This window comes from Paramormyrops kingsleyae, chromosome 23 (assembly GCF_048594095.1).
Source record: "Paramormyrops kingsleyae isolate MSU_618 chromosome 23, PKINGS_0.4, whole genome shotgun sequence".
NCBI classification, from domain to species: domain Eukaryota; kingdom Metazoa; phylum Chordata; class Actinopteri; order Osteoglossiformes; family Mormyridae; genus Paramormyrops; species Paramormyrops kingsleyae.
Window position 1 is genome coordinate 23,522,044 of NC_132819.1, and position 574,314 is coordinate 24,096,357.

General features: G+C 46.3%; 18 protein-coding genes and 7 long non-coding RNA genes across 62 annotated transcripts; 14 read left to right on the forward strand and 11 right to left on the reverse strand.

Annotated features, from left to right (window-relative positions):
* Positions 1-4,792: 4,792 nt before the first annotated feature.
* On the reverse strand, positions 4,793-36,527 carry LOC111842835 (zinc finger protein 385D-like). 4 transcript variants are annotated; one of them, XM_023809870.2, is made up of 9 exons: positions 36,308-36,527; positions 28,637-28,773; positions 20,011-20,097; positions 14,933-15,043; positions 11,100-11,271; positions 6,840-7,082; positions 6,268-6,449; positions 5,809-5,910; positions 4,793-5,437 (listed from the first exon to the last, which is right to left on the reverse strand). In XM_023809870.2, exons 1-9 carry the CDS (start codon positions 36,327-36,329, stop codon positions 5,204-5,206), a joined length of 1,290 nt encoding a protein of 429 aa, XP_023665638.2. In that variant the 5' UTR covers positions 36,330-36,527; the 3' UTR covers positions 4,793-5,203. The 4 variants fall into 4 exon arrangements, with proteins under 4 accessions (XP_023665638.2, XP_072561867.1, XP_023665641.2 ...); XM_072705766.1 differs by lacking the exon at positions 36,308-36,527 and adding an exon at positions 34,359-34,618; XM_023809873.2 differs by lacking the exon at positions 28,637-28,773 and having other exon boundaries at positions 36,308-36,526.
* A 59,265-nt stretch (positions 36,528-95,792) lies between these two features.
* Positions 95,793-138,159, forward strand: LOC111842811 (ubiquitin-conjugating enzyme E2 E2-like). The gene is made up of 6 exons (XM_023809824.2): positions 95,793-95,957; positions 99,122-99,323; positions 100,937-100,987; positions 133,933-134,065; positions 136,546-136,693; positions 137,360-138,159. The coding sequence occupies exons 2-6, from the start codon at positions 99,133-99,135 to the stop codon at positions 137,455-137,457; spliced, it is 621 nt and encodes a 206-aa protein (XP_023665592.1). The 5' UTR covers positions 95,793-95,957; positions 99,122-99,132; the 3' UTR covers positions 137,458-138,159.
* Positions 138,160-141,508: 3,349 nt separating this feature from the next.
* Positions 141,509-151,824, forward strand: ube2e1 (ubiquitin-conjugating enzyme E2E 1). 3 transcript variants are annotated; one of them, XM_023809851.2, is made up of 7 exons: positions 141,509-141,756; positions 141,836-141,995; positions 142,834-143,030; positions 143,636-143,686; positions 149,220-149,352; positions 150,520-150,667; positions 151,671-151,824. In XM_023809851.2, the coding sequence occupies exons 3-7, from the start codon at positions 142,876-142,878 to the stop codon at positions 151,766-151,768; spliced, it is 585 nt and encodes a 194-aa protein (XP_023665619.1). In that variant the 5' UTR covers positions 141,509-141,756; positions 141,836-141,995; positions 142,834-142,875; the 3' UTR covers positions 151,769-151,824. The 3 variants fall into 3 exon arrangements, with proteins under 3 accessions (XP_023665619.1, XP_023665620.1, XP_023665621.1); XM_023809852.2 differs by having other exon boundaries at positions 141,885-141,995; XM_023809853.2 differs by lacking the exons at positions 141,509-141,756; positions 141,836-141,995; positions 142,834-143,030 and adding an exon at positions 143,330-143,424.
* A 2,647-nt stretch (positions 151,825-154,471) lies between these two features.
* Positions 154,472-159,148, reverse strand: nkiras1 (NFKB inhibitor interacting Ras-like 1). Of its 2 annotated transcripts, none has more exons than XM_023809840.2 (4): positions 158,729-159,148; positions 158,481-158,588; positions 156,109-156,350; positions 154,472-155,209 (listed from the first exon to the last, which is right to left on the reverse strand). In XM_023809840.2, the coding sequence occupies exons 2-4, from the start codon at positions 158,572-158,574 to the stop codon at positions 154,967-154,969; spliced, it is 579 nt and encodes a 192-aa protein (XP_023665608.1). In that variant the 5' UTR covers positions 158,575-158,588; positions 158,729-159,148; the 3' UTR covers positions 154,472-154,966. The 2 variants fall into 2 exon arrangements, with proteins under 2 accessions (XP_023665608.1, XP_023665607.1); XM_023809839.2 differs by having other exon boundaries at positions 158,782-159,146.
* Positions 159,149-159,222: 74 nt separating this feature from the next.
* On the forward strand, positions 159,223-162,063 carry rpl15 (ribosomal protein L15). Its single transcript, XM_023809838.2, has 4 exons — positions 159,223-159,371; positions 159,959-160,140; positions 160,986-161,122; positions 161,702-162,063. The coding sequence occupies exons 2-4, from the start codon at positions 159,969-159,971 to the stop codon at positions 162,005-162,007; spliced, it is 615 nt and encodes a 204-aa protein (XP_023665606.1). The 5' UTR covers positions 159,223-159,371; positions 159,959-159,968; the 3' UTR covers positions 162,008-162,063.
* A 6,339-nt stretch (positions 162,064-168,402) lies between these two features.
* On the forward strand, positions 168,403-176,614 carry nr1d2b (nuclear receptor subfamily 1, group D, member 2b). Of its 3 annotated transcripts, none has more exons than XM_072705540.1 (9): positions 168,403-168,599; positions 169,525-169,629; positions 171,596-171,832; positions 172,001-172,089; positions 172,978-173,122; positions 173,353-174,053; positions 174,179-174,364; positions 174,479-174,689; positions 174,788-176,614. In XM_072705540.1, the coding sequence occupies exons 2-9, from the start codon at positions 169,611-169,613 to the stop codon at positions 174,982-174,984; spliced, it is 1,785 nt and encodes a 594-aa protein (XP_072561641.1). In that variant the 5' UTR covers positions 168,403-168,599; positions 169,525-169,610; the 3' UTR covers positions 174,985-176,614. The 3 variants fall into 3 exon arrangements, with proteins under 3 accessions (XP_072561641.1, XP_023665472.1, XP_072561640.1); XM_023809704.2 differs by lacking the exon at positions 168,403-168,599 and adding an exon at positions 168,703-169,262; XM_072705539.1 differs by lacking the exon at positions 168,403-168,599 and having other exon boundaries at positions 168,703-169,629.
* Positions 176,615-176,669: 55 nt separating this feature from the next.
* Positions 176,670-180,227, reverse strand: LOC111842774 (uncharacterized). Its single transcript, XR_002837992.2, has 3 exons — positions 179,880-180,227; positions 179,008-179,133; positions 176,670-178,725 (listed from the first exon to the last, which is right to left on the reverse strand). It is a non-coding gene; the product is annotated as an uncharacterized lncRNA (long non-coding RNA).
* LOC140581875 (uncharacterized) lies at positions 180,203-190,285 on the forward strand. Its single transcript, XR_011984921.1, has 2 exons — positions 180,203-180,316; positions 186,554-190,285. It is a non-coding gene; the product is annotated as an uncharacterized lncRNA (long non-coding RNA).
* On the reverse strand, positions 183,229-235,779 carry thrb (thyroid hormone receptor beta). Of its 10 annotated transcripts, none has more exons than XM_023809705.2 (10): positions 235,233-235,779; positions 209,162-209,237; positions 202,628-202,692; positions 190,994-191,094; positions 190,720-190,867; positions 188,824-189,029; positions 187,993-188,079; positions 187,152-187,298; positions 186,562-186,820; positions 183,229-185,867 (listed from the first exon to the last, which is right to left on the reverse strand). In XM_023809705.2, exons 3-10 carry the CDS (start codon positions 202,632-202,634, stop codon positions 185,626-185,628), a joined length of 1,197 nt encoding a protein of 398 aa, XP_023665473.1. In that variant the 5' UTR covers positions 202,635-202,692; positions 209,162-209,237; positions 235,233-235,779; the 3' UTR covers positions 183,229-185,625. The 10 variants fall into 10 exon arrangements, with proteins under 10 accessions (XP_023665473.1, XP_023665477.1, XP_023665474.1 ...); XM_023809709.2 differs by having other exon boundaries at positions 187,993-188,019; positions 235,233-235,778; XM_023809706.2 differs by lacking the exon at positions 235,233-235,779 and adding an exon at positions 233,653-233,785.
* On the forward strand, positions 234,874-237,129 carry LOC140581876 (uncharacterized). Its single transcript, XR_011984922.1, has 2 exons — positions 234,874-234,959; positions 235,182-237,129. It is a non-coding gene; the product is annotated as an uncharacterized lncRNA (long non-coding RNA).
* A 15,609-nt stretch (positions 237,130-252,738) lies between these two features.
* On the forward strand, positions 252,739-339,661 carry LOC111842822 (retinoic acid receptor beta). Of its 5 annotated transcripts, XM_072705654.1 has the most exons (10): positions 252,739-253,131; positions 285,881-286,253; positions 316,130-316,278; positions 322,487-322,628; positions 325,903-325,962; positions 327,430-327,590; positions 332,457-332,633; positions 334,274-334,478; positions 335,685-335,843; positions 336,504-339,661. In XM_072705654.1, exons 2-10 carry the CDS (start codon positions 286,079-286,081, stop codon positions 336,701-336,703), a joined length of 1,428 nt encoding a protein of 475 aa, XP_072561755.1. In that variant the 5' UTR covers positions 252,739-253,131; positions 285,881-286,078; the 3' UTR covers positions 336,704-339,661. The 5 variants fall into 5 exon arrangements, with proteins under 5 accessions (XP_072561755.1, XP_023665610.2, XP_072561756.1 ...); XM_023809842.2 differs by lacking the exon at positions 325,903-325,962; XM_072705655.1 differs by lacking the exons at positions 252,739-253,131; positions 285,881-286,253 and adding an exon at positions 305,492-306,168.
* On the reverse strand, positions 270,861-272,597 carry LOC111842824 (uncharacterized). The gene is made up of 2 exons (XR_002838000.2): positions 272,475-272,597; positions 270,861-271,981 (listed from the first exon to the last, which is right to left on the reverse strand). It is a non-coding gene; the product is annotated as an uncharacterized lncRNA (long non-coding RNA).
* Positions 339,662-340,460: 799 nt separating the features above from the next.
* top2b (DNA topoisomerase II beta) lies at positions 340,461-365,913 on the reverse strand. Of its 3 annotated transcripts, none has more exons than XM_072705651.1 (36): positions 365,361-365,913; positions 362,297-362,506; positions 361,766-361,856; positions 360,266-360,329; positions 359,458-359,603; positions 359,140-359,237; positions 358,506-358,718; positions 357,987-358,160; positions 357,347-357,448; positions 357,117-357,254; positions 356,810-356,948; positions 355,408-355,565; positions 355,197-355,322; positions 354,975-355,085; positions 354,652-354,757; positions 354,454-354,563; positions 353,828-353,920; positions 353,404-353,518; positions 353,118-353,239; positions 351,395-351,543; positions 349,585-349,816; positions 349,251-349,385; positions 348,928-349,128; positions 348,642-348,837; positions 347,212-347,303; positions 345,703-345,855; positions 345,436-345,519; positions 345,027-345,224; positions 343,368-343,530; positions 343,064-343,228; positions 342,298-342,496; positions 342,130-342,215; positions 341,929-342,024; positions 341,404-341,523; positions 341,137-341,228; positions 340,461-340,938 (listed from the first exon to the last, which is right to left on the reverse strand). In XM_072705651.1, the coding sequence occupies exons 1-36, from the start codon at positions 365,400-365,402 to the stop codon at positions 340,780-340,782; spliced, it is 4,878 nt and encodes a 1,625-aa protein (XP_072561752.1). In that variant the 5' UTR covers positions 365,403-365,913; the 3' UTR covers positions 340,461-340,779. The 3 variants fall into 3 exon arrangements, with proteins under 3 accessions (XP_072561752.1, XP_072561751.1, XP_072561753.1); XM_072705650.1 differs by having other exon boundaries at positions 341,404-341,526; positions 365,361-365,911; XM_072705652.1 differs by lacking the exon at positions 365,361-365,913 and having other exon boundaries at positions 341,404-341,526; positions 361,766-361,959; positions 362,297-365,313.
* Positions 365,914-366,374: 461 nt separating this feature from the next.
* Positions 366,375-376,563, reverse strand: ngly1 (N-glycanase 1). 2 transcript variants are annotated; one of them, XM_023809685.2, is made up of 13 exons: positions 376,467-376,563; positions 376,154-376,365; positions 375,360-375,474; positions 374,756-374,983; positions 374,174-374,339; positions 371,758-371,977; positions 371,533-371,654; positions 371,204-371,349; positions 370,400-370,510; positions 368,684-368,854; positions 368,314-368,502; positions 367,457-367,634; positions 366,375-367,276 (listed from the first exon to the last, which is right to left on the reverse strand). In XM_023809685.2, exons 2-13 carry the CDS (start codon positions 376,252-376,254, stop codon positions 367,101-367,103), a joined length of 1,923 nt encoding a protein of 640 aa, XP_023665453.1. In that variant the 5' UTR covers positions 376,255-376,365; positions 376,467-376,563; the 3' UTR covers positions 366,375-367,100. The 2 variants fall into 2 exon arrangements, with proteins under 2 accessions (XP_023665453.1, XP_072561754.1); XM_072705653.1 differs by lacking the exon at positions 376,467-376,563 and having other exon boundaries at positions 366,375-367,053; positions 367,096-367,276; positions 376,154-376,354.
* A 23-nt stretch (positions 376,564-376,586) lies between these two features.
* On the forward strand, positions 376,587-379,376 carry oxsm (3-oxoacyl-ACP synthase, mitochondrial). Its single transcript, XM_023809689.2, has 3 exons — positions 376,587-376,636; positions 376,930-377,960; positions 378,647-379,376. Exons 2-3 carry the CDS (start codon positions 376,963-376,965, stop codon positions 379,047-379,049), a joined length of 1,401 nt encoding a protein of 466 aa, XP_023665457.2. The 5' UTR covers positions 376,587-376,636; positions 376,930-376,962; the 3' UTR covers positions 379,050-379,376.
* Positions 379,377-395,479: 16,103 nt separating this feature from the next.
* Positions 395,480-402,634, reverse strand: LOC111842753 (uncharacterized). 2 transcript variants are annotated; one of them, XR_002837988.2, is made up of 4 exons: positions 402,592-402,634; positions 396,723-397,045; positions 396,472-396,586; positions 395,480-396,229 (listed from the first exon to the last, which is right to left on the reverse strand). It is a non-coding gene; the product is annotated as an uncharacterized lncRNA (long non-coding RNA). The 2 variants fall into 2 exon arrangements; XR_002837989.2 differs by lacking the exon at positions 402,592-402,634 and adding an exon at positions 401,454-401,666.
* Positions 401,480-411,258, forward strand: lrrc3b (leucine rich repeat containing 3B). Of its 3 annotated transcripts, none has more exons than XM_023809672.2 (2): positions 401,480-401,532; positions 408,602-411,258. In XM_023809672.2, exon 2 carries the CDS (start codon positions 408,768-408,770, stop codon positions 409,539-409,541), a length of 774 nt encoding a protein of 257 aa, XP_023665440.2. In that variant the 5' UTR covers positions 401,480-401,532; positions 408,602-408,767; the 3' UTR covers positions 409,542-411,258. The 3 variants fall into 3 exon arrangements, with proteins under 3 accessions (XP_023665440.2, XP_023665439.2, XP_023665438.2); XM_023809671.2 differs by lacking the exon at positions 401,480-401,532 and adding an exon at positions 401,675-401,758; XM_023809670.2 differs by lacking the exon at positions 401,480-401,532 and adding an exon at positions 402,662-402,792.
* A 10,280-nt stretch (positions 411,259-421,538) lies between these two features.
* LOC111842734 (uncharacterized) lies at positions 421,539-424,175 on the forward strand. The gene is made up of 3 exons (XR_002837982.1): positions 421,539-421,578; positions 423,532-423,740; positions 424,059-424,175. It is a non-coding gene; the product is annotated as an uncharacterized lncRNA (long non-coding RNA).
* Positions 424,176-455,714: 31,539 nt separating this feature from the next.
* On the forward strand, positions 455,715-476,113 carry septin7a (septin 7a). Of its 2 annotated transcripts, XM_023809665.2 has the most exons (13): positions 455,715-455,849; positions 458,859-458,965; positions 467,453-467,553; positions 467,672-467,806; positions 468,825-468,942; positions 469,483-469,575; positions 470,483-470,579; positions 472,107-472,158; positions 472,248-472,373; positions 473,073-473,093; positions 473,736-473,871; positions 474,134-474,279; positions 474,927-476,113. In XM_023809665.2, the coding sequence occupies exons 1-13, from the start codon at positions 455,840-455,842 to the stop codon at positions 474,964-474,966; spliced, it is 1,182 nt and encodes a 393-aa protein (XP_023665433.2). In that variant the 5' UTR covers positions 455,715-455,839; the 3' UTR covers positions 474,967-476,113. The 2 variants fall into 2 exon arrangements, with proteins under 2 accessions (XP_023665433.2, XP_023665434.2); XM_023809666.2 differs by lacking the exon at positions 473,073-473,093.
* A 9,145-nt stretch (positions 476,114-485,258) lies between these two features.
* On the forward strand, positions 485,259-508,093 carry LOC111842746 (endonuclease/exonuclease/phosphatase family domain-containing protein 1-like). 2 transcript variants are annotated; one of them, XM_072706045.1, is made up of 7 exons: positions 485,259-486,505; positions 496,510-496,561; positions 502,232-502,342; positions 503,340-503,474; positions 503,637-503,781; positions 503,944-504,138; positions 504,468-508,093. In XM_072706045.1, the coding sequence occupies exons 1-7, from the start codon at positions 485,658-485,660 to the stop codon at positions 504,662-504,664; spliced, it is 1,683 nt and encodes a 560-aa protein (XP_072562146.1). In that variant the 5' UTR covers positions 485,259-485,657; the 3' UTR covers positions 504,665-508,093. The 2 variants fall into 2 exon arrangements, with proteins under 2 accessions (XP_072562146.1, XP_023665431.2); XM_023809663.2 differs by having other exon boundaries at positions 503,637-503,769.
* Positions 508,094-510,127: 2,034 nt separating this feature from the next.
* On the reverse strand, positions 510,128-530,618 carry matcap2 (microtubule associated tyrosine carboxypeptidase 2). 5 transcript variants are annotated; one of them, XM_023809736.2, is made up of 9 exons: positions 518,849-519,177; positions 518,011-518,059; positions 517,242-517,318; positions 515,884-516,524; positions 512,591-512,734; positions 512,221-512,353; positions 511,761-512,066; positions 511,522-511,619; positions 510,128-511,292 (listed from the first exon to the last, which is right to left on the reverse strand). In XM_023809736.2, the coding sequence occupies exons 3-9, from the start codon at positions 517,264-517,266 to the stop codon at positions 511,134-511,136; spliced, it is 1,506 nt and encodes a 501-aa protein (XP_023665504.2). In that variant the 5' UTR covers positions 517,267-517,318; positions 518,011-518,059; positions 518,849-519,177; the 3' UTR covers positions 510,128-511,133. The 5 variants fall into 5 exon arrangements, with proteins under 5 accessions (XP_023665504.2, XP_023665506.2, XP_023665503.2 ...); XM_023809738.2 differs by lacking the exons at positions 518,011-518,059; positions 518,849-519,177 and adding an exon at positions 530,485-530,618; XM_023809735.2 differs by lacking the exons at positions 518,011-518,059; positions 518,849-519,177 and adding an exon at positions 519,590-519,805 and having other exon boundaries at positions 517,242-517,313.
* Positions 519,820-534,465, forward strand: anln (anillin, actin binding protein). Of its 3 annotated transcripts, XM_023809727.2 has the most exons (25): positions 519,828-520,102; positions 521,274-521,421; positions 522,166-522,534; positions 522,725-523,050; positions 523,318-523,693; positions 523,952-524,157; positions 524,272-524,355; positions 524,614-524,722; positions 525,136-525,225; positions 525,458-525,687; positions 525,886-526,034; positions 526,238-526,388; positions 526,551-526,686; positions 527,830-528,015; positions 528,142-528,262; positions 528,438-528,486; positions 529,366-529,419; positions 529,853-529,888; positions 530,506-530,527; positions 530,615-530,727; positions 531,577-531,630; positions 532,148-532,234; positions 532,336-532,443; positions 532,930-533,102; positions 533,257-534,465. In XM_023809727.2, exons 1-25 carry the CDS (start codon positions 520,085-520,087, stop codon positions 533,369-533,371), a joined length of 3,510 nt encoding a protein of 1,169 aa, XP_023665495.2. In that variant the 5' UTR covers positions 519,828-520,084; the 3' UTR covers positions 533,372-534,465. The 3 variants fall into 3 exon arrangements, 2 of the variants coding, with proteins under 2 accessions (XP_023665495.2, XP_023665496.2); XM_023809728.2 differs by lacking the exon at positions 531,577-531,630 and having other exon boundaries at positions 519,830-520,102; XR_002837993.2 differs by lacking the exons at positions 532,336-532,443; positions 532,930-533,102; positions 533,257-534,465 and adding an exon at positions 531,816-531,903 and having other exon boundaries at positions 519,820-520,102.
* A 1,542-nt stretch (positions 534,466-536,007) lies between these two features.
* Positions 536,008-544,623, forward strand: asns (asparagine synthetase). Of its 3 annotated transcripts, none has more exons than XM_023809729.2 (12): positions 536,008-536,147; positions 536,995-537,256; positions 537,341-537,578; positions 538,392-538,577; positions 538,787-538,888; positions 540,965-541,092; positions 541,176-541,302; positions 541,630-541,736; positions 541,863-541,963; positions 542,157-542,238; positions 542,536-542,691; positions 542,907-544,623. In XM_023809729.2, the coding sequence occupies exons 2-12, from the start codon at positions 537,008-537,010 to the stop codon at positions 543,162-543,164; spliced, it is 1,734 nt and encodes a 577-aa protein (XP_023665497.1). In that variant the 5' UTR covers positions 536,008-536,147; positions 536,995-537,007; the 3' UTR covers positions 543,165-544,623. The 3 variants fall into 3 exon arrangements, with proteins under 3 accessions (XP_023665497.1, XP_023665498.1, XP_023665500.1); XM_023809730.2 differs by lacking the exon at positions 536,008-536,147 and adding an exon at positions 536,265-536,403; XM_023809732.2 differs by lacking the exon at positions 536,008-536,147 and adding an exon at positions 536,433-536,516.
* A 691-nt stretch (positions 544,624-545,314) lies between these two features.
* On the reverse strand, positions 545,315-548,559 carry tac1 (tachykinin precursor 1). The gene is made up of 5 exons (XM_023809831.2): positions 548,032-548,559; positions 547,183-547,285; positions 546,824-546,847; positions 545,577-545,633; positions 545,315-545,475 (listed from the first exon to the last, which is right to left on the reverse strand). The coding sequence occupies exons 1-5, from the start codon at positions 548,140-548,142 to the stop codon at positions 545,432-545,434; spliced, it is 339 nt and encodes a 112-aa protein (XP_023665599.2). The 5' UTR covers positions 548,143-548,559; the 3' UTR covers positions 545,315-545,431.
* A 19,121-nt stretch (positions 548,560-567,680) lies between these two features.
* LOC111842749 (uncharacterized) lies at positions 567,681-569,666 on the reverse strand. The gene is made up of 3 exons (XR_002837986.1): positions 569,570-569,666; positions 568,516-568,562; positions 567,681-568,177 (listed from the first exon to the last, which is right to left on the reverse strand). It is a non-coding gene; the product is annotated as an uncharacterized lncRNA (long non-coding RNA).
* Positions 569,667-574,314: the final 4,648 nt, after the last annotated feature.

Here is a 574,314-nt window from a genome sequence, read left to right on the forward strand (position 1 = left end):
GTGTGAGGAAACAACCCAGTTGTTTTCCTCACGCCTGTCAAACAGGAGACTCATCCCTCGTTTCCTTATCAACACCTGGAAACTTTGTTTGATGGGAAGCATCATCAACTCATCTGAGTAATTGTATTTTAATTTGAATGTTTATTGAGTATTTGGATTAATGTGCGCAAAAAAAATAAATTGCACATGCACTTGGAAACAGAGTCCCAGACAGCATTTCTGTCCAAAGGCTGTTTGATTTATCTGTACTCATAAAGTACAAAAGAAGGCGGATTATATGGACTCAGTGTAATAAATAATTGAACAAAAAAAGTTCTGTTTGAAGCCAAATAAAGGATCCACATTTTTGCTCTGTGAGCCAGAAAGTAAATTCATTCCTGATTAACAGCAGAGTTGTATGGCCTACAAGTTTAGGCAGAATAAGGCAATAGTTTCATCATCCGAAAGCTCATCCTTTTACAGAGGAAGGGTTGAAGGACCACTTGCAAAACCTATAGCTTCTGAATTTGACTCACTATCACATTTTATGAGCCAAATTATTCATCGTTATGAGCGATTTGGCCGAGAGCGTCCCTGTTTCCGTGTGCTTCTGCATAGTAGACATGTAGGGAGAGATCTGAAACGTCAGTGTGGCGTTGAGCACGTGCAGGACAGATGCAAGAAGGAGGATGTGACATAACCCACAACCTGCGAGCGAGCGACACCACCATCAATCACCGCCTTCCACGATTGGTCAACCAAAAACTGGCAGATTTCCCAGCAGGCATCCTGTTCTGGGTGCTGATGAGATTGGGCAGCCGTGGATTTAGAGAATGATAGGGTTAGTTATATGGTTTATTTCTGCAATCATCTCATGATTCAAATGCAGACGCGATTTTCTATGCCTGTGAATGCACACTATTTACATCTCATGCAGGTTTCTGGTAACATTGTAAATAAAATATATTAATAACTGTTTTTCCTTTGTGACTATTCAGTGATAGCTGTGAGTCTCTGAAAACTGTTCCCCATGTGTGAGGTCAGTAAGCCCATCTACCACATGGGGTTTAGTGAGCGTAAATTATGTATGTTTAATTCCAACCATCCATCCATCTATCCATCCATCATCTAATTGCTTACCCTGATCATAGCCTAGAGTCTGTGTTTAATTCCAAATAAATTCTTTGGTAACAAAATCAGTTCCATTGAATTTTGACAGCTCCTATAGCTCAACAAGGAAAACACTGTGCTAGCAATACAAAGATCATGAGTTCAAAATTATAACCTTTTCCTCTAGCGCAAGTCCCTTTCGATAAAAAGATGAATTAATTAATGTAAATAAACATTTCTCTCCGAGAAACAGTCAGTGTTCACAAGGCAGGTAAATGTGTTTGACGTTTGGCAGCCGGAGAGCTGTATTCCCATGATGCTGCATTGAACGGCTCCCAGGAGCCCCTCCGAAAGTGACATGCTACCGGGGGGGGGGGCACGGGGTGTGACTGCGGGTCACGTCACGAGAGCGCCGAAGCAGTCAGCGCCTTTGCGTTCGCCTTCTCCAAGCGACAGCTACTCCGTGAAGGGATGTCACCGTCCTGACCATGCAAAATAAAAACAAATAAATAAATAAACAACAAGTGTCACAGCAACGTCTATTTGCAAAAGGGAAAAAGGGACAGCCTGATGTGTCTGACTAGACGAAATGATAAAATCAGCCGGCGCTCGTCTGAAAGCCTGGAGCTGAAATGTTTTCCCGTAGGATGAAGGACATCTAAACGAGTGTGGAATCCACGGAAATATGAAGGATATTCAAATCAAAACGTCTTTCCTGAGTCAGTCCTGACATTCAACGGTGTTATACACTTGGTCACACTGAGAAAAGGATATACATACATCTTCAAAATAACTCTGATAAATCCTTTAATATGACAATTCAAACAACTATTAACTCATAACAAGCATAGTGTTAATATATTTTATTATTTTGAAAAAATATGAAAATAGAGGTAAACACTGTGTAAACCTTGGGTGATTATGAAGCTTTGTTTATGTTTACAGTCTAATGCCGGATTCAGTGACTTATGAGAGAGAGAGAGAGAGAGAGAGAGAGAAGAGAGGAGAAGAGCCAGAATGCCGGCAGACCACAACAAGGGAAGAGCTTTACCGCACTTAGTTGTTGATAACACATAAGCTTCCTGTTTCAAAAGCAACCCAGATTTCATTCAGGATGGACCTTGTCTATTACATTTCAGAGATGGACGAATTTAACAGCCCCCGCAGTGTCAAAACACTGAGTCTGAAGGGTAACATATGGAGCAGAGGACTTCAGAAAGGGTCTTTGTTGGGTGGAGGTCATTCGAAGACCCTCGCATAGACATCTGTGTTGGATGTTGATGGCCAGTGTCAGCCCCTCCCCTTCTTGCCTATGTCCCAGCCATAAACACGCATAGCGCTCAACGGTACGTCGCGGAAGGTCTGTCACCTTGGATGCCCGAGCCAGCATCCCGTTACCATAGTGATTAGCATTTGCCATAGAGCTAATGAGGGGTGGACAAGCCTGCTAGCAGACCTCACCCGTTTAGCACGTCTCAGTCACGCAGACCACGGAGACACCAGTCTGGATACAAGAGCAGCCAGCCTTCCCTCCTGTAATCTTTTAAAGGTCAGGCCATATTTGAATCGCAATCAGCAGCATATTAAACTGGTATGTCAAGTTAAAAACTATTCAACAAAATTAATCCTTTTTTCATTTTTCGTACTACAATACCCAGTCCCATTCCCCCCATAACTGGCCATTCCAGGCAAATTTTGAAAACTGAGCAGCTTTTTATAGACTCTGCTCATTATGTGATAACACTGCCTGAAAAAGAAAAAAATCAATATGGGGAAAACTCATTTACTCCACAAAACTGCCTCCAGAGGTTATGAAGGGGGAAGAAAACTCAGTAGCCATTGTAATCTTTATCATCTTTACTGTTCTTTCCCTGTTTGGTTTGTGAAGTCCATGGGGGGGGGGGGGGGGGTTAATTACAGTGGTCAGAGGAAAAACATATTATTCTAGGATTTGCCTAGCGTACGACTTTTTACGAGAAGGGAATACTGGCTTCTCAGCGGCCTTGTGAAGTTGCAGCGTGCAGGAGACGAGATGTGTATGAGAGAGTAGCAGTTGTCAGCGCACTGGAGATGTGTATGAGAGAGTAGCAGTTGTCAGCGCACTGGAGATGTGTATGAGAGAGTAGCAGTTGTCAGCGCACTGGAGATGTGTATGAGAGAGTAGCAGTTGTCAGCGCACTGGAGATGTGTATGAGAGAGTAGCAGTTGTCAGCGCACTGGAGATGTGTATGAGAGAGTAGCAGTTGTCAGCGCACTGGAGATGTGTATGAGAGAGTAGCAGTTGTCAGCGCACTGGAGATGTGTATGAGAGAGTAGCAGTTGTCAGCGCACTGGAGATGTGTATGAGAGAGTAGCAGTTGTCAGCGCACTGGAGATGTGTATGAGAGAGTAGCAGTTGTCAGCGCACTGGAGATGTGTATAAGAAAGTAGCAGTTGTCAGCGCACTGGAGATGTGTATGAGAGAGTAGCAGTTGTCAGTGCACTGGAGATGTGTATGAGAGAGTAGCAGTTGTCAGCGCACTGGAGATGTGTATTAGAGAGTAGCAGTTGTCAGCGCACTGGAGATGTGTATTGATCCACCAGATAAACTTTCTGTTAAGCGCGTTTCATCCAGGAGAGCAGGGGCAAAGAGAAGCTGGTTCAGAGAGATAACCAATCAGAATGTAGAGGAGGTGGGTCCAAGCAACTCAAGGAGGCAGGACCAAGATATCTGATTGGTTGGTACTGCATCTTCTATTTGCTTGGACACACCTCCTTTACAATCTGATTAGTTATCTCGCTGAACCAATAATATTTTTCTCCCTTCTGAACATTTTTGTATAAGTAAAACTCTCATGAGCAAAAGAGGACGAGATTTTCTAATTTTTATTTATCGTCGAGGTCAGATTCATTTTTCAAGAAATGTGGTCAACAGGGTTTCTGCAGCTTAAAACCCAAGTTGTGACATTTTTTATCAGAAAAAGTAGTAAACTAAGAATTGGCATGAATATAGAGCAGTGGGTGGTGTTTGACAGTTGGTGGAAGGTATATCATAAAAATATATTAAGTCTGGGAAGATTTTTCCGGAACAGCTTATCCTATATGGGGTCCTGATTAGACTGGAAGCTAACCCAGGAAGTATGGGTCACATGGCAGGGTTGGGATGCCAGCCAATCATAATGGACATCAGTATGGACGGCAAGTCGCTTAAACCACATGTCGCTGGACTACAGGAGGAAACTGGAGGGCTGGAAATTGAATCCTAGAGCCTGGAAGTGTGAGACCAGGACAACCTGAAGACAGGACGGCCAGACGAGAGCAGAGGGATTAAGTACTACACCCTCCGGAGCCAGGAACTGCCTGGGAAGACACCATCCGGGGAAATATTTCACAATCAAGGTCAAGATTTTATTTCCGATGCTGTCGGGTCATAAAGAGACATGAAGTGTCAGCAGCTGAGAAACAGAAAGATACCTGTCACTGTCTGGCGCGATTAAAGGCTGCCTGGTTCATCCATGGGAAATGTCAAAGCTAAGAGGGGGTTTAAGACACTGGCAGTGCCCCGTCTCCCCGTCAGCTAACAGACAACCCAATACTCTGTCGGATTTTGTCGGCAAGTGCGTTCCGTGCCAGTGGGCCCAACTTCCCCTTCGCCGCACGCCAGCCAGCAAACCCGGCTCCCACGGGCCATGTCGTATGGGCAACAATGACGCACCGACAGACGTTAACAAAGTAAGACTTTATTTCCAAATGTGTTGCATTTAGAGACACAAGTAGACGGCACAGGTCAGTCTGGAACAGGCATCACTCTGGTCTGTGTCCTGCTGTTACTGTGATCAGCTTCTGCCATCTCTAACCACATCAGGAATCGTCTTCAGAAACACCATGCAGGGTGGCGATTCCATCCCATAAATCTTTGTGCCAGACTGAAACAACACTGCATAGCTTCTGGTTTAGTCTTTACATTATTGCAGTACTAGGTGGCACACACGTCCTGGAGAGTGGCCCGATCCGGGGGTGGGGGGGGTAACGGCTCAGATGTGCGAAGGATACAGAGGGGGACGCAGAGTTTGGGAGGGGGGTCAGACCTGACTCAGAAGGGTATGGCCCACAGTTCTGGATGAGGAGGCCTGGGTCAGTAGGGCGCAAACAGCACAGGTCCGTGTGCAGTCCGGATGGGCCCGGGGGCGGGGCGGAGGAGCGGCTGGGGGAGGGGCTGTGCTTGAAAGAGGGCCGCCGCTGGGGCTGAGCGAAGCGAGAAGGCTGGTAGTGTGGCGGCGGCTGCGGCAGCTGCGGCCAGGTGGCTCGGTAACAGCCTCGCCGTGAGTGGCTTCCCCAGCTCCAGCCCCTTCCTCAGCGATAACCGAACCTGGGAGGCAAGAAAGAAGGCAGCGAAGAGCAGAAACGATGTCAATCTCCAGAGCCAATGTGCAGCTGGACAAAGGGCTGAGCCTCCTGCATCATTAGCGGCTAATGCTAACAGTGCTAATGCTAACTGCGCTAATACTAACAGGGCTCATCTGCTCAGCGGTGTTTTGACAAACGGGCGATGGCTTCTTCCGTTTGGCGCCCAGGTCAGAAAACCAACAAACTTCCAGTCAGAGTACAGAGCAAACAGCTGAAAGCAGCCTAGCCCAGTTTGCCGGAGTTCATTGCGGGCGTTATGTAACAGACCGGCCGGCCACTAAGCTAACGGACACATACACGACTGCAGCTACGCTAAGGGTGGCGGCCATGTACCGTCTGTGCGGCAGGCCCTCGCTGGGGCTTGCTGTAGGGACTGTACTTCGGCTTGGCTGGCTTCCCTGCCGCCCGGTCTTTGTGTCGCCTGCTGCTGATGTGCTGGAAAAGAAAGAAATAAACCACGGATAAGGATGAAGGAAGGAGCAGCTCACAGGTCCAAGAAGCCTGGGACAGCATTCCCAGGACACGGCAGGGACCGCTCTCTGTGACTAGGTCCCGGTGTTCCCGAATGTCCCCGCTAGTCCCTCCACACTCTGTTCCCATGAATATTCAAAAGAGAGCCTGTTTTCTTTATGGACGGTGGCCAGGCGCAGATGCTGTGCACATGCCAGCGACCCAAACCACGAAAATAACAGAATAGAGGACTAGAAGCACTTATAAACATTCATTAGCAATCGTAAGTATTTATGAGCATTCATCAGCATTCATAAGCCTTTGAAAGGCTTCATCACCAACCTGTTTGAGCTGCGTCTCCGAGTTGACGTGGACGTCACAGATCTCACAGTGGAATGTCTTGTTCTGCAGACCCGTGGCGGTCTTGGTGGGCGACGCCAGCTTGCTTTTGAGCCCCGGCCTGGGGAAGGACTTGATGGACCCCCCGCCGCACCTGGCCTCCAGCATTGTCTTGTGTTTCGTACCTAAAACGAAGTTGGACGATGGGTGACGACGGACACCTGCGGTCTGATCTAGCCTCCACTTCCATGCAAGGTGACGTCTTGGGGCGTCTGACACTAATTGCTAAGCTATCCATCTGTCTTACAGTCGCTTATTCGGTACAGGGTCACATTGAGCCTGGAGCCTATCCCAGGAAGTACAGGGTGAGAGGCAGGGGACATCCTGGATGGGATGCCAGCCCAGCACAGGGCGTGCACTCACACGATCACACACTGTGGGCAATTTAGAGTATCTGGTTGGCCTAACTGCATGCCTTTTATACCATGGGAGGAAACTTGAGTGACACTCACACACACAGGGTGAAGATAAAGCAGGAGGGAGAGTCGAGCTAACTGGGGGGCGGAGCATCTCACCACTGTTGTGCGCCTCCAGCTGGGACTGGGAGTTCACTGCCACCTTGCAGAGGGAGCAGTAGAGGAGCCTCTTGGCTTTCTCCTCCTCCGTCTCCGCATCAGCCTCAGAGGGGGGGCTGGCAGCAGGTGGGGCGGGGCATTCTGTGTCCTCCGTGACCCTTGCCACTTTCGTGCCAGCGCCGGATGGCAGCACCCCTCTGGCCACGGCGGGTGGCATTGGTGACGCTGGCCTAACAGCGCCCTCTGCAGGATGGGAGGGGAAAGACAGAAGGAGTGAGGGTGAAAACTGGCTGCTTAGCTATTAACATACGCATATTAGCAGACATACAAAGGAGAAACGTAACTTAGCACATCTGCAGTTAAATGATGGTATTATTCATATCCGACAGGACAGAATATAACAATAATTATAACACATGTATGGCATAATGTAACAAATTTAACAGAATGCAAAAACCTCGATCCAGATAATTAGACAGAATTATGCATGTCATTTACAAAGCAGAAAAATGTCCCATGGGCAGAAATTTTGATAATTTTTTAAGATATGTCCCCCCTGCTTACAATATGCAAAATATGTACATACATGCAAACACGTGAGCCTTCAAAGCAAAATATAGGGAATTAATAATAAAATCCAACAAAATAATATTGAAGGAAAGGCTTTTCTTTCTTTTATTCTCCTGCATTCCTGAGTTCTCGCAGCTCCTGATCATTAGTGATGACAGCCATAGGGATCTAAAGCACATCCAGACTCGCATACAGAAAGGGGCCCAGCACTCCTGTCATGCCTGACAGCCAATCAGGTCGCACTGCCAGATGTCACCGGTAGCACAGCCTATTGGATGGCATGCAGGTACTGGGCAGCAACCTGTCACTGGCATTCATGTGGCGTTCACATGCTCAAGCGCCGTTGTGATTGGCCGAACGTCTGTCTGGCAGGACTTCATCCCTCCCAGACGCTGTTTTAGTTCGCACGTCAAACGCCTCACGTCGGTCTCTCTCTCCCGGGGGACAGAGCATTTCAGCAGTTAGTCAGGTGGCTGCGAATTCAACAGCACTGGGCCGCACAGAGGACCTCGGCTGACCGTCCGGCGGTGACATTCCCGCGGCTCAGGCGCGCACATGTGTGCGTGTCTCGCGTGTCCCGGAAGGGAAGCCGCTAATCTTTCCCCCATTTAAGGGCCGCCCACCAGAGGAAACGCCATTTGCATTTCTGAAATTCTTCCACATTCATTGTTTGGCCAAATAATCAAAGCTTCCCCTCTGGGATGTGATTACGCTCCTTGATGGCGGAGAATTAAGCACTTCAATTTAAATGATTAGGGTTCCATTATCTACGGTACCATGGCTAGAAGTGAGCTGTCCCAGCCCGCCCCCCCTCACCCGGACTCCTGTTCTGGGAAGTGTGGCTTGTAATCACGGATTTTGATTATCGCGTGGCGCTCAAAGCACACACCAATTACCGCCAGGGAGCGGCATGCCCAGAAACGCTGGCGAAAACCAAAAACTGGCCACCCTTATTGTGGCTCGACTCCCCCAGTGAGACCATTCACTGGTAATGCAATGTCACCCAAAGTTTATAGCAATTAACATGGGGCAACAGAAGCACGCCTGTTTCACTTCAATTTAAAGGCAGAGTAAGAGCAGAATCGGCTAAAGACTTGTTATAGAATAGAATAGAATAGAATAAACCTTTATTATCCCACGAATGAGAAATTTAGGTGTTACAGAGCTCTTATACAAAGTAATGTAGAACAACAAGAGCAGGTAGGTCAGTTGTCTATACACACATCCAAAGTTTGAGAAATAAATAAAGATGTAATAAATAAAGATGTACAGAGAGATGTACAAAATGTACAGACACATGTACACAAGTGTGGGGCTGGGGTGGGGTGTGAATGATCCTGGTGAATATACAATGTACACTCAAGCTGCAAATCGGTAACAGCAGTTAAAGACATATGATATGTCCGTTAGACAGTATATGAGTAGAAAATACTCACGCTAAAACTGTTATAAAAAAATAAAAATAAAAAAATACTGTATTATAAAGTCTGACAGCTGCTGGTAAGAATGACCTGCGGTATAATCTGCTGCCCTTGAATAGTCTTTGTCATAAAGGTGACTGTTGTCAGCTTACACATTCATTTAAGAGTGTAGTATTTATCACTGTTTATTTATTTGCATGTTTGTTGTTTTTATAAGTATAATATTTATTACCGTGACAATCATTATTACTCTTTATTTGATACTTTTTTTGAAAGGGAGGCTTGACCTTTTTTCTAAGGCGACTGATATCCAGCACTACGTTCAAGGGTACAACAGCACCCCAGTCAGCTGCTGCGGGGCCTGTCGATTCGTCAACTGGCCCGAATGTGCGAGGAAACATAGAACGGCTCGGGAGTGAGGAGAGAACGGCTCGGGAGTGAGGAGAGAACGGCTCGGGAGTGAGGCGAGGACGGCTTGGGAGTGAGGCGAGGACGGCTCGTGAGTGAGGAGAGAACGGTTCGGGAGTGAGGCGAGGACGGCTCGGGAGTGAGGCGAGGACGGCTCGGGAGTGAGGGGAGGACGGCTCGGGAGTGAGGAGAGAACGGACTCGGAAATGGGATAACGACTGTTAAGATGGAAATAGGACAGAGGAGGGTGAAGACAGCCCAGCGGTACTGGGGGGGGGGGAGGGCGGGGGGTGACGGTGATCGAGCAGCAACCTCCTCTTCTCCTCCTATCCCTGTCCATCTCCCACTCCCTCCCCCTCTCACAATCACCTCTACCGGTGAGCCCCCCCGCCACCCCAAATTCCCCTCTAATGGCTAATACCGAGGTACATTTCCTGCTGCACTGGGCCGGAACAAACCGGAGAAGCTTGTCCCCTCCCCCGAGTTCATGCCAACACCCACAGACACTAACAATTATTTCTATACCATTGATTTCTTAGTGCTCCTTTTTAGAAATGTTAAAGCCCAACACCACATTCACTGACACGACAAAAAAAAAAAAAATCCTTGACAAACCGGCCGTTCATATTCAACCCTTTTTTTTGCTTTAGAAGCCCATAGACTCTTAATATGAAATGGCTCCTGTTATTCCTGCCATAATTCAGCACGTCTCCCCGCCAGCGTGGCTCCGCTCCTGACAGCCTGCCTCTGACAGCTTTAGCCCCCCCCCCATAACGCGAGGCCTGCTCTTCTCCTCCATCATCCCTGCTGTCCTCCCGCCATCCCTCCCCGCACCTGCACCACCGGTCGTCCAGAACTAGGCCACGCATCGCACCCCCCCCCAAATGAAAGAGTTTCTGTGACCGCCCCCCCCAAACTCCACCTGCCTATGTCAATATTCATCCCTGAATTCATTATTATGTTCATCACAGCCGAACAACTCAGAGAGGGAGGGGTCCTGCTCACGCCCCCCCCAGACCGGCGCCGTTGCTCACTGCTGCGTGCTCCAGTCTCCACGCTCCTCTACAGTCTAACAACATGGCGGCTTCCAGGCGTGCCAATCGCCGCCAGCGCGGGGGTCACTGGGTGCACGGCCCCACAGGGTCGCTGCCGGAACACTGCGCCCTTCTCTCTGCGTCAATCGGGCAAAACGAAAGCGGGACGCGGGATATGCCAGTGACAGGGTAACACTCTACATGATCCTTAAAAGGATCAGACCTTATCCTTTAAGTTTTTTGACCATCTAATGCAGTGGTCACCACCTGGCAGACTCCAGTATCCGGATCAAAATACAACTGAATCCAGAGTGAGTGATCAATCCTCCCGGCTCAACTGTGCTGCTGATGTGTGCTATGATGCTGTGCGACACTGTGCTGCTGATGTGTGCTATGATGCTGTGCGACGCTGTGCTGCTGATGGAATGTAGCCCTTCGGGACCACGGTGTTATACTTTCTAGTCCCATCTGAAGACCTCAGCTCATACTTCATTGTGACCTAACCCACCCAGACTCCTTAAAGCCGCCTTATAAGAAAGGGCATTACAGCCATGACGTGGGGGTGGGGGGGGTATTTTAATGTCACTGGGATTATGCTGGGAACGAGCAGGGTTCTGCTTCTGAGTAAAGCGAATATGATACGGTCGTGACCCCAAATGAAATTCTACTGGGAATCTTCATGTGAAGTACAGGGACGAGTCTTCGTTCGCAGCAGAATCGGGTGACGTACCTTTGTGGAGGTTCTTTCCATGCTTCACCGCTCAAGGGACAAAGATGGCAACGAGGTCAAGGGAGAACGAGCTGTAACAGCGGGGCTTTGGCTGTACCTGTGCTTTCAGTGCTGCTGGGCGGGGGAGCCGGGGACGAGCTCCTCAGCGACTCCTTGTTGGACGTCTCCCTGGCGACCGTGTCCACAACCTTCTGCTTGCTGCTTGGGGCCTCCAGGGCTTTCAGCTTCTTGGCATGTTTAGTGCCCTTGTAGTGGGCCGAAGCCTGACTCTGTAGTTGGGGGGTTGGGGGCGTATTGTCAGACCCAGTCAGCAGCAGCCGGCAGCATAAAGGCAGTCATTAAAACCACAGACATAACAACACAGGTTTAACAGCACAGGCTTAACAACACAGGCATAACAACACAGGCTTAACAACACAGGCATAACAACACAGGCTTAATAACACAGGCCTGCTGTTTCATTCCCAGCCTGCACCTCTGTCCCGAAAACCAAACGTCTATCCCAGCAGGCTTTGCTGCCCCTTAAACAGGAAAGTACTGAGATAAACGTGACACTCGGACCTATCCGTCCTCCAAGTCTGTCGTACCTGTGTTACATTATCAGCTTTTGTGACTCTGTAAAGTGTCTGGAAAATTGCTACGGCAGCCATTATGATAGATAAATATGAACGGATCAGGCTCTTCATCGATCCGCCTTGCATCAGTTTGCCATGTGACATTCTTTCCCTTTTACTGTATAATATATTGATTTAAATGATTTGTTCTTACCCATTAACATACAGTGGTTGCAATGTTCTGCATTATTCTGACTGTTATTTAGCTGTGATTCCCTTTATGTATCTTTGTATCCATGTAGCACTTAAATGTTAGTAATAATCCTCCATGTGTGCACCGAGGTTTCCTGTCCCTGGGAGAGACTACAGTCCGAATCTGTTTTGGGTGTGTTTAGAAGAGGGATGGATGGATGGTTGGATGGATGGATGGACAGATGTGCCTATATCACATATTCACACCTGCAGCCAAACATTTGATTTTGCCCCTTTTCCCTCGATTGACGAATCCTTGGCATGAACGTATCCATTCCTATCTTAATATTTGTTCGAACAACCGTTCTCCCACATGCCAACATGTAAATACCATCTAAACAGGGTTCCAGGTGCTATGAAATACGTCCAAATCAGCCGCGGAGCCCTTTAAAGCAGGAAAAACAACCTGTGATTCCGCAAATCATTTATGTCTGTTATCCTCTTTGTAAGCTGCGTGTTACGGCGGAGAGGCCCGGAGCGAAAACCGGCTCACGACGACCAGAAATCTCCAAAGCTGGGCCAAGATTGGGCGCCAGGTACCGCCAGCGGGTGACTTGAGCTGCCGCCTGAAAAACAATATTTCGCCTGCAAACCCCAAACATTTGAATTCGAGGCGGCGCTGAAACTTTTCACCAAACTTCCTACTGCGGTAAAGCTGGACATTTGGAAGTTGAGGTGCCCGTCGGGGACGGGACCCGCGACGGACGGATGGAGTATCGAGCCTGCCTCACTAATAAACAGAGTCTCCCTCATCCCATCAGAGATGGATGGCGGGTTAGCAGACGTTACCTTGGCGATTCCCGCGCGGGCTGTGATTAATGGTTCAGATGGAAGGTGATTATGAGGGAAATGGTCTCCAATGAGGAAATAAGAACGCGGGGGGGGGGGGTGGGGGTTATAATAAATAACTGACACCTTCAAGACCGTGGCAGAACAAATCGCTTTTTTAATAGAAGGAATATGGCGACGGTATAGTGTTTTATAATGATGTTGGTTTAACACCCGCAGTACAGGGCGGAAAAGGCTGGGCTGTAGATTGCGAGACGTAAAAAAAAAAAAATCATTTTCAATAAGAAATACAATATTTCAAGAAGATAGCTCGGGTACCAGGAGGAAATTAAAATGAGGAGACTTGCAGCATTCTCCTCATCTGCCATTAACTCACAGGGTCTGTGGCAGCAGCCCAAGTTTCGTCTGAGCCCGAGGTTGGCTCCCAATTACCCCCCCTAATTGCTCAATTAGAGCAATCTGGAAAAAAAAATGGTATTAAATGATTTTTTCAAAGGATGAAGTACTGCTGCACAGGGCAGTGCGTGGCTCTGCGAGTTAGGACCCAGAAGGTTGCTGGTTCAAATCCCCCTTGGAGCAACCTCTGGATCGCTCCAGGGACTGGCCAACCCTGCTCTCTCCATTGTGAGTCGCGTTGGACTACAATGTCTGCTAGATGAATAAGTACAGTGGAACAGTGCATTGTGCTGGAAGAAAATTGGAGAAAGGAGACTGCGAATGATAGTTTGATGGAAATGCTGGAGAAAGGAATGGTTATCAGTATGCATGATTCATTACTAAATGGACCGATTAGGCCAACTAGTTGAGTCGGAACAAAATCCAGTAAATAAAGAGTAATTCTTGGATCAGTCAATGGTAAATGAAACTCCCAAACATGGTCATTTATTTTATGTTGTGAGATATCTTAGATACAGACAGACAGAAAGGCACACACACACACACACACACACACATTTGTAATTATATCGTTGTGGGGACTCTCCATTCATTTATATGGGCAAAATCACAACAATGACAACCCTAACCCCAACCCATCCCCAACGTTAACCATGATTAACCAGGTTATTATCACATTATGGGGCATATTTGGTCCCCACAATGTAATATAAACATAATACACACACACACACACACACACACACACACACACACAATGTGACTAGTTCATTTGTAAAGTTTATCATCTTATTTTCCTTCCGCTGTGTGGTACTAAAGAATAAAAAAAAAAAAACATATTCTGACTTTCGAAGTTGCTCCATTTCAAATAAAAAAAAACACATTTTCAGCGGTTTAATGATGTGTCAGAAATCACTAGCTGACAGGACTGTTAATTTGTTCTACCAGCCAGCGACTGGCTGCTTGGCGCGTTTTCTGCCTGAATTAAAACCCCCGATTCCTTTTCTTGGCAAAGGAAAAAAAGACAACTCCAGTTGTAACCGTGCTGATGTGGCCAGCCTATTTCCTGCGCTGTGACAACCGTGTTTCTCTATCTCTCGCTATCAACAACGCTTGGTATAATAAAGTTTACTGGGTGCTGCCAGGATTATAAATAGCCGCCCTCCAGAGATATTATGGGATATATAACGGGCTGTACCGGTTTACCGCCTGCCTGATCATTTACCTGCCAGCTGTTCCACGTTTACCTGCTCTAATTTTTGTTCAGTATTTTAAATTTTTTTGATAATTTTTTATCTTCTCTTTAGTGGAGAAGTTACGTGGGTGACACTAAGAAAAGCAATCTTCTTTCTTCAGTTCATTACCCCCACTCATCTACGAACATGCAGCCAACTCGACTCGAAAATACACGCTTGTGTGCCTTTTTTATTTGCTATTTTGGTGCTGTCAGTTCTGATTCGATATCTCGCAAAGATACTGCACCGCTGGTGAAAACCCCGGCCAAATGTTAAGTGATGCTTTACGGCTCCCGGCGGCTTGCAGTTGGCCGCCTGTCCTGTAGGAGGTGCTCATCTAGTGCAGCGTAAAGCAGCTGAGACACCCAAGTGACTTAAAGCCAAGAAACAATGAGCCAAAATGTGCACTTCACTGCATATTTATGCAAAAAAAATAATAATTTCACTATCCTCTTGATATATGACACTCCGGTATTGACCAAGAAAAGCTAAGCTATAAATTTCAATTCTCATAACAAACGTACTAAAACTTCATATGCAGCCATACACATATAAATCCAAGAAAAGGACTTTATTATTGAGAAATATTGCATAGTGAAAATGCCACACACGGAACATTTATTTGTATTAGTGCTGCGTTTTTGTTGCACCTGAAAGCGTGCATTTGTGGCTGCGCAGACTAGCATGCGATCTGCGTTACGCACCTCAGAGTTAAATTTCAGTCGGCACACGCTGCACACCACGATGGGTTTTCTCTTCGGGGGCGGGGGAAGTCCGAACGTGTGATTTATTATGGCTTTTTGAACCGGGTCCATCTGCGAAAAGAGAAATAAGAATCCAATTAACTCGCCTTTTGACACGGCATTCTAAATCAAGAAGACACACACATACACATTGACACACACACACACACACACCCTCCTCCTCAGTCACTGCATCGGCCTTTGCAGCAGAAGATAAAGCATCGCTTCTCCCTCCTGAGTACCTGGTATAAACAAGACTTACAGGCATCTTTCTTAGTGTTTACACCCACCGACAGGAATATGAAGGTAAGGTGCAGGGTCCATTTCTGTCACTGGGGGACGGCGGGGGGGGAGGCTGGCATGTTTCATGGACAGACGCCTTTGGAAATGCAAAGCACTCATACTAAATCTACTGAGCTCAGAGATAAGAGGTTCATTTATTCAGCGGCTGTCCACCACTGTGGTACTCAAGGGCACATTGTTAGGGGGGGAAAACAAGCCCCTGGAAAAAGCTCGGCTCACATTTACCAAGCATTTCTCATGGTGTTTAAGAAGCAGAGGACTGTGGGATGGGCAGGTCCTGATAGAGGGTCCAGTCAGCAACACTGTCCCTCCATTACCGATCCAGAACCGGGTCTTGATAAGCCAAGATACCCACTGAGCCACCACCCCATCAGGCAGATTTTCAGAGTCACCCAGAATTTTAATTAGCAATTAAGGATTTTTTTATTCAAACATATACTCTTCAAATAACAATCAATCTCCGAGCCGAGATAATGCCGAAATTGTTTTAATGGAATGTAAACAAACGCGTGCTTAAGGATGAGCGGCGATTATAAAAAATATATTTGATATGCTGATTGAAAAATTAATCACCTCAACATTTGATGAATATGCAAATATACTACCCCATTTGAATTTTAGAAATGGAATATCCTTCAATTTAGGATTCCGGCATGGTGTACACCACCATAGGTCTGAAGCAGATAATTTAATCAATTTTAATACTTTATAGGGAATATTCCATTACCCCATCGTGGAGCTGAGTTATCTTACTGAGACGAGCAAAATATCCAGATGGAAGAGCTACCTAATGGTGAGCCTTTGATGGAACCAGTCCAGTGTCAGAACCAGTCCTCCTGAAGAGAGGTCACTTTCCTTATTACAGACTGGGTCTACACCTACACAACGTATCACAGTGCCAAACAGAACCAAGGAAAAAAACACTCAAGTGTGTTAAATTACAGAAACGGTCTCAATGTCTACTTTGAAAAGAAATTCCATGGTGAATAAAGTAGCTCTAGGTGAAAGGTCGCAACTATATTTCATGTACAACTCATCAAAAGTCTACCATTAATTAAAAAAACAAACAAAAAAAAAAAACGATAAATTGCTGCCTTTGAACTAGCAATGTTTGGTTCAATTCCTTCCACATGCTCTCATAACTTCATGGTGAGTTTTCATACATTGCCTGAAAGATGAGACCTTACATAGTTGCACTTTAGCTGACCTGGTAATTTATGACCAAGGGGGTAATGATAATATGTCACGTGCTGCGCTTCACGCCGGGGGTCTGCCATCATCACGGAGACGGAGAAGCGCACCCCCCCCAAGATGAACCTCCTGGAGTCCCCCCCCCCCCCCCCCGTGAGCTGGGGCCACTTAATTAGGCTCCTGACAAGGTGCTGTGGCTCTCAGTAGCTTTAATTGGCTCGGAGATTTTGGCTCCCGGGTCTCGTCCCGATAAGGGGGGTCATGTTCGTCTTTTCCGTGATTTTGCCGGGTTCTGTGACGGCCCAAATATTCCTGCCAAAAAGGGGAAATTAGTCGGATGACAAGTCTGAAGCTCTCCACTTAATACTGAAGTTGAAGATCTACAACGTGGCTTTAGAAATTCTGAGTGTAATTCTGAGTGGAAAAACACTCTGGTGGCCAAGATCTGCACAAGTTCTGTTGAAGGCCCAGATGCCATTTCCAGGGCCCTACTTCTCTCTGCTCGCAGGTCTCTAACCAGTACGCCCCCTGCTGTTTTTAAGACGCATTCCACAGGTATTTGAAACATTTCATGACACCGTTCATCAGGGCTGCAGTAGGGGCATGGATACCCCGGCAGATTCTGAGATCCCTGCATTTTTTCAGGGGCCTTTGAATACGTAAAATTTGAGGGAGGTGGGCAAGGTGACTTTCTGTCAGGGGACCCAGAATTTCTAACTATGACACTGTCATTCATATAAACCTGCACAGCTTAACCCCACTTGGAGTAAAAGGTGACTTGGGTGGACGGTTCACAGTTATTTACAGTCCGACAGAGTGGCTGCGATGTTTAGCAAACACGGTCACAGACACTGAGCTGTGCTGACACATAACACATGTACATGATTTGCCTTGGGCAGAAGTACTGCCCCTGCCCCCCCCTCACCACAACCCCCCCCCCCCCCCCCCGGCTTATATAATTCCAGCATAAATCTCACATGGTGAATTCATGACAGGGGCTTTGTAAGAGCAGTGCCCCCCAGTCCAGATAACATGCCAGGGCTTGGTGAGAGAGGGAGGGGCGAACAGCGAGTTGGGGGGGGGGATGGGCTGGGGAACGTTCCAATGTACAAGCCGGGGGGGGGGTGATCCAGGAAGAACTTTACACCTTTTTGGTTAAACACCCCTTTTTTTCTCACCAAATATGCTTTGAATCTCTGCAGAGGCGCCTAACCATAAAAAATCCACCTTTCGTTGATATGTGTCTATATGGCTGAAGCTGTCTTAATATGATGTATGTCTGTAATTCTGAAATCATGACAACAAAAGATCTGAAACAAACAAAAACAGTCAGAGAGGACTGACAAATAGCCTTTCTCTGCGTTGTTGTTTTTCCATATTCCGTGGTTTCATTTCGGTCCTGCCGTGAGCTCTCTGGCACGCTCTGTGGGCCGCCTGTCCCCCGAGCAAATTCCATTCCGTAAGCCGTCCGGCCGCGTTCCCGGTGATCGCTTTCCAGGGAACGAGCAGACGCCGTCGTTCCATGCCGAGGCCCTTGGGGCTCCAAGCCTCCGCCTGCACTTTGCACCCCAAACAGCTGGAGATCGTGCCGCTCCCACACTCCGGCCCAGGCTGTTTTTTTGCCCGCATTGGCATGTCAGATATCCCCCCCCCCCATGACCACAGTCCACCTAACAGGCCACTTTACAGCCCCACAAAATTCGACAATAAAAAACAAAATCCATGGTGGTGAATTGCTATTTTGCCCATCGCTGGATGTTTAACCACAAGCTTTTATTGACTGCAGTTAAATAAAACCCAAGCGCTGCTTTCTGATGCAAAACAAACCATGACTTTTAAGCCTAATGGAAGGAGCCGTAAAGTGGTAATAACAGAGAGCTGGCACTGAGGGGCCCCCTGGGGCCCGGGGCTCCCTGACTGCAGAGCTGGCCCTTAGGGGCCCCATGGGGTCCGGGGCTCCCTGACTGCGAAGCTGGCACTGAGGGGCCCCATGGGGCCCGGGGCTCCCTGACTGCAGAGCTGGCCTTGAGGGGCCCCCTGACAGCAGAGCTGGCCCTGAGGGGCCCCATGGGGCCCGGGGCTCCCTGACTGCAGAGCTGGCTCTGAGGGGCCCCATGGGGCCCTGACTGCAGGGGCGCCCAGCTGTTGGGGTTTTGGCTTTTGAGGGTTTGGCTGAAGCCTGAAACATAAACCGGTGGTGCAGTCTGATGTTTGGGTGTAAGGCTCTCTGATATAGTGCCTTACAGGAGGATCCAGCAGCAACACTTCAACATCCCTTAGAGCTGAGCAAAGCCTCTGGTCACCATGTGTAGAGAACCCTGACAGCCATGACCTCCCAGCCCAAACTGACCTGGCTCGACGCCAGCCTCTTCCTCACTGTGACACCAGCCTCTTCCTCACTGTGACACCAGTCTCTTCCTCATTGTGACACCATCCTCTTCCTCACTAAGACCTCAGCCTCTTCATCACTGTGTCATCTTCTTCCTCATTATGACACCATCCTCTTCATTACAGTAACCTCAGCCTCTTCCTCACTGTGACCTCAGCCTGATCCTCCTTGTGACACTATCCTCTTCCTCACGGGATTTTACCTTCCTGCCATTTTAGACAGTGCTGGCCATATTAAAGCCCTCACAAGTATGAGATGTTTGTAGAGGTTGGGGTGAGTCAAGCACAGGTTTAACCTTCTGCCCTGGTAAGAGCGTCGGAAAAGCAGTGAGTGAAGATCACGACCTTAAACGTAGTTGAGGGGGGCGTCTGTTGGAGGGGCTCAGATACACGAGCATCTGGTCAAATTATTGTGCTCAATTACCATGCAAATAGACTGAAATTCAGCTTGGCAGGATGGGTGATATTAACCAATCAGAATAAAACCCATTGAACACGGCCAGAAAATTAACCACTTTGTCTTAGTGGTAATGAGCCAATATATTCTTTCTGGTCACACTGTAGATAAAATAATCCCAGATAAAATATGATTATGCATTGTAATTACTCTGGGGAGTTTGGTACAAAGCAACACTGGCGTTATTATCTTAAACCTTGCTTTCTTTTAATTAGGGAACACTCAAGCATGCTCGTTCAGCACGGACTCTGAATCCTGCCCTGAATGTTCAGCTGACTCACCGTTAAGTAAAGTAGGACAAATGGCCTGTCCAGGGTAATCCTAATTCTTATTGCTCCTCTAATTACTGAGGCCTTCTCTGAGATGAGTCGGACGACATGGTCATACATCACACCGACATGGACGCCCGGCTCAGGGGGGGCAGGACACATGACTGGCCATCTCATGCACCCACACGTAGAGGGATCTCGTCCATCCCTCTACACTCACACCATCACTCTCACACACGCTCCATCTCACCATACATACACTCCTTCCTTCCCACCATATGCTCATGCTCGCTGTCCCACCATACTCACACTCGCTCAGTCCCGCCATACTCCCAGCCACTCCATCCCACCATATACTCACGCTCGTTCCGTTCTGCCATACTCACTCCATCCCGCCATACTCAGACTCACTCCCGTCCGGCCATACTCACGCTCACACACGTGCGCCCGTCCACTGGCCTGGTCTTCCAGCATGCGAGCGCAGCTGTCGTCTCTGGCGGTGGGACCCCCACCACGCTCTGGAGTGAGAGACACAGGAGTCACTAACAGGCAGCCGTCAATGTGTGACGTGTTAGAGAAAGCCGGCTGTGTAAATACACAGATATATACACATAACGTGTTATCTGCAACACCCACCAAACATAAACATAAGTCATGTAACAGCCCCTGACATAACATGGCTGACGATGAACCCAGAGCTACCAACAGTCTGGTTTTCTTCCCTGTCCTGTCAGCACGGACACAGAACCGCAACGCAAATCTACCGGACGGTGTGATTGTTGACTGTTTCCCCGAGTGAGATCTCTGTCTACCACACACACATCCTCCTCCGTGTCCTTCAGACTCCTTTTGTTTGAAATATTTAGGCCACAAATAAATGAAGGTTGTTAAGTTCCAGTTCCTGGAGGTCTTAGAGGACCCCCCCCCCCCCCCCCCCCGCCCCAGATCTGCTCATGCGGGAAAACCTCCCTCTTGCCCCAGGTTGAATCAAGCCTCCTTCTGACCACCGCGAGGTGCGTGTGACCGCTAAGCGGAAAAGGGAATAAGCGAAACAGTATAAATATATATATGAATACACCGATTTATAAAATATCCTGTATTACAGGAATGTCTATGCATTCTATGCGCATACAGACCAAGGTCACGATGACCAGGGGAGTATCACGGGAAGCAGAGGACACACACACACACACACACACACACACAGACCTGTAGGCGTGAGGCCACAGTGCCACCTCACACACACACCTGTGATAAAACAGAGATGAGGTCAAAAAAGAGAGAAGATGCCCCCTGGACGAGATGCCACCCCATTGCGGGACACAAACACACCATAAACAGCCATAAACCATGTGCAATTTCGAGAGACGCCAATCAGCCAAACTGCATGCTTTTGGACTGCAGAAGCAAACGGGAGTCAAACCCACATACCACAGGCGCTTCCCTGTACTGCCAGTCGTCAGCCGTGCAGCTGGCAGCACACCTGGGAAGGGCGTGGCAGTCGAGGTTACGACACACTCCTCTGCTGTGCGCTGGATATGCTCACGCGGCCTCACACACCTGCTCTCGGGGTGCACGCTGTTCCGACGCCATCCTAAATCTGTCCCAGTTGTCATAACAACGGCCTCTCTTTTTCTCCATAAAAAGCATCTACACGTCGGCTGTGAGTAGGCGTGCTAACTGCCGGCACTCCCCCCCCCACACCGCAGCGAGTCCCCTCATGGGCGCCATTCCTCTTGGTGCGTGTACCCGTCGTTTTTCACCTGGGGTGGGGTTGCCCGCAGACCTGCCGCGTTTCAGCAATTTACGACCAAAGAGCTGGTGAAAACGTGCCTCGACGGACATCCAGCGGAGCCCTCGGATAATAGGCGCCTTGTTCCGATGACGGACGGGAGGCGTGGGAGCGAGCCTGCTGTGTCACCCATAGGGGGCGCCACGTACCTCGCGGACGCTCTCCATAGAGCGTAATGGGATGGGAGGGAGCTTGTGAGGCGTTAGTGCTCCGCAATTAGGCCCAAAGGAGCAGCTGCTCCACAAAGAGCTGAAGACCTCCTGCGGGGATGGACCCCCCCTGCCCCCCCCACAAACAGAGCACATGTGGAAGATAAAAACTCAAAAACCGCAAACAGATTAAGGCACTGAGCATATCCTTCTAAAGAAAAACAACGACAACAACGGTGTGCTTGGCAAGGAGACACGCAGAACTATTCACACACACCCAAACACACCAGCATAGCATTTCAGTCGTCTGCAATAAAATTGCCCTATATGGTAGTAAGAAACCAAGTCTAACATCTATAGAAAGAGACTTTGGTGCGATGTCTTAGAGATCACTGGATTTGGCACGTCTACACAAAATGAAGGTCCAACATAAACATTACGGGGCCTGGGGGGCAGGACAGGCCTGGTTCAGGCCCCAAAGCCCTGATGCATTAGTGTTACAGAAGGCAGGCACCTGTGGGACAGTGAGGGATGCAGTGGCGTTTCGGAGCAGATGTTCCCCTACAGAACAGAGGGGGGCGGGAAGACGGCACAGCCACCTCCCGGACTGATACGCAGCTCCAAGATGCCCGTTTAACCCGAAATTCTGGGGCCGACACACAGAGAGACGGAACACGGGCCAGAACTGGGTCAACATTCGCACAGACATTCGCTGTCTGGCTGAAAGTCTGCCCTTGTTAAAGGAGCTTAGCCAAACCCCCCTCGCGTCATGTGACACCCCAGCGTCCAATCATGATGAACCTCTGTATGGTGCCTGCATCCTCAGATGTTGTGCATTCTCCTCACATCCTGCCTACATCATCATCCACCTGGACTCCCCTGGATGTCTTAAGCCCCCATGAACCCCTCCAAGGAGCTCCAAGCCAATATCTCATTGCCCTCCTAATTGCTGAGACAATCCAGATGCCCCCCCCCGCCACGATCTGTCTCACAACAAAGCATTTCCACATCAGGAAGGAGCAGCTGTTCTCCTTTAACTGCCCCCCCAGCCCCGCCTCCATCACGTAATCTCCGCCATTCCTGATCAAAGTCCCCCCCCCCCCCGACCACAGGAATGCCACTTCTCCCTACACAGACCACACCTGCTCACACACCCCTTCTATGGTCCCCTTCCCACGATTTGCACAAAGCACCCTGCATACCCCCCCCCGCTCCGTACCCATCCATTTGCTCGCTCTCTGCACAAAGCTCTCCACATCAGACTGTGTTTTGGCTCCTGGATGGTGCTGCGTCAGTAATGACAGACCACTGTAACGTGGGGGGGTATGCGGGGTGCTTTGCAGTTACAAGCCCCGCCCCCTTCAGATGCTAAACTCCCAGGGGACACTCACTGCGACCTGCGTGAGGTCACATGTCTCTCGGCAGGTGTGAGGTCACTGTAAGACCCACTCAGCCCCCATATATACGTCTGTATGAATATTATTGTCCTGTGAGAGTGAGGATATAGGCACTGTGTGGTAGTGGGTAGACAACCATGTAAACAGGTGTAATATTGGGCAGAGCAAGATTTCATGGACATCAAAGGTCCCCCCCCCCGTTCCAGATTCACTAAAGCTTTCTGAGAGGTGACTCTTCCTCATTATACTTCACCCTCCTCCCTGGGACTCAGTGCCCAATCCCCCCCCCCAGCAGTGACTGATTAGCTGTTCATCCCCAGTGTCTCTGTATCGCATGTTTGCCTGCAGGCCATGCAGGCCATGCCCATCCACGCCGCCCCCTTTACAGACACCCCCGCAATGCAGTTTGGAAAAGGAAGCGTTAGGAGGCAGCTTAACGGCGGCACTGCGTGTCCGTTTGAGCCACGATACGGAGAGCGTCGCAAACAGACACCAGAGCAGTAATGGCTGGATGATGTTAAGATCCAGTGGAGCAGGGGGGTTAACCCAGGTCGTTTGACCCCCACGTTCTACCCCGGGCCGGAACCTCCTGTGTTTTGGGTCTTGGTTAATAGACCCTCATCTAGGTGTTGAGCAACAGCTAAAACGATCAGAGCCTCCTTCCTAATGAGGTCCTTTGCTCTAATAAGAGCGTAAAGTGAGTTCCCTTCGTTAGATTTGTACCCCTCAGACCAAGCAACGCAAATGACAAATTAACACTAAATAACAAGCGCCAGTGTTTTCTGCCAGTCAGGGTCACGAAGCCATTAAACGTCCACTAATCATTAAATATTCAATTACCTCTTGCTTCATAATTCACATCTGAGAAATATACAAAACTGACAATTATTTAAATAACAAAAACATCCCTATAATTCTGCCTGCATTTTAATTTAGTGATACATCGAGCTCCCGGCTCCCTGCGACCCTGAACAGGACAAACAGCTTCAGAAAATGAATGGATGGATTGATTAGTCAATAAATGAATCAATCAATTAATTAAACGACCGCACAAACAAATCTTTAATTGAATTGACTGGAATGCTAAGATTTCCTAAGCTTCTGTTCCTGATTTGTTCATTGCTCATATGCTCCGGGGAGAGGGAGGGAACTTCCCGATAAGAAACGCAATCGCTCAAGCGGGCCGAAGCCGAATCTCAGCATCCCAGAGCGTGGCGTTCAGAAATACTGCCCCTCCAGGGCAGAATCCCCATGATACGGAGCTGCCAGAAGCTCGGGGGGCACTTTGGTTATCGTGTCTCTTTCTCTCACCGCTCTTGTCGTTCAGATCTGTCCCGTCTGCCGGCATCCAGCTGTGAGAAATCCGCCCTCGGGATTCCTGCCGACCGGCTCATTCTCAAATCCGGAACTAATCTTCTGATTTCCAAAGTGCCTCTGGTCTCATTATGCTCCTCTGAATTACAGCGTGGCTTCTCAGCGGCCGGGGGGGTTCTGCAGGGAATGGAGACTCTTGTGCAATGCATCCGGTGCCGACTGGGAGGCCGAACAAGGTCCCGGGGGCTTTGGGGGCCTGGCAGGGCTCCAGCGGCACAGCAGACGAGCACTTGGCAGAGACAGCGATGTCAGAGCAGGACGCGGATCCCAAAGGGAGTGTGTTTGGTGGGGGCGGGGGGGCAGAAAGATCCAGCCGTCATCTTCGCCAGATCCTTAGTGACACTGCATTTCGTTGTCCGAAAGAAAAAAAACCAAAAAGATAAAAGGAGAGAAAATTCCATTTCCTGTTCATGTGGATTGAGGCTACGTTGTTTGGAACGGCAAAGAGCTGTGGTACACAGTGGGGGGGGGGGGGGGGGAGTTTCCCAGGTCCATGCATCACTCTCCTGCCATATTTTTTCCACAAAACAGCAGGGGTGGAAGGAGGAGATCGATGCCGATCGCTCCGTGGGGGATATGGAGTTTGTAAGATTTCCTGGAGACAAATGCGGACTCCGGCGTGACAAACTGCAGGACTTACGGCCGGCTTTTATTTTTCACCCACCGACTCCAAGTCTCCCATCTTCTTCCAGGCTCTGGTTCCTCTCCCGACTGCTGGAACGCTGTCCCTCCAGGATCTGTTATCTGCTCTGGGAAACAGGAGCACGCCCCTGCCCCTTATCTCTGCTGTGCGATTCCCGGCCATGCCTTGGCAAGCCAGCCCTCCACGTTCCCGCTCTCTTATCAGGAATCCTCGCCTCCTCTCACACACTCTATCCACTTCTCACACCAGTGCTGATCTGCCCCCCTCCCTCCCACCGCCCCCCAGGATCAGCTGTCCTGAGAGATTAAGTGCTTATTGCTCACTCGTCCCCAATAACACTTTTATTTTTCCCAGAATCCCAATCTGCACCACCACTCAGATTTAAACGTGCCACCAGTTTACATGCATCTGTTCATTAGAAAAGGCATCAGGACCCCCTGCTATGGGGGCTGGGGGGGCTGGATTCAGATGATGATGGGCTCCACCAAGGATGAGGCAAGATGTGGGATGTCCCCATGCGGGAGGGAACTTTAATGGGGTACCGCAGAACAACCCCCCCCCCCCCCCGACTCACTGGATCCCAGTCCCACTGGGAGGCTACAGCACTCCCTCACTGGCCCCTGCGGCAGCACCACATTCCGGAAACCATGGCAACACTGCGGCGTTATCAAACAAACACAGAGGGAGCCGTTCATACATGCGAGGGGGGGGGGGGGGGCACGCTCCGTGACACAGACAGAGAGGAGCGGCTTGAAACCAGAAACCAGAGGGGGCGCTGTGTCAGACTCAAAATACCAACGTTTGTATAGAAATCTATAAAAGAAAAGTCTGGTTAATGCATGGAAAAGGGCACAACAGATTGATCAGACGTATGTAAAACTTCAACCTTTCAATCTTACGTTACTATTTTTTCCAAAAAGTTTTTCCTTCTATTACCAACCTCACTATGATCCATAACTCTATCGCTGACCCTACAATAGGCAATCTGACGCAAGACAAAGCATGGAAAATTCAAAGATGGCAGCTTACATAAATGACATGACTTCAGATTGCGGAAGGAGACCGCGACACCTGGAGGAAACCGCACGTGAATACGGGAAGATGGCGCTGGCTGTACAGGCAAACAGCCACGGCTGGGACTGTCCCACAAGGCTGGAGCTGCGAGGCTGTGGCTCAGCTCGCTGACCCTATGCTGAGTCGCCGCGCTCAAGTTGTCTGAATCTGGAGTTTAGCTGTGAAGGAAAATGAGTTCGGACTTTCCTGCAGTGGAAACCACGTGTCCAGTTCTCCGCTGTGTTCGCACCATATTCACCCGCCAAAAAAGAGTCGGGTCTTAGTCTAGCTGTGGAGGAAAGGATTGTGGGACCGAGGGCTGTGAAGATGTGAGGGCGGGGTCTGTTGAGAACGTATGTTTACCACAGCCCCCCCCACCCCACCACCTGGAAATGGTCCAAGACGTGCCGGCAATGAACACTCCAGGAGTGGATGCATTTACCGGGTCAGCTGCAGTTTGTTCCTATAAGTCACTTCAAGCTGGTTGTTGAATATCTAACCCCCCCCCCCCACAATGCCCCTTTCCAAGATAGGGGTCCTGTGTCGGTTTAAAAAATTCTATCAGTTGCAGAGGGAAACACAAGCAAAAGAGAGATTCAGCTGTGATAGCATCTGGGACAGAGAGGAAGACGAGATGTCCTCCGTAAAAGGTGAACCCCCCCCCTCCTCCCCCCTTCACTATTGGGTGTGGCCCAGAATGTAACGTGAAGCATTCTTCATGTCCAATCCCACGGTCTGCCGGCAGCGATAAACCGTAACGAAAGCTGGGAAATGGGTCACCACTGGAAGACTGATGAAGTATCAGACATAAACACGCTACCTCACCGCCGTCCTGACCGGCGTCCAAATAACGGCGCTTCATCCACACTGCACAAGCACATCCAGCACTTACAAGGCAGCTCGTCTCTGCACTATTTACAGGTGTGATAGTTTGTTATTTAAACACCAAAAGGCAACGATTCACTTATATACTGTCACGTTAAAGGAGAAGACCTCCCTCCGTGGCTCCATGTGACACCTGGCTTAACTACGTGTGTTTATTTTAGTCACAGTCTCACAGATGCAGCTTCAGGATAGCGGTTCTGCTAATGCGGGCGTGAGGTCTGTGTCTTTTGACCCCGACTGATGTTACCGAAGCCGAAAGGCACAACCTGGCTGATGTCCGCTGGAAATCTAAAGCACCATGACCGCACACGACAACAACGACAAAGAATACCGATAGGAAACAGCGAAACAAGTAACGTCAACGAGCCACAGAAGAGGCAGAAAGGCAAAAAAAAACAACAAAACAAAAGCGAAAAGAATGTAAAGCACCGTGAACTAAAATGCCACAAACAAAAAAAAAGGCAAACTGCGACATAAACAACAGCAAGCTATGAAAATGCCTCAACGAAAAGAATAAAAAAAACAAGCAAAGAGACGTGAATGAAGATAACGGCAACAAAGGAAGAGAAAAAAACAAAAGTGGAGCCACAAAAAAAAATAATGGCAGCGTGTAAAACGACGAAAATGCCAGACAAAAATAAAAATTAATAAAAAAAAACTGAATTCTGACATCATAAACAAACCACGCAAACAGGTCCCCGCTAAAAACAATTTAGTGAGCTTCAGACAAAAAGAACGAGCGCTCCCCACGGTCCACCTCAGACTGCATCTTTCTATCTGGGGCAGAGAGAAACACCCCCCCCCCCCCAAAATGTATTTGTGACCAGTGTAGCCGATGCTGTCTGTCTTTATACCTCATGGGGAATCGTTAGTCCAGGAGTGACTAAGGTAAGGGCTGTTTGTACCTCTCCCAAAAATGCCCTGCTCTGGTTTCTAAACAAAACTGAGAAGAAAACGAAGGAGTTAATTTTCCCCCAGAAGGTACATTTTACTTCCACTTTGGGGAATGTTTTTTATTTTTATTTGTTTTTATGCCAGAGTTCGCTGCCTCATCCAGAATAGGGTTGCACTCTGAAAGCTTCTAATCTGTAGATGTTTGCAGTAATTTCAGCTTGTTCTGTCCAGTAACAAGGTGGATGAACCTGTTTGAAGTGCTGTGTGCAGGATGCAGAACTGCAGGCCTCACGGAGCCACAGTATCAAAGGCTCATAACTCTAATTTACGGCATGCGTCGCTGTGCACGGGAGCACCAACGTGTGGGCTGCTGCACGAATGAATGCAAATGCAATGATACTGATAATATCCTGCGCTCGCTCGTTAAAGGAAGCACCCCGTCGCCCTAAATGTGACCTCGGCGGGTTCTGAACCTGCAGGCTGGTTCCAAGCAGCGTCTCTACTCCATCCTTACACGGCACAGCTGAAAAGCAGCGTCTCTACTCCATCCTTACACGGCACAGCTGAAAAGCAGCGTCTCTACTCCATCCTTACACGGCACAGCTGAAAAGCAGCGTCTCTACTCCATCCTTACACGGCACAGCTAAAAAGCAGCGTCTCTACTCCATCCTTACACGGCACAGCTGAAAAGCAGCGTCTCTACTCCATCCTTACACGGCACAGCTAAAAAGCAGCGTCTCTACTCCATCCTTACACGGCACAGCCGAAAATGCCGTTAATTCAGCACAAGTAACTATATTTGCTCTTGACAAGTAATGCTGCCACCCTCCCCCCCCCCCCCCACACACCCCCACGGCACCTGTGACTCACCGTGCCGAAGCTGGGGAAGAGGTTGATGGTGGCATTCAGAGGAAAAGGGAGGAGCTGTTTCATCTCTAGGGAGGGCTGGATGGCTGGCAGGGGGGGGCGGAGCAGGGAGGGCAGGATGGTGCTGTGGCCGGCGTTACCTGCACGGGTGCATCGAGAACATTAACAGATCTACCCCAGCGATGACGGAACAACATCCAGACCGGAACGATTCCTAAACCGACTGACCAAATGGAAACGCATCATATAGGAAAGACTCCAACAAAGAGGTATATGTTGAAAAGTACGACACAGTCGTATAAAGCGATCTGTAGAGATTATGAGAACATCGGGGTGTCCTGGGCTGGCATTTTCATAAACGAATCTTTTCATAAACAAACTGTAGACAACAACTGAGACGCGGCACATTTCTCCCAGATGCTCTGCTGTCACGCGCAGTGAGCTGCCAGCGAGAGGCCAAGTGTCTGTCGTTAGGGGGAGGGGGGCGGAGGACTGAGGGACAGATCAGACAACAAGACTCACGAACGATCCACATTTTAAAGGCATTAACATTTTGCATTTCTTAACCTCCTGGTCCTGCACATGAATAAAATGGAAATCCTTCTGGCCGCCAAACTCGAGTGGTGATTGGGAGACATGCCCGGAACGTGCTCATCTCGCACCATCCTCATCTTTTAATTAAGTGAGCCAATCAGGCGACCCGCTCCAGCAACCCCATCACTGATCTCATCACAGAGATGTACGCCGCGTTCCTTTAAAACGAGCTCCAAGACGATAAAAACACAACCTTGCGTCCTTTACACTCTTACGGCCCTTTTAAATTTTACATTCAATGTTGTGCCAAATAATCATTTATTAAACCACTTCAGATTTAATATGCATGAAAGTGCCCACAATGCACCTGAAACAACAACATGAATATCTTATACGGCATACACCGTGGGAACACATGTGCACCTGAAATTAATGTCTCTTTTCTTCTGGTCCACAAAGTTTGCACAGGAGGTATTTTGTTTTGCTTTGATTAAAACGACAAAGCCAACAGACTTGAGAAATGCTGGATAATTCAGTCAGGATGGCATGTTATGGTTAACTTAATGAGGAATAGGGCATTTGCCAGAGAATACACACAGTGTTAATTAGGTCTATTTAATCTAATCACGGAAAGCCACAAAAGACTTTATTTGTGTTGAACATCCCAGCACCTTATTTGCCATGACAGAATAGTGCGAGGAATGAGGCCCAGGTCATTACGGCGCCACCTTCTGTTTGTTTGCCGTAATAATTCTCTAAGGGGAGAGGAATGCTGGTTGGCTGTTTGAGATCTCTAATTAAACAAGGCAGCAAAGAGTTTCATATCAGAAAGGTGTTCTTAAAATAGTTTAAAAACCTGGAACGTTGTCCGTTGTTTGAAGAACTGGAAAAGAAAGCACATTCCGGCATTGCCGTTTAGACTATCATCCAGAGATTACTAAATGCTACACGTGTAACAAATGCATGCAGCAGCATGTGTGTCAGACACACAATGCCTTGGGGGGGGGGAACAGCGCAGCTTGGGGGAGGGACCCCATATTTCCACCTGGAGATGAAGCCCCCGCGGGCAAACCATCAAGGAAATTTGGTCGGCTCTCCGCAAACCGCAGGTTGCCCCATTCCTAAGAACTCTTGGGGAGATGCAGAGGAAAGCTATACTGTGGGCGACATGCTTACAGTCTTTGTGGAGCGAAGGTCTCTCACACGCATGTGCTGCACAAGGAAACTACAGAAGCGGAGCGGAAAAAATCCTGAGGCCTCCCAAGAAGAGGGCTCCGTCTCAGTAAGTTAGGGAAAAAAGGCGTTATGGAATCCGCATTTCTCAGGCCGCGCCATGCGAGGACACGTCTCCAGCATGTAGCTGACATCAGCCCTAAGATGTCAGTCAGCTCCTACTCAGTCACCTTCAGCAGACAAATACGAAGCAGCGCCAAGATTAGGCAGGTCTGTGGAAGCTCATCACACGTTTCCGCTTCACCGATTTGCTGGTGGGTGGCTTGGTGGGGGTGGGGCTGTTGGAGGGACACGCGTGTTGGCGTGGAGTCTTTCGTCTTCCTCCCCTGCTCCTCTGGGTTTCCAGCAGCCACTCAGGTTCCATTCTGCAGTCCCGAAGCCTGCAGTTTGGTGACCTGGCATCGCTAAGCCGCCCAGAAGCACAGTAGGGACATGGATACCCTGCCAGATCCAGGGAGCCCGGCGTTTTACAGGGGCTACTGAACGCGCAAAATCTGCAGCTGCGCCCCTGGAGCCGCTCACCGCGCATGCACCCTGCGACGGACCAGCGCCCCATCCAGGGTCTCCCCTGCCTCATGCCCTGTGCTTCCCAGGGTAGGACATGCAGAAGAAGGTCCCGCAATACTAAGTCCACGGATCAGATCACCCTCCTGCCTCCCAGGGCCGATTGTGGGGGTGCCCATTCCGCTAAATTAAGTGACAGTGCCCCCCCCTGCTTGCCCGTGCACTGCAGCAGCCCTGTCTACACTGCAGCAGCCCTGTCTACACTGCACCAGCCCTGTCTACACTGCAGCAGCCCTGTCTACACTGCACCAGCCCTGTCTACACTGCACCAGCCCTGTCTACACTGCACCATTTCCTGCTTTTCTGGGGCTTTGGCTCTGCATTCCTGCCGCTAGCATAAAGCTGCATTCGGTCTCGCTATCTCACAAGTGCATGATCGGTGTGCTCTCCTCACCGCGGTGTTTTCCTGGAATCCCCCCCCCCCCCGCCCCCCACTCTGTGACATTACGTTCTCCAGCTCCCTGCTTCCAAAACCGTCATTCACAAAAACTGCTGCTGTCCCAGTACTGTGTCCCAGTACAGTGTCCCAGTACAGTACTGTACTGCCAAGGGGACAATCCGAAAATGGAAAGGGCCCCGACAGCAACACAGAAAGTCTTTTGTAAGTGCATGATGTGTCATTTGGGGATGGAAAAGAGGGGAAATTTAGACAATTAAATGATTTAATGAGAAATGCTGTGAAAGAATAAATAATGAGAGAACTGATGCTATCTAGAGACATATAGTCCTTGAATCACTGGGGTATGCAAAGACCCCATTTGTCACCGAAACATAAGCCCAAGTTTACTGACTGATTCCATATTAAAAGTCACAAACAGTAATGGAATTTCCTCGGAATTCTCGGCTCCGATCGCTTTCAGCATCACAGCTGACCGCCTGCTCTCCATAGTAACGCAAAAACCTAAAAATAAAAGCGACAGTCACGGCGTCCTATTAGGGCGACAGGGTGCATTCTGGGAATGAGACGACCACACACCATGCTGGTGAATAGCTCTGATTGCATGCCACCACAAAGGCGACCAGAGTACAAACCTACGGCCGCCCATCTGAGGGGCGCGAACTCGAAAACAAACCGAGTCGACCGCAAGGCGTGTAAGTTTAGGGGCAGACAACTGTTTTGTCAGATAATCAGAAGAGTATAATAACTCTGCAATCAGACGCAGCAAACAATCAGAGGGAATCTCACAAGACCCCTAATTGGATTACGGTGCCCTAAGGGGAAGCTCTGAGGGAGACAGACAGATGAAGTGCAAAGACGTCTAACCACTGAAGTGGAGTCTGTGCATAAATGAGGAAGTAGCCCTAAGGCCAGAACAGGACACTGCTGACACCAGCCCAAATAACACCATACAGCCTTTTAATGGCACCGCAAAATGATCAAACAAGACACGTTTTGATGGGGAAGAAACCCATAAATATATAATCCTGTGTAAAGAGACTAAAATAAAAAGACATTTTAGAAGGTATTTTGTCCCACATATTAGAAACAGACTACAACAATATAGAAGAAGGAAAATGATTCTCATTTCAAACTCTATGGAGCCAAAGTGAGTGTGACTTTTTTGACATAGACAGACACGTTTGAGCCCCCGGATATAAAATACCTGACATTATGGCAGCCTGTTAACACAGATTACGGATGATCTGTAGATACACAGGAAGTGGAACTGAGAGTACAGGGGGAGGGGGTGACAGCACGCTTTTTTTTAAATGAACATCTTGACCTGTTCACAACCCCCCCCCCCGCAGTCCGCGCCATCTGCCGTTGCCATGTCCGGTCCCGCATGGACAAGCGTTCCAGCTCCTCCAACAAGTGCACCCACCCTCCACCCCCCCTGGGCCCCCGCGGACTGGGACGATTGAAAGCCGCAACAAGTAACATAGGTTTGGGCCTCACCGGATTGGCTGAGGGCTTGAGACATCGCTGGTCAAAGCACATGTGACACTACAGGCAAGCGTCTGAGACAAAGTGAAACTGGCTGCCATAGTCCGCACCCCCAGAAGATGGCGCACTAAGCGGCCGCCTGTGCCTAATGGATTACCCGGCACTGGCAATGAGGTGAAGCACGATTGTGATCTAACCTTTCTCTAGTTCGATTCCCCAAATTGTCCTCCAAATGTGTTTCGCGTGTCTGTTTAGTGCGACTCAGTGGATATGGATCAGTGCTATAAAAATGGGTATAAGCTTATCTCTTACCTTTACAGGCAAAGACACTGAGCTGGTCTGAATGATGGACTCCTGGTTAAAACCACATTGTTTCAGAACACAGAGGAAGATGCTGCCACAGTGACACCAGGAGAGCCATGCATACTGGCCACCCATGGTGCTGCACGTCAGGAAGTTCAACGTGTCGCATGGCACACATGCTCCTAATCTCTCCGCCCAGGGGGGGGGGGGCTGTTTTTGCATCAGATAGCTGAGAGACGACGCACAAAGCAAAGTTTTATAATGTCGCGTCTCTATACCTGTCGTGATAAATGAATTATTGCCTACAATCGCCCAACAAGCTTGGTCGATGGACAACACCCCCCCCCCCCCCCTTCCTCTTCCATATTCCAGGCCCCCATCTCAAGGAATGCCGTTCCATGTCTCCCAGCCTGGCTAATGGAGGGTGACCTATTGCTGCGCTCGTCACTTTAAGGGCGGCTGACAATCACATTCCAGACAGAAGGGGTGGGACTGTCCTACCATTTTTAGGCAAAGCTACTGTCACAAGACCAGGGTTCCCCCATTTCGGTCCTTGGGGACCTGCAGACCCTCCATGCTTTTGCTTAGGGAGCTGGGAAGGAGCAAAAACATGGACTGTCTAGCAGGGAGCAAAAAATGTGAACAGGGTTAGGAAACACTGCACAAGACCATCGCAGTTTCAGACAGATATAGAGTGACGCAAGCAGTATTTTAAGTATTTAAAACCTTAAAATATCGTGCCGTGTGCTTCTTTTGGACAAAAATCATGTTCATATGATTAAACACATATACACCTTAAACACATAAAGAATGCACTAAAGCAGGTATAGGAATCAGGTAGGCAGGCCTGTGTCGTGTGGTTCATGGGTGATTTCCATTAATGTTAATGCCTACATTAAACAAGAAAGTCCAAAAGCTATCAACTTCAATCTCAAAAGCAGGCAGTGAGATGCTGAGTCTGAGCATAACTGATTACAATATAGTACCAGAACCCAGTAACAACAACAACATCCTTACAGCGTAGAGGTCGCCTGAGCCCATAATGCCCCACGGCAACGGACATTCGGAGGGTCGTAAAATGTCAAGTTCTGCAGCAATGCAAAGACATTCTATATTAATTTTCATTTGGCCTTTACATTTACAAGTCAATGCTAAATGCAATACATTGTTTTGTAAATAATTAAACGATAATACGGCACATCTCACCATTGAACTACACAGCCACTAATTGCTGAGGGTGTAATTCTTTGCCTCAAACGGTTGAATCCGCAGCGGTGAATCCCGGAATCCTACGCCGCCAATACAGACTGTTTTGCCATAACGTATATTTTACTTAAAAGGTGAAAAGTGGGCAGTGCAAACTGCTGCGCTGCTCCGCTGTGCCGTATATTTTAGTTAAAAGGTTAACAGGGAGCAGCACGGACTGTGCTGCGCTGCCTTACGCCGTACAGTATATTAGCTAAAAAGTGAATCGTAGACAGTCACACTCTCCATGCAGCGGTGCTATAAATAATTGTGTTGATTCTATTATATTTGTATTGGCGGTCTATACATAGACGCAGATATATACGCGGTATTACATCATGCTAGGTCAAATACCTATAATTTGTTATTAATTGCGGATTGCAATTCAGGTAAAAGTTAAGAAGTTCAGCGTCCTTAGCGGGATCCTACTGCAATACAGTGAAATTCAGAAACAGGCCTATTTTTTACGTGAAGTATAACAGATTTGTGCTTTAACACCAAATCGGATCCTTTTATGGCGCAGGTGGGGTAGCCTATACACCCATTGCGGGAATCTCCCGCATCATAAGTCCACCAGTTGTCAATGTTTATTTAATCAATGAAAGGATTTTTAACTCTCTATCCTGTAGCCTATGTCTTAGGGTATGATGCCATCCCAGAATTGTTCATTCAGGTGCAGTTATCTCCTGAACAGAACTATTTTGCCAATAACTAACGCCGGGAAAATGCTGGTCGTTTCAAGAAAAACAATTTTTTTTAAATGAATTGGTCGCGTACCATTTGGCATTTAGGCTATATTGCGTTAAGACCTCTGCTTTGCATATGTTAGAGACTCGCTTCTGTACAAGCGCAGGCCGAGATTCATACATGTTTATGCATGCAGTCTTAATAAAATACATTCTGTTATGGGAATGTCTTCTTGTTACTTCCTTACTGTTCTCTCCTCATGGTAGAAAATCGTCCGCAAGTCCGAAAAGGGTATCAGAGTAGCCCAGAGAGCAACATTAGGCATGATAAGACAATAATACAGGCACGTGCTCACTTTCGTTCGCTTTTGAACTGTCACAAAGGCGCGGGAGATTTTTTTTTTTGCAACATTCACACATACATATATTCACGAACTTCCTTATGTGGTCGTCCGTTGTAAACTGCACGTGTTGTAATCTCAGTTACTGGTCTTTATATAATAAATGCATACTTTTCTGGGATTTTATCATCAAACACCGTATTACGCGCTGTTGAAAATATGCGCAACTTTTCGTGTATTTTTGAAATACAATTACTATCGGCGCTAAATTAAGGGGATTTGGTCACAATAATAATTTGTATCATTCGGAATTGGTGGTCGTTAGTCACGCACAATTGATTCGATATATATCTTGCCACAATTTTGAGTATCATTGGTGACTATAGCCTGTTTGTCGTGTGTAGGTCGTATGCAATTTGAGTTTATTTAAACAATTAATAACGTTGTGTTTTTAATTTTTAATGCAATCTTAACCACAATTACAAATTGGAATACAGTCGTTTTACAATGTGCAGTTACTATCGGGTATGCTGTGAAATTATCATTATTTTGCCAAAGCGTTTATTTTTCTTAAAAACTTCGGAACTAGTAGCCTGTTTAATCAACCGGCAGTCTTGAAGCTTGTCTGAAGTTAAACCCGGTTAATGGGAGAATAACATACGCTTAGCGCCGAAAACAACAGGACGTCGGATTTCAAACGCGACTTATTTTGTTTATTTGTTTTATATAACGCTGATGTGCAGCAGAACTACGCGATTCCTTAACGACGCACTACCACGGCATATGGTCCTCCTTTGCAAGATGTTCACGCTCAACCTTCAACGACCACGCAATCGAGAAAAGATATATAAAATTATATATGTAGCATGGGTAAGTCACTCACCAAAATACATGCTTCTCTTCATCAATTGCACATTTAAGCTAAAATCCACTCTTCTCCGGGTCCACGGTGACTTCAGAGCAAGTGGACAGGCGCCGCGGACACGCTCCGGTCTGACTCGCACAGTGATCCGTGTGGTGAGCCCATCTCTCTCGCAGCTTGTACCCGATCACTGTCCGCTCTCCTCTCTCCCACTGACTGTACGGTGGGCTGTCTCTCATCCTCTCCCCTTTCTGCCGCCCCTCCCCACACCCCTCACTCATACACAACACACACACACACACGCACGCAATATTCTCACAATTAAAGTCACTGCAATCCCGTATTACCTTAACACACCATTGCATGATCAAATAAACAACACAACAAACAGATATTAATTCGCCAACTGGAAACAGAACGGCAGACCATGAGATGTTTATTTTTCTTTTTGCTCTCAGTTCATAAAAAGCTTCAAATGGGCTTTTTGATGCAATCTACAGAACAGTTATTTGGTGTAATGCTGGTATAGAATCTGTTTGCTTTCCACAAGGCCGTTAGTAGGTTAATTACTCGTTTCAAGGGTACATTTCTGACTCTCCGAATTTCATCACCTTAAGTACTATGCAATTGAATGCGCCGTCGTTAGATAAAAAAAACACTTTCATGGTTTCCCATTCCCCCCCCCGACAACATCCTCAGGCATCTGCCTCGAATTGATGTCGAGAATATACACTTTAATAATCTATTATACCGTGAAGGCGCCCCTATCGCTGCGAGCCTGGGTTTGGGATCCGCAAACGGGGGCAGAAGCGCCGAAAAGTGCGCTACTGTCGCACATAATTCACAAGAGACCCGTCCTGTTTGTTACGTCTCCAGCGTTAGGTCAGTCAGCGCCAGGCAATGATGCGTCTATTGACTTAAAAGAAACCTAGAGCATCGATCCATCCGTGCTATTGCCTGGATGCTGTGTGTCACTGTCACGCACATTGGTTTTTATCACCACCCCCCTCCCCTTACATTTCTAAGCTAAACCTCTTCCCTCGTCTGGAAATAGCCCCGACTCTGATAAGGCAGACGATTCGCCGTGTGTTTTCAATTAACCCCAAATTCCTTCCCCATATCGTCCCAAAGACTCACATTAAGTAAATAAGTTTATTCAGAGCTGCAGGTTCCTTTCGCTCACTGCACTCCGCAAGCCATTTCACCTGGGCTATATATGGGACGTCCGTGAATCTGCTGTCATCTTTAACAGATGTTGGTGAGAAATCAGTCCTTTGAATAAAAAAAAAATCTCCAGGTAGAAGTTAATTCATTAGCCGGGGTTGCGATGCGCTCGGGAAGTGGCTATAAAAAATGTATAATTTAAACTCTATAGGCTTTAGGGCCAGAATATCCATAACATCCAGATCTACTGGGGTTCACCTTCCAGTATCAGTTCCGTGGTCGTTGTGGTGTGGTCTTACTCCGAACTACAGATATCTGGAGCTGTACTGAAAGACGGATTTTATTTATTTTGTTGTGCTCCCGCATACCCCCGCCGAGACCAAGCGACAGCCTCGAAGCATCGTTGCTTATGCGTGACCGCTCTCCACAGAGTCTCGGATTCTCAGTGGGAAATCGCCATTACGGTATTATATAAAAACAGCTGGGGGCAGCTGCTCGATGTAACTCAGACAGTAAAGCACGCATATCCATACGTTTCAGAGAATACTAAAATAAAAATGTCAGTAAATGACAGCACTGGGAAAATAGTGAAACTGAATACAACTGGCGCAAACCCAGAAAAGTACAGACACGCTGAGGGCTCATTGAGACTAGAATCCTTCGCATAGTCTGACTTAAAAGACGAGCATCTGATGTTCCAGATATGGAGGAAAACCGGGGCATTTTCAGAAATATGATTTTTTTTTGTTCACTGGTGACTCAATTGGGTTCCTCCTACAAAATATGCAGCATCTTCGCCCATAACTGAAGAATATAAAGGTTTCAGTTTCAGCCCGTGATCGACGGACCTCACTGCTAGAACAATATGTCCTAATATTAAACAACCTGTTCAAAGCGTGCTTGCGTCACCCTGGCCCAGTGCTGTTGCTCGGCTTTCCCATTTTTACCAAAGACCAAAGCACATTCCAAAAAACAAACATTATTTTGTCCTGCCGGAGTTCCTCATAATCCTATGTCTTCACCCCGTGACCTTGCTAATGTGTGAACATTAAAAAAATCCACTCGGTGTGAATATAGTAATTTGCTAAATCAGCTTCATGTTTTAGTGTCATTTTCTAGACAACGTGTTCTCCGGACTGAAGCCAATGTTGTCCCTTTTATGAAACACTCAGTACGTTGTCACTTTGCTTTTTTGTTTGTTTGTTTGTTTGGTTGTTTGAAACCGCGTGCGTCTCGCGCAGAGGTGGACCAGCAGCCAGCGTATCACAGCCGCAGCTGTACCTGTCCGGGAGCGCTGGCAAAGAGGCCGTTACCGTCAACCTACTAAAAGCGGTGCAGAATGGAATTGATTGAAAGTCTGGCCGATGTGTCGAGTCATGACGAGTTAAATATGGTCTCAGAATTACTCACCTCGGAGGAACTATCTATAGATATATTTTTTCTCTCATCTGTTTTAGGTGCCTGGAACGATAGTTCCCGGCCGTTTCCAAAACATGTGTTCCCCATTATTACACCCAAGCCCTTGAGAGACAGATTAGTCATATCTGCAACATGAAAATAAACTCAGCACTGCCTCCTCCCATGTGTATGTAGTCCCATATGGTCAAATACCTGCAAGCTCAAAAAGGAACACGACGCAAAAAAACCTAATGCAATGATCTGCGGTAATGCACTGGGACTGTACGTGCAAAACTTGATATAAAAATACTTCTTAGAACGCTTCATTTCATTTAGGGAGCAGGTGGCAAAAGCATTTCTCTAGGCAGGTGTATAACGTAAGTCTGTGTATGTGGCAAGCAAAACTTAAAACTTGGATCTTGAAACTCGTTAGCGTGCCTAACCATTATGTTTCGTGTAAATGCACGACTGGATTTAAAACATGGGGTCATCAAAGTGATTCTACTCTAAAAACTACAGTTGCGGCAAAAGCAGAGCTGTGTTCAAAGGTCGTCGCCGCACTTTATTTTGCAGCATCATTTCGCGTATCGGCTGCATTACAAAGTGCTTCGGTCGCGCTTGTGTTTCCCTGCCTGCGTTACTTACCGTTTCCTGAGCTGAGACCCTTAAGTGCAAGTGGCCGTCAAGGTTTCCACGTTTCAACGCGAGATCATTTGGGTAAAAGCATAGTTTTCTAAAAGTGTGTTCCACGCACTATCACCTAAAGTAATTGCTAGACAAACAGCGCTTTTATGACCCGTCCGTACTCAAAATATTGCTAAAAAAAACTCTTACAGCACTTAACAGTGAATGCTTGGAGACATTATGTAATTGGAGTAATTACTGGGGTATTCGCTAATCTTTGATAATTAATTAAGAGCACGCTGAAATTCTGCATTATGAAAATGCGAATGCAACAACTAGGTCATTAAAACATCCCATCGGGTATCTGCACACAGGAGAGCAACGTTTTCCATGAATCCCACAAAGGGGCAGGTAAAATACGGTGTAACTCATAGCACTCTGAGTCATCCTCGTTGTTGTATATATGCAGACGTGCGCTGTATGTAGATGTGTGGATAACAATCAAGCACGCGTTTACTGCGTTATAATGAGCAAGGTTGTGGAAATGAATAGTTATCATTGAGTGTGTAGTAACTGACTTGTCCACCTATATCAATATCCTGTAACAAAGAATCAACATCGGATAGGGTAGGTTATGGTATAAACATGGAGGACAGAGGTACACCGTAAACGCCGCGCGGCATATGCAGGATAACGAGACAAGCCGCTGATTTCTCAGCACAAATTAATGTCCTCCAGTATAACACGAAGAGCGCATCACAGCGCATCACAGCGCATCTCCGACAGCGCGATTCCTACAGGCCAACACGACGTGTCGCTTCTAGCACATGTGCAGTCTACTGTAGAAATGTCCACCGACAATAAACCACAGGACCGTTAGCTGCACATTCCAACTCTTTAGATGCAAATGTGGTTCTGGTTAGTGACTTTTTAAATGTGTGCTGTTGCAATAGTTTGCGGATCGTGAGCCTATTTAAGGCATAAATATTTAAGTGATGAATGTGCTTTGACTTTGTACATCCATGGATTCCTTCATCATCTCACCCAGGCTGTTTCCTGGCCTTGTGCTGTTTGCTGTCTGGGATAGACTCCAGGCTTCCCTGTGACCCCAGTAGAATAAGCTGTTGCAAGATGGATGGACCGATTCCTTAAGTATGAATTTTTAGGCTGCTCAAGTGATTTTCAGCAGTCAAAGGTAGGTTCATTTTCTCCATTTCGCATGCATTTTTTCCCTATTGGACATGCACTTTGATGTAAAACATCTCAGTAAAAAAGTGTAAAATAGAAAAAAAATTAATTTAGTTGTGTGTTTTTCCAAAAGCTGTAAATCTCACTGTAGTTTTAGCAGTTGTAATTAATGACTCTCATTAGCAGACAATGTAGAGGAACTTCTTGGATAATGGAATTGGGTTTTCCAGCAAACCCCAAAGTATCTGCTATCACATGTAAACAAACTCTGTGTCAGAGCTTGTGGGAGTGAAATATGCAGTTTTTTTTATTTTAAAAATGACTCATTCTGTTATTTATCCATATTGGCACAGCTGTACAGTGTTTGACATCAGCCACTGTTTAATGTACAAATGGCAGCGGCTTTAGTTAGCGCTCGCCCACGATTCTCCAGGCACAAATGGATTTGTACAGCAAAGTCGCACTCTGTGCCTTTGAAAATGTGAACTGAGATCAGTACAGATCTGAGCAGTGAAATTCCAGGATAGATGATGAAATACAACTGAGACAAAGAGGAAAAGGGATGAATGCAGAAAGACAGAACAATAAGGGGGGACACGGAATCAAGGTCAAAGCTATAGTTTGAAGCGTGAGCATTTTGGTAAAATGTTTTGGTATTGTGCCATTTGTGAACCGCCTGTACATCTATTTTGTATAATTGCTTGCCCAGTACAAGGTTGTGGTTAGCCTGAAGCGAGTGCTGAGTGTGAAAGGGCACGAGGCAGGGGACACCCTGAAATGGATGCTGGTACATCACTATTGGCGATTTAGAGTCACTGATTTACTTTACTGCATGTTTTCAGACTGTGCATGGGTAGAAAGCACCCTGGAGAAGCCCATCCAACCCCATCCAAACACCGGGAGAACATTCAAGCTCCATTTATATAACAACATCCTTGAAAAGTTTTTCTTAAAAGGTTTACTGGGATGTATTGTGAAAGACTCGTGATCAACTTCTGCCCCACTGGACGGCCTTCAGACTTTTATTGAAAGCAGGTTGCCGTCAATAGCCATTTGTTCTGTTGCTGCGTCTTACTGGATGCGGCATACAGTACGTCAGATTGCCCCAGGACAGGGAGTCTTTAATACGGGCCGCTTGTGCACTCCCCCAGTTACGAGCATTATAGAATGATCTTCTCAGGCTGCAGAGCTCCTCAAGCAAACTCAGATGGATGTCTGCACCCGTCTTTCCCAGCAGCTCCCCAAGGAGCACAGGAACTGTCGATAGTGGAGTAGAAACCAGCTTCCTGTCTTTACTTTTGCCCTTTAATAAAAAAAAAAAAGTTTGGGCAAGGCATATAGTTGCTGGTCACTTTGTACCACCTCTGGTCACTTTGTACCACCTCTCCCAAATTTGTTTGCACACAATTAGACTTGCAGGCTGTTACAAAAATTAAGAATTTGAACCTCCCCACTAAGTTTGCTTCTGGAGAATCCCCCCCCCCCCCATCTGCAGCTGGTGTAACCAACCTAACCATTTATTTTTGGCTAAGAGCATGGTTTGAGTACATTAGTAGTGGAGAAGTGCGTACAGTGTTGCTTAGTGATGTAACCATTTCACAGCAAAGCCTGCATGTTGGTGCACAGATGCACACTGTGGACTGTGACCCCGATGGACTGTGTACCTTGCTGTACGGCACCGTGGTGCCCGACAGACCCCGATGGACTGTGCACCTTGCTGTACGGCGCCGTGGTGCCCGACAGACCCCGATGGACTGTGCACCTTGCTGTACGGCGCCGTGGTGCCCGACAGACCCCGATGGACTGTGTAGCTTGCTGTACGGCGCCGTGGTGCCCGACAGACCCCGATGGACTGTGTAGCTTGCTGTACGGCGCCGTGGTGCCCGACAGACCCCGATTGCAGCTTCGCCATTCCAGGCCGGAGACGATCTGTTAAAAAAAAATGGCATACGAAGTGGAAACGTGAATTAAGTCATCAACATGAAAGTCAGGCGCTCGATATTCTCGGTCGTGCTCTGTGATCTGTGAGCGAAGGTGAGATCACAAACTCGGGAGTGATAATGGGTAAAGAATCCATATTTTGCCAGACTTTTCCTTCAGGCGTTCCAGATGTTGCCTCCTCCCCCCTTATCTCTGTTACGACCCTGTCTAGGGGTTAGGGTGTAACAGAGGAAGGGAATGGGGAAAGGGGAACGAGGGGAACACAGGGTGTGGTGTACAAGGGAACACACGTGGACAAAGGGGATATTTTTATAGTTTTTTATATTTTATTCACGCAAGACAGACACAGAACAAATGGTTTAGTGCAGAAAGACTCAGGAGTGATTATCGCCAAAATAAGAAACAAAAACCCACTTGTCCAACACAACCCAATGCTAGCTTAACTAAGTGTAAAACCAAACAACAAGTGATACTCCTAACTCCCTATCCAAAAACAGTCACAAAAACTTCCAAACAAAACCGGCAATCACTCCCTAAGCACCAAACAATCATACAAAACATACACACAGTAAAGCGTCAAAGTTAGAGGGGCGCGCGAAGACGTAAACCAAAAGCAAGCAAAAGATCGATAACCAGAAATCAAGCAAAACCGGGCGAAAGTACAGAGAGGGGTAAGGCAAAGAATCGTTAGTCAAGGAAATCAAAAGTCATACACAAGTAATCAAAACCAAAGAAAGCAAACCACAATAATCAAGAAACGAGCTAAGCTAGCGAAGTGTTTCTCCGTCCGGCTCTTATCCCTCTCCGGACGGAAGTGACGGGGTCGAGCAGGAATCGAAGGCGGGGCCCGGAGGTGGGGGTGGAGCCAGGGCAGGTCTAGCGGGCACAGTCGTGGGCGGAGTTCGCACGTGGAGGCGGGGTAAAAACAACGGCACGTAACACCCCCCCCCATAAGTGTGAACCTCGTAGGGTTCACAATTTCTAACCCATTTAACATCGTATACAACAACACATTTCACAATCACTAAAATCCACAATATACAATTACACAACCAAATTACAAATCCATCAGGAACGTGAGAGGGCATCTGCCACAAGGTTACTGGCTCCTCGATAGCTGGGGCAGGACGCAAGGGCGCAGGGGGAATCACTTGATATAGTTTCCCTACCAGCTGACAAATGTGACACGAACGACAGTATCTCTTTACATCCGAATTTATACCGGGCCAATAGAAGTACTTTAGTACACGAGCGAGCGTCTTTCTAATGCCTAAGTGTCCAGAACACGGGTGGTCATGAGCCCAAGTTAGTACCTGGTCTCTAAGGGTACACGGAACTACTAGCTGGAATAGTATAGCCCAATCCAAAGGAGTCTGAGGGGGCGTCCACTTCCGCATCAACAGACCACGATCAATAAAGTAAGCCACTGAATGGTCTGCTAAGGTCGCTTTTTCTACGGCCAAATCAAAACACTCCGTCAGAGACGGGTCAGCTATTTGAGCTGCGATCAGATCCTTTCGCGTACACACATCATCTATAGCTTGTGGCAATTCTGGGTCTTTCACAAGTAGGGGACTAGCACATGGGGACGGAATAGATACCTTTCGTTCAGCCATGAAGGAATCAGCCAGGTCGATGTCTGCTAGTTGTCTAGCTTGAGCACGAGTAAGGACACAAGCGGGAAAAGCACCAGGGAAATCAAATTCTAAATTGTCAGAGCCACTCTCCGGTTCTGACGCTACCTCAGGTAGAGGAACTACCTTACCTCCCGCAATGTCATTCCCCAAAATAAAAGATACACCCGAAACAGGAAGTCGAGGTCGAACAGCAACTTTCACAACACCCGAAAAATCATTGGTCTCTAAGCAAACCTGGTGGAGAGGCACTCTCATGGTTCCTAGTTCAATACCTTGAACTAACACATCAGAACCAGCATAAGACGAGTTATCAAAGGGCAACACAGATTCCAAAATGAAGGACTGAGCAGCACCAGTGTCCCGCAATATAGTGATGGGGCACTTCACATCAGAGTTTCCAAGTGACACAAAACCATGGAATACAAAAGGCTGGAAGGAGGGTTCAACAGAGTTAGGTAACAACGGAACATCAGAAACAGGAACACAATCCGTAACAAGTACCTTTTTCACATTCGAACGAGCGTTCTTGCGTCGTAACGCAGGACAAACAGAGATGAGGTGACCAGCTTCATGACAATAAAAACATTCTCTAGTTTCTACCGGTGGGGCCATCGGGGCAACCTTCGCAGGAGGCGGCACCGGTCTAGGATGGAGCTTACGAGGCAAAGGAGTAGGGACAAACACAGTTCTGTGGGTTAATACAAACTCATCGGCGAGGGTAGCGGCTTCCGCAAGAGACATAGCTTTCTGTTCATTCAAGTAAATAACCACACGATCAGGCAAACAATTTTTAAACTCCTCTAACAAAAGCAGTTCCTTGAGCTGATCGAAGTTAGTCACACCACTAGCGGTACACCATTTATCAAAGAGGAGTGACTTTTCCCGAGCGAATTCCACGTGGGTTTGCGAGGCGGATTTACAAAGCTTCCTGAAATTCTGCCGATATGCTTCAGGCACTAGTTCGTAAGCTCTCAAAACTGTAGCCTTCACAATGTCATAGTCGAGACTTTGCTCTAAACCAAGGGCTGAACAGACCTCTTGAGCCTTCCCCACAAGCTTGCACTGCAGCAGTAAGGACCAAAGATGCCGGGGCCAATTCAAGGTGGTCGCAATGCGTTCGAAGATGGGGAAGTAAGCGTCTACCTCATTCTCCCTAAAAATGGGCACAAGTCCAATGTGACGGCTTACATCAAAGCCAATAGGTTCCCTTTCAGGAGATCGAGTAGAAACCGGGGGAGATGGAGCAATAGGACGCACACTCTCGTCCAGTGAGCCTACACCGGCACGAGCAGTGGAGCGGTCGGCATCAAGAGGCGAGCTCACCTTACGAGGGTGAGGAACAGGCGGTGTTGGACCTGCCCTCGCCCTTTTCATGTTAGCATCCCGTTCCGCCTCCAACTCCAAAGCCCTGATTCGTAAGAGCTGGGCTTGGCAATCCTGCTTCTTAATCTCCAATTCGGTTTCTCGTAGCCGAATTGTGAGGAGAATCTCCTCCTTAGTGGAGCCGGGACCTCCGGGATCCATGCGAGACCTCGGCACCGGGCCTTCTGCTTCCGCCGACGCAGGAGACCGGGGCGGGCAAGGTGCAACACCCGAAAGATCACCAGGCTCGGGCAGAATACCTTGCATGACTAATTCGTCGTGCAGGACCCGCTTAATTTCCTGCTTCGACGCACAGATCGGAATCCTAACGTTGAAAAACCCCGCAATGGCTACTAGGTCAGCTTTCCTGCAAGATTCAAAGTGTTCCTGCGTGGGGTTCAGGGTAAACTCGAGCAGGTCAAAGGTAGCCATACTGCAATCCCAAGTACACCAACTATCCCCACTACAATCAATCCGCCAAGCAAATCCGAAAGTACACAGAAGGACAACACAGAGGAACGAAGATATCCCAGACAGGAATATCCCGGACGAGCCCCCAATTCTGTTACGACCCTGTCTAGGGGTTAGGGTGTAACAGAGGAAGGGAATGGGGAAAGGGGAACGAGGGGAACACAGGGTGTGGTGTACAAGGGAACACACGTGGACAAAGGGGATATTTTTATAGTTTTTTATATTTTATTCACGCAAGACAGACACAGAACAAATGGTTTAGTGCAGAAAGACTCAGGAGTGATTATCGCCAAAATAAGAAACAAAAACCCACTTGTCCAACACAACCCAATGCTAGCTTAACTAAGTGTAAAACCAAACAACAAGTGATACTCCTAACTCCCTATCCAAAAACAGTCACAAAAACTTCCAAACAAAACCGGCAATCACTCCCTAAGCACCAAACAATCATACAAAACATACACACAGTAAAGCGTCAAAGTTAGAGGGGCGCGCGAAGACGTAAACCAAAAGCAAGCAAAAGATCGATAACCAGAAATCAAGCAAAACCGGGCGAAAGTACAGAGAGGGGTAAGGCAAAGAATCGTTAGTCAAGGAAATCAAAAGTCATACACAAGTAATCAAAACCAAAGAAAGCAAACCACAATAATCAAGAAACGAGCTAAGCTAGCGAAGTGTTTCTCCGTCCGGCTCTTATCCCTCTCCGGACGGAAGTGACGGGGTCGAGCAGGAATCGAAGGCGGGGCCCGGAGGTGGGGGTGGAGCCAGGGCAGGTCTAGCGGGCACAGTCGTGGGCGGAGTTCGCACGTGGAGGCGGGGTAAAAACAACGGCACGTAACAATCTCCTACCCATAATTCCCTGTTTCACCCCTCCCCTTCCACAGAGATCCATCCCCTGGCAGACTGCCTTTTCCATGTCTTAATTCCTCCCTTGATAAATCCTTACGTTTCCCTTTTCCAAACCTTGAAATGGATAGTGTGCACTGGGACCAAGCAGCTTCTCAGTCTATGTGTTTAGTCTTTCCTTCATTTCTTCATATAATCCCCAGATTCTCAGTGCATCATTCCTCCACCCCAGAGAGTTGTTCTGTCCCTTTACAGGCATGTATTTTTGTCTCACACTCTTCGACAACATACAAATGAATTTTTTTTCTCCTTAGCTCCTCCTGACCCGCAGAGCACCCTGGACCCTAGACCGGATATATTTGCTACATTTATCAATTTTGTAATACTTGTTGTTTTTACAAGTTTGGAAAATCCATGTTCATCCTCAACCAAGGAGATCATCTGCTGAACATCTGCGCCAATGAAAACATGGAGGTATCTGAGATGGATGGCCGGTTAGGTCCCTGCCCCTTGTGGTGATGGGGGTGGGCACCTTGGGGGGGGCAGGGAGTCGGCCAGAGGTGACGGGAAAATGACACAGACAAGAATCAGTCCCCAGCTGCAGTTTTGCATCCCCCCGCATACATCAAACACCTCTGAGACCCATGCGAATATATTCCTAAAACGGGGTGTCAAAGGTCTTTGGAAGCTTTTAAGGGCAAAAGGCTTTTGGAACTAGAGCTGAAAAAAACAATGTAAATGAAGTGATTTCCTTGGCGTTTCCCAGAAAGCACTTTCGCATCTAAACTGCAAATTTGAATTCTCCAATTTGCATCCACCCCCTTCCCGAAAAAAGACTTTCTGATCTTCCGATCCTATAGGTTTCACTCTTGGTTTCGCCAAGACCTCAGGGGAACAAGCCGGCACATAAAAACTAGTCCCATTTAGGCAGCGACTCCTGCGATTGGATGCCTCATTAATGCTAAGGTCCTGGCTCTGGGGAATTGCAAGTGTGACGAGGGGAAAATGGGAACCAACTCGTGTTTAAAAGCACAGGGGAACCGGCTCCAAGCCTCTCAGCACCTGTGAAAATTCCCAACAAAATCACTACAGTGGAGTGCATCCCACTCACGACTGGAAGCCGTCCCTGAGAGAGATGAATGTGTTTGCTAACTTCTGAAAGTTGGGGGGGAGTAACTTACTAGATAAGATTTGTTTCTGAAAGCTGATATTTCAGACTAAACACTGCACTCCCAGAATAGCATTCAAGTTCTAAATCTAAAACATATTCCAAACAATTTTTCAGTATTTTGTTGTCTTCTTCAGTGATCTAAATATACATTTATGTAAACCCACATAAAGGGTAACCCACAACGTCATCTGCAAATGTACTCTTTTATATTTTGTTAAAAGCGGCACTAAAAACACAGGCCAAACTTTTTTTTGTGTTCTCCACACGGTCTGGTGCACTTAATTCTCGAAAATAAGGCCAATCTGTAGATTATAAACATCATTTCAGATAAATGTTTTATTTATTTGCTTTTGTTTCTTTTGCAATGACAAACATGCTAAAGTTATGCAGCCCTGGATGGATACATGCGACTACATGAGTACGAGGCGCAGATGGCGAAGGTGCTGCTCTGTGTTAGCAGGCTTACACATCCCAATGTTATGTGCCGTGCAGCTGCGAGACTCAGTTGTCCAAGGAAAACAACAGGGTTCCAGAAGCGAATAAGCAGGGAGAGACGTTCCAGACCGCATGAGCGAAACGTTATAGCTTGTCGGTGACAGTGGGGGCAATCGGAGGAGAGCCAGTGCCGGAGTGAGAGAACGCCAATGAGATACAATGAAAGAGAAGACGAATTAGCCCTTGCACCGGAGCCAGGGAAAGTCAATCAGACAACAAGGAAAAGAGGCACAAGAGATCTTTCCATGGAAATGTAAGCCCTTGGATGACGTGGAACGTAATGGTGCACGTCATCATATTACCCGTGTTTATTTGTTTGATTATCATCTATCTATCTGGCACGCCCTCCATGCCTCTTTCCTTGTGGTGTGGCGCTAACAAGCCACACTTGTTCCTGTTCCCTGCCTCTCATTTCAGCCCTCGTGTGGATGATCCCCAGGTGCCTCTCATTTCAGCCCTCGTGTGGATGATCCCCAGGTGCCTCTCATTTCAGCCCTCGTGTGGATGATCCCCAGGTGCCTCTCATTTCAGCCCTCGTGTGGATGATCCCAGGTGCCTCTCATTTCAGCCCTTGTGTGGATGATCCCAGGTGCCTCTCATTTCAGCCCTTGTGTGGATGATCCCCAGGTGCCTCTCATTTCAGCCCTCATGTGGATGATCCCAGGTGCCTCTCATTTCAACCTTTGTGTGGATGATCCCCAGGTGCCTCTCGTCTGCTCCCTTATCTGTGGTGTATATAGTGCCTCCTCTTCCTAAGCTCCCCAGTCCAGTTATTGTATTGTTACGTGTGTGATACCGCTGCCTGCCTGTGCTACCCCTCCGGTTACCCTGCACCCTGTGTTTCCCCCCTGCTTTCCTTGTCTATCTATCTTAATTTGGTGAAATTAAAATTTGACTCCAGATCAGATTTACACTGAAATCTGCTGAAACAACGATGGTTATTCATATTGTGCAGAAATATATCAAGCATATTTATTATATATGTATTGATTTCCTATATATTTAATATATGTCCTAGTATCAATGTGACCTGTTGTGTGGGCTAGCAAGCAAAAACTTTTCAATTCATTCCGAGCTAATATCAATGTGGTCAATGGTCGATAAACAAATGGAAGATAAATCATGGAATACAATGTAAAAATCAGGCGCCCACTCATTACGTAAAGACAATAAATATGATGTTCTGTTTGCCTCATACACTGCAGGAATAAACATCAGTTGAGGAGAATAATGGGCGGGGTTTCCATTCCCACGATATGCTGTCCTTGCTTTGGAAACTGAAGGAGGAGAATCTAAGGGAGATCATCCTATCGCGACACGGGAAGTGGGGGCTCGTCGGAGGACAAGAATTCCCCATCCAAAAAAAAATCCGCGTTTCCAAACTGTCTCAAATACATTACTGTGAGAAGCACTCTAGCCAGACATTAAATTCTTACGGTGTTCAAGCGCACATATCCATCCCATGTCTCCGGTATGGCGATTCAATTAAGATCTGATCCATAAAAAGCAAAAGCTACTAGTGTCGCATTATGTATTCAATAAATTTTTCGAGAGATTGTCACGGTGGTTCTAGGTTAATGGTAGACAATTTACTGAAGCATGTCGCACTCGCCTTTGTCGAAACGGTGGATAGCATAATATCTCTATATTTAAATATTTACATAAATATAATGGATATTCATACTTATTTTAAAGGTGGGAACTGAACTGAATTAAAATGAAGTATATTGAGATTCATATGTAGGCTAATGGCAACTTTCATGTGAAATATTCTCCTTTGAAAGCCGCAGTTAGAAGTGTTCACATTTTGAAAAGCAGGTCACGCAATAACTTTTGCTGTTGGTGAAAATTTTGGCACCACATTTATGTTACACTCCAAAAAAACATAAACTGCAAACTGGAGACTATTTTCGGAAAATAAAAATAAGAAAAATATCTGCATCGTTGCTAAATTTGAAAATAGTTACACTGCTGAAGATGAAGAGAAATTATGCTTTTACGTGCTAATGAATTGAAATAGAAATACAATTATGTAATGCATAATGATTTTTAAAACGGTGCACTAGTATTCAAGAGCGAAAGTGTAGTAATGTAGCATAAAACATGCTGCCAACTGAAGTCATTAAATCTTTTTGCAAATGCCAAACACAGTACAATCTAATTAATTGTTAAGGTCTGTTACATGGACAAATGCTATGATTAAGAAATGATTTCCCAAATAGAATTAAGCATCTGACACTGATTGCCTCTTCTTCCAAAACGAAAATAAGAATCTTGCTGAACCAAGTTGTGTTCATTAATTTGTCAGTGACTTCAATTACATATTTAAAAATATCTCAGCCATCTTGACATATTTATCTAGTTGACCATCCATCCATCCATCTAATTTGCTTATCTGCTACAAGGTCACTGTGAACCTAGACCCTATCCCATGCAAGCACAGGGCATGAGCACTGAGAGGGTTACCAGTTTATTGTAGGACAAGGTTTAGTTGTCACTCATATCTGAAGTAGGACATACAGGCATCTGTGTTGCCATTTTGCACTTTGTTTCAAGTTTTTTTTAACTTAAGCCCCACAGCACCGCTGTGTGTGCAATCGCGATTCGCTCCATTGCAGGCTGAGACCTGGAAAGAGAGATTCTTCACTTTGTGTGCAGTGGGTCATGTGACATAGCAGGCGGTTGGTAATAGGCCTGGACAAACTGGGGAGGTAATCAATGGTGTTTTGGTTCAAAGCGATGCTGCCAAATTGCTCCTGGCCTCTGTCTTCGGGCTTCAGTGGGCTTGCTGCTTGAGCCGGAGCTGGTCGGGATGATTGCCTCATTTCAGCTCCTCTTGTCTTTGTTTTGTTTCGACTGCTTGCCTGTTATTATTAACAGGCAGGTGATGTTTTCACCCTAAAACTCATTTTATAATCGACACTCATTCTTACCGGATGTGCAACATGTCTTTATTTGATATAAATTTTTGAAATTATGAATGCTGTAATGCTCTTTGTAACAAACAATCATGGATAATGAAAAGTACGTGAACTGCACTTTATTGATCTACCAAAAGTGTAGTATTGTCACATTTCCACTTAAAATCACACTTAAATTGCTAGACTATATTGGTTCTTATTGCACTCTTTGAACACGGTCCGTCCAGGCGTGCGGTCATCACTCTGCGTTAAAGATGCTGACGTCTGCCGATGTCAGCGAATTCAATTTGACGCTTAGAGAGGGAGATAAATTCACGTCAGCAAAGGGCCGCATCCCCCCGCGGACGGCTTTTTCATAGCTCATAACATCGCCGGCTCTTGACAGTGCACCGCGCGGTGTTGTCCAATAAATCCGAGAGGTCCACCTGCAGCGGGGCTGTCTCATGCGAAGGTCATGGAAGGATGCGCTCCACGGCAATCAAACGATGCTTTATGTCCCCTGGCATCTACCCTGAAGGACTCCGGCGTGACGGGTGGTTGGGCACAGCACGGTCACCAGAAGGGCAGGAAATCATGGTGTGACAGGTGCAGGACTGCTAACAGGTGTGGGGCGGAGTCTTTTGCGGATGCTCAACAGAGTATATGGGTAGGTCACAGGATCAGAGCGGCCAATCACGGGTTTGGTACAGGGAGATCGCAGGATCAAGCGCTCATGGGAGTTAACCAATCAGATTGTGGAGGAGGTAGGTCCAAGCAACTAGAAGAAGCAGGACCAACCAATCAGATGTTCTGCCTCTCCTAGTGGCTTGGACCCACCTCTATAGTCTGATTGGTTATCTCTGTGAACCAATCATTCTTTGTTATGACCCCAGAACATTTTTAGATAAGTAAAACTCCCACGAGCAAGCTGATCACAGGTTCGGTACAGGTAGATGACAGACAGCACTACTGCATACCTCCACTCAAACCAAGCATTTACAGGGCCTTCCAAGGGAGGGAGGAGGGCGCCCCCAAAGTTACTTTTTAAGTGGGGTACAGATTGATCACATGATCAGTCCAGGCTTATCACATGATCAATCCAGACAGATTTATTTATTTTGCAGATGCTTTTACTCAAAGTAGCGTACAAGTGAGGATCAGTGAACAAGGTCATGCAGAATCCCTGGAACAGGTGGGTTAAGGGTCAGTAACCCAAGGGTGATGTCACCCGTCTAGCCCTGGGATTGGAATTGGTGAACTTCTGATTACATGCATAGAGTCCTAACCCGCAGATTGCAATCCTCAGATCCTGACTGCAGGATGAATCCAGGTAGATCAGGTAGATAAGACAGCAGGTCTTAATCTCTCAGCCCCCTGTCTCACCTCATTTCCTGTAGAAGCATGAGTTCATTACGGGCGATAAACCCACAGCATGGACACCAAAAGCAGCCACCCTTCCTGTCAATGAACACCAATGATAAAACGCCTCACATCCCATAAGTCAGGGTGTATCTACGTAGACTGTCTCTGTTGAAATAGCTAAAGCATGTCATGGTTTTCGTCTGGGTTCCGGGAGGCTGTGGACAGGATCCAAAGGAGCGTGAATGAGACAGCAGGTACGTGTTTGGCTGCGGCGCCTGCAGAAAGAGACCCGGGTGATGATGTCATGGAGGAGGACAGTGGTTATCGGACCCGTGCGAATGGTGCGGGTTTTTCTGACAGATCGAGTGGCCCCCCCTCTCAATGAAGCATTTTTCCTTGCAGTGGAGGAGGAGGGACACCTGGCCTGCCAGCACTTTATACCCATCCTAATTTTGCTGATTCCCCTTCTGTCTCACTTTCATTCCTAGGAAATGACCTTGACACCCACACGCCCCCCCCCCCCAGGCCGTTCGTTCACTCCCTCGACGCTCCCTGTCTCTCTGCTTTCTGTCTTGCTCTTCCCATCGTCGAAAGAGCCTCTCTTCATGCCAAAGACGTATTTACCTTTTTCTGTAAAGTATAGCGATGGGTTTCATTGTGTGACTTTCCATTCAAAATATTTACAGTATATTACTTTTGATCCACTTAGGTTTCTAGTGCAAGTCGATGGTGGCATGCATATTATTCATAGCATGAGAACAGTGTTTCCCAATCCAGTCCTCAGGGACCCACAGTCACTCCATGTTTTTGCTCCCTCTGAGCTCCCTGCCAGACAGTCCACATTTTTGCTCAACAAGGACCTGATTGGAAAGCATTAAAGAATAGGAGAGCTATAATCATGACATGAGAGATCTTATGCATTTTCTCCCTGATTCATTCTCAGTGTTTTGGCCAGTGCTGGCATAGGAGTGACATTAAATCCGCCTGCCCCCATTTATGCCTCACATGTAGCTCCTCTTTCCCCCCCCCCCCCCCCAGGGACAGCGCCTAGCTCGTTGGGATCAGAGGAACGCTCTCACCGGCCCGACAGAACTCATCAGGTCCACACTTGCTTCTCTTCAGCGTATGTTTGAGTATACTTGTACAGGCGGGTCACAATCCCTACGTTAGTCTCACGCATGCCTTTGGAATAAGGCAGAAATGTCCATCAGAGTCCAACACCAAGTGCAGTATATTTTGCATTCCCATTGCCAATCAGTCTGCAGATTGCTTAATTATAATCACTGCAGTAATACAAATAATAACCAATATTATAATAATGGTAAATCTGAAGCTGTGATGGATCGCAGCACATCCTGAGTTGTTCCCTGCCTTGTGCCTGTGCCTTTTTGGGCTCTGGACCCCTGTCACCCTGCACAGGACAAGCGGGTATAGAAAATGGATGGATTTAATATAAGCAAGATATAAGAAACATTGATATGTCTTGGATAATGAGCCTCTCACTGTGCTTTACTGTATTTAACGTAAATGCTCCTGTAAGACGTGGAGATGCTGACATATTGGAGCAGGGTCATGTGAAGTCTTCATGAAGTCATGTGACCTGGAAATTCCATCACTCCACTTTTCCCTTATTAACACTCACTTAAACTGGGTCCTGCTCATTCTCTCAGCCCCAGAAAACCCCCCGTGACCTCAAACCCAGCCGCTGCCCCTTTCTTGAACTGACAGCTGTTTTCTTTTCCCGCGTGTTTCCCTTTTTCTATCGTTCGTCACACCCGTCACCCCCACACCCAAAAACTGGGTCCCGATTCCTCCATTCCACCCCCCATGTCATATGTTCCTGTTTGTCATTTTCAGCAAACCTTTAGTTTTTAACACTTTCCACATTTACTAACATTCAGCGTAAATGAAAACACAGCATTCTACTACAGCCAATGAAAGCAGGGATTGCAGACATTCTTTGGTTTCCATGGTCACAGCGATGCAAGGTCTGCCCTCGCCCACAGTGCAGGTGTGACGAGAGGCCGTCAGGTGTCCCATGTACGGCTGACCCACTGGGCTTTCAGAACTATTGTTCTAATCTGCCCAGGGGGAATTCTTGCCCGTGGCTCAATGCTGTTTCCTGGAACACGAAAGCCTTCATTGACAGGCTGACTTTTGTTTTGGCTGCCAGATGCCTTCCGAGTGAGACAAAATCCAGAAGAAACACTGAGTTGGGAGCAGCTGTGGTCAGCGGTCATCTCAGGATCCCCGTGGAGATCTGCTGTGGAAATGGGGTTTGATTTTCGCGACTGAGGCCGGCAAGATTAGCTTTGAAGGGGCAGAGATTTGACCCACAGCAGTCAACATCAATGACTGGGAATAGCAAAGTGCTCCGATTCATAGCTGCCTGCTAACACTTTATATGATGGGGCCCAAACGATATAGCATTATGCTATTATTTATATATTAATTAGCCACAAACTAAGTGTAAGTTACACGTTGTTCTCATTTTAATTCATCACTAATGAATCGTGATGCATCTTTTATCCCCAGCAGTTAGTATATTTCTTACTATATCTGTTAATTCTGTAAACCTTTGTGAGCTACTGAAGGTCATGAATATACTGATCTCGCGTTTGTTCATCATTCATGAATCATGACGTATCAACTCAAGTAGCCACTATATTTGTCCATGATTTCTACATCAGTAGTAAGCGAGATATTACTAAGTATCTGTGTCCTGTCAAGTAGTCTGTTACCAAGTAAAAATGTTACCAATGTCTCTTTTGAAATAGGCCACAATTATTGCTGCTAAACTGCAGCACATCCTGTTGCCTGAAGCATGTGACTTTTAAAGAGTTAAATTTCCCCTGCATTTCCTAAAACTCAATGTCAGACACGAAGTTGGGATGTGCAGATATAAGGATCGCTCTTTCCTTAGAAAAGAAAAATCTGGTTATAAATGCAGCTTTTAAATGGTAGAAAAAAGCTGTTGCTAATTTTCCCAAGATAATCTTGAGCAGAGCTGAAAAACAACCACACTTCACTGGCATCCTCAAAGCAACTTATCTATTTTAATAATATGCAGTGAATCCATGTTAAATACATATTTATGGCATGTCAGATGAAAACAAACCATGCCCTTAGAAATCTGCAGCCTGGGTGCACATGTTTGGAATAAAATGTTCAGTTAAAAAATGAGCTTGCATCATTGTGTAGTTTCAGGAAATAGGGCACTATCAGAACCTCACAGAACCACGAATGCCATCCTGACATGGGTCTCAGTCACCCCTCCCCTCATTGCAGCATCTCCACGATAGCTTGATTATAATGGAATTCAGCGAATTAAAAATGCTCTGGGGGGTTTGGGGCGGGGGATGGGGGGGGTGAGGTGGGGGAGAATGAAGGAATGATACCTGGAGGGGATCGTTCAGCTCTCGTCAGACAGAGAGAGGATTATTGTTGTTGTTGATATAAATTATTTTGCTGCCCTGAGGGGTGAGATGGTCTACTAACTACTGCCCTGTCGCCGTAGAGATGGGTTTTTGTGGTTGTACAACCAATGAGGCAGCCCAGAGCATCATCCCCCCCCCACACCCTGCCACGCCCAGGGTCACAAGAGGGACAGGAGAGATGCAGGTGCGTCTTCCTCCCTGGGGTTTGCAGCCATCTCCGTAGTGACACACGCCCCCCCTTTCTGCCCCCAGCACTCTCCACTCCCCACCGTCTGCGGTGTGCCTTGGGATCACATCTTATCACGAGTGTGAGGCAGCGTCCAGAGAAAACTGCCCTTTACCAACACAGAGAGCCTGCGTGGCTGGGGGGAGGGGGACGGGGGGGGGGGGGGGGTAGACGGGGTCGTGCAGTGACCAGCTTTTATAGAACATTCTCAGAGCCAAATGCTCCACAGCTTGTTCGCATTCCCTGGGTCTGTAAGATGGGGGTGGGGGGGGGGGCATTCCTGTGACACGCGAATGAGAGGATGGAATGGGGACTTTTGGCAGTTTAGGAAACTGGGGGGGGGGGTGAGATGAGATGATGGGGGAAGGGGCAGCTAGCAAACCCAAAGCTGTGACCCAGGGACACAGGAAATGGGTGGCAGGAGGACAATGTTGCACGTCACCTGTCCCACACCTGGACTTCCAAGCCTCTGTCTTACAGAAGCTTTATAAAAGACGATAGACGGAAGGACCGTTTAACCGTTTACCTGCTCACTGCATTCGAATGCAGATTCTCCCTTGAACCCCTTTGATGGATGTCAGCCAGTGTGGCCAGTTTAAGCTCTTGCTGAAGCTCTTTTACTGTGACCTTCGAAGCCTCCATTGCAGCCACTCCTCCACTGCAGCCCCTCCACTGCAACTCCTCCTCCACTGCAGCCCCTCCACTGCAACTCCTCCTCCACTGCAGCCCCTCCACTGCAGCTCCTCCACCACTGCAGATCCTCCTCCACTGCAGCCACTCCTCCACTGCAGCCCCTCCACTGCAACTCCTCCTCCACTGCAGCCCCTCCACTGCAGCTCCTCCACCACTGCAGATCCTCCTCCATTGCAGCCACTCCTCCACTGCAGCCCCTCCACTGCAACTCCTCCTCCACTGCAGCCCCTCCACTGCAGCTCCTCCACCACTGCAGATCCTCCTCCATTGCAGCTCCTCCTCCACTGCAGCTCCTCCACTGCAGCCCCTCCTCCACCTGCTGTCTCCGTGTCCACTGCTTCTGTCCTGCTCTTCCACACAAAAGCCAGCTTTCTTCTTCTGCCCTGTCTCGGATGCTCAGTTACCCCTCCCCTGACTATCCCTTATAATTTCATCCTCCACGCTATCTTCTCTTTGTCTTGATTTTCCTCTTCTCCTGTCAATATGTCTTCCTCTTCCTCATACTCTTCCTCAACCTCAAGCTCTGGGTAGTGACCTTGTTCCGATTAAGGGCCCGCCCGGTGGGCCGCTCTCCCAGCTTGCCGTCACGGCACCCAAACACGCTGGCGATATTCCCGCGGTGCCCCTCCTCGCCCGCGCCGAGCCCCCGCTCTACCGCAGTGTGCTGGAAATTGCTCATTGGCACCCCGGTGGAGCCACATCTTTCTTGGAGCCTTTTTTGCTTGTTTTGAAACGACCCCCCGAGGAACCTGGAGAGAACAAGAATAAAATTCTAACGCGATGCGTGTTGAGACTGGCGGGTCCCACTCACCTCGGCCAGCTTCGGCCTTTGGCAGCTGTGGCCGTTAAGCACGATCTCTTACATCAAATGCTGCATCGCAGGGCACTTAGCTCATAAATACTTTCTTACTCTCTGCCCGCCTTTGTTGCTCACGCTCCAAAAACTCTCCTATCCCCCTCTCACCCCCGCTTTCTCTTCACAGTGTCGTGAATCGGCCTGAACTCAGTCCAAACGCTGAGAGCCTAACGACCAGCTTCAGCGAGAATCGTTCCGCTGAAAGACGTCCAAGGACGAGGAACAACTCAACAAAAGCGTGTGGCCTTCAGCTCCCGCAGGAGAACGTGTAATTAAGTACAAAATGCAGCTATAACGGACGAGTATTGATTCCCAGGACATAAACCAGGCCATTACAAAAAATGCAATTAGCTATTGGCTGAAGGAGTACCTAATTCAAAACAGTTTAGTGACATCACTTGTGTGCACAAGCAGCAAATTAGCTGTAGGTGTAACAACACCCCAACTCCGTGTACGTAAAAATAATATTATTCTAAGTTTTCAAAATATCACAAAGGCACAGTGACCCTATGTTGGATATGCAGTCATGGAAGATGGATGCATGGAAAGCTGAAAAATTTTATCATCTCTTTGTGCGTTTCTGTTTTTCGAGGGTAATAAAGTACAGCTGCGTGACGCGTAATTTTTCACACGTATTTGAAGCAGCAGAAGACGTTAAGTTTAATTTAATTCCCATCTTTACGTGGGGTGTCTGGGTCACACAGCCCGCACCCAGGCCTGACATAGTGCTTGGGGGGGGGGGTGTTATCAGACTGTATGGACCCAAAGCAACTTCACTTGGATGCCTAATACGCCTCGTACTATTTCTGTTCAGGGGTGTAATTGGGTAGGATGTGAGATGCATGTCATTCGGTCACACACAGATGGTGCAATTAATACCAGTGAAATAACACTTTATATGAAATATTTCTCTTGGAGGCTGAAAATGACTCTTTATTTTTATCAGGTTCCAAGTGTCATGCTGCCTGTAGACTCTAAATAAACAGATTAAGTACAGTGGAGGGAGTGGAGGGGCAGCAAAAGTGTCACTGCAGATATGCACCTGTATACATCCTGTCACATCATGAGGAATGTGGCAATTCCACACACACACACACACACACACACACACACACACACACAGAGGTTTGTAATTATATCTTTGTGGGGACTCTCTGTTCATTTCTATAGGAAAAATCCCTACAATGACGACCGTAACCCCTACCCAGCCCTAACCCTAACCATAAGTAACCAAACAAAATGCGAGACTTTTGGCATTTTCAGCTTTTTGATTACATTCACAGATCTTTGTGGAGACCTGAAAAAATGGTCCCCACAATGTCAAAATAACAGGTTTTTGTTACATTATGGGGGACTTTTGGTCCCCACAATGTAATATAAACATAATCTAAACACACACACACACTTACCAGATGAGTCTAGATGACACCTGGATAGCACATTTCATGTTATAGTTATCAAAAGGAAAAAAAAAATTACACACTTAGGTGTGTAAAGACAGTGGTGTGTAGTCATGCCCCAGAGCCTCTTCAAAATTATGCTTTGCCTAACCATAGTGCCTGGAGAACAGCACCCCGTGTGTTCAGCTGACTGAATTACATGAAATGTGACTAAGTCACATGAGAGGAAGGTATTTCTCTTGTCAATCGCTGTCAACATGCATATATGGTCTTGGAAAAAATTAATACACTGGTTTACATACAACAGACGCCAAAAAGGTAACAGGACATTAACTGTGTCTTGGGTAAATTACAGAGAATTGCTGGGAAAGGATCCTCCCTAAGGCTAGCAGCTGGTTGGCAGCTATTTGGAACAATTTGTATTAAATTGCACTGTGATATTTAACAGCACACAGCTGTACTGCTACGTAAACATTGCACTTTGAGCCCTGTCACATTCATATAATCGCCATGCAGACAAAGTGCTGAGAACACGACGTGATTCCTGATGAAACATACAGCTGTAGAGTCTCCACCAGAAGGTCCACGTCTCTGGAACAAAGAGGAAGCAACCAGGTAAGTTTCAGCAGCTTCGATGCTAACGTTGGTTTGCACAACACAGAACCATGAAGAACCTGCTGGAAAAAATCAGGAGGACTCAAGTTTTCCAGTTCAAAGGTTTCCTGACTTGGAGATGATGTTCTCCATCCGTCTAGCCATTCATTAGGAAAAACCCAAAGATGAAACATGCTTCAATCGGCCACTGAAGCTTTCCTCCCGGCTTCCCAGAAGCCGCCTGATTGGCTGCAGAACAGTCCGACTATTTAAATGCTCTGCACTGGTCGTCTCCTCCTACTTGGCATGTGTCCTCTTGCCAAGCCACGCAACTTCACAGTGTGTCTCCACCTCCACTGCCCTTCCTTTTTCCTGGATCTCATCCCCTAAACCAGTGCTTCTTAACTGAAGTAGCCTCTGGAGTCACATTTGTCCTTAGCCATTAAGTCACGAAATTTCAGGACAAATTTATTCCCCAAAAAGCAAAGAGTGCAAAACACAAACCTTGTCCCGTGACCCACATTTGGGTCGCGACCCACCAGTTGAGAAACAGCTCCAGTACGTCATCCTATCAGACACCCATCTGCTATCCAACACTCGGCCAACCAGTGCAGAAGCAGGAAATGAAACCATCACTCTTGACACTGGACATTGTTTTAACACAAAGGTCACCTGCAGTCGGAGAGTGGACATGGTCGTCATGTCTGAGAAGAACGTGGTAATAATCCATGGAGGTCACGTAGCACCGAATTGCTGAATTTTAACATCCTCCCCTTATGTCCATGCTGGATAATAGGTGCAGTCCATCAATCTGGCAACCACCCATGTCCTTGTTTCTGGGAAGGGATGTTGCAGTCAAGGTCAATAGGTAATTAACACTTGAGAAAAGCCACTGAGAGATTGTTTTTATTTTTTTGGTGGACAAAGCTTTGTAGATGTACTTCCATTTCACTTTATTGTCTAATTTTCCCATGGATTATCTTAAGAAGGCATCACAGTGTGGGATCTAGTATTAATCTTCTTGAAATTACTTCTCTTTTTTGAGGGAGGGGATAGAAAAACAAACTCTCCTTTGTGACACATCTCTGCCTGCTGACAGACATTAAAACATTCTGGGCATAAGTGCCTTTGTCAAAATCGTCTAGTTATACTTCATTTTAATGCTGGGTTTTACATAAATGCGGTAAAAGCACTAAAAAGCATCCAAGAAACATTAAAAATGTGATAAATCTGATAACTAAAGAAAGACAGAGCTACAACTGGTGACTTTTCTATGGCACCAAACACGTTGCTGTCATTTTGCGTTTAATAACTTGTTATATGTCGGGATCCTGAGATGGACATTCTGACCAGTCTCCTGCCATGTTCCGCTTCCTCAGATCGGTTCCAGGCCGACTGCTTGATCCCTGTGCAGGATAATGGGTTATTGAGGATGGATGGATCGATTAGATATTGGGGCCCTGTAATGAACTGGCATCCTGTCAAAATCACGGCATGGGGAATGCAGGATCTGATGACATAAATCCATACGAGGCCCCCAAGGCCACTGACACACAGGAAAGTAAAGGTTCTTACTGGAAGATGCAGAACACATCAACACGACAGAAGGTACCATTCTATGGTCACTACCTGCCTCAAGAGGAATCTAAGACTGAACAACAGGTGGCACTAGACTTGTGACAAGTACAATACTGTGCAAAAGTCTAAGGCACTCAAAGAAAATTATATTTAAATTATCTTTAAGTTGGTATAAAACTATGATTTTTTTCTGTCAAAGTGTGTCAGCCATTTCGAAACCTCTCCTAAAGTCACCCTAGTATTTACAGCAACCATCCAATATACCCATATTGACTTGACCGCTAGCATGCTGTTATTTAGGGTAATCAATACCTTATTGAGTTATTAACTAATTAACTCAATTAATTAAGTGAGCTGGTGGTGAAATTTAATAAATACATGGAATGACGGAGGTGTCCCTGAGGAGAGTTTTGGGAAGTGAATCGTGATCATCTAGCCATCCAACAAGATACCAGTAAGTTTCAGGAGAACAGAAAACATTTACAGTGCCTGACAAAAGTCTTGTCGCTTAACCAAGTTGTAGGAACAACAAATAATAACTTGACCTGTAGTTAATCAGTTGGAATCAGAAATGGCTTATGAGAAAAGGCAAAGCCCTCAACATTATGCTTACTATACCACAATAAAGTTTTGCATCATTCATTGAGTTTTGTCATGTAATTAGGACAGAAAGGTCAACTTTTGCCTGGAAAAAAGTCTTGTCATATGCAAAAATAATGTAGAAATTATACATAAATTTCATTTAGAATACACAAACATGCTACAATAACATCAGAACATAAAGTCATGGTGCCTTGGAAAAAAAAAAATAATAATGTGTATGACTCCCATGAGCTTGGAGGACCACATCCATACGTCTTGGCAATGACTGAAATAACTTGTTGATGAAGTCATCAGGAATGGCAAAGAAAGCAATTTTGCAGGACTCCCAGGGTTCGTCTAGATTCTTTGGTTTCGTCTTCCAAGCCTCCTCCTTCATCTTACCCCAGACATGCTGAATAATGTTCATGTCTGGTGACTGGGCTGGCCAATCCTGGAGCAGCTTGATCCTCTTCAGTTTCAGGAACTTCAATGTGGAGGCTGAAGTATGAGAAGGAGCGCCATCCTTCTGCAGAATTTGCCCTCTCTTATGGTTTGGAATGTAATGGGCAGCAAGAATATCTTGATACTTCAGGCTGTTGATGTTGCCATCCACTCTGCAGATCTCTCGAACACCCCCATGGATGTAACCCCAAACCATGATTTTTCCTCTACCAAACTTGACTGTTTTCTGGGTGAATTTTGAGTTCATGCGGGTTCCAACAGGTCTCCTGCAGTATTTGCGGCATTTGGTATGTAGTTCAATGGATGATTCGTCAGAAAAATCAACCTTCTGCCACTTTGCCTCTGTCCATCCTTGCTGCAAGCTGTGGGCCTTGGCAAATTCAACATGCTTTTTTTGTTGTGTTCTTGTTAATGCTGGTTTCTGAGCACTAATTTGACCATGGAGACCACTGCGTGCGAGAATTCGAGAATCTGTTCTTGTAGACACAGCGGTTTCTGGTGACCAGTTCTGATGTAGCTCTGCTGCAGTTGAAAAAGGGTTGGCCCTGGACATTCGAAGCAACAAACGGTCCTCTCAAAGAGTTGTCTTACGGGGTCTGCCTGACCTGGGCTTGTCATGAACATCACCAGTTTCTTTATATCTTTTTTTAATCCTCTCCACTTGATGTTTGGATACATTAACGATGTCTGCCACCTCAGCAGCAGACTTGGTCTGTGGTTGAATCTTTGGCATGTTTTCAGAAGCCAGGCTGCACTTCAAGTGAAGGTCTGGTGTGCTGGGGTTCTTTTTATTACACACCTGGGATTATGTTAATTACAATATTTGTCACAGGTGAACCTCTAATTTGTGATTGGTTGAATAATTAAAAGACATGACAAGACTTTTGTCCTTGCAAAAACAGGTGTTTTGGACTTTAACAAGCTGTGAACATCAGGACACTTTTTGACTGTTTCATTTTGCACCCAGTTATTAATATGAAAGCCCTTGGCATTAAATTGATCCATTCATTGTAACAATTGATTGATTAGAAATAAAGTTATATGCCTTTTTAAGTTACTATGTCCTTATGTGACAAGACTTTTGTCAATGACTGTGTGTCTTTTTCATATGCTGAAATGTTAAGTAGTGTTTTTGTTTGGAGCAAATATATATTTACTACCCAGATAAATAGATTTAAACATAACCTTTGACTTTTGCAGAGTACTGTGTGTTGTGGGTAAATTTTTTTAAAAGTAACTAACCTCACTTTAGGGTAAAATAGTCAAACATCCGCTTAGGCTTCGTCAGTGTTTTCAGTCAGTCAAGGTTTCAAATTTCAGTTTTCAACGAAAAAGCTGCTAAACCAGGTGAAATGCGTCACTTCCACACTCACAGTCAAACTGTGAACGTCACCCGTGACATACAGGACCCCATGTCCCAGAAGGTCACCCATGACATACAGGACCCCATGTCCCAGAACGTCACCCGTGACATACAGGACCCCATGTCCCAGAAGGTCACCCGTGACATACAGGACCCCATGTCCCAGAAGGTCACCCGTGACATACAGGACCCCATGTCCCAGGACGTCACCCGTGACATACAGGACCCCATGTCCCAGAAGGTCACCCGTGACATACAGGACCCCATGTACCAGAAGGTCACCCGTGACATACAGGACCCCATGTCCCAGAACGTCACCCGTGACATACAGGACCCCATGTCCCAGAAGGTCACCCGTGACATACAGGACCCCATGTCCCAGAAGGTCACCCGTGACATACAGGACCCCATGTCCCAGAAGGTCACCCGTGACATACAGGACCCCATGTCCCAGAAGGTCACCCGTGACATACAGGACCCCATGTCCCAGAACGTCACCCGTGACATACAGGACCCCATGTCCCAGAAGGTCACCCGTGACATACAGGACCCCATGTCCCACATGTCCACTGTGGGCCGGATAGAAGCACGGCATCGGCGCCTCGCTAGCGACAGAACACACATCCATCTTGTGTACAGAGCTTGACTCCATATAGGATATTAATGCCGTATTCTTCACCCATCTGCCGATGGGAATCTGGAAAGGTGGGAAATATCTGCCGGCTGAAAAACGTATAAATCACTCCCTCCACTGGCCGGAATGTACCATGTTTTCTCTCTGATAACTACGGACTGGACACTGACTCATAGTCAGAGCTGGGGGGATCCGGGGGGGGGGGCCGGGGGCTCAGGCAATAAACCTCTGCTGTCTTTCCCTTCTTTCCCGTGTGTTTTCAATTTCAGCTCCCTCGTTCCCATGCGCCGGAGGCCAGGCGGGGCTTCATCGGCCAACGCCGCCTGCATCACCCACTCTGGGCCTGTATGATGGCAATAACTCACACAAGCCAACTGGGCCTGGTTCCCTAGAGAGCCGCCGCGTCACCAAACGCTTGGCGTCAGACGGCGCTATCCTGAATCAGTGGGCAGAAAGCTTGGCCGACCGTGTTCCCTTGATGGCACCGCCTGCTGGAGAATTCAAACCAGGTTCCAGGTCAGGTCTGCCTGGGTTTCTTCGATAAAATTAATGTAAACCTTCACATGTAGCGAAGCCCTATGCTCATACAGTGCTAACAGACACTTCGTTTCGCCATGGAATGCATGCAGCAGGTGGTGCTGTGACATGAACGCATGATCCTGGGATTCTGCTACGAATCTAGGAAGAGACCCAGCCATACTTGACCTCCAGTAAGGTCCAAAGGTGTAAACGTGCCCAAACTGCTGATCTTAAGTGTCACTGTTTAAATGTCAGCGCAATTAGACATGGGGAGGTGGTGATCAGCGATTACTGTAATCGGGGGTTGTAGAAAATACATAACAATTTAAATATTCTCGTTAGTGGTTTCTGGTCATGTCCTTTGTGGTTTGTCCTCTTACGCTCTAATTTCTCTTTTCAAGGTACTCACCAGAATCCTTGGTAACAGCCCGACCGTTAAATGTGACACCATCAGTAAAGGGATAAGCTGCGAGTTGGGGGTGGGGGGGCCTCATTTTACCCCCTCAGGTTAAAAAAATGCCAGAGTAAATCACAGAAGTACCTTCGGAATGTCAGGAGATCAAGTCACGGTAACGAAACGGCCTTCAGCCTGACGAAAAATGGGGCATAGGGTGTAAATTAATGTCCCCCCAGTGTGGGACATCCCATAATACCGATCCATACACTGAGAAAGCGTTAAATGATGTTGCACTTTTTCAAAGTGCCATACTTTTTTCTCAATTTGTGCCACGCACATGTGATTAACGATGCGCGCCTGAAGAAATGCAGTCTGGGTAACGGAGCTCTGATGTCACTTCCTGATAAATGAATTTTAAAGGGAACATTTTTAGGACACTCTTTGCAATAGCTCACTTAACAGCCTATGGAATGGTATAGCATAATTTAATGACTGATTTGGTTTCACTCCTGACTTTGCAAACCCTCTCTCTGTAATCGTTTGATCATGCTTTGCATTTTTTATTAGACAGTTACAGGTTAAGCTCACTGGGGCTATTCTGCATTATACATGGTTAATGCCATAACCTAACTATTTATCAACCTGATACTGATCCCTTACACTCCCTTCTCTTTAGCCATCTGGGCCTGAGCTGACAGATCATCAACTGGACCCAGACATCCGGACCGCGATGGCGCCTCGTGAGCGGATCCATATGTTGGCGTGATGCAGCATACCGACACGGCTGTCTGTGATGCCTCTCCCCCCGCCTCCAGCTGCCTGATGTCACCCCCACCTGCCTGCATCCACCCAGCCTGCCTTTACCTTTATGTTTGCCATCGTGGAGACGGAATAGGCTCCATTACCCTCTCTGGCGGGGTCCGGCGACTGCTTTCGGTTTTCCCCACTATTGGAACCTTTTTATTTTGGTTCCCCACTCCATCTGGGGCAAAGACTATAAAATCAACTTGGCCAGGACTAATAAAAACGTGCCAAGCTAAGTAAAACTTGACGGGTCGATCGACCTTCGAGCATTGTCAGAGGTCGCACGTTACAAATCGACTCCCTTCGGCATTAAGGTAAATTTGACCCCCAATAACACCTTTTGTGAATTCTCATTTGTCCAGTAAGGTTAAGAGAGAGCATTTACAGGGTGGTGGAGTCTGAAGACATCAACAAAAATGTCAAACAGTCAGCCAACCATGTCCTCAATGCAATGAGTCAAGTAAAGAGACCAACTGTTTGGGAATTCTGGCTCAAAAGGGAGGCACTGAACCCAAAACTCCACCCCATATCCATCAAAGGTCAAAGGTCAGCAAATCCCTTGGGCCCTAAACTCACATGAGGGGTCACTCACCCAATGGGACCATTTCCCCAGGCCTGTTATTTTGACGATGATCTCTAGTAGCCCACGTATGGATCACTCGCTCGCCGTCATTAAGGGGAGATAATGCCGTCCTCTGCACCTTCGCTCAGAGCGGAGTAGATGAGGTGAAAGAAAGGGTGAGAATAAAGGGCAGTGATCCCACTTCTCGCAACGGCGGTTGGCATCGTAATTGCACATTGGCCATTATTCTTTGCAGTACTGCCTCTGCATTAGCAGGAAACGTGGTCAGGACATTAATGCGACTCGACTCATCTGTTTAAGTGATTCATTAAATTGAGAACTGACTGGAATGCCGGACTGGATGGAGAACCACAGGTCTGTGCGCTTGAATCCCAGCCATAAAAAAAGATATAATTCTTCTCCCTAATTATGTCGAGGTCGCTAGGCTAAGGTTTGCGTTTAAGTTTATAAATGGTGCTAACTTCAGTCTAGCTTCAGGAAATGGGCCTGTTACCGTGGTTACGGGGTAATGGCAGATGCCGATTCTGAAGAGCAATCGGGGCCGTTTTGTTGGCCACCGGCGGCTGAGGATGTTCCAGCTGGGTGGGCTTCCCTTTCAGTCAGCCGGGGGAGGATATTCAGCCTTTCAGGAAACAGTGAGAAAAGCCCCCCCTTCCCCCGAAAGCGACGTGCTGGTCGTCTGCCGTCTGAAAGCTTCCACGGCAGGTGAGTGGATGATCTCGCTTGCACCACAGCATGAAAGGATGAGGGATTCACATATCTCCACATATCTCCACATATCTCCAGAGCACTGTCTTCATATTCATCTCCATCTGCAGAAGTGTCAGAATTTGAGTCATTATTAGGGTTTTTTATATGCAACTGTACTAAATGAGGAACATGGAAAACATTTAATAAAACACGTTTAATCATCAGCTTAGAGGGAAAAAATGTGACTGCAGACCCACAGAGTACAATAGAATAGCTTTTTAATCTTCCAAAAACCACACCTTTGTACCTAGGATGATGATTGAAATCACATCCTGTTACCTAAATAGCCCCCAATATAGTGCATCCTGGGTAGAGCGAATTCTGAGTAGCAAATCTTACTCAGTATATAGTGCACTATAAAATACCCACAATGCACTACAAATTGTAGTGTGCAGCCAATGTACGGCATGATATTCCGTGTATATCAAGTATAGCAATACAAAGGCGACAAAACTGCTCAACCTGATGATGAAATAGGACGTCTGCTACACAGATTTAAGCACGTATTTTAATATTTTTCAAAGCACCTTACAATAATAATGATAATAATAATAACAATTTTCTGAAGTTCACATTCCAATTTTAAATAAATATTTTCTATCCATCCATCCATCCATCCAACCAACCATCTATTAATCCACCCATTGTAACCGCTTACCCTGTTCAGGGTCGCGGGGGGTCCGGAGTTTATCCCGGAAGCCATGGGAGGCAGGGAACAACCCAGGATTGGGCACCAACCTATCAAAGATAACAATTTTACGTTATATTTTTAAATAAATTACAGACTTGCACATGCATAATCACTTTATCTGCATTATTCTGATTATGATGTTGCTGTATTTTACTAATCTCAAATGTCAGCCGTCAAATGTTGCTAGGATACCGACAGAGAGCATCTTGGAATGTCATATTCGAAGCTTGTTTCACCAACTGATTCCCAATATAGGGAACGACATAGATTTCCCTTTTGCGATTGCGGAGTGAGAGAATGAGTGAGCCGTTCTGAACACGGCAGAGGTTTGTTTTTAAGGAGCATGTTGACCTTTGACCCCCATCTTACTGCAACCTGGAACGGCTCCTTCTGCGAGGAAGCAGCGAACGGAAGATGGATGGCGATGGAACAGCCTGGGATAAAGGAAGAAACTCCAGTAAATAAGAAAAATGCTCCTCACATATGTCATATAAACGGATGACCCCACGGCGCGGAAGATAAGTCGGGCAGGCAGCTGAGTCAGGTTGTAATATGGCCATTTATTGGGTTTCTCTGGTGTGGTATCATGTACTGAATTTCAGCAGTTCAACACCACCCCCCCTCCCCTCCCCACCCCGCCCCCCAGCCTCTCGCTGCGTGCAGTGGCTGTGCCGCAGAAGCTGCCAACGCTGTAAAACACTCAAATTGCCTCATTAAAGGCGGCGAGTGGGAGACCCTGCACTGGGTGGGGGGCCAGGTTTGGGGAGCAGGACCACCACACCGTGCCGGTGCGCCGCGCTCGCCAACCCCCCCTCGCTGTGACGTACAGTTCTGCCCCCCCTCGGGTTTCTATGTAAATATCCCTGCCTAAAGGGACACAGAAAGGACAAAAGTGGAATTTATCCCAGAATGTGCAGTAAATGTACAGCCTCCCGTGTGTCTCGAGCCTCGTACCTTGCGCCTCTGACCTCGTACCCTGCGCCTCTGGCCTCGTACCCTGTGCCTCGGGCCTCGTACCCTGTGCCTCGGGCCTCGTACCCTGCGCCTCTGGCCTCGTACCCTGCGCCTCTGACCTCGTACCCTGCGCCTCGGGCCTCGTACCCTGCGCCTCTGACCTCGTACCCTGCGCCTCGGGCCTCGTACCCTGCGCCTCTGGCCTCGTACCCTGCACCTCTGACCTCGTACCCTGTGCCTCCGGGCTCTCCCTTCCGGAGAATCCATTCATATACCTGGATGGCTGGATATAAACACGATTCACTTATTGTGTCGTTTTCTGAACATTTCTGACCGAACCGTTCCCTTTTCTCTTCTGGATGTATTGTATTTCTCTGCAATTCCATTTTCCTCAGTAGGATTGTTTTTAATTCCGCTAACAATCTATTGTGGAAACGTTTAATCATGAAGCACTCAGGATCCGGAGACAGTGAAATGCCGCTTTTCGTTGCTAGGCGTGAAAACAACGGAACAAAAAGATAAACCGGTCTGATGAGGGAGGTTGGGCGTTCGACGTGCCTCCAGTAGATGCATCAGATCCCAGCTAATCACGCGGCATTACACTGAACGGCTCATGAACTGTGCAACACGCAAAATAAGGCCGGTGGTGGCGCGTCTGATTAGACTTATGATTGTGAGACAAAAATAACAATCCGCTAATTGGATTAGAGTCAAGGAACCATAATGAGCAAGCTACAATCAGCTCGCTAAGCCGCGTTTCAGTTTATAGCTTGTGTGTTGTAGCTTGGCTGCTGGTCGCTAAAGCTACTCCGTTTGGGTCAGTAGAGAGGCGAGGGCTTTGAGAGAGAAGGAAGTGAGAAGACGAGCCGCCCTTGGTCTATCTGCTGTCCCAGTCTCCTTTAATGCGGATGCCAGCATCTTGGCGAGGAAGTTAACAATGATGACCCTGCTGTCCTATCGAGAGTAAAGCGAAATGATGCCTGTGGAACAACAAGCGAGAACCTGCCTTCCACACTCTGTCTGGAATGGGAAACGGGTCTCTCCAGGTTAAGCGGAGTGCCCTTCAGTGGAAAGAAAGAATGAATCAGAGGGACGTGTGGAACAAGGGTTTGTGTGTGTGTGTGTGTGGGGGGGGGGAGAGAGAGAGAGAAAGGGTGAGAGAGATTATTTTTAGATGGATGCATGCCTGTATTTGTGGACGGGAAGACAGATTAACGGTCATGCCTCATTTGTTTTTTCAAAGTTATTAAAAAGACGTTTTTTTTCTCTTTGTTCCTCACTGCCAATTTTTTCTTGACAAGAACCCAGCGTTTGATTGCACAGCCGCACCTAGTCTTACACAGACCACACGTTTCCACGGATTTTCGTTTTTCCAGAAAACAATTCTTGGTTGTTTTCCTCTCTGACGTCACAGAGCTAGCCTGTATTAATAATACATCCAGAGTCAGAGCACAGATGTTTACTTTGTTTTTAATTTTACCGAAAAGATCAGCGCAACCATGATTGTCCCCATTGCTCAGCCAGCAGTGGCCTTCTCAGTGGACCTTGAGCTCTGCACATTATCTAGAAGACTTGAACCAATCATTTGTCAGGTGTCATGCTGTTCAGACGTTGTCATTTTTATTGGTCGGAATTTCTGGGGGGTAGAGTTTTGACCCATTCAATTGGCCGTGGATGGGGCCAAATTGCAAGTGAACTGATGGAAAGTTTGCAGAAGATTAGGGGGAGAAACAGCACACGCTGAGGAGACATAGTGAGGCCACCCCCGTCCCTGGAGGCCGAGGTACGTTCCTTTAAATTTCATCAAAGGCATCGATGCAAACTGAGGTTTGTCTTGCTCATGTATCGATCAGGCTAATAAAGTCGGCCGTGGATGGCTTTCGAGGTTTGGGTCGTGCCGATGATGCCATTGGTGGCTGCACCTATAAAGGTGCGCTGAGGAGACCTGCCTGACTGTGGCAAAGACCGAGAGGCTCTCAAAGACAAACTAAAGGCTGGTCCTAAGATATCATGAAGAGTGACAAATATTTCACATGAGTTCCTCCATTATTGCCGAGGGCCTGATGGAGAGACTCTGAAGGTACCAGAGCAAAGAACTAAATGATAAAATAATGGCCGCCAACTCAAAACATTACAAATGTGAGAACTTCCAGTAACTACGGAAAAATATGGAACCAATTAAAAGAACAACTCTGTGATTAAATGCAGGAGTATTAACATCAACACTGGCCCCTGGGCTGTGTCACTTGTCACAGAACTCCCTACTAGGGGAGGGGGGGGTCCCTGATGATAAGATTTAGAACAGTCTGGAGACGTCATTTATCATAAAAATATGGGAGACGTCACATCCTGTATTGCAGGGCTGCTGTTGGGGATTTTGGACCCTATGAAAGCATATCATATTTGCCCCCCCAATCCAATTATGCTCCTGTTTTTTTAGGGCCCCCGTCCTAACTTTCCCACCCGTTATGGCAAACCTGCTTCATTGGTTCAAAACGTGACACAGCATTTTATTTTTCAATACAGTCTGATTCCATATAATACAGAACAAGCGGCGACTCCAAGTAAAAAATGTTATTAACCAGCGTTGGTGTCACGCCCCGCTCCGTCCGCTCCTCATGTGTGCCACGCCCACCTCATTACCTCGTGTTCAGCCCTGAGTGTGATCACCTGTGTCCTGTTAGGTCTAGCTTGTCTTTTGTATTTAGTCCTCGTCTGAGTCAGTCTTCCCGAGATCTGTCATTGTATTGTCCATCGATGTCCGTCTGTCGTGCAATAAGCCCACGTTTACCTGACTTCCTGGCTGCTCTCGCCTGCTTCCCTGCTCGCCTCCAAGCCGAACGTGACAGTTGGTTGAGGCCCCTTTGCAGTGGATGCCCCATTCATTGAAGTACCCCCTGCCTGGATTAACCTGAATGGGTGAGCAAATTCACCCAAAACAATCGCCCAGGATCTGGGGCTCGGAATCTCCGCGGTATCACGATCAGGGCCGAATCCATTGCGATCCAGCAGCTGTAAAAGCTGAAGGAAGAGACGTGTCTGCGAGCGAGACCAGAGCACAGCTGCCACACCTCTGGGAGTCCTGTGATTTCAGCCGCGACATACAGGTATCGGCTTTCAAGCGGCAGGGATGGGGGGATACGGCCCACAGCGCAGCGCACCGTGCTGCCTCTCCCTCTTCCCCCCCTTCTGTCTGTCCGCACTCCCTTCACATCACTGTGCGGGGATGCCAGCCCTTCCCTGAACAAGGTACTGCGAAAATAATTAATCTGCTCAGAATTCCAGAGTGCCGTAACGCAGGAAGTGATGTAACATTCAGAGCCTCACACTGTCAAGAGAGCCCCTTAAACCCATAAAATGGGGGGGGGGGGGGGGTCGGGACGGGGGTAAATTGAAGTTTTATGATCGACATGAAATATTACCTTAAAAACGGCTTTTAAAGAGAAACACAGTAGCACATGTGTACTTTTAAGATTTATAGCTTTCAAAACCAATTTACGCATCTTTTAAAACTAGCATTAAAGTTAAAAAACAGTTAAACAGGTCCTATTCCATTAAAAATAAAAACTTTTTAAAAATCCATATATCTATAATATGCATATATATATTTTTTCTTCGCATGGTCATTTCATTGATAAAATGCTGCTTCTGTCCGTATGTCTAGTAAAATAAACACTATCAGACTTTTCTTGCACTGATGTGCACAGGCTGCTGGCATCTGTATCTGTTCATTTCTCTTTCACAAGTTTCTGAATCTGAGCCGAGAAAAATATCAGTGACTTACGTGCAGCGAAACTTCCAGTAACGTGCGGTAATGGAGGGCAGGGAGACTTGGCCACGGCTGTGGGGCTTATGCTGAAGGTTTTCCCCTTTCGGGGGCAGACGGCAACTTTGGCTGGGGCCCACATGATATACATGGAAACCCCAAAAACTTGAGAGCTGTGTTGCCTCATGGGCGGGGGGGAGGGTATCTGAAATACTCAGAATAATCACAGAATGAAACGAAGATGTGGCCATGAATCTGCAGGCTAGCGGCACGGAGGAGGAGAAAAGAAACGACAGACGTATAGAAATGTGACACAAATCCCTGACTCTCCCACCACATACACAAACGCCCCCTTCCCAGAAACCCTTTGTGAAGGCGACGTAGCACATGATCAGTCCCTAAATTGCCAGTGTTTATAAGTGATACTATTGTGGCTGACAAGGAACAGTTATTTATTCAGTGCTGGTCGACACAATAGGCCGCATATGTCAAACCCATAGTCCGTGAGCCACACCCAGCCACAGCACAACTTTTTACACCCCATGAAATTATTTTGATATTTTGTTACCAATGTCCCAGGAATAGGGGGAGTAATGGTACACAATATTCGTGGTTCGGTACAAACATTGGTTTTTGGTAACTGTGTTTGACCCTTGCATTGGACAACATGAGAGGCCACCTAGGGCGCCATCTTCTGTGAGGGCGCTTTCTTCTGTGAGGGCGCTGTCTTCTGTGAGGGCGCTTTCTTCTGTGAGGGCGCTGTCTTCTGTGAGGGCGCTTTCTGCTGTGAGGGTGCGTCTTCTGTGAGGGCGCGTCTTCTGTGAGGGCGCTGTCTTAGCAAGTCACTTTCCCTTTGTCTCAGACAGGGGGCGCCATCTTCTGTGAGGGCGCTTTCTTCTGTGAAGGTGCGTCTTCTGTGAGGGCGCTGTCTTCTGTGAGGGTGCGTCTTCTGTGAGGGTGCGTCTTCTGTGAGGGCGCTGTCTTAGCAAGTCACTTTCCCTTTGTCTCAGACAGGGGGCGCCATCTTCTGTGAGGGCGCTTTCTTCTGTGAGGGTGCGTCTTCTGTGAGGGCGCTTTCTTCTGTGAGGGCGCTGTCTTCTGTGAGGGCGCTTTCTTCTGTGAGGGTGCGTCTTCTGTGAGGGCGCTGTCTTAGCAAGTCACTTTCCCTTTGTCTCAGACAGGGGGCGCCATCTTCTGTGAGGGCGCTTTCTTCTGTGAGGGTGCGTCTTCTGTGAGGGCGCTGTCATAGCAAGTCACTTTCCCTTTGTCTCAGACAGAGGGCGTCATCAATGACATTTACATCATGTGGACTTATTGTTCGTGATTTATTTCAGGAAAACCATCAAACCAAAGCATGTGTGTGTCCAGTGTCAACTGGCCTAGTAAAGAAGTATAACATTCACATCTTACATATTTAGCAAACGCTTTGGTCCAAAGGAACCTACAAGTGAGCACATTGCAGACACTCCAGCTCTCAAGGATACAAGCAGGCATAAGTGCGTCACTCACATTATCTTCATGTCCACCGTGAGAAATCGGGCGACAGTGGCTGAATGAGTGAATGCCTGAATGCACAAATGCTCCCCCCCCCCGCCCACGTTTCCATCAGCGGCACAGAAGACGAGCCCCCACCCCGGGATCAATCAGCAGCCACTGGCCTTGTTGCTGCTGGGGGGGGGGGGTGACGTGACAATCAATCCGCCGCGCTCCGAAATCCAAGGAATCTTTACCCCGGGTGCAGAAGCTCGGAGGACGTCTACAACTTTTCCAACTTTAATTACAGAACGCCGCTGAAAAGAGCAGGAAGTTAAACATCAAATCCATTCCCATTATCGTACCGTTAAAGCATACATAATCACATCCTCACCCCATCTGGATGGCAGACAATTTCAAATCAATTGCTTTGGCATAATTCCCTTAAGTACAGGAATGTTCAAGAAATACTTCCAGTATGTGTTTGAGCTTTCCGCATGTGGTAAAAATGTCCTTTTGGTCATTTAATGTCATTTTCATTCTGATTATTCTGCAGGTATTTTAAAAGTACTAGAACTTTTGGACCAGAAGACCCATCGAGTGCTTTTAGTTTCACAAGCAGAAGATCTAGAGCCACTCAAAGAGGTTTTACGGGGTGAGGGTACAGGGGTTCTGGGGGGGGGGGGGGGGGGGGGCAGAGTCAGCCGGTGAGTACATAAAAATATAAGGAATTTACAAACGAGAGGAGGCCATTCGGCCCATCAAGCTCGTACCTTCATTCACTTCACCTGTGTCTTATTACCGCCAGTGAAAGACACGGTTCTACGTTTCCCTCTCTCTTCCCAAAGCAAAAAAAAAACTCCACTGCAGCTCTTCCCAGGAACTGACAATCCTTTCTGGAAACCTTACAGGTTTTCCCATATGTGAATGTCACAATGGATTTCATTCTTCCACGCTGCTTTCTGCTCTTGTAAGCAAATACTCTCCCTGTTCCTTCCTCACATACCTGTGTTGGGCTTCCTACTTGAATAGCTGAAGTATACCGTAGTTAGGGCTCACAGCCTTACATGAACATTGACTTAAACTTATGGAGAACATGGACTTCACAAAGTGTCTATATAACGATTAGAGTTAAGTGGAAATCACACTTCAATACACTAGATGGGAATTTACTTTGCAAGACGTGGCTTTGAAGGGTGCCAACTCATCCGGGATCAAAAAGATCGTCGTTGAGCAGTTTCACATTGGGACAGTTTATCAAAGGATTAACCATCTAAGAAATAGGCTTCAGGCTCACATGATCAGAAAAGTAGCAAGAACAGGCATAGAGGATGAATCTTTCCTTTGTTGTAATTTCCCTTGAGGATTATTTTATTGCTCCTTCGAGCAGCATTGGCGTTAGTCTAAAACTCTCTCTTTAATTCAAGGATTGGGGAAGGTCATTGCTTTCTTATCAGAGATCTCATCTGGTTTCATTCCACTGCTGGCCAATTGCTCTGGACAAAGATGGCACAGTGTGTCAAGCATTAATTATTCTTCTGACAGATAAATGTGAACGGGAGTCTGCATCCTTGGAAGACCGGCAGCCTTATCTCCCCTAACTTGATCATCTCCCTTCCTGCAGCTCCATTCCAAAGGCAAACGCAAGTAGGCGGTTTGAAGAACACGGAAGGTATCGAACGGGTGCTAGGATTGAATACGTGGTCGTGTAATTAGGATGATGACAAGAACAGGAATTGATACAGATAAGGAACCTCTGTGATGCGAATTGGTTCTGTTACTTCTGGCTTCAGATCAACACACCAATGGCTGCATCCAGTGCTGCCGTAACTCTGACATGTCTTTAGCAAATCGAGTTTGGTTTCCAGCAGATGTTGCTAAAATTTTAAGACGAGTGGAGTGTGTTCATGTGTCGAAGGTCATTCACTGGGCACTCATTTCGCCTTCAAAGACGACAGGAAGTGACACGCAATCAACTTAAAAATAACGACGTAAAGCTTCCATACTGAGATTGACACAAATGTGAATGAAAAGATTCCCTTAGCTGTCTCTCTCCTCTGCTGCCCCATGCTCCTATGTGGAAGCAGGCAAAGATAATGTTCAAGAGCACGTCAAGGACAGCGGTATTATTACCCTGGCTACCCTTTAACAAATTCACAATCCTGGTTTCTCAACTGTCTTTCAGCTAATGAGACTTGGTTACCAAGTTTGCCAGCTACCTGCCTCTCTGGCATTTGGATCACAACTGATTCTACAGAGGCTTTGCTTAAAGGTGTGAGCACCATCTATCGCAAGCCATCATTGGAGGTTACCAAGACACACACCCACACTATACTGGGGTAAAATATGATAATGTGATGGATTCTCTGATTTCGGTAAAGAAGGTTCTGTAATTTACAATCGAGGGCAAACAGCATCTCGGTCTTTGAACATTGCAATCAACTTGATAAAGGTCAAACGATAACAAAACTCACCTGTTCAGCAGACGTGCTGCTGTTTACCACTGACATTTTCCACTGAATAAGCTGCAAATTAGCACAACGCTCCCAGAAATATGACGGGCAGAGGGGGGGATTTAAAGGTGAAAGATGTTATTGTATAAAATGAGATTTTTTCTAACAATGAAAACAACTACAAGCATCATGAAAACGCAGAGATTCTTGAGTCTCTCTGGGCTGATATCACGGGCCAGCATACGGCCTTTGCCATCTTGTAAAAATGACAGAATAAAATATGAAGATGCTGTGGTTTGGTGGTGGAGACTTGCTGCCCACTTCAGCAATTGAGGTTTGAGGTTGTGGTCTGGAGAGGGGATTTAATGGGTTGAGCTTTCGTGGAGACGGCTGGGCTGGGCTGGGCTGGGCTGGGGGGTTGGCAAGGTCGTCTAGGCAGCACAGTCATTCAGCAAAAAGAAATGTAGTTCAATCTAAAAAAGAGACCAATACATTTTGTGGGGTTAAGCACATGGAATGCTATAAACCACAAACAGACCTCCGTATAAAACCCAAACCTACAGCTGACCGAACATATGCCTGTGAAGGGATCTTGTTAATACTTTTACGAGCCCCATTTAATGTAATTTTTCGTTGCTAGTTTTTCTTTCTTACCCCGAGGGATCTTTCAGTCAGTCTGGGTGACACCCAGGGCAGGTGTGGTGCCTTTGGAGTCCAAATCCACCCCCCCTCGTGCCAAGAACGTGCTGGAGAAGGGGGTGGGCAGCTTAGGGGAGATGTTCCCACATTTCTTTGCAATAATTCATCCACAGAAGAGCTGGTTCGCCAAGCAGGAAGGATCTCGTGGGTATAATGCTGATCTGATAAGGGATCAGAGCAACCAGCAGCTTCATTCTTGGAAACTCTGAGCAGGTAATGGAAATTACATAATATGTAATATTTCAGTAAGGAATTCTTCCATTGAATCAGATTTTTTTCTCCCTGACTGCCCATTATGTTTCATTGGAGCAGTCAGGTGACCTCTAGACACTTCCTGATTGGCCTGCATTATGGGCCTTCCCTCCCGCCGGTCTTTCTCCTGGTGAACTGAGCACGTTCTTTTTGCGGTTTATTGCGCTTGATGGCACTATGATGTAAACCCCCCATAGCAATAGTCTGAGAGAAGCAGGTGAGTGCAGGGCAGGGGGGGTCGGGGCTTCTGGGGGCTTCGTTTTAACCTTTGAAGCACCAGCCCGTCAGAAACTCTCCGCACAACCCTGGCGAGAAGCAACACAAGTCCCAAAAAAATCATTTCATGTGCACTTTGACCTCACCTAATACAACGTCTGTCTGCACCAAGCCTAATTATTCCTTTCATTTCCGGTTCTTACACAAAACAAGACAGTCGCTCACTCGTTCACTCGTTCATTGATCTAAGAGAGATATTCACCAGCATGTCTGGGTTTGGGGTGATAAATTATTAATAAAGTCAGTAAGAAAGACAGATGCCATGATTAAACGTGGAAGAGGTGCTTCAAGGTGGGACCGTAATGATGAATTTAATAATTGTATTCTTACTGCGTAATTATGGTCACTACAATACATCGCTGACTGATGGATGAAGGACGATTTATTATTAAAGAATTCATTAGTATTTCTTATTCTAAACTCTCCTGGTATGTTTAAGGAAATAGATCAGACAGCGATAACCTATCACCAATGATTGTGTGGATTCGAATACTTTCTCTGAGGTTAGTTAAACTGATGACTCAGTGAGAAAAGGCAAGACAAAACACTGTTTGGTAATCCCCGACCCATATCACTGTGGTGATGACGGAGGGGGGGGGGACAGGACTACATGGTATGATATGAGTTCTTTAGAGGTTCCACACACTTGGTTACTTGCAAAGATGTGCGAGAGGATCTTTAATGATCATAATGGACTATTATCCAGACATCTAGCTAATCTCCATCTCGTCCTGAAGCAAAACGCTTGTTTTTGAATGCAGTGCCCCCCAGATTGTGCTGATTTCCTCTCCAAATGCACCCATGGCTGCAGCGAATAAATCAATGTCATAGCATTGACCCTCAAAAATTGCCATTTAATGATCGGGGGGGGGTGCATGAGTGGGGGTGGGCTATAACTCAAAGTCAACATCGATAGAAATTTTTGTCACGCTCTGATATCCTCTGACACGCATTTGAGCAAAGGAGTGTGAAAAGCAGACTATCCATGGAAGAAGGCCATTGGAGAAGTGTGTCAGCTGATCCTGTGAACGCATGTCCTGCAGCTTGACCGGAGATAAACAAAGCGGTCTTATTGTAGGAGGGGCAATGAGGGGGCGGTGGTGACAAGTGAGGCGGTGAAGGGGATAAGCTTCAGGCTCCGGTAAGAGTCACCAGAAAGTGCTGTAGCTCACTTGGGAGGCCTGAATTAGGCCATCCCTCTCAGACAGGCCTTCCACACCACTGCTGCCACCTACAGAACACTAGAAAAATTGCGCCACTCCACATTTTTAAATATAAATTTAAAAAGAACGTTTAAAATTTTAAACTAATGCTTTCCAAAGATGATTCTTGTTTCTGTGTTTAATCCACTGTTTTGGCAAAATTATCCTGCCATTTTACTCTTTGTGCGACTGAATATTTCAGTGGCGCAATGACCTAGCTTCCCCTCAAGGGTACAACAGTGCCCTCCAAAGACATGAACCAGATAACTTCAGGCCTGAGGTCGTGTCTCCATCCACTAAACTACTTTCTATGCTTATTGCATACAGAGCCCACTAAGGGCACCTTCAACTGTTAGACCCAAACTATAAAGCTGCAAAGACCACTGCATTTCTGCAAACACGTTCCTGCTGACAATAGATACATTCTTAAATCAACAGTAATGAATTGGCAGCATCCAAACAATAATATGCACCATTAATTGTCAACCAGTTGAGCACACTTATCCACTAGTTTTGCTAAATTCCAAATCCATGAACCTACATCCTCTTTCTATCCCTTTCATTGGATAGTTCATCGTATGAGGGGATGCGTGTGGCTTGGTGGGTTGGAACACCATGTATGTTATCGGGGGGGGGTCACTGGTTCAGATTCCTGGCCGGGTCCATCATTGGGCCCTTCAGCAAGGTCTTTAACCCCCCAAGTCCTCCAGAGACAAAAAGTATGTCTCTTTGGAAAAAAGAATTTACTAAATTATAAAAAATATATGCATGCGATAATACTGATTGATGCACTTTGAGTAACATATTTTTATTTATACTAATACAAATGTAGGCATATAAATTAGAACGGATTTGCAGCAATACACTCCTGCATAAATGTGTCTAAGGGATCTCCAGGTGGTCAGACTGAAGGTTGGCATGTCTGGGCAGTCAGAGGCGGGCAGAGGAGCTCCTTGCCTGTCGAGCCGGGAGCCCAGATGGGAAGGTGCCAGCCTGCTCAGCGGGGTAATTAACCCAGATAGCCTCAGTCCTGTTTCCTCTCGAACGGATATGGCCATTCGTACGTGGCAGCTCAAGATCAATAAGGCGGCGAATTAAAACTGGGGGCTAATGACTCAGAAAACGAACAGCGGAGCTAATAAATAGGTCAGCCAGTACTCTCTGAAGGACCCCCCCCCCCCCCCCCCCCAACGCTCACCTTGGTGAGTCGGCAATGAGCATCCGGTATGAGACTCAAAGACGCACCGGGAATGAATTCAGAGAATTCTACATGCAAACATACAGCAGCATATCGGAAGTGAATTGGATTCATTTTGTTGATAATTAATGGTGTAAGAGAAAGTTTGAGTTTGGGGGGTACAAACCTTAATAATTTAAATACCAAAGTCTATTTATTTTGGAGGAGAATTAAGGCAAATCAAATATTTGGAGGTACATGTGTCCCCTATCACCGCTGGTTCGTACACCCCTGTTGATTGTGGCTTGCTCCCTCAAAGATAGAATGTTGTCATGTTAATTGATGAAAACAAAAGAAATGGTTAAATTATTCTACTTTAAATCACACTAGATTATTCTAAGTGATTGTTAAAAAAATGTATGAAGATAAGTCAAAATACCAGGCCATTTTAGATAACACTGTGTGTTATTGTAGAAGGTTGCACTAATCTGCGCATGCAAATAAATGCCTCGGTACTTCAGCTTTTACACGTTATCAAGTCATCGCGGTTTGTTTCTGCTGCTGTTGTCACCAATGGCCTCCTTCCAGGGCTCTTAGGTTCTGGTTTCTGTATCAGAGCTTGGCCTATTTCATGCGATCCGCCCCGTGGAAGCCATGGCCAGTCTGTGGCGAGCTGACTTCTCTGAACGATCCCACTCCGTCATTCTCTGTTTCTTAGAATGATGCTTGTCTTTCTGCTGTGCCGGTTTTACCCACAATTCCGAGAGTGTGTACGCTTGTGAAGGCACACATGTGCACACGTATGTACACACACAAGCGTGCATATGTATCCTTGTATTTTTGAGGACTCTCCAGTTTTAAGGAAATTAAAACTTAATCCCCCCAACAATCAGAATCTGAAAACCTTTATTATCCCAAAGGAAAGTGTTTGTGACTGCAGACTGCAGAGTACACAACCACAAAAAAGAGAAAAATATTCAACTGGCTGGCCAAGACTGCCGCATACAGTATTTTCTGCACGATAATAAATAAGTATATAGCAATGGCAAGACATTTTACATTAGAAAGGTAAAGGAATAGACAGCTATTGATATAAATAGGATATATTGCACATATACCCGAGGTGACTCAATGGATGAACTGAATGAAGATAAGTTAAGTTAAGTTAAGATAAGATAAGATAAGATAAGATAAGATAAGATAAGATAAGATTGAACCCACACCGGAGAAATTTACTTGTCAGAACAGCCAGAAGATAAATAGCAATAGAGAACAAGCCAAAGGATACTTTAACAATTGCAAAAGCAAGAAAATGATGAAATATTTGTGCACATAATTTCCCATATTGCAAACATGCAAAGGATAATTGCACGGATGTAATGACACATATACAGATATTTCACAAAGTGGATAATAACAGAGACGTTACATACACAGTAACTTGGAAACATTTGGTGAAAATGTAAATGCACTAAAGCTGAAAAACATAAACACACACCAATACACGCACAATATAACTACCCTAAATCTTATGATCCCAATTAACCGGCGATATTCCAGGCTGCATTCCCAGTCTGGCTAATACATGGATTATAGGGAGGAGTGCTGCTACTGGTGTGGTTTTTAAATTATTTATACACATTCAGACATTAATTTATCCAGGAAGATTTCCATAGCAATAGCGACAATGTTGATTTGTTTACGTGAAATGTGATCCTCATGCGTTTAATTCCAGATAAACATAAACCTCAATCAACAAAACAAAAGCCAACTAAAAGCACTGGTCAGGATCGGCCGGGGCTTTTTAAAGACAGGGCGGATCACTGTCACCGGAATATTCTACCAGAAACACGACACACTTTATTTATTCTGCTGCCATAACGCCCCCTCCATCACCACCCTGATATAACTCTCAGTAGTGCATTGGTAAATATTTGCAGGATCCCCCCCCCCCCCACTTTGTGTTCAATTACAGTGTTTGTGTATAATAAAGGGGTGGTTTGTATATTTCTCATCGATTATACTGGATTCCGAAACGTCCCCAGAGAGCGGCTTCCCCAAAATACGCTGCGATTCTCAGACCCATACTGCCTTCACAGGATGCCCAATGCCCTGCTTTATGCCTGGAATAACCATTTAGTGTTTATTAAAAGGAATTGCGGATCCAGACCTGGGGATTAGCGGGTTAGCATAGCGTAGCATCCGACTTGCTTTGAGGCAAAAAGCTCAGTCCTGAACCGTACTGAGCAGAGGAAATGTGTGTGTGTGTGTGTGTGTGTGTGTGTGTTTGAAAAGACCATCTTGGCTGAAAAATGTCTTTGAATCATTCCCCCAGCTGACAAAGCCCTCCCCCCGGTCAGTAATTCTGAAGTTTGAGATGTCCGGCTGAAGTCAATTTAGAGAAGACAGCCGACTGGCCGTGTCTGTGCATCGGAGGAGGAGACAGAACGAGAATGAAAGTGGAAATAAGAGAACTATGCTGTTCACCTCCATTCAAGCTCCAATACAATGAGCCCCAACTGTAATAAACACAGACAGCACTACTGGGGGGGGGACAGAGGCCTGTTGGTGTTTTAACAAGCCCCCCGGAAGCAGGACCCCTCCATCGAAATCGAAGCCCCGCAGTTCAGCATGGCCTGAAACCTCGGCCATCTCCCCATTTCTGTGCCGAAATCCATCTTGAGGTACCACCTTTAAAACCTGTTCCCCGGGGGGGCTAGGGGCCCTCTATCTGCCATTAAAAGAGGGGGGGACCTTCAGAGCTGTGGAAGCGGGGAGAAGGAAGACGAGTCACAAAGAGATAAGTGTCTTTATCAAAATGTCAAGTTAAGTCTGCGTGTTTCCTTACTGGGGAAGATGGGAACACTGGGCAAATGAGCTGGCATGCCGATAATCTCTGATCAGAAATGCACTGGCCATGTATTAAGAAAAATAATATTGATTTCAGTTGGGCTTCCCAGCTATGCTAGTTTTCCACCGGTCATGTGAGTGAGTGTGCCCAGTCATCGACTGCTGTGCCACCCAGGGTGACCCATGCCACGTGCCCTGAGGTCCCTGGTACAGGATCAGCCACACGGTGACCCTGTGCCAGATAAAAGGTTCTGGAAGATGTCTTATATTTTATTGAAACTTCATCCCATAAAAGGCATACAGATTCAGTTGGGGAGCAATAAAATGTCTATATGTTCATATAATATATATTTACATCAAGAAAAGACAGTTGAAATTCTGAAATACAGACATAAACATGTTTACATGTCTTCTTTTGTCCTGTACATTTTTTGGTTTGTAAATTAGCTATTTATAGTACCGTCTTCAGATCGTAAGTGATCCGTGTTATCATAATAAAACTCTACTATGCCAGAACTATAGAATCACTCACAGCTGTCATTAACCATTTGTAAGCATTTCTTCAAGACCTGTGGGAAGATGAATAAGTCTCTTTTCCTCTACGGAATAACCGTGACCTTTAAGACGGAAACAAATTCAAGCTGCAAATTACGAGCATCAAAAACCTGGGCTGACTCAATCACACGCATAATTACGGGGAAGGCAAAGATTACAGAGAGACTTTAACCACCTACACCCGGCTTTCAGTATGGCTTCCTCCCTAAAGCGTCTATGGAAGAAACCATCGGGGGGGTTATTTTCCCCGCGATGTGATTCCGAGTGGCTAAGTGCAGGCAGTGATTTCTGGCAGCGGCGTTCCGTGACTCTCCTGAGTCCTTGATTATTCTAATTGCCGTTATGTCGTTTGCATGGCTGGTGTGATTGCTGCCCCTCCTGGCGATGGCTTTCTGCAAGGTGTCGTAAAAATGCACCCAACACAGATGCGTTTAGCCGCGTATTTCGGCATCCTGAGCTCCTGCGTTTTCCTGCAGGTAGGGCTTTCCTTTTAGTGTACGGTTTATTCAGGGTAACGCGCATCTTACATCCCTCTCCCCCGCTGTCATTGGCTCTTGCTCCCCGTATGGTTCTGACGTTGCCCTTTTTCTAGGTCGGAAGGCCCGTCACGGGAGACTGGGCTGGCCGCCTCCATGAGGTGCCGCTCCGCGGAGTCCCAGCCGGAGGGAGCGACGCCACTGTCTTCTTCCTCCTGGCATGAAATGGACCGCTCCATTACTTCCTGTTATTGGGAACACAGAGCAGAGGGACCCTTTAACCCGTGAAGGGATCGGAAATCCGTAGCCCAGGGGAGAGAGGGAGGGACAGTGAGAGTGTTCTGGCTCCGGCTGAAATGGTCACACCCCATCGGTCACACCCAGACCCGATGCATCAAGGCAAGGCAGACAGATCTACCAAGCATGCTTACGCAGGTTGGGTGGGTCTTTCTCCGGGTGTGACCACCTGGCAGGGACCAGGGGGTGCTGTGCCTCCAGAATGCGCCATTATCTGGGGGGTGGGGGATCAAGCTGAAATCCTGACGTTACCGGTGTTTTTGTTTTTTTATTCCTAAAATGGGAACACCAAGATAATCAGGCGATGGTGACGCACTAAGGACACCAGATGACACGGCTGAGGTCGCTGACGTCCTCCTCCTCCTAACCAGACGGGAGCGTGACCACTATCCTGAGACACATTCCAGCAGATTAGGTCACAATCCACAATCAGTCAAAGACTAAAAAGCACAAGAACAATGTATGAATGAGGCGATGCTTCATTCATCATTTCATATTATATATAGAGGCAATAATATATCATTAGAGTCACTCATCCATCTTCCATAAGTATTTATTCAGTACAGGGTGATGTCATTATATTCAGCCAAATATACATGATCTGTATGGTATTTGGTCTCTATGGTATATGATCTGTATGGTACGTGGTCTGTATAGTACAGTATATGGTCTGTATGGTACATGATCTGTATGGTACATGGTATGTATGGTATATGGTCTGTATGGTACATGGTCAGTATGGTATATGGTCTGTATGGTACATTTTCTGTATGGTACATGGTCTGTATGGTACATGATCTGTATGGTACATGATCTGTATGGTATATGGTCTGTATGGTATATTGTCAGTATGGTATATGGTCTGTATGGTACATTGCCGATATGGCACATGATCTGTATTGTATATGGTCTGTATGGTACATGATCTGTATGGTATATGGTCTGTATGGTACATGATCTGTATGGTATATGGTCTGTATGGTACATGATCTGTATGGTATATGGTCTGTATGGTACATTGTCTGTATGGTACATGATCTGTATGGTATATGGTCTGTATGGAACATGATCTGTATGGTATATGGTATGTATGGTACATGATCTGTATGGTATATGGTCTGTATGGTACATTGTCTGTATGGTACATGATCTGTATGGTATATGGTCTGTATGGTACTGTACATGATCTGTATGGTATATGATCTGCATGGTATATGGTCTGTATGGTACATGATCTGTATGGTATATGGTCTGTATGGTACATGATCTGTATGGTATATGGTCTGTATGGTATATGGTCATTTATGTATTACACAGTCAGTGGTGCCATAATGGTTGAGTCTATAGGCGCTTGTGTTGGTAAGCTGATCTTTGTTGTAAACACAAGCAGTTTTTGATTGACATTAGTAATGTGTCCCACACATCCTGATGTAAGTCAAATTTAATATACCTTTGATTTACTTTCAAATACCATTCAAGACACCTTATAACAGAAAACACACAAGCCAAACATAAACTAGCAATATGTACTAAAGCGCTCATATTAAATAAATGCGTAGGTAAAACTTAATTCACTCACAGGCGTATGTCACCGTTTTATGTTAACGCTTCTGTGAACTCCACACAGAGCTCTTTTTTGTGCAAGTCTGCACTTACTTAAGTCAATTGTCCGTAAGTCAGGAGCTGCCTGGACACGCTTTCTGTTACGGTTCCCAGCTGTCTCTCACCATTATCTCAACATATTCCAGTGTTTTCCGTCTCTCTCACTCTCGCCCTGGATATGGGAAAGACCACGCCTTCCCCAAACCCCCAGTCACCCTGATTCCGGTCTCTGTATCGACTGACACACACGTGAAGCCATCTCCATGACTGTCTGGATACATCAGTCAGGAGAGCGTTTGCCCGTGTCGGCCAATCTGTCACTGTAGGAACACCCCCCCCCCATAATATCCTGACTACCTAACAATAAATGCTGATTACCACGGGAGGGGCAAACTGCTGTTGGCATTAATTAAACCCTCATTGACGTATAGAAAATGCGGATGTGAGAATCAGCAGGGGGACGCCCTTCTCCCCCTGGGGCATATTAAATACACCATACATTATCATACACATTTATATTTACTGCTCTTCATTTGGGATTTATCATTCCACTGCTCTGCTTTCCTTTGCCCGGATCTAAGGCTTATTTCACTGGGAGAACTTTTTGGAAAGTCTTTTTGTGATTTTTTTTGTATCATTTTGTACATCTTCGTATAATTAACTAACATTACAAAACCTAAATGAACCTTTTCCACATGGAGGTAGAGCAGTAGGTACATGAGCTACATACTATAGCCTCCCACCTCCAGGGTGTGTGTGTGTGTGTGTGTGTGTTATCCAGGTATACATTACATTGTGGGGACCAAATGTGATAAAAACAATTATTTTGACGTTATGGGGACCATTTTTTCAGTCCTCACATGGGGAATTCAATTTTATAAAAATCTGTGATTGCAGTTAAAAAACTAAAAATGCCACAAGTCTTGTATTATGTTTGTTACTTATGGTTAGGGTTAGGGCTGGGTGGGGGTTAAGGTTGTCATGTTGGGATTAAGGTTTTGCTCATAGAAATGAATGGGGAGTCCCCACAAAGATATAAAAGATATAATTACAAATGTGTGTCTGTCTGTGTGTGTGTGTGTACAGTATGTCTGTGTGTCTGTGTATGTCTGTGTGTGTCTGTGAGTATACCTTCCATGTGTGTATATACCTTCCATGTGTGTTTATATACCTTCCATGTGTGTATATACCTTCCATGTGTGAATATACCTTCCATGTTTGTGTATATACCTTCCATGTGTATGTATACCTTCCATGTGTGTATATATACCTTCCATGTTTTTAGGTGGGTTTCCTCCTGCAGAGTTTTTAAATAATCTATTAAATTCTGCCTTTTCTTTATTAAACTCCCGTTAACTGACTGCACTCGCCTCCATTGTTTAGGCTTGAATTCAAACGTAATGAGGTGCATTTTCATGCAGACTGTTTTTCCGGACCCCAAGGTCACCCTCAAACCCACATTCAATAGCGTATGTCTGGCTCTAGAAGCCTCATCTTCTCCCAATATGCCTGCACCCTGAAACAGATAATTATACCTGCTTCAACGTGATAAATAAGCTGACAATGTATCCATCCTCCCTACAGTACTTCAGACGAGGCAGCGATATACCCGGGACTGGATGCAAGTCCACACCCAGTCACACGCTATGGCCATTTTAGAGACACCAATTAACCTAAGAGCATATCTTTGACCTATTAGAGAAAGTTGGAGATACAGTAACACACGTGAAAACAAAACACCAACACGGAGGTGGGATTTGAACCCACAACCAACCATTTAGGATCCGTTTATCAGGTTGCTGTTGAGATTTTCTAGGTCACGCATGTTCATGCAATCTTGCCACCTGCCAGCACAGTGTGACTTAGTGCACACGTGCAAACACGCTCGCCACCCCCTTTGGACCCCACACCCCCCTTCCAGCACCGCTGGTGACCCAAAGACACAGTTTGGCTTGTTGTTTTCAATATTTTGTTTTGCTTCTTCAAACTGAAACACCACACACCACAAGAAAGATAACACATGACATAAAGGAAGCCATCGAAAACTCGAATAAGAGAGCAATGGCAGAGCGCCCCGAGGTGCAGATTGGCACATCACATTTCGGTGCGTCATAAAGTGCAACATTGACAAAGGAATAAAAAATCCATCCATGGGGACGTTCTCCCATCAATAAACAACTGTTGTTTTGTAGTTTTGATCTTTTCCCAATTATATACAGCTTCTAATTCCAGGTTGTCATGTGCCATTTGGTTTGTTGTTGTCTGATTTTTTTGGTAATGATTACTTATAATTTCTGTAAGTTTTATAGCAGGTTGGAGCTGATCTCCGGGACTGTCGGGAATGTAATTCTGTGAATCTTGAAAACTGTGTTACTTAAACACAGGCCTTTTTTAGTCTGGCAGTGCATAGGGCACCCATGTATGGGGTCCATCAGCTGTGGGGTGGGCAGGGCCTCGGTGGGCAAAGGAGTCTGGGGCCCCTGGGCTCAGTGGATGGAGAGATTTCTGCCTGATTTCAGATCAAAATTTCACCATTAGTGGCAGAAAATTTTAGGAAATTAAATGCCCTTTTTGGTCAACCACCAGTTGTTAACCAGTGATTTGCAATTGTCTTGAACTTTTTTTTCCACAGACAGTGAAAGAAGGAAAGACCATTATATAAAACTGGTGTTATTCGCTTGTTTGCTGACATTGAACGCACTCACGTTCTCGTGAACTCGCTGTGAACTCATTTGCCGCGATGCATCTGAACAGGCAGATCAGTGCTGCACTGGAGACTCAGTCTGTGCAGCCGTTGAAAGGGAGGGTTTGTAGGTGTCAGCAGGACAACAGAGGTGGGACAAAGTGCATCCCACAGCTCGCAGTGCCTGGCTCTGCGCGGCTCGCCCTGGCCACCGATCAGCTGGGGCACAAAAGTGTGCTATCATTCTTCTGGACTCCATCGGTGAAGCAGACAGCTGTCCAGGAGCCATGCTCACATCGATGTCCTGGATAAGACAATCGCACACAAGGCACTTGGCCAGAAGGTCCACTCTCAAGGCTGAGAGGGCATATCTCCATGGTGACAGGCGGGCTAAATGCTGCCCTCTGCTGGACAGAGCTGCTTCTCCATCCTAGGCTCACATCACATACCTCAGGTGCACGTCTTTCACCGGGTACCTGTGTGGTATGCAAGCCTGGACTGGCCATCTGGCATACCAGGCATTTTCAAACCGATGGGTCTTTAGGCCGGCAATATTTATTGCAGGAGACCCACCCTCTGATCAGGAAAATTTATCACTTCCCCCACGCTCAGCAAAAAAATAAAAAATAAAACTCCAGTCTAGCCCTGTCTGTGCGACTGCGGACTCGGGAAGACGGTCCACATCCACGGCGTGCCGTGTTAGCCAAGTTTTCCATGCTGACAACGGTTAGCCGCTCGCGCTATTCGCACGATGGCTTGTTATTCAGGACCACAGATGTTCATTCTGCCCAGCCATGTCGTTTGCTAATTCAGAGACACTGCACCCTCAACTTGACTAAATACAGGAAAATGAACACCCCTCCCCCTCCACGCCAGACAGCATCGGGGTGTGATAAGGTCGCAGCCCCACGGCTTGATAACGCTGGCTAGATGGCCGTCTCTCAGACACTGATCACATCCCCCACATGGAACGCGTTAAAACCACGACCGCAGCTGCGTATTACGCCACTATCTGTGCTGCTCCAAACAAACGGCACTTCGTAGCGCTTACGGCTTACGGCGTGACGAATCGGTCACTGCAAGGGGCGTCAAGGTGAGCGCGTGGTCGGCTGTCATAAGAACTGTGAACACTTACAGCCAATTATGTGATAAAACAGCAGGTGTCGTGTTCAGGTTATATTCTGCTTAGTCCTCGAACGCTTCCCGGCGATGGAGATTGTGGCGGACTTAATGAGGTGAAACGCTGAGGAAACGAGACAAACGTCAAAAAGCGGAACCTGATGTCTGGAAATTAAAGCCGCAAATATGTAAAAATATGTAGCCGTATTCCAAATACTAATCAAATTTTACATCAGGGATAACTGTGTTAATGCACTTTATTGTAAATTATTATTTATGAGGTAAAGTGGCATTTACTGAAAATTACTGAAATGAGGAGCCCAGCCCATAAACCCCCCCCCCTTCCCAGGGCCGAAGAGACGGGCCGCGGTAATCCGCACAATTACATGGGACATTTTTCAGTCACCTTAGGACAGGAGCAGCGGCCACTGCGATCTTGAAACATCAGGACGCATTACTGCTCACATTACTGGCCACATTACTGCTCACATTACTGCCCAGTACTCCACCCATAACACAGCCTTAACCAATCATCTAAAACGCTGTTATGACACTCTGACACACTGAATAGCCCACTCGGATATCAAGGCATAGAGAGTGATCTTAATAAGATTAAAATCTAGGAAAACAGGCGATTCTAGGCACTCTGGGACCCTCCAACTCCTCCTCCCCCGAAATGGTAAAAATTATTACCTTTATTTCAATGTTAAGTGTAAAATAATAATATCATCAAAGAGGATTTAATAAACAAAAGACCTTTATTTTCACTGTTGTGAAAAACAGAATACACAAATTAAGCAGATTTGTCGTTGCAATGCATTATGTAATCTGCCACCCTCGGGGGCCCCCTCCCAGCTCGGGGCCCCCAGCCATAGCCTGCCCTGCCTGTCCGGTCCCTGCGCCTCTCTCTGGGAAATGTTCTCATCTGGCAATATTTGAAACTCCATCCGCATATTTAGAATAAAAAAAGCAGTACAGTCATGCGTCGCTTAATGACCGAATACATAATTCTGAGAAGCTGCCCGGCAGAGGCGTGAATCAGCGCTGTCACAGCATAACGTCTTTCTTTTAAGTAGAATGAGTACACTCTAAAATAACGATAAATGTAAAGTATTACAAATGCACTAGCAAGTAACATTATTGTTTATTATCGTTATGGATTATTATAATCTTATGGGACCACTGTCGAACATCCAGAAACGTCGTTATGGGGCGCGTGACTGTAACTGGTTTTACTTATTTAAATGGGGGGGTTGGGTTCAATGAGGGTGGAATCCTCTCTAGTGTTCCTTTTTGAACCTTGGCGATTGCTCTCCAACATGTAAGACGATTGTTGTGTTACAGCTCTATCTTGTGGTCAGCTAGAACGATTTCCACACCGGCATTCTTAACTTCCGGAAATTTGGGAGTTTTACAAAAGAGAAACGTCTTCATGCTACTCTGCTGCATCATCCGTGGAGGTGAGCAGGTACTGAAACAGACCCCCTGAATGACAGACTGCTTTGCTTTTGGCATTCATGACGGTCACGATACATATACTCATCCATTTTTACCCGAATGTGAGCTCGTCTATCCTTCATTTTTTTAATTTAATTTTGACATGACAGTGATATTGTTTTTTTTTTAATGTTATGCCATTTATACTCTCTATGAAATATATTTAAATAATCAAATTAGAGTGACGACCTTTCTTAACCAGGCTGTAATATGGGATCTTTACATCTCACTAAATACATATATAATATTTTCCAGGACACTTTGACTTTGTGATATAATTTGGGACGAATACGAATATACATTCCTCACGGATAAACCAGAACTGCTAATAAATTATATCAACTGAACTCTTATACGGACAGAGGGAAATAAGATGCGCTTTTGGTCCATGGTAACAGACCGACTTTTATAACTTATCGCAGTAGCCCCCTAGTGGTCGATCTGCGACAGTACCACTCTGCACGTGGGTTGTTTAAATGCAACGTTTGCGGTGGATCCCCGATGAATCGGTTTGTTTATTTGACTTGGCATAACACGGAGCAGCTGTAAAAAAAAATCGGACTATTGGGGAAAAAAATTGATGTAGTACCCAGCAATGTATTTGTGAGAGTATAAAAACAAGTTATGATTTGTGATTCAATGGCTTGTAAAGTTGCATTTCAACTTTGTGGAGCCAGAAAGGCTATATGTCAAGTAAAAGTGTGATATAGTGTATAGACATGCCTGCCCTCTGGCCTCAATTATTTTATTATGTCACTGAGTCTCCAGGGAAAACAAATAATTGTCTGAAACATAACTTGTGCTTTGCAGGAGGCTCAGTGAGTAACAATTTGTCCTGACACCTGTTGGGGGTTTAAATCCCACCCCTGCTGCATGTGTGTGAGCAATTTTCATGTTCTCATGTCTTCTCCTGCAGTCCAAATGCACGTGTTTAGGTTAAATGGCATCACTAAATTGTATTTCTTCCCTGTAGTGAACTGGCATCCCACTCCAGTCCTGTCCCCTATGCCAGTGTTTCCCAACCCGATCCCTGGGAGCCGCCAGCCAGTCCACGTTTTTGCTCCTTCCAAGCTCACATTTAGCAAAAACGTGGACGGTCCCCAGAGATCGGGTCGGGAAACACTGCTCTATGATGCTTTGAGATGGGGGGGGGGGGGAGTTAGGACAATCGAAAGCCTGTGAGTGACAAGGACCCTAAAAATTTGGAAGTTAATTGGATCGGTCTGAATTGGGGGCCCAATATGATGTTATTTCATGGGGCCCAAAATCTCTAGCAGCTCCCCCGCCCCCAGGAACTCTAACCAGGATATTTATCTGTAAGATCAATTGATACTTGATGTTTTAATTCGGGGGGGGGCAACTCCAGTCCTGGAGGGCCAGATCCCTGCACATTTTTGGATTTCTGCTCATTTAACACACCTGATTCAACTCCTTGTTATAATAACCACACAGGTCTTGAGCTGAATCATTTATGGTGAAACAGGGAAAGAACTAAAGCTACACAGGGCTGCAGCCCCCCAGGACTGGAGTTGAGCACCCCTGCTTTAATTACTACTGACTTGCAAATAATTCTGATAAACAAATGAGGTCAATGAAAATTAAGGAACTAAATGCACAAAGTGGGTCTGATTATAAATGGTGTGGAGGTCTGTATATAGAGTGATTGACAGAGAGGTTGCGCATCGGCTTTGTAGACTGACTCGTGTTTTCACCATAGCCGCACATGGGGAGGCCAAAAACACGATGAGGCCAGAAATCTTTGTGAGCAGGGGTTTCTGGCTTCTGGGGCACTATTCAAATAGTCACTTGAGGACCCCCCAAGTGTAGTGACTGTTTGTGGCCAACAGAGGGGCCCCAATCCTTGGGGCCCCATACAATGGTGCAATTTGAGTGGTGGGCGACACCATCGCTGCTTGTGCTGCGTAAATGTGACCAGAGATGTAGCGTTGAGGCTAATTTCAAGCATGGCACATGATTCGTGCCTGAAAATATGATCCGCCTCTGTGCTTATAAAAGGAAGGTCACCGGTTTGAGCCTCGCCTCAGCAGAATGGTCACGTCTGTGGGCCCTTGAGCGAGGCCCTTAACCCCCCAGCTCCATGGGTGCCACTGCAGGTGGCTGCCCTTCACTGCCAAGCTCACACTCACCTATATATGTGTCTGTGTGACGGAGAGCAAGATGGGATAGGGATCAATGTCATTTTTATTATTAGCTTTCTCCTGCATATTTGTGAGCAGAAAAATTTATGTGGAAAAATGTTATTTTTCATAAAGCAGAGGATCCACAAGGCCGCGGCTGAACCGAAGCGCAGCGAAATGTTGACATTTATATGATGGTGGATCAGGCTGCCAGCTGATGCAGGATCAGTCACCGATAAGTGAACATTTAAGGCTGACTGAGTCGTCCGTGTGCAACTAGGAACCAACACCTTAAACACAGGAAACTCATTCATTCGACAGACTGCTACTGTCCCGAATCATGGGATAAGGATGCATTATGCAAGGACAAAAAACGACAAATGCGATACACACTAGGGGGATTTATTAAATCACATTAGACGCTACACCCATAAATTGACTGCACTGGTGAAAGATCCTTCACACCCATAAATTGACTGCACTGGTGAAAGATCCTTCAATCAGTGATGGAGGGTAGTTGTCTATATTTGTCAGCAAGTTAAAACTTTGTGACAATTTCCTTTCCTCGTTTGAGCAATGTCACTACTTGGATCCCCCCCCCCCTGCCGGGTTCTCTGTTAAACATCAGTACGCAAGACTTAATATCTGTGCGAATATGCGGATAGGATTTTGTATTTGAGTGAAATTCCAAGCAAAACTTTGGCTACTTTGCAGCCAAACGTCTAATTTCTGAAGCTTGTACATCACGATGAATAACACTTTAATGTTTCAGAAACAACTTACATTTTCACCAAAGGTTTACCCAGTAATTTATGAGTGCTGTTTAAAGTTCATTAATGTCCTGCTTGAGAATACTTGTCAAGGTAACCATTCATTACTAGCCCGTATCTCAAATCCTTAACCAGTACGTCACCTGCTGCATATCCATCTCTAATTTGTTTCATTGAAGGCCCATTGGACTGCATTTGCAGGCCAAGGTGATCAGTTCTGTACCCGACACAGCTCCACACTGTTGCTCCTCAGAAACTCTAAACTGCATTGGACATCTGCGTCCCGATCAATCCCCTCATGTTCTGTCCATTTCCTCGATCGGTGTTCCATGACGCCCAGGTCCAGAGAGACCTCACACGCACAAACGGCGTTATTTACTTCGCTTTGCTTCGCCACGGCGAAGGCATAGCTTCATATCAAAATTTATGACCATCTGTCGTAAATCGTTAATCGTGATGTGGCAGAAGGCGCAGTCGATTGCCTTGTTTTGGAGATGGCGAGTCTAGAAAGGAAGCGCTATGAGGGATTGATTGTATTCTGGATTATCGTGAGAAAAGCAGTCTGCTAACCACAATGTCCTTCATTTACACAGGAACACAGACCGTGAATTTAATGTTTTAAGTAATGAGGATTTATTGTAAAACTATTTAAAGATTTTTTTTATTCCCTCAGGCTAAAAAATCTCAATGTCATAAATGTTTGTATAACCGAAATAACGACAGCCAGTGTTCATTTGTTTATTTCAATCTTTTATTCGAGATCACGATGGGTGTCTGATTGAAAACGACAGGCGTTATTAATAATAAACCTTATTATTTCTTAATTTGTGTAACAACTGGCACATATCAAGTATGTTGCATATAGTCAGTTACATAAAATTTTAAATAGATTATTAATAAAGATCTTAATCATTTCTAAATTAAGGGTTAAAACAATATATTAGCTAGTCATTAAACAACCACCTGTCCATGGTACAGGTCGTGCATGTAGGCTATTTTTAATTCTCTAATCCCTTCCAAAATTTGACCAAGCCATAAGCAAATTTGGTCGATTCCCTCTTTTCCGCCCCCGGTACTGACTGTCCAAGGACGCGCAGCGCGCTCCTGTGTAAACACGGCTCGGGAGCGCGCACGGAGGCGGTCCAGTCGCCTCGGATTCTCGGCTGTATTTCTCCTTGTCAGAAACGAGGGAGAGCAGGGGATCGAGGACGAGCGGGCGAAGGCTGCCTATACGGGGGATACTTAGCGTTGGGTTTAAATAACACTGGTTTGACGTCGACGAGCGCTCGCCTTGTAAGCGACAGGTAAGGCATATGGGTGTTTTGTGACAACGCCGAGAAAGTATTATACAAGTGTGAACGCGTCCCAAGCAAGTGACAGTTTTTCTCATGTACGGGGTGGGTTGGGAGGAGGGGGTGGTGTGGTGCTCTGTGTCTTTGTGCTTAGGCAGTTCTTGCTGTGGTCACGGGGGAAGCCTTGCCGATTTCACACGTTTGGAGACTGCTAGCTTTTTGGTCGCCGCGATCGCTGTTGTTATGGAGGACCGGAGCCACCTCGGGCACGTTAGCGAGGTAAACACGGACCCTGCGAGCACGTTTCGCGTGTAAATACAGGCCTCCTTAGGAAGAAAAGCCGTCATTAATTATCAGTGCAGGAGGTCCGGGGGATGTTTTTTTTTCTCCTTCGCAGTTTAACGTCCCACCCTGCAAAATGACAGCTCTGCATGAAAAGAGAGGGTCCATTTACACAACAAAGATCGGGTGGGGGGGGGGGGGTGTCTCTGGGGGAATGCTTCTCTCTCCTAATTATATCTAAATGTCACAATAGGAGGACTGTTGTCAGATAAACTATAGTTTATGAACTCGCCATGCGTCGTTTAGCTCAACTTAAATACAAGCTTCAAGTCAGGTAAGAGCGTATACTGGACTGCTGGATTGTTAAAGTGTTATTCTTAGAGAAGATGCACAAGCATCAATTTACGTCGCTGTTTGCACTAGGACACTTAATCTGTATTAAATTGTTGTTTAGAAATCGATACAAGCTTTATACAGTAACAACTGGTCGCAATTTTATCGAGTCACTAATTTCTCCGTGTTGAAATAGGGTTATTAAGACCAGATAGCTCGATGCCATAAATGAACCTGTGCTTATTTTGTCATTTAAATTGGGGAGTTAAATTAAACGAAAAAAAAAATATGTCGACTTGACTAAAATTCACGTCGAGGCGGAAAGCGCCGGCAGCTTGCGGTCTTTACAACACAGAGGCGGTTTTCATGATGCGCGTGAAAGATACAAGGCGAGCATACATTTCTGAAAACCGACACAGTCGGGGCCAGGAGGGATTAGTTTTCTCTTACAGTGTTTCTAAGATGAAACGATTATAAATAACTAGTGTGTGCTGAAGTCGTTACAACGAGTAGGAAGCGAAACTTCTGCATTCAGGGTCCTCGACTTTCACCTCTGCTGCGATTTTTTTTTTCTCAAAAGAAAGTAAACTCTGTCCTCGTTTCATTTCTTCCTCTGGGGGAATCTGAAAATAGGCAAGTGAGAGGATCATAAGTAATGCTGCCGTGAAGTAATTTTCAGGCTTTCAAACTAATTCTGATCGGTCTGGGACTCCTTGTCTTCGTTGTATCAGAACAACATGCTCCGAGCCCAGCAAAGCCGTGACAGGTTCTAATGGGCTTCTGAGTTTCCCTTATAAGAATTAAAACCGATATGTGCGTGCTCTCTTACTGCAAATTGTGTACAGCCTTAATACAAATTTCTGGGAAGTTGCACTGAAGGCAGCGTGGTGGTTTAGTGGGCAGAACTGTTGCTTCACACCTCTGTGGTTGAGGGTTTGACTCCTACACATACTCTGCATTGCTGTAGGGTCTGTGCTCTGTCGGCTACCTCGGGGTACTTTCTGGATTCCCTCTGCAGTTACATGCGTTGGCTCTGCTGAAAGTAGCCGGGTTGCCAGCTATGGTCATTTAAATTCAAGACAAGTCTGCACATGCATCAAAAGAAAGTAAAGGTGGAGATTTCAGGTCCAGAGAGTACAAATCCAGACCGGGATTTTGTTTCAACCAGCCAGTTGAGTACTCTGTGACTGTGACTCTTTAATACTCATTTGATTGGTTGAAACAAAATCTTGGTCTGGATTTGTACTCTCTGCACCTGAAATCTCCACCTCTGATTTACGTGTATGTAAATGTTGTATTGTCTTGAAAATAATCCGTAGGTTTTGCAAATTGCCCCAACGCTTTTCATGCAGCTAATTAAAGGTTTTTAATGGAATAATATAGATTTGCTGTAAGATTTCTTGGGTGATCGTGAGTCTGAAAGCATGAGTTTCACACCAGATGCACAGAGCTGGCAACCCTGAAGTAGACATTCTCTGTGAGTGTGAGATTATACCCTGTGATGGACTGGCATCCTGTCCAAGATGCTGCCCTACTTTGTGTAATCTGCTTCCTGCAATAGTCCCCAAAATGATCCTGTACTTTATAAGAAGTTGGATGGATAAATCAATAATCTTGACTTATTTTATGCATTGTGATGTTTCTGTGCCTTAAACTTGTACTGGGATTTAAGAGCTTTCAGGTGATTTTGCAGGTTCCAGAAAGACATCGTTATTCATCTTGAAGGGCCTATATGATCATGCATAACCTTAGGCTGTGTGCGGGTGAAAATGGCAACCACTGCAAAGTTTAATGGCAGTAATGGCAAATCATATTTTTCCGGCACTGACAACACAGTGAAGTCTTGGGCGAATGCCTCGGCATAGCTGCAGTTGAATGCAGTTGTAACCTTTAATGCTGTACTTTGAAACACCTCGGAAATAAGACATTTACCATTTGTGCGATTGTGCCACGCGAATGGCCTTATCGTCGTAGCGGGTTTGGTATTTTACCAACAGCCGGAATTGCTGGTTAGAAAGAATGAAAAAAAAACGGCCTCCTCTTTATGGCTTTGAAGAAGATCTTTATGTCACCACTAACAAAGCTCACAAAGGCTTTGAAATGGCACATCACACATTCCCATCTGCCTCAGAGGCTCTTCATCTAGCCAGCTGATGATGTCATCTCCTAGTTCAAAGACTGTCATTTCTTAGCTGGAAAAGAAAAAAATCGGTTATTGCTCCCGGTATGGAGCCGAGAGTCACCCCTAGGGTTAAACGGCGCGTAGGGGGGGGGGGGCGACAAGCCGGGCTGCTGTATCCCGATGGGTTGTGGGCTTGTGCTTTGATTGCCGGAACACTAGGCTTCCTCGACTGGGGTCACAGAGAGGGTGTAGGGTGAGAATCTGCGATCCAGGTGTTACCTCCTGGAAAGGACTGGAGGTCGACCATCGTGCTTTGGGAGGGGGGGGGTCTTGATTAAAGCTGTTTTTTTTTTTTATGAAAAGATCTGGCTGTAATTCTATTGATTTTTTTTTATTTAAAAAAAAAAAAAAAAAAAAAAAAAAAAAAAAAAAAACCCAGACGGCACCAGGATGTCTAGAGAGGTGCAGCAGAGGCCGGACGACAGCCCCAACACAAGCGGCGGCAGCTCCGATGTGGAGCAGCGGGAATCCACGGCACCGGAACCAGAACCGGAGCACGAGCGGGAACAGACGCAGCCCAAGAAAAAGGAAACCAAAATATCGAGCAAGACGGCTGCCAAGTTGTCCACCAGCTCCAAGCGGTAGGTCACCCACGATGTCCCATCACTGTCGGTCACGGGGCCTCCTTCTGCTCTCATGTCACCTCAAAGGCCGAATTCAAAGCAAGAGCTCCCACCCCAAGTGAGTCTTATTATTGTAAGGAACCTACAGAACTCAGGAGGCCACGATCCTGGTCTGTGTCTTATTAGTCATGCAAAGGGGTCATCAACACATGTTCCTCGATACTTTGATATGAGGCCCTGTTGACTTATGGTAACAACACACGCTTGGCCTGCGGACCGACACGGCCCTGTCTCCAAGAGCAATCGGGCAGAGCTCTCCGTGACCCGACGGATGCAGAGACCGTGGCAGAAACGGACCCTGAGTCACTGCGGCCGGCGGCAGCAGTTATCACAGTGGAAGGAGCAGAAGCAGAGTCTGGTCCGTTTGGGTTTTTCGTTTTTCAGTACAATATGACCGCTGCATGTTTCCCCGTTGGCGGGGATGGGGGGGGGGCGTTGAGCAGTGGTGCACAGCCAGCTGGGGAGAGAGAGAGGGAGAGACTCTGCCTTGCTGCAGTGTTTAATTGCAGGCCTCAAAATGGAGACATCGGCACTGTAAACCACACAGAGAGCCTTTTGCTTCCAGGAGCATCACGGAGGATGCGTTCCATTTCACAGCCTTCCCCGCTGTTCCCGTCTCATTGGATTGACGGCTGTGGATCGCCGTGCCATCATTTTAGGGAGGGCCTTCCCAGCCTCTGAGGCAGAAGAGCAGGAAAGAACAAGGAAGAGCAGGGAAGGACAGGTGGGGGAGCTGGAAAGAGCAGGGAAGTGCAGGCAGAGGAGCAGGGAAGAGTAGGTGGAGGAGCAGGGAAGTGCAGGCGGAGGAGCAGGGAAGTGCAGGCGGAGGAGCACAGAATAGCAGGGAAGAACAGGTGGGGGAGCTGGAAAGAGCAGGGAAGTGCAGGCGGAGGAGCAGGGAAGAGCAGGCGGAGGAGCAGGGAAGAGCAGGTGGAGGAGCAGGGAAGAGCAGGTGGAGGAGCAGGGAAGAGCAGGTGGAGGAGTATAGAAACGCCTCCTTGTGCGACCAACCCCTCTCCTCGCCCCCTTCTCATGGCTGTACGTATCTCTAGCATTAGTCATCCATTTTGTGTACACTTTAAGTATACAGAGTAATGCACCGGAAAGGACTGGATTTACCATGGTGGAATAAATGACCTTAAATTGATTTAATTGGGCGTGAAACTCTGGGCTCGATAAAAATATGCGTGTAGGTTGAGTATGGCTGTCATCTGAGGCGTGTGCAGGGCAGGCTACCTGCAAGGCATGATCATGCAACGAAGTCTGCCCCCCCCCACCCCTCAGAGCCCATGAACGACGACCTCACCCTGGGCTCCCGGCCCGCCTGGTAAGCTGGAGGGGGGGGGGAGGAGGTGCAGGAGGACCAGGGGGAGCTTAAAGAGCCAGAGGCGTGTTTTCGATACTCAGCCATTCCGAGCGTGCAGCTGTCCGCCCACCAGCTAAGCAGACAATTCTTGGACACACATGCCCTTCGGCGACCCCCCCGGGGCTAAAACCCAGCCGGTCTGAGGGTGGGTCTAAGAATCTGGTGCTGAAAGTCACATTTTGTTGTTCCTTTGTTTTCCCCTCAGGATCCAGAAGGAGCTGGCAGAAATCACGCTGGACCCGCCGCCCAACTGCAGGTCAGGACTGCGGCTTGTTTTTGTTGTCTGGTGGTCGTTTCACACGCAGATTTGGATTTGGGTTACGGTTGGGGGGGGGGGGGCGGCAGACGCCCTGATGGTCACAGAGCTGTTGCCTTCTGAAATTAAGTGTCTTTTTTGTTCTCCTTGTCACTTACGCCACTGATGTCATTAAACACCCTAAACTTACGTTCGCCTTGGAGGCCAGGTGCTTGTGTGTAGTTAAATGGGATGGTAGTGCAGACATGAAATGGCAGGCAACGCTGTGAGGTGGCGGTTTACCTCTACGGCGGGGTGTGATGCGTGTGCGCGGCTGTGAGGTGGCGGTCTACCTCTACGGCGGGGTGTGATGCGTGTGCGCGGCTGTGAGGTGGTGGTCTACCTCTACGGCGGGGTGTGATGCGTGTGCGCGGCTGTGAGGTGGCGGTCTACCTCTACGGCGGGGTGTGATGCGTGTGCGCGGCTGTGAGGTGACGGTTTACCTCTACGGCGGGGTGTGATGCGTGTGTGCGCGGCTGTGAGGTGGCAGTCTACCTCTACGGCGGGGTGTGATGCGTGTGTGCGCGGCTGTGAGGTGGCGGTCTACCTCTACGGCGGGATGTGATGCGTGTGCGCGGCTGTGAGGTGGCGGTCTACCTCTACGGCGGGGTGTGATGCGTGTGCGCGGCTGTGAGGTGGCGGTCTACCTCTACGGCGGGGTGTGATGCGTGTGCGCGGCTGTGAGGTGGCGGTCTACCTCTACGGCGGGGTGTGATGCGTGTGTGCGCGGCTGTGAGGTGGCGGTCTACCTCTACGGCGGGGTGTGATGCGTGTGTGCGCGGCTGTGAGGTGGCGGTCTACCTCTACGGCGGGGTGTGATGCGTGTGTGCGCGGCTGTGAGGTGGCGGTCTACCTCTACGGCGGGGTGTGATGCGTGCGCGCGGCTGTGAGGTGGCGGTCTACCTCTACGGCGGGGTGTGATGCGTGTGCGCGGCTGTGAGGTGGCGGTCTACCTCTACGGCGGGGTGTGATGCGTGTGCTCGGCTGTGAGGTGGCGGTCTACCTCTACGGCGGGGTGTGATGCGTGTGCTCGGCTGTCAGGTGGCGGTCTACCTCTACGGCGGGGTGTGATGCGTGTGCGCGGCTGTGAGGTGGCGGTCTACCTCTACGGCGGGGTGTGATGCGTGTGTGCTCGGCTGTGAGGTGGCGGTCTACCTCTACGGCGGGGTGTGATGCGTGTGCGCGGCTGTGAGGTGGCGGTCTACCTCTACGGCGGGATGTGATGCGTGTGTGCTCGGCTGTGAGGTGGCGGTCTACCTCTACGGCGGGGTGTGATGCGTGTGCGCGCCTGTGAGGTGGCGGTCTACCTCTACGGCGGGGTGTGATGCGTGTGTGCTCGGCTGTGAGGTGGCGGTCTACCTCTACGGCGGGGTGTGATGCGTGTGCTCGGCTGTGAGGTGGCGGTCTACCTCTACGGCGGGGTGTGATGCGTGTGCGCGGCTGTGAAGTGGCGGTCTACCTCTACGGCGGGGTGTGATGCGTGTGCGCGGCTGTGAGGTGGCGGTCTACCTCTACGGCGGGGTGTGATGCGTGTGCGCGGCTGTGAGGTGGCGGTTTACCTCTACGGCGGGGACTGCGGGACTGCGTGTGTGCTTAGATTTTAGTGTTCGATTAAAAAACGCAAGGAGTTAAATGCGTGAAGAACAACCTGATACACGCATGGCGGAGATAATGCAACAGATTCATTTTCCTGAAGTCTCTCCTCCCTGTAATGCAAGGGTTCGCGTCTCTGGCAGGCAAATGGCTCAACGGGGCTGTTTCTGCAGAAGGAATAAAAGCACAGGAACGAAGATTCCTCATGATTACAGCCAAAAAGCAGTTTGATTTAGTGGTATTTATTTTTGCGCTCAAAGTGGATAGTGATCCCTTGGATTTCCGTGGATGTTCCCGACCCAAATCCCGGGGTCTCCTCCGCCTGCTACGGCTCGCATTCGCGCAGGCCGTCAAAAGGGGAATCCGTCGCAGAACGCTTTCACGTGGACAATGGAGGGTCACACGTCACAATGGGGAAACGTGGACCACATCCCTGGGGTTCCAACCGAAAGGTGTGCAGGCAGGCTGTGATTGGTTGGTGTTGTGGGTCACCTTTTTGGGCCTTTGAGGCATGCTTCAAAAGGGGGGGGGCGAATCTTCTGGGATAATGACACGCCTCCATGACACAGATTAATACACTGCTGATTTGATTTTCTGAAACATGCCCGATCTACACATGGTCTTTTATCTTTTGCAACTGGAATGGGAAGATGAGTTCAGGTTTAACTTGAAGATAGAAGATTTCTGAAGTGATTCAGCGTGCTTGATCACTTCTGGCTTGTCGTCTGTAGGGGGCAGCGCAGCAGGACTCCAGCTCCCCCTGTTACCCTCAGAGCACTCGGACCTGGGGCCGAGCTACAGCGGTGCTTTTAGAAATAGTGGTGGAATAAAAATAGGAGCGTGGAAAGTGCGTTTATTTTAAGAGCGGCCAAACGCAAATATTTACCCACCGTCACGTAAAATATTTACCCGCGTGTTGTGTGTGTGACCTCTCTCAATAAAGGCTCAGATGCTGCAATGTAAACTGGCCGAGAGCAAACAGGAGCAGGGCTGTTTGTTGTGGTGTTTTCGCCGGTTCTAAGTGGACAGCTGCGTAAACACTTATCTTCCTTCCCGCTATTAAGGCGCGGCTCCATCAAACGCGCCGTGACTTTAAGGCCTCCGGAGATTTCTGGCGGGTTAAATGGAAACACTCTGATCTGACACACTCTGATCTGACACACTTCTTTTATCGTAGGGGATGAATTGAACTTGTTGTTGATCAATGAAATATTCAAATAATAATAATAATAATACTACTAATAAATTATTATTATTATTGTCATTATTATATGATATAATATTATATAATAAATAATTATGACATGGAAATAAACAAACAATAACAATAATAGTCCCAATAAAAATCCATCAGCCTGGGTGCTATAAATTTCTGCGAAAAGAGCTGTCCAGGCAGGATATGCGTGAATAGGGAGTGTGCCGATGTTGTGTGATGGTGATGTTTATTATACTCTGGATAATAGCAGGATGGGTCAACAGGAAGTCTGAAAGGGTCTCAAATCCACATCATTTTAAGGCTTTTTAATGAGGGAACCCAGCCGGTGAGTGACAGTTGGTGACTGCAGGAAGTGATGATGGAGAGCAGTGTGCTGTACACAGTTTACGTTTTTTTGTTTCCTCGTGTCATGTACGCCGGTATTCGGTGTTTGCACCCTGCTTCCGCTGTCCCCTTACCTGACAGGCCTGCTTTGAGGACCTGAGGCACAGGGCCATGGGACCCTTCTGTCGTGTGTGTGTGTGTGTGTGCGTGCCCGTGTGTGCGTTCTCATTAGAGGTTGAGGTCTCATGAGGGTCAGAGACCTGTTGATCTCCCCCATGGTGACTATTTCACTTCAGAATTCTTATAAAAAACCTCCTTGAATTGATGAGGTCCTTACGAGAAGGTGTCATTGGCAGAGGTCTTGTGTCTCCCAACCATACAAAGAAAAGACTCCTTCCAAATGTTCGATTAGGGCTACGGGTACGTTGTAGTTGGCATATGGAGAGGCTTCTCCCTGAAGCATTTTAACTGCCCCGGGGCAATTGTCCTGCATGTGCTTCTGCTCGGCGTCTATCGCAGAGAGACGTCATGTGACCCATGACACGTGACCATAGCTCGTTTTTATTATTGCAAAAAATGTCTGAACTTCTGTGTCACGCAGCCGTCTACAATCCCGAGATAAGTAACAGTCGATGTTGTGCTTCTGTATTTGCAAGGCAAATAGGTCTATTTTCGAGCTCTTTGCGCTTACGCTCTCCCAGCTTAAGTAACCCTTCCCCGATTTCTTTCCTTTCCTGCGAACAATTTGTCACAGAACATCTGCTCTGCAGAAAGAGCATGAGAGGCGTGTTTATTGTTTAAATCATTAAATAGACCCATCGCTGCCGCAGCCACGAAGGTGTGACACTACCCGGGAGGGAAGTATTATTAGTGATGTTAGAGATACTTTTTATGAAACAGATGAGTGGCTGCATAACAGATAATGATGATGATGATGATGATGATGATGTCGTGGTTGCCAATTAGGAAATGCAGGAGCCCTTTGGATGTGTAATACATGACGACATCCTGACTAACCACAGTAGTGTTTTGGGCTTGAAATGGATGATGTCACAGGTTCCCATTAGAAATGACTCACAGAAATGCATGTATGCTTTGGGCATGATTAAAAGATGACTAATGTTATTAAAGGGCTTTTTGGCTTTTAAAAAGTTTGTATTCCGATGGCCATGTGATGCCAGGTTGCTGGAAAAGTGCAGGCATGTGTCATCCATCCATCCATCCATCCACTTTCAAGCTTATCGTGTTATAGGGCAGGCAAACTGAGTTTGCGGCTTTGTAAATGGGTATGATGCTAGATCATAAGCTGAGAATGTCTCTGGGTAATAGCCTTTGCTAAGTATGTCAGGACCACGACGGAGACCGTCACCGTGACTCCCGGGCCGGCGCTGAAGGCTCCGCATAATGAGACAAGCTGCATGAGACGCGGTGCAAGTGTGACAGGAATAAAGTCACCCTGCATTTGTTGCTGCGTTGCTCCTTGTCTGTCGCCACCCTCTTGTTCTGTTTATTTGCAGAACCAAAGTGAGACGAGAGCATCGTAATTCATAAGCATGATTCGGGGATGGGGGGGGGGGGGAACCAGCAAAGGATGCGAATTCCATCTCAAAATGCTGCCTGTAATCTGATTGGTTTTAGACAATCACATGATTATGGGGCCTGAGTGAAAGATTGTCTCTCACTAGGAGACCCTCCCCACGTCTCAGTACCCCTCCATCCGCCGATGCGCTCGATAGGGGCAAACGGCTGTTTTCAGACACTTACTGGCGCAGGTATTTGATATCAGGGGGTAGGAAAGGGCCCTATTATACGGCCCATTAAATCCTTTGTTCTAATTGAAACCTTTTTCCTCTGGCAGCAAAAGACACCTTTTTGATGTTAATAGCATCAGTTTAAAGGTTTTTTTTATATATTTGCACTTGTGAGATGTAAACATGTCACACAGCAGAGAAATGAGGCCTGGATCCGATAGGCGGCTCCTCTCCGGCCCTCCGCCGTCCCTCCGCCGGGGGTTCGTCAGCGTTCCGAGCGACGCGGGGAGACGCGCCGTCCTCCGCTCGATGTCTTTGTCAGCCTGACGATAGATAATTAATTGAATGTGACACTGAAAGCTGGAAGAACTTGAGAATACGGCTGTGACGGAAACATTATCCAACCGCTAAAGCAACCTTTTTTTTTTTTTGCCCTGCTGCTTCTGAATTATCATATTCATTCTCAGTCCACCTGCTCTCGGGAACAATGATCTCAAGAGAGAATTGGTCATGCTGTCGATCTCTCTCTCTCTCTCCCTCTCCCCCTCCTGCCCCCCGTTGATGGAATAACCTGCAAAATTCTGTGCTCCTTGTGTCCTGCAGGAATAACTCATGGTAAAGTAGCGGGTTCACTATTTTTTGGGTGGGCGGGGCCTTGAAAAGAACCTGCCAGTTCAAAAGCAAAGCTTCACAATTGGGGAGGGGTCCCACCTCATTACAATGGGGGGGGGAGGAAATAAAAGCTGCGCGTCATACAAAAATGTCAAACTGATCTTGAATTGAATGTTCGGACCCCAAGCATGGTGCCAGCGGGTCACCTACTGCGCTCTGTGACCAGAGGAGCGTGTTTATGTTCCGAAGGGGCCGTGCTTGTTGCCTTTTCCGGAACATGCCGGGGCCTCTGACAGTCACGGACAGACGGCGGTAATGTCCCTCTCCTTGGGCCTTCCTTTTCCTGGCACTGCATCATTACACCCTTCATCTTGGCCTAACCCTCTCAGGGCCGGTTAAAGCAGCGACACAGAGCATTGTGAATTATCTCTGTATCCATGCATGTCCACATTTCGGGGGGGGGGGGGGGGGGAAGGTTACCAGCTTTCCTTGCCAATTCTGGCGTTTCTCTGTTGTCTCCCTGTTACTCCTGCCAAGACTGGCAGACACTAGCTCTGGAAGTTTACTGTTTGATGACTGTATCAGCCGTCCCTCCATTCCCTGTCTTGGTTCTTTTTTAAAAAAAATATTTTATGCCACTTTTTAATTGTGGCTGAGAGAGTACGGGCTGCTCTTGTCTCTTGATGATGAATCCTGAACCGTTGACTGCTCCATCCTAGAACCTTTGATTGATCCTTTGTAATGAGCTGATGCCCTTCATTTTGCATTGTAACCAGACCCAGCAATCGTGTTCAGATATTCTGAAAGTTCTACACTTTCTGTAGGATGCAGCAAAGGTGGAATCGATGTCTGCCGGGCGTTCGTGCCCAGTCTGAGATTCTGTGTTATTGTGACACCAGGCCAAGCTGTTTGAGCCAAACCCCCCCCCCCCTCATCACAACACAGATCCCAGATGCTGTATAACAGTGTTTTCCAAACCAGACCTAATCGCGGACCTACAGCTGTGTTTTTGCTCCCTCCAAGCTCCCTGCCAGACAGTCCACGTTTTTGCTCCCTCCAAGCTCCCTGCCAGACAGTCCACGTTTTTGCTCCCTCCAAGCTCCCTGCCAGACAGTCCACGTTTTTGCTCCCTCCAAGCTCCCTGCCAGACAGTCCACGTTTTTGCTCCCTCCAAGCTCCCTGCCAGACAGTCCACGTTTTTGCTCCCTCCAAGCTCCCTGCCAGACAGTCCACATTTTTCTACCAGGAGCTCAGAGGGACCAAAAACGTGGACTCATGCATGTGGCCTCAGGGTCCCCGAGGACTTGATTGGGAAACACTGCTGAACAGCATTAGACCAAGAGTCCCTGGGAACATTTATTGTGTTGAATGGCCAAAGGCAAGTTTGCACATGCAGAATAGTCACAATCACAATGGGCAGTGAAGTGCATCCCCTTGGGGCTCCACCCCCTCGAACCATGTCCGTCTCAGGGCTATAGAGCAGCGGTTCCCAATCCGGTCCTCGGGGACCCACAGACAGTCTGTGTTTTTCGTCCCTCCCAGCTCCTGAAGCAGGGAGGGAGCAAAAATGTAAACTATCTGGCAGGAAACTCAGAGGGAGCAAAAACATGGACCGACTGTGGGTCCCCGTGGCCCTGATTGGGAAACACTGCTGTAGTGTATGCAGGTCTGTGTTCTGCGCCCACCGCTGTGAGAGCTCCCTGTTAAGGCGGTCTTCTGCTGGGCCGCAGGCTCCCAGTTACAGGAAATGATGTCATAGCTCAGGACACAGAGAGAGTCTGTTCTCCGTGCCGTAGGACGTCGTAAGTGGTCATTTCACATCGGCTGGATATTTATTCTGCCGAGGTTTGTTTTTTTTTATACTTTTTTTTATTTTGCTAATTCCACACAGCCGCCTGTCTCTGTGTCCCGTGGCAGCGGGAACCCAGTCGTTCTTCCAGAAGCTGCAACTTCTCCCTCGCGCTTGATGCGGAACCATCAGACGGACATTCGCTCTCAGTTACTCTCCTACTTCTTTGGCTGAGAACCTAATGAGGACGGTTGTGTGCTGGTTGGCACCCAGGCGGGGGGGGGAACCGCTGTGGATTGGCATTGAGCCCCCTGGGGAATTTGCCGGCCCGGAGGAGGGAGTCCCCGTTTCTATGGTTACAGGATCAGCGGTTGCTGCCGTTAAGCGATTCTGGAGTCCTTCTTCACACCCTGATCACTGATTAACAGCTGCAGCAAAAAGCATAAATATTCATGAGGGGGGGGGGGTGCGCTGCTGGTGCATGAGGGTGAGAGGAGTGGATTGGGGGGGGTGCCTGAAGGTCTTTGGGGAGATCCCAGCTTTAATCAGCATGGAAAGGTACCTGCACACGTTTGGGCCTGAAGTGCTCTGGGACTGGAACCGTCCAAAATCTCCTAGTTAAGGATGTGGGCTCCCATTTCGGAATAAGGAGGCCGGAATAAGGCTGGATTGTGGAAGTGCGATGCCTCGGAGCGCCCGCGTCCAACAAATGAGTTATTTCACAATGAGAGATGGATTCAATTATACCCGTCTTTATTTGTCGTTGAATGAGTCACGCTGGGGTGGTGGCAAACCAATCAGCTGGTGAGTTGAATAGAATTAGTGGCCGCTTACGAGAGATGCCCTGAGCGGCTGGGGGGCTTTCTTTACCCCACCTCTGAATGCGTCTCAGTATGGAAAATCAGCTCTTTTAAGGCAAACTTTCAGACAGGCTCCCATTTAAAAACATGCCTTTTTCTCACTCCAATCGCTAGAATCATCCCCCCTCCCCAGCCAAAGCGGTGACAACAAGCCGGCTTTTACACTTAGTTCTGTGCCGAGTCCTGAGATACAGGCGTTGAGATTCCGGATCGGCGCCATTAGGAGAACCACCGAGCTGCCTTCAAACAGAACTGTTTGGTCCACTCTCTTGTGTCCTGATACATTTTGTTTCCATGCAGAAGCGCACAGTAAAATGAAGTGTGTAAGATGTAGGGAGGGCGTGGATTTTGGGGGGGGGGGGCTTCATATGATGGTCCTGTTCATTCATTTCAGCTGTGGCTTATTGATGATCATATGAAACTGGATTCCGTTTCTCTCCGTACTCAGAACTTGAACCCAAACCCCGATACCTGATCCCACATCCCCTTGTGCCTCCTTTTGATTTGGTCAAACCCACCTTCACTTCCACACCCCAACCCTTACTCATGCCAGGAGGTTCTGTTCACTCTCCTGCTCAGATCTCGGTCCAGGGCTAGGAATTCACCACACACTCCATCGGGGGTGTATTGACCTGGTGTGAAAATGTCCCCTCAGTCCCCAATAAACAATTACTGCACTGGATGTGCGCCTGTCCTTTATCGTGTGTTTTGGAACTGTTTGCGTTACCCAGCAACCACTAACTATGGGGCATGGAGGTCAAAGGCCGAAGCTTGAGGCTTAAAACCCGGGACCGGACCTGCCTCCGTAAAGCCGAAGCTGAAACATTTTCTGAGGTGCCTTTCCAGTGAAAAATACATGCTTGGTTTTGATGGGGTGAAAGGAGCGGTTGCACAGGATTTTCAAGCCAATTAGTGGGGCATTGCATTCTGGGATACCAGTCAAGTAAGCCAAAAGCCGTAGGTGTCCACGCCGAAGCAGCTTGCTTTAAGTAATGGTTTCTGAGACTCCCAGCCGGGTTGTTGCTAGTTTGACCAGCAGCAGAAGCTCTGCTTAAGTATCCTTGAGCACTTTTGTGCAGAAAGTACGTCACCTGCATGGCCTCCCTGCTTGTGCTGGCAACCGAGCGAAACATTGCTTACGCGCGGGAAATTGACACTGATATCGAGCCGGGGATCATTTACACAAACGATATTCCCCCCTCAGCCGCTGCTGTCTCTCTCTCTCTCTCTCTCTCTCTCTCTCTCTCGCCACATCAGCTGACAGCAGGGAATTCAAAACATGGCACAACAACTGTGGAACCTAGACTCCTCTTAATCCCCGTCGCCCTGCACGGTTCACGCTGTAAAGAACATGCCGGGCTTTTGCAATGATCGCCCTGAAATTATAGCCCTGATATCATACCCATACGAGTCGGCTTCCCTCCGCCTGCCCTGATTCCTGCTGCTGACCTCTGCTGTTACCTTTGACCGGTTCATAGAGATGGACGCATGCAGAATGCAGCCCAAACCCGGTTAGCGAGGAGTGTTCTGCGGCGAAAGTTAAAATGCGACTCGCGAATGGCTGCGCGATTATAAAACCCACATCTGCGGCCTTCTGCATTAGCCCCACGAGTCAGCAGCTGTTTTTGGTCGAAAAATGTTTCAAAAATATTTATCTGCGAAATTAAGTAAAACTGTGAAACTGTTAAAAAAAAAAAAAACTATAAATATTAAAGCAACAAAACAGCACTGCTTGGAAAGCTTGAAATATGAGGCCACTTTGATCACCTCCAGGGTCCAGTTACCGCGCGGTTCCATATGCACAGTTGCAGGTGGGGCTTTTCCTCCCGTCAGCAGCCGGGGGCTTATTAAGTCGCGCGGTGGATTACATCAATCGAGGGGTCTCAGACGTGCGGCGTGTTTTTCTGAGGGTGTGTACCTTTAAGGACAAAAAAGAAAATCATCGCCACATTATGTAATAGTTTGGTGCCGCCCGGCCTTGTTTTGTCAGCTGAACTCTGATCGTAGCGCGTAAACACCCGGCCCACTGTGTCATAAGGCAGCCAGCTGTCAAAACAGCCCGTCGTGGTCCTTTATCTGCGCCTGTCGTCTGCGCCGATGAATGAGCCGGCGGAGAGACATCAGGAAAGCCAGGAGGGAGAAAAACAGGAAAACAACGCACGTGAGGACGCAGCAGCGGTGACGGAGGGAGAGGAGGAGGGAGAGGAGGAGAGCGCCTCCTGCCTTCTGTCCTGGGCTTCCTGGGACAGACTCTAATCTCAACCCATAAGCGGCTATGGATATAGGATTAGTTATCTGTTTATTTGTTTGTTTATCAGTCTATTTATTTTGGTGTTTTTGTTTTGTATGATCATCATTGTAGCCTTAGTGCAAACATGCATGGAGGCTACGAGGGCAGAGATGGCAGGGCGGTTTTAAGAGTCGTGACCTCTCAGCCTTGACCTGTAAGCTCTGACGGTCCTGGGAGAGCCGTTCTTGCACTCTGGTGGGAGGTTCCACAACCGTCGTGCCTCGAAGGGGGTGCGGGGGGGAGTGCTGAGACAAGCAGATTTATTACGCAGTTAAATACAGAAATTAATATGCATTTCCTTTTTAAGCTACGGTCTACCGTTCCGCGTTCCGGAATCTTCTCCCACAGAGGTTCCTCTCGACTCTCAGACCACAGCGATGGAGACTAGAGATTAGGACGTGTTGGGGCTGCCCTTGTCGTTTTGTCTTACATGTAGCTCTTCACTTCTGTTTTGTTGTATAGCACCACATGCAGAGATTATGACCGGCCAGACCCAATGGCTGGTAAATTGCTTAATTCATACATCCCTTCCAGGAAATATTAGCAGTCAGTCTTCACATTAATGATGTGCAACTTATTGTTCTGCGCTAGCTGCTATCAAGGGTTAGCACCTGTGTTCACTCCCTATTCCAGTAGTTCAAGTCTCCAGGTGATTCAAACGTGCTTTATTAGTACATGTGGGACTCATTTATGTCCGTCGTTCACCCCCCCTGCCCCCCACCCCCACCTCCCCCTCTCCCACACGCACTTCATGTCCAAATCGTCAAGCTCCGAAGATTGAGTTGGAGCTGAGCGCCAAGGCTAATCAGAGCACACTTCATCTATCACGCACAGTAAATGTTTCCCATAGACTTCCTCCTTACCGAGATCATCTTCTACGGTAAATCTCTGTTTAATTGTCTCCATGCCGCCGCTCACACTGCACCATCATGCCCGCCCGTGATTTATGGCCGCTTCTGAATTTTTAATGTATCCTCCTGCGATATATTTCCAGCGTCTTCCCTAAACTTCGGTCTTAATGGACTCTCGTCCTTTTCATTCCTCCCAAAATACATACTGATGCGGTTATAAAGGAATAGAACGAGGCGGCATAAATCGTCTGAAAATCGCTGGCCTCTTGGTGCCCAAAAGTGCAGGTCTTTGCCCCCCCTCCAAAAGCCACTCATGTTCGCATGGCTGCCTGGGTAAAGAAGCAGGCTCTTAATCCGGCCCATTTGCAGATGGAAATGAAAAGGAAGCAGGCAGCTCTAAGAAATCGCGATTCTCAGTACGACACCCTCAGGTTCGGCTACAGGTGCGAATGTCAGCTAGGGAGCTGTGACCGCAGAACGCGGTCGTGGAGATTAGAGTAACACCCTCTTTGAGCCACGGAACTGCATCCATGACGGCCAGAGACAGCATTAGCATTTCTCTACTTCAGAGAATAATGTTTTCTTTCTTTTTTGCCGGCCTTGTGGCTTGACGCAGAAGTGACAGCCAGATGGAGGTGGCCGTGTGGGGGCTGCCGGTGGGAATTTGGCTTCAGCCAGCGGCGGCATCTCTGGATGGCTCGTGGGAGTTTTACTTACACAAAAGATGTTCCATGGGCAGAAGGAAAAATGATCGGTTCAGAGAGATAACCAATCAGATTGTAGAGGAGGTGGGTCCAAGCAACTAGGGGAGACCGAACCAACCAATCAGATGTCTTGGTCCCACCTCCTCTAGTTGCTTGGGCCCACCTCCTCTACAATGTGATTGGCTCAGAGAGATAACCAAACATTTTTTCTTCTGCCCTCAGAACATTGTTGTGTAAGTAAAACTCCTACAAGCCTCTGGCTGGCAGGTTAGAGACAACATTAATGATACTGAGACCAAGGTTTTACATAATTATTATGTCTGCATCCACATCTGTGTGCACATCATCTGAAAAGCTTCAGTGGCCTTGGGGAGAGGGTGGGGGCAGGCCGTACTGGATTTAGGGGGCCAAGTTCTTTGTAGGGGGCCCAAATCCTATCACCAGGGGCCCAATTTCTGTCTACATGAGACCCATGTTTCTTCAGATTGAAAATGCCAAGGGGCCCAAGGCCTTGAGACCTGACGTAACATAGTATCGTCTAGTTTTCCTCCCCTATGAACATCCTCGTCTCCGTTCACGTTCGGATATGGCTGCTACTCGAAAGCCTGCATCCTCGTTCTCACCTGTCCAGTCAACGTTCGATCCCTGCGTAACTCGTCTCCCATCAAGCCGCTTGCTCCAAGGTTATGGGGGAGGGGCATCCAGCGGATTTACCGCAGCCCCTCCCCCACACCACAACGCCTCAGACATCTGGCCTGAAATAGCATTCCGCTATTAATGGATCCCATTCGTGAGCTTGAGCCCCAGCTCCGTTTGAACCTCCGGCGCTCTCTGCTTGCATTGATCGTTTATCCGTGAGGCGGGATTAAAACGAAAGAAAAAAAATCTAAGCTGAAACGCAGCCCCAAACATTCAGCTCCATAAAGGTCAATGCACTATTAAGGAAGGAATTCTCTAATGGATCCTGATAAAGCTTCCAGAAAAGTGCTGAGGTGTCTGTTCTTCCAGTTTCCTCCGGCGCTGTGACTGAGCCGCGTTCGCGTGCGTTGCGTTATATAATGCCGCGTCCTTTCAGGGCGGCCTGGAGCGATTTGTGTTTCTTGCTGCTCTTTACATATTTGTCGTTCCCAGAAAGAATTTCCATGGGGACAGGAGAGAGGGGGTGTAAGGATGACAGCTCCTCTGTGTGCTCACAAGCCATGGCTGAGGGTTCGAATCCCAGCAGTGCCAGAGACTTCAAAGCGGATCTGGTTACCAGTAGTAGGTGCTGGAATGATAAAGGAGCTCAGCCCCCCCCCCCCCCCCCCCCCCCCGCCCTACCCTTCAGAAGAGGAAGTGAGTCCAAGACAACGGGAGAGCGGGAGCCGGGCCCAAACGCCTGCCTCTCATTAGTGGGAGGGCACCCCAGCCTCTGGGGGGGGGGGAGGGCACCCAGGCCTCTGGGGGGGGGGGGGTGACAGGAAGTCACACACCCCTCAGACATGTCAGATCTGTTGGTTAGGATTAGATGCGCATGGTTTTTTTTATTGTTATTTTCATATAATAAATAGCAGCAATAGGTTTGAGGGGCAGAAATAAAAGGGGATTGTAGGAAATGGTGCTGTAATTTGTGCCATAATTCTGTCATTAATAATGAAATATTTAATATTGAAGCACATCTTAATCATTACAGTATATATATTCCAGATTATATATGAATGCCCATGGCCTTCAGGTCTTATTCATAGGCAGCTGATACGTCGGTTTCTCCGAGTTAATTCCTGGGTTATTCTGTCGCCGCTGAGGAGTGATTTATCACTTTGGCTGCCCACGGAGCCGCCGGACCGTAATCATTTCCACACGCGTGTGATTGTACTTGGACAGTTGGCGGCTGACTTTTTCAGATCCGAGAGACGTGTGAGATTGAGATTTCCGCCACGGCTGGCCCCTCTGGCCCTCCTCGTTATCCGGCACTCTTTCCATGTCTGAACCGCGTGGTGTTGGGGACACGACCCGCTGCTGAGTAGCAGTGAGGCCACTGTTTTTAATCAATTAGGTAACAATATTTCCCACCTGTCGGTCACCTGTTTAAGCCCTGTGCCTACACTCCCTATTACTGGCTCGTTTCGGATGGTGAACTGTTTTAGCTGAAGCTGTGGTCCAGCGGCCCTTGTGTTGGCAGTTTTCTAGCTCCTGTTTTGCTGGGTTCTCACGTAATAAACCCATGGCATAACCCTGACCTCCTTCCTGCCTGCTTCTTCCTCTCTGCCCGGACCCAGTGACCATAAATCTCAGCTGATCTTATTCACCGTGACTGTTTTACATTGTATTTTCTCCCTATCAGTGAGGCCTTGTCTCGAATCGCCAGCCAGCTCTGCATTCATCTCACATGCCGCTGTTCATAAAACCATACACCCATGCATAGGGTCGTCCCCACACCTGAAAAAAAAAATGGAAACAGTTAAACTTATGATATCACGACCTAAATGATCCACAGAAATCTAAAGGTTGGGAACCCCTAGTCTAAACAATCATCCATTTGTTTGATTTCATCTGGATCATCGCCCATGGCTTCCATTCACGTTTTTAAGCTGGGTTTCACGATCTCGGTGGTCTGTCGATGCCGGCAGGAAGCAGAGCGGCTCATCCGGCAGGGAGGCGGGTCCCCATTGACCGGCAGCCAATCAGGTGGCGAAGTATGTCTTGGGAAGGTCACAGCTTTGTGAGTCACATCCTTGGCCCCATGCCCCTTTTTCCAAGATTCCAGGATTGCATCTCAGTATTCCCAAGGCCGGATGGATTGTTTTTAGGCCGTGACCATGCAGGGAAAGAGCAATGTCCCTTCCTGCCTTTGTGTGCAGGATACAGCCACCCCCCCTCCCCAGATAAAGATAAAGGGAAGATAAAAATGAAGGAGAGAAGCTTTAAGATAAAAGAGAGCTTTGCAGAAGACATCGATTACATGGAGCTGGCTAATGGGATCTAAAAATACCTGCTATTGTAGTTAATGGTGACGGTGTCTTCTGGAATTCCCAGGAGGATGAAGAGACGGGTGGAGCGAGTTTGCTGCTCGGTACGCAGCACCGATTAGCGATTATCCGTATCGTCAGTGATGCATGCCGATGATGCGCGGGGCCTTATTATCGTTTGTGCAGGTATGGTTTGGGGCAATGCAATGATGCTTAAAGTTTAAAATGTAAGAGTGTTGTTAAAGTGATTGCGTACAGACCGCCGTCTAAAGTACACTTCACCATGCTGTCAAAGAGCCCCCTTCTCTGTTGTACGTCCGCCCTGTGGCAGGAGGACCAACCCCATTCTGCACTGACAACCCTATGGCTTGTTAACAAAGCCCACCCCTCTCCCCTCGGCGTTCTGGATACATCCGTTGGGTCAGTAAACGCTTTGTCCTGAGTAACTTTGAGGTTAATGGTATATGAGCCTATAAAGACCACACACTCAGCAGCATTTACTCCAGAGCATGATGGGAAGGCTGAAGGAGGCCCCTTGTGCTGTTGCGCACTCCTCCCCACCTGTTAGTCATCATCTGTAAATGATTCAGTCGAAGGTGGGGGTTACCCAGCACGGGCTTCCGAGTGATGGGCAAATTCCCCCGATTCTCGATGCCCTGAGCTCAGGCCGGCTTGCTGTTAATAAACAGCGGCCTCGATTCCTTGAATCGGTACCTCCTACTGGTTGATGCTCCTCCTTCATCAATGTGAGGAGCAGAAATGGAAATGTACAGAAACAGATATATGAACTTCTGGTTGTGGTCACCAGGGGATTGATGCGGGAGGCACCGGGGGAGAGAAAATTATATGGAGGGGGTATATAACCAAGCGGGAGATAATGGATGGATGGGTATATAACCTTTGCAGGCTCACATGTGGTTCAGAAAGACTCGGTTTGACCTCAGAAGTGCCGCCTGCTCTGATCCCCCCGCCGATCCTCCTCTGGATTAAGTGCAGCCTGCCCGCTCTAATTACCGACAGCATCCCGCCAAGCTGAGTGACGGAACACAAACCTTCCGGAAAAATCCGCCGTACTGCTTTCGACTATCCCTTCGCCTACATCTTCGCCTGCTTCTCGCACTGTGTGTGACTGCCTCTCTTATTTTCCTCTCGTGGTGTGTATTCAAAGACACATTCAGACAGAAAAAAAAAAACAATTTGGCAGCGTGAGTAGAATCTTTTTAAGGTAGCGCCAGAGCTGTTGATATATCACACACCAGAAACCCACTTAGAGAGTAACGGAACAACATCCCTGTGGACAAGTGATGCGGGCTGGTGCTCATCGTGGTTTTTTTTTTGCTTTGTCCTGGCTCTTCTTCTCGGCAAGAGACTTACATGATGTCACGTGCTAAGCATGATGACAGAGGCAGGAGCAGGCATAAGGGCAAACAATAAGGGGTTTATTAAGAACTGAACAGGGCTAACAAGAGTGGAAAGCTTGGGAGCACACACTGGGGCAACATCAATGAGCGGACTGGGGAGCATAGGACTGGGAGGCATCCTTATACGTGACTAGAGAGGGAGCAGACAAGAGGCAGCTGGAGTGATCCACATGAGGGCTGAAACACGAGCCAAGAAGAGAGAGAATGAGGGGGCAGGAATGAGGGGTATGACACATGGTCTCACAGACCTTTGGAAGGTCCAAGGTGGTATTTGGCTGGAAGAAGCAACATTTCCAAATGTCAGACACGGGGGGGCTGTGTGGTCAGAAACGTGGCCCTTACTAACAGGTTTTGGATGTGAAATTGATGAGTTTATATTCTGGTCTCGGGAAACAATGAAATCCATCCTTAAGATATATGTCTTGGATTTGGCAAGCTTAGGTCATGGACAACCCAACTGTCAGTTAATGGGTTTGTTCTAGAATTTAGATCGAGATTTTAGATTGTTATTTATTCTTGTATTGTAGTCTTGTTGTAAATTTTAGGTTTTATGTTGGGGTTTTGAGAAAGGGCCAGTACAGGGGCTAATATGTGACACTGTTTGGGGTTTGAAATCCACCCTCACTCCGTGTGAGGACAGATTATATGTCCAAGTCTCTGTGATGCACACATTTGTTCTGACAATGCAAATGGCTCGTAGTATGTGCATATATTTGTGTGTCCTATGCTGGACGGACCTTCTGTCCCCTGTCTTGCATCCTGTGCTTTCCTGGGATATGCGCCATTCTCTCCTGTACTCCACGGGTGTTATTAAGATGGATGGGTAAATGGATTTTAGAGGTTCGATGATGAATTTGTCTTCATTTGGCAGAGACTTCGGTTCAGACTTGAAAACATCTCTTCACAGCTTCAAAATAATTTGTCATTATCCTTTAGGTTAGCATTAATTACTGATTGATGGATTATTTTAGCTGCAAGATTTACGGCTGTTGGATGAAATTGTAACTGTCCAGGTTATTAATAGGAATAGGGGCATTTAGGTTGAGATTGTAAACAGGGAAAGTAATTTCATTAGGACTAATTGCTTTGATGAGTTTCTGTGTCCTGTATTGTCTGCTTTCGTGATTCTTCGTGTTTGGCTGGAGCTGATTATAGGGACTTTGTCCTAAGAGTACATGTCCTATTACAGATGAGGTCCGGCAATGGCGAGATCAACCAGTCTGGTGAGAAACATTTTCTGTGGCTGACCATTGAGACCAAGCATGATCCAGGCTTGAGAGACACTCTCCAGCCTTCCCAGTCCTGTTTACAAAGCAGTTGGGGGTCAGTTTTCTGGTTTGCAGTTGGCGCGAGTTACATAGGAACCCTGTACAGTCCGAATGGGTGGCTAATGAGCTCACACAGTCCACAGCCATGCCTAGTGCAAACCTGAACCTTCCCCTGGTCCAGGATGAGGCCCTGCTTTTTGTAAGGATGGTGATCTATACCCTGAGCGCCTGTACACCTTGTACACTTTTTATTTTCGTATTGCACCATCTCCCACGGCGTCCCCGTGTATGCGGCAAACCCACCCCCCCCCCACCACCCTGCAGATTGCTCTTCGATTTCTTTGTCACTTTTCCTTTAAGCCTTTCTCTGTCTCTCTCATCACTTGCCTCCTTTGCTTTTCTGTCTCCTTTATCCCCTTCCCTCGTCTCTCTCTCTCTCACCCTTGTCACTGTCAGGTGGTGCCTGTCACATTCCGCTCCTTGAATCGTGGGGTCTCGTTGTCTGGCTCGCAGGTAATCTCATTATGTCGGTGTTGGTGTGGCAGGTGTCGTGCTGGATGTGGCCCGGCTCAGTGAGACGGAGGGACGCATCTCAGCCCAGCATTGCCCTGTTTCCTTTAATGGGTTCCGCGAAACCCTGCGTGAGTGAGAAACACCTCTTTATCCAACCTGACCAGCCTGGGATCTTTGCCCGCTCTCCTGATTCGTGGACATGACTGGCTGTAGTACAGGGTTTGCTTAGATGGTAATTCAGATATTCAAGGAGATTCAGGGCATTGTGGGTGGGAACAGATTTTGCTGTCCTCTCTCGACCTGGCAAAAGATATCTAGAGAGACGGTGGAAGTGAACAACAACTTGACAATGTGAATTTCACACGCACCTCCCAACTCATAATAAAGCATATACAATATCTGATGGCATGTTGCAAAATATGAGCTGTTTTCATGAAGCTGTCAGAATAACCACTTCTAAAACAGTCCATTGAGAAGGAGTGGGGGCGTAAGCAGGCGTATTTTCCAGCTCTTTCGGTTAGAGTTAATAGTTAATGTAATTGGTGGTCACTCTGTCCCTTGAGCATTTGTCTCTTTGATCCCTGAATCAGTAGTTAACACAGTACCTTTTTTCTCTGAGTGTTAATGGAAGTTGTTAAGCTAACAGAAAACTTAAATGGTCATGAAAGAAAACGCGCACCTTTGTTTTGGAGGAACAAATCGCGGTATCGCCTTGAATATGCATCAAAGCAAATATGGATTGTGAATATTGACCAGGAGTGGTGTGATGGGCGATACGTGCTGGCCTGCTGGTTGTTACCCATCACAGCCGCTGTAGAGGGGGCATAAAGATGATGGAGACCCATGTGAAGATTCTCCAGGCTACTGGCTCATGGGGTAACATCAGGGAGAGATGCTGGGACCTGGGGATACTGCTGTCCATCCTGCTGCCCCATGGCCACTAATGCAGTTTGAGGTAACCATCTGGCCCCATAATGGTATTTATTACCATCTCTATATACCCTGTAATATAGTAGTTGCCCGTAGGTGTGCATGGGTGAGTGAATGTTGTGTTAGTGTGTCCTGCGTTAGGTTGGTGCCCTATCCTGGGTTGTTTCCTGTCTTGCACCCGTAGCCTCCAGGATAGACTCTGGACCCCCATGACCCTGAATACAAATGTTGTATGTGGTACTAAGTTTTCGTCTTTTTGTGTGGTTGTGTACTATACAGGCTGTAATCGCAAACACTTTCCTCCAGGATAATAAACGTTTTCTGATTCCAATTCAGATTCTGATTCTAATTCTAATTCTGTGTGTAATGAGGGAGTGGATGTGTGTGACTTGTTCTGGCAGCCTGTGTCATCCTCAGGACGCTAGTATACCGCCACCTTCTACGTCGTCCTCACGGTTCTAGTATACCGCCACCATCTACGTCGTCCTCATGGCACTAGTATACCGCCACATTCTATGTCGTCCTCAGGGCACTAGTATACCGCCACCTTCTACGTCGTCCTCACGGTTCTAGTATACCGCCACCATCTACGTCGTCCTCATGGCACTAGTATACCGCCACATTCTATGTTGTCCTCAAGGCACTAGTATACCGCCACCATCTACGTCGTCCTCATGGCACTAGTATACCGCCACCTTCTATGTCGTCCTCAGGGCACTAGTATACCGCCACCTTCTACGTCGTCCTCACGGTTCTAGTATACCGCCACCATCTACGTCGTCCTCATGGCACTAGTATACCGCCACATTCTATGTTGTCCTCAAGGCACTAGTATACCGCCACCTTCTATGTCGTCCTCAGGGCTCTAGTATACCGCCACCTTCTATGTCGTCCTCAGGGCACTAGTATACCGCCACCTTCTATGTCGTCCTCAGGGCTCTAGTATGCCGCCACCTTCTATGTCGTCCTCAGGGCTCTAGTATACCGCCACCTTCTATGTCGTCCTCAAGGCACTAGTATACCGCCACCTTCTATGTCGTCCTCAGGGCTCTAGTATACCGCCACCTTCTATGTCGTCCTCAGGGCTCTAGTATACCGCCACCTTCTATGTCGTCCTCAGGGCTCTAGTATACCGCCACCTTCTATGTCGTCCTCAGGGCTCTAGTATACCGCCACCTTCTATGTCGTCCTCAGGGCACTAGTATACCGCCACCTTCTATGTCGTCCTCAGGGCTCTAGTATACCGCCACCTTCTATGTCGTCCTCAGGGCTCTAGTATACCGCCACCTTCTATGTCGTCCTCAGGGTACTAGTATACCGCCACCTTCTATGTCGTCCTCAAGGCACTAGTATACCGCCACCTTCTATGTCAGCCTCGGGGCGCTAGTATGCCGCCACCTTCTATGTCGTCCTCGGGGCTCTAGTATGCTGCCACCTTCTATGTCGTCCTCAGGGCTCTAGTATGCCGCCACCTTCTATGTCGTCCTCACGGCTCTAGTATGCCGCCACCTTCTATGTCGTCCTCAGGGCACTAGTATGCCGCCACCTTCTATGTCGTCCTCACGGCTCTAGTTTGCCGCCACCTTCTATGTCGTCCTCAGGGCACTAGTATGCCGCCACCTTCTATGTCGTCCTCAGGGCTCTAGTATACCGCCACCTTCTATGTCGTCCTCACGGCTCTAGTATGCCGCCACCTTCTATGTCGTCCTCAGGGCTCTAGTATGCCGCCACCTTCTATGTCGTTCTCAGGGCTCTAGTATGCCGCCACCTTCTATGTCGTCCTCAGGGCACTAGTATGCCGCCACCTTCTATGTCGTTCTCAGGGCTCTAGTATGCCGCCACCTTCTATGTCGTCCTCAGGGCTCTAGTATGCCGCCACCTTCTATGTCGTTCTCAGGGCTCTAGTATGCCGCCACCTTCTATGTCGTTCTCAGGGCTCTAGTATGCCGCCACCTTCTATGTCGTCCTCAGGGCGCTAGTATACCGCCACCTTCTATGTCGTCCTCAGGGCGCTAGTATACCGCCACCTTCTATGTCGTCCTCAGGGCTCTAGTATACCGCCACCTTCTATTCTCCAATGCCCGAGCCCCATGGGCCTGTTTGCCATCACAAAGAACCAGGTTCTTTACATGACTGGACAGATTCTAGGTTGATTTATTATAGTTGTGGCCCTGGATTTAACCTTTTATTGAAAGGTCTGTTTCACATATGTGTCCACTATATCCCCACATAAAGGTTTTATTAATATATTGTTATAATGATATATTATTATTATAACTAAAGTGAGTATAACTTTTTTACATATTACAGGATGTTTAAAGAAACTCATTAAAGGAGTGGTTCTCTTTTTTTTTACTTTACATTTTAGACATACCAGAGCGATTAACGTGATGTTAAGGAATGCGTCACAGACCCAGCTAGACTGTAATTACACATCTGTTTGTTTTCGTTAGCCTGGCTGCTGCGATTGGCCGGGTGGAGCATCAGGTGCTGACTCGGCGCTCCTGAGGAAAAGGCATCGGGGGCGGGAGGCGGTGGCAGCCACACTTCTTAATTGTGCTGCACATAGAAACTGAGGTGGATCTCTTTAAATTAGGTTGAAGTTTCTGTTTACTATTATTGTGGATTGGCGGAGAGTTGCTTGGGACTCGTCTGCGATTGGGAGGAAGGCCTAAGCGACGGAGACGTCATTCCTTTCTCTGCTGTCTGGGAACACGAAGCTAATTGAGAATGTGAGCAGCATCTTCCTCATGCAGTATAACAGCATGGGAGAGGAATTAGCTGCTTCCTCAGAGGGAGGGGCCGTGGGCTGCACACTGCAGACCTCGGGTTCAAATGCTAACCTAATTTTAGTGTTTTTTTTCCCCACTGTTTAGTGCTTTTATTTAAGCATCCGAGTTTTATAAATTGCTCACTGGCACAACATCAACCTCCTCCCAAACAAGAAAACTCAACTCATGAACCTGTAGACATCCACCTATGTGAGATGTGGATCCCTTCCATGCGCATGTGTGCTTATGGTGAGGTGCATTATGGGATGTCAACAGCAACATACACTGTAATGCAGCCTCGTAAACAGAGCCTACTGCTGCAGGGTCATTTAAAGGGAGCAAGGGAGCGATTTGACAGAATTATCCACTCTGAAGGGTTTTATAGTGCCGCACAGCTCTGCTCAGCAGCCGCCGGGGATTGTGGGTACTCAAATCACCCACCACCTACGGCCGCACGCTGAGGTTTTATCGTGGAACAGCATTAATACCCCATCCAGGCGTAATACTTGATTTTTTTCATCCAGCGTAACTTCTCTAATAAGCTTCTTTACGGATCTGCAGTCTGCCAGATGCTTAATCTTATTACACACATATTGCCATCTCAAAACAGAAGTTGGATCTGAGTGACACAATTGCTTCAGTGAGCCTTAGAACTAATTAATTTCTGCAGTTCTTTTTTGAGCATTAAGTATTTTTGGTCGGGGTGTTTGGTGTTCGCATGTACTCCGTTTTGATGTGCTGTACTCTACGCTTCACATTAATTACTCTATTGATTGTAGAGATAAGACAGATGTATGTAACTTTTTTTTTTTTGGTGTTTCAGCCAATGGCATCTCAGATGAGCACATTTGTCTCTGGGCAGATGAAAAGGGCAGGTTGGAATTTAGAGAAACCAGGCGGGCATTTGACTCTGTGACCTACATCCTCAAAGACTTCTCTCTCCCACTCTCTCTCTCTCTCGCTCTCTCTCTCTCACCCGCATGTCTTTCGTGTCATGGCGTGCTGTGTTTCACCTTGCCTGGTTTCACCGAGAGAGAGAGAGAGAGAGGGAGAGAGAGCGCATTTCCGCTCTGAAACAGTCTCCGATCAGGGGCTGATTGCCGATTCCTGCACCCTCCACTTCCCCCCTGTGTCAGACGGGTGCAGAGGCTTTGCCCTTGCCTGGAGCAGGACCTCCGGGCTTCCATACGGCGAGAAGGGAGGCCACCGGCCATCTAGTTTAGTGCCGGAGGCCGGGGAGACCCAGGCAAAGAGAGAGGATGAACAGCAGCATGGCTCAGCTCGCCAGTGCCGAGGTGATTGACTTACATCAGCTGACCTCAAACAGACACAGTGGGGAAGCCAGACCATCTAAAGCGATTTACAGGACTGAGATCAGTTGTGTATGAACAAGCACAGGAGTGAAACCTGCTCGTCCTGCTTATAGCAACTTAAAGCTAAACGTCACTTAAAATTCCCCCTATACAGGCAGCTGGTAAGAAGGTAAACCAGCCATTGTGACGTATCTTAGTTTATGTAAAAGCGATTCTGAGACGTGGGTGGAAAGGTGAGGTCATCGCAAAGTTTTGGCCACCTGGTAGTAATTTTTCTTTTCATCATCAGTTTTTAAATTAATTTCACTCTTTAATCATTTTAACAACAACAACAAAAAAACTTGTTCGGTCTCATTTTCTTCAATCATCACCCCAGTTGATCACGCTGAGATAATTCTGTTCTGTAGTAAACTTTGGGAAATCCTAATGGAACCAGCGATGGAACTTACTCATTAAGGTGTTTTTTTTTTTTTCCACAGAAACCAAACCGTTGTTTCTGAAATTCAGCCTCCTGTAACCTTATCAGATTTTCGAAGAAATGCATAATTTGGCGGATTAAAGGGCAGATACCGCAGCCGTCCGGGTTTATTGGCTTGTATACACTGAAGCTTTCTGCTTTTCACATGAACCTCCACTGCCTGTAAGAAAGGTCAGTCAATATGTATGGAAATCAAGGAGAGGGTGACACGGGGGGGGGGGGGGGGGGGGGGCAGAAAGGGCTATCCTTGTGATGTTATACTTCAAACCATGGTCTCCCCGTCGCGTACTCCGAAAGGCTCACTGTAATGCCATTGGGCAACCAAAACAATTCATCTTGAGATCCTGTCTGAATGACCAGTTTAAAGGGATTTCGAGCCGCCGAGCAGACCTTTGTAATCCAGAAGGTGTGCGTTTGCCAGAACGTTGCTGCGCATCAACAGCTTCCCCCAAGATGGGGTGGGGGGCTGATGGAGACAGGCGATTTTCTCCTCACAGCCCAAGAGCTCTGTGGTGAAAACAACCAGAGAGGGAGAGAGAGAAAGAGAGAGAGAGAGGAAGAAAGGAGCCTGTCTGTCGGGTCTCGGGTCAGTGTTATTGAATCCGACAGTTGACAGTTGATAATAATCCCATTTCCATTCTCTGCTATGGCCCACATTTCTGCCTGTCTAGAGATGGACTCCAATAATTGAGCTCTTCATCTGTGGGATTGTTATCATAATACTCTGGAACCCGCTGTCAGTGCAGCAGAGCGTGGTGGTGATGCGTCCGTCAGTAAGGCCAACGGTCCAGCCCGCTGCACTTAACGGGTATCGATCACCGTCGAATCTGCTGCCACCTCTTGTAAGCTCCTGCGATCAGAGTTAAAATGAGACAATCTCCTTAGGTGGCAGGCCGTAGCCAAGAGACATCATGGTCTGTTTGGCTGCTACGGTATGGACACATACACCAATCAGCCATAACATTAAGACCACTTGCCTAATATCCTGTAGGTCCCCCCTGAGTCAGCAAAACAGCTCTGGTCCATTGAGGTTTGGACTCCCTAAAGCCTCTGCACAATATTAGCAGTTTAAGTCCTGTAAATTGTGAGGTCGGGCCTCCATGGATTGGACTTGTTTGTCCAGCACATCCCACAAATGCTCGATCAGTTTGAGATCTGAAGAAATTGGAGACCAAGTCAATACTTTGAATTCTTTTTCATGTTCCTCAAACCATTCCTGAACAATTTTTGCAGTGTGGCAGGGTGCATTATCCTGCTGAAAGAGGCCACTGCCATCGGGGAATACCACTGCCATGAAGGGGTGTACTTGGTCTGCAGTAACGTTTAGGTCGATGTCAAAGTGAGATGTACATGAATGCCAGGACCCAAGGTTCCCCTGCAGAACATCGCCCACAGCATCACTCTGTCTCTGCCAGCTTGCCTTCTTTCCATAGTGCATCCTGGTGCCATTTCTTCCCCAGGTAAATGATGCACACGTACACGCCCGTTCGGATGATGTAACACAAAATGTGACTCATCAGAACAGGCCACCTTCTTCCATTGCTCTATGGTCCAGTTCTGATGTTCACGTGCCCATCGTAGGCAGCGGACAGGTCTCAGCGTGGGCACTCTGTTCAATCTGCAGCTGCATAGCCTCATACGCAGCAAGCTGCAAAGCACTATGTGTTGAGACACCTTTCTGTCATAGCTAGCATTTACTTTTGTATCAGTTTATACTACAGTAGCTCTCCTGTGAGATGGGGTAGCCTTCAGTGAGTCTTGGGCGCCCATGACCTTGCCACCAGCTCATGGGTTGACATTCCTTGGACCACTTCTGGTAGGTACTGACCACTGCATACTGGGAACATCCCACAAGACTGGGTGTTTTGCAGATGCTCTGACCCAGTCGTCTAGCCATCACAATTTGCCCCTTGTCAAAATCGTTCAGATCCTTACGCTTGTCCATTTTCCCTGCTCCCAACACGTTAGCTTCAAGAACTGACTGTTCCCTTGCCTAATATATAATGGCATCTTTGACAGGTGCCACTGTAATGTTATTCACTTCCCCTGTCGGTGGTTTTAATGTTATGGCTGATTGGTGTAGGTGTAAGTCTGTAAAAAAGGGATGATTCATCAAACTGAGAGGTATCGTTGGGGTAATAATAAAAGATGGAGGAGGTCAACGTCAACTCCATCTTTGCATTTGTAAATTTGAAAATAAGCTACTCAGTAATATCACACCACCATATTCTTCAAAGTCAGATTGTGCTGTTTGTGCGTGGTCACATGACACTTCAAGGTGCACCTGACACGTCATGTGAGCACCTTTGCACTGATCCTATGCAACATCTGTTGTGTTGTACAAACAGCTGAACTTGCTTCCAGGCCTTGTCTTTTATGTCCTTTTGACTATGACACCGATGCAGGGAGGTGATTAGAGACTGAGAAACCTTAAGCCTTATGGACTGTCCCACTTCTTGAAGGAAAAGCAGATCTACAGCTGTAAATTTCTTTCACATTAAATAGTGAAGCGGCATGCTGTTAATCTCTGTATGAGTAATGTCAGGCTCATTTGCTTCAGCTCAAACCTCTTTACGTGACCAAACTCAGGAAGTGGTTGATGCAGCCCTCAACCCGACTACCTAAACCTCAGTTTATGAGGTTTGATTTCTCTTACTGGAGAGCAGTAGAACAATAAATATTTAATCCTTTGGCCCGGTGCTCTAGGTCTGAGTAGGATTCAGTTGGGCTTCTTCAAAATGTGTCCTCCATTTACTAGTTCAGCACGTTTTTCGTCGGTAGTTGGTATCAACTAAAGACCAACTAAAAGGACTAGTTAACTCACCGATTTATTGCAGATTTTTTTTTAGATCTCTCTGGACTGACAAGCAGTCAGTTATGTTCGACCTGGCTTTAACAGCACGCCATCGTGACTTTTGTTCCATTTGTCACCGAAACCAAACGGTTCAAATTTGAGTCCGCTACGACCCGGTGGTCGAGTGGGGGGGGGGGGTCACGTGACCTTGTGCCCATGCGGCAACTTGTCATCAGACCTGTTGTTCCCATGGCAACCCCCCCTAGGGCAGAACGCACAGCACGTGTCCTCCTATTGTATGTTGCCAGGTAACCGCCGGGAGTGGCGGAGACGTACGGCCGTCGCCATTGGCTGCTTCCCCTCCAGGGTCAGAGGTCACCGTGGCTACATGGGGGTCGCGGTCCTGCGAGGGGAGCCCGGCTCAGCACTCCTCTTAAGCCTCGGCCCCACGGCCTTGCCTCATGCTCCCGGCAAAGCCAGGCACGGCCTGCTTTTGTTGTCCAAATTAGGCCGCATAAAACCCAGCGCTGCCTGCTAAGCAGGTCTATTAACAAAGGGGGCAAAAGACACAAAGGGTCTGCTACCTCCTGGGGATTTGAGACATTTTCCCTCTCTCTCCATGTCTTTTACAGTACATTATTCTGGAATAACCCTAGGACGCTGCTGGACGGAGAAACGAGCGAAGGAAGGGCTTCCACTTTACATATGAACGAGAGTATAACTCCTCTCAAACGTTCCATTTGTGCTCACGGGTGGGTGGAATGTGCCGAAGCCGCTAAGCATTACGCCGTCCTCCGCTAAGCCGCCGGCCTGAGGTACGCGGGCGGGGCGCCATTATGCGCGGATCTGCAGTGCTAATTAGGGCCCGATTACAAACGAGAATTGATTTACTGATTCTGCCTGACCGCCATCGCCTGAGCACAATATTGACGTTTCTTGTCTGCAGTGATTCAAACCCATGAAAGAAATGCTCCTCGTATCACGGTTAAAAAAAATAAACTCATGGTGAAAGACATGAATAGTGATGAGGAGCTAGGGGCAAACGTCTGGTGATTAACTGTTATTATCAGTGAAAACTTTGTGTGAATAATCGTGCCTGTGTTTAAGGTACTGTTGATTGGCCAGCTGTCTGCATGTTGGCGTGTTCCTCGACATTGTGGTCCCTGTAGTCCAGTCTTGGCGTAACGGGGTCACCAGTTCAGGTCCCAGTGGCCCCTGCTGCCATCGGCCTGATGGGAGATGCTAGTGTCGTGGAAAAGACCCAGCATGCCGATCTGGGGCGTATTACTCCATTCCGTGGCCCCAACCAGAAAGGTCCCCGGAGACCCGATTGCTTTGACTGGGCTTTGAGCGTGAAGCAAAGTGCTGGGAGAGTGTGAGGAAGTGTAGGGGATATATTGCTCACCCACAGAGCTCCAGCTCATCCATAAACTGGGAGCAGTGGGAGAATGTCCCGTTCAGAGCTCCATCATAGCGCATCTGTGATGTCACTGAAACTGGGAGCTGTGGGAGACATTCCCGGCCCATATAATCCAGTTAACATGTAATCTGGGTTCAGGGGTGAAGATTATGTCCTGGCAGTTATTTGTAAGTATGGAGTAATGTTCGTCCTGTGTGCCCCAGCCGGACCATCCTGCTACGGTCTTTGGATTGCCCTCAGCTGTTTATGGTGTCAGACTCTGCGTGTTCGAATCTGTCCTTGTTTAGGTCGCCCTGCCTGATTGGGTCAGCTGTTTATGCTCCTCTGTTTGTGTAGTCTGCAGACTCTGCGTGTTTGGACCAGCCTACTGAGGTGTTTGGGTCGGCCTGCCTGGGAGTTATAGGGTCTGGGTTGGGGACAGAGTAACACCACGCTGCAGGATCCGTGACTTTAGAGTTTTTTACACAAGGATGCTGATAAAACCCAGTTTACCTGAAGGTACAAGCTAAATAGTTACATAACCAATCATTCCTCCAATGATGCTCTCAGATGTTGACTGAGAATACATCAAATGTTGCAGAGCTCAGAAGGCTGTTTGGCTCTATTTACATTAAGATAAAAAAAAAAAACTCTATTCACTGACCTTGTGCAAAAAAAGCGAGTTACTTAATCCTAAAGTCATCAATATGTGTTTGTCTTGCTACTTGTGACTCGAGGATATTGGGCTCTTCTTCGGCTGGTAGCAACACGTCAGAAAATGATATGGAGACAACTGAGGCCATTTTCATGGTTTCAGTTTACAATGCTGGAGGCAGGAAGAGTTTTAATTAGACGCAATCAGTTTGAAGCTGGCGATGGGGAAACGGCAGGCAGATTGTGTAAAACTAAATTAAAATTCCCGGAAGCCCCTTGCTGGAAGGGAAGCATCGGAACGCCATGGTCATGTAGAGGTTGCCATAGAGGTCGCCATAGAGGTCGCCATAGAGGTTTCGCTTTCTCGTGGTGCCTGGCCGCGCCGTACAAGCCGCCGTGTGTGATTGACAGACAAGCATTACTTCATTTCCTGTTCCGTCAGGCAGTAGGTGGTGGTTAGAGTGGCATAGCCAGAAAAGGTGAATCAAACACCCTTTTTGGAGAGTGATAACAGACACCGTAACCCCCCTCCCCATCAGGTTGGACGAGTAGCGCTTCAATAATGCTAGAGTCTTCTGTGCGTCTTGCACGAGGCCTTCGATGCGTGTGATCCGCTGACTCGAGGGGTCATATCGCATGAATTCCCCCCCCCCCCCACCCCTGATGTCTGTGACGGGGATTTCCACAGGCAGGATGGTGACATATTTAAAGTCTAAGACAGACTGGGCATTTTTGTCAGTTGCACAAACTGGGCCTTATGCATAGAGATGTTTGGAACAAATGTGTTAGGGTTAGGGTTAGGGTTAGGGTTAGGGTTAGATGAAGTTCGAGGAGGCAGAGCTGAACCTCGCATCTCACCAGGTGGGGGTTCAGACCCTCACCCCAGCTCTGCGTATGTTCTCTCAGTGTTTATGCGGGTTTCCTTCAGGTCCTCCCATTGGGTGACTTTCCATCTCTAAACTGCCCACAATGTGTGAGCGTGCCTCAAGATGGGCTGGCATCCCGTCCAGGGCGTCCCCTGCCTCGTGCCCCGCGCTTCCTGGGACAGGCTCCAGGCTCAGTGTGTCCCTGGACTGGATAAATGAGAAGGGGACAGACAGGAAGTGACACGTCTCAGCTGCGTTATCGTCAGTCCCGCCCTACGTGCAGATATGGCGCATCGATGCAGGGAAAGATCCGCCCTGGAGGAGCTGGAGATACCCGCAGGTGCATCGTGACTCGCGGACGGATGCCGCGGCGTGAGGAACCTCAGAGATCTGCCAGTTTCTTGAGCTCACAGCACTAGAGCAGAAGGACAGGATGCTTTTTGGTTCTTGGGGTGACGATGTGGACAGATGAGGCTCAGAATGACGGGACTCAGAGCAGAAGCGCAGGCTGGCTGGGCACCGCGGCGCCAAGCAGGGATTCCCCTTTCCCTCTTCCCGTGTGTCCGGCGTGCTGAATGACGGACTCCTTCCCCCTCCCTGTGGGTGTACCGGGTAACACGGTGACCCCTCTAATGATTTAATTATTCATTTTGCGGGTGACAGCTCACCTCTGTGGCAGCACTGGGACCCGTTGGGTAATCCTAAAGGAGCCGGGGGTCCCTCGAGGGGTTTCCCAGGCCTGCACGGGAGCCGCCTGGGCCTTTCCCAGCGACACTGTGACGGCTGAGGGCTGAGGGCCTCCTCGTTTTTCAAACTGTCGCCTCAGCATCCGGACCTCAGCTTCTCCACAGGAAGGGGAAACCGCGACTGAATTACTGCTGCTTTTTACAATTGTATTCATTTTTCTGGGCTATTGTTTATTTGTAATAATTTTACGTTTTTATGAGATATTATATAATAGATAATTATTTTTCAGTTCGTTAAAAACAAAAAAATTGGAATAGCTGTCTGGTTCACACTATGGCCACTCTCTGTGTTCCCTATACATTTTCTACTAGATACAATTTCTACTAATTATAGATATTTAATGGAATATACTCTCTGTGGGTGGGGCTGGAATCCCTCACAGAGGGGATGATGAGTCAGGTGATCATGAATGCTTGCAGTGATTGGCTCCACCTCATCCTCCTCATTCCCAGCATCCCCCTATATATCACTGTTGTGTTTTTGACACATTCTTGGTGTTTGGTAGTGGTGATCTGAAAATATGCAAATGTAAAGGTTCTGTTCAGCACGCCAACTTACCCACATATACACAGGTTGACAGTTGTTGATGTTTAATGGGTGGGGGCTTCATTTTCGCAGACCTGAGGAGGGATTTAGCACCGAAGTGGAGTCTCCCTGACTGCTGGGAATGGGGTGGGGGGGCGGTCAGTGCTTTTGTGTTACAAGGATACGGGCAGAGGGGATGCATTTATTTTCAAAATGTCTGTGTGAAAAATGGAGGATGTCACCGAGATTCCTGTTTTTCCACGCAGTGTCCTGGCCGACGTGTATGAAAGCACGGAGTAAAAATAGCACTCAGGAAGAGCTACTGTGAATGGGTGGGGGTGGGGGTGGGGGTGGGGGTGGGAGGCAGGGTCACACCGGAGAGGGGAGGGAAGCCAGCTCTGAGCAAGGAAATGAGAGAGCTGCGATGTCTGGTCGCCCCTTTTCTTCTGCATGCTGGATGGTGTGGGGTATAGGGCTGTGATCAGAAGGTCATCAGGTCAAAGCCTAGGTAAATGTGTATCTTCTAAATAAAATGTAAATATTGTGGTGTGCAGTGTGTAAAGGTGGGTGATGTAAGTGTGAGCCTGTATGGTGTAAGTGTGCAGAGTGTAATGGTGAGGGGTGTAAGTGTGCAGGGTGTAAAGGTGAGTGGTGTAAGTGTGCAGAGTGTAAAGGTGAGGGGTGTAAGTGTGCAGGGTGTAAAGGTGAGTGGTGTAAGTGTGCAGGGTGTAAAGGTGAGTGGTGTAAGTGTGCGGGGTGTAAAGGTGAGGGGTGTAAGTGTGCGGGGTGTAAAGGTGAGTGGTGTAAGTGTGCGGGGTGTAAAGGTGAAGGGTGTAAGTGTGCGGGGTGTAAAGGTGAGGGGTGTAAGTGTGTGGGGTGTAAAGGTGAGGGGTGTAAGTGTGCGGGGTGTAAAGGTGAGGGGTGTAAGTGTGCGGGGTGTAAAGGTGAGGGGTGTAAGTGTGCGGGGTGTAAAGGTGAGGGATGTAAGTGTGCAGGGTGTAAGTGTGCGGGGTGTAAAGGTGAGTGGTGTAAGTGTGCGGGGTGTAAAGGTGAGGGGTGTAAGTGTGCGGGGTGTAAAGGTAAGGGGTGTAAGTGTGCAGGGTGTAAAGGTGAGTGGTGTAAGTGTGCGGAGTGTAAAGGTGAGGGGTGTAAGTGTGCGGGGTGTAAAGGTGAGGGGTGTAAGTGTGCGGGGTGTAAAAGTGAGTGGTGTAAGGGTGAGGGGTGTAAGTGTGCGGGGTGTAAAGGTGAGGGGTGTAAGTGTGCGGGGTGTAAAGGTGAGGGGTGTAAGTGTGCGGGGTGTAAAGGTGAGGGGTGTAAGTGTGCGGGGTGTAAAGGTGAGGGGTGTAAGTGTGCGGGGTGTAAAGGTGAGGGGTGTAAGTGTGAACCTGTAAGAGGTAAGTTTGCAGAGTGGAAAAGTGAGTGGTTTAAGTGTGGGCCTAAATGTAAGTGTGCACAGTGTAAAGATGAGTGGATTAAGCGTGAGTCTGTAGGGTGTAAGTGTGCACAGTAAGTACTTCAGGTATAAAGTGAAGTGCCTGCTTCATTTATATCACCCCAGTTGACCCTTGCTCCCCCTACCCCCCCCCCCCCCCCCCCCCCAGTCTATTAAGTAATGTCCACAGCAGGAAGAGACGCATGTGACCTGCTGGGCTCAGCTCAAGGCAAATCCTTTTAAATGAGGCTCTCAGAAGCTGCTCGAGGGCTGCTGCTCTCAGCACCGAGTGCACAAAGCGAACCTGACGGGGAGAGAGAGGCAGAGCGCGGGCGAGAGAGGGAGGGGGTGGGCGAGCGAGGGAGGGAGGCAGGGAGACCAGGCCTGGAACTAGTTCAACCCACCCCCTCAACTGGCACTCAGCACCAGGCTGAATACCCAGAATAGGTCCGCGTGCACACGTGTGTCCGTGCGGGTGTGCACGCGCTCATACCCACGTGCATGTTCCGGCACGTGAGCAGACCCGTGTCACGCAGCTGGAGAGCGGGGGTAGGGGGCAGAGAGGGCGAAAGAACAGCCGGGCAGCTGGATGGATGTCCTGCATGCTTATCTTACGTTGCCAAGTGTGTGTGGGTGACCGACCCTCCGCTTGTGATTTTACGTACATTTATAGCTCTGCTCAAACTATCTGCTGGGTTACATCATTACTTGTCATCTGTGAAAGCCGGTAAGGGACCCTTGAGGTGATCCACCACTCTGATGGAGGAGAGAGAGCATGAGAGAGAGAGAAAGAGAGACAGAGAGAGAGACACCCCAAAACTCAGTTGTCTAAGGCGTGCCTGTGTCACCCGTTTCAGTGCGGGGCCCAAGGGAGACAACATCTACGAGTGGAGATCCACCATCCTGGGACCGCCGGGGTCCGTGTACGAGGGGGGGGTCTTCTTCCTCGACATCGCCTTCACGCCCGACTACCCCTTCAAACCGCCTAAGGTAAAGCCCCCCCCAACACGTGGGGCCACATGGTTTAGATGTCATTTATATGTTCACAACATGTGTGCATGCAACTGCAGCATAACCGTGTTTATGTTTGCATGTGTGTGTTTTGTGAAATCATGTGTTCTCTCATCTGGGTGTCTGTGCGTTCACAACACAACTCTGTATTCACTTAGGTGTTTATTTGTGCGTGTTAACTGTGTGCCTATGTATTCATTCAAATGTCAATTTATTTGTGTGTATTTTTACAGTTTTCCTGCATGTATGTGTGTGTGTGTGTGTGTGTGTGTATGTGCGTGTGTGTGCGTGTGTGTGCATGTGTATATGTGCGTATGTGTGTACAGTGTGTGTGTGTGTGTCCAGTGTGCCTGACCATTTATTTCCATTTCTTGTCTACAGAGTTTATGGTAGATTTACAGTCAGTTTGATGGTCCAAAAATGCCAAGGAAGATTCTTAAATCTGGGTGTGTTTTAGTTAAGAATATAGCAAGGGTGTATGATTGGTTTTAACATAGGTTACAGTATTGTTAGGCACGCATCCCTACGGTCCATACCCAGATCTGCACCCTTGGAATAAACAGTCGCTCCCCTGTTCTTAAAGTACCTAAGATCTTCAGCCTTGTTGATTCCCTGAGGTCAGAATAGCAGACAGACTCTCTGCTACATGCACTGTGTCGTAGTGGCTGTATTAGATCCACCTGCTGCTGACACAAACAGCCTCCAACCGGTAATCATGCGGCTGTAGCTCACCACATGCCGAAAGCAGGCGGGGTCAAGAGGTTCAGCTACTCTGCGGCGTCCGGACGGCCCAGACGGCTGATCTAAGCGACTTCAAACGTGGTGTGATCGCTGCTGCCAGACGCGGCAACTCCCGCGTCTCGGAAACGGCCTCCTTCCTCCCATCCTGACACGTTACGGCAGTTTGCAGAAAATAGCACAATGGACGTAAAAAAAGGCTCCCGTTCGATGACATTTCTGCGGTTGAATAGACCTTGTTAATGGCCACAATGTCACAAGTGTGCAAATAACAGCTCAGGACAACAGCGGGGTGCAGAAAGGCTTCTCTGAACACGTTAACTGGGATAGGCTCCAGGCTTGTTACCCCATCTGCCCTTGGTGCATTTCCTGAGGCAAAAGTCGATCCTTCGTAATACTAGCTAGGTGTACCTAAGTTGCATTTATTTATTTAGCATTTATTTATTTAGCCGATCCTTTCGTCCAAGGCGATACGAAAGTGAGAAAGGCATGGGGGTGACTCTCAACGTCAGCCAAAATCCAGCCCCCCCCCAGGCGCGATGGGGGTTACGGGCCTCGCTTACGGGCCCAACAATGAAATGATTATAATATGGACTTTCACAGAGGGGGATAGTTTCTCTATTGCAAACCCACGGAACCACCCCCACTGACTGTGACCACAGAGCGCATATACTTTTCAGACAGACACCACAGTTAAATACGTACAAATATAGGCTGTTTTCAGTGGTCACAACAGATTTCTGAAGCTTGTGAGAAGGCCTGCCCTCCCCAGTCCGCGAGCGACAGGCGTTTTCATGACCCAGCAGTGTGGATTTGTTATTTTTGTTGATTTAATGAAATCGTTCCAGGCTACCCACAGAGTAATTGGGCTAAACAAGTTGCTAACAGTCGATGGCAAGAATTTCATCTGTTTTGTTGTTAAACATTTAACACGTTTGTTTGAGGGAGAGGATTAGTGACCACAACTCTGTAGACTAATCATTAGTTAAATACTAGTGTGTGTTTAGCCTTTGGAAAGCTTACAGTACTTATCTGAAGTGTTTGTTTGGTCTGGATGGCGTCAACTGGATTTGAAAATATAAATATATCTAGCTTTATTTTTGGGCCTGATGTCACAGCCTCATCCCACACAGTGAGATTTTTTTAACGAAACTCTGTTACTTTCGTTTGGTGGACTATGCTGTGGAGTCCTGCTTAAGTAAATAGTTGAACTGTCAAAATGGAGAGTCCAGTCTTGTCTGATGGTCAGCAGTCTTTAGTTTTCTCTGAGTTATTTATGGATTATGCCTTTCTGGATGCTAAAACTGAAGGAGAGAAAAATCACTCGCCTCGAAAATTAAATTGCATTTACGTTGAAGAGTTATGGGACATTTTAGGCTTTATGGGAGTTTCAAGATATCTAAGAAATTCAGTAATGAAATACGTCTAATTTCAAAGACAGCATTGGTTGAATGAAAGTCAACGGCATTATGCAATCTGAAGGAATCGGTGAATATCCTGGGAAGGCTTTTCCGGACCCGCTTTGGTCTTCACCGTTCTCAGGTTAGCATTGATTTCCTGGGAAGGCTTTTACGGACCGGCTTTGGTCTTCGCCGTTCTCAGGTTAGCGTTGATTTCCTGGGAAGGCTTTTACGGACCCGCTTTGGTCTTCGCCGTTCTCAGGTTAGCGTTGATTTCCTGGGAAGGCTTTTACGGACTGGCTTTAAACTTTTCCATTCCAGGTGACATTCCGCACGAGGATCTACCACTGCAACATCAACAGCCAGGGCGTGATCTGCCTGGACATCCTGAAGGACAACTGGAGCCCCGCCCTCACCATCTCCAAGGTGCTGCTGTCCATCTGCTCCCTGCTCACCGACTGCAACCCCGGTGAGAACCACGGGAACTGCCCCCCCACAGAGGAGGTCACAACTCATTTGGCATGTTTACATGGTCCAATTCCAGGTCTTGCCGTATAGTTTACCCCTGATATACACATGTAGCATTTCACGCCCGCATTTTGAACAGCAAGGTGGTTCTTTTACAAACCCCCTCTGTAGCCTCTAACATTCTGGCAGCCTTTGGGGAATAGGGAGAGTGAGGAGGCATGCACACCCCCACACCCCCCCAGCTCCTTTGACAGGAAGTAAATGACCCTCGTTTCTTTCTCCAGTTGGCCCAATGTAGAGAATTACCCCCCCCCCATCCAATCTGTTATCCGTGGATGGAAATGCATGAGAGACAAACCCCACCCCGTGTGCCCTGAAGCTGCTCTTTACACAGGAGGGATGTGCTCATTAACGGGGGGGTGGGGGGGCAGGGAGCAGAATAACAGGCAGTGGTGAATCCCGCACACGGGCACTCCCCGCCTCCCTGTCGCGCCCCCCCCCCCCCCGCAGCACACGCCTTTGTCTCCAGATAAGCAGCGATACCATCGGCACACGGGTGACCTAGGACTTCCAGGGCAGGCGGATCCCTCACCTCGTCACTGCAGGTCACCCTGCAGATTCCCCGCATATGTCTGTCTCAGCTCGTGTCTCTGTCTCCCGTCCACAGCTGACCCCCTGGTTGGGAGCATCGCCACACAGTACCTGACCAACAGAGCGGAACACGACAGGATAGCCAAACAGTGGACCAAGCGATACGCCACATAGATCCTCGGAGCCACGCCCCCCCCCCAAACCACCACCTCCCCCTTGCTCCTTGCTTCACCAAAACTCGTGTCCCTCCCCCTCCCCTCACTCTGTGAAAGCACACCCAGTCAGTGCGGCCTTGCCCCCCCCCCCCCCCATCCCTCACACCTTTTCTTTTTGTGAAAAGAATCGTCCTTTGTTCCTTGTTGACTTGAAAGCTTCTTTTTATACAAAGAGCAGACTTGGATTTTATTTTCCAACTCACTGAATGTTGAAACTGTCATAGAAAAAAAGCTTGATGATGATGATGATTATTATTATTATTATTATTGTTGTTATTATTATCCAGCTGAAACGTGTTTCCTCTCCTTTGAAAGTGACAGCAGGGACATTGCAGGTGATATTTTGTTTCCATTCTCGCCTAGTGTTTAGAATGAGTTTTTTTTTTTATGAAGTCATTTATGATTCACGTCCGCAGGAAGATAATGGAGATTTAATTTTTTACCCGACGCGCGGCGTTCGAATACACTATCCGAGCTCTACTTTCCTAATTTTTTAACGTATGTATTTTTTTTAAGATGGCAGCTGCGGAGGTGTCCGTCTGCCTGGTGTAGAGAGACGGCTGTGTAGATTTTTCTCCTGCCTGCTGCGGTTTGATGACAAAGCTGTTTGCTGTACACTCGCCTTGTGGACGCGCTCAATAAAACACTGGCCAAACCTGAACCCCAGAGTCTTCTTGGCTTTGGTCATTCTTTGGTCTCTTGATGCACTTCCAGCAGCATTATGTGTGCGATTCCGAGGTTAATCGGGAAGGACAAATGCATGCGTGAACTACAAGGAGGGTCCAGCTCTCCTTCTCCTTCTGGTTGGTGCAGAAGTTTTACAAAATGGAGCTCAGGAGTAAACATGGGGTCTCCTGCCAGATGGGGCCGCAATTAAGCTGTCGACTGAATAACGAATCTGAGGTATGAAAGCAAGAACCAAGAAGAAGCCCATCGATGCAGGCCGGTCTCTCTTTACGGAGGAACCCGCACATGTTCTTAACTGTGACATCACAGCTTACTCTCCATGGAGACGGAGCATCACCTGTGTCATTTTATAAAACTTTCGGTGTTCAAACAGTTCAGTATTAAAATAGTACTCAATATATTCTGTGTACTTTGTAATGTATATTTTCTGTTGTACAGAAGTGGTCTGTTAAATTTGGTTTTCCTTGAAAAATTAAAGATTTTTTTTTAAGAATACGCTACCAGCATACTTATGCAGTTTTATTTTTTTGCATGATCAAAGGTATTCACTTTCTCTTTTTTTATGAAACCCACTTGTCTGTAGCGTTTCCCTTTAGTTCTCTCTGCGTTTGGGAAGATGAAGGCTAAAGCCACAGAGTCTGCCACCTCTTCTGAAGGACGTAAGATGGCCTTTTGATTGTCGGCTGGTAGCTGCAGAGATCTGGCTCTGTGGGGAAACAGGCAGCAGTAACATGCAGCAGTAACATGCAGCAGTAACATGCAGCAGTAACATGCAGCAGTAACATGCAGCAGTAACATGCAGCAGTAACAGGCAGCGTTTTGCTTTTTTTCTGAAAGTGGTTCCTGGTGAAACCCTCAGAGAAGCTCCTCCTGAAGCCCATTCCATCCCTGCTAACACACTTTCAATCTAGGAACGTCTACCGAACGTTACGATTAGAGTATGAAACTTTCAAAGTGTCCAGTTTTCCAGATGTTTCAGGAACATTATCCCACTACTACAACTACAACATCTAAGAATAATAATAAACATAAATAATAATAATAATAATAATGATAAAAACAGATAAAGGGCTGCAGGTGATACTGGCACTATGACGGGTTAGAGGCTGGATGGCACCCCTATAAAATAATATTTTATTATAAAACAGCATTTTTCAACATTAATTGTGTTAAAAGGATGGTCAGGTAATATTTTTATCGTGCTGACATTGACAGAACCTTTGTTAAAATATAAAACATGGAAATAGGGTTCCGTTGACAGTACATTAAGAATGTTCCTTGCCAACTTTGCAAAGACCTTCACATGACATTGAGCAAAGTTTTGGGAATGTTCTCCGTTAGCTGGGCTGCTCCCAATCATCTGGATCTTCGGCGTTCCTGCTTTATCGGGGTTAACGGCAAATCCGGTGTGGCCTCGTGCACCAAATGGGTCTCCTGTTCCTCTCGGCTGCCTACCGCCGTAAGCTGAGCTCTCTGGCAAGATGTCAAGGTCCCCTAGTCAGGGCCACTGTTCACTGTAGGCAGCAAAAGCACTTGGACCCCAAATGACTTACATCATGGAGGAAGTGCAGTGAACGTCGGTTTTCTTGGTAGGTAATGTAATGCTTTGCCTCGGGCCCCTGAAAGGCTAGAGCCAGCTGTGCCCTTGGTGTCGCCTTTTCCCTCCACCCTGAGCTCAGCATCGAATTGGCGATCGCACACTGATGCCAGCATGCGCCTTGCCCAGGCCTAGAGCTGACACACATGGGTCTGCCTCTGTAACACATGCTTGTAATAAACATCAACTGGCATGCAGCTGTACAGATGCAAGCTCTACATCACAGTCCAGAACACCTACTGAGAACAGCCTTATTGTCTTCATGTGTTTTGTGGTAGCTTTTACTAAACCAAAGGTTCCACCTTCTAGAAATAAATTTTCCAGCAGTGTATGGCACAGTAACTCGGGACTCTGTACCCATGATCAGAATGTTGCCGGTTCAAATCCCAAAGCTGGCAGAATGGTTTCATTGTTAGATCCTTGAGCGAGGTCCTAAACTCCAATTGCGCCAGGAGATGGTTGAATATGTAAACGTATTCCTTCTTGTGCTTCATCTTGCCATAACTATCCAGATCACTGACAACAGACTTAATTAAGCGTCAATTCACCTGAGAATAATTATTGATATGAAGGTTAATTTCACAGTCACGATTTCCCCTGATTGAGCCGATGTCCTACGTGATTCATGATATGCACAGTCATCCGGGCACTGAAGAGCAGGATCCAACTTAAAATTTCATAGAAGAACCAGACATTACCTGCCACCTGCTGTTGATTTTGACCAGCATTTACAAATGAAGCACGTGGAGGATTCCAACTCAAATTTCATGTCACTGTAAGTACTTAATTACTGTGATTTCGTGGGATGTGAGTCTGTCTAATAGGTCTCCTTGTACCACAAGCAAAATGTCTATCACCATGCAATTTTATCAACATATCAACCGTGTGACCAGGAATTCACACGTAAGCAGCAGGAATGTGATCGCTGAGGCAAACTCAGCTTTACGATCAAAATTTTCAGGGGAACTCCTGTGGTGAAGGATTGAAGGTGGTGGATGGAGTGAGGATCTGACTTCCAACTGCCCCTAAAACTGACTAAGTAGCTCGGCTGTTAATCAGCTGGTAAACTTGACGTTAGAAGAGGAAACACTCTGGTGGAAACTCCCAGGAGCGTGTCAACCAGATAACACGTTCGCATATCCTGGCCTAACAGGCTTTAAATAGCATAGCCCTAAATTTTCATTTTTGTAACTCTCTAGTGATCCAGGTTCAAGGAATGGCAGGCGGAAATTTTGTCTTGATACACTCAGGGACGTATCAAGGAATTCTGGGACCCCTTGGTACATTTCACTGAGGGGGGGGGGGCAGATTGTCATGTCCCCCTTGCTAAAATCTTGCTAGATTGGTAGACTGTGGGTGTCCTCCAGCGTAGGGCCCAGGAAAAAAACTGAATCCCCCCCCCCTCCCAGGCAACAACCCTGAGTACAGCAACAAGTGAAGAGAGATGGATTCATCTATGCAAGAGACTGTCTGTGTGTGTGGCAGGAAGTGCCGATGGTGTTGCTGTGATAGAGCGACTTGGAATCGAGACAGCATCAGCTTCCCTCCTTGTGGTCCGAAATTCCCAGCTGTTCCCCACCTCATCAAACAAGTGAACATGCCAAGGAGCGCATGGAGGAAAGAAGCAGCCTGCCTGGAACAGGTGCAGTGCGGTGGATGATTTAAAAAAAAAAAAAAAAAACTGACAACAACAAAACTGAACCATGCACAGTTTAAATATCAACACATATGTGGATCTTGTACACACCTACCCCTCATTTTCTGAAGACCTTGCTACATTGATTTATTAGATTACATATCATAGGCTCCCATAATTTGCAGTCACTGTGAAAAATTAAACATACAACAGGCCCTTCTCCTTAAGGCGAAAAGATGCCATCCACCAAAACAAGGTCTATTTAGTAATGCCAATTAAGTGACTTCTTTTTAACTGAAAGCACGCTTAATGCATAAGCAAGAGGACATCGGGTATTCGTGAGTAATCATCTTTAAAGGATATTTTGCCCGATTTAAGGGGGTGGAGGTATAAAATTCACAATATCTCGTATTATAGCTAGGTTTGGAGCCTCATACGGTCCCCCCTCTGCCCCGATCGCGTCCAGTCGCCGACTCCGACTCCATAGCTTCAGCAAGCCGCTGCGGCACTTCCGCTCCGTGAGGGAGAGACTAGAGACACGCGTCCAGGCGGCGGAGGCGCACAGACACAAAGAAAGGTAGCTAAACCTCTCCGGGACCAAATGCCCCCGTACCTTCGCCACTTACGATTCGTCCACCGGCCCCACCGGGCAGCCGTATCTGCGGGAAATCGGGGCGTTAGAGGGGGGATTAGATCGCGTGTGTGATTATAGCGGTCGGGAAAAAGGAAATGAGAAAAGGCTCCGACCGATGGAGGCGAAACGGAGTCCCGTTGTATCGAGTTTTAAAAGGCGAGAAGAAACAATGTTAAATGTATGCATGCTCGGGGGATTAAGCTTTGCGTTTTTGTCACACGGGAACAAGATCGCCTTTGTGCTGCCGAAAATGTGAAAGTCCTGCGAAGTGTTAACTGGTTACTGTAACCAGACAAGTGAAGCGTTTCTGAGAATGGATGCGACAGCAGCCCGATCGGATTAAATTTCTTCTTCAGATGAGCCGATTTATGTGCCGGGATTGAGCGCATTTGTCGGCTTTGCTTTGAAAAATGGCTTTTATTTGGTCGCCATCTCGCTTTATTCGGGGCTCGTCCCTGGCTTGGCACCGTAAACACGGGCGAGCAGCTATACTAGTTTTGAAGTAGGGCAACTTCGGGTTAAGGGATATTTGCTCCATGAACGGGCGCCCGATGGTCCGCCGTGTTTCTTCTTGCTGCATTTTCGGGCGTCGGGTTTCGTGTTTTGAAACTGCAGTTGATAAGCCGAGCTTGAAGCTAAAGGTCACAGCCTGTCAGGTACACGAGCTCGGTTAGGCTGCGCGCCGGGGGCAGTTACACATCAAGCCGGGTTGGCCGCATGCGTTTCTCTCGATGTCTTTTTCACTTAAAAACTTCCTCCACCTCCTCCTCCCCCACATCAGGCTGTTGGTTCCCTTGCGTTTCGAGGGTGTTTGGAGGTCGGTATGTCGGATGAAGACTCGCGTGCCAGTACCAGTTCTTCATCATCCTCCTCATCCTCGACTCATCAAGACCGACACAGAGACACGCCTAGCAAGAAACGGGAGAGCAAAGGCAGTATGAGCAAAAACTCCAAACTCCTCTCCACCAGCGCGAAAAGGTAAACATTACTGAGGAGGGAGGTGGGGGCAGGATATGTGCCCCCAGCGTGGGGAGGCACGGCTCCGGGGTTGCTCTGCAGCGCCGGGCTTGCGGGGGGGATTGCGTGTGGCAGTCAGTTAAACAGAGTGTCGCCGCCCGGAGCAGATTCGTGCTTCTGAATCGGATCCGCCCCGCAAAGCCGTGCTTAACGGATAAATAAAACGCCGAACCCCAAGAGTTTTTCCCGATCATTTGCTCGGCGGCCGCGTCTCCTTTAAGAGACGCCGCTTCCAAATGGGGGGGGGTGGCTCATTTGCATATTAACTTAAACAGCTCATTGTTTAAATTAGGAGAAGTCGATCGGGGAAATTCTCCTGAATGGTGTGTCTTGGGACCGCGCATTTTGGCCCCAGGTCGGTTTCAAACCAGTGCTGACCACTGGGGGTGTGGGGATGATATGACGGCCCTTTAAAACGTACCTAAATTTAGAGTCTGTGGGAACGGCCATGTTGTTTTCCATGTCAGCCAGAAGCTCTAGGTGCCGCTAGACACATGGGAGGGGGATTTAAAAGTGAAACACTGAAACATTTTTTTCATGTCTCCCACTTTTTGTTGCATTTTCAGGATTCAGAAGGAGCTGGCAGATATTACGCTGGACCCACCTCCCAACTGCAGGTACCTCTCAAATGCACAAGTAAAGGTCCTATTCCCCATTCACTCCCCTATAGATTTCTGAGGTGCGGACACAGATATGTCCTATCCGGTCTGAAAGGATTTCATGCGCGTAAATGCAGCTTCTTCAACAGGGGCTGCCAATTTCTGAGGGCCGAATGCTGGAGTTGAAATTGGCCACCCTGCCGTAATACTAATTTTGATTTAATAGGGAACTAGTCTAATATAAATCATAGGCAGTCTATATGTGCGTTCTCTGCTTTTGCTTAATTTTACCTGTAAGACGTGACAGGAATGGCTTTTGAGAATTAAAAGTTTGCATTACATTTGGTAATTTTTACTTTTTTGGTAATTTTTAAGCTTTAAAGAGCCATTAAAAACGTTTTAGCGACGAGGCTGATATTGTGGTCGTTGGCAAAGGCATTAGGCAGGAGATGAGTTAAGACGATTCCAAGGGTCCCTGCTTGAGAAGGGGCCTAAAAATTTGGAAAATAACTGGATTGGTCTGGACTGGGGGGCCCAGTGTGATATACCTTCATGGGGAAAAATTTCTAGCAACACCCCTGGGCATAGGAGACTGTTTGATTTGGGGTGGGCACTTAATACTTTAAATGTAAAATCGATCTTCTTATTATTATTATTATTATTATTGAAGGGCGAATTAAACCTTGTCCTTATCGTGAAACTTGTTGAATTTTCACTTAAACCTACTGTGAATTTTCACCCAGCTGACAGGCTTCCTGGGGGGGAAAAAAAATCTACCACATTTTTTGTGGTTCAGCAGTGAGGTGCCATATGTGTAAATGTAAAATGAAATACAGATTGCTAGGTTAGTGGTTAAGTTTAGTTTTCTTGCATAACAGTTAGAAAAGGGTATGTCAGTGTTGTCTAGTTAGCTTTGCTTTTCAGAAAATGTTTCCATATGCAAGCTTACTGCAATCAGAAGTGTTCATGTCCTAGCGAAACGGCAAATGTTTTAATGGGTTTAAATATCCGCGTATATGCAATTGAAGGTAAAATCTGTTTATCCCTATTTACTTTTGAGTTTGCGACAAGAGCCCTAGTGCACTGCGTGTTTGTAAAGGGATTTTCGTATTAGTGTTCACATGGCGCTCACGCGCTGGTTATGTTACAACTGTATATGTAAGTGGGAGGATTTCTGTTATTTTGGTTAGGCCTGCAGTTTTGGCCATTCTGACTTATGCGTGAGGGCTGTCTGCCTTGGCATCGTGCTCCTCAAGGTTCCCCCATTTTGGGATTAAGGGGGCATTCTTCCCAAAAGCGAAAAATGTGATATGCGTTGCACTTTTTTTTGGGGGGGGGGCACCCTGCACCAACCTGGAAACCGCCGAAACCATTTCCTGCAATGACAGACGACAGGCCAGGCAGGGTGAAGGCAATGTGCTGACGTAGAAGACGAAAGGGCAGCTTTGAGGACGCCACCACTTTTCGGCACGTTTTCGGACAGCGGTTCTGTTTGGCCCGGTCCGGCTCCCATTCCTTCTCCGTTTAAAATGCCTTCATTCCTACCGGGTTGCACGGTGCGGTCCGCCGTCGTGCGTTGACTTTCATCAGCTGGGTGAGGCGTGCTTCTCCTACTCATCCTCGCCGGTAGATATTACAGGTTAAACCTGTCGGCAGGATACTGATCGCGCTGTGGAATTCTCTGCGGTAACATGTGCAAGTCGATGGGTGAGGGCCGTGGTAAGGAATGCATTTGACATCCGTCATAGCCTTTAAATCTGCGGGTCCTCACACCTCTGTTGTCATAGCGGGGATTTTTGCGAGCATTTTCCTCGTTTTTGTTTCTTGCTTACATGGTTTTAAAGTGAAATGCAGCCTAAAGGTTTGTTGGAGGCGGTTTGTGTTAATTATTGTTAAAAGGCAGGAGCCGCTGGGTTGTGTAAACGCTGGCGTCCCGAAAGCCCGAGGGAGTGGAGTGGGGTGCGGCTCGAGGCCGGGATTAATCTCGTGGCGCTCGCGGAGTTCAGCGCGTGCGAAGTATGCGGCACGCGCTCAGTGTGGCATCGCTGCGCGACATCTGCCATCCGGGCCCCAGCCCCCCCCCCTTCACCTCGGGGACACACCCTCACCTCCCTCCCACTGTTACTCCAGGTCTGTGTGTTCCCGCAGCCCAACATGTTCTCATCGCCCATAAACGTCGTACCTGTTATTTTATTTACACATTCACTGCAGAACTGGAAATGCGCTCATTGGGCATTAATCAGAGAGGCGCGCACCCGCAATTTCTGACTGCTACTCCGTGGAATGACTTTACTAGCGCGAAAGGAATGTCTTACTAATCTTGTTTGCGTGTTCCTGGCACCGGACGGCCGCCTTGTGCCGATTCAGGCATGCCGCTAGCATGTTGCATGTGACCCGTTTGCAATTATAAGGTGTTAAAAGTTTGAGGTAAATAGCACTCGCTATCCTCGCTGAGACCTGAGGTGGGGCAGCCGTTCGGATTATTGGGTGTAGAATTGCCCAGGGGGGAGTATCGCAGGTCTGTCGTTTATTTGCTTTCCTATTTTGGCTGCTTTGGACTTGGATAACCGATTTAACTCTGTAAATTTGTGGAAGTTATTTACAGGTTCAAATACATGGCTCATAGAAACAACCACAACCACGTTTCCAATTTTGTACGTCTGATTGCATGCATGTGTTTGCATTTCGAACGCATAATTTTTAGGTGAATAAAAAAAAAACTCGCTTGTACAGGTATGTATAATATACTCCTTTGAATGACCTTCTGGAAATGGGATCTCAGGAAAGTGAGGACAGCTACTGGAAGCCTTTCCTCTTCCTTTGGTGGCGGTTCTTGGCAGTATTTCTGGGTTGTTGCTTTATGGTACCTGTGGGTCCCACTTTCCCTTTGGGTGTTTTTTTTGCAACGATTGCTGTCATTAATTAACCCTTAGATACGGGGTTATGTGGTTCTTCCCTCTGCATGAAGACGAATGGAATATTTTGTTAACATTTCCATCTGTTATGATGGACACCATTGTTTTTTCTTTTAAGTATTTGCGTAGTGTCTAGGTGTTATCAGAGGCACAGGGACGGCACAGGCAGGGCTGGCCTGGGGCCCCGAGCTGGGAGGGGGCCCCCCAGGGCAGTTGATTATAGTACATTTCAGCGACAAATCTGTGTATTCTGCCTTTTAGAAAAATGAAAATAAAGGTCTTGTGTTTATTACATTATTTGTTGATCTTCACACTTCACAGTCATTTGACCATTGCCATGGGGGGGGGTTTGGGGGCCTCTCTGGAGTCTCTGGAATGGCTTCTGGGTGTGATTTGCATTTGTCTCCTGTTTTTACACTGATGGGGAATCCCCTCTGATGGACAGTGTGGTGTTGGTGTACACACATGCGGGTACACGCTGGAATCCACACCTTCAGCCATTCCCACCTGTTGCCTGCGATGAGCTTAGTGATTTTAAGTTGTGCCCAACATACCATCATGAGATGGGATGCTGAACACAGAAGGCCTGTTTGACTCCTTATCTTTGCCCATTCATGTGCAAATGAGCTTGTCTTGCACTGTAAGGCTCCCCTTCCAGGATTTATGGGGGGGGGGATGCAAATGTGTGCATTGACCTTCGGGGGGGGGGGCTTCTGCCACGTGATGTTTTGTAGGGCGACGCCTTTTGGGAGCCACTGTTTGCACTGCACTGTCCCCAGTTCACTGCAGGCAGTGGGGGCCTTTTCGGGAACCAAACAGATTAACTTTGTGAAGTGCTTCCATGCGCAAGTGAGCCGACTTGGGCTTATTGCCTAGCGACGGACGTCTGGCACGCGTGACGCCTCCAGACTTGAGTGAGTGAGACTACAGGTTAGGTGAGGGAGAGGCTGAATATTGTATGGGGCTCTTTGTGTTTTTAGGGCCCGATTACAACGTAGGTGGAGGGAAGGGTGTTTATGAAATGATGCGCAAACATGCTCATCCACCCGAGGCGTGCGATTCTGTGGGTCCCGGGCCGGGCCAGGGGGGTGTCCCGAGGCGTGCGATTCTGTGGGTCCCGGGTTGGACCGGGCCAGGGGGGTGTCCCGAGGCGTGCGATTCTGTGGGTCCCGGGTTGGACCGGGCCGGGGGGGTGTCCCGGGGCGTGCGATTCTGTGGGTCCCGGGCCGGGCCGGGGGGGTGTCCGGCATCCTTGGGGTTGTTGGCGCCCTGGAAGGTGCCGTGTCTATGCAGCGCAGAGAGCTCACCGCTTGAAGAGTAACCCCCCCTTTCCTGTCCTCTCCCCCCCCCCACCAAAAAGTCACCTTTTAAATATAACTGTGTAGGGCTACCGGTTGGGCTTTTTAATGCATTTGCAGAGATCCTCCACCCCCAGGAATTTAATTTGCACCTTTGTGTTCAGCTTGGGACCTACAGGTTAACTGCCACTTTGAGCCCCCTCACCCCCACATGTCCACGGACAGGCCATGCCAGATAGCTGCCCCCCCAGCCCACCCCTTCCCCAAAGCCCAGTGCCACTTATGATGATTAATATCCTGGTGTGTATTTAGCATATTAGTGTGGCATTAGTGTGCTTGCTGGCTACGTGGGGGGGGGGGTGACCATGACCTGTAGGGGCAAATGGCGAGAGAGGACCTTACTCTGTAAGCAGGGGCAGCGTTCTTTGGGTGTTACACTTTTGGGAAATGTCAGGAAGCTGTAGAGGGGGAAATTATCCGTGGAGAAACATGGCTGCTGTCACAGGAATCCAACGTTTGGGGGTTCGGGGTGGGAGACGGACCCTCGTAGGATCAAGAACATCAGGCAGAATTTTTATAGTGATGTCTGTCAGCGCCGTGTAGCAGCTGACACAGAGGAGCGGTTTGAATAGGAACGATCTGGATTTTTTGGATGGAAGGTGACAAAAGGCCCCCCCCCCGGCCGAATCCTCCAGGCATTCAGTGAAGATCTGAGTGGACTGTGCCTTCACATCGCATTCAGTGCCTGTTTGTACAGTGGAGTGTTGCTGATATTTCACAGTTTTAAAAATATGAAAGTGGATACTCATTTCTTAATCTGACAGAGAATTTGTGTGTTGGGGTTTAGCTGTCTCAAATAGCAGGTTTCGGACATACAGCCAGATTACTAGTAGTTTTATTTATTAGTACTATTTTTTTATTATTTAAATGACTAAACTGCTGTCCTGTGACTCAGCTTCTGGTCTCACTAAAGCCACAGTGCTTTCAAGTATGATGGGCCCTTTTATGTAAATAGTAACCAGAGAAAAGCTTGACTCAGGTGGCTTCGCAGCCGTGTTACTCTGTGTCACTGAACATCACTGGACTTCCCACGTCTCATGGTCTCTGTAGGGTGGCAGTGCCAAGCCTGTGTTTGGCATCGTGTGTATTTTGGTGAGTTCCTGGTCAGTTGTTTTGGGGATACAGTAAATTAGTCCCCTCTGTGTGTCCTTGGCTCGCTGGCTCCAGGGTCCTCGTGATCCTGTGATGGATGGATGAATGGATGGATGGATATAAAGCACTCAAATGCTGTCTGTGCGCGATCCTCATTTATTTTTATCCCCCCCCTCCCCGTTTCAGTGCGGGGCCCAAGGGAGACAACATCTACGAGTGGAGATCCACCATCCTGGGACCGCCGGGGTCCGTGTACGAGGGGGGGGTCTTCTTCCTCGACATCGCCTTCACGCCCGACTACCCCTTCAAACCGCCCAAGGTAATGACCGAATACGCCAGTGCAGAAATAAGAAGGGTCATCAAGCGTGTTATTTCATCTGTAACATTATTGAAGTGGGTCGGTGTTCAAGTTCCTGATTTTATAATTTGCTACATTACTGTTGTTCTGTCGATTTAGTGGGAGTGATCAGCCCTAGTGACAAGGGCCTCAGTGTGACCCTCGGTGTGTCAGTCAGGGCATGCGACTGTGAGTGTTTGCCAGGTGTCCCTGGGAATTCTGTGTTGTTGGATTCCTTTAATCACAGAATAATAATAATAATTGATACGTTATTGATCCCCATGGGTAACTTCTCTGTATGCCTCCCCCAACTTGCTCTCTGCAGGTAGCATAGTAGCAGCCAGGGAGCTGGGGGTTAAGGGCCTTTCTCAAGGACCCACAGATAAGCTGAGGCGGGGCTTGAACCGGCAACCTTCTGATCACGGGCACAGAGGCTTGGCCTGCGGAGCCACACGCTGCCTCCAAAATGTTTGAATGGTCAGATTATGGTCAAACTATGAATTTCTTTAATAAAAAGTCTTGTCCATTATTTTTGTTTCCAAATGAAACAAACACAGAATGTGATTCTAAGCAAGATTGGTGTCTGTTCCGCTTCCCACATGCCACCAGGTGTCTGGGTTTTATACTTGAGGTTTTCGTTTGTTTTGGTTCAGTAGATAATGAGTCTTTTGTTAAGGTCTATGGTGTTCTGTAGCCAGAAGGGTTTTGCTGAATTTATACGGCAAAGTATGTTTTATGTATGTCTTATTTTGAAAGATGCAGAAATTATGACTTTTCTGAATACTCATTGCGCAAAGAATTAAAAAAAATGTTAAAGAATTGTTGAAAGGAACTGAAGCAGGTGTGAAATTTGAGTTTGCCAATCGTTATTAGTTGTTTTCATATTTCTGATCCTCCATCTCAACTTCTGCTTAATTTGTACTTTAAATCAGGAACAACATGTGTGTTTAAGTACAGTATGGAAGTACGGTGGGCTTATTTATAACCGAGAAGGCTTTTCCGGACCGGCTTTGGTCTTCGCCGTTGTCAGGTTAGCGTTGATTTCATGGGAAGGCTTTTACGGACCGGCTTTGGTCTTCGCCGTTCTCAGGTTAGCGTTGATTTCCTGGGAAGGCTTTTACGGACTGGCTTTAAACTTTTCCATTGCAGGTGACATTCCGCACGAGGATCTACCACTGCAACATCAACAGCCAGGGCGTGATCTGCCTGGACATCCTGAAGGACAACTGGAGCCCCGCCCTCACCATCTCCAAGGTGCTGCTGTCCATCTGCTCCCTGCTGACCGACTGCAACCCTGGTGAGAACCACGGGAACCGCCCCCCCACAGAGGAGTATTACCGTCAGGCATTCAGCCACTGCTCCCCCCAGACTGGGACAGTGGTATTCCCAGTGTGGTTTGATGTGTTCCCACATCTAGTCTGGAGTAATATATTGGGATGGGACTCACCAAGTTTCAGCATGACCGTGTTCCTCTTATAGGACCCAGATGCATTTCCGCTGCACGTGAAATGAACAAATTTATTATATCGAGAGAACCTGATTTAATTTATAAAAATTTTTTGTAATGCTAAATATTTTCGTTGTGAAATAAGCTTCCTGTTTGTCTGAACTGTACTTGCTTGGTCACCCGGCTGATGCTTATCAAGATGTCCTCCTTATCATATAGTTTGATATTTTCCCAGAGATGATTCATCACATGGAGTGGAATAGCGGCACAGTGATTAGCACTGTTGCCTCACACCTTTGGGAGCTGGGTTCGAGTTTGCATGTTCTCCCCGTGTCGTCGTGGGGTTTCCTTCGGGTACTCCGGTTTCCCCCCACAGTCCAAAAATATGCTGAGGTCAACTGGAGCTGGCAGTGGGTTGGCGGTAAATCCTGGGCTGTTCCCTGCCTTGTGCCCGTAGCCACCGGGATTCGCTCCGGACCCCCCGCGACCCTAAATAGGATAAGCGATTACAGAGAATGGACTGATGGATGGATTTATTATATCAAAAACTCATGGGACATGAATTAAAAACTTTAACTTTTGACCAGCTTTTGATGCTGCCTTCCATTGTGTTTTGAGCAGTGCATTGTGGGTACCCCAGCTGGCGCCTATCTGCTCTTTTCCTACCCAGATCAGCCCCTCTGAGTCTTCCAAAGGTCTAGAATAAATGTTGTGAAGCTTTTTAGGTGGGGAAATTGCAGTGCTTAAATGCTGACATTTACCCTTCAGGAACTGGGTGTTTGTAAGTCACCCCCCGACTAGCAGGGACGTGGTTGGACGTGGCCTGACTGTGTCGCCCTCTCTCTCTATGCAGCTGACCCCTTGGTGGGGAGCATCGCCACTCAATACACAACAAACAGGGCGGAACACGACAGAACGGCCAAACAGTGGACCAAGAGATACGCCACATAGCCAGGACCCTGCGAGGCTCCCCAGGCAACCTCTCAGGGGCTGGTGGGAGTGGGGGGGTGGGGGGGGGGTGAAGCGGGTGAGGGGATCGTTGTTTAAAAATAGAAGTCCTGTTTCTTGCTATTTTGGTGGCTCCCTTGTTAACTTATGTTAGGACAAACGATTGATGCGATTTGGCAATAAAGTGTCCCGGTAAGTTTTTATTTCCTGTTCCGGCTATTTTCCAGCTGAATGTTACATCTCTGCATAGTGACCGCTTGTAAAATGGTACGATGGCATGTTCCCTTGGCGACGCGTGTTTTCAGTGTGGACTTTTTAATAAAGTATCGGTTACAAATGGTTTCCAAGTGGGTTTAAACATTATTGGCATGCACCTGAATCCCAGGGCCTGTATTGTGAAGCTGGATGTCTTGCTTAGCCAGATAACTTTGAGGCTAAGTAGAGGTAACTCTCGCTTTTCAATACAACAGCCCTGATTTACTGGTTAGCCGGATTCATCACCACAGTAACTCGCACTACAGAGCAAAAACTGCTGCAGAGCAGGTTAGGTTTCAGCCTCACAGATCTTGGACCAATCAAAGAGAAGTCTGTATATTTCCTGATGTAACAAATGGGCTTCCCCAGACTCTCAAAGTGGCTTGTCTGTGACTGCAGTAAAGTTAGCTTTGTCTTTGATATTCAGTCTTCCCGCTGAAATGTATTTCAGCAAGCAAGCCAGGCAGTTATTAATCACAGGCAGGTAGTGCTGCATGTGGCCATAAGTAAACACCTGTATAGTATTGAAAAGCTGGTGTCCGGGCAAATGTTACGCCTGTCATCTAAAGCCCTTGTGATTATTGCACATGCGACATTTAATCACGATTACATGGAGATCTGATATGGTGCAGCCCTATCCACAGGCAGAATTGCGCACTGATCATTTTCATGTTTCAAGCCATTTTCGCTGTATGTGCTAAATCTTGTTAATATCTATGAAAAAGGCAATCTCTCCTGTAATGAGATATTGGTTCAGCACTTTTGTTGGTTGGTAGTTCTTGCACATCCCTTGGTTCTCCTGACTACGGGCTAATATAAATATTAACATGTCAACACCTCTGTCTTCCCCAGTCGCATACCTGTGTGTGTGTGTGTGTGTGTGTGTGTGTGTGTGTGTGAGATAAAGGACTGTTGAATGGGTTTTGAAGGGTAAGTTTAATACTGAATCAAAAACAAAGGGATTATGAATATGAATAAAAAGACTAAGAATTATGAAAAATGATTAAAAAAACCACAAAGCCACAAACTTAAAACGATTATCTTAATGACAGTCAAATTGTACGTATGTGTTAGCGCTGCCAGCGATCTGCAGCCTTCTTCGCTTCGCCGGCCACCACGGTGTTCCCCCCTTCGCCATCATTTTACTTTAGAATTCTTCATATTTTACCATAATAAATCCATGTTCCGCTGCATTGTAAAATGTAGCTCTGTTGTGATCCATGCCTGTTTGATTGGCTGATTGATTGGCTGGTAAATCGCTGATAGTCAGCGTCGTGATATCATTTATGCTTTTTTTTGGTTCTGTTAAGCTGAAACCAACCTTATAACCCTGACTTTTTTAAACCAGTTTCGTTACACAGGCCCCTGGTCTAAATCTCATCTTTACATTATGCATGAAACACAAACTAGCTGCTTCTACTATCCTTTTTGTAGCAATATTAAGTAGAATTATTAAGGTACTGTCACATGAATGACCCATTTCAAACACAGTACGTGTGTAATTTACCTCTAATGTGTAGATGTACTTGTACCATGGGGTGAAAATGTCTGCAAATGCTGGTGGAACAAGTAACTGATGGGGTAAACAATGTTTACAGTGTGTAAGTGATCCCTTTTATTGAGCAACAATGTTACATCGCTGAATCTGATCCTAACAAAACTGTTTTTCTTACCTTAAATTGGTATTTAAAGTGCAATAGCCAAACTAGATATTTGTCTGCGTGGCTCCCAAACCTCTCCGTCGTTCCCTTTGCCGTTCTGTGTGTTTGTAGTGCAGCCTGATTCCTGATGCCTGCAGTCTCAGCTGGGAGAATCAGGGGAGCCGGAGCTGACACTGAAATCCGAGGAATGGCTGCGATTCGCAAACAGGCACCTATGAGCCTCCTATCTGTAGTTTGAAGGATTTCCATGAATCCACATGTGTTTGGAATGCTGGGTCTCAAAGTCCTACTGGAGACTGTGATCCCACCAGGTTCTGATCTGCTCACCATTCAGGGTGAGAAATGTTTTCCCTGCTGCACGTGGCGGCAGACTTGTGTGTGATTCAGAACGGCTACAAATCTTCCTCATGCAGTAAAAAGGGAAGCTATTTCTAGGCACATAAGGTCAGGTAAATTACTCACTCAGTTCTCTGAATGGTTAACAGTCACCACATGCAAAAATGACTTCCTGTGCTGTCACAGGCCAGTTATTGTTAAGAGGTATATCAAAAAAAAAAAAAAAAACGGGAAAAACTCCACAGCTCCTGGAAGAGTGACTGATGCATGTGTGTCACTGGACACATCAAATCCCTCCTACATGCCACAATGTGTTGCCGTCTCATACTAAATATGGAAAAAAACGAACAATGGAAATGTTCAAACGGCACTCTTTGTTAATGTTTCGGCTTAGTGTGGGAAGCGTTTCCAAGATTCTGATGCTGCAGTAAAACACCAGTGTCGCAGAACAGCGTCTTTAATAATTATTTTATTTCCAACCACCTTTTCTTCATACTGTAATACTCAAAGTGCTCTGACACGCTGGGGATGGAATTCCCCGTTGAATTTCCCCTTCTGGCTTGGAGAATAACAGCCGTACGCAGCGAGACCACGTCCAACGTCTCTGCGCAAACGACTGGCTACGAATCCGCTGCTTCACACGTCTGGCTCATGTGACAATATTTGTGACTTAGCTTGCTTCATCTCTACACTGCACCGGGTTTTAAAAGCTGAACACAAAGTGCAGAAAAAAAATAAATTACAAAACTAACAAAATACACAGAGGGACAAACCCAGAACATATCTTCTTTAGTTGTGGTCGGGGCGATGACCGATTTCCAAGGAGATGAAGTAAAAAAAAATTAAATATAATAAACCACAGTATCATTTGCATTATTGCTCTCAGCCCATTAACGCTCCAATGAGCCCTGGTAGGTTTGGCCACATGCACAGCGCCACCGTGTGGCAGTCACATGTCATTGGAGGGCGTGCCCCTGCTTCTGCGGCCAGGCAGCGGAAAGGAGGATTTGCTCTGGGGCTGGGTGAGGCGGCTGGTGAGGACAGTGAAGGGCTCGATGAGGGAGTCACGCTCCGTCACGCTCACTTCCCACAGCCGGACCTTCTCGCCTCGCGCCCACTGCTGCGCTACCTCTGCATCCACCTGCCGCCATTCCTGCAGGTCCGTCTTGTTCCCCAGAACGATCACCATCACCTGTGTGGTGCCGGGGAACGGGGGAAGACAGATTGGCGGACGATCGTTCCATTGTAATTCAACAAATTCACAAAACGGTTTCTACATCACCGTTTTTGCACTTGTGCACAAGTACTCTGAGCCAGTGAGCTGAAGCTAAGCCAGGGACCTGCGCTGCACTGTGATTCATCATTTTTTGCTGCCCAGGACGTAGAAGGCACTATATCTCAAAGGGATTCTTTATGTGTGAGGAACGTTTCTGCGCTCGGGATGGTGTGTGTAATTCACATGCCAAATTTCATCAAAATTAAAAATAGTGATGCAAAGTCCATTTGTTGAATTCAGATGGAATGACCCATTCGTGTTGGTTTTTTTACTGCTTCCTGGGTCTCATTCCAATGTGAAATCTCTGCCCCACCACATCGACACATTTTATTTGACCGAGGCCATAAACCATGACAGTTACTCATTAACCACACATCCAACCATTTTCTGACCGCTTATACAGTACAGGGATATGGGGGGGCCTAGAGCCCATCGCAAGAATAGCAGGGGACCCTCAACACAGCTACTCACTGCATCACCACGCCATCCTTGGTCATAAACCTTCCATAGCAGTGTTTCTACCCAGTTCTCAGAGACTCTCAGGCAGTCCCAGGTCTGAACACACCAGTACCAGATATCTGGTGTTGAATGCTTGGTGGAAGTGTGCTAGAACCTGAGTGGGATCAAAAATATGGATTTTCTAAGAGTCCTTGAGGACTGGGTTGAGAAACGCTGTTGTACAACAATCCACAAGGTGAAAGACACCACAATCTTCCAGTCTTCCTCTTACAGAATATGCGTCCCCATTGAAAAAGCATCACTTTTACATCACGACTTATTGAAAATGACACCTTCACCTGAGATGTTTGCCATACCTCCCGTTTGTCCCTGGATTTGTCTATTTCTTTCTTCAGTACATCCACTTTCTTGAATGACTCCAAGCTGTCTACACTGTAGACCAGCACAAAGCCATCGGCTACGGAGTAGTAGTGTTTGGGGAGCTCCAAGCCATCGTGGAGCCCCCTGGTGTCATACAGCCGCAACTGCTCCTTTACACCACGGTCGGTCTCAACAGAGGCAACGTAGACATCCTCTAAGGTCTTACGGGACTCAGAGCCTGTTACAAACAGGATACATTTTTTATTAGTCAGTATACCTCTCAATAAAATTAAATTTACAAATAAAATGCAATCACTTTCCACTATTTACTTGAAGTAAATATATATTAAATATATATGAAATTTCCCCAATCAAATATTCTCTTTCATTTATTCATTTCCCAGAACATTTCATTAACCCAAGGTCACAGTGACCAAGGTCACAGTGTAAGGGGGTCACTGTGACTTCAATGCAGGGAGGATGAGGGATGGATCCATTACATGGTCAGAAAAATTGTACCAATTTGTACCTTTGAAGTCACTGGAGCTGTAGGTAAATGTACCTTTTAGTCTAATTTAAGGTAAAGAAATTGACTCTGAGGAACATTTTTGTAGCATTGGAGGTACGTTAATGTTGTTTGTACCTTGGGGAACGAAACTACCAGAACGTTACCCTTCTTTCTGACAGTGTAAGTGATGGAATCAAATCTGTCCACTCATTTTTTCCTGTGTGGCCTCATATGTTGTACCTATATACAGGCTACCCATCAGTTTCAGTATTAACTGTATACATTCATTTATGTGTATGCAACTGAAATCGTCACCTAAAAGTTTTTTCCTCTTGGGCAGTAGATGAGAAAGAGATTCTCTTGACAAATTTATTTATATTTTTTGAAGCAAAATTCTGGAAAATATTTCATAACACCACCGTTATGAAAATTGCATAGGATCCCCCCCCCACCCCATCCTTCCCCATGAGGAACACCTATGGTTGATTGCGGCAATTTCTCAACTAAGCAATAAACCTCACAGGCAATGATATATACTGGATACACCTCAAGGCTGATGCATTGTGTCACCACAGCAAACAAGGCGAGATTTAGTGACTACGTTCAGTTTATGGAGCAGGTTTGGCGAGAGAGGCTCACTCTGCAAATTCTGATGTCATAAGGGAGAGTCTGAAAAGTGACGGTGACCTGTGCAAAAAAAGCAGACAGAGACACCAAACAATAGCACCGGGCAGCGAGACTGAGACACCCGGAAAAAACAGATGGTTGTGGGTGGTATGAGTCCTGCCAGGACCTGACAGCAAGAAAAACAGCTGGAAGTGAACATCTGGATCTTGTGGCTGGGATGGAGCCATTGAGCATTGCCTCACAACCTCTAACTCTTGGTCACACGCATCGGTGAGCCTTTGTCCAGAAGCCAAGACCATCTCTGAAGGAGCTGCTTTCATTCATTTTAATACTTCTTATATATATAAACAAGTCATTTTTTAACAAGCAAGGAATGCCGTCAAATAACGCATGCTTCCCGTCAGTGACGAGTTATTTAAATTGCTCTATATACTAATATTGGATTCAATTTGCAGTGAAATAATGACTAAACCAACAAACAGCTTTTAAAGCAGAATTTACCTAAAAACAGCGCTCAACCCCCCCTCCTTTTTTTTATTTTTATTTATCGCGGAGCAGTAAATAACGATGCATTTAATGGAAGTGCAATGCCGACAGCTGTTCTTTATTCTGTGCTTATTCAGCCCGTATAATGGTGTATATTTATAATACATATTCATTAACGTTAGACACTGCTTGCATTTCAATTAGCTTACCTTTAATATTTTTACTTAATAACAGAAATCTCCACGTCTCAACGTTATCGTTATCTAAATAGGCATAACTTGTGTATGTCGCAGTTTAGTTATACAGTTTGTTGAATTCATTTGCTCGGGACATTAAACACTATACATGAGAATGAACGCTACAGCAAGATTTTAAGAAACTGCTTTACATAATTAATACCTGTAGGCACGAAGATTAAACATGGATAAAAGCTAAAATAATTAAACGAAACTGAGAATGTTGCAACTGAATGTCAACAGTGCATGTTTCAGGAAAAACCAGATGTGTAATAGTTTCGAGGGTGTTTTCAGGCAATATAATCGGTAGGTATTATATACCGGTACAACCACCAACTAAAAATACATACAATTATAACAGTAACACTAACAATTAATATTAATATTATTAATAATAAAAAATAATAACGATGATGATGATATTATTATATTCTTGATAAATGCGACAATAGTATCCCTGGAAGCAGCCAGAGTTGACCATCACCAAACAAACTCACCATCACAAACTCACCCACTGCGTGATTCCCGTAAAGCAGCTGCTCTAGAATCGCCGTCTTTCCCACTGACGCCAAGCCGCAAACCACAACTTTGCAGCCCTTACCCATGGCACTGTGGCGACCTTGCATTGTCAAAAGAATGAGAGAAAGGAGATCAATCGATCCGGCGCAATAGCAGAGGATGAGCATGCCAGACGGAAACAGCTGTCACATAGTTACTACATCGCTAACAATGTCATATTCAATAAGACGAATTAATAACCTCGGGCTTTCTTATTGCGTGTCCCAAAAGCTGAAAAGAAATAAAAGCTTTACCTCGTAATACAAACAGCTATCTAGCTATTTGTGAAAGACGGGTAATAGGACCTGGATATTTCGATGGCACTAGCTGGCTAGCTGCAGAGTCCAATATCAATTTAATGCACATGCTTCATTGCCTATGCAGTGACGTTTTCAGACCAGGAAGCTAAAAAGCGAACTAAATGTGTATCTGCATGCGTGTATTGAGCAATATTTCTGCAACAATGAGACGTGATCATTCCTTTGGATGCAGATATGCATTTATAATTCTTATAGACTATTTGGCGGTGCTTTTATTTGACGTAGGGAAAGCCCTATTCTGAAACTGCAGCTCACAACCTTGTCTGTCTTACTGGATAATAAAAACCGATTTTCCCCTATACTGAGCACCAAAATGAACACATACATCACGCTTATTTGAAAATAACGTTAATATTTTAAAATAAACGTTAATAATTTAAAACGCCATTAGTAAATATAAATGGCCTAATGTGCGACTACATTTCCCAGCAGCCTCCTCGCCGTAGGAAATGGCTTCATCACGTTTTAATAAAGCATGATGGGTAAAATAAATCTCCCTTTCCGGCTGGTACGCCATCACGAATGTAAGTAAGCCTGATAATTCTGCTTTAGAATCAATCTAATATCACTTATTAAACAAAGTCATCGCGTCCCGCTATTTAGAATTTAAGAAATTAAATGTTGTAACGCGCGGGAACAACCTTTATTTTGTTGAAGTCCGATATCGAAGAGTATCATTTTGAGCACTGTTTTTATGGATGTGCATGGGCCGCGGTTTGCAGTTATTAATGTCTTGTAACTTTGAATTGTAATTGGAGAGATAGATATATGCATAAACTTGCAAGCGGGCCGTTAATGGCTTAAGTTAAACTATTTGACTTTAAGTTGTAAAGCTATGTTAGTATTGTCTGGTTAAGCGAACTTGTCGGCTAATTTGCCCTCGTGGCCTACAGTATTGCTATAAGGGGGATGTGATTTTCCGAGGTGCGGGTAACGTGAGGAGGAATGCAGTTTAAACTACTGATCCTTAACAGTCAGCCTTTCAGGTTGTTTGGTTGTTCCCGGTACCAGTGTGTTACACAGGGTTACGTACTGAGAGATGCTGCTTTTGTCGCTGTCATGTACAGAGTGGCTTTGCAGTGTGTCACACGGCGCCTGTCGTTTCTTGTAGCTGAGGCAAAATGGGAGCGTACAAGTATATGCAGGAGCTATGGAGGAAAAAGCAGTCCGACGTGATGCGCTTCCTGCTCCGCGTCCGGTGCTGGCAGTACCGCCAGCTGTCCTCGCTGCACCGGACTCCTAGACCTACCAGACCCGACAAGGCGCGCCGACTCGGGTACAAGGCCAAGCAAGGTGGGTAACCCGCGGTCCATCTGTTAAATCTTTTAATTAAATAATGTAAATGGTAAGCATTAATGTACACCAGGGCTATTCAAATCATTGTCTTCTAAATCAGTCCTGCTAATTATAATTGCAATTAATTATAATTATTTTCCAGCCTTCCTTTTTCTGTGAACCAGGTGTGAAGACTCCGGCCAATCAATCAGGAATTATTAAACTACCTGAGAGACCTGAAGAGGCCTGGATTTGAAATGGAGGTCCAGATTTGAAGAGCCCTGATATAAAAGTACCTGTTTTAAGAAATCATGGAAACGTTTGGCCAATGTATGCGATTAATGAGCTGTCAGCTATTCTCCCAACGATGCTTACCATATCATTTGTGGACCTCGATTCCAAATCCAGGCCTTGTTTTCAGTTCTACCGGGTAGTTAGTTTAATAATTACTGATTCTGATTGGTCAGAGGCTTCACACCTGACTGACAGGTAAAGGAAGTCTGGAAAACCAGCAGGGCTCGGACCCGAGGACCGTGATTTGAATAACCCTGACGTAGACCATGAGCTGATATCTCCCATTGGGTTTAAAAAAAAAAAACTGCTAGACCCCTTAACATTGTGGCATGCTACCCCTGTGTCCTGGTTGTCTGTCATTTTTATGTTCACCTTAAAACCTGCAGCCATATGTTCAGTCTGTCCAGAAGGTCTTAATATTTAACCCTAACAACTGTGTCGATAAAGCTGAAATGTGGCAACAAACAGGCAAATCCGTAATGCAGTTATGTTGAAGGTTCCACACCAGGTAAGCCTCGGATTACCCAGAATGCTCCTGATCGCGAACTTCTGTCTTTGCCCTTTGACAGGCTATGTCATCTACCGTGTGCGCGTGCGCCGCGGGGGCCGCAAACGCCCCGTGCCCAAGGGCGCCACCTACGGCAAGCCTGTGCACCACGGTGTCAACCAGCTGAAGTTCGCCCGCAGCCTCCAGTCCGTCGCAGAGGTCAGTGTCCCATCCCAAGTCCATCACTGGTTCAGCACATCTGAAAGGACGGGTCTCTCGTGTTTGGCTGAAATGAGTGAGGGCGGGAAATCATGGCCGTTATGAGACAGGCGTGTGATGGGAGAAATGAGGTTTTAGCCAAAATGTGGACTAGCTCAGTCATTCACCTTCTCTTATAGGGTGATGCAGGCAATATCAAGTGTGTTGTGATCCCAGCCACACTGACTATGCTCCTTAATCACCGTTCCGACATCGGTCCCAACTTTGGACCAATGAGCCCCATGGTGCACTGTAGCATTGTCATGTGGGTGGGGGGGGGGGGGGCACATGGCCAAGATAGTCTCAGCTGAATATCGCTGATTTAAATCAGTGTTTTCTGCTTAAAATTGTAAATGTTTATGGTTCTTAATCATGGATGAAATAGGTTTTCAGAGTAATGATGGCATTGTTCCTAGTTCTTTGCTCTTTGGCGGTGGCCAAAGGAATTGTATTGGTGGCAGTGACTAGCAGGCCTTCTGTATGCGATTATATAAAGTGCTTATTGGACAGGTAATCTGACCTGTGCATTTGATTGGTTAGGAGCGTGCCGGTCGTCACTGTGGCGCCCTGCGGGTCCTGAACTCCTACTGGGTGGGAGAAGATTCCACATACAAGTTCTTTGAGGTCGTCCTCATCGACCCCTTCCACAAGGCTATCAGACGCAACCCCGACACCCAATGGATCACGAAGCCGGTGCACAAGCACAGAGAGATGCGCGGCCTGACGTCCGCGGGCAAGAAGAGCCGCGGCCTGGGCAAGGGCCACAAGTTCCATCTGACCATCGGAGGGTCGCGCAGGGCGGCCTGGAAGCGCCGCAACACCCTGCAGCTGCGTCGCTACCGCTAACGGGTGTCTGCATGTTCAGAGCTTTCAGTCCAATAAAATCTTTGTTTGCCCTGGTACTTTGCCTTCCCTGCTTCTGTTTCCCTCTCTGGATCGGTAATACTAGGGTGACCAGATAATCCATGTCAGGGAGGACACTCTGAGCTAGGACAGGAATTGTAAATTACCATTTCAATTAAACGGACCTGGATTTCACTTGAGCACTGAGTTCTTGCTGTGTGCTGATTGGTCAGTCTCCTATAATCATGCATGTGTCACTAATGTTAATGTGAAACAGCTGGATGAGTCTTTCAGTCAAGGAAATAAACCAGTCAAAGCACAAGAAGAGCTGAACTAATTAGCCGAGCACAGGAGCCTTTCAATTTGAAAGTAGTTTGTAAAACCTGAAGTAGCTCAAAGTGTCCTCCCTGACATGGATTATCTGGTCACCCTAGGTAATACCCCGAAATACGCAGCTAATGTGAAAATGGAAGACTAGTTACAGCGTGGTTCCGGCTCACTTCGGTTTTCCACTGCGGAAGGGTGAAGGCGTTGCCGGGTTTTGAGAGCGACGGTGACATAAACTGAAGACGCTTATTTACTGTTCGCGAGAATCGCTGTTATGTTGGCATCAAACGCTAGTGGAATTGGCATTTGCTCATGTAAACTTGTATTACGAATTCATTCCATTCAGCTGCTCTATTGGACTTTAAGTAGATGGAAATTTCCAACCAAGTTATTGGGAATGCAACAATACATTGCGATGTGTGATACTACCAATAATAAATAATATATATATAATATGCCCGTTTTTCCTTTGGATAATCCATGAATATCGATGCTGATCACCGGATGTTAGATTACATCTCTAGGTGTGTGGAGTTTAAGTCAAGGGAGGTGATGCTAAGATAATAAAATTCCCGGGTAAGACCCAACCTAGAATATTGTGTGCGGGCTTGGTCACCGTATCAAAGGACATTGATGCCACACAAAGGGTTCAATGTAGAGCTACAAGAATGATTTATGGTCTTATAGGAATGTCTTACGAGGAGAGGTTAGCTGAGCTGAATCTGTTCAGCCTCGAGCAAAGGAAGCCAAGGGTGGACATGATACAAGTATATAAGATTCTAACGGGTCTGGATGCTCATCAACCAAATACAACTCATGGCCACAGGTGGAAATTAGCAGGAGAACATTGTAAACTGGATTTGAGAAAGCACTTCTTTACACAGCATGTAGTTAGAGTATGGAATAGTCTTTTACCGTAAGCTAAAACCTTGAGTTCCTTTGAATCAGAGCTAGATAAGATTTTAACAACTGAGCTATTAGTTGAGTTCTCCCCAGACGAGCTTGATGGACCGTATGGCGGCGCCTCATTTGTGAGTTTATGTTCCTATTTTGACCAATTAGATGGCGGTGAGACAGCCAGCTCTGATTGGTCATGCTTTCAGTCCTGCTAGTAAACAGGGTTATGTCGGCTTGCATAATTCACAATGGTAAACAGTTTGCGGAACAGCTCAGTTCTTGGCGGTGGAAAAGTGCCGCAAGCACCATTGCATTGGGATTTTGATGCCTTATCCACCAGCTTGTCGGTAGGCTGTGTTTGGTACTGGGAAGGATCCAGATGTGTAAAATCATGGAATTCCTTTGGTTTCACCAGAACTGGTCCAATGTTTCTGTTCCATTAGATTTCCGCCCCTTAAGTACTAGGAACACTATGTACCTACAAGGGTAATGAGGTCATCTGTTTGGTGCCAAAATGTCAGGCTACAGTAGTGGATGCATCATTGCAGCAGGAAATGCATTTGGTGGTCTGCTGTAAAGTACAAGCGTGTGTTCCAGCAGCAGAGGCTGCCATTAAGGAAAGACCTGCCATTAAGGAAAGGCCTGCGAGGCCAGCTTGCGGTGGCTGGCCTTCCATTGCAGCAGCTGTGTGTGAATTAGCGGGGGAGCGGAGTGTGAGCCTTACCGAGAGGCAACCTTATGCACAGAGAACACAAAGCACATTTAGTGCTCCTGGCTCTACATTCATCCAGTGTCACCGAGTCATGGCCTCATCCAGGGAAGCCAAGGGTGCAGATGCATTATTATGCAGGTAAGGAGGATCTGTGAAATGCCATGACACTGCAGAACTATCACAGATTCTGGACAGAAATGTTTTTGTGTCTCTTTTTATCATTCATGAAAACCACCTATGCTGACTTTGCCCTGTGGAGGAATAAGGAATTTGCTCCAGAATTTGACATTGACTTTAACCAAATTAAAGGTAAATTTCTGTAATATAGTACTGTTAATTTTCCGCTCGTTTTTTGTGTGCTGCCAGAAATGATTAATTTAAACAAGCAGATTTTAATTGCGTGTACAAAAGCCATTATAAGCATCACTTAATTATATTTAAGCAATGTTAATATATGATCGTTTTTGCATTCTGACACCTTATTGTCCATGACTTTATTCCTAATATGCCACCAGTTAAGCACCTTCTTATATTCTAACAGGTCTGGATGCTGTTCAGCCAAATGGTTATTTCAATATTAGTATACTATAGATAATAAATACTATAGAACTCAGTAGAGCATGGCATAGTCTCCCTGTTAGTGTAGTGGAAGCTAAAACCCTGAGTTCCTTTAAATCAGAGCTAGATAAGATTTTAACAACTCTGAGCTATTAGTTAATTCTCCCCAAACGAGCTTGATGGGCCGAATGGTCTCCTCTCGTTTGTAAATTTCTTCTTATGTTCTATCACACAGTATTTAAAATTAGACCTGAACAATTTTTAGAAAATAGTCTCACTGTTGAAGTGTACAGAAGCAGTTTTTTTCTTAATATGAGCCAGAAAGGTACTTGCTGACCATTTCCCAGTAAAACGGGTCAGCAAGCTGACTTACAATGCATTCGACTGTATATTTGGGCCATCTTACTGCGTGACCCACCTTTGAAAGTGAGACAGCAGAGCAAGTCCTTCCCGTCGCTGGATCAAAGAGAGCGCGCCGCCTTGTGAGCGCGCTCTCCGCAACTCCGACGCGGCGTGGACTTGGTTAGATTACAATCCGGTTCAAGACTGCGGGGTTTTTATTGCTGAGTGAGCAGCCGCAGCCCGCAGCAGCAAACATAACAGGCTGTATTCACAACTGAAAAAAGGTATTTTGTGCAAAGGTATTTGTCAAATCCTGGTAGTTAAAGCAGCCTAGTAGGGTAGTAAAGCGGTAAGGTCTTGAACTGGGACAGACCTCGCCTTAAAGCCACTTGAGCAACGTAAACCGACAACCAGAATTTCTCCAATAGAACATCAAGCTCTGTACAAAGGTGAAAATTGCAAATTGCTTTAGATAAAGTTTAAGTACTAGTTCCTAGACGACAAAGGTACCTCTTGCCAAATACCTTCAAGGATAAAGGACATCATCTCGACGCTTATTTAATTATATAGTTAGTTTTCAAATAACCCGATGGATTTGGAAAGAAATTGCTAGAATTTTCACATTCATAATGGGTATTTGTTGTATGTTTACTGTCAAATTACAGCACGCAAATTGTCAGGCTGTCATTGTTAGCGATTCTCCGTGGACGCTGAAGGAACCTTCATGTTGCACGGTGTTACTGTTCGCACTGGACATGCAGTGACGCTCGACATGAAAAAGGTGACGCGTCTTCCATTCCTTTGTCCTGCACGGGTCATTCGGGGGTTGCTGTGGATCAAGGCTATAGAGAGACCGTATTCTCAGGGGGCTAAAGCACAGCTGGTCTCTGGGCTTGCTATAAATTACTAGCTTTGTGAGAACGGAGGAATGTTTGAATCAGGGGTTTCATTTTCTTGGAATGGAAAAAAAAACCTGCAGATACTTCAGGCGCTCCAGAGATAGTTCTACAAACTATTGCAGAATTGATATTGTTTCATGTTTAGATTCCCGACATTCAAAACCCCGTGATAACAGCTATAACAAGCTCTGTACAACATGCTTGCGAATGACGTACATTCTGTTCCCTGGGTTTTAATTCGTCGGGTGGGTCAAATTCAGGCGCATTTGCTAGATAATATTATTCTGCACAATTTTCCACTGGACAGATGTCTTGTCCCCTCTAGCGACTTCCCTGACATATCTTAATATAACCACATGACTTGTACTGCAGCAGCGTTTCACCTGGCCCAGAAGTTTGTGTTGTATACAGGCTATTCCGCTGACAGCACCTGTGCACATACAGTACCACTGAAAGGAGCCCATTTAAAAACTTCACCCGATTTAAAATTTTCGATATACATTTTGCACAAGGTCCTCGTCAAAGTGAATTGCCATCAGTAATTGTAATTTGCCCACTGATACTTTGGGACATGGATACAGGAAAGCCATCTTGACGGAGGCCAGACATGGGTGACCCTGATCCTTGTCTAATGGGAAAACATACAACTCACCATCACCTGAATTAAATCTGAGAACAGAAAGGATTTCAGTCAGAATCAGAGAGGAACCTGATTTAAAGGTAAGGACAAAAAAACCAAGAGCATCTTTATATTTACAATATATATATTTACAATTTCTAATCCAGCAAGAAGCTGGATATGGAGGTTCAGGAATTAACCAAGCGTCTGTGAGCTTGTGCCAAGTAGCACTGGGGTTACAGTGAACCATCACCTCAAAGCTGTTGACTTTGTTGGTGGTGACTGAACGTCCTGTACAATCTCCCCCAAAGCAAAATTGTTCATTCAGGTCTAAAGACTAATACCACATGCAGAAATGCCAAACCAAATACGCCATGATGTGGTTCAAGTTCCAAACCTGTTACGTGACATCTGGACGAAGCGTGAATGTTGTGCGGCATCCAAATTTAGATTGACACCAAGCCCCACCCAACAAGCACCCCACCTTCTTCTCAGGACATTTATCAACGGTGATTTATAGACACCAAGCCCTCTGTAGGTCAGAAGTCAGGCACCTCCTATTCCACAAAAGGGCACTAAGTGACCACTATATTTTAAGTGTCCCGATAGGTTTTCTAATACAACTGTCCATCTGTCGTCCAGCCACAGATCCAGGACAGGGTCATTAGGGGGTGGGCAGGAGTACACCCTAAATGGAATGTCACTCCTAATGCAACATAACCAGGGGTCAATACCATGCCAAATTTTGATGGACATTTCAATGAAAATACAATTTTTACCACAGACAAGATATTTAAAATGGTACATAGCTTTTTGTTCTCAATCAAAATATTTTGCCTCTGACACGTGTATAGGCAGGTTGAAAATCCCAGAATGTAACCATTAACATTATTCTTCTAAGGAACTGACTTAATCAAATCATTTTTGTTGTCCTGTTAATATTTCTGGTATTTATTTGAAGCCCCCTCGCCGGCCAGTAGATGTGACCAGATATTGAAGAAAATGCAAACAGAGCCAGTGGTAGTGAGAGAAGTAGTGTGAGTAATAGTGTGAGAATAATAGTGTAAGAGTAATAGTGTGAGAATAATAGTGTAAGAGTAGTAGTGTGGGTAATATTGTGAGAATAATAGTGTAAGAGTAGTAGTGTGAGTAATAGTGTGAGAATAATAGTGTAAGAGTAGTAGTGTGAGTAATAGTGTGAGAATAATAGTGTAAGAGTAGTAGTGTGAGTAATAGTGTGGGAGAAAAGGGGACCCCTGCAGAAATAGATGCAGCCTCTTGGGGAGGCTGTACTCAAATGTTCATACATTCCTAACAGGGCAGAGCCAAAAAAGGCCTCAGAAAAATCACAAAACTGAACACTCATATTGTATAGTCAAAACTCTAACTGGGGAGAGAATCGTTATAATAATATTATTGTGAGAGAAATCATTTTAAAAACTGAACTGGAAATTGAACTGGTTTTTATTTTTAAATGCACTATAAAGTTTTCTAACAGTTACAGAGACCTGAACCTTAATGTCTTGTAAAATTGATGTTGTATGCTAAGATAAGGTTTTTGCATAGAAGTACGTACGCAGTCCATCGATTCAAGGCAATCTCTTTATTCAAAACGTATAGCCACCAGTACTCGGGTCTGAAGTGGACACACTAATAGAGTGTTTCAGACCATTATACTTGTTTTAAAAGGCTTTTAAAGTTCCTACTAATAGAATATCCGACAGTGCCTCTGGGAAACGTAAACGTAATGTCTTGCTCTCAGCGTTTAAATGGGCTTTCATCCTGTTGCAGAAAAAATAATAAAAATAAAAACTAGGACACATGTATTTTAAAAAATGTATTAAAAAACTAAACAATTCCTCACACGGTATATTTCAAGCATCAAATGAACACAGCATTTTGACTACAGAAATAACAGGATTTGACGTATTTTAATTTGTTACGCATTTTTACGAAAGGGGGAGTGGGCAAAGTGGTTCAGTGGTTAGGCGTGTTGCCACATATTAGGCCAAATGACATTTCTAAAATTCCCATAGTGTGTGAGAGAGAGAGAGAGTTCGCAAGCGTCTGCAACGTGATGCACTGGTATTTCATCCAGGTGTATGTCAGGCTTGTGACCTGTGTTCCTGCGTTGCCTGGGATAGACTCAGTCTTAAAAGCAATCTGTCTTAAACAACACGGACTAGTATAGGCACAGACCGATGCCCATGATTCAAATAAGGACATCATCGCACACCTGTGGTACGTATATGGACATATGATCGAGCAATGACTGCTTCTGCACAGTCCTTGCTATGTTAAATAGCTGACGTCACGGAATTCGTTACCGAGTTATGCGTAGGCATACACTTAAATCACATATGAATAAATACATGGGTGCATTTTTAAAGGTGTCTGAAGCCACATATTAAGATATAAGCTAACTTTAAGACGCAAGCTAGCGCAAAGACATTGCTTTGTCCGTAAAGAATAAATGCCAATTCTTCGGCCAGAGGAATGTGTCAGTTTTCTTAAACGGGGTGGATTTTCTGCTTCGCCAGCAGTCGGGTGCCCCCCTCCCCTGTCTCCTAGAGGTCGGTGCTGGAAGGTGCCCTTCGACGATCTTCGCCGTTTCTTCCGCACTTCGAAAGTGTGTCAGTGGGTTACATCGACTCCAGCGCCGGGGCCGAGGGAGGAGCCCCTCATCTGGGTCACATGGTCGCCCGTGAACATACTTCTCGGAACAGTCAGTGCTAGCAAGCTGATGACAGAGAGGAGTTGCTACAACACGGCTCGGTGATCGTTGTTTTCGCAGCGGGAGGGGGGAAAGCCCATTTATATATATTTTAAATACATGTATTCAGGGCAGAAATAAACAGCGATCATTTCCGAGAAGCCTCAGCGGAAGGAAGGAAAGCGGAATAGGCAAGTTAAAAGGGGATCGACCCATTCATTAAGACGAGTTGGCTATAAGCTAAACTGCACCCGACTACGACTGTCGGTTATTTGTTTTTTTGCGGATAACAGAATCTGGACTGCAGTAAATCAGACATCGCCGGCGACAAAGCGATTCAAACGGCGGTGCGCTAGTCCGACCCGCGACGCTGGCTGGCTAGCAGAGTGGCCGGGCGGTAGTTGTCAGTCCGGCGCTTATCCAGCCACTTTCCTGGCATTTTATCGCTTCCAGGGTTTCCGACTGGCGTCTTCCCCGATTGCTCGTGAAGGCGAACGAGACGGCACCCATTTTAAACGTGCAAAGTTTTAAAGGTGGACATGGAATCGACAAAAGCTGGTAAGAAATTGTCAAGCTTTCGTTGTATTTTAAGTACTGGTGTTTGTCAGATTTGTTAAAATCGGGGGATTCTTGACTGTATTTGGACGTTACGGATACGTGTTGGTAGATACGATGTTCTTGTATTTTGCTATGTGCTAAATAATTATACATAACGAAAATAATGGGTTTTATGCTCCTTCTTAAATTTATTTGGCCGTCGCGTTTAAAACATTTTTGTGCAGGGTCTTAAAAATTTATGTTTTGCCCAGTCAGTGTCAGCCTTAAAAATATCTGGGTTAGGAGTGCCAGTACGGCTGCTGACATTACAGGAGCAGTTGGCTCGAACGGCATTGCAGTTCCTCTACTCACATGGACCGGCCAGTCTAGCCATGTGCGGCTCTGTTTACGCTCCCCGTGCGTCGCCGCTGATTGGCCGAGGGCGGCGGTGATGTCATCATTGCATAATTCGGCACGGTGGAACGGCGCGGCCACCGGCTGCGGATACACGTGAGGCGGCCGCTGGCTGCGCGCGCGGTGACCTACTTTCTCGCTCGTGTCCCGGAGGAGACATGACAGCTCCACGTGGGGGCGTGTTCGGCAGCTCGGAATCTGCTGTCTGTGCCAGATCTGCCGTCAGAGGACGCTCGCTCCTATACACGTAATGTTCATGTAGCCATTTGTATGCAGCATTATTATATGCATTTAACCAGATAGTGTGCATACAATACAGTATGGATCACGCACATAACATGGACATAATAGTGTAAAAATTCATAATATTGGTAGCTTTTATTAATCTGTTTGTAAGAACCCCCACATCACAAGGCACACGAGTCTTGTGTCCGGTTTATTTGCAGATAGTGGGTAGTGACATTTATTATATTTTCCAGACAAACTTTGTCATCATGCATATATTTTAAAGTTTGGGCACATTTAAACCTCGTGCTTTATATAAGCGAACGTATTGTTGTCGTGTCTTTAAACCATGTTAACGCGAGCGGTAAGTTATGGCACTGAGAGTTAATATTTCCTGTTACATAAATGCATCATCAGCGCGTTACTCGATTGAATAACGGTTGTCGAGCAGCACGTGTCCTTACAGCGACTTGCATAGGTCAGTAAAACCGGCGCGTGGAGATTTTTGGAATTCTTCCATTTAGGTGACCTTAATTCATTCAGAGGGCTACGATATAGTGACACTTTCTATTTTAGAAATTAGATTTTAAAAAGTTTTTAATATTAAGGGAACTCCGACTTGAAATATTTTATAAGCATTGAACAGGACAAGAGAACATTTTTGAACATTTTCAGGACAAAAGAGAATTTTTCTTTTTTTGTTTGAATGGTTTTCTCAATATGACCATTTTTTTGCGTTTTAGTTTGAATTCAGTTGCAGTGCAAAAGTACATTTTCTTGGCTCACTGATTGGCTTGTTTATATGTCTAGTTTTATAAAATACCCACCCACCCCAAAAAACCTAATCCGTTTTCAGTAGTTTTACCCTCAGAAATGTTTAAAGTGGCCTTTGTCCCCCTGTCAGAAGCTGAGATGGTGTTTCATGACAGTCGCCTACATCCTTTTAGAACAGGCATTATGTAACACTGTTATCTAACTGTCGAGAATGGGGAGTAAGAAACCAGGTTTAGCCAATGGCGAGAAGAAAAAAAATCCGAGTGGTCTGTCTGGTCTACTCTTCCTCACTGGGAGGAGTGCTGCCGCACTGCATTCTGGGTAGGCTACCTTAGCAAGCGTTAATCTTCCTGCTGTCTGGAGACTTTGGTTTTATAGCGAGAAACAGCATTCCATCAGGAGAACATTGCACTATCAACATTACACGGATTTGTCCTATTTCTTACTTGTACAAAATTTTAATAGGATTTTTTTTTATCACTTTCTTCATATTTTACTGCATAGTATAGTTTCTGCATGTCCCCTTAATCAGGTTATTCAGCAGAGATCCTCTGACACTCTGTTTCCTTGGCAGGAGGTGTGATCGCGTACATCAGCTCCGCCAGCTCCTCCTCCAGCCCCGAGTCGTGCCACAGCGACAGCTCCAACGGCAGCTACCAGTCCTCCTCCCCCCCCCACAACTCCTTCCCCAGCTGGCGGCAGGCCAGGCCTGCGGATGCCCCCCTCTCCAGCCCTAACCAAGCCCCCCAGCGGGTGCACAGCAACCCCAAGGCGGGACGCACCCCCTCCACCACCAAATGCGGCATCACGAGTGAGTGATGGCTGAGACGGATTGTCACGTGGCGTGTTTCATAGCGCGTTATTTTCACGCACTGCGGTATTGGGATCATTTGTTGATTTTGCTGTCCTACACCTTTAACTGAGGTCGTGGGGAACGGCAGCAGTCGTGATTAATGCTTGTCTGTGTCCTGTGCTGCAGAGATCAACGGGCTGGTGCTACTGTGTAAGGTGTGCGGAGATGTGGCCTCAGGGTTCCACTACGGCGTTCACGCCTGCGAGGGCTGCAAGGTGAGGATGAGGGCCGAGAACAAGACCGTGAACGACCGTGACTGCTGCGCAAAGTCAGTGGACTGAAATGGGTTAGGAGTTTGAGACCAAAGAACCAGTTCAGCCACCAGTTTCTGCTCTGTTGGAAACCAGACCATATTGCAGTCTAATATTGAGACACTGTTCTTTAATACCTGACTGATTTTTGCAGATTTAAATCTATGGTCTGAATTGTTATTAGATATGCCCTTCAGCTTCTGCTGACATTAGCTGGTTTTGCTGTGACCCGTATCAGAGCGGTGGTGTGTTCAGGGTGTATCACACTGTGCCGCTCATCATCGCCCCCTGCAGGCGAGGGCTGTCAGTTCACCTGCTGGTGTCCAGCGAGGCATTGCAAGGCACAGTTACTCCACTGAGCCGAAACACCCTGACCTGCTCGGAGTCCTTGCCTCGGGCAAAAGAATGTCAGATACAGCCCAAAATTAGACATGGTTCCAGGCATCCTGCCTGCGCTCAGAATTTGCAGGTCAAGTTGGTTCAGTGACACGATAAGCCAATTATCCAGCCATTAGTTTTTAACATTCTTAGGCCTGAATCAATGGCATTTAATAACATTCCAGTTCGTTTGCCATCGTTTAGCATCACATTCCATTTCCTGCATTAGTGCCCAGATGCTTTCCATTAGTTTTAATGCCATCTCGCCGTTCCAGGGATTTCTGTTCGATCTGGGTCACTCCAAGATGCCGCCTGCATGGTGCTGCATGCTCCAGTTCAGCCTAGGAAAACTCCCCCCCCCCGCAAAGCAGTGCAGTTTATTCAGACTCACCAAACCCCCCCCCCCCATCCCTCCCCATGGCCTACTTGTGTACCTGGAGTCACGTGCCTGATGAAGCCCCTCCTCCCCAACAGGGCTTCTTCCGAAGGAGCATCCAGCAGAACATCCAGTACAAGAAGTGCCTTAAGAACGAAAGCTGCCCCATCATGCGGATCAACCGGAACCGGTGCCAGCAGTGCCGCTTCAAAAAGTGTCTGCTAGTTGGCATGTCCCGCGACGGTGGGCGGCTCCCTCTTTTACACCTCTCTCATTTCCTGTTTTTCATCATCTCTTCTTTCGCGTAATTGATGTTTGATTTGTTCGATGGTGCCAGTGTTTGCACTTCATCTTACCCCTGGGAAATCGTAAAGTCTATGCGCCTGCCTATTTATCAATAAAAAATGGACACAGCAGAGCCAAGCAGCGCTATTAAACAGTGTTTTTTTTTTCCCTCGCTCTCTCCACCTCAGCTGTTCGTTTCGGCCGCATCCCCAAGCGAGAGAAGCAGCGCATGCTGCTGGAGATGCAGAGCGCCATGAACAACATCATGAACAGCAACCCGATGCACGGCCAGCTCCATGACAACCAGGCCCCGCCCCTTGGGAGCCAGGCCCCACCCTGCCCCGAAATGACCCCAGAGGACCCCAGCCCCTCTCCTTCCTCCTGCTCGCCCGTGTCTTCACCGCGCTCCAGTCTGCAAGAGCCTGGCCCGGAGCCTGAGCCCCAGGTCATCATGGAAACCTCTCTCAGCTCCGCCTCGGACAGCGGCGAGGAGGAGGTCATCGGCTCGGTGACGAGGGCGCATCAGGAGACCTTCATGTACAACCAGGATCGGTCCAGCCCGCCTGCACAGTCCACGCCCACCCTGGCTTTCACCAAGATGGCGGTACCCAGTGGCGACGGTGTTGGTACGGGGGGGAAGCCGGAAGCTCAGAGCCTCCATGCCAACCACACCAGCATCTCTGGCAGCTACCTGCCTCATGGCACCCAGAGGTCCAACGGGGGCTACGCCTTGCTCAACTACTGCCCAGTAGGGCAGCCCAGCAGCTCCCCCGTGGGTCACTGTCCAGCCTACGCCCACGGCCCATCCAACAGAGCAGAAAATGCCAACGAGACCATGTCTGACGGCTTCAGTGGGCCAGTGTGGAATAGAGGAAACAGGATGCACTTGGTAAGACTCACTGGTCACATGGTGGGAGTGGGCGGGGTTTTCCGATTCGCATTTATGACAGGGCCGTCGTCTTCCTTACAACAATCACTCTGATTGGATCCCCGCCGCGTCACTCTCTCCCCAAGGTGTGCCCCATGAGCATGTCGCCCTATGTTGACCCGAGGAAGTCTGGCCACAGCATCTGGTTGGAGTTCTCCATGAGCTTCACGCCGGCCGTGCGGGAGGTGGTGGAGTTTGCGAAGCGGATTCCCGGCTTCCGCGATCTGTCCCAGCACGACCAGGTCAGCCTGCTGAAGGCTGGCACGTTCGAGGTGGGTTCACCGTTAGCGGCTTCAACGACATTAATAACTTGACGTGCATGATACTCGTCCTGCCTGTGCGCTGTACCTCATTCCTCAGCCCGTGCGTCACTGCCGTCCTCACAGGTGTTAGTGGTGCGCTTCGCGTCGCTGTTCGACGCCAAAGAACGCACCGTGACGTTCTTGAGCGGCAAGAAGTACAGCGTGGAAGCGCTGCGCACTATGGGCGCCGGAGACCTGCTCAACTCCATGTTTGACTTCAGCCAGAAGCTGATGGCCTTGAACCTGACCGAGGAGGAGATGAGCCTCTTCACTGCTGTTGTCCTGGTGTCTGCCGGTGAGCCCCCCAGTCATTACCACCCTCTGTGGTTGTTTGTCATTGGCGGTTTTGCTCTGCAGTGATAACAGGCGCCCTCTGCTGTCTGTCTCCCACAGACCGCTCGGGCATCGAGAACGTAAACTCGGTGGAGGCCTTGCAGGAGACCCTGATTCGGGCTCTGAGGAGCCTGGTCCTGAAGAACCACCCCAACGAGGCAGCGACCTTCACCAAGCTTCTGCTGAAGCTGCCCGACCTCCGCTCCCTCAACAACATGCACTCCGAGCAACTCCTGGCCTTCAAGGTCCACCCCTGAGGTCACGGGCCACATGGTTCCTGTCTCCCCCTTCCCTACTCCTGAAAACGTTCTTTTTAATTGCACAGACTTTGTGCTCTTTCCTTCACAAGTCGAGATTGTGGGCATAAAGGACCACGGGGCGGGGAAACGTAAATCATTGTACTGTAAGGCTTTACACGCCTGTGTTTGTAGAACAAGCACACACACGCACACACACACATTCACACGCTGCGTCTGTGTGTGCGTGGGTGCGGGCGTTTTGGAAGCACCTTTTATATCGTTGAGACATAGTATTATTGCATCGTTAGTGCAATATATGACCCGTTCTGTCTTCTGTCGTTACTGTCGTCATGGGGTCTGTTTTTTTTTTTTGATAGGACTGTTATTTCTGTTCGGCGTATCACAAAGGACCCGCGTTTGGCCGAAGGCAGTGGGTATTTAGTGACGCGGCTGCTGCATGATAAGGAACCTCTGTCTGAGGCCGAGGTCTCAGATCTCTCTGAGTCCGTGCTCAAAAAAAAAAAAAGGGGTGATCCCGACCATGTTTAGAATGTGGAATTGCTGCTAATGCATGGCTGTTTGTGATTGGTCGGTGTCGGCGCCTCCTTGGTTGCTGGGGGAGGAGTCGGTCCTTTTTGATGTTTAATCAGTTCCTTAATTTTAATTTTTAATCCTCCTCCTTCTCCCTCAAACTTATTTAAAGAAAAAGGCACTCTATATTTCAGTTGTAGCTAATGGTGCAGTTGTGTGCGTATGATAACTCTATAATTGTAACGTGGGGTATTTTGAAAGCAGTGAAAAAAACGTTCAGATTGTCATTGTGCGACTTTGGTGAATCGGCATCCGCCCAGTCGGGGCTGAGAGCCGTCCCCTTGCCGCATTAACGCCGCCCGCCACCAAATATGGCGCCGATTTCTGAAATCGCTGGACTGCTTCCAAGTTTGACTGTATAAAACAATTCTACACAAAGCCTAACTTAGCTTAATTTCTCGCATTCCCCTTTGCTTGGGGGCACTAAAACGATATGGGAACATGCCAGAGAGCAGAATGGGATGGATACATGTGACTGCCCCCTTGTGGTCAGCACAAGAATGGCGGTATCATTTTCACTACAACGAATGTAAAGATAACGCTTTTACAATCTGCTAATGTGACCAACAGCACAGCAAACAGAGGATAAAGGGACAGATCAAAAGCGGTCAGGGGAGGAGGATGAGGAGCAGGAGTGTAAATGCTGCATAGCAGTTTCAAAGACCAGCCCTGATATGGAGTGTAGTGACAGCCCCGCTTACCAGTCACCCAGCTGATATGTCTATCTTTGAACCTACTGTAACATAATCATCGTCTGAATCGTTCAGACGATACAAAGCAAGCGATTGCAAGGAAGTGAACGAACGGAAGGAAGCGGTGGGTGGATGGCGGGGAGTCGGGGCGTAGTTGACGGACCCGCATGTGTTCTGTTCTTCTCACCTCTCCCCAGCAGAGGGAGCACTTCGCGCTGTGCCGTTATTTTTCTGTTCATGTAATATGTAAAATGCTAAACTGTGGTCTTAGTTTTTTTGTGAAAGCATATACTTAGATTTATATAGATATATATATATAAATATATAAATATATGCATATTAATAAACATATATACTGAATCATATGCTGGGAAACTTTATTCACAAATGTGTATTATGTACTCACATTTTAAAGAGTGAAATTCTGTTATACATCTAATATACTCACATTTAATACACTCGCATGGTTGAACATGTGACACCTTTGGGTAATTTAATTTATTACAGCCGAAGCCCAGACAGAGCGGATCAAAACACGGCCATTTGCAGGGCAAAGTAGCGTTTCCCCATCTGACTAAATTAAATGAATTAGTCATGACAGAGCACAGACTGTTCTATGTTGCACCGTCTAACGGTGAAATAACAACAAAAAATGCTTGCGAATTGGATCTTCACCGTCTTAATGCGCAGCCAGCGGAGAGCCATTTTACAAGCGCTGTTCTATGTTACTTCACAAGCACCGTTTGTTCTCACCAAGTTAAAAACTGGCTTTTAAACACTTTTTCCCCCCTCCTCCCGGCCATCCGTATAAAAGTGAATATTTTCCGGAGACGGCTGCCTGTTCTAAGGCTTGTAAGGCACACTTCGGGGGGTTGCATTTTACTTTTAATACCTTCTATATTTAATATATTAATTTCAAGGGCACGAGCAGCTTAAGATTTACACAAACGATTTGTACAAGAAGTACCTGTCTCAATTTAATTGCGGTTTAGACATATTATTAAAAAGTGAAATTTTAAACTGGCAGCAGAATGACTAGTGAGTCGTTTTTTTTCTCAGCAGCAGAGGGCAGCGTACGATTGCCCTGAGTTGTTCGGTTTAAAAAGAATTTTTAGAGGGGGGGCGGGATAACGTTCACAATTTCCTTGCAGAACAGAAGACCAATTTACACTGAGCTGCTGAACTGTTCTTGAGGCCAAAAATTCCGTTTTCAGTGGTTCTTACCCAAGTTTGCTTATACATATATTCAGTAAAAAGCAAGCCTAACGGGGCGTTCATGGCTCGTGGACACACTGCGCGTTTCCTCCATGCATTCTATATACATTTTAAACATCTATTTTTACCGTCCCCTATTATCTGCTGATATGCTGGTTATAACTTGTGTTTGTGGTATAGTGGGATATGTAATTAACAGAAGCAAAATTAAAGCATTAAAATGGTTAAATTCTTTTGATTGTGGAGTAAAATGTACTGTAATCAATTACTACAGCTAGTGGAGAAGATGCCCCAAAAAGTGTTATGCTGCAAGGTCTTTAAGTCTCTAGAAAAAAAGGCAATTTTGCATTATGTCATTTTTCAAAGTGAGTCTGGAACATCTCTTCAGATGCACACAGATCCAGTGAACCTCAGTGGTGTATGAATGGAGATATGGATGTTCCAGGACATGCTACTGGTTTGGGCTCCCTGCTCAGAGATCCACGAAACATCTCAATCAAAACCCATAACCTTCTGCTTCTTAATACCACACTCCCTTATGTTCTTATGTTCCCTGCTTCCTGTGTTTCCTTAATTCATTTCTTTCTTTCTTTTTGTATGTCCTCTCTCCTGATATTGAGTAATCTAACCCTCTCAATGGTGAGTGCTGGAGTGCACCTGTTGGGGGCGACACAGAGCAAAAGGAAGCAGCGCAATGTATTTGTGGGAGACGCGATCAGCTAGTGCTTCTCCCCACCAAACACCAGTAAACAGAAAAGACTTTTGTTGCCCCAGGTTTGCTGCACAGAAAATAGCTCTTAGCATAGCTCTTCTGTTCTCCACATTAGCCTGTCAAGCTTATATGAATTTGTATGTTGAAATGACCCAGCCATCACCAATGAAAGTGAAGAAGAAAAGCCATGTCTCTGGGGCAAGTGAGTGTTATTTATGGTGACGTGAGGGGAAAGGAGCTGTAATGTGTTGCAGGGTGATTTGGCTTAAACTCATTCAGTCTGTCCACTAGGGGCAGCTCCACTGGAATGTCCCATATTGAAACATCCTGTGATGAAAATGCTGGTTCTGCCCCACTGCAAGTGAGAAAGTGGGCTGGAACAGCCAGATAACATCCAATGGGAAACACCAGGCCTTTGGCGTGATTGTGAATGGCTGGAAAGAAGGGGCCGGGCTGGTCAGGGAACGTGGACTTCGGACTGTGACAATCCATTCCACTGCAGCAGAGCTGAAAATGAACCTGTCACATTGCGGACTCCCCTTTCTTTCTCTGTAATCAAAGACAAACTCCAATTACCATAAGATTCCAGGTAGTAAAAAAGGTAGTCGCTGTTGGAATCAAACAAGCTTCCAGATCAAAAAAACAAAAAAAAAACTATAAGATTTCTACTTCCCATTTTAAAACTACATGATTGCAGGTACAATCATGAAATGAAACTTTTTTTTTTTACTGGATGAACTGCAAATGATTTCTTCACCCAAGACGAGCAGCATTTTGAAAGTGAAGGATCCTAGACCAATGGCAGGCTAGACACAAAGGGTAGGTTGGCACCTGGGCACTGATCTCCCATCATGCAGTTCAGTCTGAAGCATCAGAGTACAGTCTTAGATCTGGGTTGGACAGCAACAGCTTATGTGCAGTTTTCACTGATCTCAGAACACCTTGACATCCTCAGCCCTGTGGTGATGCGAAAGAAGCATAAACTACCTTAAACATGGTAATATTTACACACCTATGAGGGCCCACACACACCTAGACATCTCTATTTTAAACCTTATTTGTTTATTTATGGAGTTTTCTGGCAGACTATTGCAATTTTAAAGGCTAGTTTCATTGTGTCAGCACATTAACCAAACTTGACAATAGCAAAGAGCCAGTTGTCAAACATCAATAATTTAGCATACTCAGCATTAATTATAGGTCTGTATATATTGCCAGGGCTTTGATTAGCAGTAATGAAAGATCATTACTTATTCGCCATTTTTGAAAGTTTCGTGTCATTGGCCAAGTAGTATTGCATCAGCAAATCAAAATGCTGCCCTGCATATACATGTTAACCTACTGCTGGCAGGAGTAGGTTATCCACACAGAAGACAGACTTTTACTGCAGTCTGATGCCAAGTAAAGCCAGCTCCGCTAATTCCTTAATAGTATGTTTATGATGTTATACGGAGTTCTACTACTACGTAGTTTCAGTGTATACTCACTTCTGTGTGGTTATATACATTTTAACACATTTATATATTGTATATGGCACGCGTTTCTGTATCACATTTTACATACGCATATAGCCTACTGTAGATTTTTCTGTAAAATACACTGCGTGTTTGTTTTTTTGACTGCGCGAGGGTTATCGTTTGATATCGTATCTCTCCGTGCTTGTCACTGTGTTTGCTCGACGGTTGTTTCCGGTGGCAACTTACCTACATTTTGTACTTTAGATCACTCATCTTGTATGAAACCGTTTCGTACACTTTCTTGGTATTTTAGCAGAACAGAGTCTACAGTCCGCTGTGCTTTGGATTCTTTCGTCAGTTTTGAAGTACTTCCACTCCGCAGACATTTTGCGGTCCCGTATATTTTGCTCGTCAACGATACTGATACAGTACGTCATGAATCACGTGGTATCGGCTAGACGGGTCCTTGGTATCGGCACATTGTCACGAGGAAAAGTACGAGTGTGTGAGTACCGTATCGGACCCAGTACCAATGCCAGTACTGCACAGTAGGATCCTATAGTCACACACCACATGCACGAGCAGGCCTGAAAGCAACGGGTCACGTGACAATTAATCAACTTCCCCCATTTCGGGGATTAATCGATTGGTTTTAGCGCAAAAGACATTTTTGCCTGCTCCCGGTAAGTTGTGCCTTCATTTACGTTTATTAGCTGCTGAAATTGCTTTCAGCACAAAAAAGTCCCATTTTTTTACAGCAGTGCACGGTGAATCCTCTTAGGTCTATTTGTTTCCTTAGATTAGCTAGTTAGGTAAGTACAGTTTCTGCTTAGTTTACCAGGTATTGTACTCACATAGTGTAACCGTTGTATATTATGCTTAAAAACTAAATATCTTTAAATGTCAGGATCCTCCAGACTCGGTATGTAACTGGCTAGTATTTGCGGATTTCACCGGTGGGTATGAAGTCTAGCCATCATCTTGGCGGCTCCAGGGCCGCTCAATCCTACAGGCGACATAAGCGGCCGCCTAGGGGGCCACCTGAGGGGGCCTGCCATCGGCTAGGACCGGTATTGCATGTTGGCATATTTTCTCGTTAAAACAATCTTACAAAATATGCTGTCCCTGCAAATACTAACGATTAATAGCTGCTAGATAAATACTTCATTTAAACGTTTTTTATTACATCTTGAAAAAGTGTAGTTTTATTTGCGTTTTCAGGCATCGGGTAAGACGTCCTGTTGACAATGAGTGATTGCATGAGAAGTACAAAAACCTGAATTTCCTGTCCCAGGACTAAGGGCTATAATGGTAGCTAAAATATATGGGAAATCTTACCATCAAGATTTCAAGATACCTCAGTATAACCAGATGGGAAAAAAAATGCAGTATACTGAAATGTGAATATTATAGGCCTACAAATGTTACTTCTTCTTAAGTGATCAATTGTCAACACACCACAGACCAACAATGAAATATGCCCTCTGCATTTATCCCATATGTGACATTATGACATGGGGGGGGGGGGGTGACCTTACTGGTCAGGGATTTGAACCAGCAACCTTGTCAAATGGAAGTACGCTTCCCAAATTATTAGGCCACTATTACCCCACTGGGTGTGCTATCAATTCAAACATATAAATCTTTATTTACTTCGAAATGTCAAAAAAGTACTCTTTGCTGTAGTATTTTAAACTAGTTTTATGTACCTAAATTGCAGCGATGGAAGTTTCAGATCTAGAAAGTACAAATTCAGAACAAGATTTTGTTTCAACCAACTTGATTACTCTGTGAATGTGACTTTCTATACTCACCTGGTTGGGTTTGTACTTTCTGAACCTGCACTATCTACCTCTGCTAAATTATGCTTGTGGTGTGATGTGTTTTGGTCATTTATTCCTGATAATATGAAACATCATTCAGCTAATCAAAGCTAACAAGATATTAGAATTATAAATGTATGTTTATGAGTATGGAACTGGTGCATTCTAGTTTTTTTAAAAAAAATCTTCTTCTGTACTGTAAGCAATTTCAAGCACTCCAGTGAAGCAAAATACACCCAGGACTGTAGATAAACCCATTTAGCTGACAGGCTTGGAAAAGGTATGTTATTTGTGATGTTCAGCAAAGCAGTGGTATTTTGAGGGGATAAGCTTGGTGAAGAGAGAGAAATACAATTTCTGAACTTTTCAGTGTGGGGCAATTCCCCGAGAGTGTGCCAAATGGCATTAATCATTGTGTATATTCAAGACTGCTATCTGTTTGATGCCAGTATTTCAAAACTACGTTTATGGGCACCAGATGTGTTATAACCTCGTAATATTTTATAAATTTTAATTCAGGTAATATATCTGTAACTTTTAAAACATTGTGATATAGTGTGTTTACATTAAATATTGATAATTGCTACATCATTATGTTTGTGCTTCGTATTAAAAAAACTGGCCTTTTAACCATTAAATCTGATTTTATCTCATTACGTCCTTTCTACAGTTTAGTACTTTGTAAATTAATTTTAATTACTTTACCATAACTTTCACTTGCCATGGGGGAAATGAGAGAAAATAGAGAATCCATCGTTGAACATCACTGTAAATCTTGAGAGTCGTGGGTTTTGTGTGGAGCGTAGTCTTTGCCTTGTCTGGTTACTATTGACCACGCCCAAAAAATCAGGTGTCACTCTGACATCTACAGCTCATAGGTCATTGCGGCATGATAGGTTTTCAATTATCTAGAGTGGTTTTTATGTGATGAGTGTTCCACTGTGCAGTCCTCTCCGTCCCAGCATGTGGTCTTTTCAAAAGAGATTATCTTCCCCCCCATTTGACCACAGACTGACCTTCATGTCCTGCTTTTATGCTGCTGTCATGATTCCTATTTATTTTTATTCATTACGGAAACTATAAAGTTACACTTAAAGTGATATATAACGCACGCGTAGATTAAAAAATAATAAAAAAATTTGGGCAATTCCATGCAAATGTCAGCCTTACCATAGAAAAATAAAGTGATCACAGAAACAGGACTGCTTTTAAAATGTCCACTTATGTCTAAATTTCTCAATTCATTGTTAGTTTTATTCTCTATTTACTCTTTCAATTCTTTTATATAAAAATCAACCATGCAAGCATATGGTTTTTATAGTCTGTGGAGGGCTGGTCACATCCATAACGTAAAAATGTCACATCCATAACGTAAAAATATCACATCCATAATGCCAGTTTTTCCTTAATTCCCCCCCCCCCAAAAAACAACAATTATTTTCAAATCTTTACTTTTTGTGTTCATTCAAGTCATGTTACACATATTATGCTTCCTGCAATTGTCTGTAAAATTCACAGTTTATAGAACATCTGTAGTTTCCCATAAGCCTGTCCTTTTGTCACATCCATAATGCTGATGAAACATGTGAATGAATATATGAATTTTGAGGATTTATTTAACCCAAGAGGTTACATGAAAATATATGCAAATTGACTCATTGATACTAAGCTTGTCCACACTTAGGCATCCTGCTCGCCATTATGAGTCTAAATGTCACATCCGTAATGCTGGAATTGCCCTTCAAATGACAACATTTAGAGACGAATCCATGTGAAATTCTAGGGAGTTCTCCAAGCTGTCTTTATTATCAGAGCCAATTCACATTAAGTGCAAACAAGATCATCATCATCATCCCGTTAATACTTTAATACAAATACTCGCAACCAGAATACCAGAAAATTTTCAGTTTCTCCTGACCGTGCTGCCAGTCGACAGCTCCGTGCTACACAAACTGGAACAAAGCAACCATTTCGCCAGTTTTACGAACGCATCCCGTGACCAAAAATGCGTAGGAGCAGGCAGCACCGCTAGTGACGTGTTCCGTGCAACTCTGTCTGCTTTTATGTGAAATGAAGATTTAAGCAGAAAAATTCTGTGCTATGATTTTTTTCTTCCCTATGGTGGATTTCTGGGCTAGAGTGATGATCTTCTATGGCATTGGCTTCTGAAAGGTTTACACCTGGATGGATGGATGTTTTTTCAATAGAATGAGAAGGTGCAGCCTTCCAGGGGAGTGGAACTGTGTCTTACAACAGATCAGCTCTGATCTCTGTTTCAAGCCTCCCTATTGGAATGGTCAGATTAACACTGAAACAGCTTGTATTGATAGTTATGTATCAATCTTATATGAGTATGTTGCAACAGTATACTGCTCTCGCTATAAATATGAGAAAATGTCGATTGCCCTGTTTTTAAAACAGCAAGTATTTATTTTATGCATATAATATCTGTAAAAAATATCTGCAGTCTGAAAATATACAACCTTTTTCGCTGTAAAATAGTATTTTGTTTATGTGTCTCGGTGAGTATTGGATGCTTACTGTCGTACAGTCTCCTTCCCAGAACGGTGCATTCGTAAAAAATAGCTAGAATATATAACATTCCTTGATTTAACGATTCGAGATATTCTCACATTTTGCAGCACAACCCCCCCCCCCCCCCCCCCTCCCCCATGCTCACGCGTGTGTCAGTTGTGTGAGCTGGGTTCACTCACTGATTGTCTATGCATTGCCTTGAGTTGATGCAGTTTCGCCCCAGTCATTAGAACACTGCCACAGATCTATTGCTTATAAAAAGGTATCACTTTACAGACTAAAGCTGCTTTGAAGAGTAATTAGAAGCTTATATAATAACATTTTGTTTCAGACGAGGTTGTCTTTTTGTGAATGTTACATAGCACTATAATAGCAGTGTACCTTTCCTGCAGTGTAATTCTTAGTAAAAGACACAAGCAAAACCTTCGTTTTCCAAAGGAAATCCACAGAGAGACAAAGTAATACAAAAGCTTTAACAATCAAAATCAGCTTATTTCACTGTACCTTGCCGGCTGGCCCAATCACATTTGCTTTTTAGTAGTGCTATGGTCATTCTCTATGTCTCAGTGCTTCCCATTGGCTGTCCACCGATGCTTTACATTATAATATGCAAAGAATCCCATATAATACTCCCTGTCTGGGACACAAAGGTGCTTCTTGGCATCCTCTCAGATGGCCACCCATCTCAGCAGCGAGTTTCACTTCAGCTGGCTAACACAGAACAGTTCACGTGTATGCGGAACATGACACATGGAGTTCCCATAAACCATGAGTGTCCGCGGCACGGCTCGCAATGGCGTCGGCGAACGAGTCACCGTGGACGTCCAGGCCGGCGAGCGGAGCGGCCCTGATGCACGATGTGTGATTTTGGCACCAAATTAGAGGCATATTTCAACAGGAGAGTGACTGAAACGGCTGCACCTGCTCCCCTTGCGGTGTCACCACCAGCGACGGATTTCAGTGGAGCGTAAAAACGAGCGGCTTTGATGCTGAGGAGGGAACAAGGCCTCTCCTCTGCATATGTAATTGTGCTGCCAGTGACATCCGTGACTGCCCTGCATCAGAGCACGTGTGTTGTAGTCGCCGCAAACACAGAGTATCAACACTGAGTCACTCTCTTCAGTCAGCAATACATCTAATATATAACTAAAGCTCGCGGGCTCATTAGATGGAATACCTCCTCTGAAAGCAATGATCGAATGTTTTTTTTGTTTGTTTTGTTTTTGTTTTTTTTTTGGTTTTTTTTGTTATTTTTCCTGCGTAAGATTCCACAAGTGTGGGAGCATAGGTAAACTGATTTCTGCTTCTGACTTGTTAAACAGTAACTGTCCAGGCTTAAGTCAAAAAGGAGAAAGAGGTTTGCATTATACAGTACGCTACAAGTCATGTGGTTTGTGGGACCAAGGGTAGACGGAGAAAAACAATTACTATGAAAAACTAAATCACACGAAAAAAAAAAAACAATGAAAACAAAATTTTAACTCAAAAGAAATATACAAAAAAAAACAAAAAAGAGGCTATTCACACGTACCCGCATCACAGGAATGGTTCCGTCAAAAACTAGGCGAAAGCTACGTCTAAAGGTATGGAATGAAGTGACACTCAGTAGTGCTAAGGGAGTTCGGCATGTCCCTTCAGTCCTCGAACACCTCCAGGAAAAGCGGGGGGAACAGTTCCGTGGGGCACTCCACCTTCATGTGCAGAAAGCGGCTGGCGTGGCAGGCCCCGATCATGCGCAGGTCCGTCACCTTCATCAGCAGCTTCGGCCAGAAGTGCGCCACCTTGTGTTTGCGATAGTTGATGTAGTGCTCGAAGGCGAGCAGGAACTCCTCTTGGCATCGCTCGATCCTTTCCACGCTCGTCAGACCCGGGCGATCTGGGGTCGGTGCACAGCGGTTAGGGGCGTCGGCTAAGGATAGACTTTTAATTTGAATTCTGGTGGACGAAGTCACCAGAAAGAATATTACTGATGAAATTCCTACAGTGAAATAGTGGGATAAATGTGTGGAAATATGGACTGATATATATTGCTATAAATATTATACTAATAACATCCAAAACTTCTGTTAAATACAACCTTGGGTAATTTACGATACGCAAATGTATAAGCAGGGTTTCACGTAACTGGTACACAAGTACACATCCACCTTTAAAAGCAGCACATGCAGCAATCGATTGTTGCAACAGTGCCAGTGCGAATGTATCGTATCTGCGTTTGTGTTGTTATGACAAGAAATTACCGTGCATTTTAACCTTTATACCACAAATAAAGTATGAATTTGCATATGAAGGTTAAAATGCACGATGATTTCTTGCCATATCAGTGTAAGTGCACCTAAAATACAAATTTTCACTGTTACGACAATCGATTGCCACACGTGTGACTTTTAAAGGTGAATGCGTACTTGCGTGCCAGTTATGTCCGTCCCAGTGTATATTTTATTCCATTTGCTTTTTGTTTCTTTGTTCGAAAGATTCAAGAAGGCAAGTTAACTCAGATCAGAAACATCAATGTTTACATGCAGTGAGTGTAATACTGTGTTGTAACGCTGTGTTTTTGAGTGCCTCACCGGAGGAGAGGAGGATGACAGCCTGAAGGAGAGCCACCTCTGAGTCATCCAAGCTAAAGGAGGACAGGGACACGCCCAGGTCGAAGATGGCGTCCGACACAACCCCAAGCCCGCCGTTCTTCAGCTGGCCACGGGTCACGGCCATCTCACCATTGAGCGTCAGCGTCTCGCTCTCGGGGTCGTAGCGCACGGCAGCCCGCAGTGACATGATCTCCATGCAGCAGCCCTTTAGTAGGATGATCTGGTCTTCACAAGGCAGCTGTGGTGCAGGACGGTGCAGTCAGTGCCCCGTTTACGCGCCCCCCCGTCTCTCAGCGCCCCTTCTGTCCAGATAACCCATCACCGGTGTTGAAAAGCTCATCAGATCCACCTCATTTACTGACTTCAGGGTGGAGAATCACCACTGATCATTTAAATACACGCCTACCAAAGCACTATCTTTTCTAACATGAGTAGGTTGCCAGCAACCAATCTTCAGCTTTGGTTAACGCTTCCAGATCTTTGATGGCACCTCATGTCATGCACACCAGCTAGCTACCAGGCTGCTTGCCGATCTTACCGAGAAAAGGTGGTCAAAGGAGCCTTCTTACCTCACAGAACATTGGGAGCTTTTTGGCAAAGTCCACCACTCTGGTGATAGCTGGGGTTATAATTTTTGTAAATTGACTGAAGGCTTCTATGTCCACTTTGCTTCCTTCGGACGCATTGAGGACGGGCGCCTGGCCAATGTCCTCGGGCTGCAACGAGAGGGAGGAGGCTCTCAGCACGTGCCGGCGTGACGGAGGAAGGGCAGATACCAAGACGATGGCGTCATACAGTTCACACTCCGTCTGCTCCACGTGAGGGGTGTTACGAAGCATATCCACGCATCATTAAGACAGTGCGCAAAGTCCACTGTGAGGATCAAGGAAAACGGAAAGAGGGCAGGTGGAACTTTGAAAGCAGAATTCTGGCAAACTGTAAATTGGTTAAAATGTTTTCATGTGGTAAAATTCAGAAGGGCCACAAAAACGTTCTCCGCCTGAGGCGATGTCTTGGGCTGTGACCAATCACAGACATCGCACTCAGGATGTAGGAAAACGGCCTCTCTAAGGACTGACTTCCTTCTGACCAGAAGAAACGAGAGAGAGAGAGCGTGAAAGACAGGAGCCCAGGCTTTCGACAGGCGAAGGTTTGGTCGCTGCTTACAGCTCACTCGCCTGCCATTCACAGTTCTCCAAACGAGTCAGTGCTGTGACCTCGTGAGAGTCCTCACTCTTACAGACCCTAAGTATTCCTTTTAGCTATCAGACTACGGACATTTGTCAACATTATTAATAGATTTTTGCTTTTGTTTTGTATTTTTTTTTTCCCTCTGTGTCCAAAAAGGGTAGCAGGTGAGATTTGAGAAGCGTTTGATGAATTCGGTTTGTTTGGTCTATAGATTCTTACCTTGGACTCCGTCACCCCCACTGCACTCTGGTCAGAAGTATAGAATAAATTACATGTTATTTCATTAAGTAGCATTGCTTCCTCCACCTGTTGGACAATCAACAGGGATCGTGAAGTTTCACGAGGCACTCGAGCCAAGTCGACTAAAAAAAAAACAAGTTTTAACTCAGGACAGAGGCAAGAGATACAGAAAAGTGGAAGAATTAGTGGAGTTTCCACAGCAGACATTTTTGCTTTTGGCAAAAACTGGTGCTGACTGAAGTTTTGGTAAAATTTTTTCTTTTCTTTCATTTTTAATTAATTAATTTATTTTACAATGTTAGGCGAAGCTGGCCACATGAAAAGAGCTTGCAGTAATCAAAGCTCTTAATTGACTTTTTAATATGGCTCAGACGATAAACAGTTTTATCCACATCCCGACAAAATGGTTTTTTAATTATACATAGAAACGCCACTAGTGAATTCTGAAACAATCTGGAAGGGAGAATTAGCTCATACAGGAGGAGGACAGGGTTAGGAGGCTGAGGAGAGGGGCTGGAGGAGCGGAACTTCTCTAAAGAGAAAGAGAAGGGGAATAGGACAGAGGACATAAACACACATCTTTAGTGAGTCTGAGATTAAGGACATTGCTTGAGGAAAAACAACAAGAGGAGATGTTCCAATATAAGTTAGTGCTGCTGCGTTGAGGAATACACAGCCTCCAGCATCCGCTATTTCTCCATACTCTACAAGGAGATACAAACACATGGAGATATTAACGTTGAGGACAGTGGTGGGGCCGGGGTTCGTCAACAGACATGGTGATGTGGCAGCAGGGAGGCGACGTCTCACCAGGAATTTGCGTTTCTGCTTCCAGTGGTTGCCCTGGGCGTTCGTGGTCATGTGAGCCTCGGTCACCACGCGGATCAGCTCCCACTCTTCCTGCGTGGGCTCTGGTTTCTCCCACACGGTCTTCTGCAGCTCCTCCCGCCGCCGCCGTTCCCGGTTTTCCTCGATCAGCTTCCGCTTTGCCAGGCGTTTGCCTTCATCCAGCACCACTGAGACCAAGGAGCAGGTGGAAGGAGACGGAAGTGGGGAAAATCGCAGGGACAAACGGGTACAGTGTGAGGAGGAAGGGACAAACGGGTACAGTGTGAGGAGGAAGGGACAAACGGGTACAGTGTGAGGAGGAAGGGACAAACGGGTACAGTGTGAGGAGGAAGGGACAAACGGGTACAGTGTGAGGAGGAAGGGACAAACGGGTACAGTGTGAGGAGGAAGGGACAAACGGGTACAGTGTGAGGAGGAAGGGACAAACGGGTACAGTGTGAGGAGGAAGGGACAAACGGGTACAGTGTGAGGAGGAAGGGACAAACAGGTACAGTGTGAGGAGGAAGAGAGGGAGAGAGACTCGCACAACATCCACAACAGATTCTACGCACTTTCCTTGATTCATTTTTAAGGACGCTGCTGATAGAAACACAACTGTAGCTGCTTTCACATCATACCCAGTGCCAATTATGCGCTTAGTAAGATCATGTCAAGGTGTCATCGTATGAGTGGATGTGTGTTTGCCTGCTGGAGGATGACTAGGGCTGTAACGAACATCCGAACTATCGGGAGTTAGCGAACCATGCTTAAAATTCAAGTACAGTTACTCACTCCCCAAAATATCTGCATTTGCAATGCAGTGTTCATTTTACGTATTCATTATTCTGGATTCTTTGCCTGTGTTCTTATCCCAAATATATGATGCATGAAATGAAAGTAAAGAATATGTATGTCTGTGAGTTTTTATAGTTTTTTATGTATATAAAATTTGCATAGGAGATTAAGTAATTATTGACTCTGATAACTTATCATTTCTTATACAGATTAATCATATTTTTGGTGATTTTTTAAAAATTGAAATGTGAATACTATGAAGTACTTCAATGCAGATTGCTATACAAGAAATCTTTATGAATTGTATTATTGTGTTCAGTAAATACTACAACACACATAATTTGGATGACTGATGTTGAAACTTTTGCACCACAAAGATTATTTTTACCAGCGTTTATTTTTCACCAGCCAATTTGTAGATTGTATTCTGGGAATAGCCATCAATTGTTCAAAAAGGGTAACTCTTCAAAAAGCATTTCTACTGTCAAACTAATGTTTTGATATCGAACACGTCATTATTTTAACTTTATTGCCAATTCTTAAATAAGTGAAGATCAATAACATTAACATGAGAACTTCTTGTGATTTAGGACAAATTTCAACAATCGGTAATTCTGAAAATTTCCAAATAATAAACAGTTAATTATCACATATGAGCTTTACTTTTTTATGCCTTGCGAACCCCTTCGTGTATTGCTGCCATGTACTGTGATACGGTTTGTCTCACCCACGGCCTGGAGATACACAGCCCTAATGGAAGCCCCTATGGCTGCATAAATAATGTACGGAGGGTTTCTTATGGAGGGACAAATCTGTATCTGAAACAAAAGGACAGCTGCAAGCAGTCGTAAAGCTGTTCTTTAAATGCATTTTAGTCGCATTCAGTTTCACAACAGTGCTGCACTTTTGCTGTTATTAAGGTGCTGTAGCAGCTTGCATTGTAGGTGGACTCGAGTACCTAACTATCCATCGCCTACGCTGCAGAACGTGGAATGCAGGCCCCTGGTTAAAAATACCAATTGAAATACACTGGCATCGGTCATGCCGGAAATGATATTGCCCACGACAGAGTGGAATACTTACAGTCTGTTGCCATGCCAACTGTGATGCATTTCTTGAAGCGGCATTCCTGGCACTGATTTCTCGTAACCTTGTCGATGACGCATTTTCCCTCGTATTTACAAGCATACGTCGGATTAAGGTTTTTCTGGATCGTCCGTCGGAAAAAACCCTGGGGCGGGGGGGGTGGAAGAGTTCAGTGTTTTCTCTGCCGTTTCCCGTCCCCTGAGCTGAGCCCTTAGCCTCCACTCTTCTCCAATCAGTGTCGGTAAGGATTTGTCTCGGAGGCAGGATTTACCTTGCAGCCCTCGCAGGTGATGCAGCGATAGTGATAGCCCGTGGCTTTGTCTCCGCAAACGACACACAACTCGTCCTTGTCCAGGTAACTCGGTATGTACCCTGGCAGGACAAAAAGCGCAGAATGCTCAAAAACAGGCTGCTCTGCAACAAATAAATAATACATATTTGTGGTATAAAATATTTACCAATATATAGTGTATCTGGACTTCATAAAATTCTGTAAATACAGTTCATATATAAATTATATCTACTGTGTATATACGCGCACACACACACACACACACACACACATACACACATATACACACACACGCGCGCACATTAGAATGTCTACAGACTACATTGTATACATATATAAAAAGTTCACACCTTCATTTAATACATGAAAGAAACAGCACACGTATATCAAGCAGTAAATAAAGTTTTTCACTTTACAATAATTAAATGATTGTCTAATTAGTGTGGCAAATGATTCTATCCAGGTGCATTAGCCAGCGAGTTAATAAGAGACTGGCGAGATGTTGATGGTCAATGCGTAGCCCCTGGGCCCTTTGCGTAAACGACGTTAAGGGCAGAGTCAAGGTAGAGACTGGACCCCCCTCGTGTGCGGCAACAGCCCTCAACGCTCAAGAAGCTGCCTTCTGTTCTCCTTTTGGGTTCTGTGGGAACAGCTTTCAGAATCAATACCAGTCACAAGACCCTTCATCTCCTTATCTATTAATCAGTTAAACGCTTGTGGTTCTAACTACCGCCACGAGTGGCGCTGACGGGCTGCTCCTGAAGGCTGACCCACAATGCTAAAAGTGCAAAGAGCTAACCGACAAGTACAAAACCAACAACAAACTGGAATGGAATGACCTTTGCTGGTACTCCACAGACAATGACTGGAACATCACTGTCAATAAACCAGGAGGCATATCTTCTTCTCTTATAAAATATCCCCATATGCCGTGCATTTACTTTTATGGGGGACTGTGGTAATCACTCCATAGACAGAATTCTATCACTGAACAAATAAAAATACACAGCTTGTAACAGGAAGTAATTGCTACTCAAAATATTTTGACTATATTTTCAAATTAGCATTTATACAAAACAAAGGTATTTAAAAAGATACTTTTTTGGTGCTAAATACTTCTACACAGCTAAATATCTACGTGGTAATCAATGAATGGTAAACACTCGGCACCATCTGTAACCATTAATATCTAGATACCCTTGGAAGCTGGAGAGATGTGGGAGGCAGTGCAAACCCTTAGCTGTGTTCTATACAATTTTGTCAGAAAATGTTCCTCTTCTTCAGGTTCTTGACAAACCCAGATACCGATCCGTTAACACGCACCATTCCGTTGACTGCCCTAGCATCACGCTAACGCTACGTCTCCGCTTGACTAACAGTCATACCTTTCTTGAGTGGCGCTTGCATCCGCTGCAGCTGGGAGAAGTCGATCTCCCCCTCGGAGAAGTACTCAGGCTGGGAGTAGTGAGCGAGTGCCACCTCCATGCCACAGTGAGAGAGTGCCACCTCCATGCCACAGAACTCGCTTTTGAACGTATGACCGGCCTCTGCATAGGCGCAAGAGTACGACTGGCCGCTCGGCCACGCCTGGCCCACGCACGAGGACTGCTGCACGGGCTGGTGCTCGCAGTGCCCGTACCCCGGACTCTGGGCCCCATACATGCAGTATCCTTCACCGCCATGGGCCGTGTACCCCCCTCCCCCACCCGTGCCGTGTGTCATCTCGTACACCTCCGACATGCAGTAATTCATCATCAGCAGCCAAGCAAGAAGCAAGCAGTGAAGTAGATCTCTGAAATGAAGCCTACAGCATCACTGATGAAGGCAACGGAACAGTTCTACAAAGCCGATGTCAGACAATGAAATGAAAATCGGCTATCCATGTCTAATTAACTCGTTTAAACACAAACAAAGTAGGTAGCGCCCCACTGAAGGCGGAAGTATTGGCCTTATATATCTCGTGTGGTTGGCCAAGCCTGCTGTCCCCGCCTCCTTCACGACCCAATCGGCAAATGGGAAAGGAGATTTATGACAATGCCGGGTTTTAATCTGACATCCCGGATTAATCCAGGAAGCAGAACAGGCAACGCTGAGGTAGGGCAGTCAAGTCAAGTTGCGAGATCTTCAATGACAGCAAGAATTGCATCAGTGTCACACCTCCCAAAATTAATTGCTGACATTCCTTTATGGAGGTCAGATATAGCCGACGTGTGAAATTTCAGTTGAATGTGTTTTTTTTAATTATCTGTCTTGGTAAGATCAACTCACAGACTGGATGGAGTGACGCTCCAAGGATTAAACAGAAATCCTAAAACCAGATTTAAAATTTCCCAAAGCTTCAGTATTGATTTCCAATCGTCTTACATATGATCTTAATCTTGGGGGCAGCCTTATTGATTATGCTGCACAGGATAAGCCGTATGGCACAGAACAGTGATTCACTATTTAAAAAAGAAAAATGTCCATGTACATTTTGTATTATAGGATTGGAAATTCACAGTTTAATCAACAAAGCCCATTCATTTCCCTTATCATTTGCCTTTTCTAAAACTCACTTTGGCCTTAGGATTTCATGCAGTTCACTGTTATGTATGTTAGTATTTTCAGTAACACTTGAAGGGGCACAAATAATATAGTAGTACACTCTTACTTAATCTATAAATTCATCAGTAACTAAGTGTTAGTTACATACTGATCCCATGTTCGTTCATCATTAATCAGTCATAACAATTCGTGCACTTAATGTAGTTACTATAGTTGTTAATGATTTGTACCTTAGTAGTAACTGAGTTAAGTTCCTTCTGCCCCCTCAAGTGAAGCGTTACCATATTTTTTAAAAGGTAATTCAGGCAAAGCTTTATATCACCACGGTCAATTTTATATCGAGTACTCTTATTAGAGCACTTCACAAAATAAATAACTGACCAAACAGCGTCTCTGGAGTCCACAATTTTACATAAGCAGAAGATACACAAAGATACACATGCATGTATATAGTGTGAACTAACTAAGTTTATGTATATGTGTATATTTATAAACTGTGAGAGGAGGTACACACACTAGGGCCACACTCCAAAAGTACACGTGTTTGATAACGTGTGAAATTACAAACCCATTTGCCATAAATGCATCACATCAAGTGACATATAACGATAAACACTAAACCCAGAGCTGGAGTATGTGCTGGAATTTTTAAAATAGTAATATTGTTATTATTCTTATGGAATGAATGATTTACACACCACTTGTGGGGACCTGCCATACTTTGACCATGATTATGGAACTGAATAGGTAACTTCCACAGACTTGGCATAGGACCAGCAGGTATAGAAGATGAATGGATGGTTATTTATTTTTATTCCTATGTACCATTTTGTGTTTAGGACTACTTGTTTTAAAAATGTGTTTTGCTAATTTAATGTTTTATTGCAAAATGATTAAAATGATTTTCACCCATCCATCCATCCCCAGTAAGCAGACACCACGCTGCAGATATCAGTGTCTCTGCTTGGACGGCAAACAGCCATCGTCTGGCTCCCAGCTCTATTTATATTTGTGGCCGATTAATATCGAAAAACAAGTTGGGGGGAAAAAAAATCAAAAAATCATCAGTGTTACATTTCAATTAACGCAAAGTGTATTCTCACACTTTCTCATTTTCTACTGAGAAATGGACTAAATAATGAAATAAAGTTTAAATTTAAATACAATCTTTTGCGGTATACAAGAAGAATGTTGAAACAGTTTCACTTTGAAAAGTCAACATACGGTTACATACGTAAAGTTGGGATCAGACGGTTCTGAATAAGACCGTAAAACGATCAGACGTCAAGCAGCTGTTAATAGCTAGGGCCTGTAAGGTAAATCTACTTCAAACTGGGGTCTGATACCAGTTTAACTTTTTGATGAGGTGATGTCCTCCTCCCAGGCCTAATCTGCTTGTTGTTCAAAGGACACACACATGTCACTTGTTAGCTACTACCCAGAATGCAAGTTACAGTGTTCCTCAAGACATGAGCCCTTCCAGAGGTCTGGAGGAAAAGGGTTATGTGGTTCACCGTTTGATGGGACTCATGAGCCTTTTCTGTATGTTTGGTATACAAATTAGTGTTAAGATGAGATAATACTTTTTTATCCCAAGGAAAACTGACATGCTAAGGCATCGCCCTCCCCATGTATAAATATATCGGAAAGAGCTAAAAGACGCCCTTTTAAACATTAGGAAGAACATGCACAGCTAACGTGAAAACTGACTAATTGGGTAATGAATTATATTAAGTTGATCACTGGACTTCAAGACTTAAGTGTTCGTTCCTTAATTAATGGACGAGCTCATTCCTCGACACGCAGCAGCTGCATTCTCAGTGCGATAGCGCAGTCAATTAACTAGCCTGAGGATTCAGCTGAATTGAGCTGAAATTCAACTTACCTTCGCTGAATGTCGCAACACGTTCCCAGTAGATAGTTCTGTTAGTCTGCTGTGAATACAGTCCATTTGGTCATATAGAGAATCTCAGGCAGCTCTTTGGCAGAACAATGCTGAATATTATGCAAGGGATGTGCACTGAAAGTAACGAGGTTTTTAGGTTCCTTCACTCCCTACTGAAGCCCGTTCCATACCGCTATCAGCTCCTGCCGGCGACACCCGAGCGCCTGGCTACAAAGCCGAACTCCGCGGCGAGTCTGTCGCTCTTCTGCTCTCCGCTCCGTCAGCCTGCCTGGCTCAGTGAATATGGCTCAACATGCAAGCTTTTCCACTCATTTACTCAGGAGCCTTATCGATCACCTGAGGTCCTGGGGGGGTTCACGGCTGGCCAGGAACGGTGGCAAGGAGACTGCAGATCCACGACAACAGGGACAGGGCCTTGTGTGACAGGGATTCTTGGGCCAGATGTCCCCGGCGACACAGAATTACCTGCGGCTCGCGGCCGGGGTGAGCCGAGGGGAACAGGCACTGTGCTCGGGCCCGGTAAGCGAGAGGTCAAAGGTCAGCCGTATGGCTCGTTTCCTGCCATATCCATGCAGATACGCAACATCGCTAACAAGCGGTCAGCTCCCAGAAATTCATCAGCAGTCCAGTCATGCTTGACTAGGATTAAAAAGAGGGAACCACAAGATCACCATCCAAGCCATTCAACAAACTTTTTTCCCCCACTGTTTTGGGTTTTCCAGAATTTTCTGCAGTTTGTCTTTTTATTATATTCAGAGGGGAAACATAAAAAACACATAAATGTGACAGTCAAAAATAATAATAATAATATAATTATAAAAAATTATATTATAAAATAATTGTTAGGATTGTTTACAGAAGCGATGCTTTCGGCATTGCAGACACTGCAGGAACCTGCAAGCCAGCAACGTTTATGTATGACGATCAAAACAGCCCATTATCTTCAGCATTGTGCTAGAAGGATGATGTCAGACCTTGTTTGGGAAACTTAATTCTCTACCCAGGATGGCACCATTTATCTTAGGATGAATATGGAGCTGTAGAGTGTGTCATCAGTAATCACCAGCGACAGATGTTTAGCAGCTTTTCAAAGCAGACGGCCAGACACACACCGTCACCCGTCCCCGATGTAACTGGATCGATGGATTTCATCATTACAGTCCTATCCCATTGAAGGAAATTAATTCCAGAACAAAAATAGATAAATATCCCTCCGTGACATCACCATTCCAAAAAAAAATAAAAAATCAGTAAAAGTAACTAAATACTGCTGTGATTAACAATAAAGAGCTTGGTCTAAATTGTAATGTCATTGTAATCTGATGTTTAACCATTCTCTCTTTTAACTGTATGCGTGTTTTAATGTTACCCACAGAAAGGTTTCTAGAAACATTATTAAAAACATAAAAGTAAAACATTGTCTTTGAAGAGACCAATTTACACTGAGGCATGAACAGAAAATGAAATAATCAAAGCAGGGAGAGATGGTGAAACAGGTTTATCGAATACCATGGAGTAAGGAAGGAAAAGATGTTACCAATCACATCCTTATAACCAAATTCTGTAAAATGACATTAAAATCAGGTCATTCAGTTCTACTTTGTACTAGCAGGAATCCTCCTCAAATAAATGTTTCTAATAATTTTAAATACAGTAAAATAATTTCAAAGATTTTATATCTGAATTTAATGCAATGCAACTTGTAGTGAAGCAGTTGTTTTTTTTACTCAATATTCTGTTCACACAACAGTTATTTAGTGCACAGGGCTTGCGTTCACTTTAAACTTGTTTTATACAGATTTTTATTTAGGATATTTTCATATACCGTATGTATGATTTTGGTTCACAAGCATGCCCAGGATATGTAAATATTGGCCACAGACACATATGAACATGAATATATATGAATTGTACGTTACATCTAAACAACATCTGTGCTCCACACATTTTTAATGTTGGTCGGATGGAATTTATATATGATTTGCAGACCCCCCGATCCCCCCCCCCCCTCCAAATTAAGGACATTAAGGCTCCCATAAGAAAAACAGCGTTTTGTGCCGCAGTGGGACTCTTTGATCTGCCAGTCTGCAATTACAAGAGGATGACAGGTTTTTCCAGTTTTCCCTTGAGTGTTCCTACCCCCACTGCCAGTTTCCTCCAGTGCTGGCAGGGATTATGCCCAGTGTGCCACAGAGCGTCACTGCTACGGCCACACCGGTGTGACGGCTGGACATGCAACCCGAATGCCCCCCCTCCCCCCTTGCAGAGACCCGTCGGAACACTAGCGGCGGTCATCACGGCCGCGCCATGGCAACCGGATCTCCCCAGTGTGTCACGCTGCCCCTGCTGCATGAATGCGAGGTACGTTTTCTGGGGGGGGGGGGGGGTCTCACCAGCGCGTAGGAGACAGGATGAGTTTATTTCAATCAGAACTTTTGCCAGCTCCAGATACAAGCCCATCTAAAAGCTTGTCGTAGATTTAATCAAATAAATATACACAAACAAACAAAAAGAGTGCCTTTAAATTACCCTATAAAACAACATATGTGCGCATACATGGTAAAAAATGTATATAGTAATGTACGTGGGGGTAATATAATATATGTAGTATAGATATTAAGAAAAATCAATGTGTGTTTATACAGCTTCCATACATTCTCAGTTCTCGGTTGATTATAATCGGTTTTTGTGTCTGTTGCAATCAATCGATTGATATACTTTTAATGTCCTTATATGTTTTCTTTTTTCTTGATCACAGCTGTTATTCAGAATAACTGTGATTCCACTTTTTCGTTGGTATGCCTGTTTCTTTGTACGCTTAGTTAAACATTTATACAAGTATTTGAATATTTTTCTTTGAAACCACTGCACCACAGTGGTAAGCTTTGACAGTAAATGTGAAACAGGATAAATGCATTAATATACATGTATTAATTCATTTATTTATAAAACATTCAATTGACATTTCAGAAATTTAGTACTGAATCCTTAAGCCTACTCCTCTGATTTGAACAGCCTGCATTTGGTCACAAAAACTGAAATAATCCTGATTTAGTTTGTTCACCCGGGAGAGTCACGTTGTTTGTTTCGCTTTTTCAAGGGGAAACAATCTGACAATTAGGCAGATGTTTCAATATCATGCCCCTTTTCAAACGAAAAATAAGCTTGCAGAGTAATGATATCACTGCTGTGGCCCTGGAGCAAAGCCCTTATCCTCGCGTGCTCCAGAGAAGCCGACCCTGTTCTCTAAATCCTCACACGCACGTCGCTGTGGACAAAAGCATCTGTTAAATAAATGCAAATGAAACGTATAAAGGGGGGAGAAAGAACAGCACTCTCGGAGGGGGGGGGGGGGGGCAGACGTAAACAGTCTTGCCACGTTTGCTTGGCGTGAAATTTTTGCATAAATGCGAGTTCTCCAGAGCTGACAGAGGGAAGGAAATAAGGAGAGTCCGCGGTCTTCGGCTTCTGTAACGTGCCGGTAAACAGTGACATCTGCAATCCTTCAGCTCCCCGGCGGCCCGCAGATGGTTAAGGATAATGAGGTTTACGAAACGCAAAAATAACAGGGCTAGCTGAAGGCCTGCGTTAAATTTCTTCACCGAATCTCGCCGGCGTCTCGCATGTCGGCCGGGCTCCTCCATATGCTTCTACTTCCAAAAAGCAACACGTTAAGTGCAATAAAGTGGGATTATCTCAACGCCTGCGAGAGTACAGGAATTTCCAGTATGCTTCTAGTCCAGACTTAACATTCTCTGGATAATTTATAGACGTACATACTGGAGGACGGCTCCGGGTATTCAGAAGGTTTTTAGGGTATTTCGTAAGCATAATTCCACTGCGATTACTTTGACATCCTCCATAAAACAGCACTGCATCCAATAATACAGAGACCAATTCTAAGTAATACAAGAAGATGGAAATGATGCCTAAAGTCTAGAATAAGCAGTGGCCACTGGCATCACTGTACTGCTAAGTACAGCTTAGGAATGGAGAGTGCTCCTGGCAGTCTGACTCCAGTGCGAAGCGTTTACATCCTCAGCCCCATGCCAGCACTGGCCCTCCGGCATCAGTGGAGGCCGAGCTAAAAACCCAGATTCGCTCACTCGACCCGTGAGACAACTGCATGCCTCTAAGGTGTCACTGCACTCCCAGGCAAACAGGAATGTAATTATGATCACTGCTCCGCTGTGTGGCAACCTTGTTGTTCTGCTTTGTTGCAGAATAAAAAGAATTAATCCAATTTCACGTTTTATTGTTTTCGCTCAGCTTTTGTTTAATACCAGAAAAATGTAAATAAATGGTAGTGGAAACTAGTGGAAGTTAAGTTCACTATCATCTGATATTAGTATTACAGGTTATATTTGTCACGCCCAGCTCCGTCCGATCCTCGTGTATGCCACGCCCACCTCGTTACCTCGTGTTAATCCCTGATTGTCATCACCTGTTTCCTGTTCTTTTTTGACTTGTCCTGTGTATATTAGTCCGCGTCTCCCACTATCTCCCAGATCGGTCATTGATGCTGTCATGTCTCGTGCTTGTTGTGCCTAGTGTGCCCTTCTATCCAGCCAATAAAGCCCACTTACCCGTCCGCTTACCCGCCCGCTTACCCGTCCGCTTACCCGCCCGCTTGGCTCGACTCGCCTGTTTTCCTGCTCGCCTGCCTGCACAAACGTAACAATATTTAGGTGGGGAGGGTGGTGAGCATGGGGGGGGGGGGGGTGCCTTGTTTCCCCCCGTTCTCTCTACACAAGAAATGAAAGTTATTTTGATCTTTGTTAAAACACGTTTCATCCAGCTGGCACCACATTACATTTTATATGTATACTGGGTATAAACACACACACACACATACACACATACACACACACACACAGACACACACACACACACATACATACACACACACACACACACACACACACACACACACACACACATACACACACACACACAGACACACACACACACACATACATACACACACACACACACACACACACACATACACACACACACACACACATACACACACACACACAGACACACACACACACACACACACATACATACACACACACACACACATACACACACACACACAGACACACACACACACACATACATACACACACACACACACAGGTTAGTAATTATATCTTTGTGGGGACTCTCCATTCACTTCTATAGGAAAAACTCTAATCCCTACAATGACGACCGTAACCCCTACCCAGCCCTAAACCTTAACCATAAGTAACCAAACTAAATACGAGACTTTTGGCATTTTTTGTTTTTTGACTGTATTCACGGATCTTTGTGGGGACCTGAAAATGGTCCCCATGACATAAAAAAAAAGTTTTATTTGGTCCCCACCCTGTAATGTAAACCTGATCTACACACACACAGATCTGAGCAGGATGTATTTCCAATTACTGCAGTATTCCTTGCAAAGACACCAACCATTAAAAATTTGCCAAATATTAAATTATATTTTACTATTTACAGACCTTTTCTTGCTCACTGCCAAGACATCTATGACCAGAGTACTATTTGAACTATTTTTCCATTACTATTTGTGTTATTTCACCAGGCAGGAATATTTCGGCAAGTCTGTAACCCCACCCGAAAGGTTCTAACTGTCCTTCCTGTTTTGACAATACAGATCCTGACCACTAGAGGGCATACTCCTATTTTTAAATTCTAAAAAAGGATGAGGGTTGGCAGCTCAAAAACGGTATGTAATTAATTTAATTTCAAATGCATATATAATTACATAATTATAACTAGAGTTCTGAATTCATTTGAGGCTAAAACTATTTTTTAAACTGAACAAAAAATGTAATACAGCATATGACACAAAAATATGTCATCGACATTGTAAAAATAATAAACCAACTTCTCATCAAAGATGGTACAAATCTTTAGAATCTTCAAGGGTGAAATGTTTAACAAAACAAAAATGTACCTCTTTGAGTCGATACATTATACTAATGGCTGGAATATTTCAATCAACCTTCGACAAATATGACCTTCTTTTTGAGCCCATGAAAAAAGAAAAATTTCGCCCTCCTCCCCACCTATAAATCTACTGTCAAGAGTGCAAAGCAGACTTTTGGTGAGCTCCCCTCCTGGCGTGAGACTTCCGGGACGCGCCTGTGGCGGCCAGGCGGCGGGATACAGCGGCCAGGCGGCGGGATACAGCGGCCAGGAGGCGGGATACGGCAGGTGAAGGGGCCATTTGCCGGTTTGTCTGCTGCATTTCCTAGCTTGCTTTAAAATAACCTGGACAGGCTGAGCAGCCCAAAATGACAGGCCCCACCTCCCTGCCCCCTCCATCTTGGACACCGCCCTCTTGTTTACACTCGTGTCCCTGGGCGGAGAGGACCGGCGGTGTACACTGGCGTCAGAAGGCCGACCGGTAACATCCCTGTAAGATGTGGTTAACCTCACGACTCCGGTAACTGTTTCTGCAGTTTCATAACGACATCAGAGTTTAATCATTTCCAACAAACTGACGACAAGGGAAATTTATTTACGTCTTTAAGAACAAGGACGCATCTGCTCTCAGGTTCGGCGAGTATTTAAAGTCGACGCAACTTATCCACAGAAATGCAGAATGTAAGACTGGCATGGTATCATAATGTTCTTAATGTTGCACATCTCATGATTGATTTGTCTTAATAGGTTCTTGCTTTGTTAGAAAATGCTGTGTAGCTCCTGGCCCAGTCCTGCTTACACTCACGCATGGACCCCCACAGGAAGCTCAGCCGAGCCTCCCTAACCCTAACCCTAATCAACCCCCCGACAGCTGAATGTTTGTGATGTGCTATTTGCCTCACTTGTGCATCGCTTTGGACAAAAGTCTGCCAAATAAAACAAATGCGCATGTAAATATAATAAGAATTTCGGTTTGTCTTCAAACGAAAAGGTGGCTTTTAGTACTTAAATTGGTGCGATTAGAAAATCACGCTGGTCCTAGTCAGGAAATACTAGGAAATAAGCTGCTGCAGATTATTTGTAACAACTCTTATGGGTACTGCAGCCAAACAGGTTCTGTACGACTAAATCGGATCAAGCATCGTTTCTTTGGGCTTCACGATGGACCACACAAGCACGGTTCCGAGATCCCGAGATTCCCGCGGGGAAGCCCCACCCCCCCTCACCTGACATACTGCTGGGAGTCAAGGCCTTGACATTGTTCTCATATCTTCTGCTGACGCCTGGGCACCTGGGGAGGGACGGGAGAGAGAGGCGTTAGCAGACGCTGGAGAAATGGACTGAATGAGAGGCCCAGCACTCAGGGCGTTCCTGATGAAAAGTACGGCGCTGGAGCCTCCAAATCACAGCCGGGAAACAGCTTACATCCCCGATGGTGGGCAGCACGGAGAAACGCAGCAGGGGGGAAATAAACTTTCGACATTTCCTTCCTTAAAGAACGTTTAAGCAAATAACTCTCACTTTACTTGAAGGTGGGATCATGAAACACTTTCCAAAGCAGACCTGTGAATCGGTACTGCTTAACTAAAACACAAAAATGTGAAACTTTGGACCATGTGCCTCAATGGAAAGGTCCTGAAATGGCGCCGCCCCTTGACATTCAACGGCTGCACAGAACGCCACCTAGTGGACATGCTGGGAAAGGTCGGCAGAATCAGTGCCTTTCGGGTCAGCGCGGTCCCAGACAAACCCCCACATGGCCAATTACTGTGAATACATGGACAATGATCTTTTCCTAGAACAGTGCGTGGGGGGGGGGGGGGTACAAAAACACTCAGGACTGGTTTCTTGAGGTTCACTAATTGTTCTTGTGCCTGAAAGGGATCCCCTGTCAAAATTCTGGCAAATTAAAAGTATAAAAGTAGATCACGAATGTCGCTGACTAAAGACAGCGTCACAGCCACAGTGTGAATCTGATTAGAGTTCGGCCGGAATGCAAATAAAACCCAGTTTTAAAGGGCCAACAGAAAAACTGCAAATAAGCTAATGTGTTTAAACAGCTTACAGATCAAGTGTCAAAGCCCAGAAAACCAACGGGCAACCAAAGCTCACACATAAATGATGATTAACATCCACCATACACTGCTTTAATGTACATAATGTAGCGTGATGAGTGACTTACAGGGATCCATTAATGTAGCGTGATGAGTGACTTACAGGGATCCATTAATGTAGCGTGATGAGTGACTTACAGGGATCCATTAATGTAGCGTGATGAGTGACTTACAGGGATCCATTAATGTAGCGTGATGAGTGACTTACAGGGATCCATTAATGTAGCGTGATGAGTGACTTACAGGGATCCATTAATGTAGCGTGATGAGTGACTTACAGGGATCCATTAATGTAGCGTGATGAGTGACTTACAGGGATCCATTAATGTAGCGTGATGAGTGACTTACAGGGATCCATTAATGTAGCGTGATGAGTGACTTACAGGGATCCATTAATGTAGCGTGATGAGTGACTTACAGGGATCCATTAATGTAGCGTGATGAGTGACTTACAGGGATCCATTAATGTAGCGTGATGAGTGACTTACAGCGATCCATTGACTTGCGTCCAGGTTACGTTCTGGAAGTAACAACATGGACGTATCTCACACATATTACAAAATATTTCATATTACAAAATATATTGAATTTAAACTCCTTGCCTTCTCTGAATGTGTTTAAAAATCTCTTAAACCCTGAGCTTAAAGAACAGTGTCATTGTTTCGTATAAATTAATTTTATTGTATTTATAGTTTGAGTATTTGTATGTGTTTTAGTCTCATATTAATCATCTCTGTATGTATGTATATGAAACTTTTGTCTTTTTTTCCTATTTGCTGCCATCTTGGCCAGGACTTCCTGGAAGAAGAGATATTGTATCTCAATGGAACCTTCCTGGTAAAATAAAGGATAAATGAAAATAAAATAAAATTACAGGGGAGAGTTAAAATATACTGCATAACATAAGATACAGTATCATACACAAGCCTCCATAGTGGCAGCACAATCTGTTTCTTTGGTTTATCTTGGTTCTTGCTGCACACGTGGTAAAATACGAACGCTAAACGTCACCTACGTCTGTTTCGGACGTCTCTTGATGAATTTTATTGAGGCTGTTATGGAACCTCGGATGTTACTCGATAGGACTAAAGTCATTGGGTAACTATATGTTCTGGAAGCTACGAGTGCAAAGCACAGGATAACTGAGCATGGGACGCCAATCCATTGCAGGGCACACACACACACACACACACACACACACACATTGGGAGATACCGGAGAACATGAACGGAAACCCCCATCGAAGCACACCCCACGACGACACGTGGAGAACATGTCAACTTCCCACACACAGTCGGGGTAGAGACTCAAACCCTGGTCTCCAGAGGTGTGAGGCAACAGTGCATCCTCGGAAATGAAGACTGACAGAGGAATTTCCACATTTGAATGTAACCTTTATTTTAACTAAAATCAACACTTGGTTTCCATCATATCTGCTGATCTGCTAACACTTTTTCTGTGATCAAAGGTGACTGCTTTTCCTAAAATAACATCCCCATCGTCCAAGTCCTAAGCGCACAGCATCAGTAGAATCTGCCTCTTGTCTCCTGGCTCTGTGGTTATTTGAGTGTTCTAGAAAGCTCTAGAAGAGAGCCTATGCCTGTGTGTGTGTTTGTTTGTGTGTTTGAGTGTGTGTGTGTGTGTGTGTTTGTGTGCTTGGTCTGTGCAGGATGCTTTCAGATTCGAGAAAACGCCTTACTCGTGTGTTCCGGATGCGAGCTGCCTGAACAGCCTCAGACACTCTACCCCAGCGCTGTTTAGATTCTTTGCATATTACATCATTCATTTGTTTTTGATCGCTGCCAATGTAAGAGACGCGGGGCAGGGCGAAGCGGGCATTAAAGATCCCTGTTTTTTCATGCTCCCCCCCACCCTCCCGGTACTTTCATATTACTCACTTCCATGCTCAGTGTTGGGAGAGAGCGACTTGTTACACGGGATGTTGACATAAACGATTTTAGACACAAAAACGAAAAACAGAACAAAAGGCAAGTAAGAACAAAAATGTGGTGAAAGAAGGAAAGGTTTCGTCCGTGCGAGCCGGCAGGCCGCGAGCTGGCAGGCCGCGAGCCACCTCCAGCGTCAGCGCGGCCTCAGATTGAAATATTCATCGCATCTGACTCACGCGGCCGGGAACAAACGAAGCCGCACCTTCAGCGTACATAACAATTCTAGGAAGTACCGGATCTTTTCGCGTTGCGGTCCTTGGAGCGACACGAATCGGTGCCAGTGGAATAAAACCACAACGGGCTTCCTTTTAATTAGATACTTGGCAGGAAGAGAACGTGGCATTTGAAGGGGTAGCTGGTGCAGGGCACTGGAAAAGAAAAGGGGAAATATGTGGGAATTTGATGCCAGGCACCTGTAAGTCACCCAGAGAGAAACGCCTTCGTTATACACACACAGATTATATATATATATATATATATATATATATATATATATATATATATATATATATATATATATATATATATATATATATGCCCGCAGTTGAACTTGCGTTTACACACTCCCCTAATTATCAATGGTAATAAATCTAGAGATGAAATATGTGACACTACATTGTGTGACTTGGCAAGTGGATGAAATGAGACGGAAAGAAGTTCACCCTTTCCATTCATCTTCTCTATCTGCTCATCTGTATGGGTGGCACCCAGGATGGGATGGGGGTCATGCAGGGTATGTGCTCCGGTACCGAGGGGTGCTCGAGGGGCCCGGGACGCTCTCCTGTGCCGAATCTGGTCCCAGATCATCTGACACGGCACAGATGAGGAGACCACACCAGCTGTGCATGTGGTATCATTCCACAGATTCTCGCTACAGTAAGTTGTGCAGGAGATAAAAATCCAGCACGGTGGCTGAGCGAAGCGACGGAGAGGTGAAGATTTCTGCTCCCCGTGTACAGCAGACGCGTGCAGGCCAGCCCCAGGACCCAAGCACGAGCCAGACCGTCCTCTTTACCATCTGGAGCCAGATCGTCAGGCAGCAGGGTCCCGACAGAAGATCCTCTGCGTCGAGGCAACGGAAGTTCAGCGTTCCCGGAGCGTGACGCGCCCCCCCCACCCCCCCCCCCCCCCTGTTCCCGCTCCAATAACAAGGTGTCGAACCGGCGTCACGCTTCAAGGCGAGACAGCAGCCGTCCCGGGGGTCTGCCGCCACACAAGAGTGGATGACAGAAAATGCCAAAACGAAGAGGTTGGCCTGCCAAAATAACTTGGCGAACTGGGGGGGTGGGGGCAGGTCTCAGGCTCCCCTTTATAAAACACCCATTTTACAGCTCCGGGTCGCTTCTTCACCTTCACACAAATACGACGACAGTGAGGTGAAATGTAGACTGTGGATGTTTTAGTGGAGCGACAGTTATTCAACAATGTGCACAGTGCTGACCTTGGTTCGCCCCCTAGTGGCGGTGGTGGTGGGGGGCACTCCCTTAAACAACTCTGCAGTTGACTCTTTCTACTGTGCATGCAAGAACAACGATTCATGCACTGGTAAATAACATTGACGCAGTACTAGAATATTGCTTGCAAAAAAACACTGCTTACACAAAGTACCCTGAAAAGGGTCCATGTCTTCACTCTATCAAGTAACAGCTAACAGCTGGACAGCGTTATAGGGAAATGGGCAGACCTGCATGGTTTTTTTTTCTACCCCCAAGAGGGCACTTAATATACATGACAACAGTTGGTGAAGGCCAGCCTCAGGTCGTCCAAAAACGACAGGTGTGTGCGTTTCCGTGGATCGGCAGGAGGGGGGCGAAATGATTAAAAAGGTTTCCGGACCTACGGCCTGTAGCTCGGAGACAGAACAGCTACACAAGAATGAGAAAAAAACAAAAACAAACAAAACGAACAGGCACACATGGTTAAGTTTAGTTATGTAATTTAAGCTACAGCTCATTCTTGCGTACTTTAGAGAACCCCGGGGGGGGGGAGTGGAACACTTGGACACTTCCTTTTCATACAGACTTTAACGTCCCAGTGACTCAAGCTTCAGCCGCCTTCCCTCAAAGACTTGTCTTCTAAAAGTGACACAGTGACAGGCCACCAGATTTGGGTAGGAAACTCAACAGCCGTCTGAGAGCAGAAGAGACAGGTGTGGGATTAGTGATGCAAACGGCACAATGGCTGAGTGGGGCACTTCTGTACATACACACCAGGTCTGCGGGTAGCTGCCGTTTGTCAAGGGTTAAAGCTGAACTGTAAGAAAATAAATGTCTTCTTAAGACACTGAAATGAAATTACGATACTTAAAATCCCATTTTCACAGACCCATTGTGAAAAACAGGATTTGGTGTAAATGAACGAGTGTTGCAAAGATTAACAGGGATTATGAACCACATAATCTAGCACTCGACAGGAAGAAGGGAAACTTCATCAAGCATTGCACAGCTGAAGGACAAAAACAAAATAACTTACTAGCAGTTTTGCTATTTACGGGTCATTGGAAGGTCAAAGGTCATGGTGATACCTCGACTTTTTAAAAGAAGGCTTTGTGTGACGTTGCTGTGAGAACCAGGGGCACAGTAGGGGCACGGAGGGCCTGGCAGATTCAGGGAGCCCAACACTTCACAGGGGCCACTGAATGTGTAAAATGACACATAAAACTATATGTAAATTTGGGGTGGGGGGGGCAGATGACATTTTGTCGGGGGGCCCGGAGCGACTAGCTATGTGCCAGATAAGGCTTTCTTTCATCACCTCAAGATCCTATAAAAGAAAAGACCCCCCCCCCTGAACACACACGCAGACACATGCAGCGCTGCCAGGACCCCATAACTCACCAGCAGACCTACTACACAGGATCAGGACACAGCCAAGGATTTCCAGGTCACCTGCAAGGAGAAAGGCTTCCCGCAGGCTTAGCCTCGCTGTAAAACGCTCTGGCCTTTATCTGCACTCGTGCTAAAAACACTCCTACGGATCTGTGCAGGCCTGAGGGGGACAATCGTGCTCCAAACACATTTCCAGGACCTCAGTGAGGACGGCCGTCCGAGAGAAGCTCGGCTAAATGGCATCGAAGCAGGATCCGCGTCCGCCCACCGGGCTGCCCCACGTGCATCAAGCCTCAGCACCGGGGCAGATTCCTGAAAAAAGGCCTTTTACACTCATTAATAATGACAGATCTGCAACACCCCCCCACCGCATACGGAGCAACGCATGAGGGCCGTGAAGGGGGAGGGGTGGGCTGTGTCTGTGCGACTCCATCTGTCGGAGAGCGCCGGCCTCAGCGCAGTAACGAGCTCCCAAGCCGGCGCGGGGCTCAGCCACGCGGAAACGTGGAGAACGACTCCCCCCCTCTGCCCAGGCAAGCGGCAGGACCCCGTCATCCCCGGACGGCCCGTCGATGCCGGAGGCCTGTCCCCACACGACCTGGGTGCAGCGCAGCGCGGAGGAAGCCCTGCGTCTGCATGTCCAGACCAGCGCAAATGCGACGTGCGTGCATGAACACACAGACAAAACAAAACAAACACACACGCGCACAAAAGCAGGCGCACGGGCAGAAATGGAGAAACACAAACAACCTTCTGCTCACCACTCAACCGTCTCACACAGACCATCCCAGTGCTGATTTGGAAGAACACAGCAGTCACGTAGATCCAGGAAACGCTTGACCGGGTGACGAATTAAAAATCGTCCTTACCAGAGATGGTCCTTGATCTTCACGTAATCCAGAAAAACCAGTCTGACTCCCGATTCCCGCTACTCCACAACCAAGTCTGGGAAGACAGAGAGAAACAGATAATGTTGACTTACTGTCATTCAAACCAGAAAGGAGGTCCCTGTCATTAATAGGACATGCAGGTAGGGCTGCGATTGTGAACTAAAATTGTGTGTATAGTAACGGTGCAAATCCATACTTTTTTATGTGCATGTACGCTGTTATGACAAGTTACTGTGCATTTTAACCTTTATACCGCAAATGATGCACATATTCACCATATAAAGGTTTGAATGCACGCTATTACTTTGTCACGGCTGTGCAGACGCAAATAAAATACGTATTTGCGCTATCACAGCAAAAAACTGCAGCACGTATCGCTTTATAAGGCGAAAGTGTATTTGCAGGCAGTTACGTGCGGCCCTGCGTATAGACTTCATTTTGATTCGCGTATATACTTTGTATTTCGTCGCGTAACACTGAGACTCACTGTCCTCAGCCATCTAACGACACGCCCAGGGACCCCGGACAAGCACCACGCCCAGGGACCCCGGACAAGCACCACGCCCAGCGAGGGGCAGCCAGCAGAGCAGGCAGTGTCCCGCCTCTGCGTTCCCACCGCTGTGGAAGGCACCCTTCCGCTGCATCATCTTCCATCTACGTAATCTCCTCCCCCTCACTCCAAGAGCCCCCCCCCCCCAGGGGAATATCACAATACACCATTTTCCTGCCCCAAAGCCGACTGCCTCACTTTACAGAGTCACTTTGAAATCATGAAACATGATGCATTAAATACAGGCTTGATAATTTCCTCTAAGTGTCACATGGCACAAAGACAAACATTTTCTAAGTGGCCGAGAGCTGCTTCACTTTGTCGTAATAGCGGCAGACGACACCAGCCGTTACCTGAAACTGCGCTATACGAAACACTCAGTGACAAAAGCCAGCACCTAATGTATTTTAGTCTCTGATTGTGGGGGTGGGGTGCAATGACAACCTGGATGGAGAGAACATGAATCCAGATGAACCTCAACACGTTGAAGGATCTACTCATAAGCCTCTGGGAGCCTGAACTGTACGACATACCGCCCACGATAACTGTGTAACTGTAGAACTGTATAATGTCCTTCATAGAACTTTTATAAGTCATGTTATAGTACATTATTTAGGCTTTACAATGTTTTATTAATACATTTAGTCATTTTATAAAGAGCAGGATGCCCTAATTGAAGTTTTGAAAATACACCGTTTCAGCTGTCATTAAAAGTGGTAAGTTGTTAAAAGTCTTAACATTTCAGCGTGTGGTTTTCATTTTTCATTTTCCAGTAAAAGCTGCCATAAGCGTTTGATATATCACGATCTGAAAATTCTTTGGGAGCTGAAGTAAACAACTGCCGATGCAGGGCCTTTCGCTCGCTTTTACGGCAGATGCACAATGGGGGAGCGAGCCCAGGTGCACAGACTGAAGTTTTACCACGGTAAGAGGACCAGACGTCAACGCTCACTTCAGTACCTTGTCATCAATCCCCTCCTTTATTTGAATGAGAGCTGCCAGTTGCTATGGTGACTAAACGATATCTGCAAGGCAGGAAAATCCAACCATTTCCAATTATAAAAAAAATGTTTATACCAGCTTTATTTGCCGCATTCAGCTGGGGGGGGGCTCTATTGATGCAGAGAGACTGTGACTTGTCTCGCTATTAAGACACATGACACACATACATCATTTCAGGCTAACCTTATAAAGAGCACAAAAAAAACCCTGAAATATTCTCTCGCTTTTAAGACCAAATGGGTGGTCTTTTGTTAATGGGTTTTAAAAAGAAAGCAGGCAGAATCCTTAAGAAACAACCATTAAAAGAACTGCCTGTATAGTCTTTGAACAACAAAAAAAAAAATAACGGACGAGCTAAAATTAAAGTTAAAAGCAGTCTGGCTGCTTCAGTGTTTGTTGGAGCGGCGGATTGGAGCAGATACACCCTGACGGGGCCAAGTTTTCAATCTGATTAGCAACACTCCACAGGTATGTGCAAGGACTCGTTTTGCTAAATTTAAAAAAAAAAAACTAAATAAACGTGTTTAGGAAATCAGGGGGTGGGGGGGTTGTAAATGGTAAATCACACTACTTCTTTTGTTCAGTTATTTGGTTAGTGAAGATTCGTGGTTTCAAGCAAGGAGATACTACATTTGTGTATGGAGACAAAAGAGTCAGGGTAATTGTTTAACAGGCACGAGGCAAAACAGTTTTTGTAAGGGGAGGAAGAGGCTGGGCGTGTTTATGCACGAGTAAGAAAACCCCACAAAGCACGGCCTGTATCTCAAGTTGGTCCAGCTGTTTGTCCACTTACAAGGAAACTTCAGTACTTACACTTCAAGCTATGCTATGAGCTACACTGCAAGCTACGCTGTGAGCTACGCCACGAGCTACATGCTATGCTACACTATAAGCTACGCTACATGCTATGCTACTTGCTACATACTATGCTACACTATAAGCTACGCTACATGCTATGCTACTTGCTGCATACTATGCTACACTATAAGCTATGCTACATGCTATGCTACTTGCTACATACTATGCTACACTATAAGCTATGCTACGTGCCACCAGGAAGGCACAGCATGGTGCCTTCTAGAGGGACCTCTGACAAGGAAACGCCATAAGGAACCTTGGGCCTCAGAGCTCAGTGTGCTGTGACACCACAGAAGGAGGTGCTGTAGAAACTCCAGACGGGCCGAAAGCAGGGCGGCACCCCACAGACGGGCCGACAGGGCACCTTCAGGCATGGCGAAACAGTCAAGGATGCAAAGAAAATCCTCTATGCTGAGCCGACCGATGCTGTGCTTGCAGGCAGCCGGGTCAGAGGAGGACGCGTGGTTTTGTAGACGAGGCCACCTTTACAGAAAGCGACAAATTATTATTATTATTTTTTTTTAAATGAGCCTGAGGGTGCTTTTCAAAGCAACAGAGACTCCCAGCTCATCAATAACAACTGCTGGTCTTATCCTAACAGGTAGATGGGAATTGGTAGGGGAGCCCAGTGCATTCTGGGAGGACATCTCAGGACAAACCCGCGGCTTTAAACACACTGCATCAAGCTCTTTATTCACAAAAAAAACCACAGGGAAACAGGAGCTGCCACACAAGTTTAGACCAGGCATCCATCCTGTACTCCGAACCATGCCAAAATTAACCCTGCCAGTGTCGGAGGTCACCGACATGCTCTCAGGCCAGATTTATCAAAAATGAGGCAGAGGTACTGCGTTCTGACACACGTGTGATTTTGTTGCCAGGTAAGGAAGGCTTTCGGGAGCTGGAAGAGGTTATTTTCAGCCGTTTACATGACTTCCATCTCGCCGTGCCGGCAGGGGGTTACATAAGGGCTCCACGGACACGACGCTCGCCTGCCAGAGCGCCGGGCAGACTGAAACACACCGACTACTGTGTTCTACCTTATTGTCTCTCGGTGGTTACGGCGCATTTCCGGCTGGGCGATTCGGTACAAAGGGACACCGCTATAGCTACAGATCGGATCACGTGTATGTGAGATGGGAGCAGAGAGGGTCGGGTTCGAGGGAGCTCGCTGTGCAGGATGGGTGGAAAGAGGGGCTTCTGAGGAACCGGAGACACAAAGAGAGAGACGGACAGATGGAGGGCAAGCAGGGTAAAGTGAGGCTTTTATTTACCATGTTTGAGTAAAGGTACGGAGGAATGCACGTATCCCATCATGCTCTTGTTTTTTTATATTTACAAATTGTTTTAATTAGCAGATGGTCAAGGCCCCAATGCCAATGGTGAAACTAGGAGATTTGAACCAGCAACCTTCCGGTCACACAAACAGCATCATAACCTACTAAGTCACACACTGCCATATACATGCATATAAAACAGAGGGTCAGCCGTCCGTACAAGTTCCCTGAAGCCAGGGGTAAAGGGCCTTGTTCAAGGGCACAAGAGAGATCTGACTACTCTGCCGAGCAGGGGATCCAAACAAGCAACCTTCCGATCACCTGCAGAGAGTCCTCCCCGCACAAGGGATGGATGGAGCAATATGAGAATCACTCACTATGAGTGTTTATGCACGATCAACCTCTGAGGACAGGTGGCGAGCTCCTGTACATCGGCGTGTGGGAACCCCACAGCGACGAGGACCATGCCTGCCGCCACCCCCCGCTTCCCTGAACCCACGCTACAAATGCTCCTCATGGCATTTAAGCATTTAGGGCCAATCAGTTAAATAACACAGAGCGTGCCGGGACTCTGCCACCTCCTCACCCTCAGGATGAATTCCCCCCAGCCAGGCTGTTGGGGGAGGGTGGTATCTGGGACGCGGCCCGGCCGGCAGTGACACGGAACTGGAGACGCAGTCGGACAGCACCCCCGAGCGAGCCGTCAGTACTGGAGCAGACCCGCGTCCCAGAACATCACAACCTGCTATTCGTGGCTCTGCCTTTCTCACTGATGACGGCCGACAGGAATAAATAATAATAAAATGTATAAATATCCACTGCCGCTGTGCAAAAAGAGCAGCGTAAGGTGACCGTTTACGGCAGGGCGTTTTATTTCCCACCCACCCCGTCGGCTTGCGCCCGCCACCAGACGAGACTGGGTCAGGGTTGAATCCCTGGGCCTTAACACCTACAGCGCTCCGTCACGTGTCATGTGTGAAGGCCACAGCTGTAAATCACTGAGCTCTTTCTGTTTGGCCTTGCAGCACGATGTGTGCCCCCCCTAACCCGTGTCTCTGCTCCCGCAGCACAACAGACTCTCCAAACCTGCAGCTAATCACAAAAACACTGCAGGGATCCAGCCTCTCCTCTGTACCTTTATTACTGACACTTTCCAGTGCAGGTATTTTTAAACCCATATATAAGCAATTCTGCAGTGACTTTTGCTTCCTTTCAATTTCTGCACTTTTTTCCTGCATATCCCTTGTATAGACTGACCCTTCTAGATGCTTTGAATAAATACAAGAATAAACAAATACTAATAAACAGCCTTAACAGCATAACTTTACAAAAAGATCATCATAAGCAGTCCCATCTCTTAGTGGTATATATGACCCAGCAGTTCAGATCACAGCCTTTTAACCGGGAGACTAAAAGCTGTAAAAATCTGCACAAAAACATAAACGCGCAAATAAAAGAGGAAAATTATAAGCATTTCCCCGTTTCTGGCAGCCGGAGCTCGCATGTGTACACAGAGAGCGGCCGACCAGACCCTCCCCCGGTCGGCATCAGACTTTCCCCTCCAGCGGAGGGAAGCGAGCGCAGGGCTGCCGCACGGCTGGACCGCGGCGAGCCTTTTCGCCGGGACCCTTTCTTGGCAGGGAGACCGGAACCATAAAAAATCCTGAATGTACTATGTGACATTCCGGACAGCTCACCGGCAAGTCAGACAAACAAGGGCCGAAAGAAATCATACTGTTTGGTTTTAATATTGGAATGAACAAAAATGGTAAACAGGCTTAAATGCACTGTGCCCCCCAAGCCATGTCATTAGGAAAGAAAAGGTTTAGTCGGGAAAACCCAAACCCCCCCCCCCCACCCCGTCTCCCACCCCCAGCCCGTCCTTCAATGGACACGTCTGTCCGTCATGCCGGGTCCAAGAGAACAAAAGTCGTTGCCAAGTTGTAAATAGGTCAGTGACAGGCGCGCTCGGATTCTTTCCATCCTCCCGCCCCTCTGATTGGCTGGCGGGAGGGCGTCGGGAGTCGGGGCCGCGACTCCTCATTGGCCGAGAGCCGCTCAGCTGGGATTGCAGTCAGGGTTCGACACGGAAAGCCGCGATCCGGACCTTGTCCGATAGCTGCTTCTTTATTTTTAAATTAAAAAAAATAATAATATGATAATAAAAATGATCCCGGGGCATTTTCTTTTAGCTAATCAGCTGTCCTGTAAAACAAACGGATGAAGGATGAACGTCGCATTCGCACAAAACCGCGAGCAGAATTCCTCGGATTCAGAAACCATGAGCAGCTGGCATGAATATAGCCCATTTCCGCAAGCGCTCCAGCGCGAGTCTACCCCCACTGCCGAGACCCCCCTCGGCCTCTCGCGAGGTTATTCTCCCCCGGCGAGGGCACGCCAAGACTCCGCTGTCACTTTTCAAACATCTCGCCGATCAGCTCTCTTCTGTTTCGTAAATATTGTGACAAACGCACGAGGGGCTGAATTAAATGTGGGCTACCAATAAAGAAATATATTAAACACAGATCCTCGTCCTCGCGGCCGACATGTGTAGTCGATTTAATTTGCTCAATCGTATTTCATTTGCTCTCCATCTTCTATCTTGACGACAAACGCGGAAAACCACGGTTTAGCGAAATCACCCAGACTTAGCACTGTGGTTTAATTCGAAGTCTGACCATCTGTACAGAAGCGTAACGATCACTGGGCCGACATTAGAGGGAGTTTTTTTGTTTTATTAAGAAAAGTGTAAGTCGTTGTACCGGGTTCACCAGGCCAGCCCTCTTTGAGTAAAAAATGGCTTTTTAAACATCTCTTTTAAATGTGACATGCTTTTGTGGAAGGAAAAAACGTATCTTTCCATATCTACCCAGCTGAAATTTAAGGTTTAAACCGCACCCACGCCAGGATAAGCTGCGGGGCAGCATGCAAGCTTCAGGATTCTCACATACGGGCACTATATCACTACAGGTATCCATAGACGTATTTTGGTCATATGCTGAATAACATAAGATACAGTATCATACACATTTCAACAAGCCTCCATAGTGGCAGCACAATCTGTTTCTTTGGTTTATCTTGGTTCTTGCCGCACACGTGGTAAAACTCGCCTGGTAACATCCACTACGTTTGCTTCAAATATCTCTCGATAAATTTTATCAGCGCTCCTATGTGACCTTGGAACTAAGTAGGATCGGACGTTACTCGACAGGACGTAAGTTGATAGATGACTGTATATGTTTACATTTCACTGAGTTCGTGTATATAATATCATAATTATATTTACTGTAATGCTGTATTTATAGTCTGACTGAAGCACCTTAATTTGTATTTGTGTTCTGTGTTTAATTTGTTTCCCGGTGTATAGTCTATCTGACTGTTTACTGTGATTTCACAATAAACTCTCTAGTCTTGCATCCTGTAACAGTGGCACAAACTGAGAGGCGGAGAACTGAGACAAAAGGGCAGGTCTATAGGTGCTTCTAGATCCCATTTGGGGGGGCTTCAGTCCCCCTGTTTTTTGTCTGAGCCCCCCTGAAAAATAATTATCTTAAAACCTCTTAGTGATTTGTCCCTTATTTTTGTATACATCTTGTACTCTTGGTTGGCAAGTTAAATCATGGCGGTAATAATGGGGGGGGGGGGGGGGGGGTGGCATCCTATATTCCTTCAGGGGGCCAATTCCCGCCCCCCTCACACACAATGGTCAAATCACTGATTTACCATTTACCACCCTGGTCTGGACCAACCACTCAGGAACACCGATGGTTCCAACCATCATGCCGATGACTCGACACATTCTCAGGAATCGTCCACGACGAACGGCCCATCGGTTCTGACCGACGGCCATTAGACACCCGACTCTGTCACTTTGAGCACAGCACGGTTACGTTTATGTACGCCGAGTTACGGCAGCCGCTTGCATGACTAGGCAGGCGTGTAAGGGGGTACCTATGAGATGTACTGGTGTACGCTGTCATTTAAGGCTATTCATTCTCCGGGATGTCCGGGATAATAAGACCCATTTAAAGAACTGCAAGGAAAGCCATTCAAAAGAATCCTAACACATACAATGGTTGATTTTCCAGCAAAAGATATACATTTTCCTGCTGTGATTTGGGACAGACTGCAGTGAGGTTTTCCAGCGCTGGGGTCTAACAGGAGTGAAAGCGTTTGACGTCCTCATTCCCAACACGTGGCATGCAGTATCATCACCTCCCTCCCACCTAAAACTGTGGGATTTTTTTCCCTTGACCTAAACCTCGCACCAAAGTACCAACCTCTCACTAGATTGGAGTCTTATTTTTATGTATTTTGCTCGCCTGAATTGGTGAACAATTTCGAAAACTGTCCAAAAAAGTAACGGCCAATCGGGTGACAAACATCCTATTAACCAACACGACAGGAATTTGTAAAACAGTTTACATTTGTATGATGAGTATATATGCTTTTCACTTTGAGTTCGAGTTTGACTTTAGATTAAAACACACCTGTACTGATACAGTTAAATATAACCAAAGAAAGAACTTAACAACTTGCAAAATATTAAAGCCAAAAGAGTGCGGTGAATATGCATAATTTGTTTAAAATTAGATGAAGAATGCTCAGCTGCACACAGGCAGGATTGTGCCCAGAAGTCACCAGTAAACAGGTATTCCTGTACAAGCGGGTTTGGCAGCGACTCGTGGCAGAACATAGAACCCACTTGTTATCCTTCAGGAAAAACGGTAACGCTAGAACAGAGGTCTAAACCACAGATTCCAATTCAGGCCAGCAGTTAAAGTCTTGAACTTCGTAACCCCAAGGCTGTCGGTTCGAGTCCCTGGAGCAGACCTATGTTCTGAAAGAGCTCCCCCTGCTGAAGGGGCAGTCTAATGGTGCACGACTGTCTTTCTTAGCTGAACAATCCCATAATCCAATGGCATCTTCTTGCCTGAAAGAGAACAACAGTCCTAGAATCTATCCAACCCCAACTAACCTTTAATTGCTCTTCCACACCAACCGATTTATTTTAATAAATTGGCCAACCCCATGCACCTGAAGAACAATCCGTACTTTCTTAGGGCAGGTAACACCTATAATTATTGTTACTCAAACATTGCAATTAAGTGTATATAGAGATCTTTTTGCAACTGTCCTGCAGCCAAGCATGGAATATTAGGTACATCACTGTGTCAATGACTGATGAAATCATGCAAAACTCGAGGGATGCAAACGGATCTTCAAGGAATCCCACTGAGACTCGTGCTGGAAATCCTGATCACCAGACATGTTTGAACATACAGGCTGTGTCAGAGGGCGCTAATCGCCGAGCTGCTTGTGTCTGAGGCGAGCAGAGGCCTTTCGCACCAGGTGGCTACAAGATATATGCAATATTTCCCATTTTAGTAGAATAGTTGGAGCCCTAGGTATTTCCTTCAGAACGTTCTCCGGTCACCTCCCCAGGACAGACCTATAGCAGGGTTGTATTTTTAAAAATGTTTTTCTCACCACCAACCACAACATCTTGCGATATCTCAGAAGGCGTTGACACACACACACACACACACACACACACACACACACGGCCGCTCTACAACACCTGGCAGCCAGAAGACGCCGATGCCAGTGGCAGGAAGCCGAAGAATATTATTCTACCTTTTGGTTCTTCACTCTCCATTAATGGGGAAAAAAATCCCAAGTACACTAGGAGCTGTGGAAGGAAACCATCACACAAAAATAGAACGCAGCCATCTGGAACGCGGGTAAACTGTAACGTGTCATTAGGCTTCAATCGCTCCCTCTCTTTCCCGCCGCCGAGGACGGGACCCACGCTGCCATGACACCGGTCCCCAGGACGGCTGGGGGGCAGCACCGTCGGCTCCCCCTTTGGAAGATCATCCCGGCTATGGGCTGCATGTGTGGCTGGGGGGTACAGAGGCAAATTTTCCATGTACTGTATCCACATTCTCTCTCTCTCTCCCTCTCTCTCTCTCTCTCTCTCTTTCTCCCCCCTCTTCTTTTTTGGACTTTTGTTTTTCAGACAACCGTTGGTATTTGTCAAAAGAAAAAAAGATGGGGGCAGAGAAGGAGAGAAGAGAAAAGAAGAAAAAAAAAGACATTCTCTGCAAAAATAATTGATAAACGTTCCTGGCACCTTAAAATGCACAAACCAAAGGCTAACAAACAAGTAACACCTCAACCTCAACACCATTATTATTAGATTATGAAAAAAGAAAAAGAAAAAAAACATTTTTTGTGGCAATACAAAAAAAAAGAAAAAGATAAAATACAGGCTAAAACAGGTGACGAAAAAAATGTGAATAAAATTCTCACTGTCAGGTCTGTGACAAAACAAAGCAACACTTTCCCGGTGCTGCTATTCTGGCGGATAGAATGACACAAAGCGACACTTTTGGTCCAGAACGATGTCAGGAGAGCAGGCAGCGCGCCTGACCCGGTCCTGCCATGCTAAGCTACCTGCTAAAGAAACTGTTAGCTAGCCGCTAAGGAACTCTTAGCTAGCTTCTAAGGAACGAGGCTAGGTCCACATCTCTGGAAGAATACGGCTAGCGGATGGCTTCGACCCCGTTGGCTGCGGGGGCAGGTGAACGGCAGACAGATTCATGTTACCGGATCTGCTTCGCAAACGATCGCAGATCATGGTCACATCCCTTTGGTTTGACCCCCTTCTCTGCAGTCTCTGTCGGCATCGCAACACCCCAACCACATAAGCATACGCTACGAGCGTATCACTTAATTGTTAATAACCCGCTGGATTACAGCGTTCAGCGGCAGAAATGCAAAGAACACCAAGAAAACTCGCCGGCATTCATTCCTCCCAAAGTGCCTCGCTGCCATTTTTCAGGGGGTTATGTTCTGTGTTCACTTCATATCTACAACAAAAACCCCTTTCTTAGGCACACTGCCTCTGCATCAATGTTTAGGAAACAGCTGCAAAATAATTTCTCATTTCCAAAGAACTGGAGTGTAGTTAAGACGACGTGGTTTGAGATGATCTGTGGTGGCATACTCAAAGATAAAACCTTTTATAAGTCCTATATTCTGTCACTTAAAATTAGCTGCCATAAGCAAGTTGAAGTACTGTGAGGTACCCCCATGTTCGACTCTGTGCCTTGGAGGTAATCGGTGGCACGGGGCGTCCGATCTCAGCGTGGCTGAGGTCCGAGGCCTTCCCCAGCGGGGTCTGACATCCAGCACAGCTCCGAGCTTCGGACACTCTCTGCTTTCACGTCTCTGAGGACTTTGAACGGCTACGCATCTGTGTGCAACTTTGCAATCTTGCTGCCAACGATTCCAAATTCCTCAACAATAATAATGAAAAAAAAAATCACCGGAGGCCAAGCCGTACCCTGCCGCGCAGGATGAGCCTCCCTTTTCAGAATAACGGCGTATTCTGGGCTCCTCTTGCACGTCAGCACGTGTTCTTCAGCTCCCAGGCCCAGAGCGAAAACTAACAATATCGGCCCGGCTAGATGGCAGAATCCCAACCATCAGTCACAGCAGACAGAATCGTCTCCGTCACAGAATAACAGACCTTCCTCGTCTCCTCGGAGACTCAATGCTGTACAGAAACCACATCCCACGTGTAAATAGCACACCACTAATAATGGAAATACACTCCTTCTTTTTCACTTGTTGACTGAACGAGTAGGAACATGAACTACTTAGCTGCTCTTAACAGAAATCGATAAACAAAATCAATAAACAGGCAGCAGCTTCCGGCCTTTCCGCCTCCTGCCACCTCCTGCTTCTGCATCAACGTCATTACCGCCATTGACTTCAGGTTAGCGCGAGTTTCCTTGCTTTTTCTAGAGGCTGTTTTGCTTTTTTTTTTTTTGCCAAATTAATGTGAGATTACAGCAGGAAGAAGGGGTGGGGGAACCACTAGCACAAGTTGGTTGAAGCAGTTGCATTAGATAATTCCTGTCAGCATTCCGTCGTACCATTTAAACATTAACAACAGTGAATGGTAGGGGTAGCTCTTCAGAAGTAGCCTAAAATGACATACTGAGAAACATTTCGTTCAAGACACAAAACAAAAGTCGAGAAATACAAATGTTGGAAAACAACCGTTGCAATTTCATAAATATATCAAGATGTTCCATGATTTCCGAAGGGAGCCTGTCAAGCCTGAACTTTCTGGACCAAACAGCTAGCAATCGCATTCACAAACGCTAAAAACTAAGGGCGGTTAATGACTAGCGTGTGCGTCCAAACCCAGGGACTTAAGCCCACAGGCATGGTGGGTGGGTGCTACGTCAGACTGGGGGCAGCGCAGATAGTAAGAGCAAAGCCCAGAATTGCTGTGCCAGTTGCTCACGGGGGGGGGGGGGGGGGAAGCTTTATTTGTTTGCCTGTGTTTGTGTTTTTTTTTTTTTGGTTGCCCAGGATGGAATTTGCTGTCACAGTGATTTTGCCTCCAGTTTAAAAAGCTGTGTTGCCCGTTCATTATGGGATGTTTCTTTGTGCCAGCTAGGGGTCCCTAGGCTATGTTAGGGTGGGGTGGGGTTGAAACAAAATGGCGAAGGAGAAATGATGTTAGCCATGATGTTTATGTTACTGTGCTACACAGATGAAGGGAACTGAGACCTCAGGGTTTTTTTGCCGTTATTTTTTAAAGCATGTAGAGTCATTTGCTCTTTGCCTGTATTGTCGGGGTCAACCCAGGTGGGCAAATGCTCAGACTGTCTACATAAATAAGCAAACAGTCGGCCAGCCAAACCCCCCCGGGAGTCGCTGTCCACGCTCGGGCACGCAGATGCGACCAGCGGCCCGATTCGTCAGAGGTTGGAAGTCACTGGGGGAAGCAGACCGTGTCCCACTACCCGAGAGCGTGCTCTTTAAGGGAGGGGGGTGTGCCTTAGCCGCGAGCCCCTGGGATATGTCCACGCTCAGCGCCTGCGTATGTAGCTGCATATCTGATACTTTTGGCCATCGATTCGGCGCAATGTCTCATCGGAGCAATTTGGAGTAAGTGGCCCTTTTAGGGTTACGATGGACGGCCCCTCGGACGACTCCAAGCAGCAGCCTCGCAGATCCAAGTTGGCCGCCTTCAACCGCGTCCTCTATGGTCCCACCTACCACATCTGACACAAATTAAGCACCGAACCCCGTTCATGAATCTGTACTTTCTGTCTCCTTAAGCAAGCTGGCAGGCGGACGTCGGCGCCGGTTTGCGTGACGACGGGGGGCGCGCGGCCGTCACGGTTTCCCGATTCCTCGCGACCTTCGTCGAGTTCGCTTCTTGACGACCTCGTTAACCCGCCCCCCTCCCCCAAGAAATAAAGCCACGCAAATGTCACATTCCTGCTGGAACCCATTCCAGGGTTTTACCGCGGATTTAGCCTAATCCGCCGCGGAAAAGTGTCAGACAGGTAAGTTCACAGGGAACAGGGCGGTAGGTGGGGGTCTTTGGAGAGGGGGGGGGGGGATCTCAAGATAACAGGGCAGGTACACAAATGGAAACCAGTCAGGTACAACAACAACAAAAAAGGAAACACAACACAGAGACTCAGATAAACTCTGAAAAACCTGTCTGGTCCAGTTACAGGATGAAAACAAAAATACAAACACAAAGGACAAGTAGAGCTTGGCACAGCAGATAACGCACATGAAATGTCACCTGACTCCCTCCATATCGTGATGAACAGAGGCCACGCCCCCCCCCCCCCGAACTTACTGGTGGAACCAGGTAGACCGATTCCAACATGGACAGCGACACACGTGACGTACGCTCTCCCTTAAGAACAGACCGTGCCATCACAAACAAAGCAGACGTCTTTATCGTATCGCTGGCATCCCGTCTCTATGTCACAGACACTGACGTCTTTCATAGCGGAAGGTTTCATTTAACGGGTGTAAAAAGATTTAAATGTCTCCAGGAAAATGAGCCACATCTGGGAGACTCTTCCCAAACAAAATCATGATTATCCACCACAAGAAGCTTTCGAAGGAATGAAAAACAAACAGCGATTCTTCAAAATGAAAAGGCTTTGCTATCGTGACGCATTAAATCTTGTGAATCGAACTATTTTGCCTTCGCCGGGATGTGAACGAGAGTCAAGCTCGGCGTATAAAACCACTTTGTGCAAGCTTAATTAAATTTGCCCTCCCTGGCATAACGCGAGCCTCGAGGCTGGAGGCCCAAGCGAGGCAGGGTCCGCAAAAAGCCTCGCGGAGTCTGGGGTGATGAAACCTCAGTCGCCTGGCTGGCGGCAGGATGGGGCTGGGCCGTGCCTCTACGAAAAGAGATGGAGGGATGGGCGAGGCCATTACGTAACATCCCGCACCACCGGGCACAGTGCGCTCCTTAAAGGCACAGCTCCCGGACACCAGGAGTGTGCAAAGCAATCTGGAGACAGGAGCAGGGAGACAGGAGAGGGCTTACTGTACATCTGTGACCGCAATCTATGACCGCGATCACAGAATGCAGACCGACAGCACGGACAAACACAGGGCTACAAATAACGTACAAATAACGTACAAATAACATACAGACACCTTGCCGTAGCGCAAATGTGACTTTACTGCTACTTAGATTTCATGCTTCATACCTAACTTGTATCATATGACAAAGTATGACATATGAAATACAGAGGGTCTCATCTGAGCGGTACGTCTTAGAGAGCTTCCTCTGTAAGATGTAAGAATGTCTCTAAGAATGTCGAAGAGCATCGCAGCGGCTGTCGGTCCAGCGGATGGCGAGAGTCCTTTCAAAAGCACGATCCTTCCCAAACTCCTTGGATCTTGGCAGCTGTTCAGGTTTTAATAACTCAGCTTTACTTCAGTCTGGAGGCACTGCTCCTGCCAGAGGCTACCCCCCCCAATTACCCTGAGGCGGGATGCTGAGGACTCAGTCACCTCTACCCCCCCACCCATGAATTATGTATCCTAGGCACTCTGCCGGTCTCCTAGCCGTGCCCCTCTGCCCCAGGCTAGGTGTCAAACCCGTACCACTGTAGTACCTTCCAGACTCTAAAAAAGACGTCTCCTGTGATGTGAGCTCGCGGAGGACGGCTCCACATCCCGCCTGCAGCGTCCAGCTGCCTCCAGGCTCGACCCGCACCAGAGAGAGTAACAACCACTGCTGGGGGAGAAGAGTCCATTTACCATTTACATGCAAACCCTGTCCCCCCGTAGCTTTTATTGCTAGTGGAGGGGGGCAGGAGTTAGTGATGACGGTCTGTAGAAAACACTGGGATCGGCTGTTGACCCCCAGCCAAAACTTGAATTAAAGCTGTGGGAGTTCGGCAAGTTTTGTGTTTCAGAGCCAACTTGGTGACCGTGGGGGGGGGGGGGCTTGCCTCCCCAGGCTGCCACCAGCGTTCTAAGGCTACTGGAGTGCAGCCTGGCTCTCCCCCCCCCTCCCGAGGCCTTGGACACCATCTCACTGGCCACTCATATACGTCGCTGCTAGAAGTTAGATGAGACCTGCAGTAACAAGGCTGTTATTTTTACAGCGGTATTTATACAGACCATCAGCCGGGCTCAGACGCTCGAGCTTCCGGGGGGGGTCTCCTCTTCCCTCCGAAAAGGTGCCTGTCCGGTGGACGCTGGGATTTGATCCCGAGAGCCCCGAACGGATTTAGGTAGACCCGTTGATGAGCGGATGAGTGATTCCGAGGCCTTTCATACAGAAGTAACCGTCACAGATTTGGGGGGGCGCTACCAGACCCGCCGCCCCCATACAGTATGCAGCACCAGGGCGAGTTTCCACTCAGGGTCCAAAGTTGTGCAGTTAGGTGACCCGGCATTTGAAAATGGCCAGCAGTGTATGGCTCTGAGCTTGTGACCTGCGCTGGACTGGCATCCCACCCAAGGTAACCCTAACTGCACCCGCTAACCCCTGGAAAAACTGCCTGGCATGAGAGAGGGCGCGTCCTGAAGGCGTCAAATAAACACAAGCTATGTGTCGCCCGCGCAGCTTAGCGCAGCCAGGGACGAGGGATCGGCCGGCTCTCGCTCTTCCTGCAGGCTTTTTCCGTGGAGGAGAAATGTTCTGACAGTCTGGAATCCAGTTAAACTGACACTCAGCTATTCCTGCCATAGCTGAGGTCGTCGCAACAAACACACGATACTGCAGCTCCAAATCCAACCACTGTCTGCAAGCGGACAGCTGAGGGGGAGCACAGGTGGAAACCCCCCCCCCCCCCCCCCCCCGAAAAAAAAAAAAACTGTACCACAACGTAACCAGAGCTCAGACTCCCCAGGATCCTGAGACTTTTCAGGAGACGAGAGGTGTGGTGGTATCTGGGGGGGTTTGCCAGAGAGAGATGGCTGGCTGGCTCTCTTAGTTAACCATGGGGGACTGGGTACGTATCCAAATGCACCCAGCAGAGCAAAGAACCACAGCATTATGCACCCTAGACCTCCTGCAACAGGTAGCAAACTCAACACATTTCTGTAAAACCCTCTCCCTAGCTGACCTTAGGGGGGTCACTGCGTAGATCACGCTAAACCGGGGGCCTTCTAACCAATCAGGAGTGAGGCTGCCCCCCCTCGGGGCCAAGAGTGCCTTTGTCAAGCCAGAGGTAACGACCTCCTGCCTCGTATGGTAACCAAGCAACCGAATGGCGGAAGGCGTCCAAAACTCACTGCAAATCGGCATTATTCTAAAGCAGGCCTCCTTTGCAAAACAAAGCAGACCGTTGTGTGCTTGAATCCTCGCCACTTTGCTAAACAAGGTAAGAACCTTAGGTAACGATTAGGTAAGAACCTTAATGGTTTGTTTCTACCTGGAGAGGGTCACAGAAGCTCTGAAGGTGCTGTGAGAAAGACACAGGAAAAAGGCCGTCGTCTCGATCGTCCCTTTGGATAACAAGGGCCCTCTTAAATATGAACTATCCGTGCATCATCCATACTGCCCCACAGGGCAACACACAGAAGGGCAACACACAGAGCTGACAGTGAAACTGAGAGGGCTTCAGAGATTTTTGACTGTAGGTAAATGATAGTGTTTTCTTTAAACCCGTGCACAGTTGATATTTTGTCACAAGATAAAACAGAGCCTATGATACCGATTTTGGTCATAACTTAATATTGATAAAGTATGCAGTTATATGTTCATCCAGTATAACAATGTTTCCCAATCTGGTCCTCGGGGGCCAACAGTCGGTCCACATTTTTGCTCCCTCCAAACTCCCTGCCAGACAGTCCACATTTGTGCTCCCTGTGGGTCACCAAGGATCGGATTGGGAAACACTGCAGTGTAGGGTCACGGTGAGTCTGGAGCCTATTCTATGTGGCAGGAGACAACCTGGACGGGATGCCAGGACATCACAGGGCTCTCCCTGCATCCCAGCAATGCTAAAGGTCCTACAAAGGAACAGAGCACCTCACTCTGGTCTCTCCAGCCAAAAGACAGGCGACCTTAGACTACAGCTATAGTACTTACTGAATTTTACATATTTAGCAGACGTTTTTGTAATGTAAGTGAGGTAAGTAGCACACTGGAAACATTCTGTTGATGTCAGCAGGTATAAGTGCAGTGAGGCTGAGCCTCCAGTGAATGCCCAGGTACAAGTGTAAGTGGTATAGAAGCAGTCACTACACAACAGATACACAACTACACACATAACTATGAACAAAGTAAGAAGGTAATGAAAGGGGGGCAGTATGTGCAAAAAAAAGCATTTAAAGTACGTGAATAGGCGTCAGGTTCTAGAGGAATTCATGTAACAGATTCAGGTTCTAGAAGGTGGAGAGGGAGTCTGAAGATGTGCATCAGGGAACCACAGAGGAGAACCTTCTGGAGAGCCGCTCCTCGCGCGGTGAAGGGAGCCCCGAGCAGCGCTGGTTTGCTGACAGAAGGAGGCAAGATTGAACTGAATATCGTCTAGCTGGTTTAAAAAGGTCTCTGCGTTCACTGAGGTGAGGAGCTGGCTGGCACGTCCTCAGCTCACACGGGAGACTTCCGTCTGAGACTGGAGAACGTTTTATCATACAGGAACATGACGACCTTAACCCCTACCCAGCCCTAATCTTAACCAAACAAAATACGAGACTTTTTAGATTGCATTCACAGATCTTTGTGGGGACCTGAAACCTGTGGGGTCCCCACAACGTCAAAATAAATCATATTTTAATTACATTGTGGGGGCCATTTGGTCCCTACAATGCAGTATAAACCTAATCCACACACAAACAAGAAGAGGAGGCAGGTATCCAGGCCCTGTAAAGGTGAATCTCTGGTGCTGTGCAGGAAGCCACCCCACAGCCAATCAGATCCAGCTTTGCATAAGTATGTCATCAGGTATCAGCAGCAGCCACTCACAGGGCGACACGTCGTCCGGAGGACCAGCATGGGGTCACTCGCATATTTCTGCCGCTCTCGACCCATAATTCATGCTCAACTCCACAATTCACAAGATGGCTTCTGGGTTTTTGGTACATTTCATCGTAAAGACCATGTAATTTTTGACGAATTCGTATGTAATTTTCAGTCCTGGCACAAGAACAGGAATCGTAAATTTTAAAAAATAACAACAACATTTTAACCCAGAAAACAGAACATCTGGTCAATGGAAAAAAAATACATATATATGGATATAGATTATATATGTACATATATATACACATATTATTTTGAAACAAAATCAGTTCAATGCCACAGCAAACCAAGCCAGTTCTGGCCTTGCTTAGGTGACATTATACTGTAAGAGGAGAGGGCAGAACAGGAAGCAGCGATAGCCAGTCTGAACAATCCTCAGATGTGAGCGGGCGACCGAGCAGAGCAGCGGCACTGCACTGTCCTGACCGACCGCACGCGCCAGTGACAGAAAGGGCACACCACTGGGTCGGCCGCCAGCCCGCAGGGCTCGGCCCGCTCGGGTATAAACGGGCCTCTGGAATCTCGCCGGGTGACTCTCCCACGACAAGAATTTTCCCCGAGTCGCACAGGTTCTCCAGACCGTCAGGCTGTTACTCAACGGTTCCAGTGAAGCCACGGAAAACCAATGAAGTTCGGCCCCACATCCCCAGCAACAAATATGTGTCCCATCCAGCCTGTCATCTCACTCGCGGCACAGACACCGGTATCTGTGTGGGAGGCGGGGCCGCTGTCCATCAAGGGCGGGCAGAGTCAGGTGACCCTCATAGTTTGTTTTGATTCGTTCCACCCGTTACTCATTCCAGCGTCGCCAAATTAGTGTTGTAACAAAAACAAAAAGCAATTACTGCACCCTCTGATGCAACTGGTGCACCGGAGAAACTCACAAGCCACTTGCCACAATGGATTCTGTCTTGATAAGGCCAGAACTTTCTTTAAAAATAAAAATAAAAAAAAGCAGGACCCTAAGCCGTTAACCCATAGCGTGAAGTGTAAGATCGCTGGTGTTGCCTGTGTTGCTGGACCTTCATGGAGCTACAAGCATATGAAGCCAGCTGCGTCTTCCAGGTGCTCAGGCCTTCGCTTCTGACAGGCTGCTGTGAAACGGGCCTCGCAGGTCTTGCTTTTCTACCTGCCCTCCCGGCTGGGGCTAACGTCCAATGCAGCATCTGCCAAACCCCCATCGATAATCACGCCCCCCCCCCCAACTCCTCGCAGGCTTCACCACCTCCGGCAGGTCCGGAGCGGCCCCCTCGCTCGCCCGGTCATTGCTGGGGCCAGATCTGAAGATCTCATGCTCCAGTCACGCGTGTTTGTACATCTGCATGCTAAATTGCCGTGAACATGCCAGACCCCAGGCTATTTGGTGGGGAAAAAAAGGAGATTCAAAAAACATAAACTCCTGCAAATATGCATACAGGTTAGCCCCCCTCCCCCTCCAAAGACAACAAACACCACAGACTACCTCACACCTTCGAGATTTCAAATGATTTGGGTAGTTTGTTAGGTTCCACGGTGGACCGTGGCGTGGAGGAAGATGAAGGTTCTTCAAAAATTCTGGCCTTTCCACCTCTTTCCTGGGCTTGGACAGACAGAGCCGGACCCAGAGGTGGGGAGATCCTGACGTGGGCGAAGCTGAGGAGGCCTGCAGCCCCGACTCTGTCAGGATGTCAGCAGGAAACACACAGCAACTGCTGATAACCAGCATGAAACAGGGAGAGAAGACCCTGCAGTGAAGGGGCTTCCTGACACGCCGCCCACCGAGGCAGAGAGACTCACTGAGCATGTGCAAAGCATCACATCCAACCAGCTAGGAGGTGGGGAGGGGGGGGGAGAGATCCTGTGCTAAATCTTGCTGGTTTTATGTCAAGCTCAATTAAAGCTCGAAAAAAATGAAGAAAAGAAAAACGGTAGCTAACAGAAGCAGACGAGTCGGGGTTGCAGTTCCGATTAAGTCTTGATGCTTTTCAGGCGCAGCCTGAAATGTCTGGTGCGGCAACGTGAGATACTGCACCACTGCGAATCCCCTCGGCTCTGTCCATTGTTGGCGACAGGAAGCACGAGCGCCGTGCGACCGGGAGTCCAGGAGAAGCAGCTGCGAGTGGGTCGAGCCAGCCGGCCGTCTCCCCGCATCCCGGCACCGCGAACAAACCTACACAGGGGAGGAACACAGGCCCTCGGCCTTACCATCCCAGCCACCTTAGCGTGCGTTAAGAGCACCGCCTGAGTGTCACCCGGCTGCTTCAGAAAGGTCTCTGCAGTCACTGACCACCGAACTCCCCGCTAAAGGCCATTTGCTAACTCTTGTTGGCCCCTACCATTTCGCTCGTGGGCTTATTGTTCCAGTTAGCCAGCGCTAACCGAACTCAGACCATTTTCATAGAAGACGACGCGTGCCATAGATGTTTCTGGAACCCCAGAGTTCATACGTGGCTCCCAGGATTGGCCGGTTGCCTGGTACAACAGTCTGCTCAGCCATTGGGATAAAGCGTATGCAGAAACTTTGCTCTTCTGATACATGCAGCCGCTAATCAGCAGGGAAACTCTCGAATGCTAACGGACGCTAAATAAAGGCTCACCTACGAACACCCTCCTAAAGTCTTAAGTCCAGGAGATTCCAATTTTACCTCACATAGGCTTTTAAATCGCTCACCCGAGGTCCGACCTGTAGCAGCACGCCTGCGATATTTCCGCCTTGCATCCCGTGCAAATCCTCTCCACTTCTGGAAGGCCGGATAAGGCATGCCTCTAAAACATTTAATTACATGGAACACCCACAAAAACATGCAGAAATTCACGCTTGGCACATGAGTAAAAACCTCAGCACTGCGACTGATTGCCTTGAACTCGAGGAACTCAGAACCATGATTAAGGGCAACAGCAAGATCCAGGACCAGTCGTGAGCACAGCAGGATTCGGCTTCTCGCACCACAAAGACCGTGCAGGGCCTGGTACCCAATCATGAGGGTGTCCGTCTCTCAGCACCTCTAGCAGGAATTTCTTTAATTACTGGAAAAAACAATCTTCAAAACCTTTCTGTGATCTTCACTCTACCGACATGCGACCTGTGAACTATTTCAAAGTAATGAATGTGCACGATTTTTCAATTTCACTTCCACCGGATTACATGTGTCTCTATATCACTGACATGATGTCAGTCTGCCCCCGCCCCTGAGGGGAGAAATATCACGCCGCAGGGAAGATGTCCAACGTCGTAAATGAGCACAAGTGGTAATACGTCTAATGCCACGATAATCACGGGCAACGCGGTGGTATTTAACAGCAACGTCAGCCCAAAAGAGGGGGGGGAATCTGGCAGAGATGCGGTAATAAGTTACAGATGTACGTCCACGAAGGCGAGCCGCTCACATGCGCGGCCTGCTGCAGTTTAACGGCGAATGCGCTGACGGCGCATGGAAACGAACAAAATAAACAGTCCTGGCACCAGGATGAGAGGGAGAGAAAAACAAACGAACGGGCTAAAGAGCAAACGGATGGATGCTGTGGAAATGCAAAGCTGCTACCTGCCAGTGCCGCACGTGCAGGACCCGGATCCATCCGAGCTCCTTCCTCCTGCATTCCGATACTGACGGGATGCTCCTTGTGGCTTTGGGATGAAAAGTGGCAAAGGTTGGGGGAGCCATTTGAAGGGAAAGGGGGCAGGAGATTTCTGAGGGAAGCCTTGGTGTTCGAACCCGGGGCAGTGGTTATGTCTAACGTGTCGGCAGCAGGAGTCTCCTTAGCTTACCGAAGAAACAGAACAAACAAACGGAGGCCGCCGGTGCGCCAAGTCCGCCACACATTTCTGCCGCTGGCGTTTTTCCGAAATACCGGCAACCTGTAGCAGCCGATGTCAAGAAGACATAAAATGGAGTTAGGGAGAACATATGGGCCGTGAGAAAGGCGACGTCCTTCCAGGGAACCGGCTGTGGGAGTAAAAGGAACAGGAAGACCTGAGTCCCGGACGCCAAGAGCCGCAAACATTGCTGCCGGCAAGATGCACGACTAATCGTTTCAATAATGCTTATCAGCCGCTCGCCCCAGACCGGAGGAGGTTGGCAAGCAGCAAATGTAGGTGTTAAAGGTCTTATCTGGACATTCTCCAGCTGAGTAATGTTCTACTCCCCACCTGCAGAGCGCAGCAGGAATCGCTGGACGAGTCCGGTCATGGGGTCCATATGATTTGATCCAGGTGTGTGATCGTACATCCATGATAGTCCATAAACAAAGCATTACAAACGAAATCTCGCAGAATACAGGGATGCTGATGACACCCAGGGAAAACCCAGCACTCTCGTCTGACTTGGAAAGATCCAGAATCCTTCTGGCACGTTTTTGTCGTTTAGAGTGTGTCAGGGTGGCTGGATGTCACCCATGGGGCACAACAAGGCCAGCAAATACCGCAGGGAACCTACAACCATCACATATAACCTACAAAAATACGCTATACCTTTAAAAGGCCTTCGTTCCATTTATTTTCCCCCACATTAAAATACTTCATCATTTGTGTCCTAAAGGTTTCTAGGCTCAATCTTGGTAACGGGGGGGTTTTCCATGAAGTTAGTTCCCTTACATTTAGCCCAGACTACCTTAAAAAGTTATCCGGCTTCGTGGAACAGCCCTCAGGACTGAGGACAGATCAAGAACAACAGCTCGCTTTGTTTTCTAACTAGCATTACGCTAAAACATCATCTTTGCTGAAAGCACCTCTAAGACAAAGCAGAATTACACCATACTGCAAAAATGACCCCTGCAAATTCAATAAAGGTGACTAAGTTATACCGCCTTATGGCCCAAGAAGGTTAGCCAACCACCAAACGGCAAAACGCTGAGATGTTCTAGCCATCCATGTAGAGAGACTTAGTTACTTAGTTATTAGTGATAAATATTAAGCTACTCATAATGGCAGCAATATGCAAGTAAGTGTTGGGGTCAAAGTACTGAGTGGATCTGAGGTACCATTTGATCACAGTACAAAAAGGTCTTTGTTTGTGTGTTCAAAAACTACTTAAGGCTGTGTACACCCCCCCCCCCTCACAATTTGCAAATGCAGGCTGGGGCCCACCATGAGCTAACAGGAGCTTAGCCACCCAGACTGTCATACGCAAACAGAACAGCAGGTGGGTTCAAACCCAGAGGCATTCAGAACGCCTCCTTTAAAAGGCACGATTGATTGACTTTCCTCAGTTGTCCCATTTTTTTTTCACTGCGATGACATAATTGAACTTTCAAGGCCTAAATGACCGAGAATCAAATTAAACTCCCAGTTGTTTGTATGTGACGACAGGGTAATATTTAACAAAAATATTGCTCTAATTAGTGCACAAACCGCATTGTCTTGCTGTACGGGGGCTGCCAATCTTAGCCTAAAAATCTGACAATCCTTTGATCAAAACAGCAGCTGATTCACACCTGTAACATTATACAAGATCAACCCACCATGTAAGCATTAATATTATATAATGAAAATCGCCATGTCAATTATTAATCTTATGATTAATACCCTCCGTATGTTTACGAAAATGGGAGAAGGCTAAGACCTGACATCAGACATACGCAAGGCCCCCCGCTAAAATGGGACACCGACTAACCTTGCATAATAAAAATGTAACCCCCCTCAACCCCGGGCCACATCTTTTACCACTGATTTACAACAACACCATCGCGGAAAATATAGCGGGGGGGGGGGGCTGACAACTCAAATTTCCCGGGGGCCTCTGACCACGCGAGTGTGCCTCTGGTCCATTTTTTTTTATTGTTAAAATCTTTACTTTGGGGGGCTCCTTTATGCGTCCTAGTGAGTCTAGCAGTCCACTAAGACGCTTCTTTAATTTTATCAACGTAATAAAATATATTATTATTATTATTATTATGAATAATAATAACAACAACAACAAAACAATAGATATCCAGCACAGTTTGCGTTTGGACCCCTAATATTATTATTATTATTGTCATTATTATTATTATTATTATTATTATTATTAACAACAACAACAATACTACTACTAATAATAAATACGGTGTCACAAAAAACCTTTTTATTCCGCATACAGCTACGCAGAATAGCGGGAGCCGCCGACAGCTACGATTCTGACTGCTAAATAGCACAGAACGACTGACAGCTGTCAGCTTGCAATCAGCGCTTCCATTCAGCGGCACATTGCGCAAGAAAGTAATACGCGAGCATAAGCAATGCATTACAAACGGGCAAGCTGCTGCCATACTGCAGTCTAATTAAACATACGCGAAAATGAACTTTCTGCATATGAATGCCGGAAATCAATCACTTCTTCAACGTCATCTGCCCCTCTGCAACGACCAGAAGCTTGTTCCGAAACCCTTATATTTTTATTTGACTGCATATATTATTTTTCCACAAATGCTGACTGCTAATTACGGTACTTACAGAACGGGTTAATGATCGCCAGGGTCGTTAATGTACCGTACTCACGGAGCGGTCTCAGCTGTTGATCTCGCCGCGCAGCTGCCCGGACCCCGTTTGACCTGGAATGACCCTCAGCAGAATCTCCGATCGTCCAAAATTCTGATACATCGCATGTAGCGAAATCTTTTTTTCCCTCTACGGCAGCTCCAGAGGGACAATCATATCCACGTGGCTCTCTTGACATTTCAGGTACAGTAACGAAATTAATAATAGTAATAATAAAACAGCCGTAAATCATAGTGAATGAGCGACTGGTTTTCTTTTGTTCTGGGTTAATATATAGCCATAATTAATTACATTATAGCTTATACTACTGTTAATATAAATCATTCTCCATATCGCTTTTTATTTGTTCAATACGCGTAAAGACAGTCGAGTCATCAAGACCAAATTCGCCTGAAGACAAGTGTGGAATGGTATACAGTTGAATGGTATAGAAGTTTGGGTATTTATTACTGTAATCTATACTTCACGTAGGCCTACACTGAAATAATATAGTAAGCGTTTTTATTGTTATTAAAGTTCTCATATCGAGCAAATTGAAGTTAATATCTTGACCACGATACACATGCAAATGTGTTACAAATACCAGCTGCAACTATTCCTTCAAATGTACATGCGCTACTAATAACTGGTATAAAAGTATAACTGCCAGTGACGTAAGCGGGACCTCTGGCAGACTACATGCGGTATGCAGAGAATAAAGCGCTACAAAGTAACACAGCAAAAATGATGTCGTTAAGTGTAAGTCAATGTGAATTAATTAAACTGGTGCAATAGAATACGTTATAAATATTACGGCGAAGTCTGCCGTGCTGCATGAAAGAATGGACGCGAAATCGCCTGTGATGTTCTGTAAAGAGTTAAAAACCTCAACGTTGCTTACACGACAAATAGATTTCAACAGGCAGATGTTAAATACATAAACGACTGGCAAACAATTAAATAGAAGACGCTCAGACAGACATAAAAAGTTGCAAAGTATAGCAAACCCCCAATAATTCACTCCTTCTGGACTCAAGAATTTTATGTGCACGAAATGAAACCTACGGCTGTTACTGAGAAAATAAAATCGATTTTCATAAGCTAATGCAAATGACACCTGTTCTTTTGCTTACAGACCAGCTCTTTTCACTTCAAATTATGTATAAGTAAACGCTCCAAACGTGCAGGTTTTAATTCTTAAAATCGATTTCAAATCCGCCCACATAAAATCTGAATATCAGACGGCCATTAAACTAACACTTCCTCGGAGTAGTCGACATAAAAAACCCCTGACAAAGAATACTAGAAACGATAGACGGCCTATAAAAGTAAGCATTTCGCGTTGTAAAAAATATTTTAGAAATAGTTGGCATAATTTCGGTCGACTGTATTTTGGGGGGACGTCACTTTTTCCGGCACAATTTTTCCACTGGCTGTAATACTGACAGGGTTTCTGAAACAAAATGCCAAAGCTTTCTACGCAGCTCGAAAAGAGAGATGATGTGTATGATTTATTATTATTATTCATTATTTTGCTGCGGATCGTAAAGGTGTGCCCCCCATTCCTTGCACCCGAACCGGACCCGACACCGGGCTCTTACCTGCAAGAACTGGAGGTGAGCGGATGCCGTGCGTGCCCTGAAATGACCCAGGCGAAGCGAAAGAGTCCGGACACATCAACTTCAACATGGACCCGGGGATAAGACGCCGATCCGACACTGCAGAGCCCGGATTGATCGCTGTGGGGAATCAGAGAGCTGCTGGCTTTTCTGTCGGCGGCCGACAGCAGCAGCCTCGCCCCTTCGCCTCGATCGCCGCTCCGCTCACGGCCTGCGCTTTAACTCCGCTCGCTTAACATTTCGCTCACGCTTCAAGGCGGCAGAAGAAAAATATCTATATGTGAACCGCAGATTTCCCCTAAATACCAACCCCCTATTCTTGCGGTGGCGTTTGTCGCAGCTTTTCTCTTTTTTCCCCCTCAAACGTGTTTTTATCCCCTCAAAGCGATTTTTAGTCTGTGTGCACCAAAATCAAACTGGTAACGTAGCGTTGTACAGTGCTGCTATCAAATTGAAAGTCTTTCAGAAATTTATTTGGGTGTCAGACTGTTATACAACACAGGCAGATAAATGTAACTTGAAACGCCGATTTGAGGCTGAGTTGCGCAGCAACTGTATGTTATATGATAGTGAGCAGGGCTTGACAGGAGCGATGGTTTTTTACTTGTATTTCTGTTTTTAGAGCCATTTAAATGTCTTTGAGGATAAAAGTTGCAATGCATAGCTGTGAGACGGCTTTATCACGGTGATTCGTGTGAAAAGGAAATTAAGAAAACTGAAAGAAGACAGCGCGAGGTCTCAGGAAGCTTCGGAAAAACTTGGTTTAGAAGTTGATTTCTATTCGTACTTAAAACCATTCTCATGAAACAATAAATGACACCGTTACCGAACCCCGCCGCCGGGCTTTTAAGAAAGTGAAACGCAATTTCCAGTTAAATTTCTTTAGTTATTCTATGCAATAATTCACGCGATCCAGATTCCAGTTATAGGTAAATGAACACTATCCTACTCGGCTTTGATTTTCCCTGCTCGAGCGGCTTAAAAATCCATGGAAACGCTCTTTAAACCATCCATCACCTGGCCAGCTGGAATCGCCTTATGGCCAGTCTTGCACTTTTCTGGGGGTCGGAGTGCATGGGACCGGCGTGCGACCATAAGCCGCCGGTTCCCAGCTTGTCGGCGCACACGTTTGATTTTGTCCCCCCTGGTGCAGCATTAGCGTCGGTACATAAATGCTCGTAAATTGCCGTGTGTCTGCGGGGACATTCACATCATCAGATAACGAGGCTGGCAGACTACGGGGAAAACAGGAAAGGTAACCGAACGAGGACAGATACGACACCTACACAGACCCATCACCCCCCCTCCCCAAAAAAAAAAAAAAAGATACAGGGCGGCATATGGCGTTGATATAAGACATGGACCCGTAACACGATGCGTTTCCAGTTCAAATCCCGGGGGGGCGGCCGTAGTACCCTTCAGCGAGGTACTTAACCCGCATCGCCGCGGAAAATGTCCGAGGGTATAAATGGGTAAAATTGTAAGTCACTCTGGATAAAAGCCTGTACGAAAGCAGCTGTGTGTAAGATTAGCCCCTCTGGGGGTGACTTTATCCTCTTGTGTTCTGATTTCGGAGTATGTGGTGATAAATTATATTGGATTTGTCGGGGTATTTCTAAAGAAGAAAAAAACTTTCCGGCAGACCGTGAATACAGGGAGTTCATAGTATGATGGTAGAGATGAGTTAGATGGATGAAAACCACATAGGTCTACATGGATATGTGGTTGACGTGCTACATAAAGGTATGCGTGGTGTGTAAATTCTGCATAATGTCTTTCATAAGTTCTTAGTTCCTTTATGTACATTTCTGCCTTACAGTAATATGATGGGACCCTAGAAGACGTCCATTCTCTCTAAATACATCACCGTTTCCCTGAAGTTTGCTCTTCATTCCTCTGTTCCTGGGATTATTTCTGTAACAGACATTGTGAGGAGAGGGTGTATAAGGTTATCCTCCAGATTAATGTGGACCCCAGGTGGTATGGAGATCTTGTAATATTAACTTTGACAATGCTATTGCATGCTACATTGGGGAATTATTGACTTCTGTGTCCAATAAAAAGCTGGAAAATCCCTGCAAAATTATCCAGCACGGCCCCATCCAACTGGAACTTATAGAGGCTATATGTTTGAGTGGGCGGGGGTGGGATATCAAGGATATCAAGGTTGAAATGTCCACCAGGTGCACAGATTCAGTAACCTAACACCGAGATCGCGATTATGGGGGAATATGGGTTTGCTGTGGGTCTTTCAGACGCTAAAACCGAGGCAGACTGTTTATTTGCCGGTTCTGGATGAACGTAGCAGTCCTATGTGGGCAGGTGTTTACTTTGATGACACTCCTGGTCTGGACTTTGGGATTTTTTTATTTTTTTTTATCGACACCACAACATGTTCTCACGTGTATGAAGGGTTATCATTCCAGGTATGCACTGTGTGCTTTTTTTATATGGCAGAATTTTATCAAGCCATCTATCACAATGTACAATGTGGTAACAAGCCAATGGAAGAGAAAATGGCCTTTGGCAGCGACACAATTAATACCCAGTGGGTTTAGTTTCTATTCCATCGAAACTGACAATTTGGGCATCAGTGTGGGAAATAATACGATACTTGGTTTTCTTGATTGGGGGTGAGGTGATCAGATCTGTTTTTAAGACTTCAGCACTTCTTTATCTGATGCTATTTCATGGGCAATATAATTCTTATAATCATATATTTTTAAAAGATACACTACATGGATAAAAGTATAGGGACACCTGGCCATTACACCTACAGGAACCTTTATGACGTCCCATTCTAAATCCATAGGCATCGATATGGAGCCGGTCCCCCCTGTGCAGCTATAACAGCTGCCGCTCTTCCACTAGATTTTGGAGAGTGTTTATGGGAATTTTTGCCCATTTATCCAGAAGAGCGTTTCTGAGGTCAGGCACTGATGTTGGACGTGAAGGTCTGGCTCACAATGTCATCCCAAAGGTGTTTGATGGGGTTGAGGTCAGGGCTCTGTGTGGGCCAGTCAAGTTACTCCACACCAAACTCACTCAACCATGTTTTTATGGACCTTGCTTTACGCACTGGGGCACAGTCATGCTGGAACAGAAAAGGTCCTTCCCCAAACTGTTCCCACAAAGTTGGAAGCATAGAATTATCCAAAATATCTTGGTATGCTGAAGCATTAAGAGTTCCCTTAACTGGAACTAAGGGGCCTAGCCCAGTCCCTGAAAACCAGTCCCATACCATTATCCCTCCTCCACCAGACTTTACAGTTGGCACAGTACAGTCAGGCAGGTAAAGTTCTCCTGGCATCCACCAAACCCAGACTCTTCCATCAGACTGCCAGACATAGAAGCCTGATCTATCACTCCACGGAACACATTTCCACTGCTGTAGGGTCCAGTGGCGGCGAGCTTTACACCATCCAAAGCATGTCACTGCGCTTGGTGATGTGAGGCGTGCAGCTGCTCAGCCATGGAAGCCCATTCCATGCAGCTCCCAGCGCACAGTTTTTGGTGCTGGGGTTAATGCCAAAGGAAGTTTGAAACTCTGCAGTTGAGTAAACAGAGTGCTGGTATTGGCACTATGTGTCTCAGCACTCAGCGACCCGCCCCAGCCATGAAAATAATTAGGTAACATAACCAGAGGTGTGTTGCTGCAGCGAGACACGTGTGGCTCTAACCACAGAATGAACCGCTGCGCTTCCCAGCTTCCCAGCACCAAAGGCCTTCAGACCACAGAGAGGCGCTCAGCCTGGAGATCTGAGGGGCGTCATGTGACCACTCTGCCCTTTCATCATCCTTTAGGTTGAAATGCATTCTTTATGGAAGTCGTTTAATCGAAATACTGAAACCCATAATGACTTTCTGTTATGTAAGACGAGTGATCATATTTAACAGCCAATAACACAATAATGAAAGTAGCACAATATATACTATGATATTTAAAGTGAGGCAGGAGGGAGATTGGTGGGGGGGGGGGGGGTCACGACACAGCTTTCATATCCTGAAGTAGCAGTGCTGGTTAGCAGCCATCAGCTAATATTGTACATCTGAAATAAGAGACGGCGTGTAAACCGATCTCTTACCGTGCAGCAACAGGGCAGGACACGGAGAGAATGTGACCCATCAAAAACCCCGATATGGACTGACACAAAAATCACAGCGAAACACAATGATCGACGCTGCCAGACGTGGTTTAAGCAAGTGCCAATTCGCCCCACCGGAAAACTTAATGTTTGAAGCGCAGCGAGGAAGCGTTGTGGAATCCTGACAGAGTGAGAGAAGGCAGAGAGTGGAGAAATGAGTAGGAGAGGGGTAAAAACAAAAACAACCAAAAATCAAAATTCAGTGCCAGAAAAACAAATGGGACAATGTTCTTCTGATAGCAGCAGGGAACTGAGTTAAGACACAAAAAGAGAGCAAGAGGGACAAAGTAAATCTAATATGACTTCACTCCCTCCTGGAGCTGACAGCAATGTTCTGCTCAGGAGGACCATTTCACCGAGTCGTCTGCCAGCACAAGGCAAATCCCATCTTTCGTAACAAACTCCCACTCCGCTGTCACCATTTTTCATCCGAAATGCATCAGACAGCAGCGTCTGTGGCCTCCGGTGCTGCGGTTGCATACGGAGATGATGGTCACTAATGAGCATTTCTGAGCTACAAATTATTTTACAATTTATTTTCCTTATTGGTAGTTGGGAAAGAGAGGGAAGCTGCGTCCGGGCTTCAGAATGCGAGATGGGATTGCGGCTAGAGGTCAAAGCAAAGAGTGTAGGAAATGTCTGTCCTCCAATCGTTATTTTATTTCTCTGAGAGGCTGCATTTGAGAAATCAGAGGCTTCCTGTCACATTATATGCTGTGTAGGGTGGGGGAGGCCAGGGAATTACTTTAATCTGCGATGTTGGAGCTCTTTGCGGAAATGGGGACGGCCTTGAAAGCAGAACAAAATATGGTTCAGAGCATCATTATTGGTGTGACTGGTGGGACTGGTGCCAGATAAATTGGGTAGGGAGAGAACAACTGGATGTGCTACTTCATCTAATATAGAATACATGTTTTTTTATATATATATGTTTTCATTATATACTTATTCCATGATTCCCAGCTGGAATACACTGGTCTCTGTGATGCATCCCAAATAATCGCAAGCATTCCCCATATTTCATCTGGCAGGTTTAGCATTTCAGCTTATTAGCTCTGGCGAGCACCGCGCTCAGCGTCCGTGGGGCAGCCCGTCCAGCATGTGCATGGAAGGAACAGGAAGCGGTGGAAATGAGGCCCATTCTCTTTATATAGGAACCTCCCACCCGGAACTGCCTGTAACGAAGAGCTGGTGTTTGTAAACACTGCTGCCTGTTTGTTTACGGAATCCCTCCAGTCAATTAAGCCAATAGCTTTGCCATCAATGTCATAGTGGTATCAGGGTGAAAAAAGGGGGAAAAGCCATCTTACATACTTTGTATATGAGCTAACATTTCTTTTTTTAAATATATATTTTAATATAAACGTCTTTCTTTAACACATATAATTCCACATATATGAGCTCATTAGCAATACTGGGACTACTGGGAAGCTCCTAAAGTCGGCAAAAACAATTCTGTAGTTCTATGCATTTAAAAATAATACAGGGACTTGCTATAGTTGATAATACAAAACGGTACCCCGCCTAACCTCATTTGAACTGTGCATTCTACACATAAACAGCAGGGGGCAGCACCGTTAAAGCTTTGCCGCTGAGCCCTGGTTGGCGGAAGGAGATCCCCCATGTCTCCCATGCGCAGTGATGTCTATAATCAAGATGGATGTGATGAAATGAAAACTCTGCCACAGTGTGTCGGATAACTTAAATCTGTAACCGTGTAACAGGCAACTTTTAAACCCATGTTTAACCAAGTAGTCTGGGTGAACCACATCTTATAATGGTTAACTGGCATTCAGACCATTGAAGCTGTTTTGACAGATAGTATTTACATCAAAGCTTTGCCTCACGTAACAGAATAATAACGCCAAGCATATCGCTATTTTAATAAGCATATATTACGTACCAGCTATCAGCCGAGATGTTAACACGAACGTTAACTGAACTCAGATTTTTCTTTGAGGAAACCTAGATTTTTATTGGAACTTGAGAAAGTCTTTCGGCTGGCACAGAGTAGGCCTACTAAGCGGACATAGACTGAAAGTGCTCTGTCCAGATAAAACGATCACTTTCACTAAGCACGTATGCAAATAATATTTGAATATGTTTAAGGCGAATTGTCTCTTTCTACAAAAGAGATTTTAAAAAAGGTTAATTAAAAATGCTTGCATCAGACAGTCAGGGCCCTTCAGGGGCAGATCCATGGGCGATCTTTATTGAAGGATGAAGCGTCAAGCCCCACAGTCCGGAAAATAACAGATGACCCACCCCCACCCCCCTACTTGTCCCGAGGCCAACCGTAATGACAGGAGTACACAGAGGGCGCCATATCCATGCCCCACCCTCATCGAGAATATCTGAGACCCACCCCCTCGTCCTAAACTTGTGCTTAGTGTCATGTGGCGAGTTATAGGCTAATTGAATGTTATTTTGTCGCTGTCCTCGACAGCTTAGACGGTGATCTGCGGGGCTGTTTCGGTTCAAACTCTGAATCGAAAAAAGAGAAAGATCAGCAGGAAGGCGGAGGGCCCTCACGAAGCGCGTTCTGAGTCACCCGTATCTAAAAATAAGCATATTTTACGGGACAGGACCCTGTTTTCAAGGCGCGTGCTCTTCTGAAAGCTTTCGGACCGCACTGGAGTCATAACGGAAAACTGACGATCTCTTATCATATACTGATATTCATAGTAAAAATATAAAACGTATTACTGATCCGAAATACAGCTTATAATCAAACGGGTTTTTATAATGGTAATTCATCGTAAATTATAAACATTTAAAAATGCGGAAACTATATATACATCAGCAAAATATACGGAGCAAAAAAAACCCTACAATCTCCTCTAAGATGAGGGATCAGCGAGCGTTGTGTATACGAATTGTGTATCTCGTCGCTTCAGCAAAAAATGATCCGGAATCTAAAAGGATTTCCATCTATGCTTCAAGCCCGACTCTCCTTGGCTTCGGCGATGGTTAATAAGTGCAGATTCGTGCGCCATATTATACGCTGGTGTGCAAGGAAACTCCTGGAAGCGTGGCGCTCATCCCAGACCAGACTTTGACATTGGATTTTCGCTTTTACTCAAGCCAGCATGGATATCGTTGCTTTATTTTACAGCTATCCGTCCCTGTGCTCAATAAGACATTATGACTAGATAAGATATGATTTACAGAAACTTTTGAAGACCTTGGTGCCCTTTTGGTGCGTTTTTAGACTTGCAGAACAATATATTATTTCCAGACCATTAACATTGCACTAAAAATTTATATGACCACTAGCAATAATAAGCTCAACTCAAAAGTAGCCTAGATAAACTTCTCTTGATCTCACGCGTTTCCCTGACCATAAACTCTAAGTCAGTTTTATAACATATTCTATTCCTATTAGTCATTCAGATTATCAGCGGGGTGAATCAGTTCACAGCTTGCTTGACATCAGACTTAGTTAATTATCTCACGTTGTACTGCTTTCCCCGTAATCGGAAAACTACTCCGTTGTAAATTTTAAGAGGCCAGTCGATTTTCCACGTAACCCTTTACTGCCATCGTGTGGCAGTAGATCGGAACTGAAGAAAAACAAGCTTTTTCAGGGGAAGAACATTATATTAACTTAAATTTAATGGAATGATGTGAATTCAACTTGTATTTCAAAAACATAAGATTATGAAATGAATCTTGGCAATATGTTGTCTTAACGGGCAGCTGTGTGGCGTGTCTCCTCCGGGGTTTTTGTTTCATTGCTGCTGTTTCTTTAGGTAAAAAATATCGGAACGTGATCATTGTTATTGTATAAATTATCGTTATTGTATAAATACGCACTTGAAGTTTATTTTTAAACGGCGGTTAGTTGGTTGGTACAATGGCTCAGCGCATAGCATTCCAGCCCCCCGTTCTCTTTGCGTTTGCGGTTTCCTCGGGTTTCTTGCTCCGCTTTTCTCCCCCGTAGGTTAAAGGTTCTTGATGTAAGTTGCTGTCTCTAAATTACCCGCAGGATGTGAATTTACACTCTGCTATGTACTGGCGCAGATTTCTCCTGCTTCCCGGAGTACATTCCTGGCTGACCGTGACATTCTCCTTGGATAAGCAGTTATGGATAAACATCACTTTGCAAGAGAAACACGGCTAGTTCTAGTTAACGGGGCTGGGATTTAAATCCCTTCGCATTTTCTGCCATGTTTCTGTTATGAGAAAGTGAAAATGTATAGCTGCATATAACATTTACAGACACATTAAGTGTGGGACTATAGCACCCTCTATTGGTCGGTTACTTCCAGTGATCCCTACAGGTGGTTAGGTGTAGTATTGGCGGCCCATCCAATCAGGCAGGCTGCTGTACCCCTAACTGAGCAGGCCTGGAAGCCTCCCTGCACCTTAACGTTCACGCCGGTACCCCGCTTACACCAGCCAATCAGGGGCCAGCCAGTCAGATGCAAGTTTAGTACGTGGTAGCAGTTTTCACAACCATTAAGAACCTCGTCCAAGAACCAGGAAATGCACATATCTGGGACATTAAGAATTTTGTGTATTAGATTAACCAATATGTTAGTATCCCGATTATATGTGGAGCTTCCACTCTGCATACAAGGACTTTCCATGTCCTGCATATCTCCTGCTTCCTCCTGTGGTTAAGTGAGATGAGTCTGTATATACTGTGTACTTTGCAATGGATTTGGAAGATGGACGGGTGGATGGATGGATGGATGGGTGGATGGATGGATGGACGGATGGATGGATGGATAGGTGGTGTCATACAGCAACCCAAAGGAAGTCCTCCGTGCACCAATGGTCCTCAATCAGCACCACTCAAGTGGACAGCAACACGGTCGTCTGGGAAACCGTTCATGAGGAAGGTTAAGTGGTGGCTGGTGGCTGCTGATAGGGACGGTCTTCCTCAGTGCATCTCGGGTTCGCCGAGCGAGTGTAAGCTAACCGCCTGTGCTTTCTCTCCTCGCTCGGTCAGACAGCCCACGGATGAGGGTACCACCGCCTCCTGCACCTGACACCAATGGCCTGCCTTGAAGGATGCATGGATGCATGAATGGATGGATGGATGGATGGATGGATGATAAACACCTGGTAAAGAGATACCTGCCCGACACACAGATTATCACTAAAGGTAACAGATTTAGCCTGTTGACTACTGCTCTTTATATTTGCTGTTAGTTCACACCTGAGCCATATCACAATTTTCATGGTTCTCGCACAGACGTCACGCGTCGACCTAAGGTAAGCCAGAGATGGACCGTACCCGCTGGGAATACTCTTACAACTGGGCCATATGAACTCCAGTGCATCACAGGGTTGGAGTGAAGCGTGCGGAGGCATTGTTGACGTCGCCGTTGGCGGCGAGTGCCAGTCGAGCAGTCACCCGTCACCGAGCGTACGCACAGACACATCCATCTGAAGCGGGACTTTCTGCTGTCAGCAAAACCCGGACGAAAATGCTTTAAGCACATGGTTGGGTTCCGATGGAGGATACAAGGGAGTCGCGGACTGTCAGGGAGTCGCGGACTGTCAGGGAGTCGCGGACTGTCAGGGAGTCGCGGACTGTCAGGGAGTCGCTCTGGGATGAGCCTGCATAATGACTGTACAGTATGTGATGTGCTCGGAGGGGGGGGCCCACGTGATAGATGCTGAGTTTGCGAGGAACCATCCTGGCTAGCATTTCCATTGTTACCGGGCTGCAGGTTTGCGGGGTGGGGGGGGGCAACACCATCACCCTCATTTCCCAACCTCCTCTCCCCCAGCTCGTAGTGACGTTACCCTCCATTGGGCTGGATCGGTGATGTCACTGCGAGCACTGTTCCAAACAAAAGGTCCCAATTATCTCCACACCTGCCTGTGCACAGGAGCTTTGTTCCAGCACCAGGATGTAAACAGAATACAAGTGTCCTTTTAAGCACAATTAGCTGTTCAATACTGGGAACAAAAAAATGCATAATGCACTATTTTAAGGCAAATAACCAGAAACCTCACGCAACACTCACATAGCCATTAGTGGAAAAAACACGATTATTTGTAATTTGCAGATTGCACAGCCAGAAAAGCTAATCATATCCTCTTATTAGACCATTTCTTACCGCATTTCTCATTATTTTCAACCCCCATCCACTCTGTGCCCTGCTTCACATTTTGCCACTAGTTGGGTTTATAGTCGTCTGTACAGGCGGATCAGTAAGGCTTTGTAAGGGCCTTTGGGGGAGATGATGAAGCGGGGCGTCGACAGGGTGTAGGGAGTGAGTATGTTAATGACCCCCCCCCCCCCTCCGCAGGTTTAATTGGTGGATGCCTGTGCCAGGATGATCAATCAACCACAGAACCCAAAGAGATCTTGTGTGGTGATGCATTCATCACTACAGGTGTGTAGTGCAGGTGTGTCACACAGATAATGATAACACACACACACACACACATAACCATCAACTAACTGTTTTTACATTAAATTCCTCTGAGTTTTGCCACTAGTTGGGTTTATAACCAGCTTCCTCCCATACACGAGGAGCATGGATTACTCTTGGTGCTTTTGGGCTCCAGCTGGCATCCCGTCCAGCCTGTCGCCTGCATACTGCCCTGTTCTTCCTGCAATGGGCTCCAGTTACACCGTGACCCTATACTGCAGTTGCAGTTAATGGGATATGCATGGGTAGATTTATACACTGTTTGTATTGTATAATAAAACTACAAGTAGGTGGACTACAGTACAAACCAAATGTCCCCCCATTGAATTATTGCCCCCCTATTGCCCAGAATGACCTCTGTAATCATACACATGCAGTCACCTGTCACACACTAAACACCGCTGTAATTACACCCGTGTAGCCAGTTGTTACATATTAATATCCCCTGCAGTGGTGTGGCTGTTAGGTATTAATGACCTCTGCAGCCATATGCGTACATTCAATAACATATTAATAGCCACTGTCAAGGCACAGTTACACATTAAACACCACTGTAGTTCCCATTTGCTACATATGAATGGCTCTACAACCATTCTGCATCTATTATTGAATCACACTCAAAATTTTTTTTTTTTACACCATCAGGGGCACCATAAGAGGGGGGGGGGGATTATGATTATTCCAAGGCCCCTGAGTGACAGGGGCCCTAAAATATGTGAAACATAATTAGATCGGTTTGGGTTGGGGGCCCAATATGATATGCTTTCATGGGGCCCAAAATCTCTAGCAGCGCTCGTGGACACTGTACACATCTGTTTTTTGTATTTTAACCATCCATCTATCCATCCATCCATCCATTTTCTGAAACCGCTTATCCTGTCCATGGTTGCGGGGGTGCCTCTCCCGGAATCTACGGACACAAGGCAGGGAATAACTCAACATTGGGAACCAACCCATTGCAGGATTTAACAACTACAGTAAAAATAATGAGGCTTGATAAAATAAATGGTAACTTTTTTCTTTCAGTCAGTATTTAGATTTAGAACTACACACATTTAAGCAATGTAACTTAATGTAAGTTCACGCCTTTTCAAGGAAAACTCCAGCATTCATCAAAAGAAACGGTGCAAACCTCACATCCTACTGCAAATATGCACAATCTTGCTCTATTTGCAGTTACCCCAAACATTACTCTCCCCCTTAAGACTTAAAAACACAAACATTTACCTTTATTTTAAACATATTTCTCCCAGGAAAGATTTATCTGGCTCTTATCTTAGTGATCTCTCTCCACCGATTTCGTCGTTTTTAATTTTAATTTGTTTCTTCGTAACTCCGTCACGAAGGAATCGGCGCCGATCTCCGCGTGGAGGGGCAGCAGTTGAGGGTTTGTCTGCGTAAATCCTTCCTCAATCAGTCTCCCAACGCTTCTGAAATATAAATGGCACTACGGCAGGTTTGCTGACTTCACCTTCGGGGAGGAAAATAATAGTAATGCCACAGGCTTGTAAATATATGCAGCGGAGGGTGGGAAAAGAAGGAAAACAGAACAGATGAGCTGCGAGTGATGGGTTAGTATTTCCTGCTCGCATTTATAATGGAGAAAAAAAAATTGCTGTGCAGGCATTTGTCAAAGCCGCCCAAGCGGCTGCGCCTTTCCCCATCCATCAGTCCTGCGCGCTGCCTACATGTTTGGTGCGCTACCTCTCTCTTTGAAACAAACAAATAAATAAAAATCGTTTCGCCGGTTGCTTCCGCACTGCCGCTCAAGAGCGACTGCGTCAATTGGCATTAAATTGGCGCCAGCCGCTTCCCGTTGGGTGCATGGGAGGGACGTGTTAATGCCTGGAACTTGCAGGTAAGGTACTGCAATGAAGATAAGGCGGACAATGAAGAGGTGTAATACATAATCATAAATAGGCAGCAATAAAGTCAGTACATGGCATGGGACCATGGGGCCGTGGGAGTCAGAGTCATATTCAAGTGACGTAAAGCTGTGTGGATCCACCACACTGCAGGTGGTCAGTAGGGTTCCCCACGTTCAGAGACCACAGAGTCGAGTTTGGACAGATTGGCTTGTGCTGAAATTCGCACAGCGTAGGAGATCAGAGCTGAGTGCCCGAGTAGCCAATGTGACATCGACCAGATGCTCAAACCTGCATCATCTGCATCATCCCCAATTAGTGCAACTTAATCTGCAAATACTACATCTTAGGCTAGGCTTGAGTCTCTAGTCTTAGGGTTGCTAACTTTGGTCACCTGGCTGGAGTGAGAGTTTCAATTTCAAGTCTTCACACACATGCACACGCATGCGCACACATGCACATGCATTTACATGCATGTAAGAGTTTTATTACCTTGTAACGAGTCTGTGGGGTTTGCAAATTGCGTCAAACACTTTATATGTAACTAATTTTTGGTTTATAATGGAATAATATAGATTAGCCGCAGGATTTCTTTCTTGAGTGTGAGTGTCTGAAAGTGTGAGAGCCGGCAACCCTGTAGTCCAGGAACCAACTTAAGTCATAATTTGTTGCTAAATGGCACTAGCACAAGTTCCGGAACCTGGTCACTGGGCTGTCTGGACCTGGGACTTTTGTAGCTCCTGACCACTGTAGTGTGTCGCTTTCACACTGCATAGCAGGACTGGCAGGGGGTCACGGCTGCTGAGCAGCAGTTTGATTGTAAGGTCAGCTGTCAAGTGAACCTTAAATGATACATTGACACTAGCTTTTAAACTAGGGGCTGCGTTGTTTGTCAGTTGCAGCACTGCTACTTAAGTTACAATGTAGTTCGTAACTACTAAATAAATAAATAGTCACAAAGAGTAACGTTTTTACTGTGGACAACCAATCAATACTGTAACGCTTGGCAGACCCGGATATTGCAGCAGCAGAAACGTGACAGTTTTTTAATTATAGTGCTAAAAGGACTAAGACAGACACCAATCACTACCCCGACAAACATAACATGGAAACACATGGATGTCTAACGCCAGGCGGTAAGGGCCACATGGTCGGTACTTATTGAACAGCTGGAGACACTCGAGGATCGGGCTGGATTTCACACATGATAAAGTAAAGGACACACAACAAGTGGAAAGCATTAAGAATCAACTGGGGCTATTTACAGTTACCAGGACATGCACTACGGTTGTCCAATATTCCCGGGGCCAGCTAGCTGTTCCATGTGATTGTTGAGTTTGGTAATATTGTTTAATACATAGCTAGCTGTTTCTTTTCTCTGTATTTGTGAGAATTATTTCAACCACAGCTGTAATAGAAACCCGTAATATGCCCTGTGTGTGCCGAATGGCGGGGGGATCCGTACCCACCACAGATCAGCTACGGCCTGTTATACCACTAGTATGTTTATCAAGTCTGTGGTGAAGTTAGACATTTGTTGTAGGTGCTTCACAGTCGTTCTGCTACATGAGATGCTTGAGCTCAAGGAAAACAAACAGGGTTCAGGTGTAACAAACAACTGCAGGGCAATGAATTTTTCCGGCTTGCCAGCTAACCAGCTAGAATGGCATCCACTCCCTTATACAGAAGATCGTTTGTCGGGTGGTAGGTGGTACACTGTCAGGAAAAAGTACCCGTTTAAACCTTTGAGGGTACAATTACTAGTCACTGGGGCTGTACCCTCAAGGGTCTGCCAATTGTACCCTGTACCCAGCTGTAGGCAAATGTGCTTTTTAGTCTAATTTAAGGTGCAGAAATGGCCTCTGAGAAGCATTTTTGTACCATTGAGGGTGCACTGCTTATTGTACCATTGATGGTGCACTGCTCATTGTACCATTGATGGTGCACTGCTTATTGTACCATTGATGGTGCACTACTTATTGTACCATTGATGGTGCACTGCTTATTGTACCATTGATGGTGCACTGCTTATTGTACCATTGATGGTGCACTGCTTATTGTACCATTGATGGTGCACTGCTTATTGTACCATTGATGGTGCACTGCTCATTGTACCATTGAGGGTGCACTGCTTATTGTACCATTGAGGGTGCACTGCTTATTGTACCATTAATGGTGCACTGCTCATTGTACCATTGAGGGTGCACTGCTCATTGTACCATTGATGGTGCACTTCTCATTGTACCATTGAGGGTGCACTGCTCATTGTACCATTGATGGTGCACTGCTCATTGTACCATTGAGGGTGCACTGTTTATTGTACCATTGACGGTGCACTGCTTATTGTACCTTGGAGAACAAAACCATACCAGGGCTGCAGCTGTTTCTCCAGTGTCGAACCTTCTCCAGACCCTCTATTTCACTTATCATTGGCATTACAAAATATAAGCCCTTTAGACGGACCACACCCATTACTAGTGGGGGGGCGGGCAGTGTGTGCCAGTGCTCAGTTTATGGAAAAGCAGCAAATTCTGCTAAGCTTCCACCTTTGGTGTCACAGCTTGTGGGAGCATTTGAATGAACGCCCCACAAACCAGAAGCAGAAAACGAACATAGATTATGAATGCGACAGTTATAGCTTTGTGCAGAGGAGATTTGTGTGGTGCTGGGAGACTGCCAGGAGACTGGCGGCCTGCTTCTTCTGTCATCAGTCCAATGGCCTACTGATTTTTTTCCACAGGATCAAGCAGATGTTGGCCTTAAACGATTTGCTGACCGCATGTTGTAGGGGGTCCTGTCCGGAGTGTCCCCTGCACCGCATGATCCGACAAAGGGCAGAGACTGCAGAAGATTGAGGAAAATAAATACCCTGCTGACCTATCAAGCCTGAACAGGGGAAACTGCCACGTGGGATGAGATTACAGGGACTGAGACTGGTGCCAGACTGGTTTCTGGGTTAATGGAGGTGAGAACGCGGCACATCAATGTATGCATATACATGAGGCTTAAGCATGGAGAGAAACAATCAATACGAAGCAAGGCGGTCTTCTGACTCGCCTTCCAAGGGGCACATCGCTATATGTTTAATGCTGCTAGCCTACTGGGCTAAGGACGCGATACCATCCAAACAACTGACGAGGAAAAGTGTTGAAAGCAACAACAATTTAAGCAAGGAAATAATCGTGCTAATAACTTTTTTTAAATGGGCCTCATACCATAAAAGCCAAATGTGGCATCTGTGTTACAAAAAGTAATTTCTCTCCTGGGGGAAGAAAAAAAACAACAAAATAGATTCAGGAATGTGTCCCTTATGATGCATTTGCTCCGTAATTCATCCCTCGTTGTTTTTTTTCTGTATGCTAAAGCGAGTCCGGTCTTTATCTTATTACTGCGACAAATGATGGGGCGCTAAAATTGCTCCCCCCCCCCCCCCGCCCTTCGCGAGCAGACTGGGACCGGCCGAGTCTCCCTCTCTCACCGCTCGCTGTCAATTCACTGTGAGCCGAGGGGAGCGGATTTCGGCTGGGAAGATAATAGCGAGAGAGGTCCTTATTATAACATAATGGAGTGCGCCATGCTCTCGCCTTTCAAATACGACCTTAGCAGGATCATTCCGGCTGCGCAGCCGATTCTCCGACCTCCCTTGGGCTAATGAACCTGTGCTGCATCTGCCGCATTTCCACCCCAACGAGGGCTGACAGAGCGGACAGACTAATTGAGTGTCGAACCTTAGTGAATAAAGTCGCTCCAGTAATTGCCTAGTTCGGGAGCAAATGGGATAGATAAGGGGCGCTGCGTTAATATGCCCTGTCAGAATCCAGCGGGGTTTTTACTCCCTACCACAGCACCCCACAACCTCTATCCACCCGGTTCTTTCTTAGAGAAGGCGAGGAAAGGCAGTATCACTGAAAAGAGGACGGCACAGTGCCGCAGTCACCCCCGGCGCTGATAAAAACATCATCGCCTGGCAGCGCATGATGGGCAGGAATCCCCGTGACGGGGGTAGAACCGGAGTTAGCGGGGGCAGCATTAACAAGACAACGGGGCGCGCATTTCTACTGCACTCATTTATCAATAATATAGCGCTGACTCATGCTCTGTAAAGGCTGTCCAGCTGTTAGTACTATAACGGAATGCTATGCGTTCAATGTAAAACATTTTGCTACTGTCTGGTTTACTGACAATCAATTAATCAAAAAAAATGACCACGAAGTAACGAAGTGGCCGTTTATAATTAGTTATCTATCACGGTATTTTGCTCGTTCAGTAGTTATTTTGTTTGAATTCTTACCTTGAAAATAAAACAGCATATATACGTGTGTGTATGTGTGCGTGTGTGTCAGTGTGTGTAACCTATAAAATAACAAAAAAAACGTGTTTATTAAAAGTTTTGATAAAGGTAATTTCAAGCAACTTAAGTGCAAATTTCATGTATAAGTGTTTATGTAGCTGGCCATGTGCAAATCCACAGCTTAGTCGATAGGAAGATGAATTACAAACAAATGCGTTAGGATGCCTGTTTGTTAAGTATTGTGTGGTGGTGCCTAATCCCTGTCTTGTAACTTAGGAATGCTTATGGACACACAGCTGATGAAGAAGTTCTGAAGTTTTTTTGTGATGACCATTTGCTTAATCATAGCCATTTTATCCCAGTTGCATTGCTCATATGTACCTCGATACCATCCGGATGGCTTATTCACAAACCCTCGGAGCAGATTTTTATCATTGGGAGAACATGTGATATGAAGGTTAATGGTTTTTCGTAGTTGTAATGAGGCGGTGTCTGCTGTTGCGACGGTGTAAGTATTATCTATCACTACCTGTACTTGGCAGCATTAACCGCTTGTGCTTGGTGTCTATCCTGGCCGGGCGGTGCGGCAGCAGTTTCCGCACAAACTCGCAAATCGTACAAAAATAGAAGCCGGTGGCATCAAAACGGCAAGGAGGTGCAACCTCCCTGAAGCCGCGCTGTCTAGGTCGGTACCCGACCTGCTGAGTTTACTGCACTCCTGTGCTCCTCCTCCACCTTCAACTCAGCGGCTTTTTAAGGCTCTTTTAAAATAGGCTAGCGGGCAGACGTCGTTTGTGGGGTCTCTGTGTTTCACCAAGGGCGCGCGCAAAGTGGATGAATAACACAGCGGAGGGGAAGCACCACGCGCGCGGTGCCCATGCAATAGTGCAGGAATCGCGTGGCGGTTTCGATCGCGGCACATCGACACGCCGCTTCCTCACCCACCTGCCGAGATCTTAGAAACTCCAGCCGCCCTGGAGTCGATAGGTCGCTGTTCCGCGTGTCACAGGATGGAAAGTCAGCTGTCTCACTATAGCCGGTATTAAAGGACACGGTTTGCCGTTTCTGGCAAAATGGTTGCACTTGAACAGCGGAGATATTGATAAGAAGAAGAGAAAAATACTAACATCGTCGTAACGAAAATTAAAATAAAACCTGGGATTCGGATTTAGACATCAGGACCAGGTGAGTTTCATGCGTTTTTTTCAGATGCCATTGATTTCTAATATATAAGTGAGATCCGAGAACATATGTTTTACAACATAGCCGTTTATTAATCGTGCTCACCTACCAAAGGGAGTGATTTCTTCCTTTCCGTATATTTTTTACCATAAAAAATAAAAAACACAAACATTTTAAATCAACCTAAAAGTGTCACTGGAGCTACACTGCAAAATACATCCTAAAATAAGATGCATAGAAAGACACGAATCGGCTAGATGCGTATATTATAATAGCATGCTGGCATTATAACCTGTTCTATATACATATGCTTCTCACGAGTGCCGCGTCGTCGCGCTTATTCAGTAAATGAATAACACAGGTTATATGTGTCGGCAGTTTAATCTATAAATCGGATTATAAAGTAAAAGCCAAATCGAAATCTCCCAACAACCCTTAACTTATAGCCTAACTTAGATCACCAACTGTCTAATCAATGTGACACAGTTCATCAGTGTGCGGTCTTTCACGCCACTCAGAGAAGCACTTAATTCAACTCTTAATTTCACTTACGATGTCCACTTATGTAGCGCTGACTGATGAGTTAGTCTTAAACAACTGCAACCAAAAGCATTGTGCGTTACACGCTGCTTCTAACTCTAAGATGGAACACGGTTATAGCGTGTTTTTGTGTTTGCCCGGGGTTTAATGGCGCAATAACGTATACGTCCATTTAATAAGTTTCCGAGTACTCAATGACCTTGATGTTGCTACACAGTATTGGATTTGCCAAGGCCTAAACGTTGGGTGTAAGACCTGTCGTCAAATTCTTAAAAGGTATATAATGTTTTTGGTTCAGCCTATAAATCGTAACGCAATGATTATGCTTATTAAATTGTTATCAATATGAATATTTATTTAAGCCAAGCTGTGGGGCAGGGGCTTGGGCAGCTCTCTGAAGCGTCTCCCGAGACCTGAAAGCCCGAATTTGAAACGTACCTGTGTCAGACATACCCACCAATCGTAGTTCCTCCTGGAGGGCGCGCGATAGCTTCTTCTTTAATGCTCATTTCCAGTGGCTTTCATGCTTCGCGCTGCACCCTTTGATGTCGCTCCCAACGAGGCGCTTATGTAAGAACCCCCCCCGCGGAATATGCTAATGCATACAGATTGACTTTGGAGCCTGTTAATTAACACAGTTGCATTTAAAAAGTACATTATCTCAGTGCTCACCAAATTTTGCGTTATTTAACTGGGAATTAATATCAATTTAATTTGGAAAGGGTGGATATAACGAAGTCACGTTTGGCCTTGTCAATAATAAACATATTGTTCAAACCAAAATGTTTAGGATATTCTTTGTATAATATTAGTCCCCGAGTATGAGACACGTTATTAATACATTAATAACGGCGTTTCAATTAGAGCTTCTGATGGGAAACATAGTTCTATTAACCATATTTTTTAAATCATAATGTGCATGTTTTTCTTTTTCTGATGTCCTTGTATAATTTCACGTCATCAGGTTCGATCAGATAAGTATTTTATGGTAATCATGCGTTTGTGAGTCAAGTAAAGAATAGTTTAGATACTGTTTGCGCGCAACTTTGTACAGTTTTACGTCACAGACGGCCAGCTAAATGCTATATTTTGTAGAGGTATGGGAAGGTGGCCAAAAATAGCTGGAGAAAACATTCTAGAAGATCTGTATCTGAATCAAGTGTGAGTTATTGATTTATTAATAGACAGTTCACCTGCTTACTGCTAACTTGTGCAGACTTATCCGGATGAGGAAACGATGTTATTCCTCAGTAATCATAATGTTTGGAGTAAATTGGATTTCTAAATTGCCTATACTGTGTTTGTCGGCTGGATCCCTGCCACGTGCCCTATGTTTCCTAGAAAAGGCACCAAGGATAAGTACTTATATGGAGTACATATAGGCCTACATGAACATTTATTCGGATTAGTTCAATATTACCTCGTGGTCAAATTATGTAGGCTGCTCACGCAATTTTTTTCGCCACAGGTGTTTACGGGGACAATTTTCACAAACGTGTTGAAGTCCTGCGAGACTTCACATCTAAGTCCATTTTGTCCAGTAATAATAAATCTGTTTTGGGGACAGTCTGTCACGGTGACAGCTTCACACGATGCAGTTACAAGATCCTGTCAGTAGGTGGCGAAACACTATCGGCAAAAAGGCAAATGCATCAACGTCAATAGGTTCCTTGACAGCCAGGCACAAAAAGACACTTTTCCACCTGTACCTGCCTATCTGGGAAACACAGCTGAGATATCGTTGCCCCTGATATTTCTCTTTGTAGAAATTTATACTATTGCAAAAATGTGACCCCCTCCCCCAATTGTTAGATAGTTAAGGGCAGGATATACATGGTAATTTTATTCTCAAACAGACTTTCTCTTGTATTCTAATAAGGATCAATTATTTCAGAACAAGGTTGAAAGGGGGGGCACGCTGTGATACATTCATTAAAAATCATATTTTGCTCGCGTCTGTGTGGTTAACCTCCTCCCCGCACGCGCAACCCCAGCCAGGCTCCACAGTATCGAGGTACGGGTTCCCCCTCCACCCCGGCTGTGGCTGCTGGTGCTGTGCAGCCATTCATAATAAGCTGCTTCTGAGGGAGTGTCTGAACAAGGCCAACAGCCGCCCCCCCCCCGATTGAGCTGTCGGGAATATGCTCTTGACGGCTCGCATTGAGCGAAGGCAACGTATGTTAATCATCTGTACAAAGAGCGCATCTACGTGAGCATGGGAAGCCACGTATAATTCCCGTCTGAGAACCAGTGTTATGTTTGTTGGAGCGATATACATGCAGCATATAGCGTTATGTGCGCTTTTCGTGGATGATTGAGGCTGGGTTTATAGGACGTGTAACGCCTGTCTAGGGACAGGTGGCAGGGAAGTCTGTTGTTTTTACTAGGATGGCGCAGTATTATGTCTGATGCATCATTAGATGGGAACGATGTAACCGTATCCTCAACCTCAGCGCAGTAGTTGGACTCCGAGGTGCGATGGCCAGGTGTGGCCAGTTTACTCTGGTAAACCCGCTTGTTAGCATTAGAATGCCGGTATACCGCTTCGGTGGCCTTGAGGAACCGCATCTGGGTGTCGCTCACCTGCCTAGGAAAAAGAGGTCACGTGCCTCATATGGTAGCAGTATTTGATTAGAACATAAATGAATGGCGATAAATCCGCATTTAAAGAACATACCAGTCAGTGTTTATATGTAACTTTGAGAAAATTTTATTTGGAGAAAATGGATAGATGGATGGACGGATAGTTGGGTGGATGGATGGATTTTACTAGTTAACGTAAGACATAGGCCTTTGTAGCTTGCTATTTTAGTAGCACATCTAATTATATAGTAGCATATAGTATTTATATTATATAGTATAGTAGAGTAGGACTATATAGAAGTTGTATAGTATTTATGTATGTAGCTTTTTGTTTGCCAGTCAAGTGTGTTTTATTTTTAAGTACAAAGATTCCAGTACAACGGATGCCCAGAGAACACAATACACTGTAAGATATATAGATAAACAAATATTAACCGAGAAATAAAACAGCACCGTGTTCCTGTAAGAATGTTAATTGAAACGTGGGCTACATATAATTTGGACAGTTTTGGTAATTTATTAAATAATCTAATAATGTTATGGAAATGGGTGGAGATTCGCAACAATAACAGACATAATCAGAGCTCAGTCTGCTGGTGTGGTGAAGAGAAAAGGCAGGATTACTGAGACGTCTTTGAGGCTTAGCTCTGGGGATCAGGACGTGCCTTCGGGGGAGAAACTCCTCTCACACAACATCAATAATGAATGAACGATATCTTGTTCAGTAGAGGACTAAACTTTACCAGCATACTGATTTTCTTAACCCTTCTGCAAAAAATAAATGTTGGCCTGAGTATCTGAGAAGCATTTGAGTTTGGCAGCTTGGCACGAAGGCAGATGTGACTCGGACATTAAGGGTATTATCTAAAGCATATATACATGTAAAATATGAATCGGCTTTTATATAGGCCTAGTATCTAGTCCCTGTTTCAGACGGGGTCCCACTAACGGAAACAACGAGCGGTCGCCTGACCCGATGTCTGACAGGCGGCATCGCAAAAACAGTAAAACCAGGAATCATCAACCTGTCTGTACTTGGGCAAACGTGACCGTGGCAAGACTCGTTTGTGTCTGTGGCAAAATGTTTTGACAGAGAAAAAAATCTGTACGCTACCTTTTTAAATACCATATCCATCCAGAAAAGAAAAAAAAATCAATCAAAATGCCACGGTCTTCACCCCAAAGGCATAATTATAATAGGCCTATATATTTGTGGGGAGGAGGGGGGGCGGCACGTCCCCCCCAGTATTCAGATGTGGTCACAATGCCCCCCCTCCCAATATGTATTATAATTACGGCCTTGGTCCCCCCAGTGCATGACTCAACGGCTATGGTCTTCGTTCACCCCCTAATAAAACGGTAACAGAAAGCGTGGTCACAGTGCTCACGTGTACGAAAATCATTCTGACATAAAACTGCAGAAGATCATTGATGCCCTTTTTAAAATATTAAATGCCACTATTTAAAAATGAATGCAGTACTGTTTTATTACCAAAGCTCAAAAGACACGTGTGAACTTCAACAAAATAATCTGTTAAACATTTGTGACACGCATGACGTGGAATAACAGAGGCGAGACGAGTCGAACGCCAGATTGGGGGGTTTCGTTATTCACCGCTTGAAATCCTCCCCCCTCGCTGCCGCCTCTTACTATGCCCACCCCCCTCGCGCTTTATAACACTTTTATCAAGGACAGAAGTGGGATTTCTCTTCTGCAGATGTTATTTGAAGGGCATGTTATTCTGTTTTAAAATACCGTTTCAATTTGCAATGCAAATGGATCCATTCTCATCTGAATAATCCTTTCGGTTACCTAACACTCTGGCACCGTGGGCTGCTTTCATATCCCGGTTGCGCGCCACTGCGGAACACCGGCGGGACTTGCTAGGGGTTTCTCGCCGGTGCTTTTTTTAATTCCCACCTTCTCTCCCCAATTCACAAGTTGCACCATAGGGGGGCGAGCCGTCCCCGCCTTCTTCACTTTCGAACAAGGGGGACGCCGTCTTGTCTGTCCCCCATGTTCCAGGCACAGCTGGGACCGGCGCAGCTCAGTTGCACGGTTATGAAAAACAACAATTAATCTTTCTGCTAATGTTGAAATAAACTTTTAAACCACCGCGATGAGACTCTGGGGACGTAGTATCTAGAGGTGCTGTAACAAAGCCATAAACAGAATTATACGTAATTCTTCTGCGTCCAGAAGTTCCAGCAGAAATATTGATTTGAATATTGAATTCTATATCAATTTGTGAAAGTGTCTGTGAGGTGACGTTTTTGCTTTTTTTTTAGTGACGTAAGTAACATCGACTGCCAGTAGTCTGCTACATGAGTTTCAGGCCCTTGCTGGTTTGGATATTTGTCGGCCAATTCCTCTTTTCTTAGCTACGAGGAGTTCAAAGTCAAGTGAAACTTCCAGTACTTTCAGACCAGAATTCTCCGAAGCGTTTGCAGTATTTTAATATCGTCCGTGGTGTCGCAGTGGTTCCTAGGAAGGCTTCAGGCTGACTGTGACCCTGTAATGGACAAGCAGCTAGGGCAAAATTAATGGAAAGATCTGCAATATTCTATGTTGACCTAGAACATCATCCCTGTTCTCTTGAGTTGTATGAATGTTCAGTTTTTAGAAGGTCTAACATATTGTCTCTGTCAGTAGCGACTCTGGAACAGAAAATGAAATAAATGGATAAAAATGGCGGAGCTGCATCTGACGGTCCGCAGCTTAGTAACTACCTTGACAAGGATGCATCGAAAATTCCGCTTTTCTAAGGCCCAAACCTTCAACCAGTCAGGCACAGAAAACAGATATGGACTGCCCCCCCGCCAGCGCTCGCCGCGGCCCCGCGATCGGATCGGTGGCTCACACTGCCTCTGAGGTGTGGCCTCGCCGGTCGGCGGTGTGAGCATTATTCTTGGAACGGCAGTGTGTGATTGGTCGCTCACCTCTCCCTGAACCCTGCAAGGGGGTGGGTGCCGGGCTGGGCTCTGGCATGTCACTCATCGGCCCGCGCCAAACGTTTGTCCCCACCCGTCGCGCCTGGCCGGGGTCGTCCCTGGCAACCTTCCGCCGCTTCTCTCCCATAGCTTGATCCGGAGCAGCTGAGCGTTTGTGATTCTAACTTACCGTGCTTCTCATTCCCACAGTCCCCGTCATTATTTTCTTCAAATGATTTTTTAAAATTATTCTTTTCCAAAGGAACCGTTAAGCTCCTCATTCCCAGCTCGCTTCCCCCTCCCCCCCCTCAAAAAAATTCCATTCTTCTGGCAGTTTCCAAGGTCTTCCATGACGCGTGGGCCATTCTCACAACTAAATTTGGAGTGCCTGAAACATTAGAGTCGGGGAATCCGTCGTGCAAATACGGTCACCAACGTAACATTTAAATTTCAATTTCGTCGATTTCACGACATCTCTACGAAGCGCCGACTCTGTCCTTCAGAAGACCTTTCTCGTCGCGCCCATCGTATGTCATCTGCCGGCTGAGGCAAATGGATAAGGGTCGATCGGCGCCAAACTCTTCGAAGCCAGCCAAATAATCAGCGGAGGCAGAGTGGGGGTGGCGGTGGGGGGGTTGGGGGGCGACAACAAAAAGCGCTTTGCTGAGGTGCCACCATGGACCAGGCAGATTCGTTAATTGGTAGTGATGGGTACATGACCCGGAACCCCGACTCGTCCTCAGTGATCTTTCTTCCATTCGCTTCATTTGTCAAGCTTAGCTGGACATACGGCCCGAATTTTGCATCTGGCACGAATCTATAGGCCGCCTACTGACATCTTCATTCTGAATGGGCACGCAAAGCGGGCGTAATAGAGCACCTCACCCTGTCACCCTGGCCCGCGGTCATTAATTTGCTTAATTTGAATCATTTCTGATGCGGTGATTCAGGTGTGGCATGTGCACATCGTGGGAAGAGATCGGCGAATGTTGCTTTAGCGGTAAAGCTCGTTAAAATAAAATACGTGGCACTTCATGGGATCTCTCAGGCATACATATACAGCAGAATAAGCTTAAAGATTGAGATTTCATTGTGTGGAAAAAAACCCCTCCAGAGATGGATTCAGTCTCATAGAACCGGCCAGGTTATCCTGTGATGGGAAGGGGCTGGATCTCACCTCGATTGCCTTGGACCTGGGGGGGAGGGGGCTGTTACTCTGGCTGCCAGGAGAGGTGATGAGGTTCTGAGTCATATCACATCATGGCTTCACTTTTGGGATAGATGATTTTAATTTGTGGCCGTTGTGCTGGTGGTGCGTGCCACAGATCCCAGACATAACTGCCGTTATCTCTGAAATCGCCTCAGGACGGGACCACTAAATGCAGTCTGCCTTTATAAAGAGCAAAGAGGATTGTCTCAGGTTCACAAAGTTACCTGCATTGCGCTGTACTAAAATAAAACCAGATTTGCGTGGTCAGTGGGCGACTTGTTTATCAGGGCTGCCATTGGGTTGTTCGAGAACCTGGACATGAAAGTGAAGATGTTTAGTTTAACTGCCCGAGATGTGAAAGCGCGAGGCTTTGGAGGGGGGGGATCACCCTGGACCCGCCCTTAATTTTGCACCTGCAGCTCCCAACGTGGAGATCGCTTCTGGTGCCCTCTAACTGTCACCTCAGAGAAGTTTGCACCCACTGGAACGCGGAACCTCGCTGGGGGCGGCGGCCCGGGATGTTTCATTCCGCTCAGGTGCGCCGGGGCCCAAAACGGACGGCGAGTGCATCTGGCGTGATCCGCTTTGATCTGGCGCTCGGAGCCCCGAGAACAGCACGGACGTCTCAACGGGGTGAATCCATACCAGAGCTTCCACTTCACAGTGCCGGGGATCTCGCGGCGATATCCCGCCATGAGAACTCGCTTAAGCTGCCGGTTTGATTTCCCGTCTTCAGAGAGCGTGTTTGCGGAGCAGTTAAGGAGCTCGAGCAGCCAGGGGAGCCTGATGACTGCAGACGGCTGCTCCAGGCAGAGATTTCGCTGCAAAGCTGGTTGCCAGTCGAGGCTCTTGATTATAGAGCTATGCGAGGCAGATTGGTTATTTTACAATAGCTCTTTTGGGGTTATAATGCATGTAACTTAGGTTAATCCTAGCCTATCTGCTCTCTCCCCCCAGGTACACTCAAACACACAGTAGCACTCACTATAAGGAGTTCATATTAGCTTGTCTTCACACTGATGGGTTCTGGTGCAAAGCCTTTTTCAGTGTGTAGGACTCAGAGGCTGGTGATTGATTCTAACCTTACTGTTCCCCTTCGGTGTTACCGTCGTCCCTCCCTAGGTCCGATGGGCGTGAACATACAAACCAATGATCCTGTGAGAAGCCCTTGAATCTGAATAATTCAATTTGCTTCCGTCGAAGCTGCATTTTTTCACTGTCGGTGAATATTTCCCATAATGCTCCTGGTCTGCTGGATGTCAGGCCAGTCCTTTGTTTGACTGCTTCATCTGGCCTTTGTCTTCAGAGATTAATGGTTCTGTGATTAGATCAGGAAGCATGTATTTTGGACAGAAATGCACAGACATAAAGGTTTATACATGTCACAGTTCATTGGTTTTACAGTAGCAATGCGATAGTCCATTAATTATTCGTACTGTATGTTCACACTTGGTTTTCTTTATGATGTAATAGATGTATGCAGCTTAGAAATGTCACTTCAATGGGCAGCATCAGCAAATCTATGCTGCTTAGCATATCTATGGATACATATGGCACTGGTTTTAAATGTGGTGCAGTGAGGAACAGAAGAGCCAGAGACTTGGAATTCCTGCCCTGTACTGTTTTCAATTTCTGCTTCTCTATATACGGGTAATAAATGACTTCTCTGTGACCTGGTGTGAATGGGGTCAAGGTGCATGGTAATTATTTTAGCGACAGTTTAGAAGGGCTGCAGTTAATTAACCGCATGCAGACACACCGCATGGCAGAGCTACTCACCACTGACAGTGAACTGGGGGAAAACATGCATTTATTCCAAACACGGCCATGCTAGACAAATGGATGAATCACAGGCCTGCCCAGAGGCATGGTGTGGGAGTTCAAGAGAAATATCAGAGCACAGGGTGACACACACACACACACACACACACACACACACACAGACGCAGACCTGTATTCATATCTTTGTGGGGACTCTCCATTCATTTCTATGGGAAAAGACCCTAATCCCAACATGACGACCGTAACCCCTACCCAGCCCTAACCTTATCCATAATTAACCAAACAAAATACAAGACTTTTGGCATTTTTAGTTTTTTGATTGCAGTCACGGATTTTTATAAAATTGAGTTTCTCTGTGTGGGGATCGAACAAATGGTCCCCGTAATGTCTAAATAACAGGTTGTTATTACATTGTGGTAACTTTTTATCCCCGGAACACAGACACAGACACACACACACACACAGATACACACACTTATACTCACAGATACACACACACACTCACAGACACACACACACAGATACACACACTTATACTCACAGATACACACAGATACACACATTTATACTCACACACACAGATACACACACATACTCACAGACACACACAGACAGATACACACACTTATACTCACAGACACACACACACAGACACACACACACACACAGACACACACACACAGACACACACAGACACAGACACACAGATGCACACACTTATACTCACAGACACACACACACAGACACACACACACAGATACACACACTTATACTCACACACACACAGATACACACACTTATACTCACAGATACACACACACACACACAGACACACACACACACACAGACACACACAGACACACACACACAGATGCACACACTTATACTCACAGACACACACACACAGACACACACACACAGATACACACACTTATACTCACACACACACAGATACACACACTTATACTCACAGATACACACACACACACACAGACACACACACAGATACACACACTTATACTCAGATACACACACACATACACACACTTATACTCACAGATACACACATACACACACAGCTGCTTTTTGTAGTTTGCTATTGTCATGCTGTCAGGTTTTGTTTTTCGTCTCTCCCACTGCAGACTCGTGTCATCAGAAGCTTTTCAGGAAATTAACGCTGCTCTTTTTCAAGCTCACAAGAGTTTTCATGTAGACAGAGTTTACAGCTGCCGTTGCCGCCAACCCCACCCCCCCCCCCCCCCCCCCGGGCCTATATCACGTCCCCTTCGCCTTGGCGTGTCACATTGCCAGTGTTTCCGTTTATGCAGCTGGAGCCACGGGGGGGCGTCAGGGAGAAAGTTAGGAACAAAGTCTGCTTTGAGTTTGTACCAGAAGCAACTGCTAAAGGTCAGCCGCTAATGGAGTATCCTCAGCCTTCTCATCTGTAGACCTGGATGACTGGAGAACACGATTAAACTCAATAAAAATGGCAGCCTGCCCTGCTTTACCCCTTCGTCCAGCTGACCTGTCGAATGGCCCCGGCGATGTCCTTCACCAGCATGAGGTTTCGCAAGAGCTGTGTCCATTGACTGGAGACGGCGCTGCGTTTAATCTGTTTAGCAGATGCTTTTATTCAAAGTGATGTAGCGGAGGCAGGGTCAGACGATCCCTGGAGACAGTCAGGGTTAGTGTTCAGTGGAGAAATCATTCAGCCAACCCTGGGATTCGAACCTGCAACCTTCTGGTCACAGGTTCTTAACCAACCAAGCCACACATTGGTACAACAAGCTCAGGACCCATATGGGTTTTTCCATGGATCTGCTTCTCTTCGTTTATCTCTGGCCAACCTCGTCTAACCCTCCGGGCGACGATCCTCATGTGCAAGATGGCCAGTCGGACGCTCTGCCTCGCGTAATGATTTGTTTCCATTTTAAACGACTGTTTAGCCGAGTCGGTTTGACAGGAGGGTGATGAGTAGCGCCCCAGGGACGAGGCAGCAATTACTCCCTGCCTTTGTCAATATGAGAAGATTGTCAGATTGGATCGATGGAGGGGGAGATGTTTTGTTGTGTTCTGTTGACTGTTTTATGATGAATTCAATAGTCCTATGTTATTTAATCACACAGTTCTCTCTCTCTTTCTCTCTCTCTGGATCTATCCCTTTCCATGCTTGTGTAAACATGTCATTCGAATGCAGTAAATTAAATCCCAGAGAAGCTAAAGGGAATAAGTTGTAAGTGTCCGAACATTTTACAGCACATCTGACAAGCGAGTTGCTGCCGTTTCCCTGTGTTTTTCTGTTGTCGTCATTGTCATTTCCGCTCCGTTCCTTTGCTCAAGGCACCGTGTGAGTGGGAGAAGCAGCGTGTCTGTGGATCTCACTGATGTGTGTGTGCTGGTCTGAGAAACAACCAGGCTCTTGGTTGGAAGCCGAGGAGCCATGTTTAAGAGCATTATTGCAGCTTTGTTCAGCATGTTTGGAGGTGGCAGGGGGGATCTGTGGTCCTGGGGAGGGTCATCGGGTTAACAGTGAGATGGACGGAGGTGTTTATTGGACCGAGTAGGACACCGAAAACTCTCTAGCTGTTTTATGACCTGAACTCTTAGTCACTCTATGCCCTGAATTCTCTGACCGGACCAGAGCAGCCTCCACATCCGACCCAGTTACGAGACTCTCCCAGGGATCAGCGGTTCTGAGGCTAAGCGACACGCGCAGGGTGACCGGTGGCCCGAGGCCCATCCCGTTCTGGCCCGCTCGGAGCCCGCTGGACAGAGCCGGGCTGGAATGACTTTGATCTGCGCCTCGCACATATGGAAGCAATTTCTGGCATTCCAGCGAGATTAAAGCATGTTTTGAGAAGCCTTTAGACGGCCTCATTTTCTGGGCACGGTGAGTAAAGTTTCAAAGAAGGTATAGATTTGGTTACTGTTAATATGGTCGGCTGGTGGAGTGAAACGCAGGTCACGGGACAGGCAGAAGCTTCTGGAAAGCCCCTGTCATTTTCTCTCACCAACTGTGTGGAACTTATTTTGTTTCTTTTGAAAGCATAATGAATTGCTTCTGAAAAGTTAATAGCATTTGGGGAGCGATACAATCACCTCTCCTATCCACCATCATGCAAGAAAAAAAATATTTGGCTGTCAGATGATTTAGACTCTTAAAGGATTGTTTTTGCATGCTATCGTCACCTGACATGCTTAAATGCATGCGAGTTCAACTTTTGGGGTAATTCCAAGTTCATGTAAATTTCCCACTGTGGAGGAACAAGTGTTTTTTCCCCCAACATATGAATTCACTAGGAATGTTGGGTAGAATGTTCTTCGCTCTTTGCCGCAATAGAAACAATCCCTAAAGAAAGTCTCTTTGCCCAGAAAGGGCCCAGCGCCCATGTGACTCGGCCGTGACTCGGTCGTGTGACTCTTCCTGAGATCCCCCGCAATTAATCGGCTCTGATAAAATAAAATAAACTTAGCAAGTTTGGATATTTTCTCGTCACACTCTGATCGTGAACCCGCGCCCAGTCTGCCTAGGGCTGCCACTAAATCGGTGTGTAACTGCAACGGGGCTGTTTCTAAATGCCGTTTTCGGGTGGGGGAGGGGGAGTCGACATGACTGTCATGTCCTCGCCGTGACTCCTAGAGGAATTCTGCGATTATTTCCTTCCCACATCGTTCGGTCACTAAAATCCAAGCCCTGGAGGACCAACAGGGGGTTAGACAGAGAGTAACGCTGTTTTCTATCTCTCCTCATAAACAGCCTGTTTACTTCACCACACCTCTGCCCTACATGACACAGGTATTGTTTTTCTCTGCAGCATGTTCCACCGTTGTAAATTACTCCAGTCTGTTTCGTGAGCTTTCCCCTGAATGTTCTGGAGATCGTATTTAACGCCGGAGTCTTCTCTGACAGGTGAGGGGAAGTCGTAGCGGAGAGCTCAGAACAAAGGATATTCACAGGTGTTGGCTCATGTTCCTGCAGTTATTCATGTTTGAATCAGACTTATTCTGCTCCTGTTAGTTACCTGTCTGAATCACAGTGCCTCATTACACATCACTATGAAATGAATGATTTGTAGAAGTGCAGTGGAATTGGGTTGTTTTCACATATCTTGCTGTCCTTGTTTTCTTACCCATCCATCCATTTCCCATAACCGTAAAGAAACTGTGACTTTTGTTCTTTGCTGGGTCCAGAGCAGAACCTACCCCACATGCAGCAGGAGCATAAGGCCCACACATGCACATAGGGATGTGACAGGGGCATAAGGCCCACACATGCACATAGGGATGTGACAGGGGCATAAGGCCCACACATGCACATAGAGATGTGACAGGGGCATAAGGCCCACACATGCACATAGGGATGTGACAGGGGCATAAGGCCCACACATGCACATAGAGATGTGACAGGGGCATAAGGCCCACACATGCACATAGAGATGTGACAGGGGCATAAGGCGCACACATGCACATAGGGATGTGACAGAGGCATAAGGCCCACACATGCACATAGGGATGTGACAGGGGCATAAGGCCCACACATGCACATATGGATGTGACAGGGGCCAGAGTGCCAGAAGAAGTCCTAACTGCACAAGAGTTCATCCGGGATTTGAACCCGGGACCTCTCACATCCTAAGCCAGTGTTTCCCAACCCAGTCCCATGGGACCACCAGTCCACATTTTTGCTCCCTCCCACCTCCCAAAACACCAGGTATTTGGTGCTCCTGATCAGTGTTGGGGAAAGTTACTTTTAAATGTAATATATTACAATACTGAGTTACTCCCCCCAAAAAGTAACTAATTGCATTACTTAGTTACTTTTTATGGAAAGTAATGCGTTATATTACTTTTGAGTTACTTTTGCGTTACTTATTTCTTACCTGGCTAAAGCTTTTTGTTGTTCAGGCCTTAGAATTATTATTTCATTTTCTTTTAAAAACACATATATAGAATAATAATATAGAATTATATAATATTCTCAGAACTTTCAGAGCTATGCATGCCATTTAAAAAAAATCTCAACATTAATTATTGAAAGTTGAAAATTAATGTGTTTGTTTTGGTAGGCTATGGCCTACATAAAGTAAATTCACTGTCCAATGAGATAATAAAGAGTGCAATATAGGCTAGATAATTGCCATTGTGAAATAAGTTATATTAGGGCAAAAGACAGATCTTAAACATTTAAAATGTTTAATAACTTTTTAGAGAACAATGAAATTGTACTACTCAAGTGATCTGAATTCCTTAGTTCAATTTTTATCAGATTATTCAAGTCAGCCTATGTGTTTCTATGATGCTTCAAAAACATTATTTCTCTGTTCACGCTCCACTTAATCTGCCAATGAATTCAACGATCTTATCAGATCTCCAGCCGCCATGTTTCAAACGATCTAAACGTAACGCGCTTCCGCCAATCCCCGCCTTGACGCAATGATTGCCGTATGGTGGGCGTGGTCAGCTCGGAATGCATTTTCAAAGCAGCACTGAGTGCGTGATTCTACGTGACTACGTTCGTTTTAATTAAATATTTTTTTAAGCAAATTAATTAAAATAGAAAAGTAACTCGCGCTACTTTTTTAAAAAAGTAACTCAAATATTGATGTGTAAATTTATAAAGTAATGCGTTGTATTACTCGTTACTTAAGAAAAGTAATATTATTACGTAACGCACGTTACTTGTAACGCGTTACCCCCAACACTGCTCCTGATTGGCTGGCAGCTGGGAAGGAGCAAAAATGTGGCACCCCGAGGACTGGACTGGGAAATACCAAAAAGCATGCAGTGGATTTACATCCCCAGGGTTGAGGGTTTGACTCCTATGCTCAGACTTGCGTGAACCATTTGTATGCCATCATCATAAGCTGATAACTAGGAAAACACGTATTTGTTTTAACACAGGAATGACATTGTGATACAGCGAAACCCAAAACCTCTGCCGTGAGGTCCAGTGTTGGGAAAGGAGGGGTCAACTCAGGCCTGGTCTGGACGGCAGGGCCCAGCGGCCTCAGGGTGGCGCTGCAGCGATATCTGAGTGCGATCTGGACCCATTTGTCCTGCCAGGACCGGGACGCAGGTGACAAAACCCAGAGCGGTTGTACAAATCTGAGCACTGATGAGAAGCAGCGTCTCCTGCTTCATTAATACCTGTACTCCCCCAGGAATGTGAAGGCGAAAGAAACAGCATAGCGACAGGCCGGGCCAGTGTCTCCACGGAAACGTTTGTGCTTGATGTAGGAACACTAATGTCCTGTTTGTGACCACAGGCTTACATTAAAACCCTGGTAATACAACGTCTGTGATAGCAGAAATCGTCTTTCAAAATATCTCTGCCTTATTCATCTTACTGCAGTACTGAATATAGAATACTTTGGTAATATCACTGCCACACTTACGGTAATGGCACTCTTTGTTGTATCAATGTCTTTAAAACATAATTTTATTCATAAGCGTATTGTTATGAAAAAAGCCTTTTATAGAAAAACTATCATTGCAATATAAGGCTCGGTCCTGCATTTTAATGACAATGGCTATAGTAATGAAGAGTCGAAAAAATGTATATAGATAAGAAGATTAGTGACGCTTTCCCGCTGCATTTAAGAGTACCAGAAGAGTGGCTTAACCAGAAAGTGTGAAATTAGGTAAATCTGATTGCGAGCTGGGAAGTTGTACATTCTAGGATATGTAGTTGATGTTCTCCAGCATATAGGGTTGACTTTTACCTCAGTGCAGAATTATATTGTTATACATTTTATGCGAAACTCAGTTACTTAGTTGAGACTTTCCTGACGCGGCATCTCTGTGCCGTTGATTACAATAAAATAGTTTGATTTCTAATGCATGAGCGGTATCCCTAGAAAAAAAAAATATTCATGATCGCACTTTTTTTCCGTCTCGGAAACCTTTTTTAAATTTTGAGAGTGCGGTTTCTTCCCCGAAGCCGTGTAATAATTCGTGACACGGGTGGAGGTGTTGGCAGGAACAGAGAGAGACTTGCTGAGCAGCAGGAAATGAGAGCCGGGCGCAGCGTCCCGGACCTGTTCGCTTTCGGGGGGGTGGCTGCGCTATTCAGGCCTTTGTCCGCTAAAACAAAGAGAGCGATCTCTCTCCCTCGCTTTTGTTTCTGCTCTCACAAGAGGGCTGAAAGATTCATTACAGCCATTTCCCAGCCTGCGTGTACTCCGCGCGGTTCTGCCTGTTACTTACCGTTACAGCAATCCCCCCCGGATCCACGCCGATGGCGGTATGGGAATGGGCGCCGGAGCCCCGGCAGGTTTCATTACACCCCGACGCCTGGGCCGCGCTCCGCAACTCATTCTGTTTCTCGCCCTGCGATCAATAATTTCACAGTCTTACTTGGGAAAAAAAAAATCATTAACACGGAATATTCAGAGATATGCTTAGAAAATTCCAGAGAATTCATATAATTTTCTTTCGAGTGTGGCTAATATGTTTGCCATATAAATTATACATTCCCTATTACTTATAAATGATAAAGTCATAATATTGCTCATATTCTGAAGGACTGCATGAAATGATTAACGTCTTATATTAAAGAAACTGTTTATTTGAATGTGAAGCTTTATCTGGTTAATGTCCATCCATCCTCCATACTTTCCAGTGGCTTTGCAGTGGAAAAAAAAAGGATAATTTCCCCGCAATGTGATATGATTATCTTTGTTTAAAAGCCGAATGTAGTGCTGTTTACTGTGTCTGCTCCCATCGTTTAACTCTCATCCTTCAATGACAAGGGTTTCCTGTATTTTCTTTCCAGTTGCTTTTTGTGCTTGTTTGAAAAAACTGCGATTAGCTGGTGAAGGCAGAGAGGTTTTGTGACTGGAAGCATTACTCAGAAATATTAGCTACTTTTATACATCCAGTGGCATGCAGAGTTGTGTTATTGCGAATAAGATGTGATTTACAGTAGTTATTCATTTTAGAGTAACGTTTTTCAGAGAGAGTTTGGATTTTTGTAGGACATCTCCTTGACAGGGGACGATTTGACAGTCTAATTAAAAAACACATCCATGTCCCCTCCCCCCCCCAAGGGTGGCACAGCGGCTCAGTGGACATGACTGTTACCTCACACCTCCAGGGTTCTGGGGCTAGACTCCCTCCCCAGCTCTGTGCGAGCTGTGCTGCTTTCCTCTGCGCATTTCCAGTCCTCCATAGACATGCAGCTGGGCTAACTCTCATCTTTGTGGGATGGACCAGCATCCCATACTGGGGCTGTTTGTGGCCGCTTACTGGGACCGGCGTCCGGTTCCCTTTGACCCCATTCTGTATAAGCAGTATGCAAAATGGATGCTGTTTTGTTCCTAATTGACGAGATGTCGCAAATTTGTCATTGTAGCACACACTGTAACACAATGGCAGTTACCTTTAAATTGAAATTCGAATGCAAATGGGACACCTTCTGGAACGTGGTTCCTTGTTATTGTCGTAATACTGCTGATATTATATCCCCAGCTCTACCATACTTTCTTTTTTCCCTACTTGCGGGTTGTGATTGTAGCATCATCTAAATGTAAAATATTATGAGTCGGAGCAGTAATGACCGTGACAAAACAAAAGACTAGCTATAACAAAATGATATGCTGTTGATTTAAAAAGGTCAATTTCAATTTTAATGGAAAAAAAAAATGTCCCTTGAGTTATGACGCATCATGTGAGGCAGAGTCATAGGTGCTAAATAAGAATGTATTTCGTCACGGGTTTGGTCACGTGTTTGTGTTGGGCTGTTTAATGGCTACAGAATACATACTTTACCAGCTGGCTTCCAGTGTCCATTAGGGTGCAGTGAGATTATGAGAAGCGCTGCAGTGACTGATTGATGTGCATGTTACAAACATAAATAATCGCACAGTAGAGATGAAGGTCATGGTTTGATGTCATAAAATTATCCTTGCTGCTTCTCACGCTTGTCTGTTTTTTTTGCTGGGAAGCCTACTGGGATGTACAGGATGTCTTATGCACAGTGTTTTATTAGACAAAGTGCTCCTGATGGTGCCTGATTCTTTTGTTGATGGTGTTTTTTGAAGTTCACTTGGGTTCTGGTCTCTGAAGGAGCCGGGGGGGGGGGGGGGGGGACGCGCCTTTTGTTTCCTGATAGGTAGTTTGGTCTTCTTCAGTTCCTCACTTGAGTCTTATGCATTTTTTTGCTGGGTTTACTTTGCCTTTTTCAAGGTTTATCTAGAATCTTCTGAATGCTGAACGGGAGAATCTTCATACCTGAGAGTCTGCCCTAAAATCCGTAGGATATGGTCCGAATCAAACCGCTGAGTTTGGTTTTGTTCTATAGCAGATTGGGTCAGTCTGGTTGCCTTCAGGTTGCATTCCAAAGGGCTACATGGTATGTCCTCCCCAAAAACGTGAAGCGCTTCCTTTTTAGAAGCTGACCATGAATGAACGAGGACGTAAAATGTGAGGTGGTACACAAGCATAACCTCCAGTGCCGTCACTCTGTCCATGTGTGAGGAATCATGGGATGGGAATTTAGTAGAATAACAACATGTTATTCGTCGCCATGTGATAATTCCCATTTGTTTGTCCCCTCCAGCCTTGCGTGAGACACACACAGGTGAATGTGAGCCTGGGAATAGCAGCCAAGTCAGTCACTGTTCACTCTAAAGCAAGTGAGGCCTGGTTCAAGGGATCAACGTCTGCTGTGGATTTGATACGGAATTCGAACCAGCAACCTTCTGATGGTGGGCACATGGTCCCAACCATCTGAGCCACACAACACCTAATTTAATGGGATCAGTGGTGTGGAGACCCGGCGAATCCATCAGTCATCTCCACTTATACCTATAAAGGGACACACTATGTTAGTGATAATCACTTTAAAACATAATAATGATGATGATTATTATTATTTTTATTATTATTATTGCTCATCCATTCATCCATAACAGCTCACTTTGTTTGGGTTGTTTGGGGTTACTGTGACCCCAGAGGAAACACGAAGCATGAGGCAGGAAACACCCTGGACAGGATGTTAATCCAGCACAACACATATTATTGTTATTATTATACAATTTAGATGACACTGGAAGCATTCTAGGCATTCTATAATAAATGGCAGTGTTTTTGTTCTGCTATATTTAGTTTTTAAAACCAGCATAGGAAAATTTCAAGTAATAAAATTCATATTTATTTATGATCTTGCTGCCTACATTACAGGAAATGTATTCCCCGCGTGGGAGATTTCAGGTCATGACGACACCAGGCTGGAACATATGAACATATTTTTTTTCATTTGATTAAAATAAAGTTTTCATGGGAAAAATAATGCACTCACCTTTTTTTAGCGTTTGCTTTCAAACCGAGACAATCGCTGTTATATATTTATCCGTTTTAATTTGTAGCCACAAAAGCTGTGGTGTGAGTCTGTCGGATGCGTCTGCATTGTGGAGGAGATTACAGGCAAAGGGGGCTTGAATCAATTATTTAGGCTGAAACGAAGAGTACAAAGGCGGCGCCTCGTTTGCCTGCGGAGAGAGAGAGAGGGAAATTAGGTCAGTTTCATAATATTCTGCTGGGATCTGAATACTGAGGCTCAGTGAGATGGACAGTCTAAAACAGGCAGACGCCGGACCGTGCTATTCTAAAAAGAAGCATTGCATTGTGGGGGGAAAACACTGCATACACACCGTGTATGGAAACACTGTTACGCCTCGTTGGGTCTGTTTGTGCAGTTGCTGAAATTTTATCTGGTTTTATCTAAAATTTTAATCCCACACTTTGAATTTTGTTGAGTTTTTCCGTTTCCCTTTAAAGGCAGCGCTCGGATCAGCCTGTGCGTTTTCAATGAGGCGGAGGAAATAAAATCTGAGGCCTGGGTTTGTGGAAGGAGTTCACCCAGACGGCAGGACGCGAGAGGCCAAGAGGTCCCCGGGAGTTCAGAGAAATTGATGGCATCTCCATGTGGCGAGTAATGTTTCAGCCGTACACCTAATTACATCATTACCAGCATGTGCTTTCAATGAGCACCCTCGAAAAAACCCTTCAGGAGACATCTCCAGCATTTGGTGAAGGTGGTAAGATAGTGAGTGTCCGGTGATCCCCCTTCTAGCGCAGTCAAAGGCTGGGAGGCCCCAGGACCTTTTAGCATGATAGATAAAGGCAAGGAGCATGGTACTGAGGGGGGGGCACACAAGGTATCTTTTAGGGTATTTATGGTAATGCAGTGATGAACAATCACGGAAAAAATTACCTACCAAAAACTTAACGCAAACCAATAAAACTTTATTCATAAAAGCATGAATTTTATCCATGTTTTTTAAAACAAAAGTTTATATCTGACTTTTTAAAACGCAGTCAGACAGGTGGGCATGACTTTATGCCCCTACGTCCGGATGTTTTCTTTATGGAAATTTGTCCTTCGACTGCACACTGTGGTCTTTTGTGTTCGGGCATCTGCTAGTCAGCCTGGTCCCAGTCAGGACCCCGGTTAGAACCCAGTTTTAATGGTTATGCGCAGATTTAATTCACCATCGAGTCTAGATATTTGTGTGGGGGCCTGATTTGCAACCCCAACATACCCTCGAGGGACACTGGCACAGTGTTGACTGTATCCTATTGTGGGCCGGTGGCGTGACCTTCTGCAAGCGTCGTCCGTACACATGTCACTGGTGTCCCAGAGCACTTCTGCTCTCATGCAGATAAACACCCATCCACTCCGTTCCGCTGAAGCGGACGGGATTTTGCAGCAGAATTCCAGTAACGGAAACACTTCACCTTTACAAAATGTTTTGTGCATTGAAAAACAGAACGTCACACGCAATAACGTGTGCTCGGCATTTTGTTTGGGACATTTTCTCAGCGTCCATCCTGATATTTAAATTTCTTGAAGTTTTTTGGATTTCGGCCGTCCACGAATGTGCCCGAATAGAGAATTTCAAAATTGATTTTGAGAGACATCGACAAAAACATTCAGCCGGAGCACAGCATTGCCTATGGAAAAGGAAATCTAAAAATATGTATTCCAGGCTGAAAGTTCATCTTGGGCAGTAATTTGCTATAAGACACTTTCGGTTTAGGTTAAGGAAGTTCACATCTTTGTTTTCTTCTAATTTTTTCTTTCCTTTCACAACTGACCTTCTGAATAAATCGCACGACCCTGAGGACTGTTTTAAATGTGTCAACACAAGCACAATCGTCAGTCTCCCCCAAGGCTGGAGAGGCAGACGACATTGTCGAGGTGTTTTTCCAGGCGGCGAGGGCAACCCATGAAACAGGAAACCGCTCCGTGCTCCGGCCTCCGCAACTGCTTGAAATCTGCGCTACGTTTTATCGATCGCTTAATGGCTTCGAACCTTTTACAATTTTAAACTCCTGCTGTTTTGTATCACATCCCCTCCGTCAGGGTTCATTCACCACTGCCCTTAATCATCGGTCTTGTTCCTACCCTTCTCTGTCTGTAATTCTTGGGGGAAAACTGTGCAAATAGCTTGGGGTGGGGGAGGGGCAAAGCCAGGCTGGTCGGGTTAGCCAAACGGAATACTGTGGAAAATATGTTCAACCAAAATAGGCAATATAATTTAAGAATAACTGTTGACTTTTTGCAGAGAATGCACAACTGATGCCGGGCTTCAGTTAAGCATCCCGTAATGTGTAATTATAAGGTCAAGTACCATTCAGGAAACTAGTGGTCTTTAAAGCTTTCCATTAAAAAAAAAAAACATTTTTATGGTTTGCTTGGAGCAGCCCTGTACTGGTAGCCAGTAACGTTACCCATACTGCATCATTCTATAATGACCTATAAGATCTGGGCGGATAATGCATTTTTCTCTGGACCATATATTCTGCTATATTCTGGTCTTCTTCAGCTTCTCCCATTGGCTGATTTTAACTAAAGTGTGTTAGAGACCTCGTGGGCTTTTATATATGTATTATATTTAGCCTGTTATAAGGTTTTAGTTCAGCCATTTTTCCTCCTCAGACACATTCTGCAGAGATTTAGGGTTTGTTTGTTTCTGCTGCCGCTTTCCCCTCTGGATTCTAAATCTACCCTATAAACCAGTGAAGTCGGAGGTTCACCGTGCGAAACAGGAAAGAACCACTATTTTCCCCCATTCTTATTCTCGCCCAGTCGCTGTTACTAACAAGTGTGACAAACCTGATTGATTCTGGGCCATTTTTGGGGAGGACAGATTGTTTAATCCGGGAGCTGAATTTTGGCAGATGAAATAAAGTCAACCTTGATGCCCACACCCCATTGACTGGCTTCTGTCGTTATACCGCGCCTGAACGGCAGAGGGATGGGAGACGGCTGGGTGCTTATCTCACCATGCCTGAATGACAATGGGATGGGAGTCAGCTGACGCTTCAGATTAATGGCTTTTATCCTTCTCTGTTGCAGAGCGATCGATGGGGGCGCAGGGTAGTCTGGTGACGCTCGTTCATTCGACCGCAGACCTGAGTTTGGGTTGGGGTAACGTCGGTCGAAGCCGGGATCTCGTATCCACTGAATAAACCAGTATCAAGTTATGGCAGTGGTGGAGGCTTGGACCAGCGATGAGTGGCAGGCACAGGGGATAAACGAAGGGAGTTTGTCCCATCAAGCGGCGGCGGGGGGGGGGGGGGGGGGGGGGGGGGCTTATGAGCTCAGCTCAGTGTTACTCAAATGGTGCCTCTGACATTCATCAATCAGTCATTGGGGGGCCGTACCTCATATGCCCTTGGATTGTTTCTCTTAAAACGAATAGACTTCTGGGTTTGAGCAAAGGCGTATCAATCAGCCGGTTGGGTTTGGTTTGACCTCCTGGCCTGCCGTCCAAACACCTATTCAGCTGCTTCCTGAGAACTTTCATTTCAGGGCTCAATGATGCGTTTACCGCGAACGCACAAAGGCTCGGCGTGTTTTTCGGCCATCGTTCGGCAGAAGGGCACAGCACATTCCCGCGTGATCTTGGACCATCGGCGTGGCTCCGTGGGTGGGTCAGGTTTCGGCATGCCAGATGGCCAAAATATCAGTCGGTCGGGACAGGAGCGTACTGTGACGGTGTGGTGACCATGATATAGTCGCAGGCTTGGGGAGGGGTGATTGGGAAGCCCAGGTAGAGAGGCGAGTCCCAGGTGTGCCCAACCTTCTGCGTTGCTCTTGAGTGTGACTCAAGAGGGGCTTTGTTTGACCTTCAGAACACTGTTCACGGGCAAGCTAATGAAAAAATGCTAATGGAGCCAGGTGTCACTGTACCTGCATTCTGTATCTCTGTCTGGAGTGGAGGTTCCAGATGGCCGAAATTATAAACATCATCATTGTGTTATTGTCGTGCACCTGATGCATCTCTTCTGTAGTCATGTGACATGGGCTTTGGGGAATTAGATGTAACCCGGGTCCATCTCTTAAAGTGACCCCGTTCTCATTTTAAGGGTCAGCGCCACACTGTGTAAATTCATGCCACATTTTTAAGGCCTTTTTTCTCGCCCCCGTCGAGATATTTGTTAATTGAGTCTTTGAGTCGGCCTGTGACATCTCGCCAGGGGAGAGAGGGAGAGAGAGACGCAGCTGCGAGCTGAAGCCTCGGGGACAGTGCAGGGACGGGAAACCAGGGACCGTCACGGTCGAGGCTCGTCGCTCAGCACCCTGGGACGCCGCGGGGGAGGGACAATGGGCTGGACCACGGGATGAAGGCTTTGATCGGCTCACCGATTTCCATTTCATAATGAGCCCGGAGAGATGGCATGGCTGATTAGGCAGGGGCCCAACACAGCACCATTTTTAACAAAAATGAACAGAAAGTCATCTCCCGCCCCCCCCCCCCCCACTGTCATCTAGTCCGAGGGCCACATACTGAAGCTATTCACTCTTTAACAGTTATGATGACAGTCAGCTTCTGCATTCCTTAGATCCAAAACTGTTACATATTTTTATTTGCAGCATCGTTCAGGTTCACCTGAAGCATATGTTCTATAATCTCGGAAATCCGGTTTCATGGATTCAGTATTTTCAGATTATAGTGATTCAACTATATTGTCATTTATGGTGCTGGGTACAGATACAGAGCTAATGACATGCATCTAACAAGCAGGTGCAAATAAAATATACACAAATACAAAAAAAATACAAATATAAATAAGATTGTATATAATTTTCACATCATAGCCACGTTCCCTGCCCTATCAGAGTCTGGACTAGGTGCTCAGATTATTATACCACAACCGTGTGACTTCAGAGACTGTAAATACAGTTTGCAATAAAAACTGAGGCTGAACATCTCTGAGCATCTTCTTTGTATTTCCGCTTAGACACCATGTGAAAATGGCCTCTTCTAACTGGCGTGGATCACGCTGCCTCCCCAGTGCCAGTTCAGTCACCATCACTGCTCATATTCGAATTTATGCTGCTTTCCCCCGCAGCCACGAAAGACACGGGTGCATGTGTGTTTTTCCTAAATGGGAACACAGCTTGGTCTGTCTTTTATTTACGCCCTCAGTGCTCCGCAGCTATGTACGCATGACGCTGGCCCCGCCCCCCACCATGTACGCATGACGCTGGCCCCGCCCCCCACCATGTACGCATCACACTGGCCCCGTCCCCTGCCGCGTACGCATCACGCTGGCCCCGCCCCCACCATGTACGCATGACGCTGGCCCCGCCCCCACCATGTATGCATCACGCTGGCCCTGCCCCCAGCCGCGTACGCATCACGCTGGCCCCGCCCCCCACCATGTACGCACCACGATGGCCCCGCCCCCCACCGTGTACGCATGACGCTGGCCCCGCCCCCCACCGTGTACGCATCACGCTGGCCCCGCCCCCTGCCATGTACGCATCACGCTGGCCCCGCACCCCCTCCCTCTTTCTGTAGTATTATGCTAATGCCCATCCCGCTCCTCGTGTTTGCTTTTGGCACGCTGGCAGACGCGCTGCCCCCCCGGAGGCCTTCACAGCCATTGTCTCATTAATGGGGGAAGATGGAGAAGGAGGAGTACAAAATCACACGGGGCATGAAAAACAGCCCTCGCCGGCCCCATGTTTGACTGACCTTGGGGGCAAAAGGTCAAGTGGCGGTTGCCCAGCTACGCTTTTCCATGGACCTTCTTGACCTGTTCTTGATTCTCTCTTTTTCTCCTCAGGGTGCCATGCGTGTATTGATTTGGAGCACTGTTTCCCAGTCTGATCCTTGGGGACCCAGTCCTGTTTCCCAGTCTGCTCCTTGGGGACCCAGTCCTGTTTCCCAGGCTGATCCTTGGGGACCCAGTCCTGTTTCCCAGTCTGATCCTTGGGGACCCAGTCCTGTTTCCCAGTCTGATCCTTGGGGACCCATAGCCGGTCCATGTTTTTGCTCTCTCTGAGCTTCACGTTTTTGCTCGGGAGCTGGAAGGGAGCAAAAATATGGACTGTCTGTGGGTCCCTAAGGACCACTGATTTCGAGTCACAAACGGACTCATATGGCTTTTGCTATTGGCTAACTGCTACACAACTCTACGATGCTGTGCAAAAGTCAAAACCTCTTGCACTCCTTGTTTGGATAATCAATACCTCATCAAATTATTGAACTAATTGAGTTAATTAATTAAGTGAGCTGGTGGTTAAATATAACATATATGTGTAAACATGTAGCGGCTGGGGGTCCCCGGAGGGGGGGTTTGGGAACTGAAGCATAGTGCATCTACCCACCCAGCAACTTTTTCCAGAAATTCTTGTTTTTTTATTGTGTTATTGTTTATTTGCATGTATTTGAATAATAAATTGTTTTGTTTTCTGAGCAAATATACATTTACTACCCAAATAGCTGCCTTTTTTTGACTTGCGTACAGTGCGGTATATTTCGGAAGACCCCAATGGACTTAACTGACGATTCGCATATTTTCATGCAGCACAAATGCCAGTTAGATCACTATTCTCTCGGCGTTTTATCGCCATTGCGGGATTCTGTGTGACGTGTCCTCAGTGCTTCAGAGGCGTCTCTCCACCACACGCCTCCTCGTCTCCTTCCAGGTTCCCCAAGTTTCCCGTTCAGTCACTTTCCAGTTCAGGTTCCCTTTCATCGACTCCCAGCTCTAGTTGTCCGATCCCATTGCAGTTTTTTCTCCTTCAGTTTTATTGATCTTTTTTTCTTCTTCATCCACTTCCCATTGCCGGTCTTCCCTCTATCCTCTCTTTTTCTTCCACCTTCCTCCTCATCCACTTGTCCGTCGTGAGCTTTTTCTCCCAAAATTACAATCTGATCCCGAATCAGCGTCCTGACGGTAGCCCGGGGCTGCGGTCATTCAGCAGCTGAGCTGTTGTTGTCGCGGAGGGTCACGCAGCCTCTCCCCCAGTCCCATAAGTGGAGGGCTCGGCCGATTTAAGGAGTATGTCTCTGGAGGGGGGAGCATAAGGGAGGGTACCTTCAGGTACTCATTTCTCCCCCCTCTCTCCAGCACTGGTAAAGATGAAAACCCCTCATCCTGGTTGAGGGAAGAATAGGAGATTCCTTTACCCTGTCAGAGTGATCAAAGCATTGCTTTCAGATCATGCTGGAGCGTCATGAATGATTTATAGGGGCTGTGCATCCATGCCCATGCGTCTCCTTGGACTGCATCGGCGGCCTCTAAACGCTCGCCGTGGGGAATTAGGATCACTGCGACTCGCCGCTGCCTCACAAAGGCCCTCATAATGCATTTTCTGTGGCCGGCTGTTCTTTCCCCTCCTTGTTCTGTGTCTCGGGGCGTCGTACGTGCTGCGGACCTGAGAGACTAGTAAACAAACAGCTTTTAGCGCATGTAGTGTCACTGTAAGCAAATCGACCGTCCGACAAAATAAAAGTATCAAAGAGGAGCTTAGGGGTCAGATGAAAGGATTCGAGGGAGGAGTCTGTGGTTTTTCCATGGAACCTGGAGGGAAAATGTTGCAACTGGTGGAAGGTGATAAAATCTTATTGAAAGAGATAAGAATGAAGAGGAAGGGTAGGTGGGGAGGGAATGGGTGGTGGGGGGTGCGCAGATACTACAGATGCTATTGTTTTTTTACTGTGGAGCACACTCTGGACATGTATGTGTACACACGCATCGAGGGGGCCGGAGCCAAGGGGTTCATTGTTTCTGGGACCCTATTAAAAAAGTCACCCCCCTAGTCAAAAACTAGATAGCTAGTGAGTAGAGTCAGAATATCGTATCTGCCTAGGTGGTAAGCAGAACATAGTGATTCAGCATCTCCTAAATGAGGAAGACGTTTATTGAATATTTAGTGTAGTGACTGTTTGTGGCCAGTAGGGGGCCCCCCAAACTTTAGGGGCCCCACACAAATGCGTGGCATGCATGCTGGGTGGTGTAGCAAGGACACGCATATCCGTGACTTCTTGACGTGCAGCTGTCCTGAAGATGCTCGTTAGCGAGCTCTGGCCCGTCGCTGCCCCTCCTTCCACATGTTCGCTGATGGTGATGAATGCGGCGGAGGTGTGCTGTTGCTCTCGACGCGGGCCGTCGCCGCCCACCGTGACCGTGAGGGGAATGCGGGCAGACAGATGTCCTCCGTGCTGTGAAGTGAGAAGGTGAGCGGTTTGCCTCAGGACTCTGCCAGAGTCACCTGACCACATCATTATAGAAAGTCAGGTTTTTGTTAGACAGATAGACTTATCTAGTGACCGCCTCAAGCATGTTCACCAGGTACTCTGATGAAGTACCTCATATCTTCAAAAGGAAACTCTAGTCCATTTTTAGGGGAGTGTTTAATGATAGAGTCACTGAACCTTTTCTGCACCAATTTTTTTCTCAAAAGTAAGTTGGACAGCTGATCAGCCTTCAGTGCATTGAATCAGATAAGCTGACAATGCTGTAAAATAGATGTGGGTGTATATATATCTATATATATAATGATCTGGTCATATTGTCAGTCATGACAGCTTGTAGGACATCTGGAGGATGAAGAATGAGAAGTTACGTGAAAGCGTCAGTGAAGCCGTCCGCTAGTGAAAGAAGCAGCGTGTTCTACATCGGAGATATTGGAGATCCCTGGTGTCCACGTCAGTTTTTCCCAGACTAACGGAAACAAAGGGCTTTTCTAAATGAAATGGATCGATGAGAAAAGTCAGAAACTGCGCTTCTCACTGCAGGAAGTCCGACGCGCCCTCAGACCCCTAGGAGCAAGCAGCAAAGACACACCTGCCGTGTGAGCAGAGTGTGACCCACTAATTCTACTCAAACTGGCCTCAGACACCCTAAGCTTTCTCATATAATTAGCGCTATCAGTGGAAAAACTGTTCCCAGGTCAGCACTTTGCAGGACCCTTGATTCAGGCAAAAAAATAAACATTTTCATAGAGTTCTGCTTCCCGTCGCAGCCGCTCAGAGACTGCAGTATTTAGTATGGCTAGATTCCAGGTGCTATGTAGGAGTGGAAGAGCCCAGCACAGATAAACGTTTATGAAAACAGCTCACAGTGGTTGGATCTCTGATGGTTTGTCTTTTAATGCCTCTCTTTGTGCTCAGACGTTTTACTCGCCCCTGTCCTGATTGTTTTTTTTTCAGAGCAGGCTGAGATAATCGCTCTATGACACACTAACCCGTGTGTCGGGGACGGCAAACCACGCGGCACGCCTCATTCCCGACGAGACCCGACATCATGTGGGAATCTTTTCCGAATAGGAGGCTCACATCTGGCTCATCTTTCTGACAACAGATGAAAATCGTCAGTCGATATCGTTTTTTATATGATATATGTGATATGAAATTGCCGTAATGACGACGGAGTAAAGACAGAGAGGTGAATCCTCTGAAAGGAAAGCATGAAACGTGTAAATGGGAAAACAATTATTCCGGTACTGGGGGAGGGATTCAAAAGATAAACAGCCAGGCTTGATATTTAGTGCTGGACAAATCGGTGTTCGATTGCTGGCTATGGTGTGAGTGTCACAGTGGGAGAAGCATTCGGCTGTGTGACTGGCCCCCACGCAGGTGCGTGTTATCAGAGCGCATTGATTACACTGTCGGGATGGAGCCCCCCCATGCAGTGTGTGTCGCCATCAGTGTCGTCCATCATCATCGATCCCGAATTGTTCCCATTTCCGGGGGCGTCAGTTGTGAGTCACTGCAATGCCTCTCTGGGTCTCTAGGGGGCTCCACATTTGCTGTTTAGCGACAGTTGGCCTTTTTACACTGTACACAGTAGATCCAGTGCCGCCGCGTTGGGCTGCTGTGTAAATTAGCAGAGTAACGAGTAACCCCCCCCCCCCCCAGAGTCACGTGCCCGCTCCTGTATGAGGTTCTGCCTTTGCACGTCCTCACAGCCTCACGCGCGGGGGTGGGTATGTATGTGTGTGTGTGCATTCGCCTTTCTCTGTATCTTGGCCCATGTGTTAAGGTGTGATGAGTAAGCTGTGTGTGACTTACTTACGGGGCCGTGAACGTTATGTCTGTTGGTGCCGAGGGTTTTCAGTGGCTTGGGGGCGGCATTGTAGGCTGACACCTCCAGAGTTGTGGGTTCGATTCCTGTCCTGGCTCTAGATGTGTTTGTGGAGTTTACAGGTTTTGTCCATGTTTATACTGGTTTCCACCCACAAATATGTAAATCGGATTAAATATATGTGTGTTTGTGTGTGTGTCTTTATATTTATCACATTTGTTACTTTTTAGTTTGTGGGGATATTTTTCAGGTCCCCATAATATAAAACTGCGAGTGTGTGTGAGACCTATGAGACCTACGGCGGCGTGCCCTGTCCCTCCAGAGTCTCCCCTTGGATTTTCCGGAACAGCTTCTATAATCAATGTCGCCCCATACAGCAGAAGCGGTTATGAGGAATAGATGGATGTTGAGGGTTTTTGGGCCCTTTCTAAGCCTCCCGCTTCAGGGACAGGATCCGAGACTGTCGCATCCCCTCAGATCGTACAAGGCGTTCCGTCGCCGCACACCATTGTGGTGTTGAAAGGAGGCTGTAATTGATTGTTTGAGATTAATCCCTGATCAGTCACAGTCATACAGCTTTCCAGCTGCCGGCCCTTGATCGATTGCCCGTAATCCCATACAGTAATATTGACCTTTCTAACACTCCTCATTCATTCATTATGCGTCGGCTTCCTGCACTGAATCTCAGCTGAGGGGCTCCAGTCGGGGATCGAGGGCAGACTGATTATATAGAAAAATGACTAAGGAGGCTGTTTGTTTGCTTCTTGTTTCCAGCAGCAGCAGTTTGTTAATGCAAAGATTGTTACGAATACATTAAGTCCAATAAGTTTTGTCATATTTCAGAATCATGGTTACAGCTTCCACCTGCATGCATCTGTTAGTTTGGCAGGAATGAACCCAGAGCATCATGAACTTATCCATTTTGTGAGGAAGTAGAATCACCAAGGGCCTTGACATAAATAAATCTGTACTTAGTTTTTTTTTCCCTTCTCTAAAGGAGCTCATGCATTTCTTCAGCTGTTAAAGTCACGAGGGTCATTCATCAGAATTAGCAGGAGCAGAAGTCTTAATAAAACCCCTGTCATAGCAGCTGAATGAATTACGCAGAACAGCTGGATGGACCCGCCCACTTCGGCATGGAGCCTGAAGAATGTGTCTGTAGAATGCAGAATGTCGCTTTTGGAATCTTTAAACCACATTCTGGAATTTTGACTTACGTTTCGGAGTTCTTTCCAAGACACCTCAGCTGAGGCTGGACATTAATGAACTGTACATTTTCTTACGCCACTAATCTGCTTTTTTTTTCGGTCTGCTAATGTCTCATGGTTGGGGATAATTACCCAGAGAGTGATTGCGGTGTCAATGCCAAAATGTGGCTGCGACTGCCTTTGTATCATGTCCAGATGTTTGGTCTTTGTGGACATGGGGTTGCTGTCCTTAGTTCTCACATCCCCCATCTGAACATGTGCTGGGAACGAGGCAGAGTGGGAACGTCAATGTGAGTCTCATCGTGTCACATACAGTCCCTGCGTCTTCAGTCACCTGCAACCTCCTTTTCCCAGCTGGGTTGGCTCACTGTAATTCTAATGTTTCAGCCAAGATGTGTTTGGGGGGGTGCAGCTGTTGATCAGAGGTGCCACTAGCGATTTTGGGCCCCATAATAGCATATCTTATTGGGCCCCCAACCCAGACTAATTCCATTATATTTCCAATATTTTTGGCCCCCTCTCACTCAGGGGCCCATGCAATCATCCTAACCACCCCTCCCCCCCCCCCAACCTGCCTTTAATGGTATCTGTGTCCAATACAAACAGAAAACACCGGCCAAGTGTTTGCCATACTCACACACAAACACGAGTCGGTGTCAGTCCCTACCTGTGCAGGCAGCCCCTTCACTGAAGAAATCGCAGTCCCCCCCCCCCCCCCCCCACCGAGCCGGCAGACTAAGTACAGCCAGAGTGAGTATTAACTCTGGGCCATTGATTATTCACTGTAGTTACTCATCACTTTAATAGCAGCCTAACTGCAGATTAGTGTATTATGACTGCAATTATCTTGATGCGGTTTATAATTTTGTTAACTGGGATTTACCGCGGGGCAGATAAAGCACCAGCCCCCGGTGCCCATGCACCCCCCTCCGTCCCGTGCAAACCCTTGGCCCCCACCCCAGTCATGTGGCCGCCGGCCGGCTTTCTGTAGGTCTATTCTTGAAGGCAGCTAACAGCTCAACAGGGTCAAAACAAGTTTTATTCTGCATTCAGCCATCCTTAAAGGGTCTAAATTGATGTAATTTTATGTATATCCTGAGCTGGGAGACGGATATTGAAGTGGTTCCTCCTACGAGCAAATTAATGGAAATCGGTAAAAATAGATGTATCTGAAGGCAAAGCTTTTTAAGATGTTCAGAGCAGGATTATGGTCCATTAAAAATGGGCTGCAAAACAATAGTCAGCAATTGAACTGATGTTTCCCTTAAAGATGCCAGATTAGTTTATTGGGAGCATATGGCAAAACGCTACATTTCATAAATACATCAAGGTACCTTCACAAACAGATGCATGCAATAGACCTGGATCTTCCTGCTGCTGTATTTAAAGTCTGTCTGTGGCGGATGTCGTTGGAAATGGGAGTGTTTTCTGAGGCAGCCCTGAATCTGGGCACCGGATGCATGAGTAACGCCTGGCGCGAGCCAACAGAACTGAAGCTCCGGAGCTTCATCGCGCCGTCGAGCCGCGCAGATGACTGAAGGCGTGATGATGCGCGCTAAAGAGGAGCCGCTCCGACTGCTTTGCCGAGTGACTTCAGAACTGTGTGTCTGTGGTGACGGCCGTTAATATTATCATTGTCATTATCATTAATAAGAATAAGAGTAATAAGTGTTACACCTTTATGATCGGCGCTTGAGTCCCTGCCCTGGTTCTGTTCTTGTGCCGTTTGCAGGTTCTCCCTGTATTGTTGTACGATGTTCTCCACTTAAACCCCCCCCCCCCCCCCCTCGCCCCCAAATCCAAAACATACAGTCAACTGGAGTTGCCAAATTGTCCATAGGCGTGAATGGTGTAAGATCCCTGCTGTGGGTTGACACCCCATCCTAGGTTATTCCCTTCTTTGCACCCGTTGCTTCCGGCGTAGGCTCCAGACCCCTGTGACCCCGAATAGGGGATACAGAAATTGGATGGATAATAACACCATCATTGTTTTACTGTATTGATAAATAGGGATAATCCCCTTAAACAATCCACACTCTCCATGCCGTGTTTGTCAGACACATCAGGCTCCTTCTTCTTGTTTGTGACACATTCTTTGTGTCCAGTTAAATCTCTCTCTCTCTTTCTCCCTCTTTCTCTTTCCTTCTCTCTCTTTCTCCTGTCCCAGACACCCCCCTCCCCCCCCCGCCACTGTAACATGCAGCGGGAGGCGTGAAGGACCCATCAGGAGGGTCCTGATATGGTAAGCTCCTGAAGTCCTGCCCTGCATCTACCAGTGGAAGCAAGGGACGTCTTAAAGCTGAGGTGGGGGAGGGGGACCAGGCAGCCCTGAGTCCATGGACCGGAACCCGGGGGGGGGCTAGCGATGAAGACGAGCGGCCACAGGCAGCCCTGCCACAGTCTTGGCCAGATGAGGCGCTACAGAGCCGGAGCCTACCCGTTCCTCTTCCCCTCCATGATCCGCGGTTTGCCGGTCTCCCCGCTGGAGAGGGCTCAGTTCCAGCAGCACGCTAACGGATGCGGCGTCCCCTCCCCCGCTGGTGAGTGCCTCTGCCCTCACATTACTGTTCCGGTACTCCATAAAACCCGAACCTGCGATCAGCTGCAGCTCCGTTCATTCAGCAAAGCCCTTATCGCTTCCCAGTCAGTGCAGTGCCTAGCGTGAGCCAGCGTGTGAAATCAGTCATCTGGCATCAGAGCACCAGGATAGTGAATGAAAACACTCCGAAAGAAACGCTCCGGCTGAATGCAGAACATCTGCTGAACATCATATTTACTCTTAAAAATGAATGAATTTCCCAGACTTTGCTGAGGTGCCTTGAAAACCTCTATTGCACTAAAACTATTACCAGAGTTGGATAGTTCAGGTCCAGAAAGTAAAAATGCAGGCCAGGATTTTGCTTCAACCAACTGGTATAAAGAGTCACAGAATACTAAACTGGTTGGTTGAAGCAAAACCTTGGTTTGGAATTTTACCTTCTGGACCTGAACTATCTACCTCTGAATATTACCAGAACTTGTTATGGCTCCGACTTGCATCCACGAGCAAAGTTGTAACGGAAAGGTTACCACAGAGCTCTCGCATTCATCTATTTGGCAGTCAGACTTGAGAGTTGAGGAGTTTTGAAAGAATCTGAAAGGGATAAGATCTCCAGCCTTGGGCAACGTAGGCGCCCAACCCGAGCCGGCAATCCCGCTGCGCTTTAATGCCACAGGGATTGTGACTGAGCTTCTCCGCGTCCCACAGTGCAGCACCTACACTGAAGCATCACTGCTGAGACTGAGGGTCCCCGGAGAGGACAGGGCAGTAGCTGTGAGTGTAAGATTTCAAGTCCCTCCACAAAAGAGCGCGAGCCGTCACTTTATTATTGAACCAGATATTTTGTCTGTTTCCTTAACTAATGAACCACAGAAACAAGACAGACAGTCCCAGCCCCCAATCCTGTTGCCATAAATCTTCCATATACTTGTTTTTCAGTACCAAACAAGATAATATTTATCTTACTGCTAATTACAAGTCTAACGTAGAGATATAATTGGTGGATTGAGGTTTTATTTCCCTGTTTTCGTGAGGGACTCATTGCTTATACGGCCATGCTCAGACAGAATGGCTAATGGAGGCATTATTGATCAGTGAGATGGGGAGGGTCTCCTGGTTCCGATCCGGTTCTGACCCTGCCCCGGACCAGCATCCTACAGCGGACGGCACGCCAGCAAGCGCCGCAGTTAAGACAGCCGTAATGAATAATTGATTTTCCATAAGATAAATTATTCAGTAAAAAGCGAACGGTTTCGCAGCTCTAAGTTGCAGCGCGAGAGCAGAACGATGGGGAGCAAGTTTGTCGGACAGGACGTTTTTTGTGAGACAGTGACACGCTGATGCGGGTCAGGGGTCACACCGGCATTACAATCAGGCCCTTATGGGCTTTCCTGGAAAATGCTGTAATAATGAATCTCTGAGGGTCCCATACCTCTGCTCCTCTGGGTTAATCCTGAAACTAAACACCTGACAGGTGTGGCTGGGGAATATCCCCCCCCCCACCCCCCCGCCAAGCCCCACCCTACTCCTGCCTTCCCAGAGGACAAAAAGTTCAACTCCCCTTCTCTGCCCACCGATGCCGAGGGGGGCATTTGTCGCCAGCGAGTGAGAAGCAGCCCACAGTAAATACAGGTCCAGGTCCACCCAACACCTCCCGGCCCCCAAATAAGATATGAGGACCCGCTGTGGGATTCCTGGCTGCAAATTGATTTGTTTCACGCTGTCTGAACTCTTGGATCCGCACGAGGGGTCCGAGTTTCTCAATGCTCTGGTCAGTCGTGATGTTTCCAGTGAAGGAATTTAAAGGAGAAACAACAAACATTTGGCAAAAAGGAAATTTCAGGTCCCGAAAGTACAAATCCAGACCAGGATTTTGTTTCAACCAACCAGTTAAGTACTATGTGGCTGCGACTCATTATACTGAACTGTTGGGGCGAAACAAAGTCTTGGTCTGGATTTGAACTTTCTGAACCTGAACTATCCACCTCTGTTTAGTACATTATAAAATATCGAATTTAAAGCTGTTTCTGAGATGCTTCAGCCAATCAGGAAATTTGTAGTTGAACAGACGTTTTGCTGTATCTGCAAGATTTTTTTATTTGACACAGATGTAGCAGATAGCAGGACTGGTCCAAATCCATTGGCGTGGATTCTGGGTGTGACACTCTACAGCAAATAGACCTTTAGATAAATTCCAAAAGCACACAGAACCAGGAGGAAAAGGTCAAAGGGCAGACTAAAGACAAACAACAACAACGGAATGACCCGAGGGCGAAACCTCCTTTATTAGTGAAAGATGGGCCAAACCTATAGGTTGGCAATGGCATATGATGTCTGTAGGTTCATACCATGAGAGACACAGGGGTGTGAGCACAGTACGGGCGACAAGCAGCAGTGCAGGACTTCACCACCATGAAGTTGATTGGCATCTTCATTTGGGAATGATCAGCGATATGCCAGGTACCTGTGCGAGCGGACTTTAAAACACACACTGCTTCGTAGGAGTGCATTTCTTCCATCCATCCATCCATCCATCCATCCATCCTCCCCATTTATCCTATTCAGAGCCTTGGGGTGGCCTAGAGCGTTTCATACGGCCCTTGGCAGGGGTACATCCTGGACTGGATACCAGTTAATAACAGGTTACATCCAAAATATTACTGTGACTATGCAACATCATACAAATGTATGCTACATATGGGCTTTAAATATTTTAAATGATACATATGTTTAATACATGGTCAATAGTTCTCAGTCTGTATGCGTCATTGTGATTTTATGGATGTCCCTTAATTGCTCACATTTTGACATTTACAGCAGAACTGTCTGCTGATTTTGATATAAAGGCAGGACTGGAATCAGGCACATTTTTAGCACCCCCTGAAACGTCTCCCCCCCACACACTCCCCTGCCTAGACCCCAGTGCTGCATTCATTCTGTCAGAGTCGACCATATGGGCACCAGCTTCCCTCGCCAGCAATGCCCAGCCTCACCGTCAGATACCAAGACGCGCTTCATGATCTCTGTCTGTCAGCCTGCTTACCTGGATTTTTCTACCTGTCAAAGTGTCACCTCTCCATGACCTTCCGGGATCCGTCGCTGTTGTTTCTTTTTCGGTAAGCTGCTGTTTTCGTCTGGCTTCTGAGAACCCTTCAGCCCTCTGTCTATCAAAAAGTACTTGCAGCGTCTGGGAGATCTTAATGAAGACGGTAACATAGTAGCTCTTTCCGAAATGGCCGCAGGTCCCTGACTGGCGGAAGTGGTGGAGCTCGTCCAGTCAGCCAACTAGATAATTAGTTTGCCAATTTGGCTTCCAGCTTCATCAATGATTCATGAAAGCATAAAATAACATGAATGTGGAAATTCAACCCCTCAACTAAAATCCAGGGAAGACTGGTGTAAATTCCTGAATTAAGCTTTAGCTATTCAAAATAAAAAGATAAATCCAGACATTAGCCATTTGAAATTATTCTTCATGTCACTTGCGTGTAACATTTTTGCTTTCAGGTTTCCTAGGTCAAACAAGCAGGTGTCACATGATTATGAAAGTCAGCTTTGTCTGGAGAGGAGTCTAACATCTGACCAGGGGTGCTTGTTGATGGTGTTGCTGTGCTTCCTGTTATCGACTCTGATTTTCCATTCTTATGAAAGGATCGTATCATGGACCCCCCCAGCATCCATTACCCCCCCAAGCAAGCTGCTGCTTATCTCAAATTGGGTGCATCAGTCCTTCTAGATTTTTGTCTCCTCAGATATGCTGAGAACATTGGTCTCGTACATGTGCTCACGGTGGGCTGCTTTTCCTCTCAACACTCCCTCTCTTTTGAGGTCATGGATTAAGCCCTGCCCTGCACCTCCTTGTTCTTCCATCTGCATCGTGAAATCTGAGGATCTTGCTTGGACTCTTTGAGTTCTTTCTGAGTCCGATTTGGCACTTGACTCTGCTGTGACTCTGACTATGGCTGTACATTCTGACAGGCCTTACTTTGCAGCAGACTGTGGAGAAGCACACTTTGACTCTGAGACCTTGTCCAACACAGAATCTCTGTTTTGCTTAGGCCAGGAGGAAACCTGTTCTGAATTTCCCTGTCATGTAGACCATCTGCATGCTGAAGATGCAGTAGATCAGGACCTGGTGTAATAAAGTGGGTCATCTTACCTCTCATATATGAAGTGTGTTTATGATGTCTGACTGCAGTATGCTTACAAATCAATATCTTCTATCCAATTTCTTTGATAGACGTCTTGAAATTTTATATCAGGCCTTCTGAGAGTACAAAGCAAACAGTTACTGAAAAGTACTGCAAGCAGTTTGAATCAGAAACACAAAGCATTTGAGTTAGTCACATGATGAGTTTGAGTCAGTCAAATGAGCATTTTGAGTCAGCCACATGGCCAGTTTGAATTGGCCACATGACTCATTTCACTCAGTCACATGTTCAGCTGCGAATCAATCGCGCTGAAACCCCCAGACATCGTATGGTGTCTCTTTTCTTGTCTCATTTGTCTGTTCTTCCCAGAGCAAAGACGTGGAGACACGGCTCCCACGTGCTGTGTAAATAACACAAAGCGCTCAAACAGTGTGATTGGAAATCGATCGTGGTGAAGTGCGGCCGTGTGTCAGAGGATGGAGTCGTCCCCGGCCCCCTGGGCTCAGCCGCGACCCCGGTGCGCTCAGGTGGCCCATCCGTCTAACGCACTTGCCCGATTTTCCGTGCCGACGATTAAGTGGCTTTGACGCGGCCGTTTCTCCTGGCGTGTTAACGCACCAGTTAGTGCCTCGAGTAGCTGATAACACACACTGGCGTTTCTCACACACTCTGAAGGAGTTCTGTCACATCCACCTACTTAATTTCCCCTCAAAGCTGCTGTCGCCTCGTCACTGGTTTATCATACACCAGCTGCTAGGTGTAGCTTTCAATGCTGAGATACGGACCCCCCATCCCCTCCCCCCACAAACAAAAATGGGTGGATAATTACACTGACTAAACAGAACAATGATTTATTTGAACTTCAAGTTGTGTGAATAGTTTTTTGTGACATAATCAGCATGAAATTGTTCTCCTTCTTTCCACTCCGTTATTCCTATCTCTGCGTACCCTGTGAAGATGAGGCTGTACTGGGCAGCTGAATTACATTTTGGAAACAGAGGTTCTGCATCTTCTCACTGTTCACCTTGCACGAGGTCACAGGGGCCTGGACTCTGCCCCAGGCTGCACTGTACACTGGATGTCAATTAGTCTCCCTGCATGTTTCTGGACTGTAACTCAAGGAGAACATACTCACTCCACACACATGGTGGAGATAGGATTCGAACCCACAGCCCTGTATACACATGCACCAAATCTACCCTCTGAGCTACAGTCTGAGATATAATGCCAAATATAGAACACAGAAGTGAAATAATTCTTACTTTTTATTTTTAAAATAGCCCGTAATTCCTAGTTTCACAAAGTGCCACAATGTCCTTTTCTGCAAACTTTTATTTCCGATTTTAAGGGATTCATTTGCTATTCCTTTTAACAAGGGCATCCCAGCACGGCGCTGCAGTGTGCTGTCAGCAGCCCCTACTTTGGCCTCTGTCTTATTGGCTATATCGCCTCCCACTGGGCTAAACCAGGCAGTGATTGACAGCACGCAGGGATCCACCCACCCCAGGTTCTGCTTCGCAGGAGACGTGTCAGCCTTTGACCATGTGACTATTCCTACACCTGAGAGATGTGACCAATTAAACCCAAGCAGCGCTATCATTCACCCTCAAATGCTCCTCCGGGTCTGAACCTGCAGAAAGGCACCTATGAGATCCAGTTTTTTCTTTCTATTTGCAGAAACGTTTCAGGGCTCAGAACCATTAATGATAACCTGCTCTGAGAGTGTGTGTAATTCACCAAGAGCAGCATGGTGGCGCTCTGACGCATCCAGGTCACCTGGCGACTGTAAAACGCAAACGACCAAAGCTTGCAGCAGCTCCTGTGCCTTAACATGCCAGTACAGGCTGGGATCACAGCCTCCCTGAGTGTGTAACTCACTGACAGGCGGATCAGGTAAAACACACAGACCTATCATATCTACAGCTACTTCATTTTGTCCCTTTTCTTTTGCAGACCTCCAAAGTATGAAGCAGAATTTAACACATCTAATAGTAGTGTGTTTTGAGTAATGTGCGTTGTTTAATTCGGCACAGCGACAGCTGATTTTATCATTCTGATAAATAACAAACATCGGCATATCAAAACATGCCCTGTAGAGTAATTCCAAAAAAAAAAAACAACGCAGAGATCTATAAATCTATGCTCCATACTCCCGCCACTGCCAGTAGCCACAGCGACGTCGCTATGGCAACCATACATAAATCAAGAAAATGGCCTCTTTTGTAAGTTATTTAATGGGCACAACATGGTTCTTTACAAAAAGGCCGCTCTTCTGTGAATGGGCTTTGAGCGAGAGCCGGCCCTGTCGCGGCTTGCTTAGCCTGGCGCAGGTCTGATTTATTACCCCCAAAGGACCGGGCCGAGAAGGGTGGGAGGAGAGGGGAGTCCGCAGGCTTCGCTGTGTTTACGCCAAAAGACCCGGCTGTGCGCAGCAATGGAGGCGGGTCTCTGCGTTCGGGGGGGCCTTGGAGGAGGACTGGGGGTCGCCTTGGCGCTGCAGACAGTGGCGTGTAGCGGTCGGTACAGCGTACGTGGGATACCCGCTTTTATGCAGCTATAAGCATGGAGAGAGGAAAGCCTGTTAGGATTGAAATGCACGGTGCTTGGCGCTCTACACTGCCATAATAAACAGTAAAAGCAAAATAAAGACATTAAACGTAATATAATAAATGTGTCATAAATAATACTGTCAAAAAAAAAAGATCAGAGACATGCAGCATAGATCGAATAGTGTGAGGTGCATAAATAAGGAGATGATTTAAATTAAAAGTGTCAATTAAGTATTGAGCACTCTAATGGCTTGAGGGTAGAAGATCCTTCTGGAGCCTTTCAGCTCTGACTGAGAGAGCAGAAGCACCTTCCTGATTTTCACCACTGTGGCAAACATATCTAACAGGGTCAGGGCAGAAGGATAAAAGCCAGTGGTTTAATTCTAGTTGTGTGTGTTTTTAAAGCACACATATTATTCCTTTTAATTTTGCCCTGTCAGTTTTGTTTAGTTTTATAGCTGCTGATGTTTTTAATTGACTTGCTGTTCATATGGCTGAATAGTGCGCTGAAGTTCAGTATCACAGCAGAGCCCCTCCTGGGACTCGAACTAGCAACCTTCAGGCACTTGAGTCTCATCGTGTACTTTGAAATGACAACTTAAAACACAGCAAGAGGCGGAGCCTGAGGGAAAGAAACACCAGCATAGAAAAAAAGAACAGAGAAACCCTGTCGTCCATCGTTTGATCTCTGTGAAGATCTGTGAAATGGTGGGTTTTGACCCCACATCCCTCTGGCCAAACATGGGTCCTCTTTGCAAGCCGAGGAATGGCTTTCAAGCTGTATGAAAGTGGAGTTTTGAGGTCTGATTCGGCGTATTAGCTTGAGGATTTAGAGGTAAGGCAGCCAGGTTAGGGTGCAGGAGCAGGAACAATCTGTGCTCCTCACCGAAGAGCTATTTACTACATCAAAGGCTAATGCAAGTGTGTAAGTTTGAGGTCACAGTGCTACACTCAGAGAAATGAGGCAGGAAGACATTCTGTGTGACACAGGCAGGGGGCCATTTCAGACATTCATGAAGGAAAACATAAAACGCACAAAGAATTATGCGCACCCAGCGACACGTGTACCTGGGCAGATCGCGCTCACATGGGGTCAGCAACACGCCTGTGCATGTGCAGATTTGCACACACACACGAGCTAAACACTTGTACCGTTTTCTTTATTTTCGTCCTGCGTGCTCCCAGATGACACACTGTGAAATGTCCACTCCGCCTCCCTCATCTGTGTTCGAAAACGTTTCTTTCCAGGGAACGGTCGAGTCTGCCGGGATCTGTCATGGTGCTGAATGCAGGGGAGGGGAGGGCCCCCACCATCCGGTCATGGTGAGCAGGGACCCCCCCGCATACCAACCGCCAGCCATGTGTGCTGGATTCCCTCCACAGCCCCTGGTGGGTGTCTAAAAATCCCTGCATGCTCTGGCAGTGGGGGGGGGGGGGGGGGCGTGTCTTACAGAAGCTCATATGTACAAGATGCTGGCCTCCCTAACAGAGGATGTTTATCGTGGGGAAATTCAGAATCATCTGTTTTTGTGGCAAGACAGAACAAGAGACTGTTTATGCAGAGGGTAGAAACAAACACACCTATACTCACACACACGCACGTATACTCACACACCTATACTCACACACACGCACACGTATACTCACACACCTATACTCACACACACACCTATACTCACACACACGCACGTATACTCACACACACCTATACTCACACACACGCACGTATACTCACACACACCTATACTCACACACACGCACGTATACTCACACACACCTATACTCACACACACGCAAGTATACTCACACACACACCTATACTCACACACACGCACGTATACTCACACACCTATACTCACACACACACCTATACTCACACACACGCACGTATACTCACACACCTATACTCACACACACACCTATACTCACACACACGCACGTATACTCACACACCTATACTCACACACACACCTATACTCACACACACGCACGTATACTCACACACCTATACTCACACACACACCTATACTCACACATACGCACGTATACTCACACACACACCTATACTCACACACACGCACGTATACTCACACACCTATACTCACACACACACCTATACTCACACACACGCACGTATACTCACACACCTATACTCACACACACACCTATACTCACACACACGCACGTATACTCACACACCTATACTCACACACACGCACGTATACTCACACACCTATACTCACACACACACCTATACTCACACATACGCACGTATACTCACACACACACCTATACTCACACACACACCTATATTCACACACACGCACGTATACTCACACACACCTATACTCACACACACGCACGTATACTCTCACACACACCTATACTCACACACAAACCTATACTCACACACATGCACGTATACTCACACACACACCTATACTCACACACACGCATGTATACTCACACACACACCTATACTCACACGCACGTATACTCACACACCTATACTCACACACACGCACATATACTCACACACACACCTATACTCACACATACGCACGTATACTCACACACACACCTATACTCACACACACGCACGTATACTCACACACACACACTTATACTCACAAACACACCTATACTCACACACACGCATACACACTTGTTCTTACACACAAGCACAGTCCACGGATTCATATCTTTGTGGGGACTCTCCAGTTCTAATCCCAAAATGAGGATCTTAACCCCCACCAAGTCCTAACTTACCCATAAGTAACCAAACGAAATAGGAACAAATAAAAACAAATTTTTGGCATTTTCAGTTTTTTGATTGTGTTCACAGATCTTTGTGGGGACCTGAAAACCACCCCCAACAATGTCAAAATAATTTGTAATAATAATTAATCACATTGTGGGGGGGGGGAGGCGCTTATCCAAGATGGCGACTTTCTGTAGGCGTCAGGAGACATAGTGATCAGAGGACTGAGCCAGCCCACCCCCCCCAGGCAGAGAGGGACTGTCATCGCTAAGCACTGTCACTGGGCTTTATTCAATTTAAGGTTGTTTTCAGATAATGGGGGGGGGGGGGCAAATGAGCAGCAGTCTGACAATAAGGGACTGAGAAAGTGGGAGAGGGGGATGGGGAAAAGAGAGAGAGGGCTGGGTGTGCCAGAGGGACGTGGGGTGGGTGGGGCACCCCCTCATCTGGGCATGGATACGGGGGTGGGGTGGGGCACCCCCTCATCTGGGCATGGATACGGGGGTGGGGTGGGGCACCCCCTCATCTGGGCATGGATACGGGGGTGGGTGGGGCACCCCCTCATCTGGGCATGGATACGGGGGTGGGTGGGATGGGGCACCCCCTCATCTGGGCATGGATACGGGCTGCTGTTGGCCCAGAGGAAAGCCCTCCTACATTCCTGTCCTCTGGGTGACCCCTCCTTTCCTCGTGGGGGCCGACGAGTGATCGGGCAATCAGCCCCTGTCAGCACCTTGGTTATGCCGCATGGGCTCGATCCAGTAACGTGAACAGGGACTCATAATAGCACCTGATGAAAAGTACGGTTGCCGTGGAGAGAGTCCCACTGCGCCCCCCCCCCCCCCATCCTGTCCTCCCTGTTACTTTTCACTGTCGTTCCTGTTCACACGCATCGTGTCATCGATCCCATCCACCCAGGGCGCGGTTCCCATTCCACCCCCCCGGCCCCCAGGCTCCCCGAAGCTCTTCACCCTCTCCGACGTGCAGGATGGCCTTCCCGTATTTCCAGAAAGATCCGTCTCCTTAAAAGAGCGGCAGGAATCGCAGCATTGGAGCGGCGTTTTCCCGGCCCGCTCCTGATCTCGGGGCGCAGACTCCTGAGACTCTGTCGCCATGCTGGTTCACGTCAAGTTCACTCATCATTTTGTTTAATTTGGAGAAGACGTGGGGGAAAAAAAAAAGGTAATCAGGAAGCAGCGCGGTGATGCGGTTAGTCTTCCCTGGCCGGCCGCGTTATCGAGTTAGCCGGCTGGGGCTGCTGTCACACACGGAGCAGCAGAAATCTCCACACTTAATGCAGACAGACATATTACTGTTTTAAATGGGTAAATTCCGGAAGCCTTGACTCCGACCCGCTCCTGGATTAACTAATTAGCCGTCTCCGTAAGTGGTCCCACCGCCACTTAATTGCTAATTTAATTCCTTTAATTATTACAGTCCCCCCAGAACTCCGAGGCCTCCTCAGTTCCAGTCCCGTAAAGGCAGACGTAATTTCGCTTTAGCGGAAGAGGACTCGGCGTGGACAGACAGGCCGATTCCCGTGTGCGTGCGTGATGGTATGGCGTGGCGGTGCTAAGCTTGGCGCCAGCCGTCCATGTTGGCGCACTCGCCGGCGCGTGCGTGCCCTGCCACAGGACCCCAAAGCGAGCGGCCCCCGATACCATCGGCGCTGAGGGAGGGATTAGGGCCGACTTTGTGCGCTAATCTCTGCAGGATCACGGGCTCTGGGGCCGGCGTGCTGAGATGGCTCTGATCTAGCAGGCGGGGCGCTCCGCGCAAAGCCGTCGGGAGCGGGTAATCCTCCCCAGCCACGGAGCGGCTCTTTTGGACTCGTCCGGGGTTGGATTGGAGGTTTGGATGCTGGATCGGTTTCTGTGGCCCTGGGAGAAGGTTCGAGGTTAAGGGGGACAGCCGGCTGGCCGGATGAAGAGGAAAGTGAGAGCCCAGGCATCGATTGTGACAATCTGAAAACCCATATCCAAAGTGAATGCAAAATGCTGGTGTTAGGTGGGCAAGTCATGTTTGCGTTTAATTAGCCAAAGAAGGTGCAGGGGTCAGTGACCCCCCCCCTTTGTGAGCCTCCTAAGTGAGTGTGGAGGTCAAACAGATCCCGATGACCCCGCCCCCAGAATAAAGCACATGACCCAATCTCCGGGATTCCTGTTCTTCTATAGTGCTCTCCAGGGGAGGCGGTAGTGGTGTTGGGGGGGGGGGTCTGTCCCTGTACCGATGTTTCTCCATGTCCTCCTTCCTGAAAATTCAGCAACACAACCCTGGGGTGAGACTGTGCCTGGAAAAGGGCGGCTTATACACCCCCCCGCTTACAAATCACCCTAATGAGGCGCGAGTCTTCGCTATAATGCCATTCGAAACGTGCTGCAGAATTTGCATGTAATTACCAGCGTCACGCGGCCCCTGTTCTCACCACACAGCCCGGAACATTCTCCTGATTTTAAAACACACCTCAAGTGTTTCCATGAATGTTAATATTTAATTCAAATGTACGTATATCACTAACATATACACTGTTCCCTTAGTTTTAAATATATATGAACATGACTTTTTTATGAGCTAAGGTCCCATTAGTGCCTTCCATCAATCTGCCAATTTCGTGTGTCCCGTAGAGGCAGATTCCTGTGGTAAGCGATGCATCCTCGCGTAATGGGCTATACGCGACAGGGGGCCGGTGAGATCGCTCGCACTTACAGCGAAAGTGTAATTATTCTGTCTATATTGACCCATGTTTACGGCAAGGGAGCAGTTGTCCCGAACTGTTATCGCTCCTTTCCCCCCGAAACAATTACAGCCCCTCCGCCCGCCCGCCCGCCCGTGCCAACCCTTCCTGAGTTGGGCTGTTCGCTCCTGCCTGCCTCAGATTGGCCGCGCTCCAGTTTCAGCTGGACTTCATGCATTTCCATGCCATCAGAACGCGTGTCTTCTGGAATGTTCTATATCTCGCGCCGGCGGCCGCGTCCCACTCCGATTCGCCCGGTCACTTGGCAGCTGCTCGGTTGCCACGGTTACCATGCCTCCTCCCCCTTGTGGCCCGGCGAGGCCCAGCTTGTTGGTGTCATGTGGCGCTTTTGGGGTGATGCTGAAAGGACACGTGCGGAGGACATCGCGGTAGCCCGGTAAATCTCACGCGTCTGGCTTGCCGCTCCCCCAGAGTTCACCGACCCCCGAGGGACCCTCGAGGACGGTCGCCTAAGTCACCTTCCCTGCGGATTTCACCACTGCCATAAGCTCAGCTTCGGGTTGGAATCTCAATCTTCAAAATGCTCCTCAAGAAAAATACTGACGCAGAAAATACCAGTGATTACGATTTTGTGAAATGGATTCGATCTTCCAGTAACATGGCTAGTTTGCTATGTCTGCTCTCCCAATGTCGCCTGATGGGTTGACCGGCATCGAGTGGCTTTGCCTTCTCCCCAAAATCTGGTTAGATTAGGCAGATAACAGCTAAGCCAGCAGTGTGAGGAGAAGGATAACTCCTGTTCCATTGCATAGTGGGATGCAGGAATGGTAACATTATACCGCAGTTTAAAAAAATAAAAATACTATACAAATACTGGGCCTGAAGAAACCCCTTCACTAAGGTTGACGGGCCGCTTCCCCGCTCACGGTAAATTGATCCACCCGATGCAGAAATAAACAAGCGAGCTTGTGTTTGGCTCTTTGTTACATCGCACACAGCCTGATGCACCCCCCGAGGAAAGCCTGGAATAAACAATACACAGCCCCCCCCACGCGCCGTGGGCTTCCCTCATGCTGGAAGGGGCATGTTTACCTGCAGACCCCAGGCACCCCCCCCCCCGCTCGGCCGCCCCCCTTGCGCCTCCCAGCTTTCCTGAAGACGCTCTTTAATAAATAAAACAAATCAATAAAGTCGAATGCGTGCAGTTGTGTGATGTTATGGTTTCCCTCTAAATAACCACCAGTCACACACACTCTGTGCTTCCATAGTCTGCATATTACTCTGCAATACCGTAGCATGGCTTAAAGGAAACTCAGCAACCCTCTACTGCTTAGAAGACAGATGGGTGACTAGATAGGTGTGCAGTTTGAACATTCTCCCTGTGCCCACCTTCCCCCCCCCCCCCCCAGCCAAAAAACGCAAGGTTACATGAGGTCAGAGCAGTATCACATCCGCAGTGTCTCCTGCCTTGTGTCCCCTTCTTTCAGGAAAAAACTTCAGTTCAATACAAGCCTGTACCTGATAAGACATTATGGAAAACAGACTGATGGATTATATACAGTGTGGATAAAGGGCTGCCGTCTAATAGAAGCTGAATTCAACACCCTTCCTTAGACTCACCACTGAAAGATTTGGAAGTTAAGAAACAGGACTCGTCCAGTGATTCCGCAAACCCCTCTGAGCCTGAGGTCAAGGCGCAATGAAAGGTCACGGGGTCACGGGGTCATGGGGCCAGCAGAGACTTGAACTCGCAGCCGCCCCCCTCCCGCCCAGCCAGGAATGTGCTTCCTGCATTCCTGTCACCGGACGCCTTGCTAAAATCCGCCACTCAGGCGACCAGAGAAACCAGGGAAACTGAAAAAAGAAGCTGGCGGCTTAAGAAAAAAATTAAATAAAGAAAGAAAGGAAGAAGGAGAATAAATTTAACACATGGTATGTTTTTTGTTTGTTCTGGGATTTCCTTTATGGTGGCCTTTCAGCGCGTTTGCTGGTGGGAATGTCCGCCTCGTGCTCTTGGCTGTGCAGAAAGCGCTCATTCGCCACGTCTCTGTTTACTCGTTTTACACGCAGGCCGGCCTCGCGTGCGACGTGCCGTGGTATCGCACGGCACCGGCAAACAGCCTGGCCAGGACGCCGCGGGGACAGAGTGGAGCGTGCAGCACGGATTCAGGCCACTTTCACAGCTTTAAAGTGTCCTGCCAGCCTGGCTGAGTTAATGAACTTCATTGAAGCATCAAGACAATATTAACAGGAACAAATTTTCTTCCATTTTCCCATATTAAGTTTCTGTTTTATAGATAAGAAAAGCTTGAGTTTCATTAGAAAGGATGATGGCTTTTAATTATTTTTTTCTAGGATTTCTGGGAGTATTAAGCTTTCTAGTACAAAATATAGCCTATAAATAAGATGCAGTTACTGGGCAAGTGACCAGCTCCTCAAACTAAAGATGACAGATACCCAGCTATTACTTATTATAATGACTGTACATATGGTCCCGATAACAAGAGAGGAATTATAGCCTAACGGGCAACAGCGAGGCTGCCCACGTCGTTGGTGCTCAGCTTCTGGAAGGTTCTTGCATTTCATACATGTCACTGCCAAACGAATACCTACAAATGTTGAATCCCTTGTCAAAATATCACCTTGGGTCCCCCCACCCCCCACCCAGTTTTACCTATATGAATATATGTATTCAAGGGCCCCTCTCACGTGCTGGGCCCCCCTAATCTGCCACCATATCCAAGCCCCTCCCACATCCCTGCCATTGTTGTTCCATCCCAAATGTACATTCTGGGTTAATTATGACTGGTGTTAATTAGAATGTCTAGAACGTCATTACAAAAATATTGGAAGAACCTCTTATAAAATACTGAAGCTTTGATCCCGAGTGAGTGTATGGGAGACCCGTCTGTGACGTAACATTTTGTTCTAAGGCCATTAATATTAATTACCAAGGCAACCCTCGGTGCTGTTGCTCTGTAATCCCTCATCTCTTTTTAAAAATCAATATTTAATGAACTCATAGTGTTATGACACAATTACTGTGAGCATGTATACATTCTTATCCAAACCGTTTAACAATCCGATTTAACAATACGTGTAAAATGAATCGTGAAAGCGCTCTTACAAAACTAGGATACACCGCTACGCAAATCGAGAGGAGAAACTGCAGCGCCGCATGCTGTGACAGAGGTATACACAGTGTAAGCAGTCATGCGGTTTCATTTCCATTTGGTTCAGTGACAGTCTGTTTGTGATGGTCTTTCACTGGTTAATCTCACCTTTAAATGAAATGAAATGAAATTAAAAACAACCGAAGCCGCAGACCTTCTGGGGATCGCGCTTCGTTTTGACGGCTGGAACAAGACGGCCCCACGGGAAAGAGAATTAGACCAAATAGCTGCTTATCGCTACCTTGCCGGGAAGGGGTGTGTCTCTTCCACTCCGACGGGCACTGGCTGCGGTTTTGCCGGACCGGCTCGCCGCGGCGGCTGACCCCAGCCTTGGCAGAGCCCCCCGTAACCCGTGGCGTGGGCTGAGCGCAGCCACAACGATGCCAAGACGGGGCTTATCCTGACGGATAGCTTTATTATCACCTCCTAATTACAGGTGGATTTCCAGGTGGATACATTACCTGCGGGTCGCTTAATGGTGCTTCGGGAGTGGGGGGTTAGTGTTACAGAGCGCAGGCTGCCGGGGGACAGGCTGCGGGGGTCTCTCGGAGCTCCTCTATCGCCCTGCTCCATTATTCACGAGCCCCTGGAGATCAGCCCGTCCCTGAAACTGAGCAGGCCCCTTGAAGTGTGTCCGTCCCCTGACCCAGGCCTGGGAGAGTGGATCCAGGACATGGGGCGGCCGTACAGCCCCCCCTTCCTTCATTCACACGCAGCGGCAGGAAAAATGCCACGTGGTTCCGCATGCCACACCCACCAATAACAAGCTATTTTATTTTTCAGATATTTAAATGTACCATATAACAAGCACGCGAGCCCACGTGGTGTATAATGTAATACATATGTCGCAGCACATTACCAAATAATTGCTACATTCAGAATAAACGCTAATTTGCTTAAATAAAATATTTTTATATAGATGTTCAACTTTAAGTCTTTTGATCATTTTGATCTCCTGTTTAAACAGTTAGACACCGACAGAAGAGAAGGCAGTTCGCTTTAAAGCCATCTATGCACGCTTTTAATTTTCGGGGATGCTGCAGACCTTACAGACTGATCCGATTTTTTCCCAAGGTGCAGACACTCCCGGACTCATATATATCAGGTTAGCATATGCACTGTTTACATTACGGATAAGTGCCCTTATGAAATACAGCTCGAGTAAATACAATCGAGTGCTGAAGATGTTACAGCATTACAGCCCACCGATAATGCGCAGAGCTAAAATTGCTAAAGTAGCCTGTATACACACGGGCAATGCTAAACATTCCATGAAGATAATAGCTGTACGGCGGTGTTTAACGTGCGAAGCTTTTGTAAAAGAACAGGCCAGCAGTAAACTTCAACTTCTCTGTGAAAGTTATAATGACTTCCGGGGTGAATTGGTCCATAAAAGCTGAACACAAAAGCGTCCTATCATCTCACGGTCATTTATTAATTGTGCACCAGAAAAATATTATTACACAACCATAAAATTAATAATAGCACGAATAATAAAGTAAAAAGTAATTAAGTAAAAAAAAAAAAAAAAAAAAAACAGTCTAAATTGGAATAATCGTTAAAACAAAATAAATTTGTTTGAGTGGCCTCATACATTCTCTGAGGCTACAGTCTGCCATAGGTGTGGGATTCTCCTGCTGGCTGGTTTTTGTGTTGTGATAAAGTTGCACGATAATTTCGTGGTGCAGAACAATCCACAGGATTCTTGTTTCCTTCCTAACATTGCTATACTTAAACAGTACCTTAAATGAAAGTCAAAAACTGCGGGAACTCAGCACAGAAACGAATCGCCTACATGCTCGAATCTTCAACTAACTTGTCATGTATTTATTCTGCTATGAGCTACACCCGGTCTATATTAAAGTACAACATTTGTGCCGTAAATGTTTGTATAGGCCTATCACAACTGCAGAGATAACGTATAACGAGATTCTTATCTGTACTGAATACAGAAAAGCCCAAACGACGGCAAGGCAGTCAGCGATGCAGTGAGTTTTTTTGGATAGTGTCATATACTGTGCTGCTGTCGGGGATTTGTGTGAGCCAGGGAACTGCTGCATATGTTGGGTATTCCTCTCTTTTGCAAGATTTTTCAATGACGTTCTAAAATCCTAAGCTCAAAGCTTCGGCATTACAGGTTTAGGTTACAGGGAGATAACAGACTGCATTTCTGTCTTTCCCACCGGTGCTTGTTTGCTTATAATCATAGGACCTTAAATGGTGTCTATGAGACTGCGCAGCTCAAATAAAGGATTTAAGTACAGTCACTAGCCGAACCTGAATACAGGCTCCTGATGAGGAAATGCCGGCGTGTTAAGGGCTCGGAGGATAGTGGGGGAGTCTCAGCACTGTGCTTAACGGTCTAAAACAGCATCTTCAGTGTTTCACTTTGTCCTTGACGGGTCTCATCATCATCACCATCATTATCATCTTCACGTCTAAACAGTTTCCTGAGGAACCAGAGGAAGGTCTTTGAAACTGTTTTTTATTTCTTTAAATGTGCCTCATAGGTGCCATGGGCAGAATCGACCTAAACAAAACAGAAATTATGAACACGACACGACATGTGGTTCCTTTGCGTATTTTGAAAGCAATCCATTTCATTTCAAGCGCAAACCCATCTTTAACCTCACGTCAATGCGAATTTTTCAGAAACTGTGTAAGAAATAGGCGTCGATTGCTAATATAAAATATACATTTCGTGGGCTATAATCCACGGTTATGCTTCCCTGTTGGATCTCGCCGTAACATAATTTGTCATAAAATCACAATTACAACTGTAGCGCATTTATTAAAGAGTAATACCCTCCCCCCAGTTCACTGCCCGGCTGTGATCACCAAGACCCTTCGCCCTGGAAGAAACATGACCCCCAACTTTCACAGAGGTTACACTCAACAGCGACATCAGTCCCTGCAAAAACACGCTCGGTGCCACAACGTAATAAATGATCACAGCCAGGTGTATTAAGAGGCTTAAGTGCCTCAGGATAGAGGAAAACAGGATATTTTAAGACCGGAGGCTTAAAGTAGCGAGTTAGTAGGCAAGCGCATAAGCTAAGCTAGATGAACGGCGGGACGCGGGGGCGCTGAGTATGGGATGTTTAGATAGTCATGGTGGGATTCAGTATCCCACTGCGTTCACCCTCCGGCCAGGATAAAAAATGGTTAAAGTGAGGAGATATTCAGCCTCGCCATCAACCAGAGTCCCCTGAAAAGTGTACAGCTTAATATTTCCGCATAATCATTAAGTGCTTGCGGGGATTTTTTACGTTTCTAATCGCGTTTTCGGTTCCAAAAATCACCTTTGCCGGCACGCAAAGCATGTCGAAGATATTGGTTTTTGGTAAATCGTGGAACACGGTCACGGCGGACAGCAAAGCAGTGATGCAGGGACATGCCCACGGCGAGCGGGCTCACCACGGTAATACACGTCTCTGCAGGTAACCCGCACAAGAGCGTGCAAACAATGAAGAAAAAAGTTTACTTTCAGAAAGAAGAGCCGTGGCACAGAAAGGCCGTATCAAAATACTGCGTCTTGTTTAATTTTCCCCTTTTATCCACTTTCATAAATATTATTGTCAAAACCCCCGCATTTTCCATGCGCATTATTTTTAACAAGCACGTCAAAACCGGAGCGCGTTATATCAGCCTGCCCTCGTAATATTTATTTTCATATGCAATTGTTGCTTTCAAAGACTGTTTTTCCTTATTCATGCTTACGTGTAGATTTACAAAAAAGCATAATAGTAACAATAAAGGGAGAATATTTTGTCTTCTGGAAAGCAAACGGCGCAGGAGAGACGGCCGGCGTCGGGAGCCGCGGCGCTTTACAGCCGTGCGGGAATGCCGGGACTCGGTGATGTCAGAGCGCTCGGGTCGTTTGAAGGTTAGCAGCCTGCGATGGGTTCACGCAAAGTTCACCCGCATATATTAGGCAGCCAGATCTTTCATTCCCTGTGACAAAACTAGTAGGAAATGAGCTGTATTGAGGCAGGATAAGCCATTCACCGTCGGAGGGGAGATGCGCTTTTAAACACACGGGGCCGCGGTATTTCTGAAACGTTTCTACCCGCCGCCTTTGATTGAAGATCGGAGCTTTTGTGTCGGTAACGTTGCGGGACGGTGCTGCGCTGTGTTTCTGGAGAAACGATTCGGAAATTTTACTGAGGGTATCGATCGTACCCCCCTTTTCCCCCTTTCTTTGAATCTGGACTTAGTGGGAAATGGCAAGCGATCATTTGGATCAATTACAAGCTTTTAGCCGTGTTGTCTGTCATAATTCATGATTGTAGTCGGGGAGGGAAGACCAACATCTGACGTGCCAAAAGAGAGGCAGAGTTTGATGGAGTTCGGTCCAGTGTAGCGGGCGATTTACACCCTCCCTTTAAGGAAAAAAAGCAGTAATTTGCAGTCTTCTGTAGAGGTGCATCATGTTTGACTGTATGGATGTGCTAGCCGTAAGCCCGGGACAGATGCTGGATTTTTACACCTCAAGTCCGTCTTCGTGCATGCTCCAGGAAAAAGCTCTGAAAGCATGCTTCGGCGGGCTGGCGCAGAGGGACTGGCAGCATCGCCGGAGCGCGCAGTGTAAGTCCCGCTTGGTCCGGGGGTCTCTAAACCGCCTCTGCCTGTCCGATCTGATCCACCGTCACCAAATAAATGTAACGATCGCGGTAATAAGATAGTGTCTCTGCCTGGGTATCATACGAACATGTAAGTTTCACTTTCTGAACATGGTGCTTCTTTAATTATAATCATATGTGATCTATAGACATAATCATGGTTTTAACACGTAAGTTTGCAATAACTTAAAAAAGAACTGTTACACATTTAAGTCGTGTTCTGTAGCATGGAATATTGCATTGGCGTTTATAACATGTATAGGCCTATGTAAAATCTGAGAATAGCTGCTGCACTCCCGGGTGTGTTTTGTGTGTGTCTGTGTGTATGTATTTAACATATTTATAGATATATGTGTATTACAGAAGACGTTGGTACTTGTTGGTATCTTGCAGTTGTACCTAACGGATGTCGTTGCGTGTTGAATACCGGGGAAGCATTGTGCGTGTGTGCGGTAGCGTGTCGGTACTCTGGGAGCGTGCGCTCGGGTGGGGGGCGCGGTGATCTGGACGGGGCGCGGTAATGCCAGAGGTGATTAGGTGCTGCCCCGGCACCGCAAATGACAAGGGGCAGGTTGTTGTGTCTCCAAGGGGTCGGAAATGTCAGCAAAAAAAAAAAGACCCCGCTCTCCGGCTGTGATTTGGACGGATTGCCTGCCAACTCTCCGGCAAGGTTAAACGGGGGGAAAATGTCATATTTTGCATTTCGTACCGTCGGTGCTAAATATAGGCTATAAGATTTTTTTAAATGTACTATTCACGTTTTTAGGTGAGACCTTTTGTTCGTTTTTCCCCTTAATGTATAAGCAGCTCTGAATTGTACATGCTTCTAATGGATAATAGTTGGTTTAGCTCTAATGTTGCACGTCAAAGATAAATTTCCTCAATACCCGTAGTAAAATATAAGCCTAAAAATTAGAACTGTTAGACAAACAAAAAGCACTCATCAGCTGCATGATATGTTGAGCAGTGGCATGTTACTTAATATCATGTTTAGGTGATATACTGACCACACTCACGATAACGGCGCTCCTTCCTGGCGTTTTACGGCGTTTCTCCTATTCACAACACAAATGGAAGGGGCTCTTATCTGTAAGCCTAGCGTGTTAAAATTACGCAAAACAGTTCATTGCAAGTGCAATAAATTAGACACCTTCTATGACTGCTGTAAAGTTACACATAATGTCGGCGCCTCTTTATGCGCGTTGTCACGTTTTCAGACTCTGAGAAGCTCTGCTGTCTAATGTTTGCCGATGTCCTCTGACAAGGTGCCTCCGCTGCACTTTTCGTTCAGTCCGGATCTTCTGGCTTTGTATGTTTTTTTTGTTTTTTGTTATAATATTCTTCTGTTAAATTAGTTAGCCTGTTCCCGCGATAGTAATAAAGCTGGACATAGCTGTTTTGGGCCTCAGTGTCACGTGTGTTGTGTACACTGCTAGAATAACTAACCTTAATTAAATTACAGTAGAACCAATCACCTTCAGTAACTGCTGCACCTAAGTGCCCCCTTTTTATTTTTAATTAGATTAGAAAAAAAAACATTGTTCTAAAACGCCTTTAAAAGCCGAGAATACGCTTATGCGTTCAGTCATATGCAGGGTAATGAACTGAGGTCGGTTCTGTTTTCGTTTTTCTAAGGACTTCTCGATATAATCTCCCATTCATGGTTAAATAAAATATGGTTTATTATCATTTACAGACTGCTCTCGAGGCTCCATAGAAATCCTTGATTCTCCCCTAATAAAAATGTAGATGGTATAAACTGCCCAGAACGAGTGAAACCCGACCTGTTTTAAGGTGGACTTTCGTCAAAAATGTTCAATAATAGACCTACTGAACCGGATCACGTGTACTTCAAAGTAATAATACTTTTTTTTTTTGCATGCTATAAAACGTTTTTGTTTTTTGTTTTAAACAAATCTTTATACCCTAAATATAAAACAGAGCAGTGGAAGAATAGTTATGATTTTAGTAACTTCTAATGAGCCTAAATTTTAATCTTGTAGATTACATTGCTAATTTATAGGTTTTAATTAGTAGGCCTTTTTTTCGTAAGTATGCCTAACGCAATAATATAAAAATCTATCCTTATTAAAAATAGACGTTTCAGTCCTGGCCAGTTTTGCTTTCTAATGTTTACTCTGAAAACATAACGCATAAATTAGTTGTGTTAAATATTTTGTATTTATACTGTATTTATAAATCAAATTATACTTGAAACTGAAACAAATTTAATCCCATCTTATCTGACGACTTTTATGCAGACTGCGGGTATTATTAGAAATACCGTTTAATGTGTGTGATTTTTGAAATCTACATCTAAATATGTATGCAGACCGGGGGGAGGGGGAGGGCGCTCGGATTGCGGAGCCCGTCAACCGGGCCGTGACCTTGCAAGTGGATTTGATGGAGACCATGAGCTGAAAGTGAAATAGAGGCGGTAGGGGCTGCAATCGGTGACTGTTTGCCATGAAGCGGAGCCGCCAAAAAGCCCACAGCTGTTTTCCGTGTCTGGCTGCAGTTCCGCGTCTTTCTGAAGCCGCGTGAGGATGGACGAGTGACTTTGGTACGCAGGTTAATTTTGGACGTGCGCTGTTGCCTGCAGTCATTAAAACGTTTATTGGTGAAGCATTTACATTAAAAAAATTATGTTTAACGTTTTCAAAGACTAATACATTAGCTAAACGTTAACTAGATAATTTCCAACAAAAGCCATTTTCGTTAAATGATCTTTTATTCCCATTAAAAGGATCCCACCCGCTGCATTACTGGATTCTATACGGAAGCATAAAACATGGAAAGGTTTTTATTTTGTGTGGATTATTTTATGTTAGTGTAAAATATTTCGGGTAGCCTAATTCTTGCACAGGCCTAAACAAGTAACTATGACGGATTTCATTATACAGACCAATTAGGTAAATAAACACCAAAACGGTCTTATCACAAATGAGTCACCAAAGCTGATGAGGACCGTCTCAGTCGTTTATCAGACCCTGGCGTGCTGTGCTGGGTTACAGATCGATATTCACACGCATATCCCTACACTAATACGCATGTGATCTGGTGTAATTACGCCCTCCACAAGCACTTCTGAAAGTGACATGAAAGGCCATTAGTACAGCTTGCACGACAAGCTAATTTTGTGGGCAAGAAGGAGCTGGGGGAGAGAGAAAAACGTGTAAGTCTTGATGAAAGGGAGCCGTCAGAGGCAGCCATGCTTAATCGAGTTTATTAAGAGTATCGGCGCCCCTGCTTTGAGCCGGAGGACATGACGGAGCGACAGTCTGAAGCGCGGTAGCGCGGAGTCAGGCCCTTAAAGCATCGCCATTGTCTTCTTAATTAATACCCTAATCGTCCTTGACACTTTTTATATTTAACGGTTTGTAATCTGGTATTTTGAAATATACTAATTTTCCATGAAAATGGCGTATTGTGAAATCTGACGAGTGTAAATTCTGGCCTCTGCCTGTAATACACGGATTAATTTTTTTTTTCATTTCTTGTGTTTGTTTTAAGTCAACCAGTCAGACCCCAATCATCTCATTTCAGAAGAGGCGTTTGGACATGTTGGAGCAGTTCAAAACTCGGACGCCCGTGATTACATAGTGCTGGGCTGGAAACCGCAACATTTGGCGATTCTAGGGGGGGAAACGTTCAAAGATGACGTGGCAGTGGGATCTTCGAGGTTCTTCGTTGCATATCTGTCCTGATCCCCTGTCTTACTGGTGGCTTGGTGCAGGTGGGACTGCTTTTTGGTGTAGAATGCAGGAGAGCTAGGTTGGTATCTCCTGTGTGAGGATAATCTCGCAGGTAACCCAGTGATGATCTCCGGGGGGGGGTCAAAGATGGGTTATTGGTGCACTTTATGTGTGTGTGTGTGCATGTACATGCCCATAATGGATTTTTAACATGAAACAAGCAGACCTGTGATTCAAACCAAGAACCTCGGGTAGAAAACAAAGGTACTTTTGATTTGAGTTGTGCTCTGATTTGCCGGAGTGTTTTTTTTACACTTTGTGCTGTGGATGTGTTATGGAAAAAGGAAAGATGTATGGATGGACTTTTGATCTCTGTTTGGTGCTTCCCCTGTACCACTGCCATCCCATAATTAAAAGCAGACCATATGTAGTTTCTGTATATAAGTTTCTCTCTGTACGTGGCCGGACCGTTCACTGCACTCTGTGTGAACTTTGACTGTCTCCTTTGTCCCCTGTACACCAGTCGTGTGCTTCCTGCTGCGGTTTCGGGGGGGTGGGTGGGGGGAGGCAGGAAAAATAACGACGCCGATTTTTCAGAGGAGGAGTTGACTGTGTAGGACACCGGTGGCATCATATAATCGGTCAGATTCGCCAGACGTCTGCCCTCCCACGCCGTAACTACTCCACGCTCCCTTACTCCCGGTAGTGGCTCTCTCCCTCTCTTGCTGCTGATGAGACTCATTTGTGTGTATCCTGGATGTCAGTAGGGTCACCCAGAGGAAAGTGTCCCTGAAGTCCAGCCCCGGTGAGGCTTAACATTCACGCCGTGGTGGGGATTTTTGTGAAGACTGGTGGTGGAATTCGTGTTATGGGTTTAGTTCCCTTTGGGGATGAATGTGGGGTGAGTATAGGGCTGGCCAATATCTAGGGCAGCCACTAATGACTATTTTTCTAAAGATTAATCTATCAACTATTTTATTGATTGGTAGATTAAGCGATTAATTTTGCTCCAGAAAATTAACTTGACCGTTTAAGTTTATTTTGACAGCAGATTGTATGTCATTGCCATGCTTTAGATCAGTGGTTCCCAAAGTAGGGGTCGCGACCCTCTGGGGGGTCATGAGACATTGAGGGGGGGGGTCGCGAGATGATTTCCAAGAAATCAAATATTTCTAATAGTTTAAAAAAAATTAACATTTTATCAACATTTTAACATTTTATATTAACATTTTATCCATAACTAACAAAAGATAAAAACTAGTAGTTAATAGTTACATTTAAAAAAATATGCAAATTAAAAAGCCATCAGCCTTTCAAATTTCTTTCCGTTTGATCGCGACCCCTGAGGTGATTACGACAGATTAACGACACATCAATAGCGTCAGTTGCAGCAGAATTTACAGAATGTTAAACATTCTGACGTGTGCACGTAACGTTTAGGTAATTTTCATCGCTTTATGCTTAGGATATTATTTTTGTTGAAATGAAACGAATGAGTAACAATTTAAAAAAACAAGTTATATGGTTGTTAGAGCGTTGTGTTCTTTTGTGTTGTCATGCTCATGTTTGGATCGATAGGCCTATTGGCGCATGTGCACCTTTGCGCGCAACATTAGTATATTTTGACCACTTCTGAGGATAGTGGGGGTCACGAGTCACTGGCACGGTTATTTTGGGGGTCGTGAGCTGAAAAGTTTGGGAACCCCTGCTTTAGATGATGTACATCGGCTTTTCGGTGCTATACAGACATTTTTTTTTTCGCCCACAATTCGATAAGCAGATTAGTAGTAGCCTATGCCTAAAAATGTGAATGAGATGCGTATCGCCAAAAAGTCAGTAATCTGTATAAATTTGGCGTATTCTCATACTTAATGAAATGGGTTAGCGGAGCGCGCCGCATGCACCACAAGCGATACGCACTGAAGTCGCAATGAAGGAAGCGACAGATCAGCAGCCACAGCCTCTTGTAAGGGAGGAGATACTGTGGTTAAACAAGCTAGAAAGTGGCGTGACTGTACTTTCTGCAGATTAAAGTCCGACGCTTTTCTTTTTTGTAAGTATGGTTATTTCAGTTTACTAGTTAGTTTCTAAATAAAATTGTCCATTTTCATTTCAGTTTTAGTTTATGGTAACGACAACTCTGGTACCAGCAAGTCCAACAAGCTCCTGTGTACGTTTTCTATTCAGGTGCTCATGCTCAGCGTTGGTACCCCCTGACGTATGCCGACTACACACTGCGCAGTGTAAAGCCACCTTTTTGTTTTGTGGTTATTTGAACTACTCGCATAATTACAGTGATATTATTTAAAGGAAAACATTTGTTATGATGAATTGAAGCATTTTAGAAATCATGGTAATTTTATTAGAATAATTTAAAAATGATGCTTAAATTTAAAATATTGATGTCGGCCCATTTTGAGCGTTGACATCATCGACCACATCGAATAATTGCGGCAGCCCTAGTGATATTATATCGATATTATATCGCGCGTGCGCAGTAATCACCAGGGCATTTGGCTGGACGCCAGCTTTTCACACGGATGTTTATTTGTGCCCATAATTTGTTCAGCCGATTTGGTAGTACGGCTAACATATTGAGGCATTTTATGACGCCCAAAAGTTATCACTATAAATTTGACGAATCCTTATGCTTAATAAACATGTCAGACGTTAAACTGCAAAAAGTGCCACCAGACCGGCGACGTCTTTTTACTTTGTTTATCCACAAGATCTCCTCTTTTAAAAGATGTCGTGGCTGCTGAGTTGTTTCTTTCTTCGCCGCCGCTTCAGTGCTTATCGCATATCACACTGCAGTATACCAAACCATAGTATACCAAACCATAGTATGTCACAACAGCATTATGTAGTGTGCTCCACCATCCGAATTGAATAATGATTCACCAAGTTTATACAGACTAACTAACATTTCGGTGTCGCAAATAAACTTCCTTATAGCCAAATGCTTCGGCTGTCCTCTGAAGCCCTGGTGATTATTGTACACGCGCGACATAATATCGATATCGCCCAGCCCTAGGTGGGTGGGAATGGTTAGCGATTTTTGGTGTGTTGGTTAGCGTTTGGGGGTGTGGCTTGGCCCAGATTATTCCTGATAGGCCAGTAGGAATATGATTCCCCTCATGGTGAGAGTGAACCAATGAGAGAACAGCCTCCAATGGGGTTTTTCTATCTTAGCATTAGCTGGAGGCTGCAGGACTGAGGGGATGAGAGAGGGGGGGGGGTCTCTCCTTCTTCCTCCTCCTCTTCAGCATCCTCCACTTTTATGTCATCCATGAACACGCAGTGAGGTTGCGGCTTTAATCATCTCCCGCGGAACACTCCGGGGCCTTCCGTACGCCTGCTCTTTGCTCTCGTCGGCATGCTCCAGGGAAACCCCCTCAAGTTTCTCTCTGAGTAGGGCGTCCCATAAGTTTTGTGACATGTATACTAATAAGTATGATGTTGGCCGTTTTGTTGGTCATCTCACACGTCCTGAAAATCTTTGGTCGTCTCCCCTCTTTCAAACACAGTCTGCGGCCCTTTGAGTGACACGTGAAGGGAGACTCTGGAGTCGTATCGACGATCGCATTTAAGACCAGCAATTACCAGTTCATTTAAAAAAAGCGTGAACTTACTCCCCGAACAAACACCACTGGAAGTGTCATGAGATGTGGGTGAAGTCATGAGAAGTGATAGGGGTAGACTTGGGGGTATCTAGGTGTCAAGCCATCTAGACCTACCATATATGTTTTGGTTTTTTTTGGCGGTATTTCCACAAGCAACTCTGTTCTGGCTATTTTGAAATCTTGGCAATGAAATTCTGGGGTAGGTGGGGGGTAGGGTCCACCATGATAAATTTCGCCAATCAAAAATACCACGTTACACCCAAAACGCCACAGCGCTATAATACCACTGAAGCTTAGATAGCGGTACGTGTCTGTAACCATAGAAACAGAACAGTAGCTAGTCAGTTTTTCCCTGAGATTTAATTCTATTAGGGTGAAGCAGGGGTAACAAGGTCATGTTTGTGTTTGGATTTATTTACGTTATAAGTGTATTGGGTGAGCTTAGACCTGTCCTGCCTCATGGGGACGCGCTTATTAAAGCTTTTTTCCATGAATAAATTTACCAATACAGTGGCTTAAATTAAAGCAAAAAGAGTAACAATATCCCCCCTTCCAGGCTAATTGTGTTAGATATACCATGAAGCCAAGCATCTAGCGTCTGTTCAGCTGTCCATTACAGGTCGATCTTAGTAGCAAGTTCAGATTAAGGATGGATTTAATATGGCACCTTCCAGAAAAGGAAGCCCCACAAAATGGTAATGTTGGCTTCTACTCATTGCTAGTTCATAATGCACCACTGAACTGATGGTCAGCAGGTTCTCACCGAGTGTCCAAGCCTGATCCTGGCAAAAGAAACGATGTAAAAATGGTTCTTCTTTCAGTTCTGGTGCTTCTCATACCAGCAGGGCAGTTTTGAATTGTGTGCTAAAGAAGTAGGTTGGTTCAAACTATTTCCGTCCATCTTCCACCAGCTTGTCCTGGTGGTGGGAGGGCCTGGAGCCTGTCCCGGGCAGCAGAGGGTACGAGGCAGGGGACACCCCGGACGGCAGTGCGCTCCGTCGCAGCGCCAACGCGCTTGCTGGCTCACTTGCTTGTGTGGTCGTGCGCTGTTAGCTTCTGCTGCTAAACCGTGCCTTTGAGAACGCCGCCTTTGTGTCGGCTCATAGTCAGAAGTGTAATATTCGATTTAAGATCATGATTGCGCTTAACTGTCCTGTTTAAAGCCTAATTCCCCCCACCGGCTTGAAGGCTACCTCTGACATTAAGTCGTTGGATGTTTTGTCTGCCACCCCAGGAGCTAATTGGTCTATGGCCAGGCATGGGGATTGTCTCAGAGGATGGGGCGGGGCGTCCAGATGATTTGACGAGCGCCGACAGCCCGGCATGGCCCACGGGTGGGGGGTCCGGACGGCACTGATTTGTGGAGGAGTTGAGGGCAGTGCCGACTCGGGGGGGGGGCCCTCCAGCTAATTAGCCCCAACGGTGTCTCCCGCCCCTGTCTGCATTCCTGTGCCAAATGTCAGCCACCCACGAGGCTGGGGTCTCGGCCTTGGCGGGGGTGGGGGTGGGGTGCTTTCCCCTCCAGCCCAGAGCCAAGAGGCAGCTGGGAGATAAAGCTCATTAATGTCTAGTAAGGCAAACACGCTGGGGTTTCCCGCTGGAATGAATCATATCGGCGACGGACAAAACGGGTCAGGCGCCTGATCTTTTCTAAACGCTCGACATCTGCCTGCGGTGTGTCGGACACATTAGCATTTGGCCTGTGCGCGGGCGGCGAGAGGCGGCGAGGGGCGGCGGGAGGCGGCGAGGGGCGGCGGGAGGCGGCGAGGGGCGGCGGGAGGCGGCGAGGGGCGGCGAGAGAGGCGGCGAGGGGCGGCGGGAGGCGGCGAGGGGCGGCGAGAGAGGCGGCGAGGGGCGGCGAGAGGGGCGGCGAGGGGCGGCGGGAGGCGGCGAGAGGGGCGGCGAGGGGCGGCGAGAGGGGCGGCGAGGGGAGGCGGGAGGCGGCGAGGGGCGGCGGGAGGCGGCGAGGGGCGGCGAGAGGGGCGGCGAGGGGAGGCGGGAGGGGCGGCGAGGGGCGGCGAGAGGGGCGGCGAGGGGCGGCGAGAGGGGCGGCGAGGGGAGGCGAGAGGGGCGGCGAGGGGCGGCGAGAGACAGCTGGGGGTGGGGGGTGGGGGGTGGGGGGGGGTGCTGTTTCTGTGTCCTGTAAGGGTATAAATGCTCCGTGCACGTTTGGAGACTTTGTGTGGAAGATGCTACAACCCCCAAGCTATTCTTGTGATGTATTTCCTGATTGCCGATTTCCTCACTCTCCCTGCCTTGCTCCCCTAGATCCTCGAGGTCCGAGCACTGCTGGTTTTCCAGCCTTCCTTTACCTGTCAGCCAGGTGTGAAGCCTCTGGCCAATCAGAATCAGTAATTATTAAACTCACTACCTGCGAGAACTGAAAACAAGGCCTGGATTTGGAATCGAGGTGCAAATTTGAATATTCACCCATGAACCAGTGTGAACGCGGTACTGGGCCCATTAGGTCATGTGACCAAGGTCTCCTGGCTGTTTTTTTTTCCCCCCTTTTTTCTTGGTTCCTTCAACGTTCTCCGCCAGCAGCGAGGCGCTGACCCCCCTGAGCCTGACTGTTCAAACCGGTTTCTTCCTTCTTGTGTCCCAGCAGCTGTTGAGACCCAGAGTAGCAGTTCAGAGGAGCTGGTCCCGAGCCCCCCCTCGCCCCCAGCCCCGCCGCGCATCTACAAGCCCTGCTTTGTGTGCCAGGACAAGTCTTCGGGATACCACTATGGCGTCAGCGCCTGCGAGGGCTGCAAGGTAAGAGAGCGCCAGCCCCCCAGCCCGAAATCGGGGGCTACCTGAGCCAGCAGACCAAGACCAAACTGGAAAAACCGAGCTCTGTAAGGCCTGTTGTCATTTCCTGGGCAAAATTGGGTTTGAACCGGTAAGTGGTCTGAAGTATGAGGAAAGTGGATGTCATTAGTGCCTCTGCAGGCTGTGTTCGCGCACGGTAATTATAGCTAGCTAGTTAATGGAGGGACCTGTTTATCTGTAGTCTTCATTTTTGTCGTGACAAAGGATTTTGAAGGTCGGACCAAAGGTCTTTCGACCTCAGTTTGAGGAATGGCTCATAGGTGATCTGTGGAAGATCTTGAAGACCTCACGTCTGATCTGTTGTGGGACTTTGACATCAACTCATGGTGGAGAGGTGCAAAGTCCTGGTCTCTCTCTTATCGAGCGCAGTGTTTGGTGTGAAGCAAGAGTTATGAAATCATCGTTTGTTGTCGGCCGATAGCCGTTAGCTGTTGGATGTTTCACGTTTGCCTGGGCAGTAGCAAATGGTCTTGAACTTTTGCAGATGAATGATGAAAATGTGGGTTTCTGAGGGAACTTGGACGTCTTCTTAATTGTTGTGTAGTCGATGGTGTATCATTACTGTTCAGTGTTTGGGCTGGGAGGTGTCACCCAAGAATGGGGCAGGATTCTATGGGGGTGGGGAGCTACTGAATATTTCTCACAGGCCCTTAAACCCATGTTGCATTTGGGGGGGGGGGGGTCCTCTCCATTGCAATATAACCTTTGGTATGTGAGGAATCCTTATCCCGGTAGTTTGAGAAGACTGTGAACCAGTCGAGTACCAGTGATTAATGAGGGAATGTTCCGCGGATCGGAACGGCGTGTAGGAGCGCGGGAAGAGGAGCGGCAGGAGAACCCGCTGTGTGGGGGTAGCTGGCATATTAAACAAGCGGGCTTCCTTTGAAGCGCTCTCGGAAACACGCGGCGCCTGATGGAGAGGCCGATCTCAGCAAATGGGCACAGATGGGGTGAACGCAAATGTATGCATCACCGTTTATACTGAATAGCGACTTGAAAGAGAAAGCAGAAGCAAGAGAGCTTTGATTCCGTAGCTTTAAGGACTCAGCAGGTTAAGCTGTGGATTATAGACACACAGAACCCCCCAGTAACCCCCCCCACCCTGCCTCCGTCCTCGTATCCCTGTAGTGCAATTGTCGTCGTTAAAGGTGAAGGTTATGCCACAGGCAGGGTGGGGGGCGGGGGGATGTTGTGGGCTGTGATGGATGCAGCAGGAACCAGAGCCGATGTTCGTAGTGTGAATTCTGTGCCGGAGAAGGGGAGTGAGCTTGTCGTCTCCTGCCAGGCTTGACTCGTCCAATCGCACGGGTGAGCTCGCTCGCACAGGAGTGCGCATCTGCATTGTGTGTGTGTGCGTGTGTATATGTATAAATGTTTTAGGAACAATAAAGCTGTCTGGATTTGACAGCCCCTAGTGCAGTTCCCGGGTAACTGTAGTTACCGTAGTTACCTCGTGACATGCTCCGCCCCGTTCTGTAAACTCTCAACGTGGCCGATTGTTTTCCACGTCGACGTTGGCGCAGTTTGTGGGACAACTCACGCCCGCGAGCCTTCATGGAAGAAACACGCTTAAAAGAAAAGGAAAAAAAACAGGCGAACGAATGGGGCGGCAGATGCGCGCCGCTTTTTGCTGTTTCGATGCCTGTGCAAATGTGGCTAATCTAAATAATCTGACAGGCCTTCGTCTCGTTTGATATCCCAGGGAAGGCTTGATTTGACTTGGTAACGCGTTCTTCCATATGGCTTCACATCAGCGCATGCATATTCAGTGGCAACGAGATGGAGTCTTCGTCAGACGGGGTGCTTATCAAAGTCGATCGTTCTCCCCTTAAACAAAAGCGCTTCTGCTCACTGCCCCTGTGTTCTTACTTTCACGTTGCACCTGAGTCATACCAGGGTATTTGGTTAGGGCTCCCTAACCACTCCAGACACATGTAGTAAGCAGCTGCCGTTTTCCATCATTTGCTGTCGGGTGTCTTGTGAAAGGTACAATCTTCGCTTTCTGGAGGTTAACGTTCAGATGGCCTACAGGAGACCCCCCTGCAAACCAATGGGCTGAGAGGAGGGTGTATCTGCTCTGTATTTAACTTTCTCAAGCTCTAAGTCTTTTGTGGCATAAAGATAGTCTTAATTTTTAGGCGTATAGACAAGGGACTCGAGCATAAATGATTCATATGCCAGAGTCGTCGAACCGGAGAGTTTATCACTCCCAGCAAAACCTGATCACTTCAAAAGAAACAGCTCCTTCATTCCTTTAGAAGGGTTTGCTGCAGATGGCAAATAAAATGTGCAGCTGTAAATAAATGAAACATTATGCTTGGCTCCGGATTTGTCACCTTTCAGTTTTTTTAAGATAAACATTAGGCTGCTAATTTGTATTTGACTGTCCCCCCCCCCCAAATGGCGGCAGTAATTAGTTGATAAATACTCCATCAAAATTCAGAGAACGTGCCTTTTAAACTGAACCACTCGTTAAAATAAGAACGATGGTGTCTAAACAGGCTTTTAGGACATTCTCAGGCTTTGTTTTAAGACAATGTCTCCTCAAGCAGAACCAGACATTATCTGTCATATTCCAGACGCTCTTGTCACCGTCATCGTCCCCCCTCCCCCCCCAAGCCACACAAGGAAGATTCCTCTTCTGTTTTCTGGTGAAGCTGACGTGAGGTTCGTCTGTGACACCCCTCCCGGGCTGAGTGGGGTCCACCCAACACCTTTTAGCACGTTGCTGTTCCAGGCTGCTTGTTGGGAGATATGCAGAATATGGGGGTTTCGTTTAAGAGCGAGAGCGTTGTTTGTGTGAGCGAGGAGGGTAACTTGTGTGATACGTAGGTGTCGTGTGTGCAAGCCAGGAATGTCAGGGCCGCCATTGCAGCTCTCGTGTGCATGTTCTTTGCGTGTGCGTGTTCTTTGCGTGTGCGTGTTTGCGTCTGCGAGTTGGGTTGGGTATATTCTGTAAGATTGTGCATGCCAGCATGTCAGGTTGTACCGTGCGTGTGTGGGTTTGATGGATGTGGGGGCATCGTGCGGCTGGTGGGCGAGAGCAGGGGTGCAGTGCGTGATGCGTGTTCGTTTGCGTGTGTGCGTGTGGTGCACCGTGTGAATCCCACATACGTGGTTCAGCCTGACCAGCAATCTGTCTTCCTCTTGGTTCAGCTGGTGACGGACGTACCGTGCGACCCAGACCCAGCGGGGGGGAGTCATGCTGTTCCCCCACTGCAGTTGAGGTTGGGGGCTTGCGCCTTGCAGTAACATGACAGATTTTGCCTTAAATCGTTTTAAGTTTTGGGCAAATGCACTGAAGTCAACTTTTTTTATGCTAAAATGGCACATTTAATATTATCCAAATTTATGGCTCAAATTTACCCACTTATGCAGACAGATTTTATCCGTTGGGGATCAATTGTTCCCTCAAAGGAACAGCAGCACCTCCTTCTGGGGTTCGAACATCAGCTGATCCCTGTGCTTAGCATGTCGCTGCTAACCCACATCGCTAATCGCAGAATGAGCAGGTGTCTCAGGCACGTTGTGGGTTTAGACTCCCGTGTCCTGTTTAGCTCTCATTTCGGAGGGAAACTGAAGGATTGAAAGGGGAGCCGGTCTGAGGAATGGTGTCGCCGGTGAGGTCGGGCGATCCGAAACTCGGCGTGGGGGCCGGTCGCCGCGTCCTCTGCGCTCCTTCCGGAGTCATGAGAGAGACACTTGCAGGTTGCACCATCTGCGGATTCCCCATCAATGCCCTGCATTGTTCTCGGGGGGCTCCTACCTTGCAGGTTTATTTAAGATTCCTACTACACCCCCCCCCCCCCCTGCAGCAGCTTAGGACCTGTGACCTCACCTCCATGCTGAACTCCAGGTGTAAGTAATATCGCAGGTAAACTGCCCTGCCCCTCCCCCTTCCTCACATGAGCGTCGGTTTCCATGCGTGTGACGAGTGGGGGGGTGGGGGGGGGGGGGGGCTCCGGTGTCCTCTCTGCTTTCAGTGACAGCGGTAAGATATCGACACGATTAAGAGCGAAAGCTAATCAGTTGCCCCTTCTGCCGCCGCTTGCTGCTTCGGTTATGGAAGCCCGGAACGTTCTGTGGGAGCGGCGGGTGTGTGGGGTGGGGGGAGGGGTTAATAATTTATAGGTGGCACTTTCGTTTTTTTTTTTTTTTTTTTTTAATCTGTAAATGAGCACCACCTGAGACACACTATCCCCACCCACACCATTAAGGTAACAAGATGGGAGATGCTGGTTTCAGTTATGGGCCTGTTTAGGTGACGGAACTCTTCAACGCGTTCCGTTTCGATAGCCCCAGTGCATTCTGGGAGGCTTAATGAGACAGACTACAGCTGCTCGGGGGGGCACCCCTGAATGTGTTTGTCAGTGAGTCTAGAGATCATCGTTCAATTATAGTAGCTAATAATGTAACCATATCTACCACTTTAATATAACTGTAATCTCCTATAACGAGTAATTCTGGCTTTTTATTCTGTTTACTCATTGTTTTTATAAGTATTTAATATGTTTATCCAGGGATGTAATATGAAGGCAGCTTTGTGGGGATCTCCGAAGTGCTCTGAACCCCTTAAACCTGAACGGGAGCACGTCACGCTGTGTGCTGGGTCGTCATGGTGACCCCTCCATTTTCAAAGTCTACTTTATTGTCATCGTGCACTATTGTCATCAATTGTCATCTAGTGGTGCTGGGAAGGTCTCCAAGGTGTGAAGCGCATCCAGCATTAGGCCTGATCAACAATCACGTAGATAAACACCCTGCTGCCACTGCTCCTTGCCGCCGGGCCGCCGTCTTCCTCTCCAGGCTCAGTCCTCCCCCCGGTTATTTATACGTCTGTCACTGGGCCTCCCGCTCGGAAAATCCAATCCGCTATCAACACTCTGCGGCGCCTCCGAATATTAACGCCTCGTGTCTCCGTGCAGTTTCCCTTCAGATTTCTGTGTATGTGTGATCTCGCGATTGCGTGGGAACACTCCTAAGATGGTGCCCTGTGATTTCAGAGTCAGCTGTCCGACTTTTGTCTTAAATTCAGTTTTTCTGTTAAGCCTCTTAAATGCCTGAAATGGAAGCAGACTGGGTTCATAGCCTTGCTCTTAGCACTTCCAATGTAAATAAAAGCAGTGATTCAGTAATGGGGGGGTTGGTATGTGGCTCAGTGGGTCGGGATGCTGTGCCTGTAATCAGAAGGTTGCTGGTTCAAATCCCAGGGTCAGCAGAGTGATTTCACCATTGGGCCCAGAGCAAGGCTCCCAGCCCCACTGCTCCAAGATGACCCTGCTTTCTCAATAAATATAAATTCCTTTCAATAAAATAAAAATGTCAATTGTGAACTGATGAAAACCTGGTAATTTGGGGTGGATTGTGGGTTTTTTTCTTACTCCTCTCCCTTCATACTGATTCCCGTGACTCTCCCCGGATTCTGGAAGCCTCTCTTCTAAGTCTCCATTTCCGTCTGCGCTCCTGCCTTGTGTCCGAACACGCGGGAGCCCTTTGGCATGGAGGGTATTGAATGGGGCGGCCGTCGTGACGGAGCGTTTAATGCCACCTGGGTCTGTCAGATGCGAGGCGCCGGGAGGCCATGGGCATCTGATCACAGATTGCCCTGTGCTGGTGGCGCCCCCTAGGGGTGTGGAGGCTCACAGGAAGTGGTGGTGTTAACATTTTTGGTGGAGTTTAATTATCTGCATGTAGTCCTTTGGAAAAGAGGTCCGGTTGGACGTGGGTGTGAATGTGGTCCGATCGGGTGAGACGAAAACCGTATCCTGGATGCGATTCAGCCGCTAGTAGCAGCGTCTCTGCTTGAGGTGCTTTTGGTTTTGGTAAAAGTACAGAATTGACCTGAACATGGTGCGGATCTGTCTGTGGTCCCGGCCAGACCTCCTCTCACCCTGAACGTCTGCCTCCATGTTGCACAGTAGTGGCTGATGGATCTGTAATAAGCTCCTCTCTGTTTTTCACCTTCTCTAAGTTCCTCCCCCCCCGCCCCCCCCCAGTCACCATGCAGGTAAACAGCATCAATCGGCAGCAATTAAATGAACACCTCGGGAAAGATGCCCGTGGATGTACTCGCTACGCTGAGCTGACGAAAGATGAAATGCTCATTTTTCCTCCCCCCCCCCCCCCCCGTTGATCTCTCTCTGCCTGTTAGGGCTTCTTCCGCAGAAGCATCCAGAAGAACATGGTGTACACGTGCCACAGGGACAAGAACTGCATCATCAACAAGGTCACCAGGAACCGCTGCCAGTATTGCCGACTGCAGAAGTGCTTCTCCGTCGGCATGTCGAAGGAGTGTGAGTCGGCCCTGGTCACATGACTGGTCACATGACTGCCCCTTTCACTTCCTGTCCTGTGTCCTTCAAACACATCATCGTTAGACAGGATGTTATCACACCCCGGATCCCTCACTTTATGGCTGATGGCTAGTTTCACAGGCTCCTCCCCAGTCCAGTGACCCTTGAGGTCAGCCCCCTCCCAGTCACATGGTCTCTGGAGGCGGGGTTTGACATCCCCTGGTGGGGTTTAGGTGCCCGACAAACCAACGAAAACTGCAGTTAGTTTCCTCCAGAGTGTCTAGACATGTTGGTAAACCAGCTCTATCAGTTGGGCGGCTCACAGGCCCAAAACGGGCCATCATGTTATCACTGGCCGCTGAATGTGGGGGCATCACTACAGACCCGAGGGGGCCATTGCTGAGGAACTTCTCATTGGCTCTGGCCAGGGGCGAGAACACGTACTGACTTGCTGTATTACTGATATAACACTGTGAATTATCGCTGGGCCTCTGCTTAATGACACTGTTTTTATCCAGCGAGTGGATGAGTAGGATCCCTGATGCATCTTTCGATGAATTTATCTGGGGGGGGGACGTTGTGGGGGGAGAGTGTGTAGGGGGGGTCGATGCCCCGATCTGGAGGGAATGACGTCCATCCCACACAAGGATGGAGGGATGCCATGATCATTAGCACGTCGGAGCGTGACTTTACCGCTAACGCTAATATTAGCAGCTAATGTTAGCGTTGATGGGGATGTCGCCGCTCTCCTGGCGCGCCCCGTCACCCTCGCGCTTTTATAACGCGTCATGGTACATCATGTGCTCGGCTACCCGGCATGGGATGGATGTTCTGGAGAGGGGGGGTGGGGGTCTTCCAAGCGGAGGCATGCCACATCTTTGCCAGCAGGTGGCGTGGCGGCTGATGAGGCTTCTAAGCCAGGCAGGGAGCCCTAAGTCTTGGGTGTCCTGCAAAGTGGTCAGAGAGATCAGCTACTTCAGATGAAATCTGTAACAGGACCTGCCTTTCACCTGTTCCTGACACGGTGTCATAGTGAGATGTGCAGAAGATCCCAAGAAAAAATCGCTGTGTATCCAGCACACATGAGAAAAAAAGCATTTTCTTCATTTCCCATCCCTTTGTCTTCTGAATTATTATTATTATTATTTTCTTCATGTCACACATTATTGGCTCAGTGTGATTGCATCAGCCTCAATCATTCTGCCCCACTGTATATGGCTACTTTGCATAAGAGGGCGGGACTTACAGCTTTTGCTACTATGATTGGCTGAGAGGTCCTCTATAGCAGCTGTGCTGTTACTGTCTGAAGGCATGAAGCTGATACCATAATGCATGCAAAGTTTTAATCATATGGAAATTATTAGGCTGCCAGCAAGGCAGTATTTATTGAACAAGACACCATTGACCCCCTGGCTGATATTCCAACAAAATATCCAGCTGCATAAATAAATCAGTAAACTGTTCATAGAAGCATCAGAAAGACAGACACACGCTTGTAGCCCGTTTGTCTGCATGTGGTGCAGTATAACTGGAAGGTTTCTAGTTTGAATCCCGGAGCAGGGGACTTGTGAATTGCTCCAGTAACTGATGGCTGTACTGGCCGCCGTGCCTGTGTGCCCCTCTTCCTGAAGGGGCATTTCATAACACGTCTTATTGGCTACATGCTAAACGCGCCCATACCGAGACCCCACTGGTCATTTGCTGATAATTTGGCCATTGTTACGTTAAATGGTTTGGCAGAAAATTCCAGCTGTTACATTAAATGTACAGCAGCGTTTTAATACAGATATGTAGCGTTAGAGCTTTAGGAAATATTTATGTATCTTTGCTTTGATGGGGGAAGCTGGGTAATTAGGTGAATTGGCATCACTAAATTGGGGTGTGGGTGTGTGTGTGTGGGTGGGAGAACTCCTTCCTCATTCCCTCCTAACCATCCAGGCGTTCCCTGCCCACTGCTTCCTGGAATAGGCTGCATGATCCCATAGTGCAGTGTTTCCCAATCCAGTCCTCGGGGACCCACAGTCGGGCTGCATTTTCGCTTCCTCGGAGCTCCCTGCCAGACAGTCCACATTTTTGCTCCCTGCCAGACAGTCCACATTTTTGCTCCCTGGAGCAAAAATATGGGCTGTCTGTGGGTCCCCGGGGACTGGATTGGGAAACACTGATGTAGCGGGTGAACAGGGTGTTTATTTTTGGGCAGACTCTCTCCTATTCTATGCCCTTTCCCACAATGTTAATAAATATTCAGCTCCACATTGATAGGAATGTTCCAAAGGGCAGTGTCTGGCAGGGGGGTGTTTATTTTGATACCGCCGTGTAGTTTAGGAATGTCTTCCATGTTTTCCGTGTTGGTGCATCCCTAACCGGCAAAAGCCCTTTTATGTGGGATAAACAAACGTCAGCAGAGAGTCTCAGCAGAGAGTCTCAGCAGAGAGTCTCAGCAGAGAGTCTCAGCAGAGAGTCTCAGCAGAGAGTCTCAGCAGCAGCGTCGCGGCCGGTATCTATAACAGCTATCCGGCCGGGGGGGTGCGATGACAGGCCGCCGTTTTTGTTATTGACCCGGCCGAGGCCCGCATCAGCCACTGGAAGTGGATATTTCAGCTTGGGGGTGCTGATGAGATGTGATCCTTCTCTAGATTTATTCACCCCCCCTTCTTTGCCAGGTATTAAAAACCCATTTATTTTCATGGCCCCCAGTCTGACGCATCATTCAAATAGATCTGGCTGCTGTAATTCGGTTTGAGTGGGGGGTAATTGATTGCCCGAGGCGATGGGGCCGTCATGTTGTGCTCTTCCTAAATCATGCCCCCCCCACCCCCACCTGCTTCTGTCGCTGTGCCAACAGACGACCCTGTCTGTTCTTTCTAGCGACGTATTTCACACTGGGGTCAATAGCTCCCCCCCCTAGTAAATACTGCTCTGCTTAATATGCTGCCGTGACGTGGAACCTCGCAGAATCACACACCCGCTTCCAAGGTCTGTGGCTGCCAGTTCTGGGGGGGGGGCAAAGCCACGGATGCCCTCCCCTTTTATTTATTTATTTATTTATTTATGCCTCTGGGACATCACACGGTGGGGAGGAGTACATGAAGGCTGACCATGGACCTCCCTAATGGCCTCTGGTCTAAGCCAGTGCGTCCCAAGGCGGCCCAGAGCCCTTCGGATGATGACGTCCTTCCCCTTCTCACTTGCTATTTCAATATCCTGTATGTCAGTGTTTCCCAGGCCGGTCCTTGGGGATCCTCATTCGGTCCATGTTTTTGCTCCCTTCCAGCTCCCTGCCAGACATTTTCTGCTACTGGGACCTGGGAGGGAACAAAAACGTGGACTGTCTGTGAGTTCATGAGGGCCGGATTGGGACACACTGTTGTGTATGGATGGCTTGACACTGACGCCTGCTTGTATTGACTCGATGTTGCATTTTAGCACAAAGGTAACAGACGCCTCATTTTCTCTCACCTCCATCTCTTTGGTTTATACTCCAATACCTCCCTACTTCTTGTCCCACCGAAAAATGACGTGATTTAAACATCTCAGGAGGTAAATAGGCTAAATGAGTTATGACCCCCCCCCAAATGAGCTACTGGACCTCTGCCTGAGTGACTGTAGTGAGGGGTTCTTGGGTTACAGGTGAATGTGAAGCCCAAATTATAACGGTGCACCGATGTGAAAATTTTGGCCGATACTAATTTATTTTGATCTAATATTACTGATAACCAGCTGACCTATGACCTTCAGAAATCTACATTAAAACTGATGTCAGTGATGTTACTGCTTAAGATCCCATGAATGTGTATAATAGCCACATCAGATAATGCAGGCAGTGATACACTGAAAACTCTAAGTTCTAAGCATGGATTGAGCCAAAAACCCCTCATTCTCCACTATAGAACATAACTGATGGTCCAATCCAATCTGTTATTCAGTAACTGCTGCTAACTTTTAATATTGACACATCAGACCAATGATGTTTTTTTTTTTGGCAAACATTGGCCAATACGGATATGTTAATCAGTATTTCGTACGTCGCTACCAGATTACTGCCACAAGCTTTTATGTCGTCTGTTTTTGAAAACATCCCTGGAAGCTGCTGTTCTTTGGTGAAGGCCTTCCTCGCGGGACTCGGGAGGTGACGGCCTGCCTGGCGTAACCTGGTGAAGCGAGAGGATGAGGTCACGCAGGAGGTCCTTTGGTTACGCGTTTAGTGTGAGCCAGAAGGTTCTCCAGACGTCCCGTTTGATGTGCTGGTAGCTCAGGACCTTAAGAGCAGGACCTAGAGCGAGTCCTCGAACATCAGCTGGCTATGAAGGATGGGGTTATCTTTCCGGAAGGATTACCCTGACATGTTCCGGCTGGTTTGCTGAAGAACCCTCGGGGGGGGGGGTGGACTTGTGTCTGAGGAGGTGCCGATGGAAAGGTCTCCTTCATACAGTCCTGAAGGACACGACAGTCCTTGCTAATCGCAAGTCTGTTTTGTTTTTCTTGTTTTCAGTCGGAGACATGACTGGTGGCTCTTCTAGGGAATCCCTTGTGCTGGGGGGGGGGGGGGGTTTATCTATCCCTTGTTCTCTTGGGTTAATCTGAGTTTATGGAAATCCACTTGAGCCAGTCCCACACACATTCTCCAGTCCTCATACCTCTGCATGAAATCGACCTGAGGGACGGCAAGCCAGGCTCATGGGTCTTAATGGTGCCAATACATATGATTTTAACTGGAGATCAAATAGTCCAGTTGATGCTTTCTGGCCAGTGAATTTGTGGCCGTGTTGTTAATAAGCATAACTCCCATGGCCGCCTACAGCTGTCCGGAATGACCGGAACAAGAGGAAGAAGGAGATCCCCAGGCTGGAACTGGCGGAGAGCTACGAGCTGACCGCTGAGCTGGAGACCATCGTGGAGAAGATCCGGAAGGCGCACCAGGAGACCTTCCCCTCCCTCTGTCAGCTCGGCAAGTACACCACGGTGAGAGGGGTCCCGAGTCTGCCCTGAGCCGGGCATGCGACCTCTAGGGGGCGTCCTGCAATGCAGAGAAAGTGGTCTGTGTGGGGAGGTGAAACGGCACAGCACACCGTAAACTCCGAAAGATAGAAATGGCACCGGTGGGGCTCTGTAGTGCTTGGTGGGTTAGGAGACTCTGCATGTGATCGGAAGGTTGTGGGGTCAAATCCCAGTCTTGAAAAAGCGATTTCACTGTTGGGCCCTTGAGCAAGACCCTAAACAGCAATTGCTCCAGGGAAGATCTGAACCTGCTTTCGCAATCATACATCACATTACTTTGGATAAAAGCGTCTGCTAGATAAATACAAAATGTAATAATTGATGGAAGTTCACTGTTAACTTGGCTGAACTCGCTGCAAGACAACAGCCAAAGAACTAAAGTCCAGTCGAATGGTAGGTTTGGGTGATGGAGTAGAGCCTGAGTGATCGGTTAGAAAAATAACGAACAGAAACTGTAATAATTATGAATTATTAATATCTGGCGGATCAGCATCCCTAACTTGTGTTCATAGCGGCCTGGTGCTGAATGAGCGGTTATGGGAGATGCCTGGGTGTGTATGAGTGTGCGCTCTATACCGAGTGTGCGCGCTCTATACCGAGTGTGCGCGCTCTATACCGAGTGTGCGCGCTCTATACCGAGTGTGTGCGCTCTATACCGAGTCTAGTGTAATGTTCCCTGTGGCTGTATATGCATGGGGTGATTCTGCATGAACTTGTTGATCTGGAACAGATTGTTTTTCCATAAAATAATGTTTTTGTTTTTTTTTTTTGTATATTGATATACGCCTGAGGATCGTGACTCCTGTGTGTGCGTGTGCGTGTGCGTGTGTGTGCGTGTATCTGCACATGTATGTATAATATATAATGTGATGGTGTCATGTTAACTGAAGCAAACTTCAGCACTTGCCGTCTGCCAGATGGTACGATTTCCCTGAAGGGGGGAGGGGGTATATTTTTAATGGCATGCTTCACATTCATGGTGGCGGTGGGGGGGGCCCTCTGGGAAAAGCAGACGGCCAAAGCCAGGCTGGGTGGAAGGGGGGAGCAGCAGGTCATTTGGGTGTGCGGGGGGGTGTGATGGTAGTGGTTGGTGATGTCATCACACGAGGGCGGCGGGAGCTACACTGCCAGTCTCCCCACAGGAACGCCTGGGGTGCTAACAGAGAGAATAGTGTGCTAATGTGACACGCGAACACAGTGATGCAATCAAGTGCTCCCAGAGGGGAGGGGGAGCGAGTCATGAGACCTGTCATGTGACTTTGTAAACCACTGTCACTTCCCATCTGTATCAGATACATAATCACCCTTAATTGTGTCAGTTCAAGGGTATACAGTCATGGCCAAAAGTTTTGAGAATGACACAAATACTGATTTTTTCACGAAGTCTGCTGCCTCAGTTTTTATGATGGCAATTTGCATATACTCCAGAATGTTATGAAGATTGATCAGATTAATTAACTGCAAAGCCCCTCTTCGCCATGAAAGACCTTAATCCCAAAAAAACAATTTCCACTGCATTTCAGCCCTGCCACAAATGGACCCACTGACATCATGTCAGTGATTCTCTCATTAACACAGGTGAGTGTTGATGAGGCCCAGGCTGGAGATCACACTGTCATGCTGATTGAGTTACAATAGCAGACTGGATGCTTTAAAAGGAGGGTGGTGCTTGAAATCATTGTTCTTCCTCTGATAACCATGGTTACCTGCAACGTCTCCCAACCATCCAAGAACAGTTTGTTGATGAACAAAGCCTCTTCCAGCCTGATGGAGCAACAGTGACAACTAAGTGGCTCAGGGAACAAAACATTTTAGGTCCATGGCCAGGAAACTCCCCAGACCTTAATCACATTGAGAACTTGTGGTCAATCCTCAAGCTGCAGGTGGACAAACAAAACCCACAAATTCTGACAAACTCCAAGCATTGATTATGCAAGAATGGGCTGCCATCAGTCAGGATTTGGCCCAGAAGTTGATTGACAGCATGTCAGGGTGAATTTCTTGGAAAAGAAGGGCCAACACTGCAAATATTGACTCTGCATGAACTTAATATAATTGTCAATAAAAGCCTTTGACACTTATTGACTCGTAATTATACTAGAACCAACACGTGTGTCATTCTCAAAACTTTTGGCCACTACTGTAGATACAAAGTTTTTTAAAATTTGACATGCTGTTTTGCCATTTTACTATTGATTCACCATCATTAATAGTGCGAGCCGGTCTTTGTGGTGCGTTATGTTTAAGGAAATCTAACATCACATTTTATTACTGGAAAATGCTACAGGAATAAGTGTGAAACGTGGTTCCTTGCATTTATGTTCCGTGCGTAACCCGTTTAAACGAGCTTCTGCTTGAGGTGGAGCTGGTAAGCAAGCGTGTACCAGTTCAGTAACAGTGAGTACGGATCAATACTCCTCTGCAAAGGCTACCGGCACGGGAGCGCTTAGCGTAACGGCGTCATCGGTAACGGCCTTTGGACACGGCTTCAGTCAGCGCGGCGAGTAATTATCATCGCTCATTGGCTGCGCGAGACTCCCTGCGATTCGGCCCTGATTGGTTTCTGACATGCTCTTTAAATCTCTTTATCTGAAACAGAAGAGGTGCATGGCTCTCCTCAGATTAGGTTAAAGCCTCAATTACGCGGTGAAATATTTAAATCTCTGGCCGGGATGAGTTATAGGTTCACCGCAGGGTGAGGGGAGAGCGATCCGTAACGCGAGTGAGAGGGACCCCGTCTGGCTCAGGGACACAGCAACGGCGTGGGGGGGCGGCCATCGTTTTACGCTGACATGTTATGACCCCACCCCCACCCACTGTTTTTGATTTATCCCCGCGAGCCGCCGGGCCGTTCCTCAAATGTCCCGGCCCGTCTAATTTGTTTGGATAAATGCCCTTAAATGAAATTAGAATTCCCCAGCCTCTTCCTTGTTCCCCGGTATTGAATTATGGGGCCGGCGGTAATTGACTGGGATTGCGGCGGAGAATCGGCCCGTGGAGGACTCGGGCCTGCAGATGGAGAAGACGAGTTGGTTTAATATCCAAGGCTTGCCCATCCACCAGAGCGGGAGCGGCGTGGTGTGTCGAGGAGCTCGTCCGCAGCCACTCACACCGCCGTGTGTCTCTCATTTAGATCATATTGATTGCACCCCCCCACCCCCAGAACTAATGCCATGCTTATGGATCCTCACATCAGGATCCTCGCTCTCTGCACCTCCCCCCCCCACAACCAGTACGCAGGATTTATCCACCCGAGGTGTGATCTGTCTCCACGATGCCGTTGGGGTTCTGTCCAGAGCTGCTGCTCGTGCGCCCCCCCTTTCCGAAGCAGATGGCGCCTGTGAATGTGTGTTAGCTGCCGCTGTGTCCTGTTCCGTGTCCAGGATGTACGCAGTCTCCTCCACTACGGCATGGACACGGACTCCCGGGGCTCCAGCGGTTTCCCAAGAGCCCATTTGCTGTGGCGTCTCCAGGGTCATGTAGCTACTGGCCATCGGAGGGTGTCGGGCTTCTGGCCCCATTTCCACACGGGCGCATTGGGCCCATTTCCACACGGGCGTGGCCCCGCCTCCTGCTGCTTCAGCGTTCCCGGTCTGCTGGGGCGGGGTGCCGGGATGTGGCCCCGCCTCCTGCTGCTTCAGCGTTCCCGGTCTGCTGGGGCGGGGTGCCGGGATGTGGCCCCGCCTCCTGCTGCTTCAGCGTTCCCGGTCTGCTGGGGCGGGGTGCCGGGATGTGGCCCCGCCTCCTGCTGCTTCAGCGTTCCCGGTCTGCTGGGGCGGGGTGCCGGGATGTGGCCCCGCCTCCTGCTTCTTCAGCGTTCCCGGTCTGCTGGGGCGGGGTGCCGGGATGTGGCCCCGCCTCCTGCTTCTTCAGCGTTCCCGGTCTGCTGGGGCGGGGTGCCGGGATGTGGCCCCGCCTCCTGCTTCTTCAGCGTTCCCGGTCTGCTGGGACGGGGTGCACCATGCCCACCATATGAGGGATGGGATTATAGAGCCCCAGTAAGCTGGGTTAGTCTACTGAGAGGAGAGAGGCTCGGAAGGCCTGAATTCTTCCGGAAAACCTTTCATGATGTTGTGCTGATGGGCCTTTTGTTGGTTGGTCTAAGTGTTATCATTACTGATTTTGTCTTTCAGCTGTCTGTCCTCATCCTCCTCTCCCATTCTCTTTCTTTACCTTCTTAATATCTCTGTTCCACAGCTCCATTCTGCTGAGATCACACTCTCTTGTTCTCTCTACCTCTCTCCCTCCATTCTCGGGCTTCTTACTGCCGAGATTGCTCTCCATCGCTCTCTCTTTCCTTCTTTTTGAAAGAAGAAACTGGCTCTCCTGAGTGAATGATTATTCCACAAACTGTCACTCTCTGACCTCTGTCCACTGCTCCTCTGGAGCTCTACCCTTCATCCGGAGAGGACAGTTGAGGTGGCCTCACCCTCCCTCTTTTCTCTGCTTTTCTGCTTTTCTGCTTTGCTTCTCTTCCCTCCCCCTCGTCACCGCTGCTGTCCACCGAGATGCCGCCCGTGTGTCCCCCCCCCAGCCCCCAATGCACGGAGCTTGTCTCTCTTCCTCTGGCCCGTTAATGGGCTTGCATCAAAGCCTGGCTTGTCACTTGTCACAGCTCTGCCCCGCACTTCAGACAGACCGCTGGTTACCCAGCATCCTCCTGGGTAATGTGAAAAATAACATGCGTGACGTGTCATTGTTGTTGGTGTAGGACCTGGACTGTGAGATTCTCCACAAAGATCAAAACGACAGCAGCTACCTATATGCTTTCGCGCGATGTCTCTCTTTGCTTGTCACGGATCTGCATTCTCTCCCTTCCTGTCCTTCCAGAACTCCAGTGCAGACCACCGTGTGCGTCTGGACCTGGGCCTGTGGGACAAATTCAGTGAGCTGGCCACCAAGTGCATCATCAAGATTGTGGAGTTTGCCAAGAGGGTCCCCGGCTTCACGGGGCTCACCATCGCCGACCAGATCACCCTGCTCAAGGCCGCCTGCCTGGACATCCTGGTAGGTCGTCCCCCCCCCCCGTGGATCTGGCTCCAGTTCTGCGCCAGTTCCCCCTGCTGTCTGCTAAAGCATGAAGCATGTTGGAGTCTTGGTCGTAAGCCGTGAAAAGCCCCCAGAGACCCCACAGCAGGAATTGAGCCCCGGGAGACGGATTAGCAGCCCCAGATTGTCTTCCCTGAGCCAGTTTGGCCCAGTTTGGCCCAGTTCGGCCCAGTGCCGTGTGTTCCCGCGAGACTGCGTCCGGCCCACGATGCACACTTGGGCTCCGGCCAGCCGTGAACCAGAAGGCCACCATGGCCTGAGAGGGATCTCACGCTGCTTTTGTCGTGTGTGAAAACCTGCTTTAAATAGCATAGGTGGCGTCAGGGGCTGCTTAGACACAAAGAGCGGTCAGTGGATGGGAGGCTGTTCTCAGTGGATGGGAGGCTGTTCTCAGTGGATGGGAGGCTGTTCTCAGTGGATGGGAGGCTGTTCTCAGTGGATGGGAGGCTGTTCTCAGTGCACGTTAATTACAGCACCTGAACACACGGCTGCCACCACTGGCCAATTGCACACGGCCTTATTCTCCGGCGTTACGCCACTCTGCTTTTTGGTACCCCACCCCCCCATTAAGGAAAAGCTCAATATACCCAGACAAGTGCCTCTAGCCAAAAAATATCTATGTGTGTTTTGTCTATAGCAAACGATGGCTGTCATGCAAATGAGCTCATCGTTAGCACAGAGCCAGCGGCTACGTTTCAGTCGCTCACCCCATCCCCCCCCTCCATCGAGCGGCGTGGGCTGGTAGAAGAAGCATCATACAATTTTTCTCCACATAGCAGCAGAGGGCTTGGAGCCAAACCTGATTTGATTTGAGCTGTCTGGGGGGAGGGTTTGCAGATTCTAGGGGGTCCCCCCAGCCAGCCTCCCAGTAGCTTTCATGTAAAGCTTGCAGCCTATGGTGTCGTCGGTTCCCCCCCCCCGTGCCGGACCCAAGGAAACCCTGCTCTGATCTACAGCCTGCAGAGGGGGGGGGGGGACTGCTGTGCCCTTTGAAGAGGAGTGGAAGCCGTACTGCCTGGATGCCCCGGGCAGCGGGAGGGGCACAGCTGGCACTGGAGCTGACGTTAACCCAGGCTGGTGGGGTCCCGTAAAGGCTGTGGGGGGGGGCAGCCAATAGGCATGAGGAAAAACCGGAAACGAGGGTCTGTGGAAATGCGATACGGTGGCTGTAGATGGCCTTGGCTTTTACGAGATTACCCAGAAGGCCTTGCTGGAGGGGGCGGGTCCACCCAGGTGTCCTCTGAATGCCACACCCATGCTCCCCCCCCCCCGTCCCTCTGAGCCCAGTAGAGAGCGATCAAACGGCCCCGGCTGTCTTTTGTGAGTCACCCAAAGCAGGCATGTTTAATTCTGTTTCATCATCCCGCCGCTGCTGCCACTCTGCATCAACGCCCCCCCTACCCCCCCAAATCCTCATCAAAGGCGGCCCCCCCACATATGGTAGCAGCGGTCTTTAGCAATGCTACACACGCTGTTCCACAGTGTTGCTAAAGATCTGCCTCTTAGAAATATGAATTAGATGTAATTCTCTTGACTGAAGTCTCTGTACCATCCATCATGCTCTGCTCCCATGTGCCCCCGCCCTGTTACCGTGGTAGATTCTCCGCATCTGCACGAGGTACACCCCCGACCAGGACACCATGACCTTCTCGGACGGCCTGACTCTGAATCGGACTCAGATGCACAACGCTGGCTTCGGGCCGCTCACTGACCTGGTGTTCACCTTCGCCAACCAGTTGCTGCCGATCGAGATGGACGACACTGAGACTGGCCTCCTCAGCGCCATCTGCCTGATCTCCGGAGGTGAGCGTCTGGGGGGGAGGGAGGGAGGGGTGATGGGGGGGGGGTGAAGGAGGGGGGATAGAGACAGAAGGGAGGGAGGAGGAAAGAGGGGTGGGGGGGGGGGAGAGTGTGGGGGCTAGGGAGAGGAGGGAGAGGGAGGGATGGAGGGGGAGTTTCTGTAGGACGAGGGCTCGGCTCGTGCTCTGGTCACGTGGGACTGGGGTTCCGTGTGTGTTTGGCCCTGCAGTAAATGGTGCTGAGTGAGTAAATGTAAGTGTATAGTGTGTCCCAGCCTGTAGGGTTATAACTGCATAAACGCAGCCTTTCAGTGGCTGGGACAGGTAGTGTCCTTGAAGACACGTCTTCAGTGTGACGGGTTTATACTTTCTCACAGGATGAAAGTGGAGCTGCAGATGTGAAGTGTCAAAGTCTGTCTCTTAGGAAATTGGGACTCTTTGTGATGTTCCACCAGAGAATACCCTGAGTTTGAACTCTGTTTTTGGCATAAGAAGCAGACAAAAAAAAAGCAAGACTCCGTGTGAATTCAAATTGAGTTTGGTGTCGCCTATTGAATGGAGACAATGGCAGACATCTTGGGGGGGAAATTCTGTAGGGGATGGGAAATTAATGCCGGTGTCCAATTCAAGGTCCAGGTCCACTGAGTGTGAAATCTGTCAAATATCACACAACGTTATGAAATCAAAGAGAAATTGAGTGAGAGGCGCCAGTGTGTAGCCTGGGCCCTCCTGATTCGCTGGGTGCAAACTGGCAGTCGCCGGATTGCAAGGACCCACAGCACCATCTGTAGGCTGCCCAAGGAACTGCAGGGCCTCCGTTGGTTTGCGGGGAAAAATTGGGGGGGGGGCTGAAGTTGGTATTTTTCCCAGCTCCATAGTGTTTGGATGCAGGGGAGCGAGCATTTGTGATCCTCCGGTCCAGGCAGGACTTCTGTGGCTGTTGGCTGTTGGAAGTGGAACGCAAAGCGTGTGAGATGCCTTGAGTGGTTTCAGTTGGGTGACGCCCCTGTTGGTGTCTCTTTGCCTAGCAGTGCTCCTTTGTCCAGGACTGTTTACTTTTACATATTTGCTCAGCTGGACATTGACCGCAGGCATCCAGAATCGACGGCTTGCTGGAATGGTAACATCTTGGTTTTGGTCATGTAGACGGCTCAGCCCATGGTCCCCGTTCGCCGTGGGATCTGCTCACGTACGGTAGCGTTTCTTCCAGACCGCCAGGACCTGGAGGAGCCCTCGAAGGTGGACCAGCTCCAGGAACCGCTTCTGGAGGCCTTGAAGATCTACGTGCGAAAACGGCGGCCCAGCAAGCCGCACATGTTCCCCAAGACGCTGATGAAGATCACCGACCTGCGCAGCATCAGTGCCAAAGGTGCCTGGGCCGCTCTCGGAGGGCTCGCCCCATCCCGGGGCCTCTCGCCCAGCGCAGGCTGTCCGATTCTGTGCCTGCTGGGCCCTTCCAGTCCGCAAGCACAAAGCAGGGCCTTTAAATGCTGATATTATGTAAATTAAAAGCTAATTCCAGACTGCACCACGCTGAAGAGAAATGGCTGCAATAATAATAAACTCCTGGGCAGATTTCTGCTTCCATCTGTAGCTTCATCTGCAGATAGCAGAAAAGGCTATTTTCCCCAAATAGCCCAGTTCTGGGAATGGTCTGAATAGAGCTTCCTACAAATTACTGATCTATGCATGTTATTTATTAGTGACTGTTTCAGTTCCTGAAAGACCTGCAATGTAATCAGTGGCAGGTTTTACCGTCATACCAACCACACATTTGTGTGGTGGCCCTGTGGTTTGGGGGCCCCCTGTTGGCCACAAACAGTCACTACACAAGAACCCTGAATATAGTCTGGATTTCATATCCCTGTGTTTCCTTGTATAGTCCTGGCTACTGAAGGGCAAGGTGAAGCCCGTCTGAGATCAAGGTCCTGCAGCCCTCAGCCCAGTGTTTAAGCTCCCAGTCTATGTGGTCAGCAGCTCCGGATCGTTCCATTTGGCACGTGACTGAAGGTAGTACTCTGTCTCACAGGTGCGGAGCGGGTCATCTCGCTGAAGATGGAGATTCCGGGCTCCATGCCCCCGCTCATCCAGGAGATGCTGGAGAACTCTGAGGGCCAGGAAGCGCAGGGCAGCTCTGAGGACAAGGCTGACCCTGAGGAACCCGAGCGCGGGTCCCCGTCCCCGGAGTCCGCCGACGGCGCCGCCCCTACGCCCGCCGACGACCCTTAGGAGGATCGGAGTGTGACTCAGCTACTCCTCCCCCACTCCGGCGGACTCTCGGACGTTAACTTTGCACAAAACCAGTTGGATGGGCGGAGAACGTGCTCAAAAGTACCCACCTTTGCCCCCACCCCTCCACCCCAAGGCCTGAAAGGACCAGTGTTTCCTGTATAATTCTTACTGAGCTCTTATGGGCAACCTGCCCTTGGGACCTGCCATGCGCATCAGGACCCGAGGGCGTCCAGCCGGATGCCTGCGCAGGTGAACTCCGCTCAGGTCACGCGTGCAAGTCCGTAGCTGCATGATGGGCTCCCAGGTCCCATACAGGCACCATGCTCCGCCGTAACATTGTACATACCATCGTATGGTGAAGCCACTGTTTGTTTTGATCTCATGGTGCTTCCTCGTTGTCTTAAATACGCAAAATTTTAAGGCAAAGCTGTACAATAAAGTAAAAACCTGACTTAAAAGTCCTTTAAAATAGAATGTCCTCGTGTAGGTAGAGGGGGAATCTACTTTGTATTTGTTCGTAATTTAAAGCTGTTTGAAAAGAAAAAACAAAAAAAATGCAAAGTCCCATTTCACTACACGTACGTTTGTCTGCACATGGGCAGAATGCAGGAAGTCCCTTCTGCCCCCCCCCATCTCTCCCAGCCTTAAACTGCACCAGGAAGCAGCTTCCAGAACCATAGATCTAAAGTTACTAGAGCTGGGAAACCGGATTTTCAATGCTTCAATCTGAATGTATTGTTTAAACCTAAAATATCTCTACGAGCATCGGAGCAATTCTGCGACTTTGGATGTTTTTTTGATGGTTGGTTATAGTGTCAGGATAACCTGTGGCTGAGTGTTTTGTTTACTAAGCCTGCTACACAACAGAAAGTGAATCCGCCCCCCCCCCCCCCTATGAGTAAGGTAATCGCATCAGCCCAAGTGAGCCTCATTCTCTAATTATGTTTGCTCTGCTTTGGGAACACGCTGTAGGGTAACTGGCTGTGTCTATATCAAAGTCCACCCCCCCCAGCCACTGAGTCACACGCCACTGATTACCCAGCAACAGAAATAAAGAAGCGAAAAAGCAGCCCATTCTTCTTGCAGAGCAAAGTGAGAAGCCTCCAGTTACCCAACAGGCCCTCTGAGTTTTATTAGGAGTGGAAAACTGGCCGCGTACAGTGAGCAGAAGGCGGCTTTGAAAACCACAGGGGTCTCGTGTAATTGGGGGCGTCGGCCACCACGGCCCGGATGTAAACACACGGGTTCTGGGGGAGAACGGCAGCAGTGAAGCTGCCTTTTTAATTAAAGGGTTCGTAATATACCCATGAAAATACGGCAGCTGCTAATGCCGGCGGTGAAGAAGCCATTGGGGGGGGGGGGTCTCGTACACTCGTCCTGGTGGTCCCTTTACTCCTAAGTGCTGTCAGAAGACACGCATTCCTATTTAATTGGATACTTCAAAAAATCTCGGGGGTGGGGGTGGGGGTGGGGGGGCCCTAAGGAGAGAGTCTGTAGCGTTACTGTAAACCAGGGAGCAATGACTTCTCTATTAGTACCACACAATCTACGAGAAAAAAATCCTAATCAAGCCAGACAAGACCATTTACCAAGATCCAGAAATTATGACTTGTTTTGTTTCCATCCTTTGAATGTTAGCTGGGTCATTCACACTGATGTGGATGGGAGAGCATAACGAATAACAAAGGGCCGAAAGTAAGTCTGAAACCTTTCACTGGCTAGTAGTAATGCTATATCTACGCTGGACGTGTTTTCAGTCATTGGCAGTTGAGCCACTCAAGAAATGCACATTCCTGAGCTGACCGTGCATACGAGTCCAACGTGTGTCAGTTATTGGGATTTGTGAAATCAAAGGAAGAGTGTATGAATGTCATGGGCTGTGTTCTGTGTAATGTAAAATGTGAAAGCTATCACTTTTAAGAATGATAACCACAGGTACATCTCTTGAGCTGGTTCTGTTGCACCAACTGAATGTGAGATGTGTCCGTTAACTGGCAGAATCCACCAGCAGGGGAACTCTGGGGAAAATGTTGGAATGCCGGTTACTGTTTAAGAAAAAGAAAAAAAAAACACCTTGCTGAATGTCATTTTGTTTCCAACTTATTTTTTGATGTAAATATAGTCGCCATGGGGGCCGCAGCGATGGCCCCAGAGGCCCCCCCCCCCGCCTCGCGTTGGTGTCTAGGGGTGCAGGAACCTGACCTAGTCGCCAGCCTGCGGTTCCGTGCACTGGACTGCACTGTCGACGGCCCTCGTCGTTGGGATGCCAGCCTAAATGAGTTAATTCTGTAGTGACGGAGTGTACGCCCGCCGAACTATTGTGGATTAAAGTCTTGGATAATTGGAGGGGGGGGGGCACCCCAATGAGAACGCAGCGACAGACTGTGCTGGTGTTCCTGCGTCGAGGGCGGCAAAATCAGGAAAATCAGCGGCGAAAGCTGGAAAATATTTAACCGTGGAACGGCCCTCGTCTGCAGAGGTTAAAAAAAAAGAAAGAGGCCAATCTGAGTGCTCTGGGTCGGGGACGTGTCGATAAGGCCTTAAGCGAGCACTCAGGCCACCAGTGTGCAAGCGAAACCCTCAAATGTGTGTGTGTATATATATATGTGTAAAATAATCAATGGACACTAAGTGTGACTCCGATTAATTCACTGGAAGCTGTGGGGGTTTAAATCTTTATACTAGAGCAGACTCCCAATCCAGTCCTCGGGGACCTACAGCAGTCCACGGTTCTGCTCACTCCCAGCTGTCTGTGGAGCCCCGAGGACCGGATTGGGAAACGCCGCACTAGAGGAACGCTTCAGTGGTATGTCCGTAGCTGCCTGCCCCCTCAAAGGACGAGGCTTAAGTGGGCGGGGCCTGTCTTATGCATCTCTGTCCGTTCCATCTCTTCCACTGGCTCCTGTTTGTACATTAAACAATGCTTTTTATGTTCATATACTGTTTACCATGAAATCTGGCTAAATAAAAATATATTTATTTTAAAATACAAATGAGTATTTTTTTTTAATACAAATGGGTATTTTTTGTTTTAATCCATTGGTTAGCTTATTCTTGCCCAAATATAGTCTTACTCTGGAATCCTTATCCATTACTCCTCTTCAGATTGGCGTTCCTTTCACTCAATACAGAGCCGGAGATTTCAGGTCCAGAAAGTAGTTCAACCAACCAGTTGAGTATAAAGAGTCAGTCACAGAGTACTCAACTGGTTGGCTGAAACTGTCTTGGTCTAGATTTACACTTTCTGGACCTAAACTGTCCCAATGATTCAATCGCCCAAAATGAATTCAAGTTTTACTTCTTTGGCCAAATTGGGCAGAGATGTGTGCTGGCAATCGGAAGGTTGCTGGTTCGAATCCTGTGAATGCCCCTACTCTGTTGGGCCCTTGAGTGACGCCCTTAACCTGCACTTGCTTCATCCTGGGTATGATGTTAATCTACATCCAGCCCTGCAAGCAGGTCCTCCAACGTCCAGGGTAAATCTGTGGGTTGGTGGCAGGATCGGCACTCTAGCCACCAGAAAAAAACGTCACACTATTCCATTCCATTTGAAGTAGTGTGGTGCTGAGGTGTCACCTGCCACCTGGCTGCACGTGGGCTCTGATCACTCAGGCGGCTCGTGTGGTTGGTGTGGCAACACGCTGTATCAGCGTCTGGTCCTCACCTCTAAATTTGGTTGCGTAAAATCCCTTTACGGTCATCTTGTACAAACCAGTCATTTCACATCTATTGATGAAGACACAAATGGCCGAAGTAATTTACAGTCTGTTTACTTCCAACTTCATTTCAAAAAGGAACATAGTCTCTTACTTTTAACAATTAAAATATGTGCTTAGGCACCGCGATCTAGACCTCTAAAAGCTGCTTAGAACAAATACATAACATTTCAATGATAAAAAACAAAACTGTTTATGTATAATAAAAACTGTGAAACACCTACACAGTAGAAAGCATTTAACATCACCAAAAAAAAAAAAAAATCATAAAAAGGAAAAAAAAGTACAAAAGTTGCAGGACTAAGGACGGGAGTTTTTTCACGAGCATGTGTGTGTTACGGGGATCCCATCGAGCACCTAGTCAAACATGTCGTACTGGTCGTTGTCGTCCTCGTCCGATTCTGCAAAGTACTTCACCTCCTTCTTGGCCCGACCCGGCCTGTCTCTCGAAGGCGTGTCTGACTGCTCGAAGCTGTGTGTGTCCAGCTCGTCATCTGACGTGGCCTTTTTCGACTTCTGGAGCACAAACCAAGACAAAGAAACGTGAAAGAGTCAGGTTCAAAATTGGGGCAGCTATACTGAGTCACTCCTCAAAAGAAGAATAAACATCCATCCATCCATCTTCTCAAACCCTGGTCACAGGTATGAGTTAACAGTGCTAACCGCTCCATCACACCAATGCTTGGAGTCTCATACAAGACTGGCGTGACTCACTCGATTAGCTGCCGGCTTCTTGGCCTTCTTCATTGGACTGTACTCATCTTCCTCAGAACCAGAATTCTTCCTCTTTCGCCCCCTGCCTCTACCTGCATGAACAAAAGACCCAGTTAAACGTGTTTACCAAACAAAAAGAAATCACAAGAACATCAGCCAGATGTGCTCTTTAAAGCCCAGTCCTCCGTCTGAAAGCATTTTTGTTTTGTTAGCGCTACTTTAAGCAACGACCGAGGCGGGAAACAGGCGAAAAATGGAGGCTCGCACCCTTCGTCGGCGTGGGCTTTTTGGTGCCGCCGTCCGAGTCGGAGTCCCAGATGGAGGAGTCCGGCTTCTTGGGTTTGGGAGCTTTTTTAGGCTTGGGAGCTGCTTCTGACGGCTTCTTAGCTGCTGCGAGAACCAACAACCACCAAGCACCGTCAATGTCTGCACTACGTTAACAGCTAGTTCTGCACCTGAGCCCATTTACAGTGCCTGGTGACTTATGTCCATTATTTTTTTATAAGACGGCACATTATGTATAGGCTGTTTTAATGAGCTCAGACTGACAGTGACCGCTGCTAATGGAGTGTAAAAAGCCTTGAATTAAGCATTGAACTCTATGCAAAACTGATAAAATCTGATACATGGTCTTGGGTAAGAGATGGAGCCACATTATGGGAATGATGCAGGGTTTGGCCGCAATGCATCTACACCTCCACAGAAAGGAGACGCGCTTCAAGCCTAGGATTTCATCATGGCAGCGTGAATGGCAGTGCTACAGAGCCCCCTAGTGGAAGGCAAGGGCCATACCTTTCTTCACTGGTGCAGGTTTGTCAAAGACGGTGCTACTGGAGTAGGAGAAGGCTGGGCCATTGTCATCTTCATCGCTGTCAAACTTTGGCTCGTCTTGGAAAAAAAAAGGGGGGGGGGGGGGGGGAGTAGTTATGAACAAAACCTCACTCCACAGAAGGTGGTGTACGAACGTTGAGAGAACGTTTTAAAAACACCCACCACTCTCATTACTCTTTTCAGAGTATGCCGATTTCGATGTAAATATGCTCTGTGGCACTGGGTTCTTCTTTGCTGGAGGAATGGACCTGCGGGAAAGCAGCCACACATCTGTCACATGGACGTGCCGATGCGAACAGGCGCGATGAGAGATGGTGTAAATCTGCGTACGATGTAAGGGACGGCTTGGACGATGGTTTGGGCGGGAAGATGTCGTCATCGTCATCATCATTATCATTGTCCATGGAGGCGGGGAGGTCGTCTTTGTAAGATCTCATCGGGGAGGAAGCTGGCTCCTCGTCCTCTGGCTCTTCGTCGCCCTCCTCATCCTCCTCCTCGGAGAAGTCGAAGGTGTACTTGGGTTTGCCAGCTGATGACGAGAGGGAGGAGGACCACACTTGACATGATGTTCTGCACCCATCTGGAAGCCTTACCTCTTATATCTCACTACTAGTTGTCTGTGTGTATTTACACAGACGTGCTCTCTTCCAGGCGAAGCGTGTGGGTTTAGCATTCCTGATGCAACGCTTTAGCAGCGTTCCTCCAGCCGCCCGCCCCATCTCGCACTTGTCTCTGGTCTATCACTTCAGGCTCAGCCCAGCGGTTACCTCCGCCGCTCCTGACAGCCGTACGCTTGTTTTATATTACCTGCCTCACTGCTTTAGACAAAAGCCAAACAAATATATAAAATAGCTCAGTGTTCAAACACACTTCACACGCGGGGCTGCCGGATCCACTCCATCGGTGAGAGATCAAAGGCCCAGCCGACAAGAAATTTTATGCTCAGCAGTTGACGGAGGCCTTGACTGTAGAGCAGAGCACGCAGGGCCCGGACGGGTCACGTCATTCCCTGGCCGCCCCGCCCATCCTCGCCCCGCCCCGCCCCGCCCATCCCCGCCCCGCCCCTCCTCGCCCATCCCCGCCCCGCCTCGCCTACCTGACGCCCTCTGGCTCTTGGTGTCGCGGGGGATGACCACTGGCTCGCTGTCCCTGTCCTCCAGGTCGCTGTCCGACTTGGAGTCGTCGTCTGACCAGGGGTTCCGCTTCTTTGCCTTCTTGGTGGACCCTTTGGGTCCTGGCGTCTTCCTCGCTCTGGGAGCCGCTGGAAGGACAAAGTAAACGACATTTATATCTCAATGACACACTGGAAGCGGAAGAGATCTCTGTGGTATGCGAGTAAGAAAATGCCAGAGAAGCATCCCTACAGCAAACCGTCAGAGAGCTGAACGTTCCCGACTCACCCGGCTCCTTTTTCTCCTTCTTCACGCGCGGCGTTTTCACTTTGGCTGCGCTTGGGTTGGTTGCTGGGGGGAAGCTAATGGAGTTCTCGCCCACGCCGCCCTCAGAGGTCACCGTGCCCAGCTCGTCATCAAACTCCATCTTCCCTGCAAGGTCTAACTCGCCCTAAACAGTGACACACACACACACACAAGACACGATTGTCTGCTGACCCGTTTCCAAACCAAATAAATGCCCAGACCCTCTTCAGGACAGTTGACTTTAGTACTCCCTCTACTGGACATCCTAGATGTTGGTAGTAATGTGTCATTTTCATTACTATAATTCCACTACTTTTGGCGGTAACGAGTAAGTACTGAAATTTAAATGGGCTCGTTACTCGTTACTTTTGTCTTGTATGAAAATATTAATGGACAAATGTAGCCTATTCCTCCAATTTCCTGTTTATGATTGAACGTCAACACAATGAATTGCTGATATTAGGTACAGTGATAGATATAATTTGACATTTCACTGTCGGAGCAGCAACACATGGATGGATATGATGCTTTAAAATCCATCAGCAAACCATCTCTGTGAGATGATTTACTCACTGGAACAACATCGCAGAGACATTACTGACGAATACTGATCTGATCCCCCCCAGTGTCTGTGATATATGTCAACAGCAACACAATGTCAATGACATCACTCTGCAACATTTACCCTGCTGTTATTTTTCCTGATTAGGCTATATAACCCACAATAGGCTTATACTATATATATTTATATATGATCGGGTACATTTATCGTTTACCCTGCATGTAGACATACTGTTTAAAACCATATACCAAACAATTTGATTAAAAATTATATGTTTATTATTTAAAATATTGACAACGTGACAAAACCAGGAATAACAAGACTAACAGTTATGCTGAACCGATTAAAGCTAGATTACTGGGAAAAATGTGCTTGCTGAAACATATGCAATAATTAAAATACCGTCTATGGGCCTAAGTGGAGTGCAATCATTTAACGATGGTCCAATCTTAAACAAATATCCCAGTGATGTATGTGTGCTGTCTGAGTAGTCATGTATTAATAAGAGATTTGAAGTAACACGAAAGTTACTTTCCCCAGTAACTAATAACTTTTATATGCAGAATTGACAAAGTAATTGAATTATTTCTAAATGAAATAATTAGTAACACATTTTCAGTAACTTGCACATATATACAGTACCAGTCAAAAATTTGGACACACCTAGCCATTTCTATTCTCTACATTTTAGATGAATTACAAAGACAGCAAAACTAAAACAACACATGGAATTATGCACTGACCTAAAAAGTTAAAAAAAAAATTAATTTGGGGAGGGGGGGCAGCTCTGTGGGTTGGGACTCAGAAGGTTGCTGGTTCAAATCCCAGCAGAATGATCCCACCACTGGGCTCATTGAGCAAGACCCTTAACCCTCGTTGCTCCAGGGACTGACTGCCCCCGCTCTCTCCTCTCCACCACTTTCCATGAGTTCCCCACTTATGCTGAGGTGTCAGGTGGCCAGGTCATGTGACGTGACACTACCACTCTCCTTCGTAGGTGGCTTGGCTTCCCAAACTTCTGGCTGGTACTGTATGTGAAACACGTCCCTCATGGATTCTGACGCATTCTCACAGCCTACCTTCTTCTTCTTGGTCATCTTCTTGGAGGCGTCTGCCTTCATGGCCTGGGTGATCTCTGGCACGATGCGGCGGGCGAACGGCGAGGGCAGCGTCTCCTCCAGGTGCATCTTCTTCACCTTGGGCTTGCCAATCTTTCCCTTCACCAGCCTGCTGGCCTTGCCCGCGCTGATGTCTTCTCTCTCCTGTGCCTCTACCCGCTGATACCAGAGGGCAGAAAAGAAGTTAAAACCCATAAAACACTGATGGAAAACAGAAGTAAACCCACAAACTAAGCTGGAGAAATGGGTTTAGCCTAGTGGAGAAAACCAGCTATGGTTTTTAATCCAAAGTAGGTAGGAACTGTTATTCAAGGTTTGTTTCTTTGTTGGAACTGGGAAGTAACAACTTCCAGTGTCTCAAGACACTTACATCTAGCTCCTCAATAAAGACAGCCAGATCCTCCTTCCAGAGATCTTCAGAACACTTCCTCTGAAGCTCATTCAGCTCAGCTTTCTGCAACAGAAGGATGATGTAACTCACAGCATAACATAAGTCAAGCTTGCATGAGGTCACTTTCCCACTCTTCACGTCAGCAAAAACAGCAGCTAAAAGTTTAGTTTTAACTGTGGAAGACCCTGAATCACGGAAGCCACACCGCTGCGAGAGGACCAAAATACCCTCCCCGTGATTCACTACCTTTGTGTCCCTCTGTTTCAGCAGCTCCTCCACCTTCTCCTTGGTCAGGCACCACAAGGGCATCCCCAGGATGTAGTTAAAGTTTGGGCCCGACGATGAGCCAGAGTCGACGGAGCTGTCACTGTCATTGCCCTTGTCGTCGTCTTCGAGAGACTGAGGAAACCCAGGCAAAAATAAATCAATCCACCCAATCGGAACGGAGGCTGCAAGGACCCTTCAAGGACCCTGGCTGCCTGATTTTCCAAAACCAATTTCCCCCTGGAACCAATAAAGCATGAATATCTATCCATCTCAAAGGTGGAGCCATTTTGCTTGAAAATAAAGGGGTTTGACATGCATATTTGATGCATATTTGATGCTTGTGGGAGTTTTACTTATGCAAAAGTGTAAGCAGAAGGAAAAATGATTGGTTCAGAGTGATAACCAATCCGATTGTAGAGGAGGTGGGCCAAGATATCTGATTGGTTGGTCCTGCCTCCTCTAGTTGCTTGGACCCTTATTTGATGCCCTGCTCTTGTACTTTTGGTGCAGGTAAATACATTTGTCCCTATTACAAGCTAAATAGATTAACTTCATGGATAATCTGTCTCTTTGGCGCACAGAGGACAGGACCTTTGTTCCAGTGCTTCTTTAACCCTCTGGAGTCGACGGCATCGTCGGCGACGCCGAGTATCTTTCTCATGTATTTCAGTTCATAACTCGCTGAAATCTTATTATACAAACATAGAAAAAACGCTAAATCCGTAATCTGTCTTCTTTTCAAAACGTCCATTGTCAGAAGTATTAAAGTTTTTTAAATTAGGTTAAATTGGTAAAAAAGTAAACCATGTCACCTTACTTTGTTTTACCTGCATCGGGGGCGTGTAGTACCGCTCTCACCCGAAGATCGCTATTCACATTCTAAATAGCCGCATTAGCGCGTATTCAAATCGCATTCGCATGGTAATTTGATTAACAGCGCAACGGTGAAACGCGATCCAGATACGTCCCCTTCAGCGCCATAAAAGGGGGTTGGGGACGTGGCCAGGTGACAATGGCTCATTCATATACATGAAAGTTGCTACATATTCGATGAAAGGAGCCAGAAATAGTGGTGTGAGTTCAGTTTTTCTTATTTATTTATCCAAATGAATGTTGCAGCTACACCATTTAGTCATCTTCATGTAGCCAAGACTTTGGTGATCAGATATCTGGGATCAAAACAAACTGCCACCATTGCTTGCTATGTACTTTTATAATGTTTCTGCATGTGTTCCAAACTGCATTTTGCAATGTCTATACTTTGAATGTCAAATTTCAAACTTCACATAAATCTGACATATTTACAAAGTACACTAAGATTAAGATGAGTTTTATGCCAAAACAAATACATAAGAAATAATTTGCCATAAATTAAGTTTATGATATTGAATGAAATGTGTGACCATGCACCAGTCAGTGAAAGTGTCTTCCCGACCCTTAGACTCCAGAGGGTTACAGTAAATAATAAGGATTGTGCTGGTATCGCACCTTCTCCTGGGCTTTGTTCCATGCGGCCACGGGGTCAGACTCATAGCCTCGCTGCACCAACATCCTGATGAGGTCCCTCTTCGACTTGTTCTCTACGAGGAACACGGGAGACGGCTTAAAGGTGGCAGAACGTGGGCACTGATGTGAAGCACACTCAGCACCAGCTGGGCCCCTGCCTGCCCGGTACTCCGGGGGCTTAACCCTGCATTAGGTCAGCAAATGTCAAATCTGAATCTGGACAGTAACTGTCCTCATATTAGTATCAGCTACGCAGATGTAGTTATGAGTAAACGCCTTCTGAATGCATACAGTGGGCCACCCATCTTATAGAGAGAAATTCATAACCATTACTCTCTTAATCTTGAAGTCTTAGAACAGGATTCCCCAGTTCCAGTCCTGCAGGGCCAGTCTGCGACGCATTTTTGCAGATTTCCATGCTCAGACACGCCTACTAATCCTAGCAATTGGTTGGTGAGCTGAATAAGGTGTGTTTCTGCAGGGAAATCCACAAACCATGTTGCAGACTAGCCCTCCAGGACTAGAACTGGAGAACCTTGTCTTAGCGCGTCTAATCCTATATATTTCCTCCTTAAATGGTGAGTGGGCCAGCACCAGGCTAATTGATGCTTAACCTTTCAGGCTATGAACCAACACAACCAGACATCCTGAAAATAGTGTTGGGAATTGTTGGTTCGAGTCCCAGGAGAGACCCTGCGTTCAGTATCCCTGAGCAAAGTACTTCAAATGAACAGCTCCTGTAAAATCAGCTACTTAAATGGGTATAAATTATGCTCCTTTGGATCAAAGCACCAGCTGAAACTGATCACTGACTGGAAGTAATACATTCACCCCTGTGCAACATTTATTCAAAAGGGCAAAGAAAGGGGCTCATTTAAAGCTGTCCTACACACTCATTCATCTGTTAAGTGCTTTGCTTAACGTTTCCCTTTGCCATGATCTGCAACAATGTGCGCTGCACACCACAGGAACCGCAGCCCTTAGCGCTGGTATTGTTGGACTGGAAACTGGCTTATTGTTAAATCTTTCTGGGAAATTAACAGCCCTGCTGGAATGCTATTCGCGGCACGTGATCCCTTCAGAATCTTACAAATGAGCAGAACTCTGCAGATATGCTAAGCACTTGGAAGCCTTTGCGTGGGCTCCTCTTGGGACCCGCCGTGGCTGCCAAGAGCTTGCTGTGAGCTGGCCACTGCACACATTCTGCCACCAAATACTTTCAAAATCTGATGATGTTGGCTGGAAGGCTAAAAAGGAACTTTTTAGCTTTATTTTTCCTTGTCATTTTCTAGAATAAAAACCATGCATTTAATAACTGAGAACGAGGTCGTAACTGCTAATGCCACAAATTTAAAATGGAACTGCTCTGTTGTTGCGCTAAAACATGTATAAAGCACTGTGAAACATCTTACCAATAGAGAGCTTTCCTTCGATTTTCTCTAACACAAAACGTGCCTGGTTTGACAATTTGGCAGACTCCGCCCCCAACATGCCGACCAGCCAATCCTTCCTCAGCTTGTAATAGTGCAACCGAAGCTCAAAGAACTCCTTCAAGATCTCCTGGACGGACTCGTACCTCTTCAGACACCCCATGTGGTCAAACAAAACCTGTGAGGAGAAGGCAGCCTCTGATTAGCGAGAGTGTCAAACAATGCAGCTGCGAGTCGGTGTGGGTCGGTCTAGCTGGGCATCACTTGCCATGGAATTGCAGGTGAGGGTGGACTGCAGCTTGAAGACTTTGTGAAGGCCTGCAGCTTCGGCCTGCGCCAGCTTCTCCTCGCTCATCCGCACCAGAAACTTGACGGTGGTGTCCGTGTGGTACTCCTTGTAGTCGTTAATGAGGGCTGGGGTCTTCTCGGTACCCTGGAGCATGGGCTCCAGCACAGACTCCTTATACGCCTGTGGAACGCAAGAGCGAGCATTTATCCAAAGCTGGAATAAGCGGCGGTCTATCGGGCGAAAATGCGACAACGCTCATCTAGGAGTCGAGATGAATCGTGCCGTTTCATCGGAGAACACACCTGTGTCCAGGTCCGGATCGGCAGCTCGGTGATCTCAATGGAGTTCTTGTCCAGGACAGCCACCTCACCGCTGACCAAGTACTGGTTCTGGCCCAGTTCATGAATGACTCCTTTGAAGTTCTTGTAGCTAGGAAGCTGGGGACAGACACATGAGTAAAGTTACTCTGGGATTCCGGCCTGCCTGAACCACAAATCTTGCAATTATAGTTTCCAGCCCCAGTTTGTTCCCGTCTGTTTCAATTATTACATATATTAGAAACACAATATCAGAGGCCTCCTCTGTCTTCAGAAGCTGCTCGCTGCACAATGCTCCTCACAGCATTCCTTTTCTTACCATGGGTAGGGGATCCTGGTGATTCAGCATGCGGTTGATGTTGTTGACGATCTCGCGCGGATCGTAGTTTGGAATCTTGCAGGCCCAGCCTGTCCCGATGCCTTCTGCGCCGTTTATCAACACCATGGGGATGATGGGTATGTACCACTCTGGCTCCACCTTCTGGTTGTCGTCGTAAAGGAACTTCAGCAGACTGGAGTCGACGGCTGGAAAGAGCAGCTTGGCCAGCGGACTGTGAAAAGGAAAGAATAAACACATCTGTCACACAATAGTTCCTTTTATAAATACAGAAGCACAAAAACAGGCCCTTAATGACTCCAAAACGGGACTTAGTATTTACAAATTAATCAAAGTTTGACTAAAAGACTAATTAAGATATATTTAACACATTAAACTACTCCAGTATAAACTGTCTCTGCTCCACATCTATTAAATAACAGATTCACATGTAGTTCCTGAGCGGCAAGTGTTTAATAGACACTCCTAACTTAACGACCTACCTGTTTAACGACCGCCCGGACTTACGACCAGCTCTCTGACCAGTCGGTGTTATACACTGTACGAGAAGCCCGGACTTACGACCAGCTCTCTGACCAGTCGGTGTTATACACTGTACGAGAAGCCCGGACTTACGACCAGCTCTCTGACCAGTCGGTGTTATACACTGTACGAGAAGCCCGGACTTACGACCAGCTCTCTGACCAGTCGGTGTTATACACTGTACGAGAAGCCCGGACTTACGACCAGCTCTCTGACCAGTCGGTGTTATACACTGTACGAGAAGCCCGGACTTACGACCAGCTCTCTGACCAGTCGGTGTTATACACTGTACGAGAAGCCCGGACTTACGACCAGCTCTCTGACCAGTCGGTGTTATACACTGTACGAGAAGCCCGGACTTACGACCAGCTCTCTGACCAGTCGGTGTTATACACTGTACGAGAAGCCCGGACTTACGACCAGCTCTCTGACCAGTCGGTGTTATACACTGTACGAGAAGCCCGGACTTACGACCAGCTCTCTGACCAGTCGGTGTTATACACTGTACGAGAAGCCCGGACTTACGACCAGCTCTCTGACCAGTCGGTGTTATACACTGTACGAGAAGCCCGGACTTACGACCAGCTCTCTGACCAGTCGGTGTTATACACTGTACGAGAAGCCCGGACTTACGACCAGCTCTCTGACCAGTCGGTGTTATACACTGTACGAGAACCCTGGACTTACGACCAGCTCTCTGACCAGCCGGTGTTATACACTGTAAGAGAACCCTGGACTTACGACCAGCTCTCTGACCAGTCGGTGTTATACACTGTACAAGAAGCCCGGACTTACGACCAGCTCTCTGACCAGTCTATACATGTTAGCGTTTATTTGTAATTCGGCTGATGATTAACATTAGCACTTATCAACCAGCTTGCTGTAACTTTGCTATGCTAGATAAGAAATCTTCCAATATTTCACTTTCACTCACAGATTTTCACCTGTCACATACGGAAACACAACTGTATAAACATTTGTAAATATACTAAAAATGTTATAAGTGGTGCATATTAAAACAATATCTAAAGATGGCCGACACAAACCCACTACTAGTAGAGTTTGCTTGAAATATCGGTAAGGGGGGGCTCCTCGCTTACCGAACAATTCACTTAACGACCTAGTCTTCGGAACGGAACTCGGTCATTAAGTGAGCAGTGTTTAATAAATGATACATTCAGAATTGAACGTGGCACAGTGACTCATCGGAGGATGATGACGAATGGGGTTTAGCTGGTGGGGAGTTGCGGCGCGGGGGCCTGGGACCCACCTGAGCATGGTGAAGATGTAACGAGGGCTGGCAGCGTCTTTACCGCCGTTAATCCGGGTGCCAAACTGACCCAGGGGCTGCAGGATGTTCAGGTTGTTGCTGCCCACAAAGTTCTGGGCCAAGTTCACGATGGTCATCATCAGCGCTTGCTGGCGAGTACAAACGAGGCCGAGGTGGAAAGAAAAAGAAAATGAACAGATACATTCATCCAGGGCTGCCTTCCAGCTCTCAGTCAGTGGGCAGTTTATTAAAATGGTGCCCAGTCCTCCAGCGGGACCAGCAGCCAGAAACGTGACAAATCCCAACCAAGTCCACACATCGATTTGGCTGTTCATAAATGAATTCGCAAATTACCTAATTAATCACACCAATTGATTTTTTACACATTTAGAGCAAAGCATGTAATACATTAAACATAACCATCCATCTTCTAACAGCTTATTCATTACAAGGTCACAGTGAGCCTTTGCAGTCTATCCCAGACAGCACAGGATACAAGACAGGGGACACCCTGGACAGGACGCCAGCCCGTCTCAGCGTTTACACAGGATTACAATTTACCCATGACCTTTGTGTTATTAGCACAATGCTCTACATGTTCAGCTACAGGAGCCCCTAACTCATCACACATCCAACACAACACAACACAACACAACAGATCACACACCCTGGGCAATTCAGAGATGCCAGTTAGCCAACATGCATGTCTATGCACCTTCGAAGGAAACCCAAACAATATAGGGAGGACATGCAAACTCCACAAAGAGTGGGATTCGAACCACTAACCCTAGTGGTCTGGGGCAAAGCTGCTCCCCATCATTCCTCCCGTATATTACTATATTATAGAAAAAGCAGGTATAGAAACTGGATGGATGGACGGACATTTACCGTATATAATAGGCCAGGCAGCAAAGCACCATAATATAAAGGACAATATGGTCTCTGCTAATGTCCTCTCTTGATTTATGTTACATTTCACCAGGGCTGGGAAACCTGACAATTTCATATCCTGATCTATCTTGAAGACGTCCACAATCTACTTTTCATGTGAATCATAGAGATTGTGATCTTTTATGTCCCCCTCCTGTTTCCAACCTTCACATAAAACTCCGACGGCCAGTAATAACGTAGATCCGTGCTACGTTCACATATCAAGAGGATGACTTCCTAGATGGCTGAGCTGATTGGCCAAGTTATATCACATGTCTATATCGCAGGGTCTCTTTCATGCGTGACGTATTTGAAAAACAATTCAATGTGATCTATTGGCATGGCGAATGGGGAGCTGGTACCAAAAAAAGACTCGATTCAGTAGTGTGGCAGTGTTTCAGCTATGCAGAGTCAGATATTTCACAAAGCAAAGTTATCTGTAAACCTTACTGGGCCAGAGTCGGCACTTCTGGAGGTAATACGACACATCGATTCAACCACCTTAAAATGAAGCAACAGATATTTAAAATAAAGTTTAACTCAGGATTTAATGACCATTTTGAAAACAGTCTAATGAAATACTGTGTCGTAAAAATTATGCTAATGAATAAGTCTTTAGACTTGTTCAAGGCTGGATATTCTTCACAGTACAAACTGAGAAGAAAGATTCAGATCGTGGATTGTTATAAAGACCGCAATATGATTTTTTGGGAAGATAGACCATCATCTCAGAGACGGCAAGCAGAGGGAGAGGAGTGAGGGACAGAATCGGATGGGAGGGCGGCCACCTCACCTCCCCGTGGTGATAGGCGGACATCTCAGCCACCGAGCCGGCTAGCTGGGCCACCTTCACCTCCCGCTTGTCGTTCCTCTTCATGCAGGTGAACAGCACCTTCCTCTGGCCGGGCTTTAGGCCTGGGAACCCCAACGGGGGGGGAGGGGGGAGGAGGGAGGGCGTCAGAGAAACGCCGCCCCACGCGGGAGACACGACGCGGATGGAATGGAGGCGCCGAGGATGCCTGGGAATCGCATGTCGCCACAGCCCCCACACTCGTGCTGAGGAAGAAGAGCACGCCTACCGTCGACGAGGGACGGGATGGACCTTTCGTTGTCAGAGTTGGAGAACAGGATGAGCTCCTTGTTGATGAAGTCGTTGTAGGACAGGTGCTTTGTCGCCGTGCCGTATAAAAATTGCTGGGCAATAAAACAAGCATTTCAGTATCGGCCCAATCAAACCCTGGCTACAATAAAGGCGGTAATAGGAGCACCAGAAACTTAATTAAACTTCAAGTATATAAATTCATGAGTTGGATTACGCCAGGGAGTATTAATACTGGGCCAAGAAAAAAACCAACAGAGCAAAAAGTCATTAAGGGTCTCAGCGAGTAGTGAGTGAGTGAGTCGGCCAGCAGAGGGACATTTCTGAGCTGAGTACTGGCGCCCTCTATGGGCTCCACAGTGCCCTGCATCTGCTGTGGCCTCCCCTGTGCCAGCCTCCCTCACCTCCGGCAGGCCATGCATCCTTCGCTGCCTCCTGTCCTCCATGAAGTTGGTGAGCCACTCCTTTCGGTCGTCGATCTTCTTCTTGCTGAAGGCCTGGGCAGAGGGCGAGGAAGGCAGGGATGTTACTCGGGGCCCAGGGCAGGCCTCAGGGATGTTACTCGGGGCCCAGGGCAGGCCTCAGGGATGTTACTCGGGGCCCAGGGCAGGCCTCAGGGATGTTACTCGGGGCCCAGGGCAGGCCTCAGGGATGTTACTCGGGGCCCAGGGCAGGCCTCAGGGATGAAATGGGCCTGACCCCAGTGGGATAAGAGACCACTGGCTCCCATTTACCCCTGACAGGGCTAACAGAAGGCAAACTTAAGTGGTGATACGACACTGCATTTAGCAATTATTTTACACATAAATAATAACCTAACGACAAAAGAAAACCATTACAAAACTGCTCCAAAGATATAGATTTGCTTTGTATATTTTAAGTGTCAAAAATGGTGCACCTCTTACACGCAAAAACTTGATTTTCAAATATATTTCTCTGAAAAAAAATGGGAGCCGTATCTAAACCACAGTGCGTTAGTATTTGAGGCGTTTTAAATGGATAACGCAAAGGAGACGTCGTCTCTACGCACCAACGTGATGGCCGCGTCGTCCTCGGTACCCCCGTATCGGAACACGATCCGGTGCCGCTCCATGTCCGCAAAATACTCCTTGGCCTCCTTGCTTGTGCTCGTACCCAAACCTGCAGGAGGAAGACCGTCAGCTATGGCATGTGCTGGGCTCCAAGCCCAGCCTGGCCCGGCCAGTAAAGACCCCGCACGTGTACACACCTTTGTAGTACTTTATGTGCCAGGTTTTGTAGTTCTCTGTCTGCTTCTTCCACTCGTCAAACTCTGGAATGCTATAAAAAGACAGCTCTTGCTTATTCTTGTGTGCCTGGAAGCAAAGAAAAGATTAAATGTAACAACATGCCACATAAATGATGGATGTAATCACAGACGACCACGTCTGTATGCAGTTAGCTTCTTGCCACTGTGAAAGTTGGTCCGTATTCCCACACGTATGGGTCGAGACCCGAGTAAAGGCCTGTGGAGCGGTCCTCGGTATGGTGACGAGTGACACACATTCTGAGTCGCCCTTCCACACGCCATACCTTTACTATGGGCGTGATGAACTCCTCCAGGAAGGAGTGCTTCAATAGGGACGGCCAGTTGTGGTGGAAAAAATTAATCAGGAGACCCTTGATATGGGAGCCGTCCTGGTCCTGAAAGACAAAATGAAGGACGAGTCATTTGGTGCAAGCTAAGGAGGGACCGATGAGTACTCACACATACACATAAGACACAGGAGGAACACAGGAGGAACACAGCCATACCTGATCTGTCATAATCATGATCTTCCCGTAGCGCAGGGAGCGCAAAGACTCTGCGTCGTCATAGCTTTTCTTATACTGAAGACCCACGATCTTGATGATGTTGTTGATTTCGGCGTTCTCCATGATCTGCGCACGGAATGACGGCGTTCAGCCAATCCTGTTTCACACTCACATTATACCACACACACCCCTCCACACCTCCAGAGCTCACCTGCTTGTGGGTCGCTTCACGCACGTTCAGGATTTTCCCCCTGAGCGGAAAGACGCCGTAGCGATCTCGGCCTATGACCCCAAGCCCCGAGACAGCGAGCGACTTGGCGGAGTCTCCTTCCGTCAGGATGAGCGTGCATTCCGAAGAGTGCTTCCCACCTGGGGTGCAATCAGTGCATGTTACCTTACATCACGTTTATTTACTTAGCAGATTCTTTTGTCCAAAGTGACATACAAGTACAGATCGGAGATCTGGGGCAGCCAGTGTCCCTCAAAGGGTCTCGTGTTACAACAATGTAATGACTGCGACAAAATGAGGCACATAGAGGAAAAACGCAGGTTTCAGACTTTCCACTAATTATTAAAAAACTCATCATCTCGCAATGAGACTTGCCTTTGGATACAGCAGTGCAGCATGTTCTCAATTCAGCACAGCAATGAAATTACAGCCTCAACGGGTGGTGGAGGTACAGAGCTGAGAGAATTTATTTCGCCTGGCCTCTAATGCAGTGAATTTTATTATATGCCAGTTGCACCAGCAACCTTGGATCAAACTAAGATGCAAAAATGGTTTAAAGCCAAAGAGTTCTGAACCTAAGCTGAGATCCAGTCACCATGCAGAGCAGAGGTAATTATAAAAAGGATTTTAAACAGTGTCTGCTAAATTAGGATAGCAAGAGAGCAGAAGCTAATGGCCACGCTCTTTTCATCCCTTCTCCATTTTCTGCCGCATCTTAACACAGCGATGCATCACGTCCCTAAAACACAGGCAGGAGACGAGCATGGCCATAAACCACGGTGATACAGTGCGACTCCCCCCCACCGAGGTCTAGCTGGCCATTACCGCAGCCCATCAGAGTTAGCGGGGCGGCTAATTTTCATATAAATCTTGTTAGCCGTAACGGACTGATTCATTTCCCGGGACGCCGCGCTATCTGCACGGGCAATCCGCGCAGGGGAACGGAGAGGGCTTCCCGGGGTAAATCCGCCAGGCTGGCCGGAAACCGATATGACCTGAATGAAACCTCAAACATTTCGGCCCAGACCGCTGATGGGACTCAGCACAGGACGGCTTAATCAGATCCGCAGCTCCACTGGAAAGTGAATCGAGCCATTTAAACACACCGGCATGCTACCGGTTTTAGGCCCATAAGCATAATGTGAAGTCTAGGTGGCAACTAAGCTAAAACAGAACCTATTCCAATGTGTGCCTCAAAGAAGTTTGTTTAAACAACGCGCTTGGTTATATCGTACCGCTTCCTTCACCTTGTCCTATCATAATGTACGTACAATTAATGAGGGAACATCTCTGTGAATGAACAAGGACTGGATCAACACTTCAGTTGACATCAGCACCAGCTGGGGTCAAAGCCCACCGCAGTCTTAGTAACCCCAAGGCTCACCGGCATCGTTGGCGTCATCTAGCTTGGGGATCCCTTTGATCTTGCTGTGTTTCACTGATGAACACTTCTTGTTGAGCTGCGTCTGGGCCTTGAACTTCACCCAGTTCAATATGCTCTCCACAATGCCGCAGTTAGTCGCCTGGAGCAGCAGGACATGAAATCATTTTTTGACGTCACCTTACTTTCTTCATATTAGATGGTATGAGACAAGACGTTACTGCAGCACCCAAGGTCAGGAACACCGTGGCCCCAAAGTGAATAAACGTGACATTTCTGACGCTGCGACCGGGTCGGTTTAGGGACATACCGCACGTATGAACTTTTCTGAGAGGGGACACTTCGACCCAAAGCTTTTGGTCTGCAGAGTCATGTTCTCCTTGGTCTGGGAGTCAAACGTCGGGTTCTCAATCAAGGCATTCACAAACACCCAGATGTGGTTCTTCACCTGGCAGAAACATGAAGAGAAGGTATGAAACTGCAATTTGTACGTCGGCCTTGACCTGGAAAATGTTCCCTGTGAAGGGGAATCCTACAAACCTGGAAGGGTTTCACCGAGACCCCAGCCTTGTTCTTCTTCTTGACCACTTCGATGAGTTTGGCCACTATTTGGTCCACAACGTAGTCAATGTGCCTGCCACCCTGCCCAGATACAGCAGCGATGAACATCTCAAACTGACGCAAAGACGCCCAGTCGCATCTTGCTGGGCGGCCACACGGTCAACTTAACACCTCGTCTTTGTTTTTTTCCCCCTACATTATTGTTTTCACATGAATAAACACCAAAACAAAAAAATAAATAAAATAGCAGAAACAGCTACAGTACTATCAAAAGCAGACAAACAAAACAGTGAGAGAAAGCTGAGCTAATGAGGAGAAAAGAGCGAGGGGCTGGGAATTAGGGGCTGCGAAACGCACACATTAACGAGATACCCAAACCCTGGAACAGCACCGGCGTCTCGAAGGGCAACAAACATAACGGACTCAAAGAGCCCATCATAAATCCAGTCCAGCTTTAGCTAATTACCCCAATCTGTCAACGAGGTCCTACAGAAAGGTCTCCAGGCAGGATTACACAAACAAGCGACTGGGGCTGGCCAGCGGGTGGCGGTATCACACATGTTCGCCTGCTGTTGGTTCTCCCCTGCAGAAGTTCCCCCTCGGCCTCGGACGTGCGCACCTTGGTGGTGGCGATGCTGTTGACGAAGCTGATCTGCTGGAAGCCCTTCTCACTCAGGGTCAGGCACACCTCCCAGCGGTCGTTCACCACCTCGTTCACCACCTTCAGCTGCACGCCCGTCTCATCCAGCTTGTCCTTCACGTACAGGTCCACGTAGCTGCGGAAGCCGTTCACCTGGGAATGGCGTTTCACACAAAGTGCGTCAAAACCCAAACGAGCAACGTGACCTGAAATCTGATCCTTTTCCAGTGTTTTCTCGACCTACTGTATTAACGTGCAGAGAAGCACTGATTTTAACCACAGAACTTTGATTCTCATTCAGTCTAGTTAGACCGCTTGTGTGTGTGGCTCTGCATGTTAGGACTGCGTGCCCAGGATCAGATGGTTGCTGGTTCAAATCCCATAGCCGGCAGAGTGATTTCACCTTTGGGCCCTTGATCAAGACCCTTAATCTCAACTGCTGAGACTCTGCTCTCTCAATTGTGTCACTTTGAGTAAAAGTATCTGCTGGAGATTTACCGGCAGTTTCTTTCCATTGAGTAGGACTTTAACCCCTCGGCAGGAGCCGGCGACATCGTAAGCCCTGCGTGTCAATAGAGCCACTATGTCCTTGTCCAGCTTCTCCATCTTGAACTTGGCCAGGTCTGGCTGGAATGTGACGCACGTGAAGTCCTCCCCGTCAAAATATTTAATTCTGGGATCGGCTGTTTTGGTCATGTTGTTCGTCCAGGTCTTGGAGAGTAACAAAGCAAATTCAACAACAGAAAGTAACACAGCTGCATAATCGATGTCTAAACAGCTCACGTGGCGTCTATAGGCAGCTGTTAAAGCCACAAAGAATCAGCTGAGCAATACAGAACAAAAGACAGAGGTGGATCAGCCCAGTTCTAGTGAACCCTACAAATAGGGCCTGTGACCCACATTAGTGAGGATGCTACTCTACCAGACCAAGTGATGAAACAACCAGTGAGAGCATCAGTCATAGCCCCTTACCTTCTGCCTATGAAGAGACAACCAGCCTAAAACATTTAAATAGTTTTATGACGACATTTATGATGACATCGAGCAAGGACACCTGTTTTGCTTGTTTTTGAGGAGTCGACCAGCATGTCCCCTCTGGACAGAGACAGGACTGCAAGCCAGGACCTCCTACCTGTTTAAAGCTGTGCTTGTACTCTTTGCAGGCCGTTTCCACAGTGAACTTCGTGCTGAAAATGTTGCAGAGTTTAGCGCCGTAGCCATTCCTTCCACCTGCACGGGGACGAGCGTCCGGTTAGTTCACAGAAGCACAACATGCAGGAGGGCGACCAGAGAGAGAAATGAGGCCCCCAACAGCAGTGGGGGGTGGGATCAAGAGCTGCCAATCACTGGCTCAAATTCAAGGGGAACCAATAGGGGAAATCAGTTCTTTGAACCCCCTAAGAGACTCAAACTCTAAGGCTGTTCGTGAAGACAGCCGGGGCGTGCCCACCTGTGACCTTCTTCTCCTCGTCATCATAGTTGCTGGAAGTCAAGAGGTGGCCAAAGATGAGAGCCGGGACGTACATCTTTTCCTCTTTATGTTCCACCACAGGGATCCCCTTCCCGTTGTTCCATATGGAAATTGTGTTTGACTCCCTGGAAGAGAGAAATGAAAAGACAAGGAGTTAGAAGAGTCCCACTGGATCCACTGGAGGTCCCGAATTAAGCATCCTGTCACTGGATAAAATCAGTGCTTGGCTAAGCCGATGCTCAGCTTCCTTTCCCTTACAGGAGCAGACAAACAAACTGCCTCTCAGATCAAATGAAGGAGCCTACAATGCGATTATCCATCCATCTTCCACCTGCTTATCCAGTTCAGTATTGGGGGGGTTGCAATCATGAAGAACTGGCTAAAAGCTCACTGCACTGTAAGTGACAGTTGTGCTGTGAGCACACTGGCATGTAATATGAGATACTGGCCAGCTCATTACAGCTACAGGGGATATGCTGGTGTGCAAAGGTTCTTCTTTGGTTACCTGCCCCACTGGTACCATCTTCAGACTATTTCCTGTTCTTGAGTGTTCTTCACACCAATTAGCAAATGCTAATTTTTAAACAAATCAACCCCGAAGATGCAGTTCCATCACGTAATTAACAACGTAAAAATGAGTCATGTCAACTGAAGCCGCAGTAACTGGTCCTGGTAGGTAAAACAATACATAATTTCATGCATGATGTGAAACCTCCCACTAACTGATAATGATCATGAAGATGGATCTTGCACTGGGATAAGATGCACGTGCCACGCTCACACTTACGGGTCAATGGTGATCTTTATACTAGTCATGTTCTTGTCCCTCTGTTTGTTGTCAGCCGCATTCACTAACGAGGGGGAAAAAAAAACATATCGTTATTAAAAACATGGCAAGCATTCTGCACTTTTTATTACAAACATCACAATTATCAATCCATCCATCTTCTAACTGCTTTTTGCAGTCTGGGTTATGGGACAAGCCTGGAGGCTGATCCAGGAACATCACAATTACATCCAAAATTAATCTAGGAACAAAATTAATTTGTGATCTCTGGAAAAAAAAAAGACAAGCACTTTAATATTTTTCCATTAAGAATATGATGGACACACCAGCTAAATTTCCCTGATTAAGTTAAAATTTTATGTTGGATCCAGCTATCTATCACAGAATAGACCTGCCAAGGACGGAACAGCAGCTCGCAACGTTGCCAGTAACACCAAAGACATCCGAGCGTGGGATTTCTGCTACCCAGCTTCTGTGATCGCACTAAATCGACAACCCCGTTTCCAAAAAAGCTGCTACGCTGTGTAAAACGTAAATAACAACAGAATGCGATGATTTACAAATCATATAAACGAATATTTAACTGAAAATACAACATATCAAATGTTGAAACTGAGACATTTTATTGTTTTATGACAAATGTACGCTCAATTTGAATTAGATGCCAGCAACATGCTTTTTTGGAAACAAGGTTGTATTACGCACAGGGGAAATAATGGCCAGAGCATATTACATTATTTAGTGTTTATAAAACATTTATCACAAAGACCATCGGATTCTGGGGGAAAATGGAGCGTTTCAGAGGTGCTCTTTCGTACAGAGTGCATTCACACTTTGCCTGCAGTTCTGAATTTCATTGTTTTTTCCTGTGGGGAAAAAAAAACTCAGTGTCCTTAATCACAAAGCTGAAAGGCAAAGGGAGCCAGATAACTGGGTTCTGCAGCCGCGTTCAGGTCGCTCAGCAGAACACGCGGAGACGGCTGGCTGTACGACACAGCTCCCACAACGCAATCTCTGTACTCTGTAATCACTCCAAGCCATTCCCAATCATCACTGACACGCTAGTCGCGAATGTCACTTTCTATCATGGAAGTCTCCAAGGTGACAATTACAGGTATACACCCCAACGACAGTATGTGGAAGGAAAGATGGCAGGATGATTGAAAGGCTAACAGAAACCTGCTATATCATCTTTCTCCTTCAACGTTTGCACAGTAACGTTTAGTCTAGGGAGCAACGTCGATCGCTAGAGAATTTAAAAATATTGCTCAAACACTTGGCTTCCAGTCGGCCGTGTTGAACTAATCGTCCAGGTGAAGACCTGGAATGAATCAGGGTGCAACCCCCCCCTAGTGTTCATCAAACATCACAGGCCACACAGGAGGGAAATACTCAAAAGATTACGTATGTGGAGCGACCCTGCCCCGATACACAATATGGCGAAACTCAAACATATACAGCGCTATTAATGTCTAGAATGAATGAACGAATGAGGCTTACCGAGTATTTCATCAAAGATTTTGTATAATCCAGGGACATATGTGATTTCACGTAAATTCATGCCACCATCTTCATCAAAAACCCACATTTGCTAAAAAAGAAAAGAAAGGGCATTTGCTCACAAAAATGCTTAACAAGAAACTACTCACACTTGAATCCTGACACTGCCTCTCCAATATACTTGAAGATGAAAACTGAAACAGGGAACATATTTTTTAAATGAAAATTGCAGTTACGATTATGGGATGACAGCCGTGCAATTTTATTTTCACATCACCACTTCTAAAAAGCAATAAATTATTAAATCTTAACCAAGCCATGATGCAGTTTTCTGAAGCTGTCAGATCAGCAGAAAATATTAGAATCCTAGGACTATACAGCGACACCGTGGAGAGAGTTCTGAATTATGATTAGGAGTCTGAGCCCAGACCCCAGATGGCTCGGAAGTGACTGCAGAAGCCTTCAGCTACGTTTAACCCCAAAACCACATCTGGATAGGGACTGATGCCAATGAAAAACGTCGCAACACACCTGGGTGACAGGCTCCACGGACCCAATGTATGTGTCTGGGCGGAGCAGGATGTGCTCGAGCTGGGTCTTCTTCTGGTAGACCCTCTCCACGGACATCTTCTTAGCAGCGTCCTTCTTGGAAGGCTCCTTCTTGGGATCTTCACTTTTGGCACCGTCGCCCCGACCGTTCGCCTCTTCCCGCTTGGCGGCATTGTTCTTATCAAACAGGGTCTGTTTTCAGACATGTGAGCAGCTCGTTAAACACATGGATTCCCCTCCGCTCCCCTCTCTTTGTGACTGTGGCACAGACTTTACGATGCCTGCACACTCCTACTGGGAGACAGGGATACCCATCAGGGGAATCCCATTCCAGCAGCGCCTCTCACTCTCGGGGGGGAAAAAAGAAAAGATTATACCCAGAATTAGCCTCAAATACACACAGGCCCAAAATACAGAACATCCGGCAAATTTTCTATTTTGGCAAAACATAACAGGACTGATTTGCATAAATGAGCTGGCAGAAGGTATATACAACACAGATCTTCTGTCATCTAACGCAACTAAAAATTAAACCTGAAGAAAAGTGAGACAGCATAAATATGAACCATGTTTAAACAGTGTCAGTGACGACAGTACCGTCAAGAAGTGTAACTCACACTAACATACTATACATCTCCCAATGAAAGACTCATGTCTCTGTCCTAAACTGGGTACCAAAGATTCACACTAGGTTAATATCAAGTTGCTAACGACTCACCAATAGATCAGCGAGTGAGTGGAAATGGCAGATTTTCGCCCTGATCATTGCTGACTGACAATCAGCTACAACATCATTTGGAAGAGGAGATATCGTAGATAAACAAATGGATATGCTGAATTTATACAGACTCCTGAGTTTTGGGCATCATAATACGCATCTCATTAATATCTCAGGCACACTACTAATCCACTTACCAAGTCGTGGGCGTAAGTAAATGTCCGTAAAGTGACGAAAAGCCGTTGTCTGGACAAATGTTTCACCTGTCATCTAAAGCCCTGGTGATTACTGAGCATGCACCATATAATCGCAGTGTAATCGCAACGTGACTGCCACAGCCACAGTCCCAACTCAGTTTCCATCCACAGTCGTGTCCCCTGCCCTTCACCTTCCCCCCCAGTAAGGTGAGGTAAAACACTTACAGGGAAAGTTAGGCATGGAGGAACAACCCCAGAAAGATTTGGAATGACCAATTTAATTCAATACATAGCGAAGCTCATTAATGAAGTGTCAGAAAAACGTTTGCTCACTATTATTAAACTAAGGAAATCAGGATCCAAGGAAAATGCAACTGGTGCATCCCTGCTAAGGAATTATGGCAATCTACCACACCATGGAATCTCACTTCCCAGAGACCCCCAATTCTTTGTTGCAAAACTGGACTTGAACAACACAAAAAACCTCTTGGTCCTGGGATCAAACACAAGAGGGATTAAAATTTGTGATAGTTTCACAGTTATGTTGCCTGGGATGAAATTCTCATAATAAAGCTGAATTCCGTTTGTGTTTTCATGTTTTTTGGAGCACAAGAAAGAAATCAAAAGAAAACATTTACAAGGGACAATTCAAGACACTTCTATAAATACTTAGGAATATATTTTACAGTCATGTAAAGCAACTGAAGGAACAAGCAACAAATAAGGCCGACAGCTACTGTAAACCAATAGTATTAAGAAATATTTCAGGGATACGTGTTGCAATAAAACACTTGTTTTATACTCTTTAAAATGTAGTTTAGTCTGTGTAGATTTCCCGGCTCTTGTACTTGTATTTCTTTGTAAGTGTCTTAACTGAAGTGATACATAAATTATTAGTCAAACAGCAGTCAATGGAGAAGACAACTGCGGAGGAACTGATCAGAGAAAATTAAGTAAAATTTAATTTATGTAGGACAGACGTTAAGTATGGGTGCTTCATCACCCTCAGTTCCGACACCGCGGGGTTCCCCACAAAGCAGGATTTCTTAAGCTTCTAGCTTAAGTTAACCCAGCTAACTGAAAAATCTTACTTCATAGAACAGCCCCTGGTAATCGAACTTATCTATATATGTACTGCGAAAATATGCCCCCATGATATCACTGCCAAGTAATTGAGAAAGGATTAAATGAATTTTTTTTTTACTCATTTCGGCAGCTTTGCGCCTATCGTATATAGGTTTGGCTAAGAAAAGGCGTCTTCTGCTCCAGATAATGTTTATTTCCCACCACTGACGCAAGCGGCCGAAACCTCATCATTAATATAAATCTCCCGTTATTTCGGCCGCTGTCCTTTGTCTCAACGCCTTCGAGCCGCAAAAGTTATTATCCTGCGCGTTGCTCCATGTGTTCGGCGGTACGGCAGCGCACCACGGATCCCAAGGACCCCCCGGGAACATAGGCTGGGCACGGTATTTTTAAGTTGTTAATCTTTGTCATTTTTTGTCTTGTGTGGGAGCCGCCCCTCTCGCTCCCCAGCCCCACAGTGAACGTAGAGGGGGTGGTGGGGTACGATAACCGGCGCTTGGGGAGGAGGACCGGTCCCCGCAGCCCGGCTTCCATCCCATTGTTGTCTTTATCGCGTCTACGTCGCAGCCGCCGCCACAAAGCGCCGGTCCGGGATGGTGCTGCATCTCCGGGTCAGGACCGATTGTCCAGTGCACATGTGCATATATGAAATGTACGGTGAACATCAGAAAGCCTGCGATCAACACAAAGAACTTTTGTTTTGGAGAAGCGGTCCATTCATTGGTTTCAGTTTAGGCGTTCACCCTAAAAACAAATCCACCCACCGCCGGGGGTTATTTTCGGCCACTAAACTCTGCGAGTACCACGCATGTAAACAGCGCTCCCGGAGGAGTGGCACCGGAGCGATGCGGCTCCGGTGGAGGCACCGTGCGGCTGGCCATCTTACACCAGCCTTTACCTCGCAATGCCGGACACTAGCCTGCCTCAGACCGCTACCGGTCGGCTGAAAGTCACACCGGCGACTCGCAGAGGGGCTCTTAACGGTGCCCGAGAGTCAAGAACGCCGGCACATACAGCACTATGCGGCACGGACACCGTAACTTACCACCCAAGTCAAGCCGCCGCTTCCCGCTGCGCCGTTGGACATCTTCCTTTTGTGTTTTCAAAGATAAAAATGCTTCTAATAAAATTATTCCACTCTGTTGCCTACCGACGGCTCATAAAAACCAAACGTTTTAAAAAACCGGCCCCATTTAGGACGTATTTCTCCTGTCGTGGGTTACGCTGCCGCGTTTCGCCTTAAAACGTCCGAGCAGGCGGCTGCAGGTAGCCGCGGCGAGGTGAGCGTCTCACGGTTTTTGTTAAAATCGACCGTCGTGGCGGCTTGAGGCCTGGATTTCCTTAGCAGACACGCTAATTGCTTGGACATAAGTGCTGCACAAAGCGTTTTAATTTTTATTCCAGGTATTTCACCGCGTCAAGCGAAGTTTAAAAAGCATACATTTATATTAACGTTTTTAAAAAACACAAATATTTTGGACGCCGCAGTTTTCATTCAGGAACAATAACAGCGGCGTTATGCCTCCGTCCGGCTATCCACTATCGGCACGGCGACGATGCCCTCCGTCCGGAATGGACCAATCCAGAGCACCCATCGCTGAGCGCCGGCAGATCAACCAATCAGAAGGCGGGGGGCCTCCTTTCTGAGTCCCTCAATCTGCTCCTACACGAGCAAACGTCAGCGCGTCTTTCCACCGCGCGATTAAATTCGTTTTGCGCACGGTTGGTAATAATGGTCCTCATACAAGAACACGAAAAGTTGCAATTTGTAATATTTACACACAACATTGACATTCGAAAGCATGATAACCTGTTATCTGTCAAGTCTTATTCCAATCGGTTTCAAAACTTGGGAAATTGCTGTTGCATTGGTTTGGTTCCCTCGGATAAGTTATGGGTGACGTCACCTTGGGGTAACTATATAAAAATGTTTACTGCCCGCCCAGCTGTGAACTCCCCTCTTCACCATTTCCTTTTCTAGTATTGGCAAATGTGCATTACCTGCCAGGTCTTAACAGTTGTGAACACACTGAAGTTCGAAACAAATCTATCCATGCAATGCATTCCACCCTATGATTTTATTGGAAAAATACCTTTAGTTAGTTACCATAGCACAATAATCAAATAAGGTTATAGTACCAACGATGACTGTATATATTGACTCTGTAAAAAAGTTACATTTTTAGCTACAATTTTCTACTAGAATTACCAGGTCCGTATTTTAAGCAAAAGCCAAAATAAAGCGTTTATGTCAGTAGCATGGTGATAGTTACCAGGTACATAAATGTTTCAGGAAGAACAATAAGAGTAAAGAGCTTGTACTGCTCTAGAGACACCAGATGAAATGTCCATTCACAGCCGACTTGACAGACCACAGAACTCCACTAATGGCTTAATAAAACAGAGGTGGATATTTACTTATACTCTGTCCCCTAAGTCACCTCATAACCAGTGGCCGTGCCCCAGCAGATTAATCCAGTCCCTCAAACATGGAAGAACCATCACCACACAGGCCTACTGATGCGACGGTCCGTTAAATGAGACGGGGCTGCGTTTTAACCACAGCGAACCCATGGCTGGGTCCTGGGTCTCCGGTCAGGGCAGGGTGCCAAGTTCCTGGCTAGAGGTGAAACACTGGGGGCCCAGAAAAAGATAAGCATAATGTTCCAAGTGGAAAGGATAGTTCTGATCCCCTTTAATTACGAAGCAACTAAACCCATATCATGAGATCGGTGAGGTGAAGGACCAGCACTCTACACATCGATATAGACCAGGGGCCTTGTCGTCACGCCTCCGTCATCTCTATGGCGATTTCGAGTGAGGAATCCTCCGCCTCTTTCAGACTGTGCCGGAACAGCTGTGAGTGTTGCCATGATGACTCCCCTTCACTTCCGCCAAGCTCCGCTTCCACCACGAGGTCCGTGGATCCAGAGAAATTCGGCGCCGTGTGCATTTTCCCGTCTTAAAGGAGGAAGAAAGTGAAATAAGTTCATGGAAAAAGGAGAAGGACTGCCTGACTTTAAAATTGAAATATCAGGGTTTAATTTTCGCAGGACCATCCACAGGCTGAAGCGCCCTGCTTCCGTGTGCAGGTTTCAGAAGCCCAACTCAAGCAGGATTTCCTGCCAATTCCAGCCATACCTCCTAAGAACTCCACGGTGTCCCGGCCTGATCGCATTCTCCAGCTGACTCGACCAGAGTGAAAGGTCTGACTGCATGCTCTGACCGAAACCGTCTTTATTTTCAGTCCGGTGGGTCCACAGTCAAACCGCCAGCTGAGGTTCCCTGAGGAAGAGCCCTCGGTGTGGGCCAGATAGACCTGGATAGAGGAGAGCAGCGTTAGGAAACCAGCATGGCCGAAGACTGAGGCTGACTACACTGGGAACAGAAGCATCTCCCAAGTTTTTATACCTGAATTAAATTTAAAATTCTGTAATGTTGTGAAGTAACATAACATTGCAATAATAATGCAATAACATAATCTGCAGAATTGAAATGAGCAAGTCTAAATGAAAATGATAAAATACAGCTGTCATGTGATGTTATAAGTAATGTTAATGCCAAGTGTATGAGGGGTAACACCTTCAGGCATCAAAGTAAGTCACTCATTCAAGGTGAGAACTTTGCTTCTCGAATTTCCAACCTGGCAAATGGCTGCTTTTTCTTACTTCACAATTCTCTTCAAACGCTGCTTTAAAGCAGCTTTTCCCAGCCTGCTTCTCAGGGACTCCCAGACAACCTGGGGCTCCCCGAGGACCAGGAATGTCTGAGGTTAGCTGAAGGCACCTAAGATGTCTGAGGTTAGCTGAAGGCACCTAAGATGTCTGAGGTTAGCTGAAAAGGCACCTAAGATGTCTGAGGTTAGGCCGATGTTTAGCCAGGCCCGCCTCACTGCCAATTAGGCAGACTCCTGCAGACGCGACTGACAGAACTCGCTTGGGAGGCTCTGATACGGTCGTCAAAAGACGGCCCACAAACCGCCGGGTTGAGCCGCTCACCATCTGCCAGTCATTCTCCACCTTGCGGAAGACAGAGTCCCATTTCCACGCGCCCCGTTCCCAGCCCTGCAGGGCCTCCTGGCCGCTGGAGACTCGGCAGTACTGGTTCTTCGTTATGCTGTACTGGAGATGGAACCGCTTCATGGTCCTCTCCGTCTCCGTGGGAACAAAGACGTACCCGTCCGCCTTCTGGTGTCAGAAAGCCAACATATGAATAGATCGAAAGGCAGCATATTGGCAACCTGTAACCCCGCCCTCTTGGGCTCCACATCACAAAATCCTAGACCTAATCAAATGAATTTGTTGAATTTCAAAAATACTGGAGATGTGTCTTCATGGTGTGTGCTAGACCGCCTGAACGGACACTCACTGTGGCAGGGGCGCCGGTCTCCCCCCGCGCCATCCTCCAGGCCAGAGAGCCCGACGTGCGCCCCCCCAGTTCGCCTGGCTCGGGCGTCTTGGGGGAGATGAACTCCACTAGCTCTACCAGCAGTCTTTCAAGCAGTTCTTTCCTCCTCTCCGGGCTGAGGGGCTGCTGCTTCTGTGAGACATGGGGGAGCCCTGTTAGTGGCTGCAGTCAGCTTCTGAAACGCGTACTGAGTGAATGGTCGTTAGGGGCTTATTGCAGTAAGCATGAGGCAAGGGACATGCTGGACGGGACGCCGGTGTCTGGGGAAAAGCTACACACACACGGGGAGAACATGCACACTCCACACACACGGGGAGAACATGCACACTCCACACACACGGGGAGAACATGCACACTCCTCACACACGGGGAGAACATGCACACTCCACACACACGGGGAGAACATGCACACTCCTCACACACGGGGAGAACATGCACACTCCACACACACGGGGAGAACATGCACACTCCACACACACGGGGAGAACATGCACACTCCACACACACGGGGAGAACATGCACACTCCACACACACGGGGAGAACATGCACACTCCTCACACACGGGGAGAACATGCACACTCCACACACACGGGGAGAACATGCACACTCCACACACATGGGGAGAACATGCACACTCCACACACACAGAGCCAGGGCTGAGATTCAAACTCACAACCCAGGATGTGAGTGTCTGCAGTACCACCTACTGAACCACCTGTTAAATGCAATGCCAACTTAAAATAATATTGGTAACAAGTAGGTAGGGATGTGCAGGTTTAGCATTCCGTCGCTAATCTTGGTTATAAATCATACCGGTGAATTAATTGTTACTAGTCACTACTTTAGTCACAGTGAATACAGGCCAATTTGAGTTCTCTGACGTTACATGTATCCTTTTCTATGCAGTATACTGTATGGTATTTACTCCCCTTTGTGTTCTGAATGTTACTATTTGACCCCTGTAACAGCAGTTTTTTTCCCTGCTAAATACTTGGACAAGTTGTGCTGATTCGTCCGACTGCATGTATGGTCATTAAAAGCAACCGTATTTAACCCAAATTTTTTATATAATAGGCTTTATGGCAGGCCATTCGTAAGCACAAGCTGTCCGTAAGTCTCTTACCCAGGGACTGTCTGTATTACTGGCCACATTCTGTCCTTGAGGAGATCAAAATGTGACGATGCTGTTGGCTCTTCACCATAAATTGGACTCACTTTACTGAACAAAACCATGCAGATGATGAAAATTATTTTATCATATCAATTTTAATTTAGAAGAGGAGGTCCAGTTGCAAGGATTTTATTTTTACAAATATCCATCCATCCATTTTCTGCCACTTATCTGGGGTCGGGTCGCGGGGGCAGCAGCCTAAGCAGGGATGCCCAGACCTCCCCAGACCTCCCTCTCCCCAGCCACCTCCTGCAGCCCCACTGGAGGCACAGCAAGGCGCTCCCAGGCCTGGGAGAAATAATCTCTCCAGCGTGTCCTTGGTCTGCCCTGGGGCCTCCTCCCGGTTTGAAACTGAAATAACTGCAATCGTGGCTGTTTCTTTCACAATGAACTATATTACCTAATTTCAAACTGCGGCATCCCCACAGGTAGGTGTGTTTACAGACCCTAGTCATGTGCCTCTAAGGACCCAAACTCCGTCCCTAAGGCATTCCCCGAAGCGTACCACAGCATTCAGCTCGTTGACGGTCTGCAGAAGCCATCTCTCTTTAACCTGCGTCCGCCGGGACAGGACCTCTGGGTGCTTACAGGAGTACCTCCATGTGACATCGACCACCTGCAGGGGGAGCCGTACATGTGTTCCAGTAAAACGCATAGTCACCGGAGTCAGAAGTGATACTCATATGGTTAGAGTTTATGAGAGACTAGCAGAGCTTTGTGTTATCTGTCTGCTATTTCAGCGTTTTTCAGCACACCCCCCCAGACACTCCACATCTTTCTTCCCTCCCGGCTGGGGGTCCCCAAGAACTGGATTAATAAACACTGTGCTATTTAAAGGGGCCCAAAGTACACGGCAAAGGGAGTAACTCTCATCACAGAAACCACACTTCTCTAACCTGCCTGAAACGCCTTGTTGGAATTACAGCCCTTATTGGCCACCTACATGGAAGGACTTGCAAGACAGGGGTGAAAGGTGCAGGGCAAGCTGACCAATCAGAGCACACTGGGCCCATCGGGGGTGGGGTTCAAAGATCTAATAGTGTTTGACAGTTATAGACAGGGTGAACAGAGATGTACGAGGAAAAAATGCGTTTTTGAACCATTGAAGCATGCAAGTCCATTGTAGTAAACCCCAAAATTAAATTATGAACAGTGGAAATGAGAATAATAGGGCCCCTTTAATGGAATGCTACACATTTTGAAGACATCACAAGAACTAATTCCATCCCGTATTGTATGAATAAAACAAGTCAGCTCTTACAGTACAACACCTAGCTAAGCACAGTCTCCAGACACACACGTCGTTTACCTGCTCCTTTGAAAAGGCGAGGATGTAAGACAGTTTTTTGCCCCAGCCGACTTCGTACAAGAGTGGCTTATCACACACATTCTCACAGGGGTCGCAGTGCAGCCAGCGCCTCTGCGAGTGAGAGTAGACCTCCGTCCACACGTGGTCTGGACCCAAAGAGAAGACAGGAGATTCACAATCAAATTGTCAGGTCCTGCACATAAGAGACATGCCTGTAAATATCCATTCCAAGAGCACTGAAATGACTTTTTCCCCATAGATCTTCAAGCCCTGCCCCCAGATGAGCCAACTGTGCTCTGATTGGTCAGCTTGGTGATGACTGAACTCACCCGTGCTGTCCCAGATGTACCTGGCCTCCAGCCCTAGTGCTCTACAGCACAGAGTGAAGCAATTAGCCCACTCCCCACAGCGCCCCCTCCTGGTCTCCAGCAGCTTTTCAGGGTTGTTGTACCTGCCGATGGAATTAAAATAACAAAGCCAGTTATCGACACGGCAGAACGATGTGGTGGAACCTTGGCCAATCGCGCCAAAAAGAAAGCACGTCCGTGTCGGACCTGGGGAACCTCGTGGAACGCTGGCAGGAGGTGCAGTGGTGCTTCTCCACCCGGGAGGCGTCCCAGCGTAGGTCGTCGGCCGAAGGGGGCAGCGAACCCATGGACTGGGTCATGCCCCCGCAGCGGCTACAGGGTAGGCAGTTCACCCAGGAGAAGAAGTCTCCTTTGAACCACCGCAGCAGCTCCAGCAACAGCAGGTCGTCCTCCGTCAGATTGCAATCTTAAGATAAGAGTCATTCAAAGGTGTGTCACTGTCACTTTAAATAAGCCACCAAGAGTCACAAAGGAAATCACGGGCAAATGGGATGGTGATATACACAGTACTGCATATCAGGCATTGTATTACATCACAATATAACATGAGAGCATATACAAATTAATAATAACACCACAAAAACTAACATGAATTAGTTCTTCAAAAAGTTATCAATATCTTGTTGGATGGGTAGAAGAATACCATGTCAGGTCTTACACTGCTCCTCAAGGACGTCCCAGTCACCCGACACACGCTATATGGATAAACGTATTGGGACGCCTGGCCATTATACGTGAAGGAACTTTTAGGACATCCTATTCTAAATTCATAGGCATATAGGTCCTTTGCAGCTAGCTAGCTTGAGCTCAGGACTCTGTGTGGGCCAGTCAAGTTCTTCCACATCAAACTCAACAATGTCTTTAAAGACCTTGCTTTTTGCACTGGGGCAGAGTCATGCTGGAACAGAAGAGGACCTTCCTCAAACTGTTCCCACGAAGTTGATTTGTCCAAAAAAATCATTAAGAGTTCTCTTCACTGGAACTAAGGGGCCAATCCCAACCCCTGAAAAACAACCCCATACCATTATCCCTCCTCCACCGAACTGTACAGCTGGCACAATCCAGTCAAGACCAGTGCATCAGACTGCCAGACAGAGCAGCCTGATCTATCACTCCACAGAACACATTCCCACTGCTCTAGGGTCCAGTGGCGGCGAGCTTTACGCCACTCCATCCGATGCTTGGCATTGCTGTTGGTGACGTGATGTTTGCCTGCAGCTGCTCGGCCACGGAAGCCCGTTCCATGCAGCTCCCAGCGCACGGTTTTGTGCTGCAGTTAATATCAGAGGAAGTTTGGAACTCTGCTGTTATTGAGTCAACAGGGCACTGGTGACCTTTGGGCACTTAGCAACCCCACTCTGTTATTTGAGGTGTTGTTCTTAAATGCTTCCTCTGCAATAATATCAGTTACAGATCGTGGAATATAAAACGAAGAAATTTCACAAAATTACTTATCGCAAAGGTGACATCCTATGACAGTTCGACACTTCACCGAGCTCTTCAGTACGACCCATTCTGTTTCCAAAGCTGACTGCATGGCTAGGTGCTTCATTCTATACACCTGTGACAATGGGTCTCAATGCAACACCTGAATCTAATGATAAAGAGCTTTGTCAATACCTTTGTTCATATAGTGTATTAGTTACATTTCACCATCAGCTCACTTAACTAATTGATTTAGTTTTAAAAAAAGAGCTAGTGTGGCTTTTTTGATGAGCTAAACAAGGTGCTTTAGTGGTTGACTCAAAAAATACACAGGTGTGTTGGACAGTTACTGCAAATACTGGGGTGATTTTAGGAGAGGTTCTGTAATGGCGAAGCTGACACACGTTGACAGACGCAATACCATGGTTTTACACCGTTATGAAAATCATTTAAACAGCGTTTTCTTTCACCATCTCAGTAGGGTTGGACCAAGTGACAATGCACGGTACTTTACATCCAACTAAGATAACCACTTATCACATGTAACCTAGAGACAATTCCAGCAAACTCAGGCCAGATTATATACACAAATACTTCAATGCCTTTGGAGATAATGACAGAGTCTGCAGTAAGACAGTAACGCTTCTATGCAAAGCGTCCAGTTTGTGCCACACAAAAACAAACTCCACGGAAGACAGATCACCCCCACCCTGAGCAGAATCGTGATGTGAGCAAATTTAAAGTAGTCATATTTTTTTGAGAATAAAACCGCGCAGAGCTCCAGGTTAACAGGTAGGTGCCAGAAGGCATAAACAATTTTCCACTGAGCTTCACCATCTGTCTACAGTTATGGATAGTCCCTTTTTATTTTTCCCCAATATGAATAACAAAGCATGTTGTGGAGCTCAAATGTGATTAAATACAATTTTTCAAATAGCCTAGTGTTCACTCAGCCCTACGTCCACTGGCCATTAGTGATGGACGAAATGGCACTTCATGAACCATTTGCTATATTTATTGACCCCACTAGATGGCGCTCTTGGTTTGCTTTGAGGCGTGCTTTGGTGCTCTCTATTCAAAAAAGCGCACATCTACTGAGTCCAAAAAAGTTCAGCAAATGGTTCATGAAACTTGTCCATCAGTACTCGCCACGTCGTTCCGATAGATTCATCCCTACCTGGATCCGACTTCCTGGCCTGCTCCAGCTTCTCCTGGGACGCGCTCTGGAGCTGAGTTTGTGGGATGCAGGCCAGGGCCTTCTGCTGCAGGGCGGGGTTCTCATACACCATGACATGCTGGCTGTTCGCCTGCACTGTCCTGAAGAAGCTCATGCTGTTCTCCTGCTGTGGGGGGGGACAGGGAGTCGCGTGAGACTCAATGGCGTGGCACAATTCACGATTTCTGAGAGGAAGGAGGGCGATCCGGCAGCCAGATGGTCCAGGTCGGCTATTCTGGTCAAGATTCTCAAGCCATAAACTGAAAATGTGCTTTATGCAGGTTGTCGTGACCCATTTCCCTACTTTGGAAATAATGGACTGATGCATTGATTGTTTGGATTTAACAGGCTCTTAAATTAACTGACCTCTTTGGAGACCCTACAATAACTTTCTAATAATTTTCTCCCCATCCCCCCCCCACAATTTTTTTTTACCTTCCCCTGGGATGGAATGAACGTTATGTGAACCACAAAAACGGAATCACAAGCTTTCAGGTTCACTAACAGGAACTGGTTGTTGTAAAAACATGTCAAAAGCATTACCACAGGGACTGCGTGTGCGGCTGGCTGGACGGCCAGAGGTCTGACGGAAGGGGAAGGGGCTGGCACTCTGTCAGTCAGGCTGGCTTGGGATTGGCTGCCGATGGGGGCGGCGGCTTCAGAAGCCTGCCCCAATTGGAGCCTCTGCTCCCTCTCCACTGCTATGGACTCCCGGATCCGCCTCAGCTGCTCCACAGAGGCAGTCTTCGGGAACACTAGATGTGTTTCAGCCTGGAATGACATTAATGACACATTATTTGACATTTCAAAACATGCTTGATCAGTGGGCGTTTGTCACATACACAGAACACTGTCCAAGGTATCATAAAACAGTTCTAAATGAACATGCTTTTCTTCATGCACATTAGAGATAATTCTGCATGCTAGAACAGCATCTTAAACTAGCATTCCCTCTTTATTAAATCAAGATTCTTTAAAGAATCAAAACTTTAAACATTCTGTTAGTCCAGCTATTAATTCTCTAAATACCTTACATCTTAGATATTCGGTGTATATAAAAGTTTTTAATGCAACTCTTTAGTATTATGGAGCTTCTGGGTTTCCTATATATTCACACATTAATGTCAGTAAAATTCCTTAAAATGACCTCTTCGAATCCCATCTCAAAGAGACACTCCACAGCTCCTCGGATAGGCAGAAGCCTGGTAGAAAATGTGGGGTTTCCGATCCGTATAGATCTGTATTTCTCTTCGTTTGGATTCCTTCCATGTGGAAAAATATACAAATGGTACTCGCGTCAAACCTTATCGGGGTACATTTATTTGCTCACTAGAAATACGGAACTTGACTGTTTTATTAGTCTGAGCTTAAATATCTATATTTGCTTCGTAATTAATGCACTCTGCTCATCATGTAATAAAAGCAGCACGAATATAATGGTGTATAGCATGCACCAGTGCTGTTACACGCAGGAACAACAAGTGTCGCATATTCTTTGATTCAGTGTCAGTACAAACGCTCCAGCTAGGACGGAGAAACAATAATTATCAAGGAGACCATTCCTGAGGTTTCATACCCTCGGGAATAAAAGAACATAATTTTGCTCATTCCATTATTAGGTGAGAGACAGCTTATCGCGTATTTAAAGCGGTCTGCATCCACAAATATTACCGTTAGACAGACAGACACAGGTCACTGCCATTAAGAGCGAGGTCGGCACAGTCCAAAACGCGGTACATTAAACGTAGTACATTTTTCCTTTTCAAAATGAATGTAAACAGGACTGCATAGCTAAAACGAAGAAACCAGCTAGTTGTTTTTGAGTGCTATCTATCAGACCAACTCTGTACATCTTCTGTGGAGATGACACGGCACAATGTGGCGAAATGAAACCAAATCTGTTCATAACACACCACGACCGAGACTCAAATCGAGGATTACCTAAGAATGTTGTCAGCATAAGTCAGCAACAGTTTTGAGGCGTCCAAGAAAACGTCGTTGGGGTTTTCGCACAGTGCTGAGACCCCCTGAAATTCAGCCATGGTACCACGGCTCTAAGAGACCAGCCGCTCCGCGACACCTTTCCGCTTCGCTCTTCCTCGTAGCAGACTGTCCGACTCACGTTATTATGAGCCAGGTGGCCGTCAGTATGCCTGAACAAAAAAACATCAACATATCATTCGTTTAATCATAAATTGAAGTAAGTTGTCTTTAGTTGTAGCAAAAAATATTTTAGTAAAGACATAACTATTACATGCTAATCTGTTTTGGTGAATATGATCGATATTTTACGCAAAGAAAAAGGCAAACGGATGAGGGTTTCTAAAGCCGAAAAGTGCCTCTGGTCTAGGTCGCGATTATGACCGTGGGTGTCTGATGAGTTAAACGGGTAGTGGCTTTGCGTAACCGTCGTCTGCCTAATCTGTATGTATTATCTTTTAGAGCTAGCTGATTGACTAGGTTATTAGCTAATTTAGCTGATTTGTTTACGTTCCGTTAATAGCTAAAAATATAGTGAAGCGATGAATCAGGTTTTTTTTTCTCCATAATCCTTGTTAATTTTGTATGTGTTATGGCATTCTCTGGATTCGTCGATGTTGACTAGCCTAACTACAAATACAAATTAATTGTATTAGCTAACTCTGCCAGTTTTCGTAAAGTATTTATTAAATATTATACCCTAAATAAAAATAAATATGAACTAATTTATCTTTCAGAAATGGTTTTATGACACCACAGTGAATGTCAACATGCATGTCGTTTTATTGTCACGCTGGGAAAAGTTGCTTATGAAATTACCCAAGTCAAAACTCTTAAACGCAAAGGCTTTCATGTGTATGAACTCCCACGTGAGGCACTTCAGCGCGCCCCCTCCTGCCAGGTCACGGAGGCGTGTGGTAATCACGGGGATAGGACTCGTCTGTCCCCTTGGGTCCGGGACCACTATACCCTGGGAGCGCTTGATCCGTAGCGAGAGTGGAATAATCAGTCTGGACCCAGAGGAATACAGGACTGTTCCCTGCAAAGTGGCAGCGTGTGTTCCTAGAGGGGACGGCGATGGGGAGTTCAAGGAGGAGAGGTTTGCCTCACGGGTGGAAATCGGCAGCATGTCCCCGGCCAGTGTGATGGCACTGGCTGCGGCAGATCTGGCACTGAAGGACTCAGGGTGGTACCCCACCAGCCCTGAGGAGCAGCTGTCCACGGGGGTGGCTGTCGGGATGGGCATGGTACCCCTGGATGAAATCTCTCGCACCGCCAGCTTGTTTCAATCTAAAGGTTACAACAAGGTCAGTCCTTTCTTCGTGCCCCGGATCCTGCTCAACATGGCCGCCGGGCACATCAGCATCAGGCACCGTCTGAAAGGCCCCAACCACGCCGTGTCCACAGCTTGCACCACGGGGGCACATGCCGTTGGCGACGCCGCCAGGTTCATCGCTCATGGAGACGCGCAAGCCATGGTAGCCGGGGGCACAGAGGCCAGCGTTTGCCCGTTAGCCATCGCGGGCTTTGCGCGGGCACGTGCCCTGAGCACCAGCTGGAACTCCGAGCCCAGGCTGTCCTCGCGGCCCTTTCACCCGGAGCGGGAGGGCTTCGTCATGGGAGAAGGGGCTGCCTTGATGGTGCTGGAGGAACATGGGCAAGCAGTGGCCAGGGGGGCCAGGATATACGCTGAGGTGCTCGGCTATGGGCTCTCAGGGGACGCCAGCCACATAACCTCCCCCACTGCTGATGGGGACGGGGCGTTCAGGTACCGGCCCTGTCCCGTCAGAGAGGAACACGCAGGAAGTCACCTCTCAGTTCTGCAGGACCTTGCTTTACATCTATGTAACTTTAGGGGGAAAAAAATAACGACAAACTGTTTAATTTATTATTTACATGGGGCGGTTCTACATGTGGGGAGTTTGCATGTTCTCCCTGTGCCAAATTGCCAGTAGATAGTTGTGAATGTGTGTTGGTTTTTATTTTATTTTATAAAAATTCATAACTGCAATGAAAAAACTAAAAATGCAAAAACACTCATATTTTGCTTGGTTACTTATGGTTATGTTTAGGGCTGGGTGGGGGTTACGGTCGTCATAGTTAGCGTTAGCATTTTTCCCATAAAGATGAGCGGTCCCCATAAAGATATGATTACACGACTGTGTGTGTGTGTGTGTGTGTGCACCCGCCTTGGCTCCCTGTCTTTGGTTATTCCCTGTCCTGTGCCCTTTTCTTCCTGACCCTCGTGACTGTGCATAGTGAGAATAAAAAAGGGATGGATGGATATTATTTACATTCAAAATGCCCTTTTGTACTTTTGAAATTGTCTTTAAGAAGGAGTAAGGATAGGTTACTAAACAAAATACTTTCCTTTTTAGGCCTTATGAATTTGTATGGTTTACAAGGAGTGATTTGAAGTAAAGTGACTAAACGTAACATTTGTTTGACTTTTAGGTGCATGTCTGCAGCTCTCCACGATGCTGGGGTGAACCCAGAGGAAGTGTCTTATGTGAACGCGCATGCGACCTCCACACCACTAGGGGATGCTGCTGAGAATGCAGCCATCAAAAGGCTCTTCGGGCAGCACGCTTACTGCATGGCTGTGTCCTCCACCAAGGGGGCCACAGGCCACCTGCTGGGGGCAGCCGGCGCCTTGGAGGCGGCTTTCACCGCCTTGACGTGCTACCATGCTACCCTGCCCCCCACGCTAAACTTGGACCGGACCGACCCGGAGTTTGACCTGAACTATGTGCCCTGCACTGCCCAGCCGTGGAGGACAGAGGGCCGTCGGGTCGCCCTCACTAATTCCTTTGGCTTTGGTGGTACCAATGCATCCCTGTGTCTCGCCAGCATTTAAGGGGCCGCTTCCAGGATCCGTCATTTTTGTGTCCAGGGATTTAGTTGCTGCGTAATAAACTGCTCTTTCATTTATAAATCCTCTTGAATGCTGCGCTTTGCCAGGAGTGAGTTTGAAGCTAAATCAATTCACAATTAGCAGGAATATTGAGTAAAACCAGCACAGTCTGCACCCTTGGCAGTAGATGGCAGCAATTTGCTAGATGAAGCAGCAACTTCCAGTAGCACCCGGTGCTCACATTTACTTTATTGTCCCTCTAATACCAAAAAACATGTGAACAATGGTGCAGCACACTTGAAATTGACTAATAAACCGAGATGAACTCTTTTTGCTTTCATTTGTATTTATTTAGTCTCAAAATGTTTAGATGTCTATCAAATTAAGCTAAATCACGTTAATAATATAAAAAGCTAGTTCTTATTTCTTTAGAAATGCTAGCTGTTATTATGGCTGTTGCATTTTGGTGACGACGACCAACACGACCGCGGTGCAGAGATGAAAATAGTACGACAGCTGAGGTATTTGGGACAGACTGAGTTTGCTTTCTTCCTTTTGATTCACAGACATGACTGGTCCTGTTTAATAAGGATTTATCTGTATGCTTTATACTGAGGTACCTCTACCAAAACATGTCATAAAATAAGTGTTTTACTAATAAATATTACTAATTGACATGAAATAAAGGGCTCTAAATAAGTAGCATAATGTAAGAGGTATAACCCTGTCCAAGATAAGTGAAGGAAAATGGACGATTAAGTAGTGAATGTGGGAAGTTGGAATGAAGCCTTATGTTGCCTGTAATGTAGAGAGATTCTCGCAGAATTATCTGTTACCACCAGATGGTGCAAAGTCCTTCTACAGAATAAAAATTATTGATTTTATTTTGTAAGCTACATGAGACTTACAGATGAAAATGTATTCACTTAATAAACGCTCATTCAGATCTGATAGGAAGTTATGCTGATTCTATGCCGTAAGAGAGGAGATAATCCACACCGCTGTTACCTGATATTCCTGCAAACTGGGGGATGTCTATTTCTGTCTCCCCAGTTTAATGTTCTGCCAGGTACCTGTTATATTGTTGGCTGAGTTTTCCTGATACTTCTGTAGCTGTTCAGGTACTGTATCAGTACGCTTGTGGTTACATAATCCGATCCAGTTACACTTCTGCAGAGCCTACAAGTAACTCGAGGAAGGAAATAAAGGAAACAGTTGAGTAAACAATGGGTATAAAACATAGTGAAAGCAGGTGCTTCTGCACACATATTTCGGGCTTAATTAACATGCTATCGTCATGTGCTAATATGCTGGACAGGCCCAGGTGCCCACTATTTAGGTTAACTTGGCATGTAAGGGGCTTGAAAGTCAGCTACTGGCAGCTGTGGATGACAGAACACACTTCTCCTCTGCTATTATTTACACCAAGATGCAAGAAAAGCAGGCGCGGACTGGGGAATTGGGGAATTTGCCCGATGGGGCTCTCTTATAAGGGCGGGGCTTCTTCCCCGACCCCGGTATTATATAACCCATGTACCCGGGGTGTCCAGATCGTTGGTTGGTCTCAGCGTGTTTCCAGGTCGATCGGAGATGGCAGGAGGTGATTAATGGCTAATGCTTTATTTCTTTGAAGGACCAAACCACCCCCCCATCCACCCTCCCTCCTTCAGCAGCAAATCCTCAGGCTGCTTTTTGTTGCCAGTCTGACCCTGAAAGGAAGTCCAAAAATTCTGAATCAGTTGGCTGCAAATGTCAACCACACTTTGAAGCATACTGTGCTGGGGTTTCAGTACGTAAACCCCCTTTTCACACCTAAAAATACACCAAAAAAAAAAAACTTTTGTGAGTAAAGTGTAGGGAAAAAAAACCCACTGGAAATGATCTACTTTAGAATGGTCATATGGTCTGATGACCCCTTTTCACACCTAAAAATACACCAAAAAAAAACTTTTGTGAGTGAAGTGTAGGAAAAAACAACACAGGAAATGATCTACTTTAGAATGGTCATATGGTCTGATGAGTCACCATGTTCTCTATGAATGGGACAAGATGGGTAGTAGGATCTTCCAGAATGACAGTGCCTCCGTCCACATGGCACGAATGGCTGCTGATTGGTTCGATGAGCATCACGATGATGCCAACCATACGTCATGGCCGTCCTGCTCCATCTCAACCCAAATGAGCTCTTCGCGAAGATGTTGCCAAAGACAACCTTCTCCACTGCCATCAACAGAATACAAAATTTCTGAATTCCGGGTGAAATAATGTTCTTGCATTCACCCAGCAGGGTGCAGGAGAGTCGGGGAATCTACGCCATGGTCACTAACGCCGTTCATGTGTCACGCGGTGTCAGAGTCAGAGGTGAAGATCCCCCTATTTTGGCCATTGTGTATATGTGCAGTATGCGATTGTGTATGAACAAAACGATAATCACACATGACATAAGGATGCGTGCAGCTTCACAAAGCTTACAGCATAGAATGGCTGAACTCTAATTTCTGAGCAGAGCTGTGCAGAAGGGATTTCGTGCAGCTCTCATCAAATAATCATAACAACATATTATAAATATAACACTTCTAATGCAACCTTCCCAAATTCCTTTGACAGGATGGAAGTTATTTTACTAGTTATTTACTAGTACCTAGTACAGCACTTCCTGGGGACAATTTGTTCACGTAGTTCTGCTTGAAAAGGGATCAATCCTGATTTATCACTCTGTATCAAACCAAACTTTATCAAACACTGGTGTGTATTCTCTTGACACCAACATTATCGATTTCTTTGATATTTTACTGCCCACGGCTAAAGGAAGCAACTGAATGGAAAGAATATTGTTCATTAGCCTTGACTCAGAGTCCACTTTCAAGCCGGACGAGATTCTGCTGAAGGGCAGCGTGGCGGCTCTAAAGCCCTGAGGCCTCTCACCTCCGCCGTTATGCCTTCATTTCCTGCTGTGGCTCAGTTTGAGTGTTCGCCCTCTGTCCGTGTGGCCTTCCTCCCAAGATGAGTAAGGTTAGGTTAACCAGTGTTTCTAAATTTCCCTTGATAGGCTAACCTAAGCTGTATGTATGTAGGTATGTATGTATGTGTAATAATAAAGAAAAGAAGCATAAAGATGAAAAAAGATTTTTGAAAAATGAGGTAAGTATGTAACTAAAGCAACAGTATGCATATGCAAAAAGGTATATACAGCACAAATGACCTGCCATGGGTATATGTGCCCTGCGATGGACTGGCATCCTGTGCAGGGTGCCCCCTGCCTCTTACCCAGGGGCTAATGAACAGGCTTGGTTAGGGGTGGTTCTCAATGCCAAGAAAGCAAAGATCGTACCTGTGACCTTGGCCAGAGCAGCCATGCTAACTTCTTCGTCGTTCTCCTCTTTTCCTGGTGTGGTTGCTAACGTTTGATACAGCGTCACATTCGCTTTGACTTTCTAGAAATAATTTCATAGTTACTAATATTTGGTGGTATCATTTTGGGGAGAGGAGCCAGAAGAGGGATCTGCGGAAAGGGCAGCTTAGGGACCCCGGCACTGGGTTACCTGCCAGCGCCTCCAGCCGCAAGCTCCTGGCTTCACCACAACCCAGAGACTGATCAGCAGTTATGCAAGGCAGACAGGGAAAATTGCACTTATTGAGAACTTCTGAGAGCCAATGCGTATTAATCTTTTAGTAACGGGCGTTAAAGTCTTCTACTGCAGTAAAATGATATTAAAATAACAATGCAATGAAGCGTTTTACCACATGATGTTTCTGCAAATAAACTATAATTAGACCATTACGCTGAAATGAACAAGGGAAGACGGAGAATGGATACTTTAGCTAATGCAGAACGATTAGTCATTACATTATGAACTCTATGTACCACTCTTACTTAAAAGATCTATTTAGCAAAAAGAATCACATCCCTGCATTTTGGAAAGTGACATGAGTTGTTATAATTATTCTCCAGAGTTCTATTTGTGGAGAACATGACCCTTTAATCATTGGCTCTTGTGCAGCGTGTACAAAAACGACCATTAAACTGCAGTGCGCACTGGGTAAAAAGGTGCTTAAAGATATTATTTTCCCAAAGACAATTTGGCTTTATGAAAGGGACTATTTCCTCCTTTATAGCGTAACTATAAACAGCCAAAAGGACACTCAAGGTGCCATTAGCCTCATAGGTACTAATGTTAGAATCCTGTACAAGCAGGACAGCCACAAGCACCTCATTCTTTGCATAAAATGTCTAGTAATTGAAATTAGTTTTGTTGATTATTAATTCCTGCCCAGCTACTGAACTGCTATAGTTTTGCTGCCATGAAGTTTAATAAGATTTGACTGCAAGATGACACTTGGAAAAAAAAAAAGACTTTGAAGCGGACAGCTTCTCCTCCCGGTAATGACCGACATTCTCAGTGCGTCCTCCTCCTTTGATATCATTGCTTCCTGGGTTACGTGGCTTTTAGGTGATTTGGACATAAATGAGATAACTTTAGGTTCCACATTCTGTTATCCAGAAAAAGGTTGCATTGAGGTTGGAGGATATTCCAGGAATCGCGGCTCAGAAAGCAGGAGACACCTTGGATGAGATGCCAGTCAGATGGTCATTAAAGGCTATTTGCATTTGGTGCGATGGCCATTAAGGCATCTGGCTCCTAACTCTGACCAGGATAAATGCTTGGAAGAATGATAGATGGGATAACAACCAATCCACAACAGTTACTGGTCAATAACATCACCCAGTAAATGTATATCTTCGGACAGCATTTGTAACTGAATGGCAAAAAAATGGCTTGCTTGACACTTTTTCTAATTAAAAACATAGCAAGTTAGCTTCCTAAGTTAGAGTCTGATTTAGGTCCTGTTTGGGTTTTAGGACAGTAGCATGATCTTAGAGGGTTAAGTGGGAATAATTGGCTGTTATCTCCTTAGGGAATGAGAAGTAATTGGGAAAAAACCATCAAAGAGGGGACTGGGAGGGTGAAAGGCCGCCTTCTTCATGCGAGTCATGCTCTGCGGGCTACCCCCCCCCCAACATGATCCACACGTCGGCACAGAAAATTAAGAAGGGGTGAGGTGAGTCCACGGATACAATCAACATCCCCCGACAGCCTCCCAGCAACGCCTGGGGTGGGGGTGGGGGGGGGGGGGGGCAGCCTGTGGCTCGCTGCGGTTTTGCCAATAATTTAAATCCTCGCTGCATCAGACCAAGTTCAAAGCGTGTGGCAGGAGATGCGATCGCTCCACCCCAAAATATATAGCCGGTCTGCGTTAAAGATGGAGGGGAAATTGTGTTTTTTTTCAGTTATTTAATCTACAAAATGTGAGAGAGGCCATAGCAGAGCGGACGTTGTTGTCCTGTGATGTTCCAAGGTGAGTCATGTGACGTGAGGTGTTAGGTGAATGGATACTTAATGTCCTCAGTTCAGCTCGCCCCTTAAATACATTCTCGGTTGCCCTCCGGGGGCTTGCGTACCTGTGGGATAGTTCACCATGGCACATTAAAAGTTGGATGCCCCCCTGCCGGGGCAGCGAGGGAAGACGGATGCGCAGTGATTGGGCGTGATGAATGGACGGAGGAGGATTTCCTCGCTGGGCTGTTTTTAGAAAATGGAGCTTTATTAACATTTGCGAATGTCATCTGCAACTAATGAATGAATCAATTATTCATTCATTTTCAAAATCTGAGAATATTGCATGGATTAATGAGGTGACCATGTGACCTTCATGGTCAGGTGCAATTTCCTGCTACTGAACTGGAACCAAATGTCCTGAATCATGTACTAGCCTTAAAAAATGGGCCTTTTTATCATAAGGTTGCAGGTTCATATCTGAGTTGGGGAAATTTTTCCCTTCTGGGAGTGTGAACCGCTTATCCGGTGCAGGGTTACGACGAGCCGGGAGACAAACTGGTGAGGATTCCTGGATATTCACTCACTCAAGACTATGCTCAGTTCAGAGACACCAATTCACTGAAACCCAAACCCTTAAAGTGAGAGGCCACAGAGCCATATGTTGACCCGCCATATGTAAAAAGTTAGAATCATATAAAAAGTTAGAATTAAATTATGTTTATTTATTTAGCAGATGCTTTTGTTCTAAGTGATGTACTAGTGAAGATAGCCTGGGGTTAGGGTTAGGATAGCCTGGGGTTAGGGTTAGGGTTAGGGTTAGGATAGCCTGGGGTCGGAGGGTATACAGGGCCAGCCAGCCTGCAGCATCCCTGGAGCAGTTGGGGTTAAGGATCTTGATCAAGGGTCCAAGAATAATACGATTAGTCTGCCAGTCATGGGATCTGAACCCACCACCTTCTGGAGAAGAAAGTAGATCCCTACCTACTGATCCCAGACACAGATGACTATAACAATCACATATTCCTAAAAGAGGTGAACTTAAATGCAGCGTCTTACATTCTCCTTTGTTTTACTTTGCTCCTGTCTGACCTGAAGCTAAGGCGTGCCCCCCTCCATCTCCGTGAGATATCTATCTATCTATCTATCTATCTATCTATCTATCTGTCTATCTATCTATCTATCTATCTATCTATCTATCTATCTATCTATCTATCTATCTATCTATCTAATCTGTTTGTTGACTGCTTACTGATTAGGTGGTACCCTGACTGAATTGTGTTCACCATGGATACGGGGTCTCTGCATATTTCCCTCTCTGCTGCTTTGCTCCATTTTAGGGGCTCATCAGTCGCAACCTTTCACAGTTATCAGATATCATCGAACCGCAACCTCCGCCCCGCTCGTGATCTTCCTAGCTGGGCTCGAGTGCTCCCTGGCATTATCCAAACAGCAGCTGGTGGTGGGAATGAGGCGGGAAGCGCTGTGTGCTGCCTTGCTGGTCCAGATCCTGGCTTGCTGGTCCAGATCCCGGCAGGCGCCCAGCAGTGAGGTGGTTTGTCGGAGGAAAGCTAATTAAATGGTACATAAAAAGGTGCGAGTTGCTTTGTATCAAACCAGCAGGCAAGCAACTATGTTGCCTGAATAATGTGTAATTCTGAAGTCACTTTTTCATATCGTAGAAGAAAACCAAGCAGTTTCAAGTGAATATATGGTAAACATCAGATGTTCCTCAAATCAGAGGCGCTTTAAAGGGGGCAGAGTTAGGATGAACAGTCATGGGGGTCAGGTGCCGACACACGGAGTCGACGGCAGCAGTCAGGGAAAACAAAGGGCCTCAGAAACCAAACAGACCGTGAGGGTCTGAAAGCTTGGGAGGCAGATCAGGGAAGGGCTCAGGCATACACACAGATCTGACGTCACGACACGTTAATGGCAAGACTAGAGAGCATGGACTGGGAAACACTTTTATACAAAGACTAACAAGGGAACAGAACAAGAGGCAGCTGGAGTGAATCACAGATGGGCATGAACAAGAGGTAAGATTAACATGAAACAGGGCGTGGCTCGTTAGGGCCACACTGGGGAAGGAAACAAGGGGATCGGCTGGGGAGGGTGTGACAGTGAGTGACAGGGACACTACAAAATTTGCCATGTAATTAGATTGGTCTGGGTTGGGGGCTCAATATGATGTGTGGGGGGGCGAAATCTATAGTGTCACCACTGCCTCTAAGATACAATTCATCAAATATTGTCATGCATTGCCAGTGTTTCCAAGAAGAAGAAACTCATGGCAGGATAAAGTGATCAAAGCTCCATATTTTTATTCTCCTTGTGAACGTCAGGAAGGAAATGTGACACGACGGTCACTGGTGTGATTTCAGAGGAGTGTCACTCTGCTTCCTTGGGTGGCATTCAGATTCCCGGTCAGCACCTCTGTCAGTGTTCCTCACACACTTCACATGGACCATCTCATGCCATCGAAAAGAAGTCTGGCACGTAGAAAACATTTGGGGCTGACATTTTCTCCAGGTGACAAGGATGTGACAAGTCTCAGACATCTGGTACATCATGAAACCTGAGAGATCATTAACTTTCATCTTCAACCTAAGGTCCAGACTAAAATTCACACTAATACTCAGGATTTCGTACATAAATCCTCATAATAATTACACAACCAGATGTTTGCATTCCTTAATAGAATAACCTTCAACAGAGAATTAAAGGTTTAACTGCCAGATCATTTTACATTCATTCTAATATTTTCCATAGAAGACTCCAAGTGTCTAAAAAAGATCCTTGAGGATGTCACTGCTCACCAGCAGTAATCATCTCAGCACATTTTAAAGAAGAGGATGTCCTTATTCCACAGATTCAACAAAACAGGACTTTTTTTAATCTCATAGATCTGAGGACAACCCTGGAGAATCTGCTGAAGTTGTTTGACTTCCACGTCATGTGAGCTAAAGTATCAGAGCACAGGGGCAACTATAAGCGCGGCTATCTCTGGCCAATCAGACGCGAGAGCCGCAAGGGGCGGGGCCCGGAAACGCTGCCAATGATGCTCGCTTCCTAAATGCTGATGTCAGCCACAACCTTCCGGTTGATAAGGCAGACAGACACTGTCGCTGGCTTGATACTATTAATTGCCGCATTATCCATCCATCCATCCATCCATCCATGATCGTAACCGCTTATTCCCCACTGGGGTTGCGGGGGGTCCGGAGCCTATCCCGGGAACAACGGGAAGAGGTGGGAACCAATCCTGGGCGGGAGCCAACACAGCACAGTAATTGTCGCATTATATGGATCAAATTCAAGGCCCTTATAAAACCTGAAGCTATTTCCTATCAGCCACAAATCATATCAACCATAGCACCCCCCCACTCCACTACCAGAGCTAGCCCAGTGTTTTTTCCATGTGTTTATGAAACCATAGAACAATAGAATCTAATTTGACTTCAAATAAGTAAATGCAAAAATCAAGCAAATAGCTATTATTTCCAAATGCTGAAGTTAGTAAATAAATTTCATAGGATAAACTTCACAAGGTCTCCTTCAGCATGTAAGTCTAATGAACTGTTTTAAAAAAAAATAGTGTAAATTAAATATCCACCTATAGACTGAAGAATTCACCTTAGAGCCACCGAGAGCTAGACCCAGGTCTCTCACCAGTAGTACGCAGACGGCTGTGTCACATGACAGGAAGTGAGGAAATCTGAGCTGCAGCTGATCACTTGAGTGTGGGCCACTTCAGCCCATTGAAGAAACTCTCATGGCTTCCAGCGAATAGAGAAATCCCTCAGGTACTGGTGTCGGTGCAATAAGTTCAAAGAAAAGTAATTATGAAAACTTGACAGTTCCCAAAGGGCCCATCTTCTCCTGGTTATAAAGATAATTCACTCTCCTTCTGATAGCTTCTTTCAAAGATGACGCTTTCTAACACTGCTCAGGTCATGCCATAGGAAACTATGAATGGAATTATTTTAAATAGGAAAGCCCATCAGTAAAATGACTATTAAGAGAATATTTCAAATTGAAATGCTTTTTTTGTTTGTAAGAGCTTTTTTATCCAAGATTTTTTAGTAAATTAATCCAAAGGTACTTGTGAAAGTGATCTGCTGACAGTGACTGTACTTTGAGGGAATTGCCCACTTGTAGGCAAAATGCCGAACCTGTGGAAATGTAGTAAGTTATAAGCCTTTGAAAAGTGTGAAGCTCAGAATGAGGGTTCGGGCTTTTCTGGAAGTGGGGGGGTGCAAAATGCCGTCCTAAAGTAAATGGACAAACTTCGCTGGTTTTCTTTAATGCCACCTATACATTTCCTGCAACTGTTTGTCCTGCTCACGGTTGTGGGGAATCTGGAGCCGATTCTGGAGGCTGTGGCTGCTGGGCAGGGAAAGACCCAGGATGGGGAACCAACCCATGGCAGGGTTCACTCACACATGTCCTTTGGGCTGTGGGGGGGACTGGAGTACCAGGAGGAAACCCCACAACGACACGGGGAGAGCATGCAAACTGCACAAGTGATGGCTTAGGGCAGCGGTGGCCAATCTTATCCTTAAAGGGCCGGTGTGTGTGCAGGTTTTTGGGATAACCTGTAGGTCAGCTGTTCAAACCCAGGTGTGAGGATTCTTCAGCCAGTCAGTCCTCTAATTAGTAATCTAATTAGGGAGTTGCAGCGAAAACTTGCATACACACTGGCCCTTTGCAGATAAGATTGCCCCCCCCCCAGCTTAGGGTGTCCACCAAATCCACGTCAGGGAGGGACACTTTGAGCTACTGAAAGGCTCCTGCACTTGGCTAAATAGTTCAGTTCTTCTTGTGCTTTGACTGGTTTATTTCCTTAATCGAAAGACGTATCCAGCTGTTTCCCATTAACATTAGTGGTACGTGCATAATTATATGAGACTGACCAATCAGCACACAGCAGGAACTCGGTGCTTAAGTGAAATCCAGGTCCTTTTGACTGAAATGGTAGCTTACAAATCCTGTCCTGGCTCAGAATGTCCTCCTGCCATGGGTTCCCCCCCAGTGACTGCAGAGACTCAATCCCACAAGGCAACAGTGCTAACCACTGCACCAACGTGCCCCCCCCAGTATTGGAATACCATCCGGGATATTCCGACGAGGGGAAGATCAACTGGAAAAAAATGGGAATGGTATAAATCTTAACAGGACCAGCATCCTGTATATAAGAATTATGGGACCACTCTGTTCCTCTGGAAACACCAACATCCCAAGCCTGCCTGATACCCTCCCTGTCTTTGCCAGCTTCAGATATTAGTTAAATCATGCAAATTTTGTGGAAATAAGTCAAATCTGTAGAAGAGGGCCAGTAAAATGCGGGGGGGGGGGGGGGGGGGGGGGGGGGGGTTGCATTATCATCTCTCAAGTCACCAGCGCAAGGCTTCTGTCTGTCTTTGAGAAGTCTGCATTTTTCATGTTTTATTAATAAGGAATATGGACGGATGAAGGGGCAGGTTTGTAATGAAATTCCCGTGACACTGACATTTCACATTGAGTTTCATTTCCTGGGCACCCCAGGCTCCTACATGTTATTTTTTTCTCCTTGATAAGATAAAGGGAAATTTCCCTTTCCGTATCCCTGGCATAACTCAGACGCCACGAAGGTTACGCCGTCTTTCCCAGAATGCTGCTCTCTTACAGCACTCTGATCAATGGAGGCACACTCAGTCACTCTAAATATTTCATGCAGTCTTCACATATCTTCTTCCCTTCTGGAAGCAAGCGTGGTCAGCAAGGTGATTAAATGAGCCTTGAGGGGAAAAAGAAAAACACGTTTCAATCAAGACGCTCCTAACATGGCCCCGGCGGAATGAATTCCCAATGGCCAGGGTGCTGGGATGAGCATTGTGATTGTACGGGTATTAGCGTGCGTGATAAGGCATGGAGGAGCGCCATCTGCTCTGCAATGGGGAGAGATGGTGGGAGCTCGGGCTCACAGACGCTAACGTCAGCACTAAGCCGGGCCATACAGCAAGCGCTTTCTCTGCTCCTCAGAGATCAGCATATCGGCTAGGGACAGACCCCGGGAATCCCCCACGGAGCATATCTCCTTGACATCAGGAATAATGGCGTCATTAACACAGGGAGCATTTCAATTGCCCACCACCGCTGATCATTACGGTTTATCTACATGTGGGTCCCCAGTACACGCTGACATCTGCTTAAATTCACGTAGGGCTGATGGCATGCTGATGTGAGTTTAGGTCATGGAAGCCAGCCATAGAAGATCATCCCACCACGACACAATGGAAGGTTCTAGATCCTTTTTAGTTTCTAACTTTCATTTGTTATATTATTACCGAAATGGAATCATCCTTCAGATTAGTTATAATGAAGAATTTTGATCTATCTGCAGGGATGTTATCTACAAAATTTAATGTAGCCCCCCATGGTGGTATAGAAGACAGGTGAACCTCTAATAGACATTGACTGCTGCTCTAATTTTCCTGCCTTGATTAATTTTCGCTCCTATTAACAGAGTATAATCGGCATATCCTCCAGACTGGCGGTCAGCCTGATCCGGGGAGGGATTCCCAAACCATGAATCGGCACGGAGGCCCAGTATGGCGCCCCCCCCCCCCGTCGGGGTCGTGCTACCCAGGCTCGTGCAGAAGGCCGTCAGCTACAGCGGCAGGGTCTTGACACTTGTTTAAATCTACCCCTTACCATACTGCTCTTGTAACATAAATTATATAATAATGATGATTATACTTTATTTATCCCCACGGGGAAATTCTTTTTTTACCTACCCCATCTTGCTCTCCACAACACACAGACACGTATAGGTGAGAACATGCCTAACAACCATGGACCCGGGCGGTTAAGGACCTTGCTCATATAAAATTATGGGTTCGAACCAGCACAAAAGTTTAGCCTGAGGAGCTACACACTGATACTAATATGTCATCCTAATGCAATAAATTAAATGTTAATGGTATAATGGCATACTTTTCCTTTTTTGCAATCTTCAGAGTATGAGTTCCAGTAATCTGATAATCACTGTTGCCACATGGTGGGGGGGGGGGGGGGCGGGGGCGTTGCCCATTTTCTATGCACTGCTCTGAAAAATGTCTGCACCAGCCATGGTGGTTCCAGCAGGCCTGGGATGAACTGCCCCTCCCTCATCCCCATATCGCCCCCCCCAAAGGGCAGGCTCTACTACACCAGCACCATGTGGCTGGCCATGTGAAAATGACCCTAAGAGATAAGACATCCCTGTGCCTCCTGGGGGGGGGGGGGCTTCCAGCGGAACAAATGAGCCGGATAAACAGACAGATCCCAAGTTAATTGCCGAGGACATCCGACATACATCTCTTTTTATGGTTTACCAGTACGACGTGTTTTTTTTCTTCCTGTGCTCAGTCACAGCATAGCTATGATAGTGGGGGGGTCAGGGAGGGCAGCCATTTTCCCAGCAATCATCTTAATACATAATGCTTATTGGACAGGGGGGGTTAATGGCAGTGAGTGCACTGATGCTTCCTTCCCTAGTAATTCCTCTTATGAGTGCATCATCCTGACAGGGTGGGGCCCTTCACTGAGGCTCCGCAGTGTGCTGAGATGAGGAGCTCTGGGTCTCCAGCTGCCTGAGCGCTGTTGTAGGAGAGAATACCCTGCGTGGATTAATGACTTCATTTCTAGAGCAAAGCTCCCTGATGGATATCATGCTAACTGATATTTCGAATAGTCACATAAAATCTACATTTTGTGGTCCTTCTCTCCTGCTCTCGCTTCTTCTCAGGCCTTCTGGTGGACTTTGGGAACGTTATCAGAGATATATTTGTTAGTGGTGTCTGTGGTATCCTATGCAGGGCATATGCTCACAGAGGCTGATGTGTCGTTTTTGTACCAGCAAACAGGTACCATCTGAGGGTTCACTTAGGCAAGGTACACGTACTAAAACGCAAAGGTACACGTGCTAAAACGCAAAGGTACACGTGCTAAAACTCAGAATGCATAAGCAAAGCTGTTCAGCTGATCTACTACAAACACTTGGTCTATTTTTGCAACTACAGTGGTACCTCAGTACCATTGAAAATCCCGCATCAGGTAATATGCTGTACTTTATAACATTTTGGTACCCATTGCTCACCAAAAAGTTACGCAATTTACGAACAAATTAAGGAATACAGAGTAATAATAAAAATAAACAATGGACCGCATGGCATAGTCTAATGTTGGCGCAGTGTTGGGGCATGACTTGGGGTAGTGTTGGGGCATGGCTTGGGGTAGTGTTGGGGCATGGCTTGGGGTAGTGTTGGGGTACATTCATTATCGTTTTGGAAGCCATTAAGAAGAAAATGTTACGCACGGCGTATGTTTTTAACTTTACACATTGTTTGGATACATTTATTTTCTTACTTTACAAATTACTGTTTTGATAAATGTGCTTAGATGTGTTTAGTACAGTATATGCTCTTCTTGTTTTATCCTGTTCATTTTGTTTAAATGCTAAAAAAAAACATATTTATGTATAATTTTTTTGGGCCAGGAACCAATTAATTGGTTTTCCATTATTTCTTATGGGGAAAATTCGATCAGAACTCCAACTTTTTAGGATTCGAACCCGAGTTCTGAACGGATTAAGTTCGGATAATTATGGTAGAATAAGCTTTGATGCCCAGATCTTTGTATAATTAAATGCATTTTATTGTCAATACAGACGCTCCTCTACTTACGAACTTTCAACTTACGAACTTTTGGACATACGAACGAAGAGGACTGTAAGTCCAAATTGTGTTCGTTAGGTTCCCGTTTCCTGTCCGCAACATCAATTTTTTGATTCCACCTAGTACGACTTCTGGCCGCTACAGAGCAGCAGTGTAGCGTGCGTACTCCCAGCATCCTAGTTCTTTGTACTTGCGTATACCCTTAAAATGATGTTGAATAACGACTTACGGACATTTCAAGTTACGAACGGCCGTTCAGAACATATCTTGTTCGCAAGTAGAGGAGTGTCTGGAATTAATTGGTATCCCATCCAGGGTGTCCCCTGCATTGCTCCCTGTTCTTCCCAGCTTATGCTCCCGGCTCTCTGTGACCCTCTACTGAATAAGCGGTTATGGAAGATGGATGGATGGATGAGTGTAAGTGATCTTTCATGAATTTGTTAGTTAGTCATTTATGTAAGAGTCAGGGCCGTGCAAAGACATGGTTGGGGCCATGAAAAATTCAACTGTGTCCCCCCTGTTCTCCAAACCAAAGTTACCATCGTCCTCACTCATACACTCATGAGCGCCCCCTAGTGTCCAGGCCCCTGAAATACCATCATTCTCACTCATACACTCATGAGCGCCCCCTAGTGTCCAGGCCCCTGAAATACCATCATTCTCACTCATACACTCATGAGCGCCCCCTAGTGTCCAGCCCCCTGAAATACCATCATTCTCACTCATACGCTCATGAGCGCCCCCTAGTGTCCAGGTCCCTGAAATACCATCATTCTCACTCATACGCTCATGAGCGCCCCCTAGTGTCCAGGTCCCTGAAATACCATCATTCTCACTCATACGCTCATGAGCGCCCCCTAGTGTCCAGGCCCCTGAAATACCATCATCCTCACTCATACACTCATGAGCGCCCCCTAGTGTCCAGTCCCCTGAAATACCATCGTCCTCACTCATACACTCATGAGTGCCCCCTAGTGTCCAGGCCCCTGAAATACCATCGTCCTCACTCATGAGCGCCCCCTAGTGTCCAGGCCCCTGAAATACCATCTTTCTCACTCATACACTCATGAGCGCCCCCTAGTGTCCAGGTCCCTGAAATACCATCATTCTCACTCATACGCTCATGAGCGCCCCCTAGTGTCCAGGTCCCTGAAATACCATCGTCCTCACTCATACACTCATGAGCGCCCCCTAGTGTCCAGGCCCCTGAAATACCATCGTCCTCACTCATACACTCATGAGCGCCCCCTAGTGTCCAGGCCCCTGAAATACCATCTTTCTCACTCATACACTCATGAGCGCCCCCTAGTGTCCAGGCCCCTGAAAGGATAAAGATCACTACATTTAAAATGAATGCTTTTGTGACCTCTCTGTAAAGAACGACAGCCATTCAGGTTGATTTTCTTATAATGGTAGATAGCATTGACTGAAATAGGTCGCACTGGAGTCTGCAGTGTTAATGTATCTCCCCAAATCAAAAGGCATCCCACTGCCAAAGTGCCCTTCTGGAAGCTTCTCTCCTAAAACAAACGAAGGGCTTGCCTTTTGGCTGTAAATATCGGCTTAATTCAATCCACCACTCAGCTTCACTGCTGTTTTCTGCTTCTCACACAAGGATTGAAACAAAGGGAAAAAGTACCGTGAAAGCTTTTGAAAAAAAGCAACGTGACTTTAAATGTGTGGCAATGATTAAATCCAAGCAGAAGGACTGAATTGCACCCGGAGATTTCTGATATGTCCAACTTCTGCTATGGAGTTTTACTTTTTATTTACTTTTGCACAGAAACAAAACAGCAGTAGCTTTTATGGCTAGGAGTGAGAAAATATTTTATTTTGGCGTTCACAGGTTCATGGAGCCTCTAATAAGGAGTCTTAAAAAAACATACCAGCGCAAAAGGAGAAATCCTGTTCACCAAAATGCTGCACCGCAGATCACAGGAGCCAATCGGTGCGTAAGTGCTGCGCTTAAATGCAAATGAAATGCCTCGCACTGAAATGTTAGGAATAACAAAAATCACAATTTTGATCATTAAGAGGGCCTTTTGTTAGTTTTAATTGCCATTCTTGCACTTTTTTTAAATCAAATGCATTGTAGAGGGATTCTGGAAGACGATGAAAACAGATGGTGTTTATCCTTTGGAGACAAATCCTTCTCTTACAAAGAAACGTAGGTTAATTTTTCCCTTACAGGTCATGGTATCGTGATGCTGTGTTTTTGACAGGCTGCTTTGAGACTAATTAGGGGGAAAAAACAACAGAGGACCTTCTATACAGTAAGTGTCATTCTTGTCAGTGATATTGCACCTGATCTTGCGTTGCGTTGTGGAATAATGATTTTTCCAATGACCACAGATTTTAAAGAGGCCAGGATCCAGGTCAGTGAAACACATTAAATTACGTAAGCCAGTACAAACAGCCCAGAACCCCCCCCCCCCACACACACACACACACACACACATACACACACACACCTGACACATACAGTACAGATGCTAGTACACACACGCAGACTCACATGCTCATGCTCTAAAGCGCAGGCACACGCAGACTCACATGCTCATGCTCTAAAGCGCAGGCACACGCAGACTCACATGTTCATGCTCTAAAGCGCAGGCACACGCAGACTCACATGTTCATGCTCTAAAGCGCAGGCACATGCAGACTAACATGTTCATGCTCTACAGCGCAGGCACACGCAGACTCACATGTTCATGCTCTAAAGCGCAGGCACACGCAGACTCACATGTTCATGCTCTAAAGCGCAGGCACACGCAGACTCACATGTTCATGCTCTAAAGCGCAGGCACACGCAAAGCTGTCACGCTAATATCAGGCTGCAGCATGGAGGAGCTTATTAAGCTACACTGCCTAATGCGGCCTGTCAACGTGAAGGCCTGTGATGAAACACAGACGAGAGGCTGGCCTCCGACCTCCTCGCCTCCATCTCCGCTAAGCAGGTCTCCACTGGGACTCCGAACGGCTGCCCCGTCAGCAGACAATCGTGTGCATACATCCCTGTCCAAACAGAGCAACACTCCTATTAATGAGGGAATTAACCACCAAGGTCTGTAGAGTCGTCTGCTCATTTTTCCACTTGCTTTCATTTGAGGGCACATTCTGGAATGATCTGCAGCATGTCTAAGAAAATCTGAGGGCAACAGAAAGTGCAGAGAGAGATTTTTCAGTATAAAACAAGATGGCCTTTGTTTTACAAGCCTCTAGACTCAGAAGTATTTTGTTCTATCTAACCAGTTTCATTAATTACATTAATACTATAAAAACTCTACAGTCAGGCCTTCCTCAATAAATCAACTGTACAATTTTCAAAGAGTCACTGCACCCCCCCCCCCCCCAGCCATACACGCATGATTTACAAGTTTAAATACAAACCTGATTTGATTTCCCAAAGCCGTAAATACAAGCCTCAACAACTATCGATTGATTCGACAGTCAAAGGTCCCACCTGCATTTTCAGACTCACGAACCTTTCCTTGCAGCTTAAAATCTAAATAAAAAAAAATGATTCTGTGAGCAAAAAAGTTATTACACATACTGGTGAAATAAATTCTAACAATCATCTGAATTTCTGTTCATCACAGGTATCAGTACAAAGCTTTACGCTGGATCATTTACATACTAACCTTCGTTTTGTTACTCTTCACTGAAGAGAGTGACGGAACAGGAAAACATATTTTCCAGTGTCCTACGTAACGAGCCTTTTGCAGTGTGACAGTTTACTGGAGGACCGTGAATGTCGAAGCCATTTTCAGAAGCCACTCCCCCTCCAGCACATGTACCCTTCCTGTCCATCTAATTTTGCCTGTGACGTTTGTCTGGCCAAATTCTTGACATCCCAAGCTTCTTTCATGGAAAATGCAAACCAACTGCCGTAAAGGAGTAGCGCCACCTGCTGGCCTGGATGACAGATGCACCCTTTCCACTGCCGCAGGCTCTTCTGTGAGCTCTGAAACAGAGAGAAAGAAGGAATCCTGACCACCAGAATGCTGTTCCCAGGCACATGACAGGTAGGTATTACTGTGATCCATCTGCGTCTCTTTGCTCCAGGGGGGGCAGTGAAAAGGAGGAGTGTTGACACTATTGGTGTGGATGGCAGTTCACATGGCAATTCCACCGACCTCCCCCCCCCCCCCCCCGAGTATGACTGGCCAACAGAGGTGGATCGTTCAGATTCGGAAAGTGAAGATCAACACCAAGATTTTGTTTCAGCCAATCAGTTGAGTGTAAAGAGTCACAGTCATAAAGTACTCGATTGAATGGCTGAACCAAAATCTTGGTCTGGATTTTTACTTTATGTACCTGAACTATCCACCTCTGTTAGCCAAGAACTGTCCAATTAGCTTTCCTCCCAATCCCCGTACTTTTAGGAGGCTGAAGATTGCCTCTTTACCAATGACTGGGGACCTGGAATTGGACCCTGTGCATGAACTCTGAAGATGCAACATGGAGTCAGAATTAGACCCACAGACACATCACTTCATGGTGCTGAACCTGTGACAGCAGGAACAGGAGTGTCAGAGGTCTAAATATCTATATTATGAGGCACATACGGTGCCAAGCTGCAGAAGGCATCTGTACTCGGAGGCCTTTCCGGTGAAGTTCCTGCAGTCCCGCAGAGGGCCTGTCCAGCAGCACATGATAAAAGTGCTCTGTCCCAACAAGACGTTGGAGTTGCTGGGATATTGTGGGTATGCTTACCTGCACAGAATCTCGGAAGACAGCATCGTGCTCAGCAGTTTTACTGTGCTACGCTCATGGACACAGAAAGCCTGGAATCTATCCCAGGACGCACAGGGCATAGAACTTGAAACACCCTGGACTGGACGTCAGTGCATCGCCGGGCACACACCCACATACCGTGGACACTGATTCCCTTAACCCTCGGTTTTTGGACTGCGTCAGGAATCCCGAGTACCTAGAGGAAACCCACAGATCAGGGGGAAACGCCACACTCATAAACCAGGGGGTGGGATTCCCCCAACTGTTGGCGATCCCCCCATCTTCCAATCACATCCTGACTTAGGATCAATCATTCATTCATCATGGATGAATGCTGTGGTACTCCAGTCTGCAATAAGAAGGTAGAAGGATAACCAAATGAAATGTCATAAATTAACAAAAGAAGTATTACGATATAGAAACATATAAAAAGTATACTAAAGTCAAGCTATAAGAAAAAGTTATAAGAAAATATGAGGAAAAAAACTTAAGTGCAGGTTTCAGGCAAACCTTATTTAATAGGTGGTGTTAATGGTTCTAATTTCCAGAGGGTAGAAGCTTCTCTTCTGCCTCAGTCTATGGAACGGGTCTATGGCGCGGGTCTATGGCGCAGGTCTATGGCACTGGTCTATGGCACTGGTCTATGGCACGGGTCTATGGCACTGGTCTATGGCACGGGTCTATGGCACTGGTCTATGGCGCGGGTCTATGGCACTGGTCTATAGCGCGGGTCTATGGCGCTGGTCTATGGCGCGGGTATATGGCGCGGGTATATGGCACGGGTCTATGGCACTGGTCTATGGCACGGGTCTATGGCACTGGTCTATGGCACGGGTCTATGGCGCTGGTCTATGGCGCGGGTCTATGGCACTGGTCTATAGCGCAGGTCTATGGCGCGGGTCTATGGCGCTGGTCTATGGCGCGGGTCTATGGCACTGGTCTATGGCGCGGGTGCTGAGTGTCTCTGATGATATTTAATGCCATGGACCTACATCGGAGGGATGTCGATGTCCTGCAGTGCAGGCAGTTGTGTCCTGTTGATTTGCTTGGCACACTGAATCACCATCTACAGGACTCTGCTATTAATAAAAGCAAATAATTGACACCTAATTCCGTTACATGGATAGGGATGAAGATATGGGTGCTTTCCTGGATTGACTCTCATTCTCATGCCTGAACATCCAAACCTCAGAGGCAAGAGTGGAACCAAACATGCACTGTACACATCTTGGAGCGACAACATGCTAAGCTAAACATGCCGAGCTCGCCCTAGATAAGCCCTGCCAGAAAACACGGGTCTAGTTATACCCACACTCTCCCTTCTCTGTTTGACCTCAATCACAAGCACGGTCCCCCGGCCCTCATTACTCACACTCAGGCTCTGATTACTGTTTCTCATCAGCAAAGTTGGCCAGAAAATCCAGCTTTGTTGAACGGCTGCGTTCATATTCTTCAGAGTCGTCATCAGTAGAGCTTAAGGTTTCCCAGCTGTGTGATTTGAAATTGCGACTTTAAGCAGGAATCCTGTTTTTTTTGGTCTTGAATGCATGACGCAGGGTTTTCGTAAAGCAGTGTTCAGCATCGGCTTTACTGTATTCACAATGTTTTTCCCCAGACCCCGTTGATTCAGTATAAAAAAGGACAATTTTTCATTACAAGGACCAAGCTGCACTCTGCTAGACCCACCGTTGATGGAAGCTTAATACAAAATAAATATTAATGAGATATCAAATTGCATTGTTATAAATGCAACCAATCTGAAGACTAAAACAAATTTGCCTATACATGCTGCCTTGCCGACATGGAAAGCAAAGTTTTTAAAGGGTCAGAGAAGGTGACAGTCAATCCTCCAGCAGCGCAGACTCCAAAAATAAAACCGCAAAGACGACGAAAAAAAAAACACTTTACTGCGGAAACCAGACCAGCCCTCCCCTGCGCCCCCGTACCTCTGATATACCTGTATGTACCTAGTCTTTAATATAGCCGTGGGCGGGAAATACGAGCTTTTTACTGTGTAATTTACACACTATATTGGTGTAACACAGTGGTTAAAGGAATCTTATTTCATTCATTAACAGGTTAAAGTAAAATTGAATATAGTTCATAATTAACCATTTGGACTAAGAATAACAAAATAAGTTCAGGTTCTGGTTCTTTTGGATGTCTGTGCCTTTCCATTTGGCCACAGATAAGTGTCGCATGGCTGAAGTTAGAGTTTAGTTAATACAGGTAAGTGGGTCGGGACACGATTTTGGGAGACAGTGAGAAATTGGTTCTGTGTATTGGGTTAGTCAAAGAGCCCAGGGTGCCCTCTTGGTGGGGGGGCGCTGCATTTACACCGATTTATTCGGCAGGTACTTGTTCTGAGAGCGACACACATGAAAGAACGAAAATACATAACAGGCATACGGTTGACAAGGTGCCAACTGAGCGGCCATGCAGTGCAGAACAGAGCAAGTGCAGAACAGAGCGTCCGGTAGCAAGTGCAGGACAGAGCGTCCGGTAGCAAGTGCAGGACAGAGCGTCCGGTAGCAAGTGCAGGACAGAGCAAGTGCAGGACAGAGCAAGTGCAGGACAGAGCTACTGAAAACAGTCACAGCCTAACATCAGAAAAGCTGTTTAACAGGTAACACCACTAATAAGATTGATGGTCAGATTCTAACTGCGATACTGCGAGGACTGCAGTTCCCCATGATGACTCAGTGTTAGAATAAAAGCTATCATTTGAAAACAAAGTAAAAGCGCATCGGCCAGGCGTTTCCAGTAGCTATCAGGTACAAACTGGAAAGTCGCCAAATCTGTAAATCACTCACACCTGCAACCAAACAAGCCAAAGCAGACAACTTCTGTAATTAATCCACTGAGTGCTGGGTGCTGGGAGTGGAAGTCCGCCGTCCCTGTGACCCAAGGGTAAGGTATAACTGTTTACACTTGGGCTACAGGCTTATGTGCTTAAAAAAACACCCAAAACAAACAATATATTCAGATTTAGAGTTGCAGAGATAACATTTCATGGCAAATCAGAAACATTTATGAGACCTTTATACAAAAAATAAACCCCTTCGGCCAATCAATTATTTCATATCTACTTAACTGAGTTAATCATATCAATATGAAATATTAACAGCAAATTACAATACTGGCTCTGATTCACAGCGCTAATTCCGAATTTAAGTAATTAGAGCTAATTATAATAATACAAAAAGAAATTTAAATTTTGGCGTATTTTAATATCCATACAATCGCATGTCCTGGGGCACGGGGCAGTGGCACGCCTCGGACGCAATGTCAGCCCATTGCACATACACAGTCATAGGCCTACTCATAATTCAGAGACGCAAATTAACTTTTTTCCTTTGGACCGTCGGAGGAAAATCTCAGGAAAGTCCAGGCGCGCTGACACAGAGCGGAGGTGGTTTGTGCGCCCACGACACCGGAGGTGTGAGTGTACAGAAAATGCACAAAAACCAGCACTAGCACAAAAACTAACACAATCAATGTCGGCATCCGCAAGCGTTTAAACTGAACAGTAGCGGTATTGGTGTGTGTGAAAATGGATTTAAGGAGGGTTAATAGATTTAAAGTTCACCTAGAGGGAGGAAAAACACGTGTATTAGTCAGTGCATTTTACGCACATTCCCGTTACCCGCCAGACGCAGCCGACGCTTTTGGCTACGATCGAAATCCAAGCGGCCCGATGTCATCCTCCAGGACGTATGTTACCCATGCTGATGTATTATGAAACAGCGTCTATTCCTGGAGCCTTTCTAGACAGCCTGCGCGCTGTGGATCACACGGGGAGCGCAGAAGTGTGGGCAGCCCGATGAGTAAAGTTGAGACAAAACGAGGAAACGTGCTTTGACACCCTTACGTAAAATATGCTTTCGCAATATTTTAATTCCATTTTTTTCCCTATTGTTATTGTTATTGTCGTCTGTGGGTATGTATGTATTATTTATTTATTTCGTTTTTTATTACTTCCCTGCCGTTTGGTTTTTAGCCAATTTAGACTGACTCATTGGTAGTGCGCGTCACAGCAGGTTATCTAAGGTCAGTTTCATTTGTTTCTGGCGAACAAACACTTTTACAATGAATGGTTTGGCACTTATCGTTCGCTGAATTTATAAAGCTGGATCATTTTCAGAAGTAATTCAGGTTAAGTAATATTCTAAAAAGTCCAACAGCAGTATCTCTCGATTTTCAAGGATACCACTTAGGCCACCTGTTCCCACCCACTCTTCATCTCATTTTTCAAAAAAATGCTCTGATTTGCTTGTACTTCTGGAGATAGAAGGTGTATTTTACGGTAGTTTGTATGCTATAAAAACCACAGATGAGTCACTGACTAACGTGACGGGCAGGTTGCGGTACAAGACAAGTAAACTTAAGCAAACGAAGAAATAATGCAGCAATATGCAATGTAATTGATTGCAAAGTGAGCAGTTAGGGCTTTTATGTAACGTAGCCTACTGAATATCACATGGAGCAAAATGTGCCCGTTGCCATCGATGCTTCCAGACTGCTTACAATTCACATTTGCCAACAAATGCATTTTTCTGTCAATTTCCGTTCAGACGCGCTTATGCGCTGCTTAGGCGAGGAAACTGCGGGTCTGACCGATGCTCAGACGCCACACGCAGATCGGCACAAAAGCCAAGCTGGACTGTAATAATAAGTCACCCGACGCCGCCGATCCGCTTTGCGCACGTCGGGGTGTTTAATGTGACAGCGACGCTCAATCCGTCAAACGGGAGTCAGACGGGCGACACCTACCGCGCGGCTCCGATCTGCTGCCCTTCCTCCTCGGACTCCTCCCTTCCATCCCCGAAAACCGCCGCAGCTGGAAAGATGTGGAAGGGCACAGCTGCCGGAGGAGACGATCGCAGGCTTAGGGCCACTCCTGGCTGCGTTTAACAAGCCGCTTTAGCATGTCGGCGCTGGGGAGCGATCACCCGAAGACTGTTTTTGTCGCAGGTAAGGAAATGCGTGTCGCCTGTTGCTCTGCGTTGCTACCCTGTCACCGAGCGAACCTGTCATTTGGTCTTTTCTGCTTTCTTTTGGATCTTTAAATGTTGTCAGTAGTTAATGCAATATATAAAACGTCTCTAGTCATCATTAATTATGTTAATTATTCTAAGTGATTGGATGTATAAATGCAAAAACTACTATCAGAGACAAGTCGCTACCCTTAAAATTTGGAATTCAAAATAGATTTTTTGAAAGCACGCAACTGTACATTTTTTTAGGTGCTTTGCGGTGCATTATTGCACTTAGTCACCGTATGACTGCCACGCTTGACCGGATAAACCCCCACGCCGCACCGAAACGCGGCGCTTCATCAAAGGCGTAACAGGAAAGCCCTTCTCCACGATCCCCGGCGAGCCGTTTCATTCGTCTGCGGGATGTGACAGCATGTCCCTGCATTTCAAAGCGACAGCTGCTCCGGACAAGCTCGGGAACTGGGAGGGCGAGCGCCGGGGATGCTCAGGGGGGGTGGCTCGCCGGGGTTATATCGCCGGCGGTCGGACCTTGGAGTCTCCGTCGAACTTGGTCAGTTCGGGGGCTCTTTCTTCGGGGTAACTTCGCATGAGCATAACGGTAGGTAGGAGATGGATGCGCAGCCCTTCGAAGTTTGCACGAAAGTACTGCGAACTGGCCTATAGGAATAGCGACGCCGTGCCGAAGGAGAGCGGCCACTCTGAGGGTGTCATGGTCTGTTCACTGGGAGTGATGAAATGTCATCACAAGGTCTAAGTTATAAGATACACACGTGAGTAATTCCACGTCTCCACAAAATATATCAATTAATATAAACCATGATATGACCTATTCATATAAAATAAACGTCCTTTTTGTATTTGTGTTGTATAAATATAAAACACACACACACATATAGGCTATATATTTTCGTTTTAGTATTTGTGATGTATTATGTACATTCCTATAGGATATACTAAGCAATCTAAACAGCTGCAGTTACGATGGTATCGAATGCGTTCACTGCGTTCATAATATGATTCCAATAGTTTATTAGATTAAAATTGGCTTAATGCAGTTTATTATCTGAAAATGAATATTGTGAATGTTTTAACAAAGCAAACATAAGTTTAACAGTTAGTTGGGTCAGTTTTATTTTGTATTATTGAACAAAAGCCTACTTTCTGAACAGGCAAGTATTAAAAAAATTAAACTAGTTAGTCAGCAGTTAAAATAGTGGCCCTTAACAGGTCTGACAAACGTATTTCACCTTAACCACTTTCCAAGGTTTTCAGACTGACAGTTAGTAGTACTGTTTAAAAAAAAGGGAAGAATCATTATATATTTTTCTGGCCTAATAATTAATCATAATCTAATTCAACAATCTGCTTAAGTTATACTCCCTGAAATAAGAAACAAGAGGTAAAATTTGTACCTTTGCTTGTCACCGGGGCTGTACCCTGAAAGCTCTGCCAATTGTCCCCTTAGCTGTAGGTAGTTGTACCTTTTAAGGTACAGAGATGGACTCTGAGGAACATCTCTGTACCATTGATGGTACATTAAGTTTGTACCTTTGGGATGTTCCTCAGAGTCCATTTCTGTACCTTAACAGGTACAATTACAAGGGTACAGGCCCAGGCAAAGGTACACATTTTTATGCTTTTTTCTGCGAGTGTAGGTCTATCTCACAATTAAGGGAGAGTTATGAAAGTGCAGCTTGCAAGTCACGAGGCTATGAACAGAGTGAACCATGGTGAATCCTCAGCTCAGAAAGGTCACGTATGTGTGCCAGAACCAGGGGTTAAGCACAGGTGTGAGTCCGTAATAGCAGGTCCAGTGCAACACTCTGCTGTATGTGTCACACAAGGATGGGGATGCGGTTTGATTCTGCCTCTAAGTTTGGTTGCGTATTGAAGTGAAACATAGCCCAGACCTTTTAACCCGAAAGATCAGACACAAAATATAACGGCCTGTGTACATGTGAATTGCAGTGTGATTTGTGTCGCTGTGAGCAAGGGCGGGGCTTGTTGTTTTCTGGGGCCACACTCAAAAACTCATTGTAGTGACAGTCTATGGCCAGCAGATGGCCCCCACATCTCCAGGGGCCCATGCAAAAGCCACTGGAAGGCTGTGAGGGGAAGGGCAGGGGGACTTCAAGTAAATGCAGTCTTGACCAAAAACAAAAAGACTTCAGATGGTGTTTGCACATGTCGGAGATATCGGCGCATGTGAGTTTGGAAACATGAAATTAAAATGGCGTGATAAGTGCCTTACCATTGCTTAGATTCTGGACTTGAGTGCATTGTGATTGTAGCTCATGGGAGTTTTATGTACACAAAAATGTTCTGAGGGCAGAAGGAAAAATTTGTGGTTCAAAGAGATAACCAATCAGTTTGTACAGGACTTGGGTCCAAGTAACTATAGAGAAGGCGGAACCAACTAATCAGATGTCTTGGTCCTGCCTCCTCTAGGTGCTCTGAAAATAAGTGTATTGTAGAATTTCTTGTGATATGCCTTGATGAGAAGGTGATGGATCATAAGGAAGGAAGAACAGGTCAATCAGGCATAGAAGGTATAGAAGGTATAGAAAAGACTTTCTTGTCAGCTGCTTGCCTTTGAGTACAGATTTGCACGAGACATTAGGTGATGACACGATTTTTATTGTCCTCCAAGGTCTTCCGGGAATTCACCTTTGTGTCTATTATGCACATTTTGAAACAGGAGACCGGCTCTGCATTGGGAAACTGTGTTGTACGGTCACAGCAGGCACGCTTGCAGCGATGTCCTTGATGCAGCCTCGTGCCGCCGATGCGTGGGTAGTGATTGGCGTGTGCTTGGGGCACGGTAGGGGTGGGAGGACCGAATGAGCCCGGGTAGGGGCTGGACAGATGCCTGACGGCCGGGAGTCAAGTTCAAGACGCCTTATCCTCTCTGAAGGACGCGCTCGAGAAAGAGCCACCTCTTACTCACCTGTTCACTGGGGTTATTTAGGTGCTGTTACAGAGCTTATCGTTTATATCTTACCATAATGTAAATCTGAATGTTTATTCAGCCCTGGTACAGTTTGATTCCTCAGGGTACAAGCAACATTAATATACCCCAATTAGTATACCCCAGCATTAATATACCCACAAGTAATTGTACTCTCAAACGTACAATTGGCATTTTTTTCAAGTTTCACTCTGATGGTGGCGTTATTTGCCTATTTTTAAAATAGGAGCAATTAAAATGACTTAATTTGCAGGAAATGGTCATCTGGCAGTGATGAAAATGAGATTACTGCCACATCGAAGATCCTCTTACTTGACCACTGGTCTTACACGACCTCTAGGGAGGAACGTCTCAGTTTATCTTTGGAATCCAAGCGGGGAGAACAGATTCCCACTGGAAATCAAATTTTGCTCTGGGAGACGCAGGAGGATTTACATCAAAACCTACGACATCAGCTGAAATGGAAATGTCTGCTTCAGTATTCATTTCTTAAGGCTCAGAAAGGGATTCATTTAATTAAGCTGGGCATTAGTCTAGTTTTCACACATCATTATTTTCTGCTGTAAAATATGTAAATATTCATATTACAATATGTTATGATATGATCTAGCTACTATTTTATCAATATTCAACAGTAGTCATTTTAGAGGCGTCTTCAGTTTCTTTTAACACCATTTAAATTAAGATGGTGTCAGATCAGTACTTCCAGGGAATCTTGCATAGTACCAGTTCAGTGTAAATCCAGTTGAACCTCTATCTAGATTCCTAAAATATCCCCTCTACCTCCCATGGTTCTGCTAGCACAGGTACTCTCTGGGTGATGTATACTCACAAAGTTCCTCTTCCCAGCATGGAAGGTGTGTTCCCTTATGTACGTAGGTCATCGCATTGATGTGATTGGCTAAAGATCATGCTGGTCCAGGGAGTCCATGTATTGAGGGATGATGATTGGCCAGGGATTTTCAGGGTTCTGCCCCTCTGTAATAGAGATCTGGGCAAACAGATCAGCATGTACCCCTGGGCTGTACCTGGGGAGTTGTGTAGACCCCTTTGCTTAGGCAGTAATACAACTGAGAAGAAGGATGGGTAATATTTCTGGGTTTTATTACAGGTGATGTAATCCAGAGGTTGAAATTAACGAACGCTCGTTAGGAAAATTACTGGAAGCCTCCTGGGCTTCATACATTGAGAGAAGGTTTGAGAACCTGATTTTTGTGGACGTTTCATTGTTCTCCAGGTGGCTCCCTTCCGGGCGATGAGAAAGTGCTTTGTGATGCTGTCCTCAGCATTCCTGTGGAAGCTCAGTGTGGTCTCGCACGTGCACGCGCACGTTTCCTAAACGGTGCGCCGTGCATCACGCGTGGGGGGCATGGCGGCCGGTGGCTATAGCACCACCAGCTCCAGGGTTGAGGGTTTGATTCCTGTTCCTGGTCTCCGCGTCTCCACAGGGCACTCCGCTCCGCTGCAGTTAGGCTAACTGGTGTCTGTCGTCGGTGTATCTGCCCTGCGATGGGGTGGCATCCTCTACCCTGGCTCTCTGCCCTGTACTGCCTGGGATTGGCTCTGAGTACCTAGGATAAGCATTTGGACAATGGCTGAATTATGTGCTGCATTAACAAATGATAAATAATAGTAAAACTTAACCAGGGGTGGATTAACTTCTCTGGGGGTCCTAGGCTGACATAGCTAGTTAACCCCCCAAGGCCTCTTTGTGACAAAGGAGAAATGAGAGAGAATTTAAAACGATGCAATGTCAATAATCCTCGGGGTAAAAGCTTGCAGACCTGGGTGGGGGGGGGCAGTTGTCGATAAAATCTGCCGATCAAGGGTCTTGGGCCTATGCTTTAATCTGCACCATTTTTCAGACCATAAATCAGGTGTGCTTTGTTTTTCGCAGAGAATGACATCGTTGTGTGAGTGTGTGGTTTTTTTTTTACTGGCAAATCTTGCAAGTGGGAAGAACAAGTGAAATCTAGGAGCTTAATGATGATGAATCTATTGTGCGGAGCCTGGAGGAGCCTTGCTTAGGTAGATCTCAGCCAGGTGTGATCCGTGCACCAGCTGGACGACACAGAGCCGTTAGGAGGGAGTGCAGCATCTCCATCCTGTTCTCTGACGACCTAAAAGCAAACACACGACCCAGAAGACCCCCACAGAGGCACTTCCAGGCCCTGATGAGTCTCACCTATGCAAGGTTTAAGCTCATTATCCGACTGGCCGATTGTCGTTTCCACCTGCGTGCACCGTTTCACGCCGAGTCCGGCAGAAATGTTCCACCTGACTGTAGTACAGTGTAAGGCAGAATGTTATCTTATATAACACAGTGAGCATAGACCAGCTGGTATCTCTATTATTATGTTAATATGGAAAAATATTAAATAACTAGATATAATAAAAAATTATATTTTGCTTCCCTTGTCTTACCCTCCTACACAAAAAAAGCATGTATAAAAATTTGATGAGTATCTGCAGTTAACGTTAAGCTACAGTGAATTACATCCAAGTCACATTCTGAGTTAATGAATGTGTCATTGCTGTGCCATTTGTTGAAATGTTTTATGAGTTTGTATTACTATTGTCTATGGATTCCCTGGATATATATATATATACCTAAAGGCCCTCATTCAAGTGATGATGCATATTATTCTGCACATGGTACTAATATTGGATTTACTCTCGTAGTTTTCTTTGCACTGCTGATGTGTCTCTATTATGACAAGTTTACGCTGTTAAATAATGTAAAGCAGCAGCCTCCCTATTTTTCTGCTAGTGGGTATTATATATATTAAATGACGCTGGCTTCTCTCTGTTCCAGGCTGTAGCAGTGCGGACGCACAATGAGATCATCTGGACAGAAGGCTGTTTCCCCGGCCAGCCGGGGAAGGCAGTGAGGCTCAGTCCCACAGGATGGGGCACGAGTGAGCAGCGGGTCACTGGGTCGACTCCGGCCTTTGGCGGGGTTATGCTGACGGCTGCTCAGTATGACTCTGCTGGACCTGTGGCTGTCCCGCTCCATCCCCATGTGCTTGATGCTCCAGAGCCTTGTCCTCATGGCCCTGTGCTTCCCGTCCGCCAGCATGTGCCCGAAGGGCTGCACCTGTCTCCGTGGCGATGGCCTCAGTGTCAACTGCAGCCATGCTCAGCTGAAGGAGATCCCGTCTGAGCTGCCCCCAGACACGGTTCTGCTGCGACTGGACCACAATCAGATCACTTCAGTCCCAGCCCGGGTATTTCAGGGGCTGAACCGGTTGCGGGAGATCAACCTGTCGCACAACGCACTAGAGACGCTGGGCGATAGCGCCCTCCAAGGTGTGGAGGACACACTGCAGGCCCTGGACATCTCCCACAACCTGATCAGCCTAGTGCACAAGGACACCTTCGCCCAGTTAAAGGCCCGAATCCACATGGGTCACAACCCTTGGCACTGTGACTGCGCCTTGCAACAGGCCCTCCGTGGCATGTTCTACAACCACGAGGCAGCCGGCCAGGTGCTCTGCAAGACTTCCGATCTCCAAGACCTGGAAGGACGGCCTTTCCTCTCGGTGGATGCCGACCTCTGTAACCTGACCAAGCGCACCACAGACTATGCCATGCTGGTCACCATGTTCGGTTGGTTCGCCATGGTCATCTCCTACGTGGTGTACTACGTCCGGCAGAACCAGGAGGATGCCCGGCGTCACCTGGAGTACCTCAAGTCCCTCCCCAGCAAGCCGAAGAAGCAGGACGACGGGGAGGATGTCAGCACTGTGGTATGACTCCGCCCCAAACGGAGGCGTGGCCTCCTGACCCACATCAGTCACCACACATCATCCTGCCTGCAGGGGTCAGGACCCAGGATTAGGGAACCGGAATTCACTTCCGAATAATCTGGACAGAACCTGCTTGTTTCATGTTTTTGCTTCCCCTGAGTAGTGTGATACTTTTGAATAGGAATCTGTTGATGATTCCTATTCTCATTTTTACTGAACCGTATTGTCCGGCGTAACAAAAGCCATTGAAATGTAATGAAAAGTTGAATTTTGACTTGAAAGTTCAGTTTTTAATTCCTTCGTTAAACTTGAACGACTATGACTTAAAGGAAAGAATGCAGAACAAATCAATCTCTGAGGATGTGTGAGTTTTGTGCAGTTTGACCTTTTTGATTATTACTGACGACCTTCAGTTTTTCACAGACTCACCTTGTAGTTCAGTTTAAAATAAAAAACAGGAGTTTTTTGAGAGTAGAGAACTCAGGTTTAACCCTTAAATACCCACCTGCTTTCCTGTCGAGTCATTTCCACCCTAAAAAGGTTCCTGTAACCTGCTAACCCTTCATAAATATGCCATTGTTCATGCAAGGAGATGGTAGGAAAAGTTATTTTGAAGGTGCTGTGATGATGGATGGATGGATGGATGGAAAAATCCAGCACTTTATGATAATTTGCCATTGCTGCGTATTTTCTAAGTCTTCATTGTTTTTATAGCACATTACTTCAGACCATTTTATGTATTGCTTTGTTTTAATGGGCTCTCACTATTCTTGATATTCAACCCCAAACTGAAAAACGTCACATGTTACATCTCCATATAAATCCATAACATCCAAAACCTAAATATCACCACAGAACATAACTATGTACCAGTTCCCCAGTAAGTTTTAGCACCCAGTGAACCACACTCCCGGATATTTACTGGGCATCTGCACGGGGCATGTTGTGACATTAATCTCAGTATATAACCAGTTAAGTTTACAGTTTCATTGGGCTCCTGTAACTGGAAGAATGAACTTGTATATATAAAACCTTGATGTTGTATGGGATGGTTGGGGAAAAGAATTACCCTTTAAAAAGTTGTATATGAATGTATTAGTGCAACCTGTTGCCTTGTCTTGCGGAAACGGCTTTGTGTACTTATAAAGGGTTAGGCAGTCTTGCAGCGCATGAACCGCAGGTAACAAAGCACAATGTAGCCAAGCATTCTAGAGAATTAAGTGCCTGAAATTACTGTCTTTCACACATTTCAGTCGAATCATGCTGCAGCTTCCTCAGTTTTAATCTGGCCTTATTTTCTGACATTAAGCATTTGATCAATCCCCCATTTCGGTAAATTTTATATAGTAGGAATGCTTTTATGTTCATTACCATAGTAACAAGCCTATTTTCTTAACCATGCCGTAATTAAAGAAAAGATTAATGGAAATGGGTATTTGACTTATCTTGTTGTTAGATAATGATGGTAGGGGAGGGCTTCTGCCTCTCGCTGTTGGGATTTATATTTGGCTAATGGCGCCGGGGAAAAACATTTATTATGCTAATGTATTACAAATGAGGAGAGTGGCTGGAAATTGAGTTTTTTTTTTTCTTTTCATCATTTAATATTTTTTCTTTTCCAGGGAGATGTTTGTCTGTTTGAAGACCCGGGTACTGATTACAGACTGTACTTTAAACACTGTAGGCATGTTGTAGGACTAAAGAAATAAAGGAATTAAACCTATGGTTTAGTGTCTGTTTGATGGAGCTCTTGGTTTCAGTGAGCGCCGACGGGTAAACATTGAGATGACAGCATGCAAACCTTGGTATGCTAATCAGCCATTTAGCTTACATCAAATCAAAGGAAATAACAGCCATGGATCAGAACGTTATTGTTACTGTGGTGTAACTTTGGCCCACCTGTGGATTTCAAGCTAAAAGCTTTTTGCTGAGGCGTGATTCTCCTCATTATTTGAATTGCTCATTACACTTTATTTATTTAGCAGAACCTTTTATCAAAAGTGATATACAACTGAGAGAATATGGTCTGCCAGTCCTTGGAGCCCTTGGGGGTTAAGGGCCCTCGCCCTGGGGCCCAACAGCAAAATTACTCTGCCAACTACGAGACTTGAACAAAGCGTCCTAACCCCAATCCTCAAACCTAACCCTAACCCTATCCATGTTCCTAACCCCAACCCTCAAACCTAAGCCTAATCCTAACCCCGACCCTCAAACCTAATCCTAACCCCAACCATCAAGCCTAACCCTAATCCTAACCCCAACCCTCAAACCTAACCCGCTGAGTCACACGCCGCCCGCAGTAAACATCCTGATTGTTAAGCAGCACTGACAAGGCAGGCAGTGCCTCAAATCCAGGGGAGGCTGCTACAGTTAAATATACAAATTAGGCATTTATGTATATTGACTACAGAATGGTATAGCAGCCTATATGCTGCAGGACGGCACTGTGGATATCTTTTGAGAATTACAGGACAAACATTACAAATGATGAGTATGAAAACATTATGTGAACAGGGTTTTATTGAATAACGACACTCCCAGGAAAAAAAAGGTAAATATTTCTACCTTGTTACCGGGGCTGTACCCTCAAGGGTCTGCCAATTGTACCCTTAACCTTAGGTAATTGTACATTTAAAGGTACAGAAATGGACTCTGAGGAACATTTCTGTACCATTCTTGGTATATTAATGCTATTTGTACATTTGGGATGTTCCTCAGAGTCCATTACTGTAACATAAAAGGTACAAATTTGTACCCTTTTTTCTGAGGGTGTGCACATGACCACAAGGTCACTTGGTCAAATCCTGTGCAAGGCCCGTAACCCTGATTGGCTCTTGTGCAAGGCCCATAACCCTGATTGGCTGTTGTGCAAGGCCCGTAACCCTGATTGCTCCAGGGATTGGCTGGCTCTGCTTTCTCAGTCGCATATCACTTTGGGTGAAAGCATCTGCTAAAAAAAATGGAGAAAAAAAGCTTTGCCAAAAAGCACAGTCTCTGTCATCCATGACTGGCACTGTCTGTACAGTGCGGACTGATTCTCCCACATCTGTTTGATGGCTGTGCTCCGTCTGTGTTTAAAGCGGGATGCCCCTGGTGGAAGGCGAATTTATATTATATAGTGTCACAAGACTAAATTAGATCTCTCTCCGGCTCTATTTTAATCTGGCTCAGGTTGTTCCCGTCCTCCCTAATGGACACTACATTCCTCAAAAGAGGTTAAATTTAGTTCAGTAGAGAAAAAAACTTTAAAAACTTTACTTTTAATAGTATTATTTTTATATTACTTGATTTGTAACCAAAATATAGGCTTCAGATGTAAAGAAATATTGTGATTGAAAGTAATGACTTTCTTACAGGATTTATAATAATAATAAGAATAGTAATTATTATAATTATTATTAATCACATCATTATAATAATGTAATAAGTTATTAAATTTTTTCACAGCAGTCTGAAAAATAATCTGCAAGAAAGTGTATAAGCAGTCTGGGCATTAACTAATGAAGGACTGTGGAACAAAGGCAATGAAGACAATGATTTAGATAATAGATGACAACAGATATCCTTCTGGGACAGTTTGTGGGACCCGGACGTCATTGGTCGTCACACACTGCTACAATGCAGCGTTGTTTTTAAAACAACCTTCGTCTGTTTGAGGCCGTTGTGTTCATTTCACTTTCCCAGTCAAAATATTACTATTTGATTAGGGTCTGAAGTAATTTTCTGTCCTCAGGACTACAGAGAAGTGGACCGCATTTGAACGTCCCGCAAGACGATTCCAGCAGAGGCTGTGTCAGTGTTGTTCCGTTTTGCCGGATATTCTCTGATACTTATTATTCTGTAGGCCAAACTTAGTCCGTCGCTTTTAATGGCATTAGAGGAAGCCTTTCTGCCGCCTGTATGCTTCCTACACATACTTCCCACTGTGTGTGAGAGGCATGGCTTAGCATTGTCCTGAGATGGACAAGTGGCCAATCTGGTGACCAGGGTCTTTTTCTCTGATTGGTTTTCCCTGCTCCTTTATCCCCTGGACATGGGCTTAGATTTGATTATGGATGGTAGGGACATGTCCCTACCAATACTGTGGGAGTAACGTGTGTGTTTTAGGGGGCGGGGGGTTCGGCATTGATTTGGTCCCTGTACCACTGTTAAAATCAAACGTATGCCCTTGCCCCTGGATGAGGCTTCAATTATTCTGTTATTTTTACAACACACATGACACCTGACCTGAGGGAAACTTAAATTCTTTCCTTCCTGCCCAAAAACAAGATGCCCTGATACCACTACAGCCCCTAAGTCACAATCCCTGCCTTCTGTCATCTCTCTCCTTTTTCCCCTTTATCTCTCCTCACCTTCCGTGCTCAATGTTGTGGCGATTTTTTCTCAGGCGTGACGGCAGCCATTCTAACATCATGTGACATGGCTTTGGTCGCGCTCGGGACCGTAATGATTCTCACAGTATAGATACAAGATAAATCTGTTTAATTATTTTCATTTGTGTCATTTGGGAGTTGGAGAGCAAACATATGTTACAACCTTATTATTAAACATGTAAATCAAGCAAAGGCATCAGATTTGACTCCGTTGTCGATGCCAGCGACGGGTTTGAGCTACAGAGGGAGGACAACTCAGCTTCAGAGAAAATCCCCATCCCAGCCGGTCCTGGGATAATCGGGAAATGGAAATTCTGGTTTAAACAGCCTGATGAGATTTCAAAATGAACCATGTGGCCCAAAGTCGAGCCTTCAGTGGACTGTTCGTAAATTAAAAACTTCTTAATGAATGTGGCCTTTAAATAATTATTACCTAAAAAAAGATACAGGTTCCCATATATTAATTGCCAAAAATAAGCAGAATCAGCTAATTACATCATTTTGTGCTGCAAAAAATAAGTTGAATCCCATCCAGTGAATAAGTTGAATAAGTTGAATCCCATCCAGTGAATAAGTTGAATAAGTTGAATCCCATCCAGTGAATAAGTTGAATAAGTTGAATCCCATCCAGAGTGTCCCAGACTTGTTCCCTGTACTCCCTGGGATAGGTTGCAAACCCACAACCTTCCAGCCCATGACCCTGAACACGATACATTATGATCATAATGTTGAGCTTTGTGTTCTAGTCCCAGCTTAACACCTTTTCTCTACACAGTTTCACGTGAATATTCTCCACCTAGTCCCAGTAACCGACCAGTTGCAAACAATATGGCCGCTGTATCGCCCTCATCTCAGATCTGAAGGCCAGACCAGAGTCTATTTCCCACATTACTGCCTCCCATTTGATTTATTAGCCTGTTACTCTGGATCATTTTGAAACGAGCTTGAATAAAGTAAAGAGATTAGATCTGAGTGACGAACAGCTCAGAATCATGACAGGGCGTAAAAGATGGAATCCAGTTTAACATAGTCAACATACATGAGCAATGTGATTTGATAATTAAATCATTAATCTAAAAAGCATTAGCAAATCCAGGAAAAGACAATTTTCCCCAGAAAAATAGCTATGTGTCTGGAAATCTAAACACATCAGATTTGCTGCACAGCATTTGCACTGGCATTCCACACTATTATTGCTGATGTCTGTGTTTTTCAGTCTCTTCTCCTGTATATTTGCCATGTGCCCTAAAAGTGTGTGAATCTGTGCGTCTTGCATGTGTGCCTCAGCGATGCAGGTCTGACTGTAGAACAGGGAAGGGCAATCTCACACAGACAGGGCCGGCGTGTTTGCGGGTTTCTGCTGCTATTCCCTAATTAGAAACTGGGTTTGAACAGCTGACCTAAAGGTTATCCAGAAACCCTGCATACACACCGGACCTTTGTGGATTAGATTGCCCACCCCTGCCGTAGAGGGTACCAAACCGGTTGCATATACACATTGATCTAATATACTCTCTCTGGTTTATTCACATGATATAAGATACATATTTACAAATTTCTAATTCAGGGTCACAATAAGGATTTTGGCATCTGTACTCCTTACCCTGTAGGTTCTCTTCTTGATGGTTTAGTAGGTTTCAGTAGTGATAATGCCCCAGGAAGTGACAGGAACTGAACTCACTTTTATGCTCTCGTCCCTGGAGCTCAAGGTCTTTTATTCCATTTCACTCCTCCTCACTTGAATGCTGCATTATCCCAAAAAGGTTAAAAATCCACTTCCGCCGCTGTCGACAGGACGAAGGCACATAGGATGGTGAGGGGGGGCCGAGCAGATCTGCAGTTTGGCAAAGTGAAATCGCCCAAAGAGACGCTGCATGCTGAGCCTCATACGCTTCACTTTTGTATCTGCTCTCGAGCATCTAGCCGGCTTTCAGAAACAGCCTGAATTTACCGGCCGGTGGACATCATCTTGCAGGGGTTCAGAAAAAAAGTGTCCTCATTCCAGGAATGTCGGTGAGACGCCGGGAATGAGCTTCTTCCTCTATAATGACATCATGATTCCATTGCCTATAGGGACGTTACCTATTTTTGGTTTGTGGAATGTAATAATTCCAGACATTCCATAGCTTTTGCTTACCATGATCTCGGAGAAGCAGAAATTCTATATTAGCATATAGTGATTTAGAGGATGGCATGGTGACCCTGTGGCTGCTAATAATAATAATTGATACTTGTGGGGAAACTGTCTTTACACCTCCCTCAACTTGCTCTATTTTGTTGAGTAGGTTGTCTATGAAGGGCAGCTGTCTGTGGGGGTACTTAGCGGCCTGCTGGATTTGAACCAGTGACCTTCTGATTACAGGCACACAGGCTTAGCCCACTGAGCCACATGTCTGCAGGGTTGTGGGTTCCATTCCCATCACTGGCTGTTTCTTTGCAAAGGTGTCTCTGACTTGCACGTGGCGTGTGACTGAGCATGTGTGCATGTCATGCCCTGTGCTTCCTGCCATAGGATCCGGGGGGTTCAGCTGTTATGGAAGACGGACAGATGGATTGATTGATTATTACCAAAGAAGTCCCAATCTAGATGTTGTGGTTGCATCCAAAATCTGCTGTTTTATCAGATCTATGTGAAGCATATTAATTATCATTGACATCACTGCAATATTTAAACCAAAGTTTATCAAGCCCTATTATGAAGTTGAATAGGCACCCCAGGGCTCAGCTGTGATGCAGCACTTGAGATGCAAAAGAAGCCCCCCCCAGCATTCACAGTGAACGCAGCTCCCGTCTATTAGCCAAAAATAACAGTAATTTTTTTCCCTGGGAACCACCGTTTCTGTTCAGAAGAGTCTTCCGGTGCTAAGTGTCAAATCGCCATCCTCATTAGCGTAGTGCTGTTCCCACTTAAACTACAAAACCAGACCGGAACTTCTGAGGGATTATGGTTTAATAAAGCAGGTTGTTAACAAACCTATATCTTCAACACTGATTGTCCACCCTCTTTGTCTGTCTGTCTGTCTAATATCTCTTTCTCCACCAGCCTCACTGTGTGAAAACAGGATCGCCTGTGAATGCTCCCTCTCCTGCTCCCTCTCCCGCTCCATCTCCTGCTCCCTATCCCTCTCCCGCTCCATCTCCTGCTCCCGCTCCCTCTCCTGCTCCCTCTCCTGCTCCCGCTCCTGCTCCCTCTCCCGCTCCTGCTCCCTCTCCTGCTCCCTCTCCCTCTCCTGCTCCCTCTCCCTCTCCCTCCCCCTCTCCTGCTCCCTCTCCTGCTCCCGCTCCCTCTCCCTCCCCCTCTCCTGCTCCCTCTCCTGCTCCCGCTCCCTCCCCCTCTCCTGCTCCCTCTCCCTCCCCCTCTCCTGCTCCCGCTCCCTCTCCCTCCCCCTCTCCTGCTCCCTCTCCTGCTCCTGCTCCCTCTCCCTCCTCCTCTCCCTCTCCCGCTCCTGCTCCCTCCCCCTCTCCCACTCCTGCTCCCTCTCCTGCTCCCTCCCCCTCTCCCGCTCCCTCTCCCTCTCCTGCTCCCTCTCCTGTTCCCTCTCCTGCTCCCTCCCCCTCTCCCGCTCCTGCTCCCTCTCCTGCTCCCTCCCCCTCTCCCGCTCCCTCATCTTCTCCTGCTCACTCTCCCGCTCCCTCTCCTGCTCCCACTCCCTTTGGCTGGTCGGCCGGAGAAAATCTCATCAGCAGAGGAGTCTCCATTTGCATGGCTGTGTGGGCAGCGAAGGAAGACGTGTAGGTGGTCACTTGAGTTGGAACTGCGAGTCCCCCACACGGGGGGAGACACGCTAAGAGAATGTAACAAAGCAGCAGGCCAGGGGTGCCGGCGGAGCGCGGAACTGCAGGACCAGGGAGGTGAAAACTGAAGGATGATTGTAGCAGCAACCCCCCCATGGAACAGCAGAGAGATGAACTAATGAATCATCCAGGGACCTGCGGGGTCTGCAAATACCTGACATGCCTGGACTCAGCACATAAGAACGTGACTCTATCTGCCTTTGCACCCACCTGTAATGGGTCCAGCAGTGCAGGGCAAATGCTTGCTTATTCCATTGCTGACATTTTGACTCAATGGGGGAAGCTAACATGATTTTTTTTACTATCATAATAACTGTGTGGGAGGTCTTATGCACAAGACAAAGGGATTACATTTTAATATTGCTAAACTGTATGAATATTCAACAACAAATTATTTAAATAATGACATCAAATAATAATTACTTCAATATAAACTGGGGAAAATAATACATGGAAATGGAAGCAGGAAGAGATATATAAGATTATAACAAGGTATTTTGAAGGAGTAGGATTTGCATTTTTATTGAATTTGATAGATGGGTAGAATGAATTTATTGGATAGGAGGCAGTGCCAACAATTTCAAAGATGAATGAAATCACATTGGAGAGATTACTGGGTGGTTTGGGTGGAGCTTAGTAGGCAATGATGTCACAGAGGGCAGGGCTTATATGGTATGTGGGCCTGCAAAAGTTGTCGTGGGAACCCCACCCTGCCCAAGGCCAATTTCCAGTGCCAGTCCAACCCTGAGTACGGGACCAAATAAAGATACTCACTCTGCACAAACCCTTATGTGAAATTCTCATAATTCAGACAAGACACTGACATGCATGAGTATCTTAAAAGGGCAGGATTTTCAGAAGCAGATCATTCTCAGTGAAGGAAATCTCCCTCTGACTGGCCAGATGGTTTGGTCCAGATTGTCCCCATAAGGTGCAAGACAGATAGATAGAGATCGAATCACAACAATGTAGTACAGTGTGGCTGTTTTGGGGACATTAAAAATGTTCTTGATATAAATCCACACTGGTACAAATGTACTCTCTCGCTGATTCGCCACAGTAATCCATAACCCAGATCCAAAAACTCCAAAAAAGGTATGCTCATGCTTAATTTCATGCTATCACTTTTAATTACGTGTCAATGCTTTGGTTTGATTTTGATTAAGACCTGCCAAGCTAATTACTGTCTCTGATGTTAGTCTGTTGTTTCACACGTTCTCATAGTTAAAGCCACAGTTTTCAAGTGCAAATCACAAAAATTGTGCCAACAAGATGTCTGTGAGTTCTGATGGGATGGAGGAACATTAGCAAACAGCAGCCTTCAGTTCATCTGTAGTAAAAAAAAAAAAAAAAAACCTAAAATAGATACATTATATCTCCAAAAATCATATTCATAGACAGGGGCGCCGTAAGGGGGAGGAAAGCTAGGACGATTCCAAGGGCCCCTGAGTGACAGGGGCCCTAAAAAATTAGGAAAATAACTGGATTGGTTTGGACTGGGGGGCCTAATATGATATGCTTTCATGGGGCCCAAAATCTCTAGCAACGCCCCTGTTCATAGACATGTATTCGTGTTGGTATTTGACGTCACATGTTAATAAAGATATGTCTGCTTCCTACAATAAATACTCTAGTGCGATAGAACTGATTATGAATAACACATTAGGGAAAATTTGAGTTATAAAAGAAGTCTTAATTGGGCAGTTTTGGGGGGGTTGGAAATAAGCCCAGATGAAAGGCTTCGCGCGTCCCGGGGACTGCGCAGAGTAACTCCGTATTCGTCCCTTGCCTTATCTGAGAGCTGCAGCTGACGCTCCCTCGGGGGGGCAGTTGCGTCACGCGGTACCAAGCTTGTATCTAGGAATAGGTGGAGCGCGACTAATCGCGCCCACGTGCCGGGCGCTGCATCCACGCATTTCCGTCAATCGGGCTGCGATGTGCGTGCAGCCGGAGGACGCGACGGCGCGCGTCTGTTCACTCGCGTGCTTGGCGAGCCTCTCTGTTGTAGGTTTGCACGCGCTGCTGAACCCCCCCACTTCCCCGGGGGCCGATTTCTGCACCCCTGCAGTCAAAAATGCGCACCTGTCGGGAGGACAGCTTGTTCAGTCGATATATGCTGCCTTGTCGAAAAATGCTACCGTAGTGCTAATTGATAGCCCTAACCCTAACTCTCACCCTAACACTAACCCTAACCCCCCCAAACCCCATAAAACCCTTACCTTAACCCTAACCCCTAAAACCTAACCCTAATCCCAAAACGGTGGAACTGCACATGCGCAGAAAGGCTCGATAGCATGTCTCGATAGGTAGTATTTTATGACAGATAACAGGTGTTACGGGAACATAGGTTGTCTCGTCATTAGTTTATAAGTTTATGAACAAGAAAGTCATTGGCTTTATTAACCAAAGAAAATTACACAATATGATTTCTTGTACACATTTAGTCATTTATTTTTCTCCACAATGAAGTGAATGTTCCGGTACAGTGATCTTATAAATACCTAAACAAAAAAGATGTTCGTCCTTATGACGGCTTACCTGCCAGGAAATGCATTTCCATTCTCTCTTTTGATTCTGTCACGAAGTGCTGTTAGCAACCAACACATTTAACGAACTACCTAATAATGACTGAATTTCATAAATGCAATATCAGTGCAGCACGCAAGGGGTGCATTTTACGGCAACTTACTTGCATGACATTTAAGAAACTGGCTCAGTAACTGGCTCAGTGTTATTAGTACCTTACAGAGTTCGCACTGTTGATTGATGTTGGTCCATTGTGTGGATTTATGAAAAGCATAATCTAGCTGCACTGAAATTGAATCTGTGAAGCTTGCTCAGATATCAACTTTAGGTCCACTGTGTGTATTATCAAAAAAATTATGATATGATCATGTGGAAGAAAAATTGATACTATGCCTTTATATATAATTCTGTCCTATACTTTAGAATATTAATCACTACTATGCAAATCATGTATCGAAGCAATAAGCAATAAGCAATTAATAATGAAATTATGTTACCATTCAAATTATAGCAGTTAAATGTAATTATATACAATTGTATAATTACTGTTTTATGACCTTACTGTTTATGACTCTGATACATGGTGCAATAATTCTGTAGCAGGCTGAAATGCTTAAAAGCGGAACTAATATATTTGCAAGAGAACCAAACTAAGGTACAGACCTAAGTTTGAGACGTAAGCTATTGCAACATAAGCAAGACATATGACACTGAGAAGGGGGACTGCTAGGGTAAGTGGAGATGTCGTAGTGATAACAACCACAAGGGCGACCATGGAAAGGTCGACCCTACCTCTAACCTGATGTTGACCGATAACGAGGTGACCACAGAAAATTCCACTACTCTGCTGCCTCCTCAGCTGATCGAAAGATGTCCTAATGATGCAAAATGTCGCAATTCTATGCCTATAAAAGTTGTATCCACCTGTTGTTCGGAGAGCAGTTCACAAGACGCATGAAAGATTGCTGAGTGTCTGTTCCCCAAAGCTTTGGTAAAGATAATAAAGTTTGTCAGACTCTTAAACTCATCGACTCATGCCAAATTTCTTTCACAATCATCCGAGAGAAAGATCCTGAGAGGGTGCATTTTACAGGACGGTACCTGTCGGGAAATGCACCCCCTTTGAATACTGTTTCTTCATTTGTTATTCATACATATAATGTTTTTATTGCAAATATAGCTTCATAATTACATACATTATTAATTAATTCATACTGACATTTAACATTCTTTAAATGATTGAAGTTTTATTTCTGTTACTGTTACAGCTTTAAGACGCACCTGACAGCTCTTTGACGTCAGCTAATCAGGGAAGGTTCTCGGTTGAGAGACTCTGTGCCAGAGAACAGGTTAGTCGTCTAAGGTTTAAACTAAATAAGATCACGCAGTCTAGCCATGGATCCTGATGTATATCGGCAGATTTTCGTTTACAAAGCCAAAGGGCAATACCCACCAGGTGTTTCAAAAGCCCAAAAAGTTAATATTCGACGTAAAGCATCTAAATACTTTTTAGCAGGTAAGTAGCAAGTTGCGCGCGGTAGATTCGCATTTTTCAGGGTTTCATAGTGTCAGGGTCAGCCCCTGCTGTGGTCCTTCCGTGTCCCTTCCCCGTTTGACCAGCAGGTGTTGCCTGTCTGGTCATGTGGCTCAATGTGTTGAGCATGTTGTTGTCTGTGTGCTGTGTTGTCTATGATGTGTTCCGGTGTGTTGTTGCTTGTCTAAGCTAAGTTAGATCTGTTGTATGTTTACCTGCCCAGTTTGTTTATTTGTGATTTGCAGTGTTAGTTTATTCCCTTTGGTTTTTTGACTCCTCGTGGTCCTTTTTAGTTCTGACCCCTTTTTTTGTTCCTGGAGCCGCCAGTGGGTCGTCCGCCCTTTGTGCACTATGCCACATTCCCGTGCCCGAGCCGCCCGGATCCATGACACATTGTGTATAATAATAACTGTAGTTTTTACAGGCATATGTGGATGGTGACCTGAGAGTAAAGCTGGGGAGTGATTTTTTTTTGAGGTCCGACCGATTTATATGGTATGCCAATTAGGCAGCAAAATTCATGTTTAAAATGATGTAGGAGTTTGTGACGATTTTTGTCGGTTCATATTTACATGTTCTTCTTCAAGTGTTTTGTTATACTTCATTGATCTGTATGGGAATTCTCTTTTCACCTCCCCCATTTTGCTCTCTGAAAGAGAGCTTGGCAGCAAAGGACAGCCTCCCGGAGGGGCGTCTAGGGAGCTGGGGCTTAAAGGCCTTGTGTAAGGAGCCGCAGACATGGAGGTTGGAACCAGCGACCTTCTGATCACAGGCACAGAGGCTTAACCTGCTGAGCCACAGGCTGCCCCCTGGGGTTTTGTGTTAGAAGTACCTTTCTACATCTTTTTTCCCCCCATTATGGTATCGCACCCATCATTATGTGTGCAAGAGACATTGTCACGTGCGCATTCACCTGCATCTGGTGGACACAAGACGCTTAACTAAAATCCATCTCCCCATAACGACGGTAAAGTGAAGTCTGTAAATCAACTAAGTGGACGAGGTGTTAAGAAAATGAGAAGAGAGAAAAAATGAGACCACTTTATTTTCATTCTTCATTTCTATTTCAGTGTAGTAACCCTATGTGTAATAATTGTTAAACTCCAACCAAAAATACCTCATTAAACTTAATGATGTATCGATTAACAATCAGATGAACCAAACCTGGAGGAGAGCGTGCCATGACATCAAACTTTGATAAACTATTGGGTTTGTTCAGCCACATATTGGTTGTCAAAATCTTCCTTAGGAGAAACATAATTATTGCATTATATAATAATGGATATACACTTGCTAAGTGTGAATTATTGAAGGTGTGACATAATATTATTGCATGTATTTTAACCATGTAAGTATCGTGTGACATGCATGTAAAAGAATAGATAGATGCAGTAAAATTTATCCCTTATTTCAGTATTGTGACCATGCATTCTGAAGTTTATAGGTGTGTATATGTATGTGTGTGTGTGTCTGTGTGTGTGTGTCTGTGTATATATGTATATAAACAATTTAGAGGACCTTGTGCCTCAATTATGATTTTAAAAGGCACAATAAAGACTGACAGTTGAACGTGCAGGCGGCTGCTGACTCGTGATTGGCGCAGAGGAAGCTAAACCATGACAGTCTTCCTCCCCTACACTCCGCAACATGAAACTGTGCCTTTGTTGCTCAAGGTTGCCAAATATCGCTGGGTATGTCTTTGTTGCTGTATTGGCGTGAAGTGTTTATTTTTAATACAAATTATTTCATTTGATTTTTTTTTTTTTAGGAGTATCACTATACTATATTAAAGGACAAGCAAGGTCAGTCAAAACGGAAGTGGTCTGTCATGCTAAGGAAGCTAATAAATTATTTGTTGATTTTAATGCAAGTTCCACTGGAGCTCACACTGGAGCTCACACTGGCCAAAAAAAAACAGGAGATGCCATTTCCAAAATACTTTTCTGGCCAGGAATGTCAGCTGACATTGATAAACGGGTGAGTAAATTTCACAAGATATGTTCTCTTGCAAGTTTCTCAAATGTGATACATGATCTCTTTTCTATTAATATAGATAACAGGTTCACATTTATTCATTCTCCAGTCATCACAAATTAAGATACAGTGAGATATCTTAATATGGTACAACTGAATTAAAACAGTTTAAACTGCAGTTTTTTTATGTTAGTAATGTAGCAAATTGTAGTCATTCAGTTTCAGTTTTAAGAAATGCAGATTTTTGTATTTTCTCTTTGACAGTGATGGTTTAAATCTTTTTAGAGATATCTTCCATTTTTTTGTCTCTTACTCATTCAGTCTGCAGGACTGCATATCCCGAATGTAATTAAACAACAAGCGGAATGTACACCCATAAAGGTATGTATAGTTTGTTGTTTTAACGTAGAGTCCTCAAACTGAAATAAATGGACCCCCACAACAGTTGCTCACTAATGAAATATATGTATATTCTACTATATTCCAATTATTTTCTGAAGCTAAATCTCAGTTTAGCCTTTCTGAATGTTTTTGCATATGCAACACTAGATGTGTCAGTGAAATGTGAACTCAAATCCGAGTGGCTCACGTTATCAAATATGACATTGAATTTCCAGCTGATTTATACTGCCACCCATTGAGCAAATGCACAGACATTTACATTTACATCATTCAGCAGAGATTCATTTCTAAATTGACTTTGGGCTCCTTGTAGCACGAAGATCACAATGCTGGTAAAGTTAGCATACAGCCAGTGTTTAACCAATGACATTTGTGAACATAACCAAGCATTCCACCACCACAGACTATAATGGCATTCTGTTATTTGTTATATAATTTTGCTCTTTTAGATCACAGAGCCATTTGAACTAGTTGGGATGGACTGGATTGGAAAACTAGTGACAATAAAGCATGACCATAAATATATACAGTATGTGTTATCATGGATTATTTTACTAAGTGGTCACAAGCCTAGCCACTGAAATCAGAATGTGCAGATGAAGTGACTGCACGCACTGTAAAATTCGTCTGCCAGTTTGGGGCTCCAAAGAGGATCTTAACTGACCAAGGAAGGGAGTTTGTCAGTGCGGTAAACTGAATTGATCAAATACCTGACTTTAATGCAGAGAGAATATGAAACTTAAATTGCGAACATATTCCTTATTTTAGTGTCTGTACACTTTTTCAGTTTTATTACAGATTAATTTTCATTAACAGATAAACAAGCGGGTTTGCACCAAACTTGGAACTGAAAGAAGTCTATGCTCTCCTTACCATCCTCAAACACATGGCTTGGTGGAGTGGATGAATGGCACTCTCCAGAGGCTGGGAAAACGATCTTTGTTGTTTTTACCTTTGTGACATCGTGTTGTTTATTTGTATGACATGAATCGTTGTCTGTAAGATATTCTTACGATATTTTCAGGAAACACTGGTTTCAAACATTAGTTGCTACATTTTGATTTCCATTTAACAAATACACCTATTCATGTTTACCAAATACTTTTGCAGAACTCTAAGCAAAGACCGGCTAATTGGGATGAGTCTCGATGCAATTATGGTTGGACTACGCAGTAAAAACAAATTGTTACCAAATTCTCACCGTACTTCCTCATATTTGGAAGAGAGGCCCACTACCCGTCCATGGTGCCAGAGCAGTACCAGGTTAGGCTGTAAATGTTGAAATGAATTATAATGAATTATTTCTCGTGTAGCTCAGCTGATGTGTTCTGAGGCTGTCTATATATGCAGAGTCCGTTATTAAATAACAACACAAACTGTCACAGCAGGTTTGTTTTATAGGTGGACAATATTGTGGAGTCAACTACTGGTGAGATAGTGGCAGAGGGAGTGAGATGCATGGATCAGCTAAAAAATGCCGCCCGTGAAAATATTACAGAAGCACAAGATTCTGCAAAGCAGAGGCTGAAGTCTGGTGCACAAAGGCATCATTTCAAAGTTGGTGAGCGAGTGTGGAGGCGGCAGAGGGAAGGTGGCAAGTTGGATGTCAACTTCTGAGGACCGTATATAATTTATCTCATCTTTTTGTTCCTTCACCTGCGCATTATGCGTTTTACCAAAACTCTTTAAAATGTTCAAGGATTGCTCGAAACCATGAAATTATTCCGGTTGTGATTGCCTTAAAAATGGAGTAGACACTGTTACATGTGTTTAGCACATATTTAACTTAATAAGACTTGTTTGGGTTGAAGAGTGTTACTTACGTATAAAACGACGGTTGCAACATTCCGGGTGCTTCTTCCGCAGCTCATATTCCCACATGAAAAACGGTCCATTTTTTGGATCCTTTGGGAGAATCTCCAATTAAAATCAAGAAATGCTTAGAAGTGACAAGGTACTTTTTGCTGCAATGTTTACCCCATAATAATAATAGGAACTATCTATGTAATAACATATGATACATACATTTTTGAATGATAAATTTTACTTAAAATTGACTGAACAGCTAAATTTGGTGTTCAAGGGCCTTCCTGCTCAGCAAAGACTGCAGTGCTCCACGGCGGACCTGCAGTGCTCTCCCTCATGAATGTCAGAAAGGCAGCATATCCTGCAGTGTTCCAAGGCGGACCTGCAGTGCTCTCCCTCATGAATGTCAGAAAGGCGGCATATCCTGCAGTGTTCCACGGCGGACCTGCAGTGCTCTCCCTCATGAATGTCAGAAAGGCGGCATATCCTGCAGTGTTCCAAGGCGGACCTGCAGTGCTCTCCCTCATGAATGTCAGAAAGGCGGCATATCCTGCAGTGTTCCACGGCGGACCTGCAGTGCTCTCCCTCATGAATGTCAGAAAGGCGGCATATCCTGCAGTGTTCCAAGGCGGACCTGCAGTGCTGTCCCTCATGAATGTCAGAAAGGCGGCATAACCTGCAGTGTTCCAAGGCGGACCTGCAGTGCTGTCCCTCATGAATGTCAGAAAGGCGGCATAACCTGCAGTGTTCCAAGGCGGACCTGCAGTGCTCTCCCTCATGAATGTCAGAAAGGCGGCATATCCTGCAGTGTTCCAAGGCGGACCTGCAGTGCTCTCCCTCATTAATGTCAGAAAGGCGACATGCAGTGCTCTCCCTCATGAATGTCAGAAAGGCGGCATATCCTGCATTGTTCCAAGGAGGACCTGCAGTGCTCTCCCTCATGAATGTCAGAAAGGCGACATATCCTTCGGTGTCTCAGCTTTGAAAGTAAGTATTGAATAGTTGTTTACACTGACAATTTGTATTGAAATGAAAATGTTACTTGACTTTAGAGTAATTAAGTGTCAGTGTAATAAAACACTAGATCTTGTCCTGAAAGTCTGATTTAAATAAAATCTATTTCAGTTTGCTGAGAGCATATTAATAGGTGGCTATTAATATACAGACAGACGAAAAGGCAATTGAGAAACTGAGGCTGGATATTGCTTTGACTCTCCTCTCAAAAATCTGGTACATGATGAGTGTGACTCTTTTTCTGAAATGTGTTCCTTATTAAAAGGACAGTATAAAACACTGTACCTATTATATACAGGACGTTTAACATTACACCAGATTTGGTTTTTGTATTTTATTGATGTATTTACTAAATTGAAATGTTTGCTATCTTCACAGACATTTTCGGCAACCTCTGCCATATTTTGGTTGAAGGAGTCTGGGTAATTTCTACAGTATTGTAATACATTACTGATAAGCTTATATTAAGATATATTTCTGTAATAATAATGTAGTAAAACGACAGGTATCAATTTTTTTGATAGCTTTAGGTCCACAATGTGTATTATCTGAGCAAACTTCACAGATCAAAATTTCAGTGCAGCTACATTTGAAAAGGGTGCATACCCTTATGCATAAGGATGCACACACCCCCTTCACCCACCCCCCAACCCCCCCAGTTGATCTTCTCCTAAAATGCTTTTCATAAATCCACATAATGGACCAACATCAATCAACAGTGCAAACTCTTTGTTTGTTTACTTGTTTAAGATTACTGTACCAGAACATTCTCTTCATTGTGGAGAAAAAGAAATGACTAAATGTGTATAAGAAATCATATTGTGTAATTTTCTTTGGTTAATAAAGTCAAGAACTTCCTTATTCATAAACTAGTAAACTAATGAAGAGACAAATAACCTATGTTCTCGTACGGGGCTCATCATCTACATCTCATCATATAGTTTATCAGTTTTATATGGGTTAAATGCAGCTTTTGTGATGTTAAACAGTGATAAACGTGTTTTAAATGTGCAAACGCAATTTAATATTTATGTTGCACATTTAGATGGACGGAACTACTACTTTCCCCCCTTCGAATCGGCAGGGGTTCAGAATTCGGCACAACACCTGTCTTTAAAATACCGTATATCACGGTATAATGTTTGGAAAGTATGAAAAATTAGATATGCAAGCACCACCGACCCCCCTCATACAGCTGTTCTCCATAACTAGTACAACAACAGCTATTCTTCCTCTACGCTTTTGTCGTTGACCGCTGATCTGTGAAGGTCGGCGCTGCCAACGACTGGAAACAGCTAATCAATTATATTGCACATATGCGTCCGATCCACACGCTTTCCGCAAAACATAAAAATCTGGACTACACGTGTACCGACCGCAGCCGTTCGCAGCCAAGCCCTGATGACGAAATTTACGTCGCGTTTCCTCGTCCGCAACCGAAGGTGCACGTGGAAAAATAAATTGCCCTTTGAGCCTTCCTATGCTCAAAGGTCCGGCACCCCAGGCATTTCAGCAAAAGCCACGATTCTGAACCTCATTCTTTTATCTCTGTCCCTTTACAACAACAACATTTTTCAAAAATGTTTGTTTTAAATAGCTCAATTATCCCAGGGAAAAAATGACACTTTTATTCATTTAGCTGTTCAGTGCAGTTCTTTAAACACACAGACACACACATAAGACAAAAAACCCCCACCCATCCATTTTCTGTAACCACTTATCCTATTCAGGGTCGTGGGGGGTCTGGAGCCTATCCCGGAGGCCATGGGTGCGAGGCAGGGAACTACCCAGGATCGGGTGCCAACCATGGGTGTTGTTAGGTGTGATTCCTCGGGGCTATAGCCCTGAGTATTTTAAGCCTAGTCCCGAGTATTTTACCTCCGATGTCAATCTTCCTTCAAAAAAAAAGTCAAACTCCAGGTAAACTTGACTTACCTCCTGATATTTTCAATATCTACAAACTCCCCTGGCGCCAACCAATCACAGGGCAGAGTCACACGCCGTGTACTCACACACACACACACACGCCGTGTACTCACACACACACGCCGTGTACTCTCACACACACACGGCGTGTACTCACACACACACGCCGTGTACTCACACACACACACACACGCCGTGTACTCACACACACACGGCGTGTACTCACACACACACGCCGTGTACTCACACACACACACACACACACACGCCGTGTACTCACACACACACGCCGTGTACTCACACACACACACACACGCCGTGTACTCACACACACACACACACGCCGTGTACTCACACACACACGCCGTGTACTCACACACACACACGCTGTGTACTCACACACACACACGCCTACACACAACACACATAATGAAATTAGGAGACATTTTAAAGTGGGATTTAAATGCAGTGCCGTTCTCAAACCCGCACTCCATCACAGTAGGTGGCAGCATTCATTTCTAACTCCTAAAACCCACTGAAGGAGGGAATAAAGAGATAACAGAAGCTTCCATAGCAACACATGAGAGCCGGGCTTTCAGAGGGCCAGAGAGTTACTTGAATATGAAGGTCTCTATGCTACTGGGGAATTATGCAAAAAATATTTGTAGGCCTTAATGATGACTCAACCTGCTGGATCTCAAGTTATATTAACATCTAGTTGAACAGAAATCCAAGCTTGTTATTAAGGGCTGCTTAACTGCCCATAACTGTAGAAGGGGGAAAGCGGGTAGTCGTCATTGTTGACATACCACTGCACAACAACAAAATATGTTCCCTGCATTTAACCCATATGTCATACCATGACATAGCAGGGGGCAGCTAATGCAGCATCCAGGGAGCACTGCTTGGGCGTGCTGCCTTATCCAAGGTACTTTGCTGGTCAGGGATTCAAACCAGCAATCTTTTAATTACAAATGCACATCCCTAACCATTAGGCCACCACTGTCACCATGCATTAGACGCAGCCATGCTTTGATGGTGCAAGTGGTTCGATCCGTTGCAAAATATTAGATGTGAATCCAAAGGAATCGTTGCTGAATGCCTTTTTGGTGTCCCTTGTGCGTTTGGGGATTTGCAAAGTAAATTAAAGGAAGTCGGAAACTAAATAAGCTACAGCATCCGATCCTTTGAGTCGTATTTTAGAAGCCTTGCCGCGATCGTTCTAAGCATGTGCTTCAGAATCATTTGTATCAGAATAATTTTATTAGCCAAGTATGTTTCCATACAAGGAATTTGTCATTACAAAAAAGAACATGACACATAACAGGCATCTGCACATGAAAGTCTCCCAGTCTAAGCTCCAAAATATATCAAGATGGCAAAAGTGGCCGGTCCTGATTGCAGAATGCAGGATTAGCAAGTTAAAGTCGATGCAAACACAAATCACATAAAAGAGTCAAGTGAGGGGAAAACAAAATTACAGCTCCCCACAATTTAATGACTGAAATGCTTTATAGCAAACATGACAAGATGGTTTCAAACCAAAGCTTAAGAACTTTCTATAAATTCTTGAGACTATACATATTTAAATGAAACCTCACCACAAACTTGATTGAGGAAGAGCATTCCAGAGTTTGGGGGCAGTGACACTGAATGACCTGCCACCTGGTGTGAGGGACCAGGAGTAGATTACAGGTAGAGAGCACTGAAGAGAGCGGGGGAGGGGGGGGGAAGCATGCAGACAGGAGATCTCTGAGATAAGGGGGTGCAAGGCCCCGAAGAGCTTCGAAGAGGAGCAGCAAGATTTTAAATTCGATATGGGACAGAACTTCACTGCTGCTGCAAAGCTCATGTTCTGGATTGTTCTGGATCCATCCATCCATCCATCCATCCTTCCTCCATAACCGCTGACCCAGTACAGGGTCACCACGAGCCCAGAGCCTGTGCCAGGGAACACAGAGCACAAGGCATGGGGCACCCTGGGCAAAGTGCCAGTCCCTCCAAGGGCACCAAAAAGCTGTAGAATCATGGAGGAAAACAGGCAAATTCCTCAAAGAGAGGACTGGGCAGGAGTCAGAGTGGGAGTCAGAGTGGGAGTCAGAGTGTGAGGCCTGAGCAGGGGAGCTGGTCACCAGGACAGTTAGGGTTAAAGGTCGTGCTCAGGGGCCCGATGATTAAACCACACTGCTGAGCATCTTCCAGTCACAGGGATACACAGCCCCACAATATGAAGCTAAAAATGAGGATGAAAGATGAACAGACTAGAGGAAGAAACTCTATGATCTTTCCCATTGGGCTCTAACAAGCTCGCAAGCCAACATTTTGCATGTGCTTCGGTGATATTGCAACCTAATTTTGCTAACACTGAATAGACTCTTTGATGTATTTTCACTGAACCTTACGGCTGTCATTTTCCAGTAATATTTCTCCCAATTGCCTTGTGGAAATGTATTTGTAGGAAATTATTGATTCTGACTGTTACTGAACCCACAAAGGTCACACTCGGGTCAACAGTGTTGCTCATTGATGCGAGTAATTGACTAGTCTATTACGGAAGAATCTGGAATGAATCAGAATAAAAAACAAGCACATAAATAAAATCAAAATAATCGGAAGAAGCAGGTCTGATGGAAATTTCATGCTTGAATAAACACAACCAATTACAAACTAAAATAATTAATGCATTTTAAGAAGATGAGGGCAAAAGTAATCTACTGACTCAAAATAATGAATGGAAATTAACCTCGTTTTGATTTTTTTTATGGCCAAAAAAAGCCTTTGACAACAGCACATCTTACCTCAAGGCACATTACAGTGTTGAAATTATGTCAGCTATTGTTGCTAAGAGGATAAATACATTAATGTGTTTTAGTTACCTCCTGTTGTCATAGATACTGTCATACAGTACATTCCCTCATTGTCTCTTGTGCTCATGGACAGCAAGGTGAAGAACTTCCTCATTGCCTCTGGTCACATCACTTTCTGTCACAGATCCTCTACAAAATGACAATCCTTCCCAATGTGGGGTAGAGATGCACTCTCTGAACCTTCTAAAACTTGACTTAGTGAGTTTCTGGGGAAACCTTCAGCCAAAAAAAGAGCCACAACATTATTTGCTCATATTCTCCAGTTTATATGGAGACCTTAACCGACCATCTGGCATGTACACCATATAGTATGTAAGCTGGTGATGTATGTTTCAGTACAAGGAGAGGGGCTGGATTTCGATTGCTTCATAGATTTATAGTATTTTAGAAGAGCCTTTAGCTCATTTGCATTCCTCTTCTTTGCTCTCATACTCCTTTTCTGATTCTCTTCTTTTAAATATACAATATAACACTGAAAAACAGCACAGATGTCACAACTGACATCTCTGTGCACCTGAAGGCTCCATATATCTACGCTCTCCGCAGGGTCCTGGAGGGGCCGTGGCAGTTTGCCCAACCAGTCTGCAAGGCATTGGACCGCGTCCCGCGGGGGGTCCTGTGGGGGGTGCCGGGCTTCCTTATAAGGGCTGTTCAGTCCCTGTATGACCAGTGTCAGAGCTTGGTCCACATGGTCGGCAGTAAGTCGGACTCGTTCCCGGTGAGGGTTGGACTCCGCCAGGGCTGCTATTTGTCACAGATTCTGTTCATAGCTTTTATGGACAGAATTTGTAGGCACAGCCAGGGCATTGAGGGTGTCCGGTTTGGTGACCTCAGGATTAGGTCTCTGCTTTTTGCAGATGATGTGGTTCTGTTGGCCTCATCAGACCGTGACCTTCGGCTCTCACTGGAGCAGTTCGCAGCCGAGTGTGAAGCGGCTGGGATGAAAATCAGCACCTCCAAATCTGAGACCATGGTCTTCAGCCGGAAAAGGGTGGAGTCGGGGAGGGAGTCCTTCCCCAAGTGAAGGAACTTAAGTATCTCGGGGGACGATGGAGCGGGAGATCGACAGGCGGATCGGTGCGGCGTCAGCGGTGATGCGGGCGCTGCATCGGTCTGTCATGGTGAAGAAGGAGCTGAGCCAAAAGGCAAAGCTCTCGATTTACCAGTCGATCTACGTTTCTACCCTCACCTATGGTCACGAGCTGTGGGTAGTGACCGAAAGAGCGAGGTCGCAAGTGTAAGCAGCCAAAATGAGTTTCCTCCGCAGGGTGGCTGGGCTCTCCCTTAGAGATAGGGTGAGGAGCTCGGTCATTCGGGAGAGACTCGGAGTAGAGCCGCTGCTCCTCCACATCGAGAGGAGCCAGATGAGGTGGCTCGGGCATCTGCTTAGGATGCCTTCTGGACGCCTCCCTGGTGAGGTGTTCCGGGCATGTCCCACTGGGAGGAGGCCCCGGGGAAGACCCAGGACATGCTGGAGAGACTATGTCTCTCGGCTGGCCTGGGAACGCCTCGGGATTCCCCCAGAGGAGCTGGACGAGGAGAGGGAAGTCTGGGTTTCCCTGCTTACTCTGCTACCCCCACGACCTGATCTGGAAAAGCGGTAGAGGATGAATGGATGGATGTTCCTGCTACCAAAACTGAGCAAAAACCAAAGTTAAACTGAACAAGAATATTTTTTTGGTAAAAAGGGGGGTGTGTCTATATGATTTTTTAATCTTGGCAGAGCCAAAGGTCGCCACACCAGTCATGGTGACCGGCTGAGGAACGCTGGAATGTCCAACAGGCAACTGTACCCACCAGGTGTGGCCCGGAAGACATGGGCATGCTGTTGGGAGGCGGGAAACCATGTACTGCAGTAGGCAGCCGGGTTTCCCTTGGAAGACATGGGTGATGGATTAGGGATCTTCATGGAAACCAAGTGGCAACACACCACATTCACCGGACGTGTTAAACGTCGCCTTTGCTTGGTTCTGATGCAGCTTTGTCTGCGTTTCATTCTTTATGTACCCTGGGGGGGGGGGGAGCGTGTACCCATTGTTTACTATTCATCCTACGGGGGGACGTGCTTTTTGAAGAAGAATATCCTGGCCTTGTGCTCGCCCACTCATGCAGCTGGTCTGCATTGACATAAAGCTTCTGTAAACTTTCTGTCACTATTGTTACAGCTTTTGCTTCTATTTCTTTTTAAAGGATCTACTGCCTGTTTGTTTTGATCGTTTCGCAAACCGTTGGGAAGCTGCCATGGTGGATTTTCCAGGGTGAAAATAGCTGGGAAAACAGGAAGTGAGCACAGAAAAGCAGACGAGCGTCACTCCATAAGAGGACCTGCATTGGTGCACGTTTCCACAGCAGCACTGAATGTGGTGAAAGGTTTAGCTTACTGGACGTCTCAGCCTGCTGGCGTTATACTGAGACACAGCACTTAAAGACACAGGATCATGTAGTTCAAACAGAAAGTACATTTTATTTTGTATGCACACACCACCACTGGGAAAACAACTATATAATGTCGCATGCTGTTATAAATATTCTGCTTCAGCATTTGACCTTATTTAGCCGATGTGTTTATCCAATGCGATGTACATTTTTGGGAAAGCAGGGTCAGACAGTCCCTGAAGCAGTGGGAGGTTCAGGATATTGCTCAATGGTGACATCACGCCTACAATCATCCATCATCCTTCATCATCCACCCCAACGCCCTTTATCACTAATTTATTATCCATTTGTTCTTATATTGTGCTGTTTTGTCTTTTACTGCACTATTGTTTGTCTTGAATTGCACTAATGTATGTCCATTGATGACATGGATGATCCCTAACTGAAAACTGACAGATGTCATGATCCACATTTGTCTTGCCCCTGTTTGGCCAGCAGAGGTCGCTGGTCATCCCGTAATCACACTGTTCCCAGCCCTCCTGTCTTAACCATTCGCACCTGTCTCTAGTCCGTTAATCATGTTCAGTATGTATATACGTGCCCCACCCTCACTGTTTTCCACACCTCAGTCGTTGTCACGGACGTCATGTGTGTTGACAAATAAAGCCTCTTTCTATTCAGTTGCATCTATAAAGTTGCATCTGGGTCGAGTCTTTAACACAAATAAAATGTGTTTTGTAAAAAGTTAGTGAGAAATGTGTTCTGAATTACCCTGTATATAAACACATTTAATCAGTAGGAGTAAAGCAGTATAAGCCATGAGTCATTTGAAATGAATAAAAATAAGAATATATATCAGATAAATATATAAAAGGTGTTTTATGAACCGTTTTGTTGAGGACCAGACAAAAACACTTTGTATGCCTTTCTGTCTAAATACAATCTGGCTCAGTAAACAGAATTAAATGCATTGCGCAATAAAAAATGTGTTGCAAAGTCTCTATTTTTACACAGTGATTCATTCCCACATTTCTTACATATTACAAAGCCGGTCTGTGAAAATGTTAAAAACAGCAAATGTTAGAAAACATATTCAAGAAGTATCTCCTTTTTTACACTATGATCACTGCTTGTAAACACACACACACACACAGACACACACACATAAACTATATGTGCCTGTCTCTATGATTCATAATTTAACAGTCGGAGGAAAAGCATAAAGACGCCCCACCATTACATCACCTTATAAACAGTGCCAGGATAGCCCAATATCTCATAACCCCAAAACAATCCATCCGCTCCTCCCTTCAGATATTTTGCCGTGTTGTTATTGAACGCCAGACCAGCACTTCAAATTATATGCATTTACTTTTCATTTTTGAAAACATTTCAGTTGAAGCTGTTTCAGGCGAACAACCAGCAGCAAGCTGTTACTTGCATTCGGGGAACAACTTTCTAACAAAGAACCATATTACAGTTTAACAAGTATCACATTTTAGAGACACTAAGGACTTTTACTTTCCCATAGCTGTCCCCTAATGAAACAGATCTCTGAGAAAATGAAAAAAAAATCTTTGACTCTATTTTTTTTTGCTCACACTCGCCTAAGTTTGTCTGTCATCAGTGCGGCAGCAGGCAGCGGCACGTTTGGGAAACAGGGTGCGAATGAGGCAGCGGGCGCGACACCACCGGACGCGGGTCTGCGCGTGTGCGCGCTCGCTCGCTCGCTGAAGTGCGGTTCAGGCAGCTTGTTAGCCCGGCGGGGGGGGGGGTAAATGCGGAAGGGAGGGACAATTTAGGTGACGCCCTTGAAAAGGAGCTTAAGCTTGCTCCGGTTTCCGGTTCTGCTTCATTTAAATCCTCTGCTGTCCCACATTCTCAAAGCAAATATGAAAACAAATAAGGCTCAGGAATATTCTGGCCCTAGGGGCTCATGAGAAATGAACAACAAGATTCCACAATAACATTTCCATTAGAATAAAACACTTACTGTAAACGATTCGGGCCTGTATTAGGGAATACTGCTCTCTAATTGGATTGGCTCAGCCTTCAGTAAGAAAATTCCTCATCTAAGTTCTCTGGCTGTTTCCTCGATCGTCTGATTTTGCCCATGGGTGAACCTTTGATGGTCACGTGGCAGCTGCTCTATCCATTAGCTTCTTTGTAAGAGAAGCTCAGTGCCTGCTTTTCACATTCAAAACACCTAATTTTATTATTTGTTATTTTTACTTCCTCAACCCACCCCTGGGAATTCTGGGAAATTATAATATTTTGTCAGAAAGAAAATTTCTCTCATTTCCCATCAGAATTGTGGACGCTACCTCACAGATAGCAGAGACCAAAATCCTGGCTTCAATTTCAATCAACAGCCCCATAAAGTTAAGGAATATTCATTAAAACAAAGTACGTATGGAAATTAAAAGGATCATAGTTTCACCTGTTCCTCGAGCTCAACATATACAATAGTTTCATGTAAGAAACAATCTGGGAAGGACATGTAGTATATATTGATTATTTACTGGCCCTGCAGTTTTTGGTTTGTGTGTCTTATCTGCCAGTCTACAGGAGAATTAAATGGAGGAAAGATAAAATTTCTCAAGTGAAGACCTGGACAAATCCATCACCATGGATCTGAATTTCGTTGCCCTGTTTGCATAATATTTGCCTAGTGTGTGTGTGTGTGTGTGTGTGTTTGAGAGAAAATCACAACCTCTGTGTGTATTTATATAGAAAAGGGCATAACTTTGGGTTGAACATGGGGGGGGGTTGAGGTCTCCGCCCATTTAAGGGGTTGTATTGGCTGCCTTTCTTTACTGGAGGGGGGGCACACCTCCCCATTATTTACATCCATGTATATATAGGTGTATGCGTGCATCCGTATTATTGTAACTAAACAACAAAGCACACGACCGTTTCACGTGTCACTCTTAATAATACTTTTAATTTTGCCTTGATGATTTAATACTGGAGCTTTGCTGTGACTGAGCTGGGTAAGTGCTTATGGAAATTGGACAGATGGATGATTTTATATTCCTGTTATTACTAATCCGAAAACCATTCAGGAGAAAAAAAAACACAGTTCGGGCTTTCATAAAAGCAGGTAATTCATCGAGCACATCACCTCAAGCGGCTTTACAATATATTACTTATTAAATCTCAATATACATTTTATTGACAGGAATAGGAAACCATACCCACTCATTTTCTATGCTGCCCATCCAGTAAAGGGCAGTCATGAAGTGATATGTTATGGAATATTATTTGTCCGTTCATCAACTGCTTATGACGGGGGAGGGGGGTCTCAAAAGGGGGGGTACACCCTGGATGGAATGAATGCTAGTCCATGCCAGCACACATATCCACTATGGGCGATGTAGCAACTCGATTTGTCGAGCTGCTTGTTATATTATGTAACCCTAAAGAACGATCAGCTAGTTGTATGTCATTTTATGAATGATATTTTACGGACACAAATTTATATAAGTTTGGCTGCGGTTTGAAAAATTTTAGCTTGAAAACATATATGAGCCTTACCAAATTAACCTAATAATAGAAGACCAGAAAATAATCCATCCATCCACGTGTCTGTCCGTCCATCCATCCATCCATAATCCGTCCATCCATCCATGCGTCTGTCCATCTGTACATCAATCCATCAATCATCCATCTTCTAACCTTCTGTCCCAGTCAGGGTCACAGAGACAGAAAAATCATACAAAGAGGAAAATACCCAGAAACATTGTTCAAGGGTTTGTGTTTCATTAGAAAACAGTGGTTATAAGACTGGGACCGGCTACACTTTGAGTCTCCTTGAAGAATTCCACACACATCCCGAAGCGCATGACAAAATCAAAGACGGTTCAGCCTGAGGCTAATGAACACGAAAATACGTCTCAATTGTGCAAATTCTGGGGAGGAAAATAAATAAAAACCATAACTCTCAGAGGCAAATTGGCAAAATGAGCCAAGGGCTTGTTTCAACATAAACTTTTTAAAGGCAAATCCACAATGTGGTGCGGTGATGGTGGGGGATGGTGCCGGACCGGCGCCCGTGATGGTGGGGGATGGTGCCGGCGCCGATGAAGGTGGGGAATGGCGCCGATGAAGGTGGGGAATGGCGCCGGTGAAGGTGGGGAATGGTGCTGGCGCCGGTGAAGGTGGGGAATGGCGCCGGTGAAGGTGGGGAATGGCGCCGGTGAAGGTGGGGAATGGCCCAGGTGAAGGTGAAGGTGGGGAATGGTGCCGGTGAAGGTGGGGAATGGCGCCGGTGAAGGTGGAGAATGGCGCCGGTGAAGGTGAAGGTGGGGAATGGTGCTGGCGCCGGTGAAGGTGGGGAATGGCGCCGGTGAAGGTGGAGAATGGCGCCGGTGAAGGTGAAGGTGGGGAATGGTGCTGGCGCCGGTGAAGGTGGGGAATGGCGCCGGTGAAGGTGGAGAATGGCGCCGGTGAAGGTGAAGGTGGGGAATGGTGCTGGCGCCGGTGAAGGTGGGGAATGGCGCCGGTGAAGGTGAAGGTGAGGAATGGCGCCGGTGAAGGTGGGGAATGGCGCCGGTGAAGGTGAAGGTGGGGAATGGTGGCGGTGAAGGTGAGCTCCCGGGATCCGCGTTGCTTTGATCATCACCTTGTTTCCCAGGGCTGCAGTGTCTGCAGAAATGAATGGCTGACATTTATTACATGCTGTTGCCTGCCAGTGAGTGGGCTTCTGTCCAGGCACATTTTTATCACTGGATTTGATTGCCATGAAATGTGGGTGATAATTTCATTTTTCAGCTGTTGGTTTTTTTTCCGGAACGGAAGAACGTGACTAAAATTGATGAAAGAAGTGAAAATTTTGTGTTGTCAACCTCTGTCAAATGTGAATGAGGCATTAGAAAAATAGAGAGTGCTTTCCATCCATCCATCCATCCATCTCTGAAGTAGTAAACAATCCTAACTATATTGAATGATTCATTGTTATAGATCCATTCTGGCTGCCATAAATCCATCCTTTTCTTTCAGTTTTATCCAGTAGTATTTCTCAGATAAGCATTAAGTCTGCTGTAAGATCACACATTGGAAATTCTCCTTGACCACAGTCTTTCCAGTTAGATGCAGCTCTTGTAGCTCAACAGGTGCAGCATTGTGCCTCCAACACACAGGTTCAGATAAATTAATGAAATGTAATCATGTCTCAGAATAAGGCCAGCCAATAATACTCTGCTCCTATGTCAGTTACCTTAGTGATCACCCATGGGGATGAGGACCCTTGTTTCCTGTCCCCAGGCTGCTGTGACATGTACCAATAATCTGGAATTCGTTAGCAGAAGTCCATCAGGGTCCATGCCCTCATTAATGGAGGGGAGAAGCCACCTCCAGTCTCCATCTTGATTTCCTGCATTACAACTCAGATGAGATTCCAGAAACCACCATGCCCCACAGCCAGTGGAATACTATGGAGCTGTCCATAGCTGGGTGGACACGGCAATCAGCAGGGGATGTGCACACAGTAATCAGCAGGGGATGTGCACACGGCAATCAGCAGGGGGTGTGCACACGGTAATCAGCATGGGGTGTGCACACGGCAATCAGCAGGGGGTGTGCACACGGCAATCAGCATGGGATGTGCACACGGCAATCAGCAGGGGATGTGCACACGGTAATCAGCAGGGGATGTGCACACGGTAATCAGCAGGGAATGTGCACACTGTAATCAGCAGGGGGTGTGCACACGGTAATCAACAGGGGGTGTGCACACGGTAATCAGCAGGGGGTGTGCACATGGTAATCAACAGGGGATGTGTACACAGTAATCAGCAGGGGGTGTGCACACGGCAATCAGCAGGGGATGTGCACATGGTAATCAGCAGGGGATGTGTACATGGTAATCAGCAGGGGTGTGCACACGGTAATCAGCAGGGGGTGTGCACAAGGTAATCAGCAGGGGATGTGCACATGGTAATCAGCAGGGGATGTGCACACAGTAACCAACAGGGGATGTGTACACGGCAATCAGCAGGGGGTGTGCACACGGCAATCAGCAGGGGATGTGCACACTGTAATCAGCAGGAGGTGTGCACACGGTAATCAGCAGGGGGTGTGCACACGGCAATCAGCAGGGGGTGTGCACACGGCAATCAGCAGGGGGTGTGCACACGGTAATCAACAGGGGATGTGTACGTGGTAATCAGCAGGGGATGTGCACACGTCAAACAAGGTCCCCTTTGAGCAGGCACCCCTTTTGGTGTGAGAGAGACTCCCACCTCAGTTCTTTTGTGGAGGGGGGGGGGGGAAATCTGTGACCAATTATTCATCATGAGAGTCAAAGTTAGGTCCCGCCTACCTTTCACCGTTCTCTCCGCTGCGATGACGCTGACAGGTGCGTGAGCAGAAGGTACTAGATCACTGCCTTTCTCTTTCACGGTGTCCTGTACCTGCCATCTGCATCCTAGGTGGGTCATCATCATTTCACACTGTCACTCACTGCCACATGCGATCAGGGACCGGAATACATCTGGCTGCGCTCTGAAAAGGTCCAGGAGTATTTTACAATTACAAGTTCTTGTAGTGTCACATTATGCCAGGGATTGCTTGCTGTGAGTCCGAGCTACATAACAGGGATCTGGGTGGCCGTTGATAAGAAAAGCTTGAAGCTACAGGCTCTGCCAAAGCCAACAGAAGTTAACTCTTGCTATCCAGCATGGAGACGCCTTCCGGTAAATGCCATGGCCGTCCTTTTACGTGAGCAGCGGATTTCAGCTTCTGAAGCATAACCTAGGATTGTGTTTGATTTTGACATGAATTTACTACCAAATTCAGCAGAGTAAGGTGCATCTCCACTGGGCCCTTCAACAAGGCCTTAACCCACCCCCATAAAAATGCCCTAGAGGTAATAGATGGACGGCTGACCTGGCAGTCAGACCCCAAGCTTCACTCTCACTTCTACATGTGCATGTATGTCTTTAAAAAAAGTAGAGCATGATGGCATATGAGAACCTGCACACTCCAATGTAGCGACTCTCGTTTATATTTCGCATACCTAATATATAGCTATCAGTAGTTGTACCATTTAGTATAATTAAGGTATAGAAATGGACTCTGAGGAACATTTTTGTAACATTGGGGGTATGTTAATGTTGTTTGTACCTTGGGGAACAAAACGATACTGGGGCTGTACCCATTGTTCAGACAGAGTATATCCAACTGGTGAATTCTCTCCTGCCCATTCACCACCATAGCTACTGTGCGGTGAGCGTACTGGCGTAGAATGTCTGCCGTTGCATTATCCGCGTGGGGGCTACACAGTGGTGGTGGTTGAAGTCGTTCCCCATTGGTTCTATAAAGCGCTTTGGGTGTTTGAAAAGCGTTATATAAATGCAACATTCATTCATTTGTACAAATGGCAAATAAGGCTTTATTTCAGGTTTAGATTTGACTTTTACTATTTTCTTTTTAAATTTTACTTATCATGGGGGTTGGGAAGGTTTAGGGACTGTGGTGAGTTTCTTGAAACCTTCTTAACGCTACGTCGTTCGTAAGCTCCGTGTTGAAAGATAGAACTTACGAAGGACGTAGCATTAAGAAGGTTTCGAGAAACCTGGCTCTGGTGTGTAAACAGGTTTAACAAAATGATGAGGAGGAATTAATAAATAAGGGTAACTGTTTGTGCTTCAGAAGACAGAAGAGAGAAATGAGAGCAGCGGGTTGAAGAAAGGGCTATGGTGGGGTGTTAGCTTCAGGCCAAGAGGGGAAACGGGGCAGAAGACAATTTCCAACGATTGGTATTAAGGCACAGGAGAAGTGAAGGTATCCGCTCAGACCTTTGCCCTGCACAGGGACATCAACACCCCTTCTATCTTACAATCCCTTTTACCAACTTCTCTGTAATGAAGAACAACCAGCAACAAAAAAACAAGCATTTACTGTCTCTGTAATGTGTTTGAAATGATTTTTGCTGAGAATCGTTGCACTGCCGTGGCCTTATCGTGGCAATAGATCAGCTTCCGGAATAAGCAAAGCTTTTCAAGACCTGATCCCAACCCCCAGCCCCACATAGGCGGAAAAGTCTGGAAAAACACCACGGGTGTCCGACAGCGTCATGGAATTCCTCTCATTTGTGAGGCTGGTCCAGGAGGCAGCCAAGAAGCAAACGGCTGTTAATCTATATTCTTTTTTTTTTTGTCAATAACAGCAAATAAGACGAATGCATGGATGGATATAGCTGGATTAGGTCCTGTACCATGCTTAAGAGTACAAGAGCAGCGCCCCCTGGGGAAACTGAAAGTACAACAGCGTAACAAGTCTGTGTTCATACCCACAGCACATCGCTCTATAACTCTTATGTCTCCTGCAACGCCGCTGGTGCTCCCGAGAGCGTAGCTTTTATTGCATTGTCCTTTTGTCACGCTAACTGAACGGACTATGGTAAATGTTCACACAGTCTAGTTCATAAATCACATCTATGCCCATTGTACATCATTGGTCTGCTGGGGTCTTGCGTTCGATCTCCATGCCACTTAAGAGTTCCAATAGTGCACCCTCGTTAGTCACGAAGGGGGTGACTTTGGTAACTTTTGCAGCCACTCAATCACTGACTCTTCAGCAACGCTACATGGAGCCTCCCAAGGGCGCCAGCCGAAAGGCGAAACAATGAAAGTGTAATTTTTATAAATGTTCGTGTGCGGACTATATATTTGCACTCAAAAATAGGGAAAAACAAGTCATACATTTACAGTGTTATTTTATTGAATGCGTCTTCACTGTATTTTAAAAACTACTTGCTGAATATTTTAAATGTCATGTTAACCGTTTAACTGCTGCTTAGCTCGGCATTTTACAGGGACATCCCAGCGTATATAACAATATCACGTGTCACTACAGAATGTATAACCACACGTGCATAATTGACTTTTCTCTTTTCTTTTTCTTTTCGATGCGCTACCGTCCTGAAAGTGAATGAAGCTATTAATGCAGCTCATTTCTGTATCAATACTGCCACCCAGTGTACAACTAATGAAAGAATTCTGGCAATTTTTTTCTAGGTAACACTTCGTCACAAATGTACTTTAAAATAAAACAATAAAATAAAACAAAATGATATATGTGTACACTTAAACATTTCACTGAAAAACGTTTACTTTATTATTTCCAATCCCACGCCATTGACATTATACAAAACTTTTGATAGTAAAGAAACTATTCGTCCTTCCATCATTGATCCATCCAAGATCTTCCACTTATCCGGCACATTTTTATATACACATTTGACACTTTACAGGCTTATTCAGCTTATAGATGCTTTTGGCCCGAAGCACTTTACAAGAACAGTAGAGGGTGCATGAACATTTGAGGTCAGGCTGAGCAAACACATTCCGTAACCGTGGCAAATGTCCGCGCTGCGTCGTTTTATATCTGTGGAGCCACCTGCTCTAGAATATAATAGTTCAACAAACCATAACATGACACAGGCATATGAAGCCTTCTTAACGCTACGTCGTTCGTAAGGTCTGTCTTTTAACAAAGGACTTACGAACGACGTAGCGTTAGGACGGCTTCTGGAAACGCGCCCCAGGGTGTTCCGTGCATTATCCCGCGTGCTTTCAAGAACAGGTTCCTGTCACGTCCTGCTTCCCTGCCCCTCCCATTTCTCCCTAGCAGGGCCCTAACGAGCCACGCCTGTTCTGTGTTTGTCTCTCCTCTTGTTCCTGCCCCCTGGTTAACTCACTCCAGCTGCCTCCCGTTTATCCTCGTTAACCCAGTGTGTAAGTTCCTGCTAGTCTTCCCTATAGTTCTGTTGTTGATGTTGCTCTCTGCTGTGTCTATGCTTGGGTCTGATCATTAGTGTTAGTTTTAGATCCTGTGTGATCCTTGCCCTGGTTCTTTTTGGTTTCAGTAAAGTCCCTACATTTCCCCTGCTCCTGTGTCCTCTGTCCTCCAGTGCTATGGAAAAGGATATTATTAATATTATTGCCCATAATGATAGTCAGAGTTTGCATGGCAACATGAATTAGAATTAGAATTAGAATTAGAATTTGGTGATCAGTGGTCATTGTTAACACACCACAGCACAGCACACAGTGCGCAACAACGAAATGTGTCCTCTGCATTTGACCCATATGTGACTTTCGTGACATAGCAGGGGGCAGCTAATTCAGCGCCTGGGGAGCAGTGCTTGGGGACGGTACCTTGCTCAGGGTACCTCAGTGGTGACTGGCTGGTGGGGGATGAATTATATACATCAGTTAAGAATTCTAGTAAAATGCATTTCACTGGCTTAAAATTGCATGACTTCAAAAACACATGCTGAACATGGGTGTGGATAGGGTTCAAACATGAGAAATGCTGTCAAACTTAATCCATGTAAGAACCTGGGGCTGAAATGGCCATGCTGAGCTGAGTGGAAGTCTGCTCCATCGCACACAGGTGGTGGCAAGGCTTTAATTCACTGCCTTTCCAACACAGAAAAGTTAGAATTCCTTTACTTTAGAGACCTTGTGGGGTCTGATGAGGTCTTGCATTTGTTTCCCTACCAACCTCAACAGAACAGGGAACTCCGACAGCCAATGGTAGATCTAGCATGTTTCCTATGGTAGGCAGGGTCTCCCAGTGGATCTAATTAAAAGAATAATTGGTGATATGGAACAGGATGAGTTTTTGCACCGTGGCTGCGGGGGCCATCTTTTAATGCGGCCTGAACAAAGTGAAATTCACCTTGCTGACTCACAGGGTGAAGGCCGTCGATTTGTCCTGTCTTTTCTAAAGTGCTCCCTCTGCCAGCTAAATGGACATGGGGGGCCTGTTGTGATGAGATAGAAGGACATTCAGGGAATAGATTTGGCAGCATAATTTCTGGTCTCAAACATACTCAATAAAAGTGGAATAGAGGGAAGTTTGGAAGGAGCTGCAAATGAAGAGGAAGATGAAGAGGTTAGGACCGATGCATGGTGATGGCTGAGATGAAGGGTACAATGTTCCCCACGGAGCTGAGATACAATAATGGGAAGAAGCCACTCCTTGGCGAGTCTGAGTTAAGTCTCAAGTCATGTGCCCTCAAGTCCAAGTTGAGTCCAAGTCTTTCCATCATTTTTGCTGTCGAATCACATCATCAAATTTATGACTCGAGTCCAAGTCAAGTTGTGAGTCATGTAACTTGGGTTCCTACCTGTGTCACTTTTTTTACCTGTAGTGATTAAATCTTGCTGATACAAAAACCCGCCACAGTATGTTATAGGTTAAGTCCTTCATACACAGGTATAGGTTTACAAGAGAGTCTCCAATCTGCTGTGGTTGTCTTCACACAGTTTTTACATCCGTGTATATGTGGGAGTGAATCATCTTTCCAACAAACTATCTCAGGAGACCTTGCATTCAGCCAAATGAAAATGCAGACAGCTGAGAATTAATATACATTGAAATGATAAAATTAGCGTAATGATATCCAGAGGGGGGACTATAACCTCAAGTCTTCTCGAGTCATAGGGTCCAAGTCTCAAGTCATCTGCCTTGAAGTCCAAGTCAAGTCCATGTCTTTTCATCAGTTTTACTGAGTCGAGTCATAAGTCATCAAATTTGTGACTTGAATCTGAGTCGAGTCGTAAGTCAGCGACTCGAGTCCCCACCTCTGTTGACCTGTCTGCCATAATGCCACGGGATAAAAATCTCAACTGAGACAACATTGAAAGTGTTTCATCTTACGTATTTCAAGCACTGAACTGATCGGTCTGATGCAATCGTGATGAAATTCCCCATTGTTGTATCAACATCTGAAGCCCATTAAGATGCCAGTGAAGAAAAAGGACAGAATTGAGAGGAGATCAGTCACCAGCAAATATTTTAATGTCTGGGGCAGTGACTGTCTGGGTAATGTCATACCTCGGGAATTGGAACTTGTGACCACAGAGCTGCAGTTATAACATACTGGAAACGGCTATGCCCATCCTGGAGAAAATAAACGTCATTACTGTCAATGGCTTCAGCAACTGCGGACCTATGAGAATAGAAACATGTCAGTTACAGTGGATTGTGGTGGCTACCAAACCAAATAAATACACTTGTGTTTACTGAAATGAGATTTGTTTTGTGCCCGAATCTAAGGCAATGAAAAAGACAAGCAAAACAATGTTTGCCTGACGCATTGCTTGGCTGTTGATTTATGCGTATTCTGATAGGACATCAACGGCAGTTAACATCAGTTAGTCGATACCTAAGCTGAGTGCTTGTTCTTCTCAAACCTGAGCGTTCTTGCATCTTCCTTTTAGGAGAAACTAGAAGGAGCTGACGGACCCACAGATCTGTAATTAATAGGAATACTTCAGGCACAGGTCTGCTTGTGCACAGCTGTCCCCCAGATGAGGAACTTGTTTGGAAAATAACGACAGCCAACATTCCATTAAAAAAACACTTTAAGATTGACTTGAACCACAAAGATTATATATTGGTTGCTGCGTTATGCCAAGAACTTAATTTTAAAGAATGCATATGGTTTTCCCTAAGATATATGATGGTACAACAGGATAAAAATGCGTTCTGTAAATTATGCAGTGATGGAATGAATTGATGGGCTTGTCCTCATAAACACATGGCTATGAGTAAATGAGGGTAAAAATGAATTCTTCTTTAGATAACATTCTCTGTGATGGTGCAAACTATGGAGAGACTCTGCCAATGCATCATGTTTCAAGAGTAGCACACAACAGAGGCTAGGTGGGGAAACGACGATTTCTGTGCTGGTAGGTCTTCGGTTTGAATCGACTTGGCGCATAACTTACTGGAGAGGTTTGAGAGGCATTTGGATTAAATGAAATGAAAATCATTTGCAAGCAAGACTCACATATGTCATCATATTGTGCAGCAGTGCCACGTCAGGGAGGTAGAATGTTCATTAATGGTGACTAAAGCAATAGAATCCAGCACCGATGTAAAGGCGACTCAGTGTTAAAAGCCAATGTAATATCAGGCTCCAAGGTAACTCTGATCTGAGTAGAGTAGGAGATGCATGGATCACAGAAAGGAGCTTAAATAGAATCTCTGTTGTTCACCAAAATATTTTAAATTCCTTTGTATAACATATGTTTCATCTACATATGTATTCCTGAATACACACATATTCAAACCTATAAATGTGACCTCTAAACTAAATGTTTAAATTCATAAACGTTCTTGTTAACTTGATCACTGATGGCTGTGCAAACTTTTTAAGCTAAAGCAAGCTTGTATCACACCTTTTCTCAATTGCTTTGGTACATTTCATGAATCACACTTAACATGCTCAAGATTATTTCTCAAAACAGTTCATGCATGTAGCACAACACTGTGGTTTAGCTGCAAAAGCCTGTAACTCACCCAAGACAATTAACTCATGTCTCAAAAGCAAATAATTCCACCAATGAATTGGACAGTGCCACCAAAATGAAAAGTACAATCAGCATCTTTTTATCCATGAGAGTCAAAATGCTTATGTTGTCAAAATGTCAGCGTATGTCCCAGAGTTCCAGTGTTCTGCATGATAGTTCCTACTTTCTTATTGTGACAGACTGATCATTTTTCATTACCAAATTGATACTTATTCATGTGAAAAACACCAGTTTCAACATTTCAACAAGGAACGAAATACAACAAAATCATGTACTGTAGGCAGGGGCACTGCTAGAGATTGTGGGCCTCATGAAAGCCTGTGACACGGGGCCCCCAACCTGGATCAATCCATTTATGTTCCGAATCCTTTAGAGCCCGTCACTCAGAGGCCCTTGGAATCGTCCGCATATATGTACTAAAACATTTGGAAATTTTTGTTAAGCAATGAAAAATGACGTTCTGCTGTGCAGAAGTGACATTACGGTGTGGGGATTACACTTGTTTTGCAAATGTAAATTGTCATTTGAGTAATCTTCCAAAGCAATCGAGAAAACCTGTAAGCACAAACAGCTGATGATTAGGCTACTTAGAAGTTAGAGATCAGTGTTAACACACCACAGCACACAACAATGAAATGTGTCCTCTGCATTTAACCCATATGTGACTTTCGTGACATAGCAGGGGGCAGCTAATTCAGCACCCGGGGACCAGTGATTGGGGGCGGTACCCTGCTCAGGGTACCTCAGTGGTGCCTTGCTGGTCGGGGATTCAAATCAGCAATCTTTCAATTATAAGTGCGCTTCCCTAACCATCAAGCCACCACTAACCTCAGCTGAATTAGCAGGTGTTAGACGTAGGGCAGGTATATTTAAATAGCTTAATTACAATATAATTTGTTCTACCGTACAAGTTTTCTGCCTTTTTAGTGACCTCTCGCATACGAACTGTCGTTGTGATTCGTAATCACGAACATCAAACACGTTTAAAATGCCCTCACAAAAAATAGTAAGTTTTATTATAGGCTGTAGGCTACTTGGTCATAACGAAAGAAAAAACGTACATACATATTTATCGTTATGACAAGCAACATTCGTTGTTAGCACTTGCTCTTTGCTATTTTATATTAATATATAATTTCTTGAAACATTAGCTATAATCGTATTTTGCATGTATCGAAACAGTTACCTAGGAAGGTGTTCAAACACTTCTAACAAGCTATGTGCATCTCTTGTGGACACTATGCAGAAGTTGAAAGCTCGTCTGTTTAGTGAGTTTGAGTTCTATTTGGCGTATGCACTTATTTACCTATTTTCATACAATATATACATTTACATACAATTAACTTAGTAACCGTCGGACCGCGAAATTGAAGACTACGTTGCTGTTCCCTAAATTGAGCAATAGGGGGCGAGATCTTCCTTCCAATTCTCTTGAGTCGGACCGGGAGTGCGACTCATTGCAGTGTTAATAACACAAACGGACATGTGTAAATATCTGAGGAATAGTTATTTTACTACTTCATTCATACAGTTAAATTACCTTAGAATAATTTATGTTGTGCCAGGTTTGTTTGCGCTCTTGGCGCAACGCAGCCAGCGACGGTCATTCATTCTATGCCTTTTCATCGTATATGAATCATCCCATGAAATATAAACTTTGAAATATCGCATAGTTAATTTGCATTATATAATCAAAATATGTAGGAGTGATATGGATGTATTTAACTAAAGATGCATTGTAGATCATCATTGATTCTGTTCATCTTTATACAACAAAGAGTAAACTTTCGAAGGCTCATTGAGTTTTCTAACGGGATAACAATTACTCCCGATTTGTTAGGACGGTGACAAAGTAGCTGTTTGTACCTATTTATCTCAATTTTTCTGTCATTTGTATTTAAGACTTGAAAATCTAACGTGCCTCGGAAATAACTTGCACTCGCCTCCTAAAACATCTCAAAAATCTGTTTTTGGTGTGGCTCTGAGTAATCTCGCGGTGCTTGACTGGCGTTTTCTGTCGCTATTCACCAACGGCGGCGTACGCACTTTTGTCAGTGTCCCAAAGCCTACGGTACGCTAAGCGTGTGAGAAATGTTACGTAGGCGTGCGCGGCGTTGTGGGGGCCGACGCGAGATCGCGAGGGGGGACTTTCGGTCTGCGAAAATCGGTTATTGAGGCAGCTGGGAACGTCAACGCCATGGGTGAGTCTTTTTAGACGTTTTAAGCGGCGAAACTCTAAACATTTCCGTCGCATTTAAATCCTTTAACAAAGTGTGGTTTATAACATAAACTATCAACGTCCAGCCATTATTTTACTCCTAGAAACTAATTTGAATGTTAACTCGAGGGAGGCATTTCCTGTGTATTTTTTCCATCAGTATGAAATGGTTTCTCCCTCTGCTAGCTATATATCTAACGTTAATAATAATATCTGCTTATATTTTAGATTGAGTATTTAGTTGTGTCGTTCCTTTGCATCTTAAATATCAAAAGGTTTCAACATCTGATTGCCTGCCTTAAAAAACACCAAGTTAAAATGCTGAACCTCCCGGGCTGGCTAACTTTAGCCGTACTGCTAGCCATTGACGTAGACTACCAGATTTGCAAGAAATGCTGCTCGTTATTCGCTGGTATAGGGGGTTTATGTGCTGTAGGCGCTCGGAGCGGAGCACTAACCCTTTTTATCCAACGCACACTTTTGCGTCTTCAGAACTGTGGTATCTTTCAATGGAATCAAAGAGGAGCACGATCGTTGCGAAGTGATCCGACCCCCTCTAGATGTTTCTCGGTATCTATTCGATAGCCTGTATTCACTAATGTGGATGTCGCTGTTATTATTTGTAAAATGCATTATATTTTCTTGCTAAGGGTGGGTTTCTGCGTATGGGTCGTGGATACTGTCACCGGGCTGAATCTGTCGTAAATTATCTAAAGCGCACGAATAGGTGTTATTGCCTAGATCGGCGACATGTAGGAAAGAGTTTGGGGGAAAGGTATGTACTGGAGGGTAAACACTCGAAAGGTTATTAAGAGGTCCAGAGAAGTCCCCAGCCCCCCCCCCCCCCCCCCCTCCCCTCCCTAACCCGCTGGCCCGCGCTACGCCTCCAGCTCCGATCGGACCCAGAGCCGCTGTGTTAGGGCACATTTTGCGTATGGATGTTTTCACTTCTAACAGCCATGCAGGTTACATGTAGAAATGTTTAAATTGAATATCTTTGGATATACGGTCATTTAATCAATTATACTGAAATTTGCGAGGCGGGTTTTGCCGGAGTGTGAGATAGGTAAGAATGTGATTGTATGCGTCATTCATATAAAACATTCATGTTGATGTTCTTATTCTGGCTGGGAATCATATCATATTAATCTTTTAGGAACAGTTGTGCGGAGAGATGTTTTCCTACGTTTTTCATTGTGAAAGCTGAGGGTTAGACGTGTGAGGAGTAGGAGACAAAAATCAAAGCGCAAAGTGATGTTTTTATTGATAAAGTCCATGTAAAAGTGTTTGTTTATTTAGCTTCGAATTACATCGGTGTCAGAAGCATCTTTATGATCTTTTTGCCTGCTCTCCACGTAATTAATGCTCCGAAAATTTCACATTGGAGTGAAGTCTTGATAGTCGGTCCAAGATAAGGTTTAGAAGGTAAAATTCCGTTGGTATTTTGTGGTAGAAATTGAATGTTGAATTTAGTTTTTATTGTTTTTAATTCAAGCCCAGTACAACAATACTATCATCTGCCGTTATGAAACTGTTGCGTATTGTACCGATGGCTAGTCTCTCGGAACTTACATGAGATAAAAGCCTTCTGTGTTTGTGGGTGGAAAAAAATGAGCAAATATATCACACTTATGGTTGTATCACATGTCGTTCGTGGGGGATCGCAGGACTCTTTCGATCTGCCTTGTTACATGTGACCTGTGGTGTGTTTACAGCAGGCTTTGTATAGATTTAAAAGAGCCCAGCTGTCGTGCAGCAGGACTGTCTTTCATGTGCTATGGGATGCCTCCTGTTTAGCTCACATTACATGAATGTATGCAGTTGTAGAAATTTGTCTTTTCTGCATTTGAATAAAGGGCCAAGAATATGCAGTCTGCTTAAGTAATGCAGAAATAATTAATTATTAATTTTCATATTAATTAGGTTGCGATGAGTTTAATCTCATTTCATTATCTGGGAGGCTGAAAAACAATTTTATTGAAAATGAAGGAGTCAGAGCTGCTTTACATGAATTGCAGATGAATTAGCCAGGCTTGCACTGTTGAGCCGTAGGTCTGAGATGTGTGTGGAGGAGGTGCCTGAGTTTGTTCAGGTGGTTCAGTCACTGGAGGGTGCCTGAGGGCTGGGCGACCGCAGGGCTGGGGGAGGAAATGACAGATATGTTTTTGCAGTTTTTTTTTTTTTGTCAGAGTTTGTTTCTGATGATTATAAAAGATTGTTAAAAAAAAAAATAAGAAAGAAACACAATGTAGTGCCCAAAGGAGATTGTTTCTATCCAATCGCACAGGAGACAGAGCTGCTGATGCAGAGGATCTCACCTCATTTCTTTCAGCAGCTACAAACCAACCAAAAAACAAACTAGGCTCCTCTCTACAAATATAGTCGCACTTCACCACTTCCCTCCTGGTACCTAGAATCCATTCTTCCAGATAGAATCTCTTCGGTGCAGTGACCTGAGGAGTCCATGTTACCCCCTGTTTACTTAGCCCGTGAAACTGATAAATCTGCAACCTTCACAGTGGCATTTCAAGTATTTAACGGCTGTGGTGCTTAAATGGTTTGAGGTCTGGCAGGAAGGTTTGAAAAGAGATGCAGTAAAAGTGTGCTGAACATCTGCCGAATGCTGTCAAAGAAAACCACAGTGGACACATTTCCATACGTGTAGAGCGTAGTATATAGTATACTATATAGTATACTATATATCACTGAGGCATACACTGTGCTGGTGCGGAGTTATGCAGAGAATGCCGTTGGTGTCTGCGGCTCGACCCCTTCCTGCCAGTCTGCAGGGAGCTCTGTTGTCCACTGCGTGCATGCGTCTGCATAGCGGCGTCCTGCGTTATGCGTGACCCCGCTTGGTGCTGGGCTACAGGGTCTGCCCTTCAGTTCAGCCAGATAAGCATCATCGGGAAGTGACGACACACTTAATTTCAGCATCTGCCGATTGCGTAAGTGCACCCTGAGGGGATTCTGCATACAGGCTAAGCTAGAAATTGGCTACTCTAGGAATGTGGTGAGGATTAGGCGGGAATAAAAGAGCTACCTCCAGATGGACGGATCACGGATGTAGAACCTAATATAACTCTTTGATTATATTGGGATGAGAGGACAGCCGGACCTCTTTTATGCAACTGCTTTGCAGTGATACACTTTTAGCTTGAATTCCTTTGTTTAAAATTGGCTGGTGCCTCTGTTACCCACACAGGTAGTGTGTACTGTCTCTCTCCTTACTGCTTATTTAAAGTTGTTTGCCTTCTGAAGGGGTGGAGGATGTTCAGGGGAACCTGATTCCTTCTGGCGCCCTAGGATATGTACAAGCCTCCCCATTGGCTAAGGAGAGGACAGTGCGCAAATGTGTCATGTATGTATGCAGGGAGTAGTGTAGACAAACGGCCCACGGAGAGGTCCTCCAGCAGGTCCTCCTCAGCTCTCTCGCTGGACAGCTCTCCGCAGCTGAGTCCTCTGTTTGCTTTTTTGCTTGTGTTCAACTCTTTGTTATTCTCTAGCTTTTTGGGGGAATGGGGGGGGGGGGAGAAACCGAGGGAAGGCAGCCAGTATGAGAGCGTGAGAAGGTTGACTGGTTGCTGGAGTGCCGTGTGGGAGTTGATCCTTTGACAAAAAGATGCAGCATCTTTAAACATGATTTAGAAGACGGCCAGCTTTTTTTTTCCTTTTCCCACGTGTGAGTGATGCTTAGATTTCACTGGTGGAAGTCCACTGCCAGTGTACTATCAATGTAAATCATGTCCATTATAAGAAGACATGTGATAAAATGAAGGTTGCCGTAAAGGGCATTTCAGTGCCTTCTCTGGTCTGTGTGCCCCTATCAGAATCTCTAGTGCAGCAGTCGCTGTAAAAAGGCGACGTGATTCCTATCCTCCATTGCTTTTTTTTGGTCGCTGGCCAGAGTTCAGCATTCAGAGTCAAAAAGGCCAGTTTATTTTATAGGATGTGGCGATAACGCCGTCCATACTGAAGTGCTTGCTAGTGCTTTGTATCAGAGTTCTGGCTGCTTGTCTGACAGCTGAAATGTTCATTGTGTAACCTACTGTACTCCTCTATTCATCTGTGCATAGAAGCTATTCTTTACCCTTTTTTCAGTGAGGTTTATTTATCCTGTTGTCATTTCTGTGTAAAATTGGCCTATAATGTTTGCAGTTTTCTCTTTGTGGGTAATTATACAACTTCTTATCAGTTTGAAACCAGTTGACTCTGTCCCTTTGTTTTGGGCTCCTTTTCATTATTTTTATTTTGACAGCGTTAAACTTTTTCCCGATGTAGTGAGGCATGTGGCCACTGTCTTTCGGGATAGTAGTGGCATCGTTTTTTCTGTAAGAAAACCTCATGGTTACCGAGTCCATTTCCTGTCCAAAAAAATGGCCGTAAAAAGGTTTGGTGTGTCTGCTGGTCTCCGTGTGCTTTTTAAATATGTTGTGATGTTTTGCATATTGCACACGGTCATGGTTCAGGCTTTTTTGTTATTCTGTAGCCTTTTCTTTATTTTACCTGCTAATTGTTTGGAATAGTGTACATTCAAAATAATAACTTAAAATATATTGACATTTAAACTATCGAGGAAGCAAAATAGTCTTGAAACTGTTGCGAGTTAGATAAATAACATGTTAAAACAGGCCTCATCAGTGCACTTGATGTTGAAACTTCATATCCCTGCACTTTCATTCTCCTTGAATGACTACATGTGGTTGCATTTGGTGAAATCGTCCATTAACTCGTTAATTTAGTCCTCTTTAAAGAATTACAGATTCTCATTCCTTGACACATTGTTTGAGAGTGATATCAGCATCAAGGGCTGGAATATTGTTGAATTGTGTTAAAATCTGTTTATTGTCTATATTCTCCATAAAGATAATGTACCCTTTATTTTTTATGGCAGAAGAAAAGATGCAGTCGGTGAAATCAATCATGGTATTTATCAGCAGTACGCGTTTTTTTTTTTGTTGCTTTTGCTCGTGTTCTTCACAGCATCCTGCCTGTTTTTATTGAGATGCAGGAGGCCTGGTCTGCACTGACCGCAGAATCCAGACACAGCAATCAGTTGTCTCCTGACTGACACAGCAGATGATTGAATTAGATGCAGTGGTGCAGCACGTGAGACACTGGGCGTGTCACCGGTTGGGCTTGAGGTCATATCTCAACGAGGCTGTTGGAGCTCCACCCAGTTTATCCTTTAGCAGTACAATAAACAAACGTGGAAATCTGTTGGGACTAGTAATTAAAACCACTTCATATGTTTGGAGTGAAGTAATTTTTTTTTATGACGTTTTCATTAGCCATGATAACCATTGTTTGAGCGTAATGGTAGCTGGTCGGCGTGGGCAGCTATAGTCATGTCATTCACGTTTCAGTAAGATTTAGTCTTTATTCGTATATATGTTTGTGTATAATTATGCCTTTCGGTTCTGGCTGGAATGTGTTTGTCCAGAGCTAAACTCAGATAAAGTATTAATCATTCCACTGAGCTAATATTTATTTTCCTTTGTTTTTTTTCTTCCTTTCCATGCCCCTGCTGTCCTTGTGGGACGACCCTCGGGAACTATAAACATCTCTGGCATTTTCACTACCCAACCATCTCTCCTGGGACTCAACGTCAATGTGTGAATGCTTTTCAAAGTAGCTGTAAGTATCTCATTAACCCTCCCGTTTCATGTTTCTCCGTAATCAACCAGCGTGACGTCTTGCTTTTGGGAGCCTTGTTTTAACTCTCCTGGAACAATTGAGGGAATCGTGGATCATAAGTGGTCCTGTCTAGCTGCCTTATATGGGTGATGTTGTGTTTAAGGCCTGTCACAGGTTACCCAGCTTGTCTTTCTCTCCTCTCTTAAACTGCTTTTTTTTTCCTGCCCCTGCCCCAGTTAGGCATTCAGACGTATAATGCCTCGCGTATGTAGAAAGATCATGGTTCTGGATTTAGCTGGGCACTGCCTCTTATTCTGATTGCTGGTAACCTCCACCAGCAGGTTTTGGTTAAGCTAAATTGACCTGATCTGAGATCAGTGTGCAGTCAAGTGTTTTATAATATATTACTATTGTTTAACGTTCCTCTTCCAGCAACAGAAGAACCTGGAGGGATATGTGGGTTTCGCAAACCTCCCCAACCAAGTGTACAGAAAATCGGTGAAGAGGGGCTTTGAGTTCACCCTCATGGTTGTCGGTGAGTTTATTTATTTTTCTTTAATTCAAACCGCATTCTTCATGAGTCTTTCAGTGAATCACGCTGTCAATCTTGTGCTTATGTTGTATACGTCCTCAAAGATCACCCTTGAACCGAAACGGTTACGTAATCGCATATTCCTCATACGGGCATGTGGCAGAAACTGGTCTTTTGAGGTTTGGGCAGAAATGGCTAAAAATGCAGCTTTGCCCCTTTTTCAGCACATGCATATTTTTGAGTCTCGCAGTGTGTAATTTCATCGCGGCCCTCGACCGGGCTGCCCTCTGAAATGCATTAAGGACGGGTTAAAGGCCGGATTCTGTGAAACCATATTTAAAACAAATGTGCTTCCCCTTCTCCGATGGAGGCTTGCACTGGAATGTGTGTGTGTGTGTGTGTGTGTGTGTGTGTGTGTGTGTGTGTGTGTTTCTCCTTGGGACCAAGGGTGGGAAGCTTCCTGTAATTCCTTTCTCGCATCCAGATCAGCAGCCAAAGCAGTTGAGGAAGATCTGAGCGTCCCCAGCTGCCCTCCTCCAAAAACCTAGTCATGGTGCATGGGACCCACATAGGAAACGCTCATTGACACCTCGTGACATCACTTCCCTCCCCCTTATGCCTGCTTCAGCCAGTGTCCACCGCCCAGGACTCCAGTCGATGATTAGGGCAACGCCCGGAATGTTACATCAGAACGAGTGTGGATACGCCCTTCAGTTTCCCCCTATATTCCATGAGGAAGCGGGCTGTTATGTGCCAATCATGGAGTGCCTCCGTGTAATTAGCATTGCCAGGTGATTGGTAGAATCGTGAAATACACCCTCCTTCCTCCCCCTAGTCACACGATTCTTCAGTACCGGCTCTTGGTGGATTTCATTTTGTTCAGAATGTAAGGTAAATTAAAGTGTAAAGCTGTGTGTTTCTGCCTTAGTTCTGGGGGATTTTATTTGTTCTTGATGTTTGTTTGTTGAAAGGGTTGTAGAGTATTTTGTGAAGCCATGCTGAAATAAGTTTCTTGCCTGCTGGTGTCTGGTAATTCAGTTTCTGAAATATTTTTAGCTTGTTTTTAAGTCCTGATCTAACCCCTGTTACAGGGGAGCATTTTCTCTTTTGGGATGATTTTGGAATTATGTGTGGAACAAATTGAAAGGGAAGCGCATTTTTCCAGCCTCTACAATGCATCCATGGACAGTTGGAGAACTCGCTGCATCATTTTTCACGCTCACCACCAGACGAGCTGAAAGTCTTAAACATGGTATATAAAACCAGGCTTTCCCGCTCCCTGCCAGCGTTTGCGTGCAGAGGGGAGTGCCGTCGTTTACACAGCTGCCCAGGTTTCCTTTAAAGGAAGTGTGCCGGACGCTGGCCGAGCCGGATGGCAGAACCTGGCTTTGCTGAAAAGGCAGCTGCTTCTGGGTACATTTGAACCCAGCCAGCAATACTTTTCATTGGCGAGTTCAGTTGTCATTTGATATCATATAATGCTTCGTTGTATTCAGCTATGTTGAGAAGCAACCTTTGATGAACAGGAGTGTAGTAAGATACAAGGGCCCCAAGTGTGTCAAATCCTTTTCTATCCTTTACTTGCTACAGAATTTGTTCCTCTGATTTTTTTGGTGCTATAATTCAGTGTCAGGCATCTGAGGTTGACCGGTAATGAGTCGGATTGAGTTGCACTGTACGCCACAGAGGCTTGCATTGGCCACATTTTTAGTAGTGTTAAGTACCAGCACTATCGCGGAGCTGCATGCTGTTGCTGGCGTGGCAGTTCCTGGCTGGTGGATAGTGTGAAAATGTAAACACACAGGCCCTTTCTCGTTGAATAAAGATGAAACGACCGCCCCGCTGAGCTCAGATTATGGTATTTCTTTTTAATTCTTCTAGGCGTCCCCCTGTTCGCTTTTGTTACCTATTGCTTTTATTGGTGCTTGTGCCCAGGCGTTACGGTCCCCAGGGATTTACATCTGTGTTCTCCTCTCCTGTAAGAGTATCCTCCTGAACTCTGTTCTTCGAGCAGTGGGAAATCGCCCAGTGGTTCCCAGGACCCTGTGTGACACTGCGGTTTACCCTACTTGTGGGGCCTCTCGACGGTGAAGTCCTCTGTCGGCCTTGCTCTCCCAGCTGCCCCTGGCCTACATCCCCCCATTCAGCCACCCCCATAGCATAAGCTTCATACTGTATGTTGAGTTGCTGTTATAAGGCAGAGTTTCATTGAGGCAGCCCTTGGTGTAAGAATTCAGATTTACTTGTGCCTCGTTTCCACCTACACAGAGCTGGTGCCGGTGCTGGTCTTGTTCTAACTAGATGCCTTCTGGGCTACCATGTGCTTCTTACATTTATAGCTCTCAAATCCTAGTTTTGTTAGTCAGACTAATTAGTCAGACTTTAAAGCAGTGAGTTGTAACCATCCAATAGAGATGTGGTTCCACATGGTTCCACCTCGGGTCCTGCCTTATTTATGCATGCATCATCAGTTATGACAGCACATGCAATTCCAGATTTCACACATTCCAGTTGAATTATGCCTGTCTTTGCAGCTGTGTATTTATCTGTCAGGCCCAGAAACTGCTTTTATGATCATTTAAGGGGAAACCCGCTGCAATTTGTTCATCCTTGTTTCATATATTATTACTGGGGTCTGCAGTCAGGCATTCCTGTCTTTGCATGCATGTTGCTTTAACACAAACTTCTGCTCTCATAGACCACATTACGGGTGACGTCACCTTTTTCTTTCACTGGTGATTTGTAACTATTTTTAGAAATTGTTGAAACATTCACATGATACATTCAATATGAAATGTTGAACTTGGTGTCAGGGATTGTAAATCTCAAGTTGTCCGTCCACATCTCCCAGTTTTTGTCCAAACATATAGAATTTGAGATATTTCAGAAATTCTTAAAAGTGAGATTTTTGTAAATCAGTTGAATTGTCCAGGTTGTATTATGATACAATCTGCCAGTCAAATTCTAGTTTTTGTTTTCTGTACAATCTTTAAAAAAAGTCTCTCTCCACAGGGGAATCTGGTCTGGGGAAGTCGACGCTGATCAACTCCTTGTTCCTGACAGACTTGTATTCTGGCGAGTATCCTGGACCTTCCCACAGAATCAAGAAGACCGTACAGGTAAATGAAAAAATAAATGAATGTCTTTCCAGGCAGTGTGACCGTTATTTTGGAGTAATACAGAATTGAATTTACCATTTGGCAGTAGATTTCTCTTGAGTTTCACTCATTTATTGTTTGTCTGAATCACAGTCACAGTTTTTGATAACCCAGAACTTTCCATGGTCTGTTTTCAGAATATGGTACTTCGAGTTATGTTATGTCTGATGTTGGTCTTAACCTTAAGAGTTTTGTGTGTGTGTGTGTGTGTGTGTGTGTGTGTGTGTGTGTGTGTGTTATATAAGTGTCTTTGGTTGCTCTTCCTGTGTGTCTGTACCGCTTTCTCTCTATAGACTCGCCCATAATCTACAACTTACCTTTATAATAGTATTGATGAAGTAGTTCTATTGTCACTGTTTAGTGAAGTACTGTGTGTGTGTGTTCTTGACCTAGAGTTTGCGCAGTATTACTGCTTCTATCTTCTCCACAGTAACGGTCTTGTGCCGATCGTAGGCATGGCAGATTATATCTCCCCAACCCCCCCATCCTATGCTTTGTTTATCTTACCCGCTAAGTGAAACTATAGGCTACAGGATCCTGGAATCGACTGATGGGACCATTTCAGGTTTTGAGTGTGGCAGTGATTTGCTGGGAATCGTGATAAGATTTTCGAACTCTGGCTGCTAAGGTACGGTGTTAACACTGTGCCAGTCAGAATGCCTTGATTTCCCAGTCCTCGATGGTTAGCTTGGACATTTTGAGCCTGAGGAATAATTAACTCCAGAGCGGCTTGAATCTGCCAGCAAAAGCGGAGCGATTCTGTAAACAGCTGCAGAGATATCTCTCCGTCGTCTGACCGAGGAGCCTCACCAGTCTCACAGACCTAATTGCTCTGAGCTGAGATTATCTCTTAATTTCCCATCGCAATCACTCTTAATTGGGACTCTGATGGTAATCGGACAACTGCATGCCAGACTGCTGCGGTTACAGCCTGATTCTGAGCGAAACGCGTCAGGCAGAGGGTGCCGAGATCCCATTCGCCATCTGCCGCTCACACGATGGAAGGTGTACGAAATTTTCCACGGAACAGGCCTGGCAGACTCTCCACTGGAATACTGAAAAGTGGCCAAGATTACTTTTTTTTTTCTTCGCAACCATTTAAACTCATTTCAGCTAAGATTGACCCCCTCGGATAATCGCTGTGTTGCCCCCACTAGGGGTGCCGTGGGGCTCTGCTCTATGTCATAAGCCGAGCCACTGTAAATGTCCTATCTGCAGCTCGTGAGGCATGGTTTATATCCAGCGAGCATTAAAGGTCCAGTGCTGTTTTTGCCTGGGTTGATTTTATGAATAAAAAGCTGCATTTTTCTGTTAGTGTCTCTCCCACCGGCTCCCCTGCACTGTAAATGCAAAGATGGATAGTTTTTTTGTGAGTTTGGTTTACCGATCCATTCGAAATCTTGAGCAGCACTGCATCTTGCCAGTCTGCTTTCAGCGGGGGGAGGATTCTGCCCCTTAAATGCTTTCTGTTGTAAGATAGCTTTGCAGGATGTCAAGTGAAGGAATTGGTGCAGGTAACTGCATTCTGTGACTCCTGGCCCAGAGCTGAAGTAGCCTCCCCCTTACGTGCCTAATGGTACGATCCACCAGTGAACCACATAACTCTCTGGCCTGTTTATACAGTGATTGAAAAGAGGTTAGCTGGGTAGTCTGGATGTGCCAGACTTGTTTTCATATGATAGTGATACCAGCACCCAGTTTAATTCTGCACAGGCACATCTGGAGGTTTTTCTGTGTTTGCGCCTGTCTAAATATGTCGTGGCCCCTGGCTGTTGAGTGCAAACAGCAGATGCTTTAGGATGTGATTGATTTCCTGCCCCGTGCCAGCAGTTGGTTTGGCCGTCCGGGGGGAGTAATTGCTTTGAAAGTTTTGTGCCGCAGTGCCTGACCTCCCCCTGCCTAATGAGTGTTGTGCATGTTCCCTCTTTTTCGATGGTTGAAGGCTTCCTGGCTTCTGTCTGCAATCAGTGGTGTAAAACTGGTTTAATTAGTAACCATGGACATAAAGCCCTTGATCAGCCGACTTCCTGTCCGAGGTGTCGGGGATCCACCCGGGTCCCTTCACCCGTTACAGGCCTGTCTGGAGGTGCAGCGATGACCCTCCGCACAGAGCAGTGTTCGCTTTGCAGTGGCACACAGCAGTGTTCGCTTTGCAGTGGCATCAAAAGCGATGGAAAGACACTGAGCTTTGGCTGCACACGTAATGCCAACTGGGCGAATCCGGTGGGCACCATTGTAATCTTTAATTCTGACTGTCGTTACTTAATGGAAACTCTAAAAGCAAACAAATTGCTGCAAATCACTTAGCAATAGGGCTTCAGGCTGAGGTCCAGGGCCTGTGCTCAGTGATTAAACACCAAAATGGTTTACTGACGTAATGCACTTGTTCAGTCATACTTTACACTCGCGTTTAAACGAGATGGTATTTCGAGCTGAAAATTTTGACGTAATGAGTGGCTTATAGTTGTAGCCTCAGGGTATTTTCAATTTAAAGATGGTGGCATGGGTCGTATGTGAACAAAATGTTGGTACTAAGGTTGGGTGGTATTTAATTTTTCTTACCATCCAGATATTACACCGAGGTATACAATAATTTGACTTAGGGCTGGACAATAATTCGATATCAATATATATCGCGATAGAATTTTTTTCAATAACGGTGATACGATTTTTAAACACATTTCCGATATTTCGATATACATTTGAATATACCAAATGTATAGAGGGAACCGCCAAATTCCCCTTTGTCTTAGCATTTTCTCATCGGTTATGTCGATTCTTTTATGTCGCCGAACCCTAATATCTTGAGCACAAAAGAGGGCCAAAATCGCCACTTAACATCGGTTATCTCCATCCCCGTGACGATTCGCCGGCTTTTAAAAATGTATCACAAGTGCTAAACAGCGCGTATTCAAATCGCATTCGCATGGTAATTTGCTGAACAACGCAGCTGTGAAACGCGATCCAGGTAAAACTTTTTTAGACAGCATAAATAATATTGAAGCATTTGTTTTCAAGCAGACTGTTAAAGGCAAAAGCAACAAAGCATTTTAGACTTTGTAAAGAAACCATAGTAACCGCGTGTATGATACTTTTCAGAGCTGTGTCAGAGCGAAATGACTCGTGAATTTAATTTTGACACTGGTTAGCTTTTTGTAAAAACGAACTACAGTACACCCCGCAGGTTTTTGTGATTTTGTGAGCGATCTTTGTGTTTTCAATATAGAAGAATATATTTAATTATATTTCAAAGAATATAATTAAAGGTTTGTATCTAGAAACAACGGTGGTTTTTATTGTATACTGGTAAATCTCTGCTGTAAGTTGGTGCACATATGCCTTTTGTTAAGCAATATGTATGTCGGGGCCGGCTCTACACTGGGGCAAGAGGGGGCAACGCCCCCGTAAGCAAACGTCCTGCCCCCTTAAATCAAACTTTTAGAAGTTGAGGAAGAAAATAATAATTACCCACAAACTGAATATGGACAAGATTTACTACAGTAGCTGAAAAATCCATTGAAAAAGGCACAAACGAGATGATAAGTTTCACTTCTTGTTCGCTCTTTCCCTCCGCGTTCTGTTTGTGCGCGGGCTCACACGGCACTCGGCAGAGATCCCCCACTCACCCTCCCCCCAGCTAAACATCCAATCACTGTTAGTATGCAAATGAGCCAGTTTCTCAGTAGGCAGGGCAGAGCGAAATGAGCTGCGCGATTGCGGGAGGTTTAGAGGAAGCAGCAATCTCTCTCGTCAAAATCATCATTTTGTCTATTTGGGGGGGGGGTCTTGATCGTGGGATACTGTACCCCCCAGTACCCCCCGATCAAGCACCCCACAAATAGACAAAAATAGCAGTTGGGTTAAGGTCTTAACATTTTTGTTTTGTTTTTTTTTTTTTTTAAAGAAAGATAACCTAACCTTGTAGGAAAATTTTATGTAAAACGATTTCAGACACCCCTAGTGTGGACCGTACCATTTTAACCACCTCGGTGCTAGAAGCAGCTTAGCCAGTCGGTTACGTCATTCATTCTCATTGAGCGAGTTGTTCGTTGTGATTTCAAGATTCTTTATTCGTCACATACATAGTTATAACAAGTACAACATGTAGTGAAATGAACCCTGACCGATCCTATTTTTCAGTTTTATATTTCAAGACTCGGTGAATTGATTTTTTCTTTTTCATAACTTAGCCTACCCTTTTTAGTTTTGTTAATATTGGCAATAGTGAAAAGTGTTTTGTTGGGTTCAAATATGTTTGATATAGGCCATCCAATTAAGGTAAACATAATGTTTTTACTTGTTTTAATCTGATGAGGAATATTTTATTTTATTTTTTGTTGTTTTACTTTTCAGTTTTCCCCCTGAGGGATTGCCACCTTACTGTGGTCAGGGGCTTTGCGTGCCTCAGTGACCCTAAGAGCTACACCAGCAGAAGCTTAGCCTTCAGGTGGGACACCCAAGTTGGACAGGTCTTAGGGTAGAGGCCTGACAAAGTGCAATCCAATTACATGACAAAAACAGTTATCCAGAGCACCACCCCACCCCTTTCCCGCCTTTGTCGCCACCATGTGCCCCCTTCACATTTCTGTCTGCCCCCTCATATATGCATGTCTAGAACCGGCCCTGATGTATGTACATATTTATAGCATGCCGATCGCGTCAAACAAATTGCGGCAATGCCAAAAACACCAAAAACCCGTGCATGTACATCCTCAGTTATTAACGCACATAAATAAATTTCAAGCACATGTTAATATATTGCTGCCATATTGGTTTTCGGTTATCTCGATCATCGGTTATCTCGACGCTTTTTGGCAACACCCTAGGCTGGCGACATAACCGGGTTCGACTGTATATGAATAATCAGTCTGTTCTAGTTTAAATGGAAATATATTATTGTTAATAAGCTGAGTCTGAGAGTTTTATTTATCTGATAGTTTATTTCACATTTCTTGTTTGTAAAGGCTAAATACAAATAAAAAGTGAACCTTATTTTTTTTTGTACTGTTTTTATTTAAAAAAAAATGATATAATTTTAATAGGAGGAGCCTGGAGGTATTATAGACTTTGCAAATTGAGTTTGCAGACATCCATTGTGTGTGTCCTCGGCAGTTTTTTCCTGAGGCTTTTTAATATTGTCCATATCTATATCGGAATTATATCGTATCGACCAAAATTAAGAAATATATCGTGATATAAATTTTTGCCATATCGTCCAGTCCTAATTTGACTATTTAAAAAAAAAAAAAAAAAAAATCTGGTATTTTGAAATACTGGTTTAAAAAACGATACACAGTTATCACCCAAGCCCAATTAGTATTTCTACTAATTGTTTTTTTGCTCATAATTTGAAAATAATGTCTATAGAAGTGTAAGCCAAATGTGTTGTGACCATGGTGTAAGTGGGTTAATGCACGACAAGCTGTGCAGTGTTTGTTTTTAAATGCACATTTTGCCTGGTTCTTTACCTCCGCGGCTGAGTATTTAAGAACATGTAATGCATCAACCCTTACTGATAGCTCACCGAGTGACGTTTCACCCAGAACTCAACCAAACTCTGTCGCTTTTTCTCTGCCCTGCAGTTTTGCATATAATGCAAAGCGCGAGATGTTGAGGGTGAACCAACTAATAGGCATGTGCAGGAGTCACTCGACGTGACGTGATGCGATCAAGCTCCTCAGCCACACCCTGCTGCCACTGATGGGTTTGCTTTGCCTCTGCAAAAAGGGGCAGACCACCTTTTTGGATGCAGACCACCTAACTACGTGGTTTAGCTTTAAATGAGAACAGTGAGTGTTGTCACTTAGGTGCAGTGATCTAACAGGAAGGATAAAGTAGCCTGCAGTGTATATGCCTTTGCTGTAGTGATGCGTCGGGGTTGACGTCAGGTCACCTGTTCTGTACCCATTTCCTCATCTTTGTTTCCTTAAAATGTCTTTCTGAGCACCTGGGTGCAGCCACTCGCAGTCCGCAGGACAAGCGCAGCCACGTGAAACGCAGCCACTTCTGTTTTCTGGTTTCGCAGCATGTCTGCCTGACGGTGCAGCATCACGGCCTTCGTGTCGCCACTTGCCATCCCAGCGATCGCGGCCCGGCTGGAGTAAGCAGGGTTTGTCGTGTTTGGGATTCTGGGGGCTGTTTATTTGAGCAGTAAGCGGTGCGGGCCGACACCCGTATGGCCCACCTGCTACAGTGTATCCACCGCTGGAGAGGTGGATAGAGGCTGCTCTCTTAGGGAGAGCAGCGACACGGCTGCGTGTCAGATTCCAAGAAGCCCTTGTTTCTGCTGTTTCTCTCCCAGAGGAGGCCGGCTGACACTCCTTCCCTCCTGCGACACTCCCCTAACGCCAGCCGACACCGTTTAGGAGGTGTGTCGCAGCGTGGATTACCTGTACTCGTGATGCGTTTAATAGCCGGAGTTTTGTTTACTGCCACCAGCTGAGCGATCGTTCTGAACTTTGAATGCTTCCCAAACAGGCTTGATAAGTAGTTAAAGAAAAGCCCCCCCCCCCCCCCAAAGGAATGTGGATGCAGAGTTTGTGGTATTGGGGAGATTAAAGTTGAAAAGCCACAAATTGCATTGTAAATGCCTTTGCTATTTTGGGAATCAAAGTGAGAGGCAGGAATATAATATAGAATAAACAGACTGCGTGAAAATCGTTACATGGGCGTCGCCAGTGGTGGGCAGCTTAGCGCGATGATTAAGCTGCTGGTTTAAATGGATTTAACCAAAGGGTTGCCGTGGAGATTCTGCTGGCACAGTGCGGCGGGCCGAGTGCCCATCCGTGATGAAATCCGCGTAGGTTCTTGTCTGGAATGACATACCTTCAACCTGACTCATCATGGCTGTCAAAGTGTAACCATCCTGACCCTGAAAAGCTGTTCATATTTGCAGTTATTTCCCAGGCCTGGGTGGGAACACAGAGTGGGGGGTGGGGGGGAGGGGGGGGATGGTGTTTTGATAATCTGTCTACTTCCTCCACTGAAGCTGTCTGGTTTTAATGGAAAGCGTTTCGTTTAGCTGTGCTGTGATTGGAGCTGGAGAAGTAGTGGGAGGGGCTTGCCCAAAGGCTTCCGGCAGTCTGTCAAGGTGCTGACCCCCCAAGGGTCAGTAGTCACTCCGTGAGAGCTTGGCAGTGTCCCGTGGGAGTTTTGACAGATCCCGCAAAGCTGTGGAGCGGCGCTGGTGAGGTGTGGAGTGGAAGAAAAACAAAAACAGGTGAACTGGCATCTACAGAAAGCTCCAGGTGCTGGAAGCGTGTGTCATCATGCAGGACGAGTTTTTAAAAAAAAAAAAAATAAAAAATAAAAAAGACCTGTTTGCATTCCAGGCCCGTGGACTCACTGATTGACTGTTTTTCATCCCGCTTGATTTACAGGCAGAAAATTACATTTCGGACGCATTTCACAGTTGGAATTTAATCTGCTGAGAGTGGCTTTCTCAGCCGCAAGCTCAGCTATTTGCAGTTTTTTTTTGCGTGTGTATGCGAGTGCTGGTGTCTGCCCTGCATAACGGCTAACGATAGTGTTTTGGCTTTGAAAAACATCTGTAATTGGGACATTGACACTAAGTGTCTAGCCTCTGGTTTCAGGTTTGGCTTTGGGTTTACTTTAAAAAAAAAAAAAACACTTGGTCTGTATTAGAGAATATATTTCTGCTGTGCTGATGTTAGTTAAAAGGTGAATAGATTAGTGTGTAACAACAGCCTTTCCAGTCCTTAAATTATTTTCATTGTTTTTGGTGTCGTATTCGGCTGCAGAGAGTGAGCTGGGAATTGGGGTGTGTTTTCCTGCAAGCTGGGACCCGTTCCCGCTAAACCCAATATCCCCCATTGTCAATGGCATCGTAAGTGGCTCAGGCTGTCACGGGTCCGAGGAAGAATCCCAGCAGGGAGGGAGGGAGCAGATCCGGAAAAGCACTCGCTGTTCCATCCAGCCCCTCAAAGGACGCTTTTCTGAAGAAGCACAGCGTAGCACCATGGTCTGTCGCTCGTGCCGCCCCGGGGCTGTGCTTAGTGTGGAGGGGCATGCCGGCATGACGGGGTGTCCCAAATACTGCTTCCTGGGTACCTTTGTTCCATTTGGAGAGGCAGTTCTGACCTGGAAACAGCACAGGGTTTTTTTCTGTAGCCGCGAGAGTGTTTGAACGAGCCCAGATAATGAACACACGCAGAGCGCTCTTAAACGGATTTGTTGATCAGCGTAAAACTTTAACCCAGAGCCCATGGCTGATTTATTTGGCGCACAGAGAAGGCTAAGTGGTAGATGAGACCATGCTGAGCGGAGAGGTCTCGCGGTTTCTCCTCACTATCCTCTGGGGTTTGACTGGACCAGTTTCAGGATGGTGTTAGAGAAGCTTCCGGTCTCAGCTTGCCCCCCCTTTTGTTACCTGGGATACACAAGCCTGTCCAATGACATTTGATTATTTTTGTTTGTATCCTTTCTCAGGTGGAACAATCCAAGGTGCTAATAAAGGAAGGGGGGGTCCAGCTTCTCCTCACAATAGTTGACACCCCAGGATTCGGTGATGCCGTGGACAACAGCAACTGGTAACTTTCATCCTCTCTGTCAGTTGCTGTGTCTGGCTTCCCCGCGCATGCCGATCATGTCCGAACATGCATGGCCACTAAATTCTGGTCACCTGACACTCACCTGCACCCATTCCAGCTGGCAGCCCGTCATCGACCACATCGACAGTAAGTTTGAGGATTACCTCAACGCCGAGTCCCGCGTCAACCGGCGTCAGATGCCCGACAGCAGGGTTCACTGCTGCCTGTACTTCATCGCCCCCTCAGGACATGGGTGAGTAGGGCGCTCCGCCACGGCACCTCTTACGAGGGGAGGAAAGATGACCGGCTGGGCCGCAGCATGGTCGTGGGTATTGATGACTACATTTACCAGCAAGCTCTGCCCTCCTAGACCCCATTGTTGGTCCGAACAGCCTGTGCCTGTCACCCGCGCTGAAAGGGGGCTGGCTTCCGCAGAGGGGGCGGTCACCGTTGGCCGCTTAGTGGGAAGTGGTGGTGTAATCTGCCCCCCCTCCCCCTCATGCAGCATATTGGCCCCGGGCCCCGGGTCCCTGTCAGCACTGGCCTGGGTCCGCATCCCGCATCGTGCACAGCGCATCCCCAGCCGCTCCTAACAGCGGGCCGCTCTGTTGGCCACACAACGACAGCTGTGTGATGCCAGCCGCCCCCATCTTTGGCCTGGGGGGGTCGGGGGGGGCAAGCTCTGTGGTGTGTGTGCTGTTCTCTGCCTGCTGTTGAGCAGAGACACTCTGCCTGCCGGGAGCCAACGTCACGTAGCTGCTGCTGTGTGGCCCCACTGGTCCGGCCTTCATCGCTTAGGAACACAGGCTTAACCCTAAGTGTCTGTCGCCTTCATGCTTTTCTTTACAGAGTCACATCGGCCAGAGTGACCTTAAGTGCCCCTTCCCGTTGCTCGCTGCCAGGCCAGTTCCCTGCCTCATCGCTCTTTTCCCAGAGACCCCCCGTCCCAGAACCGGGCCGCTGCAGCGGGCCTGCGGAGAGGCGGCGCAGAGACCCCCCACCCCTCTTCCTCTTTCCCCTCCTCCTCCTCTTCTGCTTTCTGCTTCCCCCACTCGTACACCATGCAGTGGTGATTAATCCACGTCAAGCCCCCTTTGCAGCGTCCAATCAGGGGAAAGAGCAGCCAGAAGTCAGCCTAGTTTCAGGGGCACGATTCAGACGCAGTCATTCTGAGGGAGAGACGGGCACGAGAACCTGTTTGTTTTTCTGCCGGATGCCTTTGTGCCGCTCGATTCTCACACAAACACGCCGTCACCCCCTTGTCCTTCTAGACTCAAGCCACTGGACATAGAGTTCATGAAAAGGCTACATGAGAAGGTGAACATCATTCCCCTTATTGCCAAGGCGGACACACTGACTCCTGAAGAGTGCCAGCAGTTCAAGAAGCAGGTCTGTTTGTCTCTGTTTCTGTGTCTGTTTCTGTGTGTGATGTGGCCCTTCCCTTCCCCTGTGTGTGCATGTGTCTGTGCTGCCTGCGCGCGGCCTGCAGGGGGCGCCTGACTGAGCTTCTGCTCTAGTCCTCATCCCTGTGACCCTGTCCTTCAGATGAGCATCCTTTTCCCACTCACATGTAAATATTTGAACTGTAAACTACTGGGACCCCATGACTTACAAACGTCTAGACGGCTTCCAGACCACTTTTCCCGCTGTGACGTCTCCAAAAGCAGACGTTGGACAGAGATGTTGACACAGATGTACTGGGTAGGTTTAGAAATAGACTGACTGTGAGGAGGACGCAGTAGGGAGGGTGTTGGCTCAATAGCGGTCACACAAGCCAGAGAGGCTGTCCGGCCTTCCCTGCCATCCTCTTGAGATTCATGTGAGTCAGAGTAATTTGTCCGTTTTCACTGCTAGTCTCGTCGCCCCACCCAAAGTGCGTCGCCAGGGCTCAGTGTCTTGTCACCAAGTGTGTGTCTCTTCTCCGGCCAGATCATGCGTGAAATTCAAGAACACAAAATCAAAATCTACGAGTTCCCAGAGACGGATGACGAGGAGGAGAACAAGCTGGTGAAGAAGATCAAGGTACAGAGTTGTATGTAATACAGGCATGCAGTCACCCTGACGTGGGATCACTTAGTCTGGTCTGAAAACGAGGAGAGCTTGCTTCCTTCCACACCGCTTTTACTCCCTGTCCCTGATCAAGCCCAGTGGCTGTCATACAGGTGACGGGCTTTGGGGGCAGGTTCTACTCCACAAAAGAATGTTTACCGTCTCTGGAGCAGCTCAGCCCATCCAGTAGCACACAGCAGAGTCTGATTTCAGTTCCTCGGTAGCGTTCCCACCAGATCCCCGCTGTTTGTTTTAATGCTGCCGTACGTGTTTGCGTATATCGATATGCCTCTCGTAGTGGTGTCATTGGATCTTCTCGTTGGGTTGAGGTGCACGCAAGCCTGAACCATTCGCGACTCTTCTGGAGTGCCGGTGACATCAGCGGGCCGGTGCGGCAGCGGGGCGGGGTTAGCGTTTAGCGTCTCCCGCGCCCTGTTTCCCCACCTCTGCCTTCAGCAGAACGGGCCAGGCGGGGAGGCGGTCGTCACAGCGAAGCTCTGATTGGCTAATCTTCTGCAACATGCCGGCCCCTTGTTGACTCCTTCACGGACTCTTTCTGCGAGCACAACGCAGGCATTTCTGTCCGAGAGTCTCTGAGTGTCCGGCCCGGCCTGTTGGGACAGGTCCCCAGAGGACCAGCAGGGAGATCCGCGCATGCTCCCCCCCCCCCCAGCCCGAGGTGGTGATGTCACTCAGCGCTAGACAAGTGTGACTTTCACAGCCCGTGTCGCTGTGCTTTCGCTGAAGGCAGCAAAGCCAGCAGGTGGGATTGGCATCGTCGGGCATTACCCTGCAGTACGACACACGCAGACACCAGCCGCGATCTGCAAGGCCGCCCACCATTCTCCTCCAGACGCATAACGCCTGCATCTGCCCACAGGATCGCCTCCCCCTGGCCGTCGTCGGTAGCAACACCATCATCGAGGTCAACGGGAAGCGCGTCCGAGGGAGGCAGTACCCCTGGGGCGTGGCTGAAGGTGAGGGGGCATCCTCGACGGGGGTCTGTTATCATCGTGCCAGTGATCACTCTGCTGTGGTCCCCCTACCCCCCTCCGCTCAGAGACCTCACCCTTTTGTTAGTTAGATTTAGCCATTAGCGGCCAATGAAGGAAGAAGGACGATTTCCATGGAAACGGCTCCGTCCTGCCAGAACTGCAGAGGGGCCTTCGTGAACTGGAGTACGCCCAGTGTGAGCCAGCAGGGGTGCATGTCAGATGGCTCCCATCATGGTCTACTGGGCTGCGCCCCCTTGTGGGCATGTGCTACACTGGCACGGCAGGGCCAGGAAGTGAAGGGATGAGGGGGGTCGAAGGTGGGGCCTGAAAGGATGGGTATTTTCACTTCCTGGGGTATGTCAGTGCAGGTGGGTGACATTGGTGTGACATTCTCCTTCACCACAGGAGTCTCTGATGGGGGGGCGGCTATTTGGGCTCGTTTACTCTTTATGACATCGGAAAATCCTTTCGGCAAGTTAAAAATAAACATTGAGCCGAAGTTCGCTTTGTGTTTCTCTGGCACGGGCGAGGTCGGGGAACGGCCAGAGACGAGAGGTGGCATCAGGCGAAATGGGACATAACGCCTCCACCTATCAAGGAGAGCGAGGACGTCTCTCTCCCTCAGGGGGTGGAAACGCTTCGGTGCTCCGTTAACGTGTCACTAACACCTCCACCTATCAAGGAGAGCGAGGACGTCTCTCTCCCTCGGGGTGGAAACGCTTTGGTGCTCCGTTAACGTGTCACTAACACCTCCACCTATTGAGGATGGCGTGAGGTTTGGCTTGTAAGATGACTGGTGCTGGTAACGGCAGATCATCCAGTGGGCTGTGACGTCACTAGGAGCCAGGTTAGGTCAGTGACTGACGCCTGTTCCAACATGTCTGAGTTGGAAACTCGGTTCCGTAAATGAGATTCCCGGCAGCAGGCTTGGAGGGACTGTAGGAAAGACTGCTTCAGGAATTTGGCCCTTTGTCCTACTGCCCAATGAACCCTCAACTGCTGTCAGGCTTTGGGAAGTGACACGAATCACTGTGGGGAAGTGACACGAATCACTGTGGGGAAGTGACACGAATCACTGTGGATTCCCACACTGCTGCCCACCTTGTTAGCATGGCTGCCTGCTCACCTGTTTTCCCAGTGTGACTTGCAACTGCCGTTTGATGTTTGAGCTGAAATTGGACTCCGCTAAGAGATGGGTCTCAGGTGGATGTTGACATAACAGTGAGGAGGAAGCCTGTTCATTGTTTAGATGGCATATCTACTGATGGCAAGTAATTATGAAAATAGATAAGGGGGAGGGGATGCCCCTCATTCAGGCAGTTAATATTTGTAAAACAACCAGGAAACTGGCTTGGTTGATGTGGTGGCCCCCTGGCGGATGTTTCTGGTACTGCAGGTATCTCTGCAAGTGAATAAAACTGGGAATTGGAAAGCTTTTCCCTGGGTGGGGCAGCGATGGATGACAAGTTGGTGTCACCTTAACTCTTGCTCTTGTTTTCTGCCCCCCAGTGGAGAACAGTGAGCACTGCGATTTCACGATCCTCCGGAACATGCTCATCAGGTTCGATGCTGCCACCTCCTTCACCAATAAAATTACCCATGTCACCGTCCAGAATCCCCGCTCTGTAACACGCTCTCATTCGTCCCCAGGACCCATATGCAGGACCTGAAGGATGTGACCAACAATGTCCACTACGAGAACTACAGGAGCCGCAAGCTGGCGGCCGTCACCTACAACGGCGTGGACAATAACAAGAGCAAGGGTCAGCTGACCAAGTGAGTCCAGCACGCCGCAAGCTATCTCGTCTGTGGGACCAAGGGACAAAGGCGCCCTCTTGTGGCAGGGTCCCTACTCCCCATGGTGTTCGGGAACTAGGGCCACATCTTGATTAGTATGGATGGTGAAAATGCCTGAAGATAGCCTTCTCTGAGAGCCTCACACTGCTGGCCTGATCTCGCTGCTCCCTTAAGAATCAGAGGTTATAGGTCAGAGGTCACAGACTCACTGGGCAGGGCAGAAGTCACGGCTACACACTAAATGGGCAGAAGGTAGCGTATCCACTACTAATTCACCACTGAATCAGCAAGATGCTAAATCAGGGCCAGGCTCCTTAATGGCTCCTCGACATCAAGCAGGACGCCAGCTGAACCACCTAAACTCACCTGGGCGCTGCCAATCCCACGGCACACTGCCAATCCCACGGCACACTGCCAATCCCACGGCACACTGCCAATCCCACGGCACACAGAGCCCCGTGCCCTCGGGGTCGCCCAGCCCTTTATATTGTCATTAACCTGCTCTGTATTCACCTTCCAAACACCAGGAGGTCTGCACACACTGCCTGTCGCACGCCTTATCCACCACGGTTGCTTTGTAATGCATGATATAACTCAGCATGCTAAATGTGTCTGTGTGTGTGTGTCTGTGTGTGTGTGTGTGTGTGTGTCTCTGTTGTTTTTTTTGTTTTTTTTTAGACTTGATACAGTTGAAGGCATGTAAGTGACATTTTTGTTTCTTCAGAACCTGCTTTAAGATCTCATTTGCACACCAGCGCCCCACTGTGGACTGGTAGGGGGTAGCGGTTGCCAGGCATGCTTCCATCTGGGCGTGCTCCTAAGCGCAGGTTTCAGAAACGGCTTCCCTCGCAGCTTGTTGGGCGGCATGTCCAGATGGCGATCTCTCTGCAGATCGGGGGTTCCTGTCCGGCGTGTAGTCTTGATTGGCAGTTTTCACGGGCTGCTGTGATTGGCTGTTCCAGCCTCAATGGTGGGCCTGGTATTTACGGTATTCAAGAGCTTGGCTTTCTTGCACCAGTGGACAGCACTGTTCAGCGTCCATCTCTAGCTTTGGGCGCAGGCTTCATTCACATTTGCTCTCTCTGCTTTTCTCTCTATGTGGGTGGGGTTTCTGCCAGAGCAGCATCTCAGCGCCCCCTAATGGTGTGGCAGGGAATGAGACATTTGTTTGCAGAAATGAATCGTGTCATTTTGCTGGGCTTTGGGGAGTGGGAGAGATTGGGGGGAGAGGTGAGGCTTACTGGGACTTTCTCATGTGCTTTGCCTTTTCACGTCCGTGTGCACACTTTTCTGCGTGGTGCATGGTGCGTGCGTGCACGTGTGTGCGTGTGGCCACTGCAGGAGCCCATTGGCACAGATGGAAGAGGAGAGGAGGGAACATGTGGCCAAGATGAAGAAGATGGAGATGGAGATGGAGCAGGTGTTTGAGATGAAGGTCAAGGAGAAAATTCAGAAGCTGAAAGACTCTGAGGCAGAGGTACTGTGATCAGCCGTCCCTCACACTGCGTCACTGCGGTCACTGGCCCTGTCGTGACCCTCATTTATCATGCAGCCCTGGGATTACAAGATGTTTTTGTTTGTCTGACTTGTTTCTAGATTTTTCTATATGCCCTGTAGCTTAAATAAGTCCTGTGATTCACTTGTCTGTATGTCATCTGACCTACCGTTGAGTTAACGCCTTCCGGGTAGCCGCCAACGAGGGCACCCCTGACCCCTGTCTGTGTCGCTGGGAATTGCAGCTGCAGCGGCGTCACGAGCACATGAAGAAGAACCTGGAGGCTCAGCATAAGGAGCTGGAGGAGAAGCGGCGGCAGTACGAGGAGGAGAAGGTCAACTGGGAGGCACAGCAGCGCGTGATGGAGCAGGCGAAGCTGGACGCCTCCAGGTGGGTCGGGCCGCGTAGCCGACGTGACGCACGTTAAGAAAGCGGAGACCACCAGTCCCTGGAGCAAATGGGCATGAAGGGCTGAATGGTGACATCGCTGTGCCGACCCCAGATTTGAGCCAACAACCTTCCGATCACAGGCTCAGGGTCCTAACCGACGGAGCCACACACCGGCCACAGGGGTGAACTAACAGGGAGAATCAGTTCAGTCAGCGGTTAAAGTTCAGTGTTTGGGTGGGGGAGCGCGATAACAGTTGATTATACCACGTATCTGCAGTAGGGCCCCCCCACCAGGCCCGTCTGCGGGAGGTAGTGAGTCATCACACCTCTGAGAGCAGAAGTACTGTGTGCGGCCACACTGTGCTCCACTGTCGGCGTCCAGGCGCTTCGGAACCCTTCATCCCCAGATGAACCCGGGCTTTTAATCCGCCCCTTTTCTGCTCTCGGCGCCGAGCCCATAGATTTGGCGTATCGAGGGCCTCGAGTCGGAAGGAGCGTGAACACGCTTGTGTTCAGGGTGAGGCTTTGCGTGGGTTTTTAGGCAGGAGTGCAGTCTGAGGAGAGCAGCTGCTCGTCAGGAGGTCAGCATGATTTATCTTTGCTTTCTTATTAAGGGTCTTTTTTTTTTTTTTTTCCTTTTTGTTTAGGACCTTGGAAAAAAACAAAAAGAAGGGGAAGATATTTTAAAGTATTTGAGGACCACTATGCTTTGACGTACTGGCTGCCAACGTACCGGCCTGGACCTCCACATCTGTCCAACGACGCGGCTCTCTGCATGAGGAGAGGGCCGGTTCGCTGCGGTCCATGGCCCCCCACCCCCCACTCCCCCCCGCATGAAACCTGCCATCACAGCCGGGCTGAAGCCATCTTAATCATCTTTTAGGTTTAATCTTCCCTAGTTTCAAACCGATGTCTCCCATCATGTTAAAAGCAAACGGTCCCCTGTTGTACAATCGTGTTTTGGTGGTTGGTCGTTTAAACATCCAAAAGTATAATGTGTTCTTCCGTTATTTAAAAAAAGAAAACCCATGTCTAACGTTATTGTTGAACTAAACTTCATGAACTTGTCTCAGAATGGTTCTGATGGTCAGATGTAACTGGGCAGAGCAGCCTGACCAGCTGCCGGGGACTCGGACATCACGGACACCTAAAGGCTGAAACTTCACCTCTGGCTTTTTTTTTTCTTTATTTTTTTTAAGAAGAATGTTTATTCCTACCCCGTCCCCTCTTGTCACGGTTAATCCTTTTCCACATATTGTAATTTAAATTATCTAGCCATGGACAGTAATCTATAAAGATATTCATTTAACGTTACATTTAGTTTTATTTTAATTTTTTGCATATATTGGCCCTGCTAAGATGCTTTTGTGTTTTTCTGTTGTATGTTAGACACTTCTGGGGGAGCCGCTCTTTGACCAGTACATTCGATGCCCACCCCCAGAGCCAATAAGTAATGACAGCCCCCAAAAATCTGCTTGTGTGAATCTACTCACATTCGTTTTTTTTTCTTTTCTTTGTGCCACATATATATGGAAGCCCATTTCCGGCAGTAAAAAAATAAAAAATGAAAGTCGTAAAAATTTCGACTTTTTTTCTCATAATTTTGACTTTTTATCTCTTAATTATGACATTCTATCGTAATTTCGGGTTTTTATCTCATAATTATGACTTTGTATCTCGTAATTTCAACTTTATATTCCTTTTTTTTTTTTACTGGCAGAAATGGGCTTCCATAAATAAAATTTGTTCATTACTGCATTTTTTTCTCTTTCCATTTGTATTTTTTTTGTTTTTTTTTTATTGTACAAAGTCGCATAATAAACTTGTGATGGTATTGTTGCTAGTGGAGTCCTTTGGATGACGGGTGACATCATCGGGGTGACATCATCGGGGTGACATCAGCGGGGTGACATCAGCGGGGTGACATCATCGGGGTGACATCAGCGGGGTGCTTGTACCATGGCAGAGCTGTACGCCGGTTTGATTCCGTGGGTTTCCTCAGTTTCTGCGGCTTCATGTGTCTAGACTTGGTTTTTTTGTAATTGTCAGCAGGGGGCAGTAGATGATTTAGAAACTCTGCCACACAATCACCTTGTCTCACCTGGTGGTGAATGTGTTTCCTTGACTCTTCACATTGGGTTTTTATCCTTCTCTCCCGGAGAAGTCATGACGGTTTCTTCCACAGCCTGGTTGAAGGCAAGAATGAGGTGGCAGCTCAGTCTTACGTGGTGCCAAATACCCAATGAGTGTCTGTCAAGAAGAAGAATAATAAATAAAACTTTACACTCAGTGCTGCAGCCTTGTTACACTCCTGCTCATCTATCCTGCATGTTGATTGGTTACTCCTTTATTTGGTCATCATGAAAGTAATCTCCTGACCAATCAGAATGAGCAGCTCATGTGGCTCGCTTATCTGGCTTATATGTTATCTACTCAGAGGTCAAGGTATCCTGTCCTAGTAGCTTTTGAGGTTTGTGGTTAAAATTGCCTGTTTCACATTTATCTTGTATTTATAGATTCATAGATGTCTGACTTCACTAATACCTTGTAGCATTTGATCAGGCAGAGGTGGCTTTGATGGTTAGGGAAGCGCACTTGTAATTCAAAGATTGCAGGTTTGAATTGTCGGGGACCAGCAAGGCACCACTGAGGTACCCTGAGCAAGGTACTGCCCCCAAGCGCTGAATTAGCTGCCCCCTGCTATGTCACATTGTCACATATGGGTTAAATGCAGAGGACACATTTAGTAGTTGTGTGCTGTGGTGTGTCAACAATGACAGTTAATCACTAAATTGGAAAAAAAAAAATTCAAAATTATTGTGCTGAATAACCAAATTCCAAATTACAGGGAAATTCCATAAAGTACATGGCCTGCTTCCTAGTCCAGGAGTAAAACATACACATTAATGTCACTAAAATAAAACATTACCCTTGGGATTTTATTGATTTGTGTATTTGGCCACAAAATCTCTCTAGTCATGGAAATTTGCCCTCCACCACCATACAAATCGCAAAGCAGGTTTGAAACCAAAGACTGAAGTTAATGGAAATAGGTTCAGTAGCTTGTGGAATTGTGCTGTATTTTTCAATGACAGTCTAGTCTACAATCGTGTGCTGGAATAGGCCAGTTCGTGATGTCATCATCGCTAAGGCCGGTTATTAAAATGGCCCCTTCTGAAGTGTCCGTTTCAGATCTTCTGCTGTAGCACTGAAGACACGGCTCCTCGGAATGCTGCGAGAAGAACATCATTTTAAGTGCTTAACGTCACTTGTAGAGTCAGGCCTATTTCTGCTCCAGGAGCAGTTGCCAAAGGGCAGAGTGTCGATGTTCTCGCCTCGTAGGTCATTCGCGCAATGCCAGTGGCCTTTCTTTAACCGGACGGCTGCGTGACTATTAGAGTGAGCTATACGGGGTCTTTCGGTGGCAAAAATAACACCCAATAAAGCTTAATTACACGATTGTGCAAGGTAAGCATGAACTGAGAATCAATGCTAATTATTATGTTCTACTAGAGGTAGTAAGTCTTGAAGCGTCCTTTGATGACAGGGTTATGTATTAATATTGGTATTAATGCTGAACTAGGCTTCTTACTGGATGTGTGTACTGGGCTGGAACTCACTTTGTAGAATATGGCTAATAAATCTATATGCTGCACTTGTCAGCCATACCAGAGCGACAAGAAATCCATCAAGCCATTCTCCATTACTAACCAGCAAACACCAGGCACGGGGTAGAGGCCCACACAGGGCCAAGCGACCATACAGCCACACAGAAACACCCAATACCAACTCCTACACCATAGAACACATGGAACTATTTATTTAGAATATGGGTTGAAACACACACAGGAACCTGGGAAGAATATGCAAACTTCACACACAGCTAAGGGATGCAGCTCAGGCCACAACGCCAATGACAGCAATAAATTCCGGAGGAACGTCAGGCGAAGAGCCTGCAGAGCCAGGCACTAATCGCTGCAACTACTTCATCCTGCATCCAACAAAAAGGGATTTACTGAACAGTTCTGACCTACCTTTGGGTTGACGGGAGAGCGACAGCTTTCGTATAACCTGAAAAGTTAGCCAGATTTCTTCATTCCTGCATAATCGGGCCTGTCCCCCTGCCACCATGAGATACTGGACAGAAGGTCAGTTCAGGCAACTGGGCCAAATGTGTGTCCGCTGTGTCGATGAACTTTAGCACCCTGGTTACATTTTGCCCCCTGGAGGTGCCCTGTCAGATGTAAGAACATTTATCTGCACTATTAGCCAGTTGTTCTGAGATGTATGTTTGGCTCAGTCTCCTGGAATTATAGACTTACATTTTCATGAAAACAAATTATGGACCAGCCTACCTGTGTTTCATCTTGTTGCTTTATTTTGGTATTGGTTGCTGATAATTCCTTACATTGATTGTTCTCTTCTGGAATCTGGACGAGGAGTTAATAGGTGAAAAGGCATTTGGGACGCTGAGCATTTTGCTAGGACAGCTTAAAAGAACGATTACTGTGATCAACCCAGGCAGTTCGGTCAGCGACTTCTAGGCGTATTTCACACCATGTGAGGACCTCTCACACAATCAGCTGGCCTTAGTCCCCCCTCCCCCCAAAGCCTCCACAGAAGCGAGCTCAAGTGAGGCAGGTCTAAAGTCACTTAGGTCAGACTGCTCGAGACCAAACAAAGACATCTCCGTAGACAATCGTGTCGGTCTGCATATGAGTCGGGGCACAGCTACAGATTTTTGCCCTCAGGAAATTACATCATATTGGACCCCAAAAACAGGTCAATCCAATTATGTTCCAAATTTTTAGGGTCCCTGTCACTCAGGAATTCTACTAATTCCCTCCCCCTTACTGTACCCCTGCATGTCAGTGTCAGAGATTAAATAGACTGGGATTCTTCTACATGCCAGTGCATCAGTACATCACATGAATTAATCTATCAAAAGGTGGCCTTTTGATTTAAAGCGTCATTGGCGGGGTGCATAGTGCAGTTGACACAGCACAATCATGCTCGGCGGCAGGAAGCCAGAGACGTCACTGCTCCCCCTGGCCTGCTGTGCCTCCCTGGCCTGCTGCTCCCCCTGGCCTGCCGTGCTCCGTTGGCCTGCTGCACCTCCTTGGCCCTCCGCTCCCCCTGGCCTGCCGTGCCTCCCTGGCCTACCGCTCCCCCTGGCCTGCCGTGCTTCCCTGGCCTACCGCTCCCCCTGGCCTGCCGTGCTTCCCTAGCCTGCTGCGCCTCCCTGGCCTGCTGCTCCCCCTGACCTGCCGTGCTTCCCTGGCCTGCCGTGCCTCCCTGGCCTGCCGCGCCTCCCTGGCCTGCCGCTCCCCCTGGCCTGCCGTGCCTCCCTGGCCTGCCACTCCCCCTGACCTGCCATGCCTCCCTGACCTGCCGTGCCTTCTTGGCCTGCTGCTCCCCCTGACCTGCTGCACCATCCCCCGTGCCTGCAGTGCTATCGCTTGTATTCCCGGGCATGCATGGGCACCCTCTCGGCATGCAGATTCTTTTCTCCCTGATTTTTATATCCACTTCAGGTAACATATATCCCTGTATTTTCTAAAAAGATTCGGAGGTCATCCTGGATAGCTTACGCGGACAACTCAAACCTGCACTGCAGACATCTGTGCCTGGCAGTGAGCCTCACTGTACCTGACAATCTGACAGTCAGAAGAGTTCCAGTGTTTGCAACTAACAGAATTCACCATGGCAGCTAAAAACAAACCTTAACCCTTTCTGGGGTTATCCCCTATGCTATATTACCTAGCATTATACACTGTCCACCCCTATGTTAACCCCTATGCTACATTACCTAGCATTATACACTGTCCACCCCTATGTTAACCCCTATGCTACATTACCTAGCATTATACACTGAAAGCCGCTCATAATGTAGTGAAGAATTATGGGTGACTCACTTTGTTCCTAGAGATTTTGTCTTTCTATGTCAAGTCCAATGAGGATGAAGGTCTCAGATGTGTTTAAGCGGAGGGAGCAAAATGGCATGAACCGAAGCTTCTTGGGTTGGGCGTTAACTGCATCTGGAGAGCGTACAATCAGACTGGTGTCCAGAATGGAAGACACAACCTCTGGGTCCAGTTTTGTAACCACCTCTCTCAAAGCCTCTTAATGCTTTCGCAATGTTTCCTTGCAAAAGCCCAGACATGGTGAGCTCTGCTCAGACCATCGTCGCAGAGCATCTAAACGCACTCAGTAACACCTAGGCCTAAGTCATTCTCCTGCATGGGGTGCTGGAGCTGTGCCCAGCAACCCAGGAGGACTCGGGGTGAGGCAGTAAATCTCACTGCTTGACCCAGTGATGTAATGGGATTGTCGGCTTACAAAAGAACCGTCTCCATGGCACAGGGCGTTGGTGCCGAAATTATCCAGCCCGGACAGAGGTTTAGCTTGTCTGCTCTGTCTGCTGTTTAACTGAATGGGGAGGGAGAGATCTATGTCACTCACTGACTGAGTTGGTATTGGGTGTTTCTGTGTGGGTGTATGGTTGCTTGGCTTTGTGTGGGTGTGGATCAGCAGATTCAGCAGATTCAGACTCTGCGCCCTTGATCGAAAGGTTACTGGTTCGAATCCCATGGTCGGAAGTGTGATGTCATGACTCAGATCAGACAGATCCCGTAGGCAGCTGGCCACCATTGACCAGATCTGGATTCTTTATAACCTCTCTGAGATATAGCCACCATGAAGATGACATTTAGTCACCTTTAGGCTAAAAGTTGAATGACAGAGTTTATAATGCAGGCATAATTGCATTGATTGTTTCCAAATCCCTAACTGGGTTAGCTCCTTCCTATAAGGTCGATCTACTCTGTCAGCCGCCCACCGCAGGATCCTTGAGGTCGTCTCAGCAGCTTTCGCTTGCTGTTCCTCAGCAGCACCCAGGCTATAAAACAGTCTCTCCACCCAAATCAGGGCCACTTCCAAGCCGATTTTTATTCGTTAGTCTTTGGGGAGACTTAAAAAGTATTCATGACTGGATTGTCCGTTTATATGTGTTGGTGTTCATTTTGTGTTATTAACTTTGTACAGCACTTTGGTCAACAAAGGTTGTTTTTAAAGTGTTTTATAGGTAAAGTGTTCTTAAGAAAATATGTTGTGTCTGTAGTGCAAACGAAAGTCTATAAACAGTGAAGAAAATCAGAGGTAACTTTCACAGAGTCACGTCCACCTGTCTGTTTACTATTGAACAACTCAGATATAAGCTTTTTGTTTTAAAAACGCAAACATAATTCAAGATTTTATCAATAAAGTTTTTGTGCTTTGCATTAAATTATTCATAATTTTTTTGTGATTGTTAATCACCGCTGACGAGTGCGTAGGCTCGTTTGTGCAGCTTTATGCTGACCTGCTTAAAAGCAAGACAAAACAAACCGATCCCAAATCTTTTAAATCCAGTTCACATTTCAAACAACACTGGCACTGGTATTGGCGCTGGTTCTGGCACTGGCACTGGTATTCTATAACTTACAAAGCCGACATAACAGGTCATCACTGAGAAGCAGGCCGGGGGGGGGGGGTCAGGGCCCCCTGTTTTAAGCCCCCCAGCAGTGGACTGGAGAGATGGTTTGTTTCCTTGCTGCTTGGATAAACGCAGGTTCAGAACCTCCTTATTTTTGACCAGAACTCCTATGCCGTTCTTAAATTCACAGCACATGACTGGCAATCCGATATAACCAGCTTCACCATTCCGGTGTTCTGTTTATCTTTTTGTGACCTCATTATTACTATTTTTGGTGGCTATAATTTCCTATTCCATCTACTTGTTATTTCTTCCTCTTCGCGATAAATTTATGCTCAGCGTTAAAATAAGTGGGGGCCTTGCTACGCTTCGGCTTTGAAGTGACAGATCTTTGTTTCTGTCAGTTTCTACTTGTCCTGCCTGTTAACATGAAGTAAACGGTGAGATCCCCATTCATTAGGAGACTGTTTACGCGACGGTTTTGCCTCAGTGGGGTGCATGTGATTTGTGCGTTGGCTCTATGTTCGCTTCTGTGATTTGTGCTTTGTGTAATTATATAGCTGTTGTTTTTCATTGTCTGCCTTCTAATTTTCTTTGAAACACTGTATATCATAAAAACAATGTTATTTGTAATGGTCACATTCATCGTTTATGTTTTGCTGAGTTCCTTGGTGGCGTTAGTTTCACTCCTTCATAGATATGGAGGTTTAAATCCCACCCCTGCTGTGTGTTTATGTGTGTGTGTGTGTGTGTACGTGCATATACTTGCATGTATGTGTATCTGTGTGTGCCTGTGTCTGTGTGTGTGTGTGTGTGTGTGTGTGCATATGTTTTTGTAATTATTACTTTGTGGGGACCAGGTTTCCCCACAATGTGATAAAAACCTGTAATGTTTTACCTTGTGAGGACATTTTTACGGTCCCCACAAGGATAACCTCAATTTTATAAAAAATATGTGACTGGTTACTTATGGTTAAGGTTAAGGCTGGGTAGGGGTTAAAGGTGTCATGTTGGGATTAGAGTGAATGGAGAGTCCCCACAAAGATATAATTACAAACCTCTGTGTGTGCGTGTGTGTGTGTGTGTGTGTGTGTGTGTATGGAGTCTGCATGTTTTCCTCGTGTTTTGCCAGTGTTTGCAAAGTACTTGGACTGCTCTTCTTCTTGCAGTCTGTGCAAATTGTTGCCTCTAAAGTCCCCATAGACTGTGGGCTCTATGATGGTCTAGCACCCTATGTAGGGTGTCCCCTGTGTGGGCTCTATGATGGTCTAGCACCCTATGTAGGGTGTCCCCCGTGTGGGCTCTATGATGGTCTAGCACCCTATGTAGGGTGTCCCCTGTGTGGGCTCTATGATGGGCTAGCACCCTATGTAGGGTGTCCCCTGTGTGGGCTCTATGATGGTCTAGCACCCTATGTAGGGTGTCCCCTGTGTGGGCTCTATGATGGTCTAGCACCCTATGTAGGGTGTCCCCTGTGTGGGCTCTATGATGGTCTAGCACCCTATGTAGGGTGTCCCCTGTGTGGGCTCTATGATGGGCTAGCACCCTATGTAGGGTGTCCCCTGTGTGGGCTCTATGATGATCTAGCACCCTATGTAGGGTGTCACCTGTGTGGGCTCTATGATTATCTAGCACCCTATGTTGGGTGTCCCCTGTGTGGGCTCTATGATGGTCTAGCACCCTATGTAGGGTGTCCCCTGTGTGGGCTCTATGATGGTCTAGCACCCTATGTAGGGTGTCACCTGTGTGGGCTCTATGATTATCTAGCACCCTATGTAGGGTGTCCCCTGTGTGGCCCATGTTATGCAAAGACTTTTTGAGAGGCAGGGGCTTGAATGGGGGGGGGAGGTCCCACAAGACAAATTTTGTTTGATTGTCCTAAAAAGGGGCCTTTACAACCTTAAAATGGGGAAAGCATTTTCAATCCAAAATCATTTAGGCAAAAGAGGCAGGCACACAGACACAACCAGCTGCCCCCCCCCCCAACACACACACATCTCTGCACATGTCTGCTATGCTGCCTAGGATGTACTGGGCTAAGCGGGATGGAAAAGTAAGACTCATTATGCAAAGTGAAGACATTCTGTCCTCGCCTCTTCCTGTACGAGGCTTAACGCCGAAAGCTGTAAACAGCGCCAAACAGGGCCCATTTCTCTGACACGGAACCCTAACGCTGTAGCGTTAGACAGTGTACAGGAAGTGGTGTTCAGGGCCCAGTGGTATTTATCACTGTACATGATGTGATGATGCAGTTGCTGGAACTGGAATGTGCACGAACTCGTGGTCACAGGTGGAGAATGTCAGCCAGCAATGCTAATGACGAAGTACGGACTTCAGCTTCTCATAAATATCTGTTCATACTTTACCCAGGCTAGCAAAGCCGCTTATAAGGCTTCCCTCAACGACCGGGCGACTTTTATGTTAGACATCTGACGCGGCGTAATGCAGTTTGTTGCAGTTCATACCAGCACAGTCGCCAACTGTAATAAGCAGGGAGATTAAGGGCACGGAAAAATCCCCTCACAGCAAGTCGGTCTCCATTGACATGTCAAATCCTCCAGAAAGCCGTATTATACCGCAATCAGCGCTGTTTATCCCGAACACTCATAAGTTACTCTCAAGTAATACTAATGGAACCAAGAGGAGCTGATTCGGTGCTTTGCGTAAAGTTTGCCCTACTCTCTTTAAAAGAATTTAGATGTTTTGTTTCTCTTTGAAGCAGGGGGGCTTCTAGCTATTGAAATGATCAGGGGTTAAGTAAAGTTTACCTGGGGCTTGACGTGTTTTCTCCAAGGAAGATTGGCATCGGCTTAAAATACTTGGGAGTAACTGAACTTAACGACCTCCATGGTTCGAAGTAACCTGTACTAAATATTTTATTGCTACTATTCTTTATCATGTGCTTTTAACAACAGCTACTAAGGTTTAAAACTTAAGTTTAAGTTTAAAACTGAGATCATTCCTGCGACGAACCTTTGCAGGTTCCACCTGCCATTGAATGTAATATACAGGACACGCTGGTATTGAAGACGGATGGATGGATGGCTGTGAGGCGCTCTGGTCACAAACTTCGGTTCATTCATACATGCCATTATATGCAACAACCCTGAACACTGTCAGTAGCCTACCCCCGGTTTCAAGGACCGTGGCTGGGGGTTGATTTTAATTTTAGGATTGTCTGATCAGGGGACAATTTAATCAAACCACTTAGTCATGATTTATCTCCCTTATTAATGGCTGCAGCTGACGTGATAGGTTCCTGAAAGATTAATTTCACATAGACGTATTTTTCATTGCCACATTTACGTTCACAAATGGAAATAAGATGTTCTGCAAATAATATTATAAGTAGTTGAATTATGTGGTGCTTTGATATGCTTCCGGTAACATTTAACGCAAATCCTCCCTGACGAGCGTGATTAAGCAGCCTGGCCGAAGCCGCGCCCCCGCCCGCCTGTATAGGCAGAGAGCCTGACGCTTGCAGTCGGAGCCGTGCGCAGCCGCTCAGTCTCGGCTGGGGGGGCGGGAGGGAAAGGTGGCAGCGACACCGGCGCCCATGCCTTCAACTTCACAAGCGGGCATATGCAGGAAGGCAAGGGAGGCGAAGCCCCGAAGGATTAACAGCAATTAGACTCGCGAGGGATAAGGGGATCTCACTCCCTGGTAAGTGGCCTGACTGCCACTGTTTCTGGACTGCGACCCAGAATAGACTCGATTGACTGATATACTTGTTTGCACATTTATAATGCGGTCACGCTGATGTCGTGTGCTGACAGCTGGCTCGGTCGGAGTCTGTCAGCCCGCTGCCTTACTTACCATACTGAATGTGCACCGACTGGTTCTTCTTTGGTTCCTCTGCAATCATCAGAGTTTCGTGTGCATGTGATCCGTAGTTAATGTAGAGATGGGGGGGATTCTGGGCTGTCACCGCTCGCTCCCCAAAGACCCGATGGATTTCTGTCAAAACAAACGCAAGTTCAGCGCTGCGTGCAACTTCAGTCACATCTTGGTGAACCAGGAGCGACTGAACATCAACACGGCGACAGAAGAGGAGTTGATGACCCTTCCCGGGGTGAACCGTACGGTGGCGCGGAACATCGTGGAGTACCGGGAGTGCATTGACGGGTTCAAGAAAGTGGAGGATCTGGCGTTGGTGAGCGGGGTCGGCGCGACCAAGCTGGAGGTGATTAAGCTGGAGATATGTGTCAGCAATAGGACGGGTTCGTCGCAGCACTCGCCCTCGTCCCTGCGCAAAGACCACGATCACCCGGTTAGTACCGGCATCAACATCAATACTGCCACGCCGTCGCAACTCATGAGCATTCGTGGAATCACCGAGAAGACAGCCAAGAACATCATAGTCTATCGCAACGTCCACGGACCATTCAAAAGTGTCGACGATCTAGTCAAAGTCGACCACATGAATTCATCCTTGCTGGACAGGATCAGGTTCCAGGTTTTCGTGGACCGATCCCGAACCCAATCTACCAACACCAACGGGGGACTGACGAATGCGAGCAAATCGCACTCGAGTCCGACGTCGGTGAGCCTTCAAAGCGAGGACCTTGATCTTCCCCCGGGAGGACCTCCGCAGATCGTTTCGGCGCGGCCCGTCGTGGAGCCCTTCTCCGGCCTGCGTGACGGCAAAGCCGTGGTGCGGGTGGCCACGTGGAACCTGCAATGCTGCTCGAACGAGAAAGCCAATAATCCCGGAGTTAAAGAAGTCGTGTGCATGACGCTCCTGGAAAACGAGTGAGTTCTTACATATATAAATAAAACTATATAATTATATTGTTCTAGACTTATCCGTACACCTTTAAAGTGCATTCTTTGTACACGCAAAATTCTGGTCTTAAAAAAAGCCATTTTTCCAGAACAGAATAGGAAGATTTATTTTATCGTTTAAATATCGTTAAAACATATTAAAATGTGTAAACGAATATTAAATATAAAAGCGTTGCACTAAACTGTAAAGTACAAGGACCTAGCATGTTTGTGGAGGACACACAGAAAACAACACATTACATTACATGACAACCTTATCTTCTATTATATGACGTAATTAAACCGACCAGGTAATGTATCTTCAGCATTCTGCACTTATACCAAAGGACTGGCAAATGATCAGTGACAAGGTCCTAAACTTGGTCTTTGAAGGACACGGCATCTGCAGGCTTCCCAGCCATTACAGTGGTGAGAGAGACGGTTCCCCAGATTAAATAAAGGTGATCATTCCTCAGGTGGAATCATGGGAGCTGCAGCAGGTGTACGACTTGCCTGATGCAGACACCAATGAAATGGGGAAATAAAAACAATTGAAATGCTCAAGAAGATCACCAAGATAAAACCATGCTTAACCTGATTGCACTGTGAGAAAAAAGGGTACCAGTTTGTACTTTGCTTGTCATTTGGGCTGTACCCTTAAGGGTCTGCCATTTGTACCCTTAGCTGTAGGTACTTGTACCTTTTAAGATGCAGAAATGACTATGAGGAACATGTGCTTGTATCTTGGGGATGCTCATCAGAGTCCATTTTTGTATTAAATTAGACTAAAAGGTACATTTAACAACTAGGGTACAATTGGCACACCCTTGAGGGTACAGCACCAGTGACAAGCAAAGGTACAAATGTTTACCTTTTTTCTGAGAGTGTGGGGTATAATTGGCAGACCCTACACTTGGGTATAGCGCCAGTGACACGCAGAGGTACAAATTGATACTCTTTTTTTTTTTCTGACTGTGCTAAATTCCTCAACACATTAACAAACACTTCTGAATAATGAAGAAGGTTGCTGAATGTTTGTGACTATTTTAAGGATCTGAGTGTCAATAGTCGTAATGGTTGTTAGGTTACTGTGCCACACAATACTGCAAGTGCCTATGTTTTATTGGGTCTCAGAGGTGCCTTGTGACACAGCTGTTTGTGTTCCTGCTGGCCCTGTGTACAGCTCGCCCGACCCCACCTGTTTAAGCAGCCGTACTGCTTATTGACTTATAAGGTGTTCTCTGTGACAATGCTTTGATCGTCCCTAGAGCCACAAGTTCTTAGAATTGCATATGTGAGTATAAGCCTTTGTTCTCCGTCTCTCAGACTGAAGGAGCGTTGTCCTGAAACCTGGAATCCTTCCTTTAATACGTTACTCAGAAAGCACTTAAGTGGCATGAATGAAAGTCCTCCCTTTATCTTGCGACATTCTTTCTTTACTCAAAGACACCCTTCTGGTATGACAATGAGACCTTTAAATGTATCAGTGTTTGAGTGCAGCAACAACACGGGACCTCAGTGTATCCACAATCAAACTTATCTTGCCCCTTTAGTTGTTTTTACATGTAGCCATGATAAAAATCACGATCTGTATGTTTAGTTTTTATCTCCCTGCTTGGGCTTATCTGTTTAGCTCTTCCGTGATCAGAAATTTGGGTTTGGTTCTGCTGCCCCACCTCTAGGGCCCAGGGAGGGACTCCCAGGTACGAAAGGTCACCTAGCGTGCTTTGGATCATCTTGCCAAAGAGCTATTTCAGTCGCACGGAAATGTCCGCCTCCGATCAGGAGCAGGGTGGGCGGGGTCTTTCAGAAAACGGGAGTGGGAGGCTCCTGTTTTCACAAGCTGTGCGAGAACAATAGCATCACACGTGCAAAGCATTTTAGCGGCTGCTTGTGTGAAGCATTTGATTTCTGCATGATTTGCACTAAAACTATCCATTCATTTTGTTGTGCCTCTGGTCACTACGTTGATTATTCTTGTAGCTGTATCTCTGATCATTTCCTGAATGGGTTTCTGGGTCAATCCCAAGATCTACTCACTCTGCCAAGAAAGGTAGCTGCGAGAGATTGATTTCTTTTTTCTTAAGAGCTTGTGAAATCAACATTCTTGCTCAGCCCTGGCATCGGCCGCGGGGTTAAAGCTTACGTCCTGCGGGCCAAGCTGTGGTCTCCTTTCGGCACGACGCAGATACCCGTTTTCTTACCAGGCAGGTATTTAATGTGTCATCGCGTCTTTGTTGGTTGCTTATAAAATGGGAAGACAGGTGATTTAAAGCAGTGGGTCTCCAACCTTATTAACAGAGAGAGCTACTTATACAAAGAAAATAGCCTGGGGAGCTGTCTGTGCACATTATTGACCCTGTCAATAATCACTGTCAATAAATTTAGGTGGCTGGGGGGGGGGGGTGCGATTCTCCTCTGTAGGTTTGTCATGATTGATTTAGAATGTTTGAAAGTTCAACTAATTGGTTGTGATCAACGTGGGACCAAGACACCTGATTGGTTGGTCCTGCCTCCTCTAGTTGCTTGGAACCACCTCCTCTACGGTCTGATTGGTCATCTCTCTGAACCAATAATTTTTTTCATTCTGCCCTCACAACATTTTTGTTTAAGCGAAACTCCCACGAGCGTGATCGATTGGTTGACGACCACTGATTTAAATCATGGGGACGCCAATGTTAGGTACTCAGTTCAGCTTCAGGAACTTCTGTTTTCTGTAACAACTTCAAATTATTTAATGAACATCTGATTGAAATACACAAATACCATTTATATGGGCCTGGCGCACCCTGTTCTTGTTTTTGAGATTGTCATGCTGTTTTCACTACTCGTTCTAATACTTGTTCCGTCTTGTACACCTAGCCCAATCCTGTGTGTGTCTCTGATGTCTCTGAGCTGCTTTGGAATGCTTGGAAGCTGATTGGCCTTTTCTGGTTTAATTTCATTTTATGCGTCTTGTCTGTTTTAGGTTACCTTCCTTCCAGTGCGGACTGGTAGGGGGCTTTGTTACAGAACTGTACCCAGAGTAGGTAAATGCAGGAACTGGGGAGGGGGATTATTTAGCTGAATGTCTTGGGATTTTAACATAAACTGCTGGCTTAGTTATCGTGACTTTCTCAAATGATTCAATGTGTAGGTATTGATTTCTCCCCAATGGACTTCAGCCTTTATTTGATCTGCCAGCTTAGCAGAATGAATGGTACAGTGAACCACCGTTAAGCTACAGTACCATTCCATTTAATCATTAATCCCCTTAATCATCTCCGCCCAGATTGCTCTGGGTTTTTTTCTAATGATCGTTCCGATGCCTCAGGAAGGGTCTGGCTCAAACTGAGGTCTTCCGGCACTTTCATCAACAGAGATAAATGCGGTGAACGTTGACCAGCATCCGCGTCGGGGCGTTAAAGCAGCGCAACGCTGTCGGTGGTGAGAATCATGCTGCTCTGTGGCCTGACATGTGAGCAGGCTATTGTGGTACGACAGGAAGGGCCTGTAATCGGATTACCATAACAGTAAATATAAATACCACCGGGGACTGCTGGGTAGTAATTATATAGCTTAATTTAGACCCCCCCCCCCCCCCAAATCATTCCCAAATCTGCAGTATTGGGGAAGTTACTGACAAAAGTAATCCATTGCAGATTGGTTGAAACAAAACCTTGGTCTGGATTTGTACTTTCTGGACCTGAACTTTCCACCTTTGTCTGTAATGGGTCACTTTTGTGAGTAACGTCCCCACCACTGCAGGTCTGTAGCTATGTGAAGTGGATTTTTTAAAACATTTTATTTCGTGGCTTGGGGTGACTGTTGTGAATAGTGCTAATAAAAATAAATTGAATTGAATTTGATCCAAAGCAACATACGTTGGAGAAAGGAGGGTCACATGATTCCTGGGCCAACTGGGGGTTTACGGTTTAGCTGAAGGGCGCGGTAGTGAATTCCCTCAGTCAGCCTCGGCACCTATGCATGGGCACGGTGGCCCAACGCGCCACACCCCCCCCAGCCCCCCCCCCCCGCTGCATCCCATCCCCCGGACCAGTTTGACTTGCTAGTCTGGCTCACAAAAAGTATGAGTCCTAGGTCACCCTCCTCAGATCTTCTCCAAACCACAGGCTGCAGGCTTTGTCAGGTCAACAAGCCTGTTTGGTGCTATGAGAGGCAAGATATCTCCCATAGTTTAATGATGAAGCCCTCTGTAGGGATTCCGAGAAGATGAAACAGGTGGACTTTGTAATTGCCAGGTAGTACCGATCCTCGTAATGGTGCTGTGGTGTTTTGATGTGGTGGGGGGGGGGTGGGGGGGGGCTGGACAGACGGATGGACTGCAAAACAAAGAGTAAAAATGGGTTAAAAAAAAAAACAAGTGCTGAAATGATAAAGTGAGGGCCAGGTGTCTGACCTTTGTAATCAAACAGCTGCCACTATAGTCAGCTGAACTGTTATCAGACGGTTTCATTTACAGCCCTTGTTTACCGGACACGACGATCGCATCAATCCCATGATGACGACATGGGGGGACCTTTCTCCTTCGCCTGCGTCAGGAAATTCAGGTCAAAAACAGGGCAGTAAACATGGCCGCTCTGGTAGAGATGATAGGTCTTTATTTTTAACCTTGGATGCTGGCTGAGTTTCCCTCATTGCAAAGTGACGCCACAATTAGTCACCAGCTGAGCTGCCCATAAAGCCGCATTTCTGTGAAGGTTGGCTCATTCTTCAGCTTTCCACTTGCCACCCTCTCTGGTGATTCCTTTCCGGGGGGGTATCAGGTGTAGCTTGGTCTGAACGTGGAGGATGCTGTCTAGACTGGAATAGAACGGTAAAGGTTTTTTTTAACAGGGCACTTTGCTCTAAATAGAATTCTGATGGAATGATATGTCTCCCCAAACTGCAGCACCAATGAAGCAGTACTGGTCACAGACACACACACACACACACACACACACACACACAGACACTGACACACAGACGCACACACTGACACACACACACAGACACACACACAAACACATTTTATATTCATATCTTGGTGCGGACTCTCCATTCATTTCTATGGGCATAACCCTAATCCCAGAAATGACAACCTTAACCCCCACCCAGCCCTTACCTTAACCATAAGTCACTAAACAAAATACAGGACATTTTTAGATTTTTCATTGCAGTCTTAGATTTTAATAAAATTGAGTTTCCCCTTTTGGGGACTGAAAAAATGTGCCCATAAAGTCAAAATAACAGGTTTTTATCACACTGTGGGGACATGTGGGCCTCACAATGTAATATATATGCCCCCCCCCCCCCCCACACACACACATATCTGGGGGCTTCCAGCCGGGGGCTCAGCCGTTTGGAGATGTGGTCAAATGCAGTCATGTGGAAAATCCATTGAAGCAGCACATTAGAGTTGGAGGTGAAGGTTCCGTCAGCTGGGGCTGATTTCGGGCTGCAGCTGGTGCTGCTCTCACAGGCTTCCTAGCTGGGGGGCATGGCGATGATGCCGCTGCCTGCCCCCCCCCCCCCCCGGGGCTTGGTACCGGCTTTAGTACAGTAAATAGAACTCCATAGCAGGTAGACACGTCTTCGTCTGTTTGCACAGAAAATTAATTGAAGTGTGGTGCGATTACAGGAATTATCCAGCTAATGATTACTGTGTGTAAGATATTTCGAGATGGGGTTTGTACGTGGTATCCCACTTCATTTACTAGCGATAAGGCCTGTTTCCAGAAAGATCTCAAGCAACAGATACCCTCTGGCCTGAGCTTTCAATTCAGCAAGAAGTCAGTTGAGAACGTGAACCCCATGACCGGAGTCTAGAGTTTGCATATCTGTATTGGCATGTGTCTGTTTATGGAATTTGAAACCACAATAATGAGACTGTATTTTCCCACATGACCTCTGTCTGAAATAAGGGTTTACCAGAGTTTAACTGTTTCAGTTTATGATTACACATGAGCAGGCAGGTCCAGTGTGTGTTAATCGAATTGGATGCTGTTAAGGATCTACCGGTATGTACGTGGGCAGTATTGTTCTGATTGAAAGTGCAGATGCTGCCTGGGCTATGGTGGTTCGTGTTACAGTATTTTAAAATATTTTTGACTTTCAGTACTTTATTCAATAAATTACGTGAGATATTCAACAGTTTATTATAAAATAGGCTTTGTGTTAATGATTTTGCCCAACTGTAGGCTAATGTAAGCGTAGGCTAGGCTAGGCTATGATGTTTGTTAGGTGAGGTGTACTGTATTAAAATGCATTACGATATTTTCGACTTACGGTAGGTTTCTCAGAACGTAACCCCATTGTATCCTAGGGAGAGGCTGTATTTGACATCCCTGAGGATTATCTGAGGATTTGCTTTGTTATGTTCCACTCATTTGAATGATATTTCCTGAATTACAGTGAGGAATATGTACAGGCCTAGGTACTAGTTGCTAATATAGATATTGTTCAATTTGTTCTTTTTGGAAATCAAGTAGGACATGTGTCTGAGATAGGTACAGTAACCCCCCCAGCAAGACTCTGCTGGACATGCAGCTGGGAAATGGATGAATGGATCTTTGGAGAATCTTGTATAATAAGAATCAGTGGCATTGTCACTCTACATGGAATGAATGGGGATCCCATGTACATCAAGTCCCACATAATGACTGGCCTGATGCCACTTGCAGAACAAGCTGGGTGGAATGGAGCCAATGGGATGCAGTTTTGGAGGGTGGCTTTGGTTGTCCCTAAGCCTGCTACCATTCTGTCCTTCAGACATCAACAGGTGAATCCCATTGCCAGGGGGGCAATGCATGCTGAATGTAGGTATGGGTGTATGTTGAATGTAGGTATGGGTGTATGCTGTATGTAGGTATGGGTGTATGCTGAATGTAGGTATGGGTGTATGCTGAATGTAGGTATGGGTGTATGCTGAATGTAGGTATGGGTGCATGCTGAATGTAGGTATGGGTGTATGCTGAATGTAGGTATGGGTGTATGCTGAATGTAGGTATGGGTGTATGTTGAATGTAGGTATGGGTGTATGCTGAATGTAGGTATGGGTGTATGCTGAATGTAGGTATGGGTGTATGCTGAATGTAGGTATGGGTGTATGTTGAATGTAGGTATGGGTGCATGCTGTATGTAGGTATGGGTGCATGCTGAATGTAGGTATGGGTGTATGCTGAATGTAGGTATGGGTGTATGCTGAATGTAGGTATGGGTGTATGCTGAATGTAGGTATGGGTGTATGTTGAATGTAGGTATGGGTGCATGCTGAATGTAGGTATGGGTGTATGCTGAATATAGGTATGGGTATATGCTGAACATAGGTATGGGTGTATGCTGAACGTAGGTATGGGTGTATGCTGAATATAGGTATGGGTGTATGTTGAATGTAGGTATGGGTGTATGCTGAACGTAGGTATGGGTGCATGCTGAACGTAGGTATGGGTGTATGCTGAATGTAGGTATGGGTGTATGCTGAATGTAGGTATGGGTGTAGGGCGCTGAGATGTAGATCTTTGCCAGTGTTGTGCAGAGGATCTTTGATTGGGCAACCAGGGTTTGAAAAACTTATCTCAGTTCACTTGAATTTATTTGAACTACTGTAACCTCTACTCTTTTGGCCAGCTGGCCTGCATTTGGGCGGAACCTGGTTCTGATTAATCTGGACTGTTTGCCAGCCTGTGTCTTTAGACTTGGGATTTGGGATTTGGAAATACGGAGCTGAGTATGTCTTTGGCGGTACGACTGAAGGAGAAGCTGCTAAGTAAATTATGACGCATTATATGACCTTTAGTGCCTTAAGACAGTTTGCATCAATGAAAAGTCGACTGTGAATAATACAGCTATAGCGCTTAGAAAGTCACAAATCCACCTCCAAGCCAGTACATAACATTGTAAACTCAAAACTACGCCATGTAGCGGCAGCCGGAAATAGCTCGTTCACCAATATCACATTGTGCTAATACTTAAATGCAGCTTTTTTCAAACATGAATCAGATTAATTTTAAATAGTTTAAATAGAAACGAGACTCATAAATAGCTGCTTGTCCACGTGAGACTGACCCAGTAATTAATAGAAATTCCATTCAGTGCTTGAACTGCGGTGGTAAATTTGACGTTAGACAGCAGATGCAGGATGGCTTAGGCTCTGGTGAAGTACAGAGTCAGTCGGAGTCATCAGCGTCCTGCTTGGATGTGGTCCAGTCCAAGCCTGCATCTTACCTCAGGATCTCTCCCCCCAGAATCACGGTAGCTTCCTTGTGGAAGTGCCACTCATTCCCAGGGGAAGCAGGCAGTGTTTATTCCTCCCGGGAAAGGGGCCAGCGGTTTTCCTAAAATGACAGAGGAAAGCTCATGATCACAAACAATACTAAACCAAGAGTAAGGAGATCAACCATCTTATGAGTTTGTAGCGTGATATCAAACTAGTCCTGTATTCCATTTGCCTTGGGATCCGATTTTCTTATTCCAAGATTACGTCACATCTGCTAAAAACTCAGGGAAACCCGTTTCATTTGCCACAGAAGTAGCAATACCATGGACCCATTTGAAAAAGCAAGATTTTTTGCTTAGCCGGACAACTTGTCGGATTTAAGGTACCTCAGTTTAAATGGCCTTTATCTTCGTTCACTTACAATTAGCCGGAACTACCTTAAAACCATATATAATCCGACTATCATGAAATCCAATTCTAACAATGGTTAATTGGTAGCACGTCCACAGATAAGTTGGACGGTATTGTGTGTGTGAACGATTTAATGAGCCACAAATGAGAAGTAGTGCTTAAACAGTATAAAGCTACAACTTTCCCTTCTGTTGATAAAGGGCGCAGCCATCTTGGATTCTGAACTCGGGATGCTCTGTGCTGTCCAAGATATTTCTCAGATCCCTGAGAAACAGGAGTGCGCACGTCGTCACTTCTGGCTTCAAAACTCGGAATCCGAGTTCCGAGGGCAAATGGAAACGCGCCATAATATCACCTGCCGGCACCCTGGGGAATCCGCTCCTTGCTACCTGCCCAAAATCTCGCCGATAGTCAGGGTGGTTTCTCAGAAAACAAAGGTGTAAGTAGCACAACTCATTCTGCACTACGTAAGGGTCAGTTGAGTTCCATGGAACATTCCGCATGGCCCTCCTTTAATGGGTCGATGTGTAAAAGAACTCATTCATTTCTGCCTCCATGGGCCGCTCTGATTTCTTCCTTCCTACATCCGCTTTCCTGTGAGCGATACTTCCTGAGATTGCATTGCAACAACCCTGGAGCCTGTTCTGGAGAAATAGAGGATATTAACACTGATGGATATATGGTTTTTGCAGTGTGTATTGTTGGTAGACAAAAATGATACAAACGATTCAAGATAAGACTGGCCTGTATTTATTTTCTTAGCTATTTTGCCCCGATCCATCCTTCTGCTTTTCTATAATCCCAAAGTACCCAAAGTATCTCTGCAAATCCCTAAGGCCTAGATATGCTAGTGGGAGTGAGCTTTACCATGTGGACTAATGAGTAATACCCCTGTTCAGTCACACCTCTAAACTGGATATTCCCCAGAATTCCTACTTGATTCTCATAATGACAACTTTGTATGTCCTGTTCGTATTTCACACCAAATGCTGTTTTTGTCACAACGCACAGTTGAACATCAGCCGCGCAAATACATGACACCATTGCCATGGCAACATGGATGTCTCAGCAGGATCTTTGGTGCGGTTCTGACAGTGGCCCAGGGGGTCCGACAATATGATGTGTTTCTCTTCTTGAAGGTTTTGAATGCTTTACCAGGACCCTGCCAGTAGCTGGCACTGTGGTAGCCTTTTAGTGCGAGTGCTCAGTTGCAGTTCCACACCAGAGGTGCCAGTAAGATACCCCTGTCCTCTGCTGAAGATGGTGAAAGCCAACATTTCGACATACTCAGTGAATGATGATGTAGAAAATGCCAAATACATTTCCATGACATTTGCATTTAGCTGCTCCTTATAACTGTCAATTTCTCCTCTACTCTCTACAGCATCAAGTTGCTAGCAGTTCAAGACCTGGCAGATGGAGAGTCGCTCGAGAAGGTACGACGCACTGTGTATGCATGTGGAGGCTTCCAGTGTTGCAGGACAATGTTTCTCAACCTGGCCCTTGGGGGGAGCTGGGCGGAACCAAAAACATGGACTGTGTGGGGGGGAGCTGGGCGGAACCAAATATATGGACTGTTTGGGGGGGGAGCTGGGCGGAACCAAAAACATGGACTGTGTGGGGGGGGAGCTGGGCGGAACCAAATATATGGACTGTTTGGGGGGGAGCTGGGCGGAACCAAAAACATGGACTGTGTGGGGGGGGAGCTGGGCGGAACCAAATATATGGACTGTTTGGGGGGGGAACTGGGCGGAACCAAAAACATGGACTGTGTGGGGGGGGAGCTGGGCGGAACCAAATATATGGACTGTTTGGGGGGGAGCTGGGCGGAACCAAAAACACGGACTGTTTGGGGGGGGGGCTGGGCGGAACCAAAAACATGGACTATGTAGTGGGGGAGCTGGGCGGAACCAAAAACATGGACTGTGTGGGGGGGGAGCTGGGCGGAACCAAATACATGGACTGTCTGGGGGGGGAGCTGGGCGGAACCAAAAACACGGACTGTCTGGGGGGGGAGCTGGGCGGAACCAAAAACACGGACTGTTTGGGGGGGGAGCTGGGCGGAACCAAAAACACGGACTGTGTGGGGGGGGAGCTGGGCGGAACCAAATATATGGACTGTTTGGGGGGGGAGCTGGGCGGAACCAAATATATGGACTGTTTGGGGGGGGAGCTGGGCGGAACCAAAAACATGGACTGTGTGGGGGGGAGCTGGGCGGAACCAAAAACACGGACTGTTTGGGGTTCCCCGAGGACACTGCTGTAGGAAATGCCAAACACATTTCCATGACATTTGCATATAGCTGATGCTGTTGTCCGAAGCAGCATACAAATAAGACAGCTGGTACATTACAAGTATACAGTTGTAAGGAGGCCAATTAGGCATGAGTGCAGCTAGACTGAGATTCCAATGAATGGCTGTTAATGTTGGGGTAGGCGCTGCAAGAAATGTTACAAGCACGTTGCAAGAACCAAATGAGAGGTACTCAGATCATATACAAAGACAATTGCAAAAATATCCAGTATCCAAGATACACAAGACACCAGTTAAGGGATAGCATGAAGGCAGAGTTGGTCTGTGGTTGGATGAGCTATCAAATACCACTTCTGTTCTGATTCATGACTGGGTCTAATCTGGTTCTGGACTGGTTCAGTGTATCCAGTCTGAATATCAGACCTGACAGCTTTTCTCCTGAACTAAATAATGTGGCCAGACTGGCTCTTTTTCTCTGTACTTCCTGCAACTCTTCAAGCCTAAATGTTCTTGAGATGATTGAGCTTGACCCCCATAACCTTCCTCCTCAGTGCATATTCCCGCTAATGAGGCTGTTGTGATCTGCACATGTTGGATCACTGATGAGGAATGCCCAGGGGTTTGTTCTCCCAGACTTGTCCCAGCTGTTTTAGCGGATGTCATTTTTGTTGTCAGCGTATGGCTCCGTCACGGACAGGGATCTGGATGGAGATAGCTGAGGCTTATGCTCACGTCTGGGCTGAGCTTGGAAATGCTTGACATGCACTCCTGACTGTGCAGGTTGACCAGACGGCCAGAGGCCATATCTATTTTGTACATATGTGATCCACCTCAGTTCATCTGAGTGCCCTACCCAGCCCTTCCCATGCCTCCCTCTGTATCCCTCTCTCTGTTCCTCTCTTTCTTTTTCTTCTATTTCCAGACATTCTCTACCTGGCCAAAAAAAAGTCACACACTTCAATGCATTGTTTCTATATGCTTATGCAACATCTCAACATTTTCATTCAGATTTGCATTCATTTCTCATTGAGATCTCGCACTGATGATAGGTGAGTTGAACCACTCCGTGAAGTCTTCTTCGACACATCTCAAAGACTTTCACTGGGCTTAAGATCACAATTCTGTGGTGGTCAATTCATGTGTGAAAATGATTCCTCATGCTCCCTGAACCACTCTTTCACAGTTGGAGCCCTATGAATCTTGCCATTATCGTCCTGGAATATGTCCATGCCATTAGGAAATAAAAAACCAATTGATGGGATAACCTGGTCATTCAGGAGATTCAGGTTCTCAGCTGACTTCACTTTATTGCTGCATAACGCTGTTGAGCTGTAATAATGACCTAATCATTGGCTCTTAAGTACTTGCTGATTTAAAATTCAAACAATGGCTTTTTGTTTCGCCAGGCGGTTTTTGACCACCACTCTCACTATATCCATCTCTCACTCTTCCTCCAACCTGCCGCACATTTCATCTTCATGTATCTCTCCCCACTACTAAGAGATGCTATGCTGACGGTCTAAATGCTTCTGGTCTTTTACTCTGTGACTCGCACCGGAGGGACCAAGAAACTGGCCTCTGTTTCTGCTGGTCAAAGGAAATATTTAGTGGGCCTCACTGGGCTTTAAACTGGAGGAATTTTAACTTGGGGGGGCATGGGGAATCCCTTTCCTGTCTGCTGAGCCCCCCCCCCCCCCACACACACACACACGCATTATCAGTTCCCTTTGCATTCCTTACGTCTGACTAATCGCCCCACACAGAGATCCGTAAAGGTGATCACCCTGGAGAGCACTGGAATTCTGAGACTGTCCAATCAGGACACTTTCGCTGGACAGCAGAAGAAAAGGCAGATAGATGTAAACAGTGTTTTTTTTCCAGTGGAAACTGCAGCAGACAATCTGTGTGATGACAGACTGGCATTCACTGGAACAGCCACCTTTCTTATAGCAAAGTTCCATGTCCTATAAAATGTCCACTGCAGTTATTAATACAGTTCATTATTATTATTTTAAATAACAGCATATATTTAAGTGCATGTTGCATTCTGCTCTTTTGCTAACAGAGAGGTACTTGGGCTGTTTACAGGAAGCTGGTGTGTATGATTGTATTCAGAATGGAAAGGTTAGAGCTGATAGCCCTCAGCAGTGAGACGGGAGACAGAGGTGTAGCAGATAGTCACATGGACTTGTCTGGCTTCGTCTTTGCTTCCCGAGCTGCTGCCTGGGGTGGATTTATGGCTTCTGAGTCTGAGCTTTGGGTATGTCCTGGTTTAAATAAGGAATCACAGGAGTCGGGCCACGATTCTATGACTCATAGAGCTGCCCCATCTGCAATGCTTTTTCCATTATCCTACACCCCCCATCCTTACTCCATCCCCCCCAGCCCACCCCCTGAGTTAAGCACCCTCTCATCTATGAGCCCTCTTCAGTTCATGAGAATTGTACAACATTAATTTCATCACGCCCTTTTTTCATTCTGAGAACTCAGATCTGCGTTTTTGTGTTCGTGTTTGGTTACTGTTGTTAAGGTCCACAGGGAGTCATGTGACCTAACAGTTTCTGTGGGTTTGGCCTAAGGTTAGCAAGCAAATCATATTGACAGAAGCCTGGATTGACAGCCATTAAACTTTCAAAGCTTCCTCTTCATTTGCTTTTCATTTAATTTCTTTCACTGAAATCACTCGCTAATTTGAATTTTTGGACACTGACGAGAGAATGGGGGATCCGTCCTGTTCACATCGGCAGATCTGTGTTTTTCCTGAGTAATCAGTGAATAATTGGCAGAAAGGCTCTCACTTTCCTCTTTCTGCCCCTCAGCTGATGAACAGACGCCTACCGCGATGGGGGAAAATACCACTCCTTCTAAGGACTGTTCTCCTTCCTCCAGCGGGGGTGTAACACAATTTTTTTGTTAAATATTTCTCGCAGTAACCATTATTTTCAGTGAAGCTGAAGTAGTGGAAAATTCTGTTACGGAACGGCGTGTGAAGATTTCTGAAAGCCTTGTGGTCATGCAGCTCCACAAAATCGTCCTGTGAAGTGATGCTTTAGTTGCAGGTACTTGGGAATTCTTCTTATTGCATATCCCATCTTGCTCTCCTTCGAGACACACACAGTTGAGAAAGAATCTTCGGGTTTGGATGCAGGGTCAGGCCATTTTCTGGCATCCCTGGGGTGTTCCGGCCTTTTAAGGGCCTTAAGGGGCGGGACAGACATGTGACTATGCTGCCAAGGGCTCAAACCAGCGACCTTCCGACGACAGGCCCAGACACCTCCCACACTGAGCAATCAGATGAAAAGGCTTCTAAAAGTGATTAGTTGTCATTGTTGACACACCACAGCACAACAACAACATGTGTCCTCTGCATTTGAGCCTTGTGTGACATTGCGACATAGCAGGGGCAGCTAATTCAGCACCTGGAGAGCTGCGCTTGGGGGTGGTACCTTGCTCTGGGTATCTCAGTGGTACTTCCTGACCACTATCCCTATCTCCTGTCATAGTGCGTACTGTAGCATGAAGATGCCACATGGACAGCCTTCGGGTTCTTGGAGTAACAGTGTAACTCACCACCTGTCAGGTGGCCATGCATGACCTTGCATTCCCATCTGGGCAGCCCTCACAAAGCTGGGTCTGGCCCACAGCTAGGCTTCTTCCCACAGGTGATGTAACAGGTGTTGTAGTGAGAGTCAGCTGATACCCAGGGTTACAGAGCTTCCGCCAAAGCAGCACCACGCCCTCCATTCCCGCTGCGTAACGTGTACTCTGACATCTCGCAGAGACTCTTGACCTTCTTGTCTTTCCTGTCCTTGAGGGAATTGGACAGATCTCTGTACCATCTTACCTTTCCGGTTCAGTTTTGACATTCTAATATCCAAATGGCCTTGTGGCTCCATCTCCAGAACCTTCCAAAACCCCAAGGGGGCGGGGGGGGGGGGGGGTTCTGAAAAAGCAGAACTGGAAAAACTGGTTGTTGTAGTTCTCTGGTGGGGGGAAATGGGAGCGATGTGGTAGTGGGAGGGGCTTTGGAGGGGCCTCCAGCATGCTACAGGGGGGCGAGGGCTGTAAAAACCCTCTTTCTAGGTTAAGTATAGATGATAACCGGGAAGCAAGGTATGTAGGTCAGTCACCCAGCAGGTCCTTCTGGCTGTACTTGCTGGATACGTTTCTTTGGCACAAATACTGTTGGTAGTTTTTATTTGGGCACAGCCCTTGTGATGCCATGGACTAGATTTGTTTGGGTATGGGAAGGAGGCTTCCAGTTTCATTAGACCTACGGATAATGACTTAAATGTACTTTGGGTGATATTTACAAATATGCACATGCATGTATGTCACAAGGACACATTTAACTTTATGAAATGGTGACCATTGGTGAAAATACCATCAGGCCAATTTCGACACCCATCCGTGGTGGTTCTGTTTACTTTCAGGACATGTAGGTACTGATGGAGATGTGGGTGATGCATGTAAGGTACTGATGGAGATGTGGGTGATGCATGTAAGGTACTGATGGAGATGTGGGTGATGCATGTAAGGTACTGATGGAGATGTGGGTGATGCATGTAAGGTACTGATGGAGATGTGGGTGATGCATGTAAGGTACTGATGGAGATGTGGGTGATGCATGTAAGGTACTGATGGAGATGTGGGTGACGCATGTAAGGTACTGATGGAGATGTGGGTGACGCATGTAAGGTACTGATGGAGATGTGGGTGATGCATGTAAGGTACTGATGGAGATGTGGGTGATGCATGTAAGGTACTGATGGAGATGTGGGTGACGCATGTAGCGTTCATGGCTTGGCAGAGACACTGTTCGGTGACCTGCGAGTTTTCCTGCATGTTGCAGTTCTGTGCCGAGCTGAACCAGGGAACTCTGCCCAGCGTCCAGAAGTGGGGGGGCCCTCGTGGGACCTGGAAATGTATCGTTTCTGACAAGCCCACCGGCCAGATCCACAAGGTAGGTGAACCACTGCTCAGATCCACAGTGTACTTTGCCAGTAGGGCAGAAGTCCATTGAGATGCTTTCAATTATGGGCGTTTATTATGGATGGAGATGGGTGGGTTCTAACCCCCCAATAATCAAAACTGGGCAACATACCCCCCCCCCCCCCCCACAACAGTCATGTCTCCCCCTAAATGGGTGGAGACTTCAACCCCTCAGTGTTCAAACCACTTTGCTCCCAGCTGATGATGATCTGGGTCCAGTCTCAGAGAAAATAGGATTCTCTTCTAAAATATTCCTGTCTGAGGATGTGATAGGCTAAATGTGATTAATCGTGTTTGATTATATGATCCATTCTCCATCTCCCTTCCCCCAACATCCTTTATAAGAAAAAATGCCAGCAAGATCTCCCGGGGTATGAAGGTTGCTTTGCAGAAGCTCGGTGTGAGATTAGTGCTCTCAGAAATGAGATTAGTCACAGATGCGGAAGGACGATGGAAAGGGAAGCGTGGAGCCGCCAGGCGCTTTGCATACACCAACAAATGCCATCTGCAAATTCCTCTATCACCAGTGTCCGTGAACAAATGAACAGTCCCTGCAGTGCCTTCTTAGATGTGTCTCTGTGTGCCCTGATATACATTCTCTGTTCTGCTGATCTTGTGTCTGGAAGCGTTCCAGCACGAAATATTCCCTCCAATTCTGGGTTATTTAGACCTTGTTTGCATTGAGAACATTTGCATGATGCTGTTCCTATTGCACTTAAAACCCATCACAGTACATTTACATAGTAGCCCATTGTTACAGACTAGCAGAGAATGAGTTAGGGTTGGAGCATACGGGTACGGTTATGGTTAGGGTTAGGGTTCTGCAGAACTGCCCTCAGTCTCCTGTTTGTGGTCCCAATAGTTTTCTAGATCCCACTGTTGACCTGTGGAGGCTTCGGTGTTTCCGGTATCATCCGCCACTGATAATGTGCTCACTAGCGCCCCCTTGCTGCCTCACCTCTTCCCAGAGGGCGGCGTTTTCTGGCTTCCTGTGGAACAGTGCTTCCGGCATCGAGCTGAAGGACGCGGTCATCCTGGAGAGCCCGAGATCCAGCGGCAACGGGAGGCCTGCCCTCCCTCAGCCATACTTAGCACGCTTCAAAGTACGTCACTTATTAAGATCTTGGTTAATCAGGTGCTAAAGCTGTGTGCTTCAATTTGTTGCCATTGGTTTTAAATACTGTGGCACTTCGCCACTCAGCGCTGCCCCCAGGAGCTATTTTTTTCCTGCCCTGACACGCGGTTATTTTCGTGTCCATACTCAGATTGGATTGTCCGAGCTCACGGTTATGAATTTCCACCTCGGCCTGACCCAGCCGGGAGAGCAGAATGGGAACATCCATACGGATGACTCCAGGAGTCTTCATGTCACTGATGCCGTTCGGGATACCATCAGAGGTCAGATTCCAGGTGGACAAATACAGTCACCCCCAAGTCAATGATAGCTTGCACTTCTCAGAACGACCAGTAGATGGCATAGTGCTAAAGGGGCTGGACATAGTACTGTTAAGCGAGATTATTTATGGTGATATTATTTAATGGGAAATCTGCACCTTCCTTCCTCCGGGTCAGGGGAGAATTTGCTGCTGGCGCTGGGTGACTTTGGCCTGCCCCCGGACAGCAGGGAGCTGGACCCTCTCAGAATGGAGAAGCTGAGCGCGCTGGTCCCCCCCACCCAGTTCACAAACATCAGCACACACAACCTGCAAGGGTCCCGGTGTGTGGACAACATGTGGGCCACCCACACCCTCAAGAATATCTACACAGGTATGGGGGGTGGCCATCTGCTGTGGCTGTTTACAAGCCAGACCTTGTGAATAGATCACAACTCTTCCATAATGGAAGAAGATAGACTGACTAAGTGTGGTCTACTCTGTTATTTATGAAGGTACCAGTGCAGATCTGGGGTCTAGCCCAAGACACACTGCTTGGTTCATTCCTAATATGTACATGAGCAGGAGTTAGACATTTGTCACTGTTTTAGATTGGACAGGTAAGGCAATCATTAAACATTTTGCGTTGTTGGGCAAGTGCTTTGCCCAAGTGTGGGCAAATCATAGGAGTCCCTTTGTATGCATGTTTGCCGCCCCCTACAGGGCACTGCTGGGTGGTGCGGGAGGGCCTGACCAATCCATGGATCCCAGACAACTGGTCGTGGGGAGGGGTGGCGTCGGACCACTGTCCCGTCGTGGCGGAATTCCACTTGGACTCAGCCGCTAAGGAGCCGCCTGAGAACGGGAGCAGCATGGCAGTAGTGGAGCGAGGCGAGATCACAACCAGACACGAGCGGTGACATCCTTCTGTCCCCCTGTCCATGTGTCCCCAAGCAGAACTACAGTTACAGGGACACGGGAACTAGTAACACTGTGATTCTGTTCCTACTGAAGGTTCTCTAGGTAAGAGAACCCTTGAATATAGATGAAAGCACAGACACTCTATTTGTCAAAAAACACTACAAATTAGCCAGAACTTTAATATTTAAATTAAATATACATATATATATATATATATATATATATATATATATATATATATATACAACACAGTGAAATATGGACATTATTGTGCCAAAATCTTTAAAAAGCATTTTAATAAAATTTAATTTTAAGATGCACCTTTCTGCAGTGACGACTGTCTTAAAAATGTTGGAAAACACTGAAGAATTATCTTCACTGCATGTGAGGCTCACCTATTTACGGCCGAAGGATTTTTAGCCGGATTTGTGAGTCTGACTCAGCAATGCAGCGCCACCCACAGGTATACAGAGGAAGAACACTGAAGGCCTCTGCTTTGCTGAAGGTTTAACACACTGTACTGTGTTAGAAAAATGTTATGTCTGTCTTCTATTATAAAACTGTAAAAAGATGGAAACTTGATCAAAGTTTTAGAATTGTTTTATTCTTGTAAATTTGTCCAGTTCAAGGCCAGGGGATGCACTGTGTACTTTGATTTTGTTTTCAACAAACTCTGTAATTACTGCAGATGCAGATAGAACTGAACCTTTGATTGTTAAGTACTATGGGTCTGTTAAAAAAAAGAAAGAAAGAAAAATACTGTGGCGTGTTTGTGCTAATTGGAATGAAAACATGTTTTATTGCAGGGAAAGAGCAAAAAAAACAGGAAATATGGTGTGATCCAAATTTAGTCACCATGCCTTGTAAATTTTCAGCTGGGACAGAAGCAGCAACAATATAAATGAAATACATGGTTAATTAATTACCCTCACACATCATTTCTTCTTTGCCATATTTAAGCAGAGACACCTTAAATGGAATTTTAGGGGAAAAAAACACCCATGAAAAAGACAACTACTCTTCACAACTACTCTTATTCATGCTGTGTAACTTAAACTGAGTTATATAAAAAGTTTATCCCATAACATTTTTAATTTTTTTTTGGTGAAGTTTACAATGTGAAACTGTGAAAAGATATTTTACTATTTCTAGGGATAACCCTTTTTTGTATCAGATTCGGAAATTGTGTTCCATTTTTGCAAGGGGGATGTGAATGAAATCAAAAGACATTTTCCTGTAAGGCTGCTGCTAAACAGCTGATGAGCTTGACCCTTGGGCTGTTGATTAGATATAATACTGAGCGACTCTAGTCTTGTCTTCTGATACGATGGGCGCTCTCGGCCCGCCGATGCACACCGCTCTTTGACCCGCAGTCTTGTCTTCTGATTGGGCGAGTGCTCTCGGCCCGCCGATGCACACCGCTCTTTGGCCCGCAGTCTTGTCTTCTGATTGGGCGAGTGCTCTCGGCCCGCCGATGCACACCGCTCTTTGGCCCGCAGTCTTGTCTTCTGATTGGGCGAGTGCTCTCGGCCCGCCGATGCACACCGCTCTTTGGCCCGCAGTCTTGTCTTCTGATTGGGCGAGTGCTCTCGGCCCGCCGATGCACACCGCTCTTTGACCCGCAGTCTTGTCTTCTGATTGGGCGAGTGCTCTCGGCCCGCCGATGCACACCGCTCTTTGGCCCGCAGTCTTGTCTTCTGATTGGGCGAGTGCTCTCGGCCCGCCGATGCACACCGCTCTTTGGCCCGCAGTCTTGTCTTCTGATTGGGCGAGTGCTCTCGGCCCGCCGATGCACACCGCTCTTTGGCCCGCAGTCTTGTCTTCTGATTGGGCGAGTGCTCTCGGCCCGCCGATGCACACCGCTCTTTGGCCCGCAGTCTTGTCTTCTGATTGGGCGAGTGCTCTCGGCCCGCCGATGCACCCCGCTCTTTGGCCCGCAGTCTTGTCTTCTGATTGGGCGAGTGCTCTCGGCCCGCCGATGCACCCCGCTCTTTGGCCCGCAGTCTTGTCTTCTGATTGGGCGAGTGCTCTCGGCCCGCCGATGCACCCCGCTCTTTGGCCCGCAGTCTTGTCTTCTGATTGGGCGAGTGCTCTCGGCCCGCCGATGCACCCCGCTCTTTGGCCCGCAGTCTTGTCTTCTGATTGGGCGAGTGCTCTCGGCCCGCCGATGCACCCCGCTCTTTGGCCCGCAGTCTTGTCTTCTGATTGGGCGAGTGCTCTCGGCCCGCCGATGCACCCCGCTCTTTGGCCCGCTGATGCACACCGCTCTTTGGCCCGCTGATGCACACCGCTCTTTGGCCCGCTGATGCACACCGCTCTTTGGCCCGCAGTCTTGTCTTCTGATTGGGCGAGTGCTCTCGGCCCGCTGATGCACACCGCTCTTTGGCCCGCTGTCTTGTCTTCTGATTGGGCGAGTGCTCTCGGCCCGCTGATGCACACCGCTCTTTGGCCCGCTGTCTTGTCTTCTGATTGGGCGAGTGCTCTCGGCCCGCTGATGCACACCGCTCTTTGGCCCGCAGTCTTGTCTTCTGATTGGGCGAGTGCTCTCTGATGTGGAGTTTTGTTATAGCTGCTGCTAGTGGAGCCAGTTCTGGAATCTTCATTTTGGAAAAAAAGACAACATTAAGAGCAAGACCCATGACTTGTGGTTTTTAAGGGGGGTTTGATTATTGTGAGACAGGCCATCTGTTAAAGACGCATATCCTTCATGTTAGCATTACTGTCTAGATGATTATTTAGATAGGTACTGAATACTACTAGGAAAGCAAAATGTGCATGATTATTATTCCTGATGGCAATAATAATGTTACTACAGATATTCCTGAGTAAAATATTCAGTTTGTTCCTAAAAAGAATTGCTAAAAGACCAATAAACAGCTATGGTCTTACTTACGCTGTTCATGGTTGCCTGCCAACTCATTTCCACTTCTCTTTGATGCTCAGAAGGGGGTTCTGTAACTTGACAGGTTTGAACCCTCCAGCAAATTCTCAGCCAATGACATGCATGCTCCAAGCATACGCCAAACAAGTCCGTACTTTAACGACATGCATGCTCCAAGCATACGCCAAACAAGTCCGTACTTTAATGACATGCATGCTCCAAGCATACGCCAAACAAGTCCGTACTTTAACGACATGCATGCTCCAAGCATACGGCAAACAAGTCCGTACTTTTCTGGTGTGGATCTTTCTAACTGCTGGACTGATGTCTTGGAGGCCTAAAAGGGTCTTAAAGCTTAAAGGTGAATCTCAGTCAACAGGAGATACATGAGGGTCCAGTATCCACGTACAAAAGTAACATCTTGCAATGTCCAAGCAGTTATGGTCATGAATGGCCTGTTCCTTTCCCAGCTGAGTCAAAACATTTTGCTCAGCATGTAACCCTGCTTTGGGTTCAGGGTTGTGAATAAAAGACCCTTGATGAGGAACTCTTTCATATCTGTTCATTTCGTATCACAATGAGTCCCCTGTTTCTCACAGTGTGGATGGAACACCTAGATCTTGGTTCTGTGGACATTGTTGGTTTATTCTGTAGCTGCAATTGTTCAATTGTCCATAATTGAAGTTGAAGTTCTGCCTGATATTTGTGTTTTGGTAAAATACAGATATGAAACTAGACCCTTTCCAACCCTGGTCTGGCCATGGTGACCAGAAATTGTCCTGCATAAACCTCAAATCCATCAATATGCAAGGCTGATTAGCATGGTGCTGACAAGACTAGATCAAAGCCAAAGTCAAGATCAAATATTATCAAGTGTATGTGTAGCAAAGTTGGACAATTTACCATAAAATTCATCCCAGTATGTCTGGATGCACTCTCCATGTTTGCGTGATATATTTCAAGTTGGTTGTGTTTGCATCCAAACAGGACCACTATGTAGTTTCTTAAAACAATGGTGAAATCGAGATCTGCAGACTGCCACAATCTGTGTACAGCTGGGGTCATGGGAGAGTGAATGAGAAAACCCAGCGGGAGCCCTTTGCCCCAATGCTCCCCAAATTTAGGTTAAATTCCACATAGAAAAACACAGTATGAATGGGCTCAAAGACAGAAGATGAATTGTCCCTGTACTGTGATAAATCCGTGTAACAATGCGATTTTGTTCATTTCAATACTCCTGCTGTTCAATGGGAAGTGAATTATCACAATTCCACATTTATTTGTTGTTTTCATGCAAACTACCTCCGGTTACCATTCCAGTGAATCTTTAGACATTGAAACATTATGGAGCTTCATAAAATATTCTTATGACAGGGTGTGTGTAATATACCAATGCAGCAGGAAGCCTAGGAATGCATATTCAGGAAATTCATCTTCAATACTCCATTGAGCGTTTGTGTGTACTCTTAAGAATAGAGTCCTGCCAGATATTTTTTTCCCACATTCCAAATACGCGTCGAAAGAATCAGGTCTTTCATCGACTTTTCATCACATTTGAGACCCAAGAAATACAGGCCGGAAAGGTCCCTTAAGGTCTGACACAAAGACAAGCATTCCCACCAACAACCGAAATCTGTCATCTCTCAGAAGGGCATGAGAGCTTTCTTACATATGCATAGAGGTGGCTAACATTCTGTGGACAGCTCTCTTTCCCAGACTTTCACCTGAACTTTAATAGATTTATTCTTCCATGGCAAATACTCTACATGAATAATTCAAATTGCGCCTCCAATGTTTTAGACGAGTCTCTGAACAGCTATCCAGCCGCTTCCTTCCTGTGGCAAAGCTGACTGCTACAATAAATATTCAGTCATGTCTCTCTAAATATATTAATGAGCGTATCCAATTGTTGAGTTTCTGCAAAACCAACTTTCTCTCTTATTCGACGGTAATGTCTGCCTCAACATCATTTCGGCAGGGTGCTGACAAACTCGTTGAAGTTTTGGACAGTTTTGTGGCAAGTGAGTTTTCATGTTTCTAAGCAGACCTGCTTCCCATAGGATCATGTCCAGCTGACTGCCCCCTAGTGGTCCTTGTTCGTGTTGATTCATTTTAGTGGCTTTTAGTGTTTAGCCCGTTAGCTCAGCCCCTGAGTGACATGTGGCCAGTGTTGTTAACATGGATATGTGGCCAGAGCTGTAAACATAAACCCTGACCTCCGTCTAAATTTCTCCATCAAAATAGCACAGGCGGATTTACAAATACCAGAGATTGTGATCCACTGTAGAGTTACTATTTATTTCCCCAGTAGCCAGCAGAGGTAGCTGTGATCTTCTCCATCTGCCCATTTTTAGATTTTAGATTCTCTGTCCATTTGGCAGTAAAAAAAATGCTTTACATTTTTTCTTAAATGAAAACGAGCCTGAAACTGAAATTAGATGCAAGCAGCTTCCCACTCTCAGTTGTGAGTCGCAACGAGGGGAACGAGGCATTGAAATCTGTGTCAGATGGTATTACCGTAAAGAACCTAATAGAAGGTGATTTAAACCTGCATCAGCCAGGCAGCTACCAGATGCCAAGTGGGGAGATTGAGCAGAATGGCGGGATGTCCACGGGAAACCAGGGGGCTGTAGGACCACTGCGGCTTGGAAGGCATCAGACTTAGGCAGCGGGGAGCCACTTACATTATGATAGATAGATAGATTGATTGATTGATTGATTGATTGATTGATTAGATAGATGATACTTCATTTATCCAGAAGGACATTTAGGACATTTATGATAACCTCTGCTGCTGTCAGTAATGCAGCAAAGAAACTTGACAGTAGTCACAAAAAGAGATTTGATGACCGGGTCTTCATTACTTTATTTGGAAGCTCTTTGCTTCTTAAACGTCATGGGGGAACACGGGGTCTTACACACAGGGTGTGAGTAAAGGCATATCAATATTAGAAATTGTCGAGAGACTTGGCATTTGTGACAGAAGTTGTGCGAGTCCTGCAACACGACGGCACATAATCACTGACCGCAGTTGTCCGACGGCCCCAAACTGCCACCGCGGATCCGTGACACCGTGCATTACAAAGAGCCTTTAGATTGTTAAAAAGTCACTGCCGCCATTACAGAAAGTATCAGGTAAATGGTACAGTACAAAAGGTCAAAGATCATGTTTACATGTAAACAGTGCCGGCATTGCATCTGCAGAGGTGTGACCTCAGCGGAGGCTCCTCCTCCTGGGGCTAAAGTAACCTGCTTTCTGATTCCATTCTGCAAAATCTCAGCTGTGGGGCACCAAGGTCCCTCTCACTCATCTGATGATACAAAGTCATGTGGTCTTTTCCAGCACAGTGCCCCCCTCTGGTGCAGTAGTGAAACGTACATAGCTATCAATACCAGGTAGAGGCATTTTTGGATGGGGAACCCGGGGGCCTGAAGTGCATCTGATTTTCAAAGTGAAGGTACCGTGCGAGAGAGATACCAAGTCACCATGGTGGTCACCATGCACGGAACTGAGACGCAGGGGATGGGTGTCACGTGATGCTATGAGACGGCACACCCGCGTGCCCCCCCGGCTGCTCCGACCACGCTCAGATGAGGGCACGGAGTTCCACATCCGTCAACCGGTTGACCTCCATGATCTTCTCCAGCTGCCCCAGGTAGCGAGCCTGGTCCTGCAGGAAGTGGGGAATGCGTACGTGGTCCATGACTGCCAGGCCTTTCAGCCGGTCCACATCCTCGAAGGACACCTACACAGGAAAGTATAACTCTGATGTAAATTTCCAGTGAATACATTAACAATTTCCTACTACATCTACCTCCAACAGCCAAATCAGCTAGATCCCTTTTGCAGATCAACTGTTTCTGATGGCAATTTATGTGGATATTTTTAATGACAGGCTAATCTCTCCACTCCATTTCGATTTGCCTTGATCGGTTATCAGAGCTTCCAGACAGACGAGAGTCAGCCCCATCTACCTTGCCTAGGGCCATCAGGAGGGGAAAGTCGATCTTCTCTCTGTATCTGAGGATCTTCAAAATGCCGTCGAGGTAGACCTGGTCCTTGCTGAAACAGCCTACCATGCAAATGACTGTTATGAAAGTCTGCTGCAAATTTGCATACATAAATATAAAAATACATGCACAGCTGAAGAGGGAGGATTGTGACCAAGTACGGCTGGCAAGGACGTTCTAAGGAGTTTTAGGAAGTGAGGTACCTGGCTGGGAGGTGTCCGTCTGGCCCCTCTTGGCGCGTACGCAGTAGTCCCAGCGTGTGCCGGGGTCCTGCACGAAGCGGCCAAGGCTGTGGAAGAGCTGGGCAAAGGGCAGGCGGCTGGCCTGGTACACGGTGTAGTAGAGCAGGGCGGCGCGCCACAGCGTGGGGTCGCGGCGGAACAGCACGCTGTGGATGCTGGCCAGGCCTTCCTCGGTGGGGTTCAGCGGCCGCAAGGAGTGCCTCCTGCGGGCAGCGCCGCTGCTCCACGGCTGCCGGCTGTTGTTCAGGCCGCGGTAGTAGTGCGTACCTGGAGCACACAGATCAGTCGGCTCACCCCAACGTGTCTTATCCCTATACCGAACACAAAGGATCTATGGAGTTGTGGGTCTTGATCACTTAGTGGTCTTTGATTTGCCCATAATTGGTGCCGGGGGCGGGAGGGGGAGGCGGACGTTACGCACCGATCTCGTGACGCAGCATGCCTTCCAACCAGTGCTCCCGTGCCGTGGACATGTTGATGGTCAGCGTGGGCCGGCTGTTCACCACTGTCATGGATGCTCTGGAGAGGAGGTCCTCTGAGAGGTGGACCACAATCTGCCCAAAGACAACGGATTTGCTTTACTCCAGACTGAACACAGGATAATCCCACAGCCTCCATCCTTCTCATATCAAACATCATAATGAATCCACGTGTATGTCCTGAATCTCATGAATCCCAAGAAGCCCTCCTTATTGTTTTCATTTAAAAGATCTTTGTCCCACCCTCCACAAAGTGCTCCTCACAACCCCCACCCTTCTCCAGACCCCCCCCCCCCCCCCAAGCCCCCTCACCTCTCCCATACAGCCCTCTTTCTCCATGTACTTCTTCACATGGTTCCAGATGCGGCCCTTAGACAGCAAGCTACCCCCGGTGGCCTGCTGGAATTTCTCATAGTTGCCATACTTGTCCAAGGTCAGCTCCATGATCCTCACCGCCTGGGGGGGAGGGGTTGTAATGGGACACCACACTAAGCCTGTTTTACTGGCCCGTTCACCTGCTCTGCTCCTTCCATTCATAGGATATCGCCACACTGCTTTCCTCTGATTATAAAGTAGCTTATTAAAAAAGCTTATTCTTGTTCTAATTTTGCAGGAATAATTGTTTACTTTGGCATATTTAATGATCTGAAAATGACATTTATTTAGCAGATGTTTTTATCCAGAACGACATACAACTGGGAAAGTGCGGTCGGACGGGTACCAGCTTCGCTCAAGGGCTCCGCGCTGAAGTCACTCTGCTGACCACAGGATTTGAACCAGCCACCTTTCACTCTCAAACACGATATTGTAATCCACTGAGTCACATGCCATCCCCAAACCCTTTAGTTTGGTTTTCATCCATGGACCTCAAGGTTATGGACCTAAAAACTTCTATTAATTATATCAATCATAATATCATTTTCCAAAGTATCTATTGCAGGTTATACACCTAGGAGGCTGGTATAATTAGTTCTATGATGAATTATTTACATTTTCATATATATAAAAAATAAATTACTGAATACATGGAAATAGCTATTTTCATAACAAAAACATAAGCTAAACATACATGTATAAGGACAGCATCAATCAAGCAGAAGGTGAGTTTATTAATGTTTTCCTGCACTTAAAAGGGCTTTGGTTCAAATCACTTCCCATGTAGGCTTTGCATGGGAGATGACGCGTGTGTGGGCCTGCAGTCATCCTTTAGGCGTCCAGTTTTTTTGCCTGTCGAGCGTGCTGCGGGTGTCAGAACGGTGAGCGTGACAGAAGAGACCCTTTGGGAAAGAGAAGCGGGTCGGAAATGCGGAGCCATGAGCCTCGCAAAGCCGGCACTCATGCTGTAACCATGTCTCTGCCTTGTGTTTGTTCTGTTCGTCCTGTTCGTTCGCCGGCTTCTCGCTCCTTAGGTTGCGCAAATTATCCGTGAAACAAGTAACGTGGTAATTAACTTTTCAGCCTCGCTCTCGATTACACGCTGCCGTTGTCAAATGACTCCCGAACCTTTTGTTCTGCCTTTGAATCGGGTTCTGGGTTGTCTCAGAGGCTGGATTTCACATGCTCTGCGCTTAACAGCTCAATCTCACCATTCCTTAGAGGGACTGAAACAGTTATTTCCAAGTGACGCCAAAGTCTTCTGCAATCACCTTTTAGTGAAAGATCCCAGTCAACATAATGATAAATGGCATAATCACATATACCCGTTAGTGATAGAAGAGGTGCATGTCAATTAGCCCAAAGTGATGATCGTACAGCAAGGAAAGAATGATTGTATTGATTACCTTCTGCCTAATAGGCCTGACACACGATTAGCCGTAATACTACTGAGAGCACAGCTACCTGGAGGAATCATTCACAGGCATCATGGATTAACATTACACTGGATCCTGTAACTCATAATCCCGTAATTCTTTGTTGAGTTTGGATGGTTTTAACATTGTAAAAATATATGAAAATTTGTTTAATTGGTTCACCTTAATTAATTGATTAACTGTCACTGTCACTAACACATCATAAAATGTGTCGTTTTTTTCATTTTTCTCATAAACACTACCCTTGATTAATCCTTTTCAGTGTCAGCAGTTTATGCAAAGTCAAAACCTTTGGAATCAAGAAGAAATTCATTTTGGTGCATCTTTCACCTGTATGCAGAAAACAAGCTACCAAGGTAGATGCTCCTGTCTGTAATTCACATGTGAATATAGTCTATGTTAAACCTGAACCACTTTCACATAGTCTATGTTAAACCTGAACCACTTTCACATAGTCTATGTTAAACCTGAACCACTTTCACATCACACCCCCGTCCACAGTGCAAACAGAGCCCTGCTCCACTTTTACTCAGCCAGCTATTACCAGTATTGATTTTTCTCAGCCCCCTTGTCTGTCTTCCTGTGTATGTGTGTAAAACTACAACAGTTTTTCCATTAGATTATTCTCTGACCATAATACCAGGAGCAAAGTGCATTGGTGCCTATATACCATGCATTACGGTTACATCCTGTAAATACCAAATATTTGTCATGTTCATGCGATTCATGTTGTCATTTTAGGGTCGATGGGGCTCCACTCACCCCAGGCTTTGAATAATCAATCTATCTGATCTCAGGTCAGGAGGTACAGTGGATTACATAGTGGTTAAAGATGTGGGCTTGCAACCAAATAGGGAACTTGTCTCTTCACCTATTTCATCTTGCTCTCTGTGACACATACAGGTGACAGCAAGCTTGAATGTCACAGCACATGGTCAGCCAGTGTCCAGCACCCCCTGGAGGTTGGGGGGGGGGGGGGGGGGGGTTAAGGGCCCAACCCTGCTAGTAGTCTGCCGGCCCCAGGATTCAAACCAGCAACCTTCTGACACAGACACCTAGTCCCCTGAGCCACACAACTCCCCTTGAAGTTTGAGTGTTTCGGCAAGGACTTGCTGTTTTACTTATCGGTCAGCCATTTAACCTGAATATCTTTGAAAATATTTAACTGCACAAAGGCTGCCTGAGTCATTTTTCTATGAAAGAGTCGAGCAAGCCTGTGGAGTAGGTGCAGGAAAGTCACCCAGGGGCAGCGTTAGATAACAGTTTCTGGGGCAGGTTCCTCTAGTCTCCATCATCACTATGTCCTACAAAGCGAGCCTGGACACCCCTAACTGCTCTCCTTTACTAAAAACGATCTACCCCACGGAGGTGCTCCTCTCCCACTCAAGATCAGGAGAGATAAAGTAGCAGGGGTGGAAACTTCAACCCTTTGTCCCCGAACGGCATTGGATCCGGACGGCTCAAGTCTGCATCTCACGAAAGGATGTGGAGCGTGAGGGCGATGGAAAAAACGCGAGGCAAGTAACAGGATTGGCTGTCTGTTACCCACTAGTCACCAGTGGCTCTCAATACACTGCGTCTGAGGCAGCTAGTCAAGAGTTCACAGGATTGATAATAGGTGGAATAGGATCAGGTGTGCAGGTGGAGAGAGAGCAGAGATTGGATGGAAATCACAGACATACCGTGTGCTGTATGAGCTGTTTCATGGCGTCCCTGATTGGACTCCTGCCAGTGTAATGTACCTGGATGACAGTAACAAACAAGTGGACACATCTTAAGTGTGGGATGTCTTACCTGAGTCAGAAACCTGTCCGAGGCGTTGCTATAGCGTGCCAGGATGACAGGGGAGACGGGATTGTTGTACTCAAACTGTGGGTTGTACGTGAAGTTGGACTTGAAGAACTTGGCCTTCTCCTTGTCCAAGTTGGACGGTTTGACGGCAGTTAAGATGCAGATCTTCTTGAGGGCATTCTCTCCACCACGCACATCGCTTCCTTTGGCCAGCAGGGGGAGCTTGGTGTGGGGACTGTCAGAGGGGAAAATCCTCCTAGAACAGATGTAGGGCCTAGGAGACAGATTCACGGTGCTTCCCATCACGGTGATCGCCGGGGCGGGCAGGGGGACGGCGGTAAGGGATGCTGTGATGAAGATACGGGCCTGCTTCCCATAATCCTCCCCACCAGCACACAGGGGGTGGGTGACGGAACTGTGATGGACCCCACCTGCCCTGCGGAGGGGTGAGTGCTTGGGGCTACGCCTCTCCTCCTCCTCAGCTTGCAGAAAGACGTTGTAGCTACTGGTGCCGGTGGTGAACAGGTTCTTCAGCACTCCGGAGGACATTTTCTCCAGGCACATATGATTCGGGCTGCCTGGCTTTTCTGAGGGACTCAGGAGGTATTTCTTAGACATCTCCAGCTCAGGCCAACGCAGCCTTTCTGAGATGAGACAGGGGATGAGAGGAAACCAAGAGGCTTCACCATAAACGTTCCACAAAATGACCGGGAGCAAAATCACATGGGACTATCCTTCCCACTCTGGCAGGGCGATGAGGCAGAAGTTACAGGTTCAGACCGCCTCACAAAAATTCAGCGCATATCACGCAGTGGTGCAAACTGACATCGTTCCCAAAAGCAAAGAATTTAACGCCCCAACGGGTGATGTCAATGAATATTCAACATGACGGTTTCAACGTCGCTTCACAGTCATTTACCATAATTCACAGCCATTACAAACTGCTCAAAATGATTGTGAATTTCAGAAGTCAGACATTTCTACGTGCATATTCAATGACATATACATATGTATTTAATTGATTAGATTTTGGCATTAACGGGCAACACTGCATCACAGGAGAAAAAAAACATATATTAAACATCGACCGCAATCACCCAATTCTTCCTATTCGTAAATTTTACTAATTGTCATTCTTGCACTTTCGACATATTTAATACTAACAACACTTTTACTGTTTGGCTATAATAGATTCCTTGCTCGTTTACAGTAACTGGGTATTCAGCTCGATACTTCAACCTACATTCTCTCTACTAAAAAAATTCTTACATAATCGAGAAACTAATATCTAGTTATTCAAGGATGAGCTACATCACGGAATGGGAAAAAAGATCTGTCATAAAACAATTTTGTACACGTACCGGTTACTTTTATTGATTCAAGCATGTCTTCGGGTCTAACGGAGCAATCTTCTGGCAAAGGGAGCTAGCTGGCTATTCTAGGCATGCCGCAGAATCCGAAATGCGAAAAGAAAAGAAAACAAATGCTATGAAAATGCAGACCTCATATACTGGAGACCACCAAAAATACCATTATGGCATTAGTTAAACGGCAGGACCTGCCAGCCGTGAGGCACCACAGCCTGTCCGCTTGTACTTGCTGCGGACTGATGGTACGGACAGGCACAGCGCGTCAGCAGTTGCCATGACACATGCACACGTCACTATGTAAATTCTTGGTTGCTAAGGGTGCAAAATGAATTTTGGCAAACTGTATATATATAGTACTGTATGCAGTATTATATACAGTATATTATATAACATAAACCAATTGATTACATTCTTTAATTTCATTTTTACATATTCTGTACATAGGCCTATGTCTGTAAAACTTATTAATGTTATGCCACTAGTTTTGTTTATAGTTTTGTTGTAAAAACAAACATATTTTATAATTAATGTTATTCAACCTGCGAAATATTTTGTAAGATCACAAATAAACATCAAAATTTAAACGTTCAGTCTTAACGACATCCATGTCAGCTGCCTTCAAAGCCCTCATCTGCAATTCAAATGATTCATCCACGATGTGCTGTCCATGCAACCAAAATTATAATTGCCAGACCGCCAGACAGACCAGAGATTATCTTGATATGCAGCTTGGCAGATGGACTGCATATCATCCTGATACCTGCTGCTAGATGGTGACCTTGTACTCCCCTGCTTCCTGAAGATGTAGTCTGCAGTAGTTAAAACATTATCTGTGCTCCTGACCGAGAGCTTAATCCATAATTTACCTGGCAACTCTAAACCATGGAAACAGTCATCGTGTTTACAAGTGCTGTAGCATTTCAGTTGACTGGAATTTACCCAACCTGATACACCTACAGTATCAGTGCCAAGCTGTCGTTAATATTTAATATATATCACTGTCAATATATAAACAAACCAATGGTGTCCGAGTATCTTTTTGTATTTTATTTTTTAACATAACGGCTGAAAACAACCGTCGAGGATACGGTTTAACAGCAAAATGTGGATTATTTTCTTTTCTAAGCGGGACCACAGAAGAGACAGGGTGCGGCGTGCATGGTCAGCTCCATAAATATAACTGGCCCCTGATGTAGCCACCCCAATTTTCGGAAGGCGCAACTGCTGCTTAACATAACAACTGAACATAACAGTTACACAATTAATTATTAGTAGTACTACTATTAGTACTATTATTATGACACAGTAGGTGGGACAGAGTGTCCAGCAAAACCTGTATTTTACGAAACCATTTAAATATTTGATAGATCGTTCATAATTTAGAAAGTATGTTTTTCTATTGATATCGATTCTAGGAAAAGATTTAACCAGTGTACAATACTTATTGCATTGCATGTTTTCCTGTTTAAAAGAATAGTTGTTTTGGCAACACATAATGCAACTTGTAATGCCCTAGTATTTTTGGTATCGAAGACTAATTGCTGAGGTCACCAAATATGCTCAATGATGGCGGCAGCGATCGAGATGCAATGACTTACGTAAAAAGATGAGTGTTTAATGGCTGCTTTACTACAGGGCTGAAGTGGGATCAGAGCCAGATGACATTAAAGTAGTTTTCTGGCGTGTTCTCCGTACAATTAACGCATGCACTTGAGTCTGTTAATCCCATATATTATACATTATTCGTCTTCGTGAAATATACTCAACACAATTAGCATAAACTGCTTGAGTAAATTTGTGTAGGCTAACTTAAATAATTTTAATTTAAAAATAACATGACGGGTCCATTTGGACAAAACTGTCTGCAGAGGAAATCATTTGTAAATAATGAAAAGAACAATTCTGAATAAGGATGAGGCGACTTGCTTTGATCACGGGTGCTGTTATTTTAGCTCTACATGTTTACAAGCAGGTACCCAAAACAAGCTTCAACCGCTGAACTCGCACTTAAAAACGGCCCTAGCGTTCTAACAATACTGCTGGTGACAGAAAACGGACTGTTTGATCACTTCCTGCTTCCTAACTGCTGTATACTTTTTTTTACAATATTTGCCAGTTTTACTAAATCTGTAGGCTACACTGAATCACCAGTCTTACATTCACGTTATGTAAAAAACTCGAACATCTTAAGTAATCTCTCTAAGTAGGTTACGCCAAATATCCTTTTATATGACGCTCTTATGCGTTTAGCTGTTCTTTTTAAACTTTCAGATAAACGATGTATAGAGCTTTTCAGGGAAACATATTTATAAATATATAAACTATTCTCTATATAATACCTTGGTCAACATTCTTCTAACGTTTTTCTTTAACAACCACACTGTTTGGTGCAAAATGTACTACGGTTAAAATTGGAAGTACTTGAATTAAAAATATAAATGACGTTGTCTAGTTTCCAGAACAAACGGTGGTATTTATTTCACCGTGGTAACCGCACACATAACTCTTCCTAAAACTAGGACGTTGGGAGTTTGACGCTTTGAGGCTGGCGAGAATTGAGCGGCCTTCGGGGGGTGTGTCCGAGTCGTCATATCTTTCTCCTATTTGATGTCGAGTCTGTCAATCACGAATTCACTATCTGGGGCATGCGCAACGGGGGCAGCGCTGAAATTCAAATTTGAACAGATGTTTGCTTTGTACCGAGGTAGTGAGGAGGCTTGTACGTGAAGCGACACCTCTGTGTGCAACTCAAGTTAATTTAAAAAAAATATCTTACCCGGCGAATACGGGTGATTCTCCGGTCAGAAGCACATTACGACTGTTACGGGGAGGAAATGGACCCCTTTACTGAGGTAAGATTGAAAAATTAATACAGGTTTTGTCAGCCGACTTGGTCTCATTGCATGGCTTATGGATAGGAAGCTAAGCTGCTAACTAAGCATACGTCGTAGTAACACATGAGCCGTGAGTTTTTACGTGGCTGTATTGTTTCTATTTACCGTACGTCAACTAACATTATTAACCACCACGGTTTTTTTTATGGTTTTGTCTTCTGTTATGCAAGTGTCCACCTAACTTTGACGTGGGGAGAAGTTTACATTGTCTGCCTGAGTTCACACGTCTGCGTTTTCACTCCCAATTATGGATGAGCTCTGTAATACTTATGTTCATTGTTGTGTCTTTATTGCTGACGATGACAGCTCTATCCAGACGGTCATTTTACATGGCGTAAAATAAGCTTTAAACGCAGCCGTTCACCCACCGTGTAATGTACGCATAGCTAGCACACTGCTGACCAATCCCCACCCCTAACGGACAACGTGACAGCGAAGCACAAACATTTCCATATTCTGCGGCATGATTCGCTTTCGATTCCCTTAATTGGTAATAAATGGCTTTATCTAGTTTTCTCAGACGGTTTTTTTTTTGTCGGAATCGATCCAGCTGCGTGCTGGCTGCAGACCATCGGTCTTAGACTAGTATATAAACATCGCCTTTGGACAAAGGCGGTTGAAAAATAACTTAGTGTAACTAAAAACTTATAATCATAATGAAAACTTTAAATATCTGTCTTGACTTGGGTTGCTTCAGATGGCTGGTTTTTAGAGGCGGTTTAACTATACTTGGCTTAAAACATTTCCAGTGTCGCTGTTTTGTAACCGCCTTTTTTATAAATGCAAGCCTCTTGAAGTGTCATTCCTAACAAGCTGGCTTCCAGTGTGTTCAACCGCATGCCATATAACCCGCAAATTCCTTTCGGGTGACATCCGTAAGCTTCGGCTGAGTTTTGGACTCTTTCCCGAACGGCAGCAACGTGTCACATCTTGCACTAAAATCTGTGCGCCCATTGGCCTTTCAAAGTCATGTGTGTTGGGCTGAGGGCCTTTTGAAAGCTTTCAGATACCTTGGAAATTTCAAATTTTGTTCATGTGCGTTGCTTTGTTGGGGTCAGTGTTCAGATTTCATTGTCAGCGCTGTGTCTGTAGAATTAAGAAAAAATGATGAAAATTGTGTGACTGTCAGAAACTGTTGGAGCGCACACGCGCCCGTCGGGAGAATCTGCAGAAGAAGATGGCTGAGAGGCCCACAGCCGCCAACAGACACATGGGCAAACGTGTACGCGAGCCGCTGGCTGTGAGCAACACCGTGACCGAGTCAGCCCCTGAGAATGGTAATTCCCCTACAGTTCCCTTTATTTGTTAGACCTTTAGTAACGTAAGTTTGACACTCCCTGAGTCATACTTAATGGTGGTGGCTGCTCTGTGAGGCTCTCCATCCGTTTACACTGGCAGAGTTAAACTGATGGTCCCTACCACATAAGTTATCTAAGTGATAATTCCAAGTACACTTACAGATACATTCATCTCTGCTTTTAAGGACCTTAAATTTTTTTGGATGTGGTAGTATTTAACACCCAAAGATTAATTTACCATCTCTGAAAATGTAATGTATTAATCAGTATTATTTATTCTACTGTGTAATTAGGAAATTTACAATTGCTTTTTTGCCTCATACAGTAAAAATAAACCTAGGGTGCCCTCTGGTGGTGAATACTGCCATTACACATAGAGGGTGGGATCAGTTTCTCCATGTTGACATTTCTACGGACCCGTTGCCTGCTGGAATTTCCTGCTGTGCTGAATACACTCAACACAGGATGCTGTAATTTTCCACTTAGGAAAATCTATTTACAACTAATATATAGCATAAAGTGCAACTTATAAATTGTATTTTGTAATATGTTAGTGTAATTGTTTTGAAGAAAAAAAAAGTCTGTTTTTCTTTTAAGTTTCTCTTTTCAGGTTGCTGTCATGTTCGTTCTTACTAGATTTTCTGACTCTGTAATGAAGTGGGAGGCTTGCTGGGTGTGTCTTAATTTTTCTGATTATGGAATTCTCCCCTCTTTCTCTTCCAGCCCCTCCCTCCTCCAAGCCTTCTCCCTCCAAACGCAGGTGCTCCGGTGACACAGAACTGTCCAAGGCAGAGGTGGAGAACGTAGAGCCAGTGGCGGTCTCTTTGGGGGCCCCTGCCCCTCAGGATCCGCCCACAGATCGGAAGCCCCCGCCCGGGCCCTCCGCCACCCGCTCTGTCCCCTCTCTGGAGAGGAATGTTTCACAGCCTGCTGCGAAGCTGGAGAGGAATGGGGATGCAGGCCAGCTGACCTCTGCCCCAGCCCAGGGGCTGGTTAGGGGTGCCCACCCCCAGAGCACTCCTGCTGGGCCCGCGGCTATGAGGTCCCGCCTTCAGAAACTGGCTGAACAGAGGCAGTACTGGGACACTGATGGTATTTTCATCTTTATTCATAAAAAAATTGATTCTTTATGGTTTCCCTTAAGCAGTTCTGCATAAATACCCTGTTTATGCTCAAGTTAACGTCAGAGGATCTTTTTCTTCACAGAGGGCTGTTTTCAATAAAGTTCTTTGGCACGATGATGTTTAGTGATTGTCCTGCGTTTCATGTTAAACATCTGCAGATGTGATCCCAGACAGCACCCCTGCGTCCCCCCCTGAGACTCAGAGACAGGAAGTGACCCCTGCCCCCACCCCGACATCCTCCGACACGCCAGTGGGGCGGAGGGGCCGGCTGGCCAACCTCGCAGCCACCATTGGCTCCTGGGAGGACAACCTGGGGGCACCGAGATTGGCGCAGAGAGACAATGCACAAGCAAAGCCTGGTACCGCCTGTTTACCCTCCTCGCGCCACAGAGCCGCCGGCGTCAGCGCTCAGACCGGCCTCGCGGTACAGCGCCTGCATTCCGGCCAGGCGGCTGCAAGCAAGCCCATTATCGCTGGGCAACAGGTGGGCTGTACAATGGGCATCCTTCTTCAAGGCAGGACTGGATGGGGCCAGAGTAGCTGTGTGCTTCCCTGTCCTGTACAGGAATACTGCTCTTGTGCAGTTCTGAAATGCTGCCGGTGGCTTAATTATTGTGTGTATTTTTGCTGCTTTACTATATTTTGATGCTACATTTATGAATGAAATATCAACCGGTGTGTTAATGTTGAGCATTAGGCATTTATGTAGGGCCTAGTTGTTGAAGATTCTTTTTTTAATGTTTTCTTGCAGCAGTCGGCCTCTTCGCCGGCTAAAGTGAACGTAGCAGCTCAGCCGAGTCCCCAGAAGGCTCATTGTTCAAACCTCAGGCCCGCTCCGCAGCCGGGTCCCGCTGCTCCCTCCGCGTCCCCGTCTGCTGGCCCCAGGGCCGCCCACCTCTCCAGCCCTCATAAAGCAGGTGCGGAGGCTGCTGCTGGACTGCGGCAGCCTCCTTCTCAGAGTCCCCAGAAGAGCCAGATGCCTGCTAGAGACCTCGGCTCAGGAAGAGACGTCCAGCCAAGCCCTAAGAAACCCGAACTGCTCGGCAAGCCTCTGGCGACGGTGTCGTCCGCCGTCCTGCTCAGGGAGACCACGCCCTTGCAGGCAAAGACCCCATCTGGAGCTCAGAGTAAGCGGTTTAATCACGTGACCCTTCTGGGTTATGACATTGAAAGGCTGTTTGCTTTCGTCATGCATGGAATGAAACTCTGGTGATAATAAGGAGTGTGTCAGAATAGCCCCACATGGGCTAAAACTCAATCTGATGACATCACAGGTTCTCTTGTTAATTTTTAATTGATTAGTTTTTTAATTATCTCACAGCCATCACTGGCTAGGTCTCCTTTCTTGTAGCTGCTTTTGCTCATCAGGTTCTGCCCTGTTTTAGGTGGACCGGGGGTCAAGTCCTTCCTGGAGCGTTTTGGGGAGCGCTGCCAGGAGCGTTCTGCCCAGAACTCTCCTTCGACTGCCGCAGGTCAGAAGACCCCATTGCCGGGGCAGTCGGCGACTCCCAGGACCCGGCTGATGCAAGAGAAGCTGAAGCCCACTCCTGTGGTCACCGCCACGGCCGACCTTGCCCAGAAGCAGAGGCTGGTAGGGCACTGGCATAAATCTTACGGCTCCCCCAACCCCAGACCCATAAAAATGTCAGAGGACTTTCTGCGTCAGCCTCGCAACCTGCTGATCATTACCGCCGTTTCTTCACAGGAGCGAGAGAACGAACTAGCGCAGCTGCGAAATCGCTTCCAGAGAGGGAACGTGCAGAAGCCGAGCGCAGTGGCCAGCGCCAAGGTCGGCTTTCACAAGCTTCTCTTTTGTTTGGCTCTGAAGTGATGCCTTAAGCAGACCCGTCAGAAGGCGGTGACGCCAACGTCCGTGCGACCCAGTATGCGGTTTCAGTACAGTGGAAGACATGGCAGCGAATGTTGAACCGTACTGCCCATTGTACCTAAATGCAATAGGTTGTTCTGTTTTCCCTCCTGTATGTTTGCCAACCATTTGATAAAACTCCAACCTGAAAACAATGTTAAACGTGTTCTGCTTCAACAGCAATCGACACAGCCAACAGAGAGCACTGTTATGCCAATTGAGCCTGAGGATAGGCCAACAGCGCCCCCTGTGGTGACACTGAGCACTGCGGCAAAGTCCTGCTCTGCAGGTATATTGGTTATTCATTCCCTAATAGAGCTATCCTGTCACTCTGGGGTATTATAATGGGATGGGCAGGTCCTAAGCCTGAGAGGTTTGGTGGTGTAGCTGGAGTTCAGGGCTTCTTTGAGTGCAAACCGACTGTGTCCATATTGCTTCGGGGAGGACAGGCTTTCCTGACCCTAGGCTTTGTGTTGATGCCAAGCGCTCAATGTGGCCCAGCCCGTCTGACTGACCCCGCATTGTGCTGCTGAAAGGGGCATTCAGAGGGGCCATGGAGGGCCGTGTCTCCGCTGCACCAGGCAGCACAGCGACACTCTGTGTGCAGAGCCACTGCATCAGCTCTGTGTCCATCTGCTCCTTTATCAGACAAACTTACAAGCATTCTTCTGAAGCGCTAATATATACATATTTTTCTTTAAGAGTCGCTTATTGAGACGGCTGCTTCCAGCCCGTTAAAGACAGCAGAAATTTGCTCTAAGATGTCTGATGACAACCAAGAAGCCTCCATGGGTGAGTGACATGGTGACATAGTGACATGGCGGAACCTCCTTCAGCGGCTGTTTTGTTTATGTCTGTGGTGGAAAATTTTGCCACTATTGTACGTGCATATTGATGAATGTTTAACCATGACATTTGTAGACACTTGGGATAGACCTCATGGTCACTATTTGTCGAATGGCCAAGTGAGTGTTTAGAATGGGTGACACTTGGCGAGCAGTGACAGGACCTGTCTGTGACACAGGGGAGCGGGAGGTCGACATGGTCGTAGATGCGGGGAACAGTTCAGAGGTCATCAACAAGCTCTTCGACGGCGTCCTGGAGGAGAGCGAGGATCACGGCGCTGAGAATGAAGAGGAGGATGAAGATGATGAAGGAGATGAAGATGCCCTGAACATCTCCTCCATGTCGCTCTTGGCCCCCCTGGCAGAGACGGTCGCTGCTGTCGTGAAAAGCCCTGAGCTGAAGCTGCTGGTGAGTGGGGGGGCGGGGGTGAAGAGCAGCTGGGAGACTCAAGGACATTCACCTTGAAAATGGAATATTACACTAAAAACTCACTTTGAAGAACCAAGTGCAAGTGGAAAAAAGTGCCTCTCAAAGTGGTTTAACCTACTAATACATTTATGACTGTGTGAAACTTGAGATTCTGTTTGTGTCATCTTCCTCCTGAAGACCTCCACCCCAGCAAGCTCTTTCCGAGAGAAGAGCAAGACCCCTGATAGTGCCCGGCGGGCCGAGAAGCTGCAGAGGGCCCGGGTGCGGCATACCCGCTCGTCTGAGAGCCTGGACATTGCTGAAGACGAGCAGAACCTCCCCTACAGGTGCCACCTTTCTTCCGGGGCCTCGCTCCGGCTCGCTGGGTTTTTAGCTTTGCCGGGTTCCCCAGGGTTCTCCAGTTATCTTCATTCTTTAAATGCTACTGTCTGGCTGATGGCTGCTTATCAATGAAAATGTCAAATATCGTTATTGCAAGTACCTCACGCTACCAGCGTTACTCAAACTTAGCTGCCTTCTGCTGTTTCAGCATCGACGCCTACAGGTCCACCAGGGTCAAGGAGACGAGCCGGCCGCACGTGAAGCAGGTGATCGTGCGCAAGGAGGATGTGAAGCAGAAGGCATCGGAGACGGAGCTAGCCACGCCCACAAACCATGTCAGCGTCAAGCAGAAGATCAAGGTAAGGAGAAGACCTGCAATACACCCTGCAATCAATGGCTTTCGGATTTTTAATAATCAAAGCAACATTGAGGATGACCTGCCCTTTGATCTGTTATGATGGATTAGCAGGGCTAATGAGCCAATTGGAGTGGCCTTAACGTCTGTTTCCGCCCACTCTCAGGACCTGACCAATGAGATGAACCTGCAGCAGACAGTGATCCACCAGGCCAGCCAGGCGCTCAACTGCTGCACGGACGAGGAGCACGGGAAGGGCTCCCAGGTGGAGGCCGAGGCCGAGAGGCTGCTGCTCATTGCCAGTGAGTGGGGAAGAGGGGGGTGCTCCGTCTCCATGGATACAGCTTTAAGGGACCGCTGGGAATAATGCTTTATACTGCGTTCTGTTTACCTTGGAGGTCGGAGCTGGAGCTGTGAATGACATCACACCCGAGTTAACTGTGTTCCAGTTGCGAGTCGGAAAGTCATTTATCAATGCCCAGGACTTGTTTCAAAAAGCAGGATTTCTTACTTAGCCGGATAACTTGTTGGATTTAAGGTACCCCACTTAAAATTAGGGATGGGCCAATCCACATTGTTTCAGTTCCGATCCGATTCCGATACACAACTGCTGATACCGATACAGATTCCGATACTAGAGCTCTTTTTACTTTGTTATACTTCATATATAATTTTTTTTAACGCTAGTAAATATAGATGGGAAAAAATGGTTTATGAAATATTTAATTAGGCTACTACAAACATACCTAACGTACTCCTCGTACTGCGAAGGGTATGCGCATGACGTCACAGCAAGCGGAAGTCACTGTACTCACACCCACTGAGCAGCAAAAAAGACTGGGGCAGCGTTAGGGTTCGATTTGAATGCCGCAAAAAAACATGTAAAATGGGAAAGTGCTGTCGTGCGATCGATTGTACAAATAGCTCCTATTTCGTGTTGAATCTTTTTAGAGATTGCCAAAAACTAAATAAGTAAGTATCGGACGTGGATCGGTCACGCATGGCCGATACCTGATCTGTCAAATATATCTGGATCAGCACCGATCCGAATATTAGATCGGTACATCTCTACTTTAAATGGCCTTTAAGTCATCCAGATATGCAAAATATCCTACTTTTTGAAATACACCCCAGTTCTACCCTGGTTCATTGTTAGCCATTGTTAGCAATACCAGGCAAGGCATTACGCGGTATTTGGTGCATACGAACACCGCAGCAAGACTACAGATAGCGGTTGCACAGTACTGTATGTACGACGGGTTCAGTGGGACAAAAAAGTACATAAGAGCTAATAAACAGTATATAACTAGAACTTTCTCTTCTTTTGATGAGGGGCACTGCCATCTTCAATCTGAGGCTGAGGTTGCAAAGGGTCCCCAGTTATAGGTGGTGACTCGCATCACCATCAAACTCGTATTGTAACTGCTACAAACGTGCGTCTTCAGCTGAGAGAAGAGTGGCGCTGAAAGCCGAACTGGACCGGCTGAGGGTGGAGGGCCCGAAGAAGGGCCCGGGCTCCTCTAGAGCAGCAGAGGAAGGCACCATCTCCGCCTCAAAGGGCTCCATCACGCTGATGGAGCTGCGTCTCCCCCTGAAGGCCGACTTTGTCTGCTCCGCCGTCAGCAAGCCAGGTAGGTGACTGTTCAGGACATACCCTTACTGTTTGCCCAGGTACCGTGTGATTCCGGGTCTGTGTGTTCCCTGTTGAGGAACGCTGCTCTATATCCTCCCTGTTTCCCTCCATCCAACACACACAGAGAACTACTACTTCTTCATCATGATCCGGGCGGGAGCGGAGAACACAGTGGCGACCCCTCTGGCCAGCACCCGCAGCGCGCTGAGCGGGGACGCCCTCACCTTCTCTACCAAATTCACACTGTGAGTGTCTCCGCCCCCATCCTTCCGTGAGCGGCTGCCTGCCCCCCAGGTCTGCCCATGCTGTATGACATCCACTCCTTACTGCGTGATGCTTTCAGCTATTGAGAGATTTCATAACGGTCGTGTTGAGGGTTCGAGTGAATGTCCTAAAATGGTCCTTTTCTCCTTGTTACAGTTCCAATGTCACTAATGACTTTGAAATTGACGTGGAAGTCTACTGTCTGGTAAGTACTGAAGCATTAGCCTTTGTGCATTTAGCGGTCACTCTATGTTTATATTCTTATCTAAAGAGCTGGATGATTAAATGGAGCAGTACAGGGTGAGTTTTGGGTTTCTGTGATATGAGCTGTTCTTGACTGGCTCCTGATGCTGCCCCGTCAATCTGAAACATCACTTTGCATTGGGACAGCTGTCGTGTTTATACGGATATTGGCCTGTAGGCAGGAACTTGTTTTAGAAGGGGCTTCAGGAAAATGTGAGGTTCTCTGGGAGAAAGGCTCTCAGCTTCTGTCCTGTAGCCAGCCTGCATATAGGGGCGTTCATTCTGAAACCTCACTTTTTAGAAGAAAGGCTCTCCGCTTCTGTCCTGTAGCCAGCCTGCATATAGGGGCGTTCATTCTGAAACCTCACTTTTTAGAAGAAAGGCTCTCCGCTTCTGTCCTGTAGCCAGCCTACATATAGGGGCGTTCATTCTGAAACCTCACTTTTTAGAAGAAAGGCTCTCCGCTTCTGTCCTGTAGCCAGCCTGCATATAGGGGCGTTCATTCTGAAACCTCACTTTTAAGAAGAAAGCCTCTCAGCTTTTATTTATGGAGGAAGCTGACAGCCCTGAAGTAAGATTACGGTGCTGGAGTACAGATAACATGGGCAGTGTGGGTCCACGGTCTGCATCTTAAGTGCGATGCCAGGTTCTGGTGGGCCTTTCGCTGACGTGATTAGAAACACATGGTCAGGAGTTACCACTTTGCGTGTCTTAAATAGGCATGTGGGGTAGATTTGGTGTGTGTGTGTCTGTAATTGTGTGAAGGTGTGAGCTGAATTACTGCAGACGGTCCTGGCAGTTGTAATGGTAATGTAATGGTAATTAGAAATATGGTTTGCAGGTGCAGAGGCGTGAACTGTGCTCTGAGAAGAAGAAGAAGCCAAGCAAGTCAAAGGTATTTCCTATAAGCACCTCCACAGGCAAACTGGTATAAATGGTATTGGGTTAGTCGGGCATGACTTTGTACTGGGGGTGAAAACATGAAATTGCTTCATGGTGATTAATGCTATTAAGTGTTTAAAAAAAGAAACCTTCTTGGAAGACATGGAAATTTAAGATCGTGCTCTTGTTCAGATTCTGTGGCAGCACATTCATGAGGTCCAGGAATCGTGCTTTTCGGTACAGGTATCCTGGTCTAAGATCGTCACCATGCATGGAGCCTAAGTGCTCGCTCACGGGTGTGGTTGGGCCTGTGTTGGTACGGTCACCCTGGGCTGGGGAGGAGGCCTGTAATGCTCTCGCCAGAGCCTAACATTCCCACGAGGTCCCTGGAGGGCTGGAGTGGTTCACTCTTTGGATGAGCTGAGATCTCTGCTTTTTTCTTGTAGGCCATAACTCCCAAGCGTCTCCTGACCACCATAACCGTAAGTACTTCTAGACAAGCACGGCATGTGATATTAACGTCGACGTCGCATGTTATGCACATGCAATTGTCCCATCACAAGGGACACAACTGGGTTGAGATTAGGTTTTGGCAGTATCTAATTTTTGACATTTTGATAGTGTCCTTCATAATCCTGTTCACAGCTACTCTTCTGGTGGTTGAGTCTGTAACTTCTTTTCAGTTTACGGTTTGGCTTTTAGGGGTTTTTGGTGCAATTTTATTGTCTATTTTTTTGTCTTAAATGTGATTTTTTTATTCTTATTTTGAAATGCTCTTCTGCCTTTGTAAAGCACTTTGAATTGCCTTGTGTCTGAAATGTGCTATGTAAATCAACTTGCCTTGCCTTGTTGAGGTGGTAAATGTTATAATATTCAAACTGTGCCAAATGAGCTTTTAGTGTCAGCAGGAATAAATTTGTTTTTGTGAATTTAGTGGTTTTTCGCTTCTGGAAGCAGATTGGTTAGGCTACTTTAACGTAGTAGTAATTATTCTAACCCTAGCTGATTGTATGTTTGGCTTACCTACCTTAGTAGTAATTATTCTAACCCTAGCTGATTGTATGTTTGGCTTACCTACCTTTCTTCCCCTCCTTTTCAGAAAAGCAATCTTCAGACTCCAGGTAAGGCTTTAGGTTCTTCTGCAGTGAGATGCCTCCTCATGTTTTACTGAAGAGCTGCACTGAAGGCGCCCTAATCTTTGCCCGCAGTGATGGCCAGCCCAGGCGGCCCCAATGCAGTCCGCACCAGCAGCTTTGTCCTTGTGGGCTCCCACAAACTCTCACTGGCTTCCATTGGAAAGAACAAATTTCCCCTGGAGAAGGTAAGAGCCACTGTTTTTCACAGGTTTGATCTCCAGATGTTTTACATAAAGAGAATAAATATATCGACTTTTGCTTCCAGAGATCAGAAGTACATGGGATGTGAGGTTTCCTGCAGAGTTAGGCTCTGATGCCAAAAGAGGATGGAAATTTCGGGGGGGTTGCTGATGGGTGTGGGGATTGTAAAGGGTGATTACACCTTTATGGCGCCCCTTATGGCTGGTTCTTACTTCAGTCGCGTATCCACCCTGAATATGCGTACACAGACACGGTTCTCCAGATAAGCCGCATACTTTGCCCACGAGCACAATGTGTTGTATTTATATTATTATTATGGTATTCCCTGCACACGTACCACAGCAGTGATTTTTCTATCCGTTACTCTGTTTTGCAAATTCACAGTTGCCATCTCTATTTTGTCAACTTTGGTCAGCTGGCTGGCATGAAATTTTCAATTTGAGACAAGCCTGCATGCATATACACATGCATTTATATGTATGTAACAGTTTTATTACCTTTGTTAATAGTCTGTAGGGTTTCCAAACTACCCCAACACCCCTCAAAAGCATCCATGCTGGTATTTAAAGTGGACGCTTGTCCACTTTTGTGCAGATACAAATTTGGACTGCAGCAGGCGTTTGTCCGCGGAGACACACAATGTCACACCCGTCATAAGCATTAGAGCAGACACATCCACTAGTACGCATGCGGAGATGTATGGACCAGCCTTTAGTGTGCGAGTCACCGGAGGTCTGCCACTTGGTGGCGCTGTCTGGCTACGCTCAGTGCTTCGCCGCTAAGCTCACGCTTGCTCTCATGCACTCTCTTCTCTGTTTCTCTCTGTCTCATAGATCAGTCATGAAGAAAGTGAGATAGAGTTTCTTGGTGACATGTTTCAACACAAGGTTGCAACCGTTTCTGAGGCAGTACTAACTTCCTTTTCTGTTCAGTGCATCTTGCATCTTATTTGCTGCTGTCATCTTTGTATCTGTGGTGGCCTTAAGTTTGTCATTGCAACTGAATGCCCTGTTTTCCCTAATCTTGTCTGTTGACATAACTGTCGGTCACGTTGAGCGGTTTGTGTCTGAAGGACATTATCCTCACCGGTGCAGCCTAGTGCTGTCAGTCACTTCAATGATAGGAGAAAAGGAGAAATGCTGTTTAGCCGACTTGTGGCGGTATCTCAGCTGCCTTACCTGGCTATGCTTTGTTTTTCCATGTGGCTGAAGTTGAAGGTTAATGTTTTATTTGACCAGTTTATAGCTGTCAATGTTGTTGAGTTGCATTTATGTTGTTTATATAATTTGCTCTCTTTGACTGTGAGATTAACTCCTTGCCTTAATCCCCTCCTGTTTGGCTGTGGCATGTGGCGATCTTCCCTCCGTCGAGTATCTGTCTCAAGGTGTCGCGGTCCTCCTGCAGGTCCCCTTCCTGTGTCCCCTGGAGGGACACGTCTACCTGAAGCTGCAGTGTGAGGTTGGCTCACAGGTGGAGGAGAGGGGCTTCCTGGTAAGCTGGAGGCAGAAATGTAGTTCAGTCCATTTCACAAGTTTGTTTTACTGCTGTGGAATACTTGTCGCTAACTGGGTACTGGCTGTGCTGCTCTGCAGACGATGTTCGAAGATGTCAGTGGCTTTGGGGCCTGGCACAGGAGGTGGTCCGTTCTCTCGGGGTACTGCATCTCATACTGGACCTACCCAGACGACGAGAAGCGCAAGGTCGGTCACCCTCCTGCACCTGGGCTCTTAATAGCGTATGGGGTGGTGCTCATTATTTGCTTTCCTTTGACATAAACAAGTATACATAAAAAATGAATAATATTGTTTTATGAAACCAAAGGAGTTTAGTGAGTCATACCTCTGTATTGAGAATGTAGCTGGCATATCATCGTGCATCGTAGAGTTTAGTTTGCACTCAACCTCACACCTTGTACAGTGTTAGCCATGTGTGTGTATTTCAAATTTTATGTCTTGTATAGTGTAACTTATAGTTTGTCATTTATTGCCTGTGTACTTGGGAGTCTTCAGCAGCCAGAAGCAAATAAAGCTGATTCTGATTATTATGTCGTATCCTAAATTCCACACAAGACTAGGCTAATGCCTTATTCCTTTCGATCACTGCAATAACTGATTACTGACTTGTTCTGATTTAGTATTTTTGTCTGAAGCACTAACGAGAGCCCATCTCGGTGCCGGTCTTTACAGAGCCCCATCGGTCGGGTCAACCTGGCGAACTGCACGAGCCGGAAGGTGGAGCCAGCGAACCGGGAGTTCTGTGCCAGACCAAACACCTTCGAACTCATCACCGTTAGGCCCCAGAGGGAGGACGACAAAGAGACGCTGGTCAGCCGGTGCAAGAACACCATGTGTGTCACCAAGTAAGCTCCCCGCTACACCGTCTCATAGATAACGTCTGTGAAAAAGAGGTTTTGACTGTCCGGTTCTGCATTAAGATAAGGTTTGGATCTGGCCCTTAGGACAGCCTTGTATACATTTAAAGGCAAGTGGTGATGCAGTTCTGCTCCTGTGCAGGAACTGGCTGAGTGCAGACACCAAGGAGGAGCGCAATCTCTGGATGCAAAAATTGAACCAGATTCTGGTGGATCTCCGCATGTGGCAGCCTGACTCCTGCTACAGGCCTGTTTAAGTCTGCCACCTGGTGTTTGGGAGGGCAAATGACATCCTTACACACATGTCCCCCTGATTTGTCTTCCTGACTTAACTTTAAAATGACCTTTTTAAAAAAACATTTATGTGCAATATAGTATCTAGGGAATGCTTATATGTGCTATTTTTAAGAGAGATTAAGGATCCAGGATATTTAAGGATCCAGGAAAAAAATTAAGTAAGCTATTCATTTTGGCTGTTTAACAGGATGTCTCAGTTTATATGCTGCTTGTATGGTTGTACCCTTGGATTACCTAACGTTTTAGACCTGCTAAACTGTTTTTTATTAGATATTCCAAGAGAGTGTTCATATGTTTTTATCAAGAGATTTGTTTTTTATTGTTTTACTTCACTAGGTTATGACTATTCCCGTTGATGCAGGTCCATTCCTACACTCCATACATACTTAGCTTGTGTGTTAATTACACAAATATCTTTCACTGTGTTTGAATGGGACAGGCTAGTGTTAATGACACTGAATTTTAAGTTAAAGCCTCGTGAAAACGTTTTGGAGAAGTTAGTTAGCCGAAAGCCCTTTTGCTGTGGTGAAACGGAAGCATTTAACATCCTACAGTTTGCTGATAAGTCGCCTTTATTATTGTTTGTATTATGTATGTGTTTGTAAACGTTTGTCTGCCTCATGGTTAAATGTTGAGGCATCTGGGAATACAATGCTGATGACAGCCCCAGCTACGCTGGTCTTCAATAGCACTCTCCTTAATGTGGCATGAGTCTGCCACACCTTGCATACGTATATATATGCATGTGTACACGCCTTTGTCGTATTATTCTAACCCCTTGTTTACATACATATAGCCTTTGCCATTAATGTATTTGCTTAACATAAGAACCATTTGGCAAGTAAGGAAAATGTGTTTTTGTTTTTTTTTTGTTTGTTTTTTTTTTATAATATTTCCTGATTTTTCCCTATCGTCCATTTTGAATACAGAATGCAGATTGCTGTAGTGTTTGGACTCTGACAACATGCCAAAGTTACAGATTAAATGAACACTTCACACTTCAGCAATATTTTCTAAAATGTTAAGACTCCAATAAATGCCAGTTTTAACTATTTCTGGTTGTTATGGGTACTGGTTTTGATTATTTGTTTCTTGTATTGGTGAATTGAACTGGCTGTCTTAAGAAGTATGCATATAGATAAATGGGTTTATGTCCTTCACTGCAAGGATCAACAGTAATTTCCCAGTTTTTTTTTTCCCAAGAAAGCTTTCAGGGAGACTTATAACGTAACTTATCGGTGAAACCCGATAATGTTAAAGGAATTATGAGCTTTATAATTCAGTAACTTTTCATATTTCATGAATGTGTTTGGTAAAAAGCTGAAGAATATGGCAAGTATTGCCGTTAAATAGGTCTCTCCGGATTATGATATATAATTTGTTTATTGTACGTATTTATTTAAGGAGAACTTCCACATGAGTATAAAATAATCATATGAAATCAATGAAATGCTGGGGGTGATCCAAGGTAGCATGGATTATCATGAACATGACAGTACCAGATATGTGTAACTAACTTAAAATAAAGTACAAAACACATTGCAATAAACTTGTATCCCTGTTATTGTGGTGTATTGGTGATTTATAAAAGGATTGTAGACAACCTCTTTAAAAACCAATAGGTTACCCTGCAGCACCAAAGAAAATAAATACTACTTAGTATCTATGATGACAGATCACCGAAAATTTTCATTTATCATAGCTATTAATAAAACAATGCATGGTTTGCTTCTGCTTAATTTCATGTGTTGCTGTAGTGCATAGATTGTTTTAATAAAAAAGATTATTTTTTTTTTATTATTAAAAAAATGAGCCAGCTACAATTAAAAACGGACCACCGGAAAATAGGTATACACATATACACCAGGGGTCAGCAACCAATCACAAAGGAAGTGATCTTTCAAACAATTCCTCTGCAGCAGAGGTATATCAACACGGATCTTTCTAGAAGCCACACAGACAGATGCATCGACTCTTTCACCTTTCAAAACTTCGTTTCTTCCTCTTGAACCATCGAACGAAAAGTCAGCTGACCTTGGATCCCCAGTGGTTTTTTTCTCCTTAAATGGGAGTTTTTGGTTCCTCTCCTCTGTTGCCAACTTGCCATCTGGCTTTCTTTAATGTCTTTACTTCCTTTTTCCGTTCTGTATTACGTTACAGCATCATTAGAGAGAGTATCACAGCACATCCATGAAAAAGCGGGTTACTGGCTAATCGAGGTAACATCGGATTTAAGGTACCACAGTTTAAATGGACTTCATATTCGTTCACTTACATTTTGCCCAGACCTTAAATCCGGCAAGATACCCCGATAAGCCAGTAACCCCGCTTCGTAGTACAGGCCACTGTTCTCTGTCCCAGTCAGTGATTTGGTGGTAGCCTGCCTTTGTCAAGGCTCCCCTACAACATGGCCACCACGCATTATTTTTTCTGCAGCAAAAATAAACTAGGCCTTCAGCTCGTCATTCCTCTACTCCATATTGTATCACGCTATTAAACGGTTAAATGATGCAACCGAGCACGTTGTTGCGCACATTGCGCTTGTGAAACACGGAGAGGCTTCGGCACCACCGGCACCGATCTGAATGTGCACAGTCACAGATCTGTGCCGGGTTTTCTTCTCTTCCTTTCTGATAGCGGTATTACACGATCGGGTTTTATACAGTATTCAAGTGTGGGACCTTCCTCTTTACGCAGAAAACCGGCCGGGGGAATAATTCATTTCCATTTCATCTGGTAACGGTGTCCTTTTCGTTTGTAAATTACGCCTGTATGCTGATTTTATGATTTTTACCGCTTAGCTAACCCCATCGGTCAACATGTAACATTGATTCCTTGGTTTGACTCGGGTCAGATTATTTAGTGGTCAGCTCGATATGAAAGCACACTTTAGTTCATTACGGAACAAATAGAAAAACAAACCTTTAGGGTGTTAATGAAAAATTATCATTAGTAAATTCGATAACTACGGTAAGCCTGCAGTGCTCTGCTGGTAAGTGAATGGCTTAAGCACTTCCGCACCTTCCCCCCGAAATTAAGCACGTTTCTGTACATTGCGGAAGCATTTCCATAGGCATCTGCTGGGGAAAAATATTTGCACATCCTGTAGGTAAATCGTAATATGAATGAATGGCATCAACTCATATAGCATATATTTAATAATATTTAGCCAATATTCGTATAAATGTACGAAAGTTTAATGAAAATAAAAGGTCTTCTGGCAGGTAGATCTGTGCATTTCCTGTGGGTACTTCATTTACCTCCCACAGTCATGCGATGACGTTAAGTAGTGTGTTTAAATTGCCTGTAATTTGTGCTTTTGTGTGGCCTGCATTGGTTCTTTAGGGGGTACCCTAACTCCTTGTACTGCCTGGAATAGGTTCAAGAACCCCCACCGCACCACACCTCATGAACTGTAGAAACATGGCTTAAATACAACAGTAGAAACTTACTCAGTTACGCACGAGACCTTTCATAACACCTGGATGTTTACTAATAATATAACCATGTTTAATTATACAGCTACGATGCTGTTAGTGGGACCTAAACTGTTCCTGTCCGTAAACCCTGCCGCCGTACACAGATCCAGCTCCAGCATGTGTGGGATATGGGCCCTGTTCGGTAGCGACGAGTGCCTGGCCGTCCAGTTCTCCAACGCCATGAGGATAGCGCACCGTGGGCCGGACGCGTTCCGCTTCGAGAACGTCGACGGCTTCACCTGCTGCTGCTTCGGCTTCCACCGACTGGCGATTGTGGACCAGCTGTGCGGAATGCAGCCCCTGAGGGTCCGGAAGCTTCCTTACCTGTGGCTCTGCTACAACGGCGAGATCTACAACCACCAGAGGGTAGGTGTGGTCGTTTTGGGCGTGTGAACCTGGAACCTGCATCATGGTTCTGCTGCAACTCAAGATTCTTTGCCACCGTTGCAGCTGAAAAACCAGTTTGAGTTTAATCATGAGACCAAGGTAGACGGAGAGATCTTGCTTCACCTGTATGACCGATTTGGGATCGAGAAGATGGCCTCTCTGCTCGACGGGGTGTTCTCCTTCATCCTCCTGGATGTCGCCAACCGTAAAGTGTTCCTGGGGAGGGACACGTATGGCGTGCGGCCCATGTTCAAGCTGATCACAGATAACGGCTTTCTGGCCGTGTGCTCGGAGGCCAAAGGTGAAGATGACATTTTCTACCGTGTTCTGTGTACTGCCTCCACATTGCATCATCTCAGTCACATAATTTAATCACTAGTTTTAAGGTGCTGGTGGGTCTTTTTAATGTTTGAGAAAAATAGGGGGGGGGGGGGTTAAGATATGTATATATCCCTTAGTGTTATGAAACCAAGACCATAACCACGATACAAACGTTCATGGTCTCATGTCATGGTTCTGGAATAGGGAACCACGAAATCCAACCCCCCCCCCCCCCCAACCCACTGCTGCAGGTGTACCCTGTACCGATTGTGTTACTAATGTTGCAAAACTCATTTTCCATTTCATAAGTAAAACTATAACACATATAACACAACAACACAATCACAACAAGTAACACTGTAACACATGTAAATCACAAAATTATTATTCTATTTAAAGCTGGAGCAAGCTGTATATTTTGTAAATGTTATGCATTACACCTATTTTATTGTCTTCCAACTGCATATGTCATGTGACTGTTGTGGTCCAATCATGATGGAGTGATCGCACCTGTGGTTTAATTAGCTCAACAAGATGGACAATAACCCTGAGATTGCAGACTCCAGTGGCACATTCAAGTCATTCATGTGGGAACATTTTGGTTATAGAGAACAGTTCAGTATTTTATTTTTAAATGTATTTATGTGACATGACATTTAGTTTATCTAACTGCATTCTTCAGTTTCCTTCTGGTGATTAATAAAATCCAGAACCTGTTTCTTCTTATTCACCCCCCCCCCCCCCCCCAATATTCCTACTGTCACGGTTGGCATTGCCTTCATTTTGTACCCAGGTCTGACCACACTCAACCACACCATGGAGACGGACCCTCCGATCACGCCCTTCCCACCGGGACACTTTGAGGTGTTCAACTTGAAGATGAACGGGAAGGTGGAGTCCATTCAACTGGACCGCTTCCATAGCTGCACCAGCGAGCCCAAACACATCGTCTTTGACACCGTGGGGACGCTGGCTTCAGGTGACGGGTTTTGTTCTGGTGTCTGTAACAGCAGCCAGGAACAACTACTCATGGCCTTTCGTACAGCACCTGATCAACGAACACTCACAAAATCAGTTCATCTGGTAGAAGCAGTTAGAAACTTTTAGTGTTTTGAATCTGAATTTTAAAGTTATCTGTCAGGTGAGGTTTAATGACACAAGCTGAAGGAAAACTGATATCCCTCCCAGGTTACGACCTTGAGACAGTGAAAGGAAACATCAGGATCCTCTTTGAGAACGCAGTGCGGAAACGCCTCATGTCCCATCGGAGAATTGGGTGTCTCTTGTCAGGTAAGAATTTAGGTCTTTGCTAATAGACATCCAGTGAAGGCAAATCCCCAGCAGTTACTCATGTCACAGAGAACTTTCTGGATAGACACTTGACAGTGGTTGTATGTATTTTAATAGGTGTATAATTTCTCATTATTATATCTTTTGTTTTTGTTTATTACTGTACTTAAAGTTGCAGTAGTGAGGATTCAGGGCCAGTCAATCTGTGTTTTCACTGTGTTTTCAAGTTTCAGTATTAAACCGTCCTGGATTGTAAGGCTTTTCCCTCATGCTGGATTATGTAAGGCTGGATTGTAAGGCTTTTCCCTCATGCTGGATGATGTAAGGCTGGATTGTAAGGCTTTTCCCTCATGCTGGATGATGTAAGGCTGGATTGTAAGGCTTTTCCCTCATGCTGGATGATGTAAGGCTGTATTGTAAGGCTTTTCTCTCATGCTGGATGGTGTAAGGCTGTATTGTAAGGCTTTTCCCTCATGCTGGATGATGTAAGGCTGTATTGTAAGGCTTTTCCCTCATGCTGGATGATGTAAGGCTGGATTGTAAGGCTTTTCCCTCATGCTGGATGATGTAAGGCTGTATTGTAAGGCTTTTCCCTCATGCTGGATGATGTAAGGCTGTATTGTATGGCTTTTCCCTCATGCTGGATGATGTAAGGCTGTATTGTAAGGCTTTTCCCTCATGCTGGATGATGTAAGGCTGTATTGTATGGCTTTTCCCTCATGCTGGATGATGTAAGGCTGGATTGTAAGGCTTTTCCCTCATGCTGGATGATGTAAGGCTGGATTGTAAGGCTTTTCCCTCATGCTGGATGATGTAAGGCTGGATTGTAAGGCTTTTCCCTCATGCTGGATGATGTAAGGCTGGATTGTAAGGCTTTTCCCTCATGCTGGATGATGTAAGGCTGTATTGTAAGGCTTTTCCCTCATGCTGGATGATGTAAGGCTGTATTGTAAGGCTTTTCCCTCATGCTGGATGATGTAAGGCTGTATTGTATGGCTTTTCCCTCATGCTGGATGATGTAAGGCTGGATTGTAAGGCTTTTCCCTCATGCTGGATGATGTAAGGCTGTATTGTATGGCTTTTCCCTCATGCTGGATGATGTAAGGCTGGATTGTAAGGCTTTTCCCTCATGCTGGATGATGTAAGGCTGTATTGTATGGCTTTTCCCTCATGCTGGATGATGTAAGGCTGTATTGTATGGCTTTTCCCTCATGCTGGATGATGTAAGGCTGTATTGTAAGGCTTTTCCCTCATGCTGGATGATGTAAGGCTGTATTGTAAGGCTTTTCCCTCATGCTGGATGATGTAAGGCTGTATTGTAAGGCTTTTCCCTCATGCTGGATGATGTAAGGCTGGATTGTAAGGCTTTTCCCTCATGCTGGATGATGTAAGGCTGTATTGTAAGGCTTTTCCCTCATGCTGGATGATGTAAGGCTGGATTGTAAGGCTTTTCCCTCATGCTGGATGATGTAAGGCTGGATTGTAAGGCTTTTCCCTCATGCTGGATGATGTAAGGCTGGATTGTAAGGCTTTTCCCTCATGCTGGATGATGTAAGGCTGGATTGTAAGGCTTTTCCCTCATGCTGGATGATGTAAGGCTGTATTGTAAGGCTTTTCCCTCATGCTGGATGATGTAAGGCTGTATTGTAAGGCTTTTCCCTCATGCTGGATGATGTAAGGCTGGATTGTAAGGCTTTTCCCTCATGCTGGATGATGTAAGGCTGGATTGTAAGGCTTTTCCCTCATGCTGGATGATGTAAGGCTGTATTGTAAGGCTTTTCCCTCATGCTGGATGATGTAAGGCTGTATTGTAAGGCTTTTCCCTCATGCTGGATGATGTAAGGCTGTATTGTATGGCTTTTCCCTCATGCTGGATGATGTAAGGCTGTATTGTAAGGCTTTTCCCTCATGCTGGATGATGTAAGGCTGTATTGTAAGGCTTTTCCCTCATGCTGGATGATGTAAGGCTGGATTGTAAGGCTTTTCCCTCATGCTGGATGATGTAAGGCTTTTCCACTCGGCCCTCCTGGCCGATGCCCGTTCAGACGTTCTTGCCACTTGCTGTCACCCATCCAGGTGGCCTAGACTCCAGTCTGGTGGCTGCCACACTGATGAAACTGGCCAAAGAGGAGGATATCAAGTACAAGATTCAAACCTTTTCCATCGGCGCTGAAGACAGCCCCGACGTCCTGGCAGCGCGCAAGGTGACCTCTGACATCTTGTGTTTCAGCTGTAGTCAATGGCAGCAAAATACTTTGAACACTTAATTTCTTTCTGTTCCCACTAGGTGGCAGCACACATCGGCAGCGAACACCATGAAGTGAACTTCACGCCGGAGGAGGGCATCAAGGCTGTGGACAAAGTCATCTACCACCTGGAGACGTATGATATCACCACCATCCGGGCGTCTGTTGGTGAGACTTTCACTCCACATGTTGTCCTCTGTTGTAGGAGCTTTTTCATATGGCTTTGTTTGTTATTAATTTGTCTATTGATTTGATGTGACACTGGAGAAGATGCACCTTTAAATTCCGTTGCTGTCATTTTATTTCAAAAGGCCGTGAAACTCGTTTTTTTTTTTTGTCTTTGTGTTCCAGGTAGTTCTTAAAATCTGGCCTTGTGTTGTTCTGTTTCATTTCACAGTGCCTGGATTTTTTTCTTGCCCAAATGAAAGTAAAAATATGTGATTGTACCTGTTATATTCTTTACTGGTAAATATCTGGCTGTTTTCCTATTGGCAGCGATGTATCTGATGTCGGAGTACATCCGAGCAAAGACAGACAGCGTTGTAATTTTTTCTGGCGAGGGTTCCGATGAACTCACTCAAGGGTACATCTACTTCCACAAGGTAAACCACCAGAGAGGAGTTTAACTGCTTTGTATTGGCCCAGCCCACTCCCCAGTAGTGTTTGAATTTGATTGGATCATTCTCGGCGGTGTAATCTGATTGGCCCCCGCACCGTGCCTGCTCCAGGCGCCGTCTCCAAAGGCTGCGGCAGAGGACAGCGTTCGCCTGCTGAAGGAGCTGTACCTGTTTGACGTGCTGCGAGCCGACCGCACCACAGCCGCATATGGGTGAGTCTCCCGCTGCGCGGCTAAGCGTTAGCCTCAAGCTAACTGCACTTCAGAAACTACCCCGGAGCTGATCAGTTTGTTCAACAGATTTTTAAACATTTTCTTTCCTGAATTTTGAACAGAATCTGGTGCTTCTGTCATACGGTGGGACCTGCCCTCATTTCGGCATGTGCCTCTCTGTCGCCCCCTACAGGTTGGAGCTTAGAGTGCCTTTCTTGGACCACAGATTCACAGCGTATTACCTGTCCCTGCCCCCTGAGATGAGGGTCCCCAAGGTGAGTGTACCCCCTTTGCAATTAGTTTTTTTTTTAATTTTAATTATTGAATATTTGGGTGTGAAATTGCATGTCTTAGTATGTCCCACAATCTTACATGAGTATGAAGTGACATCATATTTTTTCTAAAAGACCTATTTCTAAATAAAGTAAGGTTTGTTTAATCCAAGAATGATAAGCTTTCAGACATCTGAAAATTAGCTTTTAGAAAACCTTCTGAAATTTTGTTTGTAACATCAGTAATGATGAAACTGATTTAAAGACTCAGAAGATCAGATGTTGTGTGGGTTCCTCCAGGATGGGGTGGAAAAGCACCTGCTGAGAGATGCCTTCAAGGGCCTAAACCTGATTCCGGACGACATCCTCTGGAGGCGCAAAGAGGCCTTCAGCGATGGTTTGACATCCACGAAGAAGTCGTGGTACTCCAGCCTGCAGGACCACCTCGAGTCTGAGGTGACTTCACACGTGGCCGCTCACCGAAATGGCAATGGCTGCTAACGGCCACTAGAGGGCTCCAGTACTTCTGCCTTCACACTCGACAGACTGTTTTTGTGAATGCTGCAATTCACCTGAACTTGTTAGCAGACAGAAAATTATCTTTGCCTTTTTCGCATGTTATTTATTGTAAATGTGTCAATGTTTTTCTGTTTGTCTGTTTCCTCCTGAAGGTGAATGATACGCAGCTGGAAAATGCCACCAAAACATTTCCATATAACCCCCCCAGCACGAAAGAGGCCTTCTATTACCGGCAGGTGTTTGAGAAGCATTTCCCGCGTCGGGCAGAGTGGCTGTCCCACTACTGGATGCCGCAGTGGATCAAGGCCACAGACCCCTCCGCCAGGACCCTGTCCATATACAAGCCAGACAAGGCGACCAATGCAGACAAGCTTCAGGAGGACGACCAGCCACAGAGCGGCGCGTTCTGATGAGGCACGGCTCGAACCTTCTTCTGCCTTCTATTGATAAAGCGAAATTTAGTCAATAGAAAAAAATCTCCTTTAGGTGAATGAAAAGTGTAGATTATAATTTGTTTACATTAAAAATGCTGGAGTAGACAGAATTATGAAATATTTACTGAAAAAACATCAAGTAATGTGGATTTGGCACACAATGGTATTTGGTAAGTATGCAATTAATCCAGTGTGGATGAAAATCTGTGGAATGCCGTATATTCAGGAGAAGCAGCAGAATTCTGCTGTACTGATGGGCCGTTTAGATTAAATGGGATACAGTAACCAAAGTATGTATGTAAGACCATTTGTTAGAAGCCATGTTGCTTATTTGGTTGTAAGACCCAGGACAACGTCCCCCACGATGGCGTGCCTAAACCTACCAGACTGCTGAACTGCAGACTTTCACTGTTTTCCATAGTAACTTGAAACACCACCCACCCCAGAAACGGTACATCTGTCCACTATCATACTGCTTGGGACAGAATTTTCGTCGTGCTTAAGATCGTTACTTGTTTTCCGGACACGTTCTCCATCATCTGTGACAGACATTGATGATCTAGTTATGTTCTTGTCTGGCTGCTACGTTTTGTTTGCTTCCTGTCACAGTCGGCAGCACAGCGCTCGTCTCTTCGTCTGTGTGCGTTTTCCGCTGGTGCTCCAGCTTCCTCCCACAGTCCAAAGATACACAGGGCAGGTGAAATGCTTGTCGCTGTCCACTTGAAAATAAGCAGGCTTGAATTAAAATGCATGAAATGCAAATCACACAAGATTTTCATTTATATCTGTAGTCACACTGAACACTGAAAGATCCTATATTTTGAAGCGTGAATAAATGTGAGCAGCATCTAGATAATATTCCAGTCTCTGACTTGCCATTGTACCCAGAGCTGTGCGTGTTCATTTAACCTTCTGTCCTGTGGTTTGTTACACTGTCAGGCAGCCGAAACACTGTGATACCCAGATGGAGCTGCACTGCGTTCTGTCACCTTAAGGCAGGGGTGTCCAACTCCAATCCTGGGGGGGCCAGAGCCCTGCACATTTTTGGGTTTCCCCTCATTTAACACACCTGATTCAACTCCTTGTGCTAATTACCACACAGCTTTTGAGCAGAATCGTTTGTGGTGGAATAGGGAAAGAACTAAGCTACACAGGGCTCCACCCCCCCCCCACCCCAGGACCAGAGTTGGGCACCCCTGCCTTAAGGTTTCAACATATGCTACCTTATTTTTTTAAGAAGAAACTGGGGAGATCGTAAATGCTGTCAGAGTATGAGGTACGTAAATAGCCAGTGGTAATGGTTACTGACCTCGTGGGCAATTTAGAGAAATTTCATGATTTGTTCCTACACGTGGGGACAGAACCGAAGCCTTTGTTGATAAATTTAAATCACGAATCTAAGAATCTAAATAAAAAATCGATGTGCATATGAGAATTAGCCTGCCAGTCTTTTTTACAAGAGCTTAAAATACACAATATTGCTTTGTTTTAAATAAAAGCTGATGTCGATGTGATTAATCTACAAGGCCTTTTGGTCTGCTATGAAGCGATTTAGTAATGTGCATTGTGTCGCAAACTGTTTTACTCGTCCGATACAAGACATTACTCATGTCTGGCTTCTTGGTCAACTCGACTACTGTAAAATACCGGTTTCCCCGTTGCGAAATTGTATTGAACCTCCCCTTTCTTCCGCCAGAGGGCGTTTTAAGGGAAAATGTTTTTCTCGCGGGAAGGTTACCAGTCTGAAAATGTTCTAAAGAAAAATGTAAAATAAAACTCATAAAAAAATAATTTTAATATTAAGCCACTATGACAAACCAGGATGCCATTTACTATCATACCAGATTGCTTGATAACGACTCGTTAATGTACAGCCAGAGATACATGCACGAAAAGACACAGGAACATATTTACAACGCAGAGTAGATAAAGTCAACTATGAGGCACTAGACAGAACATGGCAGTGCAACGCAATTTTCTCCGTAAGAGTCTTTTGCTTGACTATCCGGAACTCCTGCAATTTACATATGAAAAACGTACTGTTTTATATTTGTGGTAATAGTAAATTAACACATTTGTACCCCAAAAAAAAGAAAAGAACGTATTTGCCAGAAGTACTATAATCATAATGTGGGGGAAAAAAGTTTTATTTAACCTACAATTGATTATATATAAAATCTTATCTTTCCATCTTTTTTTAGAATGACATTCTGAGGGCTAAAGCAGATTTAAACCAATGCAGATCAGCGTTCACCGTAATTGTGTTCTGTGTTCCATTCGTACGACTCTGAAAGACAAAAAAAATAGTATATTAAGACCACGGAGGTAAATTACCTCGTTCTGAAAGGGATGTGCATCTAGGAAATCGGAGATCGTTCTTCTTCTTACCTGGTTCCTCTTGACTCCTCTTCCCCATAAGTCCGACGAAGGAGTTAAGTTTTTGTCCTGCGAACAGAAAATTACCCATCCGGAATTTTAATGACATGGATAATGACAGATATCGATGAAAGACCTGGGACTGTAGTAGCATTTGCATATCGTAAAATGTGCATAGCTGTCTTAAAACACTCTGTATATCCTGTCTCTTGATTTCGCGTTATTCCTGAGCGATTTGTTGTTGGCCGTTTAATTATTACCACGTCAATTTTCTGATTATTTTGGCTCTCAGTTATCTTTGCTGCAACTAAAAGCCTGTCCTTACGATGCATAGTCAAATGATTGATTAAATAGCTTTTGCATGGTTTGTCTCTGAATCTCAATTGCAGAGGTCTGTTGAAGTCGATTCAAAAGTCGGTAGCAGCTTAGCCCAAAACTTCTAACTTACAAGATATAGGGAATTTATAGTTTATAAATAGATGATTTATGGATTGGATTTACTTGAACCGAGTGTCGCTTGAATAAAATGCATCACAAGCAATTTAGGGACAATTCCAAGGTGTCGTACAGCAAATGCAAAATGATTTTAGGTCATTCATTAAGTCAAAATTATGATGCAGATGCAGACTTGAGTTTATCACGGGTATAAAATAAGAATGTGCCTGCTTTCTGGAACAGCACATTGTCCGATCGTATATATTTTTCATCAGGAAAAGTATCGGTTTTATATAACTCATTATTGTCCTGAGATGCCCATTCTATTTCCTGAACGCATCCTTTTTGACGTTCTGAAAGCTTGTAAATGATATGAGATAATTCTCCCTAATGCCTGTTTGCGCAGCCAGTACGATGTCTCTGTCTCTCCCGAGGGGGTCTCTGTCTCTCCCGAGGTGATGCACGCGATGCACCGACACCTCCTTTTTTGCCTCCGCCCCGCCCCGCCGTCATTCCGATCGACCTGACACTGACGCAAACCCCCATACCGAACCACGCATCAGCCTCTTCGAGTAAGGATGCCCTTTGCTGGTGCTCTGACATAAAGCACACTTAACACTTATGAACAAAAGCCCATTGTAGAATTTCTTTAGACATGCGCGCTGACGACAGGTGTGTCAGGTGTCTTTCCCTGAAGCGCGTAAGAACATCCGACCTAATAGCCTCGAACGCGTTTTTGTTGCGTTTCCTATAGTGTAATTACAACCAGCAACTACACTGTTGACATATTGCTGTGTTGCGTGAATGAACATTCTGGTACTCACTTTTGCGGGTTATCTGTGGGTTTGCTGTTACAAGAAAGGAGGGAAAACAGAGGAAACAACATGCTTTAGCCGTGAAGGTTTATAAATGCTACGAAACATTAGATGACATGTAATGTATAGCACATCCTTTTAAACTACAGTCGTGTCCCTTGGAAATTCCCAAATTACATTAACTGGCACTTGACATTTTCTTCCCAATATTTGATCATTAATTAAAGGAAGTCTGTAACTGTTAATATTAGGCCTTTGTGGTAACTAAAAAAAAGTAAAGGCAATTTTTAAAATAAGATGGAAATGAATTCATATTCTTTCATTTTATTGTATAATATATAATGAACACGGAAGACTGATTATCTTACGGGGGGACCGTTTCCCCATCAGACCGAAGAACTGGTGTGGCCGCGGTTTCCTTGTCATTCTTCTCAGGATCTCCTTAAAAGGGTCAGACGCAAGCCAGTCATCCTGAGAAGGAAATAAAATCAACGTGACATAACGCGTAGGAAAACTGTAGGATTGTATGCAGGGAAACTGTGTATTTACACAAAAGATGCACAGTTATCATCCAACCATATTCCAAAGATGTACAGGGTCGCTTGACAATTATAATAGTAGTTATTCGGTTAGTAGTATTTTAAATGTTGCAATCTGTAGGTTACGAAAGGGTGCTCATTGGTAATTATATTAAACAGAGCTGTTGCCTGTCCGCATATCCATGTCGAACCGATCCCAGTAAAGCAAGATTGAGAATTGTGTCGTATCCGTGATATACAGCGGCTATTGGCGCTGCACCCCATGCATCCAGCGCCCAGAGCCGCGCGTCTCAGCACCGAACCCTTAACCGGCGGCTTTGGCCGTCGTCCAGTCCGCAATGTCAAACGTGAGTTACATTTAAAAGCGGCTGTTTGGTGCAAAACTATGGAGACAGCACATTTTATTGATACATGAATCCGTCTGCTTAACTGATTCTATTTCGTCTGAATTCTTCCAGGAATTGTTTTAGAAACTGTTCATAAATAAAAACAATACGTCTGAATAATATTAAAAGCGCATTAAATACAGATCAGATAAGAACAAATAATAATGTTATTGATGAACCAATAGATCAATGCTAATTAATTTTGCTGTATAACGTTTACATCTTAATACGAGTAATTTCAGTAAAGCGCTTTTTAATGCATTACAATGGGGAATATGACAGGAACGCTTACCGGTATTTCACTGGTGTGCGTCCAGTAGTTAACACCTTCGTTTGGACCCACTTCTTCACAAAAGACTTCTGCAAGAATGAAAACTACCACAAAAGATAACAGCAGCTTCATGTTTCTGTCGGCTGTTGCGCGCAACTGTGAAACTGCCCCTCTAGCAGAAAAGACAGATCGAAGAATTGCGTGCAAGTTTGTGAGATACTACGAAAAGTGGAAAAATAAATGTTTAGTTAGTGCGACTGCAGCCCTTAACGTGGGAAAATGTCCTACAACGGCTCTGTACTGATAACGTTACACTTGCGAAGATGGTATCCTCTCCATACAGTCCGCCTTCCCCACCCAGTGTCTCCAGTCCCTCCCGTTCGCTGGCCGCGCGCTTTGCTGTTGCCTTTTGGGTGCACGCTAGGCTTATATAGCAGAAGGCTTTGGGGTGACAGGTATCTTCATTTGCTTTCAATCAGTTCCACTGGTTAATTTATCTGTCTGGTAATTATGACGGACTGTATGAGTAATACCTGATTTAATGTTACTTGGCTCTGCTGACCGTGTCATTGGGAAAACCATGTGACGCACGTAAAGGGTCCTCTTCTGCAAGGACTGAATATGCAATGTTGCTTGCGGTAAACAAAATCGCATCGATCCTGTTTGAACAATGACGTAAGGACAAACAGAAATAAAAAAATAGAATAAAATTGAATTCATCTCCAGAGCTTCTCTATACATCCAAAACAAACACGACGCAAGAGCAATTATACTTAGTCATAGGACAAAGTAAAATAATGCAAAACAACTTTTAACAATAACGCAGGCAAGCGTTCTAAACGAATGTGCAAGAGACTTGCAGTCCAGATAAATATTAAGACTTACAAAAATTACTTATCCAAAGCAGTCTGTGCAACTCAAAAGAAGAAATTTTAGACAATAGTAAAAAACGTGATGACAAAACAGTCAGATAGAATAGTCTCTCCTTTCGTGTGTTGTGAATTTCTGGTTTTATCTAAAATGGGCCCATTCCGTAAGAAATAGTTAGTCGCTGGTAATTTTCAGTGGTGTGGCCCTCATCGGAACATCCTTATGTGATGCTTAAATACCGCTCTAATTTGGTATTTGTATAATTTTCCCCTTCAGCGCAGTAGCAGTCATATTGCCTAACGCTAAAATGCATTTAAGGATTAACTGACTCATTGTATAAATAGTAAACTCATTGGCACCTGTAACCATTAAGGATTGCTACAGTAGTTTGATCTCCATGTTCTATGGCCATGTCTTAATATATGTTAAGATTTCTTTGGCTCTTCAGACTCTCTGTAATTGCTCACTTGCTTTACATAAAATCAATTTAGCAGATGAAGTAGGATGAGAAGCCCCATGGTCTTCATTAACATTCTCAGTGTTAAATTAATACCTTTAATTCAGGTGTCAAGCATGATTTGATCTTACGCAGGACAATCAGGTGCAAGAAACCAGATGCAGCAGGAGTAGCTGGTTATTTGCATCTGAATGAGTGCCTGTTTATTTAAATAATGATAATAATAATGATAATAATAATTTTCTGGCAAGAGTAATTAGATTCACATCATTCACTGGGTCTTCCACACTTGACTGGTTTGTTCTTTGATGATGAAGTCACTTTGTTGTGTAAATTTTCCTGAACGTAAGTCAGATGCGGAGATTGACTGGGTAGATATGGAATTAGTTTGTTGCATGCAAGGGAGATAGTGTCACCACCATTTTCGCAAAGTTTCGACAGAAAGAACCCAAGTTTAAAACAATTCCTAGGTTCCTATAGGGAAGACCGTCTTTCTCTTCAACTGCAAAGAGCTGAACCATAACCTAAGATGTAAGCTTTTCTTAAAATTCCAGTTTTTCTATTTGGTGTCTGCGTCACGATGTGTCTTGAGCTATTTCCCACCCTAAGTTCTACAGAAATCAGCTATTAACTTGAGGAAATGGTTTCTTTGTCTGCTGCAGTGATGAGGTTGTGAAAACAGCCTCTGTGAAGTTTGTTACATACTCATTAGCAGTTAAGGTTAACCCTGCAGTAATGTCTACATTTCTTTCACGGCTTTATTTAATCTTCATTGTACCCTGGCACGTATACTGGTGAACCTTGGAGATGACATTAACATGGTGATGTTTTGATGTAACTGCATACAGGGACCAAAACGGTGAAAATACACAAGCCCGTCTCCAACTACAAAATTGCATGTGTGCTACAAATTGTTGTACAGTTGACCTTGATGACTCCACCGTAGTGAAAGCGGGGTGCGTATTTTTCCTGTGATGCATAATTCAAATGAGTTCTTGTCTATGTGATGTAAAGTGGCTCAAGAGGTTGAGTGTGTGGAAGAGAGGCCAGAATTCTTTAGTCATGGGTTCAAGGCTGGCCAGGAACCAGTCTCACCTGTTTAATTATTGGTTTTTCTGTTCTCTTTGTGAAGCTTGTGTCTTGTTTTATTATGTTCCATGTGTTCCTATATTTTAGGTCTAGAATTCCTAGTGTGATTAATGTTTCTTTCAGTGTTTGTTGGAGTTTCCCTAATCTTGTGTTCATTAGTACAAGTTACTGCACCTGCTGCCTGTTTTCCCTGCACTGTCGTTATTGGTTGATTGTCTGATGTTCCACACCTTGCCCCTCGTTAGCCCAGTTGCTTTGTGTATTTAAGCGCCTGCCCTGCTCAGTTCTTTAGTCACTCATTGTGAATGTTACTCTGTGCTGCTCCCTTTGAAGGTTTGTTCATAGTTCCGTTTTGTAGGTTTGTTCATAGTTCCGTTTTGTAGGTTTGTTCATAGTTCCGTTTTGTAGGTTTGTTCATAGTTCCGTTTTGTAGGTTTGTTCATAGTTCCGTTTTGTAGGTTTGTTCATAGTTCCGTTTTGTAGGTTTGTTCATAGTTCCGTTTTGTAGGTTTGTTCATAGTTCTGTTTGTAGTGTTTTCCCTTCTTTGGTTCTGTTATTTTTGTGATTTGTTCCCAGTGTATGTTTTAGTTCCCCTAATAAACCCCTGTTGTCTCTTGGAGCTGCAAGCAGATCGTTGCCTTCTTTTCCCCACCTGCGCTATGCAATGTGTCTGTAATGGATGCAGGACTATGGGTGTGTCTTTAAACTCTGTGATCCTGCTTTGTAATTTAGTATAATTCAGTCAATGCAGTTTTTCTCTCACACGATCAGACTTTCATCTTGCAAATAATTCAGTATTGGGTCAATGAATTTCATGTTAGCTTTTCTTATCTTTGGATATTTTTTACCTCTCAAGTTTTACAGGGCTATAGATCAATGGCTCATGAGTGTTTTCAGTCTAGATCTTTTCATTTGTCTGGTTCCTGTTAATGAAAGAGGCTTTTAGGTTATACTGCACTATTGATGGTCCTTTTCTGTTTTCAGTTGGCACCATAGATGTTTATTTTAATTTTACCTTAGTCTAGACCACCCAAGTCAATGACAGCTTTATTACCCTGAGTGGAGTTTTATGTTAATTTGGTAGATCTGTCTCCTTCTGGGCACTGGTGAAATCCCAGACAAATGGCATCAGGGCATAAAAGACTGATGCGTTACGCTTGTATATATCTATATTTCTCGTAGAAGCCATTGTCCATTAAATAGCTGGTGCATCCAGCTCTATAGGCTGTGAAAACTACTGGGCCATTATTCTCTGACTGCAACAAGTAAAAGATTTGGGCAAAGTTGGATTGGATGGGTCACAAAGGCTGTGTGCAGTGTTCTCACTGTATTATTACAGTGCCAGTGTTCACTGTGGGCTACAAATTAGGGCTCTGTGTTATGTGAATGGGAAATCTTATCATAATTATTGCCTGACACAAAGAGGATGAAGACCACGATTTAAGCCATTCAGATAAATACTTCCCATCAACTTTTTAGTCTTTAATTTTGATTATTTCTTTTCAGTTAATATTTCACAGTTTATAATTAATGTGTAGTAAAAAACAATTGACACAGATTAATGTGATTATAATCACGCCAATACCCAGGCTGACGCATATATACATAAGTGTATCCTTTGAGTCAAGTTCTTGTTCTCTGAAGAACAAGATTTTATTTTAAATTCCCAAAGATAACAGGATGATTTTTGGATGCCTGAAGTCACGTCTCTATAAACTCAGGTCATGCAGAGAGGAACCCTTGGTCAATAAGAGCAGACGTACAACATTAGCGCAACACGGTTTCCGTTGACTCCTGAAATTTCAGGATGGGGTTAGATAACAGGGTCAGTGTTTGCCGGTCATGTTTAGACGTGGTGAGCGACGGCGGACATTCAGCACCTGGGACAGCGGCCTTATTCTGCACTAAAATAGTCTTGCCAGCAGGAGGAGCAGTATCTGGTAGAGATTGCATTGCTTATTCTGTTCGTATGACATAAAAGAGTAGGCAGGGTATGTGTTAGAGTCGCTTAAAAGCCCAGATGAATGGCCTAGTAGGCCATATTAACTGTCCCATTCTTCTGGTCCTCTGGACATACTTCTGCTCTCCATCACAGATCATGACCTTAGACTAGCTGTCACACCGCTGTGGTCTTCTTGGATTCCTCTCATACTGGCCAGTGTTTGCTGTTTAGAGCTACAAAATTGCCTACAGTGGATGTAAAAACTGTGAGACAGCCAGCTAATCACCATAAGTGAGACTGATTGGTACTTATTTGGCTAAGCAGCCACGTGTGATTGCTTGCAACCAGTTTACCTGAACAATAGCTGCAAAATGAATAAAATGATCCATAAATTTCATGGCAGTGCAGAGGCTCGGGAGGGGGGGGGAGCAGCACTGTAGCCTCACATCCCCAAGGCTGTGGATCTGCTTCCCCAGCCCCCTGCAGAGGTGGAAATTTCAGGTCCAGAGAGTAAAAATCCAGACCATGATTTTGTTTCAACCAACCAGCTGAGTACTCTGTACCTGTGACTCTTTAAGCTCAACTGGTTGGTTGAAGCAAAATCACGGTCTGGATTTTTACTCTCTGGACCTGAAATTTCCACCTCACTGTGCCAGGAAAGGACCATGGGGTTAGTTTAGCAGTCTTCTCTGCACGGGTACATCTTACTGGATATTTGCACCAGCTGTAATACTGCATACCTGCATGGTGAGAACATCAGCTTTAGTGGTTTCTTTGATATTACATGCAGATCCCCATGAAAAGGCCACGACACCTGAGATTTATTAAGAACCCGTGGGTGCAAATACAATAAAACAGGGCGGCATAACAATGATTTAAATCAAGAAAGAAAAACTTCTCGTGAAAGCCTGTTGCTTTGCAAGACTGACGTGAAAACAATGAAGCATTTATGATTTTGGTATTAATTATTCATCACTGAAATAATGGCGGAGGCAGTGGTGCCAAGTCAAGCAGCTATTAATCACTGAGTAGCTCCTCATTCAATTAAAGGTGCGACTTAGCAAGGGTCAGGATGGAGGTGGGCAGGGAAGGAGCCGGACGCCGTGAGTGAGAGACGGGAGGCTGGTGGGCCGGGAGGGTGGAGCGCGGCACACAAACCTAAAGGATTTCCAGTAGCTGTTTACGGCAAGATTAACCTCCTGTCTTTTGAGAACATCTGTACAGTACATGCTAATGAAATGAAGAAACAGCAGTGAAGTCTCAGTTCATGTAATTATTTATAGTTTTTGTCTGTGACACTGCTCACTACAGCTCTGGGTGGGTGCGAGGAAATGGGGGGTGGGGCCACCAAGAGTCACATGACTACAGTTGTTCATGCTGATGATGTTTTCCACCTGTCCCCTGTTTTCATTGTGTTTACCTCTTGTATCTTATTCTTTTCTCCCAGTTCACTGGGCTAAAGAGAAAGTGTATTTGTGTCCAGTGTTTATTTTTCTATTACCTCTATCAGACTGGCCATTCATGCAGTTGTTTACCCTGATGGCCATTCATGGTCGATCAGGAGCAGGGAACCTTTCCAATAAAACTCTCTTCTGTTATGAACTCAGCTGCCAAGGCTAACCCACAGTAGGATTCCTCAATGACTGCAAAACATGTTTCATAATACGACATATAAGAAAACATTATGACCGTGAGAAACAAATATCAAACAAAATCACACATGTATAAGCAACATATTGTGAAGGCCATCATATGTGATGCAGTACCATTGTCTACTGATAACGCATTAAATTTCCTTGAAATTAACTGACATGCTGTAATCTTCACTAAATCACACTTAATTTACAAGTTTCTTCTCCACAAGCAAACAAACAAAAAAAAAAATCTTAACTGGTATTGCCAGCTGCAGCTGTAACATACTGATGGAGATAAAACACTTTTTACATGGACGTCGTAGTCAGTTTGCTCTCCGTATTCATTCCCAGAGGCTGTTAACTGAGGAAATGGGTTTTCGGGATTGAAACATCCTTTTTATGCTGGAGCGTAAGTGTGCAAGAGTAGCATTGAAAATGAAACAGACTGGGCTGAAAACGGCATTAATTTAGGGCAGCCTGTAAGTGTACGTCAAAGCAAGAGAGTGTGGTGTTGTGAACGGCTAGGAGCAGAAGCGTTATCGTGTGTCGGAGGTAAACACTATGAGCTTCCTTTTTCCCAACCAGAGAGAGAGCACTGTGCCAAAGGTCTCCTTCATGTGTTCACTCTTCTGATTTTTGCAGGTCACTTTAAGACTGGTTGTCTTGTGCTGTTTACCACCAGCGGGGCTCAGACCGCAGGCTAAAGCTGACAATGGGCTATTACTTATTATTTCACAGCCCCTGAAAACAACGAATGTAGAAGTCAGTTTCTCTCAGCTGTCTGGGCATTAGTACCATGTGCCGGATTAAATATGACGGCAAGAAAACACGCCGAAGTGGAGAATCAGACTACATGAGTGATTTGGCATCGGAACTGGGAAGCGTCCTCATCTGTGCCAGTCAAAGGCCCAACTCACTCCAGTTTAACTTCATGTGCTCCACCAAAAGTCCAAAGACATGCTGTTAGGTGCAGGGGTGCAGATAGAGATTTTGGGCCCCATAAAAGCACATCACATTGTCCCTCAAATCCTGGACAATTCAATTATGTTCCAGATTTTTATGGCCCCTATTGCTCAGGGGCCCTTGGTGTAGGAGACCGAGGTAGGCGATGTCTTTGCGTAATCGCGCACGTTGGGTCACGTGGTATTGGTGGCGGCAGTAATTTGTGATATCACTTGTTCACTTGTCAGGGGTAGGCAGTAGTGAGTGGGTGATGGGGAAAAGCCTACTTTTTGCTGACCGCAAAGGTGACAGCAAATGTGATCACGAATATAAACGCTAATATAATCGCGAATGTCAGTGAATGTGTTTTGCTTTTACGGATTATTGCCTTGGAAACTAATGTATTTTATCGCTACTTGTGGATCCTACAGACGTTTCATGATCTGATTCATATAGGATGTTTAATGCTTCGGATTTTTGAAGATTTTGATACTGAATAGAGGATTAAACCGAAAGAACAGCCCTTGGATTATTACCAGCCGGTGCGTCGGGCTGGTTAACTTTCCCCTGATCAGCCGCTCGGCGACTTGAAAAGTTTTGTAAGACAGTCACCTATAGATGGAATCATCCTGCCTTTACGACGCCCCCACTTCGGTGAACTTGTGTCTCGAGGCTGCCCACTGTGTGTTTATAGCTGGGGGCCCCACCCAGGGAGTCTCCTGCCTGATGCCCTCTGCTTTCTGGGGGTAGGCTTCAGGCTCAGAGTGACCCTGTACTGGAGAAGCAGTTGCGGTAGAAGGGAGAATGGATGTGTGTGGTTCAGACAGGCGCGTAGTTAGCACCAGGGACGGATGGGATGGGTCCCCTTTAGATTCAGAGTGACCTTGATCCGTCCCCCCACTTACAGGACGAAAAAACAGCATCTGCCGTCTTTGCATAAGGAAAAAATATCCTAGGTCCCCCCCCAATTAAAAAATCCTATCTGCGCCACTGGGTTCAGATATACGGTTACAATATCTTACCTTAAAAATAGATTAAAAAAACACATTTTTCCCATCCTATATTTCAGAAATATGTACTGAAAATGTACATCTTTAATTTGCACAAGCATCTGTACATTTGGACATATATAATAAACAATTTATAGTCATGTCAGGATTATAGCTACCTATAAGCCCATGAAATATCTCGAATAAGATACCAGTCATTCTAAGCTTTAACCCACTCAAAGGCAATTGTGTCGTCAGTGTAGCTGGACGTATCTGTAGGTGGTGAGTGTATCCATGCCAATACGGGAAGAACATGCAAACCTTTACTGTGCTCTGAGATCTTACATTAAAGGAAAATTATTTACACTCACAGTAAAACGTATGATGTCCTACAAACAGGCAGTGCGCAGATGTGACTTGAGTTTGCCGTTAGATTTCTTGGTCACACACAGAAACGAGGGCCTGTTCTATCTAGCCCACTGAGATAGACTGAATGAATATTTAATGTTTCTTCATGTCCGTTCTTCCTTTTTCATAGTCAATTATCTGCCCCGACAAGCAAGTAATGACTTTTACTTTGTAGCCTGTGTTACAAAGCCATAGAACTAGTTTTCACATCAATTTCTTATGAATTTCTGCTTAAAAATATGTTACATTCTATGACCAGACATGACCTGTCTCCTTCAGTAATGCATCAAGAAAAAGATAGTAAAGAAGTGTAAGAAAAAGAAAGGTATCAATATCAGTATCAATATCAGTATCAATATCAGTATCAATATCAACATCAACATAACAAACTAATTGACATCAAGGCACAATGCAAAGCCTTGTTACCTGCATCTGATTACAAATTATTAAATCCCATTGAGAAAGATACAAAGGTTGGAAGTAGATAAAGTTCTCAGGTCTTTCCCCTCAAGAGTTACAAAAGCGGAAGAACTCATTAGTGTAATGTTTTTATTTCAGTTTTATTATTTTCCTGGGCACACAGTATGAATCTGATTCTTGTGGGTGAGTCAGACACAGCATCACCCTCCCTGGATCCAAACCAGTGCCTATGACATCACTGGTATTACTCTTTGGAGGTCATGCCCATGACAGGCAATGGGACGTGAGTGTCGAGGTTGGGTCAAAGGCGTCCTTTTCCCTGCGGTCATTTGCAAAATCGGCTGGCTTTTCAGCTGTAGCTCCGTGACTGGAGACATGCGGAGTGACAGCGTTCCTGCTGATGACCGGGCGAACACGCTGAAAAGCCTGTGTGTGCCTGTTGGGTGGCGTGCAGACTAATGCGCGACGTGACCTTTTCCTGAGCCATCACTGATACCGCAAGCTGGGGTCCGGAGCTCATACTACCGTTCTATATGGTCTGAGAGCTGTGTAGGTAGCTTAAAGATAAAAAGAACCTGTCTGAAAGAATCGTAGCTAAACAGATGCTCTGTGCAATGGAAATGGCACCTTGGGTGTACCTTGGCCCGTCACGGGTCTCCCCGCTACAGCCTTGCCATTTTCGGAATGGCATGACCTTTCGCTCTTGTGTCTCTGTTTACTTTTACTGAAGTTCAAGGGGAGTCTCTTGGTGCGCTGAGGTTTGAGATGAGTCCCAGTGGCAGGAGAAGGAGGACCCTCTTCCCTAAAGCCTCCTCCAGGCCTTTTCTCGTAGGACCACAGCTGCCAGTCGGCGTGGGTCACATGACAAAGAACAAACTAGTGAGACTGAAGAACAGCGGCAAGTCTTCAGCATGGTTACGTCATCGCTGACGACCGGTGAGAACCTGTTTATGCTGAGCAGTATGGCCGGCTGAGTTCTCCTAAAGAAAAGACTCTGGCTGCTTAAGAAAAAAATGCAAGTGATTGTCCGGTTGATTGCATTTGCATGTGAACAAAGGCTGTTTTTTTTCCCCCAAACAGTCTGTAGGAAAAGTCCATGCATTCATATTACAGCTGCTTGAAGCATTTTTCTCCCTCTACAGCCTAAACACATAATACTTAGTTAATCATTTAGATTAGCACTCAAGAGCATCATGTATTTGTTATTGAGCAAAGCCTACACTTAAAGTGTAAGGAACTGTAAGCTTGTTTATATGGGGTCTTATTTGCTAATAATCAGTCTGGCATTTCACAGCATCAACCGTCCCGGTTGAAACAGTACTAAGTGGAACGATCAGTCTAATGGCAAAGCACCGTCCTGCTCTGGAACAGGCCGAATAGTCTGTGATGTCTCTCCCCTCCCAGTCTGCTGTGAATAACCTGCAGAAATGTATAGGAGAGTCGCGTAGTGGGAAAGCAGGCCGTGAAAGAGGCCGGGCCGTGAGAGTCGCGTAGTGGGAAGGCAGGCCGTGAAAGAGGTCGGGCCTTGAGAGTCGCGTAGTGGGAAGGCAGGCCGCGAAAGAGGCCGGGCCGTGAGAGTCGCGTAGTGGGAAGGCAGGCCGTGAAAGAGGTCGGGCCTTGAGAGTCGCGTAGTGGGAAGGCAGGCCGCGAAAGAGGCCGGGCCGTGAGAGTCGCGTAGTGGGAAGGTAGGCCGCGAAAGAGGCCGGGCCGTGAGAGTCGCGTAGTAGGAAGGCAGGCCGTGAAAGAGGCCATGCCGTGAGAGTCGCGTAGTGGGAAGGCAGGCCGTGAAAGAGGCCGGGCCGTGAGAGTCGCGTAGTGGGAAGGCAGGCCGTGAAAGAGGCCATGCCATGAGAGTCGCGTAGTGAGAAGGCAGGCCGCGAAAGAGGCCGGGCCGTGAGAGTCGCGTAGTGGGAAGGCAGGCCGCGAAAGAGGCCGGGCCGTGAGAGTCGCGTAGTGGGAAGGCAGGCCGCGAAAGAGGCCGGGCCGTGAGAGTCGCGTAGTGGGAAGGCAGGCCGCGAAAGAGGCCGGGCCGTGAGAGTCGCGTAGTGGGAAGGCAGGCCGCGAAAGAGGCCGGGCCGTGAGAGTCGCGTAGTGGGAAGGCAGGCCGTGAAAGAGGCCGGGCCGTGAGAGTCGCGTAGTGGGAAGGCAGGCCGCGAAAGAGGCCGGGCCGTGAGAGTCGCGTAGTGGGAAGGCAGGCCGCGAAAGAGGCCGGGCCGTGAGAGTCGCGTAGTGGGAAGGCAGGCCGCGAAAGAGGCCGGGCCGTGAGAGTCGCGTAGTGGGAAGGCAGGCCGTGAAAGAGGCCGGGCCGTGAGAGTCGCGTAGTGGGAAGGCAGGCCGTGAAAGAGGCCGGGCCGTGAGAGTCGCGTAGTGGGAAGGCAGGCCGTGAAAGAGGCCGGGCCGTGAGAGTCGCGTAGTGGGAAGGCAGGCCGTGAAAGAGGCCGGGCCGTGAGAGTCGCGTAGTGGGAAGGCAGGCCGTGAAAGAGGCCGGGCCGTGAGAGTCGCGTAGTGGGAAGGCAGGCCGGGCCGTAATTGAGTCATTGAATTGTGGGGGGGGGGGGGGACATCCTGCCGATGCCACACTGCCAGGGGTTTCTCAGAAACTGCTTCCAGGCAGCACTGGTTTTTCACTGACTTACCATGAGCTTAAACAGATCAGATCTACCGCATTTTTACTACAGACTTAAGATATCAGGTGTATTTGCATACAGCTGCACGGTAGTTAAAATGCAGACAAACAACAAACAGTTTAAAATAAGACAAAGCACACATAGTGTAGACAAACAAACCGTGCAAATAAGTGTAAAATAGTGCACAGTGCACAAACATAACACCCTGAAAAAGAATTGTAAATAATAAATAGATAAATAAAAGTGCATTAACTGAAGGTATATACACAATAGGGAAGAACAGATTTACTGCTGATCTATCTTTGATTCAGCTGGATTTCCTCACTGCTTTTCCAGTGGTTATGCTACAATGTGAAGCACAGACCAAACTGTGGCACCGTGGAACTGTGAGTTTGTCAACTTTTACTGCATGTTCAGCCATAGCTGATCTTTCCACTCTGTTTCTATTCATAAATACATATTTCCATAAATTAAAAGAATTATAGCATTTATTATTCTGTATATTTACAGTCTTCTTTAGTCCCTTTAAAGAAAAGTGACGTTTCTCCATTGCAATTCACTGCATAAAAGTTCACTTTTAAAGGCAACTTGTAGCCTGTGTTACAAAGCCATACAAGTAGTCTTTCACAGCGATTTGTTATATATTTCTGTTGAAAAATATATTACATTGTATCACCAGGTTCTGATGCACGTGGCCAGTCTCCTTGCATCAATAGAAGGTATCGATATAATCAATTGTCATCCATGCACAATTCGAAACCGTGCTTCCTGGATCTAATTACAAATTAAAATCCCTTTGAGAAAGATGCAAAGGTTGAAGTTGTAGATAAAACCCTCAGGTCTTACAGGGTTACAGTCCCCGTCAAAGACAAGCGTCATTTCTGCATTGCAGTTCACTGCTTGAAGGTTCACTCTTAAAGGCAACGCATGTTCCTCTTGACCATCCATTTTCCAACCACGAATCCTGGACCTGTTTGCTGGGGTATTGTGCAAACGAAATTTGTGGCTGGGCGCCATTTCAGAACCACACACAAGGCATAAAAATACCTATACAATACCTACACAGATATTAATGTTCTTGAAACTTTATGTAAGTATTATACATTCAATCAGGCCCAGCAAATGACAACCGCTACTTATCTCCTATCAGCTAATGCTCCCAAAGCATCTCTAACATTTTCGAGATCTAAGCTAACTAACATTAGCATAAGTGCATAATGCAGCTTCACAGTATGTCTGTGCTAACACATTTTAGGCTAATGTTGCATGTACCTGTGGGACAACAACACAGATACAATTCAGCTGCCTTCTTATATTTCCAATTGCACATTTACTTGGCTAACAGCTGTAAACAGCTAAGGATAGCTGACCTTGTTTACTGCAGCTGAGATGTGAATGTGATGATGTGACAATTGTTAATGATGTGTAGCGTTATCGATAGAAGACGGGAATGATGAGGGGTCGAGGAGGGGATTAAGAGATGTGATCTGACGGAGGGAGCTCGCTCATTGGGCAGATTACTCTGACTACATATTTACTAATATATTATTCACAGCCAGTGTAGGCACATTACTGGTTACCTGAATAATTATGTTATATGTTACATTTTTACAAAATACTGGGTAGGCACGTGCCTGCCTAAATTGGCACAATGCCACTGTCTGGTTGCTAGGGAACCTGGAACATATCTCAGGAAGCATGAGGCACAAGGCAGGGGTACATCCTGAACGAGATGCCAGTCCATCACAGGGAACATACATGCACCCAACCTAGACAATTTCAGAGATGCCAATTAGCCAACAGCATGTCATTGGACATCATAAGGGGAGAATATGCAAACTCACACACACACACACACACACACACAAATTGGTCTAAATGGGGACTGTCCATTCAACCCTAATCCCAGTCACGACACCCTTAACCCCTACCCATCCCTAACCTTAACCATAAGTAACCAACCCAAATACAAGACTTTTGACATTTTTACTTTTTTGATTGCATTCACAGATTTTTATAAAACTGAGGTTATCCAAATGGGGACCTCAAAAGATGTCTCCAAAAGTAGGGAAATTTCAGGTTTTACTACACTTTGGGGACAATTTGGTCCTCAAATGTGATCTATGCAAACCCACACACACACACACACATAGGATTCAAACCCTAAACCCTGTAAGTGTGAGGAAACAGCTGTACCAAATAAGCCACTGCGACACATTTCTTGACCCTATATTGATTACATGCTATAGATGAAGGTGAAGGTGTTTAACCTGTATGTCGTGTAACCAGAAGACAAATTACCCTTCAAGAAGGCAGTCAATGCATTGTTTCTTAATTGTATATGCACAGAACAATTAAGTTACAAGCTATATCTTTGCTGCTGGTGGGTAATGGAAGACTGGGGTCTTGGCTTATTCGTATCAGTATTACGTCAATTGTCAAGGCAGTCAAAGATCTTCTACGTGTCTTTGTAGCTTCCCATAGTGTGGAAGCGGCCTTCATCAGCAATCCACAAACATCAGGCTGACAAGTCGTACCAGGCACAAAGCAGTTCATTGTTACTGAGTTTAGAGATTCACCTTTAAGAAAAAAAAAATTCAGGGAGTGAGTAATGGAGAGACCGACGTCACCGTCGCGAGCAGGAGTCGACCAGGAAGGATGGCTTAACCTCCACGTGCTTCTGCCGCAGACATCATAAATCAAATCTGGATGCGATGCGTGGTGGACCTAGATGGAAGCGAGGTTTCTTGTCTGAATAGCGGGGGGGGATGGGCATTTCATCATAAGGAAACAGACACTCCTAGGAAAAGAGGCTGGCACTCTGATTACAGCGACAGGCGAATAGGAAAATGTTCATGCGTCATCACTGTTGGATCCTCACCAACACGGCAAATGAGTGGAAGGGGTGGCTTTACAAGGTGATTCTAGGTCTTTCCAGGATGTCGGAGTGAGTCAGAGGCAATGGTCACTCCAGTCCGGGCTCCTACTGTCATTGTTGTTCCCTAATCGGTCCTGTCAAGGTACTCGGGACATAAATAAAGAATGGGACAAACTGGAGCCTTGTCAATGCTGAGCATGTCAACCTAAAATAAATTCCCATTTGTGTATAACTTTAGTGTCTCTAACTGAGGGATTGTGCATGAAAACGTAGCAGAGAAATCTAGGATTTGTAATGCTGCTGGATCTAGATTATCAGAATTGATTTAATGTTTCCTCTGTTTTATGGATTCAATTCTTACGAGGGTAACAACTTTGACATTCTCAGATGTAAACCAGGCTTACTTAAACCTTAAATGCATCCTCAGGTTCTTGTTTTAAGGCCACGTCTCATTTATCTGACCTCCTGACCTTGCTGCGTGAGGAAGGTTTTCTGAGACTCGATCTTGGGAGGGTCTTTATTGACCGGCCGTGATATAAGGAAGATCTCTGATCTCCTTCATCCAAGCCAGCCTCTTAGTCCCATCCCTGTGAAGGGTTTGTTTTGTGAGCCGTGCTGTAGCGTGAGGGACGTCGGGGAAATCGACCCAATCCTTCGACCTTCACGCTAGGCCTGCTCCCATTGACGACTCCTCGTTGGCCCGCTGTGCTGCGCTCGGTGACAGGGGCCGATTGACAGCCATCCATGTGAAGGCAGCCCAATGTGACATTTGAGGGTCAAAGTGCAAGTGACTGATAACCTGCACAGGAAATCTCTTTATTCTGTGCCGAGTTGCTCTGTGAACACTGAAACACTGAAACTTCAAAGTGGAACATGAGCAAGACTTAAGTCTTGGATCAAAATTTGTCAAGGAAAAAGTAAAGATTCTTTTTTAAAGATGCTGACAGGAAAAGCAAGTAAAAATTTTGACTGCAATGCTGAGAAAAATCACAGGAGTTTTCTCTAATTTTCGGTTCTGTGGTCTTCTTGAGGGAAGAGCATTTCCCACCCGTCTTCTAGGCACTTATCTGGGTTGGAGGCCTGCCAGGCAGCACAGGGCGTGAACCTGGAGGGAATGCCAGTTCTTTGCAGAACAGATTCACACATGCTGTCATACTCCATATCAATGTTCCCCAGCCCAGTCCTCGAGCCCCCCCCAGACGGTCCACATTCCTGCTCCCCCCAGCTCCCAACACACCTGTTCCAGGTGTTTGGTGCTTTTGTTTGGTTGGTAACTGTTCAAAATGCTTTATTCAAGGACAGTAAAGTACTGATAATGAATGTCTGTTTATTTACAACGTGAGGGCATCTTTTATATAAGTCCTTGCCCTTCCTGGACACAGTCACGATATTTTACCTTGTTCAATGAGCGTCTACTGAATTAGTTTACAAATACTTTCAATAGCAGATGCTGTTATTACCTCGTCATTCCGGAAGGTCTCTATTAAAGTTCCATTTTTAGAGGGGGTCAGTTTTCAAAATGTACCCTGTATTAAAATGCCTTCTTTCAGAACACTGCCATCAGAAAAAAACAAACAGAATAGCTCATAAAAAAACGGAAAAAGCTTTTATTAGAAGAACACGACTTTACTTATAAAGTCAGCTGAGGTGAGGTGAGGTCTTCCCAGGGTTGAGGATTTAAATCCCAGCACTGCTCTAAGGGAACCTTTAAATAACGCAATCTCTCACACCCTGGCACACAAACCGTTCCCTGCTAAAAGAATGCGATTGGTCCTTTAAACTGGACCACTGTTTTATTGTTGATCAATAATCACTTGAAGCAATGTATCATTTTCTTCTGCTTTTAAATCCCTGAAGCTTCATTTGCTCAACATAAAAACATACAGAAGAACATACAAGCAAAGCAACTCAAACCTTCATCAGCAGTTCATTGTAACCATTGTTACTTCATACTTCACATCCTAATTGTTTTTTACTTCTCCCTGTAACAAAGATATTGTATTATCTGTGTATTATTCTCTGAATCCGGAGACCTCTTTGCTCATAATTAAGACTTTGCCAGCAGTCATACTGAGTAAGTAGCAGAATCTATACAGTCTGAGGAACTTGAAATGCATTTTTATTTATAAAAAGCTTCCAGTGCCACTGGAATTCATCGATGTGGAGTTCCTTTGTCGGGGTGGAGTTCCTTCGTCGGGGTGGAGTTCCTAAGTCGGGGTGGAGTTCCTTCGTCGGGGTGGAGTTCCTTCGTCGGGGTGGAGTTCCTTCGTCGGGGTGGAGTTCCTTCGTCGGTGTGGAGTTCCTAAGTCGGGGTGGAGTTCCTTCGTCGGGGTGGAGTTCATTTATCGATGCGCAGAGTGGGAGAGACTTCCATCCCTCCATCCTGCTGACCACTCACTGCTGCCCAGAAATTGATGCTGGACTGGTGACTGTGTGCGGATAGTTCACAGTGTTTATATCACCCCCCCCCCAGCTGGAGGAGGTGGCAAGTCTGTCGTGTGATGTGAGGTTATATCACTTAACGTTAACGACGTGGGGGGGGGGGGGGGGACTCTGCGAGCTCCTGCTGCTTCTCATAAGGTTGTAACCCGAGGTGTTGACAGGCATAACCAGCTTGGAGCAAAGACAGGTCTATGTGACATGGGAAACTCCAAGAGGCGGCCGGATTTTAAATTTAAAGTGATCCATTTGTGAGGGGGGGGTGGGGGGCAAAGGTATTGTCTATGGCAGGGGTGGCCAATCTTATCCTCAAAGGGCCGGTATGTATGCGGGTTTTCGCTGCAATTCCCTAATTAGATTACTAATTAGAGGACTGATTGGCTGAAGAGTCCTCACACCTGGGTTTGAACAGCTGACCTACAGGTTATCCCAAAAACCTGCACACACACCGGCCCTTTAAGGATAAGATTGGCCACCCCTGGTCTATGGCTATCGGGACTGTCACTCTTTTCTTTGGGTCTGTTGGGGGGCAGTAAATAAACACAGCAGGTGGCAGGAAAATTACAGAAAACTATGCAACCACTCGACCCACCTCCAGGGATGAACGGCAGCCCTACGTGGGCATCCCCTTTATCGCATGTGACTTACCACTGACGGTGAGCGCTGCTGCCAAACATTGGATTACTGCTGACAATTTCCCTTGGAATTTCATCGCAATTAGCGTTCTGAAGTCGGGCCAAACACAGTCTTTGCTTGAATGCTTGAACCAAAACGAAGTGATGCTTTGGTCTTGATGAAAGTAACGATACTCTCCGTCCTCCAGGAAAAGTCCATCACCTCCATCTGCCAGTGTTGCCTAATGTGGCCGGTGCCCCTTGAACAGGAAGTGCGCCCATGTCTCTTAGAGGCCTAGAGTAAGTGACACGTTTATGCGGCTTTGTGAAGCCTGAGGCTGATCATGTGATGCAGGCCACGCAGCCGGACAGCCAGAGCACATGCTCCAGCATGCCCCAAGAAATTCGTTATTAGCGAGCGATAGTTGGTCACATAGCAGCAATCTGAAAGGAATAGACATGGGGATTTGAGGCAAATCTCCCCCCACCCCCCATTTGAAGTGTTCTTTTTTGAATGCCAAGCTGATGAAGGCCAGGGGGAGTTCTGTGGTGGAATGTTCTGGAATGTCGTGTGCCCGGGTGATGAAAGCAGGTGGTCTTCTCTTCTTCAAGGACTCACGCAGATGCGTGTTTCTGCAAGCAGAGGAGGTGAATGGACAGACCCACCCTCAAAAAGTCCAGAAGGGGAAGGAGGTGGAAAATGGAACAGGGGTGGGGGGGCTGGGGGGGGGGAGGTACTGTTGTTACTGGGTGGAGCAATGTCTGTGAGACAGGTGGCAGGAGAGTGGACATGTCTGGGAAGAACGTGCTATAAGAATGACACTGTGTGTGTGTGTGTGTGTGTGTGTCTACAGGGCACCTTATGCAACCATAAATGTGGTGTAATTTACATTCAGACAATGGAGTAGCAAGACAAATTGCTGGCTCTAATGCATTAATGCATGACTTACGATTTCAGTGGCCTTGTATTTATGAGAAAAAAACGTATTAAGCTCACAAAAAAGGAATGCTCGCAAATATCAGAACTTAGGCTTGTTTCAGAAATTTAAGGGACATACACAGTAGTTACCAACTTCCTGAATATCATTTCAAATTTTGATTTGTGATGTCAAAATGGGGTTTAAAATGGTGGTCATGACACCAGAATGAATAATGGAAATCTGTGCTATGCTGTAGTATATTCTTATTGGCAGGATTCCTGTGCTAAGATAGCGCTGATGTACCTTTTTAGGTGTGACTATGCTCCCCACTTTAAGAATCACCAATATCAGTGCTATACAGTGGGCTATATATCTGCTCAGGTCTGAGCCAAGACATACACTGCACACAGCAGTATAAATTGCATTCCATTCATTCATCCATCCATCTTCCATTTACCTTAATACTGTCTGAGGCTACAGTCCTACACATACCATCACCATGACATCAGCTATGTAAGTCTTTGAACTTACTAAGCATGTTGTATATGCTCCACAACTCCAAGATCATGGAATCACAGGCTTCACCCAGCTACAGGAGGTTATCTTTATCTAACTAGTTCCCTTCGGCCAGCTACAGGAGGTTATCTTTATCTAACTAGTTCCCTTCGCCCAGCTACAGGAGGTTATCTTTATGTAACTAGTTCCCTTCGGCCAGCTACAGGAGGTTATCTTTATGTAACTAGTTCCCTTCACCCAGCTACAGGAGGTTATCTTTATCTAACTAGTTCCCTTCACCCAGCTACAGGAGGTTATCTTTATCTAACTAGTTCCCTTCACCCAGCTACAGGAGGTTATCTTTATCTAACTAGTTCCCTTCGGCCAGCTACAGGAGGTTATCTTTATCTAACTAGTTCCCTTCACCCAGCTACAGGAGGTTATCTTTATCTAACTAGTTCCCTTCACCCAGCTACAGGAGGTTCTCTTTATGTAACTAGTTCCCTTCACCCAGCTACAGGAGGTTATCTTTATGTAACTAGTTCCCTTCGCCCAGCTACAGGTTGACGACCGACGTGCCGTTGCCTGGCCGGCGAGGAGCACATTCCCCAGCACGTACATCAGATTGCCATGACGGTAACAAACCCCCCGTACCTCCCCGCCATGTCCTACCCCTGTGATTTTCCTCCCACGAAAGGCCGGCACTCATCTTAAGGGGCCCGCTTGCCGTTTCCCACGTTCCTCGCAGAAGCGGGGTGTACTTTGTGCGCCTGTCACTGGTGCCACTCCTCCCCCCCTCCCCCCGTACTTCCTGTGTGCCCGTCAACAAATGACTCACGCAAGTGTCATTGTGCGGGAGCAAGATACTTTTAATTGCCTCCGGTGCAAATTGTTTTTTTTTTTTTTGGTAGCACCACAGCCTGAAGGCGCATGTTCCTGCTCAAACCTCAAACGTGCCTTCTTTGTTTCTTGGGAGACATGGGGTGAGATCTTATTTTTACCTTAGTAAAGTGTCGCTGCGTGATATGGAGGATACAGAAGCTGGAACTCGGAAGTCAGGAGGTCATGTGAGGAATATCTACGATGCTTGGTGGTTGATGGTACAGAGACGTGGCATCTGAGAGCCCCATGATTCTCTAATCTCCTGTCAAGATGCCCTGAGGTGTTCTGAGAGGAGATAAAGCAGGACTTGTCCAAAACCTTGAAGTAATATATTTTGTACTCATATGAGGCTTCTGTGAGAATTTTAAAGTCAAAGACAGGAAATCTATTTTTGTGACGTAGTGGCCTTGTTTTTGCTTCGGACAGGCCAAAGTCCATCTTCTTTCCAAGACCAATCAAGCCACCATAACCTGCTTCAAACAGTGTTTCAGTCGCCATGCTTGCTTTTGGTTTAGCATCGCCTACGCACTATGTTGCTTGTGCTGTTCCTACTGATGGTCCTGTTTTTCACAAATGGAAATGATGGATTAAGGAAGGACACGCAGACTCATAAATGTGCATGAGCTTCTCGTCCTTGAGGGACTGTCTGCCGAGGGTAATGGTTCCAAATGTCTGACGTACCGGGGTTTGGATCTACCCAACCAAATCTCAGGAGCCACCGGGAATGAATTTCGGGGCGTTTTTATAACCTTGGTTCTTACCGTCACGGTACAGAAACTCAAGATAATGCTGGACCTGGTGTCACAACACATTATGATAGTTAAATTTATATCTAGTTGCTTTTATATTTTTTATGCCCTGTGACAGATTGGCATCCTGTCCAATTGCTCAAGGATACAGCAGCAGAGACCATGACAGGGCGGCATCTGGTTATAACTCCAGGTCCTAAGACAACACAAATACCTGCATTAAATAAAATCTGACCAGGGGAATACATGACAGCAATGGCAACACTGTCAATCTCACGCAACACAAGGTACACAAATACTTCATGACTTTATGTCAAAGAGCCAGATGACCTGGGCTAATTCAGACCAAGTGGGCAGCATTAATCTGTGTGTATGACTCAGGTGCAGTGAAACTGGGAACTGGCTTGAGGAATTTTACATTCTGAGATGTAAAACTAGATGGACTTGAAAATGGTCCCAGAACCCACACGCTCTGTTAGCTGAATGCAGTATATCTCAGATAACAAGCTTGATAAGTAATGATTGAATCCTGAATGTAACATTTCCACATTTCTGGTAATTACATATAAGATTCAGTAACAACACATTGCTTTTGTTTGAGGGATTATTAAATAAATAAAGGAGAATATACATATATTGAAGAATATTTTACATATGGTACAGTTTTAAACATTATCCCGAACGTACCCCTTTAACGGCATCCTCAGCTTTTGATCCTGACCTGCTTCATACTGTAATCTACATCGCACTGTCGTCAAGGACAAACCTGCTGTTTACAAGGTCAGCTGGAACAAACGCCATGCAGCAAAGAAATCCCTCGGGTAAAACCAGCATTCAACGTATCGAACTTTCATTCCCATCCGCTTAGCCTGTTTTCTTTAAAAAAAGAAAAAAATTCCCCTTTATAAGAGCCTGCCGAGTAATTAAATTGACACTTAATGCATGATGCATTCTGTTTTATCTTAACTAATATGACAACCTACACACTGCAAGTTGAATGGGCTTATTTGAAACGAGACAGCACTCTAGATGTGTTAATTATAACCGATTGTTGCATCTTTTCTTCTGCTTCTTCGCTTCATGTCGTGGCCCCTTTGAGCCCCTGTCTTTGATTAATACCAGCAGGTCCCCGGGGGACGGCCGATCTCGCTCTGCGGACAGGCGGATGGGTCGATTATTCTGCGCGGAGGATGGCGATGTTACCGTTTTGTCTCCGCTGGTTAGGCTGGGACGCACAGAGCCGAAGGGCGGGGAGGTGTTTCGGGAAAGCCGACCGATCGGCCATGCGTGAGGTGAAAACCCCCTCTCATGGTGACTGCCTGTCAACACAGAATGACCCGACAGCCAACAGGGGGCGGTGCAGGAGATCGTGACCTAACAGAAATACGGATAGAGCTGCAGTTCATGCGGAGAAATGAACGTGTCGTGTGCAGCGTATAGTATGTTTGGTCCTATTCTTTGGCTCCACTCGCTCACGTCTTCCTCCAGCCTTTCATTGTCAGTACGCCTAGTGAGAAATGTCTGAATTATTCCATTTTTATTACGTGACATGTCTACGTTTGGGCTTCACCAGGCTTTTCGGATGAAAACTAAATGTGGGTGGGTTTGTTGGAATGACACCTGAACACTGGAGAACAGGTGAAAGCCAAAGGAATGTGTGGATTTTTTTTTCATAACAAAAGTCGATATTAGTTATTTCCAAAATACTATTAGTTTTGTCCTTCTCTACCCATCTACTTTAGCACCCTAAAGACACCGTCCACCCACCATCTTCCCTTGTCAAGGTCCTATAGACGGATTCAGTTGTGATGAGGCCGGAGCTGGACTTATGATTCTGTTATGAGTGAAAGGTGGGTGTTGATGTTATATTGAGGGCGCCATACACAACAAGAGCTCTTCTGCAACTGGTGGGCGGTGTAGAGTGCTGGTGGAGAAGACTGGAATATCGCGGCGAAAGTGTACGATTACGGGGAAACGCATGCAAAAAAACAAGCCTGGGCCAGTTTAAGTCAAAATTAGAGAAGGACTTTGCTTGCATCATCAAACCACAATATCTAAAAACTGAGCGAGATTGCCACAGGGTGAGTATATAATTAATAGGCTACTGCGGGTGCGTTAGTCGAATAGTAACAGCCTATACGATTTTTATATGAAGCCTTCCTGGTCCCTTATCATCAGAAACGGACGTGTTCAGCTTATCAGAACTGTTTAAGAAGCATAACCACCCAGTTTACCTTTTCTGATGTTCGCACATTATTTTGACACATATCCTAGTCCCCAGCTCCACATTACGGGCACGGCACGTACTGTACGTTGCGTGCCGGAGCCGAAGCGTGATGGTTCTGTTTTCAACACATTTGCTCAACGAGGCTTGAACACCGTCATGTAGCAATGCTTGGAAAATGAGACTTTAAAAAGTGTACCGAATATACACACGAATAAGGCGTTTAGGTTTTAAGTTCCAAAATCTTTATTTATCCTGTCCAAACACCCAAGTCCGTTCAGCAAAATGTTTAGCATAAAATGGCCATTGAACACTAGTTTTAATGCATACCCACAATGACCATTTTTCATATTATAATACACTCATGATAAGAAATACAATAATTAATTCGTCATTAAAATGGTGTATCGGTAGGTGGCGCTGTTGCCCGACACCTGCATGGTTGCAGGTTCGAGTTCAGCTGTACTGTCCACACATCAGGTCCGACCCGCCCCATCGGCAACACGAGCTTTCGCCTAGGGAACCGTCTGATTAGGGGGTGAATAAGAAAAACAAATTAAAATAAATTGAAATACAAATTAAAACAAATACCTCTGGTTGCATTCCGTGACATTAGTTATTTACACTAGTTCTAAGGCGCCTGAACATCTCGGGCTGGCCCTGATCAAGATCATTGGTTTTAATATACCAAGTATCTCTAGCTGTGTTTCCCCAACCCGATCGTCGGGGACCCACAGATGGTTCACGTTTTTGCTCCCACACACCTCCATGCCGGACAGTCTACAATGAGGGAGCAAAAGCGCGGACTGCTGCAGGTCCCCGAGAACCGGATTGGGAAACATGTACTGCTCTAGATGACCCTTGCTATTTAAGTACCAACCATTGCTTGCCAGTGTACCCCGGCATACATACTGAATAATGTAATTGGGTAATTAATTAGATAGATATCACCTGCAATGGTAGAATTGCACGTACCCAACTCTATAGTAAATGTGATTTCCATGGAAAATTATATTAACTAGCAAGCGTATAAGAGGTACTCGTAAGAGATACTCGGCTTGTTAACTTCTAGCTGAAGTTGGGTGAACAGATAATCCATGTGAAGAAGGACACTTAGCAAGGACAGGATGTATAAGCTACCATTTCAGTCAAAAAGACACGGATTTCACTTAAGCACCTAGTTCTCGGTGCGTGCTGATTGGTCAGTCTCCTATAATCATGCATGTTCCCCTAATATGTTAATGTGAAACAGATGGATGAGTTTTTCAATTATGAAAACAAACGAGTCAAAACACAGCAAGAGCTACGCTATTAAGCCAAGCACTGGAGCTTTTCAGTTATGAGACATTTGTAAAACCTAAAGTAACTCAGTGTCCTTTCTGACATGTATTAGGTGGAAACCCTAAGATAAACGGGGAAGGCTGAAGGCTGAAGGGTGGGCGGAGCTCTGCCTCATATTTTAACTGATATGTGTCAAATAATCTAATGTCTTAGTGCCCCAATCATAAACTCTATCTATACTTTATAATTCAGACCCGGTTTTTAAAACAGGCGTCAAGCTATCATTTTGGTATTATGTTTCATCGTGTGATAGCTACCGAAGACTTTTTTTTTGGGTCATTGTTTATTTTTCAGTATATCGTGATTTGGAATAACAAAAAAGAAACCTTTTAATGTAGGGTTTCCAACTCCCACGCACCTGGGGTAACACTCACGCAAGAAATCTTACGGTAAATCTATATTATCCAATTATAAACCTAAAATTAGCCACATCGAAAGCATTGGTGAAGTTTGCAAACCCTACAGACTATTTGCAAGGTAATAAAACTCTTATATACATGTAAATATGTGGGCAGACTTGTCTCGAATTGAAAATCTCACGCCAGCCAGTTGACCAAACCTGGTAACCCTGATTTAATGAAAAATTGAAAGATCTAGTCCGTCTTAGAAAATATGCCAATACGATAAGAATTAAGACGCATTTCAAGATTTTTAAAAAGAAAATTACGTGTTTTTCTGATGATGCACTACTTCTGTGTACTAAAATCACTTGATATACAATGGTTAAGTTTCAGTCTTAAGAAAAGCCTATGTTATTACAAACACCCAAAATCCCTTCTTTTAAAAAAAGGAGATAAAAACAGAAAATCCCACTGGCTAAAACCTTCATGTGTTAAGTGCCTCAGGAAAAAGGCCCATACCGTTTGTAGAATGAGTAAATCTCTGAGCCGGGGAGCTAAATTGTCCAGAGACTGAACTTTATTGCCGCCGGAGTTTGATGCCGCGCTAATCTTTGGCCGATGCATTCTGAAAGTCTCACTTTGCTTCTGGGTGTTTTAGAAGGAGAAAAACACGTATCATAAAGTTTGGTTAATTGTGTGGACTTAGTTTTTTATCTCTTTGTGTGTATCTGTAATTTTCACAGGCTGTTATTCAACTCATTCATTGTTTGAATAATACTCTGCAGCGGCGATTTGCATTCAATGACTTTGCTCCGCACTTTGCCGATTTCCTTTGCAGATAAAAGGAAACCGTTTCAAACAGCGGGATTTCGCTGATCCGAGGTCAAAAACGGAAAAGCACACTGATGAGATCCATTGTGCTTCTGCTGAAAGGAAGGTCCCTGAGCGGCTACGAGATGCTGAACAGGCGCAGGTAGGGAATCCCGCGTGGCGCTAATACTGTACAGTAGGTACACGGCGTAACTTCCACTTAAGGCATAGGTGAGATTTATAGAACCCTGCACCCGTAGCATGTGCGAACCGACAATCAGACAGTATAACTGTTAAATGCATCATATATATGGGTGCTGGTATAATGGTTCCTGGTCCTATAAGTTACCCCATCAACTATGTATTGTGGTAATTCACTTGCCAGTGTTGAAGGCAACACCTACTGGATTTGTCATTAATTACAACAATAAGGAGCTCCAACCCTGTTTTTGAATGATCAGTTTGTTATAAGGCTACAAGATTTCATTCCCTCATAATTACCGGTTGCCACATACACTGTAGTTTTTGGAATGGTCTGTAATAAGGTTTAAAATAAGGATTTTGATGAACTAGTGAGTGAACAGTATGAGGGATCCTTATTTTGGGATGCAGGTTTGGTGATGGGGGGGCAGCACAGTGGTTAACAGTATTGCCTCACGCCTCTGGGACCTGCGTTTGAGCCTCCGCTGTGGCTCCGTGTGTGTGGAGTCTGCATGTTCTCCCCATGTCATCAAAGGGTTTCCTCCGGGTTCTCCCTACAGTCCAAAAACATTCTGAGGTTAATTGGAGTTATCAAATCATTCGTAGCTCTGAAGTGCGTGTGTGTGTGTGCGCGTGCATGTGTGTGTGTGCCCTTTGATGGGTTGGCACCCTATACTGGGCTGTTCCTTCCCATAACTTCCAGGACAGGCTCCAGCAGCCCTGAATAGAATAGAATATATCTTTATTGTCACTCTAGATACAATGAAATTTGAATGCCCAACTTCCAGTGCAAGAAAAAAACTTTATATTGCACAGACTTCAAGTTTTTGCCATGTTAAGTGCTATTATGGCTTTGGGATAGAAACTGTTCCTTAGACTACTGGTCTCTGTTTCCATCACTCTGAACCATCTGCCTGAGAGCAGCAGTTCAAAAATAGAGTAACCTGGATGGAATTGGTCTTTTAGGATGTTTTGTGCTTTTTTTTAAACAGGCAGGTACAGAAAATGGGTGGGTGGATGGATGGATCTGT

Excerpts from the sequence above, each read along its gene's own strand:
- nr1d2b (XM_072705540.1), top strand. Across the intron at positions 173,123-173,352 it reads AGTTGGCATGTCCCGCGACG|CTGTTCGTTTCGGCCGCATC; the intron begins GTGGGCGGCTCC and ends TCTCCACCTCAG. Across the intron at positions 174,054-174,178 it reads GAGGAAACAGGATGCACTTG|GTGTGCCCCATGAGCATGTC; the intron begins GTAAGACTCACT and ends TCTCTCCCCAAG.
- top2b (XM_072705650.1), bottom strand. The coding sequence starts at position 365,402 with ATGTCCAACGGCGCAGCGGGAAGCGGCGGCTTGACTTGGGTG. Across the intron at positions 353,921-354,453 it reads ACGACGCGGCCATCACGTTG|GCCTTCAGCAAGAAGAAGAT; the intron begins GTGCGTAGAGAC and ends CCCTCTGCCCAG. Across the intron at positions 353,519-353,827 it reads GGATGCATGGCCTGCCGGAG|CAATTTTTATACGGCACGGC; the intron begins GTGAGGGAGGCT and ends TTTATTGCCCAG.
- thrb (XM_072705542.1), bottom strand. The coding sequence starts at position 189,393 with ATGTTGTGCGAGTCTCTCTCCCTCTCTTCCTCCTCACACTGTACCTGT. Across the intron at positions 188,080-188,823 it reads AGCAGAAACGCAAATTCCTG|GTGGAGGAAGCAATGCTACT; the intron begins GTGAGACGTCGC and ends ATTGTCCAACAG. Across the intron at positions 186,821-187,151 it reads AGCTCCCAATGTTCTGTGAG|CTGCCTTGTGAAGACCAGAT; the intron begins GTAAGAAGGCTC and ends CCTGCACCACAG.
- LOC111842746 (XM_072706045.1), top strand. The coding sequence starts at position 485,658 with ATGGGGGGGATTCTGGGCTGTCACCGCTCGCTCCCCAAAGACCCGATG. Across the intron at positions 486,506-496,509 it reads ATGACGCTCCTGGAAAACGA|CATCAAGTTGCTAGCAGTTC; the intron begins GTGAGTTCTTAC and ends TACTCTCTACAG. Across the intron at positions 503,475-503,636 it reads CATACTTAGCACGCTTCAAA|ATTGGATTGTCCGAGCTCAC; the intron begins GTACGTCACTTA and ends GTCCATACTCAG.
- nkiras1 (XM_023809840.2), bottom strand. The coding sequence starts at position 158,574 with ATGGGTAAGGGCTGCAAAGTTGTGGTTTGCGGCTTGGCGTCAGTGGGA. Across the intron at positions 156,351-158,480 it reads TTACGGGAATCACGCAGTGG|GCTCTGAGTCCCGTAAGACC; the intron begins GTGAGTTTGTGA and ends TGTTTGTAACAG. Across the intron at positions 155,210-156,108 it reads AATCCAGGGACAAACGGGAG|GTGATGGTGATCGTTCTGGG; the intron begins GTATGGCAAACA and ends GGCACCACACAG.
- oxsm (XM_023809689.2), top strand. The coding sequence starts at position 376,963 with ATGCATGTCGTTTTATTGTCACGCTGGGAAAAGTTGCTTATGAAATTA. Across the intron at positions 377,961-378,646 it reads GATGGGGACGGGGCGTTCAG|GTGCATGTCTGCAGCTCTCC; the intron begins GTACCGGCCCTG and ends TTTGACTTTTAG.
- ube2e1 (XM_023809851.2), top strand. The coding sequence starts at position 142,876 with ATGTCGGATGAAGACTCGCGTGCCAGTACCAGTTCTTCATCATCCTCC. Across the intron at positions 143,031-143,635 it reads CTCTCCACCAGCGCGAAAAG|GATTCAGAAGGAGCTGGCAG; the intron begins GTAAACATTACT and ends TTGCATTTTCAG. Across the intron at positions 143,687-149,219 it reads GACCCACCTCCCAACTGCAG|TGCGGGGCCCAAGGGAGACA; the intron begins GTACCTCTCAAA and ends TCCCCGTTTCAG.
- rpl15 (XM_023809838.2), top strand. The coding sequence starts at position 159,969 with ATGGGAGCGTACAAGTATATGCAGGAGCTATGGAGGAAAAAGCAGTCC. Across the intron at positions 160,141-160,985 it reads CGGGTACAAGGCCAAGCAAG|GCTATGTCATCTACCGTGTG; the intron begins GTGGGTAACCCG and ends GCCCTTTGACAG. Across the intron at positions 161,123-161,701 it reads GCCTCCAGTCCGTCGCAGAG|GAGCGTGCCGGTCGTCACTG; the intron begins GTCAGTGTCCCA and ends TTGATTGGTTAG.
- septin7a (XM_023809665.2), top strand. Across the intron at positions 469,576-470,482 it reads AGCTGGTGAAGAAGATCAAG|GATCGCCTCCCCCTGGCCGT; the intron begins GTACAGAGTTGT and ends ATCTGCCCACAG. Across the intron at positions 474,280-474,926 it reads GCGAAGCTGGACGCCTCCAG|GACCTTGGAAAAAAACAAAA; the intron begins GTGGGTCGGGCC and ends CTTTTTGTTTAG.
- asns (XM_023809729.2), top strand. The coding sequence starts at position 537,008 with ATGTGTGGGATATGGGCCCTGTTCGGTAGCGACGAGTGCCTGGCCGTC. Across the intron at positions 537,579-538,391 it reads CGTGTGCTCGGAGGCCAAAG|GTCTGACCACACTCAACCAC; the intron begins GTGAAGATGACA and ends TTTTGTACCCAG. Across the intron at positions 541,093-541,175 it reads ACGTCCTGGCAGCGCGCAAG|GTGGCAGCACACATCGGCAG; the intron begins GTGACCTCTGAC and ends TGTTCCCACTAG.
- LOC111842822 (XM_072705654.1), top strand. The coding sequence starts at position 286,079 with ATGAAGACGAGCGGCCACAGGCAGCCCTGCCACAGTCTTGGCCAGATG. Across the intron at positions 286,254-316,129 it reads CGGCGTCCCCTCCCCCGCTG|CTGTTGAGACCCAGAGTAGC; the intron begins GTGAGTGCCTCT and ends GTGTCCCAGCAG. Across the intron at positions 327,591-332,456 it reads AGCTCGGCAAGTACACCACG|AACTCCAGTGCAGACCACCG; the intron begins GTGAGAGGGGTC and ends CTGTCCTTCCAG.
- LOC111842835 (XM_023809870.2), bottom strand. The coding sequence starts at position 36,329 with ATGAAGAGAAGCATGTATTTTG. Across the intron at positions 28,774-36,307 it reads GAAGAGAAGCATGTATTTTG|GTAACGCCGGCCACAGCACC; the intron begins GTGAGTGACTTA and ends GCACCCGTGCAG. Across the intron at positions 15,044-20,010 it reads ACGGGCGCACGTGTGTGAGC|ATGGACCCGGTTCAAAAAGC; the intron begins GTGAGTATGGCC and ends CTCTTTTCGCAG.
- tac1 (XM_023809831.2), bottom strand. The coding sequence starts at position 548,142 with ATGAAGCTGCTGTTATCTTTTGTGGTAGTTTTCATTCTTGCAGAAGTC. Across the intron at positions 546,848-547,182 it reads GATGGGGAAACGGTCCCCCC|CAAACCCACAGATAACCCGC; the intron begins GTAAGATAATCA and ends TTCTTGTAACAG. Across the intron at positions 545,476-545,576 it reads GAGGAGTCAAGAGGAACCAG|AGTCGTACGAATGGAACACA; the intron begins GTAAGAAGAAGA and ends TTTGTCTTTCAG.
- LOC111842811 (XM_023809824.2), top strand. The coding sequence starts at position 99,133 with ATGTCTAGAGAGGTGCAGCAGAGGCCGGACGACAGCCCCAACACAAGC. Across the intron at positions 99,324-100,936 it reads TTGTCCACCAGCTCCAAGCG|GATCCAGAAGGAGCTGGCAG; the intron begins GTAGGTCACCCA and ends TTTTCCCCTCAG. Across the intron at positions 136,694-137,359 it reads GCTCACCGACTGCAACCCCG|CTGACCCCCTGGTTGGGAGC; the intron begins GTGAGAACCACG and ends TCCCGTCCACAG.
- anln (XM_023809727.2), top strand. Across the intron at positions 521,422-522,165 it reads CGAGTCAGCCCCTGAGAATG|CCCCTCCCTCCTCCAAGCCT; the intron begins GTAATTCCCCTA and ends TTTCTCTTCCAG. Across the intron at positions 529,889-530,505 it reads GTCTCCTGACCACCATAACC|AAAAGCAATCTTCAGACTCC; the intron begins GTAAGTACTTCT and ends CCTCCTTTTCAG.
- lrrc3b (XM_023809672.2), top strand. The coding sequence starts at position 408,768 with ATGACTCTGCTGGACCTGTGGCTGTCCCGCTCCATCCCCATGTGCTTG.
- ngly1 (XM_023809685.2), bottom strand. The coding sequence starts at position 376,254 with ATGGCTGAATTTCAGGGGGTCTCAGCACTGTGCGAAAACCCCAACGAC. Across the intron at positions 371,978-374,173 it reads GGCCAGGAAGTCGGATCCAG|ATTGCAATCTGACGGAGGAC; the intron begins GTAGGGATGAAT and ends TCTTATCTTAAG. Across the intron at positions 370,511-371,203 it reads TCGCCTTTTCAAAGGAGCAG|GTGGTCGATGTCACATGGAG; the intron begins GTAAACGACGTG and ends CTCCCCCTGCAG.
- matcap2 (XM_023809738.2), bottom strand. The coding sequence starts at position 517,266 with ATGCTTGAATCAATAAAAGTAACCG. Across the intron at positions 512,354-512,590 it reads AAGAGGGCTGTATGGGAGAG|ATTGTGGTCCACCTCTCAGA; the intron begins GTGAGGGGGCTT and ends GTCTTTGGGCAG. Across the intron at positions 512,067-512,220 it reads CATGCTGCGTCACGAGATCG|GTACGCACTACTACCGCGGC; the intron begins GTGCGTAACGTC and ends TGTGTGCTCCAG.